This window comes from Schistocerca serialis, chromosome 5 (genome assembly GCF_023864345.2).
Source record: "Schistocerca serialis cubense isolate TAMUIC-IGC-003099 chromosome 5, iqSchSeri2.2, whole genome shotgun sequence".
NCBI classification, from domain to species: domain Eukaryota; kingdom Metazoa; phylum Arthropoda; class Insecta; order Orthoptera; family Acrididae; genus Schistocerca; species Schistocerca serialis.
In genome coordinates, this window is record NC_064642.1 from 387,984,516 (window position 1) to 388,561,231 (window position 576,716).

General features: G+C 41.4%; 4 protein-coding genes and 1 pseudogene across 9 annotated transcripts; 3 read left to right on the forward strand and 2 right to left on the reverse strand.

Moving 5' to 3' along the window:
• Positions 1–63,071: 63,071 nt before the first annotated feature.
• Positions 63,072–216,532, reverse strand: LOC126480816 (neuroparsin-A). 4 transcript variants are annotated; one of them, XM_050104146.1, is made up of 5 exons: positions 216,408–216,532; positions 199,049–199,271; positions 98,916–98,988; positions 95,501–95,615; positions 63,072–63,403 (listed from the first exon to the last, which is right to left on the reverse strand). In XM_050104146.1, the coding sequence occupies exons 3-5, from the start codon at positions 98,975–98,977 to the stop codon at positions 63,257–63,259; spliced, it is 324 nt and encodes a 107-aa protein (XP_049960103.1). In that variant the 5' UTR covers positions 98,978–98,988; positions 199,049–199,271; positions 216,408–216,532; the 3' UTR covers positions 63,072–63,256. The 4 variants fall into 4 exon arrangements, with proteins under 4 accessions (XP_049960103.1, XP_049960106.1, XP_049960104.1 ...); XM_050104149.1 differs by lacking the exon at positions 63,072–63,403 and adding an exon at positions 69,306–69,769; XM_050104147.1 differs by lacking the exon at positions 63,072–63,403 and adding an exon at positions 90,232–90,618 and having other exon boundaries at positions 216,408–216,525.
• On the forward strand, positions 142,035–364,238 carry LOC126480813 (uncharacterized). 2 transcript variants are annotated; one of them, XM_050104141.1, is made up of 7 exons: positions 142,035–142,140; positions 145,492–145,588; positions 174,008–174,172; positions 321,325–321,461; positions 330,466–330,813; positions 351,951–352,119; positions 360,744–364,238. In XM_050104141.1, exons 2-7 carry the CDS (start codon positions 145,492–145,494, stop codon positions 361,040–361,042), a joined length of 1,215 nt encoding a protein of 404 aa, XP_049960098.1. In that variant the 5' UTR covers positions 142,035–142,140; the 3' UTR covers positions 361,043–364,238. The 2 variants fall into 2 exon arrangements, with proteins under 2 accessions (XP_049960098.1, XP_049960097.1); XM_050104140.1 differs by lacking the exon at positions 142,035–142,140 and adding an exon at positions 143,454–143,744.
• On the forward strand, positions 333,620–333,737 carry LOC126482597 (5S ribosomal RNA; annotated as a pseudogene).
• A 73-nt stretch (positions 364,239–364,311) lies between the features above and the next one.
• Positions 364,312–410,456, reverse strand: LOC126480815 (prefoldin subunit 3-like). Of its 2 annotated transcripts, XM_050104144.1 has the most exons (5): positions 410,299–410,456; positions 410,071–410,166; positions 379,760–379,930; positions 379,269–379,467; positions 364,312–364,812 (listed from the first exon to the last, which is right to left on the reverse strand). In XM_050104144.1, the coding sequence occupies exons 1-5, from the start codon at positions 410,331–410,333 to the stop codon at positions 364,693–364,695; spliced, it is 621 nt and encodes a 206-aa protein (XP_049960101.1). In that variant the 5' UTR covers positions 410,334–410,456; the 3' UTR covers positions 364,312–364,692. The 2 variants fall into 2 exon arrangements, with proteins under 2 accessions (XP_049960101.1, XP_049960102.1); XM_050104145.1 differs by lacking the exons at positions 364,312–364,812; positions 379,269–379,467; positions 379,760–379,930 and adding an exon at positions 408,154–409,967 and having other exon boundaries at positions 410,299–410,343.
• Positions 410,457–410,570: 114 nt separating this feature from the next.
• LOC126480814 (syntaxin-17) lies at positions 410,571–449,166 on the forward strand. Its single transcript, XM_050104143.1, has 5 exons — positions 410,571–410,904; positions 415,567–415,762; positions 415,850–416,082; positions 430,179–430,395; positions 445,920–449,166. The coding sequence occupies exons 1-5, from the start codon at positions 410,773–410,775 to the stop codon at positions 446,069–446,071; spliced, it is 930 nt and encodes a 309-aa protein (XP_049960100.1). The 5' UTR covers positions 410,571–410,772; the 3' UTR covers positions 446,072–449,166.
• Positions 449,167–576,716: the final 127,550 nt, after the last annotated feature.

A 576,716-nucleotide genomic window follows, 5' to 3' on the forward strand; every position in this document is an offset into this window, starting at 1 on the left:
TTAACGGATTCCTTTTAGCACTCGTATGGATGACCTCACACTTCTCGTTATTTAGGGTCAATTGCCGTTTTCGCTTCATACAGATATCTTCTCTAAATCGTTTTGAAATTTGTTTTGATATTCTGATGACTTTATTAGCCGATAAACAACAGCGTCATCTGCAAACAACCTAAGACGACTGTTCAGATTGTCTCCCAAATCATTTATATTGATAAGGAACAGCAATGGGCCCATAACACTACCATGGGGAACGCCAGGAATCACTTCTGTTTTACTCGATGACTTTCCGTAATTACTGCGAGCTGTCACCTATCTGAGAGGAAATCACATAACTTAGACGATATTCCATAAGCACGCAATTTCACTACAAGCCGCTTGTGTGGTACAGTGTCAAAAGCCTTCTGGAAATCCAGAAACCAGTCTGAAACCCCTTGTCAATAGCATTCAACACTTCATATGAGTAAAGAGCTAGTTGTGTTTCACAAGAACGATGTTTTCTAAATCCATGTTGACTGTGTATCAATAGACCGTTTTCTTCGAGGTAAATCGTAATGTTCGAACACAATATACGTTCCAAAATCCTGATGCATATCGACGGTAATGGTATGGGCCTGTAATTTAGTGGATTACTCCTACTACCTTTCTTGAATATTGGTGTGACTTGTGCAACTTTCCAGTCTTTGGGTACGGATCTTTCGTCGAGCGAACGGTTGTATATGGTTGTTAAGTATGGAGCTATTGCATCAACATACTCTGAAAGGGATCTAGCTTGTATACAGTCTGGAACAGAAGACTTGTTTTTATTAAGTGATTTAAGTTGCTTCACTACTCCGAGGATATTTACTTCTACGTTACTCATCTTGGCAGCTGTTCTTGATTCGAATTTTGGAATATTTACTTCGTCTTTTTTGTGAAGGCATTTTGGAAGGCTGTGTTTAAAAACTCTGCTTTGAGAGCACTGTCTTCGATAGTTTCTCCATTGTTATTGCTCAGAGAAGGAATTGATTGTGTCTTTCCGCTAACATACTTCTCGTACGACCAGGATCTCTTTGGATTTTCTGCCATTTTTTGACACAAAGTGTCGTTGTGGAAACTATTATAAGCATCTCGCATTGAAGTTCAAGCTAAATTTCGAGCTTCCGCAAAAGATCGCCAATCTTGGGGATCTTGCGACTGCTTAAATTTGGTGTGTTTGTTTCGTTGTTCCTGCAACAGTGTTCTGTCCCGTTTTGTGTGCCAAGATGCGTCAGCTCCGTCATTTGTTAATTTATTTGGTATAAATCTCTCAATTGCTGCCGATACTATTTCTTTGCATTCAAGCCACATCTGATCTACACTTATATTTTTAATTTGGAAGGAGTGGAGATTGTCTCTCAGGAAGGTGTCAGGAAGGCGTCAAGCGAATTTTTATCTGCTTTTTTGAATAGATATATTTTTCATTTATTTTTGGAGGAATCGGGGATTACAATATTCAATCTCGCTACGACAACCCTGTGTTCACCAAGCCCAGTATCCGTTTTGATGCTCGTTATTAACTCAGGCAATTTGCGGGAAGATTGAACTTCTGTCACGTTGAACGATTCTCTTCAGTCGTCGTAGGCTCCGTTCTTGCAGCGATGTCGGAGATTTGTTGTTTTACCTGTTTTCTGATATTCACGGTACACTTGTGAAATGGTCGTACGGGAAAATCCCTACTTCATCGCTACCTCGGAGATGCTGTATCCCATCGCACTTGTGCCGGCAATAATACCACGTCCAAACTCACTTAAATCTTGATAACCTGTCATTGTAGCAGCAGCAACTCATGTAACAACTGAAAGGTCTTTGTTGGATTCCTTTCATGTTAATTTCTTAAATCTGTTGTCATTTATGGCATAAATTCCTCTTCTAAATTTACTGTGGTGTTTCTGACTATCTGGGAGGAGACTGAGCTGTGAAACGTGTTACTTTTACACATAAACAAGAACGATCTGTCACACTACTACACTTTAAAACACAGTTTATATGTAATTTATGTCACACAGTCACATACGGAACCGACATCCGCTTTCTTTTATATACTGTATATGATAAGATACTGTCATCCCCCTTCTCTTCTATGTGAGAGAATGAATGAGCAAATGTATTTCTAGTTGCATGCTTAACGGTAGCAGACAAGCCTGTCTGCTAGAGAACAGTAGGACCAACGTTGGAACAGGAAGCTACGCTTTCTAGAAGCAAAGAGGTTTCTATTCTTAGTATGGTCCTGTCCGTCCCTTGTCATGTTGGTATAGGAAGCTGCTTCTCTGGTCACTTCCGTTTGTATTTGGGAAACACGCTCCGTAGGAGCCCAGGGCAGTCTGTCCGCGGCGAGCGTCTGAAGTGGTAAGATCTCCGGCTAAGCGCGTGTCTGCTAAGTCCGTAGGACAATGGATTTCTTAAGTTCAGCCTAACTGAAAATTTAATCACCTTTATTTCAGGTTTAGGTCTAAAATATCTAATGTTATCTTAAATTGCAATGCAGTGTATTTCGAGTGTGAAGTTCAGGATATCTTCCAGTAGTTGCTTTGTCACTACTTTGTGAGTAAAGTGAAACCACGTGTTGATCAGTAACTCTAAGATCATCAATCTTAAATGCGAATGTGCGTGAGATTATAACGTCTCGTCTTGACAATATTTTTCAATATAGCAACTTTTCTTTGTTCAACCCACGTGGGGTGTACTTTGTGAGACCAGTACCACGTGCTTATACAATTGTTTGACCCATCAGGTTAATAGTAAGACGATAGTAACCAGTTCGAGGTTTTTCTTTTGTAAAGTGTTTTTCGATCTGATTTATTTCAATTATCAAAATTATTGTGGAGTTACACTCTTTGTGTAAACCAAGTTGACCACGTGAAGCATGTGGTGTAATCATCAAAGTAGCCCTCAGCTATTCTTTTCGGGAAGATTTCACAGAGAGTTAGTATGAATTTAGTATACCAGTGAGTGGTAATTACATGACGGACAGGATTGCGCTACGAACGTAACTTCTTTGGGTGAGAATTGAATCGGTTGGTTGTGGTTAATTTCCTCTTGCATATGTTTCAACGTTCTTCGTGTGTTATTTTATGAATGCAGTGTTGTATGCAGTCTACCAATCTTGGCTCCATATTTGATGTGTCCTGTAAGATTACAAATTCACATTTTCACAATCCTAAATAAAGCACCAGTTCAGTTATCAATTAAGTTTAATATGCTGAAATTTCAATGATCAATGTTAAAATAAATTTCCAAATATAAACTGATTTATTTATTTTTATTTAAATTCTCTTTATATATATATATCTCCGGTTGTCGTATGACGATTAAAAGATTATAATTAATGTTAGTCTGGTTGGGAATTTGGTAAGCTAGACTGGATACCTGGTGAAACCGTTGCGCAGTAATGCAATGTTAACTTCCCCACATAGCTCACAGCTTTTAACCCGCTTTTATTGTCTATCAACACCGCTTTCAGAGCAAATTAATGCAACATTACACAACTGCGCCAGACACTTGTCTTATAGAGGCGTTGCCGACTGCAGCGCCGTATTCTACCTGTTTACGTATGTATGTACACTCCTGGAAATGGAAAAAAGAACACATTGACACCGGTGTGTCAGACCCACCATACTTGCTCCGGACACTGCGAGAGGGCTGTACAAGCAATGATCACACGCACGGCACAGCGGACACACCAGGAACCGCGGTGTTGGCCGTCGAATGGCGCTAGCTGCGCAGCGTTTGTGCACCGCCGCCGTCAGTGTCAGCCAGTTTGCCGTGGCATACGGAGCTCCATCGCAGTCTTTAATACTGGTAGCATGCCGCGACAGCGTGGACGTGAACCGTATGTGCAGTTGACGGACTTTGAGCGAGGGCGTATAGTGGGCATGCGGGAGACCGGGTGCACGTACCGCCGAATTGCTCAACACGTGGGGCGTGAGGTCTCCACAGTACATCGATGTTGTCGCCAGTGGTCGGCGGAAGGTGCACGTGCCCGTCGACCTGGGACCGGACCGCAGCGACGCACGGATGCACGCCAAGACCGTAGGATCCTACGCAGTGCCGTAGGGGACCGCACCGCCACTTCCCAGCAAATTAGGGACACTGTTGCTCCTGGGGTATCGGCGAGGACCATTCGCAATCGTCTCCATGAAGCTGGGCTACGGTCCCGCACACCGTTAGGCCGTCTTCCGCTCACGCCCCAACATCGTGCAGCCCGCCTCCAGTGGTGTCGCGACAGGCGTGAGTGGAGGGACGAATGGAGACGTGTCGTCTTCAGCGATGAGAGTCGCTTCTGCCTTGGTGCCAATGATGGTCGTATGCGTGTTTGGCGCCGTGCAGGTGAGCGCCACAATCAGGACTGCATACGACCGAGGCACACAGGGCCAACACCCGGCATCATGGTGTGGGGAGCGATCTCCTACACTGGCCGTACACCACTGGTGATCGTCGAGGGGACACTGAATAGTGCACGGTACATCCAAACCGTCATCGAACCCATCGTTCTACCATTCCTAGACCGGCAAGGGAACTTGCTGTTCCAACAGGAAAATGCACGTCCGCATGTATCCCGTGCCACCCAACGTGCTCTAGAAGGTGTAAGTCAACTACCCTGGCCAGCAAGATCTCCGGATCTGTCCCCCATTGAGCATGTTTGGGACTGGATGAAGCGTCGTCTCACACGGTCTGCACGTCCAGCACGAACGCTGGTCCAACTGAGGCGCCAGGTGGAAATGGCATGGCAAGCCGTTCCACAGGACTACATCCAGCATCTCTACGATCGTCTCCATGGGAGAATAGCAGCCTGCATTGCTGCGAAAGGTGGATATACACTGTACTAGTGCCGACATTGTGCATGCTCTGTTGCCTGTGTCTATGTGCCTGTGGTTCTGTCAGTGTGATCATGTGATGTATCTGATCCCAGGAATGTGTCAATAAAGTTTCTTCTTCCTGGGACAATGAATTCACGGTGTTCTTATTTCAATTTCCAGGAGCCGTTCCACAGGACTACATCCAGCATCTCTACGATCGTCTCCATGGGAGAATAGCAGCCTGCATTGCTGCGAAAGGTGGATATACACTGTATTAGTGCCGACATTGTGCATGCTCTGTTGCCTGTGTCTATGTGCCTGTGGTTCTGTCAGTGTGATCATGTGATGTATCTGATCCCAGGAATGTGTCAATAAAGTTTCTTCTTCCTGGGACAATGAATTCACGGTGTTCTTATTTCAATTTCCAGGAGCCGTTCCACAGGACTACATCCAGCATCTCTACGATCGTCTCCATGGGAGAATAGCAGCCTGCATTGCTGCGAAAGGTGGATATACACTGTACTAGTGCCGACATTGTGCATGCTCTGTTGCCTGTGTCTATGTGCCTGTGGTTCTGTCAGTGTGATCATGTGATGTATCTGATCCCAGGAATGTGTCAATAAAGTTTCCCCTTCCTGGGACAATGAATTCACGGTGTTCTTATTTCAATTTCCAGGAGTGTATTTCAATACGCCTGTTTCCTTGGTACTTCAGTGTATAAGCTGTAATAGGCAGAAGCCGGTCCTTTTCTCCTGATAGTCTGCATTTGATTTTTGGCCTACTGCACCTGCTTCTTTCAAAACGAAAATGGATTTGCAGCTGGCATGTTAGCTCTCAAATGGTTCAATTGCTCTGAGCACTATGGGACTTAACTGCTGAGGTCATCAGTCCCCTAGAACTCAGAACTACTTAAGCCTGACTAACCCAAGGACATCACACACATCCATGCAGGATTCGAACCTGCGACCGTAGCGGTCGCGCGGTTCCAGACTGTAGCGCCTAGAACCGCTCGTCCACTCCGGCCGGCGGTTAGATCTCACCTGCTATTCTTCTGCCTTATATGCCTTTTTCCCCTCTCCGGATTCATTTCCGGTCTCGGTCGTGTACAGCTAGTCGTCGTCAGAGTCCGTGCTTAAATTTACTGTCCTCTCGTACCGAACGCAACGCTAGCCCTGTTTTTGTGCACAGATGTTGTCTGCGCTTCTTGGTTGGGGGCACTCACGAGAGTACCGCGAAGGACTGATGGTGATGAAATTCGCCTTTGGCAACGCACTGTCCTTTTACAACTTGTGTACGAGATACTACCGCCATCTACATGTGTGCATATATGTATCCCTAGACTTTTGTGACCTCAGTGTATACCATAAACGTGTGGGCGGTATTGTTCACGACCATCTAATCGGGCAGATGGCATTAATATAAACAGACGTCATTTTCAGCTCAATTCTTAAACAATATTAATCACATGGGAGTTTGTGCCTCTGAGCGTCATTAGCATGAAAACTTTCAAAGACCCATAGCGGGGAAACGGTACAGCCGAGATATTTTTGTCACATAATAAAGTTTGTTTATGTCCAGTAAACCTGCATATTTAGTTTTTTTACTCTCTGTACACTAATCTTCCCCGTAACAACAAAATTGTTATATATATTGACCGTTTTAAAAATATACTACTGAATTATCTCTTGAAATGCAGGTAGGTAACGATTTGCGTCTTTCTGAGTGTTCTCCACAATAACATGCAGTCCTAGTTGAGTTGCTTAAAGTGTTAACATGTTTTAAGCCCTTGGTTTGTTTTTCTCATTTTGAATTTCCATTGCATTCTAGTCACCAGAATCTCAGTAAGATAGATACTATATATACCATAAGTACGACAGCTAAAACATCATCAGCTACTTAAATAATCTCATTTAATGTCTTATTTGCCACATAAAAATGTGTAAACATTCACTGCGAAATGCATGTCTGATGAAAGAGAAGATATGAAGTCTCCAAGTTGGTGGCTTAAAGAAGTGAATAAGCGTAATGAATGAAAACGCTTCAGAACTTCATCTGTTACTCTACGCATAGTCCCACAGTGAGTTGAACAGCATGGCCAACACCACTTTATACAAGCTGGCGTGCAGCTTGACAGTTCGAAATTCAGACCGCATATTTCAGTCCCACACTTACCACTTGACCATACAAACTTTTTGAGAAGACTTTTAAGTTTTCTAAAATCTGGGGTCATTATACCATTTCTTGCTTCTGTATAGTTTATGTAGGTCAACCTGTTGTTAAATTTACCATCTTTTTTGAACAAATAAGTCTGTCAAATTAAAAAGTAAACTGTGTCCGTGTAACTCGTTTTTCTCATTCATAATGTTTTTGGACATTTTTCTTTTAGGTGTTCAAAAAGATTTAATTTCGTCCCTGTAGTTTCTGCGTAAAGAACAGTTACATTCCTCCTTGATGTTGTTTACTGTGTGTTCTAGTACATGTAGAAGCTTTGCACTGTAATAGGTGTACTCCGCCATGATCGTTTGGCTTGAGGCGGAGGTGGATGGTGGAGCAGGTGAGGAAGGCAAGGAGGGGAGCTTCTTGGCTTCTTGCATTTATTGTGTGAAACAACTGAAGACCAAGATTTTTGACTGTAACGAATATTTTTACATAAATACCCTTCAAAAAATTGGCAGTTTCTGAAAGAGGTACCTAGGTTAGACTTGTTCTGTATTTGATCTCTGTCCTGTAGAAACTGTTAGAAATATTGGTTTCATTATGTCGTAGTGCCTGTAAATTGCTTTTGTTGAGTACTTAGTGCTAATTAAAGTAGTTTTTACATGGTTACGTCTAGTGTGCTTGCCATCTGTTTTAATGGTAGTGAGTGCGCCCTGTGTATCATGAACCTGAATGCGTCATATTGTTTTTTGTTTAATTGGTGGGATCAGTTGTGCTTTCTTGTATCAACAACAGTTTCCTGTAGATATTATAGCTATGTTCTTTGATTGGTCATAAACTTGGAAAGCCTAGCAGGTCTGGGATAACATCAAACTGTATTTTTGAAACGGAAGCTGTGAGAAATACTGGGAGTAAACGAGACGAAATGATATGTCCTACGACTTAAATCAGAGGATTCAGGGATCGATATGTACCGGACAGAAAATTAGTTACTCCCCAGAGACACCACAATAATACCGTGTAACATCGCCTCTATCCTTTATATTATTTCACTTCGTCGAACACGAGATGAGTCTCTTCAGGTATGTCATATACAACTGCAAAAATAACTGAAACGGTAGTTTGGAAAAGGGAACGAATCCAAAGCCTCCTTTAGGGGGGAAATACAAGCAACTTTCTCCTGTTGTTATTTTTAATTTTGTCTTAATCAAATAGTCATATGAGATTCTTTACATTAACCTCCTGTCACAGTTTCATGGAAAGATGAATTGGGTTGTCCTGAGGGAGGCATCGCGATATTAAAAACTGAAGATTTGTTCCCTTCTTCAAACTGATTGTGAATTAGGCATTACAACTTCTTGTTACGTCAGAAATGGTTATATTTCACAAAACATTCTTAATACGACGTATGCAGGACGCTGTACTTCTCACATATTTTGAAAGCAGTTTCCATGAAATTTACTCTCAATATCATCACTGTTCTCCACTTCCTGTGTCCTCTGTGGTAGTTGTTGTTGGTCACATCAACACCTCTTCATTAAAGTGATCCGTTCTCATATGGAATGTATGCAACTATCTTGCGTACAACCTAGATCGTCTTGTCTTTTATGGAATTTTTCCATTGTACGCCATTACTGTTGGATGTGGGGCATTTTTACGTTATTCTACAGAAAGAATGTATTTTTCACCCCAAAATCAGTGAAGTCAGATACGGTTAAGTAATCTTTAGGCAAGAAGTATTTCAACTGTCTGTACCTGGTTACAGAAAATCAGGTCTATTCCAGAGCTTAGGAGACCACTCTTTGAAATCTAGATCTGAGTAACATTGAATCTTATCTTCCCTGTGAATCAATCAGTTCAGTGAAGAGTTGTGTTGTTTAAATGCTGTCTAATCCGTCGCAGTCCCAAAATTGCGATCACGTTGAAGACAGGGCATTCCATGCAGTGAAGACTATTAATATAGAGTTGTAAATCGCCCAGTACCAACTATAGGAAGGAGAAAGCGCACTAAAGTATTGTTCCGGTTTCCGGGCGGGAAGGAGCGCCAGTCCCCGGCACGAACCCGCCCGGCGTATTTGTGTCGAGATCCGGTGAGCCGGCCAGTCTGTGGATGGTTTTTAGGTGGTTTTCCACCTGCCTCGGCTGGTTCCCCTTATTCCGCCTCAGCTACACTATGTCGGCGATTGCTGCGCAAACAAGTTTTCCACGTACGCGTACACCACCATTACTCTACCACGGAAACAGGGGTTACACTCGTCTGGTGTGAGACGTTCCCTGGGAGGGTCCACCGGGGGCCGAACCGCACAATAACCCTGGGTTCGCTGTGGGGCGGCGGAGGGGTGAAGTGGACTGCGGCAGTCGTCGTGGGGTTGCGGACCACTGCGGCTGCGGCGGGGACGGAGCCTCTCCGTCGTTTCTAGGTCCCTGGTTAACATAACATAACATTGTTCCGGTTTTGACCTCTGAAGGCTTCACTGAAAAGGTAAAGTTCTTTAATATTAGGGTCCATATTGTATATTTTCAACACCAGCATTCGACATACGTCGTCAAGGAACATAGGCCTACAACAAAGAAGATGACATCACATTAGAAAGGGCAAGCTAACATACTTTTAAAACATCTAGAACAACTATTATTCGTTTACCTTCAATGAAGACTATCTAAATCCAGACGACCGACATTAAACACACAACAGGACTCTGATGCATTGCAAAAGTGAGACTTTAAACAACTGGTCAGCAAATACGACCACCATCATTGAGGGTGAACGATCTCGAAACTGGGATATGTTCCCTTCTTCAAACTAACAAATATTTCTATTTCCGATTTAGCCCTCATATGAGTGTTTTTGTTCCCTTTTTATAGCTCGCAATGTGTATCTGTACGCTAACACACATTTGATGAAAAAAATTTGTGCTACTTCCTTATAGATTCTATTGGTGACTAGATTCCGTAGGGCCGCGAAATTGCGGAGATGTTAGTAGGATTGCAGTAGCGACTTGGACAAGATATGATATCAGGTCTTTGGGTTTCGTCACATAAAGGGGCGGAGCTGTGGTTAGTAGAACATCCGTGATTGTAAATGATGTCCAAGGAACGGCGGGTACATAAAACTAACTTTCATCACCTGACTTTTATAGAAGTTTTTCAGAAATGCATCACCTCATCAAGCACCATTTGTGGTCGGGGTGAAGATAACACTTCATGTACCAGACTAGATAATAAAAATGATGTCGTAGACTGATTAATACAGCTATACAGCTACAGATTTTCGTTATTTTCGATTTTTTGCCTAGTTACGGTTCGATCAAAGAACTTCCATCATCCTACTTTCTTAGAAGCTTATCATAACGCTTCGCGTCACTAACTCATTGCTCAACATTCGCAGAAACCACACAACTTCGTTAGCACACACACATACACACACACACACACACACACACACACACACACACACACACACACACACACACACACAAACGAACGAACAAGTACTTTGCTCTCCCAAACATAGTCCAGTACTTTATTGCCACGAAAAATGAAACAACCAGTCAGTATGTCAGAATGTACCCCAGACCCGCCATCTTAGTTCTCATAGTTCGATTTCTAACACCCCACGCCACGTTTTTGTTCTTGTAGTTCGTTGTACATACTCAACGAATGTAGACTGTATGAATTTGTGAACGGCTATCGTCTGGTATTCGAGGCTCAACAGCGGGACGTTAAACCTAATCTTCCTTCGTTCCTTCCTTCGAGGCTCAGACTGCCTGCCCTTCTCACGCAACGGTGCTTTCTTTATCGTCAAGCATTAAGCATTTTTGTTCTTTTGTCGATAACACCTATTTACATTGCTTTGCAGCGCAAACTGTTTGTAGTCTGAATCGAATTCTACACCTACATCTACATCCATACTCCGCAAGCCACCTGACGGTGTGTGGCGGAGGATACCTTGAGTACCTCTATCGGTTCTCCCTTCTATTCCAGTCTCGTATTATTCGTGGAAAGAAGGATTGTCGGTATGCCTCTGTGTGGGCTCTAATCTCTCTGATTTTATCCTCATGGTCTCTTCGCGAGATATACGTAGGAGGGAGCAATATACTGCTTGACTCTTCGGTGAAGGTATGTTCTCGAAACTTTGACAAAAGCCCGTACCGAGCTACTGAGCGTCTCTCCTGCAGAGTCTTCCATTGGAGTTTATCTATCATCTCCGTAACGCTTTCGCGATTACTAAATGATCCTGTAACGAAGCGCGCTGCTCTCCGTTGGATCTTCTCTATCTCTTCTATCAACCCTATCTGGTACGGATCCCACACTGCTGAGCAATATTCAAGCAGTGGGCGAACAAGCGTACTGTAACCTACTTCCTTTGTTTTCGGATTGCATTTCCTTAGGATTCTTCAAATGAATCTCGGTCTGGCATCTGCTTTACCGACGATCAACATTATATGATCATTCCATTTTAAATCACTCCTAATGCGTACTCCCAGATAATTTATGGTATTAACTGCTTCCAGTTGCTGACCTGCTATTTTGTAGCTAAATGATAAAGGATCTATCTTTCTGTGTATTCGCAGCACATTACACTTGTCTACATTGAGATTCAATTGCCATTCCCTGCACCATGCGTCAATTCGCTGCAGATCCTCCTGCATTTCAGTACAATTTTCCATTGTTACAACCTCTCGATACACCACAGCATCATCCGCAAAAAGCCTCAGTGAACTTCCGATGTCATCCACAAGGTCATTTATGTATATTGTGAATAGCAACGGTCCTATGACACTCCCCTGCGGCACACCTGAAATCACTCTTACTTCGGAAGACTTCTCCCCATTGAGAATGACATGCTGCGTCCTGTTATCTAGGAACTCCTCAATCCAATCACACAATTGGTCTGATAGTCCATATGCTCTTACTTTGTTCATTAAACGACTGTGGGGAACTGTATCGAACGCCTTGCGGAAGTCAAGAAACACGGCATCTACCTGTGAACCCGTGCCTATGGCCCTCTGAGTCTCGTGGACGAATAGCGCGAGCTGGGTTTCACACAATCATCTTTTTCGAAACCCATGCTGATTCCTACAGAGTAGATTTCTTGTCTCCAGAAAAGTCATTATACTCGAACACAATACGTGTTCCAAAATTCTACAACTGATCGACGTTAGAGATGTAGGTCTATAGTTCTGCACATCTGCTCGACGTCCCTTCTTGAAAACGGGGATGACTTGTGCCCTTTTCCAATCCTTTGGAACGCTACGCTCTTCTAGAGACCTACGGTACACCGCTGCAAGAAGGGGGGCAAGTTCCTTCGCGTACTCTGTGTAAAATTGAACTGGTATCCCATCAGGTCCAGAGGCCTTTCCTCTTTTGAGCGATTTTAATTGTTTCTCTATCCCTCTGTCGTCTATTTCGATATCTACCATTTTGTCATCTGTGCGACAATCTAGAGAAGGAACTACAGTGCAATCTTCCTCTGTGAAACAACTTTGGAAAAAGACATTTAGTATTTCGGCCTTTAGTCTGTCATCCTCTGTTTCAGTAGCATTTTGGTCACAGAGTGTCTGGACATTTTGTTTTGACCCACCTACCGCTTTGACATAAGACCAAAATTTCTTAGGATTTTCTGCCAAGTCGGTACATAGAACTTTACTTTCGAATTCATTGAACGCCTCTCACATAGCCCTCCTCACACAACATTTCGCTTCGCGTAATTTTTGTTTGTCTGCAAGGCTTTGGCTATGTTTATGTTTGCTGTGAAGTTCCCTTTGCTTCCGCAGCAGTTTTCTAACTCGGTTGTTGTACCACGGTGGCTCTTTTCCATCTCTTACGATCTTGCTTGGCACATACTCATCTAACGCATTATGTACGACGGTTTTGAACTTTGTCCACTGATCCTCAACACTATCTGTACTTGAGACAAAACTTTTGTGTTGAGCCAACAGGTACTCTGAAATCTGCTTTTTGTCACTTTTTCTAAACAGAAAAATCTTCCTACCCTTTTTAATATTCCTATTTACGGCTGAAATCATCGATGCCGTAACCGCTTTATGATCACTGATTCCCTGTTCTGCGTTAACTTTTTCAAATAGTTCGGGTCTGTTTGTCACCAGAAGGTCTAATATGTTATCGCCACGAGTCGGTTCCCTGTTTAACTGCTCAAGGTAGTTTTCAGATAAAGCACTTAAAAAAATTTCACTGGATTCTTTGTCCCTGCCACCCGTTATGAACGTCTGAGTCTCCCAGTCTATATCCGGCAAATTAAAATCTCCACCCAGAACTATAACATGGTGGGGAAATCTACTCGAAATATTTTCCAAATTATCCTTCAGGTGCTCAGCCACAACAGCTGCTGAGCCAGGGGGCCTATAGAGACATCCAATTACCATGTCTGAGCCTGCTTTAACCGTAACCTTCACCCAAATCATTTCACATTTCGGATCTCCGTCAATTTCCTTCGATACTATTGCATTTCTTATCGCTATAAACACGCCTCCCCCTTCACTGTCCAGCCTGTCTCTGCGGTATACATTCCAACCTGAGTTTAGGATTTCATTACTGTTTACATCTGGTTTCAGCCAACTTTCTGTCCCTAGTACTATATGGGCGTTGTGACCGTTTATTAATGAGAGCAGTTCTGGGACCTTTCTGTAGACGCTCCTGCAGTTTACTATTAGCACATTAATATTGTTATTCCCTGTTGCATTTTGCCTACTCTTACCTTGCCGCGTCTCAGGAGGCGTCTTGTCGGGCCTAGGGAGGGAAGTACCTAACCTAAAAAAACCCCATGTGCATTCCACACGTACTCCGCTACCCTTGTAGCCGCTTCCGGTGTGTAGTGCACGCCTGACCTATTCAGGGGGACCCTACATTTCTCCACCCGATAGCGGAGGTCGAGAAATTTGCACCCCAGATCTCCGCAGAATCGTCTGAGCCTCAGGTTTAAGCCTTCCACTCGGCTCCAAACCAGAGGACCGCGATCGGTTCTGGGAACGATACTACAAATAGTTAGCTCTGATTTCACCCCGCGAGCGAGGCTTTCATGTCCACTCACAGGCAGAGCGGGCGATGCCACACGGCCAGCCTCCACATTGACCCTCCGCCTCGTGCGCCGCGAACGCCGCTGAACCCGCGGTGGCCCAACCGCGCCCAGTACACGCGAAGATGTCTCGACAGCAGGGTCAGTGGGTGAAGCATGTACCTTGCGACGCACCAGACTCCCCACTGCCGCTACACTCCGAGGCAGCAGCCTGAAGACGGCTGACCGCGGCCATCAACACGCTCAGCTGTTCGCGAACAGTGGCCAGCTCCTCCTGCGTCCGTACACAGCAGTCACACATCCTGTCCATCCTAAGGAATCAATTTACTGAAGAGAGTTAATCAACCTTTAACTAGACTGCTAATTCACTAAAGGCGGCTGTTTATTCACTAAACTGTGGTTGCTAGGCACTTCTTGTAGAAAACAATGAAAATAGCACTACCTGTCTCTGGACTGTATTGAAAACAAACACTAGCACTACTGGCACTATGGTTTACTAAAGGGACTCTCTGACTGTGTTCAAAACAAACACGAAATCTATGGAACTATTAATAGCACTCGACAATTAAAGCTTCCTAAAAGCAAATACACACGGAAGAAGAAGTGACAAGTAAGAAAAATACAGTTAATACTTAAATTAAGGTAGCTCGCTGCACAGCAGACGTGAGGCAGACGGCAGTTACGACGACACTGACTCTACTGGCACTATGGCTGACTAAAGGGACTCTCTCTGACTGTATTCAAAACAAACACGAAATCTATGGAACACTATTAATAGCACCCGACAATTAAAGCTTCCTAAAAGCAAATACACACGGAAGAAGAAGTGACAAGTAAGAAAAATACAGTTAATACTTAAATTAAGGTAGCTCGCTGCACAGCAGACGTGAGGCAGACGGCAGTTACGACGACACTGACTCTACTGGCACTATGGCTGACTAAAGGGACTCTCTCTGACTGTATTCAAAACAAACACGAAATCTATGGAACACTATTAATAGCACCCGACAATTAAAGCTTCCTAAAAGCAAATACACACGGAAGAAGAAGTGACAAGTAAGAAAAATACAGTTAATACTTAAATTAAGGTAGCTCGCTGCACAGCAGACGTGACGCAGACGGCAGTTACGACGACACTGACTCTACTGGCACTATGGCTGACTAAAGGGACTCTCTCTGACTGTATTCAAAACAAACACGAAATCTATGGAACACTATTAATAGCACCCGACAATTAAAGCTTCCTAAAAGCAAATACACACGGAAGAAGAAGTGACAAGTAAGAAAAATACAGTTAATACTTAAATTAAGGTAGCTCGCTGCACAGCAGACGTGAACAACCGATTTATTGACATCATTTAACATCTAGTCAGAAAGGTGTTTGTATTTTCTCGGGCTTCTTTTCTAGATCGCTCCTAACTCATCATAGTGCAGCTAAAGACCTGTCAATGATCAGAACCGAGCATATGCAGTGATCGGAGACTGCCTCCCTGGTACTGGAACGGACACAACGCAAGACACTGTGTTTCTGTCGCACCTGAAACTCTGTACGATATTCACGTCAAGAGTCTGATGGTCAGGGTACAATTTATGTGACTGGAGCCTACTTCACTGCTAAATTTGCTCAGTTTTGCGAGAAAAAGATTTGATGTTACAGCCATTTCCATAGCTAAACCAGTAATCTATTTTTGTTTTAACCTATTTGGAAGTATTTATGAGTAAAATGTGAATTTCTTCTTTCACTTACTACAGTTTAACGCTGTTAAGTCATAATATTCCAAATAAACGTGCAAATTTTGATGACAGTGTTGTATGTGAGGTTAGGACAGCATTTGTTACTGCAAATAATGTTCAACGAACAGTGGATATATAGAACAAGCTATCATCATCTACAATTTTTAGAAGTTTTTCAGCAATGCTTCACCGCACCAAACACCATATTAGTGAGGGGGGGGGGGGGAGAGGGTGAAGATAATGCGTCATGGTCTACCCTAGAAAGATGTAATGGACGTTCTTGACTGGCTAATTTAGCTCCTTATTGTTTTCGATTTTAGGCCTCCTTGAGGTTGTTTTCCACTGATGGTTCGATAACGGAATTTTCAACATCTGACATTTTTAGAAGTTTTTGAGTAATGCAACGCCCCACCAAGCACTAGTTTAGGAGAAAGAAGAGTACGCATTACATTCTATAGCGCAGAAAGATAATCGATGCTTGTGACTGGTTTCATATTTGCTGTAGCTCGTCAAAGTTCTGGGATAGCTTTATGTTCGAACAGACATGGTTCATAGTTACCGTACTGAGGAAGGCTGCAACATTTAACAATCGAAATTATGATACCAGTGTTCTCTAAAAAGTGTACCGGTTTTGTCTCCTTTCCTTTTAAACAGATACTCCATAATATCAATAACTAACTACGAGATAAGATCTATGAAATGTGTAGTTCCAACGTCACGTTTCCCAACTCTTTAGCAGAACAAACGCTACGACTTTAATGTGGTGTATCATTTAAAGTGCATATTTTTGTAATACACAAATGTAACTATGAAAAGCGTCAAACGTTTGTTAGTGTTGTAAACGTTTAGAGCAAAGAGGCAGCTGCTCAGTTAGCTGCTGTCAACCAGCCACAGAACAGGACCTGCTGTTTCGTCATGTAAACTCATAAATGCCACAGACTTTTCCCTATATTACTCTGGAATTTGTGTATAGTATACGCAGTTAAATTTACCACTTTAGCTAGCGAACGGCCGTTAAGTGTAATTATTCTACTAGTTTAAACTTTGCAAACGACTTTCCTGTTCCTAGATACAAAATGTCGAAACCACCACATTTAGATGCACACCCAAACACTTTTGGGTGGGATAATGATGTTCAGTTGACATGATTGCCATTACACTAAAGTCATATTGACTGCCGTTATCCGAATATATACATTTGTTTAACAACTAAAATATATTATGTGCTGACAGTCAGTGCTACTTGAAATGAAATGGTGTCCCAAGCATCAAACAGAACTGTAACACATTGCCCCATACATAATTATTTTTACACAAAATTGTAACATATTGCGCCATACATCCCTGAATAAACAAGCTGGGACTTGTTCTGACAAACTGTGAGCTGTTCCAATAAGCAAAACACTCAGGCTGAGACTGACGACCAAGCATACAATTACATTTCGGCATAGCTTCCCTTACATAGCAAGGAAGGAGAGGCCTCATGAGTCAGAGAGGCTGTGCTGTGATGTGTATAATTATATTCTCAGCTAGAAGTCTCAGCTTCTTGACTAAGCTTTTTGCTTTTCGGAACAAGTCTTGTGTTTCTGATATAGACAAGTCTGAACTAGCTGAGTAATTGTTTTCGCCCCTTCGAACAGATACAGCTTGTCTGAACAAGTCTCATCTTGTTTTGACAGAGAATTATCAGGGATTTTGTTAGAATTATGTGTTACAATGGCGATGTATTTGGTATGTTTTACAGTTCTGCATGACAGTGGTGATATATGAGAGAATTTGTTACAGCTTAGTTTGATCCTTGGAATACTACTTGAGATCCAATACCTGACGCCTACTGTCGCTTATTGCCCCGACTAATGGTATCTTCGCTAATGGCAGTCACCCAGTAAGTTGAACGTCAGTGCCCCACTTACTGGAATGTAGAGTAATGACAGCCAGCCTGTTAACTGACCGCCGCGCAGAGTGGCCACGCGGTTAGAGGCGCCATGTCACTAATCGTGAGGCCCCTCCCGCCGGTGGTTCGAGTCCTCCCTCGGGCATGGGTGTGGGTGTTGTCCTTAGCGTTAAGTTAGTTTAGGTAGCATGTAAGTCTAGGGACCGATGACCTCAGCAGTTCGGTCTCTTACAAATTCTCATACATTTGTTAACTGATCGCCATCGCCACCAAATAGTGCTGGGTCACTCTATAAACTGGCCATAATTGCCACCACGGTCGTATCTGGTGTAATTGTAGTCACCATATATCAAGTGACCATCATTGCCCCACAACAGTATCTGGGGCAACGGTAGTTACCATTAGTCAACTGAACATCAGTGCCCACTATGGCATCCGCAATATTAGTAACTTTTGGAGAATAAAGTAGCACGAAAAGTAGGAGTCACAGAAATGGCCAGTAATTTTGGAAATTACAAGTTATGTTTAACACTGACAGAACTTATAATACGAAAAAAATTAACAAATAGTAAATACTGTTTGTTGATATAGACGGAAACGACCGAAAGTATCAGCATTCCTACTATTTACGCACCCCTAATAGCCATAGACTGTAGACCTATGTTCACAATCGCAATTCTCAGTGAAACACCAATAATGATGAGTATACGCTTGGAACTTACGTTGTGGAAATTTAACCATTGCCAAAGGTCTGAGGCTTTGTTGTCATTGTAGTCCTTAAATCAGTTGTTCGATACATGTGCTTTTCAACTTTCTGGATGAATGCTTTTCAAATGCTGTATTAATCGGAATTGCAAATTCTTGATAGTTATGACAAAGTAAGTCGTTATGAATTAATGTAAACAAATTGTTTCATATTGTAACATTCTATATGTTTTATTGCAATGAAAAAGTTACTAATATTTATATTTAAACATTTCATTTATTTTATTCTTATTATTATTTAATCCTAGGCATCTCTAGTATGCTAAGATTGGGAATGGTGGCATGTTATAATGGAGGAGGGACCAGTACCAAACTGTGACTGCCTTCAGAACCATAGGTGATGAAAGAGAGAAGTTGTTGATGTACAGCAAGCTTCTAGGTCTTGTAGAGTGGACTTAGTTTTCGTAAGGAACTCATGTACAGATAAGTGTCATTTGGGTATAAAATAAGTTTAAATGTCGGGTCACTTTCAAATCTGCTGCTTCATTGTACGCACATAAACGGAGAAGACAGCAGGGTCATCAGTCTCTGCTGTAGTTGTCACATTAATTAACAGTTTCTTCTAACTACAACAATGCATTTGAGGTACTGGTATGTTCAATACTACAGAAAATAGGAAAGTGTTCCGTTCTTCAAACTTATTTTACATCCAAACGGTACATTTCTAGACATGGGTTCCTTATCAAAACTTTGTCTACTAATTTCCTTGTACAACCCCTAGAAACCTGTAAAGAAACACCCAGAATAAGGACCACATTTATGTTTAGTACAAAGTCATCAAAAAGCGTTAAAAATAAACAATTTTCAACCTATTAACAGAATCTTCCGTCGGTTCTTGGTGGAACAACATTATAATAATAAATGAAAAGCACCAGTTTACTTTTGATCAACAATATTATTTTTATTGCTAACCGGTTTTCGGCTTACAAGGCCATCTTCAGGCATTTACTGAGTATTATCACCAAAGAAGTTAAATGTTAGCAGACCACATTGGAAGAGAAGTACCACATCTAGAGTGAAGTAGAAAGATACAGTGAGTAACACCTTTGTAATGTACTGTTCAGTTTTTACTATTTCATTACAAAGATGTTACTCACTGTATGTTTCTACTTCGCTCTAGATGTGTTACTTCTCTTCCAATGTGGTCTGCTAACATTTAACTTCTTTGGTGATAATACTCGGTAAATGCCTGAAGATGGCCTTGTAAGCCGAAATCCGGTTAGCAATAAAAATAATATTGTAGAACAAAAGTAAACTGCTGATTTTCATTTATTATTATAATTTTCAACCTATGTGTTTCTTTTAATTATCATGTAATGCAATTTTTTGTGTATTTTAAAACTTCCTCGAAATACAGTGTGTGAAAAAAACAATGCAGCAGCCAAAAGACATTATTGGAAGTCAATGTAACTTCGTATATCAGCAGGTATGCAAATAATTAAAGTTGCAGTTCTCTGTGACAGGTAGAATGGCTAGCAAAATGCATTAGTGTTGTCTGCATTTAGTGTTATTACCAGATTTGGTAGGGTTTTACAATGGACATGAACAGCATGAGATGTTGAGTGATCACTGAGGACGGAACAGAGATGATACGTACACCTGACAAAGTTTTATGTGGGCCTCACAGCGGGTCTCCATTTGGCCAGTTGGTCGAATAGTGCTCTATCCAGATTTGTGGGCATTCAGATGTAACAGTGGCCCGATGTTGGACGGCGTGGGATGTGAGGACAGGCGTTCTTGTCTCTAAGTCCTCCCTATTGTACTCCAAGCACATTAGAATCCCTTCACATCCGGACCTGCTATCCGAGAACAAATAATGGAGTCCGTGTGTCATATTGTGCCATCCCTGACCACTGGTTGATGATTATCAGTAGCTAGACTAGAGAACTACCGTCACACACGTAGGCAGCCATTAGCACCACAGCACAAATAACGGGAACTGCAGTGGTGCCATGAGTGAAAAGAATCGATTGCTGATGACTGGCGTCGCATGTACTCAGTGATGAACCACAGTTCTGCACTACCCCAGATAACCATCGATGGCGAATATAGTGGTGACGTGGGAGAGGTTCCTTTCTTGCAACGCTTTGGAGAGGGACAATGGTGTTACTCTTATCATCATGGTGTGGGAAGCCATTGGGTGTGACCCAAGGTCATAGCTGGTGGTAACAGAGGAAACTCTGATGGAAGAACAGTACATCACCGACACGCTGCATCATGTGCTAGCTCTTATGCGATAGTATTGTGCTCCATTTTTCAACAGCAAAATGTTTGTTCACACATGGGACATGTCTCAGTATGAGTGCTGTTGAGGTTCTCCCTTGACCAGCAAGATCCCCAGATCTCTCCCTGATAGAACATTTGTGAGATACATCTGAACGTCAATACCATCCCAGTGCTAGTATGCGAGATATCAAGGACAATTTAAAACAGTTGTGGGTTAGCTTGCCTCGGAAGCGGTGAAGCTGTGGAACCCGCTGCCTCGTATTGTGTACCTGACATGGGGAAGTCGTCGTAATTGATTTTTCACCGACGCACTCAGAGATTTTAAAATTTATTATTATGGTGAGACTTTCATAGTGACGATGTGGAAGAGTTCAGTTGGCCTAGTTAAATGATGGCAGTTATTTGAAAATTTTCTGTTTTACGAGTGCTTTGTGTCTCTTGCAATAAAATGATTTTATGTTGCCGTTTTTAAAGCCTGCACTCTATTAATGCAGTTGTCCATGTGTGAGTCAAAGGTTCTGCCGAGTGTTTCTGTGATTCGGGCAGAAACTTTTGATTGTGCCAGCGTCCTAGCGGGGAGTGAAATGTCATCCGAGGTCTAGGCCTGGCAGTGTTTAAGAACCTGACCACTACCGGAGTTTTTCACATATCGCCTTCCAAAGTTTAGTATTTATCTTCCTTTCCGTAAAGGCGGGTTAAGCTGGTAGTATATATTTTGTATGTAACCTGTTTGTATATGAACTTGTTTTCTTAAATATTAGGGACTGGCAACTGTCTAGACCTTAAACTGCATAGCAGCTGCTGAGGTCCTTGCGCAGATTTTTCTAGGAATTTTTTTATTAACACGTCTGAGCATGTGAACATTTATTTTTTAAAGATCAGTGTTTCTGTTGTAGTTTTTATTTAAGTGGTTCTATCATGTTATGTAATGGCATCTTAACTTGTCACTAGTGTTCAAGTGTTATTAAGTCACCCTTTGCCTGTAATTGTTTTCATTATATCTATTTTGAGGAAGACCTATAAGGGAGTTTGGAGTTATCAAGTTTGTTAGTAACCCTGTTTTCGTAATTTGGAATTGTTTGTTAGAGTACTGAATACGTTGGGTTTCTAACTGTATTTGCAAAGCTTTATCTAGTGGCTCGTCCACAATTTGTGTCAATTTTTTTTTAACGGGTAATGTCAATAAACTGTCTTAATTATAAATTGTGACTACCAACCATGATTCCATGCCACTTCCTCTTTTATGGTGTTTAAGATATGGTGTGTAAGTGTGGTACGTTTAAGGAATCACGTTTCACTCACACTGGCAAATTCTTAGTAAATTTCACGAGATTTTTTAATCACTGAAGTTGTATCACATATCCTCTCAATCCGCGAAGTGTCGCTTCGTTTCCCTCTCGCCTTTCGGCTGCTTCACTGTTTTTGCCAGGCTGTGTATATGTAACCTTTGGCAGAAGAGCGTTTTATCCACTGCCAGCGCGCCATTTCGTGGGGAATAGAAATAACAATAAAAGAAAGCCAGCAGGCAACAGGCAGACGTGTGTCTGGGCTGATCCCTGTGAAAGCCGTAGTGTCGATATTTTCGTAGCCTGCGATCTGATTTGAGGAGACGCCGTCGGCACTTTTGTAGTAGACGAGCACTCCAGCCGCCCGTGAGCACCGGCACAGCGAAATGGCTTTCCTGAGAGAGGCGACGTAGCGACGGCTGGGTAAATATTGCCAGAGAGTAACGCAAGGGAAATACATTCCGTGATGTGTTTCAGGGAGCGCGAAAGCGTGAGAGAATGACGCGCTTTTCGTTACTTTCGCAGTATGGCTTAACGCCACGTGCTTACAGTGTCACTACTCTGTAGTTCAGCAGACGAAGTACAAGCGTACGGAGTGGCGGCGGACATGTGACTGGATGCAAGACTTCCTGGCAAATAGAACTCGGTGCTTCTTAACTCGGTGAAATCGTCAAGTGTAAAAGTGACTTCAGGAGTTCCCCATAGGCGTGGTACTGTTTGGTATGCACTGGTGAGCCAAAATATTATCTGCTATTCTCCATGGCATCGATTCGAGGATAGCTTCGTAGGTTTTCGGAGATGTGTGGCACCATATTTCTACGCACAGATTTCTGTGACAAAATCAGTATAAATTAAGTCCGCAGCTCATGGTCGTGCGGTAGCATTCTCGCTTCCCACGCCCGGGTTCCCGGGTTCGATTCCCGGCGGGGTTAGGGATTTTCTCTGGCTCGTGATGTCTGGGTGTTGTGTGATGTCCTTAGGTTAGTTAGGTTTAAGTAGTTCTAAGTTCTAGGGGACTGATGACCATAGATGTTAAGTCCCATAGTGCTCAGAGCCATTTTTTTTAGTGTAAATTACGAGCAGTGGTTTGTAGATGCGGTGCTGGAGCCCGATAGCTTCCCACATGTGTTCCGTCGGTTTCAGATCACACTTCTCGAATTCTGCGGACAAGCAATCAATGTGAGTTCACGGCCATGCTCCTCAAACCACTCCAGTCTTGTGATGCGGACAGTTATCCCGCTAGAAGATTCCATGCCTGTCAGGGAAGACATCAAGCATGAAAGGATGCAGCTTGTCTGCGGTAAAGTTTAGGTACTCCACAGCGGTCATAGTGCCTCCAAATAGCACCACAGAGGCTACGGTTGTCCTGTTGAACGTCATCGCACATCATGGTAACCCCTCCGACCTGCGTCTGTGGTGCGGGGTATGTTACGAGCAGCCATTCGTCTCGATGACACGAGCATTGACCTGGTGTAAGAAGATCTGTGATTCATCCGATCAGGCGATACGTTGTTCGAAGTTCCCGTGCCCATTTGCAGCCGTAGTTGTCGATGTCATTTGGTCAATTTGGGAACAGAGAGCGATCGTCTGCTGTGAAGGCTCGTGTTCGTAAACGTGCGCTGAATGGTGTGCACCGAAACACTTGAGCCTGAACCAGCATTGTTCTCTGTCGTCCATCCGCCAGAGATGGCTGCCTACCCTACTTTACAGAGAGGACAAGCCACCGACTTCCCCGTTCTGTGATGAGGCGTGGACATCCAACACCTTGTCACCTACTTGTAGTTCCATCGTCCTTCAACAGCCTGCCATAGATTCTTAGAACAGTAATAGGCGAATAGCCGACCAGCTTCGCCATTTCCGAGACATTCGTTCTCAGTTTCGAGGTCATAATAAGCTGCTCTGTGTCAAAGTGGTTAATGTCAGTAAATTTCTCCAATTGTGGTCTTTATCGTCACTTCAGTGATTCCCCACTCGTCTTTACTTTACGGGTGAAGAAAAAATGCCGCCCTTGGCGATCAGCATGCGATTCCTCAGCAGCCGGTACATACACGTAAGAGAAATGTTCACTTTAGAGGAGATATTCAAAGCGACCGCCTTGCATTTGTAAACATTTGACCATTCGCTGACTCGATATTCACTGCACTCCACGCAACACGCCTGCATCCACCATTGTCGAAGAGGCATTCACGCGTCCTATTAAGTTGTATACTTCCATGAGTGGAATGCTTGTTCCTTAAAGTGTTCCTACAAATAAAAGTTTTGTGGATTAAATTCCGGGAATGTGGAGGTCAGAAAATGGGATCACCACGACCAATTCATTTCCTTGGAAATGCCTCATTTAAATAATTACGCAAATTCAGTTCAAAGCGTGGCGGTGCACCATCATGATATGAATTGGAAATGAGCGTTTGGTGTCATTGGCCGGGAGGCCCCTTGCGGGGCAGGTACGGCCGCTGTGGTGCAGGTCTTATTACATTCGACGCCACGCTGGGCGACCTGCGCGCCGGATGGGGATGAAATAATGACAGCACAACACCCAGTCCCTGAGCGAATAAAATCTCCGACGCCGCCGGGATTCGAACCAGGGCCCGTAGGACGGCAATCTGTCATGCTGACCACGCAGCTACCAGTTTCACCATGATGGCGAAACTGTAGATATCGCCGAAGACCACGTAAAGGTAAAATGCGACAGGTAAAATATTGCTACCAAACGTACGATATAGTGTCGCATTCAACTTTTTCAGCAATAGGTAAGGGTCCAAAAGCACTCATCTCACGATTCGAGCCCACAGGTTTATGCCAAAGTGTGCCTTAAAGCGACGTTTATGGGTGACATGTGGGTTGTTTTCTGACCAATAGTGGCTGTTTTAGAGGCTGAAGATACCTTCACGACTGAAGCTATATTCGTCAGTCCATATTACGTTATTTATAAAATGTTCCTTATCTTCCACTTGGTGCGAAAGCCATTCAGAAAACTGTACTCGTCGAATGCGACGTTCTGATCGCTGGTGTTGTGTTAACGTGTAATAATAATAATACGGATGGAGTTTCTCATCGTGCAACACTTCAACAACCAGTCTTTGAGATATCTGGAATGTTTTGCAGTGTCACGGGTATTTGCAGAGGTGTGTGGGGAATGGTTTCAAAAATTGCGTCCTCTGTTTGTGGAGAACAGCTAGTCCTTGGACGACCTCTATCTATTACTTCTGGACGAAGATTATCGGTTTCCCGAAGGCCTTGCACCAGGTGACAAAAAACATTATCAGCAACGCGGCTTTGAGGGTACCGTGCAGCATACACTACGAACAGCAGCAGCAGCTTGGTTACCGGATGCACCCAGCACCAAAAGCATATCGACGTATTCATCGTATGTGTACTCCATCAGGAAGCGTCTCTACATGAATTTGACACGACCAGTTATGGTTGTTGAAAGGTGGCTACACTGAGTCACAGCGCCAGAGATTGCGCCAAAGATTATTATTCCACTGCTGCAGTAGTAGTTCAGAGGTTGTCGTGAGCAGTACTTGTTGAGAGGATGTCGAGAGCAGTACTGGTTCAGAGGATGTCGTGTGCAGTTGTTGTTCCGTTGGGCGAGAGAGTAGATGCTGTTCGGTTGGTGTAATGTATAGATGGAAGATGTTGCAATCATCACAGTGTATTTTTCGTCAATACATATGGAGGTAACAAAAAAAAATTATTTCACATTTCCTTAAGACAATGCCTCTTTGTTACAGGTTCAGTCAACAAAGCATCTGGCTCGTGTTCATGTATTAGACTTGTAATTCTGGTTTCTATGTGCAATTATAGTATTTCTGATTTTTCAATTAGTTCATTGTAAATGGTGTTTAAAAGATCTTGTCGTATTGAGGAAGAACCGTGCCAGATACATGTACGTTGAATCACACTACCACACACAGAAGAGTTACACTTGTGCTTTGTTGTTTCGTAGCTTTTATAGTTGCAGGGGAGTTAATCAATTGTGTTAACGAAAATTTCCTTCCATTCTTTATTGTTATTTTATGCAGTCAGATTGCGTACTACTACTACTGAGGGCCAACCGGTTACGAGACATAGCTACTAAAATTATTGCATTTTAATTAACCCCCATGCAAGTGGCGACCGTAGTATTGTTGTAGTAATTTGTAGCTTAGTAATTATAGACTATATTACATGTGTAGATTTGGTAGTTGAACATTTGTAGTTGTCATGTCATTCTTCTAATGGTATTTTTGCAGAATTTAATTTTTGATATCTCGTATACGGGTTTGACAATTTTGTGCAATTATGAAGATTTTAATTGTTCGTTAATCGTGTGAATGGTATTGTTGGTGATAGTGTTATATTGTGTGTAATTTTGGTATAGTAACGAGTTTTGTATGTTTTGTAAATGATTACGCGATCGATGAAAAAGGCAAATATGATGGATAGTCAGAATAACGAAATTGTTAATATGGCGAATTCGCCAACACAGGAGAACAGTATGATGAATTATGAAGTAGAAAACAATTTAATAAACCGGGAAAATAGTCCGGAACCAGTTCAAAATTTTTCACAATCAAAAAATTCACAGAATACGAGATTAACGACAAAAGATTCTGGAATAGTATCGAACACAGATAGCTTTACAGCTACGACGAAGGAAGTTAGTTTTACGGGAAATGTTAGGGGCGAAAATAATTTCGAACCAGTTAATATGGAGCAACTGATGTGAGCAATATTAAATTTGTGATCACAGTTAGGATCTCAATTAAAAACAGATTGGAACAATGGAAACACGGTTAGACTCACGAATAGGGACATGTTTTAAAAACATGAAAGATGAATTAAAGAAAGAAATTAGAGGAGTACAACCGATTTTGAATGCTCACAGTAATAGATTAATTTCAATAGAAATTAGACAAAAGGAACAGGATAGGGAACAGGAAGAAAGAGTTCGCGTGATAGTACAAAAATTTTCAGAGTTAAATCTTTAACGTGCACACGATAAGGAAGAAATATTTGAAAGAATCGAGGAATCCGTACCAAATGACAGAATAAATAACCTAACACAACAATATGAACAGTTAACTACTAAATGTGTCAATACTGAAATCCGAGTCGCGACACTTACGGAAGACGTAAGTAAACAGAAAGAACAAATAGGTGACTTATCGGAAAGAGTTGAGGAGATTTCAGATAAATTGACAAATCTTAGTTTAAATGGGGACAGAGATTCAGATGATACAGCTCCATTGCCATTTGCAGAAACAGAAGAGTACCAGAATATAAATAAACATGTTGAAAATCAGGGAAAATTTAATGAACGCGTTAAAAGGGAATTTGAGGCGTTACGAAAGCAAGTTAAACAAATTGAAAGCGAAATAGTAGGAAAAGACAGTAGAAGAAATTTGGAATCACCGATAGCAGCGGGTTTTGAAGAAAATAATTTCATTTACGAGATGCAACAAGAGAGCGCCAGGCGCGCGAACTTGACAATAATCGACATTCGGACTGGGATAGTCGCGGTAGGTCTTTGTCGCCACGAGGCGAAAACTTTGACTATAAACACTTTTTAACTGTGCGGAAATTTAAGATCTTTCGTAATTCTAATAATGACATATATCCATGTTCATGGTTAGATCAATTTATGTACGCGTTTCCACCAAATTGGCCACTATGTCACAAACTGGAATTTATGTGTGGATATTTAGAAAACGAACTGGCGACGCGCATGCGCGCACTTATTAGAGATTGTAATAATTTAAATGATTTTTATCATGCATTTCTATAGGCATATTGGTCCGAAAACACGCAAGACAGTCAAACCTAGTCTTATTATGCAGCGTAATTTTAAACAGTCTGAGTTCCGCACGCCGGCAGAATACTTTGAAGACATGATTCGAAAGAATCAATTCCTTTCCAAACCTTATAGCCCGACTGAATTAATTCGCATTTGTTTAACTAAGCGTCCGCAGCTCGTGGTCGTGCGGTAGCGTTCTCGCTTCCCGCGCCCGGGTTCCCGGGTTCGATTCCCGGCGGGGTCAGGGATTTTCTCTGCCTCGTGATGACTGGGTGTTGTGTGATGTCCTTAGGTTAGTTAGGTTTAAGTAGTTCTAAGTTCTAGGGGACTGATGACCATAGACGTTAAGTCCCATAGTGCTCAGAGCCATTTGAACCATGTTTTTTAACTAAGCTGTCACAATCGATAAGACATATTGCTTTAGCCGGAAGATGTAAAGACGACATTGAAACTTTTAAGACTTTGCTACAAGAACTTGAGTATGACAACGACGACGGAACTTCTTGTAATTTTTTTTCAGTAACACTAATCACAATAGATTTTCAGAGAAAAGGGATAATGATCGGAACGGACGTTATAGCGGTAATTAAGAAAATGACAGACGAAACAGACAGGACAATAGATACCAGCCTTAGGACAATAACAGACGTTCTAACAGAAATTACACAGACAGTTATAATAACGGAAATTCCTACCGGAATGATCAGTCATACGGATACAGTAATCGGTTATCATCAAGACAGAAATTATTCATACAATAATAGAAATTATTACTACAGAAATAACCAGGGTAGTAGATCTAACAATAATTTCAGAAGTGACAGTCAAAATTACACAAGAAGTAGTCATGCAGACAGCCAGAAATATAGAAATTTTAATAACAGACACAACTAACAAAAAAATGGCTCTGAGCACTTTGGGACTTAACATCTATGGTCATCAGTCCCCTAGAGCTTAGAACTACTTAAACCTAACTAACCTAAGGACATCACACAACACCCAGCCATCACGAAGCAGGGAAAATCCCTGACCCCGCCAGGAATCGAACCCGGGAACCCGGGCGTGGGAAGCGAGAACGCTACCGACACAACCGACAATTTACATGTAACAGACAGGAGGGATCTAATGGGCATCCTCCACGTGACAGAAATTCAGAGAGACAAGTGCAAATCGTAGAAATTGATCCGCGAAATGACGCGAGTAATCAAAGACGTGACGCAAACAATCGACAATGACTTGTAGCTTCGGCTTCTGGCAGCAATATAGACGGTTCAGAAAGTAATGACGCTACCACTTTACACTACGTACGCATGGAAGCCATGAGACATTTTACTAGACGAAAAGGAAAATAATGTAGACGCATTTTTACATTCAAGTATGTGTGAGTAAGAATAAGTTCACTGCGGTTTTAGATTCTGGGAGCCCATTGAATGTTATTAGTGAATCAGTTTTTCGTATATGGGTTTAGAACTATTGCTTGTCCTGTGATACCTGTTTCTAAAACTACAATTCTAGGAACTATTTCTGGAAAAAGTGTGGAAGTCAAACAACAGACCACCTTAAATTTCACTTGTCAAGGATATGAATTTTCTGCTAATTTTATTATTGTTCCATTACTCAGTACACAAATTATATTAGCTATGGGGTTTCTTAACACATATAAGGCAATTTTAAACTTTAAGGAAAGAAGTGTGAACTTTACTGTTACCGGAATGCCGAGATGTTTGAAATTTTTCGTGTGTAACGAAATCTGAATCTGACACAAATTGTTTAAGGTTTCTTACTTCTGATGTTTTCGCTGAGTATTATGACGACAATGTGTTCATTCATGACAACGACAATAGATACAGAGACGGAATGGATGATATAATTAATTGTGAAGAATTAATTAATGAAAAGGCTAACAAAGCTGAAGTGACAGATGACGTTGCAAAAGAATTGCACCAAATTTTGACTTCACATGCTACAGTATTTAGTCATCACACAGGAACTATACAAGGCTTACAATATTTATTTAAAGTAAAAGAACACACACCATTTCGAGGAAAAACGTACGCTATTCCTTTGGCTTATAGAGACAAGGTTAAGAGTGAACTTCAATGCATGTTAGATCAAGGCATTATTGAGCCAGCAGTCAGTCCTTATACCAGCCCATTACATGTCGTTCTTAAAAAGGATGGGTCAATTCGTTTGGTTCTGGGTTTCAGACAGATAAATAATATCATCATTCCTGAAACTGACCGTCCACAAAATTTAGATGAACTCCTTCAACATTTCCATGGAATTAAAGTTTTATCCACAATTGAAATGCGCGCAAGTTTTTGGCAAATAGAACTCCACCCTGATTGTAGAAAATACACTGCCTTTTTAGCCTTTGGTAACTGTTATCAATTTCGAAAATTACCGTTTGGACTTACTGTATCTTCAGCAGAATTCATTCGTAGTTTAAACGAAATTTTACCTGTTTACCTTCGTAACAATATTACTTCATATGTTGACGATATTCTTATTGCTAAACGTTCTTGGTGTGAGCATAAAAAAAATTGGGATTCATTACTACGTATTTTTGCAAGAGTTGGCATTACAGTGAACTTGGAAAAATCTGAATTTGGTCGTTCTGAGGTGAAATATCTTGGTCATATTATTTCTACAGAAGTTATTCTTGCTGATCCAGAGAAACTAGACGCTATTCGTATTTATGCTGTTCCTACCACAAAACGTGATGTTCGTAGTTTCCTTGGTGTTTGTAACTTTCTTAGACGCTTTGTTAGATTGGACAATTTGGCCACACCTCGTTTATGTGAACTATTTGGAAAGAATTCTAATTGGTGTTGGGATGAGAAAGCTCAATCAGAATTTGAACAACTTCGTGATTCTTTAGTTGCTGCTCCACGCTCCACTTCTTTCACATCCGGATTTATCTAAAGATTTTTGTTTGGCGACGGACTCATCATACAAAGGCCTAGGTGCACACTTATTTCAAGAGATAGAAGAAAACGGCGTTGTAGTACAGAAAACTATTGCATTTGGAAGTCGTGTTCTCTCTAAATCAGAAAAGAATTATTCGATTACGGAACTTGAAGCCATGGCTGTTGTTTGGGCTTTCACAAAATTTCGCATCTTTTTGTATGGCAAACATACCACGGTTTACTCCGATCATCGAGCTCTGGAATTTCTTATGTCAACAAAATTAACACATGGGAGATTGTCACGATGGGCGCTGTATCTACAGGAATTTGATTTTAGTATTGTTTACATACAGGGTTCTTCAAATACTATTGCTGATGCTTTATCACATGTTCCTATGGGTTTGAAACAAAGTGCTGAGGAGGACTGCAAAGAAAACAATTATTGTTTGATGTATATTCAAGGTGTTCCGCTTGAAAATTTTATTTCGTCTTCGCTCCAGGACATCGCTAAGGAGCAAAACAAGGATCCAATCTGGAAGGACATTAAGGAGAAGTGGAGGAGAAAGGAAAGCGTAGCGATTAGACAGTATTATTTAGTTCGCAATGATATTCTTTTTAATCGAAAATCGGTTGACAACTCTGTTTGGTTAGTTTGCATTCCTGATGGGTGCGTTAATAAATTGATTTGGTATACACATTTCAGTTATGCACACTTTGGGGTCCCATGAAATGCTTTCATAAATTACGAGAAAATTGCTACTTCAGTAATATGGAAAAACGTATTCGATTTGTTCTTGCCAAATGCAAATTATGTCAAAAGGCTAAGCCGCCAACTATTTCTCACAGAGCACTGTTGTTTCCTATCATTCCAGCGAAATTAAAGGAGATGGCTGCAGTCGATTTGTTCGGTCCAGTGGTTCGTTCTACTTATGGTTTTGCGTACATTTTGGTAGCAGTGGAATTGACATCAAAATATGTGTGTTTTACACTTTTACGCAAAGCAACAGCTCGTTCAGTATCTAATGCTTTCATCAAACATTTTATTAAAGAAGTGGGTCATGTTGCTAAAGTTATTTCAGATAATGGATCACAGTTTCGCCCTAAAATTTGGCTTCGTACTCTACGGCGTCGTAAGATTAAACCAATTTTCATTTCACTTTTTCACCCTCAATCTAATGCTTCAGAAAAATGGATGAAGGAAATCAATAAATTGTGTAGTCTTTATTGTCATCAGAATCACAGAACGTGGGATCAGTATCTTCACATTTTTCAAAACATTCTGAATGAACTCCCTAATGATTCAACTTCTTTACCGCCTATATTGATATTAAAAAATAAAGCACGGACAAATCGCATTTCTGAAATCGTTCCTTCTCCGCCTACACGGAAACTGCGGCATTCTGAAGTTGTCAACCTGGCTCTACAAAATATTGCATCTGCGGCTGCTAGAAGAGAGAAATCAGCTAAACGTCCGGGTCGTTTAGAAACGTTGTCAGTTGGTCAAAGGGTGTTAATTCTCATCGTTTGTCTCACAAAGGAAAAGGCTTGTGTCGCAAATTTTTTCTGCTTTATAACGGTCCATATAGAGTTCGCAAAATTATTCGTGATAACACTGTCGAAGTAGAAACTCTTAAATCTCGGCGCTCTAAGGGAATACATCATATATCGAACGTCAAAATTTTTGTGGAATGACGTACTTTTGAGAAACTAACAGTTACATGTAAACACGCAGAGAATTCAAGGATACCGCTCCGTGTTCTGGCGGTGGCACATACTCAAAGCGACAGTCAAGTCTGCCCGCCGCACAAGGCAGTCGTTGACCGCAAACAATTACTTCCTACGTCACGCGTACCTACAGCTGATCGAGCACTCAGTGTGAATGCACTGACAGCCGTAAACAAATACACAGTCTACTTTCTCCGATTAAATTCAGTATAAAGCTATAGTGATTTGATAAATTATGTTATTAACGTTCAGTTTTTTCAGGATACAGTTGTATAAAATAATTAAGAACTTCAGGTAAATTCTGTGTGTATCTGACGTTAAGAGAACTTGCTATCGAGAAAATTTCAGGAAGAATGTAATTTCGAAGAAGAAAGTAATAAACTAAAAAGGTGACTATTAATTGAGTTTATTTTTCAGGTAACATATTTCTACTTAGGTATGTACTTTATACGTAATTTGCTGCTTGCGATTACGTGATTTATACTTTGTGTTAATTGATTTTGACAATGATTGATTAATGAACAGGGTTGTTACTTACGTATATTATGCATCGCTTGGCTGCTCTGCTTTTTCACTGATGTCATATTTTTTTATTATGTGCCTGCTGTGCTTATTTATTTAAATTATAATTGTCACCTGATTAGTTGTGCTGATATGGTTATGTATGTAAGTCATACTTTGTGATTTATCTGCTTGCGCCTTCATGTTTACTTATTACGATTGCATATGAAGATTTATTTGCTTATGCTGATATGATGCTAATGACCTGTTTATTATGTAAGATACATACTTGCTGCTTTGCGTATGGATTGCATATTTACACATTTCTGTTTTGTTGTCATAACTACTCTTTAATTTGGTGTATAGAAATGTTGATATACTGTGTACGAACATGGAGTTTAAGTCACACTATGGCATTAATTATAGATTGTTCGCTTGGTAGAGCCTCGTTGTAGGGATTGTGCTACATACACTTGTTGACATTCTGTTCTCTACTGGTATTTTACTCACTATTGCATGTTTTGCTTACGCTCAGTGCTTTCTATTTCAAGATAAGAAATCAACTGCTATAATTCTACGAACGACATTGGTACAAGAAACTTCATTGAAGTCACATGAGCTGGAGGTTTTATGGAAGCTGTATAAATTTATGCTAATAGAAAGGAAGCTAACGACATGAAATATCAACACTAGGTTTAGACCATTGAAAGTTATTACACTGCATTCTTCGTGAGCAATTGAAATAGCAAGTGACACTTGACACAAAAAACAAATACTCCACATGTTTGCTTCTGTTTTGCCATGATTCTTGAAGTGGTGTACACACTGTGAAATATTACGATTTATTCGTCCAAAGCCTTATGTATTCATTCATACTCCCTATTCGTACTTACTTACTGAAAGTTATTCAAACTAAAGGCTGTTAGAGGTCATGTGTGCATTTCTTTTATTTAATGATGAAATTTGCACTAGGATTTTATCTGTACTTGTTCGAGGAGACTGACTAGAGGAAAGAGTTGTTATGGAAGTGAAATGATATTGGTGACAAAGTTTATATGTATCGACGTATTGAAGAGGTATTATTGAGGTACTGAGATTGTGTGAAGTTGATGATTATTGGAGTTTTGGTGGACAAGAGGTAAGGTAAATGATATTGATGATAAGGTTTATGTGTATCGAAGTAAGAGGTATTATTGAAGTATTAAGATTATGTGATGCTGATGATTATTGGAGTTTTGGTGGATAAGGGGTAAAGTAAGTGAGGAGCATTTTTTTTTTTTGTTGGTTTATATGGAACAAGGAGGATGAAGATGGCAGACTAGAACACTCAAGTGGAAGGAAGATTGTCTACACACACACTTTGTTAAATCAGTAAGCAGTATATACTCTTTTTTGGAGAGAGGAAGTATTTGCATATCTTGGCACACTAACAGTTGTTCAGCAACTGTACATTTTGATTTGACTTGGCAAACATTGGTTTTGACATGATGACTATGTCGTTGACTAACTATTATTGTCTGTTATACATAGTTGCCACTACTACTTGATACACATGTTGACCATCAAATTTTGACAGAATTGCATTTACACAGTTAACACTATTCAATTACAAAGATGAGTGAGTGTGTTTTGTGTGTTTTCCTTTCCTAATCGCAAATAATTGGTACCGACCCACCTCGTAAAAATTATTTTACTTGTTTGTTGTGGCTTGCACTGACACCCATAAATATTATAGGTTTACTGATATTTGTGTATTTTTAATAGTTAATACGACAATTATCTGGTATCAATTAGTGTTTATTATAATTTGTATGTTTAGTGTAAGAGCATTGATAATAATTTTGTAAAAGCAATTGTGTGTGCATTCAAACTGTTGTTCGTGCCTGCACCTATTATCATTGATGGGTGTCTCTTGGAAATGTTTAATTTCTGCTGATGAACTCTGATGAACTGTTTAATTATTGACAGTGAATATTATGGACTGTTACCTGCATTTGTTCAACACTGATGGGTGCCACTTGGAAATGTTTAATTTCTGCTGATGAACTCTGATGAACTGTTTAATTATTGATAGTGAATATTATGGACTGTTAACTGCGCTTGTTCAACATTGATGGGTGCCACTTGGAAATGTTTAATTTCTGCTGATGAGCTCTGATGATCTGTTTAATTATTGATAGTGAATATTATGGACTATTACCTGCACTTGTTCAACATTGCTGGGTGCCACTGATGGAACTGCTTCTACTGAGATAATGCCACTTGTTGCTGTTTGCACCTGTTCAACATTACTGGGTGCTACTGCTGGAACTTCTTCTACTGAAATGATGTCACTTGCTGCTGTCTGCACCTATTCAACATTGCAGGGTGCCACTGATGGAACTGCTTCTACTGAAATGATGTCACTTGTTGCTGTCTGCAACTGCTCAACATTACTGGGTGCCACTGATGGAACTGCTTCTACTGAGATGATGTCACTTGTTGCTGTCTGCGCCTGCTCGCCATTGCTGGGTGCCACTCTTGGAGCTGTTTAAATACTGCTGATGAAATGTTATGGGACTGCTATTTGCACCTGTTGTCCATTGCTGGGTACTACTGTTGGAACTGTCAACTACTCTGAGGAGTGCTACTTGTTTATTGAACTATTGATAAGATTTTATGTGAATATTTGTATAAACTGATTTTTTGTGTATTTACTGTTTATGAAATGTTATGAGACTCTTACCTGCAGCTATTCGTCATTGCTGGTGCCATTGATTAAATTGTTAAACCACTCTGACAAATGATATTTGTGTAAACTATTACGTAAAATCACATGTACGCAAGCATTTGTATTCCTTACTGTATTTTAAATATTAGGTTATTGAAGGGTCAGTGCAAAGCCAAAATTTATTTCGTTATGTGATATTAACTTATCAGTATCATTTTTATTTTTGTCTGTATTTTTTTGGACGAATTTGGTGGTATTTTCACCACCAATGCCGGCAAAAATACCATCAAATTCTAGCCCGTGGAGGAGGGGCATATGAAAGGTGGCTATACTGAGTCACAGCGCCAGAGATTGCGCCAAAGATTATTATTCCGCCGCCTCCACTGGTGCAGTAGTAGTTCAGAGGTTGCCGTGGGCAGTAGTAGTTCAGAGGTTGCCGTGGGCAGTAGTAGTTCAGAGGTTGCCGTGGGCAGTAGTAGTTCAGAGGTTGCCGTGGGCAGTAGTAGTTCAGAGGTTGTCGTGAGCAGTACTTGTTGAGTGGATGTCGAGAGCAGTACTGGTTCAGAGGATGTCGTGTGCAGTTGTTGTTCTGATGGGCGAAAGAGTAGATGCTGTTCGGTTGGTGTATTGTATAGATGGAAGATGTTGCAATCATCACAGTGTATATTCGTCAATATACACTCCTGGAAATGGAAAAAAGAACACATTGACACCGGTGTGTCAGACCCACCATACTTGCTCCGGACACTGCGAGAGGGCTGTACAAGCAATGATCACACGCACGGCACAGCGGACACACCAGGAACCGCGGTGTTGGCCGTCGAATGGCGCTAGCTGCGCAGCATTTGTGCACCGCCGCCGTCAGTGTCAGCCAGTTTGCCATGGCATACGGAGCTCCATCGCAGTCTTTAACACTGGTAGCATGCCGCGACAGCGTGGACGTGAACCGTATGTGCAGTTGACGGACTTTGAGCGAGGGCGTATAGTGGGCATGCGGGAGGCCGGGTGGACGTACCGCAGAATTGCTCAACACGTGGGGCGTGAGGTCTCCACAGTACATAGATGTTGTCGCCAGTGGTCGGCGGAAGGTGCACGTGCCCGTCGACCTGGGACCGGACCGCAGCGACGCACGGATGCACGCCAAGACCGTAGGATCCTACGCAGTGCCGTAGGGGACCGCACCGCCACTTCCCAGCAAATTAGGGACACTGTTGCTCCTGGGGTATCGGCGAGGACCATTCGCAACCGTCTCCATGAAGCTGGGCTACGGTCCCGCACACCGTTAGGCCGTCTTCCGCTCACGCCCCAACATCGTGCAGCCCGCCTCCAGTGGTGTCGCGACAGGCGTGAATGGAGGGACGAATGGAGACGTGTCGTCTTCAGCGATGAGAGTCGCTTCTGCCTTGGTGCCAATGATGGTCGTATGCGTGTTTGGCGCCGTGCAGGTGAGCGCCACAATCAGGACTGCATACGACCGAGGCACACAGGGCCAACACCCGGCATCATGGTTTGGGGAGCGATCTCCTACACTGGCCGTACACTACTGGTGATCGTCGAGGGGACTCTGAATAGTGCACGGTACATCCAAACCGTCATCAAACCCATCGTTCTACCATTCCTAGACCGGCAAGGGAACTTGCTGTTCCAACAGGACAATGCACGTCCGCATGTATCCCGTGCCACCCAACGTGCTCTAGAAGGTGTAAGTCAACTACCCTGGCCAGCAAGATATCCGGATCTGTCCCCCATTGAGCATGTTTGGGACTGGATGAAGCGTCGTCTCACGCGGTCTGCACGTCCAGCACGAACGCTGGTCCAACTGAGGCGCCAGGTGGAAATGGCATGGCAAGCCGTTCCACAGGACTACATCCAGCATCTCTACGATCGTCTCCATGGGAGAATAGCAGCCTGCATTGCTGCGAAAGGTGGATATACACTGTACTAGTGCCGACATTGTGCATGCTCTGTTGCCTGTGTCTATGTGCCTGTGGTTCTGTCAGTGTGATCATGTGATGTATCTGACCCCAGGAATGTGTCAATAAAGTTTCCCCTTCCTGGGACAATGAATTCACGGTGTTCTTATTTCAATTTCCAGGAGTGTATGTGGAGGTAACAAAAAAAAAATTATTTCACATTTCCTTAAGACAATGCCTCTTTGTCACAGGTTCAGTCAACAAAGCATCTGGCTCGTGTTCATGTATTAGACTTGTAATTCTGGTTTCTATGTGCAATTATAGTATTTCTGGTTTTTCAATTAGTTCATTGTAAATGGTGTTTAAAAGATCTTGTCGTATTGAGGAAGAACCGTGCCAGATACATGTACGTTGAATCACACTACCACACGCAGAAGAGTTACACTTGTGCTTTGTTGTTTCGTAGCTTTTATAGTTGCAGGGGAGTTAATCAATCAATTGATTTAACGGAAATTTCCTTCCATTCTTTATTGTTATTTTATGCAGTCAGATTGCATACTAATACTACTCAGGGCCAACCGGTTACGAGACTTCGTAACCGGATACATAACTACTAAAATTATTGCATTTTAATTAAGCCCCCATGCATTGTGCTGTGCGCAGTTAATAGACACGTGCATACAGCTTAAGTAATCCCATTGTCATATGATAGGCTGTTTCCATTTGACAAAATGGTGAGGTTATAAACGACGAGAACTAGGGAACGACGTCAAAAAAAATAAAAAGGAAACCCCATGACGATTCGAACCAAAGCTCCATTGTGGATGTGGGTTTGACATCCCACCAATCTACTCGGTGAGTTACGAGTGCTGGCACGGTTGTGCCGATGCACTGCACGATATGGCAGTATCGCCAACTCCTCGTTTTCATAGATGTGTTTTTAAAATGCATCCTATCTGATTTTGCTAGATAAACCTCTATCTTCATTCCGCATGAGAATTCTCATGCCGATTTCCAAGTGCAGCGTTTTTTCTTCACCCCATATATTTAACTCGTATACTAATATTTGTGTAAAGTATAATGCATCACAGCTTGTGTATCCTCTAACTGCCAGATACTGAATGTGTTACATTTTGTTTTACTTACTGTTTCTCTAATATTTATATTTAACCTTAAAATCATTTGTATACGTTCAAGTTGAAATCGTTTAATAAGATTTAATTGTAGTACTATTCTGCGAGAGTGAGAGTTTCGATATGTACTGACAGTAGCATGTTTTGGTATAACAATGGGAGGAAAGCAGGGTCATGTGAAGATAGCACCCAACTTTCGAGGAATATACATTTTTAGAGTTCTTGATAAATATGTTGTAGTTCTAGAGTTCTCTGAACAAAACTTGAATAGTTCTGCAGATTTTCGCGAAGGAAATAGCAGTACTCGGGAAAATTTTAAGCTTGTGATACACATTATCTGTCAGTTTACGAAAAGAATTATTATGATAATTATAAATAGCTGCCCAGGAGTAGTACAGAAAAACCCTAATGAAATTTTTTGTGCAGAAAATACACTGACCTAAAAAAATCGAAACATCAAGGAGTTGCAAGACAAACTTAAGTTTTTAGGTGTACTTCTACCTCTGAAAGATGATGTCTACTACAATTACGCATCAGTCGTATACGAGTGGCCCTAGCAGAGCCAGTATACGGATGCAAATCAAGTTTACTTTAAATACACATTGTAACGGTCGTGAGCATCAGTTACCCTTGAAATTGTACCTTGTGAGTTGATGTTAGTCAAGAAAACCTTTAGAGCGACAAAGACGTCATTATGAACACCACACTGAGTTTCAACGAGATCGTGTAATAGGACTATGAGAAGCTGAATGTTCCTTCTGCTATATTGCAGAAAGATTTGGCAGGAATGTATCCACTATACATGACTGCTGGCAGCGGTGGTCCAGAGAATGTACGGTCGCAAGCAGGTCGGGCTCCTGACGACCACGTGGCTCAAATTGTTCAAATGGGTCTAAGCTACTATGGGACTTAACATCTGAGGTCATCAGTCTCCTAGACTTAGAACTACTTAAAACGAACTAACCTAAGAACATCAAACACATCCATGCCCGAGGCAGGATTCGAACCTGCAACCGTAGCAGCAGCGCGGTTCTTCCGGACTGAAGCGCCTAGAACCGCTCGGCCACAGCGGCCGGCTCGACCACGTGGTATTACGGAGAGGGAAGACCATCGTGTTCGGCGTATGGTTCCGGCGCATGGTACTGCAACCGCAGCAGCAGTCTGAGCAGCGCTTCTCACCACAGTGACACAACAAACAGTTACAAATCGGTTACTTCAAGGACAACTCCGAGTCAGGCACCCTGGAGCATGCATTCAATTGACCACAAACTGCCGCCACTTGCGACTTCAGTGTTGTCAAGCGAGAGCTCACTGGAGGGCAGGGTGGAGGTGTGTTGTGCTTTCTGACGAAAGCTGGTCCTGCCTCTGTGCCTGTGCTGGCTGTGTTGGCTAGGGGGAGGTCAGTTGAGAACAACCAACCTGGCTGCGTGCTAGACACACTGGACGTACAGCTGGACGTTGGTCTAAGGTGCGACTTCCCAGGACAGTAGGAGCACTCTCGCAGCCATCCCGCGCACCCTGATTGCAAATTCGTACCTCAATCTGGTGATTCATTTATTTGCGCTGCCATTCATGAACAGCATTTCAGGGGGGGGGGGGTTTCCAACAGGATAACGCGCACCCACATACCGCTGTTGTAACCTAAAGTGCTTTGCAGAGTGTCGACATGTTGCCTTCGTCTCCTCTATCACCAAATATGTCTCCAATCGAGCACATATGGAACATCATCTTACGACAGCTCCAAGCGTCATCCGCAACCAGCATTAACCGTCCCTCTACTGACTGACCGATTAAACAGGTATGGAACTCCATCGCACAAACTGACATCTGATACCTGTACAACACAATGCATGCACGCTTCCGTGCTTGCATTCATCATTCTGGCGGCTACACCGGTTATTGATGTCCCAGAATATCACATTTATATTCGCTTATCTCGCTCTTGCATTAACCTGTGATCTTGATACGTTAGTCACTTAAATATGTTACCTAGACAAATACATTCCGAAAGTTCAGTATTCTACATTAATTATTTTTATGGTGTTGCAATTTTTTCCCCTCAGTGTCATTTCGGAGATAATCTCAATAGTGTGGGACCCATTTTCACTACTGGTAAAGTTGGCACCCGAATTTCGAATAATACACATTTCTTTCAGTGTTCTTCATAGATTTGCTGTAGTAATAGTGTTCTCTGTACAAAATATAGATAGTACAGCAGAATTTCGCAAAAAGTAAACGAGCTTGAGTAGTATTGTTGCTTATACTCCTTACATCCTTCTTACTTAACTAAAAACACGTTCTGTGATCGATACCTACTTCTTTACGAATAAGCTTTGAAAATATGTCATCTGCACCTTCGCCTTTTGTTTTAACAGAATTCCATGATATTCTTCTTTTAATAAATATTCTGGAGGTGGTGTGTGATCATGATCATCTTCCGAAAGTGAAAATAAGTTTTCGCTGCCTCCAATAAATAAATTCAACGAACACCGTGAATTCTTACCGTACCATCTCCACAGTACTTCAGTTTTCACAACGCTTCGCGTTGCAAATTAAATTTCCGTTACCATTATCATTAAAAACGCTGCAAAATCTACTCCTACCACACTTTTACTCTAAGTGGCTTACTTAAATTAAACAAGGAAATATTATGCAATCTTGTGGAGATGGCTAACCAGTTGGTGGTCGGACCGCCCTGCAATGTAAAGGCAAAGCTCTACGAGTCTGAGTAAGGGTTTAACTGACACGTTTCGATAGAGGTCTTGGGGTGCTATCCACAACTTCGATCAGAACTGTTGTACGAATTAATTTTTTTATGTAGTAAAAGCGTGTCCCTCATTCTTGCAATTTTCTCATAAAATATTATCTGCGAAACAATTTCATTAAAGTTTTCTGCCAAACTCTCGGGGAGCTATTCAGAATTGTGATCACAACTTTTTTCGCAAATTGGGAAATAATTATTTTACAGGGTTAAAATTTTACCTAGTAGTGCTGTTTTCTTCGCGAAATTCTGATGAAGTATTCAGATTTTTTTACAGAGAGCTCTAGATCTATAGCATGTCTCTCAAGAACTCCGAAAAAAATATACATTTCTCGAACGTCTGGTGCCAAATACACCACAATGAATGGCAGCTCTGCAAAAATTGTTGTTGGCCGGTGCGCGGACATGGATCACGACTTATAATCGTTTCCAAATAAACAGTAAAATTTTTAATGTAAACTGTAAAAATAACGGATAAAGTGTATTGACATATTATGCGTTGTTGATCAGTCTTCCATGAAACGATATAAAACGTGCAACAGGGGTATTGAGACGAGACACATCTATTAATGGGACTGTTTACGGAGCACAACAGTGACTGCCAGGCTAATATTCTAAGGTGTCGAGGTGCCTCTTATCGCAAATTTGTGTTCCATGGAGTGATAGGAAAGAAGTGACTGTACACAGACAGGTTTAGCGAAGGAACTGTGTTCCAGTGACAATGTGCCTCATATCAATAACTAATGTATCGTGCAGAAATACGAGAGCAGTGACTGTGAAAGGACAAGTTTAACGAGTCAACTGCTTTCAACATTGAGCACATAATCCGAACTGTGTACCATGTACAAAAACTGCAAAGTCCAGACAGGGGTTCCAAGTGGTCATTACACACAGTCGCCTTAGTAAACACCACGGCGTTCCGTACGGATAACTTTTGTTCTCCGTCGTCGACCACTAATGCTTTAACAAACAAGGATCATTACCGTACCTTCTTACTTTCAAGAGGAAACCTACAATGGCATTATTTAACAAGAATTATAATTACTATGATAGGTTTCTGTGCCGCCATTGTTGGACTACGACCTGCGCTGTTTCTCACAGATAAGGTTCTTTCGTTGAAACTATCAGACGGAATCGTTTAGATATAAGGGGCGTCAAATGAAAACGAGTCAGATGGAAAAAAAGTAAGAAAACCGTTTAAAGTTTCAGTAATGATTTCTGTGGTGTCACCGCCAGACACCACACTTGCTAGGTGGTAGCTTAAATCGGCTGCGGTCCATTTAGTACATGTCGGACCCGCGTGTCGCCACTGTGTGATCGCAGACCTAGCGCCACCACAAGGCAGGTCTCGAGAGACGATATAGCACTCGCCCCAGTTGTACGAGGAGATTGCTAGCGACCATACGGACGAAGCCTTCCTCTCATTTGCCGAGAGCCAGTTAGAATAGCCTTCTGCTAAGTCCATGGCTACGACCTAGCAAGGCGCCATTAGCCTTACCTACTTTGAGAGTTATAGTATAAATGTCTCAAGAAGAATGCTGTAGTCATCAAATAATAAAGTTAAGTATAAAGCAGCTACGTACTTTTCTTGCTACCATTCAATAGTTATCCTGTTCCAGAATTGACGCCCGTCGGCGTGAGTGTGTACGCGTGCCTTTCTATCGGCTACCCGTCACTGTGGACTGGCTGCCTTGTCAGTCCACTTCATTGGCGACGAGTCTACAAAGGATCTTGTGTTTTGCTTTGCCCTAATTTATTTGTGTCATGGCTTCGCCAGATGTACTGTCCGAATTTTATCGCTTGCAGAATCAGCAGACGCAGGCGTTATTGGATGCCCTTGGACAGCTCGTCCAGGGTCAACGTGCGCTGCACACCGATGCGGCCGCCGCCGCTTCACCGGTACCGCAGCCACAACCTGCCGTTGCACCGCCTTTTAGGCACTACGACCCGAACCAAGAGACCTGGCAAGAGTGGTCCCGCCAGTTTGCCTTCCACCTCGCCGCCTACAGAATTCAAGGTAATGAGCGGCAGCCGTTTTTGCTTTCTTGTGTCGGTGTGTCCACATACCGTGTGATAGTGAAATTGTTTCCCCGACGCGACGTAGCAACTCTGTCCTAAGAGGAAATTTTGTCTGCTTTAGATGCCTATTTCAAAGAAACAGTTAATGTGGTTGCCAAACGGTATACGTTTTTTCGTACAAAATGTACGACCGGTCAAACTAATAGGGAGTGGGTAGCAACATTGCAAGGACTTACTAGGGACTGTGCCTTTGAATGTGACTGTGGTCTTTCTTATTCAGATACAATGGTGCGTGATGCAATTGCACAGAACGTTTCTGATGTTCGCATACGGGAGCAAATTTTGAAACTAGTTAATCCCTCCCTTCAACAAGTGATAGACATATTGGATAGACAAGACACACTTGACTGTGCTCGGGAATCTTTTGAAACTTCGCCAGCTGTGTGTAACATTAACCGGCCCGCCGGGTGCTCTCGAGCTGCGCGGCCCGGTCAACTGCCCTCGCATACGTCCGCACAGCTGCCGCCGCGCGCTAAGCCAGGTGTGCCGCGCCAGCACACAAATGCAGTGAAATCATGCCCGCTGTGTGCTACTAGACATTCGCGTGAACATTGCCCGTCACGCCAAGCTATTTGCTTTTTCTGCAATAACAAAGGACATGTTCAAAGTGTTTGCCAGAAAAAGCTCCGTTCAGACAATCACAACCATTCCAGGCCCTTTGCTTCGCGCCAGAATCGAACCAAGGACACTCAGGCTCGTGGACCTTCGCCCATGGACATTCATGTCGTTAATTCCACTTCGTCCAGTGACACTTTCTCTAACAGTGCCTGTGTTCGTCCCACAACAACTGTGCGTCGACGTCGCCGGAAATCACTTCAGTTAGCAAGTGATTCTGTACCAGTGTCTGTTCAAATTGCACAAAACAGTCGCTCTTGTCGTCAGCGGAACAATAAACTTTTTGTGGACTTAGACTTTGAAGGCAAAGTGATACCATTCCAGCTCGATACCGGAGCTGCAGTGTCATTGCTCAATCACGACACGTACAAACAACTGGGCAAACCTCCGTTGCGTTCCGCAAATGTTAAGCTAACCACATATTCAGGACAGACAATACCTGTGTTAGGACAGTGCCGCCTTCTTGCCACATACAAGGGACAAACAAAACTGGTGTCATTTTACGTTCTTCGTTCTTCTATGGCAGTGAACTTGTTTGGCTTAGATTTATTTCAGTTGTTTAACATGTCTATTGTAAATCAGGTCCTCTCAGTGAATCAGACTGTACCTTCAGACAGTGTTTCTCGCTTATGTGACGAATTTGCAGACATTTTTGCACCGGGCTTAGGTTGCGCTAAAAACTATGCAGCACACTTGGAACTGAAAGTAAACGCGCAACCGAAATTTTTCAGAGCGCGCAATGTTCCCCACGCCTTGCGTGATGAGGTCGCAAGAACATTAAACGATCTTGAATCACAGGGTGTAATTGAACATGTGCAAGCTTCTCTCTGGGCCTCACCCTTAGTAATTTTGCCAAAACCTTCCGGCACATTGAGACTTTGCGTGGACTTCAAGGCCACAGTCAATCCACAACTAGTGACTGCTACTTTTCCTTTGCCCCGCCCGGAAGATCTTTTTGCTAAACTGTGCCCGGGAAAATATTTTTCAAAGTTGGACCTAGCCGATGCGTACTTGCAAATACCGGTGGACGACGAATCCCAGCGCGTATTGGTGGTTAACACGCATCTTGGATTGTACAGGTTCAAAAGACTGCCGTTCGGGTGTGCATCAGCCCCTGCCTTGTTTCAGCAATATTTACAAACTATTTGTGCGTCGGTCCCTACTGCCGCAAACTATCTGGACGATATAGTGATCTCTGGACAGACAGAAGAAGATCATCTTGCGAACCTCCGAACGTTATTTCAGGTCTTGCGACAAAATGGTCTTCGCTTGAGGAAGGACAAATGTGTGTTTTTTGCTCGTGACTTACCATACCTGGGCCATGTCATCAATGCCCAAGGCATACATCCGAGTCCAGAGCACCTCCGTGCCATACAAGATTTACCTTCCCCTTGCAATGTGAAACAGCTACAGAGTGTGTTGGGTAAAATTAACTATTACAATAAATAGGTGCGCAATGCCTCTTCCATTTCAGCTCCGCTTCATCGCTTACGCCGTAAAGGTGTTCCGTTCGCCTGGACGACAGAATGCGAACGCGCCTTTCGCCAGTTGAAATCGGCGTTGCTTTCTAATACGTGCCTTACGCCATTCGATCCCCAGAAACCCCTTTTGTTGATGGTAGATGCATCGGATTTCGGGATCGGTGCTGTGCTTGCGCACAAAGTTGGCTCCCATGATCGCCCTATTGCCTTTGCGTCCAAATTGCTCTCGTCTGCGCAAAGAAATTATTCACAGATAGAGAAAGAAGCTTTGGCTCTCGTGTTTGGTGATACTAAGTTCCATGATTTCTTGTATGGTCGTCACTTCACCATCATCACAGACCACAAACCTTTGACATCGCTTTTTCATCCGACCAAGCCTGTACCTCCACGTACAGCGCAGAAATTCATTCGCTGGTCTATTTTCCTCTCGCAGTACCGCTACGATATCTTGTATCGGTCCACTGCTAAGCACGGAAACGCCGATGCGTTGTCCCGTTTGCCTGTTGCTGAGGATAAAGCATTCGATTCTTCCGAACTTGCTTGCATGTTCATTGATTCGGAAACCGATGAAGTGGTCGAATCGTTTCCGATTGATTTTCGTCGTGTAGCTACAGCCACAGCTGCTGACCCTGTCCTTGCTACTGTTTTGCGTTTTGTTGCTACGCAATGGCCGTTGTCAAAGTCTCGGATCGAGGATCCGTTGGTTCGCCGATTTTTTGCTCACAAGGAGACTTTTTGTTCGACGTGGTGTTTTGTTGTTGCGTTCTGATAATGATCAGTCCAGGGTCGTGGTCCCAGGTTCGTTACAGTCCTCTGTTTTACGGCTTCTTCACCACGGACATTGGGGTATAGTGCGAACGAAACAACTTGCTCGTCAGCACTGTACTTGGTTCGGAATCGATGCTGCGATTACGAATATGTGTTCTTCTTGCATGGCGTGTGCCGAACAACAATCCGCACCGCCGCGGAAAGTCTTTGCATGGCCAAAAGCCACTTCCCCTTGGCAACGCTTGCACATTGATTTTGCTGGTCCATTCTGGAATGCTCGATGGTTGGTTCTGGTCGATGCCTTCAGTAATTTTCCTTTTGTTGTCCGGATGTCTTCCACGACGTCCTCCGCCACCATCCAAGCGTTGTCTGCTATCTTTTGCATAGAAGGTCTTCCGCAGACTATTGTTTCCGACAATGGCCCACAATTCATGTCCGCAGAATTTCAGTCATTCTGCCAGGCCAATGGTATTCAACATCTGACATCCGCGCCGTTTTCGCCTCAGTCGAACGGTGCCGCTGAACGATTGGTCCGGACTTTCAAGTCACAGATGTTGAAATTGAAAGAGTCGCATTCTCGGGAGGACGCATTGTTGCTCTTTTTGTCTTCGTATCGCTCTCAGCCCCGAGATGGTCGCTCGCCGGCTGAGTTGCTCCACGGTCGTCCTCATCGCACCTTGATGTCTTTGCTGCATCCGCCGCATCAGGTTCCTGTGCAGCGGCAGACTCCTGCTTTTGCTCCAGGCGACGTTGTATTTTATCGCAACTATCGCGGTTCACGGCGTTGGCTCGCAGGGCGCATTCTTCGCTGCCTCGGCCGCGCGATGTATTTGGTTTTGGGGGCCTCTGGTGAGGTGGGTCGGCATCTCAATCAGCTGCGCCTCTGTCGCCGCACGGGTTCTGCCGCTCCCCGTCTGCTTTCAGCGACGGTGCCGTCCGGTCAGCGCCCTGGGGACCCATCTACTGGCTCGCCTCATCCCCAGGTGTTACCGACGATGCCTTCCATTTTGCCCCATGGCGACGCGCCGCCGCAGCCGCCGCCGCCGCCTGTTCTTCCGCCGGCGCCGCCCGCATTCGACGCTTCGCTGCAGCCGCCAAGCGCCTCCCAGGGTCACGCGCCGCCGATCGCTTCCCGTGACCAGCTGTCCTCCGCCATGGAACTCCCGACCGCTCCGGACCACGTGACGTCATCGCGCGTCGGCTACCCCGACGCAATGGAGGTCGACACTTCGGCCCCTTATGTTTCTTTACGGGCGCATACACCGCATGTTGACGTGCACCCTGGACTAGCTTTTCAGGCGTTTCCTAGCTCCCCTCGGACCGAATGGCCGGGTGCGGGTGGCACAGCCTCGCCTGTTGTTAGGCTCCCCACCTCGTCGCATACGTCAACATGGGGTCCTCCCCACGGCGGGCGGAAGCCTTATCTCACGACCGTTCGCCGATTTGCGGGGGAGGAATGTGGTGTCACCGCCAGACACCACACTTGCTAGGTGGTAGCTTAAATCGGCCGCGGTCCATTTAGTACATGTCGGACCCGCGTGTCGCCACTGTGTGATCGCAGACCTAGCGCCACCACAAGGCAGGTCTCGAGAGACGATATAGCACTCGCCCCAGTTGTACGAGGAGATTGCTAGCGACCATACGGACGAAGCCTTCCTCTCATTTGCCGAGAGCCAGTTAGAATAGCCTTCTGCTAAGTCCATGGCTACGACCTAGCAAGGCGCCATTAGCCTTACCTACTTTGAGAGTTATAGTATAAATGTCTCAAGAAGAATGCTGTAGTCATCAAATAATAAAGTTAAGTATAAAGCAGCTACGTACTTTTCTTGCTACCATTCAATAGTTATCCTGTTCCAGAATTGACGCCCGTCGGCGTGAGTGTGTACGCGTGCCTTTCTATCGGCTACCCGTCACTGTGGACTGGCTGCCTTGTCAGTCCACTTCAATTTCCATAACTATTAACACATTCATCCCACTGTGAAACAAGATGGTCAGTGCCTTCATCGGAAAACTTTTGCGACTGCTTGCAGTACTATGATTGTACCCAGGCGTCCACTTCTTCGTATGAAGCAAATCGGCAGTCGCGATTGTCTTTCTTCAGGGCACCAAAAATATGGATATCGTATGGGGAGGTATGGAGAATGTGTAAGGACCAACCAACGAAACTTCTGCAGCGCAGTCGAAACAACCTTGGCAACATGTGGGCAGGCACGTTCGTCGACTGTTATAACTGAAGCCTTGTTTCTGGACAAGTTGTAGATATTCATTCACTCGCTGCATTTTTTCCTTGTTCTCATCATAATTTCAGAGAATACATTCAAGTCTATGCTGTAAAGAGTTTTCTCCATATAAACCCTTCAAATACCCCACACAAGATTTTCATATCTCTCGCTCGTTACCTGCGATCATTAGCCCCACAGAAAAAGGAACATGACCTTTCTCTAGGAAATTTAATGTAGTTAAATTTTGTACTGGGATACGTTTCGCTAGAGGCCATAGTTTTCGAATTATTCAAGAGCAGCTGGCAAAAGTGATCTCGAAATGCATTTTTCTTGAATAAAGCTAAAACCGTGGCTTTCAGCGAAAACATACGAGGGTCATTCCAAAAGAAATGCACACTATTTTTGTAAAAATAGAGTTTTCATTCTGCATGTGTGATAGTCTTACAGTGAGTAGATACATCCTTCCCGCTTGTTTTCAAACTTAGTTTAACCTGTACCCGTGAGTGGCGCCGTCACAGCATGTCTGCAAGGTGGCCGCTACACTTGACGTTCGTCAGAAGCAACGTGCTGTCGTAGAATTATTGTGCTGTGAAAACGAGAAACATCCACAAGAGGTTGAAGAAGGTGTATGGAGATGCTGCTGTCGATCGCAGTACAGTTAGACGGTGGGCAGGCAGGTTACGTGATGAAAGCGGGCACAGCAATATTGAGGATTTTCCTCGCAGCGGCAGGCCTTGTACTGCACACAATGTGCAGAGAGTTAACGAATTGTTGACTGCTGATAGACGCATCACAGTGAACGAATTGTCACTCTATGTTGGGATAGGGGAAGGAAGTGTTTCCAGAATACTGAAAGTGTTGGCGTTAAAAAAGGTTTGTGCCAGTTGGGTTCCCAGGATGTTGACAGTGACTCACAAAGAAAAAAGAAAAACGGTATGCAGCGAACATTTGGACCAGTACGAGAATGGTGGAGATGAATTTCTTGGAGGAATTGTGACATCTTCTGCTGGAAGAGTTATGGCTACGGTGAAGGACTCTTGCTTGTGGCCATCATGTCAAGTGGAGCCACCATAAATTCTTATGCTCGACTGAGTCGTGTTCGACCACATCGGCAAAAGCAGGATGTTTTGCTGTTGCACGACAAGGCATGGCCACATGTCAGTCAAAAAACCATGGAAGCGATCACAAAACTCGGGTGGACAACACTGAAACACCCGCCTTACAGTCCTGACCTGGCTCCATGTGACTATCATCTCTTTGGGAAACTGAAAGACTCTCTTTGTGGAACAAGATTTGAAGATGATGACTCCCTTGTGCACGCTGCCAAACAGTGGCTCCAACAGGTTGGTCCAGAATTTTACTGTGCGGGTGTACAGGCTGTGGGGTGGCGGGTGGAATAATTGTTAATGTTCCTATTATTTATTTAATGCTGTTGTTCGCCGTTCTCAACACTGGCTCTCTAACTACAATATTGGCAACCAGAAAGTGATTAGCAAAACGTGAAGCCTGTAATTAGAATTCCTAGCGCCCACTTCATCTGAGAAATACATTTATAGCTACAGCTTATAGCTCTGAGGAATTAGGAGATTGTCTGGGATTCATAATCAAAAACCATTCTCTCTAAAATGTTCACTATATTCTGAAAGTCACAGACCAAAAAGAATCCACACAATCAAACTACCAGAGCAGTTCAGAGTCTAATGCGCTGATGCAACTATAACTGTTCAAATTAAATGTTTAAGTGAATGCTCGCCATAATTTGATGATAATGTTCATCAAACGCCACGCTAAATAATGGTAGAATGTCTGTCCTGCGGCGGCACGTGAAAATACGGCATACACAAACTGAAGATAGATCATTAAAGTCATCCCAAAATTTTCACTCGAAAACGATTTCATGGTTACACGTATCCCGAGTAACTTATTACTGCATCCGAGGCTGTTTATATCAACGATACCGTCGCGACACGACTCCCGGCACAGGTGGTGCGCTAATCAGCGTCTGGAGAGAACTGGGGCCTTCCTTTTCTTGCGCAGCGTTGTTAAATATAAAGCCGCGGTGCGGACGGCTAAGGGAACGCCTGATCACATCTGCTCTCCCGACTAGCCGCTGGGCTAGTTATGCACCAATTTAAATTGTCGAATAAATCATTGCTTCTTTTGCTGATGACCGATGAAGCTTTCAGTTTAACTGTGCAATCAGCACACAAGTAAGTAATCATAATAAAAGTCTGACGTGGCTAAGTCAAATATTTTGGGCGAGAGAATTAATTTAATTACACTACATGCAGTAGACGAGCTCTGAACTTGCCCTTTGGAGATACGCTGTCACTATAGTTTTATTGTTATTCAGTTGAAACTTCTCACATTTTTATGATTATAGCGGATCTCCCTTCTACTTAAATTTAAACATCCTAGCTTTATTTATTCGCCTACTTAATCTATCTTGTTTCCTTAATTTTTAAGATAAAACCAGAAAATCGTGAATATCAACTAAAATTTTAATTTGTGAGGTCCAGAATACTGTTTCTACTAAATTATTATGCAAAAGGAATCTAAATATAAATTTTTAAGTTTCTAGCTCTTTTCTGTTGCGCCAATGATTTTTACAGAAAAACGTCCAAATTTCGAAAATAGTTAAAGTTATTGAATTGATATCCAACACATACTGATTTTGTATTACTCCTGACATGCTAGAAACGTTTCAGGTTATTTACTTCATTTTAAACTATTGCGCAATATTTATGACGTCAGAGGTAGTTACAGCGGACTAGGCTGGCACAGAATGGAAAGACTGATGTGAATTTTATAAGGCGTGAGCAAGCTGCTTCCCTACAAGGCGCTGGTTCCAAGATGGCGTAAGGCAGTTGAGAGGGATGGAAATTATGCAGAGAAATGAAAATATTGTTTCTAAAGGATGTATCTAGACACTGTAAAACTTTCAAACATGTAGTTCAAACATGTAGAATAAAAGATGGATTTTTTAAAAAAAATGTGTATTTCTTTTGGACTGACCCTCGTACCTCGGTAAAAACTTGAGTACATGAAGTTTTCTACAGAAAGGTACTCTTCATTTCATCTGTAGGACTAATACTTAGACTGTAATCCGAACTGTGTACCATGTACAAAAACTGCAAGACCAGATAAGTCGTAGCTTCTGCAAGATCAGATAAGTCGTAGCTTCAGTATTAATTCAAGTGTCTATGTTTCTTCTGTTCCTACAGTTCTCTGAGGCCCTGACTGATCTTCCGTGAAGTCAGCTTCTACTAGTTTTTTCCATTCTTCTGCGAGTAATTCCTGTCAGTGTCTTGAAACCATGATGTGTTAAATTGAGGGTTCTGTAATATTCCTACCTGTCAGTAACTACTTTCTCTAGACTTGGAGTGATTACATTCTTCTTGATGTGTAAGAGTATCTTACATGTCTCAGAGATATTGTATATCAAATGGAACAGTTCTGCCATGCCTGGCTGTTCCAAGGATTTCAATTTATCGAATTAGGTCTTTATTCGAATTAGGTCTTTTATGTGCTCTGTCACATTCGTCTCGCAGTATCACGCCTCCCCTCTCATCTCTAGCTACCTCATCTTTCCTTTCTAGAATATTGTCTTCTAGTCCTTTTCCTTTGTATAGCCCTTCTGTACATATCTTCTACCTTTTTGTATTTCCTTTTTCGTTTAGTAATGGCTTGCAATTTGATCTCTTAGTTTTCGTACAAGTACTTCTCTTTTCGTTAAAAGTCTCTTTACTTTTCGTGTAGGTAGTAATTGTCTTTCAGACAAGAACGCTTCTACAGTTCTTCATTTCCCCTCTAGACATTCCTTCTTTGCCATTTTGCGCATACTGTCTGTTTCATTATCTGAACGTCTATATTCTTTTTGCCTGCTGGATTTGCTGCAGTTTTGTATTTCTCTTTTCCTCAGTTAAATTCAGTACCTTGTGTTTCACCAAGGATTTGTACTGGGCTGACTCTTTTCACCTGTTTGCTCCTCTGTCTTCCTTATTTCATATGAAAAGCCGCACATTCGTCTTCTGTTGTATGCCTTTAACCCATTGCAGTCAATCGTTGCGCAATAATGCCTTTGAAAATGACAACAACATAAGAGTTGTTTGAATGATCCAAGATCCTTCTCATTAATTTTCTACTTTACTGTAATTTCTTGTTTTAATCTTTAGTTAATAACCAATGGTCAGGGTTCTCGTCTGACCTTGTAAATATATTTTAGTTCAAAATCTGGCGTCGAAATTAAGCAGCCCTCTTTTCCTTTCTCGCAGTCCATCTTCAGCTACTATTTTTCTTTCTTTCCTTTTCGGGCAGTCGAATATTAGCACACCATCACAATTAAATTTTCGTCTTGCTTAAATATCTAAATAATTTACTTATCTCGTGATAGCAATGTTTGTCGGAGGTTCGAGTCCTCCCTCGGACATGGGTGTGTGTGTGTGTTGATTAAGTAATAGTATGGAAGCCTATGGAGCGATGACCTCAGCGGTTTAGTCCCATAGGATCTTACCACAAATTCCAAAAAAATTCATCAAATACACAAAAGCAGATAAACCCTATGTCATTTTCGGCCAGGCGACGCCTTCTGGGATTGTTCGATCGCCACATCGGCGATTTGCGCGTCGATGATGAAATGATAATAAGCCAACACAATACCCAGTCCGCGAGCCGATAAAATCTTCGAACCGACTGGAAGTCGAACCTGGATCCCCAGAATTGCAGTCAGACGTGTTGCCCACTTTTCTTTTTTTCTCCTAAACTGACCACAAACTTTTTGCTACATTGTTTCACGTACATTACATACACAATATGCAACACTCAGCAATTATTACAGTACTGGTAAACGTTCCGTTCATCGCATGCCAAACGATGGAGGAAAATATTGATCACATTTTGAACACCCTAATATAAATTCAAAATGTCTGTCCAATGATTTCTACTCCGGTGGAGGATGTCAAAATCAAAACTGCACAATGGACAGCTATCCACTCAATCAAATTCCAGGATTCAAGTTTTGGGCTGGCAATAGTACTTAATGCATTGGTCAACTATCTTTTAATGAATGTCCAAAACCAAAATCCTGTCGTTAGAGGGAAAAACACACATACAAACGCACACACACAAATTTTATCCATTTCCACTTTTTCAGTTACAATCGTCGGCATGTTTGCGAAACTATTTCTGAGGTTTGGATATCACTTCATTCGGCAATAGGCTTCAACCATGTAAACTTGAAGTGTGATTCTGTTGTCTTGACTGTATCTGTTTATAATAGGTAGTTTATGTAGCTTACAATTATCAATATCACAGTATCAGCTACGATTACATGTTAGCAGGGTGGATGGTGCAATCGGTTAGAACACTCGAGATGGAGGGTTCGCTTGTGGGGGGTCAGCACATTTGTTTTCTTTGGCCAAAGATAGTCCGTATGATGTGGTATACGGCATCTTAAATGTTGTATAGTAATTTTAGCAGATTTTGTAGACAACACGTGCAATTTTTCAACGCTGAGAAAGAGACGAGAGTATAGTTGTTTCTGTGATATCACGTGTTGCTACCCCATGGGCGTCGCGCAGTTGGAAACAGAATTGCAAGTTTAGTCAGACACCAATAGCAGCCGCGTAGCATCTGACAGACTCAGTGGTGTTCACCCACAGGGCCACGCCTCCAGCAGTTCCATACCAGGAGCGGCCTCTTGCAGTAAAGGAAGATAGGCGTCAGCCAAGCAGCCCACTTACACTTGGAGCATCTTCGCTACGGGATACTATACAGACGCCGCCTAGTCGCACCTCTGACTCCACCATTCATGTTTTAACACAGTGATCCTCTTCCTTGTTGACATTGTGATAGCTGGACTCTGTTTCTTGCTGCGTTATTAGTTCAAAAATGGTTCAAATGGCTCTGAGCACTATGGGACTCAACTCTTGAGGTCATTAGTCCCCTAGAACTTAGAACTAATTAAACCTAACTAACCTAAGGACATCACAAACATCCATGCCAGAGGCAGGATTCGAACCTGCGACCGTAGCGGTCTTGCGGTTCCAGACTGCAGCGCCTTTAACCGCACGGACACTTCGGACGGCTGCGTTATTAGTAGTGGGTCTTCGTACGCTTGAAGAAATACAAGTTATGTAAATCTTCCGTTTGTTGTGCTATCTTGTTCGCTATCATTTCTGCTCCTGTCCAGTTTTCGTATGACGACAGTTGCCGCAGCACTCTGAAGCCCATCTCTCTTTACCGCTGTGAACGAAGTCGTACACGACAGTTTCTAATACTGCATTTTAAAGAGGTATTTTCCCATTCACTCTTGTTTTATGACACAAACTACACTCCTCCATGCATTTCGGTCATTTGTCAACATTGCTTCCCTATTTTTGAGTTACTCCTTCTCTCAAACTGAATACATCAACTCCACCCATGCTCATTTTGATGTACTTTTGCTTAGCTTATTCTCTGCTGTTAAATTCATACTTCTGGTAGGTAAGTTGCCTTAAACGATAAGCATCATACAGACACAATCATTCAGGTGCATTGTTTCACACCACTTAATCTATTGTTTTGGAACCCAGATTCTGATAATACTTGAATGAAGACGCTTGTCGTAGTTGTGGTTACAGCATTGCCAAATTGACTTTTTATACTGAAAATACGCACCGATCGAAATATCGTGACACAATTGTTTATATTACTGCTATGCAGGCAATCACGCAGTGAAGTCAGAAAGTGAGGAATTTTTGTTTTCACCCTCTACATGAGTGTATTTTGTTGACTACGTTTCTCTGGTGAATCATGACTTCGATTTTCCTCTTATTTAAGTGACTATCTATTCTTACACGGCTTTCCGGGCTGGAAGGAGCGCCGGTCCCCGGCACGAATCCGCTCGGCGGATTTCTGTCGAGATCCGGTGAGCCGGCCAGTCTGTGGATGGTTTTTAGGCGGTTTTCCATCTGCCTCGGCGAATGCGGGCTGGTTCCCCTTATTCCGCCTCAGCTACACTGTCGGCAATTGCTGCGCAAACAAGTTCTCCAGGTACGTGTAAACCACCATTACTCTACCACGGGGTTACACTCGTCTGGTGTGAGACGTTCCCAGGGGGGTCCACGAGGGGCCTAATCGCACAATAACCCGTGGTTCGGTGTGTGGTGGCGGAGGGGTGAAGTGGACTGCGGTAGTCGTCGTGGGGTGGCGGACCACTGCGGCTGCAGCGGGGACGGAGCCTCTCCGTCGTTTCTAGGTCCCCGGTTAACGTAACATAACATAACATAACATGACATCTATTCTTTAGTACGTATGACTGCTCCTCCACATGGCTGTCTGTGAAAAAGCTAGGATTTTCCTGCTACTACTGTCGTCATTGGGCCTCTCCACCTTGAGTCTCCTGACCCACCTTGTGTAAAATTTATAGCTATCATTTTCTTTCTCTAAAAACATCGTGTCGATGACATTTCCAATGTTTCTACATCTACATCTACATATATACTCCGCTATCCACTAAGCGGTCTGTGGCGGAGGGCACAATTCGCGCCTTAGTCATATTCCCCCCCTCTGTTCCATTGGCGGATCGCACGAGGGAAAAACGACTGTCGGAACGCCTCAGTACGAGCTCTTTTTCCCTTATCTTTGAATGATGATTATTACGCGATTTGAAAGTTGGTGGCAATAATATATGATCTACATCCTCGACGAAGATTGGATTTCTGAATTTAGTGAGCAGCTCCTTCTGTTTAGCGCGTCGTCTATCTGCAAGTGTGTCCCACTTCATACTTTCTATGAGATTTGTAACGCTCTCGCGATGGCTAAAAGTACCAGTCACGAATCTTGCCGCTCTTCCTTGGACCTTCTCAATCTCTTGAATCAGACCCACTCTAAGATTGGACGAACTAACGTATTGTAAGCTATTTCCTTTGTTGAAGGACTGTATCTCTTCAGGATTCTACCAATAAACCGCAATCTAGAGTTCGCCTTACTCGTTATTTGTGTAATCTGATCATTCCATTTGAGATCATTTCGAATAGTCACACCCAGCTATTTGACTGATGTTGCCGCTTTCAAAGACTGATCATTTATTTTGTACTCATACATTAATGGGAATTTTCGCCTTGTTATACGCAGTAGGTTACACTTACTAATATTGAGGGATAATTGCCAGTCATTACACCACACATTTATTTTCTGCAAATCCTCATTGATTTGTACACAACTTTCGCGTGATACTACATTCCTGTAGACTACAGCATCATCGGCAAACAGTCTAACGCCGCTGTCAATACCATCAACCAGATCGTTTATGTAAATCGTAAAAAGCAGAGGACCTATTAGGCTGCCCTGGGGCACACCTGCAGTTACTCTTGTTTCTGTTTTGTGGTGATAATGAAACTCCTCTTCGTTGATACACGTTACTTCTTACATTGCATAGCTATTGACACAATATGCACTTGCTCCTTTGGCATCACTTCGCTCTTAGGATTCCGTGCCTCAGTCGGTGGAAACGGGTCCCCGTTGTTCTTCTGTCTGTCACCCTGTCTGTCTGTCCATCATTTAAGACCCCTTTTTGTCAGAAATGGGTGGAAGTATCGGGTTGAAATTTGTGTCAAATACTAAGGTGTATGATCCCTTCGCAGAGTAAAAAGTTTATGCTTCAAAGTCCATGAAATCAAAAGACACGGCCATTTACGTTACACACTCTTGGAAACTCACTCATCAGTATCTACGGGGTGAATCAACTGCTTCACCAGTCAGCATTTATAATACGTTATTCGTCACGCTCCCTCCGACCACTGCACAATAATTTTCGTCTACAGGAACTATTCCCGATATTCGACCTTTCAGGGAATCTATTGCCAGGGCTATTACGCCACCAGCATAGTCTCCTATTTTGTTAAAGTGTTAATCTAGAAGTGCCCATGAGGGTAACGAAAGAAAATGACTTTTCTAAAGATTTTCCTAAAACTAATTAGGCTGATAGTTCGATCCAAACTTAAACCCTTACAAGCGTAGTAGTTTCGTAGTCACAAGACCTGATGAATACAACTATGTAATTGTTTATTTATACAACGATGTACCAGTTTATTTCATGCTGTTAAAATTTTTGATTGTTAGTTAAAATTTACACAGATGTGAATTTTTAATTTTTAAGTGCTCGACTAAGCCGCTGCCGCAATAAGGCCAGTCAGTGAAGAAAACAAAAGGTCGAATGTGGGGGAATAATTCGTGCAGTCACGAATTTTTGTATAGTGGTAGGAAGGTATGCCATAAACAATATAGTAGAATTTTATAATTTTTAAGTGTTCGACTAAGCCGCTGACGCAATAAGGCCAGTCAGTGAACACAACAAAAGGTCAAATGTGGGGGAATGATTCGTGGAGTCACGAATTTTTGTACAGTGGTAGAAAGGTAAGCCATAAACAACATACTAGAAATGCTGAGAGTTGGGGGCTGGTTATGGGAGTGAGGGGTGCGTTTGAAGGTCACTTTTGTACGTTTTTCTTGAATAACTCGAGAACTACGGAATCTAGAGAAACGTAACCCAGTACAAAATTTACCTACATTAAATTTCCCAAGAAAAGGTCTTGCTCATTTTTTTCTGTAGGAATAATAGTTTGCCGTAGCGAGCGAGAGAATATGAAAATCGCGTGCGTAGTTTTTGAAGGCCAGATATAACATTCTAGGCTGCATAATACGACATCGCTAGACGCAGCTGATTCATCCTGTACATATATAACTAATTTATTGCCCGTAACTTCGATCTCGTAGACTGCATTGTTTACACAGATTTCTTTTTGTCTTTCTTTAATCGATTTTTTATGTTAGTCACAAATTGCAACATAAACTTTTCATGCTAATTAAGGTCACAGAAGCACGGTCTTTCCCGAATGTATTTGTGAGTAAAAAGCGATTTTGATTGTGTAAGTAGGCTGTTTAGGTTTTTATGTAGGTAACGCCACGTAGCGCTCTTTATGAAAATCACTGACTGCTGTGTGCAGACTGTGGCTGGCTGGCATTGTTGTAATATTCGCTACTGTAGTGCTGGGCAGTTGGATGTAAACAGCGCGTAGCGTTGCGCGGTTGGAGGTGAGCCGCCAGCGGTGGTGGATGTGGGGAGCGAGATGGCAAAGTTTTGAGAGCGGATGATCTGGACGTGTGTCCGTCAGAGACTAAATTTGTAAGACTGAATGTCATGAACTGATACATATATATATATATATAAACAAAGATGATGTGACTTACCAAAAGAAAGCGCTGGCACTTCGATAGACACACAAACATACACACAAAATTCAAGCTTTCGCAACAAACTGTTGCCTCATCAGGAAAGAGGGAAGGAGAGGGAAGGACGAAAGGATGTGGGTTTTAAGGGAGAGGGTAAGGAGTCATTCCAATCCCGGGAGCGGAAAGACTTTGTCCTTCTTTCCCCCTAAGGTAAGTCTTTCCGCTCCCGGGATTGGAATGACTCCTTACCCTCTCCCTTAAAACCCACATCCTTTCGTCCTTCCCTCTCCTTCCCTCTTTCCTGATGAGGCAACAGTTTGTTGCGAAAGCTTGAATTTTGTGTGTATGTTTGTGTTTGTTTTTGTGTCTATCGAAGTGCCAGCGCTTTCGTTTGGTAAGTCACATCATCTTTGTTTTTAGATATATTTTTCCCATGTGGAATGTTTCCCTCTATTAATTTATATATATATATATATATATATATATATATATATATATATATATATATATATATAATGACTTTTGAACACTATTAAGGTAAATACATTGTCTAACTTTGCCTATTAGCAGTGGTTAGTGCCTTCAGTAGTTAGAATCTTTTATTTAGCTGGCAGTATTGGCGCTCGCTGTATTGCAGTAGTTCGAGTAACGAAGATTTTGTTAGGTAAGTGATTCATGAAAGGTATAGGTTATTGTTAGTCAGGGCCATTCTTTTGTAGGGATTATTGAAAGTCAGATTGCGTTGCGCTAAAAATATTGTGTGTCAGTTTAGTGATGATCGGAATAAGTAAGGAGAGAAATGTCTGAGTACGTTCAGTTTTGCTCAGCTGTTTGAAAATCAAATAATGTAAGGGGTTTATCAGCACAATCATTCAAAAATTTTTCTAAGGGGAGGTTTCAATTGTTGGAGTCCAAGGCTTATGTTAAGCATGCAGCTTTCGTTCTTGTGGTGATATTTCCAAAGAAACTTTCATCCCCTAACACATATTTGTTTATATTTAACCTAGGACTGAAACACCAATTCTCGTAGAGTTAGCTTTAATTTTTTTTAATATAACGAGATATTTCTTTAAAAATCTTCATCCTCTACTTCACATCTTAGGGGTTGAAATTCCCGGAAGAGTGAAACAAGTATTTCTAACAGAGAAACAGAATACAAATTTTCATAGATTTATCTTAGAAAATGACTTCATAATGAAATAATTTCTTAAAACATTTCATCCCCTGTTTCATTCCTTTTGGGGTTGAAGTGCCAAAAACGCTGAAATACATATTTTTTATTTATAATCGAGAAGACAAATACCAATTTTCATATATGTAATTTAGAAATGCTTCAGTAGTTCTTTGATAATAGTTTATTTTTTAAAAATTTCAGCCACCATTTTATCCCCTTAGTGGTTGAATTTCCAAAAATGCTTTAACAAGTATTTTTATTATTTCCAACTGAGCAACCAAACGCCGGTTTCCGTAGTTCTAGCTTCAAAATTCCCGTAGTAGCGATATGTTTCCAGATATGTTTCATCTCTTGTTTCACCATCTTTTGAATTAAATTTCGAGCAATTCACCCCCCCCCCCCCCCTGTAAACGAAGCCTACACTATAAACTGCCCACCCTTTCGAAATTTCAAGTTTCTATCCTTAGCGGTTTAGACTGGGCGATGATACACCCTCGCCCTATTTCACCCACTTAAGGGTTAAATTTCGAAAAACAGGGAACCATGAAGGTTTTTCGTTTGTGACTGAGAAGCTAAATACCAGTTTTCATAGTTTAACTTTAAAATTTTTTTCGTAATTAAATATTTTCATGAAGACTTTCATTCCCTATTTCACGCCCATAAGAGTTGAATTTCTAAAAACAATGAAACAGCATTTTCTAAAGTTCTAATCGAGAAACCAAATTCGCATTTTCATAGATTTACCCTTAAAATAATTTCTTAATGAAAGATTTTCATAAAACTTGTCATCATCTATTGAACTTCCTTAGTGGCCGAATTTCCAAAAATGCTGAAGTACGTAGACTTTTTTATTTCTGACCGAAAAGCCAAATACCAATTTTCGTAGTTCTGGATTCAAAACTGCCTTAGTGGCAACATACCTTCAGAAAGCCTTTCATCCCCTGTTCACTCCCTTAGGGATTGAATCAAAAAATCTCTACTTAAAGACGCCCACAGTATGAAATGAACACCTTCCGCAAGTTTCAAGTTTCTATCCTTAGTGGTTTGGGATGTGCCATGATGAGTCAGTGAGGGAGTCGCTCAGTCGGGACATTACCTTCTATATACACTACTGGCCATTAAAATTGCTACGCCACGAAGATGACGTACAACAGACGCGAAATTTAACCGACAAGAAGAAGATGCTGTGATATGCAAATGATTAGCTTTTCAGAGCATTCACACAAGGTTGGCGCCGGTGGCGACACCTACAACGTGCTGACATGAGGAAAGTTTCCTACCGATTTCTCATACACAAACAGCAGTTGACCGGCATTGCCTGGTGAAACGTTGTTGTGATGCCTCGTGTAACGAGGAGAAATGCGTATCATCACGTTTCCAACTTTGATAAAGGTCGGATTGTAGCCTATCGCGATTACGGTTTATCGCATCGCGACATTTCTGCTCCCGTTGGTCGAGATCCCATGACTGTTAGCAGAATATGGAATCGGTGGGTTCAGCAGGGTAATACGGAACGCCGTGCTGGATCCCAACAGCCTCGTATCACTAGCAGTCGAGTTGACAGCCATCTTATCCGCATGGCTGTACCGGATCGTGCAGCCACGTCTCGATCCCTGAGTCAACAGAGGGGGACGTTTGCAAGACAACAACCATCTGCACGAACAGTTCGACGACGTTTGCAGCAGCATGGAGTGTCAGGTCAGAGACCATGGCTGCGGTTACCCTTGACGTTGCACCACAGACAGGAGCGCTTGCGATGGTGTACTCAACGACGAACCTGGATGCACGAATGGCAAAACGTCATTTTTTCGGATTAATCCAGGTTCTCTTTACAGCATCATGATCGTCGCATCCGTATTTCGCGACATCGCGGTGAGCGCACATTGGAAGCGTGTATTCGTCATCGCCATACAGGCGTATCACCCAGCATGATGGTATGGGGTGCCACTGGTTACACGTTTCGGTCACCTCTTGTTCGCATTGACGGCACTTTGATCAGTGCACGTTACATTTCAGATGTGTTACGACCCGTGTGTCTACCCTTCATTCGATCCCTGCGAAACCTTACATTTCAGCAGGATAACGCACGACCGCATGTTGCAGGTCCTGTACGGGCCTTTCTGGACACAGAAAATGTTCGACTGCTGCCCTGTCCAGCACATTCTCCAGATCTCTCACCAACTGAAAACGCCTGGTCAATGGTGGCCGAGCAACTGTCTCGTAACAATACGCCAGTCACTACTCTTGATGAACTGTAGTATCGTGTTGAATGTGCATGGGCTGCTGTACCTGTACACGCCATCCAAGCTCTGTTTGACTCAATGCCCAGGAGTATCAAGGCCGTTATTTCGGCCAGAGGTGGTTGTTCTGGGTACTGATTTCTCAAGATCTATGCACCCAAATTGCGTGAAAATGTGCCGGCCGCGGTGGTCTAGTGGTTCTAGGCGCACAGTCCGGAACCGCGGGACTGCTACGGTCGCAGGTTCGAATCCTGCCTCGGGCATGGATGTGTGTGATGTCTTTAGGTTAGTTAGGTTTAAGTAGTTCTAAGTTCTAGGGGACTGATGACCACAGAAGTTAAGTCCCATAGTGCTCAGAACCATTTGAACCATTTGTTTGCGTGAAAATGTAATCACATGTCGTTTTTAGTATAATATTGTCCAATGAATACCCGTTTATCATCTGCATTTCTTCTTGGTGTAGTGTATAAAGATTAAAGAATAAGTTTGTGCAGAAACCTCAGAGCGCGCGAGTCGTACACGTACTTGCCCGACTTTTTGTATATAATTAGACTGTCCTTAATTTAAGTGCTATTTTCGCTCTTAATTGATCAAAGTTACCAGGTCATGGCTCTATCGTGCATCATACACACCAGGGCATTGTAACAACACTGGCTGTTTCGTAGTCAGATTACAGCAGATTTGTGTGCCTTGTCTCATCAATGTGTATTATGTTCATCAGGAAGTGTTTCCTCCGGTGATTAAGGGAAATAGGTAGACAGAAAGAGATGTATTAATCTAAACGAAAAAGACTTATTAGTGAACGTGTAGCAAATAATTTTTATTGTGCAAATATATCACAGAAGAGACCGAAAGTATCAATGTGATACACAAGTCTTTTTAACAAAATATAAACAAGACGGAATGAATGTAAAATAAGATTGCATTGCCAGGAAAGCAAAGAAAAATTAAATATTTTTCTTACGGAGGTAGTCAAATAATACGACACAAACATATTTGCTCAGTACAGGTACAATCAGTGACACGTAGGCGAAACGAATAAATAGAGGCGTGCAGCGTGGTGACGTGTCCGTGTGAGGTCCGACGCGTAATACTGGGAGCGGTGTCCGGGACGGCGGCCGACTAGCAGGAGTTGGGCGCTGCGCCCTCGAAGAAGAAGCACTCGAGGCTCTGCATGGAGCAGCCGCTGCACACGCCGCACCGGCAGTCCATGCCGTCGCCGCACTTGCCGTGCAGCTCGTAGGGCCCGCCGCACTTGTCTCCAGGACCCTGCGCACCACACAAACAGGCGCCCGTCAGGCCTCAAACCTGTGCACTTGGAAAATACAAGGGCTGAGCATTCTGTGGTACCGCAGAATCCTTCAGGAGCACATATTTCACTTCTACGCGGTCCCAAAATCTCAGAGAGGTAGCTGAACAGAGCTGGAGAAGAAGGCAGCTTCATGCTCCGTCTCCGAGTTCTCATCCCAACATGTATTTTTGGAACATACAAAACAGATTACTGTTTTACTACCATACAATCATCCAAAGTGCCTAATTCTCCTCTGGCTCATGAGTTCAAAGTCCCAAAATCTAGGAGAGACAGTTGGAGGAGGCTTAAGTGTTGCCAAAGTCAGAAGTTGGCTGTGTAATGCTGCTTCAAGTTCTCAACATCCTATCATCAACCTGTACACTAGAAGAGTAGAAGACTGAGCATACTGTGCTACCGTACAGCGCTTCAGGAGCCTCTAAGTCTCTTCGAACCAGATTGTATGAGATGCAAACATCTCGAGGAGGTAACTGGACATTAGAAGGCGGCTGCGCGGCTCATCCTGAAGTTCTCATTAGCCTGTTGTCATTCTGTACACTCGGAAGACACAAGAACTGATCCTGGGTCCGGCCATCCTGATATAGGTTTTCCGTGATTTCCCTAAATCGCTCCAGGCAAATGGTGGGATAGTTCCTTTGAAAGGGCTCGGCCGACTTCCTTCCTCGTCCTCTAATCTGATGAGACCGATGACCTCGTGTCTGGTCTCCTCCTCCAAAAACAACCCAACCCACAAGAACTGATAAATCCGTACTACTATAAAATCTTCCAGCAGTACCTATTTGTTCTCTGACCAATGTGACTGCGATCTCACAATGCAGGAGAGGCACCTGGATTGTGCTAGAGTGTTTAAAAGAAGGTGGCTGAATGATGCGTCCTCAAATTCTCGTTAGCCACTCATACTATCTACTAGCAAGACTAGATTGAGCATACTGTACTATTGTCTCGAACAGACAGTTCGACTGGACAAGAATATTGTGAAAGACGGCGGTTGCATGATGTGTCCTCATGTTCTCAAAATGGTTCAAATGGCTCTGAGCACTATGGGACTTAATATCTCAGGTCATCAGTCCCCTAGAACTTAGAACTACTTAAAACTAACCTAAGGACATCACACACATCCATGCCCGAGGCAGGATTCGAACCTGCGATCGTAGCGGTCGCGCGGTTCCAGACTGAAGCGCCTAGAACCGCTCGGCCACCATCGGCCGGCCTCATGTTCTCATCACTCCGCCATCAATCTGTATGAGGCCTGAGCAAACTACTCCTCCAGAAGGACCTACTGATCCTCTGATTCACGAACCTAAATTCCAAAAGTCTCGGAGACAAATTTGGATGGAGAGAGAGATAGAAAGCAGCTACGTGTTGCGTTCTATAGAGTGGCAAAGAGAATACTTCATGGCTCCACCAGTCTCCTCGGTGTTTCGCACCGAACTCTCCAACAAGTTCTCTCCCTTGGACATTCCTCCTTAGCTGAGTGGTCAGCGCATCTGACTGTCATGCAGTGGGCCCGGGTTCGATTCCCGGCCGTACTGCGGTTTTTCTCCATTCGGGGACTGTTGTGCTGTCCTTATCATCATTTCATAATTACCGACCGGCACGTGACCTAATGTGGCGTCGTCTGAAGACTTGCAACTCGGCAGCCGAACATGGTGGGAACTCCCGGCCATTAGTGCCATACGATCATTACATTACTGATAGAGTGCAAGCTCGATTTGAGCAAGAACGAGGCAGAAAACCAACCGTAGCAATTTTTAAGGAATCATCCCAGCGTTCGCTTTAAGTGATTCATTAGGCATAACTAAAAACATTAATCTAGATGACTGAACGGAGATTCCAATCTTACCCCTACAGAATAAGAGTTGTAAGTCTTTAGCGTAACACAATCTTGCTTCATAAACTCAGACGGTGGTGGCAAGGCGATTAAAATTTTGTTCTTATGTTGTTCCTAGACTACGGCAATATTTTTTTCCGTAAGAAGCTCGTTCTAGAAAGACCAGTGTCTGTTATGCACTCAGACTACCGACATTTGCTGTTATGCAATCAAAGAATGAGAACATCAACACAGTCTATCTGCATTCAGAAGAAATGTAACCGCGTGCTCTGAAAGTATCACGCAGGTGGTATGTAATTGATCAGCTACGTACGTAACGCTCAGTTTCTGCAGTCTCCTAGTCTACATTGTCGGGTAGACTTGTCAATACTGTGGTGTTGGCTGCTACTGAAGACATTGCCGTGACTGTATGAGTCTGTATATTAGAGATCCTATGGTTAAACAACACTCCACAACAAGTTTTATAATAGTTTCACGTGACTACAATGTTGGCGGATGAAAATGTTTCTTTTCCTAGAAAAAATTTGAAGTTCCTGTATTATTTATGTGTACTATAGTTAATACACGATTAATATGGGCATGATCATTCGAGCGACACACATCGTTAGTCATTTCATGAGCACATAATTACAAAAATGGCGGAATCTTCAGTCGGCATCCAGAGGTCACTGCTCAGCTGCTGATTTATCTAGAAGGACAACGACTAAATTAGTCAACAGCACTGCACCTTCTTAGCTGGCGTGCTGATCTCTTGCATAAGTACACCCTGCAGTCGGATGCCAGTACGTAGAAGCCAGTCTCTGTAACATTGCGAAAGTTAATGGAAGCTGGCTGTAAAGTCTCTTGGTTCCATCAGTGATCTGTTAACCTAGATGACAAATTATCTGTGTTGAGTCATCCTTCTGAGAGTTCCTGAGATGATCTGATGGTAACACATCTCTCCTCCAGCATCTTTCGCGCCCCTCGAGTATCTCCTGTAAAGTATGGCAATTAAAAAAAAAATATAACAGCGTTCTCAGCTGATGGTGCACATACAGCAGGAAACTTCGAAAAATTTCTCTTCCGTTATCGTCTGGATCTGCCTGCACTTAGGTGGCAGCTTCTGGCTGAAGAAAGTCAGCTGGATTAGAAATGTTTCTGAATCTATTAGTGACCGTGGCAGATGACGAAGAATCATCAAGGCAGAGGAGTAGGAGGATTAGGATTTAACGTCGCATCGAAGAGGAGTTTATTAGGTATGAAGGACAGGTTTTGAATGGACAAGGAATGGGGGAGGCAACCGACTGTGTCATATGCAAAGAAACCATCTTGACATTCACCTTAACTGATTCAGGAAAATCATGGAAAAACTAAATCTATATTGGAACCCTCTACCTGTGTCTTAATCACTATGCCACCTTGCTCGATTCGAGACAGAAAAGATTGCGAGCAAGTGGCCTCAGCTGATTGTTCGTCAAAAGGTAATGGAGAAGGCAGTCTATATAATGTGGAAGGGAGAAACTGTTGATCAGGTAGGATCATATTCCTTCTGCCATTGTTCTTGTTGGTTAATTGTTGTACTGGGGGGAGCTGTTTAACTCACTTCCTACAGTACTGATGGAGATATTAGATTTCTAAGTGGTGCGTTTAAAAAAACTGTGACCAGGTCAGGCAAGTATCAGTGTTGGAGTCTGATGCATTGTCGGGAAAATGGGTAGTGTGTACCACAAAATTATGATGTAAGGATATCGGGCGATGTGGAAGTAGAAGTTTATGCGTTGAACTTGTACACTTTGCTGCTTGATTGTCTTCATCCGAGAAGATTATCGTGTAAAAGCAAAGTGGCAAACGCAGTCTAGTTCTACTGCCAAAACCTCATGTTTTATTTTAAATATAATTGTGAGTGTGCGAAGAAATCCTTTAGGAACTATCAAGTACAGTGTTTTAATATTCTTTCTTTACTGCGGGTGTTGACACAGCCCTCGGCAAGAGCTAAGGAAAAACGAATAGTATAAGTTTTTATGTCTACGGATATGAGTTACTTAGAACTTACCAGGGCTAATCATAAGCTTTTATTTATCGTCTAGAAATTTGTAGTTATTCAGTTATTTGTGTGGTTGTTTGCAGGTGCATGTCTGCAGTTCTGGAGCGCACTGAAATCCCCCCCCCCCCCCCTATAGTACCATAGCATGCCGCTTCAGGAGCCAAAACGAAGTGTGCAGCTCATTGATAAACTAGAGTATCCTGCCATAATTCGTTTTCGGCAGCAATGGACTCTTTCATCTTTGTCGGCCAATTAAAAAGACTTCTGAATCGTCTAGCCTGGCCTGACATAGCTGCAACATTTCCGCTGTTGCGGAAAACGAATTATGACACGATACTCTACTCTGACTCTACTATTACTTTGCTATGGCTTCTCTAGTGGCACACCACGGTACTGTACCGGGGGAAATTCAAAATATGGACGTATACCTACGGAAAACAAAAAAATTGATCATGTAACTTTATTTTTCGAGGTATAATTTAAATTTTATGACTGCCTCTCGTGTGTATTACGGTGGTATAATCTGGCGTATTAACCATGGGCGTGTGCTATTCCCAGGCGTTTGCTCAGAAGAAATTTGTTTTAGATTGTGATAATAATCTGTAGGCTGTAAAATGTAAATTTTCTCTGCAGGAAATGTCACAATTAATTTAATGTTCCGGGCTATAATGGCGTGGCCGAATGGATTTCACATTTAAACCCATGGTTTCGTCCCGATCTGTGGACATTTTCAAGGGGGATCGTAGCTTCTTTGAGTGTTCGACTCACAGTCTAGCTCGCTACTGACTGCAGTAAAATTCCGTTTATGCGTGTTTCCGCGCAGTGGCATGACGTCACTTGTTGTGAGTACCCCAGCGTAATTGGACGTTGTCGATTGCCGTCATTCGCTGTTGCTATGGTAGCTGAGTCTTACCGACACGGTAGCTCAGCGTGTTCAGTCAGAGGGCTGCTAACCCTCTGTAATAAAAAAAAACTGAGTAAAGTGATCAACGATCAACTTGAACGGTTGTCTTGTGACGTCCGCCCACACCAAACGCAACGAACAATACCGAACAAAATGGAAAATAAAAGTGGTCAGCGCGACGGAATGTCATACCTAGCGGCCCGGGCTCGATTCCCGGCTGGGTCGGAGATTTTTTCCGCTCAGGGACTGGGTGTTGTGTTGTCCTTGTCATCATCACTTCATCCCCATCGACACGCCAGTCGCCGAAGTGGCGTCAACTCGAACGACTTGCACCAGGCGACTGGCCTACCCGACGGGAGGCCCTAGCCACACGGCATTTCCATTTTTGCTGTTGCTATCAGCCGGCCGGGGTAGCCGAGCGGTTCTAGGCGCTACAGTCTGGAACCGCGAGACCGCTACGGTCGCAGGTTCGAATCCTGCCTCGGGCATGGATGTGTGTGATGTCCTTAGGTTACTTAGGTTTAAGTAGTTCTAAGTTCTAGGGGACTGATGACCTCAGAAGTTAAGTTCCATAGTGTTCAGAGCCATTTGAACCATTTTTTGTTGCTATCATCTGTGGTGGAAGGCTGGTACACGTCTTCTTCTTCTTCTTCTTCTTCTTCTTCTACATCTACCATGGGGTGATAGCAACAGCAAACGACGGCAATCGGCAGTGGCCAATTGTGCTCGGATATTCAAAACCTGTGACGCCATGTCACAGTGTGGAAGCACGTGTAAACGGAATATTGTTGCAGTCAGTAGTGAGCCAGGGTGTGTATCGGGCACTCAAAGAAGCTACGAGCCCCCTTGAAAATGTCCTCCACAGATGAGGACGAAACATTGGGTTTAAATGTGAAATCCATTCGGTCATGGTATAATAGACTGGAAAATTTTACGAATTGTGAATCTGTAGGCTGTCGTACTTGACTTTTGGGTGAAAGCGTACCCACATGGGGAGAATAAGATACAGTATGATAGAAGTGGGAAACATCTATAGAGGAAACTGGATGTGGGGAATTTTAAGACAAGAAACAGAAGGCCAGAAGCAAAGAAAAAGGCAGGAGATTTCGTTGCTTCAAAATATAATTTTTTATTCAGTCAGTGATTCAGAGGCAGTCGGGTATCAATGTGATACACACAGCAGGACAGTTACATGACGCAACCAAATAAACAGCACTTTTACTGGAACTTAAACAAATGGGAAAGACAAAACGCAAGTCTACTTCGTAGAACACAAACGGCACTGTACAAAATAAATAGACTAGATTGAGATCGCGTGACAAAACAGGAACGAAGCAGGGGCGTCGGCGAGGGGTGGGCTGTGTCACCGCCGGCGCCCCCTGTAATACTGATGCCAGCCGGAGAAGACGCCGCGCCGCGCCACGCCGCGCCGCCTATGGACAGGTGGTCGGGGTGCTGAAGTCGGAGTAGCACTGGAGCGTGTGCATCGAGCAGCCGGTGCAGCGGCCGCAGTTGCACCGCAGGCCGTCCCCGCACTTGACGAAGTCGTTGCAATGCTCGCTAGGACCCTGAAACCCAACGCCGTCGGTCACGTGAGGTGTAGGCTGGTGACGTATGCACCTGCTCAGTGGAACACACTCGCCTGGTTACCAGCACCTTGCGAACACGCTACCCCACCTGCAAATTAGCTAAGGCCAGCGTGAGGAGTTTAAGCATACAAGAAGCTTGGTGTTAACACAGAATACAAGTTCTCAGACCTAAATAACATAAATAACTGTTGCAACACGTGAGGCAATACTGACTTTACGACTTATCTTAGAAGAAAGATTAAGGAAAGGCAAACCTACATTTCTAGCATTTGTAGACTTAGAGAAAGCTTTTGATAATGTTGACTGGAATACTCTCTTTCAAATTCTAAAGGTGGCAGGGGTAAAATACAGGGAGAGAAAGGCTATTTACAATTTGTACAGAAACCAAATGGCAATTATAAGAGTCGAAGGACATGAAAGGGAAGCAGTGGTTGGGAAGGGAGTGAGACAGGCCTCTCCCCGATGTCAATCAATCTGTATATTGAGCAAGCAGTAAAGGAAACAAAAGAAAAATTCGGAGTAGGTATTAAAATCCATGGATAAGAAATAAAAACTTTAAGGTTCGCCGATGACATTGTAATTCTGTCAGAGACAGCAAAGAACTTGGAAGAGCAGTTGAACGGAATGGACAGTGTCTTGAAAGGAGGATATAAGATGAACACCAACAAAAGCAAAACGAGGATAATGGACTGTAGTCGAATTAACTCAGGTGATGCTGAGGGAATTAGATTAGGAAATGAGACACTTAAAGTAGTAAAGGAGTTTTGCTATTTGGGGAGCAAAATAACTGATGATGGTCGAAGTAGAGAGGATATAAAATGCAGACTGGCAATGGCAAGGAAAGCGTTTCTGAAGAAGGGAAATTTGTTAACATCGAGTTTAGATTTAAATGTCAGGAACTCGTTTCCGAAAGTATTTGTATGGAGTGTTGCCATGTATGGAAGTGAAGTGCGGGCGATAAATAGTTTAGACAAGAAGAGAATAGAAGCTTTCGAAATGTGGTGCTACAGAAGAATGCTGAAGGTTAGATGGGTGGATCACATAACTAATGAGGAGTTATTGAATAGAATTGGGGAGAAGAGAAGTTTGTGGCATAACTTGACAAGAAGAAGGGACCGCTTAGTAGGACATGTTCTGAGGCATCAATGGATCACATATTTAGCATTGGAGGGCAGCGTGGAGGGAAAAATCGTAGAGGGAGACCAAGAGATGAGTACACTAAGCAGATTCAGTAGGATGTAGGTTGCAATAAGTACTGGGAGATGAAGAAGCTTGCACAGGATAGAGTAGCATGGAGAGCTGCATTAAACCAGTTTCAGGACTGAAGACCACAACAACAAATAACATTATTGGGTGATTAAGCCGCATTGTACACCGAGTAATGGGATAGCGATATGCACTTATACAGATGATGGCACCGTCATGTACACAAGGTATAAAAGGATAATGCATTGTGGAGCTGTCATTTGTACTCAGGTGATTCATGTGAAAACGTTTCTGACGGCGTTACATCCGCACTTCGGGAATTAACAGACTCTGAACACACAACGGTAGTTGGCGGTAGATGCATGGGGCATTTCATTTCTGAAATTGTTAGGAAAGTCAATATTCCGAGATCAAGAGCGTGCCGAGAATACCAAATTTGAAGTATTACCTCTCATCATGGGCAGCACAGCGATTTTTTTTGGCTTACTTAACGACCGAGAGTTGTCAGTGCCAACAGACAAGCAACACTGCACGAAATAACTGCAGAATCAATGTAGGACGTACGAAGAACGTATCCGTTAGGATAGTGGGGCGAAATATGTCAACAACTGTCTATGGCAGCAGTCGATCGACGCGCCTCTCTTGGGCTCGTGACCATACCGCCTGGATCCTGGACGACTGGAAAACCGTGACCTGGTCAGATGAGCACCGATTTCAGTTGGTGAGAACTGATAGTGCGGATCGTGAGTGGCGCATACCCCACAAAGCCGTGGACCCAAGTTGCCAACAAGGCACTGTTCAAGCCAGTGGTGGCTCCATAATAATTTGGGCTGTGTTTACATGGAATGAACTCGGTCCTTTGGTCCAAGTGAACCGATCATTACTGTAAATCATTATGTTCGGCTAGATGATGGGATTTCTATGGATGGTAGTGCGCCATGTCACCGGGCTACAATTCTTTGGTTTGAAGAACATTCTGAACAGTTTGACCGAATGATTTGCCCACCTAGATCGCCCGACGTGAGACAGAGAAGTCAGTTGTTCACAAATTCATGTACTGCAACACTTTCGCAATTATGGACGTATATACAGACAGAGGCAGCATGGCTCAATATTTCTGCAGTGGACTTCCAACTTAATGAGTCCATGCCACGTCGAGTTGCTGCACTTTGCGGGGCAAAAGGAGGTCCAACACGCTATTAGGGGGTATCCATGACATTTGTCACCTCAGTAATATTTATAGGCACTTCTAGTGCAACTTAAAATCATGCAGAAGAACGACAGGTGGTCACGAACGTGTCCCATCTGCAGCCTGCTGATTCGGTCTTCTTCGCACTCGGACAACGTTTTATACTCCACTGGACAAATCAGCCCTTTGTTGTAGCTTCTTTCTAAAGAGAACCTTGCTCCTTGAGTCTCTCAGACTCGTGGGCAGCTCAGTAATACGCATTCCCACTTCGCATTGTCTTGTAGGCTCAGCCATTGAATGCATAGAAGCACAATTCCCTGTTCGATTTAAGGATACCAGGACCAGTCTACCAAGGCGATTGATTGAGGCTTCTTTTGGACATAAATTCTAAGCTCTTGTAGCCCATTGGTAGTTTTAAGTTGATACAGATAGCCGATAAAAGCAATCTGAGGGCAACGTTTGCAGGTCCCTTGAATATTCCACGTTCAGTGGGGAAGTGCCTCCACACTTCTCCCTCCATCCTCACCCTGATTCCGTTCCATTGCATGTCACTCTGTATCAGTACCCTACACGAATGGTCATGCAGAATGCCTGGGAATCTGCATGGAGAGCAAGTTTCTCCCTCAGACTTCTGCACCATTTGCGTAACAACGAAGGTGCTTGGGATAGGAGTGTCTTCCAAGCAAACGGGCAATGTATGTAATTCAAGCAAATGTGGCAGAACTAATGAAGATATTACCCGAGGAGAAATACCGGTTAAGCAAATTGCTGTACCGTTACCGACATGTGTTTTCACCACATCTGGATGAAATAAGACAATTTTATTTTGAATTTAAAGTGAAACTTAACTTGACTTTCTCCATTAAACGATACCCAATCCCACCAGAAAAGAGGGAGGCGGTGGCTAAGGAAGTCCAATGCATGCTGTATGGATACGTCACAGAGCCAACAATAAGCCGCTACAGTAACCTCATGGTGACTACTTTCAAGAACGATGAAACAATGCGGTTAGCTCTCGAATTTCGGAAGCTGAATCAAATCGTGGGGGAGGACAGAAACCGGCCAGAATTAATAGATGAAGTCTTAAGAGATTTCACAGGGGACAAATGCTAATTAGTCTCGATATTACATCTGGGTATTGGAAGAATAAGTTAACATAGGCTTTCTGACAACGCACAGCTTTTCTGGAGGAGAAAGGTCTTACCAGTTTACGAGGTTACCACTTGCGCCACTTGTAAGAGTTATGGAAGATGTGTTGGGTCTCAGCCTAGAAAGTAAGGTCATCACCTGAATATAGGACATAACTAACTCCACACAAAATGTGTGGTAAACAAAACGTATCGAGCCTCATTGTGTAACTTCACTGTATGGAACACTACTAGGACAGGTATCACAAGAAATGGAAGATAGAGCAGTGATTGTGGACTAACAACAGTTTGTATCTGGGCGAAGGCGTACGAAAGTTTTCGGTGACATAATCTGTTGAGAGGGAATAATGTCCGATCCCAACAAATTCAGTGCAGTATGCTACATTTAAGTAACCTTCACTGTACTTCAGGTATGTTATTTTACGGGAATAGTGGGATCCTACAGGCAGATTATCAGCCCTCGCGCCAGCCGGGGTGGCCGAGCGGTTCTAGGCGCTACAGTCTGGAACCGCGCGACCGCTGCGGTCGCAGGTTCGAATCCTGCCTCGCGCATGGACGTGTGTGATGTACTTAGGTTAGTTAGGTTTAAGTAGTTCTAAGTTCTAGGGGACTGATGACCTCAGAAGTTAAGTCCCATAGTGCTAAGAGCCATTTGAGCCATCAGCCCTCTCCAGGAAGAACGTTTCTTGTAAGTGGATAGAGCTATTGAACAGGAGTTTCGTAGGATCAAGGAGGACTTAGGCAATGCATGAGTTTTAGCTCATCGTGATCTTGCGCAGCCGTTTAATCTTACGACGGACAGTTTCTGTTGCGGACTCAGTGAAATGCTCTGGAAGATGAAATGGGACAGTGCTATGGAAGATGAAATGGGCAGGAACACAAGTCTATAGCGTTTGCGAGATGGATGCTGTATAAGAGCAAGAGGGATTATTCCTAAATCAAGCTCAAAGCATTACCCATCATATAGATAAGCACCGTGTTGACGTTTATTAGCAATTGAGTTACTTATAGGAAGTATTTGCCACTACAGATGTTTAGATATAGGAGTAGCATGTGAGTAACTATGAATGTATTAGGATAATCGCAGGAGAAAACTTTATTTGGTATTCTGTGATCTCAAAGTAATAAAAATATATTTTGTTGTTCAGTGGTAAACAAAACGTATCGAGCCTCATTGTGTAACTTCACTGGATGGACTTCGATATGAAGATCAGCTGAATTTTCTTTCATTCTTTTCTTAGTATTTCACAACTACAAATTGATTTGGCACATGGCCTCGCACTCTTGGCAACCTGTGGGGCAGTGTGCGAGGCAAATGAAGGTGCTCACCCAAACAGGTGCTGGTACTAAGAAGAAAGAACTTATTTCCTCCTCTCGACCATCCAACACACACACACACACACACACACACACACACACACACGCACACGCACACGCACACACACACACACACAAGAATGACAACAGTTACCTCACAAACAATAGCTCAGCTGGAACAGGATGGTCGGAAACAGTGTGAGAACGTTGTAAGGGTGTTTCTCGGTAGGTTGTGCTAAGAAATAATTACTGGGGATAAAATTCGAAACACTGCCCCGTTTCCGAGTTAATTAGCCTTGAGGTTTGCCAACCAGACCGCCTCGCGCGCAAATTCAAGCTGCTCCCTGGAGACGGTGTCGCCAAACATGCTTATCGTTTGGTTTCCTAAAGCTGAACAAGAGAGCGAGACAAAAACTGGACCTGGGACAGTAATAAGGATCGAACCCGAGCCAAAGACGGAGTGGTCTCGTGCTCTGTCATCTACGCTATGAGAACAACTGACTGTATCTGGTGGGCTGCTTGAATGTGCTCGCGCCACGGCCTGATTGGCTACCTTCAATGCTAATTAGCTCGGAAGCGGTGCAACGTATCAAATTTTTCCTTAACATTTATTCCTCAACACAATACACTGCAACACCCTTAAAAGCTTTTCAGACTGTTTTGACCACCCTGTACATTCGAAAAAATCAGAATAACCATTCCGAATTCGCCTTAAGTGACATACAGCAACTATGCAAAACTTAAATTTTTATTGAGACTTCCTAATATCGAATCCTTTGGAAGTAAGTTTTGTCAGAAAGAATATGTCCTTAATAGTAGGTCTAATGTAAGAGTGATATTTTTATGTGCTTCTGCGAGATATCAAATAATTTTATTCCTCAGACGTACACAATTGTTCTGCCAATGACAGACATGTCTCTAAACTGTCGGAAGTATCATCAAAAGCGTCTCGCCGTTAGTGTGTTAAAAAAAGTGGTTCAAATGGCTCTGAGCACTATGGGACTTAACATCTATGGTCATCAGTCACCTAGAACGTAGAACTACTTAAACCTTACTAACCTAAGGACATCACACAACACCCAGTTATCACGTGGCAGAGAAAATCCCTGACCCCGGTTAGTGTGTTAGTTCCTGAAGAGTTTCAGAAATTTCATTTTATCAGTGCACTCTGATAAGTGCATACGAAATTGAACGGTTGTTCGCAGAAAGATTATTTTTGATTTATCACTGAGAGTTTGTGATTCCGTGCTACCTATGATGGCGACTAACTGTTAACTAAAGCACACAGGAAAATGACCACTGTGTTTTCCTTTGTGTCCAGTGACATACATAAATATCTGTAAATACTGAAACTTCGTCCCTACATGAACTTTTGTCTTGGTATGCCCTCGTTAGTTTCTAATGGATCCCTGTTAATAGAAAACTGTTTGTAATCTGCTAGTTCTTAAACAGATACATAAAGTTGTAGAGTAGCCTATTTGTGTGAAGAGTTACAGATTTTGCTTTGGTTGTATCCTGAATTTAATTTAGACACGAAAGAATCTTTTGAAATAAACGGAGAAAAATATTGAGAGTACATGCATATCCAGACAACTACAATGGAAACTCGCTATACCTCTTCTAGGAACACACGGGCCTCCGGAAAGGGCTTTTGTATAAAGTCACGCCTGTATCATAGAATAACAGAGGGCTATCAAAATCCATGGACAAGGTGCCTATTCTTTTTAATTCAGGTTCCACGTGATGCTTAACAGACAGGACAAAGTAATGGAGCTACAGCTGAATCAAGCCGAAGTATTGACTTTAGTGATCTATTTACTTTCTCAGATCTGTCGCGATTCTTTCATTTCCAATACCAATTAGAGGCACAATTTTGATACTTCTGTTACTTCATGACACATTATAATGAGCGTCAGAAAAACATCATATCTCAAGTAACGACGACATATATCGAGGAGTAAGAAAGACCCAAATATAAACACACTATTTGTAAATTTTAGTCACATTATTGTGTTCGAATCAAGTTGTAAATTAAGCTCAGATTTTCTGATAGCTTCCATGATAATGATTCATAACTGAATCTCCTCAGTTTACTGTCTTTTGCAAAGTGTTCTAGAATATGAGACAAGAGAGAAGTTTACTAAGAAAGTTGATGAGTGAAATCATCACATCACTGATGACAGTGATGAAGCAGATGTACCTAACAAATTTTCTCCTCCTCTACCACTTAGCCCTCACTTTCGCTGGCAAACGAAACAGGGATATTATCTACTCTAATACCCCTGAAACATCTCACTCGTCAGTTCCGCGAAGTAGGGGACAATGTTACGTTAGAGAGTATTAAACAGTTAAATGAATAGATGTGAGACCGCATAAATGTATTGAGTATGGGAAGTAAGAGACGGTAATACCGTTGTAGTTCCTAAACAGAACAGTGTAAATTTTTCGTCACAGACGTCGTCAATGATCGTTTGTCACGATCACCCAACACAACCCTTCATCCGCATGATGTTTTTCCGCTTTACCTGTATGCGGCATAAATCTCCGATAGGGTGCCTGTTGAAACAGGGAACACTTCGGCTACCTTGATTGCCGAAGCACCTACTATACAGGCACAATCTGCATACATTCGAATTCGCTTAACTCCGACATAATGCACTCACAACTACACAGAATACAATTCTGGCCCCGGCTGACACTTGCAACATTTTGAGGGCACTGCACGGGCGTCGTTCGCGGTCAAAAACAACAACGCAAGCTGCAGGCGTGCATGTAAGTTCAAGCATGTATGTATCGCCGTGTGCTCAAATTTTTATCCAGCCCCTGCGCACTAGTGACTCGTGGAGGCTGTGGACTACACTTAAAACAGCTGAGTTGCTCCGGAAGTACAGTGGGTATCGTATAAACTGTTGCGTGTATCGTGTGTTCTAGGTCAGTTCTGTAAGATCAAACTTAACATGTTCTTATTCGTTTTAATTGATTTCAAGATGGTCAATATTTGAATGAAACGGTAATCTTTACAATGCAAATGTGACAGAAGACTTCAGTAAAAAATATCAGAACAGAAAAGAAACAGTCTCGATCTAGTGAACACCACAACTGCAGAAGTTAATTGTCTCTGTGTTTAGATAAAGCACCCTTGAGTATTACATTACAATCTAGCACTGAAAAGTACGAAAACACGGGTGAAAGTAGAAAACAGAGTAGCTACGACTTCGGAATCCATGTTGCAAAGCTCCAAAGGCCATCGTTGGGAAAATAGGACACATCTGTCGTAAGATAACAAGTTCAAATTTCGTATTAGGTGCATTTGTTCTCGATTCAAGTTGAGGGGTCTCGTCATCGCTACAGGGGACTGCTAACATTCTGTCAGCTTTCGAGAACCTCTCAACACATTCGTCTTAGGAGCAACGACAGAGTGATAATCACTACAAAACATTTAAACGTCAAACTGTAAACGTTTACCGTATTCGGACTTTAACAGTTACTTGAACGGTGTTGTTACTAAAGCTCCGTTGCCAACAAGAGTAAATAGGTTTCGATAAAATAGTAATATATGCGAACTACACTGTGCTGTGGTTTCCACTTATTTGGCATTCTGCTATTGTCATTGTATTATTGCTTTTTTCTTCGACTGTAAATGGTTGTGTACAAATACTAAATCATCATCGTATTCTGCTAAGTAATTGTAGTGATGGCGACACTGCAATTATGAATTCGCTTTAGAAACACGTCAGCAACTACACTGAGGTGATACAGTCATGGTATAGCGATATGCACATATACAGATGGCGGTGGTGTTGCGTACACAAGGTATAAAAGTGCTTTGGAAGAGTTGTCATTCGTACCCAGGTGATTCATGTGAAAAGGTGTCCGACTTGGTTACGGCCGCACGACGGGAATTAATAGACTTTGAACGCGGGTTGGTGGTTTGAACTAGGCGCATGGGACATTCCATCTGCATTGTCAAGAGTGTACCGAAAACACCAAATTTCAGGCATTACCTCTCACCACGGACAACACAGTGGCCGACGTCCTTCACTTAACGACCAATGGCAGCGGCGTTTCCGTAGAGTTGTGAGTGCTAACAGACAATAACTACTGTGTGAAATAACCACAGAAATCAATGTGGGACGTATCCGTTAGGACAGTGTGGCGAAATCTGGCTTTTCAAAGTCAGACGACCGACATGAGTGTCTTTACCAACAGCACGACATCCCCTGCAGTGCCTCTCGTTGGTCTGGTCGGATGACCCCAGATTCCAATTGGTAAGAGATGGTGGTAGGGTTCGAATGTGGCGCAGGCCCCCCGAAGCCGTGGACCCAAGTTGTCAACAAGGCACTCTGTCTCCATAATGGTGTGGGCTGCGTTTACATGGAATGGAACGGATCCTCTGGCCACACTGCATAAATCATCAATTAGAAATGGTTACGTTTGGCTACTTGGAGACCATTTCCAGCCATGCATGCACTTCATGTTTCCAAACAACAGTTCAATTCTTTTTTAACAATGTGCCATGTCACCGGCTCACAATTATTCGCTACTGGTTTGAAGAACATTCTGGACAGTTCGAGCGAATAATTTGGCGACCCATACCTCCCGATATAAATCCCATCGAACATTTATGGGACATAATCGATAGGTCAGTTCGTGTACAAAATTGTGCGCTGGCAACACTTTCGCAATTGTGAACGGCTATAAAGGTAGGATGGCTCAATATTTCTGCAGGGGAGTTCCAATGACCTGTTGAGTCCATGCAACGTCGATTTGCTGCAGTAAGCCGGGCAAAAGGAGATCCGACACGATATTAAGAGGTATCCCGTGGCTTCTGTCACCTCAGTACACCTCACTGTGAGCATAATGTCCATAGCCTATCACAATATTTTTTCCCCACAAAGGAAATGATTCGTGCCATTTCTGTACAACCTGTTTTTCTGTTACAGATTATATCATTTTAACTTGTACCTCCCCAAATATCAACATCAGACTAACACGAAGGAATATATAAATTTATGAGTCCAGTAGCTATCCGACTCTGTGACTGAGCTCCATCTGTCGCGGTGAAGCAGCTTCCGGTTCGAATCCTATGAATGAAAAATTTCGCTTAGGGAACTCTAGTGCGAAGAAAGGAAAGCCATCATGCAGTTTATATATACCCTTCGAAAGAACAGTAAAAACTCATGAGAATTTGATCAAATAGAATCAACGACGAGCTTATTTATTGAAATCGAGGAAAACAGTCTATGTGCCCGCATGGAATTTCAACCAACCTCCTCGCCTCATCGAATACAATAACGTAGCATTGTACATGGGCTCATCAAAATCGCCTGGTTTTCATCGCTCTTGATACATAGTGTCCTATAGGAATGGGCAGGATAAGTATCAAACATGAGCGAAAGCGTAATTGTCTCATACCAAAGACTAAAAAATTATTCAGTCTACGAGCATTAACAATACGGTAATTATGGATTTTTTATGGCAGACTGAAACATTATGTCTGTGTCAACAAGATATTTCTACGACTCGGATGCCAGTGAGAGGACTAAAATAATCGTCTTTTCTTTCCATTCAACAAGATTTTGTAAAGCCATGGAAAGTGTAAAATTTTCACAACTGGACAGCGCGTCCCTACAAAGCTCAGTGTTTCTTTTTTATCTTTTTTTACTACTCTTATGTAATTTCTCTAGTGCATTCTCATGGTAGTTAACTGAGTCAACATTTTTATTGGTGTTTGTTTACACTGTAGAAAAGTTTACGGTATTCAGCTCTCAAATATGTAAAAGAAGAAGAGGTTACCAAAGCCCTACAAATATCGCATACAACCAAGAAAAGAAGAGTTATGAGTGCATGCGAGCAAATGGAAATTTAACGCATGCTAAAAGAGAGCAGAGTAGTTACACACACACACACACACAAAAAAAAAAAAATGAAATAGTTCATGTGTCCAGAGTATCTCGATTTCTGCCCTTTATCGATATCAATACGGGCAAGATGTACATCTACCCATTCCTGAGACAATGGGGTCTTAGCAGGCAGTCGAATAACAAATGACAAAAAATCTCATTTCCGTGCGATATAATTACAAATTAACAATTTTCGGATTTTTCCTTTATTTGTACTGCGAAACCTCACTTCTTGCCAAATTTTATGATCCTACGTCAACGGAAAGTTCCCTATAGGTTCAAACGGCTCTGAGCACTATGGGACTTAACTGCTAAGGTCATCAGTCCCCTAGAACTTAGAACTACTTAAACCTGACTAACCTAAGGACATCACACACATCCATGCCCGAGGCAGGATTCGAACCCGCGACCGTAGCGGTCGCGCGGTTCCAGACTGTAGCGCCTAGAACGGCTCAGCTACTCCGGCCGGCGTCCCTATAGTTTTTGAGGGTTAAATTGTTTGAACCGCCAAGGGTCCGTAGAACTTAGTACGTGATATATATTTAAACTTGATTCACTTACCCGTTCCTGAGGAAAACGGGTTTTAACAGACGGACAGAGTCAGACAACAAAATACAAAACAAATTTTTTTTTGTGTTATATAATTAAAATTTGAAATTTACGTGTTATTTCCTTTACTTTCACTGCGCTTGTTGCCAAATTTCATTATTATAGGTGAACGACTCCCCTGCAATTTTTGATGAGTGAGTCTCCGAGTATCAAAATACGTGACAGAAATGAAAGTATCTTTTGTTTACATTCACGTAGAAGCTTATATTTGTTACATCGTCAGGGGAATATAGACCTTAATATGTGACCTGAATTTCTATGTGATACCTCAACCCGTTCATGAAAAAATAGGGTCTTAACAGATAAACGGACGGACAGACAGATAACAACAATTTTTGTATTACAATAAAAATTTACAATTTTTGGATTCCAGGTCAACCGAAAGTACCCTATAGGTTTTGATGAGTTTCCGAGTCTCAATAAATGGCCGTATCTTTTTATAGCTTTGACTTAGAAGCTTCCGTTCCTTACATCATCAAAGGACTGTAGACTTTATTGTGTGACGTTAACTTGGACTTGATACGACTGCTTGTTCCTGAGGAAAAGGGTTATTAACAGTCGGACGGACAGACAGACGAAAGGAGAAAAAAAGTGATCCTGTAAGGGATCTGCTAGTATCGATTGAGGTACAGAACCCTAAAAACGGTATTAAGTAACATGAAATTTTTACGGAAATTTGGCCGAGTATTCGATGAAATAAAGTGGTTTATAGGGTGCAAATAAGCTCCCAGACAGTCTTAAATTACATGTGTTTTATCACATGACAGTTACAACCGCGTCAAGTTTGTAGAAATTTTACATCTCATTAAGTGAAAATTTTTATTTTTTAGTTTTGACTTGACGTAAGCATGACCGTTTTAGAGAGTACGAGGTGGAATACATGTACGATGATAATTTTAATATCGACAAAAGACACAGTAAAGCACCGTGATTCCAGCACATACCGATAGTTGCGAGCAGCTGAACACTGGAGACAGTTTGTCAGTATATCTCTGAACAGCTTACTGTAAACTGGACGGTGTCAAATGAACCCGGTTAGAACAATGTTCTGTTCAATGTATTACGTGTTTTAAGTTTGTGTACGTCTGCCACTGCAACAGAAATGTTACTTTGAAGCTTTGACAAGTATGGCACGTTGTTCTCGCTCGTGTTTACTACGACAGTTACGTATTAAAAAGACAGACGAAGATATGTATACATCAGTAAAGGGTGACGGTACGAACTGACGAATATAGGAGTATGTACGGGAAATGTTCACCTGGTTACATAACAGTGATTTTATAACATCCAGGATGGAAAGTAGAATTCTCTTTCGTTGCTTTCAAGCAGGGTGTTCTAATAGTGTAGTCTCCGTTGACAAACCTCACAAGCACGACTCGTTTTCTCCAAGCAATGTCCCGATATTCAGGCATAGAGCTTCCATATAGCTGGTATCAAAGGAGGATCTATATCATAGACCTCTTGAAACCTCTGCTACACTGTTACCTCTCCTGTTATTCGGTACACTCCGAACTACGGTGTTCAGATTCTTCAATATCCTGGAAAGCCTCTTCTACCAGATGCTTCATTGCAGACATAAATGGACAATTGATAATTAAGTATGAAGTAACGTTAACATTCATTACTATTCATTCCTTACAGCTCGCATTTATATGTATTCCTGTAACTAAATTCACTTGTTCAAATAAGAGCTGTTTCACATGTTTCTAAAATCAAGACCTGAGAAGTGGCTTACGAGTAGACGTGTAAGAATAGGAAAGTAAATACCAACCCTTTAAAAAGTGTATAATATGCTCAAAATATTTTTCGCATCACTTATCACTTATTTCACATGCGGAAATGTTTTATTAATGTTGAAAATGTTACGTTGTGCCCTGTTTCGGAGACGACGTGAAGCAGTACGTCTCTCTATAACTCGCTGAGTAAGTCAATACAAATTCCAGAAGACTGAAAGGACCTATCATCTCCAATTCACCTGACCTTAGTGAAGCACTACGGTGTTAAAACCAACCTTCAGATTGAGGGTATCCTTAATTTTCTTCAGAAACTGAAAATAATAAAATCAGATACGAAATCTGTATGCCACGAAGAAAAAACTGATGCTGATAATGCCAAACAACTTCATACTGGTAGTTTAGTGTTGTAGGAACACTAGTGTTGTAGGAGCACTAATTGAAAAACGTACTGCACTGTTATGTAATATGCGAGTCACTTATTAATTACCTAAGAGAGACTCATCAACAAAGAGCATCTAAGTTTCTACATAGAGAAAGAACAGTGATCAATAATTTTGCTCACAAACATTCCACGCAAGGGTGACTAAGTCTTTTATTGTGACAGTGAGTTTCGCTGCTGTGCTATATTCCCAATTTTTTCCTGTTGCTTGTTCTATTCCACCCCAGCACGCTACCCCTCATTGTGCAAATGCTGCAGGCTTAATTAGTCTCAAGACAGACGGGACAAATTCCTAGCGACTTTGTCGAGAGATGTACACTTCTTGTGCTATCGAAAGAGTGAAGTAGGATTTCGCGCTAAGAGCTACAGACACGAAGTTTGTGCCACTAATTTTCCGTGAATTAACAGCAGCTTCGTAGGTAGTCATGAACCTACTGCGTTATCACAAAATAAACTCTGATAATTATACGGCAGACACAGAGGCGAAACACGACGCATACATACAACATGATCATATAAGTTTCTCCGAGGAATTTATAGCATTGTAGTTAAACAAAAATTTTACAAAATTGGACAAATTTCAGGATCTGTTTCCTTAGACGAAAATAAAGGAACAAATGTCGGGAAACGTTTCATCTGGAGTTGTTACTGATACAATACTGTAAGGTTGCATATTTTCTGTTTGCAGTCGTCACCTAATGGGACTCTTCCACAAGTCGTGAACCCAAACTCAAATGACCAAGTTAGCCTCTTGCCTCTGCACAGAGTCACACATTAACTCATGAGGACATAAATTGCGTTACGCTTTTAAATATCTCCAAACTGCCCACAAGTTACAGGTAACGTTGGAAATATCTCCGTGTCATTTTCACAGACTAATTCTTTTAATTGACTCTACTGATAAAAATCAAAAGGATTTCTCTAGAGCGATAGAGCGAACATATAGGCCAACTGCTCATCTCTTCGTGGAGTGATCATTTCTGGTAATTTGAGGCCTGGCATACATTTAGTTTTCGTGTTCACTTGCTTGCCTTCACCCTATAAATTTTGATCCTACATACTTACTTGGTAGTAAGTGTTATGGTATCGCCTTCGCTATGAAGTGGTAGTGGTACCTCTAACGATATTTTTGCCACGTATTTCAATATCTGATAAGCCATGGATCAAAGTCTCTGTACAAGGGTAAAATTGTGGAAGTCAAATATTAATAATAGTATTTTGAAGAGCAGAAATGGTTAACCAGCTGTCCAAAGTGCATTTGATCTACTTTAGAAGCTTTAGAATGTACTGTTTATACTTTGAACAGTATGTAATCCACACCATATTTAGCGGCAGACAAATAGGGATGTTACAACTTGCAGAGATCAACATATCTGAATTAATAGATCCACTCATTATGTTAAAAAAAGGGGAAAAAGTGTTGACATGAAAGAAAAATACGGTAGGTTACGGTTTAAGTTACCTTCCATGGCATTCTGATCGGAGAAGAAGCTATTGCTCAGTTGCACGTGGATGGGGAAAATCGACTCATCAATCGAACTACCATGGGATTTATCTGAATTTGTTTACAGTTACCACAGGAAACTTAACTCTTGATGGACGTATGGAAATTTACTTTCGCGACTCCCGAATACGACTATAATGTGGCAATGAGTTGGGCATTTCGGTCGGCGAAACGAAACAATGAACTGTATCTTAAAGAAACGAACTTCTTCATACAAGTATGCTTTCGATTTTCTACTTCATGCAATCGCTGATTGGTTCCTTGTATTCCTTAATAATGGGTCATGCCTCCTACGGTGAACACGGATACTCTCATCAAGAGTGTAGCGAGGTAAGACTTCTATACACTGTGTGCTTTGTATAAAATCCTAAACTAATATGACAACACACCATTCATCATCGTCATCATCATCTTGCACGGCTCCCTTCACTAGCAGGGTCTGCTTTGAAGAGAAATCTCTCCATTTCCTCCGGTATTCACAGCATCTCTCAGTTGCTACTCTGGTTAAATCTTCTCCTTTTTCCAGTTGTTTTCTTCAACTCCTTCCAGCCACTTGTCCTTGCCACCCATCTTCACTGAGTTAATCTGCAAATGCTGATATCATTTTACCTTTAACCTTCAATCTTCTCTTGTAGAGAATACTCAAATGTTATCACTCCAACCCTTCCAATTTCTCATTTTTTTTTCAGTTTTGTTATGTCCATCTGACTCCTCAAAATCTGCTTTTCATTCTTTATCTTTTGTCCTGTCATTCATAACCCATGTTTCTGCAGCGTACAAAAGAACTCGTATATAATATGTTCGGTGTATCACCTTCTTTCTCTGAAGGATTTCTTTGTTCCGTATCATTTTCTCCCAGTTCCCTCAAAGCAGTCGCCTTGCCTTGTCCATTTACTTATCTCATGGTGATTGCTGCCGTTTTCCTGTATCCCAGGCACTTGAAACTTTCTACAGTTTTCAGATTCTCCTCACCCACTGTCATTCTTGCTATAGGTCTATATCTTTCCTACTTCTTCATCTACATACATACTCCTGAAACGACCGAACGGTGCGTAGTGGAGGTTGCGCTAGTCACTTCCTTTCCTGTTCCACTCAAAAATACAGCGACTGCCTACATACCTCCATATGACCTTTAATTTCTCGTATATTATCATCGTGGCCCTTAAGCTAAATATATGTTGACAGCAGTAAAATCGTTCTGCATCAGCTTCAGATTCCTTGGGGCCATTAGCACGCACTTCTTCGTAAAACGTTTTAGCCGCACTATTGCAAACGTTATATCTAAACATCTACAGCTGTTGGGCAAAAATATGGAAACACTTTGAGAAATACATGCTCGAACATGAGTGCAGATGCTAACAAAGCCAACAGGATTCGCTGTTGCATTTGACCGCGAATGGCAGCTGTGCAATGTTCAATATGTTGCAAGTGTCAATTGTGGTCACTGGACCCGAGCGTGCTAGCTGTGTGTTTCGGTTTGAAGAATGGTTTGAAGAACACACATAACTGTAGGATTTGGAGTAGTGAAAATCCACATCAAACATTGCAAAATGTTCATGGTAGCCTAAACTGAACGTTTTTTGCCCATTGAGCAAGTACAAAGTGTACGGCCCCTTTTTCCGTGATAGAACCATAAATGAGGATGACCAGGAACGAAATGTTTACTTCATGCAAGATGATGCACCACCCCACTACCAGGATTTTCTCAGTGACTGCTTTCCAGGCCAATGGAATGCCCGTGATACGCCAAGTGCATGCCCCCACATTCCGCAGATCTGGCACCACTCGATTTTTTTTTATGTGGATTCATAAAGGATATCGTGTTTGTACCTCTTGTGCCGGCTTCCCTGTCTGAACTTAGAGCAAGAATTTATGCCGCCACTGAGCAAGCTACACCTGCAGTGCTGTAGCGAGTTTGGGAAGAAATTGACTTCCGATGAGATGTGTGCAGGATAACGAATGGAAGCCAGATACAACATTTAGTTTAAAGTAACAAGAAACTTGATGTTTCCAGAATGAGATTTTCACGCTGCAGCGGAGTGTGTGCTGATATGAAACTTCCTGGCAGATTAAAACTGTGTGCCGGACCGAGACTCGACCTCGCGACCTTTGCCTTTCGCGGGCAAGTGCTCTACCAACTTTTTTTAAAATTCTTTGTTGATCTCATTTTGTTCGTTGTATATGCTCGGGGCGGACGTCTCATGACACCAGTTCAGGTTGTTCGTTGATCCGTTCACTCAGTTTTTTTATTACAGAGGGTAGCTAACCCTCTGACCGAACACGCTGAGCTACCGTGGCGGCGTCCAACTGAGCTCACGCCCTGAGCTCACGCCCTGAGCTCACGCCCCGTCTTTACAGCTTTACTTCTGCCAGTGGGTCGTGCTTGGGTAGCTCAGTTAGAGAGCACTTGCCCGCGAAAGGCAAAGGTCCCGAGTTCGAGTCTCGGTCCGGCACGCAGTTTTAATCTGCCACGAAGGTTCATATCAGCGCACACTCCGCTGCTGAGTGAAAATCTCATTCTGGAAACATCCCATATGCTGCGTCTAAGCCATGTCTCCGCAATATCCTCTCTTTCAGGAGTGCTAGTTCTGCAAGGTTCGCAGGAGAGCTTCTGTAAAGTTTGGAAGGTAGGAGACGAGGTACTGGCAGAAGTAAAGCTGTGAAGACGGGGCGTGAGTCGTGCTTGGGTAACTCAGGGGGTGCCGGCATGGTAGCTCAGCGTGCTCGGTCAGAGAGCTGGTTGGACACTGTGATAAAAAACTGAGTGGAAGGATCAACAAACGAACTTCAACGGATGTCACGTGACGTCCGCGATGACCAAACACAACAAACAAAACTGAAGAAAAAAAAAAGTTGGTAGAGCACTTGCCCGCGAAAGGCAAAGGTCCCGAGTTCGAGTCTCGGTCCGGCACACAGTTTTAATCTGCCAGGTAGTTTCAAAACTTGATGTGTTTTCCTACAAAATAACAGTAAGCCCAGCTCAGCGCCTTCTTTCAATAAATTTATATGAATTTTTAAAGTTGTGAAGTCCCTTTTGAAACACTCTGAATTGTTGAACGTATGGCGGGTGCTTCCGTAACCAAGAGAGCAGAAGTGTCTGGCATTGCAAGTGGTATCATATGCAAGACTTGTACTGCATACAGGAAAAGCGAAGAAACATCGTCCGGTAAGTCACAACGCCGACGGAAGTATGTGTTGACCGATCGTGACCAAAAGCGAGGAGAGGACAGCTGTAAAGGTCACTGCCGAACTAAATACCGAGCGAGGTAGCGCAGTGATCAGCACACTGGACTCGCTTTCGGGAGAACGACGGTTGAAACCCGCGTCCAGCCATCCTGATTTAGGTTTCCCACGATTTCCCTAAATCGCTTCAGGCAAATGCCAAGATGGTTCCTTTGAAAGGTCACGGCCGATTTCCTTCCCCATAGTTTCCCAAGTCAATGGGACCAATGATCTCGCTGTTTCATTCCCTCCCCCCAACCAACCAACCGAACTAAATGCCGCACTCTAGAACACTGACAGCACCGAGACAACGCGAAGCAGGAAATTGCTAGGCGAGTTGGAATACCAAAACCACGCAGCAGTGACGTAACAGGAAAACGTTGTGCCGAAACCTCGACTAAGGAGCAGTGGGAGAATGTCATTTAGTCCGGTGGGTCTTGTTGCACACAATTTCTAACTTCTGGACGGGTTTACGTCCCAAGAGTGAAACGTGTCTGGGATTCGGTGATGATTTGGCCGATAATATGGTGATTTTCCATTGGTCACATGACTACCCTGAAAGCTCGCATTACTGCCAAGAATTATGTATCAATTTGGACGATCAGGTCCAGCCCACGGTACAATGTTTGTTATCCAATGGTGACGCTGTGTTGCAAGCGAACACGGCATCAGACCACACAGCTCGCATCCTCCATGAGTTCTGTGAGTACGAGGATGAATCGTCGCTTCCACCCCGTCCACCCACGGAATGTTTCCCGTTTTAATTTTAGCGCACTGTATATTCTCCTGACATCCGGAGTGGAAACTGAACCTCTTTTCGCAAAGTGTGAGTCCTATATCTGTTCTTTTCTTCGAAATGCATCGATATCTATCATGAGTCTGGCGTCTGTACTTACCACTGGTCGAGACGATTACGACACATGTCTCAAATTCAAAAGGAGCGAGAATCCAACTCTCCAGCTTTCCCAAAAGAACACCAGCCAAATATCGCGGTGTTCGTTTGAGCAAGAGCACCGCTGATTGTTTGCCCATCGTCGTCAGCCATTTTACCGAATACAGTGACCAGCTGTGAGCAGCATGTTCTTCAACGGTAATTTTCTCTGTGTTACCAGTGAAAAACCATTACAGAATTCACTGAGACCTTCGTTGTTTTTTCAATCTCCCGAGTGAGTCTACGTGTTTACAGAAGTTACAGATTTATTTTGTTCCGTTTATAGTCAAAATTTATTCTTGTGTTTCGTAACGCCTTTGGCCCTATGTTATCTGTAAGCAAATATAAAGACATGGCTGCACGTTCATAGACCGTGAATAGTTAAAATTGAAAGAAAATAGCACTCGGTCACTATTTCTAATGAATTATTCGGGTTTCAACACTGCTAGGAGTGTCTTCCTCGGAATTTAAATCAAAGGTCGCAAACGGACTGCAACCGCGTAAGTAACGAGCAGCCCTTAGTGGCTCGCCATCACAATTTTTTATCTTATATATCTTTGTGACTAATGCCCTTTTAGCATATTTATTGTTTTATACATGACATATAAGTACTGTCAGTCTTTCACGACGATTCTGTACTTACACTCTGTATCATACGTTTTTAGTCATAATTCTGTGGCCATGTTATAGACCATGCTTTGATATAAATTCTGAGGAAGACACTCCTAGCAGTGTTGAAACCCGGTTAATTCGTTAAAAATAATGACCGAGGGCTGTTTTCTTTCAATTGTACATTATTTAGATCCAGAGTTAACTCTTTAAGAAACCTTGTCCAAATGTTAGCAACAGGAACTCACTGCCTGCTGTTCAGTGCTCTATTGCAAAACCGGTTTGATTACTTCGCTTATTTTTTTTTCAGTAAGGAGGCAACTGAATTGGCGGAAAGTTTAGTTCACAGAAAGTTCCATTACAGATCTGTAAGTCTCTATCATCAGTCTGCTTCTCCTGGAAAGAGGCAGATGTGCTATAAAAGCCGTTTATTAGTATTAATTCATGAAAGAGAAGTGACAAGAAATTCTTGAGAGTGTTTCCGCAGCCTTGTAAAGAGCAGAGAGCGAATTAGTTCAGTAACGTAAAGGAAAAGCTTGCAGCAAAATGTAGAATGCTGTTAACTGAAAGACAGTGTAACAAGAATAAGGTAAAAGGAATAGGAGAAAAAAATAAAAACAATAGAAAATAACAGGAATACTGATAATGTATTTATTGTGAAAGAAAAGAACAAAGAGACAGAATAAGAAGAGAGAAATTTACTCACTTGTGTCTATATCAATACATGTAAGTATTGTGATGACAACATAAAAGTGAGTCGTGTTTCTTCAACAAACTGGTCGAGTTCAGAGCCGTATGTCGAGTGTGGAAGCTGTCTCACTTAAATGGAGATATATCTTAGATAAATATGTATTCGTCTCGTTACTAAGTGACACATTCATTCCTCTTCTGACAGGGGAAGACTAACGATACTGAAGCACTGGAGAGTCGCCAGGGAGCAGCCGACGCATAACTTTTGTGCACAACTCAAACCGTCCCCGCAGCTCTCATAATCGCTGCATCTCTCTCCTGGTCCCTGAAACACCAGTAGAATATTTAACCTCTGTTCTTCAAGGTGGCGCCATTTTCTCAGGTTCGCAGGTTTCCTGGTCGTTCCTAAGTAAATACAAAAATATTTAGATGTTACTTCAGCTACACAGCTCACTTCCTGTATGAGGGAAAAGGGACCAAGTAGTGTTGCCTGATATACCTATACTTCAGTGGTGTTTGTTTATATTCTTCTTGTACTACAGCCTCTCTTGTTCTGATTCATCAGCATGTCTAATATCATCTCGGTCTCAACAATGAAGGCATATTGTCAGTACCTGTATAGTTGTGGTACACACAATAAAGATCACAAACCTGTTAGGGATACCGTATTCCATCCCAGAGCAGTAGGCAGATGTTTTTACATCACACAGTGATTTGGATTCCCCGCCAGGCTGCAGTCTGAGATACTGCGGCTGACAAGTAGACACAATTGGTGCACATTGTTGTCTGATGCATTCCTCTCACACAGAAGGGTATATTTTTGCTGTTGGTCCTTGATGTACTACTATCTTCAACAACTTTGGAGATGCCATATTGACTTGCGTGTCATAGCAGTGTGCTGCTTCAAAGGATCCAGCGTCTGGTGTTATGCACTCTGAAGGCAACGGCACGTTGAAGATTTATCACAAAAATTAAATGTCAGTTAATGACGCATCAACGGTATAAGCACTCAAGAGCTACTGTGATAGCCAATACAAAAAACGAAAATCACAAGTCTTCGCTGTAGCGTAGTGGATGCAGACGTGGATTATATACTCAAAGAAACTAGCTTCACGTCGAGCTAAATGCTATTTCTTTCGTCTTAGCCTTTTCAACACATTCTTGGTCTTTCTTACGAATACAAGTATGACCTATTCTTAAATATTAGATGTTATTTATATTTCCGTTTGATTAGAGAAAGAAAGACGAAATAAATATTTGGCTCTTTGCTTCCAAATATGTGGCGCTTTCCATGTGTATGCTCCTGCAGGAACATAAAAGGACAGTTTAAATTGCTGCAAGTGAAAGGAGCAGAAATAAAATTCATGGCGTCTCCAAAGTTGTCGAAGGTACGAGTACAGCAAAGATGGTCTTTCTTTCTTTCACTGGTGCCATGTCCCGCACTGACGCAGGGTCGGCATTGTTAGGAACGGAATTGGCAAGGTTAGTATGAAGGGGTGGCCAGATACCCTTCCTGCCGCCACCCCGTCCCCCCCGGGACGGAATTAGTATACCCCAGCTGTCTGCACCTAATGTAATTCGTGGAATAGTGCGAACGTGTTCAGATATCGGCGAGTCGTGTAACTGAGGCGGAAGGTGGGGACCAGCCCGGTATTCACCTAGCAGGATGTGGAAAACCGCCTAAAATCCACATCCAGGCTGGCTGGCACACCGGCCCCCGTCATTAATCCGCCGGGCGGATCGATCCGGGGCCGGCGCGCCTACCCAAGTCCAGGAAGCAGCGCGTTAGCGCTCTCGGCTATCCTGGCGGGTTTAGTACAGCAAAGACGATCAACAGGAATATATTCCTTTTTGCGAGCTGAATGCATCGGGCCACAAACAGAGGGTACAATGGGCGCCCTCTGAAGGAGTTCTGCGCGTAAATAGCGCTCTCAGTCACGCACTGCCATTTGGAGATGGGACCATCACCTGAAATAGCAGGCAATACCTTCGGGTGAAATACTGCACCCTAAGGCCATATAGGTTGAACCTATTCAGAAGACGTAATAAAATGGAACACCTACAGGCGTCCTTACGATATTATTTATTATATGGCTGCCAGTTTCGGTGCTTCAGTATACCATCTTCAGGCCTTAATTGACGCTGAGGGGGCTAACTCCAATCGTATACACAATTCCATCTGTGGCCAACATCTACGAACTGGCTTTCGCACACTACCTGTAGGAACGATGTTGTGTCACCAACCATCAGCTACGAAGTTGGAGTTGGTGGGTGATGGTCGGAGACACAACATCGTTGTTACAGGTAGTCAGCGAAAACCAGTTCATACATGTTGGCCACAGATGGAGTCGTGTATACGATTGGAGATAACCCTCTCAGTGTCAGTTAAGGCCTGAAGATGGTATACTGAAGCACCGAAACTGACATCCATATAATAAATAACTTCGTATGGACAGCTGTAGGTGTTCCATTTTACTACATAAGTGAGCAGGCGAAGAGCCTCAAATCTCCAGTCAGAAGGATGGACACACAAAAACTATTCAGAAGAAGCCAACGCGGACAGCCACTTGGCTCTCATCGCTTGAAGCCTTCAGACCGAGTCATTAAACACAATGTTTGACTGTTGCTTGTCTTACAGTTTTCTCTCTTTTGGTATTTCTGTAATTAGAATCCTGTTTTTAACCAGCTGTTCACGACTGTAATAGAGCAACTACCGACGCCTCGGAACTTTTATTTGCTCCAACGTTCATCGCGTCACTGTCTGCCGAGTGATAATCGAATTTTTGTTGCGCTACTTGCGGCGACAAGGATAGTTGAGAATTCACGCAGTACCTAAGCACAAAATGTAAGAAAAACTAAACTTACTAGGAGAGACGTGAGACCATTAAAATATATTTGCTCGAAAATTCAAGACACCAGAAGGAGGTGCACCGTCATGGAAGCCGCATAGAGTGAGTTAGTTCAGTAAACAACAGTACAAGAGGAGACAGCTGCTACAAGATGTAGACTGCTGGCAGTCGAAAGGAAGTGTCGAAAGAAGACGGAAAAAGGAATAGGAGAAAAATAAAACAATAGAAAATAACAAGATTGCTGCCATTAAGTTTATTGTGAAAGAAACTAAAAATAGAGAGACAGAACAAGAAGAGAGAAAATTATTCATTTGTGTCTATATTAACGCACGTAAGGCCCTACATAGTATTATGATAACAATATAAAGACGATGCAAGTTTCTTCAAAAGAACTAGACGAGTATGTGTCAGTTGAAAGTAGGGACGTCTGAGCAAATATTCAGACGTCCCCTTATTATGCCAGCATCATTCCTCTTCTGGCAAGGGAACACTCTCGAAATAGCATTCTAGAGTCTTCAAAGAGCAACCGGAACATTTTCCGCCCCGGCAGTCCATGCCGATTCCGCACGATACAAAATCATTGCAGTAGTCTCCGGGCCCCTGCAACACCATTAGAACATTTATCCGCTGCTGTGCAATGTAACTGCCATCCGCTCAGGCTCAATGGTTCACTGGTCATCCGCAACTAAAAATGAAATACGTAATTCAAACTTCAGTTGAACATAACACAGTTTTCATAATGCAAAAGGAACAAAGTAATGTTTTCTGACTGTTCTGCACCGCAGTTACTTCCTCATGCACTTAATTCTTCTACTACAGCCCCTTCGCTAGCATTCTAACCTACCAATATGACTGCAAATTACTATCATGTAGGGGTTACTTGAATCACAACGAAGGAAAATTGTCACCTACTGCATAGTTGGCGTACCCCTGACAAATGTTACAAACCTGTTACGAATATCTAAAGTTCATATACCCTCCCGGAGCGCTACCGATTTCATGTAAAAATTAGTGTGATAATGTAAGTAAAAGTAAAGTTACTGCTGAATTCCGTTTTTGTCTAGAGCGCATAGTTTCAACGAATAAAGTGTGACGGTAGCTGCAAGCATGAATTACTCGTAGCAGAGCTGTTACTGTAAAACCTCTAGTAACCCATGTCAATATAACAAGAGGAATAATTTTAGAGAGATAGCATCCGTATAACTTCAGAGACTGTTGATCAGACACCAAGCTCGGCATCGTCTGGTTTGAAGACAGTATAGGCGAAGGCGGTAACAGGGAAAGCTACTTGGACTGCGTCAAGATTATGGTAAAGAAAAGTCCGGAGCTTCACTAAGTCTAAAATATGGGATGCTGTTTAATGATTCAGGCTGACATACTGTAGTCTACAGGGGGTTCTACGGTCATTCTCAAGTCATAGTGTGGTGCAAAGAATCATTTTAGACTATTATGTCTATCTATAACATAGGTATCGTACCCTGTATCTTCCACGACGAAAATTTGCCCATATGAACGACTGACAAACGTTACTTTGGTGAGAACAGAAGTGAAATAAATTGTCTTTCGAGCCCTCCTAAATTTCAAGCTTTGGATACTGTCGAGACACAGTAGTCACCGGCGTGGTAAAATAAAATTAAGGATACAATGATGTCCTCCCACACCACCCCCTACCACACCGCCACCCCCACCCGCCCCACCGGAATCTCTTAATGAACTGTGACTATTTTTCTGCAAGGAATGGCAAGATTTTGGAATCTATCATTTAGGCTGTTGCTGAATTAAATCATGCCCAATAAAAAATAATAAATTTTTATTAGTGAACTTATGCTAGCTGATGTGTACCTTCCTTCTTGTTCAGAAGTTCATCTTAAACTGCATGCAAGTCGCCTGCGGAAACACAAAGAGAGAGCGAAAGTGACATACAGTGTTATTTACGAAAATTTTTTCCAAGGACCTAATAGCACGTACGCCTTACTAACTGCAAAGGAAAAGAAAATAAATGATACTGCTTAGTCTTCGCACACCTAGTAGCACCAGCTCTGAAAAATAAGTAGAAAGGCAGATGATTAATGTGACAATAATTAAAATTATAGTTATGGAATCCGCGTAACCTCAGCTGACCCTGAAATAAAAAAAAACATCTGAAATATATGTCTAATGACTACTGTGACGATATCTTGAAAGCAAAAAGAGGCATTTTAAGCACTGCCATGGTGAACAATTTTGTAGATGTAAATAAAAAATGTGCCAGCCATGTAGGGCTATTTCCATTACCTGCATGAACCACGATCTACATGAAAACTCAGCACAGTGAATTTGACTCTTGAAATAACAACTAGACTATCAAGCCATACATACCTTGGCGCAGACTTTGCGTCCGAAGAAGTCCGTCACTTCACCGTATTCGCAACGTGTCAGATCGACGACACAGTTAGCCCCTTCGCAAGACCGGGATATTGGGTTGGCTTCCGCTCTGACAGAAAGAAAAATTTGTGAAACATCCGCGTTATAACATGAATACCGACAAAACAAGAGTAATGGAATGTAGTCGACTTAAATCAGGTGATACTGAGCGAATTAGATTTTTAAAAAAATGGAACATTAAAAGTAGTCGATCAGTTCTGCATTTTGTGCAGAAAATAACGTTGATGGCCAAAATACAGAGGATATAAAATGCAGACTAGCAATAGCATGTTAGGAAATCTTTTATGAAGGTAGCCTAGTACGGGAGTGAAAAGTGGACAATAATCAATTTACAAAAGCGGGCCGGCCGAAGTGGCCGCGCGGTTCTGGCGCTGCAGTCTGGAACCGCGAGACCGCTACGGTCGCAGGTTCGAATCCTGCCTCGGGCATGGATGTTTGTGATGTCCTTAGGTTAGTTAGGTTTAAGTAGTTCTAAGTTCTAGGGGACTAATGACCTCAGCAGTTGTGTCCCATAGTGCTCAGAGCCATTTGAACCATTTTGAACAAAAGCGGATCATGGACGCTTTCAAAATGCAGCGCTACAGAAGAAAGTTGAATGTTAGGTAGCTAGATCGAATAACTAATGAGTGAGGTACTGAATCGAATTGGAGAAAAAATAAAGTTGTCGCACATCTTGACTCGAGCTAAGAGATCGGTTGACAGGACACATTGTCAGACAGCAAGGAATCGTCACTTTGGAAATGAAAGGAAGCGTGTGTGGGGGGTGGCAGTGTTGGCTTCGCAAGGAAATTATTGCACTGCTAGCGGACTTTATGAAAGCCACAAAGGAAGAAGGTACAATTTATGTAGATTAAGGGACACGCTAATGTTAAATATAATGACACAATCGATCAGTCGATGACTTAGTGAAGAATACTGCTGAAAACGACGCATTTAAAAATATCTTATTATCACCATCGGCACAGTAAAGAGTAATGTTATGTGCAAATATTGCCACACATGCCCTCGAAGTTCTCGTTCCACATAATTAAGGTAAATAAAAAGTTTGTAACTTCCATAATTAGTATGTGATTTAATCATAATTCATTCTCAAGCCACCTTCAACGAAAATTCCTAACAATAAGTGATATCAGTCATATATTATTTAAACTGCGTGCAAACCAGCAAATTGATTTCATACGACAGTCAATCAGATCTCATCAAGTATTACTAAAATAGCAGTTCTTCTTAATACATTAATTTTAAAAGTAATTATGAAACTATTAAGTAAATGCAACCATACGCTGTAAAATCCTAAAAAATTCCTAAAACGCTGAGAGGTGGCTGTATCGCCTTCTACGACAAATTGACGAATGATATGAATGAATCTTGTCGCACGCGATCCGACCCCACCTGCTTCAATTCACTTTACGAACAATTCCTTCTTGAGGTCTTTGGCCGGCCCTCGGTGACTCATATGAAACAATTATTCTTCCTTTCAACTAGTATGACGCCTACTGGAAAACGCTGCCCTGTACTTAAATCAGGCTTCTGGGAATCAAATACAGCGTCATCAAATACGTCTCTAACTTCTTGTAACGAGTAAGCCGTGTCTAAAAAATGCAGTCATCAACTGTAAATACCGGTAGTGGTCACATCGTAGACCATTGTCTATTACTTTTCAAAGTATTGCCACCAATATCGATGCGGCAAGAATTTCTTTTTTAATGAAACGTAAGGAGTTTGCAGAAGGGTGTCTCATGCACATTTCTCATTTGATACCTCATACCGCTGAAGTATTTGCTTCCAGTCACTTTTTCCTGATCTCAAAGTACCCAAGAGTCTATAATTTTCCACTCTAAAGACATGAGTAGTATAAGACTGTTCCTGGAAATCTCCTGATGGTAGCATATTATTGTAAAACTCCTTTATAACGACTAACGGCTATTTCTCGAGATTATCTTACTTTTCTGTGATCTCTAGCGGAACCATAACGCCATGATAAGCGCCTGATCTTTGTAGAAAACTGATCCCTGAAAGCTCACATGATCCATATGTATCGAGCTTTCATTTACAAGAATTTGTCATACGGATAGTATTCGTAGGTAGCAGAAACTGAATACCTTATTTCTGAAGTTTTAGCCGCAAATTTACGAAGCTCTTGAAATGATCGCTCGTTGCAAGATACTGCAGTCTGGAATTCGTCTTTGGATATTTGCTACGGCTATAAGTCAGCATGGAAGAATGAGTACTTCCGTCAATGTATTTACGCAACACTGAATTCTGAGTTCCTGTATCCTCATACAAGAGTGACACCAAAACATAATGAAGTGTTAGTACTTCAAGTTTGCCTGAGGAGTGTAGTGACCAACTTAGTGGGAATACCCGTCCTCTCAAAGAGGAATAAAGTTTCCCAGGAACTAAAGACTCAAAAAATGTGAGTGCATCTGAATTTCGAGACGCGTTGCGAGCGCCTATATGCTTTACTTGCATGCATCATTCTCGTTGGCAAGTATGCGGTCCTATTTCTCGTGTCACACACTAGAGATATTACGCTATTAGCAACACACGCTGTCCGCAGAGCCCCTTGCAGGAGTATTCGTCGTGTTTATCAACTGTTTCCAAGATCAGAGTCGTATAATCAGAAACTAGCTTTTCGCAAATCGTGTCTTTTATTCTTGCCACCGAGTAGCATATCATAGACTGATGCCGAGTTCCGAACACAGCGTGGTAATCAAAAACTACTCCAAAGGCTTACGCTGACTTCTCACGCCGCTGTATTCTGTTAGAATGAAACACGTCTTAAAGACTTAAAACTTCGATATACCTTATCACGTTCTCTCGCATGTAAACAATAGAAGAAAAATCTTTCGAAAACTATTCAGGAGAAATTTTCGACAGGAGGAATATGTCACCTCAAGCTGCGACAGACAGAAACGGTACTGGACACCCCCAGCTTACACGGTTACGGAGTATTTTACTTTTAGTTTGTAAAACATGATAGCAGTTCATACCAGACTGGATACGCCATAAAAGAGACTACAACGTTTTTCTTTCTTTCACTCTTAAACAAGCAGTGGGAGAAGCCGAGGTATGTCAGTTGTCTCCCAGTAAAACCTGACAGAACCAACTGGTCAAATAAAGGAGAAATTCGCGATTACTTCTACGTGTGACTTGCAAAACAGATCGAATATCATGTGTCTAGCACTTCTGGAAGGCCTCGAGATTATAGTTTATTTATGCCCTTACCAATTCTAAATGTAATAATCTCGGGAATCGCCCACGATAGAGAACGATGAAGCAAAATATTCGGAAGAGAGATACTATAACAACCCGTAAGGCATATTCTACGCAGAAGTGAAGTCCTTACCTGTGGAACAGGATGACGGCGATGAGAAGGGTGGCGGCGACAAGTGCTGCTGCGGGCTTCATGGCGGCGGCGTCTGAAAACACAATACGGACGTCTTGTTAAGTTCGGCTCTGTATTTCGATTTCTTTGTGCTTCCAGTAGATAAAGATGTCATTACCAAATACTTGTGAGCCAAAGTCAAGGACGAAAGTAACTTCCGCATGATGTGTCACTGTCAAGTATCATTGCTCGATGAAACTCGCACCATACTTAGAAAGAACTGCTACAGTGCAGTACATATGCCAACTGCCGGCTGGGGTGGCCGAGCGGTTCTAGGCGCTTCAGTCTGGAACAGCGCCACTGCTACGGTCGCAGGTTCGAATCCTGCCTCGGGCATGGATGTGTGTGATGTCCTTAGGTTAGTTAGGTTTAAGTAGTTCTAAGTTCTAGGGGACTGATGACCTCAGATGTTAAGTCCCATAGTGCTCAGAGCCATTTGAACGATTTTGAACATACGCTAACTAAAAGAAAAACGCAATAAGACGAACTGAAATGACACTTCTACTCAAAGATAACTACTGTACTGAAGGCACCGCGATTTATGATGGTGCCCTGGACATTACAAAAGACGGGAGGCAGTTCTTAATGGGGTGTTTTATCATCACAGACGGCAGTGTATGTTCTGCAACGTGCTGCCATGCTGGCCGTAAGGTTGCTAAAGAGTTATTGTGGTAGGGCAGGGCGCCCCATTCCTCCACCAGCATGACTGACAACTTTCGATGATTGTTGGTGCACTTGGACGTTCTGTAATACAGTTCCCCAAAGCATCCCAAATGTGCTCCATGGGATTTAAGTCGGGGGACGAGCAGGCCAGTCCATTCACTGAGTATCCTCTCGTTTAAGTATATAAGCGTAACGCTGCAAAGCGATATGAAATGGAACGAGCCTGTAAGGATTGTAGAAGGGTAGGCGAAAGGTCGGCTTCGCTTTATTGGGAGAGTTTTAGGAAAGTATGGCTCATCTGCAAAGTAGGCCGCATATTGGACATTAGTGCGAACTATTCTTGAGTGCTCCTTTTGTTTTGGAATCCAACCAGGTCCTATTAAAGGGAGACATAGGAGCTATTCAGGGTCGGGCTGCTAGATCTATTACCAGTAGGTTCGCACAACACGCAAGAGCTAAGAAGACGCTTTGGGAACTCAAAGGGGAATCACTGGAGTGAAGACGACTTTCTTTTCAAAGAGCACTACTGAGAAAAATTGAAAAGACCGACATTCAAGTCTGACTTCGGAACGATTCTACTACCGCCAACGTACATTTAGCGTAAGAACCAAGAAGATAAGGTTAGAGAAATTAGAGCTCATACCCAGGCATACAGACAGTTGTTTTTCACTCACTCTATTTGCGAGTGGAACAGGAAAGGAAATGACTAGTAGTGGTGCAAGGTACTCTCCGCCGCGCACCGTATGGTGGCTTCCGGAGAATGTATCTGTATGTAGATGTACCAAGAGCACCTCCACCTACTCCACACGATGCGGTCGCATCCATATAAATGAAATCACGGCAGAATGCAGCTCTGAAAAGACTCACATGGGGAAGGAGAACAGCGTCACAGTAACGTTGTTTGGCGACTGCACCGTGTTCAAAGATTTGGATGTCAGTACGCCCATGCAACATTATGCCTCCCCACATTATAACACCAAGTCCACTAAAAGTATCATATCGAACAATGATGGACGGACCCACATGTGGTGAGAGATGGGGACACGTAATCCACCCAGGAACATAGTCAAACATGATCGTTTTGGTGAGCCAAGAGCTATAGTGTGGGGAGGCGAAAGTTAATTTCGTCCTTAATTTTTACATACCAATGTATATTAATTACACACCAGTGTATATTAGGTTCATTAAAATGCTAACAAAATGTATGCGTTTTTTTCACTTGTAATTTGTAAAAAAACGATTCATTTAATTAATTAAGTGATGAATATTAATAAAGACAAATAAATGTAAAAAAATTCTTTTTACATATTACAGCTATTCGACACAAGACAATCATATTACAAGAACAATTATGACTAATGCCCTAGAGAGAGAAAGATACTGTCTAAAAGTGAGTGATTTAGAAAGCAACGCTCGTGCTCTCCGTAACTCGCCCCTTTGACGTACAATGTCCTGTGGACCATGGATGCATGTTAAGAAGCAGAACGGCTCTCAAATAAGCGACTGGCTCGAATTCTTTTTGACTAATAGGAACCCAGTACGTTGTCCTGGATGGCGAGCGCGCATCAGAGAGAAAGGTAACTTTAGGAATGCTCTAGGAAAGAGTGACGATATTCCTGCTCTCCATGTCAGAGTGGTTATAATTAAAGTGCAGTTACTCGAGGAGATCCAGTGTGGGCCGTAATTATTGTATGACAGCGGAACTTGGTAGATATACTAATGCTAACGCGGAACCGATTTATGCTGGAAATAGATGAGTTCCAAATTTGGCCGCCAGGTGGCAATCTGACGCTTTACGCCGTTTGCATGATGGTGTAACATCCTCACTGCCATCTGACGAGCCTTAATGTGAGTGGACAGTATTGCTGTCGAGAAGAGAGACCGTGCACTGTCTGTGAAACTGTTTCATATGAGCCGAAACAATTACAGTGCTGCATTGAGAGCGTATCGTCGCCTGAAGGGTATGAGGAGACGACCGATGTCATTAAATGGTTTAAAGATTTGAATACACGGGCGAGCTTGTGTGGCACCTGGAAGAGGAAAGCGTATTATTCCAGTGGAAGTTATTGATGAGGTTACTGTTGCTGTAATTGACAGTGAAGCACGGGTAGTGTTAGTGTTCGTGCAGTGACACGAGAACTGTCCGTCCCATGGTAAACGGTGCTGAACATTTTGCTATCTATTTTGGACTGGTACCAGTACAAGATACAAACGGTGCAGCAACCGAACCTCATCATCCAAAGCAACGTTCTGAATTTGCCTCGCACGGATCGAAGTTAATGACATGTGGCTGGGCGATATTCTATTGAGTGACGAGGTACATTTTGTACTTCAGGTTGCAGTGAATATACAGAAATGTAGAATTAGGGGTACTGTTAAACCGTATGCTGTACACGAAGATCCACTGTACTCGCCGTATGTGACTGTGTGGTGTGGATTCACAAGCACCTTTACTCTCGCCCCGTTCTTCTTTGGAGAGAATACACCTAGAGGGCCTGTCACGTGAACCGTGGTGCCTGATCTTTATCGATTCCTCCTTTTCCAGCATGTGATTCCTGCTTTATAGGAGCGCAACTATGTGGAAACCATGGTTTTAATCCAAGATGGGGCAACACCTGATGATGCCCGCCCATTGAAAGATCTGCTTAATGCAACATTCCACGAACGTGTTATCTCCAGAGGTTTTCCAGACGCATGGCCTACAAGATACCCTGATATGAATCCATGTGACATTTTGCCCTGGGAATATCTAAAAGAACTCGTTTACCAAGGACACGTTCGATCTCTACCTGATCTGAAGGCCAATATACAGGAACACATTGTTCAGAATGCGCCGGAACTGCTGCGAGCAATTGTTGATCACGTATTTTACGGATGCAGCATCTCATCGACGTTTCTGAACGAATTGTGAAAACGCCAGTTAATAACAAAATCGTCATTATCTCTTTCTCACTTGTTTGATCTTTCCGACCACGTCCCGTTCCTAAACATTACATATGGAAACGTTTCTATACGTCTTTCTTTCATTCACAGAGCCAGATTTGCAATTGGTGGCCAAAATTGGAACTATTTTTTTATCGTAAATTGATACAATATTAACACATTAGCGTATCTGCCAAGTTTCGCTGCCATACGATAATTACAACCCACAATAGACTTCTGTAAGTAGTTGCACTTTAATTATAATCACCCGGTAGGCAGCAATCTGTCGACGGCAATCTGAGGTTGTTTGCTGGCAACGTTACCGTGTACAGGAAAGTGTCTTGGTTAAGTGACTATGGGGGAGGGGGAGGGGGGCGGGAGACCAGGATGACGTGCACGCATATGGTGCAATGAATGGCAGCTTATTTTAAACGTGGATAGCTGTAAGTGAATGCGGATGGGAAAGAGGAATATGCCTGTAATGTGCGAATATATATTATTTTATGCTATGCAGATTGATTCAGAAACAAGAATTTAGTCTACTACACTCCTGGAAATTGAAATAAGAACACCGTGAATTCATTGTCCCAGGAAGGGGAAACTTTATTGACACATTCCTGGGGTCAGATACATCACATGATCACACTGACAGAACCACAGGCACATAGACACAGGCAACAGAGCATGCACAATGTCGGCACTAGTACAGTGTATATCCACCTTTCGCAGCAATGCAGGCTGCTATTCTCCCATGGAGGCGATCGTAGAGATGCTGGATGTAGTCCTGTGGAACGGCTTGCCATACCATTTCCACCTGGCGCCTCAGTTGGACCAGTGTTCGTGCTGGACGTGCAGACCGCGTGAGACGACGCTTCATCCAGTCCCAAACATGCTCAATGGGGGACAGATCCGGAGATCTTACTGGCCAGGGTAGTTGACTTACACCTTCTAGAGCACGTTGGGTGGCACGGGATACATGCGGACGTGCATTGTCCTGTTGGAACAGCAAGTTCCCTTGCCGGTCTAGGAATGTTAGAACGATGGGTTCGATGACGGTTTGGATGTACCGTGCACTATTCAGTGTCCCCTCGACGATCACCAGTGGTGTACGGCCAGTGTAGGAGATCGCTCCCCACACTATGATGCCGGGTGTTGGCCCTGTGTGCCTCAGTCGTATGCAGTCCTGATTGTGGCGCTCACCTGCACGGCGCCAAACACGCATACGACCATCATTGGCACCAAGGCAGAAGCGACTCTCATCGCTGAAGACGAGACGTCTCCATTCGTCCCTCCATTCACGCCTGTCGCTACACCACTGGAGGCGGGCTGCACGATGTTGGGGCGTGAGCGGAAGACGGCCTAACGGTGTGCGGGACCGTAGCCCAGCTTCATGGAGACGGTTGCGAATGGTCCTCGCCGATACCCCAGGAGCAACAGTGTCCCTAATTTGCTGGGAAGTGGCGGTGCAGTCCCCTACGGCACTGCGTAGGATCCTACGGTCTTGGCGTGCATCCGTGCGTCGCTGCGGTCCGGTCCCAGGTCGACGGGCACGTGCACCTTCCGCCGACCACTGGCGACAACATCGATGTACTGTGGAGACCTCACGCCCCACGTGTTGAGCAATTCGGCGGTACGTCCACCCGGCCTCCCGCATGCCCACTATACGCCCTCGCTCAAAGTCCGTCAACTGCACATACGGTTCACGTCCACGCTGTCGCGGCATGCTACCAGTGTTAAAGACTGCGATGGAGCGCCGTATGCCACGGCAAACTGGCTGACACTGACGGCGGCGGTGCACAAATGCTGCGCAGCTAGCGCCATTCGACGGCCAACACCGCGATTCCTGGTGTGTCCGCTGTGCCGTGCGTGTGATCATTGCTTGTACAGCCCTCTCGCAGTGTCCGGAGCAAGTATGGTGGGTCTGACACACCGGTGTCAATGTGTTCTTTTTTCCATTTCCAGGAGTGTATTCTCATTGTGGGGGTGCTACAACTGTAGCATCTCTGTCGGCGTACGTCACGATCTCGTCATTCTTCCTCATCCTCTTCCATTCCTCTACTCTCCATCGCTTCTTGGATATCACTTGGCCACACTTTTCGTCGTCTTCCTCTTCTCCTTCCAGTTGGTTGCCATGAAGGTACTTTCTTGGGTCATCTGACTTCATCCATTCATTTGACATGCTCAAACCATTATAGCTGTCTTTCTTATATTTTATCAGTAATACTATAATGAGTCTTTGTCCTTTCTCTTATTTCCTCATTTCTTACTTGGTGAAGTCGGGAAATTCTACAGGCCCTTTTCAAGTGATACATTTCTAAAACTCTAAGTCTCTTTTTATTTCCTTCTGTGAGATAAAGGCACTGCCATAGCTTGTTACTGGTTCAACGATTAATTTGTATAAATGAATTTTAACCTTTAAACTAATTTTTGTGAACTAAAGAACAGCGTTTAATTTTTGGACAGCCGTCCTTCCCTGCCTGATCCCTTGCTGTATATCTGTGTCGCATCTTTCATCACGTGATAGGATAATCTGTCTAGACATAACATTGCGCAGCTGCGTGCAGCGGAACGAACACACAAGTTCTGTTGCAAGGAAGCTGAATGGCTTACTGCGTTTTACTAGGCGAGTCAAGGGAAAGACTGTCGCATCTGCAGCGCCTGATAAAAAGTATTCGGACACCCCTTAGCGGATATTAGCGTGAAGCGGTCCACCCTTCGTCATTGTGATGGCTTGAACTTTGTTCGGGACGCTTTCAATGAGGTGTCTGTTAATCTGTAGACTAATAGCGGTGTATTCTTTTTCCTCAAGAGCTGAAACCAGAGAAGATAGTGATGTTGGTTGCTGGGGTCTGGAGCAAAATCGTGAACTGACCCATTCCCAAGGTGTTCCGTTGTTTTCAGGTCGGGAATGTTACTGTCCACGAACCATTGCCTCTCAGGTGCTATTTTATGGCAGTCTGTATCGTCTTGCTCAGTCAGCCGTCGTCTCCGGACGAATCCTCTACCGATGCTGTAGATAGTACACAAGCCTGTAAAACGTGTTGATCTCCTTCGGCATTTAGCTTTTTCTGAGACGTAATAATGGAGCAAATTCCTCATCGCTAAAAACACACCCATGCCATAACACCCCCACTCCCTCTGCACTTCACTATCACTATCATACATGATGGCAGATAATGTTCTCCAGGAATTCACCAAATCTAAATCCTTCCAACGGATTGGTACAGGGTGTAGAGTAATTTATCACTCCAAATCAGTCATTTACAGGAATCCACTGGCCACAGTAGCATCGCTATTTGCACTGCCTCAAGCGTCACTTAGCTCACATAACTGTGTGACTTGACCGTCGTAGCCAAGTCTTTTAAATTCCCTACTCACGGTCATTGTGCTGGCTGGACTGCTGGTCGCACTTCGGAACTCACGAGCGATTCTTTCCGCCTTTGTGAGATTTTTTACAATCACTCAGAAATGTTCGACTGTGACCTGGCTGATCTTAGTTTAGATATGATTGCCCCTTCGCGTTTCTGCTTCACATTCACATCGCCAACATCCGAATTAGGCAGCTTTAGAAGGACTGAAATTTCGCTGGTGGATTTATTACAAAAGTGACATCCAGTGACTATTCCACGTTCGAAGTCACAGTACTCTGCTGATCGACCCATTCTACTCTTACTGCTTCTCTACTGACAACACGATACTCTCCACCTGCTTTTGTACTTGCGAGTCCACCTCTCGTGACATCCAGTAGTCGACTCCGCATTACATACGAGTGTCCGGACAATTTTTATCAGGTAGTGTGTAAAGGAGACCATGTACAGAACGCCTGTGAAATCCGTTCCTAAGAATTTTAGTGAGTTCAGAATCATCGTCAGGTAGGATTCTAGGAGAATAGCGGTTCTAGGCGCTATAGTCTGGAACCAAGCGACCGCTACGACGCAGGTTCGAATCCTGCCTCGGGCATGGATGTGTGTGATGTCCTTAGGTTAGTTAGGTTTACGTAGTTCTAAGTTCTAGGGGACTGATGAGCTCAGATGTTAAGTCCCATAGTGCTCAGAGCCATTTAAAGAAGAATATCGACGGAATTCAGAAGCGTGAGTTTATCACTAGTCGATATGATCAGTAGAAGAGCAATACAGAAATGCTCGGGGAGCTTAGACAGGAGGTCTTAGAAGAAGGAAGGCAATCTTTTCGCAAAATACTATTTAGGAAGTTTAGAACTCCAGCGACAGCCTGGAGAAAGGTTCTAACGATTCCAAAGTATATTTCGTAGAAGAAGTCTGAGGGCAAGTAACGAAGACTAGTGGTCGCACATAAACGTATTGGACATCTTTTTCCCATGCTACCTTCTCAAGCGGCCCCAGGAAGCACATGACTGACAATGCAACAGTCATATATATATATATATATATATATATATATATATATATATATATATATATATATATATAGGACATTCTTCCTCAAGTTTATTTGAAACTCTACATAAGTTAGGAATGAGAGCAACAGTGACAGCACTAATATTTTTTTACATTTTATAAGTGGGGATTACTTAAAAATTGAGCCGGAAAAACAATCGCGCGCAAATTTACGACGTAATTACGAATGACTGTATCTGGACTACGACACCTAGGTATTTTAGCAAAAAGAAAGGATGAGTATTAAAGCTGGCATCACTCTGAAATTTGTGGTTGTCGGATGTCGTGAATTCAATATTTTTAACTTTACGGCTTCCACACGTTTCCTATATGGGATCACTTCCCGGAGACTAATTACTTTATGGGAATGATCCAAGCGTGGCCTTCAAGAGGGTGCTCGTTCAATTGAATCTGGGATCCAGTTGTGTATCTTAAAAGTCACGAAGATGCGAGGCTATCAATTAGAAAGAAGAAAGAAGAGAGAAATATAATGTTATTTCTATCAAAATTACGAATTCCGAATTTAGACATACGTTGTAAATAGTAGTATGTTGCTACATCCCTACCTTTCAGGAACTCTGGAGCTTGCCATGGTAGGATTGTGTGTTTCACTCAACGACACAGTTAGCCGCACCTTATTCACTGAGGTGACAAAAGTCACGGGATACCGATGTGCACATATATGGTATGACGTACACAACGTATAAAAGGGCAGCGTATTGCCGGAGCTGTCATTATTACTCAGATGAAAAAAAAAAAGGTTCAAATGGCTCTACGGTCGCAGGTTCGAATCCTGCCTCGGGCATGGATGTGTGAGATGTTCTTAGGTTAGTTAGGTGTAAGTAATTCAAAGTCTAGGGGACTGATGACCTCAGATGTTAAGTCCCATAGTGCTTGGAGCCATTTGAACCATTTTTGAACTACCCCCGGAAAAAAGGAAGTCTGACCGATATTAAGAGGTATCCCGTGTCTTTTGTCGCCTAAATGTAAATAGTACTTTTTGATACTTCATTCCCTCGTTATTCCACCCGGTCCCCTCATGAGCTGTGGACCTTGTCATGGTAGGGTAGAGTGCGTGACTCAGCAATATACGCAACCGTGCCGCATGTAGCTGGCTCTCAGAGGTAGGATTATGTGAGGTTCTACAGACAAATACTGAAGTTTGAATACTGACTCGGATGAAGATACATTGAGTCGAAACACAGAGAAAAGAAAGACACAACATGACTAAAAGACGGGATCGTCTGATAGGGTACATCCTAAGGCTTTAAGGAATAAATCTGATGATGAGGGAGAAAACTATAAAGGGAGACCAGTGGTTGACTATAGTAATCAGATTGTAACTGATTGAAGTTGCTATAGTTTGGCGGAGATGAAGTCAATTGCACAGGACAGACTAGAGTGAATAACTGCATCAAACCAGTCTTCTGGATCATGACTACAGCAATATGAAGCTTTCAAGGTACCCGGCTGCATTATAATTGTTCTGAGATTTTTTGTTCTGACCCATCACATCTTGTCTCAAATCAAATGTCTGAAAGATGCTTACGGTGTGAACATTATGAACAATACGCTCTTTAAAGATCTGATGAAGCTTTCGACAACTGAAATTTAAAAGTGGAATATCTAATTTTGAGTTTATTTCTTAATCGATTGTCCAATCACTTAGACGTTGTGATTATCCTGGAATCTCATCACGACGATCACAACGTTGTCGTTCCTGCCTCGTCCAGTTTAATAAATTGACTTTGATCAGAGATGCTCCCAATTACTTAGTTGGTTTCTGAGGGTCGATACGCTACATAATCAAGGTAAATAAAGTTTTAAATCTGTGTTACAAGATTTTTGTAGTTCAGACTGATACTGCCATGTAAGTTGATTCATAATACTTTCGTGAAAACTCGAAGTTTCAGTTGGAAGGATAATGGATAGGGGCTGTAACGCGCCATCAGAGCCACTTCTCAGGGAACCACGTCTACCTGCATCTACATCATTACGCCGCAATTCACACTTAGTCATTTGGCAGACAGATCATACAACCACTTTCAGACTATTTATCGGCGGTTCCGGTAATATGGGGTAAGTGAGAAAAATGAAAACCTAAATATTTCCGTGCGATTTACGCTGTTTTTTTTTATTAAGATGGTCATTTCTCCCTACGTAGATAGGAGTCAACAAAATTTGTTCGCATTATGATGAGAAACTTAGTGATTGAAATTTCCTGAAAAGATCTCGTCGCAACGAAACAAACGCCATTGTTTTAATGACTACCACCCCAACTCTCTTATCATTTCCGCGATACTCTTTTCGCTATTTTGCGATAATGAAAGACGAGCTGCCCTTTTCGGAACCTTTCTGATGTCCACTGTTAGACATATCTGGTAAGGATCGCAGAAGAGGACGAGCAACCATAATGTAGGCAGTCTCTTTAATAGATCAACAGGTTACATATATACACTCCTGGAAATGGAAAAAAGAACACATTGACACCGGTGTGTCAGATCCACCATACTTGCTCCGGACACTGCGAGAGGGCTGTACAAGCAATGATCACACGCACGGCACAGCGGACACACCAGGAACCGCGGTGTTGGCCGTCGAATGGCGCTAGCTGCGCAGCATTTGTGCATCGCCGCCGTCAGTGTCAGCCAGTTTGCCGTGGCATACGGAGCTCCATCGCAGTCTTTAACACTGGTAGCATGCCGCAACAGCGTGGACGTGAACCGTATGTGCAGTTGACGGACTTTGAGCGAGGGCGTATAGTGGGCATGCGGGAGGCCGGGTGGACGTACCGCCGAATTGCTCAACACGTGGGGCGTGAGGTCTCCACAGTACATCGATGTTGTCGCCAATGGTCGGCGGAAGGTGCACGTGCCCGTCGACCTGGGACCGGACCGCAGCGACGCACGGATGCACGCCAAGACCGTAGGATCCTACGCAGTGCCGTAGGGGACCGCACCGCCACTTCCCAGCAAATTAGGGACACTATTGCTCCTGGGGTATCGGCGAGGACCATTCGCAACCGTCTCCATGAAGCTGGGCTACGGTCCCGCACACCGTTAGGCCGTCTTCCGCTCACGCCCAAACATCGTGCAGCCCGCCTCCAGTGGTGTCGCGACAGGCGTGAATGGAGGGACGAATGGAGACGTGTCGTCTTCAGCGATGAGAGTCGCTTCTGCCTTGGTGCCAATGATGGTCGTATGCGTGTTTAGCGCCGTGCAGGTGAGCGCCACAATCAGGACTGCATACGACCGAGGCACACAGGGCCAACACCCGGCATCATGGTGTGGGGAGCGATCTCCTACACTGGCCGTACACCACTGGTGATCGTCGAGGGGCACTGAATAGTGCACGGTACATCCAAACCGTCATCGAACCCAACGTTCTACCATTCCTAGACCGGCAAGGGAACTTGCTGTTCCAACAGGACAATGCACGTCTGCATGTATCCCGTGCCACCCAACGTGCTCTAGAAGGTGTAAGTCAACTACCCTGGCCAGCAAGATATCCGGATCTGTCCCCCATTGAGCATGTTTGGGACTGGATGAAGCGTCGTCTCACGCGGTCTGCACGTCCAGCACGAACGCTGGTCCAACTGAGGCGCCAGGTGGAAATGGCATGGCAAGCCGTTCCACAGGACTACATCCAGCATCTCTACGATCGTCTCCATGGGAGAATAGCAGCCTGCATTGCTGCGAAAGGTGGATATACACTGTACTAGTGCCGACATTGTGCATGCTCTGTTGCCTGTGTCTATGTGCCTGTGGTTCTGTCAGTGTGATCATGTGATGTATCTGACCCCAGGAATGTGTCAATAAAGTTTCCCCTTCCTGGGACAATGAATTCACGGTGTTCTTATTTCAATTTCCAGGAGTGTAACTGCCTCACCGGTCTAGAAATAATACGAACATTGCTACTCACTTCTCGAATCTCGCTTTTTGTGATGTAATAATGCTGTCCTTGTAAGGCCAGCAGTCATTTACTTTCACCTTCCAGCGACGGAGAATAGTTTGATGCGAATATAATAGTAACTTTCGTGTGACTGATGAATTTGCATGCAGTGTTGTATTGTGCTCATTTTGTTAAGGGGAACTTAATAGTGAGGGACAGAATGAAAGTCGATTCCGGTACATAATCTACTCCTCTCTAATTCGGCCTTTTTTAGGACCGAGATTAAAATCGCAGAGCGACAGTCTTGATTTAGAGTTGCCACGAGTTCTATACAACACTTGAGTTGGATTCGACATCTTCCTCTCGTATAATGACGCAAAATTCTTTCGTCCATCCTTGTGTAATTCGATCTCGCTCTTCGACTGTAATTATCCCGAAGTCGATGGGTCATCCATCAACCTACCTTACTTCTTAGTTCCTTTTCTAATATCGTCAGCACAAATACGTCCACCCACGATAGCTGAGTGGTTAGCGTGGCAGAATGTCAATCCTACGGGCCCGGGTCGGAGATTTTCTCCGCTCAGGGGCTGGGTGATGTGTTGTCCTCATTATCATCATTTCATCCCCCATCGACTCGCAAGTCGCCAAAGTGGCGTCAAATTGAAAGACTTGCACACGGCGAACGGTCTACCCGACGGGAGGCGCTAGTCACACATTTTTATTTAGTACAAATATAACTACTCCAGTTTGAGAAGACCAAATGTGCCACCGACGTTAAAATGCTCCTACGCGATGCACAAACCTGTAACAACAGTAACTTACATCTGTTTTCCGTCATGTACATTGTGGTTAATTTCGAAATTAAACTCGGTACAATGGCGTTCAAGCTGGAAACAATAGATTCAGAACGTTTATGTTCTCCTTGACTGTGGTTTCCAGATAGAATTTTTGTTCCACGTGAACTGAGAGGTGGTATTTTCTTTGCGTCTCGAGCAGAGGACGAAGCTCGCTAGATTTGTACTGTAAATATTACTTGTGGCCTGTAAGGACTGGAAGGAAGGATGATTAACGTTTAACGTTCCCTCGACGACGATGTCACTGGGTCTGCTGGTAGAGACCGCGTCCTTTTCAAAGGAACCGTCGCATAATTTACGTTAATCGACTTAGAGGAGACTAAATCTCTATGGCTGGACAGAGATATAAATCCGGCCCCTACATTATGATATTGCTAATGCATTAATAAACGGCACCTTGCCCAGTTAGCATGGAACTGAGAGAAACAATGACTTGAAACTGACGTTAGGGTAGAACTTTGAAAAAACCTGCGTAGAAATATGATTCCTGATATTATGTCTTTTAATTTGGTGTCCAGTGCATTGTTCTGAATTTGCCATTAAAGTGTGAAGTGCTTGCACTTTGGGCCTTGTGTTTTGTTTTGTTGTTCTTATTGTGCTAATAAGTAATATACATAATTTTCATTGTGATACAGAATGGTGCTCCATTTCAGACCCTTAAAACTAGAGAATTAACTGCATCTAAGAGACGCTAGTACTGTTCAGTACTGCATGTACCACTGAATACTCAGTGAATTTAAACTCTCACACGAAAATGAGTCAAATAGTATGATACACCCCTGTTACTTTGAGATACGAACATTTTTGGTTAGGCTTTACCGTGACTGTTATTGGTATCGAATGAAACTACAAGTTTTACTGTTACCAGTCACTGCATATTTATTTCCACACTGCGTTTAGAAAGTTTAAACTTCAGGTGGAATTATGTTTGCGGATTAACACTGTATATATCCGTTATATTATGACATTAGAGTAACTAGACAGTGCCACTCCACCCAATGTTGAAACACGTCGTGCAATAAAATAAACAATGATTGGTTACAGTAAACCTGTTGTTTCATTTGATACCCGTATAATGTTTGCATTGGTCAATTTTTTAAACACAGAAATTCAGTTTCTTTCTTACTCATTTACTTAAATGGATGCAGCAATGAGAAATTTTTATTTGCTTGCATGTGCGTGTTTTTTGCGGTATTGTGCGTTTTAGTGGGTAGTTACATATACAAAAATGAGAGACTATGCATCTCACATAAAGTCTATGCATCTCACATAAAGTCGTTTGAAAGCTTCACTACACTGAAAACAAAATTTTGAAGGGTGTGTTTCTGGATGGAGAGCAGTTTTAACAACATTTATATTTCAATGGAGAAGTGAGTGAAAGGTAATGCAGTTGTTGGAGAATATGCGTAGCATCTAGATTTTAACGTACCTCTGACTTTACACATTCAAAAACATTCCAAGCTGTTCCTTATTCTTTTCCATAGAACAATGCAGTTAAGTTCCTCAACATAAGGGTGAGAAGTTACATAAATTCGATAAAATTATGTAATGCTACCCACTGAAGTGGTGCAGTGGATACGACTTTGGAAAGGAGTAGAATTCCATCCAATTGTATATTTTTCATACTTCTCCTAATTCGTTTAAGAGGAATAGCGATAGATTTATTTTTAAAACGACACCCTCATTTTCCTTGCCCATACTACTTCAATTCTAGCTTGTTCCCCATATCAAATAACCTTCTTAGTGTAAGCGTTGGTTCTTGCAAATGGTGTTGCTTTCATGGAATGCAGGTACAAGTAATTCAATAGAAATAATGTGTGCTAAACTCGGAAACAAATAATTCCTTCTATTGAAGTTGGAGGTGACGAAGACAGTGTTTTTATATTAAAGCTTATTTACACCTTATTCTTTCAAATGGCTCTGAGCACTATGGGACTCAACTGCTGTGGTTATCAGTCCCCTAGAACTTAGAACTACTTAAACCTAACTAACCTAAGGACATCACACACATCCATGCCCGAGGCAGGATTCGAACCTGCAACCGTAGCAGTCGCACGGTTCCGGACTGCGCGCCTAGAACCGCGAGACCACCGCGGCCGGCCCTTATTCCTTATACGACATAATGAATACACTAACTTCACAGCAAAAAGTGAATTAGACCTATCGTGTCGTTCCTTAGCAGTTGACAGAAATGGTACACCTAAAGAGTAAGGGTGGTAGTAGTGTTTCAACATGGGAGACAAATGGCAGAAAGCAAGAGTAGAGTCAAACACCCCATCGATGACGAGATTAATAGAGACAGTACACAAGCCCCGCAAGGGTAATGATGAGGAAGGAAATCAGCTGCTCCCTTTCAAAAGAGATATCCTGGGAGTTGGCTTAAGAATTTTAAGAAAAGCACGGAAAATCTAAATCTGAAATGGTCGAAATGGAGTCTGAACCGCCTTTCTCCAGAATGCGAGCCCAGTGTGTTATCACTGTGCCGCCTCGATCGCAGTTGTTGCCTTTTCATGCTGTTTCCATTCCCTGACAGAGCACATGTGCTGTAATTTATTGATTACATCAAGCATGCAGCAAACGGAGATAGTGAAGACTGACGCTAATCGAAATCATAGCTTTCAAAATGATACATTCTTATCAGACGAGAGGTCACCAAATCAGCGGCCATCACATTCTCGGTGCCTTACGACGTGTAAACGTAGAAGACTAACAGACCGAGTGTTTGTCTAGGATGTCGTCGGCACGAGGTTGTTTGTCCCTCTGTTCTGTAAATAAGCAGCCGGCGATAACCGGTCTCACAACCTGAAATCGACGGCAAAGACACAGAACAAAAAGCTCATTTCACATATACAACTAAAGATCCTACCCTGCAGTCTCTTGTTTTGCGGTAGACCGCTTCCACAGGCTTGCACATGTACCACCAGGCTATCTACATCTCAGGGGCAAGGTTTGCCGACAGCGTTTGGCACGGTTCCCACTACCAGTATTGTGGGAAATCAAGTATGTAGCTCCAGTGAACTACCCTCAAGCTACATCATACTTGGAAAAGAGGTACACCGATAACATCTACACATTATCCTCCCACGAACACCAGCGGCTGTATTTCTTCTTGCATTTTTACAAAGAAACATAGGATTCTGTTTCTAACAAAGATGTTCCCAACGTCTTAACCATGTGCGTGTCCTCGTGTAAAAAAACTATACTGACAGAGGAAATGTTATGAATCCCTAAGGTCTTTGAACTCTCTCTCCCCCAGACACGCGTGTAGCGGAGGAGACCGTAAATATCTTGTTTACAGGTACACCGTGCGGCTAGCAAACATCTTATTACGGAGCTGATGCAATCTATTGGTTCAGTGAAGACGTGGTTTGGGACTTTACAAATACTAGGCGAAGCAAAACATGACCCCAGGAAAACAAGAGAATCTAGGCTACTCTAATACTGATTTTTGTTTTTAGACCACTACAGATATTGATATCGCTGAAAACCGAAAAAGACGTAGTTAAAGCAGCAGTCAACGACATACCGAATTCATATATCTAGTGAGAAAGCAATAAATCTAAAATTGTTCTCTGCAGCACGTTGTGGTATTCACAAAAATTTAGAAACAGATATGAGGAATTTACATAGCCCCGAAAATAGCTAATTTTTCACTGTCAATTGGTGTTTCAGTTAACTTATAACTTTATCTTAAGCATGTGCATTTACACTTTCAAGTTCGAATCCTGCCTCGGGCATGGATGTGTGTGATGTCCTTAGGCTAGTTAGGTTTAAGTAGTTCTAAGTTCTAGGGGACCGATGAGCTCAGAAGTTAAGTCCCATAGTGCTCAGAGCCATTTGCACTTTCATTAGTAAAACGTTCACCCTAGCAGGTCACAGGCGGCTTAACACGCATTCTGCATTATTTTACGTTTACATCAACCAGAAAGTTTGTTTACTGACGATGGACAGCTGTTTTGGGATCAGTACGCAACCCTCGCCATAAAAATGTATTTTCACATAACTTCTTCTCTTACTATATATAAATCTCGTGTCGTATCGTTCGTATCTGCTTGTTGCGTATAATTTTTCCTTTTTTGTGCATTTTTGATCTCGCATTGCATTGGAGACAATCTGCAGTTCATTTCGAATATCATCCATGAAATATATACTGATTTCTAAACTAAGGTGAGTGGCTAATAGCCGATTTTTTCTTAGTGTTTCAACACTTTTTGTGCTGTCATGCGTTTTTTTCTTTTTTTTCTGTACTCTGTGATTATTTCTATGTCCTTGCTACATCAAAAACCCTCAATACTCTGTTTTGTGCATTCCAGTCCTCGTCAGTTCCTGCAGTTTTTGCTGTCCACTGACTCATTCATTTCACATTAAGTAAACTGACACTAAAGCCTAGCAACCTACTCTCACTTCTGCTATATCTTGCCTGTCCCTTTGTGTTCAACGTTTCTCCACAACGACATGTTGCCAAAGCCGTTAGTTTATTATTGTCCTAATTTTCTGCTCTCTAATTTTCATTTCTGTTCAGAAATGACATATATCATTAACTACAGGAAAAAAATGTGATTTAATATCAGGCTATTTCGTTGTTGACCTGTACTTAACGAAAAATGAAAGACATATCTTGTGATGTCATTTCATGACACTAAATTCCTTGAGTGTTGCGGAGTAAGGTGTTTCAGAAACCTGACAAAGTGCCTGCGTAACTCATTATCAGTAAACGAAATCCCTAATTCTTAGTGAATTAATTGGGTAAGTCAAACTTTCTCGAAAATCAGATTGGTATTGAGTTCGTTTTGGTTCCAGGATCAGAAAGTTATACCTCAATGATTACGTGGAAATAAATTAGAAATATTAGGCATTATTCCGTAAGCAGACTGTGTGCCGTTTAAAGAGGGTACCTAAATAGTTTCACGAAATTGGAACTATTTGCGGTAGCAACTGACATCTAACAATAAAACTGTATGCTTTTCAGCTCCATGTTTGCACACTGGACGTGGAAAATCAAATGCAGTTGGAAAGACCTTACATTTCTGGCGAAAAAGCGTTTTTGTTACAAATGATAGAAGACTAACTAAAATATTTTTTTAATCTCTGTTTTCATTGGAAGTTAATATAAGCTTCTTGCAGGAAAGTTATTCACGACTACATAAAGAACTTGCATGAGAGATATTTCTGGTAAGATATTTGACTTCGAGATAAAAAAATTTCAGTGAATCACTTAGGGATCTTGAAGTAGATAAATGGTTCAAATGGCTCTGAGCACTATGGGACTTAACTGCTGTGGTCATCAGTCCCCTAGAACTTAGAACTACTTAAACCTAACCAACCTAAGAACATCACACACATCCATGCCCGAGGCAGGATTCGAACCTGCGACCGTAGCGAGTAGAGTAATACGTAGTGCTAAATACTCCCCATACTTTGATGAAACTAGAAGTGATGGAAGTGAGCATAGCATCTTACGGCGCTCTACGGTTTGCATAATGTGAACTAGAGTTGGACGAAAATTTGTGGAATGTAATTAAGAGAGTTCTTCATTGTGCATGTTTTCTTGGGCATACTGTCCGTTCTGTCTCTTCGTGTACATCGCAATTTAAGTTATTACTTGTACAGTACTACCAAAGTAGAGAGGACTTGTGTGGATCCCAATACCGGTCTCAATTTGCAGAACTAGTTCTGCAGAGAACAGATATATGTGCACGGTAGCACTAGGTACCGACATCATTTCAGGTATGTTGATAAATTAGAAGTAACGTAATGATGGTTTGTGAATGAATATTAGGTAAAGCTTTTCTAGCACAATCATATTTTACTGCCTTCAACGGAAAGATTGCAAAACTATGTTTCGAACGCTGTGTGGTATCGTTCATAAAGGCTTAGAAGCTAATCGCGGAAGTAATACCGAAATGATTGTACTGCCATTGCTTCAAGCAATACCTCCTTAGCCACATTACTGCGTTTCCAGGTGCTGACTCTGATAGGCTGTAGGACTCAACCACTCTATACATGTTTTATCCGATGGTCTTACTTGAAACAGGACGGTGAAGAAAATGCTAAGTAAACAAATATTCTCTAATACTAATCATAGGCCTCCCTATTCACGAGATCTCCTCAACATTTTTTTCAGTATTCGTACCTAGTTTACATTCCCACAGACACTGATGTGGCCTACGTCCAATCCAAATGTAGACGAACACCTTGTTAGGTATTCTCTGCTGCCTCTCTTTAAGATTAGAAAACTACACAAACGTTATCATTCCTATTCCTGAAGCACCTAATCTTGTCTGACATATGCAATTATTTTACTACCGATTTCCGCTGTAGATTTTCCTCGTTTACTAATAATGTTTTCTTACTTCTTCACGTTTGTTTACACTATTTCCTTTAAAAGGAGCTTAATCTAGTCTGACGTCTGCAATTATTTTGTTGCCGATTTATGCTATAGTTTTTCCTGGTTTACTAATGATATCTTCTTACTTCTATATGTTTTTTACATGATTTCCGATAAAAGGCAAAGGTAGCAAACTACTAACGCAAATTATTTATAGAAGAATGAAAAATCTTCTAGCAGCCAATATCAGGGAATATCAGTTCGGATTCCGGAGAAATGTAGGTACACGTAAGGCAATACTGACCCAACGTTTTATCTTAGAAAATGGGTTGAAGAAAGGCAAACTATATTAATAACAACTGTACGTTTGAAGAAAGCGTTTTTCACTGTCAACTGGGCTATACTCTGCGAAATTATGAAGGCATTATGAATAAAATACAAGGAACGATGGGTTTTCCACAATTTGTGCTGAAACCATACTGCAGCTACAACAGTCGAATGACATAGAAACAGTATTTGCGAAGGGAACAAGGCTTGGCTGTTGCCTAACCACGATGTTATTCAACCTGCACATTGGGCACGCTGTGATGAAAACCAAGGAGACATTTTGAAAGGGAATTATTGCTCAGGTGGAGACATAAAAACTTTGAAGGTTCCTGATGACATTGTAGCTCTGTCAGGGGCGGTAAAAGACTTGGAAAATAAATTGAACAAAGGTTTAAAGATGAATATCAACAAGAAAGATACTAGGATAATGGAAAGTAGGCGAATTAAATCAGTCGATGCTAAGGGCTACGAAATTAAACACTAATAGTTGCACATGAGTTTAGTTATTTAGGCAGCGGAATAACTGACGATCGTTGAGACAGAGAGAACATAGAATACAGAATGGCAATCGCAATAAAGCGTCTCTGAAAGAGAACTACACTACTGGACATTAAAATTGCTACACGACGGAGATGAGATGCTACAGACGCGAAATTTAATCGACAGGAAGAAGATGCGACACCTACAACGTGCTGACATGAGGAACGTTTTCAACCGATTTCTCATACACAAACAGCAGTTGACGGGCGTTGCCTGGTGAAACGTTGTTGTGTGCCTCGTGTAAGGAGGAGAAATGCGTAAAATCACATTTCCAACTTTTATAATGGTCGGATTATAGCCTATGGCGATTGCGGTTTATCGTATCGCGACATTGCTGCTCGCGTTGGTCGAGATCCAATGACTGTTAGCAGAATATGGAATCGATGCGTTCAGGAACGCCGTGCTGGATCCCGACGGCCTCGTATCACTAGCAGTCGAGGTGACAGGCATCTTATCCGCATGGCTGTAACGGATCGTGCAGCCACGCCTCGATCCCTGAGTCGACAGATGAGGACGTTTGCAAGACAACAACCATCTGCACAAACAGTTCGACGACGTTTTCAGCAGCATGGACTATCAGCTCGGAGACCGTGGCTGCGGTTACCCTTGACGCTGCGCCACAGACAGGAGCGCCTGCGATGGTGTACTCAACGACGAACCTGGATGCACGAATGGCAAAACGTCATTTTTTTTTCGTATTAATCCAGGTTCTGTTTACAGCATCATGATGGTCGCATCCGTGTTTGGCGACATCGCGGTGAACGCACATTGGAAGCGTGTATTCGTCATCGCCATACAGGCGGATCACCCGGCGTGATGGTATGGGGTGCCATTGGTTACACGTCTCGGTCACCTCTTGTTCTCATTGACGGCACTTTGAACAGTGGACGTTACATTTCAGATGTGCTACTACTCGTGGCTCTATCCTTCATTCGATCCCTGCGAAACCCTACAATTCAGCAGGATACTGCACGACTGCATATTGCAGGTCCTGTACGGGCCTTTCTGGATACAGAAAATGTTTGACTGCTGCCCTAGCCAGCACATTCTCCAGATCTCTCACCAATTGGAAACGTCTGGTCAATGGTGGCCGAGCAACTGGCTCGTCACAATACGCCAGTCACTACCCTTGATAAACTGTGGTATCGTGTTGAAGCTGCATGGGCAGCTGTACCTGTACACGCCATCCAAGCTTTGTTTGACTCAATGCCCAGGCGTATCAAGGCCGTTATTACGGCCAGAGGTGGTTATTCGGGGTACTGATTTCTCAAGATCTATGCACCCAAATTGCGTGAAAATTTAATCAAATGTCAGTTGTGGTATAATATATTTGTCCAATGGATACCCGTTTATCATCTGCATTTCTTCTTGGTGTAGCAATTTTAATGGCCAGTAGTGTATTAGTCCTACCCTTTTTTTTTCGATGTGTATGAGCTGGAGGTAAGGGCTTGGAGATATTCAAGAAAAACGCATTTGAAAGTCACTTTTGTAAATTTATCTTAAATAATTCGAAAACTACGGCCTCTAGCGAAAACGCATCCCAGTACAAAATTTAATTATACTAAATATCCTACAAAAAGGTCCTGTACATTTTTTCTGTAGGAATAAAACTTTTCGCGTAGCGAGCGGGAGAATATAAAAAATTTTCACGTGGTATTTGAAGGGAAGTTGCGTAAAACCTAGAGCTAGGGGCAGCTGAATCCCCATATATAGCTACACAGAGATGTATAAAACGGTGTGGTATCCTCTCCAACTAATTTCTCGTTTCAAATATAGCAGTTTTGAAGAGCTGTAACCACATGCGTAGAAGATTGTATATTTTGGCACACGTTGACAACGTACCGGAAGGACCTTCCCCTGAGCAGTGGGGAGGAGGAGAGGGCGAACCACACCTCCCGGCGTGGCGGCGTGACGTCACGAGGTGCGTAGAGTCAGGTGCCTATTTGTGGTCCAGAAGTGCGCCGCGGTGGCGCTCGAGAGTAAAACGGGACGAAGAGTCGCGTGATGCGCGCGCCCACAGCCGTGCGGAGGCGGATAGCGCCGCGTCCCAGGGGCTTAGCACCACATCCTACTCACATCATGTGTGTAGCTCGGTACCAGCAACGAGGAGACCCGAGGCGTACTTCTGAGCCAGTAACACTTACAGAACGGGACAGTGGCATTTCTTTCTACCAGGCGTGTTTTTTAAGTAAGTACGATTTTGAAATTAAAAAAAGACGTACTAAGATATCTCAATAATTTTATTTTTACATGAAGCCTGTACCTTAATCTACTTTTCTACATAATTTCCGTTAATATTGAGGCACCTGTCATAACGTTGTACCAATTTTTAAATACCCTCCTCATAGAAGTCTGCCGCCTGACTTGTTAAACACTGCATCGCCACTGTTTTGACTTCGTCATCGTCTTGAAGACGCTGACCGCCCAGGTGTTTCTTCAAGTGCAGGAACAGACGGTAGTCACTGGGAGCAAGATGGGGGCTGTACGGAGGATGATCTAAAGTTTCCCATCGAAAAGATGTGATGGGATCTTTGGTCTAATTCGCCACATGCGGACGGGCATTATCTTGGAGCAAAACGATGCCGTTGCTCAACTTCCATGGACTGTTGCTTTGATTCTGGTGTGACGTAGACCACCCACGTTTCATCGCCCGTAACAATTTGGCTTAAGAAATCATCACCGTCGTTGTGGTACCGCTCAAGGAAAGTCAATGCACTGTCTAAACGTTTGGTTTTGTGCACATCCGTCAACATTTTCGGTACCCATCGTGCGCACAATTTTCGGTAATTCAAGTTCTCGGTCACAATGCCGCACAAAACACTACGAGAAACTTTAGGAAAGTCATCCCGCAAGGAGGAAGCCGTAAAGCGTCTGTTTTCTCGCACCTTATTGTCAACTTCCTGCACCAAACTTTCATTAACGACCGAAGGACGCCCACTCCGTTGTTCATCGTGCACATTTGTCCGGCCATCTTTAAATGATCTCACCCCCTTTCTTACCATTCCATCACTCAATGTTTTCTCCGTAAACTGCACAGATCTCAGGATGAATAACGATCGCTTTTAGGCCTTTAGCACTAAGAAATCTTATAACAGCCCGTACTTCACAGTCGGCGGCTCTCGATTATCGGAGGCATCTTAAACATTCAGTACACAACGTAAACAAGGAATAATCAGACTGTAATGGTGTCAGTGCGTAGATTAAGGTTACAGGGCTTCATGTAAAAATAAAATTATTGAGATATCTTAGCACGTCTTTTTTTAATTTCAAAACGATACTTAGTTAAAAAACACGCCTCGTACACAGAATTCCTCTTATTCTTTGTTTTCGCTCCGCGCACTACTTGTGCTCTTCAGTCCAAAGACAGGTTTGAAGCACATCCCAACTCTAGTCTATCCTGGGGAAGCCTCTTCATCTCTGCATAGCCATTGCAAGACACATTCCTCTAGGTGCTACAGTCTGGAGCCGCGCGACCGCTACGGTCGCAGGTTCGAATCCTGCCTCGGGCATGGATGTGTGTGATGTCCTTAGATTAGTTAGGTTTAAGTAGTTCTAAGTTCTAGGGGACTAATGACCTCAGAAGTTAAGTCCCATAGTGCTCAGAGCCATTTGAACCACATTCCTCTGAACCTGTTTACTTGATTCAAGCTGTGATCTCTCTCTAGAACTTTAAGGCCTACACTTCCCTCCATTATGAAAGTCACTAGTCTTGGTGCCTCAGGATATATCCTAGCAACTGATTCCTTTTTTATCGAGTTTAGTCATAAACTTACGCTGCCTGACAGGAAAAGTGAAAAACCCGGAAGTCATGGTCGGAAGGCAGTGTAACTTCGCACTCACCATCGGCGGGTATGTAAATGAATCGAGTTGCAGCTCCCTGCGACCAACAGAACGAGCATCAGATACATTAGCTTTGTTTGTGTTTAATGTTATTCCACGTGTGGTAGGGTATTTAAGGGGTGTGAGAATTGTCAGATGTTGAGTGGTCTGTGTGACGTACATGGAGATGCCATGTATCCGTGCGAGACAGTGTTATCAGCATCAGACAGATCTGGAGAGGCACTTCATTGTGGGTCTCCATTTGACCAGGTGGTCGAATCGCGCAATATCGAGGTTTGTGAAGCTTTTGGAAGTGACTATGGCCCAATTTTGGACTGTAGAGAAGTGCAGGCACACTCGTCATCAAGGTTCTGGTCGACCATGTCGGACCACCACAGGAGAGGATCTCCATATTATGCCAGAAGTACATTGTAATTCCTTCACAGCTATGCCTGCCATCCGAGAACAAGCCGTTGACTTCATGCAACAGTGTGTTATTCCGCAACATAGATCCAAGACCAGCAGCAGCCAGACAAGGGAATTACTGTCCCATGCATTGTCTCCCATTAACATCACAACACAGTCGGCTGTGATTGCAGCGCTACCATGACCAGGGGGCACGGATTGCTGTTGAAAAGCATTGCGATGTGTTCAGCGATGGAGACCATTGCCAATGGGTATGGATACAGCTTGGGGAGAGGTCCCAGTTTTCCAATTTTTTGATACGAACAGCGCTGTTATTCCTGGCGTCATGGGGTGGGGAGCCATCGTGTATGACTTGAAGTAATACGGCCCAAGTGTACATCACATTGTGTGTTACCTCTCATGCAATAGTACCGTGGTACCATTTTCCAACAGGATAACGCTTTTCCACTCGTGTCGCATGTCCGTATAAACTACGTTCGCGACATTGATGTACACAAGTGGCTAGCAGGTTCCCCAGATCTGACCCCAACAGAACACCTAGGGGCAGCTAGGACATGGGCTCCATCCCAGCGGTAGTACTCAGAATATCAAGAACCAGTTACAACAGTAGTGCGCCAGCTCGCGTCAGGAGAAGATGTAACGGCTTTATGGCACCCTTTATAAGCGAATCAGTGCGTGCATCCAGGCCAGAGGAGGTGCAACAACATTCTTATAAGTTCAAGCTGTAAACCCTACCAACAGAGCGAAGAATGCAGTTTTAATTGAGACAACTCCAGTGTTCCATCCTACCGCAGGAAGGAAGCGTACTGATGTCTGTTCGTGCATGGCTTCCACATCGTCTGCCAGATACTTTCTTTTGGTCATCCTGTCGTTGTTGACGGTTTTGACGGTTTTTTGGGTACTGGATTCTACTTTGTAATCGCTGAAATAACATCACATACCCTCTCAACCCATGAAGTTTTATTTCGCTTCCTCTTTTTTTTCTGGAGGAGGAGGAGGAGGAGAAGTAAGAGAAGATTATTGTTTAGGGTTCCGTCGACAACGAGGTCAGCCGGCCGCTGTGACCGAGCGGTTCTAGGCGCTTCAGTCCAGAACCGCGCTGCAGCTACGGTCGCAGCTTCGAATCCTGCCTCGGACATGGATGTGTGTGATATCCTAGGGTTAGTTAGCTTAAAGTAGTTCTAAGTCTTGGGGACTGATGACCTCAGATGTTTAAGTCCCATAGTGCTTGGAGCCATTTGAACCAACGAGACAGAGCACAAGCTCGGATTACGGAAGGATGGAGAAGGAAAGTGGCCGTGCCATTTCGAAGGAACTATCCAGGCATTTTGCTTAAGCGATTTAGGGAAACGACGGAAAATCTAAATCAGGATGGCCGGACGCTGGTTTCAGCCGTCGTCCTCCAGAATGGGAGTCCACTGTGCTAACCACTGCGATACTTCACTCTGTCTTTCCTGCTAGGTCCTTCTCGTTTTCGTCAGGCAATATATTTTTTTCTCCGATTCGATTCAGTACCTCATCATGAGATATTCGATCTACTAGTTCTTCTGTTGCACCAAATTTCAAAAACTTATATATTCCATTCTGTGTGAACTGGCTCTCCAAAGGATTTCAAAAATCAGAGGCAATGTCGTCTACTTCAAGGAACATGTTTAGTCCAAGATCTTTCAGTGTTTCTTTTCGCAGTATTATTTCTCCCATCTCATCTTCATTTACTTTCTCTTCCGTTTCCATAACTGGCTACTAAACTCATTTCCTCTTGTGTAGCCCTACTATATACGAGTATTCCTTCCACCTTTCAGCTTCCCTTCGTTGCTTAGTACTCGCTTGCCATCTGAGCTCTTGATATGCACGGAACCGCTTCTCTCTTCCCCAAAAACCTCTTTAATTTTCTTATACGCAGTATCTATCTTTCCCTTTCTCGTACATGTTTCTATAGCTGTTCGTGCATAGCTTCCACATCGTCTGCCAGATACTTGCTTTTGGTCATCCTGTCGCTGTTGACGGTTTTCAAATCATGGACGTTTCATACGGCGTTGAGAAAGGTGACTTGCCCAGTGTTATTGACCACTGTTATGTCAGGTCGATTACAACGGATTGTTTTATCGGATATTATGCTGCAGTCACAGTAAATTTGGGAAATTTTAATTTTCTGCAATAGAGAGGGGATCGTAGTATCTGTAGTATGGAGAAAAGTCTTTCACTAACTGATAGTGCTGGCCCATCTTCTCGTGGATTATTTTGGCTTGGCCTGTTCAAATTCGTTGACGCCAAGGTCTTACATCCATATCTGGTGTGTGATATACTCTCCTTCTGATACCTACACTTCATATATGCATCATCTATTCCTTACTCTTTCAGGATACACTTCCGTCAGTTACTAGTCGATATAACCTGATTTTGTACCGCTGTCATTGATTTCTTAGTTTATACAATCACACTTGCGTACGTGAATCAGTGGTTCAATATTTGAAAATCGACATTGCCGTGATTGGTGTCGTTCATGTGTTTCTTAGTGTAGTTCTTTTGTAAGCATCTTGGTATCATTTATTTCAGTCTTAGATTTTGGGGCAGTCTCAGAATTTTCTGTTAGGTGGAGTCCCACACCGTTGGGTGGCTTGCGGAGTATAAATGTAGATGTAGATGTAGATGAACGTCTGCGGATGCTATGCTTCTTGGATTGAAGACCTGCTGCTCTAAAAACACGTTTCAGGTCCCAAAGTTGCTTTTCGTGCAGCTGCACAAATATCTGTTAGACGCCTAACTACTTTCTGACGTGGTATAGTGAGCTTTTCAATAGCTGATTCAGGATGATGGATGCCATTTCTCATGATAATTTCCCGTGTTTTCCTTCTTATATCTTCCAGGTCGCTTTTGTCCATTATTACTGTTATCTCTCTTTCTTACAACAGAAATGACATTGTTGGACTCAAGTATACTCCAGATCACTTGCAAATTCCTCACTAGTAGGCCTGGCGCCTTTAGCAATTTTACAACACTTAACACAAAATACGGTATGTTTGAAAAATTACTATATCGCTTATTTCACTGTTATTACTATATCCTGAGATTCTAAACAGAATGATCTTCAGGTTACGAGGCACTTCCCCAGGGCAAACATTCCTGGTAGAAGTGAGGGCGAATCGTCAGTCGTGCCTGGATAGTTCACTGCCCGCGAAAGCCACAGGTTCCTGCTTCGCGTCACCGTCCGGCACGCTGGTTTAATCTCCTAGAACGTTTCAAATCAACGCACAGTTTGCTGCAGACTGAAAATTGATTACATACATTAACTCATCGTAGATGCACTAACCTATACATCTTTCACTGAGACAGTATTGCCGTCGCAACTAAAAAAACCTCATTCTGGGGTTTTTTACCGGGTTTATTTGGGATATCTGTCTTGGTTAAGACGAACTAGGTACTTGGAACTCACTTTCTTCACATTCTCATTTGAGACTCACTTAACCCAGAAGCAGTTTGCTGGCTTATGACAGAAAAGAACGTAGTTTTTAAAGACTGCTAAGTCGGTATGCTAGATCAGAACTCGATTACAAAAAAAAGCAGACTTCTTTTGATTTAACGAGGAACAAGTAGTGCAGGTAAACTTATGGATAAATCATATATAAGAAGCGCAGATTCTTTTTGTCTACGATTAATGCCTTTGTTTGTCATGATAAAAATTACTCTTCTCGCATACCTCTTGTGGGCATAGTGACTATTTACGTCTCTTGTTGTCGGCTTAGTGTTCGGGAGACCTTCGTGTTGGCGTTTGCAGAAACAGTCACTGATTTATACAAAAGTGTGTATATGTTCCTGAATTTCTGCGGTGAACTGGGTAAAGCTCATTGTTTTATTAGGCTTTGCTATGATATTCATTCAGTTTTACAATCTGTTGCCTCTTGTTAGTTCTGCGAAAACTATTTCTTACAGTGTGCGAGGAAACTGATTAGTAATGAACCCAAGTTCGGTAGAAGGCATTACCCAAGGCATGGTTATCATTGCCAGGCACGGCACCCACAACTCCCAGAAAGACTAACGGAACGTGAAATCTTATGAACTGAATTCCAAGTAACGTATAATACGACTACATTTTCACAGGCCAAGAAAAGTCAAACAAAGCTAAAACACTAACTATATCTTCTATAAAAATAAAAACAATTAAGCCTGGCCTCTCATTTACGTCATTTGTGGAAGAAGAGAACACTTATACTGTGACTGTAGTAGAAAAGAATTGTGACGATTTATAAATTCATAACAACATGAATTCATGCCACACTCGGAACAGCAACATATTTAGCTTGTTAATGAGGTCAGCTACAGTTAACTACTATTTTCTCAAATAACAGCTGCTTCGGTATTATCCTCCACTTCTCAGGCATGATTCTTGACACACATCCGCGGAAGTTGCACAATTCGTGTTAAATGCACCACGAAAGTTGCATAATTCCCATTTAAACTACAGTGCATGTCTCTGACGGTTTTGAGCAAGTAATGAATGCTGTGAGCACAATAAAGAAAAGCAGTCTAAAAGCCCTTACTTCGCAGTAGCTACGTCCCCATTCTCAAATATTAGTGAAAATTGTAAAACCATTGAAACATGTAGCAAATAACAGCACTGACAAAAAAATGCGACTGATCTGTAGATAGCCGCGTAGTTTATGGATACATGCGCAATCGTTGAGGATACGTCATCTTCATCTGACTGTGAGCAGTTTCTTTGGCACTGTGTGCGCACTCAATGGCGACCGGGCAACAAAGCCATCTCTCTTTCCGTGACTCGCCTGGCGGTGCTTTGGCAGCATCTCAAAAACACATCGTCACACATGCGCCGCCAGAGACGCCAATGTCTCAGAAATATCTAGTTCTATGTTATAATTTTTTCTGCACATACCTGGGGGCTTCAACCTAACACACAGGACATTTTCAGTACAGTGTATGTAAAAGGTACTCAGGTCAAAGTATATATATATATATATATATATATATATATATATATATATATACAGTGTATGTAAAAGGTACTCAGGTCAAAGTATATATATATATATATACTTTGACCTGAGTATATATATATATATATATATATATATATATATATATATATATATATATATATATACAAAGTGACATATTTATGTTGTTACCTTACTAGTTCGGTAACCTACATGTTATACAGCAACCGAGTCTCCCCATCTTTAACCTAGTTTCTGTTGAACCATGTCCGAAATGTAACGTGGATTACCCCCCGGGAACCCGTCAGTGTACAGAAATGACAAGTCGTAAATCAGAGTCTTCGCCGAACTCAAGGTTATTCAGTTACTGGCAGAGGAGGTTGAGTCACGACTTGCAGAAAGGGAAGAACATACTGTACCACTAAGGCAATGCCTACAAGAACAATGTGGTTTTAAAACAATGTTTGTAATTGCTGAGTGCTTTATTTGTGGTGTTTACGGACTGCGAATAACAACACAAACAAATGATTATATACTAGAATGTGTCTGCAGTGCAACCTTCAATGGAAGTGAAACGTGAACGATAAACAGTTCATACAGGAAGAGAATCAAAAATTTTGCAATGTGGAGCTGCAGAAGAAGATGCAGATTACATCGAACCACTAATGCAGAGGTACTGAATCGAACTGGTAAATGTGGTATCGTCCAAAGATCACGGCGCCACACCAAAGTCGGCAACACACGTTGATACCACAGATACTAGCAATGTCTCGCTGCAATCAGTAACGACGAATGGGAGAGACCGAAGAAGACACGCCCTCTCTCTCAAACAGCAGTGCCCTCACATGGAGGTCAATATAAAGCCGAGGTTGAAAGCATTTCTTGACATCAGCTGGAGCAGTCAACATCATGGAGTAGGACTAAAGAATTATTCAAGTCTCAGACGGATATACACTATGGTAAATGTTGAACATTCTACTTTAGAGGAAGAGTTTGTGATTGTATGCATCAAGGGAAGCTTTAATAGTCAATGATAGTTGTATGTTATTAAGCATTACTAAGGCAAAGGACTGTATCGAATTAAGTAATTCCTGTTATCATTCATGTAACAAAGTTAACGAATATTTCATCTGTTGTAGTTCCAATGAGCCATCTCTTAGAGTGATCAAAGAACACACAGTTAATGCGTACAATTGTACACTGATAAGCCAAAACATTATGACCACTGCCCCACCTCGACGTTGGATATCAGCTGCTGGCGCTAAGGGCACGCGACGCACGTATACAAATCAACGGCACGTCATTTACGCCAATTACATGACCTGTGCGTATACATCTAATGCCACATATCTCGACAAGCCTACCAACAAACTTGTGGATCTCTGATACGCAGAATCAGTAATGACAATCAAGCTATTAAGCAGGTGTTCATAATGTCTCGGCTCACCAGCGTAGTTTCGTCTGGTCATAACAAAAAGAAAAGATATGCGTGGCACGATTTACCTAAAAGAAGGAATCAATTGATGGGACACCTCCTGAGCCATTAAGGAATCGTCAGTTCGGTAGCGAGGGTAAAAATAGCATAGAGAGACCGAGGCTTCATCACAGTAGCGAAATTCAGATGGATGTAGGTTACAGTAGTTGTGCAAGGTACAAAGGCCTTAGAAGATAGACTAACATAGAGAGCTGGATCAAACTAAAGCTCGGACTGGACCATAACAACAACACATATATTACAACAATGGAATATAAACGTGTTACATTTATGTTGCAAAAGTTTACACACTTTCTTTGTTGAGACAAAACGAGAAGGGCGAATTCACAGATCATATTCACTGTAAGAGAATGCACTGCTACAAAATCTTAATTGGTGTCTCAGTCAACACGTACCATAGGCTGCATGTCTGAGCAAAATGGTACCTTTTTATCCACTGTCCGTTCCATTCACGAATCGTGCACGAGAAGACTCACAATCAGTACGTCTCCTTATTAGATTTAATCTAACTTTACGGCCATTGCTTTTTCATAACATCTGTCTATAGGCTGGAGTGCTTGAACCCTATTAGAATTTGCGCTCGTGGTTTCAAACTTCTGTGATCTGCAACGCATTTCTCCTAGACTCCCACTGACAGTGAATGCCGGGATGGTTCCTTTGAAAGGGCCCGGTCGAGTTCCTTCCCCGTCCTTCCCTAATTTCATGAGACCGATGACCTAGCTGTCTGGTCTCCTCCCCCAAACAATCCAATCCAATTCACTGACAGTGAAACTATCGTGCTGACTAAGTAAATCCACAACGAAATGCAAAATTCTTCTTTGCCTGTTCTCTCTTCATTTACTCACACTTTTTAATTATCACTGTCTGATCAACAATGTTCAGGAAATAGTCGGACCATGATTTTGTAAGTTGCAATCTTTGTTTATGTATTACGCATTAACAGCGAATTCACTCCAGAATTTGCCTCCTGCAACAAGATTTATATGATTTTTCCACATTAAGGTACTCTGGTTGATTACTACTGGATAATAATTGACGGTCGTTGGTATAGTCAAACAATTTTGCTCTTTTCCGCCTACTCATGAACGTTTCTTAAACCTATAATTATTCACCTACAGAATGGAGATGTTAATTATTTATTTCTACTGAGTAAGGGCGAAAAGGTGTTAGTTAGTTACTTGTTTTACGGATCAAATTCAACATAAACGTAATGATGTGAGACGTGTCAACAGGCCAAACGTAGAAAGCTTATGGCTGGATGCTGGCCATTTACATGTAATTTTTAGTGATTAATTATCTCCACACAAGAATTATTCATTCTTCTACAAGGAATTGTTACGTAGAAAGCTCTTTAATCAGTTTTTGAAAACATTTCTGCTGTTTGTCAGACATTTTATATGTATAGGTAGCTTGTCATAGAGTTTTATGGCCACATATTTCACCCCTTCATCTGGCAAAGTTATAGGGTAATGCAAATCATTTTTCCTTTTAGTGATGTACTTGTGAATATCATTCTCACTCTCAAACTTAGATGGATTACTGATAACAAATTTCATAACTGAATAAATGTATGTTGAAGTTGTTAATAAAATTCCCAGCTGCTTAAAGAGGCATCTGTAAGATGTGTGTGTGTGTGAATAACATACGTAATTCTAATTACTTTCTTTTGTACTATGAGTACTTTTCACCTAAACGAGGAGTTACCACAGATATTATCACACAAGACACAAATGAATGAAAATATGCAGAATGTGTTTAGATGAGATTAGATTAGATTTACTTTCATTCCAATTGATCCGTAGTGAGGAGGTCCTCCAGGATGTGGAACATGTCAGAAAAACAACAATACATGACAAATATTTGCAACTAAAACAAGTAAGCTAATGTACCATTCCACAGGTCCCAAGTGGAATGATCATCATTTTTTAATGAACACTAAGAGTCATTTTACAAATACTAATGCACTGAATTTAAAATAAAAAAGTTTTTTATTTATTTATAAGGTAATAAACATATAATACAACTACTGTAATACTTATTTACAATGAACACATTACTGCACTGAAATGGTGCAGAAGTTAGATTATACTTACACACACACACACACACACACACACACACACACACACATACAAATTTTCTATGAACACATTACTGCACTGAAATTGTGCAGAAGTTATGTTGTACTTATATACAAATCAGTTGGTTTTACTAAGAAATTCATCAATGGAGTAGAAGGAGTTGGCCACCAAGAAATCCTTTAGGCTTCTCTTAAACTGAATTTCATTGGTTGTTAAGCTTTTTATGGCTGCTGGCAAGTTATTGAAAATGTGTGTACCTGAAAAATGCACACCTTTTTGAACAAGACTAAGTGACTTTAAATCCTTGTGAAGATTATTCTTATTTCTAGTATTGATTCCATGACTTGAGCTGTTGGTTTGAAAAAGTGATATATTTTTAATGACAAATTTCATTAAGGAATAAATATATTGGGAAGCAGTAGTTAGTATCCCTAGTTCCCTAAACAGGCTTCTGCAGGATGTTCTTGAGTTCACACCACATATAACTCTTACTGCACGTTTTTGTGCCCAGAAAACTTTAGCTTGGCTTGATGAATTACCCCAAAAAATAATCCCATATGACATTATGGAATGAAAGTAAGCATAGTATGTCAGCTTTTTCATTTTTACATCCCCTATGTCTGACAAAGTTTGCATTGCAAACAGAGATCTGTTAAGACGCTTCAGCAGTTCTGTGGTGTGCTCCTCCCAGTTGAATTTATTATCAAGCTGTAATCCCAAGAATTTAACACTGTCCACTTCTTCTATCTTCTTGCCATCATATGTTAGACATATACTCTTGGGACACCCCTTGCAAGTTCTGAACTGCATGTAGTGTGTTTTTTCAAAGTTTAGTGACAAAGAATTGGCTAGGAACCAGTGATTAATGTTCACAAATATTTTATTGGCTGATCTTTCGAAGACTACACTTGATTTGCTATTTATTGCAATGTTTGTATCATCGGCAAACAAAACAAATTTGGCATCTGGTAATGTTACTGATGAAAGGTCATTGATATACACAAGAAAAAGTAAGGACCCCAAAATGGAACCTTGTGGGACCCCACATGTAGTTAGTTCCCAGTTGGATGATGCCTTATAGCTTGATACAGGTCTCTTTCCTAATAACACCCTTTGTTTCCTGCCAGAGATATAAGATTTGAACCATTTTGCAGCATTTCCCGTTACACTATAATATTCTAGTTTACTTAAAAGGATATTGTGATTTACACAGTCAAATGCCTTTGACAGATGACAAAATATACCAGTTGCCTGCAATTTTTTGTCTAATGGATTAAGCACATTTTTACTGTAAGTGTAGATAGCCTTCTCAATATCAGAACCTTTTAGAAATCCAAACTGTGACTTTGACAGTGTGTTATTTGAGATAAGATGGTTATAAAGACGACTGTACATTACTTTTTCGAAAATTTTTGAGAATGCTGGCAACAGTGAAATTGGACGGAAATTTGATGCTATTTCTTTATCTCCCTTCTTAAACAGTGGCTTAACTTCAGCATATTTCAGCCACTCAGGAAATATTCCACTGATAAACGACTGGTTACACGGATAGCCTAATATGTTACTTAGCTCATAATCACATTCTTTAATTAACTTTGTTGATATTTCATCATACCCACTTGATGTTTTTGATTTTAAAGGTTTTATGATGGACATTATTTCTGTTGGGGTAGTGAGGGTCAAATTCATATTATGGAAGTTACTTGAAATGTCTGGTCTAAGGTAATCCACAGCAGCATCTACCGAACCTGACAACTCCATCTTTTCAGTAACAGTTATAAAATGTTTGTTAAAAAGTTCTGCAACACTATACACATCTGTCACCAATGTATCATTTACTCTTAATGCTATTTGTTCCTCTTCATGTCTGGTTCTACCAGTCTCCTCCTTCACTATATCCCATATTGTCTTTATTTTGTTATCTGATATGACTATCTTTTCCTTGTAATATATTTGCTTTGACATCTGTATTACAGTCTTCAATATTTTGCAGTATTTCTTAGAATGTGCTATAGCATCAACATTGGAAATGTTTCGGATTGACAGATACAGTTTTCTTTTTGTTTTACAAGATACCCCTATTCATCGAGTAATCCATGGCTTCTTTGTAGACTTTGCTCTAACCTTGGTACGTTTTGGGGGAAAGCAGTGTTCGAATAAGGTAAGCACTTTATTAGCAAAAATGTTATATTTTTCATTCATGCCATGAGTACTGTAAACATCAGTCCAGTGAATGTCTCTGAGGAGTGTCCTAAAACAATCAATTTTTGGCTTACCGATTACCCTCTTGAGCTCAGGTTTAACAGATTTTATATCCTGTTCAGTATTAACATTTTACAGAAGGAACTGCATGTCATGGTCTGAGAGGCCATTGACTATTGGTTTTGCAATATAATTTTGTTCATTGGACTTTTCTATAAAGATATTATCAATGGCTGTTTGTGAGCAAGTGGCTATCCTAGTGGGGAACTTTACAGTGGGAATTAAGTTGAATGATAGTGTTACTAACTCAAATAAGTTCTTATTGGGAGAGTCTTTAAGGAAATCTACATTGAAATCACCAGCAACCACTATTTCTTTGTTTTTGGTTGTTAAATGGGCCAGTACAGCTTCAAGGTGGTTTACAAACAGATTAATGTTACCTGTAGGTGCTCGATATACACTTAATATTATGAAGGATTTTTTGTGAAATTCTAATTCTGTTGCACATGCTTCCATATGCTGTTCTAGGCAAAATTTATGAATGCCTATGTTCTTAAATTTATGACAGTTCCTGATGAATGTGGCAACTCCTCCTTTCTCCATTTCTGACCTACAAAAGTGTGACGCTAACCTAAACCCTGTAACACTTAAAAGTTCTATACCAGTGGTCACATGATGTTCAGAGAGGCAGATTATGTCAGCTGGGTTTGAAGACTCTAATTCATCTATGCAGATAGTTAATTCATTAATTTTATTTCTCAGTCCTCGAATATTTTGATGCAATAAAGATAGCTGACATTTCACATTGACTGAGTTAAAATTGGGTGGAGTTAAAATATCTGCTGCCAGTTGAAAATTCTTAACCAATGGCTGTTTATGCTGATGTAATAAGCTGGAATTATGTTTTTTGATTTCTTTCTCAAACTGAAGGTTTGTTTCAGTTCTAACCTCTCTTAAAATTTGCTTTCTTTCTGTCCTGCCTACCCTAAAAAATGGTCTTTTCTGAACCCTATAACCACTGGTATTTTACCACTCATGACAGTGCTCCCCCCTTTAACTCTCCTGCTATTTCCCCAGCCAATTTACCCTTCCCCTTCCTGTTGAGGTGAAGGCCATGCCTAGTATAATCCCACCTACTGAGAGAATCAACATGAACCACACCAATGTGTGACCCCGCACCCGACATGAGCAGCCGTTCCAGCTCCAAATTAACTCTCTTGAGAGAAGAGTTCAAATGAGGTCGGTCATAGCGCCCAAGAACAGATACAAACTCAACACTAGTATGCTTCGATGCTGATGCAATCTTCGCCAGGTCACACTCTATACTGTACCCAGGATCTCTGTCAATACTGTTACCTGCCCCACCCACTATAACCACGGTGTCTTCCTTAGTGAAATCTTTGCAAAGTGATCCTAAATCCTCTGTCACCTGCTCCAGAACAGCACTAGGTTTAAAAAAATTGGTGACCTGGTATTCTGATTCTAGTTCATCCTGTAAAAGTTGGCCAACACCTCTTCCATGGGAACTACCTAACAACAACACTTTCTTTCTCTTTACTGATTTCCCTACATTCTTACTTTTCAATTTGCTGCTGAAAGTTTGTTGTGCCCTGTCTACACCTGCAACTGCTTGAGGCTCACCAGCTTCTAACTGAAGTAACAGGTCAAATCTGTTTTCCACATTCACCATAAAGCTGTCAGACAAAGTTCTAGGCCTGTTCCTCCTGTTGCCTGTTGCCACTTCCTACCTCTCTTTACCCTTCTCCCTCCTTAACCTGTCAAGATCTCCCCTGGCCTTGTCTAACTCAGCCTGAAGGGCGGCAATTTTCCCCTCCTGTTCTAGTATCTTCCTATCTCTACTACAAATCCTACAAAACCACTGATGAGTCTCATTTCCTTCCCCTATTCCCACGTCACTACAGTCACCCACATGGAAAAAACTACAGCACCCATCACGCCAAAGCCCCGACCTAACAATTCTACGGCAAGTCAAGCACTTTTCACTCATGATAAACGTAATAGTTTATTAAGAATAAGTCAGTTAAATTACAGATAAACACGAAAATATGGTTACACAAATTTGGCCTATACGCAACTGTGTGTAAACAATAACAAAAGTGCAAAGTTTCTGAAACAACAACTTAAACTTTACGTTACTTTCCGGAAATGCTAGTTAAATAATGAAGAGGTACGCTAAGTTAAATTGCTGGAGAGAGCAAGGAACAACTAAACGAAATTCTATAGATTTGCTGCAGCAGAACGTAAACAGAAAATACGACTGTACCGTCTTTTCGCGTTTTCTGCTATATTACGTAAAGAAAAATGAAACCTTTAATGGTACACTTAAACGGCACACTAATACACCTATTTACCACGTAATCAGTACTAATCTATATGTTTTATAATCTAAAATGACTTCAAAACTCGCGCTAGTCGCCTGGCTGCAGGGCTGCCAACCTTACTTACTGACTACTGTATCCCTATAGCTGCCCGTTATTCTTATGGCAAAAGTAGCCGAACCTAATACTTTTAGCATGTCTCCTACATGGTTTTTCCAGTTGAAGTTTTCAAGAACATGCACACCTAAGAACTTACAATTTTCTACCCTGTTTATTATGTCTTGTTGGGAGAATAGATTAAAAATCTAGGTGAACTTTTTTAAAAAAGTTTAAAGCTAGCTCATTTGTCATAAGTGGAAGCTCCAGATGGGAAAGAGTTTTAAAAAAGGCATCCAGTAACTTTCACTAAAATATCATTTACTATTTCCCCTGTCGATGCTTCTTTGCTCGGCTTCGCAACACTGTTAGTATCACGTAAAACATGACTAATTCTGCCCCTTGATTCAGATAAAATGGCAGTTCATTAACATAAAGCAAGAACCGATCCCGGTGAGTTGACCATTGTAATTTAGCTCCATTCAGATAATATGACGTCCTTCTTTATATTAATCTAGCAGCCTAAGGCAACTTTCTGCATTATGTTGCTTAAAGAACCAAATAAGAACTGAACTGCGTATGCGATAAAACCTTAACTTCTCTTAAAGAAAATTGCAATTGACACAATTAAACGCCTTCGATAAGTCTGAGAAGATCCCAATTGGTGATGTTTTATCATTCGAAGACTTTGCTACGTGTTCAGTAAATGTGTAAATAGCTGACGCAGCAGTTTGGTACTTTTGAAATCCAGAATATGAATGGCTAAGTATCCCCTTACTACACAAGGATGTGACAACCGTGGAGTGCATTAGCTTCACAATAATTTTAGAAAATGAAATAAGGAGTGAAACTGGGTAGTGGTTATTGACATCTGTGGAGTCACTCTTTTTATAGAGGGGGATAACAATGGCATATTTTGAGGGAAAACGCACTGAGTTAATGATACATTAGAAAAGTGACTAACAAGCGGATCGCAAATGCTCGTCCTCGACGATCTCGTCCAACTTTATGATATATTCAGGGCTTTGCCAGAAACGAGTGTCATAAGTGGAAGCTCCAGATGGGAAAGAGTTTTCAAAAAATAGCTTGTTTTGCGCGGGTCGGAGGACTCACGATACATTTATGTCAAAGTAGTTCCCAGGAGGCGGTTTGCGCAGAGGAAAGAGTTCAGTCGATGTCTATGCGGAAACTTTTTATTTTTCATTTTCAATTTTTAAGTTACTGCAAATAAATGAAAATAATGCTCAGTTCATTGGTTTTATTAATATATTCATAAAAGGCATGAAAAGTAAGGCAAAGGAAATTTTGAGATTGCAAATAAATTTCCAAAACTGGATTGTCTTCATGGCCTCAACGAGGAAGAGATTTAATTAATACGCATAAGAATTTGTTTCATTTTAACCTGCAATCAGTCATCAGCACTCGAACAATAGGTTCCCTGAACAGGTAACATCGGCCGTTGGGGACACCGATAATTCCAACCATGCTTGCTAGCTCTCGATCGAGTAACTCGAATTATTCTAAATTATTGTGAGAATACCGTGAGAATGTTGTTTTTCTGTACAAACTTTAAAATAAGGATGTAAATTGCAGTGTTTATAAAATGTGCAAGTTACCGAGAAAATTACTACTTCTCGTGTTTTTAGGAAGAATATCACTCCAGAAGGTGTGACTCATCAACTGCAAAATAATAATGGTATCTAATTTTATACAGAAATTCTCGCGCAAGTCTTACCATCCCCTCCTGGAAATTTATTTGCAATTGCGAATTTTCCTTTGCCTTTCCTTCTCATTTCTTTTATGAGAATATTTATAAATACAATATACTGGGCATTATTTCGGTTTATTTGCAGTGAAAGTAACGTAGAAAATGAAAATAAAAGAAGTTGCCACTTTTAGGAACTCGACCCTGCTATCCTCGGATTGCCGTTGTGCACTACTTCCACTGCGCCAACCGCTGCCTGGCATGTAGACTGACATAAAAGGCTCATGCCTTGCCCGGCCCAAGGCAAGAAACGCTATTTTTTTTCTCTAAACGCTTGGGCATCTGGAGCTCCCGCTTCTGTGTTTCATTTCGGCCAAGAACTGCATAAACCATACCTGTAAATTTGGACGAAAACCGGCGAGTAGGCACAGCCGCTCTGTAAGAACATCAAATATTACAGGGCAACTTTTTAGTATTTTATTGGAGATAGCGTCCACACCTATGTAGACGTGTTTGTGGTCCGTCTAGTTGTGATTTTGCCTCTTATCGAATGAAATGAGGCATCGAGAGCACAGACGGCTCAGTGAATCGTTTAATCCAGATCCTGTGAAGGCTGTAATTCAGGGCAGAGTTGGTTCTACTATTTTCTTTTCTTTTTTCAATGTAACTTGGGAATGCTCATTAAGATTACTGTGAACACGAATCAGGATGTTTATTTCAACTTTGTTGGAGACCACGAGTTGCCATTTCCTCTACACCTTGACGGTGAGTATGGTGCACACACACCCGTCTATGGTGGCGTTTTCTTATTATTATTTTGTTTTGAAATTTTTATTTATTTTTTAAATATTGAAATTTTGGAATTTAATTACCATCATATTTTTTAGCTAGGCTTCTCTACCGGGACTGTCTGTTGGCGAGCAAAATTTTGGGACGTGATTTACACCTGAAAGCTATCGGACTTCGTTTTGCAAAAGGTGAAACTTTAGATGCAGGTTCTGTTTTGAAAGCAAACCAGACGTGTTACACTGATTGGTGCCGTTAATACGCGATCATTCGCCAACAGACACTCCCACACAAAGTAAGCCACATTTACTTTTCAAATTCATGAAAAAAAGCTGAGGAAAGTAAGGTATGGTTATTCTTAATTACAAACACAATTAAATTAAATAATAATAATTACTATTACGCAAAATGAGTACAAATAACGGAATCTCTACTTAACTGCGACCGTACCGGGCAATGGCTGATCAAGAAGAGAGAACAAAAAGGTTTCCGGTCCGGTTCATTTCAAATTGCACAGATCATCTTGTTATAGAGATGTTTTATTGTAATCGCAGTGTCTATCAAGCAGCGATAAAATCGTCCCAGCGCTACTGCGCGAAAACACCCATTCACGAAATCCGCTAACACTTGGAGAACATTACACGCCCTCGATTATGACAACAGTCTTGTTCACAGGATCCAGGCGTGTAGTTTTGGTTTGACGAACACTCTGTCAACAGGCCCGCTAAATCGCTATATCTGCATCCCACGGCAAATGTCTGGGACTAAACTGTCTGATGAAAAGAGTGCAGTGCCCAGAATGCACAGTAGAATGTCACTGTAACTTCGTACACGTACAGGCCATCGGCGGTTATGTAAATACTTTGTAACTGATAGAAGGGCCACCAGAGTGCACTGTTCGTGTTAAGTGCTACTATACTTGGTAGGATGTACAAGGAGCCTCAACAGCGTCAGATGTTATCACTCTGAAGGACACGGAGATGCCGTGTGCTCGTGTGAGAGGGGATCGTCAACACCTGACAGGGTTTGAAAGGTGTCTCCTTGAGGGTCTCCATTTGATCCGATGGGCGTATCGGGCAATATCCAAATTTGCGGGGCATTCAAACGTGCCAGTGGTCCGATGTTGGGCTGCACGCTATTCGTCAAGATTCCAGTACACTGTGTCTGACCACCATAAGGGAGGATCGCCATACCGTGAACAAAGCACATCGTCTCACGATCACATCTGCGTCTGCCGTCTGAGACCAACAAATGGACTCCTAATTTCTCTGCGATCCCCCAGCATTAATCGGAGACTAGCAGCAGCCAAACTAGGGAATTACTGTCGTATGCGTATGGGGCATGCTCCAACGGTAGCGGCGCCGTACCGAAGTTGGCAACACACATCGATTCCAGAGACATTAGCGTGTTCTCGCTGCAATCTGCAGTGGCGAGAAGGAGAGGCCGAAGAAGACACTTCCTCTTTCAGCACAGCAGCGCCCTCGTACCGAGGTCAACATAGAGCCGAGCACAGAAGAGTTCTACTCAGCTTGTGACCTCAGATGAAGCAGTCAACATCATCGAGTTGGGCAAAAGAATTATTCAAGTAACAGGTGGAAATGTACTTGTGTAAATGATGCACAGTGTACTTCAAGAGAATTGTTTGTGATTCTTTGCATCAAGGGATGCTTTAATAGTCAATGCCAGTTGTAAATATTCGCGCACTCCTGTGGCAAAGGATTCTATCAAGTTAATTAAATCAAGTTAATTAAACCTTTTTATTCATTCATGTCATAAATTGAACTAATATTTTATATATTGTAGATCCAGTGAGCTGTTTCCCACAGCAGTAAAAACACCCACAGTAATTGCCAGACGATTGTAATTTCGTCTGGTCATAACAGAGTGGTGATGAATGGCGTCGAATTGTGTTCAGTGATAACTCGTAGTTCTGTAATATCTTGGATGACCGTCTTCGGCGAGTCTGGCGGTGAAGTGCGCAGAGGTTCCATTCTTCCAATAGTTCGGAGAGACGCAGTGGTGTTACTCCTTATGTCGTCATGTGGGGAATAACCGGGTATGACTTTCGGTCCCAGGTGGTATTTATTGTAGGGACTCTGACGGCACAATGGTATACATCCATATGTGTTACCTTCAATCCAATAGAATCGTGCTGCCAGTTTTCTACAAGACAATGTTCGTCCGCACGCAGCACGTGTCTGCATGATGTTGAGTTACACCTATGGCCAGTAAGATACCCAGAGCTTGGATGTCAACTCGGTTCCAAACCCAGTATCCAGGATATCAAAAATCAGTTCAAAATGTTCAAATGTGTGTGAAATCTTATGGGACTTAACTGCTGAGGTCATCAGTCCCTAAGCTTACACACTACTTAACCTAAATTACCCTAAGGACAAACACACACACCCATGCCCGAGGAAGGACTCGAACCTCCGCCGGGACCAGCCGCACGGTCCGTGACTGCAGCGCCCGCGACCGCTCGGCTAATCCCGTGCGGCAAAAATCAGTTACAACAGCAGTGGTCAGCTAGCCTTAGGAGAGGAAACGACGACTTTATAACACCTTTCCCAGCCGAATCAGTGCCTGCATCCAGGCCAGATGGAGTGCAACATCATTCTGGCAAGTGAACTCATGCTGCCAAGTTATTTGTAAAAGTGACTCGACTTTCGTCATAGCTGAACACTACACACCCTCACAAACGGAAGTTTCGTTTCTTTTCCTCCTCCCTCTTCGGGGTGTTTCACTTTCTTTGTCGGGCAATGTATTTGGACACCGGATGGAACCTAGCAATCCACATACCCGAACTTTTGAAGCTCTACAGGATCTAATAATAACCACTGCGTAGCTTAATCTTGTGGACTGTCTTCTACGTCGAATTGAGGCCGTTTTCAGGGCAAGAGGCATTGTTAGACGGTAAGAGCGCGATGTCTCGTGCGGGTGACTCTCTTTTCGTCCCGTGTGCTTATGTGGCTCGTGCACTCAAAGAGGCCGGATAAGGCTTAGCACGGTGGACACGCCCCCCGCCGGCCTCCCCCGCTGGCCAGGTGTGCGCGGTATTCAGGTCTGGGGACGACGCAACATCGCCGACCACGCGTGCTGCTGCGTCCACGCCGGAAGCTGAGTTGGCAGCTGGGAGGGGAATGGACGCAGAGGCCCGCGCGGCGTCGCGGCGCCCGAGTCCTTCCCGACTCCTCTTCCCCCGTCGGGCGCCGCTGTCGACGTGGCACATCCGACGCCAACTCCGCGCGCCGCCAGTCTCTGAATGACCGTCGTTGCCTACGCTAGCAAAAACTGCTCGCATTCTTACTGCTGGAATTAATAGATCGAGTCTTTCACAGATTACAGGTGAGTACTAACTGTGGTGTTGTGTCCGGCATAATGAACGTTAGTGTCGCCATTCCATAGCGATTTCGGGATCAATCATGGCACACTTTGCGGAATTGCATACTTAACGTTGTGTACCGGCTAGGTCGATAACCACTTGTTAAATGAAAAAGATCACGCTCTTCTCCCTATTCTATGCTCTAGATTATTTTCCGTGACAGATATAGAAATATAACGACTGGATCTCTCGCTCTTACCATATAGGAAAGGTGATGTGTTATTTTAAATTTTAAAATTCAGTCGTATCTTGTTTACTATAGCGGAGGACTCAAACTGAAGGGTCGACATCTGTTTGAAATTAGAATTTTCTTTTCTTCAGTGAAATAAATTTTGATGATGACAAAGGGCAAGAATTCTACGAAACGTTTTGTTTTCCTTTCTTTCATCAGACGAAATGCTGTGTATAGTTAATGTAATTACTGGCATACTTTACTCACGAACGTTAAAGGGTCAGAAATATTTTTTATCACGTTACATAATATTTTTCTTCAGTAACTTATTTACCTGAAAATTTTCTGGCTGGTACCATTAGTATCACTTTGTACTATACATGCATCAGGATACCTTAAAATTTTCGTTTTGGTACTCATTACTGCACTGTGCACGTTGGTAAGCCGTCTGTGACTTCTTGTCCAGAAGTAGAACTTGCATGTAAAAAGACCGCAGCAAAGAGGTTTATAAAAAGTGAGTGGGATATCAACGACGATAAGTGGGCGCTAAAAACAAAGTGAGCTGTGAAATGTGTTTTGTTACAGCAGTGTGAAAGTAGATACTTCTTATAACACAGAAAGTTCTATATCCTATGTTTATGTTTAACAACTCGAATGTAGAATATTACGTAATAGTTCGCTGTTCAATAGTTCTCTTAACCACGTTCTAATTTATTGCCGACCTTCTCATCTCCACTGCGTCATGAAGTTGCACAGCCCTTTGTTATGCGCATTTTTACTACTGTTGGCGTTCGCTTATGTGAACTAAAATGAACTTTACATCGATTCGACAAATCAATTTACAGTTATTGAACGGTGAAAGATATTTCTGTGTTTGAGGAATTATGTAATTATTATATTGCTGCACTACGCTAAATGAAATTCCTAATGTTTTAGTGATTTCAGAACAGCGGAATGTCGAAGTAGCAAAGCAGTCACAATCACAAGTACTTGTGCAGCTCTTGGCGAAGTGCGCACGTCTGCGGGTTGCGACAATGTCTTCCCCGAGTGCGCCGTGAGTTGCCCAATGTGGAGTGGCGGCACTACTTGTTGAAGGCTCCCATGGTGCAATTCTCGGCAATGACTGGGTTGTTTACAACACGGGCCGAACCTGCCAGTGTTTGCTCCGATGTGGGGGCCGTCGCTGTAGCAATACGAGCAAACACATCTATTGCGCGTGAACGGTCGTCGCGCGATCTGCTTTATTTTCAGCAAAGAACTGAGAGACAGCATTTCGTTAAACGCGTCTGGATATTGTCCACTCTTTCTGACCGCCTTCAGCCTATTGCTCGACACGTAAAGTCGACTACGCTCGGAAATGTCACTCTTAATGTGAATGGAGTCAATGGATTTCAGGTAAGGAATCCTCTTGTTGCACGCCTTTGCATGCCAGTGAAAGAAGGAAATACTCCACATAACCCGCTCCTTAATATTTCAAATCTGAATATTTTAGCGATACAACTGTTTGTACGGAGGACTAATAAAAGTTGTGGTGATTTAGAAGCCGTAGAGTGTCGTAATATACAGTCCATCATCGCCAGGATAAATAAGATTTGCACCTCCAGGTGACAGCGTGTTTCAATTTTTCAGCAACATATAAATGTATTCTAGATTTTTCAGAAATATATAACATATGTCATTAAATAACCACAATGGTAGTCGTGAGATGCTTATGGGTAGATGATCTAATTTAAACACATTGTAACGAAATGCTGCAGTGTGAACGATTTTTGATCCTACTGGCATCACGGACTTTCGTTCTTGAAAATTAATTTTTAGAGCTTTTCATGCTAAATTGTTCGTCTGCGAGCACTCCAGTGTTACTACGTTGTTTGAAAGGATACGGAGATACAAGTAAATGCAAAACAACAGTCGCTTACTCTTGATACGCCACGGACTTCATGATACAGTTTCTAGGCAACTCTTTTTTGTGGACTGGTTATTTAGCTCACCCGTCTCAAAAGCAGTTTGATGTTCTCACTCTGACCGAATTACACGTGTTTCACATTTCTGACAGAGCGTAAGATTGCAGCTCTTTTCCCCCAGCAATTAGCAGCAGACTCACAAAGACATGCTTCGTGTTGGCCGCCACAGCCAATCAAGAGCCGGCCGTGAGGTGTCGGGAGTCCCACGTCATCCATTCAGTCATAGTGACCGGGAACTTACTACAATGGGACGTTCTCCCTTTCAGTAACATGTAGCTCCACAACGTACCTTGTAGTACTGAGCCGCGTCTAGGGGAATGTGTCCTTCTAATCCTTGTGTCACCAATTTTTGTTTCAATTGTGATACGAAATTGAAGTAACGTTCTTAAAGACTATAAAATAATTTTAGCACAGCTAATACAAATTTACAAATTTAGGTTGTCTTTGAAAATCTTTAAATATTAATGAAGGCAGTAACATGCTGTTACTTTCAGCAACTATGTTACAGTATCCTTTAGAAAATTGCACTGAGATAGCAGGACTTGTGAAAGACTTTGGACAGCTTCAGAACATAGTGGCGTGACAAACCCGCTGGAGTTGTGACAGACTGTCACAGTGCGAAGACAGCTGGGAACGGTAAGACATTTTCACACTATGATGCAACGAGCGGAAGCGGATTTTCTTTCTTACTAAGAACGTAAAATCGTGATGATTGTGTCAGTCACGTCGAAAAATATCGCCAATGAAACAAATGAGTTAAAAGAGCTTTGCGGATCCGAATTTTATATTGAAATTCACGATAAATCGCAAAAATTGCCGGTGACCTCTCGACATGGAGTTGTGCTCTATCCGAATTCCCCCCTACGGCCACAAAGCGGTGGTAACAGCACATAGCCACCTAATGTGCGGTCAGCTGTTTGTAGATGGTCTATTGTGAATCGCATCAAGGTTATGTGATTTCAGCGCTCGCTCACTGCCGCAGAACGGCCAGTCGACCATTTCGCTTTCCGTAGGTTTTTTTTCTTGTATGTTTAAACAAATTCTCTTACAAATACTTCGTATGGGTCTCTGTTTTATAATGCGTAAGCAACTATGACTAAGGTGCTGCATTAGCTATTGAATGAATACTGCCTCAGATTCTGTGCCATTTTCTGTGAACTAGGACACTTATGTTCCAGATGGGCATGATAACTCGCGTCAGAAAGCGTCTGCAGACGCTGCACTTGTTGGCCAAGATGGATTCGCGTCTACAGGAAGAGAAAACTGCACAGTCAGGTGAGTACCACTCTCATAATGGCTGTAATACAGCTAGTTTAGGCATTAGCGTCCCGTCAATGGCAGGGCCGTTAGAGACGGAAGTGACGGTAATTGATCCAAAACACAGCAAGGAGTAATGCTGCCTACAACATGAATGTTAACTTTTCTCCAGTATATAGCTCGGACGAGTGATAAACTTTTAACGTGCAACTGGTTGGCTGTAAGATTCCCGCTGTATCGAGTTGCATCTCATTGTATCTCATTTACATGGTATCTCATTTACCTTGACCACCTTAAAAGAACTTTTACTCCAGAAGGAATACAAAAAAAATATATCAACCAAATGTTGCTTACCAACCATGATTGCCGTTTTGTAATTTCGTTCGTTAAGAAAATATGAACAGCAGGTCTTTTTAAATAGTACCTTTATTTTTTTCTCCACAAGGCCTATTCAAAAATGTATGGCAGTGTATGAAAATGACGTTCTTAAAACCTTAAGGCGCACATGACTTTGACTGTCCTGTACAGTGTCCGCTTCCTAAAGCTGACACTAAACAAATTGAAATAGGAGGAAAGTGGACACCGGTCATTCAATCAACAGTCTTCAGCTGAAGGCTTGTATGAGTACAATCTACAGCAACGAAGAGAAATGTTACTCAGCTATGGGGAATGTCGGTTGACTGAATAACTGCGCTGAGAGATCAAGTAGTGAAGGTAGCAGAGGAGAAAAAAGACAGTGCCCTGCAAAATCGTTGGATATCTTCCCTTTAGACATTTGCTATTGGTTACTTTCTTTATTGACTTCTCAGTTGACTTGCAACTAAACTTTCTTTACATCCCAAATTCTTCTCCCTAGTTATAGATTAAGATTATGATATGTTTAAGAAACGTACACTCTGTCATGGGAGTCATAGCCATTAACAGACCAGAAAGTCCCATTATGTGGAACTCACAAATTAGTGTCCATATCTACGAGCCTTACCAAACTTGCACGACAAAAATATATTTACAGTTTACAGTGAGAATATTTACTGAAACAGAACTCTCGTTTCCAAAACGAGGCATTGTGCTATTCATATCGTTCAATACCTCATACAAAAGTCATGGCAAAACATTATGTTCAGTAGAATGTACAACGTAGATCTCCCACCACGTATCTGGGTAGGGAATGACTGTCGCGCAAGAGAATCGAGTTACAGTCTCCGCCTTGCACTTGACAGTACTCGAAATGACTGCACTAAGCTTCATGAAGACAATAAATTAAGGAGTTACTTGAAGATAAAATAACTGCTTTGATTTGAGGAAGATAAAATTAACCGACATCAAATTGCTGTGTCATCTACATCCGTTTCTTTACTTAAGTCTAATGACGCCTTTGGTAGAGGAGAGCATAAAGATCTGCCAACAGAGTGCAGTCCACCTCTTGCCATCGCAGAGTTACGAGTTACTTTGAACAGACCATCAAGTGAGCTGTTCCTTTTTTTCTCGTAATAGATATATTCATAGTAATCTCTTATCACTCCATAGCTTCATACGAATGATATTACAGCCTTCCGCTATTGGAATGTAGCGATATGACGAGAAGCCTAAACCGAGCTGAAAACCACCGAAATTAAGGCTGTAGATTCGTCAAAGCAAAAATCACCATTCTACTTTCTGTGGATAGGAGATTAAATCGAAAATAAACGGAAGAGATAGGCAGGCGAAGAAATAAGATTCTGAGTTTTAGTCTTTCCAACATTTACAAAAAAAATTTTAATTTAGACATGAGTTGGCATCGGAGTGCGGTATCGAAATTTCCCTTCGCAGGAATCAGCTTATTTAATTATTCTAGATAGTCAATAAAACACGGCCAACATGATATATTATGAAATATATTTTAAAAGGCTTAAAAACTAACGCAAGGAGCCAAATTTCTGTTTGACAGAAAGACACATAAAAGCAATACGGAGAAAAGAAGATTAATTACGTGCGTATAATTATCTGTGCTGCTGTTTATGCTTTTAAAATATAAATTTTAAATAGTTCAGATTGTACGCTGTATCTGCTCCATTTCGCCTGTTTTCCCTTCCATATTTTACGTCTTCCCTATACAGTGTATATAATGCAAAGGGCGATATTTTAATTTCAGTATCTTTTACCAAATGGCGTTGCGCTGTACATTCATTGAAATATTTTAGTTTATTTCATGATGTTCCACGTACCTAACTATTCTTGTTATACACGGCTTTATAGTGGATGTTATCACGTCTCATAGCGGCAGCTATTTGCTGAAACTTGTAATGTGAATATTTTGTATATATTTAAGTGACCATGAAGTAATAAATTATAATACAAATATTTACAGAGATCACATACTTCCAATTGATAATATGGAAATTTTTAAAAAAGGAATAATTATGCAGCTAATAATTGCAGAAGTAGCCATTACAGATAATATGAGGAGCGTTAAATAAGTAATGCAACAACTTTTTTCTGAAAGCAGGTTGGTTGTATTCAGGATTCCAAGGAATGATGTTATTCCCCACTCTTTTGGCTAAAAAAGCCTATTTTTCTAATCTCCATTGAAAGCGATAGCATTACCTTATTAGGAGGACCTTTGTGCCAGCATGGTACGACTCTAATGGTCGACGTCGGAGGCAACGTCTTGCAGCATCAGCAGTCTTACTATCATCCACGTGGTGCTTCCCGTGGAGTGCGTTCCGCACAGATGGTCATTCGTTGCTTTTTATGGGATTCTGTTTGACGCCGAGAAACTCAGCGGGCATACAGCTTTGAGAACCAACTGATAGACGTCAGATCTACCAACATAGACGTCCAGATGAGAGCATAGTATTTGATTGTAATCCATAGATTACCTCGAATGATATTGTCCGCACGTCCCAACATTGCAGGAATCACCGCTGTATACGACCGAATGGAATGCGAGAGATAGGATAGGTCTGCACGACCTTGTTGCGATGATGACAGACGCCTCGCCCCAAAACTCAATGTGCTTTTGTTCACTGCCAGCTCTTTATAGACATTCCTGTGAATATCTACGATACTCTGGTTTTGTGACCAAACAAATTTAGTGATAACTTGGAGCGGCCTCCGTTACAGACGCCAGTTTACAGGCTATGCATAGCGCCGGTACTTATCGGACCCTCATGAATATATAGAGGCTGAAGCGGGATTATTACACATTGCCCTATAACAAACTCCGTATTTTTTTCAAGCGAAACTGGCCGAGAAAAAATGTGTTGCGTAATTTATTGAACACTAGGTGAAATTCGAATCGAAGAATGAGTGGTGGGAAGAGAGAATTTTGAATTATCTTTACTATGGCCTTTCTTAGAAAGTAGAGCACTCACTTTTTGGCACACTTAGCACGGGCGAATCCTGCGATAAATCGTGCGAAATTAGGTCGAGTGGAGAAGACAGCTGGCCGTAATCCCGCCACAATCCAGACCCGAGAGAAAAAAGAAAAAAGAGAAAGAAGGTCGTAACAGAACGCTGTCCACCCGACAAGAAGACGGAACACATGGTTACAAATAGAGAGTGAAGCAGCCAGAAGAACTCGCTCGGTGGCGCAACGAGCACCTCCGCGCGAAATCCGGGTCGTGGGCCTAGATCGCCACAGTTCCAATATTATCCCGTCGCCTGCACATCGAAAATATTTACTGCGCCATCCGGCGACGCCGCAGCACGCGACGGAGAGGGACGAAGGATGATAAATAAACCGAAGCTTGGCCCAGGTCGAAAAAGTGTGATATACGCACAGACGGGTGGCCGATGATTTGCAGATAGCGCGAAACCGCCCTTACGGACGAGTTGCGTGAGTTGGTAGTAGCATCTCTCGTATAGTTTAGCCCGCTTGTTTACTGCGAGGATGGCTACCCGAGCTAGCCGCGGCGTGGCGTGCGTCACGGGAAGCGATGCCGCGCCGCAGCTGGCCGGCGGCCAGGAGGCGCTCAGAAATACCGGTGCTGCCCACCCCGTCCTTGCACGGCGCCTTCAGACGGCCGACGAGTGCCAGCCGCCGTCTCCTTGACATCACCTGATCACTGAGGCTGCCCCTCAGTCGCGGTGCTATACCAGAAAGTCGCGTAGAAGACAGGTGGCGCCAGCAGCAACGGCCTCGAGGGTTGGGGTGGGTTGGGTTGTTTGGGGGAAGAGACCAAACTGCGAGGTCATCGGTCTCATTGGATTAGGGAAGGATGGGCAAGGAAGTCGGCCGTGCCATGTCAAAGGAACCATCCTGGCATTTGCCTGAAGCGATTTAGGGGAATCACGGAAAACCTAAATCAGGATGGCCGGACGCCGGATTGAACCGTCGCCCTCCCGAATGCGAGGCCAGTGTGCTAACCACTGCGCAATGGCCTCGAGTCGAGGAGAGTAAAAATGTCCAACTTCAGGCCAGCAGAAAGTTATTCATTCTTTTCGCACTCCTCATGTACACTGACCAGCCAAAGCACTATGACCACTGCCCACCGCGACGTTGGATGCTGCCTGGTGGCGTGACGCGGTAGGTAACGGATGTAAGCGGAGCAGACACAGGCAGTGCAACACACTAGCGAAGATACGGACTGCAGATGGGGAAATTCATTGAGATAACCCATATGGACAAAGGCAGGTTATTACACTACTGGCCATTAAAATTGCTACACCATGAAGATGACGTGCTACAAACGCCAAATTGAACCGACAGGAAGAAGATACTGTGATATGCAAATGATTAGCTTTCCAGAGCATTCAAACAAGGTTGGCGCCGGTGGCGACACCTACAACGTGCTGACATGAGGAAAGTTTCCAAACGATTTCTCATACACAAACAGCAATTGCCTGGAGAAACGTTGTTGTGATGCCTCGTGTAAGGAGGAGAAATGCGTACCATCACGTTTCCGTCTTTGATAAATTTCGGATTGTAGCCTATCGCGATTGCGGTTTATCGTATCGTGACATTGCTGCTCGCGTTGGTCGAGATCCAATGACTGTTAACAGAATATGGAATCGATGCGTTCAGGAACGCCGTGCTGGATCCCGACGGCCTCGTATCACTAGCAGTCGAGATGACAGGCATCTTATCCGCATGGCTGTAACGGATCGTGCAGCCACGTCTCGATCCCTGAGTCAACAGATGGGGACGTTTGCAAGACAAGAACCATCTGCACGAACAGCTCGACGACGTTTGCAGCAGCATGGAGTATCAGGTCGGAGACCATGGCTGCAGTTACCCTTGACGCTGCATCACAGACAGGAGCGCCTGCGATGGTGTACTCAACGAACAACCTGGGTGCACAAAGGGCAAAACGCCATCTTTTCGGATGAATCCAGGTTCTGTTTATAGCATCATAATGGTCGCATCCGTGTTTGGCGACATCACTGTGAACGCATATTGGAAACGTGTATTCGTCATCGCTATACTGGCGTATCACCCGGCATGTTGGTATGGGGTGCCATTGATTACACACTTCTGTCACATCTTGTTCGCATTGACGGCACTTTGAACAGTGGAAGTTACATTTCAGATGTGTTACGACCCGTGGCTCTACCCTTCATTCGATCCCTGCGAAACCCTACATTTCAGCAGGATAATGCACGACCGCATGTTGCAGGTCCTGTACGGGCCTTTCTGGATACAGAAAATGTTCGACTGCTGCCCTGTCCAGCACATTCTCCAGATCTCTCACCAACTGAAAACGTCTGGTCAATGGTGACGGAGCAACTGGCTCGTCACAATACGCCAGTCACTACTCTTGATGAACTGTGGTATCGTGTTGAATGTGCATGGGCAGCTGTACCTGTACACGCCATCCAAGCTATGTTTGACTCAATGCCCAGGCGTATCAAAGCCGCTATTACGGGCAGAGGTGGTTGTTATGGGTTCTGATTTCTCAGAACCTATGCACCCAAATTGTGTGAAAATGTAATCAACTGTCAGTTCCAATGTAATATATTTATCCAATGAATACCCGTTTATCATCTACATTTATTCTTGGTGTAGCAATTTTAATGACCAGTAGTGTATTACGTACAGCCTGTGAACGAGTATCCCGAGAAACTGGTCGAATGTTCACATGCTACTGTCGTGAGCATTTACGAAAAGACGTAGAAGGACAGTGAAACTACCACCAGGCGTTAAATGATTGGACGTTAAATACCCTTCACAGAACGTAGAGCTTGGAGGCTTGCCCGATTTGTAAAGTAGGATAGATCTGTGGCATCTCTGCTGAAAGAGCACAATGATGTTGCCCGCACAAGTGTTTCGGGCCACGCCGTTCATCGTACACTGTTGAACATGGAGATCTGCAGCAGACCATACCTTCGTGTACACGTGTTGATCCAACGACATCGTCAGTTACGATTGCAGTGGGCACGGAACTATTGGGATTCGATAGTCGATCTATGGAGATGTGTCGGCTGTTCGGGTGAGACATTTTTGCCACACTGGGTTGATGGTCGACTCCACAAACACCATGATCGAGGTGAAAAGCGGTTCTAAACGTGCAGCGCACCAGGACGCAAGCTGTTGGGAGCAGTGTTATGCTATGGGAAACATTCTCCTACGTTTGTGGTAGTAATGGAAGACACGTTGACAGCTCGAACCACCTGCATCCATTCATGCGTGATGTCTTTCCCGATAGCGATGTCATCTTTCAGCAGTACAATTGTCCGTGTCTCGGGGCTAGAAACATGCTACAGTGGTTTGAGGAGCATTATAGCTACCCCACCTTGGTCAGTGGGCGACCAAATTCACTTGATGTAAATCCTATGGAACTCATCTGCGTCGCAATCGGATGCCATCACCGCCTACGCAAATCAGCGGCCTATTATTTACGCGAATTACATCACCTGTGCGTAGACATCTAATGCCACATACCTCCACAAACCTACCAACAAACTGTAGATCTCCGATACCAAGAATCAGTGATATACTTCGTTCCAAAGACAGGCAAGGAAGCTATTAAGCAGATGATCAAAATGTTTTCGCTCATCAGTGTACATTGAACTTTTCCGTGTACAGGGAGTTTCAGACAATAAGTTTTCCTCTCTTACTTAGACTAGCTGATCAAAAGTATCGGTTGGTTTGTGATGATGGTTGGTTCTTGGGGCGCTCAACTGCGCGGTCGTCAGCGCCTGTTCAAAGTCCTAATCTTCACACAGTCCAATTTTAGCCACTTTGACAAATTATGATGATAGTGAAATGATGAAGACAACACAAACACCCAGTCCCTGGGCAGAGAAAATCCCCAACCCGGCCGAGAATCGAACCCGGGACCCCGTGATCCAGAGGCAGCGACGCTAGCCACTAGACCACGAGCTGCGGACCAAAAGTATAGGGACACCCCTATCCGTTGCGGAATTGAAGACTAGCAATAATGGCAGAGTGGGTCGGTCAGGATAGCCAGTGGCTTCGAACGTGGACTATTCACTGGATGTCACCAGAGTAACATACCCACAAGGGATATTTCAACCCTTCTAAAGCTGCCCCAGTCGTCTCTTGGACATATGATTGTAAAGTGGAAGCAAGGAAGAACAACCACAGTCAAACTAAGACCAGACCATCGAGGTTTGCTGAAGGTGGCTGTAAAAAGTCGCATGAAATCGGCGGAAGGACTCACTCACCAGTTCCAAAGTTGTACCAGCAGTCCAGCTTGCACAATGAGTTTGTGTAAGCAGTCAAAACGAATGGGAACAATGGTCGAACAGTTCCTTATAAGCGACTCATTTCTGTAGCCAGTGCTAAGTGACAGTTGAGGTGGTGCATAGAGCGATACAACTGGACAGAAGATAACTGGAAACAAGTGATTTGGAGTAATGAATCACGCTGTACGCTGTGGCAGTCCGATGAAATGATATGGGTTTGACGAATGTCTGGAGAGCGTTAGCTGCCATCATGTGTAGTATCAACAGTGAAGTACTGAGTAAGTGGTGTTTCATTATGGAAGTGTTTCTCATGGTAAGGCTGCGGTCACCTCAAAGCGCTTAAGAAAACCCTAAATGCGGAGGCTATGGACACATTTTACATGATTCTAAACTGTACGCGGTAGAACAATATTTCGGATACAATAATGATTTGTAGTAGCACAACGCACCCTGTGATAAAGCAGCGTCTGTGTGGCAATGCTTTGTGGACAATTACATTTCTGAAATGGATAGGCTTGCCCAGAGTCCCGACCTGAATCCAGTGGAACGGCACTGGGATGCGTCATAATGTCGGCTTCGCTCCAGACACCAGCGTACAAGTCTTCTTGCGTCGCCTCTTGAGGACTAATGAACAGCCATTCCTCGACAGACATTCGTACAGCTCACTACGAGTGTCCCGAGCAGAGTTCAACCCATATTAATGTCCACTAAAATAGGTGTCCAGATAGTTTTGATCATATAGTACTCAAAATAATAAGTGAAAGGAATACTTGTTTAGATCGCTAAACGTAAGAAATGGTACTCTCTCTGCGTGATTACGAACAGAATTATATAGTTATTGTCCAGACATTTACAACAACGAATTACATATTTTTTAAATAAAATTTTAAATTTTTCTATCAAGTAGCTGATGTTGTTAAGCCATCTGGGTGTAAACCTATTTTGTTTAAAATTCAACAAATTTTAGTTAGGGAGCTAGAAACGTTCGAAGCTTTAGGGAGAGATACTAAATGCTCTACATAACTAGTTGTCTTCGGCTGAGTGTTCTGGTAACGGAACGTTCATTTAAGTGAGGTGTTCAGACGAGTGTCCATTTTCCTGGATGCTCAACCCGATGCCCCTTCTAGGCGACCTGCAGACGAGATATAAAGTTTGTTGTTGTCACGGAGAGACAAGCTTCCTCGATGTGATGTTTGAAGTCACGGGGTATGTGGATTCGGTGACATAAACACCAACCTCATTTGTTTGTGTACTCCGAGTTGCCTCGTATTGGTAGAACAGAATGTTGTTGTACCTACGTATGAGGGCGATTCTGTCGACTCATGATGACTCAAAGCGTAATCAGGGATGATAGTACATGCCTAACTGCCCCGAGGGCGTTGACAGTGCGATGATTATTACTTAACAATCGCTAGACTTGTTTATCGTTACGTCACAACGTGTTTCCGGGAACAACCAAGAGCAAAATATCGTGGTTGGGTAGTGTATGTCATTCTAAGGATATATCCCACCATCTAACCAAGCATGCCTCCAAATACCACATCAAGGAAGGTTGTCGATTCGTGGCACTCGAAGGAAAAGCGCGGACGGCGTTCATCCATACTCTTGAAGACAACTGTGGGCCTTTTTGAAGGAAACTAATTGCACTAGTTACGTAATAAATCGTTAACGGCCAGAAGTTAGGTGTCTCCAAGTACTTTCCATTGCAGTACTGCCTTACGAGGGGCAAAGAGAACTGAGCGGTCGCCTGATCAAGATTCGACACAAGCTGTAGAAACATAGAGTTAAATCAGTAAACTACTCCAATTTATGCAAGTGTTTCAAATTTAAGAGTTTGCTCTCCGTGTGCTCAAACACGTTAGTGACTAAGTATGAAGCTATGGTAGTAGTCTCCAGATACGTCTAGTTAAGCTATAAAATTCAGTTAGGTTAAGCCAACTAAAAGGCAAAACTCATACCAAGAATAAGATTGGTTGAGCAGCATTCGGAAAATTTCAGTTCATCCTGACCGACAGCGATGTTCCAATGGACCTAAAAACAAGTCTGCGAGACCTGTATGCTCCCAGAATTAAAACACGGTCTGGAAATATTGGCTCTGACAAGGACAAGTGCCCACAGATTATAGTGAGCAGAAAAAGTATTGGAGAGGCTGATGGTGGGAAAGATCTGTAACGAAATCATCAGAAGCGGAACGTCGGTAACAAATGCTCTAGAGATAGCTTTCTCGCTGTTAGTATCGCCGTATGCGAGTACAGACCGTTCAGTTTTATAAGTCTGTCTTTTCGTTGAAGGTATCAGTTCTCGTTTTCCACATATTAATGAGTGATTTCAAACGCAAATTTGCCTGATACCACTTCCAAGAGTACAGTGGCCAAGATGTCTCTGACTCCTAGATTAACAAACAAGTTTCTAAACAAGCAAAGCACAATATACACCCACACCCACACGCGCACTCATGCACGCACACTCCGGCTACAATGTAAATCCAACTTTTAACAGAAATTCCAAGAGCAATTTATACATGTGTTTCACTGTTTCCAAGACTATCGACACAATGGAGGGAATCTCTTGTTTCATTTTAACCATCGCTGTAAGCACTCAGTTGAATAAATTTCTGTGTGTATGGTAGGCAGAGTATACGAGTATATGGTTGATGTCCTGGATTTCACCTGTCGTAATGTGCTATTCGTACGACGTGAACTAGGTATATGGAGACAGTGTCGGTAGCAGCTATAGCTGAAATTCATTCTGATAATGGTAACTAAATAACACTCTTTGGCTCCTTTTCCAGTGAATCTACATTTTATATCACATATTTCAGCGTAGCATTGTGTCTTCCATATACACAGGTGTATTTGTCTGTACTGTGTTCTCTTGTGCAGATCTTCGGTCTCCCACACAATGGTCCGTTCGTTCTGACCATGAATCAGACTACAGCAATTAGATCGCCTGACGGAGTGCTTTGCTGCGGTTTTTGCCAGTTGTTTGACCTTCTCGTTTGCTATATTCCGGCATGCTTATTGGAAATAATATTTCTGTACCGCTTCTTCGTGCTTCTTGTATAGTAGCCGTTGTTTGGTGTGGCAAATAACAACTCTCTCTGTTTGAAATGGCAATGTGCTGACAATGTGGCGAGTCAAAGCTCCCAGAGATGAAACAATAAAATAATTCGTTCGTTGGAGATCTTGGAGACTCAAAAGAGGCAATGCAATGTCCGAGTAGGGAAGGCTGGATGAGGACTACTAGAAGCCCGTGCTGCTTGCTGCCACTGCCTCGAGTGAAGTCGAAGAATATGCAAGAGGCTTTAAATCATCAGTGGACAGATAATGGCGGAAGAAGAAGAAGAGGAAGAAGAAGGAGAAAACAAATAAGTTGCCAGGTTAGAACGGAATCCCAGTTTAGTTTTACAAAGAGTGTTGCACGGCACTGGCCCCTTATCGTGAATAATGAGCCCGCAAAATTACAGACCAATATCTCTAACATCCTTTTTCTACAGAATCCTTGAACATATTCTCAGTTCAAATACAGCAAATTTTCTTGAGACCGAGAAGCTTACGTCCACAAATCAACACGGTTTTAGAAAGCATCGCTTGTACGAAACTCAACTAGCTCTTTTGTCACGTAATATACTGTGAAGTATGTATGAAGGGAAACAGGCAGACTTCATAATTCTGGAGTACTGGAAAGCATTAGACGCGGTTCCTCCAGAGCAGACCGTTAACGAACGTACGAGCGTAGGGAATAGTTTCCCAGATATGTGAGTGACTCGAACACTTCTTAAGTAATAGATCCCACTACGCTGTCCTCGACGGCGAATGTTCATCAGAGACAAGGGTATCGTCAGGTGTGCCCCAGGGAAGTGTGGTAGGACCATTATTATTTTTTATATACATCTGGCGGAGAGGGTAGGCAGCAATCTGCGGTTGTTTGCTGATGATGCTGCGGCGTACGGAAAAATGTCGACGTTGAGTGACTGAAGGACGATATGACAAGATGACTTAGACAAAATCTCTAGTTTCTGGCAAACCGCCCCAGTCTGTGTCGCCTGGCCACCAAGAGCTGTTGCATAGCGATTTGATTCACGGATCCAGTTACATAGCTCCTTCCGTGTATATCGGCTTTACGACTATGACGTGTGGGGCCTGAAGGTGGCATCAATGTAATGCCGAAACTGTTAGCACATAAGAAGTTCATAAAATAAATTTCTACAGTACATACGGCTGTTGGTAAATTATTGCATCAAGAAATACATGCCAGCCGTTGTTCCACAGTCCATAATGGATCAACAAAGATTAAATCTCTAGTTGGTGTGATAAATGGCGGCTAGCTCTAAATGTAGAAAAATGTAAGGTAATGAGGCTGAATAGGAAAAACAAACCCGTAATGTTCGGATAGAGCAGTAGTAGTGTCCTGCTTGACACAGTCACGTCGTTTAAATATCCGGGCGTAACGTTGCAGAGTGATAGGAAATGGGACGAGGATGTGAGGATTGTGGAACGGAAGGCGAATGGCCGACTTCGGTTTATTGAGAGAATATTGGTAAAGCGTGGTTCTTCTGCAAGGGAGACCACACATAGGACGCAAGTGCACCCTATTCTCGAGTACTGCTCGAGTGTTTGGGATCCTTACCAGGCCGGATTGAAGGAAGACAACGAAGCAGTTCAGAGGCGCGTGGCTAGATTTGTTTAGATGCTTCGGGAACTCAAATGCGAGTTAAAGCGACGTCCTTTCCGAGAAACGTTATTGAGAAATTTAGAGAACCAGCATTTGAAGCTGACTGCAGAACGATTCTATTGCCGTCAACATACATTTCGAGTAAGGACCATAAAGATAAGATACGGAGACAGCCGCTTCTCGTCGCTCTGTTTGTGAATGGAATATGAGAGGAAATGACAAGTAGTGATACAGGTTACCCTCCGCCATGCATTGTACAGCGGCTTGCGGAGTATGTATGTGAATGTAGATTTAGAAGAAGAACATTAAATGTGCTGGGAAATTTCGATGAAGAGTACGCAAGTTGGAGAATGTATTTGGATGAGGGCATTTCTGCGCGAATCTCACGGCTCCTGCAGAAAGAATTCGTTCAGGCTGGTTCCAGTAACTGCAGACATTGCAGAGCCGACTTCTCATTGGTAAGACGATGTACTCGCACTCGGACGGATGGCTGTTCAGATCTTCGTCCTGCCATCTTCATTTAGGTTTTCCCTGATTTTCCTTAATGATTTGAGGCGAACGCCGGGGCTGTTGCTTTGGGAAGAACATGGCTGATTTCCTCCCTAGCCGCGCGGAGTGGCCGCTCGGTTAGGCCGGTATTACACTATCAAATTTCTTTGTCAAAGATTTTATCAAAGATGTGATCAAATATTCCGTCAAATATATTTGACAAAGATCTTTGACGTACGCTAGAAGGGGTATTACACTGTCATCATATTTTTCGTCAAAGTTCAAGATGGCTGACAACAACAACTTATTATTATCTGCAGCAGTTGCATGTACCACAATTGCACTGTGTGCACATGCGGAAGAGAAGCAGGGGAAAAAAAGGAGACATACCTGGGCGAAGCCGTGGGTTTTACAACGACGCGATAAAAGCATTCAACAAAACTTGCTACGTGAGCTTATAGTGGAGGACGTCAAGTCGTACATCAATTATTTAAGAATGGATGAGCATACATTTCTGTATGTGTTAAATAAAGTGTATCCTTGTATAACAAAGCACAATATTCACTGAAGAACTGTTACATCTGCCGAAGACAGGCTCACTGTAACACAACGATTCCTTGCTACAGGAGAGGGTTGGGTTAGGTTAGGTCAGGTCAGGTCTCCAATCTTCGTAATCTATTTTTGTAATCAGCGTGCCTCACGTTGTAAAGCGCCTCATCAGCTTCATACATCTCTATTAATTTTGTAGTTGTCAGCACATACTAATTGTATTTACCGGCAGTGCTTATAAAAACTCTACAGATGACAGAACGCAGCGATGCTAGCGCTCCATGTGGTAACATGTCACATTGCAGTGAACAGAAGACAAGCAACTTCTTTGATCAAATTTACAGCGAGGCCCTAGATTTGATCAAATATTGGACCACATTTGACAAAGTTCCATATTGCACCATCAAATATCTTTGACAAAGATGTTGGGCAAAGATATTTGACAAAGAAATTTGATAGTGTAATACCGGCCTTAGAGGCACAATGACACGGATTGGGCGGCCACTCCCGCCGGAGGTTCGAGTCCTCCTTCGGGTATGGGTGTGTGTGTTGTTCTTAAGTAGTGTGTAAGTCTGGGGACCTTTGACCTCAGCAGTTTGGTGCCTTATGAATTCACACACACACACACACACACACACACACACACACACACACACACACATTTCCTCCCTATCCTTCCCCAAGCCGAGCTTGTACTCTCTAATACGTCATAGTTGACAGTAAGCTGAGCCCTAGTCTTCTCTGCTACGCACATTGCAGCAGTATGGAGGTCCGAGAGTCCGGTCCCAAGATGCCAGTAGGGAAGCACCCTTGCACTCCAGCACGGTTCACCTGGCTGATAGCAACAAGAGCCGTGTGTGCGCCACTGGCGCTGCCCCATATCCGCTGCACAGTGTCAACACTGCACCTGCGTCAACCGATTAAAAATAGGTCCGCCGGCGTCGGCGCCTGCACCGACTGACCCGACAACCTCTGTGGCTCCCACGTATCGCTACCTGCAGTATCGTGACGTGTACACTGTGCATATTGCGTACCTTCTGAAGAAAGGGAACGTTTAAATGCCGTTTCTACACGCTAACTAGCAGACGTGGCGCAGAGCGTGCCGCGAGCACTAGATTAACTGCCAGTTTTCTGTTATGTTCTTCAGTCTGAAGACTTTTTATGCAGCTCTCCACACTAAACTACTCCCCTCCATAACTGCATAACCACTGCCACCCATAAACATTTGAACCTGTTTGCTGTAGTCAAGCCTTGGTCTCCCTCTACAATTGTTATCATCCCACACATGCCTCCATTGCTTAACTGACAATTTCTCGGTAGCTCAGAATGTGTCCTATCAACCAATCCCTTCTTTCAGCCAAGATCGGAATCCGTACATTTTCACTAGTTACGCAACACACCCATCTCTTCTTCAGCGTTCAACTCAAACACAAGATCTCAAAAGCGCTTTTCATCCTTGTCTTTACGCATTATCATCCATAAATCACTTTCATATAAGGATAAATCAGACAAAGACTTTCAAAGAATAATTTCTAACAATTAAATTTACCAACGATAATAATGTCGGCCTAAGAAATTAATTAAAATTGATACCAATGCTGGGATTCAAATCACGCTGTGCTGCTTACTAGGCAGATGCGCTAGCAGTTACGCCACACTGATACCACGCTTATAGTTAGAGTGTCAGTGTGGTGTAATGGCCAGCGCATCTGCCTAGTAAGTAGGACACCTGGGTTTGAATCCCGGCATTGGTACTAATTTTAATTCATTGCTTCAGCCTACATGATTATCGTCGGTAAATACGAAACTCAATGTCTTAGGAGCCATATGTAATTAAATGAGCGTTTGGTGTTTACGTATTTTTCTTCTTCAGAATCGCTTTTCATCATATTCCCAATCTTTGTGTTACAACGGGTGTTTCAAAATGAATACAAGGGTTTTAAACCTTTGTACCATTTATTAAATTCGACTTACAAATATAAATTGATTTATATTATTTATTAACATTGCAGACTGACCCATCGCCTTGGTAACTATGGTGGATCATTTGCTACTACAAAGTAGTAGAAAGCTGCAGAGACAGTTTCTTCGTCGTTTTCTACAGCTTCTCTGAGTACTGTTATTTTGTCTTTTGCAGAATTACATTGTTAATTTTAAAAAGTACATGTGATACAGAAAGTACATTTAGGAAAAGGCAAACAAATTTTGCTATATTATTAAGAAGAAATTAACCCACTAAAGGGAAGATTTATATGATAAAAGAGGCCGGCTGATGTGGCCGAGCGGTTCTAGGCGCCTCAGGCTGGAACCGCGCGACGGCTACGGTCGCAGATTCGAATCCTGCCTCGGTCATAGATGTGTGTGATATCCTTAGGTTAGTTAGGTTTAAGTAGTTCTAAGTCTAGGGGACTGATGACCTAAGCTGTTAAGTCCCATAGTGGTCAGAGCCATTTGATTTGATAAAAGAGGTCCATTACCTTGGCTATTCCAATTAAGAGAAATTTTGTAAACATTTCGAGATTGTGTGACCTATTACACTATGGTTACCGTTATTATAAATAACACGTCAAATGAAAGACCAGTTCAAACAGTTTTTCTTACAAGTGTTCAGGGTGAGTACTATTCGTCAAACGGCACACATCGAACCGATAGGGGAGTTGGCGATTCGTTTCCAAACCTTGATCAGTGTGTCTGGTGTAATTGTTGAAACAACAGCTTCAGTCCTGTTTTTTAAATCGGGTAGATCAGCTGGTAGCGGAGACACATACACATGATCCTGTAGCCAATGGTAAAAATCACATGGTGCCAGCTCGGCTGAACGTGGGGGCCCACCGAGACAAGCTCTGTCGTCCGAACCCTCGTAGACAATACAACGGTGGATTACAACGTCGTTTAACCAATCGCATATTGAGTTATGCCACTGAGGTGATGCACCATCTTACTGCCAAATAAAGTACTCTGATCCAGTTTCTTCCAACAGAGGAAAGAGCCATAGTTCTAGCGCATCAAGACAAGAAACATCAGTTACAGTTCCTCGACCTAAAAGGAAAGGCCCATAAACTTTCCATCGGGATGTGGTACAAAAAACATTCAGTTTAGAGGAGAGTCGTTGCAGCTGCATCATTCAATGAGAATATGCCGGCCGCCACATGCGCACATTGTTTGTGTTCACAATTACTCTTGGGTGGAATGTCCATTCATAACTGAGGATGACACGACCCAGAAAATCTTTTTATTAAAATTGAAACTCCTCCAGCTGTACTTAAGATTTTATATTCATTTGGTCAAATAAATATAAAATCTTAAGTACAGCTGGAGGAGTTTCATTTTTAATAAAAATTATACCAGCTGTGTCCCACCATAATCCAATTTAAATATGGATGTACGAAGACAGAAAGTCTTTGTTATGGAGTAACATTTCGTTCGCAGAGTTGACACGCAAACCGTAGCCTGTAGACTTTAGAGTCTGTAACAACTGCGCACAGGTATACAAATATAACTGTTCGATTGTTCTTTCATTTGATTAATTATTTATAATTATAAGTTGAATGTAATATTTGCTGCAAAGCCTTAAAAACCCGATGTTTTATTTGAAAATCAGCTCGCATCTTCTTTATTTCTGTCATCTCCAGATATGTTGCTGCCTATATAGCGACACTAGTCCATTACCTTTATCATCTTACTTCCTAAACTAATTCTCTCAGCATTGCCTGCTTTAATTCGAATTCACTTCATGACCCTTGTTTAACTTTTGTTGGTGTTCACCTTATTTCCTCTTTTTTTAAGACGCTATCAATTCCATTCAACTGATCTCATTAGACCTTTGCGGTCTCTTGCACAATTACAATATCATCAGAAATTTAAGCTTTTACTTATTCTTTCTGAATTTCAACTCATTCACCAGATTTTCCCTTGAGTTCCTCCACTGCTTGATGTACTTATTGAATAACATAGGGGATAAGCTACAACTCCATCTCACTCCCTTCTTCACTATTGCCTCTCTTTTATGACATTCGCCTCTTACAGCTGTAGTTTTTGTACAAGTTGTAGATAACCTTTCACTCCCTGCGTTTTATCTGTGATACCTGCAGAATTGAACAGGTGTATTCCACTCTATTTTATTAGAAGCTTTTTCTTATTATACACGTATATCAATCTATTTGTTTGCTACTCCTCGTAAAAAAGAAATCAGCTGATAAATACTAAGTTAAGATTAAAAAGGAAGCCTCTCAATCCCACTTTTAATGTATGGTACAGTATGGAAGACAACTGATGATAAACGCTTGGGGAAATTTGAACCACTTCACATGTGACACTAAGGAAGGATGATACGTCAAGTAATTAAACCACGAGGTGTGTCAGAAAAGTAATGAGACTGACAACACTGAGCAAACTGGCAACGCTGTGTAGTTGTACCGGTGTAGACCGGTGTATTCATCCCTGACAGATGTTCAGTCCGAGTTTCAGCTCAGTGCAGCTACCAGGTGATCTTTAAGAAGGTTATCAGTGAAGTTGTGTTTTTGTTGTGTGTTACGAAAATGGAACAGCGGAATTTAGAGCAACATTATGCAATCAAGTTTTGTGTTAAGCTTGGGGAATCCGGGAGTGTAACCTTTGAAAAGTTGAAACACACTTATCGGGAACGTTCCCTATTGAGAGCACAAGTTATTCGCTGACACAAATCATTTACCCAAAAGGAGGTACAGGATCTTCGTCAGGTCATATTTGTTTGGCTGGCGAAATGTGGAACTGAAATGTTTAAAATCTTTACTCACTGACACTTGAAGAAAGCCGATTTGCATAAAAGGCTACGTACGTATCCGTAGAAATGGTTCAGATAAAATTTAACGACTCGCACGGAAGCATAGAATCAGTCAATCTGCCCACACTCCTTCCGCTAACGTGGAACGTGAATAAACTTTAACATATACCCCGATCCACACACTTCACATTTATCCGTACAGAATATCGAGGAAGAGGACGTAAATGTTATGTAAATTGAGTTAATTTACGCACTATTAGCCCATTTTTGTTTTAATGCATTTAAAAATGGCATGTACGAGGCAACGGCTTATGTCAACAGTAATGTATATTTTATGGGCGACATCGTCGCCATAAACCCAATAGTTTTTGCAGCGTCTGCAGATGATATTTCCAATTCTCGAATAAGCCGTCTGAAATAAATTGACTGAAATAGAGATTTTGTATGAAGGAAAACTTTATTTACTTTTTTACAGGTATTTGTTGTAAAACCATCAGCCTCAAAATCTGTGGTGACTGGTCGAGTCTGATGTGTATTCATAGAGACCATTGTAGCTCTGGTCCCATTGCAGTTCTTTCCCGAGTGTTACTTGACTTAGTCTTACAGTGTCCAGAAATCTAGTACGTTAAATTTCATTTATCATTAAAAACGTCAACATGCGGAAATGAGAGATTGTAGGGACATTTGTTTTTGTGAAAATTAATGGAAGCCTTCGCATCGTAGAGAACTTACTTTCTCCGGTCATGAAGATGCACTTGGAGTTATGAATCAACTGGAGCGTTTTCTCCGCGGGGTACATCTGTGAAATTGCCTGTAGGGCACTGTGGGAATCGGATAAAATGAGGAAATTCTTCACGCCTCAGTAACTCCAGTGCCTAAAGGCTCGTATACAGCTCTGCACTGCAGACCGTCAAATTCGGTTGATAGGCGAATTCTGGAACACAGTCAGGGAAAACAACTGATGATTCAGGGTTCTCATCACTTTCGACCAATGCTAGAATGGCTCCTCAAATAGCCTTTGGTCACTCCGTTCCTTAATCCTTCTCCGTCTTACCCAGTGTCCCTTCTCTAATGAATCTGAGCCACTGATCTCCTTGCATAGCAGTTTCCCGTCACCGTAGCCGAAGTCGCTACCGCACGATGGTGTGGTGGCGCTCGATTCTTAGGCTGAAACGGTTCGAATCTTGGCCTATATTTGGCCGGCCAGAGGAGGAGAGTTGATCACGTAAAGTTCCTGGTCACCAGTCTTTACCCCAATGTACTGGATTAAACTCCAGACCCGTGCACACTCATGAAATGAGGTCATGTGAAACCACTGATGGCGATCCGTCTGTCGGATAGGGATCTTCAGCTAGGCGGCCCATTCAGTGCTGTTCGAGAGGAATGGACTACATACCGGCTTAGGGTTTCAACCTCTACCTTCTCTTCATTCACAACAACACTGACCAACGCTACGCTGCGGAAGCACTCGTCACAGTCATTCAGACGACACAGGTACACACGTAAGAGATCGGAAGTAGGCAACGGCAAGCCGCCTCCACTATGATCTTGCGTGGAACAGCGATGCATGAATCCTGCATCTACTCTGCTGCGCTTATTCCCTGGGTATGGAACTACTTTGATTTTGTGTGGCACTAATCACAAATATGCAGACGACTTGCAACGGATGTGCCCTGCGCCACGTGACGTCACTTGGCGTTAGCGGCGACCGTGACGTAGGGCGGTAAACAAAAGAAGCGAGACCGAAATAAGGCGGGGCGGCCGACGACCTGCTTACCGAAATAGCCGCGACACAGAATATGCCCGCTGCCCACCCGGATATATGTTGCGTCGCCACGCGTCGCGCAGACGGCCAACGGTCTTCCCGGTAGACGCGCGTGGCAAAACAAGCAGTGCGTCACCGATAACCAGAAACAGCTAAAATAACTTATTATTTGTACGGTGGAGATTGTTCGCTACGAAATCAGCGTCGCTGTCGTATTATCCTAAGACATAGTTCGGAAAGGTACTTATAAAGCACCTGTACCAAAGTCTTCGTATATTTCTAAAAAAATCCAAACGCAAATTGACACAAAACTGTTACGAATAACGGGACGCCGTCCACAGGTCCTGGCGGGATCACCGGGACCGACCGACCGCCGTGTCGTCCTTTGCCGAAGGTGTCATTGGATGCGGTATGGAGGTGTGTAGGTTCGGCACACCGCTCTCCAGGCCGTCGTCAATTTTTGATACCTGGAACCGCTACTGCTCGGCGAAGTAGCTCCTCAATTTGCAGTCCAAATGTCTATAGTAGTGTTCTCCGGCGGTGGAGCAAGCTCAGAACCGGGGGAAAATAGTTCAATCACAATGTAAACGTAATCCAAAATGTATCGAACTCTGCTATACACATAAGCCTTCATAGCGAAATATGATGTGTAGCTTTACATGCTGACACACACACACACACACACACACACACACACACACACACACACACACACACACACACACAAATACGTACACGCACACAGGGTACGTGTTTTAAGCATTAAAGATTGGTGTCGTAAGTTCCGATGTGAATGCTTCTATTAATAGTCACAACCTCTCACCTATGTAAGTTAGATTCACTGGTGTTTTAGAAATAATCAAATTTAACGTGCGAGACTTCTGCACAATGCAAGACTAACTAGGAAACATCACCAGCTTGACCTCGTATTTTAAGAAGAAAAAAGTACACTTGCAAGATTTTACTCCCAGAAATCGATCGCATCCGAAAATTTGAATAATAATTCTGATAGTATGGACTGATGAGCTTCGGGAAGGAGAGTTTTTTAAACTTTCGTGCGGAAAGGTAGTTTGACACTCGCTCCGTACCACTGCACTCGCATAATCCCCGAACGCAAAGTACTGTACAGTGGAGTAAGAGATTTGTGAATTACTATCTCGCATTGGTAACATGCTTTATTGATTGTATCAAAGTGAGCTCTCGGTAGACGGTGCCAGATACCTGTTTGCTTTGAACATTTTTATGTTCTGATCCACAACTGCAGTGAAAAATAATGATACGAATTAGCGTGTGATTAAAGAACTAGCATGGCGCTATTTAATTATTAAAATTGCTGTTACGTTTTATTTTCTTTGATTTTGAAACTGTTAATGAGAAGCATTTTTGCAGGTCCTTCACCGCGAATGTCACGATTAAATTGAAAAACGGAAGTCATTTTGCTTCGCTTCATAACAGCTCTTCAGTTACATAGGTTTAATCACTTGCAATTTGAGGCGTATATATAACTACAGAATAGTAATACTAGAATACTGTTATAATAGTATTGAATGTGTGAGTGCTTGAGGCTGTCATATTATGTATTGTGTTTTTCGCGTAGAATAACGTGTCTTCGAGCATGTTTTCTAAACGCATTTGGCAGTTGTCTCCACCACTCATCTTCTTTTCCCTCACTTTCAACATACCGCAAGCAGGAGGGCTCTGGTTGCCAATCCACTGTGTAGTACTTCCAGCTCGGGAATTAAGCGGCTGCAATGAGGCGGAGCGAGTAACAAACAACTGGTGTGCGAGGAAGTTTAAAATGCTCTATTTCAGGAGTTCATAACTGCGTACTATCAGAATTATGGCCCAAATTTTCGCGCGGGAACGACTGTGCTTTTTTTCTTTCTTTTTTAAAAAAGGATATGAGTTGAAACTGGTGAGGTTTCCTTGTAAGTGAAATAACACTCTGGAAAGAAAAGCAAAATATATACGCTACATGGGACCATAGCTACAATGGTTTCTATGAACAGACTCCAATGATTCGTTGAATGACCACAGTCTTTCCGGCTGGTGGTCTTCAAAACGATAATTATAAAGAAGTAAATAAATGTCTTCCTTCGTAAAAATCACTGCTTTAGCTAACTTATTTAACAGTCGTCTTATTCGAGAGTTGGAAATATCGGCTGCAGAAACCGACATTATTTGGTGACTGGCTGTCTCAAATAGTGTATTACATTCACTCTAACTTCACAAATGAGAATTCCACTGGTCTAGGCATTGCCACACGAACGGGCTGCACTCAGCCTCGTGATGCCAGCGGAAAGCTACTTGACTGATTGTGGGAAGCAGATGCTTCAAGACCTGGGAAACTAAAAACGGCAGGTAGAGGGGTGTGCTCACACCTTGCCCTCCATACCGTATCCAAATGGCGCCATTGTCAGAGGATGACAATCGGTCAGGGTTGGAACGAGGATGTGCCATTAAATAAGTAACTCCCGTGTCCTCACCATGGCCTGTACCACTCAACAAAAATCCCCATGGCCTAATGGAGTAATTATACAGGGTGATTCAAAAAGAATACCACAACTTTAAAAATGTTTATTTAATGAAAGAAACATAATATAACCTTCTGTTATACATCATCACAAAGAGTATTTAAAAAGGTTTTTTTTTTCACTCAAAAACAAGTTCAGAGATGTTCAATATGGCCCCCTCCAGACACACGAGCAATATCAACCCGATACTCCAACTCGTTCCACACTCTCTGTAGCATATCAGGCGTAACAGTTTGGATAGCTGCTGTTATTTCTCGTTTCAAATCATCAATGGTGGCTGGGAGAGGTGGCCGAAACACCATATCCTTAACATACCCCCATAAGAAAAAATCGCAGGGGGTAAGATTAGGGCTTCTTGGAGGCCAGTGATGAAGTGCTCTGTCACGGGTTGCCTGGCGGCCGATCCATCGCCTCGGGTAGTTGACGTTCAGGTTTCATAACTAACCTTTTTCGTAGGACTCTCCATACAGTTGATTGTGGAATTTGCAGCTCTCTGCTAGCTCTGCGAGTCGATTTTCCTGGGCTGCGAACAAATGCTTGCTGGATGCGTGCTACATTTTCATCACTCGTTCTCGGCCGTCCAGAACTTTTCCCTTTGCACAAACACCCATTCTCTGTAAACTGTTTATACCAACGTTTAATACACCACCTATCAGGAGGTTTAACACCATAATTCGTTCGAAATGCACGCTGAACAACTGTCGTCGATTCACTTCTGCTGTACTCAATAACACAAAAAGCTTTCTGTTGAGCGGTCGCCATCTTAGCATCAACTGACGCTGACGCCTAGTCAACAGCGCCTCAAGCGAACAAATGTACAACTAAATGAAACTTTATAGCTCCCTTAATTCGCCGACAGATAGTGCTTAGCTCTGCCTTTTGTCGTTGCAGAGTTTTAAATTCCTAAAGTTGTGGTATTCTTTTTGAATCACCCTGTACTTCACCTGGCGGTTGTAACGCAAGCGGATACATAGTTGGCTGCACTACAGCGCTATACTGCTTGCAAGACCAGACAAGACATCAAGCTGCATGTTAGTGCGTTAGAGAATCTTATCCGAAATTGTTCAGGTTCATCATATATCATGAACAGTTACCACTGGGTGTAGTAGCTGGTGTTTTCATTGCGATATCGAAGCAAAATCTTCAGATACTAGAACGACGTGGAAGATCGTTTATTTGCCTAGTTTCCAATAGGATGAATCAATAAGATGACGCTTTTTTGCGCTGCTGCTGAAACTACAAACCGCGAATTTGTTCTTAAAGTCACCATATGCTATTGTTTTCTTAGCATGGCACCGTCGACTGTGCTGACAGCCCTGTTTCTAGGAAGGAGCTCTTTAAAATCAAAGCCCATTTACGTAACTGATTTTTCATATAATTAACTAGTTTGGCTCTGCCTAATCCCATGAACTGCAGCAGAGATGGTGTTCACGGATGAAAGTGAAGAAAGACTGAAACGCATTTCAGAAATCTTAGCAGTTACTTTCGGAGACAGCTATATTAAATTAAATGATATACAAATCAAGTTTCGGATCTGAAGCAAATAAAATATCAGGTGTGACATGTTGTTGAATGAACATACCAGGTGAGAAGGGATATTGCATGTAGTGGGCAAAATGGGACGTATAATATACGACAGATATATCAGTCACAATCAGCAATTTACAAAAGACGAGGTTGACACTGATAAAGCAGGAAGCGAGTGCTTCTGCATGTAAACTTGAGATTGATTGAAGAAAAATTAGTGTAGCGTCTCGATATGTGGTGCTACATCAAATCATCATGAATCGTATCGACACAAAAATCCATTAATAATACAAAAATCAAGAGAACACAAGAATTGTGAAATGTCGTTAGAGAAAGAAGAGTTCTTTTGAGAGATGTTTTTGTAACGCACACATACAGAACAAGCAGTTGATGAAAACGTAAGATGAAAAAGGACAACAATCTAATATAACAGCTAGGTATCCTGAGCTGCAACGTGCTAACGTAATCCAGAAGCTGTCTGAAAAATCACTTTCATGGAAACATTGCAGCGAATTCCGGGAGTACCTGTAAAGGCTCGACGCTTACTGTAGGGATAGTCAGTTGATCCTCAACACAAACAAGTGAAACGCATTGCGTATAAATAGATTATTGTATGATCGCGTGATTGTAGGACAAACACTGGAAGCAGTCACGTCTGTTAAATATCTGCGATATTTAAAGTAGAACTACCAAATAAAACTAACCATCGATAAGGCAGATTCACTCGAAAGATCCTCAGAAAGTGTTGTACACCCAAGGAGGTTACACAAATACCTGAATGTTGCTCGTCAGCCGGTAATCCCTGTCGTATAGGAAACACAGTAGATGCGAAGAAGAGCAGCGTATTTCGTTACAGGGTCATTTAGTAAGCGGGAAAATTCTTTTCTGTAAAAGTTTGTTTTTCAGCATGTGAATTTGTATGACTTTTCTGTAGTGTAGTAACGACTGGAGCTTGATAAAACCACAGCATTGGAGAAACAAATTTGGTGGTTCCGTGGTCCCAGTGCATGATATGCTACTGCCATTTTAACCGTCTTTCCCAGGAGACAATTGCTCCTGTGCTTCTTAAGCCGTGTGTTAATGCGTCTATTCGTAGTTCCAATGTACACTTTACCGCGCTGCGTGTGATGTAGGACCTTTGTGGTGTACAAGTATTGACGCACATTCCTTGTTGTTCGAAACGCAGTGTCAATGGTGTGTGTTCTTAGCACTATGCTGTTGCAACGTATGACTGTTTTTACGAATGGGAGCAAATTTTTCCCTTTACTCGGTTCTTTTTCAGTGGACGCTGCTGACCTTTTACATCTACCTCCATTTACACTCCACAAGCCATCTTACGGTGTGTGGCTGAGGACACCTTTGGCATCAGTATCGTATTCCTCATTCTGTGTTCCATTCACGAATGGTGCGTTGGAAGAATGACTTCCGTATAAACTCTAGCGTCTCTGATTTTTTCGTCGTGGTCATTTTGCGAAACGTACGCAGGAGGAAGTAATATGTTGCTCGACTCTTCTTCGAATGTACACTCTCAGAATTCCGACATTAAACTTCTTCGAGATACTCAACGCAACTCTTGTAGCACCGACCACGGCGTCTGTTCAGTATCGTTGTAACGTTCTGTCGCCTACTAAACGATACCGTGACAAAAAGTGCCGCTCTTTGGTGTATCTTCTCTCTCTCTTCAGTTAAACATAAAAGATAAGGTTCCTACACTGATCAACAATACTGAAGAAACGGTCGAATAAGTGCCTTGTAAGCCACTTCATGCTTCGAATGAATCTCTGCCTGACATCTGCTAAGCCTGTAATTTGTTTCATTATGGTCATTCAACTGCCGGTCGCTCCGCGTATTTACGGTTTTTACTGTTTCCACAGATTTTTCAACTTAGCGTAACCGAACAGTCCTATTTATGAGCAATATGTGCCATTTATTTAGGTTCACGGTCAACTGCCAGTGCTTGTACCAATTATACATCCTCTTCAGGTGTTTCTTCATTTCTTTACTGTCTCCTGGCTTTGGAAATTTCCTTCAGACAACAGTGTCGTCTGCTAAAAGCCTCAAAGAACTTCCTACATTAAACTTCCTAGCAGATTAAAACTGTGTGCCGGACCGAGACTCGAACTCGGGTCCTTTGCCATTCGCGGGCAAGTTCTCTACCAATTGAGCTACCCAAGCACGACTCACGACCCGTCCTCACAGATTTAATTTCGCCAGTACCTCGTTTCCTACCTTCCAAACTTCGCAGAAGCTCTCTTGCAAACAGTTCTCATCTGTCTCCGCTGAAGAGTGAAAATTTCATTCTGGAAACATCCTCCAGGCTGTGGCTAAGCCATGTCTCGCATTATCCTTTCTTCCAGGAGTGCTAGTTCTGCAAGGTATGCAGGAGAGCTTCTGCGGAATTTGGAAGGTAGGAGACGAGGTACTGGCGGTATTAAAGCTGTGAGGACTGGGAATGAGTCGTGCTTGGGTAGCTCAGTCGGTAGAGCACTTGCCCGCGAAAGGCAAAGGTTCCGATTTCTCGTCTCGGTCCGGCACGCAGTTTTAATCTGCCAGGAAGTTTCATATCAGCGCAGACTCCGCTGTAGAGTGAAAATTTCATTCTGGAAATTTCCTACATTACCCGTTAGATCATATGTACGGGCTGACCCTCCCACATTTACAATTGTGTTTGAGCAGATATTTGCAAATTAGTTTTGTAGATAGAATCAGCCCAAACAAATAGTGTTCATCATGTCTTTCATGCGACGCTTATTGTCGACTGAAAGCATCAGTTTGTTTCCCGTTATAAACAAAATTATTTTGAAACAGGACGGTCGCAGGTTCGAATCCTGCCTCGGGCATGTATGTGTGTGATGTCCTTAGATTAGTTCGGTTTAAGTAGTTCTACGTTCTAGGGGACTGATGACCTCAGAAGTTAAGTCCCATAGTGCTCAGAGCCATTTGAAGCATTTTTTTGAAACAGGAATTTTACGTCCTGTGCGACAAAGTAGTCAGAAATTAGTCTAATGTGATATTTGTTTCATTGATAAGTATTAACAGACACAATGAAACACACGAAGACTAACCAGTACTGCAGGAGTACTAGCCTGCGATGACCGCTACCGCCTTGCAGCAGCCCTGTTCAGTCGCTCCTGGAGTTCTGGTATCGATAAAAAGAATATCGCACTAATTTCGGGCCACTCTACTAAAAGGGCATGTAAAATTCCGGTTTAAAAATGATTTTATTCGTTAATGGAAACAAACCGATGCTTTCCGTCGACAATGGCCATGGCATGAAAGACCTGATGAGCAGTATTTGTTTAGATAGACTCAACCTACACACTGAAAAGTGGAAATTACTATTATCTGTTGAAACAGCAGAGAAAATGCGCCTGACGCATCACATATACAGGGTATAACGGGTATAATGGCAGATATTTCTATTGCTGAATGAGTACAGTGTACTGACATCAGTACATCAGTATTTACGTCATTTGGGTACTATTTATTATAACTATTACAAGTCATATGTGTAGTGTTGGCAGAAGAGCCAACACCGTGTTACTAGTGGAGGCCGAAATGCACGCGTTTTAGCTCACGCAGGCTGGCGTGAGGAGGGAAGGACTCTACTGACGTGAGGTCTGGAACATGACAAGGAATTAGAATTCAGAAAACGCACGTAATTAGTTTGATACTGAACTTCAATCCATTAATGATAAACGTCGCTCTTGACGGTACACGATTCACAATATTATCTGTTCAGAAGACATAGTAACTGAGGCGCCTTGCTAGGTCGTAGCAAATGACGTAGCTGAAGGCTATGCCAAACTGTCGTCTCTGCAAATGAGAGCGTATGTAGTCAGTGAACCATCGCTAGCAAAGTCGGCTGTACAACTGGGGCGAGTGCTAGGGAGTCTCTCTAGACCTGCGGCGCTCGGTCTGCAATCACTGATAGTGGCGACACGCGGGTTCGACGTATACTAACGGACCGCGGCCGATTTAAAGGCTACCACCTAGCAAGTGTGGTGTCTGGCGGTGACACCACAATATGTTTTTGGTCTGTGTAGTACCTCCAAGTAAATGTGGCAAGAGGAACCCATTAATGCTTATTTTTCCCCTGGATAGCAGGTGAGGTGTTGAAATGTGGGCGCATGGACGCAAAATAGCCGGTCTATACTGACAGGGGTAGTTCACTTATTGATGCTGCCACGACTGCACAGAAAACATCAGGCGGTAAATTACGTGACTTGTTTGCAGGAAAACTGTTCGGTACAGTGAAAAAAAAACTTATGTTTGTACATATTAAGGTATGTAAAAATATCTGCGCTTATACCTGTTACACTCTGTATTGTAAACGGTAATGAGCCTATAAGACACTCTTGGGGTACTCTAGAACTTCCCGTTACATCTGTAAATTTCGCCCCATTAAGAGTAATGTACTGAGCTCTATGTGTTAGACAGTATTGAACCCCGTCACAGATCTGGTCCGACTCTCTGGTACACAGGAGAGATGTGGTGGTGTGTTCCAGTGTGGTTGCTGTCGGCGGTGCTGCTGCTGCCGTACCTGGCCCGCGCCAGCCACGCGTCGCTGCTGTTCGGCGGCGTGGGGTTGGCCTACTCGTGCCTGGTGCTGCCCATGGTCATCTCGGCCAGCTACAAGTACCCCGTCAGGCCGCTGCTCTCCGCGCTCTATGGTGAGTACTGACCAATCACTACGCATGCGCAGACGTTCCCCACAACTAACGACGTGTGCGAGAACACCTACGGTGCTCCCTAGGTAGTCAATAATACACTGATGTGACAAAAGTCGTGGGATACCTCCTAATATCGTGTTGGACCTCTTTTTGCCAGTTGTAGTGCAGCAACGCGACGTGTCATGGACTCAACAAGTCGTTGGAAGTCCCCTACAGAAATATTGAGCCACGCTGTCTCTATCAAATGACTAAATGACTCCGCCTTCAGGCCACAAGTGGCCCATCGGCACCATCCGACCGCCGTGTCATCCTCAGCTGTGGATGCGGATAGGAGGAGCGTGTGATCAGCACACCGCTCTCCCGCTTGTTATGATGGTTTTCTGTGACCGGAGCCGCTACTCTTCGGTCGAGTAGCTCTTCACTTGGCATCACAAGGCTTAGTGCACCCCGAAAAATGGCAACAGCGCATTGCGGCCCGGATGGTCACCCATCCAATTGCGGGCCCTATCCGACAGCGCTTAAATTCGGTTATCTGACGAGAACCAGTGTATCCACTGCGGCAAGGCCGTTGCACGCTGTCTCTATAACGGTCCGTAATTGCAAGAGTGTTAACAGTGCAGCATTTTGTGCATGAATTGACCTCTTATTTATGTCCCATACACATTCGATATGATTTATGTAGAGTGATCTGGGTGGCCAAATCATTCGCTCGTCCAAAATGTTTTTCAAACCAATTACGAATAATTGAGGTCCAGTAACATGGCGCATTGTCCTCCACAAAAATTCCACCCTTGTTTGAGAACATGAGGTCGATGAACGGCTGCAAATGGTCTCCAAGTAGCCGAACATAGTCATTTCCAGTCAATAAACGGTTCCTTTTGACCAGAGCAGCCAGTCCATTCCATGTAAACGCAACCCACACCATTATGGAGTCCCCACTAGCTTGCATATTGCCTTGTTGACGATTCGGTCCCATGGCTTCGTGGGGTCTCTGCCACACTCTAACCCTACCATCAGCTTTTACCAACAGAAATTGGGACTCATCTGACCGGACCACGGTTTTCCAGTCGTCTGCTGTCCAACCAACATGGCCACGAGCCCTGGAGAGGCGCTGTAAATGATGTCGCCCTACGCTAGGAAAGACCACTTGTGTCGGTCATCGGCTGCCATAGCCCGTTAACGCCAATTTTCGCTGCACTGTCCTAACAGACACGTTCGTCCTACGTCCCATACTGATTTCTGCATTTATTTCACGTATTGTTGCTTCTCTTTTAACAGTGACACCTCTTCGAAGACGCTGCTGCTCTCGGTCGTTAAGTGATGGTCGCCGGCCTCTGTGTTGTCCGTGGTGCGAGGCAATGCCTGAAATTTGGTCTTCTAGGCACTCTCTTGGCACTGTGGATCTCTGAATACTGAATTCTCTAACGATTTCTGGAATGCAGTGTCCCATACGTCTAGCTGCAACTACCATTTCACGTTCAATATCTGATAATTCCCTTTGTGCAGCCATAATCATTCCGGAAATCTTTTCACATGAATCATCCGAGTACAAATGACAGCTTTGCCAATGCACTCCCCTTTTCTACCTCAAGTACGCGGTACTACCGCAATCGGTATATGTGCAGATTGCTATCCCATGGCTTTTATCACCTCACTGTAATGCATAATAATATTGTGGTTGGGAATTATGGCGATAAAGATGCTGCTGTTGTAATAATTGCTCTACTTTGTTGCAAATAGAAAGAAAGGTGGATAAAAAACTGGTCAAGGAACGTAAAAGGAGCAGTCACGAAAACGTGTTGAGAGAAGTGAGCTTGACCGAAAAAAAGAAGATTATCCTAACTCTCTGTATGTTAATGGTCCAACGTTTGATTATCCGCATGACCAGCAAGCAGATAAACCACAGGAATGACATCGTCGATATTTTTGGCACAGTTCTAAGACAATTGCTTTATTACTCCGCGTAGCCACTGTAACCGAGTAAGGTACTGCAGCACTGGATACGAATACACCGATGTTACTCACCATACAGTACGTTCTCAGTGCATCCACAGTCAAGACAAAACAGTGCAGTTAGTTCTGCAGCGTTAACAGACATCCAATACGGTAAGTTACGTATACGCAGTTGACTTGTAAACTGAAAATTCTAAATCAAAAGGGGTGTTGTGGCACCACTTTGTTCTGTCAGTGTGTAATAGCCCTACGATTTTAAACGCGATTGCATTAGTGTCATCGCAGTTGTCGTGTGATGCAGAACCTATCTGCAACATGTTTCTGAATTTTATTTATTTATTTATTTATTTCTATCATTTTACTGGTTGCATTTCCTGCCCAACTGGACAGGATGGGTGTCTTGGATCTCGGCCCACTGTTTACCTCAGATAATTTCAGCCGGATCTCAGCGAGCTCGGTAAATATCCCAATTGGAAATTCGTGACAAAATACTGGCAACTACTTATTTTACTTTACAAACAAGAGAACAGTCACCAAAACTTTCGTGTGAACTGAAAAATTGGAACTAGTTTAACCTGTTAGTGAAATAAAAATGTACCAGTCAAAAACATCAGAACGTAGGGTTTTGTGCATGTAATTGTTCGTATGAATCAAATAATAAGGTCGATGGGGATGAGCATTGGCTTTGACCCGTGACGTAATGATGCTGTGGCGTGTCGTGCCATTCATTTGCCAACAGACGTAGAACAAAGCACTGACAATATTAATTTTTTTTTTTACTGCAAGTTGTGGCGATAGAATGATCTGTGGCGTACGATGAGGTCTGAGTGTGTTTGAAGGATGACAGGTTGTGAGTTGTCGAAGCTAATGTCATGCGAATGACTTTAATTCTTGTTATGGCGTATATTTTACGCACACTGGGTTTTCATGAATGGCTTATGTACGTCACACTGATGACGTCAAGGATAAATTTAGACGCATGTTGTTGGCTGGTTTACTATTTCATGCCAACGAAACACTCGGTATGTATTCAGTGTATATGGTTGCCAGTTAGTCCGTCTGATAGGTTTCTTTTTTTCCATTCCCTGGCTGAATAGCTAAGATATACTGTGTATCTGACAGTCGGCCGATTAAAGCCCTTACAAATTTTCCATCAAATCCCATAGAATAGACCTGCCTGTGTTCCCCACTGGAAATATTTGGGACAGGATTTCTATCTCCAGCATTTGTATCCCGAACATAGCGTCCTACACAGTGATATAACGTGTCTTTCAATTCGTGTTTATCCGTTAGTGCATGTGAGAGACTGTAGTCGACTACGTGATCGAGACGCGTAGCACGTCTGTGAACGAGCATTATGACACTTTACAGCTCCCACATTCATAATTCATCTATGAGACTAGTTATAATATCGTATTTTCACGACGAAAAGAAAATGCTATTTTACTCTTCTCTTTTACATATCCAAACAGATGTGTTTATTGCTTTCCACTTTAATTTTTATTGATCGCGAGACTACGTATTTTTAGTTTTGCAGGTAAAGTTGAGTGCAAAAAATATCGCTGTTCAGATACAGAAATAAAACGGAAGTAAATAGTATTAATATTTCACCACGAAAATTTTAGCAGTTGACATCTCCACGTCTTCCACTACTGTGGAAACTGCAAGAAAATTACAGTCTAATCTCGGAACAGAATTTAATTCTATTACTTTCTATTTGGGTTCATTCTTGTCAACTAACAACGCCAATGTGTAATCTGGATAACTGCTTGCACCAACCGCAATAAAATATTTTCGGATATTTCTCCCAAAAATCATCGTCAGAAGCTTCTTTCAAACATTATTATTCCATTATGTCTGAGTTCTACGTTAAATGAAGATGTTAAATAGAACGTAGTGAACATACGTACAATGCAGTAAATATGAAATAAAAATATGAAGGAAGAATTCGGTAAAACATCATCATAATCTAAAAATGGGATGGATTCGAATGGCAAGTGCAAAAACCTACCGTAAATTAACTTCACACCAAAGGTACTAATAGAAGAGAAAAAGTGATTAAAACTGTGAACTAACAAAAGAGGATTTCATAAAATGCTAAACAAAGTTATGCCCTCCATAAACTATTCCTAACCGATGCTCGACTGAAAAACGAAAAAGAACTCATTTTAAGTTTTTCAAAATTACAACAAAGAAAGAAAGAAAAATTAGGCAATTGATGAGCTTAAGTAAGATTAGGTGTTAACGTCTCTTTCCAACGTCTCCATTGGACTCTGAGCACACTATTAGAGAAGTATTGGAGAGATGGTAGTCTTTTATCTGTTGAAGATAACTTTGCAGCATTCGCGTATAGCTGTATAGCAAAAGCACAGGAAACGTAAACAGTGACGAGCTTGGATTATCTTATTGATCCCCTGATCGCTAAAGCGGGTCACTTCCTCACAACTATGAGAAAGCGTACCTCACAATCCTTTATAAGAGACCAACACGCAAATCACGCTCGGATTGACGTAAGGAAGGCAACGGCCTGCAATCCTACTATGCCAGAGACCAAAGGGTTGTGTCACCATTCTGACATCATCGAAGTATATGGCTGTAATGTATCGGAGGAACTGCCCAAAATGCCGTCCAGACTCTTGTCTTGCACTTGCAGAGGAGTCGAGCACCACTTGGTACTGCTTCTAAGTGAAGAATTAGAGATCGAAACTAAGTCTCTTCGATAACTCCTAAAGTCTGTTGTGATTCGGAATTTAGGACAACAAGAGTCGGAGTAGATCCGCCACGGAGAAGTGGTTCTCAAGAATGTAGCTGCCCAAGGCGGCACAGCAATCAGCTAACGAGCTAACATGCCTCTGTTGTCTTATCTGTTCTGATGCAGCAGCAGCAACGTACAAACAGCAGTCAGTGACGCCGAGAAGTCTAACATGACGACGCATCTGTCAACCGGGGTCAACATTGCTGCATACAAAGTTGTCAACTGTGTTCTGCAAACTGGCAGTTATTGCAGTACCATCCAAGTAAGAGTTTTCGAGGTCTATTCATGGATATATCTTGGGAAGGAGGACTGCATGCAAAAGGTACGTTTTATTTCGCTATATAGTTCGACATATTGTTCGTTTTCAAAACAATTTCTATTACTTCCAGTGCAGCTCCTCATCTTTCGAAACCACCAATAGCATTCTTACAACTGGCGTCCAGAGACTGTACGAAATTATTAAATTACTTTATTGATTTAGCTCGGTCAGCTGATTTCAACCTCTTATCAACTTATTTTTTAGGTCTCTAATTTAGCTTCCGTCGTTTTCACCGAGTGAGCACACTGGACTCGCATTCGGAAGGACGACGGTTCAGACTCGCGTCGGCCATTCTGGTTTACGTATTCCGTAATTTCCCTAAATCGCTTCAAGCAAGTGCCGAGATGGTTCCTTTCGAAGGGCACTGCCGATTTTCTCCCCCATCCTTCTATAACCAGATGGGACCGATTACGTCGCTGTTTGGTCCCCTCCTCCAAATCAACCAACCATCGTTTTGCAATAGATGGCCGCCCGGCGTGGACGAGCGGTTCTAGGCGCTTAGTCTGGAACCACGCAACTGATACAGTTGCAGGTTCGAATCCTGCCTCGGGCATGGATGTGTGTGATGTCCTTAGGTTAGTTAGGTTTAAGTAGTTCTAAGTTCTAGGGGACTGATGACCTCAGATGTTAAGTTCCATAGTGCTCAGAGCCATTTGAACCATTTTTGCAATAGATGGCAGTTGCGGCAAATGGCGGGGAAGGTGGTAAATCGTGTCATACAGTAAGCTTAGGTACTTATAAACATAACAACATAAAAATATTAGTCGATTTGTGATTGCCTCATAAAGTTATTCTCGATTAAATATGCCAGTTCTCCCTTCTGGCATCTGAACATTTTCGTTGTCCTAGGCCTACAGGACGCCTTTGCCCATAGAAATTAGCCTATTTCACTTGTAGATGCAATACCAAGTCACACGTTGCAAGATGACTCGTTTTACTCACTTCTCTGGGATGAGACAGGCCATTTCCTTGTCACTTCTCAGTAACAGGGAGTAAAAACAGTGTACTCTGAATAGTTCATCCATTCTATTGGCTGTTGAGGTCCGTGGCTGTGGATTATTTTAAGAAATACAGCAACCAGCCCCCCCTTTTTCATATATTGTTGTTTCTGCCAATACGCATATGCCAACTGAAGACGGATGAATGCCCGAAAACGTATTGAAATCAATGAAAATACATAAATCAGTAGCTGGCTGTTGTATTTCTTAAAATAATGCATATCAGTTACCACCGTACAATGAAAAACAAAAAGCGGCCAACCATTCTCTACTTGAAAGAACGATTTTCTTGCAATGAGTTAATGTACCTTCATGTCCAAACGTCTACATCTGGTTTCATGGTGTGTTTTAAACATGATAAACATAAAGTGAGGCCAATAACAGTGTTACTGCAAAATCCTTCATTTCAGCATTTTTAAGCACTTTCACAGCTGCATCCACACTTCACAAACGAGTGTGAACTCCATGGCACAACTAGGGCTTCTCACTCCGTCCGTGTATGGAGACCAGGGACGAAGACAGTTTAAATGCATGAACGGTGTAATTGGTTTAATCTTGACTTCGGGATTCGTACGCGACTGATATAGTATCATCCTGGACGTAACTTAATAATGGTTCTCGAAAGTTTATGTGCAGGAATTGGCAAGATAATTGGCATCTGTTTTCTGTCAGTTCCGACCTATAAGCATTTCCGTGATGCTCTCCACTGAGTCAAATAAACCTCTGATCATTCGTGCTGCCCATTTTTTACGTGCGTTCAATATCCGCTGTTAGTCTTATTTGGTATGGGTCTAACAGACTAGAGCAATATTGTACGATGGGTCGCATGTGTTTTTGAAACAATTTCCCTTGTAGACTTTCTGCATATGTCTAGCATCATACCAATAAACTGCCAACTGCCTTACTTACGGCTGAGTAAATGCAATCATTCCATTCTGATCCCTACTATTTGTTACTCTTTGCTCACACCAGAGCATGCAAGTCTGAAAAATTTGCATTACGAAAATTACTTTGCCTATCCTTGGTTATTTCTGGCAAACTACAAGTGAGACGTACAATGTTTCTATATCATTTTACTACGAAAGGAGATGAACTATACGTCTGAGAATTAACACACCAACATTTGGTTATTCCACACTGACACGCCAAAACAAATGAAGGCGCTAACGTGTAGGTTAGACATAAGTATTTTATAATTTCAAAGTAGACGATGTAACGAGCTGTGTTACGTACATTTCGTTATTTCATAATTTGAAAGTATACAGTTTTATCAATATTTGTTACATAATGTGAAGAATACTAAGGATATCAAATGCTATTCACCCTAATCACAATTACACTTAGTAAGATTGTTTTGCCATCTACTGAATAGTAGAAAGCTTATCGTGAAAGAATGCAAAACATTAAGTTTGTTCCGCTAACTTGGAACGAAGCTAAAACGATTTCAAAGGAAATGGCATAGACAAATTAAACACGCACACTTTTGAACGAAGGTGAGAATACGCCAATAAACATTGACTGGGACTGCATGTTTAACAACCGTGTATAAACAATGCTCGGGGGAACTTGTCTCGATCTTATACTAACTAGTTACATCATCATATCAACTTTTAGACGTATGTCATATTTTTCGTGTCACCGTCCTGTATTAGTGATACAAAACCGTAAATTAGTCAAAATTATCTTTAATTTTTTTAATTTACACTATGTAATTAATTGGTATAATATTTTAATAAAAACAGTATATTGTAAAATTTTTGTCGTTTCTTTCATCCCAGATGGACGTTGACACACCCGTAAATGGCCGCGGTTGGTCAGACGACACAGTACCAGATATTTTTCTTCGTATTGTTCCCGTAACCAATATGGTGACCTCAAACATCAGATTTGCTCACATGAAAAAGGTCAGTCAGAAAGTCGTGACTTCTGGTGTCAACGGTCCAAATAACTTCTTGCTGCTAGCAAGTAGCGCTCATGCGTGACGGAGTTTCTTTCAGGCGAATGACCGTAATCTGTCCAGAAAGCCCTACGGGAAACACGGCTACCGCAGGGTCACCAGTATCCCAGCATGGTCGCAGCATAACCGCGAGATGAACTAAAATTAACAGTTCCGTGAATCGTGCAGCGCGCCACAATGGATCTGTCACGGGAAAATTGTTGCCTTCCTCGTTGCGTCTTATTAGCAGTAATCGCAGTGTTCTAGACCGTAAAACGTCGGAATGTTGGATCTCTGTAAGTACGATTACCTGGCTTCCGAATAGGTATTGCGCCCTTTAAGATACAATCCCAAAAGAAAGAAAGAAACAACTTTCAAATGAATTCACTTTTTCCCAGCATAATTGCAACCAACCCTCCCTCCAATTGCAACCAACCCTTCCAGTATTCAACTTCTGGATCCAAATCCTTTATCTAGGAAATATTACTAGGAGCCTACAAACGCCTTACAGTAGCAAGACCACACGTATCACCATGTCATTACTCTTAACCGTTTTCATTCTTCCTCAAAGTATTTTTAATTATTTTAATGAACAGATGTAGGGCAGTGTATTAAGGGAAATGTAAATGACAGATATATGGTAAAAAGGATTAAACTGTGTTCATAATCTTGGTTTTCTCGTAGAGCATGCTATGTCCTGTATTAAGACAATAATCTGCTACAGCAGATTTTACCACTTGGCCCAGGCGTGTTTATCAATGGTGTTTACCGCAACAGAATTGCACCGTGGCAAGTTTCTGGCCGTTATATGATATTCCACACAGATACGGAAACTCATATAAGCCTTGTTTCCTAAATAATTTATTAGTCATAACGACCTGAGGTGGGGGAAGCGGGAGGGAGATTTGTTGGAGTGTACATTGTGCTGAAATTACATCTGAATGTGAGAGTATATGACATCGATACAATTAGTGCATTCGGCTACAATATGCTCGAAAATAGCTAGTGAGTGACATATCTATTTCAATAATATGAGCACGATACGAGAGATAGAATGTTATTGTTCGAGATCCGGCACGTTATAGTGTCTCGGCTCGTTACTGCCAAATACCAGACCAGCTAGTAATGCGACAGAGGAGTTCCCAATTGGCAATGGATCGGAGCCGGCTATTGCCAATGCCTTACAACCAAGGAAAGCGTCCCGAAAAACTTGTCCCGAAATGGGTTATTGTAACTGTTTTTAATTTGATGGTAAAATCTTCTGAATCGTTACCGTGCGTCATATCTCTCCTTAAACGTCTTCAATGATCGACGTTGCGATCCATCCACTGAACGATCGAAACTGTGTGATCAGCTACTCCTGGCGCGATGCTGAGCTCCTGCCGTGCCATCCTCTGCCAGTGGTGACACTGAATGTGTGATGAAGGGGCAAGTGGTCGACACTTGGCTCTCTCAAAATATGATAGTTACTTAGTCAGTTAGATGATGATGATGATGTTGGGGTTGTGGGGCGCTCAACGGCGTGGTTATCAGCGCCCGTACAATTATCCAATCTTTGCTCAGTCCAATTTCGCCACTTTCCTGGATGATGATGAAATGATGAGGACAACACAAACACCCAGTCATCTCGAGGCATAGTCAGTTAGAGGTTTCATAGATAATTTGAACGATATTTTATCGAAACGATGTGGAACGAGTCATTTTACAGGATATATATACATGATTAGTTTAGGGCCATCTAAAAGTTTCTAAATGGCACAGTGACCTAAATTTAACATTATTGAACATATTATTTTTCAGTTCCAAGCATGCAACTACTAGTTTTGTACAGGTTACCACTTTTTAAATAAAAATTCGATTGTGGACTAGAAGTAGTTAATCAGGCGAAATGATTTTAGGTTAGCCGGCCGGTGTGGCCGTGCGGTTGAAGGCGCTTCAGTCTGGAGCCGCGTGACCGCTACGGACGCAGGTTCGAATCCTGCCTCAGGCATGGATGTGTGTGATGTCCTTGGGTTAGTTAGGTTTAAGTAGTTCTAAGTTCTAGGGGACTGATGACAACAGATGTTAAGTCCCATAGTGCTCAGAGCCATTTGAATCATTTTTTTTATTTTAGGTTAGATTTAAAACTTGCTTTACTATCTGTGAGACTTTCACGTTATTGCGGAAATGACAAAAAAACTCTGTTGAATTGCTTTCTGAACCACTGACATTATTGAATGTAAAAATGCAAAATACGTTAGGCGATTGATTCGCTTGTTTCCTAAACCAGCTTTTATACGAAGACTAAAAATAGCTGAACTAAATTGTTTGAGCAGTTCACGCCACGCCAGGTCAAGTTTCCGCATGTACACCCGCAAATTTGGAACTTTCACCGTTTTTTACAGACTCTGGAAACGTTATGTCTCGTTCAAGTAGCTCTTTAAACGGCCCTACATGTCTTAGTGCTCTGTGTACCGGTCTCCCATAACAAAATACCCTCTGACAGCACCGAGAATCGAACCCGCAGCCTCCACATGACAGAAATGCTGACTGCTTAACTACAGAGCTGGACTTATACCACTGTTATTAGGCGTATATAGATGTAGTTTCGCTTAAGAAGTGAGCGGCAGGTACCTAGGGGAGTTACTTGAGGCGTGGACTGATGACCAAAGGTCAACAGCACACCACGATCTGCTGGAATGCAGCAGCGACATGTCTCTTTGACAGCGCGGGGGGGGGGGGGGGGGGGGGGAGGGGGGGCGTGGCCATGAACCAGCAGCGCCGCGGCAGACATCTGCTTCAGATTCTTCCGCTGTGCCTCCCCAGTAGCATATCCTGACTTCTGTCCACCACCTCTCGATGCAACAGCTCACTTCGTGTAACTTCGTACTAACGGTAAGTAGCGGTTGAAAGAAACAGATCGCAAACGTCACGCAGTTAGCTTGGACCTCGGTCAACATAACCTCATTCAGACACTAGTCTATTTGTGTCTGCATCAGTTGTTATTGATTGAAAATGTCAGTTTACGAGCCTAATTCCCGTGATTTCCGAGAGGTGTTACTGTTTTGTTTCAATATGAAGAAAGCAGCGGCTGAGTGTCATCGAATGCTCTCAAGTACGAATGGTAAGGATGCTGTTAGTGAAAGAACGTGTCGTGAGTGGTTTCAACGCTGATTTTAACGTCGTAGACCTGCATAGTGGTGCATCTTTTCGAAGATGCGGAATTGGAGACATTGCTGAGTGAAGACGTGTAACTCACGAAAAATTGGCACGATTAGTGTGAGTGACACAGAAAGCCATTTCAAAAGGTCTCAAGGCTGTGGGCATGATTCAGAAAGGAGGAACTTGGGTCTCGTGTGAGCAGAAACCATGAGACGCTGAACGGCGTTTGTGTGTTTGTGAACAGTTGCTTCAGAGACAAAAATGGCATGGATTTGTGCATCGCATGGTGACCGGGGACGAAAAATGGGTTCATTACGATAACCCTAAACGCAAAAAATCATGGGGATATCCTGGCCATGATTCCATGTCGACGACTAAACGGAATATTCACGGTTCCAAGATCATGCTCTGCATTTGGTGGGACCAGCTCGGCGTCGTGTACTATGACGTGTTAAAACCAAGTGAAACAATTAATATGTTTGAGCAGAGCATTTAAAGACAAACGGCAGCATTACAGCGAGAGGCACGATAAAGTGTTTTTGCAGCACGACACCTCTCGACCCCACGTTGCAAAAGAGGTTGAAACGTACTTAGAAACGTTAAAATGGGAAGTCCTATATTCTCCAGACATTGCTCCCTCTGACTATCAGCCTGCCGGGGTGGCCGAGCGGTTCTAGGCGCTACAGTTTGGAACCGCGTGACCGCTACGGTCGCAGGTTCGAATCCTGCCTCGGGCATGGATGTGTGTGATGTCCTTAAGTTAGTTAGGTTTAAGTAGTTCTAAGTTCTAGGGGACTGATGACCTCAGAAGTTAAGTCCCATAGTGCTCAGAGCCATTTTTTTTTTTTTTTTTACTATCACCTGCTTAGATCAATGGCACATGGCCTGGCTGACCAACACTTCCGATCTCCTTAAGAAGTCACAAATTAGATCGATTCCTGGGTCGCTTCAAAAGATGAACAACTTTTTCGACGCGGGATTCGTACACTGCCCGAAAGATGGGAGAAAGTAGTGGCCAGGGATGGAAAATACTTTGAATGATACATGTGTAACTAATTTGTTTCATTAAAGCCTCAAAAGTTGGGAAGAAAACCTGTTACGTAGTGTTTGTAATGTTGCAAAGACAATTGTTTATAATGTTTTTAGTGTGACTGAAAAAACAATTATTATAAAAATATAGATCTTGACTGAAATTTTATTTTAATATTTGTGATTCAATTACTTATGTTTTTGAAATACGTGGTCTATATTGTGAAAAACGCTGACGTGATACAATAAAATGAAAGAACTTTTCAGAATCAGCATTACAAATTGGTTTTAGGAGACCTATAATTGAAATAATGTGAGAAAAATTTTAAGAGTTGTGTAAGTGTTGAGGAAAAGCTGTAAACTGAGTTGTATTTATTTTGCCGTCGGGTCTGGTGGTCTAGTGGTAGCCGGCACTGTAGCTCAGCGTGTTCGGTCAGAGGAATAGGGGCCCTCTGAATTAAAAAAAAAAAACTGAGTTAATGGATCAACGATTAACTTGAACAAGCGTCATGGCACATCCGCCACGAACAAATACAACGACCAATAACGAACAAAATGAGATTGAAAAAGTGGTAATGTACGTGCCCGGAGACCGTAAGATCGCAGTATCGAATCCCAATAAGCGTCTAAAGGTTCATGATCGGGAATTAGAAAGAAAAATATTAATGCCCCGATGATGATTTCATTAGATACAGAGCAAGGGTTCGGAAAGCTCAAGGATATAGAGGGAAGTCGGCCTTATTCTTTTCAAAGCCGAAATTCCGGTGCAGTCGAATCTCGTTTATCCGGCCTTATCCAGGTCGGGTTTTCTTTCTCCCTTTTAGTACAGTTAGTGCAGTATTTTGTACTCTGCACGTAATAGCTGCAACAGTCTACGGCGAGAATCATTAAATTTAAATTCGATCAACCGCTCTACACAGATCTTCGCCAGATGTCAGTGACCAAACTGACACTGAGGTGCACTGTACTGTACTGCTCCGTTTGTTAAGAGTGTAGACTGACATCACGGAGAAAGAAGCTTTTAATGGCCTTCGTCAAAAGGTTAAATGCGGTGTACAGAATTGATAAAAATAATTTTTTTGGCTAAAATTGCTGTTGAATCCGGTGTTGGCACTCCAGCAGTGTCAGGCTGGAACAACAACATGCCAGGACGCTCAGACATTGTGTTAATGGCGTAAATGACTGACTGCGAAAAGACAGTGACGCTGGTAGTAGTATTTCCGATGATGAAATTAACGCTGTTTGTTCGTCTACAGACAGTGGCGGTAGTGATGATGGATTGATTATCTGACGAAATTGGTGGTCAATCCAACGACGTTATGATACTCACAGGGGCAACAAAGTGGATTTATTTGGAACGTCAGGAGGGAACTGCTTCAGCCGAATTATGGCTGGTGAAAAACCCAGGTGTTCATGCTGTACATAAACTATCTACGAATCTGTCTCAAGGGAAACCTACTGAGTATTTCAATGTATACAAATAACTTTTTTCTCTATATCTGATTTACATTTGTGTGAAAATAATGTAAATTTTTATCTTTATGTGAAGAAATATGTGTGTTTATAGCACTGGATCCATGTCAACCAATTTTCTTTAAAGTTCCAGATTTTCCGGATTTCCAGTTATGCGAGTAACCAACAGTCCCACCTAGTCCGGATAGAAAGAGCTCCACTGCGCTTGCCTTAAAGTGGTTAGCAGACTGACAGGAAATCTGAATTGTGGCGCTAGAGCGGAGATTTTAACTTCTTTCCGCCAGAAAATGAGTAATTTGCCTCAATCGCCGGGCGATCTCGGATTGGACTTTAATTGTTAAACTTTGAAAAACACTATTTTTCCTTAATGTTAACATCATTAAATACGAAGAATGTTGTTGTTGTTGTTGTGGTCTTCAATCTAGAGACTGGTTTGCTGAAGCTCTCCATACTACTCTATCCTGTACAAGCTTCTTCATCTCCCAGTACCTACTGCAACCTACATCCTTCTGAATCTGCTTAGAATTTCGACACGTATGTCGTTTCGCTGAATCAGTCAACTCAGCAACAGTTGCATATCTGGAAATGAAATAGAGCTAGCTGAGGGAATGCAGTAGTGACACATATCATGTGAATGCAAGCATATTATATGTATGCTGTTGTAGCATCAAGAGAAGGTAAAACAAAATCTCCATTTCGTACCCTGTGAACAACTGGATGGTAAGGGGTGTAAATACTTTTTTCGTTAGTTTCCAGACATTTTTGATGCTTTCTATGTTTTACTAATCTCTTCATCTAAAGGTGGAAATTACACAGAATTTCTTCCTTTATTTGTTAGGTATATTCCATTATTTGTCTTCTCCTACAGTTTTTGCCGTCTACGACTCCGTCTAGCATTATGTAAGTTATTTCCTGGTGTCTAAACACATTTCCTATCATCCTTTGCCTTCTGCTAAATAGTGTTTTCACATATTCCTTTCCTCGCCGACTTCGCAGAGAACTTTCTCATATTTTATTTTATCAGTTCACTTAATCTTCCTCTTTTATCACAATTCAACCACTTCTCTTTTTCTGCTATTTCCCACATCCCATTGTCCACTTACACGCAATGTTACACTCTAGACGCAAATTCTCAGAAATTTGTTCCTCAAATCGAGGTCTACGTTTGATACTGGTTGACTTCTTTTAGCGAGGAATGCTTAATGCTTCCTATATCCTCCTTGCTTCGTTCGGCATGCATTACTTTCATTACAGCGTAGCAGAACCGCTACACTTCGTCTGTTACGGTGTCCCCAATTTTGATTTCAAGTTTATTGTTCATTTCATTTCTGCTTCTCCTGATTACTTCCATCTTTCTTTCATTTATTCTCACAAGGGGAAGGCTTCATACCGGGACAACCCATTCGCGTCATATTTGGCAGGTCGCTTACGAACACTCTGAAATGAAAAGCTGAGGTATTGTGGGTCAACGCCCTTCTGTTTTGAATAAACCACATCTAAATTTCATGACGGGTAGTAGACTCAAAATTGATAGGATTGATAGATAACTGATAGTTGAGCAGTTTTCATTATCATATGTAAGGAACGCAAACGGGTATTTTCCTAGAAACCGAGGAAAGAACTGTTACGACTGATACCTGCGTCGCCATAAGGTGAACGCTATTTAAGAAAAGCACCACTAGTATAGTGACAAAGGTATCTGGCTTGGGAGCAAAGGAACTGTGTTTGCTTCTCAGATGCGTTTTGCAGTTTTTTCACTATCGGAGTTGGTAGGAATAAGAGGTTTAATAACGTAATAAATAAGAAATAGTAACATGGTAGGTAAATAAATTTCTCAATCGATTTCGATTAGTAAAGAGTTAAAATTTTAAGCCTCTTTGTATGAAAACAATTCTGAGCGACTACAGACAGCGAGGCGCGGTACACAGCCTTATTGAGAGGTTTCAAAACTGCATGTGCTTTTGGAAACCCAGCGGGAATTGCACAACGGCATCGATGCAACAAATTTTCATAGCACAATTCGTGATCAGCTTTCAGCGCCGATTTTTCAGGTGGTGTTATCATACGCATGGAAAGCATCAAAATTAATTCCAGAAGAGAAATATTTTTAAACATAAATCAAGTCTATTTTCCGCCAAATCTTCGGAAGAAACGGTGTATTTGCGCGCGAAGATTGCATTTATTAGATGTTTTTGGTGCCGCGAGTATATTTACCTCGAATGTTCATATGACAAGTAACGTCCAGGTTGATTTTCGAAAGAAAGTGAGGGCATACAACAGAGTTAATAAAAGAGCAATCGTAAAGCAACCAGGATCAAAATTTTAATTCTGTCCTAATCCTCGTCGTTTGAAAAATTTATTTGCATACCTTGTTATTATTAAACTTCCTATTCCTACCAATTCAGAATACAAATAAAGAATCTTCAGAATGCATCTCGGAATCGAACATAGGTCCTCTACTCCACAGCCAGTTGCCTTGGTCGCTACACCAGCGGTACTTCCCTTGAACAACGTTTACCTTATGGGTACATAAGCAGCAGTTGTATCAGTTTCTTTCTTTAATTTCTACGAAAATACGCGTTTGTGGGCCTCACATACAACGACGAAAAATGCGCAGTTTTCGGTTATGTATCGATCGTGTCAATTTTTAATCTAATGTGCGTCATGAACTTTAGGGGTGGTTTTCTCAAGATCGGGGGAGGGGGAAGGTGTTGACCCAAAATATTTTCGTCATTCATTTTAGATTTTACAGAAGCTGCTTACCAAATATTAGCCAAATCAGATGGCTGGAACTGCGGCCTTCTCCTTGTCAGTACAGATTCTCCGCTCCATAGACCATTCATCCTTCTCAACAGGTTCAGTAAATATTCCTCACTTTCATAGACGATAGCAATATCAGGGAATCTTATCACTGACATCCTCTCAAACTGAATTTTAATCCTACTTCTCAACATTCCTTTCCATTCTGTCAGGGAAAAAAATAGTTGAGGAGAAGGACTGCATCCTGGCCTTATACCCTTTTTATTACAAACACATCTCTCTTGTTCTGCAAGATAACAGTAACATCGTTTCCAGTGGGCTACTGAACCCTAGAAAAAGAGACCATGGCCATCTCTTGCTTGTAGAGGGTATCCATATCTTGAGTCAGTAGCTGTATCTTCAGTAAAGAAGACAGAGTGGATAACTTACTGACTTTATGGAAACAAGCAAGTACTAACTCGATATAGGCGTCATACTGTTGGTATCAGAGATTGTCTTGTGAAAAAATACAAATTTGCTTACAAGGAGTGGAACTGTGCCTCTCACAAACGTTCGTTTAGTTGCTCTAGCTTCCTCTGGATAAGAACCTACACTTAAATACATTTAGGAGCAACGCAATAAGAATCACATGTGCTGCAGCTTGTAGAAGCCCTTTGGCCATGATAACAGCAGTGATGCGGTAAGGTCTGTACAAGCCACCGAAACCGTTTGGATGGCAGCCTGGTTAATGGTAGCTCAGCCTCTGCCCAGAATTCACAGGGATCGCTTGGAGCTGGTTCTAAAGTGTGAATTACTGTCCCACAAGGTTTCAATAGATCAGAAGTCGGAAGATTTGGCTGACCTCAAACACTCTCTCGTCTGTGGCGTCTTCCTCAAAACATTTTACACAATTTGAGAACAACAGGGCCTCTCTGATCAACAAGCCAAAGGGTCGTACAGTGTCTTCACGCACCCACTGCCAGTGAGAGACGTATCAAAGGGATTATTTAATCCCACGGAAACAATACCTACATTTGCCTGAACGGCGACGTGTTGGCAAGTGGATACAGCCCCTCATGTCGTTTTGACGTAATAGTTGTCTGCCATCGGCGTGAACCGCATTTTTCGTGACTCATCAGTTAAGGACGCGTTATTACATTACGGAATCGTTCAGTAGCAGTGTTTTTGATCACGAACTATGAGTCCTGTGATATGAGCTTTGAGCTGGGGGACCACATGTGATGAGGTGGGACTGGTATCCAACATCAGTTAGATGATTATTGACGATATGGTTGTTCAATGGTCGTTCTTGTTTAGGATTGAATTAGCAAGTGATTTTCTGCACTGTGACACGCCTATCCGTTGCTACAATGCTCAATGGTTAACGGAGACGCTTATCATTAACGCTTTGTTGCCCTCAGCACTTCGCTTGACAGCGGCGATATTAACCGATTCGAGGTATTCAGCTCCATCGCTTGAGGGGCAGTACGTAGAAAGCACAGTATATACTTGATCATATAACTACAATGTCCTATGCATTAGGTACCCAGGACATAACCCGAAGAAAATACACTATCTGACCAAAAGTTTCCGAACATCAATTAGTGGACATTAATGCAGAGTGTGTCCACCCTTTGTCTCCATGGCGGCTTGAACTCTACTGAGAACCGCTTTCAGTGAGGTTTCTGAATGTCTGCGGAGGAATGGCAGCCCATTCTTCTTAAAGAGCCGGAACCAAAGAAGGTAATGATGATGGAAGCTGTTGTCTGGAACGAAGTTCTAACTGATCCCAATGATGTACCACTGGGCTGAAGTCTGTACTTTGGGCAGACGATTCCTTTACGGGTGCGCTGCTGCTACGGTCGCAGGTTCGAATCCTGCCTCGGGCATGGATGTGTTGATGTCCTTAGGTTACTTAGATTTAAGTAGTTCTAATTTCTAGGGGAGTGATGACCTCAGATGTTAAGTCCCATAGAGCTTAGAGCCATTTTCCTTTACGGGAATGTTACTGTCCACAAATCATTGCCTCACAGATGCTTCAAAACCGGCTCTGAGCACTATGGGACTTAACATCTGTGGTCATCAGTCCCCTAGAACTTAGAACCATTTAAACCTAACTAACCTAAGGACATCACACACATCCATGCCCGGGGCAGGATTCGAACCTGCGACCGTAGCGGTCACGCGGTTCCAGACTGAAGCGCCTAGAACCGCACGGCCACACCGCCCGGCCTCACAGATGCTGCTTTATGACAGGGTGGATTATCGTGCTGATACAATCAACGTCTCCGAGTTCGTACCCTTCTACATTTAGCGTTTCCGTAAGGATGATTAAGGGAACCACAGCCTAACCACGAAAAACACGCACTTCTCGTAGCACCACCTCCTCAGTACTCCATTGTTGGCACTATACATGAGGTGTACCGTTCTACAGGCATTCGCCAAACCCAAACCCTTCCATAGGATTACCATACGATACAATGTGATTCACTCATCTACATCTACATTTACGTCTACGTAGATACTCCGCAAGCCACGGTATGGTGCGTGGTGGAGGGTACACTGTACCATTACTTGTCATTTTCCCTCCTGTTCCACTCGCAAATAGAGCGAGGAAAAAATGACTGTCTGTACGCCTCCGCATGAGCCCTAATTTCTTGTATCTTATCTACTTGGTACTTACGCGGGATGTATGTTGGCGGGAACAGAATCACTTGGCAGTCAGCTTCAAATGCCGGTTGACTAAATTTTCTCAATAATGTGCCGCGAAAAGAACGCCGCCTTCCCTTCAGGGATGTCCATTTGGGTTCCCGAAGCATCTCCGTAACACATAAGTTTTGATCGAACCTACCGGTAACAAATCTAGCAGCTCTCCTCTAACTTTCTTCAATGTATTCTTTCAATCCGACCTCGTACGGATTTCGAACACTCGAGCAGTGCTCAAGAATAGGTCGCACCAGCGTCCTAAATGCAGTCCCCTTTACACTCTATCCCAAAATTCTCCCAGTAACCCGAAGTCGACCAGTCGCCTTCCCGGCCACAGTTGTTACATGCTCGTTCCACCTCATATTGCTTTCCAACGTTACGCCCAGATATTTAAACGACTTGACTGTGTCAAGATGGATACTAGTAACACAGTACCCGAACATGATAGCTGCCAATCATCACATCAACTGGAGATCTTGTCTAAGTCGTCTTGTATCTTCCTACAGTCACTCAACTTCGACATCTTACCGGACTCCACGGCGTCATCAGCAAGCAACCGCAGGCTGCTCCCCACCCTGTCCTCCAAATCATTTATGCACATAGAGATTACTCTAAATCATTTTCCAGTGTTCCACTGTCCAGTGACGTTTCTCCTTACTCCTCAAGCATCGCTTGGCAATGAATACATGAATGTATAGCTTATGTGAAGATGATCGACCAATGTATTACATTCCTTTTAGCTCCCTATGCACAGTCATTGTGTTAACAAGACTGCTGGTGGATATTTGAAACTCACGAGTGATTACTTCCACTGATTACATGCGGCTTTTTACAGCCACCCTCCTCAATGCTAGACGGTTCCTTTCCGTGAATACATGAGGTCTGCATGGTCTTGGTTTAGCTATGGTTGTTCCTTCGCGTTTCCATTTCACAGACAGGTCACCAACAAACGTCTTGGGCAGGTTAAGAAGAGCTGAAATGGATTTGTTACTCAGGTGACATCCAAAGACCACACTCGAAGTCACTGAGTCTACCTGACCGACCCATTCTGCTGCTTCTGTGGCCGAGCGGTTCTAGGCGCTACAGTCTGGAACCGACGAATCCCGCCTCGGGCATGGATGTGTGTGATGTCCTTAGGTTAGTTGGGTTTAAGTAGTTCTAAGTTCTAGGGGACTGATGACCACAGAAGTTAAGTTCCATAGTGTTCAGAGCCAGAGCTTGCTGCTTCTACTCCTCTACTGACAACGCAATACTCCCCGCTTGCTATTATACTGGCCTCTCGTCACATCGGGTGGTTAATTCCGCATTACAGCGGGCCGTCAGTATATCTTTCATCAGACAGCGTATCCGCTATCGTGCGTCTGTTAACTGCTGTCAGCCAGTACCAGTTCTGACGACATTCCAATCGCCTGACGTGTTATCAGTAGAAGAGATGAAGGGCACTGACTAAATTGTTGCGCTGATTACTGTCGTGCTTGGAGAGGCAAAGTGCATGGCCGGAAATAGAAAGGTCGTTGGATCGAGTCCCACTCGTAACTCAATGTGTTCGTCTGCCTTTACCCTAGCCTACAGGTATGTCAGGAAAGACACGTGGTTCAGATTCTATGTTAAACGATACATCCTCTTTCCCCGGTTGGGTAACTGAAATAGGTTAGGGGCACAAAAGTCGCCGAAGTAGAGTCCAGTTGAAAGACTTGCACCAACCGGCCAAAAATCACTCTTGATGGACTCCAGCCAATCATTCCACACGATTTTTTTTTTTTGTGTTGATTACTGAGAATGAATGCAGCGTGGAACATTCCTCATTGTTTTCTTGAGAGTGTATTAATAGATTAGTTTTGCCATTTCCATCATCCAGCCTACTTTGAAGAGTCGTGTGTGTAACTGTATGTTTTGGATGACATTGATGAGTGCTTGCACAGTCTTGGATAATATTCTGTTGATACTGAATGTTAAACGAAGAAAGAGTAAGCATATATATACAAGCAAATAGATCAATAAAATTCTTGTCAGATCGAAACTGCTGGTCTCAGCGAGACTCGAAGTCGAGATCTTTGTCTTTCGCGGGAAAGTGCTCTTCTGGTGGAGGTAAAACTGCGAGGTCGGCTCATGAGTCGTGCTTGGGTATCTTAGTTGGCAGAGCACTTGCCCACGAAAGGCGAATGTCCCGAGTTCGAGTCTCGATCCGGCACACAGTTGTAATCTGCCAGGATGTTACGTAGCAGTGCACACTACGCTGCAGAGTGAATAATTCATTCTGGAAATATCTCTCAGACTGTGGCTAAGTGATGTCTCCGCGATATGCTTTCTTCCAGGAGTGCTAGTCTGGTAAGTTTAGCAGAAGAGCTTTTGCGACGTTTGGAAGGTAGGAGAAGTACTGAAGGAAGTAAAGCCGTGAGGACGGGTCCTGAGTCGTGTTTGGGTAGCTCAGACAGTAGAGCACTTGCCCGCGAAAGGCAAAGTTCCGTCTTCGAGTATCATTCCGGCACACAGTTTTGATCTGCCAGGAAGTTTCATATCAGCGCACAGTGCATTGAAGAGTGAATAATTCATTCTGGAAACAGATTTTTTTCTCTTGAACAGCATCTTAGGTGTTAGCCAATTTTAATGCCTCTATTCGACGGATTGATGATCATCAGTAGTCCTCATGCACTCACTCCACGAGACATTGCGATATGACCGGAGATCGAATCCAGGACTTTAGTGTGCTGTCTACTTCCAGGAATAGCCCTGTCCTTCCATTACTATCCAAATACTGGTGTTGACCTTTACTTGCACTATCCGGATTCCAACCGGCAGCCTTAAGCCTTGGAGCTACTCTTTTATTGTGCATGATAATCCTTAATTAGGGACAGACTACGTTACTATATACAAATAATTTTTATTATGGAAAACAGTGTCTGTAGAAACTGATGATTTAAAGATGCGAATGTCATGTGAATAGTAATTATTGCATCGTGTGGAAATTAAACAGCTGACACTGATTTAAGAAATTATATGAACGAATCATCATCATCATCATCATCATTTAAGACTGATTATGCCTTTCAGCGTTCAGTCTGGAGCATAGCCCCCTTATAAAATTCCTCCATGATCCCCTATTCAGTGCTAACATTGGTGCCTCTTCTGATGTTATACCTATTACTTCAAAATCATTCTTAACCGAATCCAGGTACCTTCTCCTTGGTCTACCCCGACTCCTCCTACCCTCTAATGCTGAACCCATGAGTCTCTTGGGTAACCTTGCTTCTCCCATGCGTGTAACATGACCCCACCATCTAAGCCTGTTCGCCCTGACTGCTACATCTGAATGAATGAAAGACAGAAAACCAGAGATTTGGCGTATGTGTACCGCACCGTTTGTCAATCCCGTACTCTAGACATTCTCCAGATTTTTCTTCAGATCGCCAAAAATCATGTAGCTATATGAACTTATACTGCAATCCTGTTGTGACATGCAGTTGACGTGAAAATTACATCGTAAGAGCAGTGCTCGCCCCATTACTGTGTCCCACATTGCTGTTCTTGTAATTTTATTGAGATTAGCGGGACGGGCATCAAGGTCGTGAATATTATGTAAACAAGATTTACTTATCGCTATTTGTTTGTTAAATGTAGCAGACGGACATAGCCAGACGATCTCACAAAAAGAACGCGAGCAGCTGGTTATCTCCCTGGGTGTGTTTAGTCAGCCGGGTGACGGAGCAAAGTCGGGCTCCAGTTAGCAAACCGCGATAGTAGCGTGCGAGTCCGAGCTGTGGTAGTTTTTTATAGATAGAAGTTCGTGCGGGGTTAGGTGCTCCGAACCATTACTATCGTATTTTTCGACGTAGTGAAGTTAACTTTCCTACTTGATGCTGCCAAAATCTTTCCGCACGGCTGGCCAATGAAAAGTACCAAGCTATACGGTAAACAACGACGAAAGCTTTGTGTGTGTGTGTGTGTGTGTGTGTGTGTGTGTGTGTGTGTGTGTGTGTGTGTCGTACGTTACCTTTAGAGTTCATAATTTTCCTTGTAAGTAGGCTGTTTAGGTTTTTATGTTGGTAACGCCACGTAGCGCTCTGTATGAAAATCACTGACTGTGCTGTGCGCAGTCTGTGGCTGGTTGGCATTGTTGGAATATTCGCTAGTGTAGTGTTGGACAGTTGGATGTGAACAGCGCGTAGCGTTGAGCAGTTGGATCTGAGCCGCCAACAGTGGTGGATGTGGGGAGAGAGATGGCACAGTTTTGAGAGCGGACGATCTGGATGTGTGTGCGTCAGAAAAAGGAAATTTGTGAGACTGGATGTCATGAACTGATATATACTCGTATATTATGACTTTTGAACGCTATTGAGGTAAATACATTGTTTTTTCTGCATCAAACTCTTTCATTTGCTAACTATGCCTATCAGTAGTTAGTGCCTTCAGTAGTTCGAATCTTTCATTTAGCTGGCAGTATTGGCGCTCGCTGAATTGCAGTAGTTCGAGTAACAAAGATTTTTGTGAGGTAAGTGATTCATGAAAGGTATAGGTTATTGTTAGTCAGGGCCATTATTTTGTAGGGATTATTGAAAGTCACATTTCGTTGCGCTATACATATATATATATATATATATATATATATATATATATATATATATATATATAGTGTCAGTTTAGTGTTGATCAGAATAAGCAAAGAGAACAATGTCTGAGTACCATCAGTTTTGCTCAGCTGTTTGAAAATCAAATTACGTAGAGGTTTTCCAGCACTGTCATTAATAAATTTTTCTAAGGGAATGTTTCATCCTGTACTTTCACTAAATTACATATTTTGCAATCAAGGTTCTCGGATACAACTAACTGAGAAGTAAGCACTTTGAGCTCATTATTGGACTGGATGAAGGTTGTAATTCTGAACAAGTGATCTTTGCTATCGTGTTTTTCAACGTAGTAACTTTCCTGCTTGATCCTGATAAAATCTGTCAGTACAGCTGTCCAAAGCAGAATCAGTAGGCTATACGGTATAGGCGTAAGACACGGGTTCGATTCTTGGCACTGCCAAGGGTTTTTCCTTAGTGGGAGGATTGGTAGGGGGTGCACTCAGCCTCGTGATGCCAATTGAAGAGCTGTTTGACTGAATAGTCGGCAAGACTCAGCGGCGCTAGGAGCACCTCTGAAGCTGGCCAGCACAGCTCTGGATGAAACGTCAGGAACCAAAAATTTTCTTCGGAAATGGCCATGCAGGCGGGAAGACTCATTAGCAACTACGTGAAAGCCTTCATTGCATAATAAAGGGACTAGTGGTTAAGGTCGGAAATTCCACGAGGATTTTCTTATCTTTACTCATTTTATGCACTTTTCGTAATAGTGAACCAGCTTCTTCAACTCTTCTGCGTGTAAGTGCTCCGCTTGGGGACTGAACCAGCTGACAACGACAGCCTTGGGTACCACGTCATATTCAAATCGTTAACCTCAGAGCTTTCGTTTCATGTCCAATAAGAAGACTGGAGGAGTCATGTGCACCTGACGTAGGCTAGCCATGTCGCTGTGGAGAGTTTTTAAGTCCGTCCCAGTACAATAACAACTTTGTGTGGCAATCTGTGGTGCCGAAGAATGAGCAGCAATGTCTAGAATGTAAGCAGCAGTGCATAGGCTACGCCAACTGTGTGGGCCTTCCGAAAGCCGTCCAGTGGCTAGCTACGGGCCTTGTCTTAGCAAGTACGCCAATATGTGAAGCTTTCGGTTGGACGCGTTACGCGTTCCGTGGGGAGTACTGTGACTTTATTGTGCGAGCTCGATGCCGGAGGGCGGCAGGACGCTAGTGACGGCGCCGCGCTCAGGCTACTGGAGGCCAGCCACTCACCTGTTGGTGGCCGATGTGGTGGTAACGGCTGGCGGCGGAGGTCTGCGGCGGCGGTGTCGCGTCCCGGCGCCAATATATACGCGGCCGGCGGCGGCGTTGCGTCACGGCCGGCTGCTGTCAACCCCCGAGCGGTGCCCGTCAGGCGCTGAGCCCGTGCGCGCCCATGACGGAGCCGCGGTAAACAACGCTCCTCGTAATTACTGGCGGACGCTCATCACGCGACCTGATGCAAAAAAATTATCCATCAACACGTCGCTTCAGCTTCCGCGACCAGCGTCTGGAAGAGACGCTGTCGTGTGGGCGGCTGGGTCGGAAGGGTGCTGCCGACCTTCGAGGAATTCTGGTGAGGTGAAGGGATGAACATCATCTGCTCATGTGCTACAACTTTTCACAAACAACAATACAATAACTTAAGCCAAACCGAAATTTTCCATTTTCACACTGGAGCGAGCGATCTATTTTGACATAATAATACATTTCGTGGGACATCCACAACTGTTGATAAACATATCCATGATTAATAAATTCCCTCCAGTTGTACTCGACAGATGTTTTATTTGCGTAAAATCTAACAAAATACTCGGCTTTCAGGATGTAAATCCCCCCTTCAGTCGCTATGAAAATCAAAGAAAAACAAGAGGGATCCTTCGTAACATTAATTAACGTTAAAAGGGCCCATACGAATGTGAACATCAAGTTATCCTTGGGTGCGTACGAGAAACTCGTACCAATCATGTAAAAGATCCAGAAAAGTGTCAAATAGCATGCGAGATCCCCTGCTGGTATGGCACCAAAGTACCACACTTGGTAAACGGTGCATATCCGAAAAAAACTATGAATGTAACAGCAAATAAACACTCGTTGCCAGCCTAATGTAACCTACGAACCAACTGTGAAAGACTAGACATGTGGCATGGGCTTAAGAATGTGAAATCAAGGCATAAATGCAGTAAAATGCCAATTTATGGACCTCAAAAGCTTAGCATTTAAGTGCCCAGCCGTTCTACGGCTTTTATGTCTTCATTTGTATTTCTTAAGCCCATGCCACATATATAGTCGTTCGCAGTTGGTCCAGCACATTAGGCTGGCAATGTGTGTTTATTTGCTGTTGCATTCATGATTTTTTTTCGGTTAGGCCCCGTTTACGAGATGCAGTAATTGTTGCCGAGAATACCTTTTCATGCCACACCCGCACGAGATCCCACATGCTACGTGATAAATTTGCTGGATCTTTTACATGACTTGTTCGACTTCCTAGTACGCAATCAAGATCTAACCTGAAGTTCACATTCCTATGGGTCCTTTTAACGTTAATTATTTTTATGAACAATGCCTCTTAGTTTTCCTTGTTTCTTGTAGCACCTGAAGGTAGAATTTACATCCTGAAACCGAGATCGAGTGTACGATTTTCTTCAAATAAAGGATTTGTCAAGACTAACTGGAGCGGATTTATTCATTATGAAACATCTATTTAGGGAAATATTTTTTTATTCACAATTTATGTGATCGTATTTGGTGAAATTTTGACAGTTTCAAATCTCATGAGTCATCATCAGAACCAGTATCTTGTTACGAAAGTCAGACATTAAGTGGTCATCTAGCGCTCATCATGGTCACTGTAAACTGACTGCCTTACCACTATTAAATAACTAGTGCTGTAAATGAAAAGCACAAAATTGCGGATATTCTACAGCATTAATTCAATTCGTCAATCCGATTTTGGCTTACAACGCCATCGTCAAATTTAACTGATTGTCGTCGACAGAGAGGATACCATACTTATGAACAATATTACAAAGGATATTATACATGGAGAGATGCAAACACAAAGCAAATGTCATCTTTGACAGCGTAATGGTATCGCAATTCATAATGTTAAACAGTAAATAAATAAAATACGATCAAACCAGAAAAAACTAACACTAAACATCGAAAAAACAGTGAACTCGCAAAAACAACCTAACTAATATAACCACTTGAATTAAAGTAATAATCACAATAAAATAAAATTTTATGTTTGTGATTTGACAATTTAAAATCTTATAAGTCATCATCAGACCCAGTATCTTATTTTATTCTGATCGTTAACTGAATTTAAAAACAAAAAACTTTTTCAATTACGTTACCATTATACTGTCAAAGATGTATTTCACTCTGTGTCTGTCAAAGATAACAATTACTCTGTATTTGCACCACAGACATACATTATTAGATCGGCAATAACGTATACAGTATCACTGGTGTCAGTCGCAATATGGCGGCTTGCGAAAGGACATGTTAACAGCTGTTTATTTTCTGATAAAACAGTTGTAAAAAATGGCGATAAACTAATATAACTACGTTACCTTTAGAGTTTTGACATAATGGTCAATACAAGCGACGTTTTTGATTGCAATTTTTCGTACAGCATACAGAAAATACAAGGAAAGGAACATGTCTCAATGCAAACGTAAGAAATATATCACGTATTTTTGCTTTTGTACTATACGTAAGCCTAAATAATTACATTACAGTTTGTCTTACCTGAAATACAGGCAGAATTTAAATAGTATATGTTTATTTTAAGGGTTGCAATAACTCTGGTATTAACAGATGTAGCTTACTTTTGTGTTTTTGACTACTTTTAATCAACTTCGGGTAGTATGATCGTGGTGAAAGTGCTCTTATAAGTAGAACGTGCTATTTGTCGTTGACAACAAGAGTCTTTATTCATTTTAGTATTATTCCGATAACTGAAGTATGCTTTAATCGTGTGTAAATGTTACTTGGTGTTCTTCTCACAACACCATTCTACAATGTACGTCTTAAAATCAACTAGTGCGTAAATAAGTGCTCAACTGCAGAATTTTTTTAGACCATCTCGTAAAGCTTACAACATCATTTCGTTTCAAAAAATGGTAGTAGCATACACGAACTTCATGATGCCGCCATCGTACCTCACCAAACGTCAGGCGTTAGTAACAGATCCGCCTTTGCCAGTCTAGGAACGTATGTCAGTGATTTGCACTCCATGTGTAATATCTTTCGCAACGTTGTTCAGCACTATTTTATCCTGTTTGACGACGATAGTTAAACTCTGCTGATAACCCTGTAAGCCGATAACCAGTTATAGAAGTGAATTAATACTGCAAAACATCCTATTTTCGAGCTTTTCATTGATAGTTATGAAGTTATTCCACCAAGAGGCGACAGGATTAGTTAACGTGACCAGTACTGATTACACCCAAACCTCCAGATGTCAGACACTCAGATCGGTACCAAACGTTGTAAGTAGGCAGAGTATCAACCAAAACTTCGTACTATATGCTGTCGTCAAGCAGAACGGGTGTAAAAGTTAATTAAAATAAACACCACATCAACGGATCACAGGAAAATCATAAGTATGAGTAAATAAGATATACAGGGTGTTACAAAAAGGTACTGCCAAACTTTCAGGAAACATTCCTCACACACAAAGAAAGAAAATATGTTATGTGGACATGTGTCCAGAAACGCTTACTTTCCATGTTAGAGCTCATTTTATTACTTCTCTTCAAACCACATTCATCATGGAATGGAAACACACAGCAACAGAACGTACCAGCGTGACTTCAATCACTTTGTTACAGGAAATGTTCAAAATGTCCCCCGTTAGCGAGGATACATGCATCCACCCTCCGTCGCATGGAATCCCTGATGCGCTGATGCAGCCCTGGAGAATGGCGTATTGTATCACAGCCGTCCACAATACGAGCACGAAGAGTCTGTACATTTGGTACCGTGGTTGCGTAGACAAGAGCTTTCAAATGCCCCCATAAATGAAAGTCAAGAGGGTTGAGGTCAGGAGAGCGTGGAGGCCATGGAATTGGTCCACCTCTACCAATCCATCGGTCACCGAATCTGTTGTTGAGAATCGTACGAACACTTCGACTGAAATGTGTAGGAGCTCCATCGTGCATGAACCACATCTTGTGTCGTACTTGTAAAGGCGCATGTTCTAGCAGCACAGATAGAGTATCCCGTATGAAATCATGATAATGTGCTCCATTGAGCGTAGGTGGAAGAACATGGCGCTCAGTCAAGACATCACCAACAATCCCTGTCCAAACGTTCACAGAAAATCTGTGTTGATGACGTGATTACACAATTGCGTGCGGATTCTCGTCAGCCCACACATGTTGATTGTGAAAATTTACAATTTGATCACGTTGGAATGAAGCCTCATCCGTAAAGAGAACATTTGCACTGAAATTAGGACTGATACATTGTTGGATGAACCATTCGCAGAAGTGTACCCGTGGACGCCAATCAGCTGCTGATAGTGCCTGCACACGCTGTACATGGTACGGAAACAACTGGTTCTCCCGTAGCACTCTCCATACAGTGACGAGGTCAACGTTACCTTGTACAGCAGCAACTTCTCTGACGCTGACATTAGGGTTATCGTCAACCGCACGAAGAATTGTCTCGTCCATTGCAGGTGTCCTCGTCGTTCTAGGTCTTCCCCAGTCGCGAGTCATAGGCTGGAATGTTCCGTGCTCCCTAAGACGCCGATCGATTGCTTCGAACGTCTTCCTGTCGGGACACATTCGTTCTGGAAATCTGTCTCGATACAAACATACCGCACCACGGCTATTGCCCCGTGCTAATCCATACATCAAATGGGCATCTGCCAACTCCGCATTTGTAAACATTGCACTGACTGCAAAACCACGTTCGTGATGAATACTAACCTGTTGATGCTACGTACTGATGTGCTTGATGCTGGTACTGTAGAGCAATGAGTCGCATGTCAACGCAAGCACCGAAGTCAACATTACCTTCCTTCAATTGGGCCAACTGGCGGTGAATCGAGGAAGTACAGTACATACTGACGAAACTAAAATGAGCTCTAACGTGTAAATTAAGCGTTTCCGGACACATGTCCGCGTAACATCTTTTCTTTATTTGTGCGTGAAGAATGTTTCCTGAAAGTTTGGCCGTACCTTTTTGTAACACCCTGTATAACTTCCGTTTGAAAGTTGGTAGAGCGTTAGAGCGTCGTACCAGGTTCCTGGATTCATATCCCAAAGATGACAATTTTTTTCACTATGTTATGAGTGAAAGTGTTATATAGGACTATTAAAACTTCCGCACGTGTGATGCAATTGTTTCTTCATTCTCCTGTTCCGATTGTTTATGTTTATTCGGTGACACTACAAATCCGTTAGCTGCTTCATAAAAGTGGTGTCCTGTTGCACATGTCCGACAGAACACCACACATGTCTATACACATGTGCTCTATAGGTTTGCTACTAACGAATTGAAAGCAGACTGCCAAAATAACCCTGCTACAATCACCAAAACATCCTTCTAAATCTCTGGAAAATATTCTCCTGTATAACAGTTTCACGCGTAAACAGTTAGAACAAATTGTCATCAGTAGGGTTTGAAAGCGGAACCTTTGGCACGACGACTCGCTTTACCAACTCACCCACGCGAGATCTACTAAACTATCACTCACAGATACGCCTTTCCTGTGATCCGTAGTTCTGGTGTCACTTTTAATTACCGTTTACGCATGTTCTACTGGATGACAGCACACAGCACGAACTAAACCGGTGTCTCGTTTGATACTCTACTTACATACATCGTTTGACACCGATCTGAGAGACTGACATCTGGAGGTTCGGGTGTTAGGGATAGGAATTAAGAATGGCCGGGAGTGTTCTGAGTTGTTTGCCACACAAAGTTCAGTCCGCGAAGACCCCCATCAAGTGAAATCAAGTAAAAAATATGACACGTCGACGTAAGAGCACGCAATGTCAGCGGATGAGAAAGTTCGACCGAAGAGTAATGATCAGTTCTGGAGAAATGAGAACGAGTACATCATATCGTGACATTTCGGTTGGTACATCTTGTGGTATGGATGAGACAACGAGAAGTATGGGTATTAGTGGATAGAAGAGGCTTTCACACCACTAGACCATGCATCGACGTACACTTCTGGTCATTAAAATTGCTACACCAAGAAGAAATGCAGATGATAAACGGGTACTCATTGGACAAATATATTATACTAGAACTGACATGTGGTTACATTTTCACGCAATTTGGGCGCATAAATACTGAGAAATCAGTACCCAGAACAACCATATCTGGCCGTAATAACGGCCTTGATACGCCTGGGCATTGAGTCAAACAGAGCTTGGATGGCGTGTACAGGTACAGCTGCCCATGCAGCTTCAACACGCGACCACCAGTGACTGGCGTATTGTGACGAGCCAGTTGCTCGGCCACTATGGACCGGACGTTCTCAATTGGTGAGAGATCTGCAGAATGTGCTGGCCAGGGCAGCAGTCGAACATTTTCTGTATCCAGAAAGGCCCGTACAGGACCTGCAACATGCGGTCGTGCGTTATCCTGCTGAAATGTAAGGTCTCGCAGAGATCGAATGAAGGGTAGACACACGGGTCGTAACACATCTGAAATGTAACGTGCACTGATCAAAGTGCCGTCAATGCGAACAACAGGTGACCGAGACGTGTAACCAATGGCACCCCATACCATCACGCCGGGTGATACGCCAGTATGGCGATGACGAATACACGCTTCCAATTTGCGTTCACCGAGATGTCGCCAAACACGGATGCGACCATCATGATGCTGTAAACAGAACCTGGATTCATCCGAAAAAATGACGTTTTGCCATTCGTGCACCCAGGTTCGTCGTTGAGTACACCATCGCAGGCGCTCCTGTCTGTGATGCAGCGTCAAGGGTAACCGCAGCCATGGCCCCCGAGCTGATAGTCCATGCTGCTGCAAACGTCGTCGAACTGTTCGTGCAGATGGTTGTTGTCTTGAAAAGGTCCCCATCTGTTGACTCAGGGATCGAGACGTGGCTGCACGATCCGTTACAGCCTTGCGGATAAGATGCCCGTCATCTCGACTGCTAGTGATACGAGGCCGTTGGGATCCAGCACGGTGTTCCGTATTACCCTCCTGAACCCACCGATTCCATATTCTGCTAACAGTCATTGGATCTCGACCAATGCGAGCAGCAATGTCGCGATACGATAAACCGCAAACGCGATAGGCTACAATCCGACCTTTATCAAAGTCGGAAACGTGATGGTACGCATTTCTCCTCCTTACACCAGGCATCACAACTACGTTTCACCAGGCAACGCCGATCAACTGCTGTTTGTGTGTGGGAATGCGGTTGGAAACTTTCCTCACGTCAGCACGTTGTTGGTGTCGCCACCGGCGCCAGCCTTGTGTGAATGCTCTGAAAAGCTAATCATTTGCGTATCACAGCATCTTCTTCCTGTCGGTTAAATTTCGCGTCTGTGGCACGTCATCTTCGTGGCTCGGCTCTGAGCACTATGGCACTTAACATCTGTGGTCATCAGTCCCCTAGAACTTAGAACTACTTCAACCTAATTAACCTAAGTTGGTTGGTTGGTTTTGGGGAAGGAGACCAAACAGCGAGGTCATAGGTCTCATCGGATTTGGGAAGGACGGGGAAGGAAGTCGGCCGTGCCCTTTGAAAGGAATCATCCCGGCATTTGCCTAGAGCGATTTAGGGAAATCACGGAAAACCTAAATCAGGATGGCCGGACGCGGGATTGAACCGTCGACCTCCCGAATGCGAGTCCAGTGTCAATTAACCTAAGGACATCACACACATCCATGCCCGAGACAGGATTCGAACCTGCGACCGTAGCAGTCGCGCGGTTCCGGACTGCGCGCCTAGAACCGCTAGACCACCGCGGCCGGCCATCTTCGTGGTGTAGCAATTTTAATGGCCAGTAGTGTAATTCCGATCTCGTCTACTTTATGTTAACTTCCGTACAAATCGTCTAGAATGTTGGATCAGCGGTGAAATATTGCACTGAATGTGATCTTTCCTGCGCGAAGGGTTCGACACAGTTCTTTGCTGCATGGCCTGGGGGCACACAAGCCACTGCGTCGTCTCACATTGTTTTAAACCTAAAACCCACACTCAGCAGTGAGCAAACGCACTTCGTTTCTGGCGTTTCTGTGCTCGGAATAATTCCGCTTAAATGTGTCTTATAGTGTTGGCTACATACACTACCCAACCAAAAGAATCCGGGAACCACTCTATAATTCATAATTGACCGCTAGATGTCAGGAGAGACGGACCCGCCAGTATAAAAGGAGGCGTGGAGGATTATGTTGTCAGTAGATGATGATGATGATGTTTAGTTTGTGGGGCGCTCAAACTGCGCGGTCATCAGCGCTCGTACAAAGTCCCAATTTTTTCACAGTCCAATTTTTTGCACAGTCCTATCTATCCACTGTCATGAATAATGATGATGATGATGAAATGATGAGGACAACACAAACACCGAGACCCCGGGCAGAGAAAATCCCCAACCCGGCCGGGAATCGAACCTGGGACCCCGTGATCCAGACGCAGCAGTTGTCAGTAGAGTAACGGTAACATCCGAATGGGTCGGTCGGAAACGCTCAGTGTCTTCGAATGTGGACTAGCCATTGCATGTCATGGGAGTAACAAACTCATCAAGGACATTTCAACCTTTCTAAAGCCGTTCAAGTCGACTATAGGGTATGGAAATGTGAAGTGGAAAAGTGAAGAAACAATAACAGCCAAACCAAGACCAGGCAGTCCCCATGTGCTGAGGGTCACCTACAGTCGAGCATTTCTGGGTGGTTGTAAGAAATGGTATGAAACCAGTGTATGGAATTACTCGACAATTCCAAAGCCCAGCTAGCAGAACGACTGCGCGTAGCGAGTTAAGAAGCTTGGGTATAACGATCGAACAGCTCCTTAAAAGCCACACATTTCTGTAGTCATTGCTAAGCAACCCATGGGGTGGCCAGAAGAGCAACGCCACCAGAATGTGAATGACTGGGAAGTAGTGATTTGCAACGACGAATCACGCTGTACTCTGCGGTAATCTGACAGAGTTTGGGGTTTGGCGAATGCCTAGGGAATGTTACCTGCCATCATGTATAGCGCCAATAGTTAGTACAGAGGAGATGATGTTAAGGTAAGGGGGGGTTTTTCGGTGCTATGGTGCGGTCCCCTTATTGCACTTAAGAAAACGCTGAATGCCGAAAGATATGAACACAGTTCACTGCGTTTTGTACAGCACCCCATCATAAAGCACGATCTGTTTGACAGTGGTTTTTGAACAACAACAATTCTGAAACGCGCTGGCCTGCCCAGAGTCCAGATCTGAACCCATTGGAACAGCTTTGTGATGAGTTGGAAATTCTATTTAGCATCAGACCCCAGCGTCCAGCGTCACTTCCTTCTCTGGTTTCGGCTCTTGAGGAAGAACTGCCTGCCATTCCTCCACAGAGGTCCAAACCTCAACCCCAGCAGATCTCAAACCGTCATCTTGACATCCCTTATTAATGTTCGGATACTTTTGATCGTACAGTGTACGTATTAGACGCTACTGCAGTGATCGCAGCACGGCACCCTGAATTAGGGAGCGGTGAAGGAGAGAAAAACGAGGTGTGATAATTTGGGGTGTTAATAGGTACAACAAGCCATGTGTGCTCCAACGCAATGGAGGCCATCTGAACAGCAGCTGCTACAACATTGTAGAATTTTTCGGATGCGAGGCAACAACTCCACTTGCCATATTTCAGTAGGACACTGCGCGGCCACAGGTGGTGATTTATGTGTATTCCTTCTTCGGAGAACGACGGGTAGGCTACCGCTGCTTTCGTGTCCTACGCTTTCGGCTGACAATAGTTCATCGAACTTATCTAACAGGGACGAGCCAGACCCTGGGGCTCATTAACTTCGGTAAGCTTCGCCATACAGGTCATGCCCACAAGACCCCTTTCGAACTAGATGTTTTCTCTAGAACACCTGAAAATAAGGAAATGTAATTGATCGGTATCATGTACCAAGTCTAACGCTTTTTGAGAAGCTGAAGTATTAGATTTTTGAGACAGTTCATCGTCGCCTAAGTCTACTAAAACAATTTATTAATAAAATGCGCTACAACGGTTTTTGTCGTTTAGCCATGTGCTGCAATCTGAAATGGCTATGCGATCGAAACTGCTACAGTGGATTAAGCGAACAAATAGCTTTACAGTCATAGGCGACAATGATGTCCTTTAAAATTTTTTATAAATTTGTTGATTTTAATGCATTGTAGACATGTTAAAGAAGGAAAAGCGGTGAAAAATGAGGCCATGACCAAATTTATAATTTTACTATCGAGAATAAAGATATTTTCAAAGTATTTCTTCTCCTCTCATCTGCATTATTTGTTTTTCATAATTTTTTAAGACAAACAAGGTTTCATGTTCAGTCAACAGAGCTCTATGACCGAAATGATATACCAGCTCAGGTACATTTGAATAATGTACGCCAGCATCTTCTGATGTGGTAACGATAAGACTGAGTTACAGTCTACACGAAAAGTTGATTGAGTATATTCTCCCGACATTCTTGTGGTGGTGTATTATATTGATCACAGAGCATTAGTGCCTGAATATGAATCCGAAGTCACTTGGAAATTGATAGCAGTTAAACAAATAGCCGATAACATACCACGAAAAGGAGACAAAATAGTATGAGAATAGCCAATATTTTTCGTAATAAAATATTTAATAGGTGACATGTCCATGTTGAAGCAATAATGCCATAAAGTTTGTCTTCATATCAGCCAACTTTCACGCTCATGGGTTTGGATCTTACTTCTTTAACCGATTTTTTCACCCTTCGGCAAGAGAAAGAAAGCTGTCGCTCACGTTTCGTATAGTTCTAAATTTTTTTGTGAATAACGAGAAAAGTGATCAGCCTACGAACTTTACGACATGTGTTTGATCACCTGTTCTTCTTCTTATAAAGTGTGTAACTGTAAACCATGTTGACTTTGCACCACATATTGTTAATGAAGTATGTGTGTGAAACAATGCTCATTCACGGGAGCTGACTGAACTGAACGCAGGCCTGTACTATTCGATAGCGCACCAGTCACAAAGAGCTTTACTCCTCAAGAGAGTAACGGTTCGAAATCACTAATTCTTCGATTTGCCGGAAACTATTAAGCTGCAGACATGAGACGTACAAATGAATTTTCCCTATTTTCGGGAGTTTTAAAGGTTACATGCCGTCCGAAACGGATCCTTTGTCATCACTTTTGGGCTAGATTTTTTTTCTCTGTCGCACACGGCTTCCATCCCTTAGGGAAATGACGACTGCAACGACAGGAAGGCATCCGGCCGAAAAGTTGTATGAAATAAATTTTCCAATCCCTGAGTACAACCGAACTAGACAGGATTAACGGTAAGTAAAAGGAGAAAAAGGGCAGAAGAGAAACGGGAATGTATGCATATGTGAATCTGCTGCCAACAGAAAATGACACATTCAGATTATCTTTCCTGATTGTAGAAGGAGTTGCTGATGTGCGACACATCTAGTGCCCGACGGAGGAAAGGACACCGAAAAACAGGCAATTATTTTTTTCTGAAATATGTTGCTTATGGCGTGGAGAATAGCGAGTGAGGCAGGTCGTAGAGGTAGGAGCACTGTTTTAGTTACCATTTGGACTTAAATGACATGCTTGACATTCTTAATTTGTTGTTAACAAGCAATAACATCATATGAGGAATGCACAAAACTACTATACGATGATAATAACAAATGTTACGCCATTCACTGGCTCATGCAAATAAATGTGACTGTAAATTTCATTCAGTGTCTGGAAATGAAACAGTCATTCACTGGATTTTGTTCCTCTTTAGGTTTCCGTTTCTCCTAATCAAAGTATGTGTTATAACTGCTGAATTACTCATGTAGTGTAGTAATTTGTTTTTGTCCCCAATTGCCTCAACAGCAACAGTGCCGCCTCATACGGGGTGAGCCCCAGCTCCACCCACAAAATTTCTGAGATTCGTCAGGAATATTTGCTGAGTTATTTTGGTATCCGTCGTTTCCGGTAGATTGTTGTGGAGTAATAATGTAAACACAATTTACTTAGTCACACCAACTAATTTCGTTTCTATAAAAATATCTTCACAACAGTCAAAAACTTATCGTAAAAAACACGGAATAATGAAACAGCTATCAGGCAGATGACCAAGTTCTGTGATGTGATTGTCGCCGCTACGAGAATAGCCCAGTGTAATGTCCCTGTGTCACTCTTCCAATGCATTTAGCCAACCCACACGCGAGGTGCATATCGACCAAAACTTCATCGGCAAACCTATCACACTGCTGTGCATCACTGTGAACGTAGAACAACACCGCTGGAAGAACAAACTCGAGACAGAAACGAGCAGCATTGAATACACACTTGAGAGCGAAGAGTAAACAGGTCTTCACTGCTGTCAAGAGCAAGTGCACACAGCACGTATTGTCTACATTTGTACCGTTGTGCAGGTATTTTCAGTGCAGGACCGATGCGAAGGCAAACTGGTAAGAATAAAAACGGATGTAATTATTCTGTAACAAGGCACCGGAGATGACGGGCATTTTATAGCGAAAATTCTAAGAAATATCCCTGAAGAATCAAAAATTTTTTGGTGGAGTTCGTGGTCGCTCTGTATACAATTTGCAATAATACAGGGTGTTTCAGAAGTGATGGTCAATATTCAGGGATGTGACAGGAATGACCATTCGAAACAAAAAAGTCAAGTAAACATGGGGTTTAAAACGCATATCTTAAGAGCTATGATCAATTCTCGATCTTCGACAGTGTGAAACAAATCTCTTCTACTGCAAGCCCTTTGCTTTCCATGTTTTGGAAAGTGGTAGTATGGACCAAAAAGGGAAAAAAAATCCAGTAAACATGGTTCTCTAAAATGCATACCTTAAGAACTATGAGCACTTGTTCATCTTCGCTACTTTGAAACATTTTCGCTACATTGTAACACAACTCCTCTAATGAATAAGTGCTCATAAAGTTTAAGGTATGCATTTTAGAGCACATGTTTACTGGACATTTTTTTCTTGTTTTAGTCTATACTACCGCTTTCCAAAATAAGGAAAGCAAAGAGCTTGCAATAGAAGAGATTTGTTTCGCAGTATCGAAGATCAAGAATTAGTCGTAGCTCTTAAGGCATGTGTTCTAAACCCCATGTTTACTTGACTTTTTTATTTTGAATGATCATACCTGTCACCTCCCTGAATATTGACCATCACTTATGAAACACCCTATATTATGCTCACAGTGTCACAGAGTATACGGGGAGAGTCGCTCAACACCACTTTTGTTTCGTGAATGGTCCCGTCGTCGTACCAAGCTTAATGATTGTTTGCTTATTTTTACGAAAGATGTTCACTTACACGTATGTACACACATTTGAAATATTTTTCATGAGAGCCTTCTGATAGGCTAGAAGTTCTCATATTCTTCCATTTCTGAAAATCATAGCTGACTCTTACTACAGGGTGCTTCAAAGTCTTTGCATCAGACGTCTAGGTGTGACAAATCAACCCATGGCGAACAGCTTCTGTTAGAGATGGAGTATTCGCTGACACCCCCCGGCGATAATATATAATATATAATAATATATAATATGTAATTGGTTATGTCCAGGAGAGGCAGCAGGCCGTAGGCAGCCTGCTGCATTTGTATGCAATGTGTGTTGCCTATAATGCAGTCATCTGCTCCCTTTGAAATTAGATAGGCCCAACTTCTAAACTATCTTTCTCCATTAAGATTTTCTTCTTGAAACCTATTATTTCACTGGGCTGGTTAGTACGCAGATGAAACACATCTGGTTAGTATGCTCTGCTAGTTCAATGAAATGTCGTCGTCCCAGGGTCGGAAAGTTCAATAAAAGGACGCCTAGGATCGCCTGCAAGTGCCAGCTTACATTTTGTTTCTAACAAAAGTTGTTCTTCTTGACGTGATCTATCACCTCTAGACGTTTGATGCAAAGACTTTGAAACTTATTATATACTGTATGCCATATAAAGTAGAGCCAAGAGAAAACTAGTTTTATCTTTGCAGCGCAAGCCCATCTTCTTGCTGCATATAACCACGAATCATGGCATGATATTCCATTTAGCGGAGTTTACACTGCAATAACCGATTCCAGCCATCTCGCCGTTCAGTTTGTGCACATTTCAACACTAGCATTAACAAGCGTTATGTCTCTATAGTCGGATTTTTTAGAGATTTTGAATGGTGTTAAAGAGTATAGCGTTCCATCAAAAAAAAAGGCATATCTACACTAATATCTCGGTTGATACAAAAATTAAGAGATTTAACATATACAACAAAAGTATCTGTCCCTCTGGCTACCCATAATTCGCCGAAAACCTCATTTCGATATCATGAACCGTTCCACGAACTAAAAGATATGTCACTTCTGACTTAATGCTTTACGGTTCGTCATGAATTTCCAGCGTCTCCTCCTGTTTTCTCATAACACTCGCGCATTACATAACTGGTTAAACGGACAGTGGTTAACTGTGGGCATTGCAGAACACGGAAGCTATTTTTGTGTAAGGCAATATAACCAGTAAGGTACAAGAGGTACAAGACAAGGTCCTGAAAGATGTACGCATGAAATAAAAGTAAATAATTATGAAGAGCTCAAGGAATTTGTTTATGTCGGAGGATTAGATTCGACAGGAACGTGCGTAGAGCCTTTTCGTATGCTCGTTGTTGGAGACATGTGGAAAGGGAAAGTGCAAAACTGGTTGAGGGGGTGCGGCTGATAGACCAAGTGGGTGGTTGAAGCTTTTATTTTCTTTTTCATTTTTATTTTCATTCTCTTCTAAACGGGACAAGATGTGCTGTTAGAGAACTGCAGTTCTTTGTATCCAGATCATAGCTCTTTTGGCTCGAAAGAAGGCCGTTGAAACAAAACAAAAAAATTCGTGTTAGGGGATTTTCTGTTGGGTAATGTACCACCCAATTCAGGAAAAACTCGCACAAACTTTTGTCCCTAGGAGGTGGGAGGAGGGGCGCGGGTTGTTGTAAGTGGACGGCACAGGTTTTTGCTGTTTTTATTTTCATATCTTGGTCAAAACAGTGAGACTAAATAATTAAGCAGAAATAAAGATTACAGGTGTAATCTAGTGCATATGTGTATATGTGTATATGTGAGATGTAAATTGTCGGTTGATGACTTGGTCATGTAATAAAGTGTACTCAGTTATATGTAGATTTAAAATTAATTTAATATACATTGAAAATTATCTAAGAGAACCATCTAATACAATGGGAGGTAGCCGCCCGAGAAGGGTATGAGTATACTGCTTATTTCCAAAATATTCATTCATAGTAGCTCGAAATCATTATACCACAGAAAACACTTCATTATCACGTGCAAGTCATGGTCTGTTATTGATCTACAGCGTGTAGAATCCGTAATACTGCTCTGAATGCGACGAGAAACTCTGATATTGTTTTACATTGTGTATTGTTATAAGCACATATACAAAAATGCACATTTTTGCCTGTATAAGACTTCACCATGTTATAATTTATCTAAGTGTGCTACTGTCAATATAGACATCAATTGAAAGTACTCTAATCAGCCTTGACGACCATACATACTCATACAAACATCATTGCAATAAAGGTACCTCTCTTCAGTGAGTAATGGGGACTAGAACAGTGTTTGGTTGAAAATGATCGCTTGATGATCAGGAAAATGAAACAGTATAACAGCTGCGAATTGCCATCCATATTAATTCCAGATCGCTTTATCTTTCTGACCAAGCTAAGAGCAGGTAGCTTGATTATGAAATCTTGGTCTTTTCGCTAAGTCGTAGTATGAGAAACTCGCCAGTCATTTGCTTACGTTATGCCGAATTTTTCTACGAGACAAATTTTGAAATCACTATGAATGCTTGTGAGGCAGTTACCAAGGTATAGTAAAAAATCTGTACTATTGCTGATTATAACGGGATCACAAGCCTTAGTCTGTGTGTAGCCTTTATGTTGTAGGTTAAGAAAAAAAAAGTTATCAGCGATTTACTGAAAATTTATTGACTATAATGAAACCAAGTTTGGCCCAGAGATTAAAGACTACACACCTGCAGAAAAAAAACCGTCTTTTCTAATGCAACTCTTTAAATTTTTTTTCTACTTTATTTATCAACCGCATTGTTACGCAAATCTTTAGTAATAAATTTTGTTGATACATGATAAAATTTATTTAGAAAATGCTGTGCACGAACGGTTAAAAATACACCAAAAAACCGAAAAACGACACAAATTACGAACTTTAGTTGTATGTCAACACAAATCTGTAATAGAATCCAAATGATAGTCATGATTTAACAAGAATGTAATTTCTAACGTAAAGAATACCTAGCTAAAAAAATTGCAGCATTATGAACTTATTTTACGTTTTTCACACTTCTGCTTAGTTCACTGGTGGCTTATCTTAATTTATTCTGATTTATTTTGTCAGTCAAGGTCACTTAAGCCCGCCTAAACGCAATGTAAACATATATTCTATTCTTTATTTTTAACACGATGACAAGATAACGCTACTTAAACTACAGCCTTCCTTGCACACGTGAATCTATGAATGTAAACACCGAATATTAACTTCATTTCTGCAGCACATTTATGAGAGTGTGGTAACTCGTATTCAAACGATTGTAAATCCGTGGCACAAATATCGGCAGTGTAATAAGAAGTAAAATGCATAACTGGTGCACCTCGTGAAAATTCGTTAAATATCGGAGTACTACAACAACACTCGAGTCTCACCAAAACGGGACCGCCCTTGAAATCTTTCACATGTGACAACTGTAATGCACTGTTCTAATCAATTGTCTCTGTGAATGTGTCTAGCTCTATTATATCTGTGATGCTGATGAGTAGTGATATTAGGTCGTTAGGCCATTCAATGAAGGAATAAATAAATAATAAACACATAGGCGTAAGGTGATGACTTTGGAAATACAGTTTCGTTTAAGGACCGACCTCTATGAGAAATAATGGCAAACAGTAAGTAAATAAATATTCATGATAGTAATATGCTGAGTTATTAATGCATCGAAGTGGAAACAAATGAGATTCCTGAATAGTATGTAAATGTTAGGACTCATCACCTGTTTTTGTCTGAAACACAAGTCTGCCTTTTAATTTAAACTTCTCAGTGTCACGGGCAGTCCACAGAATGGCACTCAACGGTGGCTGGCAAACCTGGTGCGGCCGTACAAAGAACGTAGCTGTAATCCCTTCATCGAAGCACCGGACATGAGCTGCATACAGAGATGTGACGAGTTTCGTGTAATGTCAAACAGACTTCCGGTTTTACAATACGGACGATCACATTCGATGTACTATCCGCAGCTTCGGAAACGAGACAAATCCTCTAGTTGCTACCTCGATTCGCTAATCTACGCGTTTGGTAACACAGATGAGCTGCTTTGCGAGTGGGTGAGGTGGAAGTGTCACAGAAGACTTACAGAGATTGGTGGCACGAAGTCGCTTATGGCCTGTCCTGCTGACAACTGGAAGCTAGGTCGCCCTGCGTTTCACTATTTATAATAGCGGGTCAGGGTCCGTAGTTCAGCTGGGCGCACGGCCCAACGCCATCTGCCGGTCCTGTTGCTACGTGGTCTCCCTTAAATGGGCATTTCCAAGGACAGCAGGTGGGGACACCGATTCAGTCGCCAGAGCGTTCATTTACAGAAGCAAATGATGGGTGATGCCATCCATGTGTTTGAGGAAGTCTCACCCTACATATTTTATAAACGTCTAGTGCTTCATTGTTGTTGAATCCACAGGGTTCAGTATTCGATCCAAGAATATTCCTTATATATGTGAATGGCCTTCGACTTAACATTTATCAGGCAGATCTGGTACTTTTTGCAGGCGACTCTAGCGTTACAACACATCATCCCATTTGTGACAAAGCAACAGACTAATTCGTCATACATGTTTTCAAATATTAAGTGGTTCTCCGAAAATTGGCTCTCCCCTAATTTTGAACAAACACGCTGTATTTGGTTTTGTGCAACAAGTAGAGTAATACCAATAATAGATGTAACACGTTCAGCTACTATATCTCTTTGTATAATTGCTAGTCTTGTAAACTGATGAATAAACCTCCTAACATATTTAGTGCATTTCCACCACTAATGTCGTGGCCGAGCGGTTGTAGGCGCTACAGTCTGGAACCGCGCGACCGTTACGGTCCCAGGTTCGAATCCCGCCTCGGGCATGGATGTGTGTGATGTACTTAGGTTAGTTAGGTTTAAGTAGTTCTAAGTTCTAGGGGACTGATGACCTCAGATGTTAAATCCCATAGTGCTCAGAGCCATTTGAACGATGCATTTTAACAGTACTTCATATATTCGGTAATGAAACACGCCGTTAACAATCCATAATAACTTCAGAAGAATAGCGATATCGGTGCCTGCAACACTAGGAGAAACATTGACATTTATTGTCATTATTAAAGCTGTGAGTGGGTCGGCAAAGAATTCAGTAATCATCAAAAAATATGTTTTCATCATTTGCTCAGTAACATAAAATTTCCGGCAGGTAACAAACCAAATTTTAAGTGCAACCTAATATTACTTCTTCTAGATAACTCCTTCCATACCACAGACGAATTTTAATTTAAACTGGTAGCCTGATAAGAAAACCCTAGTTTAATTGTTTTTGCAAAAGTAGGACTGAAAAATAATGTTTTCGTAAATGTTTAAACTAATTATATATACATATCCTGTAAACTGATTCGTGCCACATCGTTTCGATGAAAAAATCGTTCAAATGTTCTTCGGAACGTGTGTCTAAGTAATTATAGTGATACTTAATCACCTGGGATCAGTCTCAACATCAGGCTGCAACAGAGAGGTAATCTAAAATGATTTCACGTGGCAGTAATAAAGAAGATGATACATTTATTCGCACTGGGAAGTAGCAGTCACAAAATCATTAGAATGCTACAGGCTTCATCATCCAGTTTATTCTACATCTGCATCTATACTCAACAAGCTACTGCACGGGAAATGGTAGTGTACCTTGTGCGTATATCATAGATTTACTGCAGTCAGAGTAACTTTTTACCAGTCAGGTTATCTTTATCATTTGCTACTTTTCTCTCAAATGGATGCTGCTCCACATGTTATCATTATTTTGAATTAAAAGTAAGGTTTCTAGTTAGTATTTCAGCCGTGTTTCCACCTTCTTACGAGCTCTCACGCTTGTGATTATATGCATTAATTAGCTGCGAAGAGTGCTTCTGGATACGATTATTTAAATTTAACAAGGTCAGGTTTATACAAATACCATGATATTTCGAAGTAAACCTGCAATACTGAATTAACACTGTTTATTTTTACTTCTTGTTAATAGCTGATTTCCTCATGGCATGATTTATATTTACACAAAGCATTAGATATAGCAAAAAATACTACGTTTTTAATACTTTTTATGTCAGAAAATTTCGTGAGAAATATATACATTATGAAACTGTTGTTAAAATATATCTAACTTGTTACATGCTCGTTCTTTTTTAAATCATCTAGTTTTGAATATTACCGAGCAATAAGTTTGAGTGTAAATAAGATAGATAACACACATAGGTATAACCAAACTAAAATTTATCTGTATCATATACTACTGACGTTAATGACGATTTCCATAGCTCTTCCGATCTTTCTTTAGTTTTCTTATGCTATCCTGTCTCCAAAAATGATCAATTATCTAAATTCCCCTCACCAGCTCCGATGCCACGTCTAGGTCGTTCACGGCTTTCCCCTCTTATACCCTTCCTGTCACAATGATCCTGATCAGTACTTAACCTACTTCATCGTAAACGGATGTCAAATATGAAACCTGCATATTCAGTGCAGTCTCGAGTCCCTTTATTCTTTCATGCATGTGACCAACAAGAAGATGACTTTACGGAAGAAAAGTGAAGGCCTATCTCGACTGACTGGATGCAGCACTAACGCATCATCTCTCCCTTCACAACGATCACCACTGGAAGTAGTTTGGCATTTCACACTTACAAGCAGTATATGATGTTTTAGATAAACAACTGCATGGTTAGAACCATGTGACGAGATGTATGTCACATTAAATCTTTGCCAGTTCTTTCATGGGTAAAAAGAGAAATGAAATAGGAATGAGGGTGCTGGTAATTTGTCTAACCTTCTTCGAAAGGGCTATGGGGCCTAATGATTGCAACACACTCATAAGACGCACCGTTCACTGTGTTCCATGTCCTAAATCTATGGAACATCGTCTAAAGTTTAAAGCAATCTCTGTGCTTTCTTCTCAGGCGAAATGTTCTTCTGCCCCCAGTGTACCAACCACCTACTAGCAAGCCGGAAGACACAGCTACTTTGCAGCTTAGTAACTTTGATGGCTGGCAGATACAAGTCATACACTATGCGATCAAAAGTAACCAGACACCTGGCTGAAAATGACTTACAAGTTCGTGGTGCGCTCCATCGGTAATGTTGGAATTCAATATGGTGTTGGCCCACCCTTAGCCTTGATGACAACTTCCACCCTCGCAGGAATACGTTCAATCAGGCGCTGGAAGGTTTCTTGGGGAACGGCAGCTCATTACTCAAGGAGTGCTACACTTAGGAGACATCGATGTCGGTCGGTGAGGCCTATTACGAAGTCGGCGTTTCAAAACATCCCGAAGGTATTCTATAGGATTCAGGTCAGGACTCTGCGCAGGCCAGTCCGCTGCAGGGATTTTACTGTCGCATAACCACTCCGCCACAGGCCGTGCATTATGAACAGGTGCTTGATCGTGTTGAAAGATGCAATCGCCACCCCCAAATTGCTCTTCAACAGTAGGAAGCAAGAATGAGCTTAAAACATCAATGTAGGCGTGTGCTGTGAACACATGAAAAACACGACCACACCATAACACCACCGCCTCCGAATTTTACCGTTGGCACTACACACGCTGGCAGATGACTTTCACACGGCATTTGCCAAACCCAAACCCTGTCATCGGATCGCCACATTTTGTACCGTGATTTGTCACTCCACACAACGTTTTTCCACTGTTCAATCGTCCAATGTCCACGCTCCTTACACCAAGCGTTTGGCATTTACCGGCGTGATGTGTGGTTTATGAGCAGCTGCTCGACCATGAAATCCAAGTTTTCTCACCTCCCACCTAACTGTTATAGCACTTGCAGTTTTAGGAAGCCATTGAGAAACACAAAATCGTCCTGGAATTCATTAGTTACCCCAAGCGCGAAATCTATACTGAATAGTGAATGCCTTTTGGCACAGAACATCATTCATTAGCTACTCAGTTATTTTTACATTCCATGGATCATGTTCTCGATATCAGTTCGTTTATAAACTTAAATATATCATTGAGTATGCGATTACATACTGACAACTTTAATGACTTTTCTTTATATTTAAATTGCATGCGAGTTAATTCACCTTAACTAATAAAACATGAACATATTACCCGTTTAAAAATTTCTGCAGAGTTGATGACTTTGTCAGGGAAAATTATTTTAGTTTAATAATAATTTTAATAGTCTCTCAGCAACCATAGTCAATAGGGGAAATAGCCAGCTGTTTTTATGGTAACATAATGTTCTCTTTTCTGTACAGGAGAAAAGCCACCTCGTACGTAATGTAGGCTCATTTTGAATCCTAGTGCTGTATTTATGACATCTATTGTTGTTTCCAGTTGTGGCATTGTGAATAGCGTATTACAAGATGAGATAAACGTACTTTGGGGTTTTTAATGCTATGAAATGTCAAATAAAAAATTTCTACGACTGTCTAAGAAAAAGGACACGTTTATTCACTATCAATATACATATCAAAATACAGCTTCATTGTCAGAGATTCTGCTTACTGTTGAAATCTAAGAAACTGACACTCACATCTGCGCGAGGAGTTTCTACTCGCCAAAGGGAAGGCGTTACGTTATGTCATTAACTGTAATCAAACAGAGGTTCGTTTTTCATAGTGAAATTGAGAATGTTGTTGAAAAAATATTTCACGTTGAAATTTCTCTTTACAGTCCATATTTTTTCTAGGCGTTAAATACAGTAAAACTGAAATAAGTGTTAAAATTTGGAATATTATGAATCCTATTAAAGGCCGATAGTTGGATAAGCTATTGATATAAGCTCCTTGAAATATAACAACAGGAGCAAAACATGGCGTATTTATCCACAGTAGCATTTACTGTTGCCAGAATTGTAACGCCTTCATACACTACTCCAGATAAGATGCACCAGGTAGTCACATATCTCGTATTACTGTTCACTCTTCCCAGAATTATGAAAAGATTCCGTGAGTATGGATCACGTTTTCCGGGAACGTTATGAGTTTATCAGCGGGTCATAGTCGGCTAAAGAGCTTATTACTGCATTCTTCATAAACGCGCGTCAAAACCAAAGTGCATCACTGATTTAAAAGTCGCGAAAATACATCCAGCGCAGCAGACACTGCACCTAGAACGAGAAAATAAATTCCAACAGTTGTTGACTTCCTCAAATTGCGCTGGACGTTTGTATATTTATTCAAAACAAGACGACGGATAATTTGAGATGGAGTACTAAACAAAACAAGCGATAAACGCCACGGCCAGGCTGCAAGAACGCGCGGCGGAGAGGATGCGAGTCGACACGTTATCGCACTTCCTGGAGATGTTGCTTGTGCCGAAGGTGGTCGCTGCTGTGTGTGGCAACGGGCTTCAATGAGTGGTCTCTCCAGATGATAGCATAACGATACCTTGCCGTAATCAGCCGTAACGACGCCACCGACCATTCCCCTCTGCCGTTTCCTGTCACGACTGTTATTCTATAACTACACTCGAACTCTACAAGCTATCATGCGGTGAGAGGCGAAGGGTACTTCCGATTACAGTACCTTTCTGCCATTCGGTAATATGGATGTTTCGATACAAATGGGGGAGAGGCGGGAAAAGTGGCCGGGCTAACGTATTCATATTTTCTAAGCTGAGTAGCAATAGACGGAAGTGCATAGAAGCGGGAAATTATAATTTACAACTATTGCAGTATAATATGAAATAGTTTAACTACCTCAGGATCAAATTAAGTACTTTAAACAATTCAATCTTCACAAAGAGGAAAAATGAGCACTGTGCCCGACATGACCAACTTATCTTTAAACACAAAAATAAGGACCAAAAAAACTGATTCAACAAAGAACTAAATATATTTTATTATGTAACGTTATTCGATCTATATTTTTCTCAAATACACGTCAAACTGTGTTCGTTAACTTCTGCACAAAGTTCGTGGTGCCAGAGGGAGTACAACGGCACTAAATCCACTGCTCTACTGCCCTTGATTTGGAAATTTTTTCCCCAGTACATGCACAATATGTCTTCACCGTTGTCGTTGAAAAGAGGTCTTCTACGATTGGGATTGCTGCTCTTCACACTCTTTTTTTACTACCTTTCTTCTCTTTGGGAAAAAACATCTTTGTGCCAATAGCTGTTCCATTTCATATGTGTGATAAGAATGTATAAAACTGTACAGCTGTTGGCACAAAAAGTGTTTTTTTTTTTCAAATATTTATCGGCTATAGATAACCACTTGAAATAAGCTTTATTTCTTCTATTTGGCTGCTTCACGTTTTTCCCCCTTATCTTCTTCTTCTTCTCTTTCTGTACTTGCCGCTTCTAGGTCAGTGTTATCAGGATTTGCTTGAAAGTATTTCCACGGAGCCCTGCCGTTACGTTTTCCCCTACACAAAGAGGCCAGAATCCACCGCCAAGATAGTCACTTTTGCACGCAGTGACGCCTTTACACAAAAGCTGCATACCTTTTAATAGCACGACCGAACTTCCTGTAAATAAAGTAGGTTTATGGAGTCTAGATGGATCACTTTCAACAAAATTTCATTAAAAAGACGCAATTCACATTCCCTCTCCGCAATAAATATACAAACTGACCGCTTACCTTACATCAGGATAGCTAAAATCCATAACAATTATTATTATTACTCTGAGGATCAGCACAACAAATAGGTTAGACTTCGTCGGATGACTGGGCCCTCCAGGAAGATTAAGTTAAAGCAGTCTTCGCGCCATACCAGAACCTCATAGCACCCAGGACCCCAATGGTCATTTTGCTCGCCGTGGCCACTTTGCCCGGTTCTCCGCTAAATAAATAAGTATTCGATACTTTTGTTTCGATCCCGAGTACTTTTAGAAACCATCCATTCTATCACTACTTACTCGGTATCGGAGAAAAAGCTGGTATCCGAGTGGTGAGTGAGTGGCTGTCTGCTTGTGTCTATACGCGGGCCGTTGTGGACGAGCGGTTCTAGGCACTTCAGTCCGGAACCGCACTGCTGCTACAGTCGCAGGCTCGAATACTGCCTCGGGCATGGATGTGTGATGTCCTTAGGTTAGTTAGGTTTAAGTAGTTCTAAGTCTAGGGGACTGATGACCTCAGATGTTAAGTCCCATAGTGTTTAGAGCCATTTGAACCATTTTGTGTCTGTGGTACTGCCTTCGCCGCCCCCCCCCCCCCCCCCCCCACACACACACACAGTTCCGCCCCCGCACTGGCCGTCGTCTGCTGTTCCCGTTCATTCGTTAGTCGGCCATATTGTTTGTTGTGGTTTGTAACTGTGCAGTGCATGCTTTTTGTCAAAGGTTTTTTAGCTTTTATTGTGTCGAAGCGCCGCTAAATTCTAAAGTATGGACATATTTTACTAAAATACATGACACCACGGCAAAGTGCAACGACATTTTATTGACAGAACTAAGAATGGGTTTGGATTAATTGGATTAAATGACCATGGCCATGAAGCCATTGCTACTCTGCTGGATCCAAGGTTCAAAAACCTGCGTTTTCTGGATCCAGCCGCATGCGGGAGAGCCACACAAAATCTAATAATTTGGTTTATGAGCAACAAAGCAGCCCTAGTGAATCCGAGGCAGGTGCTATTTCGTGTATTGTAACATACTAAAATGATGTTTGGAAACGTCATAAAAACTTATCGCACGGTTGCAAATAGAAAAAGGAAACAAAATATCATCTCTATATGTGAAACCCTGTAATATCTTTAAAAAGCAACCCATTTACAGAATGAGAGGACGCGAAAGTCATTTTTACGTGTCTGTTCAAATATGCTCGCCAATAATTATTTATTTATTTGTTTATGTAACCTGATCTGCTTAGGGCCATCAGACCATCTCTTACATTGGACCAGGCTTTCACACATGCAGTATTTTTTTTAACAGTAGTTACCTAAAAAAAGATTTCAGTGTCTATAGTGACAGTGTAAGTAATACTATGAACTAATAAAGTTAATATTGGCAGTACTTTTATCACTGCAGCTGCTACTAATAGTGATAATAATAAAAATAATAATAATGACAATAAAAACAATAATGATAGTGGCAGATATAAAAAGAATTATAGATGTACAAAATAGATGTTTTCTTATATAGCGAGTTCTGGGGAAAGGAAATTTAAGAAGACTACACCAGGTAAAAATACTGGAAAATGAGTAATATCGGTTGGAAAGAAGGATGAACAAGGGTAACAGGTGTGTATAGGGCCCATGATTGTTGCTTTAATAGATAAGTCACTGTCTTCTGAAGCTGGAGATGTTATTCAGTTTTCTGATATAATGCAGGAGGTTATTCTAAAGTCGAGTTCCTGCTACCTAAAAATACTTCAAGAAAGCGGTTGAACGATGGAGTAGGACAGAAAGAATTTTGCTCCCATGGGAACAAGTGTTTCTGCCATGTTGTTCAGACAAGAGATTTAACTTCGAGGAGAGATATGGGGGACGTTATAAGTCGATAAGACAGCAGAGAAGACAGAGACTATGGAAATCTCTGCGCTTGTCTGGACGCAGCAAGTATAGCTGTGCATATGATTGTGAAATACTATCAAAGAGTCGAACATGACAGTTATAACGAACACAGACATTCATATCCAGTTCCAGGCTCCGTGAGCTGTCCTGAGAAACGCCTTGGAGGGTAACATCGCTGAAGTCAATAATTAGAAGTATAAGTATTTGTATAAGTTTATTTTTCAGGTCAGGAGGGAAGAGCTTTTTATATTTTTTAGGACATGGAGAGCTACTGATTCCCTCTTACCGCCGTTGCAACATCTAGTGTGTGTTTATTTGCGAAATAAGTTGTCTTTTAAATACTCGCAGCAATTGCTCTTTTTGTGAAACATGTCGAAAGACGCATTTTTGATTAAGTATATTCGTTAATAAATATGAGTTTTTAATAATAATAATAATATAATAAATATGAGGTTTTAATGCCTTTTATTGCACTACATAAAATATATAAGTAAAATATTACATATTCTAAGCATTATTTCATTTGCATAAAAGATTTAAAAGCGTGTAGATATGAGTAGGTATAGATATTTTGGAGTGCTAATATAAGAGTTTCGCAGGAACACATATGGGACGGTAATGCTTGCTACTTTGATGGTATCCGAACATCCCTGTTCGGGTGTGGTGTGTGGCAAGAATGTTTGTCCTTAAACGTCCGTATGAGCTCTCATTTCTTTGATATTCTCGTCGCGGTCATTGCGCGATACGTATGTGGGAGGCAGTAATTGATGTCCGACTGTTCTAGGAACGGGTGCACTCGGATATTCAACTGTAAACGTCTCCCTGTTGCACTAAGCCTCTCTTGTAGTGTCTGCCATTGGAATTTGTTGAGTTTCTTCGTAAACCTCTTGTGCCAATTAAATGAATCAGTGACGAAACGTGCCGATCTTCTTTGGATATCCTCTAACTCTTCTATTAAGGGTCTATTCCCCTCAACCGGCCTATAAAATAAGCGATTTCTGGTGTTTTTAACCTTAGAGAACAATTAATGGAAACCTTTTGTATATTATTTGTTTATTCGTGGACAACATTTTCTGAGTTTTTAAAAGAGATTTAGTCATTATTACGCTCCCCATCCGAGGAGATAAAGTTGCTCTATCCAGAATGACGGAAGTCCTACAATATGCAAAACTCATTTGAAATCAAAACATAAAACAATTTTTTAATCTACGGGATATTGTGCACGGAGTGAACCAGAGGCTTATTTTAAATTTGAAAAAATAATAAACTGAAGGACGTTTGAAACAATGATGTATAGTAATTTTGTCTTGTGTTTCTGATCACATTAACTGCAGTAACTAATGACTAAATTAAAATAAGGAAACTTGCGCATAAACTCCTTGTGGACGTGACCGAGGAGTAACTCAGCCAAATTTCAGAAAGATATCTTTATTAGCGTGCCCGCAATCTACTCCGACAGCTTGAAATAGAAAATTAATTTTTAATTTCGACGTAAAAATTTTATCCTGGTGAAGCCATGAATTTTGACTTTTAACAAATTCTTAGGAGCTGTAGAAAACAATTTAAGGAAATTATATCTCAAAGAGGAAGTTACAGACATAGCAGTGTGCGTACATAAAAACAGAACAACAAATGGACATTCATGAAACATATCAGACACAAATGTAAATAGTCAATCCATACTCTGCAACAAATTAATTAAAGAATCACTTTTTCGAAACCCTGTAGTTCCCATCCATTGCAACGCCTAAGTTTGAAATTTGCGTCAATGGTACGTACAACGTTCCTCCCTAATGGTGCAAAAAAGTGGCTTGCTGTGACGTCACCTTCTGGCTCAATGGCACTTCAAACAACAAGATGTCGACACATGCAAAAAACAGGTCACTTGTGAGTTACTGGTGTCACATTGGAACCGGCGTCACCGTAGACCTGTCACCCTATGGGAAGGTTGCCACGCCCCTACCCCCCCCCCCCCCCCCACACACACACACACACCCCCACCCACATTTCAAATGGCTCTGAGCACTGTGGGACAATATCTGAGGTCATCAGTCCCCTAGAACTTAGAATACTTAAACCTAACTAACCTAAGGACATCACACATATCCATGCCCGAGGCAGGATTCGAACCTGCGTTCGTAGCGGTCGCGCGGTTCCAGACTGAAGCGCCTAGAACCGCTCGGCCACCAGCGGCCGGCCCACCTAAATTTCATGGCCTCTTTTGACGCGGCTGTGATAAAGTTCAGAACCACAAAGCTCAAAGTTCAAATGACATGGTTTTCTAATGGGTGGCCGAAGAAAACATTCCAGACACACCGCCGCTCAGAACAGACACGAAGAGGTTTCAGAGGTTGTCATAAAGGCCGTCAATGAAAACTCCACTTTCCGTGGGGCACTGATTACAACACATTTCACTGTCAAAAACAACAGTTCACAGTGCAATGAGCACTTTTGACAAAGTTTGACTCTGCTACCGTTCTCCAAGGATATTGTGGGGCTGGATTTCCATTAAACATTTAAACATGACCTGACACCCTTCGGAGGTCAGCGCGACCACAGTTTTTGCTCTTGTGTACAGGTTGCAACGCCTAATGATGGTTTAAAACCATTCGACGATATCTGAATGTAATCCGTGGCAGGAAAGGATACATATGCATTTTCATCTCTCCTTTTTCGCGCCCTCCAATTTTGTGGCCAGTTCAAAACAAAATATTGGTAATGAAGGAAACAATTATTTGTTTTATTTCCTTTATGTATCACTGAATATTCCTAACACAAGTAGGAGAAAATAGTAAAACCAAGGAGAAATTTGGAAAAAGAATTAGTGCCTAGTGAGAAACAAAAATTTTAAGTTTTGATGATGACATTGTAATTCTGTCAGAGACTTCGAAGATCGACTGAACAGAAAAACAGTCTCTTAAAAAGAGATTACAATGAACCTACGGTAACAAGAGTTATGGAGTGTAGTCGAATTTAGTTGGGCTACACTGAGGGAATTACATTAGGAAATGAAACACTAAAAGCAGGAGACAAGTTTTGCTGTTTGGGTAGCAAAGGACTGACAATGTTCTTTTTGATGGCCTTATGCTGTATCTGCACATGTTTGGGATGTTAATCTGGATTTTGTTGTATTAGTGGTAGACGGCCGATGGATGCCCTTCTTGTCAACACTCCATCTCACCCCTCTCCTGACTTTGTATACCCCACCTATTTGCAACCATTGTTATCCTATATGACAGTGTGTGAAAGTTGGCGAATCGTGTAAATGAGGTGGCACTGGGTACCAGCACGGTATTCACCTAGTCGGGTGTGGGAAACCGCCTAAAACCCATATCCTGGCTGGTAGGCGCACTGACCCTCATCGTTTGTTTATCCACAGGGAAGACTCGATCCGGGGCCGGCACAACTCCCAGAATTCCAGGAGTTAATGCATGCTGTTAACAGCGCGGGTTTGGAAAAAACTGATTATTCCGCCTCGCTAGCTGCGGGGCAACCGCAGCAGACAGCTACCAGAAAGGGCCCGGGTTCGATTCTCGCCTAGATAGGATATTTTCTCCGCTCGGAGATTGGGTGTTGTGTTGTCTTTGCGTTCGCATAGTCATAACTATCATGAAAGTCGCCTCAGACACACTGTCGTATCGTCTTTCCACTACTGAGATTGCTGCATGGGCACGAAACGAAAGGCAAAAAAAAAAAAAAAAAAAAAAATCTGATGACAGGAGCAAAGATGGCACAAAATGCAGATCTGTATTTTTATCTCGTAAGTTGTGCAATGTCCAAACTAAATTCCTTGTACAGATTTTTTTTGTTAAGGCGTTTTTTCCTGAATTTACAAAGTAATAAGTAAAAGGAATACTTACTTTGACAGGTAAATGTAAGAAACGTCACTATTTCTGTGGAGTTATAAGCATATTTAATTCAGTTATTTTCCAGATAATTGCAGCAGCGTATTATAGTTTTTATCTACAGTATTATTTTTCCATCATCTACCTGATGCATTTACACCAGCTGTGTACAAATCAAATTATTTCAAATTTCTATCAATTTTGGTTACTGAATCAGAAACGTTCAGGGTTCTAAGGCTGGATGCAACATGCTTTACGTAATCGGCTTTTTTTTTTTCAGATGGATATTCTCGAGTCGGGACGTTCTTCTGAGTGAGTGCCCATTTTTCCGAATGCACAACTTAATACTGCTGAATTATCTCCGGACGATATATAAAGTTGCCAGCGCTACGAGGCTACAAACTACTTTGATGTGCGATTTGAAGTCATGGTCTGTTAGATCGTACAATGCATCTGCTAATATTCTACAAAAGACTAAGATCAGCGATACTGGCATACAGTTGTGTGTATCTGTTCGACAACCCATCCTGAAAACGAGACTGGTGTGCGCAACGACTGAGAGGGGAAATCATAGTAAGGCCTTTAACAGTGATACAATTCTGTAAGACAAAATTAAGGTTTCCGTCGTATATGTGTCCTCCGTTTTGCTGCCAGTACAGTCACGTTCTCACTGTAGAGGCTGTTTCACGAGGAACGGTAAATATTTTAGGAGTTGTTAGAACAGTCGGGATTCGAAGAAAACACTGCGTACAACATGTGTCCAATTTAGTCCTCAAGAGGTATTTAAATTTATGGACTCTCCTAATTTTTCAATAAGCTGTGTTTATGAAATTTAGAGGATATTTTATACTTGTCATACGTTCTGTAGTTGTGTAAGATATGTGAATAACTGTTTCTGCCGCAATTCTTCTCATATTGTTGATTTCCTTGTTGCCACTTCTGTGTCTTCGGGCAGTGCTGTAAGAACGTGGCCAATTCTTCACACTGAATTCTAAGATTCTTGTTTTCACATCCCAATTTCATCTGGTCATACCTCTACTTTTCCAACGGCCTTGCCGCAGTGGTAACACCGGTTCCCGTCAGATCAGCGAAGTTAAGCGCTGTCGTGCTGGGCTAGCACTTGGATGGGTGACCATCCGGTCTGTCGAGCGCTGTTGGCAAGAGTGGTGCACTCAGCCCTTGTGAGGCAAACTGAGAGCTACTTGATTGAGAAGTGGCGTCTCCGGTCTCGTAAACTGACATACGGCCGGAAGAGCGGTGTGCAGACCACGTGCCCCTCCATATCCGATTCCAGTGACGCCTGTGGGCTGTGGATGACACGGCGGCCGGTCGGTAACGTTGGGCTTTCCAAGGCCTGTTCGGACGGAGTTTAGTTCGTTTAGGTATTTCTCTACTTGTTCTGAGTTCTTTCCATTCTCGGATAACTTCTTCAAGAACAAAATCTAACAAAAAAAAAGGAAATTCATCATTTCCTTGTCTAACATCTGTTCGCACTTCGAAACCTTCAGAAATCTCCTCTAAAAAATTAGCTGTAGACACACTGCCGGAAAAAAATAGTACACCCTTTTAGAGATTTCCATTTCACTCAAGATTTATTGTTGCAACAGTGCATATGGAGTACATGAAATTATTATATTTACAGATCAATGGCACAACCGGTTCTGAGATATCAGGTATCGCCCCATGCTGAAACACCCATATTAGTACATGGTGTAGTCCCCACAGGCGGCAGAGCAGACGCTAACTCTGGCATTCAGTCGATTGTACAGATGACGCACACTCTCCTGAGATATATTAGGCGACTCCTGCCCGGTCTGTTCACGTAGTTCTGTAAGAGTTGTTGGCTGACGAGAAGCACGATTCACTTCTCGTCCCATCATATTCCATACGTGCTCGACTGGAGACAAGTCCGGATATCTCGCTGCCAGGAAAGTTGCTGCACGTCTAGCAGAGCACGTTGAGTTTCACGGGCAGTGCGTGGACGTTCATTATCCTGTTGGAAGAACACAACACCTTCCTGTTGCAAGAAAGGCACAAGAAAGCGTCTAACAACATTTTGCACGTACCGAGTGCTGGTTAGTGTCCCCTCCAGAATCACCAGAAGTAAACGAGAGTTGTAGCTTACCGCACCTCAGATCGTAAGGACTAGGATGGGGACAGTGTGTCTTGGACGAATACACTGTACAAGACAGTGCTCACCGGGTCTAAGCTGTACGAGCAACCGACCATCACTTGCGTGCAGGCAGAATCTGTTTTCATCGTGAAGACCACGGCGTACCATTCCAAGTGATCCTCTGAAGACACTAGTCAAGCTGTGCACGTCGATGCTATGGCGTGAGTGGAAAACGGGCTGGAGGTATGCGTGCCCTTAGTCTCACTGATAATAACCAGTTCGCAACAGTCGGTGTTGACACGTCTGAGTTCAGAAGCGGTATTACCTGTGCTGTGGTAACTGTACGATGTACCACTGCAGGGCATACAGTTTGACGACCCTGGCGATCGCCTGTGCTGAGTGGACGTCCAGAACCTCGTCTACAAGTGTGAAACGGTCACGTGACCACTGATACCAGAATCGTTGCGCAACTGACGCACCACGTCCAACTTGTGTGGCAATTCTACGAAAGAATGATCTTTCCACTCGGAAGGCCACGCTTTTGACCCCTTCCAAAGTCGCTCAGTTGGCTGTAGGAAGCACGACTGCGTCTCCTCGGCGTGGTTGCCTGCTCGCATCACACTTTTGCACCAGGCTGAGCCTTCTGGTTGTGAGCATTCCCTATTAAAGGGTAGACACAGATGGCGCTCTGGTAGGTATGGCACTACACTATCTGCTGGCGGACGACATTGAAACTGTTATCAGGGCATTTGCTATCCCCCATGTGGCACATGCCATCATCGGATCAAAATCGACGTCGTCTTTCCAAGTGTACTAATTCTTTACAGGCGGGTATTTGTTTTTATTAGTGTTTGCCGAGTTATGTTTCTTGTTTCATCGTGTACACCAAAGTCTCCCAGTATACGAAACAGTGATGTTCTGCCAACAGACTCGTTCGAAATCCACGAACACAGATACCTATAGCATACACTCTACTTTCTGTCCTGGATTTTGAACGTAAGACTCAGGAACTGCTTGATGCATGACTTCTCTTCAGAAATCCACCACGACATTCTACGATTTTGTCATGTACCTGCTTCGCACGCCTATTATGTGGCGTTTTCAAATGATCTTGTATGTAATTGGTGACAGTGTTATTCCTCTGTAGTTATGGCATCGATTGTATCTCCGTACTCGTGTTAAGAAATAATTAATGCTCAATTCCAGTCAACCACATACAGGTAAACTCCTTCCGTCCCCCCCCCCCCCCCACTTTCACCTAAGCCCACAGATTCTTTAAGGAATCAAATGGTTCAAATGGCTCTGAGCACTATGGGACTCAACTGCTGAGGTCATTAGTCCACTAGAACTTAGAACTAGTTAAACCGAACTAACCTAAGGACATCACAAACATCCATGCCCGAGGCAGGATTCGAACCTGCGACCGTAGCGGTCTTGCGGTTCCAGACTGCAGCGCCTTTAACCGCACGGCCACTTCGGCCGGCTTTAAGGAATCGAACTCCCATGTATAAAACGCCATATCTCCCCCGAACTATGTGTCGTACAACGATATGATTTTGCAGGTACATTCTGTGGTACATTTGGATGTTGTCCGCAGAATATATTGGGAATAGAGGTGGTAGTAGTAGGGAGCATTAAACTAAGATCTCACGCCTGATGGTGAAGTTTTATAGCATGAACAGCGAAAATATGAAAATATAGTGAGCTTTTCTTATTTTGTAGGGGCGTCGGTAAGCAAACGTGTAAAGTTTGTGGGAAGTCACTAAGTGCCCCCCCATACTGGATAATGTAGCCTAGGTATTTGCACATAGTAAGTTACTTGCCTCAGGATATATGTACACATTGTCTAACTTTATTTCGCTTGTTGTGTGTATTATGACAGAATTTCAAATTTTTAAATTCCATCAATAATTACATGAAATATTTGAAACCAAAATTGTTGTTGCCTCTGTAAGTCATTTGATAGGCAACCTGCAACTAGAATTTGCACCATGAATCATGAACCATGAACCAGGTTATCAGTCTAGAAATGTAGATTCAGTAATATTGGTTTAAATGTTTTAATGAACTGTCATTTTCATTTTTATTTTCTGTCAGCACTAGTACATATTCATAGTAATAAATTCAACAATAGTCCTGTTGGATACCGCACTGTCGTCATTGTAAGAAGCGAATGCGACCAACATATGTGAGCTCTGCTAGCAGTGAAACATTCCGTTTGCCGTAAATAAATTAAACTTGTAGAGAGTTTGTACGGTACTGCCACGGTCGCCACGTGTGAGCTGTGTACAGGTGTAGATGTCGACGGCGCTGGGATGCCACGGTGCTGGTGTAGCCCCTGAGCGGCGGCTAGACAGCTGCTGACCGTGCCTGGGTTGGGAACTGGCTCACCATCGCGCCCGCATCGCTTGCCATGCCGCCCCCAAATCACGGCCACGCGCCATGCAGGCGCATTTAGACCGGCCGTGCCAGCGACCTGGACACGTGCGGCGCCCGTCTCACGTCCGCCTCGGCCCGCGAGCTCACGCGACAAGTCAGCTGCCTGCTTCCGCTTACCAACCCCGTTTACACGGGCCGAAGCTACGACACCAGGAAAACCTGTGCCAATCAACAATGTAGTCCGCGCTCGACTGCCTGTAATAGCTGAAGCACTCCTGCATAAACAGCGCTTTTCAAGTACAGTAGTACATATTTTAGGAGGTGGTAGTCGAGACTAATGCGAATAAAACCTTCCATAAAACATGCGTCCAATTTCTGTTGCTAACAGTGATATAGCTTTCTGAGCTGGTTTGGTTAGAAGATGAGTCAATCACTTATGGTTGGATTTCAAGACAAATAGGACAAATGGGGGGGGGGGGGGGGATAGAGGAGGGAGGCGTGCTAAGGTGGTCCGTGCAGTTGTGCATAGACACGGTGTCAGGATGGTGTAGTGGTTAGTACATCTGTCTAGTGAATAGGAGACCCTGTTTCTAATCCTGGTCTTTGTACAAATTTTCATTCTTCGATTCAGTCTGCATATATACATAATAGATGTTTAAGACTTGAAAAGGTCTCTGGAATCATAGTTTCAATTGATGAAAAGCTTCCTGGACTGGTTTTCAGACAGGTTCTCATGCTTTATTCGATGCTGAGGTACTATTCCAATACAGCTGGAGAACCTCGGCAATACTGTTTGAGTTTAGGGGAATACGTTGTGAGTTGAAATGTGAATGGGAATTTGGATTTAGGAGGGAGGCGTGCTAGAATAGTCGGCGCAATTGTGAAAAGCCACTGTGATAGGGTGGTGTAGTGATTTAAGACATCTGCTCAGTGAGCAGGGGACCCGATGTCGAATCCCAGCCTTGGTACAAATTTTCATTTGTCACTTCAGTTTGTATATCTGCATCATACAGGTTGTTTCAAAAATTACCGGTATATTTGAAACGGCAATAAAAACTAAACGAGCAGCGATAGAAATACACCGTTTGTTGCAATATGCTTGGGACAACAGTACATTTTCAGGCGGACAAACTTTCTAAATTACAGTAGTTACAATTTTCAACAACAGATGGCGCTGCAAGTGATGTGAAAGATATAGAAGACAACGCAGTCTGTGGGTGCGCCATTCTGTACGTCGTCTTTCTGCTGTAAGCGTGTGCTGTTCACAACGTGCAAGTGTGCTGTAGACAACATGGTTTATTCCTTAGAACAGAGGATTTTTCTGGTGTTGGAATTCCACCGCCTAGAACACAGTGTTGTTGCAACAAGACGACGTTTTCAACGGAGGTTTAATGTAACCAAAGGACCGAAAAGCGATACAATAAAGGATCTGTTTGAAAAATTTCAACGGACTGGGAACGTGACGGATGAACGTGCTGGAAAGGTAGGGCGACCGCGTACGGCAACCACAGAGGGCAACGCGCAGCTAGTGCAGCTGGTGGTCCAACAGCGGCCTCGGGTTTCCGTTCGCCGTGTTGCAGCTGCAGTCCAAATGACGCCAACATCCACGTATCGTCTCATGCGTCAGAGTTTACACCTCTATCCATGCAAAATTCAAACGCGGCAACCCCTCAGCGCCGCTACCATTGCTGCACGAGAGACATTCGCTAACGATATAGTGCACAGGATTGATGACGGCGATATGCATGTGGGCAGCATTTGGTTTACTGACGAAGCTTATTTTTACCTGGACGGCTTCGTCAATAAACAGAACTGGCGCATATGGGGAACCGAAAAGCCCCATGTTGCAGTCCCATCGTCCCTGCATCCTCAAAAAGTACTGGTCTGGGCCGGCATTTCTTCCAAAGGAATCATTGGCCCATTTTTCAGATCCGAAACGATTACTGCATCACGCTATCTGGACATTCTTCGTGAATTTGTGGCGGTGCAAACTGCCTTAGACGACACTGCGAACACCTTGTGGTTTATGCAAGATGGTGCCCGGCCACATCGCACGGCCGACGTCTTTAATTTCCTGAATGAATATTTCGATGATCGTGTGATTGCTTTGGGCTATCCGAAACATACAGGAGGTGGCGTGGATTGGCCTCCCTATTCGCCAGACATGAACCCCTGTGACTTCTTTCTGTGGGGACACTTGAAACACCAGGTGTACCGCCAGAATACAGAAACAATTGAACAGCTGAAGCAGTACATCTCATCTGCATGTGAAGCCATTCCGCCAGACACGTTGTCAAAGGTTCCGGGTAATTTCATTCAGAGACTACGCCATATTATTGCTACGCATGGTGGATATGTGGGAAATGTCGTACTATAGAGTTTCCCAGACCGCAGCGCCATCTTTTGTTGAAAATTGTAACTACTGTAATTTCGAAAGTTTGTCTGCCTGAAAATGTACTGTTGTCCCAAGCATATTGCAACAAACGGTGTATTTCTATCGCTGCTCGTTTAGTTTTTATTGCCGTTTCAAATATACCGGTCATTTTTGAAACACCCTGTAGATGTTTCATATTACATAGTTTCAACTGATAAATGGTTACTCCAGAAGATGGATCGACCACCCAGTACAAAAAAGGAGGACACCAACTGGGAAAGTTCTGCTACCGTTTATTAACAGAATTACGGATCAAATAGCGAAAGAGTTGGCTAAGCATAGGATTAAAACGATTTTTAGACCCAGCAAGAAGATGAAATAATGTTTAAGAACTTCAAAACATGTACAGCACCCATTAGTGACACTTGGGGCGTGTAAAATTCCGTGTAGTTGTCGACAAGTGTACATTCGAATCACAAAAAGCTATGTTAACATTTGCTTAGCCAAACATCAGAGGAACTGCCATCCGTGTGCCGGCCGTAGCTGAACACAGTTTGCAAGACGGAAGCCACGAAATAAAATTCAGTGAGAGGAGTGTTTTACCAAAAGTATTATCATTTACGCACGTATGGAGAGGCCATAGAAATTCACAACTGTCATAATAATTTTCCAAGAAAAGAAAAAATGTTAAGTTGAATAACATCAGGATGTCGACTTAGTACAGAATGACAGTCGATTGATTTTAATCGAGAACAGTGGCTTCAGCCAGAGAGAATCACACAGTCGGGAAGAGGTGACAAATAATGGTCCCCTCTATACAGCTCTATAAATTTGTGGCTCCTCGAGCCCTTGATGCAACTGTAGTTTTATTCTGACCGTACCACCCGCTATGGCATACGAAACGTCAGGGAATAGGTTTATTCGGGATGGTCAGAAACAGTCTGTAAAGCTTGTTAGGATGTTTCAGGGTACGCTGTGCTGAGAAATAATTGTTAAGAAAAAAAATTCGATAGGTTGCGCCGCTTCCGACTCAATTGGAATTGAAGTTAACCAATTGGGCCATTGCACGTGAAAATTCGAGCGCCCCGCCAGAGAGGGTGTAGTCAGTAGTGTTCTGCGTTTGATTTTCTAAAACCGAACAAGAGGGCGATACAAACACCGGACATGGAACATGGGACGGCGCTAAGAATCTAACAAGGGCGGAAGGCTGAGGAATCTCGTGCGGTATCATCTACTCTATGAAACAACTGACACTAATTGTGCCTTGCGGTCTCCCAGAATTTGCTCGTGCAGCGGCCTGACTGGCTAACTTCAGTGTTAAATAACTCGGAAACGGCGAAATGTATCGAATTTTTTTTCTTAACAGTTATTTATCAGCACAACCCGTCCTGCAATGCCCTTACAAGCTTCTGAGACTGTTTCTGACCACCATGTATATCGGCCACGGCCCCTGAGCACCCGACGTTGTAACTGAAATTTAACTGAAGAGATATACCTGTCAGAACGTAATCCAAATAAATACTCACAGAAGGTTTTAAGCAACGGTTGATTTTCATAAATTCCTCCTCCGACTTCAAATGGTTCAAATGGCTCTGAGCACTATGGGACTTAACATCTGAGGTCATCAGTCCCCTAGAACTTAGACATACTTAAACCTAACCAACCTAAGGACATCACAGACATCCATGCCCGAGGCAGGATTCGAACCTGCGACCGTAGCGGTCGCACGGTTCCAGACTGCAGCGCCTAGAACCGCTCAGCCACCCGGCCGGCCCTCCGACTTCAATGCACTTTTCGAGTTCTCTTCAAAACAGCACGTAGCTCTTCTGAAGTCTTCTGGTTTTTTGTTACTTTTTAGTTTTATTTTTTTGATCAGAGCAGCACTGTTTATAATACGAACAATTCGTCTTTTGTGTTTACATTCTTATAGTAGACTTCGCCTTTCAACCACCCCGACCATTTCTGCCGATCCATCTTCTGGGGCACGCTATATTTATGTTACGTTGTCACCTGACGACTAGAATGTGCACGAATCCCGTCATGGTGGAAAAACACAGCCGTCCTTGCAGTCAAAGGAACGTCTACCAATAATGCCGGAACCTCGTTTTCAAGAAAGTCTACATAACGGTGCCCTGTAAGACGAGTCAACAACACAAAGGTCAAGGCAGCACACTTACAGAGAAGCGTTCTCAAAAATGTGTGTCCAAAAACCCATTTCGGTTTTTGTCTCACCACTGATGTAACGAAAATGGAAATTTGTGATAAGATCTTATGGGACCAAACTGCTGAGGGCATCGATCCCTAAGCTTACACACTACTTAATCTAACATCAACTGACTTACGCTGAAGACAACACACACACCCATGCCCGAGGGAAGTCTCGAAACTCCGAAAGGGGGAGCCGCGCGAACCGTGACAATATGCCTAAGGCCGCACGGCTAATTCGCGCGGCTTGGCGTAACGACTGTTATTGAAACCGTCATTGCTGAAAGTGACTTCATCAGTAAACAATATTAACGGGAATACTCGCCGGTTGTCGATTAACCAATGACAGTAGTCCAAGCGTCTACCTTCACCTTCTTCACCAAAATGTAGAATCCGTTGTAAATGATAAGGATAGAGTCTGTGTATACGTGGTGCACGCCATGTTTTGTGTGTGTGTGTTATTGATAGGTATAGAAAATACGTGTAGAAAAGTGTGTGTGATTGTTGAAGGGCTCCTTTTCACCAGCTGAATACTGTGATCCATACAAAGTACTTTGTTTATTTGAGTTTTCGGGTGAGATAACGCCTGGGCCCCGCAGCAATCTCACACAGTTTTGTGCAAATATTTTTTTTTCAATTTAATGGCTTTGAGGACACGCCAATTCGTCCATCTAAAACGTACTATCAGTTATTACGATACGAATATAAGTAAAGCGCAACACACACTCTCCGAGCGGAAAAAAAATCTCCTAGCCGGCCGGGAATCGAACCCGCGCACCCTTCGTTTAGCAATCCGCCGGGCTAACCGCTCAGCTACCGAGGCGGACTACGAATAAACTTGAATCTCATAGTCTAAAATCGTTAGCAACTTATCCGCTACAAAACTCGTGCTCTGATACCATATCGGTATTCTCAGCATTTGTAAATACGTGTGGCATGCTTAAACAATACAACAGAAGTGATCAGCACGTCACGATTACAATTATAGTGGAAAATTTGAATTACCTGAACTTAAGCGCACCCTCTTAAGTTCAACTTAAAAACAAAAATTATAGCCTATAAATAAAACCATAAAAAGCAGTGTACTAACACGTCAAATGAAAACTTATCTCCTTAACCATCTGTATTTCTGCAACCAACAAGTATAAAATCTTCTCTAAATTTCATAAACACAGCTTTCAGAAAAATTAAGAGAGCCAGTAAATTTTAATACCTCTGTCAGGTAATACAGAAGAACATCGTGACAGGGAGGTTAACTAACGGCAAGGGAGATGGAAATGGCCTTTCACTTGAATAAAAATGTGAACAAAAAGAGATCTATCTCCTCTCAAGCAAAGTCACAACACATACATAATAAAAGCAGAATTTTTATACTCAGCCGAATGCGTGGATTTAACTAAGCTAGGAGAGATAGAAATCATAGAAAACAAAGAGAGGAAAATCCCAAGAGGTACATGGGGACCAATAAAACACAATGGTGAATACAGGAATAGGAAATGGAGATCCGTACAAGGAAATTGGACAACTAAATCTAATGATGAGAAAACGTAATAGAATGATGTTTCACCGTCATGTGGTTCAGATGAGTGAAAACAGGATATGCAAGAGAATTATTGAATATGTCAACTGCAAAAAGTCTTCCTGATGCAGGTACAGATGCACCTACAGATTTAGAAGAAGTGTAATCCAAATAGACGACAAGGGACTGACTGGTTTGTAGCTCTTGGGATGCCTATGACCTTTGTTTGATTTGGATATACGTTGTTAGCACTTTGATATGCTTTCACCGACTAGAGGAAGAACTCACCCATTCGGTCTCCCAGCCAGATATGTCATAAGCCTTAGGACTATTTGCGTCAGGCGAATTAATTATTTAAACCTGAAGACGGGCTGAAGGAGGAAGGCAAACAATAACGTGCCGTCGACATCGACGTCATTAGAGACAGAGCGGTGGCTCAGACTGCAAAAGGGATGGCTAAGGAAATTAGCAGTCTTTTTTTTAAGACAACATCCCGGCAATCACCTGAAGCGGTTTACGGAAAACAAGGAAAACGTAGATCAGGAAATGTAAACGGGATTCGAAACCCAGTCCTCGCGAATGTGAGTCCATTTCACTGCTCACCACACCATCGCGTGCAGTAGACTGTCATTGAAAGTATTGGAACATTCACTGCACGGCGTCCGTGGCATTTCCGACAAACACAGGACAGAATTCAGGTTAAAACCCTGTTATCTGTGTCCTCAGAATGGAGTAAATATTGCTGTGGTTTGGACTCGTAAACAAGGTGATACGCTCTGAATGTAATGCTCTTGGCATTGTTAATTGGGTGCTTTCACCCGATGTTTGAGGTCGTCCCTTAGCTGCCTCGTTCTAGAAGCGGTGATACGGATCGTAAACTGCGAGTTAGTACCAATGCGACTATGCGAAATGGTGAAATTGCTGAGAAATTTGAGATTCAAGTCTCTATTTGACTATCTGGAATTGGATACCTCGTGGTTATCCGTTCTTTCTAGATTCTGTGATTTTTCGAGCCAAACATTTTATCTCCCAAAATCAGTTGTGAAATCGTAAAAATCTGGATCTCCAATGCCCCATGAGAATGCTGATGTGATTCCTTCAAATAAATCAGTGCTAATTTTTGCCAATTTCTTTGTCCGTTAAATGTATGATTGGATGAATCCATATTTGAATTTATGTGGACATGAACACTTAACAGCTTTGCATTTAGCGTTCTTGAATAAAATAATGAGCGATAAGAGCTGTTCACACGGCCTAAAGTAGATGTTAAGGATACTACTAGGGCAACAGATTTTTTTCTAAAAGCAGGTCAGTTTTATTCAGGATTCCAGTACACCACATTATTCTCCACTCTTTTGGCTACAAAATTCTATTTTCAACATAATCTCCGTTCAATGCGGTGGCCGTACGTCATTTTACTGGGCGGGGTTGTATCTCCACATGTTGCCACTCTAATGGTCGAAGTCGGAACCAACGTCTTGCTGAATAAATAACCTTCCCATCATCCCGCGGAGTGCGTCCTATACTGGGTACAACAGATGGAAGTCACAAGGTACGAGATCCAGGATTTAGGGCGCATGAGGAACAGTTCATTGATGTTTTGTGAGTTCCTCTCAGGTTCATAGACTCGCGTTGTCATGGAGAAGGAGAACTTCGTTTGCATTTTTGTGGCCACGAACACGCTGAAGTAGTTTCTTCAGTTTCGTGAGGGAAGCACAATACACTTCACAGCTGATCGTTGCACCTTGAGGGAGGATAACAAAAATGGTTCAAATGGCTCTAAGCACTATGGGACGAGGTCATCATTCCCCTAGACTTAGAACTACCTAAACCCAACTTAACCTAAGGACATCACACACATCCATGCTCGAGGCAGGATTCGAACCTGCGACCGTAGCAGCAGCGCGGTTCCGGACTGAAGCGCCTAGAACCGCTCAGCCACATCGGCCGGTGAGAATATCAAACAGCAGAGTCCCAGAAGACCGTCACCATGGCTACCGTGTGACGGTGTGGCTTTGAACATTTTCTTCGGAGGAGAGTTAGTGTAGCGCTACTCCAGGAATTACCATTTTGCTTCCGGTTCGGAGTGATGAACGCATGTTTCATCGCCTGTGACAATATTAGATAAAAAATTCTCACTATCAGCCTCGTAATGCGCAAGCAATTCCGCATAGATGGTCTTCCATTGTCCTTTATGGTCTGCTGTTAGACGGCGAGGAACTCAGCGGGTACCCACCTTTGAATACCCCAACTAGTGGACGTATGTGTCAGAACGGAGACGTCCAGTTGTGCAGCGAAGTGTTGACTGCGATCCATCTATCACACGAAAGAGAGCGTCCTCATATTCCAACATTGCAGCAGTCATAGCTGCGTGCGGCCGGCCGGAACGCTGGAGATCGGACAGGTTTGTTGCGATGATAGCAAACGCCTCGCCCAACGGCTCGCCGTGCTTTTGTTCACTGCCGGCTCTCTGTACACATTCTAAAAGTGCTTGCAAGTATCTACAATGCTCTCGTTTTGTGCTAAAAGAAACTCAGTGACAGCTTTCCGCTTGGAACGTACCTCCGTTGAAAAAGCTATTGTGAAGTCTACGTAGCCGGCCGCTGTGGCCGAGCGGTTCTAGGCACTTCAGTCCAGAACCGCGCTGCTGCTACGCTCGCAGGTTCGAATTCTGCCACGGGCATGGGTGTGTGTGATAGGTGTGGTGTCACCGCCAGACACCACACTTGCTAGGTGGTAGCCTTTAAATCGGCCGCGGTCCGTTAGTATACGTCGGACCCGCGTGTCGCCACTATCAGTGATTGCAGACCGAGCGCCGCCACACGGCAGGTCTAGAGAGACTTCCTAGCACTCGCCCAGTTGTACAACCGACTTTGCTAGCGATGGTGCACTGACAAAATACGCTCTCATTTGCCGAGACGATAGTTAGCATAGCCTTCAGCTACGTCATTTGCTACGACCTAGCAAGGCGCCATTACCAGTTACTGTTGAGATTATGAATAATGTACAGTCAAGAGCGATGTTCACCAATTATGGATTAAAGTTAAGTATTCCACCAGCTACGTCCGTTTTTCTAAATTCTAATTTCCTTGTCCTGTTCCAGACCTCACGCCAGCCTGCGTAAACTAAAACACGTGCCTTTCGGCTTCCTCTAATAACACGGGGTTGGCTCTCCCGCCAACCCACAACAATGGGTTTAAGTAGTTCTAAGTCTATGGGACTGATGACCTCAGATGTTACGTCCCATAGTGCTTCGAGCCATTTGAAGGCTATGTATGGCGCGGCCACCTATCGAATCTTCATGTAGGGGCTGAAGCGGGAGTATTACACGACGCCCCACGCCAAATACTGCATTTTTACAATTGAAATTGACCGACAAAAAAGTGGTGTATTATTTGTCGAACGGCCTCGTATCTCCTAAAATCTTTTGTTTTCGAATTATTAATGAAATATGACGTTCAACGGGTATCCAGGTACAACCCTCAATTATCTATCCACCCCGTTTGATTTATTGTATACTGGATGGTCTTGGATTGCCAGGGAGGCTTGTTTATGTTCCTCATTCGTTTATCTTCAACCTACCCATTGTGCATTTCTACTGCTGGTAGTGCCTTAACTGGAAGTGCTTCGTTCAAACGAGCAAGATATTCATTTCGTGAGCAGGCAGACAGAATTTTTATGTACGGCCGCGCAAATGGTAATGGTCACGAGGCTGCACTGCTTTCATGGCCCGTTTCCAGACCAAAGGCAGCTGAGTCATCGAATGTTTTGTGCTGTGTATCGTCACATTGCTGGGGTAGGATCCGGTGCATCCCAGACTATTGAGCGAGGAAGGCCACGTGCTGGTCGTACATCTGACCAGGAAGAGCATGTTCCAAGAGCTGTCAAAGAAGAGCTAGATATCAGCGCAGGAGATATGGTCCCGGCGTGTGGTACATCGCCAAGTTCAGCTCGGGGGATACTTCAGGAGCAACTCAAGTATTGCAGGGTCTTACACCCGCCGATCACCCACAACGGGAGAACTTTCACTGATAGTTAGTTGCACAAACTGCCAATCCGTTGTTTGTCTCATCAGCTTCGTTTACAGATGATGCAACATTTGGAAGAGATGTCATAATAAATTTCCACAACCAACACATGATGGCCGATCGTAAAATTCAGGTGCTGCAGTACAGGCTAAACATCATCATCAATTAAAATTAATGGGTGGGCTGGAATTGTAGATGACTGTCTGGTAGGGCCATAGGTTCTCCCAACACTTCTTGCAGGTTTTGTCTACAGGAACATTATTCAGAACACCTTCCAAGATCTATTAGAAGATGTACCCGTGCAAGTAACAAGAAACATGTGGTTTATGGATGATGGAACTCCAGAATATTTCAGTCTCAGTGTTTGAGCTGCACTGTCTAGTATCTACCACGAGGGATTGATTGACAGAGGAAGATCAGTTCCATGGCCTTTATTTTCCCCCGACCTGAATTGTTTCGATCACTATCTCTGGGGACATCTTAAGCAACTGATCAATGCAGTAGACCGCCCGGATGCAGAAACCCTTCATCGACGTGTCATGGTAGCCACCAAAACCATTCTAAAGCGTTAGGGAATGTTTGAAAGGGTGCAAGAGTTCGTGATTCGACGAGTACTTGCGTGTTTAGAACCATGAGGAGTACATTTATTAGAAGTTTATGTCCTGATGAGCTCTAATAACATAACTTGTAAGCCTTCGTTAATAAACATCCGAAAATGAAGGGCCGGCCGAAGTGGCCGTGCGGTTAAAGGCGCTGCAATCTGGAACCGCAAGACCGCTACGGTCGCAGGTTCGAATCCTGCCTTGGGCATGGATGTTTGTGATGTCCTTAGGTTAGTTAGGTTTAACTAGTTCTAAGTTCTAGGGGACTAATGACCTCAGCAGTTGAGTCCCATAGTGCTCAGAGCCATTTGAACCATTTTGAAAATGAAGGATTTCCGCACAAATGTTTGTATGTACTATTTTACTTCATTTGGTGTAACAAAGCTGTTCCCAAAGTTTGTAAAAGTATTTTGAAACACCCTGCAGAACTCTGTTATTTTCCGATAAATTCAAGCTGGTTACTGAGTGAGGAAGAGGGACGGAGTAGGGAGGCGGGTGTTCTCGAGCTGTAAATATTTGGGAGGAGAGTAAAATGATGATGATTATTGGTTTGTGGGGCCCTCAACAGCGTGGTTATCAGTACCCGTACGAATTCCCAATCTTTTCGCTTTCCAATGCTGCAGTTTTCCCGAATGATGATGAAATGTTGAGGACGACACAAACACCCAGCCCCCGAGCGGAGAAAATCCCCGACCCGGCCGGGAATCGAACCAGAGACCCATTGATCCACAGGTAGTAACGCTACCCACTAGCCCACGAGCTGCAAGTGAAGAATAACAGCCGAGGCATTTTCTGTACAACCAAGAGTAGCCTCGGCAGGGGCCTTGGCCGAATCGTGTGATTTGAGATATTTTAACTAGTTTCTGGAACGATTTCTGTACGTTTATCGTGTTTGTCTGTTACTGTGTGCTACAGAGTGAAGTCTACTACCTATTCGGCATACACAAATGAGTCAAATATTATAACCACCGCGAGACTGGTAACGTTGCGGGTTTGAAGCGCGATAAGGGAAGTATATAAGCGGAAGAGAGACGAATGGGGAATCTTATGGGCCGCAAAGGGGGAAATCCAGTGACATAAACTTGACAAAAGGCAGATTGGTGTGGCCAGACACTGGGGAAAGAGCATCTTGTAAATAGAGAAGCTGGTCGTCTATCGATTGCTACTGTCGTGAGCATTTATGGAAAGTAGTTGAAGAGCGGTGAAGACATGAGTAAGCAACAAAATTTTGGTCACCCACACCTCATCAGAGAACGTAGAGGTCGAAGGAATGCAATCTCTGTAAAACAGGATCGCCATCTCCGTAAAACCGGATAGGCGGCGATCTGTGGTAGATTTGATGACGGAGTCGAATGATGGTGTAGGCACAGCTGTTTCTAAGCATACATCCAGCGCTCGTTACTGAAAATGGTGCTCCACAGTAATGACCCACACATGTTCCCCTGTTGACCCAACAACATTTTCAGTTACGACTTCAGTGGGCCCTGGATCACAGAAATTGGACCATAGGTTGATATGTTGGCTGTCCGAATTAATTACATTTCTTGTTACACCAGGGAGATGGTCGACTCCGAGTACGCCGCCATCCAGCCAGTCGAAATGCACTGCGCCACAGAGACAGTATTATGCTATGGAGGACATTCAACTGGGCTTCCGTGGGACCTGCGGTAGTAATCGATGGCATCAAGGCAACTGGGGACAACGTGAACATTATTACAGGCCATCTGCATCCCTTCATCCTTGATGGCATCCCTGACGGCAATAGCATCTTCCACGGGGATAACAAAATGGCTCTGAGCACTACGGGACTTAACATCTGAGGTGATCAGTCCCCTAGAACTTAGAACTACTTAAACCTAACTAACCTAAGGACATCACACACACCCATGCCCGAGGCAGGATTCTAACCTGCGACCGTAGGAGTCGCGCGGTTCCGGACTGAAGCGCCTAGAACCGCTCGGCCACCATGGCCGATACGGGGATAACAGTCCGTGTCAGAATGCCAGAATCGTGCTACAGTGGTTTGGAGCGTATGATAGTGAACTCGCATTCATTTCCAGACCACCAGATTCGCCTGATCTGACACCAAAGAAATACAAATGGGACGCAGTCGGGCGCCAGCTCCGCACTGGTGTTCTTTGAACCTGTCTATTTTCTCTGACTCAGACATGTAAAGGATTCCAGACTGAGGAGTAGTACTCAATTACAGATCGGACGAAGGTTTTGTAACCTAACCTCCTTCGTGAGTCGACTTCAGGATCTGAGGTTCTTCCAATAAATCTCAGTCTGGCGTATACCTTTCCTGCGTTTAATTTTATGCGGGCGTTCTACATTACATCGCCCCGTACTTATATCCCCAGCTATTTAATGGATGCCACTGTTTCTAATGATTGTTCAGAAATCGTGGCTCAATCAATTACGAGTCTTTCGGTCTATTTATATCGCCGAAGGGAGCCTCCCAAAAGCCTTGGCCAGTACCGAGGATTAGCAATAATCTTAAGTTACTCGTAGGACAAGATATCCTAGACTAAAGGATGAGGACTTCGTGCGTGCTTGAGTATCTCTTGACAGGCGCAGTGTGTGTGCACAAATCTTTGAAAGGAATGAATTTATGCGAATGTTGCTCGACGGAGAGATGGAGAATTTATAGTCGTCAACAGGAAAGTGGCACTCGCCCGACGGGACTGAGCGTGTGATAAGCGACCTGCTTAGAAGGTGGCCGCCCTGGGGTCAGGCAAACAACTGTCCGGGCAGCGGTTGCCGGGCGCGAGGTCCGAGCCTATTGCGACATGCCGGCGGCACTGACCTGCTGGAATGCTGGAACGGCGCTCTGCCTGCTGAACAAAAGGCCTTACTCTCTGCTCACAGTACCTGAAACCGCTGAGGGCTTCCCTGTCACATTCATGCTGTCATAAACAGGTAAATTCAGCGTACCAGAGCATCCAGGAACTGACAAGTGGCGGCGGTGAAGGGGGGTGGGGTGGGGGTGGGGGGTTCAAAATGGTTCAAATGGCTCTGAGCACTTTGAGACTTAACATCTATGGTCATCAGTCCCCTAGAACTTAGAACCACTTAAACCTAACTAACCTAAGGACATCACACAACACCCAGTCATCACGAGGCAGAGAAAATCCCTGACCCCGCCGAGGGGGGGGGGGGGGGGGGGGGGGGAGGTGAGGTATAATGCAACTGCAAATCATGATACACTGTACACTGCCTGACAAATTCGAGACACATTTATAAAGAACTTGACGGTATGAGCCCAGTTAAAAGTACAATGTTGAGCCCACTCTTCCCTGGATGCATGCTCTGGTTCAGTTGAGGAGGGCACACAAGGCCACTGTATCGTCTCCTTTGGCAAGACGGCCCATGCTGTTGTAACTGATCCTTGATAACCTCGATAATGGCACTGAGAAGGGCTTGACAGTCGAGCTAGTTCCAGACGTGTCCTATCGGGGCAAATCTGGGGAACATCGCGCAGGCATAGAGACATGTGCCAATTGAGGACGAACACGAAAATTGACACTGCGATACTGCCGTGTCAAAAGTGGTTATGACAACGAAGGGTGTCCGTGACGTACTGTTTCGCTGTCAGAGGTTCCTCAGTCACCACCAGGCGTGACGTGAAGTCATACCCGATGGCCCCTTGGAGCATGACGTCAAGAGTAACACCGCTGTGCCTCTCCAAAACATTGGAAGAACTGGACCTCTCCCCACGTCTCCACTATACTCGCCGACAATGGTCATCCGCAGTAGCGCATCACCGCGATTCATCGCTGAACACAATGCTTCACCATTCGTCAGCCGTAGCCGTAGCCGTTTGTATTGTGGTGTTAATAGCAGCTTACGCATAGGACGCTAATTCCCAGTCCAGCTCTTGGTAGTCGCCCACCAATGGTGCCGTATGACACAGGATTTGGCAGGGGGTCCATTTAGATGGCAGCTGCAGCTAAGGCGTTACGATGTGTCTGGTGAACAATACGGTGATTCTCCATTGTTGAGGTCAGACGTTGTCGACAGAACATGAGTGTTCCTGCTTTCACGTTTTCATCAAGTCTAGCATTTGACCACTGTCAGATCCGAATGCCCCACAAGTCTGGATATTGGACGATTCGAAGAACGGGCCAAATGGAGACCCACAGTGAGGCACCTTTAAATCTCTATCAGATACTGATAACGCTTTCTCACGCGAGCACGCGGCATCTCCGTATCCTTCACAGCGACCACTGTGTAAATAACGTGCTGGTTCCCTAGTCCCGTCTCAGTTACAAGCTAGGCAAACATTTAGAAAAGTTTCCTCACACTTGCGTGTGGCTACATCGATTCCGTCCTGCGGAGTAAATAGGAAACGACCTTAGGTGTTTGGTCTCTTCAGGCCCTTAATGAGCAGCAGTAACTAATTCACATACCTGACTCACTCAGGTACGTTATTACACACCAACCGCTCTAGTTAATACATATTCACCCCCTTGCCAAACTCGCGCACACACACACACACACACACACACACACACACACACACACACACACACAGAGAGAGAGAGAGAGAGAGAGAGAGAGAGAGAGAGAGAGAAATAAGTAGGAGGGCCAGCAGTAATCGTGGTGACACCGCCACCAAGCAAAACACAAGATCGAAACAAACAATTATATACATAATGTGTGTGTGTGTGTGTGTGTGTGTGTGTGTATGTGTGTGCATATACTTAGTTTACTTATATTATTTTATGCTCCTGTCATGTAATACTTTTAACAAGTTTTTTGTAAAGGAAGAAATTTTATAGATGCTACATGTATCTCTGATCCACAATGTAAACTAGCTATGAATGATCTCTGAGGCAAAGTACCGTATCTTCACATCGCTACAATCGTTGGTGTGTTTATATTACTGTTTCGTGTTTCTGTGTAAAAAAGCAGGGTTCTGTACTTTGGAATAGATTGTTAATAACTCCATTACCATTTCAAATGTGTAATCTTAGTGTCATATGACGATACTAATTGCCTGTTACGCGTTTTGTAGCAAAATGAAACCAAAACAAACAACTAGCTGCCTCCAACTGATACACGTGTAACAAGATATTGCTGTTTTCCACCTGAAGATAAGAGTATAAACTCTCCAAACGCGTCATGGGAGAAAATAAAAAGTGACTGACACAGATACATTGTTTTATTTGAACTTTTATTGGTAGGGCTCCCGTTGCTGTACAAGAATACTGTCGGCACTTTCCGACGCGTCGAATTCCTGATTGTAGAATGTTAACATAGTTTTAAGCACTTTGCATGAAACAGGTATTCTTCCAAGTTCCCATTTTTCTTCTGAATGTGTAGTTCAACAAACTGTCCAGTTAAAATGGTGCGGTCTAGTCCTACTACCAGCATACAGCTGTCATTTTGCAACTGGTACTTTGTAAAATGCATGTTGTAACGTTTACTAACTGATGTACGTTTGTAAATCTACATGTGTAAGCATGAAATTGAATGAGTGATACGGAAAATAAATAACAATCTAAATTAAATGCATTCTGTATAGGAAATCATTCGGAAGAGGCCATTTCTCCATATGAACTTTTTTCTTTTAAATGATCATTGTGTCATATCCCTAAATATTGCCCGTTATTCCTGGACCTTACCCGCACAGTATATTTATATAAATGAATCAAATAATGAGTGATGTACGAAGTGTGGATATAAAATAACGAGAGTATTGCTGTAAAATATTTTACTTCAAAAATATACATATTCAGTTATTGTCAACCTCAGTATACTCCCCTCCTCTATCCCTACAACGCTTAATGCTAATTTTTATTGGAAACAATGCTGGAAGTCTTCCTCTGCGAGCTCCTTGATAACGCGTGCCAATTTTTCTGCTTCAGCGAAATGAAGTCTTGTTCCTTTTAATGCAGATTTGACATTGGGCAACAGGTAAATGTCACATGGTGCTAGGCCAGGCGAAGAAGTCTGCTCCTCTAATACTGGGACGCTGTACTTTGTTAGAAAGCTCTTGAGACAGTAATGTATGAGCCGGTGCTTTGTCTTGTTGCAGAACCCAGGACTTGTTCTCCTACAATTCGGATCGGCTTTCTTTTATTTTCTCATGGAGTCGAACAAGAACTTCAAGGTAGTAATGTTGATTAATAGTTTGACCCGCAGGAACCCAGTGAAGATATGCAGTTCCATGAATATGGAAAAACAATCATCATCGCTTTGGATCTTGATTTGCTAATTCGAGCTTTTTTCGCTCTCTTTTTGTGCCCTTCCAGCACATGGTTGGCGCTTGGTTTCTGGACCATAAATGAAAAAATAAGATTCGTCACATGCTATCACCATTTCCAAGATATTATGGTCATTTTCAATGGTATTCAAAGTATCAAACATTTTCACGAGATACTTTTCGTTCGATCGTGAGAAATTTCGGCACCAGATTCAGACACACTTTTGAATTTGAAATTGGTTGTTTTAAATTTTCCCTTTGCATTCTTAGTCAATTCCCACAGTTTCAGCAATCGATCGAATACTCAACCGACGGTCAAATTGAATCAGATTAACTACTTTTTCGATATTTTCATCCTTTGTTGATGTTGAAGGACGTCCCGGGTGTGAGTCATCTTCAATGTCTTCTCGGCCATCTTGAAAACACTTGAATCACTCAGAAACTAGCGTATGTGATAAATAGACTTCACCATACACTTTTTTTAGTAATATATAGGTCTCAGTAGCAGTTTTTCCAAGTTTTATGTAAAACTTCACAATAATTCGTTACTCTAGTATTACACTTTTCATTTTTCGGCAAAAAAAAAAAAATTACAGATCTCATACAAACGAAGGCTACGAGCACACTGAGTGTTCAGACACCAGAGATGCCACATTCGACCGAAAAGGATTCACAGCTATTGGTCGTTCATCATGCGTACTTGCTCTGTGGCATCAGTCCCGTTACTTTACTTTATAGCCACATCCCGTATGTACAAAATTTGTTTGAAATTACTCTAGACGTACCTAAGTTCTTTGTCACCCGCTTTCCATCTACGCCCACCCATAAGGGAGGTATGTGGTTCTTATCCCCTTAGTACTTCTTTCCACATAGTGAGTGACGTGTGTACCAAATTTGTCTGAAATCGATCTAGTGATTTAGGAGAGATGTGAAATTATATATAAGTTTATTGATTTTTTGATATTGGGTGTACATATAGATAGCAATCTAGTTGTCATTCACAAAGAGTATTGTTTCGTGTTCAGATAGTAGTCGTTGAACGTCTTGCATAAGACTGCGTGAGGGAGGGAAGGTTCAACGGCAGAGCGGGAAACCGAACCCCAGGCCAGTTACTTTCCCGTAAGAGTCCACGTATTGCCTACCGGCACGATACAGCCCGTGCTTGGCAAGGGACCTCGCGCTAGCTTCTGAGTCACACGCCTCCGGTCAGACGCTGCGTCGTCAGCTTCAAGACGCTACTGTGTCCACTCGGCAACTCGCCAGATGCATTCCCCTCACACCACGACACCTGGGGGTTCGGAGAATGCGGTGTCTTACCCACTGTGAGCGTGACTAAGGGAGTGGGGCAGTGGTACCGTTTACGTGGGAGTCGCAGATTTCCCTGTGCAATACTTGTCACCAATATTTAGAATATGTGCAGTTAGCACACATCATTAGCCAGATAACCGCCACTAGAAAATAAAACGCTCTTCACAGCCCGAATTCGCATCCTACTGATATATACCTATAGTTTGCTAGAAATAGCATTTAAACGAGACCGCTCTAATACCGTAAAACCTCAGTTCCACAATTCCTGTACTTTCTTTTTACCTTGTAGTCGTTGCTTGTGCAGGATTACAGGTCCACGGTACTACCATCTTTTGAAGTGATCTTAACATTATAAGTAACAAAAGCAAAAACTTTCAGTAATGTATGCTTAGTGTTGTCAAGTGCAGAAACAAAAACAGAATTGCACTGCACTGGAAAATGTCACTGCAACGGAGATGCCACGTTCACGCTAGGCAAAGCAATACAGTGCAATCTTTAAAAGTACGCACATCTATAGCTGTCAAAGCGCCTGTTTGCTACACCCCGGCCGGCAGGAGTGACCGAGCGGTTCTAGGCGCTACAGTCTGGAACCGCGCGACCGCTGCGGTCGCAGGTTCGAATCCTGCCTCGGGCATGGATGTGTGTGGTGTCCTTAGGTTAGTTAGGTTTAAGTAGTTCTAAGTTCTATGGGACTGATGACCTCAGAAGTTAGTCCCATAGTGCGGCAAGCAGTACGTCAGAATTGAAACTCAAATTTATTGCAATTTCAAGCTATGCTCATGGCCAGTTATACAGATAATTCAGTCCATCCAAATGACATTGGGAGTCTCTCAAAAATTTCCGCTTATGTTTGGTCATCAGTCCCATAGAACTTAGAACTACTTAAACCTAACTAACCTAAGGACACCACACACATCCATGCCCGAGGCAGGATTCGAACCTGCGACCGAGCAGTCGCGCGGTTCCGGACTGAAGCGCCCAGAACCGTTCGGCCACCGCGGCCGGCTCCTTAGCCTTGATGACAGCTTCCACTCTCTGAGACATACGTTCAATTAGGTGCTGGGGAATGACAGATCATTCTTCGCGGAGTGTTGCACTAAGGAGAGGTGCCGATGTCGGTCGGTGAGGCCTGGCATGAAGTCGGCATTCCAAAACATCCCAAATGTCTTCTATAGGATTCAGGTCGGGACTTTTTGCAGGCCAGTTCATTACAGGGATGTTATTGTCGTGAAACCACTCCGGCACAGGCCGTGCTTTATGAACAGGTGCTCGATCGTGTTGAAAGATGCAATCGCCATCCCCAAATTGCGCTTGAACAGTGGGAAGCAAGAAGGTGCTTAAAACATCAATGTAGGCTTCTCCTGTGATAGTGCCCCCACTATGAAATACACAACCACACCATAACATCACCGCCTCCGAATTTTACTGTTGGCACTACACACGCTGACAGATGACGTTCAAAGGGCATTCGCCATACCCACACCCTGCCATCGGATCGCCACATTGTGTACCATGATTCGTCACTCCACACAACGTTTTTCCGCTGTTCAATCATCCAATGTTTACACTCCTTACACCAAGGGACGCATCGTTTGGCATTTACCGGCGTGATGTATGGCTTATGAGCAACCGCTCCACCATGAAATCCAAGTTTTCTCACCTCCCGCGTAACTGTCATAGTACTGGCAGTGGATCCTGATGCAGTTTGGAATTCCTGTGCGATGGTCTGTATACATGTCTGCCTATTACACATAACGACCCTCTTCAACTGTGGGCAATCTGTGGCAGTCAGCAGACGAGGTCAGTCTGTACGCTTTTGTGCTGCGCATGTCCCTTCACGTTTCCACTTCACTATCACATTGGAAACAGTGGACCCAATGATGTTTAGAAGTGTGGAAATCTCGCGTACAGACGTATGACACAAGTGACACCCAGTCACTTGACCACGCTCGAAGTCCGTGAGTTCCGCGGAGCGCCCCATTCTTCTCTCTCACGATGTCCACTGACTTCTGAGGTCGGTGATATGGGGTACCTGGCAGTAGGTGGCAACACAATGCACCTAATATGAAAAACATATGTCTTTGGGGTGTCCGGATACATTTCATCACATAGTGTACGTGCTAATTTCATTCTCCTCCCGCTCTCTATCCACCTCCTCCTCCCCCTCTCTCTGTCCATTTCCTCCTCCCTCTCCCTGCTCTCTGTTCATCTCCCGCCGTCTCTCTGACCTTTAACCTTGTTTATTGTTGTTGCCAACGATACCTTGATTGAGAACTGAAGTCCCTTATAACGAGTGGATAAATCGATTGAGATCACTGGTATGTAGTGTGAGAAGAGACCCGTCCTGCTGCTGGATCTATGAGGATCAGTAGCTTCAATGACAATATTTCGCCTAGGTTTAATCTGCGAACGGCACAGCATTTGTGTCGTACACCTATTCTGACAACTGCTGTGTATGGAGATATCCTGCAACAGTAAATGTATCTCCTTCACGGTGCATATAAACAGCGTTCCATCGGTTACATAACAATGTCCGACCACAGAGGATTAGCCTGATGGAGCAGAACAAGCAACAAACATGAGTTGACATAGCCACCTCGCTCACTAGACTCAGATTTGATTGAACACACAAGAGATTGCTGAAGTACTGCAGCCCTTACGCAATTACCCACGGCTTTCGCAGTGAAAGGGGGCGCGGAGGGGGGCAGGGAGCTGAAGCAGGCTGTAGCGAATGGGAGGAGTCGTGCTCGTTCTTTAAGCGCGTACTTTATCCGACGTCATCATGTTGTTTCTTGAATAAAGGCGGTATTTGGAAACTCCGCAAAACACGATTGCTCTTTCATGTTCTTTCGATTCCCGACAAAATCACAATTCTTGTCACGTACACAGTTCACTACATTTAGCAATTCCACATCCAAAGCTAGCTGAAAATGTTTCTTGTATTTCGCAAATAACAAATCTATGTTCCTTGTTCTATCTTTCTTCTGTTGAGGGCAATTCGGAAAGTAAGTTCCGGTCGGTCGCGAAAATGAAAACACTGTGAAAATCAAAAATGTTTATTTGCGACAGTTAGCTGCATCCTCCATCCATTTCTCTACAAAGTGTCTGCTCCGAATTAGACATTTGTCGTAGCGTCTTACCGACTTCCCAATGCCCTCGTCATAGAATGCAGCTGCCTGTGCTTTCTGCCAATTCTCTACGCTGATATACAGCTCGTTGTCTGTGCCAAAACGTTGTCTTCATACCCAGCAGTTTATGTGAGCAGAGATGGAACTCAGTGGGAGCCGGTTACAGGCTGTATTGTGGGTAATCAAACACTTCGCATCGAAACCGCTGAAATAGCATCTTCATTGCCCCTGCAGAGTGTGGCCGAGAAGAATCCCGAAGAGGAAACCGTATGACAGTTATATTATGTGGACTGCATGGCATCAGGCGAAATCTCTCACCAGGCGGGAGACAGTATTTTCGATGCATCATTGCGTGCTCACCATACGCCCAGAACCGGAAAGAGCGACATGACGTGATCGACGGGCGTACTACAGACACTGCCCAACACCTAATGTGCAAAGCTTCATTTTCGCAGTGGTTTCCAGTTCGTGACCCATCGGAACTTACTTTCCGAATCACCCTCAACAGAAGAAAGATAGAACAAGGAACATAGATTTGTTATTTGTGAAATACTCACAAGAAACGACATTTTCAGCAAGTTTTGTGTGGTGTCACCGCCAGACACCAAACTTGCTAGGTGGTAGCCTTTAAATCGGCCGCGGTCCGTTAGTATACGTTGGACCCGCGTGTCGCCACTATCAGTGATTGCAGACCGAGCGCCGCCACACGGCAGGTCTAGAGAGTCTTCCTAGCACTCGCCCCAGTTGTACAACCGACTTTGCTAGCGATGGTTCACTGACAAAATACGCTCTCATTTGCCGAGACGATAGTCAGCATAGCCTTCAGCTACGTCATTTGCTACGACCTAGCAAGGCGCCATTACTAGTTACTGTTGAGATTATGAATAATGTACAGTCAAGAGCGATGTTCACCAATTATGGATTAAAGTTAAGTATTCCAGCAGCTACGTACGTTTTTTGCTAGTCTCATTTCCTTAACCTGTTCCAGACCTCACGCCAGCCTGCGTAAACTAAAACGCGTGCCTTTCGGCTTCCTCTCATAGTGGGTTGGCGCTCTTGCCAATCCACAACATTTTGGATGTGGAATTTCTAAATGTAGTGAACTGTGTACGTGACAAGAATTGCGATTTTGTCGCGAATCGAAAGAACATGAAAGAGCAATCGTGTTTTGCGGAGTTTCCAAATACCAATTTGTGGCACAACTTAACTAGAAGAAGGGATCGGTTGGTAGAACACGTTCTGAGGCATCAAGGGATCACCAATTTAGTATTGGAGGGAAGCGTGGAGTGTAAAACTCGTAGAGGGAGACCAAGGGATGAGTACACTAAGCAGATTCAAAAGGATCTATGTTGAAGTAGTTACTCAGAGATGAGGAACCTTGCACAGGATAGGGTAGCATGGAGAACTACATCAAACCAGTCTCTGGACTGAAGACCATAACAAAAACATATATATAGTTTGCGGATTTATCGCTATCTGTCATCAATGGACTGTGCACAACATAATTTCTTCTCCAAGGAAAAAGTGCAAAGCCGTGCCCTCAGCCAATAAGGCCATGGCGTCAGTCTTCTGGGACCCTGGTTCAAATGGCTCTGAGCATTATGCGACTTAACTTCTGAGGTCATCAGTCGCCTAGAACATAGAACTAATTATACCTAACTAACCTAAGGACATCACACGCATCCATGCCCGAGGCAGGATTCGAACTTGCGACGGTAGCGGTCGCTCGGCTCCAGACTGTAGTGCCTAGAACCGCACGACCACTCCGGCCGGCTCTGGGACCCTGAAGGGGTCATTCTGTTTGATGTCCGCCCTGATGGTGCAACGTTCAACTTTGAAGTGTATTGTTCTAGCCTCAGGAAACGACTTCAGCGTGATCGTCACCACAAAATGCAAACGAACTTCTTCACCATGACAACGCAAGGGCACACACAACTCTACCCACCCGAGGGGAGGTCACGAAACTTCATTGGACTGCTCTTCGTCATCGACCCTTCAGCCCGAATCTCGCACCTTCAAACGTCCATTGGGTGCACTGCCTGGGGAAGCAGTAGGTGGATGTCGGAGAGGTTACTGATGCAGCTACACGTTGGCTCCGACGTCAACCAGTAGAGTGGTACCATGTGGGCACTCAGGCCGTCCCAGTAGGGTGGCGTAAGGCCGTCGCATTGAACGGAGATACAAGGGCAGTTCAATAAGTAATGCAACACATTTTTTTTCTCGGCCAATTTTGGTTAAAAAAACCGGAAATTTCTTGTGGAATATTTTCAAACATTCCCGCTTCGTCCCGTATAGTTTCATTGACTTCCGACAGGTGGCAGCGCTGTACGGAGCTGTTAAAATGGCGTCTGTAATGGATGTGCGTTGCAAACAACGGGCAGTGATCGAGTTTCTTTTGGCGGAAAACCAGGGCATCTCAGATATTCATAGGCGCTTGCAGAATGTCTACGGTGATCTGGCAGTGGACAAAAGCACGGTGAGTCGTTGGGCAAAGCGTGTGTCATCATCGCCGCAAGGTCAAGCAAGACTGTCTGATATCCCGCGTGCGGGCCGGCCGTGCACAGCTGTGACTCCTGCAATGGCGGAGCGTGCGAACACACTCGTTCGAGATGATCGACGGATCACCATCAAACAACTCAGTGCTCAACTTGACATCTCTGTTGGTAGTGCTTTCACAATTGTTCACCAGTTGGGTTATTCAAAGGTTTGTTCCCGCTGGGTCCCTCGTTGTCTAACCGAACACCATAAAGAGCAAAGGAGAACCATCTGTGCGGAATTGCTTGCTCGTCATGTGGCTGAGGGTGACAATTTCTTGTCAAAGATTGTTACAGGCGATGAAACACGGGTTCATCACTTCGAACCTGAAACAAAACGGCAATCAATGGAGTGGCGCCACACCCACTCCCCTACCAAGAAAAAGTTTAAAGCCATACCCTCAGCCAGTAAAGTCATGGTTACAGTCTTCTGGGACGCTGAAGGGGTTATTCTGTTCGATGTCCTTCCCCATGGTCAAACGATCAACTCTGAAGTGTATTGAGCTACTCTTCAGAAATTGAAGAAACGACTTCAGCGTGTTCGTAGGCACAAAAATCTGAACGAATTTCTCCTTCTTCACGACAACGCAAGACCTCACACAAGTCTTCGCACCCGAGAGGAGCTCACAAAACTTCAGTGGACTGTTCTTCCTCATGCACCCTACAGCCCCGATCTCGCACCGTCGGATTTCCATATGTTTGGCACAATGAAGGACGCAATCCGTGGGAGGCACTACGCGGATGATGAAGAAGTTATTGATGCAGTACGACGTTGGCTCCGACATCGACCAGTGGAATGGTACCGTGCAGGCATACATGCCCTCATTTCAAGGTGGCGTAAGGCCGTAGCATTGAATGGAGATTACGTTGAAAAATAGTGTTGTGTAGCTAAAAGATTGGGGAATAACCTGGTGTATTTCAATGCTGAATAAAACAACCACTGTTTCAGAAAAAAAATGTGTTGCATTACTTATTGAACTGCCCTCGTACTTTGAGAAAAGGGGACGCGCAGCATCAGCCGAGCGGACTGAGGCGCTGCAGTCGTGGCCTGTGCGGCTGGTCACGGCGGAGGTTCGATTTCTCCCTCGGGCATGGGTGTGTGTGTTTGTCCTTAGGATAATTTCGGTTAAGTAGCGTGTAAGCTTAGGGACTGATGACCGTAGCAGTTAAGTCCCATAAGATTTCACACATTTTTTGAAAAATAGGGTTTTGTAGCAAAAATAGTGGGGAATAATATTGTGTATTGAAATCCTGAATAAAAACCAACGTGCTTTCAGAAAAAAGTGTTGCTTTACTTATTGAAAGAACGTCGTAATTGATCAATAGGGCGCTGTTTCATTTCTCGGGTTTCACAGACGAAGCTCAGTTAATTCCAGCTTGCCTGTTTTGCTCGCACGGCCGCAGAGACTCATAAGGTAGTTTGAATACATCGTTATTTATTGATAGTACTAGTAAAAATATATTCGAAACAGACGACAGGATGAATCACAATGGGGTCTGTGTACACTGAAAACAATAATAAATTTACTCTAAACTGAATTTTGTAGGTACCTCGAAGCATAACATGACATGTTTAGACAGGCGTTAATCGCGTGTGTCTCGTCTGTCTAAATATAGCGTAACGAGCCGATGATGTCCGCTCGTGGTCGTGCGGTAGCGTTCTCGCTTCCCACGCCCGGGTTCCCGGGTTTGATTCCCGGCGGGGTAAGGGATTTTCTCTGCCTCGTGATGACTGGGTGTTGTGTGATGTCCTTAGGTTAGTTAGGTTTAAATAGTTCTAAGTTATAGGGGACTGATGACCATAGATGTTAAGTCCCATAGTGCTCAGAGCCATTTCAAACGATCCGATGTTTACTGTTGTATGAGCTGGCCAAGCGCGAAGACAATGGACGACTTTAAATAGCTACAAATCAGACTAATCGGCTCATTCTGATGCACTTTTTCAAATATTTTTGATCAGATTCACTTCGATAGCGTGTAAGAGCAAACTTCTCGTCAATATCGAGGCCCATAGCGTAGGAACACTTACTAGCTCAGTTAAGCGGAGAAGGGGCAAAATATGGTCAGTAGCGTTGTTGAAGAACTGTTCCAGACTTCCCCTGAAGTCATTTGGCGTAAACAGTAAAAACCTAAACGGGAATGCCCGGACTGGGATCTCAAGTACTGGATACTTTTCCTAGTAGATTTTCAAATTTTTCTTTTTTTGCCAAAAAGCTTTCATTCAACTTTTCTTTTTTTTTTGCCAAAAAGCTTTCATTCCAACACTCAATAAGCGTTAAGACCTAGTTCCTTGTTTTCAAGAGCTATCGAATACTGTTGAAATACATATCGGCATACTGAAAAGAAAGACGTATCAATGTCACGATACATAACAGAGTTACAGATTGACCTTGTAGTAAAGTAAACGTCCGTTTCCTCATTATCACTTGTCGAAAACCTTGTTTCGGTGTCCTGAATCGTTCATAAATTTGAGTGGTTTCCACGCTTCCAGGACTCCCTCCAACACTAATCTAGTGCCTTAAACACTGAGTTAGTTTGTAACCAATATAGACGTACCACTAAAGAAAAGTGAGCTAAAACTTATGCTACCTCATTAACATTTGTAATACTTTTAGGTAGAGAATCAAAATATTTGAAACTGTAATTAGAAGTAGGCTTAGTATAAGTTTAACGTACAACGAGATGGAAAAATTATATGCAGTACAAAAAGAGAGTTTATCAGAACTCCACGCATCCTATATACTCCATCTTATCCACCCCTTATCGCCGGCCGATGTGGCCGAGCGGTTCTAGGCGCTTCAGTCTGGAACCGAGCGACCGCTACGGTCGCAGGTTCGAATCCTTCCTCGGCCATGGATGTGTGTGATGTGCTTAGGTTAGTTAGGTTTAAGTAGTTCTGAGTTCTAGGGGACTGATGACCTCAGATGTTAAGTCCCATAGTGCTCAGAATCATTTGAACCATTTGAACCATTTGAACCACCCCTTATCTTAAATGCTGTATGTGAAAATTTCTTCTTCGATAAATTTATAGAACCTCCGTCTTTAGTGTCCATTGGAATATTTCATAATTTTGAAGCGTTAATAACAAATGAACAACAAAATTAACTGTAAAACGGTTGTATCGACAAATTCCGAAAGTCAATAACTTTTTCAAATCACTTCATCAGATACATCTAGCAAACGCAATGAAAGTAGGTTCCTTGTACTCAATGAAATTTGTCTGCAACTAATTTAAGGGTTTAAGCGTTAGGACGACTTCGCTGAAGGCATTTGTCTAGAGTCAAGGGCGCCTACACTAGGTGGCAAGAGGCGGCCGCGTCCTTCTCCCCTGCTATTGTTCAGGGAAAGGAAAAAATATAGTGAAGTTAGAATTTTTCTTTCAAGATTATGATTTAAACGTCGGTATTATGTAGGTTTTTGACAGGATCGGAATTGGAACTTTTCATATGGCTGCTTACAAGCCGTCACTCGTCTTTCAAGATATTAAAAATACTCCATACCCCCAGGTCTACCCCCCTCCCCCCACCTATAAATTATCGTAAGCGCGTCCTTGTCTGGAGTATATCCTTACACAAAAGTGAAACGTGAACGATAAGCAGTTCAGACAAGAAGTGAAATGAAGCTTTTGAAACGTTGTGCTACAGAAGAGTGCTGAAGATTAGATTGGTAGATAGGACTGGGAAGGAAGGAACTTAACGACATTAGTACACTAAAACAAGGGATCGGTTCACAGGACGTACACGAAGGCATTAAAGAATAGTCAGTTTGGCAGCTGACGGAGGTCTGTGGGGTAAATCTGTAGAGCAAGATCAAGGTTTGAAGTGCTATAAGCAGTTTCAGGTGCACGTAGGTTGCAATAATCAAGCACAGGCGAAGAGGTTTGTACGGGATATATTTGCGTGAGAGCTGCATTAAACCAATCTTCGGATTAATGATTACAGTAACAACTCCTGAAGATGGCCAGAAGCCTCTGCTCCAAAATATCGTGATGGCAACACACCGAAACCCGGGGAATACCTCAGACATTTCATGGAACAAATTTTTAATTATCACAACGTTTAAAATATATGTCCTTCGTTTATCTACGTTTACTGCGAGCCCTTCACCAGATATCTGATGAGTGGAAAAAACATGAAAAATGAATGGCTTTCATAGTGACTTGTACGCATGCAGAAGCTGTGCTTACGTCAAAGCTACAATACAACATAAAAATTGCGAAATGACAGCAACGGCACTGAGAAACCAAATTTAATATTACTCGCTAGAATATTACTCGCTAGAATATGAAGTTTGGCATGTAACCTCTTCGTGATACTTTTTGAGTTACGCGAAAACCGTTCAAACTCTTTCAGTAACCGACTAAGATTGCAGACATCTTTGCCGGATATCACATTCTAACACGCCCTGGCAACTGAACCCGTCGTACCACAGGACGGGGTCAAGACACTGGTCCTTGGGTTTTCCTCGTAATCACGGACTTCAAGAAAAGATGTGCCACTTACTACTTGTTGATTTGGCCTAACGCGACCTCGGGCCTGTTATTGCTAATATGAAACACTATTTGTGGTTCGAAAATATTCGAACACAAATAAACGTTGCAATGATTCAGAGAAAACTCCACGGGCGTAGTAATAATGGATTACACCAATAACTTTGGACCATAGTCTGAGATGTCAATTTCGACGTCTAGAAGTCAGTAACAGCGCTGAACTGGCCGATAACGTTGAAAATATAAGAAAAAAATACGCGTCATATTCCAAATGACACTTTTTCATGTTTGGCGAAATCATGGTGAAGTGTTTGGCAGTGGGTAATTCTTACTGAACCGTATATCAAGGCTTATCTCCAGTTCCATTCATGGATGAAGTGTGCGAGGAGCGTCTGCTTCATGCTGCCATGCTATTATCTTGATATTTTTATCCGTACCATCTCTAAGGGATATTCGTACTTTCCCCTATGAAAAATAGTTATTGTAGTGTTCTGTGTTCATTTTCAGGGGATGTGTGTCTTCCTTAGAATGGCTACCAAAGGTTTTTCAACATTTTCGCCGCTCATTATTTTGGCTTAAAATATTTGGTAATGGCCCCTAGTCTCTCGTATTCCGTTCCAGTGGGCTTCTTAATTAGTAAAAAGAAGAAAATAAAGTGAAGAATAGAATAGAGCAATTTCCTTTTCATATTTTTGATCATTTTACGTGAAAATAGTGTCGTCAGATAAAGGTGATCCGCAACTGCAAATATTATTACACGATACGCACACGCTGCATTAACTGTATTAACGTCCGTGGTTTTTGTTGTAGTCAATAGGTATTATACATTGCGTAACTAGATCACGCATCAGCAACTTATTCTCAATTACAAACAAGATGTATTATTGGCTCGAAATCTCATTTTTATAGCCTGTTTACATAGAAGAGTGACTTATTCTAAGTTGCGCTAGTCTATCTTACAAAACTCGCCATTCCTTTACTCTATTATCCCCTCCACCTTTCTTTGCTTCCTTCTTCCATCGCCATGTCTCGCTCCAGTCCTCAGTAGACAGATCGCCGTCCCATACGACAGTTCGTAAGGGAGGAGTGGGGGGGGGGGGGGGGGGAGAGCTATGCCTGAGGGTGTGGTGCACAGGGTGTCCCAAAAAGAATGACCCGATTTTAACTTTTAATAATATTGAGACAAATGTCACTAGGTAACTGAAACAGCTCTAGATGTAATCGGCATGGTCTAGAGTTTCAGAAAAAAAAAATGCGCTAGATGCCGCTACGAGCGCTGACTCGGAGCGTGCAGCCAGTCTCGCACAACAGAAGGCGTATTGTGTTATTGAATTTAGTCGTACTCAATCAGTGATCGCAGTTCAGTGGGCGTTTCATATTCGATTTCGTGCTAAACCACCATCACCATAGAACATTCAACGGTGATATAAACAGTTTGAAGAAACAGGGGGCCTCAGTAAAGGCAAGAATCCTGGCCGGTCACGCGTTCCTGAACAAACAGTGGAACAATTCCGACAAGCATTTGAGCGGGACACCCTCAAATCTACGCGTCGTGCTAGCCGAGAACTTGTGTTACCGCGCATGACAGTGTGGCGTATGTTACGGCGTCATTTAGCCCTCACACCATACCGATTACAAATGGTACAAGCTCTGAGAGATACTGACAAAGTGAAGCGAGTGGACTTTAACAATGCTATTCTAGAGGACATGGAAGATGACACTTTTATGTCACAGTTGATATTTATCGATGAAGCAACTATCCATATTAGCAGTTGTGGTGTCACCGCCAGACACCACACTTGCTAGGTGGTAGCTTTAAATCGGCCGCGGTCCATTAGTACATGTCGGACCCGCGTGTCGCCACTGTTAGTGATCGCAGACCGAGCGCTACCACACGGCAGGTCTCGAGAGACGGACTAGCACTCGCCCCAGTTGTACGGACGACGTAGCTAGCGATGCACACTGACGAAGCCTCGCTCATTTGCAGAGCAGATAGAATAGCCTTCAGCTAAGTCAATGGCTACGACCTAGCAAGGCGCCATTAGTAGTTTATTCCCTGAATCTACAGAGTCTCACTTGTATCGTCAATAGCGATGTACAACAATGATGGATTAAAGTTAAGTATTCCAGCAGCTACGTACTTTTCTTTATAGCATTCATTACGTATCCTGTTTCAGACCTCACGCCATCCTTCGTGAGCTTATAGCGTGCATTGCGGTCCCCTCAAATCACACTGTGTCGGCACTTCTGTCGACACATCAGCAGTAACGTTCACCGTCATAATGTACGTATATGGGGGCTCGAAAATCCTCATGAAACAATTGAACGCGAACGTGGTTCACCAGAAGTGAATGTTTTTTGTGCTGTTGCGCAAAGCATCTGTTTTGAGGAAGAAACCGTAACAGGACAATCATATCTTGCAATGCTAACTGGTTATTCTCACAACTTGACTCTGAAAATTTCATCTATCAGCAAGATGGAGCACCACCACACTGGCACAACAACGTGCACAGTTTCCTCAATGCCAACGTTCCTCAACGTTGGATAGAGCGTACATGACCGCGAGACCAGGCTTTACACTCTTCGCCTCCTATCTCCCCTGACTTAACACTATGTGATTTCTTCATGTGGGGATATGTTTAACAATGTGTTTACATTCCTCCCTTACCTTGTGACATTGATGAACTAAAAACCAGAATATCAGCTGCTGTAGCTTCGGTGGCAGAAGACACCTTACGCTCAGTTTGGAATGAATTCGGGTTGGCTGGGTTGTTTGGAGGAAGAGACCAAACAGCAAGGTCATCGGTCTCATCGGATTAGGGAAGGACGGGGAAGGAAATCGGACGTGATCTTTCAAAGGAACCATACCGGCATTTCCCTGGAGCGATTTAGGGAAATCACGGAAAACCTAAATCAGGATGGCCAGACGCGGGATTGAACCGTCGTCCTCCCGAATGAATTCGGCTATCGGCTAGATGTCGTCCGTGCAGCCAATGGAGGGTATATTGAACATTGATGATGGATTTTTATAAACTTATATCTTTTTTGAGTAATTTAGTATGCAATTTATTGGTGTTAAGCCCATCTTCCTAATAAATATTCTATTTAAAATTGGGTCATTATTTTTGGAACACCCTGTCTTATTAATATTTTCGAAAACTAATGGCGACTTGTAAGGAGCGATGAAAATTTTTCAGATAAGACCTGTGTAACACTGACTTTTAAATCGTATTCTTGAAAGAAATGTGTGTGAAATCTTATGGGACTTAACTGCTAAGGTCATCAGTCCCTAAGCTTACACACTACTTAACCTAAATTATCCTAAGGACAAACACACACACCCATGCCCGAGGGAGGAATCGAACCTCCGCCGGGACGAGCCGCACAGTCCATGACTACAGCGCCTTAGACCGCTCGGCTAATCCCTCGCGGTGATTCTTGAAAAAAAAACATGTGAATTCGCACATTTTTTCCCTTTCCAGAGAGCTAAGGGGGTGGGGGATGGGGGGGAGTGGAACCCTCTCCTTACCCATAGGTATGGGTGCCCTTAGGCAATAACGGCAAAAACTGGAAGCCTATGGACAAATAGCATATTTGCTTCAGCACCCTATTGCTTATCTTTGGGGTCACATAATACTTTAGTGAAAAAGCAGCAAGAATTCCACTGTTGAATATGAGCGGGCTGATTAGGCAGCAGCTGTGTGAACCAAGCGCGCTATTACCACACAAACCATGTTAGCGACAGGCGTCTGTTCGATAGTGGCCGTTTCTGTAAGATGCTACATAAACTAAATGGTACTGCAGAAGCGGCTCTGTGGCAACAACGTGCTTACGCAGATGTGGGTTTCTGCTCGTAGGCAGCAGACAGGAATGATACGTGTAGGAGAACTAACGTACTTCTCCCCTTTAATTCTTAAAAGTCTTTCTCTCTTGCATTTTTTCGGTCAGTTTTTGTGCCACATCTGTGTCTGTGCCCTTGGTGGGGACCTGTATCACCATCCCTTCGTGAATTGCGAGTCGTTGGGCACTTGTAGCCGGAATTGTGTAACAGTCTATGCAGAGCCACCGTCTGGGGGGGCTGACACCACATACATGTGAAATTAAAATTGTCGTTGTTTTAATACCGTGGTGCAGGTCACCTTATAACTATAAAACGCGTGGTCTTGATTATTCTGAATGAAATAATACACTCTAAGAGAAAAAATAACTCACCACGAAGGAATAATCCGAATAGGCCGGCCGGGGTGGCCGACGGGTCTAGGCGCTACAGTCTGGAACCTCGCGACCGATACGGTTGCATGTTCGACTCCTGCCTGGGGAATGGATGTGTGTGATGTCCTTAGGTTAGTTAGGTTTAAGTAGTTCTAAGTTCTTGGGATACTGATGACCTCAGATGTTGTCCCATAGTGCTCAGAGCCATTTGAACCATTTGAAAATCGGATGATTTAATCAAGAGAAGGAGCTTCACAAACTGAGCAAGTCAATAACATGCTGGTCCCTTATGTGCAAGCAGTCAGGAGGATTTGCATTGATTGATAGAATCGTTCGATGTTCCCCTGAAGGATATCGTGCTAAATTCTGTCCATTTGGCACGTTAGCTAGTCAAGATCCAGAGCTAGTTTGTGGGTCCTAACCGTAATGCTCTAAAAAGTTCTCAACTGGAGACTCTCACTAAATAAAGTAAAACTGCCTCCAGTGCTGAGGCCCGCTTCGAACTTAGCCCCGATGACCTGTGAAGACATGTATCGAGACGCCCCGAACAAGAGTGGGATTCCAACTCGACTGTCGCCTGCTAGACGGCCCGACAACCAGCACTGATGGTCTGAGGTACCATTTCTTTTCATCGGACGACTTCTTTGGTCGTCATCCGCGTCAACCTTGTAGATTAGCGGTACGTCGACGATATTTTACGCTCCGTTTTATTGCCCTCCACGGTAAGCCACCTTCGGCTTATATTTCAACAAGATATTCCCCACCCGTGCCCGACGAGAATTTCTACTGCTTGTCTTTGTTCTTGCCAAACCCAGCCTTGGCCAGCAAGATCGCCGGATCTCTCTCCAATCGAGAACATCAGCGGCGTTGTGGACAGCGCCCTCCAGCCAGCTCGAGATTTTGACAATCTAACGCGCCAATCGGATAGAATTTGGCACGACATCTCTCAGGAGGGCTCGACCAACTCTATCAATCAATGCCGATCCGAATAACTGCTTGCAAGTGGCCAGAGACGGACCAATGCGTTATTGACTTGCCCAACTCGTGAAGTTTTTTCTCTTGAATGAACCACCCAATTTTTCTGACTGTAATATTTTATTTGTCTGTACACGTACATCACATTTATCGATTTGCGGCCCATTCGGATAATTCTTCCGTGGTGTGTCAAGTTTGTTTTTGTCTTAGAGTCTATATTCGGCTGAATTTATTAGTGGACAGCTGACATGAATTTCACCTCTCAAACCTCATGTCAAATTCCAAGTGCCACCCGGTCAATCACATGGCGCTTTAGTTGGCAAAACCGCCAAGACATTTAAAAGAATGTTTACCGGAATGTCGGCAGTCTGAAATGAGTCCAGTTCTGTGGAATGCCAATTTCTTCCACAGCTCATTTCATCCAAACCAGGACCCATGAAAATGTCAGAGATTTATTTCGTAATACCGACGTCACTCTAAGAATATAGTTGTCACTAGTGATCACAACAAGTTATGAAAAAAGCCCATTTTCAAAACGTAAGTTGATAAGAAAACAAGCTTCTAAGCTCCACTTTAGACAGCAGTCCCAACGTTTTGGCTTCGCTCAGTATTGAAGTCGTTATTCTGAAAAAAAAACTAAGTTATGACGATATTGAAAAATAGCTTTTTGAGTATGAAGTATAGCTGCAAATCGATTAGCCAAAAAGATTATTTACAGTTTTTATTTTGAAACTGGTTATTTGGGAAAGTATTGTATTAGGGACAGTCAAATGAAAATGAGACATATGAAAAAAAGTAAATAAACTTTTTATTATTTCAAAAGTAAGCCTAGAGGACTGATGACCTCATATATTAAGTGCCATAGTGCTCAGAGCCATTTGAACCATCCATAAACATGGAAAACGTACGGGGAGAGATCGGGGCTGTGTGAAGGACGTGTAAAGGGCTTCCCAGCGAAACTGTAGCAGCGTAGACGAAACAACAGGCACGCCAGCTCCGCGAAAGTCATGATGACGTTTTTCCTTGACTACAAGGGTCCGCTGCTCATTGATTTTCTGGAATATGGCGCCACAATTAACGCACAGCGGTACATGGACACTTTGCAAAAATTGAAGCCCACTATCAAATCCAAACGCTCAGAAATACTGACGGGTGATTCAGTTCTGTTCAGGATAATGCCCACCCACATCTTGCCAAGGTTATTTAGACCACGATGCAGAAATTTCGGTGCGAAGCACTTACACATGCTCCATACAGTCTCGATCTGTTTCCATGCAATTTCAGTATTTTTGGAGCACTGAAGAAATTCGTGGCCACCGCTTTGCTTCGGACGAGGAGGTGCACGCCTAGCCACAGTCATGATTTCGTATACAACAGTAAACATTTTTTCATGAAGGCACTGACTGTCTTGGCTTACATTACGTTAAATGTATTAACAGTTATGACGGTTACTTTTAAAGTAATAAACTGTTTACTTACTTTTTCCTATATCTCTTTTCATTTGACTGCTCCTTGCGTCTGAATTCGGTACTGATAATGCCGCGCGGGATTAGCCGAGCGGTCTGGGGCACTGCAGTCATGGACTGTGCGACTGGTCCCGGTGGAGGTTCGAGTCCTCCCTCGGGCATGGGTATGTATGTTTGTCCATAGGATAAGTAGTGTGTAAGCTTAAGGACTGATGACCTTAGCAGCTAAGTCCCATAAGATTTCACACACATTTGATTTTTGAAGTACAGATAATATTTGCTTATTTGACACATTCCTTTCGTTGTGTTGTATTTACCTAACAAACACATTTTTTTATACTTACAACGTCATTTTTAAAATTAAAATACTGGATTTTACAGGAATATGAATCTCTATTTTTAGGTTTTTCTTACAAACTTAGTCGTTCATAGCGATCGGTATCGACTACGTTATCGAATTCAGTTATTTAAATTATTAAAGCTCATCAATTCATTAAGTCGTTGATTGAATAGCAAAATTTTATTGAATTAAATGATCAAATCAGAAATTCGCCGTTATAGACTTCAATTAGAAAATTTAGTTACCAGAAAACTTCTCTAATGGGGCTTTGCACTACAGGTTCTCCTTTGTCTCTATCGATCCTAAATACAACACTGGTAGCCACGATAGCCGCGGTAGATACAAATGTTTGATAGTAGTCGTTTCTTTATGAATCCACTTGCACGAAATGCTACTTTGACAACAGCACACGTTTACAACACCGAGCGAGGGAAAGGGTGCATTTAGTAGGCAGATAACAAAAACAGGAGAGGTAGGAGAACTCCCAAACTTTTTTTTTTCATCCTGTTGGAATACAACAGTGTCAGAAACGTCTTCTTGCTCAATCTGTGATTCCAGGGGTCGCTCTAGCATATGGAGGTAAATATTTCCTGTAAATGTCTCTTCAGCAGAAATGAAGGATCCACAAACGATAATCGTTGTGAAACCAAGCCACATACTCATTTCATTTCTGGTATGTCTCTTTGCCATTCAGTGATAGCGTAAGGTGCCATATAGTGTTAGCCTGAGATAGTTCGTCACCCCATACACGGCAAAGATGTTCGTTAATTTTTTTCGGAGATGTGGAATGTGGCCTCAACAGGAAAAGAAAAAAAATGTTAAACTTCCTGGCAAATTAAAACAGTGTGCCGGACCGAGACTCGAACTCGGGACCTTTGTCTTTCGCGGGCAAGTGCTCTACCATCTGAGCTACCCAAGCACGACTCACGCCCCCTCCTCACAGCTTGACTTCCGCCAGTACCTCGTCTCCTACCTTCCAAACTTTACAGAAGCTCTCCTGCGAAACTTGCAGGACTAGCACTCCTGAAAGAAAGGATATTGCGGAGACATGGCTTAGCCACAGCCTGCGGATCTTTCCAGAATGACAAATCTCATTCTGAAAAAAAAAAAAGTGATCCGTGATGTGTTTGTTGTGTGCCATCAAATCGTAGCACGCAGCTTGACGAGAAACATAATTTTTGTTGTGTAATTTCTGAAGCACCTGAATGTGGTACGCTTTTTTCTTTAGTATAATCTGCAAATATTTCAAAATAATTGATTTTGGCGCATCCTACTTATTATAACAGAAACAGATTACAGTTTGTATTATTTCTTAGAACTGTATCAAGACTTAACGAACACCCTGTATTGCACACAAAATACTTCACTTTCTTTGTATTGCTGTATACAAAGATTCGTGCACATGATCAGTTAATTGTTAGAAATAACCCACCTACTACCCATCACAGCCCAACGAATACATGGAATGTCCAGTTGATTTCACCTGCGACTTTACTTCTAAATAAGTAATTTTGTTTCTGCTACGTAAGATAACGAGGTCTTTAAACTGTATGTTGGTTCTTGCTATGTACAAGTGATTTCTGCAGTCAGTGTTTTTCGAAGACTAAAGATATATGCAAAGAAGTCTCTCCTACCTCGTGGCGTATGAGGCCGCCTTGTGATCCTTCAATCCCTGCTAATTTTACTAAGAAGGCGTGGCACCTTTCTTGAGTGTAGCGAACATACACTAAAATGATTGTTGGCGCTCTTGAACGACAAATTGGCCTCAATCAAACGGCAGTTCTGAAAAACACAAATAAACCCTAGCAGCACGTGGAGGAACGTCCAGGTGGGACAAATATTTTCATTTTACTCACAGTCGCTAATTTTCCGTCATATTTGATCGCAGGGGCACTTCCCTTTAGTAAACAGAAAATACACATAAAGCAATTACATGTGCAGCGCCTTCACAAAGACGTTATTAAATGTAGCGAACATGCACTAAAATGATTGTTGGCGCTCTTGAACGACAAATTGGCCTCAATCAAACGGCAGTTCTGAAAAACACAAATAAACCCTAGCAGCACGTGGAGGAACGTCCAGGTGGGACAAATATTTTCATTTTACTCACAGTCGCTAATTTTCCGTCATATTTGATCGCAGGGGCACTTCCCTTTAGTAAACAGAAAATACACATAAAGCAATTACATGTGCAGCGCCTTCACAAATACGTTATTAAATAATCACTCTTCCCTCAACGTAATTCAGCAGAAGATCAAATTATAACTCATACATCAGCTTGTCTACGCTCATATGGGGAGTCGAGCAAAATATGGAAACACCACAGACACAACAAATTACTATGCATAATACAGTGCAGGAAAACCGTTGATGTTCAAAACCGCAACAAACGCCTCTTAATGGGTAGATACAGGTCCTGTAAGGTTTTTAAGAGAATCTTTTACCATTCTTCCCGCAAAAGAGTGGCTGATTCAGGTAACGATGAGAGAGGGTGGTAACCGTCACACAACCTTCTCTCCTAAGTAGGTCACAACCCTCAATAATGTTGAGGTCTGATGACTATGGTGGCCAGAGGGGACTCGACAATTCATCCTCGTACTCACGAAACCAGCCTTGGCGATGCAAGCGATGTAGCAAGACGCCCTATCGTTTTGGAACACCGAATCATCATTGGGGAACAAAACTTGTATCACGGGATGACTCTAAAGGTCACATATTCCTCAGCAGCAATGCGAACTTGAAGAGTAACCGTAGACCCCATGGAATAAAACGATATGGCTGCCCAGAAGCCATCGCCTCACCCCGCCATGTTTCACTCTTCGGACATAAAATCAGCCGGAAGCTGGAAACTATGTAACAAGACTCAAATAACTCTTTTCCGTTGCCCCCCATAGTTCATGTCTTATGACTTCACCGCATTTTCCATTTACGAGCAATTGCATCACTGATGAGCGGTTTCGGAATTCCAACTCGCTTCGCGAGTCCAACATTCAGTTCGGTGATGACTTTTGCAGCCGACGTCCGCTCATTTTTCGTCACAATACTCTTCAACGAACGTCTGTCACGATCGCTCAGCACACACTTCGTCCTCGTTGTGGCTTAGCGGATATTTTTTTCCGTTTTCCCTGTGTGCGGTATAAATATTCCATACGATGTCGCTTGAAACACCAAATACTTTCGCTACTTTTGTTACGGAAGCACCCACCATACGAGCACCAATAATTTTCCCATGTTCGAATTCACTTAGCTCCGACACAACGCACTCACAACTACACAGAACACTGTTATGACGACGACTGACACTTGTTACATATTGTGGACATCGCACAGGAATTGTTCGTCATCATACACAACAACGTAACTTGCAGGCTTGGTTAGCATCTGCATCTTTGGCCAGGTATACATGTCTCGCGCTGTTTCCATATTTTTCTCCAACCCCTGTTCATTGACTGCAGAATCTCAATAGCTTTAATATCTTGGAGCCACACATTCTGCACTACACCGTGATAAACATTTTTGACTAACTGTTAGTCCCTGAGTCGTTGAAATCCTCATTTTTTACACATTCAGCACCCGGAAAACCTCAGGGCCTCTTCTCACTGTCCAACTGTCCGTTCCTCTTATTTTATACAGCTGTAAAATAGCAAAATGGCCGACTACAAGCCAGAGGCCAATTCAGGCGCCTCCCGCGGACAGAAAAATAGGACCCATGCCTGCCAGACCGTTAAGTATCTGCCAGAACATAGGACCCAAGATTTCCGCGTTCAGGGAAGGAACCAAGTATTCCCGTTCAAAGCAGGTGAAACCACACACTACTAGTCGAAGCTGCAAAACATTTTTCTGTCGTAAGAAATAAGGAAGAACGACTCTCATTATCCTGCTTGTCGGGATAAAAGGAAAATGAGCTTCTTATGCTTAAATATACACACATCAAAACAAAAAATTGCATCTCCCCAGTTTCCAGAACTCCAGAAGATAGACGTTGACTGTGGATATTGTGTCACAGACACAGTTCCTTTGATTGTTCAGAGATGTCACTAAATCCGCCCATAGATGTAAACGACCATGCATGAACAACGCCCCTTAGACGGGGGGGGGGGGGGGGGGGGGGTCCGACAGCCGATCAGTTCGTCATTCCACCGGGAAGGAGGTACACGGCTCGTGTTGTCTGTAGTTCAACCATGCCTAGACGGTCAATACCGCGGTTCGATCGGGTCCGCTTTGTTACTTTGTGCCAGGAAGGTCTCTCAATAAGGGAAGCGTCCAGGCGTCTCGGAGTGAACCAAAGCGATGTTGTTTGGACATTGAGGAGATACAGAGCGACAGGAACTGTCGATGACATGCCTCGCTGAGGTCGCCCAAGGGCTACTACTGCAATGGATGACCGCTACCTACGGATTATGGCCCGGAGGAACCCTTACAGCAACGCCACCATATTGAATAATGCTTTTCGTGCAGCCACAGGACGTCTTGTTACGACTCAAACTGTGCGCAGTAGGCTGCATGATGCACAACTTCACTCCCGACGTCCATGGCGAGGTCCATCTTTGCAACCACGATACCATACAGCGCTATACAGATGGGCCTAGCAACATGCCGAATGGACCGCTCAGGATTGGCATCACCTTCTCTTGATCGATGAGTGTCGCATATGCCTTCAACCAGACAATCGTCGGAGACGTGTTTGGAGGCAAACCGGTCAGACTGAACACCTTAGCCACACTGTCCAACGAGTGCACCAAGGTAGAGGTTCCCTGCTGTTTTGGGGTGGCATTATGTGGGGGCCGACGTACGCTGCTGGTGGTCACGGAAGGCGCCGTAACGGCTGTACGATACGTGAATGCCATCCTACAACCGATAGAGCAACCATATCTGCAGCATATGGGCGAGGCATTCGTCTTCATGGACGACAATTCGCGCCCCGTCATGAGCATATTGTGAATGGCTTCCTTCGGGATAACGACGTCGCTCGATTATAGTGGTCAGCATGTTCTCCAGACATGAACCCTATCGAAAATGCCTGTTTATGGACAGGGCTGTTTATGGACGACGTGACCCACCTACCACTCTAAGGGATCTACGCCGAATCGTCGTTGAGGAGTGGGACAATCTGGACCAACAGTGCGTTGATGAATTTGTGGATAGTATGCCACGACGAATACAGGGATGCATCAATGCAAGATGACTTGATACTGGGTATTAGAGTTACCGGTGTGTACAGCAATCTGGACCACCACCTCTGAAGGTCTCGCTGTATTATGGTACAACATGCAATGAGTGGTTTTCATGAGCAATAAAAAGGGCGGAAATGATGTTTATGTTGATCTCTATACCAATTTTCTGTACAGCTTCCGGAACTCTCGGAACCTAGGAGACGCAATACTTTTTTTTATGTGTGTAAATTAGTTGTTTTGTTACAATGGTGCACCACGATGAGGCACATTGTCTCTCACTCGAAACGTATTTACAAATTAAATTCTTTTGTTTTTTATTTACATGTTCACTTGCGTGGTAGCCTCCAATGTATGCCCACCATTACGATCGGCAATATTTTTCATTTTAGTTTATGCTTTTACATTTTGCTTTATAGAAAAATAATTTCAAAAATTTCTTTCTTGTAATTACCAGCTGTTGCTTCATGAATTTTAAATCGGAACAAGACCTTTCCTTTTCTTCGAGGAACTGACTGCAATACCGACGTCGAGTTGCATTTGCTTCTGTATCTCAAGTACAGTATATGGGGTGCAAAAGTAGAACTATTGTACTGCTTGTGGAAACTGTCGCAAGCGTTGGTATTTCGCTATCTATTGCAATTTAGTTCTTCTCACATGGATGGAGGAAAGAGTGCGTCTGTATAAATATCCCATAAGTAGTCGTAGAACGTTTGTAGTTTTTCACACAGAGGTATTGCTGCTATTATATCCTCAACAAAAGTCACCAACCATACCAGGATTGAGCATTGTCAAACTAAATCTATGAGAGAAACCTCGTGACTTCACATTTGGAACAGTGGCCATGTGCAAGTCGCAACGTTTGTATCTTTCACCACCTGCTCTGTGTAAGATGAAATTTACAACCTTGGATTCTTTCATCACTTTACACATCGCTTCCAGCTTTCATAATGCTTCTTCCAAGTCTGAAAACATTGTTGACGGAGATAAGATCATCACATTTATCAACGACTGTTTAAAAGACATACTGATAAGAAGTAACCAGTATCCATTAACAAGCCCATTTATTGCAAATGGCTTACAAAAAAAGTTTATGCAATACTTAAAAGTTCCATAAACAAATATTGCTTCACAGTAAGTATTTTGAAGTTTCCACTTACACCGAATATTATAACATCCTGTCAGCATCGTTATCTGACAACAAATCCGTCACCTGTAGTTTTCGCACTTAATGTGGTCAGATCAACAGGAATCTACTAAATACTTGCAGGTAACTTCGGTAGGACTTTCCGCCTAGCTTTTTGAATAGATTTACGAAAGCTGTCGACATCTTTAAGGGTTATGTCTTCCGTGTCCTCCTTTCTGTTGATTGTATATAACTTTTGACGGTGTCTCATCTTCCGTATCCTTCCTCTTCAGATCATAAACTATTTTCTGCCTCTATCTATTTCTGCGTGTTTGTGGTCGTCTTAATTCTCGAGCACATCGCTCTCTTCAATGGAGACAGTTTTAGTAAAAATTTTGCAGTTCTTAATGTTGCACGTCCACCGTGCTACACCTCGTTCTAACAGTTTTTGGAATCCGAAAGCATAATCTTTATAAAGTAGCATTTGTCTTTCCCGTTCTATTCACAGAAACTACAACATCGTCGGAGGACGTGCTCACCATGAAGCCTTAAGACTTATTCGGGAGGCATGGGTCCCGCTACAATCTACATGCTAATCCTGCCTGCTTACGTGAGGCTTGAGTTCTGCTCCAAATAGACGGATTGTGTGTCCCTAATCTGCCCCAGTTATCCAAACTGGAAAAGGGGACCTGCAGTTTAACGTGGAATCCGAACCACGTGTCGTTCTTGGCGACTCTGCGCATGGTTGAGAAGTGACGGCTAGATTAGATCCACACCGAAAATTTCACTAGTCCAACCGGGATTCGACTACAGATGTACACATTACGCTTTTAATCTGCCCATGCTTGCCTGTTAACCCGGCAAGTAAGCTTCCGCACATTATCAGCAGAATGAACAGGTTGTTTTACTGCCATCCAAACCAAGGTACACCCAACCTAGGCAGGCTAAGGAGTCTTGCTTGCCTGTCCGTCTTCCCGCGATGCTGCGCTGCGTAGCAATTTATTCTGTACACGTTCATTGCAGTCTTATGAGTACGTTCGGAAGTTGATGAAAAATATTTTTTTACTTGAGTATCACAAGACGAATCGCAATGAAATACTGAGTATTGTTCATCTATTTGGGATCCCTATCAGGTAGTACTGATAGAGGAGATAGACAAGATCCAACAAAGAGCGGTGCGTTTCGCCACGGGATCGTTTAGTTGGCGAGAGAGCGTTACGGAGATGCTAAAAAACTCCACTGGCAGACGTTACAGGAGAGGCGTTTTGCATCGTGGAGAGATTTACTATTGAAGTGTCGGGACGGCACTTTTCAGGAAGAGTCGGTCAACATACTACTTCCCCCCACGTACATCTCGCGTATTGACCACGAGGAGAAGATTCGAGAAATTAAACCCAATACAGAGGCTTACCGACAATCATTCTTCCCACGCAATATTCGCGAGTGGAACAGGGTTGGAGAGATCAGATTGTGGTATCGAAAGTACGTTCCGCAACACATCATTAGGTGGCTTGCGGAGTATGATGTAGATGTAGATGAAATATATATTCTTTTTGGGTCATTGTAGACCAGAAAATGATGGATCTTATATTCCCTTCCTTGCCTTTTCGGCGTATTTCGGTCTTATTTATGTATTAAGATATGAACGGCCTTCTCTGCAACTTCACCTTCTTTCGACAAGTAATGGCAATTCTCGATTTGGACCATCATCAGGTCACCTCTAATACTTGTCTTCTGTAGCAAGCGGAACCATCTCTGAAAGTCGAGATCGTCTGCACCTGAGAACCTGCAGCGGCAACTAAAGTAAGGTTCTGTTAGTCTAGTGTGTTCCAGCCAAATATAACACCAGTTCTGCCAATTTTAATTATTTTTTCCAGGATGTGTATCTCGGATTCGCTGAATTCATTCTAAGTGGTCAAAATAGTTTGTTATAAATTCCCCAAATGCATTTTAGCAGAGACGAAGTTCGTTATCCATATTATGTTAATCTAAAAAGTACATATGGGAAAGAAGTAGTTTTTTTTTCATACAAACTTTTCTTCGCAATACCTTGGATACTAACAGAATGTGGTTTTTAATATCCCCTGAGACATGTCTTTCTTCATGTCTCAGTCAATGATTGCCCTAACTTTACAGAGCCTATATACTGTTAATAGGCGTCAAGTACTTGTCAGCCTTTAAGTCTTTGCCTTCTTTCAAAATATTTATGGAGTGACTAAACTCCTCGTCAAATTTGCAAACATTTTTAACACGCTTGGGGTTCCAGAATGAGTGTGCAGTAACGTTTCATAAAAATTCCATACATTTATTTGAAGCTGCCTCATAAACACACGAAAACTTTTTCCCTGCTGGAACTGCGCTCCGTTTCATGACTCGTGTATATTCCCCTATTTTTAATTTCTCCTCCGTCTTCTTTCAGTTTGATTTGTTCATCTTGCTGCTGCCATCGTTGTGATAAATGAGCTGCAGTGAAACTACATACGCAGACCTATACCTGGATAGTCTCACTGGATTGGTAGCACAACTATTTGCCAGACGATACGGTCGCAGATTCGAATCCTGCCTCGGGCATGGATGTGTGTGATGTCCTTAGGTTAGTTAGGTTTAAGTAGTTCTAAGTCTAGGGGACTGATGACCTCAGATTTTAAGTCCCTTAGTGCCTTGGGCCATTTGAACCATTTTGACAACTGAAGAGAATCGTTCAACGTGATAGAAGTGCAACCCTTTCGCAGATTGCTGTAGATTTCAATGCTTGGTTATCGACAAGTGTCAGCGTGCGAATCATTCAACGAATCATCATCGACATGGGCTTTCGGAGCCGAAGACCCTCCCGTGTACACTTGATGACTGTACGACACAAAGCTTTACGTCTCGCCTGGGCCCGTCAACACCGACAGTGAACTGTTGATAACTGGAAACCTGTTCCCTGGTCGGACGAGTCTCGTTTCAAATAATATCGAGCGGATGGACGTATATGGAGACAACCTCATGAACCCATGGACCCTGTATGTCAGCAGGGGACTGTTCAAGCTGTTGGACGTTCTGTAATGGTGTGGGGCGTGTGCAGTTGGAGTGATATAGGACCCCTGATACGCCTAGATACGATTCTGACAGGTGACACGTACGTAAGCATCCTGTCTGATTACCTGCATCCATTCATGTCCATTGTGCACTCCGACGGACATGGGCAGCTCCAGCAGGACAATGCTACAGAGTGGCTCCAGGAACACTGTTCTGAGTGTAAACACTTCTGCTGACCACCAAACCCCTCCAAACATGAACATTATTGAGCATATCTGTGATGCCTTGCAACGTGCTGTTCAGAGGAGATCTCCAACCGCTCATGGTCTTACGATTTATGGGCAGCCCTGCAGAATTCATGGTGTCAATTCCCTCCAGCACAATTTCAGACATTAGTCGAGTCTATGACACATCGTGTTGCGGCCCTTCTGAGTGCTCGCGGGGGCCCTACACGATATTAGGCAGGTGTACCAGTTTCTTTGGCTCTTCAGTGTACTTTTACGTGTATTAAGTAAAACAGATAAAATTAAAAGAAAAGAAAGATAACTATGTATAAATAAACACGCAAGAAAATTCTGTCACTGTGCAACTGGCTGTGTATGCGCTTATCGTTTAAAGAGCTACGGTGCACGTTTCGCGTCAGCCGCCCGCCTCAAGAACACTCCCGTTGAGCCTCGCCAGCAGCACGGCCCTGCTCTGTGGCAAATGCGTTCCTAGTATGGAAGTAAGAAGCAGGGAGCCTGTTTGGCTGCCGGAGCATTGTCGCACGTGCGGCCCGCTACGTGCCGCTGGGCAGCACCTCGCGTGCCGGCAGATAGGGCGGGACCTTGGCTGCTGTTTACAGGCCACGCTAGCGGCCGTGCCGTTGATCCGCGCCGTTATATTTGGAGCCTGGCGCCGTATTAATAGCCCCGGAAGCCAGATAAAGGCACTGTTGTTGCACCCGAGTGCAGGCGACCGGTCGCTGGACTCGGGAGCAACGCGCACCTCGCCCCGCCCTGCTAACTGCTCGTCTCTTTTTTACCCGACTTCTGGAAGCTTCCCTCTGCCACTCCTCGCCTCATCTGGGCTGAGTAACTATGCAGTGTGAGTGGGCGCTGATAACGGAATACCAGGGGAAACTTTCGACGTATAGAGGACTGCCCTGTAAGCCCACGGTGAGAAAGAGGAACGGAGTTTCAATCCAGTAGTGACTTACGCGCAAAATGCCGTGGCCGCTAGATGCGCATTCAGCTGGGGAAGCGTGGGGAGAGCGGCAGTGGCGGTGGTGGTGGTGGGGGGTGGGGGGGGAGGCGCTGGTGGGGGGGGGGCGCTCAGAGCGCTGTAGGGGAAATGCTTACCCCTGCAGGGGAAGTGCCGTACTAAACTGAAACCTACGCTCACATTTATTGTAAATATTAAGTGGGTTCCTCCACGCCCACACTTGCATGGTGACCATTCAGAAAGATCTGCTGCCATCTCTGCCTTCGTTAGTATCTAAAAAGAATTCCGCCGAAAATGTAGCGATTTATTTTCGCCTGGCTTGTTAACCATTTGTAACTTTCAGAGAAGCGTCCTGAGTGGCGAATTTTGAGTAAGACTTACACATTTCTCTGATTTCCAAGGAAAGATTTGCTTCTTTTGCCAAAACACTGCGGAGTTTACACTGCCTCACCTCGCTAACATGTCATGCAGACACAACTGCTAGAGAATTCTGAAACACTTATTAAGTGAGGAACTGAGGAAAAGTAAATTCAGCAGCTTATGGAAAAACACATCCTTAGTACAAAATATATCTCTGACGTCTTCACTTATGTTGTTCCAAAACCCATAGCATTTCTCGTCTCACCAGCTATCTATGGCCCGTAAAAATTACATTCTTTCACAGAAAAAGTCTGTAGTAATTGGAAAAACACGGCAGATAATGAGCAACTAAAGGCATGTGTTCCTAGGTACGCGGAACCAGTTCATGCTGCGCCAGAATACCCGTACACAGGTTTGTTCAAATCTTTGAAGTCAAAACTACAGATGGGAAAGTATCCAACTGATTACTTTGAAATATTAAACCAGTTATGGGAAATGAGTATCTGAACCATTGCAATGTCTTCAATGCGAAACGCAAAAACCAATTTCAGTAGTACTCCAATGAAACGCGACAGGGCCGTTACTGCTTACAATATATATACATGAACAAGTGGATAAAGTCAGACGCTCCATAAGACTGATCGCAGCCTGCTTTAAATTTGTTTCTTGAGGTCCTGTATGAGGAATCTTGTTTATGAGAGGGATACCTGGTTTCATGTGTTACGGTTGCAACAAAAATGATTCACCAAGGCAGCTTTGGCCGTTGCGCACAACTAATTCCAAGAAACAAGCTATTCGTCATAATTATCTCCGTAAAAAATATTTATCTTCGTGTGTAAGTTAAAATTTGAGGCTTGGGTTGGGTTGTTTGGGGGAGGAGATCAGACAGCGAGGTCATCGGTCTCACCGGATTAGGGAAGGACAGGGAAGGAAGTCGGTAGTGTCCTTTCAAAGGGGCCATCCCTGCATTGTCCTGGAGCGATTTAGGGAAATCACGGAAAACTTAAATCAGGATGGCCGGATGCGGGATTGAACCGTCCTCTTCCCAAATGCGAGTCCAGTGTGCTAAACACTGCGCTACCTCGCTCGGTTTAAAATTTGATTTAACTGTTTTATTTACATATTCATAACTGACATATTCATAACTGACTGGTACTGAATACGGCAGAACCTTGTATGTCAAACAGCATACTAAGGCATCTTATGTATTGAAACATTATGCGCCGTACCATTTGTCATTTTTAAACTTCTCAAGATGCATAGAGTTAGGAAAGCCGAACAGTTACGAATACAAGAAAGTGATCGCTGCTGCTACCGAAATTTCTAGGACATTATGTCACTCATAACCTTCTTTTTTTGACAGTACGTTGATTTTTCCAAAAAATAGTTAAAGATGCGACTCTATTTCGTCTTCACTGTTACGTGACAACCAACCATTACAGGAAAAATTTTACTATGTAAAATATAACCTACCAAGACCACTTAATAACCTGAAAAAGTGTATAAGACTAATTGTAAGATGCCCTGAATAAATCAGCTTACCTTGTGCCTGAATTATGCGTTCTAGAATAGGACAGTTAATGGGACAACAGAGTGAAATGAACAAGTGACGTCGTGTCCCGTGAGAGATGTATAAATGAGAGACGTATAAATAGGCATTGTTAACAATTCATTCACCTAGACACTTGAGTGCGTAGCGGATATTTTCCAAACGCAAAATTTTAGTTTTCTGGGTCCATATATTAACGGCGGTCCAGAAGGTGCCTATTTAAAGGCTGTGCCGCGTATCATGAATCGTATAGTGACTGACCGCAACTGCGTTCTCACGATCGTCATTTATTAGTGATCAGCTGCGTCCATTGTAAGTAACCGATATTTCCAGAATACACGTTTCAGTAAGAAGCCTGCGACTACGAGCAGAGATGACAGCGTGTTGTCCTGTGAGTCGATCTGTAACAACACTTAAATGGAAATGCTCCATCGTCGTCCGGCCATACCATTTGTGGGTAGCAGCCTGCAACTTTTGAAGATCCTATAGGCGACTTCCTACATAGCTTATTCGACTAGCGGTCCCAGGAAAAATGTGTACTCCAGATATTGATTTCGCCACACCCAAGGAAAGATTTTCAAAATTACTCGTTTCTCTACTGTAGAAATGGACACAGCCACGGACTTCGTGGCGCATTACAGCCGTGTGCTGGGCGCAAAGCGAACTATAAATTTGTGAACTGCATAAATCGCCCTATTGTCTCGACCACTCAAGACTGCTGACAACTGAAGCTTTGAATCCCGACTTGAGGCTGTCCAGAGGGCTCATCTGGTGGTCATTAGGTTCTCCCTGAGTAATGCGATGCGGTGACGTTGATTGTGGTGGCAATTATTCCGGATCTGGACCAACAAGTGCTGTCCTGTTTCGTTACCACTGCTGTCAGATAGCATCCCTATAAACTGTTCATCAATGGTCCACTCACTTGATGGCGTAGGAGGTGGAGAATTTCATGGGAAGATGGCCGCATGGCAGAGGGCAGTTTGGATAGTGAAAAGAATGTTTTGCAGTCATTTAAGCAAGTTACTTGCGCATGTGCCACAACAAAAATGAGGAGCAAAAGGCTTAGCTTGATCCCCAACTCTGCAACCAAAATAAAACTGGTATGCCTCCTTAGCTACAGGACTAAGATTATGTCTCTGACTTTTCACTGTATATTCTTCACATACGTAACGAAGCGTATTGGGGTTATTTGCACATTGTCTAGCCATTTCATACAGAAGTTTCTGACAGAATATATTCGTATACCACAAACTTCAGATAAGCACGACACACAATACACTATTATCTACCACTACAGTATAACACCGATGTCCTCCTTCGAAATAGCGTGAAAACTCGCCGTGCAGAATTATGACTTCCGTTTATAATAGCTAACACTAGATTGACAAACACAGAGATCAAATTAAACAAAGAGAAGAAAATTTCCCTGTTGCATGTGAACTAAACATACATCAATTAAATTAAAGGGCTTTTCCCTACCTGAGATAAATTTGATATCCAGAAGAAACTGTACGTGATGGAGAAAAACTAAAACCAGATCTGAATTCAGCATACAAAAATTAATCATGATGACCTATTTTCATGCACAGAGCAAAATGTGTGTTGTACACTGTAATTGCTTATTGATCTAGTAAATTCATAAACTAATGCTGAACTACTTATTCACACCTGACCACTACATATACTACAAACACATTCGTACGCCTAATATCAGGACTATGAAGACGTCCCTACTTCTCGATTACATTCTTTGTGCTTTCCTTTTTGCCTGTCTGAGAAACTGCGTCAGCTTCCCTTCATAATCAAGTTAGAAGTTAAGCTCAGGAAGATGTAAGGCAGTTAACAAAATTCTTTTAGTCTGTTCTCTCAACTGCTACTCACAAACATGGCATCATTAACGGTCTGATTTCTTATAAAGTCATTATCAGATGAACCGTTTGAAATAAAAACAAGAAAGGAGAACAGTAAAATACTAAAACTAAATTACACACTCAAACCAATTTCTAAACTGTACCTGTACTTTAATACGTTACATAGTAACTCGCCGCAAGATTGCGAAACCAATAAAACTTGCAAATCTTCAGATATGAGATTAAATTCGCAATATTATATTCAGTGTAAGATATGCTCCAAAAAAGTAAAAGCTAGTACAAGACTACGTGACTACTAGTAGAGGTAAACTAGACACGTTAGAGGTTCAACAAAAGGGGAGGGGGAGGGGGGGGGGGGAGAGTAGGATAAGAGCAGTTGACTTCAGAACATGTAAGCAAGAGAGAAAAAAATCGTAAGTAGATTTCACGTCAAATTTATAAAGAAAGACTTTTTAATTTATGAATAACAAAATGTAGAAAGGAAGATGCTTTTCAAACAAACGCGAATCGCGTCTGCTAAAGAGACTATTAAATTTAAGTATACTTAAGATGAAGAAAAAAGATAAATAACAGCTGCTGCGAAAGATAGCCATGCAGACAAATATATCTCTGTAATGTAAGCATGCTAGTACACTCTACTATATATTCTCCAAGGAAGGATTCATTCGCGGCTTTATTTCGGATTGTTGCAGTTTGTACAAACGTAATGTGGTAATTAAATTCTTTTGCTTTAAGATGAGCCTATTTTTTCATACGTAAGTTACAGTAATAAAGTTTTTTCTGTACAAATCCACTTTAGATAGAAGGAGTTTCCTTAACCATGTGTCACTATTTACCACCTTAGCAGTTACAGTGCGCTGGTTGCTTGAATAAGCGAAGTTGAGGAAAACTGAGCACATTTTTGATATACCTTTATTCGCCAGCCTATTTGCACGGGAGTATCGGCAAACTTTATCCATGATAATGGAGGGAATGTTGGGGAACCTTTGGAGTACCCGTTGCAAAAGAAAGAGGTCATTAAGTACTGTGTTATTTCTTCGCTAATGGAAAACTCGTACTTCCAATAGAGTGTTGTTCTCCTTTTCTTCTGTCTTCCTAATTTGTTACTTTCTCTCTCTCTCTCTCTCTCTCTCTCTCTCTCTCTCTCTCTCTCTCTGTGTGTGTGTGTGTGTGTGTGTGTGTGTGTGTGTGTGTGTGTGTGTCTGTGTGTGTGTGTTTTTGTGGGTGTGTGGGTGTTTTTGTGTGTGTGTGGTTCACTTAATTCTGTTATTTTTCCCCACGACAAAGCAACTGCTTAACATACAGCGACAGAACTAAAGTGCAAATTCTTGTATCTGTTTTCATCAATAGAAGAAAAAGCATTTCGGCCACATGGAAAACGCTGTGCTGCATCAGTGTACCACCTGAATACGAAAATGTGTGAGCTCTGAATACAAATGTGAAACAACGATTTACAAGACACACAATACTCTTAAAAGACTGCTGCCGTTTTAAAAATGCGATAGATATGAACTAAATAATGATGAACATGCTATAGCAATAAATACCGATCACTAAATCTCGACTTCAGCCTTAATGATAAAATACAATTCCGCCATTCACCCTTGCTGAAGCAGCAGCAGCCAGTTAATATTTTTTCCTTCATCGTCAGATAATATGCTTGTTGTAAATAGTATATTCCTCACAAAGCATTGACCTTCCTTCCTTCTGCCCCTCTCCCTTTTGCCCATGCATCAATTTTTCAATGTAATTTGTTCACATAACGCAGTAGTGTATACCAGTATTCACTTGATGTATTGTTTTACCCTCATATTCTTATGCTTTAGGTCTCTGAAAGTAATGTAAGGGTTACTTGTAAATACCTTCTCTGCGTCTATTTCAATATGCTTAATAACAGTTTATCATTTTGTTTATAGTTGAGAGAACTTAACCAACAACTGTGTAACTTGTTTATTACAACATATTTAAGTTAGTCACCCAATGGGTTCCGGGATTTATACTCATACGTTTACACTCTAAAACATTCAGTACATCATTACAGACTATTTCTTGTTTTGTGCCATGTAAAACTTAGCATTACATTTTGTCTTTTTCGTATAGATATATAGTCATAAAATGTTCACATACCTTTAGAAACAATAATCTTTGTACATACAGAAACTTTAATTATTTGTGTTTTCCCGTTACCTTATTTATTTTGTCCTTAATTTAACACATTGAAACGCTTTCCAACCACGTTTTCCTCACCATCAGCTGTTGATGCATACAAATGTTATTTCAAGCTAAAAATTAACCCAGAACTGTCTTGATCACTTGTTCTGCTACTGGAGTGACTGCTGGGGTATTTGGAGTGAGGGGGGTAGGCAGTAAGTGGCCAAAAATCGATGTCCGTTGATGTCTTCTGCTGGTGTTGAGCTTCGCCTCGTTGTGTTACGGATATCAGAGCGATTTTGAAGTCCCAGACAGAATCTGTCTCTGATGTTGTATGGAATGTCTGTTTAGCCTGATGGCCTAGCAAGCCGGTTCACAATGTAATATTAAATAAATATTGTGGAACATTAATGCTGTGTATTTCAGCTTTTAATAGCAATAATAGTAATTTGTTTATATTAGTATTTAGCACATGACTTTAGTATAACGTCCAAGAAAGTGGATACAGAGAAATAAAGCTTTTGGAAAGCTTTCTTCCCAAAAATTTGAGAAGTACTTGTCTAGTGCAGTTGATTTAAGAACTAAAATAGCAAAACAACTTCTCGCAACTTTCATAATTTTATAATTTACAAAATAACAACTCGAGGTGTGGTCTCACCATGATCATTATTTTATCAGGCATTATTATTGTTAACGCACGTCTGCAGATTATGACTCTGAAAGCACGTATATCAGGCGCATGCTGTTCTTCGAGTCGTTTCTGCCTATGTTCGGTTATTGTGTTTTTGTCTAATTGGAGGGTCTTTCCCTTTTACCTTCCTTCACTCAGCTTCCTAAGCGTTCCAAATTCTACCAGTGAACTCACGAGTAGTGTGTAACTCGTTTCATATAATACTTACGTATTCTCTTTATTTTTCTGTTAATTCCAAATAGCTGTGTTTGATTCTGTTCATTTATTACAGTCGATTTCAAAGCTCTGATGGCTTCATCGTAAGGCACATTCGTGATTTGTGATTTGTTGTTGGCAGCAGGCCAGCTGAAATGATACCGGTCAGCCTGTAAGCCTGTCCAAAAGGGCAGGCCGTCATGCAAGCAACTGGAAAGAATCTCGTGTCAAAGGCAGCTCTGATTTCCAAAATTCCTTGTTGCTTTCGAGACTTTCATGCTATTTTATTCTCCTAAAGTTAGTTGTGAAATTTGAAAAGTGATATGTAAAAATAAAAACGCTTCTATTAAAATGTTTTCTGCATGGGTTGGAGGAGGGTCATGGTAGTCATGCCCCCCCTCCCCCAACTCCCTCTTAGGTATGGACTTAATCCAGACATTATTGGTAATGTAGAATACTCAGTGAGGTACGAAACGAGACCCAACAAACGAGCAGTTATGCAAGAGGAGATCTTACGCTATATAATTCGTACATGATTAGCCGTTCGTGTATATCATTATAGATAGCTTGCATGTATCTGGTTTAGCCCGGTTTTTCAACGCTCTTGGCGATAACTAATTCGGACGATTGTTTTTTTTTTTTTTTTACCACTAGCCAGAGGCTAGAGGAACTGATGCACACCGACAGCACGTTAAACATTGCATTGTCTTGCGTAAAATTTTTTGTTGCATGATACTTGTTGTTCACCTACGAGGTGAACATATATATGCTATTTGAAATATTTTTGTTAATGCAGGCAACTGATTCCTTCGATTATTAATAGATGGCGCGACTTGTTTGGTGTCCACGTTGTGGCAACCTCGGTCTGTGGGTCGTTTAGTCTGATGCCGCCTGCAGTGCCCCTTTTCTCGTACAGCCCTTAGCGGCGTACAGTGTGCTACACTACCATTGTTATGTCAGTCCCCAATATCTGTAATCTTTATATGGTTTTAGATATGTTTTTAAGAAATTATTGTATATGGCGAGAGAATTTTGCTCGTAACTGTTTTCATCTGTCACTACGTTTTAATATACAGGGTGAAAAGTATTTAAACCGAAAAACTCTGGGAGGTTGTAGGGGACATCAAAACAAATATTTTTCCCTAATATCATTTTTTCCTATGAGGAATATTTAAACCGGTAGAGGAAAATTTCTCTGGTGGCAAATTAACTAAACCAACAAACACTTTTCCATTTTTTTATGACCAAGAGGCAACACATTAACACAACCCAATTTCAATTACAGTAGATTTTCAAAAATGCCTCCACTGGCACGTAATCAAAGGTTAAACAGTCGGATCACGTTCTGTCTGACACGGGCAAAAACCCCAGGAGTATCCTGAATTGTTCCTGCTGCTGCTACAATCCGGGCAACCAGATCCTCTTCTGATGCAACAGGAGTTGCATAAACAAGGTTGTGCATCTCTCCCCACACAAAAAAGTCCAGAGGGGAAATATCTGGTGATCGAGCAGGCCATGGTACAGGACCACCTCTGCCAATCCACTTTTCTGGGAACCGTCGGTCCAGGAATCGACGCACACGACGACTGAAATGTGCCGGCGCCCCGTCATGTTGGAACCACATGCGTTGTCTTGTAGAGAGCGGGACGTCTTCCAGCAATTCTGGCAATGCTCTGGCGAGAAAATTGTAATAGTGCCTGCCATTTAATGGCCTAGGTATCAGATACGGCCCAATTAAACAGTCCTCAACCACACCGACCCGCACATTAACGAAGAACCGCACTTGATGAGCGCTAGTAACTGTGGCATGTGGGTTATCCTCACTCAAAACACCCGAATTGTGCATGTTGAAGACTCCATCACGCCCGAACGTTCCTTCATCGGTAAATAAGACAGAGGGTGGAAATATAGAATACATTTCACACTGTTCCAGGTACCACCGCGAAAACTGTGCTGTGGATGGATAATGAACTGGTTCTAGGTTGTGGACACGCTGTAAGTGAAAAGTACGTAACAATTGCTCTCGAAGAACTGTTGTTACATTCGTCTGATTCGTCCCCATGTTACGTGCAAATGCACGAATGCTGATTGAAGGATCCCGCTCCACATGCTGCAAGATATCTTCTTCAAATTGCAGCGTTCTTTTCGTGTGACGGCGTCTCTGCCCAGGTAATCTGCTATGACCCGGTCTCACGCAGATGTTGGTACACAGCAGCAAAGGTCGTATGATGCGGGATACGGCGATTAGGATATTGTTGTTGATAAACCCGCTGTGCAGCTCGTCTGTTGTGGTGCGCTACGTAGTATGCACCAACCATGTCAGTGTACTCACTCCACGTGTATAGCTCCATTAGTAAACACAGACAATGCACTACTACACTGGTGGACGGCAGTTGCCTACAACTGAAGAGTGTAATACGGCCTCTAAAAACTGAAGAGCGTAATATGGCCTCCACCGGCTGAAATAATCCTCATAGGAAAAAATGACATTAGAGAAAAATATTTGTTTTGATGTCACCTACAACCTCCCAGAGTTTGTCGGTTTAAATACTTTTCACCCTGTAGTCACCTCATAGATTTACTCAGCATAATAACCACTTATTCTCTGTTTTTCCTCTACATTAATGGTTTTGTAATCTTTTATAAGTAATTGTTCTTGATTTTTTCTTTGAAGACGCCTACAGTCTGTTTTGAAACCGGATCAGATTAAATCTTGTTGCAACCGGTTGGCTGTATTATACAAATGACATTAGGAAGAAATGGGATTCGAATAGAATTAGCTCGCCGTCAGAAGAGAACCTAGTGGAAGCTGCAGCAGCCTTGGCAGCACTTCGACGCGACTGACAGCACCCCCCCCCCCCCTCCCACTTCCTCGCCACTCCGACCGCCCGCTCCATTTCCCCTCGCCCGTCTCGCCCTGACGCGGCCACTGTTTACTCGCTAGATCGGGAGCTTGCTCTATACGAGGTGCATTCAAGTTCTAAGGCCTCCGATTTTTTTCTCCGGACTGGAAAGAGATAGAAACATGCGCATCGTTTTAAACTGAGGCCGCGTTCATTGTCAATACGTCCCACAGATGGCAGCACCATATGGCAGATGGAATTTTATCGTCAGCGGCGAGAATGAGAACTGTTTTAAATACTTAAAATGGCGACGTTTACCTTACTTGAACAGCGTGCAATCATTCGTTTTCTGAATTTACGTGGTGTGAAACCAATTGAAATTCATCGACAGTTGAAGGAGACATGTGGTGATGGAGTTATGGATGCGTCGAAAGTGTGTTCGTGGGTGTGACAGTTTAATGAAGGCAGAACATCGTGTGACAACAAACCAAAACAACCTCGGGCTCGCACAAGCCGGTCTGACAACATGATTGAGAAAGTGGAGAGAATTGTTTTGGGGGATTGCCGAATGACTGTTGAACAGATCGCCTCCAGAGTTGGCATTTCTGTGGGTTCTGTACACACAATCCTGCATGACGACCTGAAAATGCGAAAAGTGTCATCCAGGTGGGTGCCACGAATGCTGACGGACGACCACATGGCTGCCCGTGTGGCATGTTGCCAAGCAATGTTGATGTGCAACGACAGAATGAATGGCACTTTCTTTTCGTCGGTTGTGACAATGGATGAGACGTGGATGCTATTTTTCAATCCAGAAACAAAGCGCCAGTCAGCTCAATGGAAGCACACAGATTCACCACCACCAAAAAATTTCGGGTAACCGCCAGTGCTGAAAAAATGATGGTGTCCATGTTCTGGGACAACGAGGGCGTAATCCTTACCCATTGCGTTCCAAAGGGCACTACGGTAACAGGTGCATCCTATGAAAATGTTTTGAAGAACAGATTCCTTCCTGTACTGCAACAAAAAAGTCCGGGAAGGGCTGCACGTGTGCTGTTTCACCAAGACAATGCACCCACACATCGAGCTAACATTACGCAACAGTCTCTTCGTGATAACAACTTTGAAGTGATTCCTCACGCTCCCCACTCACCTGACTTGGCTCCTAGTGACTTTTGGCTTTTTCCAACAATGAAAGACACTCTCTGTGGCAGCACATTCACCAGCCGTGCTGCTATTGCCTCAGCGATTTTCCAGTGGTCAAAACAGACTCCTAAAGAAGCCTTCGCCGCTGCCATGGAATCATGGCGTCAGCGTTGTGAAAAATGTGTATGTCTGCAGGGCAATTACGTCGAGAAGTAACGCCAGTTTCATCGATTTCGGGTGAGTAGTTAATTAGAAAAAAAATCGGAGGTCTTAGATTTGAATGCACCTCGTTTATGCCTCGCCACTGACAGAGAGCCCACACACGTCTGCGATCTGCAGCTGAGGTGCTATCCTTTCCCACCTTATGCTTGCATTCTGTAATACGGTTGGCACTGTAAACACCTGGTACCACTACCTAGCCCAATCTTTCCGGCATTTTTACCTCGAGCTTCAACTTTTCTGGCACTGAGGTGGAATTATACCTCAATTTATCTATACATGTATGTATCTTTCTTCCATATCTTCCTGATTATAATTCTTTTTCCTGTGAAAAAGCTTCATCAGTTTTACTTTGCTCAAGAAATATGGTGATATCGTCAACCGAATGCTAGAGTGTCATCTGCAATTCTTTTCTACAACAATAACATACACTCTAAGAAAAAAACGACACAACATGAAGGAATTATCCGAACAGGGTGGAAATAGGTGTATCTGATGTACATGTACAGGCAAACAAATGATTACAATTTCAGAAAGATTGGGTGATTTATTCATGAGAATGAGCTTCACGAACTGAGCAAGTCGATAACGTGTTGGTCCACTCTGGTTGCCACGTAAGCAGTTATTTGGCTTAGCATCGATTGATAGAGTTATTGGGGATATCACGCCATCTTCTGTCCAGTTGGCGTCGTCAAAATCCAGAGCTAGTGGAGGATCTTACCGATAATGCTCCAAACTTTCTCGATTGTGGAGAGATCTGGCTATCTTGTTAGCCAAGGCATAGTTTGGCAAGCCTGAAGACAAGCAATAGAAGCACTTACCGTGTGCCGGCGGTCATTATCTTGCTGAAATGTAAGACCAGGATGGCTTGCCATGAAAAGCAACAAAACGGGGCGTAAAATATCGTCGACCTTGCCTTGTGTTGTAAAAATGCCGCGTATGGCAACCAAAGGCGGCTCCCCAGACCATCATTCCTGGCATCATATGGTAGGCGACAGTCAGGTTGGAACCCCATTGCCTTTCGGGACTTCTCCAGACACGTCTTCGACCTGGAATCTCATTGACTGGAGTAGGACTGTCTCCAGTGATGAGTCCCGCTTCGAACTGAGCGCCGAGGACCCGTGAAGACGTATATGGAGACGCCGCGGACAGTAGTGGGACTGCAACGTGACTGTCTCCCCCCATACTGCCCGACAACCAGGTGTGATGTGTTGTGGTGCCACTTCTTTTCATAGCAGGAACCCTTTGGTGATCATCCGCAGCATTCTTACAGAACAGCAGTATGTCGACGGTATTCTACGTCCCGTCTCTTGCCGTTCATGGCATCCCCTCACATGGCGGGACTTTCTACTGCTTTTCTTCGTGCTTTCCATACCCTACCTTGAACAGCAAGGTTGCCAGATCTGTCCCCACTTGAGAACATTTAGACCATTATGGGCAGGACCCTCCAAACAGCTCGGGATTTTGATGGTCTAACGCGACAGTTGGAGAGAAGTGGGCACGTCATCCCTCAGAAGGACATGACACAACTGCAGCAATAACTGCTTGCATAAGGTCCAGAAGTGGACTAATGCGTTACTGACTTGCTCAATTTGTGCAGATCCTTCTCTTGAGTTCAGTTTTTCTGAAACTGTAATCATTTATTTGTCTCTACATGTACATCACATAAACCAATTCCCACCCCATTCGGATAATTCCTTTGTGTTGCGTCGAGAATGTGCTGAGAAATAATTGCTAAGAAAAAATTTGATTCGTTCCGTCGTTTGCGAGTTATTTAGCGTTGAAGTTAGCCAATAAGGTCGTTGCGCGCGCAAATTCAAGCAGGCTGCCAGAGAGAGACAGTGGCCAAACGCGGTCTTCGTTTGGTGTCCTCAGTCCGAACAGACGTAGCTTTTGCTCACCTAGTATACCTTTATCACTTCCAAAAAAGGCATATTTCCCTGGTAATGAGCGTTTAAACAAGTTGTAACTGACAGACCCACAAATGTCTCGTGCATTACCGTATTTTAGTGCATGCAAATGCTTGAATCTGCTCGCACGGTGACCTAATTGATTAATGTCAATCTAAATAACTCGGAAACGACGAAACGTATCGACTTTTTCCTTAACGGTTATCTCTCAGCACAACCTTCCTGCAAGCTCTTAAGATTGTTTCTAACAACCATGTGTACATAGGCATCCTTTTTGTACGGCGTCCAGAAAATGAAAGACAACTATCTCATCTCCATCACACACACACACACACAAAGGCAACAGCATCCTGCCCGAAAAGTATCATCTTGAATTAATTAATCTCCCACAAACCTAAATGGAATGCTACTGTCACTCATAGGGAAATGTTTATATCGCACAAGTAGACTGTTCGAGTCGCTCAAATGATTTTCGATAGGCAACAGTATAACAGGGTCACGAAGTATATAGGTACATTTTAAAAGAGTTTATATCACCTTTTGGAGCTAGTCCATAACGTAATATAGGCGGTGGTTCATCCTTTGTAGCGATATTTCAAATCTAGAAGGCCAGTTTGTACTTTCTGAGATGAGTTAATTATGATCTGAAACTGAGTTCACCTCGTTTTTTAAGTCCTGGAACAACACAGCCAGCACTTCACCACCATTGAGAAACAGGCATTTTCATAATACAGTGCACCAGTGCACACACACATGGCTAAAGGGGAAAAAAGGAAACAGTTACTTCCACCATGGTCTTGTCATGGGTGTATTACCATTGACCAAACATTACAGGAAAACATATGGAAAACGCATTAAAGTTCAGCGCGAAGACACAAAAACTCCGAGGTTTGCTAATAATATTTTAATTCTGCCAGAGATGGGTAAAGACTTGGACGAGCATTTAAACAGAAGGAATAGTGTCTTGAAGGGATATGGGATGAGTATCATCAAAAGTAAATGGAATATAGTCGAATTAAATCAAGTGATGCTGAAGGCATTAAATTAGGGAATGATCACTAAAAGCAATAGTTAAGATTAGCTATTCAGGCAGCAAAGGAAATGATGACAGCTGAATTAGAAAGGATGTAAAATGCAGATGGGTAAGAGCAAAAACAGTACTTCTAAAAGAGATAAATTTGTCGACAACTAACACAATTTTCTGAATGTGTAGTCTTTTACAGAAGTAAAACGTGAACGATAAATAGGTCAGACAAGAATAAAATCGAAGTTTTTGAAATGTGGTGTTACAGGAGAATGCTGAAGATTAGACGGCTAGATCAAATAACTAAGGAGGAGGTACGGAATAAAATAGGGAAAAATGCAATCTATGCCACAACATGACAGAAAGAATGGATCAGTTGGCAGGACACATTCTGAGGCATCAAAAAATAACCAGCTTAGCAACTGGGGAAGCGGTGGGGGGGAGGGGAGGGGAATTATAGGGGGAGACATAGGCATGGGCCAACAGCCTTGTCGTAATGGTAACACCAGTTCCCATCAGATCACCAAAGTTAAGCACAGTCAGGCTTGGCTAACACTTGGATGGGTGGGTGACCGTCTTGGCCTGCTGAGCTCTGTTGGTATGTGGGGTGCACTCAGCCCTATTGAGCCCAATTGATGAGCTACTTGTTAAGGAGTAGTGGCTGCGGTCTCGTAAACTGAAAACAGCCGGGAAAGCGGTGTGCTGACCACGTGTCCCTCCATATCTGCATCCAGTGACGCCTGTCGGTTGAAGATAACACAGCGGTCGGCCGGTACTGTTCGGCCTTCCGAGACCTGTTAGGACGGATTTCGAGATTGTTTTGAGACCTAGGCATGAGTACAGCAAGCTGGTTCAAATGGATGAAAGCAGCAGTGGTTACTCGGGGCTTACTAGATTTGTAGTGTTTTTCTTTTTCTTCATAATGATTTGTCGTAATTGGTAATTGACTTGTACCGTAATTGGAGCGCCTGATATAGCATTCCCACGATTAAACAGCACAAGATTTTAATTTTACTTCCATCACTAACTCTTCTTCTTACGTCCCCTATAGTAGATACTGCTACTAGTACGTAGCCGTTTAATCTTGAAGTGGCATCAGGCGATCTCGTGGTATTGCCCTTAAATATTTAAGCAGTGTCACACACTCCAGATGTCCGCCTCCGCAGGTGAGTAGTCAGTGGGGCTGTATACCTTGCGGAGGAACTGGGTTCTATTCCCAGTACCGCCAGGAATTTTTCTTGGTGGGAGGTCTGGTAAGGGGTGCATTCAGCTACGTGAGACCAACTGAGGAGCTACTTGACCGATTAGGAGCGTCTGCGACGTCAACAAACCCTACAACGACCGGGAGAGCAGTATGCTGACCGCGTACCCCTCAATGCCGCATCCAATAACGTCACTGACACAGGATGACACGGCGGTCAGTAGGCCCCGATTGACCCTTTTAGGATCGAAGGTGGAACTTTTTCTTTACTCATTCCAGGATTTTACCATTAATCTTGTAATCGGATATTATCGAATTCTCTCTCTTTCATAGGTGTAGCACCTTATATTTATCGACATTTAAAGACAGCTTCACCCCATTACACTAAGTGGAAGTTTTATTCAAGTCTCCCGTATTTTCTTACTATCTTTCAACGACAACACTTTCGCGTGGACGACATCTTCGTCAGTGAACAACCTCATACTGCTGCTGATCCTACATGATAAATCGTTTATGTACCTTCAGAGAATTAGTGGTCCTGGTACCTTTTCTCGGGCATACACGATGTTACTGTCACTTCTGTTTAAAATCGCCATCCACTGCAACAAATTAGGCTCTACTTCTCTAGATTTATTCGAGCCAGTCACATTTCTGCGAACGTAATTCATATAATAGTACCTGTGTTTTTAGGCTACAATGAGTACTTTCCTGAACACCTTTCGGAAATTGGTGAGGCAGAATCTATTTGCAACAAACAGTGTGTGGATAAAGCAAGCTGCGTTTCACATAATATCCCGTCTCAGTGCTGATACAGACACCCACGCATGCCCTCTCTCTCTCTCTCTCTCTCTCTCTCTCTCTCTCTCTCTCTCTCTCCCTCCTCCCTCTCTCTCTCTCTCTCTATCTCTCTCTCTCTCTTTCAGTTTTGTGTTAGGCTGCTCATGTCTTCCCATCTGTCTGTCTGAAAAGCTGCAGTAGTATTCCTCCACACTTGAACTTCATATTGACCGCATAAATATTAATGGACATAAGATGATAGAGAAAGTTTCGCTATATTCTGACTGTATATTGTAAAGTGATAGTTGCGATCCGTACTACTAATTTATGTTAATTTTTTACAAGTCCCTATTCTGAGTTCTATAAATAATCTCTGGCTCTGTATTGCGTGCTATTTAATAAGTTTCAATGAACTTCCCTTAAACGTCTTAGGCGAATGCCGGAGGACCACGGTACACTACGTTTCGACAGAAGTTAAACCTTAACTTATTTACTTGCTCCCTGCTCCCTCCCTCCCGTCCGAATACAGAGTGGGAGGCAACAGCCCAAGAGAGAGTCTGCCTACTCTATGCAGAAACCTCGGAGACAAGTTCGGGACGCCGTGTAAAAAGTAAAGGTGGCAGAATTGAATGTGGGTTTACTTAAAAGGGAGATGTTAGAAAATTGATAATACTAGGAGTTCCTTCAGCTGCCAACATGGTGTATGAAAACATTATACGATGGCTTCCGAAAAAAAAAAGAACCTCCGTTTTCATGTCTCATGGATAAGAGTGGAGGGGACGAGAAGCTGGGGATTGGGGAGGGCAACCAGTCGCTCAAATGTCTCACGAAGTAAAGTGTGCTCAGCGCTGCGATAGCGATAGCGACAAAGCCGCATTACTTCTCGTTCACCTACAATAGCCGTTCAGAAAGATCGTTGGTAATCTAGCCAACAATAAGTAAAATCCGTTCTGCAATATGGTTTTTAGCGGTAAAATATATCAAAGTCGTTTACATTCATAACGAAATTTGTGCTGTATAAGGATCGAATGTGATGACTAAGCGTGTTGTGCGTCTACAACGTCGTTTGTTGAAGAATGGAAGGACGAATTCTCATGATAATGATAGAAGTGGCCATTAGATTGCAGCCAACATAGAATTAGTACAGAAAATTGAGGAAACGATTCGTGTAAAACCGGAATTTAACAATATCTTTAATGCGTGCGACATCTCCCCCAGATTTCTCGGAAAGTTTTACACGAGATCGTGAAGATTAGGGTACCCCATGTTCTGTGTTTGTTGGGCTCCAAAACTCTCACTCAGAAAAAAATCGTGCAGAGGCAATTCGTCAACTTGTTAAGAGATCTTCTAAATACCTAAATCTGATTGGTGATTGTGTAGAGACGTAATAAAAAGCAATAGTTTTAAATTTTTTCAACTAAGTTTGTTTCAGTTATTCAAGTGTTTTATTTACATCTGAACGGAGGGCACTTTCTGGCTAGCCTTCGTATTTTGCCACTGTGCATCCTATTTTGTAAAACATGCAAGGTGTTATGCTACCGACGTTCAAATATACGAAGGGATTCCATACATGGAAAGAAAATTTATGCGGTATTCCCTAAAATGTACTAGAGAGAGCAGCCAGGCATTCGTATCTAAGTGTGGACTTATTTAGTAGCATGAAAGATGAAAGTGGAGTTAGTGATCATGATACAAACCGTGATTGATGCAGGGACTGCCGGTTGAACCCGAACGTGAATAAATGTAAGCTGTAGGGCGTAAATAGGCAAGAAGAATCTTAAAGAAAAAAAAATTCATCCACAAAACACCTATTAGAACAATTCTTGACTATTGGTCATCAGCCTGGAAACCTAATCAGGTTGGATTAACGGGCAAGAAAGAGAAGATTCAATGAAGAGTAGCGCGTTTCGTCACGGAATCGTTTAATGGTCGAGAGAGCGTTACGGAGATCCTTAATAAATTTCCGTGGCAGATGATAAAGCGAGGTTTACTGGTTAAAATTCCGAGGACGTACGTTCAAGAAAGAGTCATGATACATAACATACCAGTTTGGAAGGATTATTGTACAGTCCAGTCCCACTGTTCTCAGTTAATTAATGGTAAGTGATCGCCCAAATTAAAAAAAATTAAAAAGAAAATGGTACAAATGGCTCTAAGCCCTATGGGACTTAAAATCTGAGGTCATCAGTCCCCTAGACTTACAACTACTTAAACCTAACTAAAGTAAGGACATCACACACATCCATGCCCGAGACAGGATTCGAATCTGCGACCGTAGCGGTCGCGCGGTTCCAGACTGTAACGCCTAGAACCGCTCGGCCACAGCAGCCAGCCCCAAATTTCAATTAACAAGATAATTATTACGTCAGAACCAGTAACCTCAACATGTGATTAACATAAGACGTAAATAATTATGAAATAGTAACATATTAAACCTACAGGATTCAGTCAGTTGGTAGGAACGTATGAAATTATTACTCTCTGTTCTAATTAGCACATAATAAAATCATGTTACACCATGTTACTCATTTTCGTTTGTAAGCCAAAAATAGAAAAAACAAAGTTTGGGTTAACATATGTACTGCTGTTATTCTTCTGTCTAACTTAAGTATTTAACTAAAATCACTAATTTTCGAAATAATTGTGAGACGTTGCGAAATAATGAAACAATATATGTAAACGAATTATCAAAAGACGTTTTTCGTGTAAAAGATAAAACGAATATTAATACCAATAAAAAGTTAGAATCATATGTATATCGAAAACGAGGTAGTAATACTGTACTTAATTTCGTCATAAAGTAATTAATGAAGTTATTAAATTGGTGTGCATTCTGCTTATTTAATGTGGATCTATGTGGTAACATTGTTTCCTGGCCAGATTGTATGCATGAAACAGATAACAGAAATTGTAACATTCCTGTGTGATAATTTTTAGCTGTAATCTCTTAAAATTGTAACACTAACAGTCATGTAATTTGATGGAATTACATTTTCCCGGAGACATATTAAGTCTGAAATTTATCTTCGGTGGACAGAAGCTGAAGTTATGGTCCATCAGATCGAAAGATCACCTATACCTGAGGAACAGGCTGGACTTCCTCATTACATACACGAAAATCTAATCCCATCAGATAAACAGGTCAGCTGTGCCCGAAGTACAGGCAGTGTTACCCCCATTATGTACAAAGCTGGGGTGCTGCTTCAGTACCATAAAGTGTCAGCAATACTGATGATTTAAGAAGGGAAGTCAAGTTGGGCTGAGGTGTTAATTAAAGTTTGTGTTGGGGAGAGCATTGGATAGGGTAATCTCTGCAGCTGCGTTACTCACAATGTAGTGGCTAGCACATGTGCCTAGTAAGCAGAAGACCCGTGTTCAATTCCCACTCTAAGCACACATTTTAATTCATTACTTCAGCTTCTGTCCTAATCAAAAATCATGTAATTGTTTGAAAACGTATACAAGTGCGTCACTTGCGGGGCTTGTTGATCTGATGTTTGCGATGGACCATCAGTGTCGCTTTGAGTAAAACAGTGTTACGAAAAGTATAAAGGCTTACCTGTTACTCAACTCACTTAGCACGCTGAACAGATTATACATGAAAATCTAGTTCATGTGAAGAATTCCAGGCCACTGAGGAAAAAAAAGTTAAGTAGCATACCTGAGTTACACCACTCATCTAAACTGTTTATATTTCGTCGAGTTTTAACTAAAAACTTCAGCAAACTTACATAAATCATTTTACATTTCTCAAGAAGACCTTACGCATCAGTCGGGCAACATGCCACTTCCTGGCAGCTTAAAACAGTGTGCCTGACCAGGACTCGAACTCGGGACCTTTGCGTTTCATAGGTAAGTGCTCTATCGACTGAGCTACACAAGCACGACTCACGACCGCTCCTCACAGCTCTAATTCCGTCAATACCTCGTCCCCTACCTCACAAGTTTCACAGAAGCTCTCCTGCGAAACTTGCACAACTAGCACCTGCCCGCGAAATGCAAAGGTCCCGAGTTCGAGTCTCGGTCCGGCACACAGTTTTAATCTGCCAGTAAGTTTCATGTCAGCGCACACTCCGCTGCAGAGTCAAAATTTCATTCTTCAACATATTACTTTCCCTCAAAAACGTCTCGCGAAACAAGTACGACGAGAAAATCAGAGAAAAGAGAGACCTTACGGAAGTTCATCGGCAATAACACTTCGCACAAAGCGTACGGGAATGGAACAAGGAAAGGGGAGGGGATAAGAAAGTGGTACCAGATATATCCTCCGCCACCTTAAGGTGGCTTGCGGAGTAGTATAGGAGAAGACCTCCAGTTGGACCATATCGAGGTGGATGAAAGCAGACCTCCATCTCTGAATCCTTGGTTGGAAACGACGATCATCGCAATGACATCGACTGTGGAATATATCAAGTGTCTTCTATTTGTCTCAGTTATATTTATTACTTTGACACGTTTGAGTCACTCGGGCACGAGATAAGGGCGTGTCAAAGCACCAAATAAATAGATGCTAATTGACTCCGCGGGTCAGCAGTTAAGGCGGCGGGTTCGGCGCCGCAGAAGATGTAAACATAGAGAAGATGCCGCCGGCGCGGCGGGGCGGCCACGCGCGATCCAAGTCCGGCGCGTTACCGAGACCCCGTGACCAGGCCCTCAAAAAGCAGCAGTAAACAGAAATTTGGCAAACAATCGCGCCAGCCGGCTGAGGACATTTGGCGCAAATACAAGCCGTATTAACCCTCTAAAAACCGCGCAGCAGCAGAGAGTGCCGCAACCCCAGTGTTCGCGAAAGTACGTGTTAGTCCTCTCACTTAACCTCTAGGCAGCGAGTGAACGAGATAAGTTGAGTGCTTCTTGTAGACCTTCTGCAGAATGGTCACGGTTCAGCTGCGAGTTGAAGTCAGTTGCCGAGCAGACATCTCATGATTACGCCTCGGTAGGCGATAACTTTCCTGCAGCCGGGTTATAGGCCTCGACTCACCAGTCTGGGTCAATGCCGGTTTAATCTGAAATCTGTAGCTCGACCAGGAGTGATATTTCGCAGCACATGCAGCGCCTGCGTGCCCACTCTCTGCTTTTTGGCATCTTTCCTGGTCCGATTACCCTACCCTTCAATACACAAGCTTTACTCAACAATTCCTGGAATTTGAATATAGTGTCCAAACAATCAGCAGCACAAACTTCCGTCGCTAGACGCCTCTAGTTGTGTCCTTCAGCCTGTCACGTGACGTCATTATGAGTGTATCCGAGGCCCACGAGAAGGAAAGGCCGGGGCGTGTACGTCATAGCACGTGACACTGCAGGTCTTATGTGCGCCAGAACCGTTTCCGGCACGGGACGAGTAGCTATTTCAGACGAATTCAATAATTCTTGACTGGGGTTTAAACGCATGCAAGCTCTCGATAGCACATGACAAAGTTAAGGCCTTAAACGGATACCTTTCAATTACATATTGATTTCCCGTGGACCCTTCGTGAAACCAAGCGTTCGCGAAGTGCGTCAGACAAGCCGACTAGTTCGTTGCAGGGCCTGTATTTCTCGTGAGCCCCGGAGTGCATCGGTGTACACGTTGTCCTGATTTCATTACAACGTGTTCTACTGTATCTGATAATTTGTAAATAACTGACTTGAAGGAACAAAGGATCTGTGTTAAGAATTGTATTAAGTATTTATATTTGATAACGAATTACCGTTTATATCTGTATGGTGCGAAAAGTGGCAATTGACCCCAATTAATGAAAAGTTTAAAGTCATCCACAAGAGTACTAAAAGGAATCCACTAAATTTCGGTTACATGATAAATGACACAAGTCTAACGGTTGTAAATTCAACTAAATTCTTAGAGATTACAGTTAGAATAACTTTAATTGGAACCATCACATAGATGTTGTGGGGGGAAAGCAAACCAAAGACTACTAAAGAGACTGCTTACACCACATTCGGCCGCCCTCTTCTGGAGTACGGTTGTACTGTGTGGGATCCGCATCAGATAGGATTGTTCAAAGAAGGGCAGCTGGTGGTGTACTATCGCGAAATAGGGAAGACAGTGGCACGGATACGATACGCGAATTTCGGTGGCAGTCATTTAAACAAGGGACTTTTTCGTTCTGACAGGGTCTTCTCTTGAAATGTCCGCCTACTTAGCTGAGTGAACTGCCACCAGTTGAAGGTGACAGTGAAGATGTTAAATGTGTGCTACTGCTAAAGACTGAATATCATTCCTCGTTCTATGAATGCTGTAATTTATGACTGCAATTATCCGTCACCTTATTTATGTCATTTCATTGTAAGCTAGCCATTTTTGTTGCTGTTTTGTGGAATAATAATAGTAACAAAGATGTGATTAAAAAAAGTGGTAACGTGCTTACGTACCATGCAGCGGAACAGGATTCTATTCCAGGCCGGGATGGAGATTTTCTTCGCTCGTGGACTGGGTGTTGTGTTGTCCCCATCATCATTTCTTCCTCATCACCGGCACGCAAGCCGTCCATTGCGGCGTCGATTGAAATAAGACTTGCACTCGGCCGCCGAACTTCCCCGGATGGGGCCTCCCAGCCAACAATGCCACACAATCGAAAAATGGCTCTGAGCACTATGGGACTTAACATCTGAGGTCATCAGTCCTCTAGAACTTAGAACTACTCAAACCTAACTAACTAACCTAAGGTCATCACACACATCCATGCCCGAGGCAGGATTCGAACCTGCGACCGTAGCAGTCGCGCGGTTCGGGACTGAGCGCCTAGAACCGCACGGCCACCGCGGCCGGCCGCCACACAGTCATTTCATTTTTTTTCTCATGAAATTTCAACCAGCAATTTTCTCCTTACAGTTTTAAAATATTTTGTTTGCCTCCACCTACATAGAGAGAAATAACAAAACAAGAGAAATCAGGGCTCGTGCAGAAGGATTTAGGTGTTTGCTTTCCTCGCGCGCTTGAGGGTAGTTCGATGGACCTTCTGCCAGGCACTTAATTGCGAATTACAGTGTAGCCATGTGGATGTACATATAGATGTACAGTTTCACGTATTGAAATCTATTTCTGAAGTTCAACTTACCTGTAATAGGTATCGATGTACTACCTAAACTTAAAACTTTGTGTGCTGCCTTACGGCAGGTCCTGTCACGGGGGAAGCCTCGTCAAGGTCCACCGCATGAGCGTTTAGGGAAGTGATTCCGGTAGTGGTTTCCCATTGCCTTCCACTAGTGATGATGAAATGATAATGAGGACAACACAACACACAGTCCCTGAGGGGAGAAAATCTCCGACCCAGCCGGGAATCGAACACGGGCCCCTTGGAGTAACAGACCGCCGCGCTGACCACTCAGCTATTGGGGCGGATGTACTACCTAAAGCGACATAAAATTTGTGCCAGAGCGTGAGTGCGAATGTGGGTAAATGAATTAATGATCTATAAGACAGAGTGGGTAGGTGTGTGATATATGGAAGTTTGGGTCGGTCCGGTGAGCGTGCTCGGATAGCATAAGTAGTAAGGCGACCACTCGCGATAAGCTGGGAAACCGAGTTCGAGTCCCAGGCCGGCACAAATTTTCATATGTTGCTTTAGGTAGTACATAAAGTTAAGTTGCATTTCAGGAATAAATTTCAGTGAAATATTAAGCTCTTCAGAACTGCAGCTGAAACCCACCACATGCTTTTGGTGAGCGAACGTTGCGCCAAGCAAGAATGTTTGTGTGGTTTAAGCCGTTCAAAGATAGAGGTTTTTTTTTGGGGGATGACAGACACTCGGAGCCGCAGTCATCGTGCATAACTCGAAGAAAGATTGTGTGAAGTGATATACAAGAGCAGAAGGCAGAAATTTTTGTGAAACCGTTGGAATTTCATACGGGAATGTCAACGCATTCTGGCTGATGAACTGAACTTTAGATGAACTGCAGCGAAATTCGTTCCTCATTTTTCAACGCCGATCAACGAGTGCAGCAGGTTCAGGTATGCACTGAACAGTAAGCAGCAGTTTGAGATGATCCCAGTTTGCTCTTCAAGTTCGTAACTGCCGATGTATCGAAACTGTACTGTTTTGGCCATGAAACAAACAGCATTCTTCGCAGTGGAAGACACCATCCTCTCCACGTCCCGTAAAAGCGCACCAAGTTCGCAGCGACGTCAGGTCAATGCAAATGATTTTCTTTTTTTGAATTAATGGAACTGGGTATAAGGAATTTCTTCCATGTCGTTAGACGGTCATAAGGAAGGTCTGCTGTGATGTTTGGAAGAGATTGAGGGAAGTTGGTAGACATAAACGGCCTAAGAGAAGATAGAATAGAGAGTGGGTGCTGCATCATGAGAATGCAACTCAACACATTCCACTCACTGTGAGGGATTTCCTGACAAAAAAAAGAAACAACAACAATATGACAGCTGTTTCCCACACACCCTACTACCATGATCTGCCCTTGCGATTTCTTCCTCTTCCAGGAAGTGAAACTGAGGTCGAAAGGACGAATTTTTACTTCAAAGGAGAGATTGAAGCGGAATCTCAACTAATTTTGAACACGATTCAGCTATCAGACTTCCAGAACTCCTTCAACAATGGAAAAATGGGAAAATCGTTGGAAGCGTTGCACAGAGGCATAGAGGACTACTTTGAAGATGACGGTGGAAATTAAGGCGGAAGGTAAAAGTTCTGATTTTATAGGGATATTCTTGAAAATTTTGGGTAGCACGTCGTAATGTCTATACTGCACTCTCATGGTGCGTTCCAGTCAATAAGACTAGTGGGCTTTGTGGCGGACTACAAGTACTCGTATTTGAGAGGACTAGAAATCAAATCCTGTGTCAGCCATCTAACTTAAGTTTCGATAATTTGTCCAAATCACTTAAGGGTCCTTCTTTCAGCATCACATGGTTCATTTCCTTCCCCATCTTACCTCAGTTGAAGCTTCTGTCTCTGTTGACGTCGACGAAGACGGGACGTTAACTTTTGTAAACAGGCTGTTTAGGTTTTTATATTGGTAACGCCACGTAGCGCTCTGTATGAAAATCACTGGCTGTGCTGTGTGCAGTCTGTGGCTAGTTTGCATTATTGTCTGCCATTGTAGTGTTGGGCAGCTGGATGTGAACAGCGCGTAGCGTTGCGCAGTTGGAGGTGAGCCGCCAGCAGTGGTGGATGTGGGGAGAGAAATGGCAGAGTTTTGAAATTTATAAGACTGGATGTCATGAACTGCTATATATATTATGACTTTTCAACACTAGTAAGGTAAATACATTGTTTGTTCTCTATCAAAATCTTTCATTTGCTAACTATGTCTATCAGTAGTTAGTGACTTCAGTGGTTTGAATCTTTTATTTAGCAGGCAGTAGTGGCGCTCGCTGTATTGCAGTAGTTTGAGTAACGAAGATTTTTGTGAAGTAAGTGATTTGTGAAAGGTATAAGTTAATGTTAGTCGGGGCCATTCTTTTGTAGGGATTTTTGAAAGTGAGATTGCGTTGCGCTAAAAAATATTGTGTGTCACTTCAGTGAATGTTTGAGTACGTTCAGTTTTGCTCAGCTGTTTGAAAAGCAAATAATGTAAGAGGTTTATCAGCACAGTAATTCATAAATTTTTCTAAGAGGACGTTTCATATGTCGACCCTTAGCCGAGGATACCTCACTGGAATCTTCTGATTTTTTCTTGTAGTTTGTGCAATTAGTGCAGCCTTTGTTCATTGATAGCGCGTAATTGTAGAGAGAATTTTCTTTGTAGTTGTAGTTTTTCATTCTTGTACAGTAAAACAGTTGTGGCATGCATGTAGATTTGCACCAAGTATTTCGCAGCTGCGCTTGCAATTAACGAGATATTATTTTCAGTGTTATGTTGATGTGTTTTCTTATTTTGCTCTTCAAATTGTGCTTTTCTGTGTTATCGTGTGAAATATTGTGTCAATAATGGCGTGTGAAAAACGTAACACTAGGCTCCAAAGTAAACTGAGAAATAATAGTGACAACGAGCGTAGCTTATCAGCACCACTGTGTAATGAATTAACAGGCATTCAAAGTAATAATTTGGTAATTGTGCATAGGGAAATGGAGCGGGCGGCAAACAATGGCGTAGACAGTGAAACAATTAGAAAACAGGGAAGCATTATTGATCGATCAGTCGGCAATAGCTCGCCTTAGGAATCCGAAATGACAGGACACAATCTCGCAAATACTGTAGATTCAGGTTTTGGGTCCTCACCGTTTTCTCAAATAAGTCAAGACACATTTTCTGCTTGTCAAAATGTGAATTTTGCCGGTGCAAATTCACTGCCGAAAAGCACTGAGGAACATGTTTCAGACACCAGTGCATTGTTATTACAATTAATACAACAAATAGGACAAACACAGCAAAAGCTTCAAAAGTTAGGCACAATGGAACAAAATCTTCGAAAGTTAGACACAATGGAACAAAATTTTCAAAAGTTAGACACAATGGAACAAAATTAGAGACAAACACAGTAAAAGTTTCAAAAGTTAGACACAATGGAACAAAATCTTCAAAAGTTAGACACCACACTTGAACAAACACGTGAAGATTTAACTACTGAGTTACATAACATTGAATCGAAATGTCAAAAAGTCTGTAATGACGTAAAAACATAAATTTGTGAGCATTTTCAATCTATTTTTTCGCGGCGTGAAAATGCATTACAGAATCACGAAGCAGCCATAAAGGAACTGCAAACTATTGTTCATGAAAATCACGACACCTTGCAAGCTAAAATTGACTCAGTTGCATCTACCAATTCGGTTACGCAACTTGCAAAAACTCAGGAAAACTTAAAGGACATAGTAGATTCGATTTCAACACAAATGGACACTCTGAAACTTGGTTCAGAAAAACACACTGAGGAAATGTGTTCACTATCGGAGAAAGTAGCAGAACTTTTGGATCAGTTCACTAACTTATCTACAAAAGTAGATGATGATCTGAATGACACAAGACCCGTAGCCTTCACTGACACAGAAGAGTATGAACAAATTAGAAAATTCAAACAAAATCAAATCAATACACAGTACAAAAGAGAAATCCGGGAAGTACAAGATCAGTTGATGCAGGTAATACAAGAATTACATATTTCAGACGACACTCGCGCTCCAATACGGGAAGAGGGACATAGAAATACGGAACAGCCACAAAATAATAACTCGAGGCACTTCGGAAATTAAGAAAGAAATTGGCAAGGTACACCGAATTTTGAGATGGAACCGCCGAAACGAAGTAACAATGACCGATTTGCGACTTGCCGACATGATGATTTTGACTATAAGCTGTTCATTACTACACGTAAATTCAAAACATTTAAGAATTCCGGCAACGACATTCATCCACAAGCGTGGCTTCATCAATTCTCTCATTGTTTTCCTCCCAACTGGTCATTAGAGCACAGATTAGAATTTATGTGTGGCTATTTAGAGAATGAACCAGCTGTAAGAATGCGATTGGTCATTCACGATTGTCACAGTGAAGGAGAATTTTATCATGCCTTCCTCTCAGCATATTGGTCTCAAGCTACACAAGACCGAGTAAAACATAGCATCATAATGATGAAACATTTCGAACAATCTGAAATATTTTGAAGACATGTTGCACAAGAATCAGTACCTGTCAAACCCATACAGCCCCTCAGAACTCATCCGCATTTGCTTAATCAAATTACCTGAACATTTACGACACATTATTTTGGCAGTACGTTGCAAAGACGATATTGAAGCTTTTCAGGGACTGTTACAAGAATTGGAAATTGACACTGACAATCGCGGAACGCGAAAACAGGAACACAACAATTAACGGTCACATCCGTCACAATTCCGCGATGAAAGAAATAACAACTGGACATGACAAGGCTATTCTTACAATGTAAATCGTGACCAAAATAGACACCACCCGTATGACACAGTAGTAAGAGTTACAGAGAAAGATCGCATTTCCGTAGTAATGAATATAACAGAGACAATCATAGAAACAGACAATATGTGAACTAAAACAATTATTATCAAGGCAGACAGAATAACTTCAGGCGCAACAGTTCAGGGCGCAGTTACGATTCAGGGAGAAATTCTCCACTATGTGACCGACAAGAAAGAAACTATGGAATCTACCGACATGACGACAGACGATATGATCGTAACGACAGACCTGAATTTCATCAGAACTGGCGGGATTCAAACAGGGCAGGCCCTCTCGACAAGGTGAATTTGTAGAAGTTAGGTCTCCAAATCCTCTTAACGACACGCGCCAACAAGAGACAGACAATGACTCGCACCGCAGGCAGCCGCGTGCGCCGGATGTGCTTGAGAAAAATAACATAGACGCTAACCGTGAGAGCAATTTTAGCATTCCTTACTGACGTATACCGCATGATAATTGCGTTCAAGTTGAACCTCTAGGAAGAGTAAAGCATTGCACCACATTTCACATGTATAACCGTTTATTGAAAGATAATCTGCTTTTTAACTTTGTCTTTGCCATATAACTTTTCACTTTACATTACTAGTATGCTTTTTCAGACTTAGAATCTGTTAACATGCAACAATGTTTGAAGTTAAATATCCAGTCAAGAACCAAGAGAACTTATTTAAACAGAAATTACGAATGCATTGTTATTGTGAACAGACGACACAGTGTTATTGTGTGTGTACATTCTTGCTTGTTAGTTGCACGATTACGTAACGACTATAAGGCTCACATTCTTAGAACATTTACCAGTACTGCTAATGAGATTTTAATGCAACATTTTGGTTTACTTGAAAATACATTCTGGATTTAAAGTACTTTCTGTGAGATACTAGATGACACAGTGGTTAGTTTATGTGACAGCTACACGATTTTATCACGACACTACTAATGAGTGACAATTTACAATGATGCTTTTGCGGTGTTTCTGTTTTATATCTGCACAGTTTTTCTGTATTATTCTGGAAAGTAAAACATGTTTTAGTAGTAACTTTTGTGGTATAGCTACAATGAGACAGCCTTTTTCGTAGCACAACAATACGTCACATTACAGTACTTTCTTGATCACGGTAAGGTACATAATAACTACGATATCTATACGCAAAGCATTTCACTTTAGTTTATGATGAGGTAAGTACATTGACTTCAGCAGAACTTTGCTTACAGGGGACAATAACTACGACACTTCCACAGAATTATCTTACAGCAAGACGCACATTTAGCGCTACAGGACACACATTTGAGTGATTAATTTTGTACTTGAACCATTTATTTTTCAAGATTTTTGAATTACAAAGAAAGTTTTCCGTGATACATTTCATTCCATTGCTGTAATCTGTAACACCTGAGGGTGTAATTACATTAATCCTCAGGGGGGTACACGCCTACTTTGTGTATCATGTGTTTGGCAAGCACAAGGAGCCCTAGCTAATAAGGTATTTGCTTACACAACTTTACACATTGGTACCATATTCTCTAACACATAAATTACACAGCTATCTGATCATTTAACTGAGAGAGACAAAAATTTTTTTTTACTACATCATTGACAGATGTTTACGCAATCACACAGTTGGATTACTTTACACTTACAAAATTGTATTTTGTCTGTACTTTGTGAACTGTTCATATTTTTTCAGAACCATTGTGATACTTTGAGAGCTTTGAATGATGTATTTGGTATGAGATCATGATTTTTAAAGTACGTTTGAGGTAGATGACACTATTGAAATGAGCAGAGAATTTTCTTTAGGTTTTGAAATTACTGCAGAAAGCTATGACGTTTTTGAGATTAGACTGAGATGTTACGATCTTATTATTACGACGACGATGTGTGTTATGCTTTTGAGGTATGTTCATGATCAATGTGATGATGCCGTATGAGGAATCTGATTATGCTATGTATTTATTATGATGAAATATTGAAGAAGGGTTGACGAATATGTATATGTGTAATAAGGTAAGGAGTAATGAGTAGTGGTTAGGGGCTCTGATTTGTGAAAAAGGATGTTCGAAACCAAGAATCGTACTTTAAGAGTTATGAAATGTGTGTAAATGTGTGAATGTATCACAATGCCGGCGAAAATTTTTTGGACACTTTTATATATGAGATTTTGTTTCTACACACTTCTAATGTAAATTTCTAACCTTTGATTTTTTTATTTTATATGAGACTGTCACTGTAGTGGAAACTGCTGCCGTAAATATTTCAGTAAAGAAGGTAAATGACCTTCACGTAATGTGCCGTTGAGGCCCATCTGAGCGACAGTCACCTGGAAAAAAGTCAGTAGTGTGTACTTTTCAGAGGCACAGGTGGAGAAAAAAGAAGGCCATTATCCTCGCTATTGATATTTCTTTGTAGAAAGCATCGCAAATACGACATGCTCAAACTTGAAAACGTATGATTACACTGTGGAGCTCTTAATTTATGATATTTACTAAAATGCCTAATGAAATGATGAGAAACATTTTACATCCACTGTCTTTCTAGTTGAGAGTTTCCTCACTTTGTTTAATATCTAGTTTCTAGCTGCACTGCAGCTTTGGTTAAAATAAAATTTTATAGATGTACTAATATAAATATTTTATGCCTACAGATCCAGTAAATAATAACTTTATAATCTACTTAAAAAAAACGAGGGAGCACAAAAAGACATTTCCCTTCACAGGAATTGTATACACAATTTTTGTCAATGACTGGATAACTTATTTAGTAGTGTAAGTTAAGGTGATGCATCACCCTAGTGTTAAGATGTGACATAGGTATTAAACATGGCCATTTTTACTGTAATATTTTTTCTGCTTGAGCTTTGTCATGTTTAGATATAAGTTATTGCATTTGCTGCTGCTGTTTGCCAGGCATAATGTTACTGAATTTGACATTGTATTACTCTGTTAAGCCAGTTTTACTACAGATTTATTTTTCTTTTTTGTTGCGCATTGCCTTATATTAGTTGTAATATTGCATTTGCTTTGCTAATTTATGCTGCTTGCTTTGCCAATTTGCATTTTTTATCATTGCTGTTTGTGTTAATTGTTTTGCACTGCTGCATTGCCTCATCCCTTAGTTTAGCATCTGAGCTCAGTAGATTTAAGTTAGCTTAAGATGGGGCAGGCCATATAAGAGAACAAGTTGTGATGAATTGGAAGAAATGCATTGAGAAGCTATAAGAAAATGGTTTGGCAAAAAAAGTATTTTGAAAGAGGATATGAACAAAAAAAGTAGGGTTTAGGGACAACAGGTTTAGGTAGGATTTTCTTGGAAATAAATGATGAGGTAAAATAATGGAAAATAAATAATGAGGCAAGAAATGTGTGAGCATATAAATACAGAAAGCATGCTTGGATAGAATTTTTTTGTGGAAACAAATGTTGAAATAAGAGGAAAGATATATGGAATGAAGTTTTGGGGTGGACTGCAGTACCAAATGTCACACTGAAAATAAACCCTGTCCTGTATTTTTGTGTTATTACACTATGTGAATTTGTGTTTTTCCTGTCTTAATGTGTTTACCTAATAAGAGTTATGTTGTAGATTTTTTCTGATAATATGTTATTTACTTTGTAAAGACATTATTTATTCTGTTTTGTTTTAATGCTCATGTGTGAAGTTGATGTTTCAAAAGTTATTCTGATCTTTTATGTATTTACTTATGTCATAATTCCTGTAACACTGATGTATATGTTAGTTCGATTCTTTTGTAAAGCCCGTATTACTACAAATGTTATCTGTATTGTTATGTTCTTTAATGATGTATTTTGTACCTTTGTTATTGTATTCTTATGTTATAAAATAGTAATTGACCCCAGTTCATCATATTAAGTAACTTGTAAGTTACATTTCACTGCACACGTTTCTGTTGGTCATAGTATATGGACAATATGTGAGAAGTAGGGACTGCTAGTGTTTGCACGTGTGTTAATAATTCAGCAAGGGACTGGATAACAGCATTGCTGGTTCTAAGGACATTTCAAACAAATTTTTTGTGAGTTGGCAAGTGGTGGTTTATGGACTTGCTACATTCTCCGCAAGACTCTTCGATGGTGACTGTGCACCTGCACAGTCGCAACAGTTGGCTGCTGGCCATCTCTACAAGGACTACAGTGGGTCTACACCTTTGATGACTCACCAGTACCATTATTTCTACAAGGACTGCAGTGGGTCTGCAGCTCTGGTGGCCCACCAATACCATAATCTCTACCAGGACTACAGTGGGTCTGTTCTGTGATGACCTACCAACCAGTATTCTTCAAAACTTCGACTGACTCTGCTGTGGGTTTGCTCTGTTGTGGCCCATTACCTGTCTGCATGTCAAGAGTCAGCACTGCCTTTCTGTTGGAAGGACAACACTACTTCTTCAAGACTGCATGGAAATCCACTACTTCCGTGTGCATTTTCTTTTACTGGTCAGACTTTGAGAAAAACACTGCAATTTTACTGTGAAGAATGATCAGGATTGTCTTTATGGACTGTGAGAAAATTTTAGCTTTTGACCAACATTGTGTCAGTAAGTGTGTGCATTTGATTTCTTTGTTATTGTAATTATGAAAATTTTTTTCAAATCTGTATTGGCCACTGCCCAAAACAATTTGTAAAATTTTTTGTGGGGAGCATGGGGGCTATGTAAGTAGGCTGTTTAGGTTTTTATATTGATAATGCCACATAGCGCTCTGTATGAAAATCACTGACTGTGCTGTGTGCAGTCTGTGGCTAGTTTGCATTATTGTCTGCCATTGTAGTGTTGGGCAGCTGGATGTGAACAGCGCATAGCGTTGCGCAGTTGGAGGTGAGCTGCCAGCAGTGGTGGATGTGGGGAGATAAATGGCAGAGTTTTGAAATTTGTAAGACTGGATGTCATGAACTGCTATATATATTATGACTTTTGAACACTAGTAAGGTAAATACATTGTTTGTTCTCTATCAAAATCTTTCATTTGCTAACTATGCCTATCAGTAGTTAGTGACTTCAGTGGTTTGAATCTTTTATTTAGCAGGCAGTAGTGGCGCTCGCTGTATTGCAGTAGTTTGAGTAACGAAGATTTTTGTAAGGTAAGTGACTTGTGAAAGGTATAAGTTAATGTTAGTCAGGACCATTCCTTTGTAGAGATTTTTGAAAGTCAGATTGCGTTGCGCTAAAAATATTGTGTGTCAGTTCAAGCACAGTCATGTATAATTTTTCTAAGCGGACGTTTCATTTTATTATTGCTTTCCTCCATTCAGTAGAACTAACTCAACATCAGGTCTTCGCTCTTCATTTAATGGGAGAAAAACCTTGAAAGTATTCAGTTATCGTGTGTACCTTGCCCGAATACATTTACAACCGCTCATTCGACGAAAGTCAGTACTTAAAGACTGGAATTTACCTATATCATACCAGTATACAAGAAAGAAAATAGAAATAATCCGTTGAATCATAGACCAATATCACTGCCATCGACCTGCAGCGTGGTTGTAGAACATGTACTGTGTCCGAACATTATGAGATAAAATGCGAGTAGTCCACAAACGAGACTACCTACAAAATATTTGTGTGACCTATCTGAGAATACTACTCAAGTGTGTGACCCATACTATATAAGACCAACAGTCGTTACTGGACGTCTGAAGAGAAGGGCAGCACGAATGGTCACCGGTTGGTTTGATTTACGAAAGAGCGTCACAGAAATGTTGAACAACCTGAGTTGGCAGACGCCGGAAGATAGTCACCAATTATACCTCGAAAACCTTGTTACAAAGTTTGGAAAACCATTATCAAGTGAAGAACCTAGAAACATTCTTCAGCTCCCTGCGTATTGTTCCTGTGAGGACCGTGAAGACAAGATTACACCAGCTACATCGCGCATAGAGGTCTTTATGCAGTGCACTGCATACGCAATGGAACAGGAAGAAACACTAAGATGTGATATAATGCTAAGCGCCCTCTTCCATCCGTTTACAGTGGTTTGCAGAGTATGTATGTGGATGCACACACTGCACTGATGTACCACTCACGTAGAACGTTTGGGAAGGAACAGATGGCGTACCTCTTTAGTTATGCATGTGGCGTTAACTGTCGCGAAAATGAGTCACAACATTCGGATTGAAACTAGTGAGTAACCGCAAATGATCCAAAAATGGTGGCTGCTACATTTTATTCATTGAGTTATTGATGCAGCAAACACCGTTGGATCATTTTCACTGACTTGTCTGCGCGTTCGTGTTTAAATATTGTCATTATTAAACGAGAAATCATACCTTTATCTATGTAACCATTTCTGCATACTGTCAAATTAGTGAAAGGAAAGTGTAGCTGAGTCTCTACACTTTGTATTCATTGAGTTATTAATACCAATTACAGACTATATAGGATGCTTTTGGAGGATTAGTAAATATTTTAGGAGGTGGCAGTAAAGACTAATTCTAATAAAACATTCCATATAGCATGTGGCCAGTTGGTTGCAGAGATACAGCTGGTTACAGAGATAATTTTTCGTTTTGCGTGTTGGTATCCCACTTGATATGGTTTTGTTTATCGAGTGTCATTTTCAAGTTGTGAAGTTGTGTATGAGTTTACTAACTGAATTTTTCAACTCTGAGTCTGATTGTGATTTGTTGGCCAATTTCCCAGCATCGTTTAAGCATACGGCAAGTATTTACAAACGCTGAGTATGCCAATGTTGAGTACAGTATACTCTAGGAAGGGGGAGAAGGGGGGGGGGAGCTGGACTCACCACGAACGAGCTATGCAAATTGGTCACAAAAATATATAAATATATTAATACAGGTATCGTTGGAAAAACAAAATTGTAGTATTGGCGGCCGATAGAAGAATGTATGATGCTCCAGCACAATGTCACCTCGCAGCTGCCAAGGATAGTAAACAAAGGACATCTTGATTCCAGGGCATAAAGTCATTCCGTGTACTCATCGTAAACAATACACGCAGATGTCAGCATTTGAGAGAGGACGTGTAGTTGGGCGAAGGAAGCTGGGTGGGGTAATCGGTGAATCGTTCGACATTTGAATAGAAGATACGCCACTATTCAGTGATGGTGGCAGGAAAGGGTGACCCGCGGTTGAGCATAGTGTCAAGAAGGAAATGGTCGACTTAGAGAGACGACAGAACGTGAGGATAGGACAGTCGTCAGAGAGGCACTTACAGTCCCGGATTCATCATCATCGTCGATCGGACGTGCAACTGATATTGCAGTGAGTACAAGGACCTAACAGACGGGTCACGGAAAAGGGGCTAGCTCATGGCGCCCCTTGCGCCGACTATCCTTGACCTTTGTACACCAACAATCCCGTTTGCAAGGGCGTCGACCATATTCGGCCTGGAATCTTTTTGAGTGGAGTGGAGCTGTCTTCAGTGGTTGACCCTTGATGACCAGTGAAGATGCATTGAGCCACGAAGACCGGCGAAGATGTGTCTGGAGACGCTCCGGACAGCGGTGGGATACCAATCTCACCGTCACCCACCATATGGCCCGACAACCAGGAATGATGGTCTGGGGTTCCTCTTCATTTCACAGCAGGAATCCTTCTGTTGTCATCCGCGGTATCCTTACAGCACAGCAGTACGTCGACTACATTGTACGCCTTGTTTTTTGCCCTTCTTGGCGAGCCATCCCGGGCTTACATTTCAGCACACAGTGAGAATTTCCTCTGTTCATCTTCGCGCTTGCCAAATCCTTCCTTGGCCAGCGAGATCGCCGGATCTCTCCTCGACTGAGAACGCTTGGAGCATTATGGGCAGATCCCTCCAACCAGCTCGGGGGTTTCATGACCTAGTGCGTCAGTTGGACTGAATTTGGCACGATATCCCTCACTTTAGCGACTCTATCCGTCAGTTCCAAGTTAATCAGCTGCTTGCATAAGGGCCAGAGGTGGTCCAACGTGTTATTGGCTTGCTCAATTTGTGAAGCTCTTTCTCTTGAATAAATCATTCAATTTTTCTGAAGTTGTAATCACTTGTTTGTCTGTACATGAACATCACATCTACTGATTTATGTCCCATCTGGATAATTCCTTCGTGGTGCGTCTTTCTTTTTGTCTTAGAGTGTATGTCCTTGTTTTTTTCTGTTCGTTCCTCGATGTTGTAAGCGCCGTAAATGTAGAATAGTTGTAGTACCATAACATGTATATCCTTCTTTATGCATCTGTACTTCAATCGGTAGAAATGGAATTCTTATAGGATCACTTTTTTGTCCGTCTGTGTCTGCAGCTCTCCGTCTACTGGTTAGCGTTACTGCCTCTAGATCAAGGGGTACCGGGTTCGATTCCCGACCGGGTCGGGGGTTTTCTCCGCCCAGGGACTACGTGTTTGTGTTGTCCTCATCATTTCGTGATCATATGGGAAAATAGGGAGACTTGACAGTGATAGGAATTTGTAGGGGAGCTGATAATTGCGTCGCTGAGCGCCTCACAAACCAAACATCATCATTATATGTCTGTCTGTCTGACTGTTAAGACCTTTTTTCTTCAGGAGCCGGTAGACGCATCAAATTAAAGTTTTTATCATATACTAAGGTTTATGGTCCCTTGGCGTCATAAATTATTTAACCTTCTACGGCAATCAATCAAAAGATACGGCGATTTATGTAATTTCCGCTGACCTAGAATCATGAAATTTTGGCAAGAAGCAAGGTTTCACAGTGTAAGTAAAAATAAAAAAAAAATCCGAAAATTGTTCAACTGTAATTGTACCACATAAAAATATCTTTTGCCATTAGCACTTACACTGAGTTCATCATCCGTCAAAAGCATAATAGAAGAATGTTACTGCATACAAACATAAAATGTAAGTTGTAGTCATGCTTTAGTAGGTAAATGAAAGCTATGTTATTAATTTTTCTCTCTCTAGGTATGTATACTGAAGGCTCCTGCTCACGTCTTTTTGTATGTCCGGGCTAGTCCCTGGGACTGCAGTAGAGATTTCGATACTGCTTTTCTTAACAGCAGACTGATTTACGAGGAAACTTTGCGTGTATTATTTAAAATACTTCGTGGAAAATTGGCTGAACTATGAAGAATTAGTCAATTAGTTCGCTGAAAACGACGCCACTGCCATCTACCAGTGAATGGTAGCCTTAAAACACAAAATTCAAACATTCTCTAAAGTCTTGGAATTCTTGAGAGCAATATTTTACCAGCATCGATATCAATAACAGTCAAACACCATCGAGATCTTTTTTTTTTAATTTGTAATCTGATTCTTCTCCGATCGACAAAAAAGACTGACATGCTGCTAGATGAGAGAACTATCGCTTCATAGATCACCACTTATGTAGGCAAATCGCTGCAATCGGTGGCTCATCGTTCGTCGCATTGAAGTCCCAGGGAATCCGGTGGATCGCACGTGATTCTTGCTTGCAGCATTACTGCCTTTCTGATTATCAATCCGGTTGCTATTCGTATCTCTAGTTATTAGGCGTGTTCGTGCAGTTTTGTTTCGTTTCACTTTGCCCATGGTGAGTAAGAACTTAATCCATTACAATTTGTAGTTATTCAGGGACCACTAACTACTCTGAGAAGTGAAGTGGAGGCCATAGTTGCCACTTATATTAAGAACTAATACAAAATACACTATCCTATTTTGCAGTGATTAGCATTTTTTATGTTTGTGCTTTAGAAATGATGGAAAGTTCATAGCACTAGTAACGGTACACCCGGCTCCATCCGATGATTTTTGAGTTATTTAAGAAATAACCACAGGCATCATTCAACCTCTAAACGGAATGACGTACCGAAATATTAAGTGAAAATTTTAATTGAAATGTTCAGGGCAAATCTGTTATACAGCTATACTCAAGTAGCTTGTCATTTAATATGATCCGACTCTCCTTCACAAAATTTACAACAAGAGTTAAGATAATCAGCAGAGCTGCTATAGACACAAAAAGACTGCAAAACAAATTGTGTGAATACTTGAAGCTAAACTACGAAACTAATGAAAAGGAAGTCGAGGACTAATAAACGAAGAACAAACTGTATTAGTACACTAAAAAGATTCACACAGCCCACTTGGCGTCTGTGAAAAATGTAATGTATTCTGTAAAGCAACCTACAGTTCCCAAGAAAAGCGTTATTTTCTGCAGTTATTCGTGGGGATACGGAGATCAACTCCAAATGCTGCTACTAACCATAGCAGTCTATTTTCCATAGCAGAACTTTTAGACACAGTGGCGGTCGTAATACTGGCTGAAATTGCTCGGCAGATCGCTCATGTGTGGCAGGATCAAGGCGAGCAACCGAGCAAGCGACATCGTGTACAGCGGATCTATTCGATCCGCCCTTTATACCAGAATGCAGTAATAACTCTTCTGGGACAGTATAACACTAGATACGGGCTTTGAAATCCGAAACCTGGGTCGTATCAAATAAAATTCTGTCAAATAAAGACAAAAGCACTATTTAAATATTTTTTTCTCTCTTCCGCAATCGCGGTTTTACAAGTAATATTGAAGTTATTCTATTTCTACAACTGTATAAGGTCTTATTTAGAGCAGACACATTTCGCTTTATTTGAAGTATCTCCAGTGATCACTATAAAAGTATTGTGGTTTTGTTTACATATCGAATTAACAAGATGATAAACAGTTCTAGTGTTTCATATTACTTTTGTTACTCACTTTTTTTTTTCTTTTTGCCTCCTACGTTATTTCAGTTCGATCTTCTATACATATACGTTCGATTCTTTGCACTCCGTAATTCACTGATACACAGTACTTTTTTTTTCATTTATATGTTTTTATACTTCCACATCCACCTCGTGTAATTTGAGCACAGTACATTATTTTGATCGAGTGGAGTACGATTGTCTTTTGTTTTTGTGGCTTTGACGTTCTGCTTTTCCGCTACATAGAAATATGCAGAGGAATAACACTTAAGCCCTCTAGAACCGGATGGTGTTGATAGCAGACACTCCCACAGCCACAAAACAATACAAAAGACGATCGCATTGCGCGTGATCGAAATAAACTACTCGAGCTGAATGTAAATACATACAAAAATGTAAATAAAGAAAAATTTTTGTCAGTGCAGTGTAGTGTGATAAGAAAGAACGCCTCTGTACAGAAGAACTCCTGGAAATGTTATAGGAGTGAAAAAACATGAGTACTGAAAGTTATTTTAAAAATGATAATTGTTTATGATCTCGTTAAACCGGTTTGTATACAAAACTACAATAGTTATTGCGGACAATGAATATGCTTTGAATGTATCAAAACGCGTCTAGTTCGAGTAAGGTTTTATACAGACGCAAAAGCGGGAATAAGTCCCAAATTATTTGCAAAGGCAAAAGTGCTCTAAATACCGTTGGTACAGATGCTCATGTTTTCGGTGCTGTAGGTGTCGTAAATAACGGCGTGTTGACCCACAGTTGCACTGATTCCATTTTCCTATAAACTCGCTCTCCTTATCAGACATCCTACCCACCGTGAAGATCAATGCTAGGTCCGAACATTGCTATCCAGATATAACGTTTCGTCGCCGACGAAAATATTTCTGAATCCGCTTTGCGCCTCTGGAGAGAGGTGCCTGCGGATTGAAGAAGACGTTTATAAAGCGTATTTTAATTGTGCGATGAAAGCGGCCTTTGATGTCACTCCAACCGCGTGTGGCAGTGATGCGGGTAAGATTAAAGAGCTGCGATTGGCGCCACAGGCAGCTGACAGCCAGTGTCAACAAGCGGGGGCATTTCTTTTGCTCGCCAGAGGAATCAGTCGGACCATGCATTGTGTAGGAACCTGTAGCTCCACAGTCGCTTTGGACTGATATTTATCTATACATGCGCCATATAATATTTATTTTCTTATAACCGCTATAGTTATGTACAATGTCCGATGGTTGAATATTCAATAACAGCAGGTCTTAATATCGTGCCACCTAAAATTATTGTTTACTCCCTCTACAGAACTAGGGAGGTCCATCTTCCACTGAACACTGAAACTACGTCTAAAAAAAAAAAAAAAAAAAAAAAAAAAAAAGACTTAATTATGAAAACGAAAGTTGCCACTCGCCATATAGCGGAGAAGCTGAGCCGCAAATTGGCACAACAAAAAGACTGTCACACATAAAGCTTGCGGCCCATAAGGTCTTCGTCAAAAATAGACACACACATGACTACAGTCATGTGTGTGTGTGTGTGTGTGTGTGTGTGTGTGTGTGTGTGTGTGCGCGCTTCACACGTTCCGCGTCATAACATTTATCGCGAATATGGTCTACGGAACAAGTAATAAATGAACTAACTGAAATCATATGGACGTGTATTTTATGTATGTAGAGGCAGGGCTACTAGGTCTGTTTGACTACATACTGGTTATTTAGACAGTACTAAATAGAGTCTTGTTACACTGTTGCCTGGGAGACCCCTTCGGGCGAGGGTGATACCTTTTCTTCGCGAAAGCCGTGCGGTTAAAAGGCGCTGCAGTCTGGAACCGCAAGACCGCTACGGTCGCAGGTTCGAATCCTGCCTCGGGCATGGATGTTTGTGATGTCCTTAGGTTAGTTAGGTTTAATTAGTTCTAAGTTCTAGGGGACTTATGACCACAGCAGTTGAGTCCCATAGTGCTCAGAGCCATTTTTTTGATACGTCCTATCAACTGACCCTTTCTTTTGGTCAAGCTGTGTCCTAAATTTTCCCCCCTATTTTGATTCAGTACCTCCTTATTAGTTATTCGAACAACCCCCACTATTTTCAACATTCTTCTCTAGTGTACCATTTCAGAAACCTCAATTCTCTTCTTGTCTGAACTGATAAACGTCTATGTTTCACTTCCGTCAACGTTACAGTCCTCATACTTTAAGAAAAGTCTTCCTAAAACTAATTACATTCGATGGTAACAAATTTTTCTTTTCCAGAATCTCTTCTCTTGCTATTGCCAGTCTGAATTTTATATTCTGTCATCTTCGATCAATGTCACTTAGTTTGATGCCCAGATAGCGAAACTCATCCACTACTTTTGCGTCTCATTTTTTAATGTAATTTCCTCAGTATCACCTGATTGAATTCGCCTCTGTTCCCTTACCCTTGTTTTACTTTGTTCGTCTTGTTAATGTTCATGTTATTATCTGTTTTCAAGACACTACCCATTTCCTTAAAATTACCTTTCTAAGCCCTATGCCTCTAATAGAATTACAATGTCATCGGCAAACCTCATAGTTTTCGTTTCTTCTCCCTGAATTTTAATTTCTCCTTGGTTTCCTTTATTGTTTGCTCAATGTAAAGGTTACAATCCAATCTCACTCTCTTCTCAACTACCCTTCATGTCCTTCGACTTTATAACACCAGCCTTGCTTCCCTGAAGTCGTAGCAAACCTTATTCTCCCTGTATGGCCGGCCGGAGTGGCCGTGCGGTTCTAGGCGCTACAGTCTGGTGCCGAGCGACCGCTACGGTCGCAGGTTCGCATCCTGCCTCGGGCATGGATATGTGTGATGACCTTAGTTAGGTTTAATTAGTTCTATGCGACTGATGACCTCAGAAGTTAAGTCGCATAGTGCTCAGAGCCATTTGAACCATCTCCCTGTATTTTAACCTTGCTACTTTCAGAATATCAAAGAGTACATTGATGTCAACATTGTCAGAAGCGTTCTCTAAATTCCAAGTTAAGTATTAGGGTTCTACATCTCTCCGGAAACCAAACTGAGCTTCCCTGATATTGGCCTCTACCAGTTTCTCTTTCTTCTGCAAAATACGAGGGGACTTCGGGAAGTAAGTTACACATTATTATAGCTGCCCAAGTAACTTTTATTGAATGCTACACTACTCTTCAAAGTGAAACAGATACATAATACTATTTTTAAACATAGTCACCAAGTCTCTGCAATGAACCGACGGAACTTTCTATAAATCGTTCAGTTCCTCGACGATAGACGATGATCACCGAACCATTCGAGAAACGCTTGTGTGAACGTCCTCATTCCCAGAAAATCTGCGATTGCTGCAAAATTAGTTCCCCGATTGCCTGCACATTGGCGTTTGTGAACGATATTGAAGGCCTTGCCTTATGATCGTTAACACCTACGTATGTGCGGCATTGGTCAGGTTATAGGCACCATTTCACTACCGCTACGCGCGACATTGCACACTGTTCACATACCACCAGAATTTTACGGTGAAATCTGCGTGCAATTTAGACGTTTTGCCTGCCAGAATCGTACTGTCCCGCTTACTTCAGCTTTGGAGTCCGTTTCCAGTTGCCCCGCCGTTTTATCCCATACTGTTAGACACCTGTTAACCGCACGGCGGCAGAACTGTGTATGCAGGAAACCCGGAAGATGTACTCTCTTCTGACGCTGTGCCACTCTCGTGTAACTTAATTTTTGAAGTCCCCTCGTAATTAGTGTCAGTATTTTGCAACTGAAACTTATTAAATTATTATTATTATTCGGTAAAATTTATACCTATGCCTTAAATTTTCCTTTACAAGCTACTACTGAAATCACGAATGGCGTTCATTTTGTCTGCAGCGTTATCGGGCCTTGCTGGATGGTGGGCAGTGGCAGTGGAACCTGTCACCAACTTCCTGTGGAAGGTGTACGCCCCACTTGAACGCGTGGAGCGATGCATCATGAAAATGGCCAACATCCTCTCCATGATCAACCAGGTGAGTACTGGTGGCGGCACATCTCACATGTCTCCTCCCCCCCTCGCCCGCCCCCCTCCCACACGCACACACACACTTCCTCTAACGGGTGGAACCCAGAGAAGGTGATACTGTGGCCTGTGGCCATGCAAACATCTTATTCGATCCTACTTACAGCCGTGAATCAAACAGTTTGATCATCAATTAATCAGAGTAGGTGAACGAGAAGGCAGTATCATAGACATAACAAAGCGGGTAGCGCCAATTTCACTCTTCTTTTTCTTGTGCCTTTGTCCCACATCTGGGCAGTGTCGGCATGGTTATTAACGGACATGGCATATGGTTAGTTTAATGGGTGGCCGCATGCGCTTTCTGTAGCCACCCCTTTACTACCGGGGAAGGAATAGGTGTACTCTGTCTGCACGTAATGTTATACATGTGAAAGTGAGCGAAATTTTTCTAAATGCTCGCGAATCGTGTAACTGTGGCGCGACTTGGGTACCGCCCGGTACTCAGCTCGTTGGATGAGGGGAACCGCCTAAAAACCACAACCAAGCTGGTCGGCAGACCGACCCTCATCGGTAACCCGCCGGGCGAATTCGATCCGGTGTCGGCGCACCTCCCCGTCCCGGAAGCGGCACTTTAACGCTCACGGCTATCTGGGCGGTTCGAGCGCCAATTTCTTCATTATATGAGATGTACAATTTATTTAAGATTTACATACAAACAAGAAGATGAATACTGAATACTGAAATTGGGAGGGAAGAGCGCAATTATATTGGATATCAGGTCTCACATGTGATCGAGCATCAGTTAAAAATAGAAGTTAGAAAGTGATGCCAAGGAAGGGGAGAGGGAGATGGAGAAGGAGAGGGAGAGGGAGAGGGAGAGGGAGAGGGAGAGGGAGAGGGAGTAGGAGTAGGAGAGGGAGAGGGAGAGGGGGAGGGAGGGGGAAGGGGGAGGGAGGGTAAATACTAGCAACGAAGAGCAACAGCGGAGCACGATAGCACGTTACCTAGCCTGTAGGCCGTAGCATCTCGCCGTGTTATGCAGACGGCAGTTGTCTTCCGATCGCGACAATCATGTAGCTCACTTACGTCTCATGAATACTACATATCATATTCGAATTTCAAGGGCTTTCGCTACTGCTATAAATTCATGAAGCCATAAATGCATGAAGCCAACATGGCGCCTACCAGGAAGTCCTCTGTGATGGATTTTGACCACGCAGGCGCTACGTGTTTACTGCAAAAGTGTGGCGCAGCTGGGCCGTTTTTAAAACCTTGGTAGCAGCGAGGAAATAGCATACTGTCAGGTTAGGGATAATTTCGTTTTGTCACTCTAAACAGCGGTTACTAGGAAATGCTATATCTTTCTTACAAGCGAGTTCTGAGGGAACTCTCCGGATGTGGCAGGTTTCCATTACCTGGCTGGTCCTAAACACCAGTTACCTCTCAGAAAGGTATCTCTGCGCTACTGACGTTTTTCTTCAATTGAAGGAACTTCTCTAACCTTCATCACCATTTTGGAGACAATGATAACAGAGAAAGGGCTTTGCACTAAAATTAACATGGTCCAAAATTACTTTTGTACAAAGGGAAGGATAATAGATAATTCCTGTCTTGCTATCGTTTCTGGGAAACACAGAATCGAAAAGCAGGGTTTTTGCTTAATCTCTGACATTATAAACCTAGCATTACATACTGACAGTAAGAGGAATTTCTGGCGTCTATCACTAAGAAGGTTAGAGAAGCTCCTTCGTTTGAAGAAGAACGTCAGTAGCGCAGAAATACCTTCCTGAGAGGTAACTGGCGTTTAGGACCAGCCAGGTAATGAAAACACCACATCCGGAAAGATCCCTCAGAACTCGCTTGTAAGAATGATATAGCATTTCCTAGGAACCGCTGTTTAGAGTGACGAAACAAAAGTAATGTCCAACAAAAGGGTCCCAGCTGGAGATGTGAAATTCAAGGACAGTCTACTAGAAGAGGTCAGTGAATATGTCTACCTTGGCCAGATTATAAATATGAAGGGAGACGTAAGGCCAGAAATTTATCGACGCATCAAGCTTGGCTGGTAAGCATTTGGGAAGAATTCAACAGTATTCAGATCAAAAATGCCAGTAAATCTGAAGAAAGCTGTATTTGATCAATGCATTCTTCCTGTGATGACGAATGGCTGCGAGACATGGACACTGAACTCATTTACAAAAGGGGAACTTAGGACAGCACAGAGAGCCATGGAGAGATCAATGCTGGACTATACAAGAAAGGATAGGAAAAGGGCAAATGACATCCGGTCTGTGACGAAAGTTAACGACATCTTAGAGACAGTAGGTTCCTTGAAATGGCAGTGGGCTGGCCACGTCGCAAGAAGAAAAGACATCAGATGGACGAAGCTAGTACCGGAGTGGAGTCCGAGAGATCACCGGAGGCCTAGGGAGGCCTAGAAGAAGACCACCAGACAGATGGGACAAAGACATCAAGAAGATCGCTGGTAACACCTGGCAGAGAACTGCCCAAGACCGTCCCACTTGGAGAAGACTGGTGAAAGCCTACCTGAATCCAAGACTCGAAGAGGCCACATCATTTAATGATTGAATTGGCTGATGATGATGATGATGATGATCACTAAGAAGACGCTACATCCTTATCCCCCTTTCTTTCTCTCACCCCCTACAAGCTACACTATTTACTACACGGAGTTGGCACTATTCATTGCATGTTGAAAACAATTTTGACTTATGTATTTATCCGGCGGGTTAAGACCACAGCTGCCGAAGGATAGGCAGACAGAGAATCAAAATATGTTCCCTTACCGATGACGCCCGTTTTTTGTTATACGAGGTCCATGATAGTAATCAGACACGCCGTCTGCCAGGTAGGCGAAAGGCTGCTCGTCAAAGACAGCGCGGCATGGACGCAAGCGAGTAGGGGCATTATTATACAATGGAGGATATTCACCTGGGCCTCCACGGGTCCTGGGTAGTAATCGAAGACACTATGACAGCTTGGGCTACGTGATCATTATTATGGACCACCTGCATCCTTAATACATGTAGTCTTCCCTGACTAGGATCGCATCTTCCGGAAGGATAAGGCTAGAATCGTGGAGCATGATAGTGACTCACATTGACATATCGGGCACAAAAGTTGCCTGATCTGAATGCATCTGAGGCGCTATCGGGCGCCAGATCCGTGCCTACAAAACATCGGCCGTAATTTACAGGCATTGCATGACCCGTGCATAGACATCTGGTAACACGTACCTCTGGAAACCTACCGAGGACTAATCGAAACCACGCCACGCAGGCTTGCAGCAGTAATGTAGAACACCGTGTTAAGCAGGTGATCTTGATGTTTTAGGCCATCGGTGTTTACACTCTCATTTCTGTCACTTTTAAACATGCGTAAATACACATACAGATATACAGAAACGGCACATTCAAATCACAGACACATGCCCAAGGTATGATTCCAGCCCACGATTTTTCCTTTTCCAGGCAATTCTGTTAAGCCCCGGTTACGAACGCCGGCCCAATGCTTTATAAATGCAGTGGCCATTCCTTTTGGGACGATATTAATTCCTTCTGGCATATCATTTGGCACTGATTTCACTACACGATAACTAATAAACTAGAAAAACATACGTACTAATACCCCCACTATAAATCGTAGCTGGAAATACATGCAGTCAACTTGTGGGTCCAAGAAATTAAGAACAAGCCTCTTTCGAATAGAGCATTTTTCCTACATAAACCAATAATTAATCGATAAAGACGACTATTTGTTCCTCAGATTTACTCAAAACAATGAGATTTTGACTCGATTTCTGCGAGATGTGTGACGGTTTTGATGTTCACAAAGTGAATGTAATTAAATATTTATGATTGAAATTGAGCTTACAGTTAACTGTATTAGAGATATCTCCTGAGCTGGAGAGTGTGCACTCCTCTGGCCACGACATGGAGAACAGTTACTGTTTGACGCGTTCGTGACTAATACGGCTTCCGTCCTTGCACCAGCCGCTGACTTGATAATCGAGCGCGTGATAAGTCACACACGTGAAATCATCGCGTTTGATAGCGGCCTTTGAGAAAGAACGTGTATTTCGGCTCAAAGGCACCGATTGGAGTAATCAGCGAATAGGTCGATATTTGAATAGAGTCGATATCACCATTCAACGATGTTGCCAGGAGTGCGGGAACCATGGCCGAACAGTCCTCCCAAGTACTTAAGTGTGAATTACAAAAGCAGTCATGCAGATGAGCATGTAACTTTGGTACACGTCGATCGCAGGGTACGGTTACGTCGAAAATCCCAGAAGACAAACGCCTAAGTAGCAGAGATCGCTAACGCATGCATGTCACGTGGTTCTCGACTGGAGAAATGTCGATTCGAATCCTGCAGTGCTAGTATTTGGCCGACAAGTGGAGGAGAGGTGATGACGTAAGGTTCCTGATCGCCAGTCTTTGCGCCAGTGTCCTGGATTAAATTCCAAACCTCTCATGAAGTGAGGGCACCTGAGACTACTGACGGTGATCCGTCTGTTGATTCTACATCTACATCTACAAACATACTCCGCAATGCAACATACGGTGCGTGGCGGAGGGTACCTCGTACCACAATTAGCATCTTCTCTCTCTGTTCCACTCACAAACAGAATGAGGGAAAAATGACTGCCTATATGCCTCTGTACGAGCCCTAATCTCTCTTATCTTATCTTTGTGAGCGTTCCGCGAAATATAAGTTGGCGGCAGTATAATTGTACTGCAGTCAGCCTCAAATGCTGGTTCTCTAAATTTCTTCAGTAGTGATTCACGAAAAGAACGCCTCCTTTCCTCCAGAGACTCCCACCCGAGTTCCTGAAGCATTTCCGTAACACTCGCGTGATGATCAATCCTACCAGTAACAAATCTAGCAGCCCGCCTCTGAATTACTTCTATGTCCTCCCGCAATCCGACCTGATAGGCATCCCAAACGCTCGAGCAGTACACAAGAATAGGTCATATTAGTGTTTTATGAGCGGTCTCCTTTACAGATGAACCAGATCTTCCCAAAATTCTACCAATGAACCGAAGACGACTATCCGCCTTCCCCACAACTGCCATTACATGCTTGTCGCACTTCATATCGCTCTGCAATGTTACGCCCAAATATTTAATCGACGTGACTGTGTCAAGCGCTACACTACTAATGGAGTATTCAAACATTACGGGATTCTTTTTCCTATTCATCTGCATTAATTTACATTTATCTATATTTAGAGTTAGCTGCCATTCTTTACACCAATCACAAATCCTGTCCAAGTCATCTTGTATCCTCCTATACTCACTCAACGACGGCACCTTTCCGTACACCACAGCATCATCAGCAAACAGCCGCACATTGCTATCCACCCTGTCCAAAAGATCATTTATGTAGATAGAAAACAACAGCGGACCTACCACACTTCCCTGGGGCACTCCAGATGATACCCTCACCTCCGATGAACACTCACCATCGAGGACAACGTACTGGGTTCTATTACTTAAGAAGTCTTCGAGCCACTCACATATTTGCGAACTAATCCCATATGCTCGTACCTGCAGTGGGGCACCGAGTCAAACACTTTCCGGAAGTCAAGGAATATGGCATCCGTCTGATATCCTTCATCCATGGTTCGCAGGATATCATGTGAAAAAAGGGCGAGTTGCGTTTTGCAGGAGCGATGCTTTCTAAAACCGTGCTGATGCATGGACAGTAACTTCTCTGTCTCAAGGAAATTCATTATATTCGAACTGAGAATATGTTCGAGAATCCTGCAACAAACCTATGTTAATGATATTGGTCTGTAATTTTGAGGATCCGTCCTTCTACGCTTCTTATATACAGGCGTCACCTGCGCTTTTTCCAGTCGCTCGGGACTGTACGTTGGGCAAGAGATTCGCGATAAATGCAAGCTAAGTAACGAGCCAATACAGTATAGTACTCTCTGTAAAACCGAATTGGAATCCCATCAGGATCCGGCGATTTATTTATTTTCAACCCATTCAGCTGCTTCACAACCCCATGGATGTCTATCACTATGTCCTCCATACGGGAATCTGTACGAGACTCAAAAGGCGGTCTGTTTGTACGATCCTCCTGCGTGAAAGATTTCTCAAATGCTAAATTTAAAATTTCAGCTTTCCTTTTGCTGTCTTCAATTGCCAAGCCAGACTGATCAGTGAGTGACTGGATGGAAGCCTTCGACCCGCTTACCGATTTTACGTAAGACCAGAATTTCCTTGGTTTTCAGCAAGATCTTTTGCTAAGGTATGACGGTGGTAGTGGTTGTATGCTTCGCGCATCGCTCTTTTTACAGCAGCACGAATCTCTACCAACTTTTGCCTGTCCTCATTCTCCCGATCTTTCTTGTACCGGTTGGGGACGTTAAGCTCGGCGTCTGTTTTGGTGTTATTCCAGAGGCGTAGGCTATGTACAGGCACCAGATCTCACCCTCTCCCTTCTCTCATCATCATCGTACAACACAAACACAACAATACACTATGCACACATCCATTCCGTTCACCTACACTCTACAATACATATGCGACGCGACTCACACATATCCGCAAGGAAAAAGGCCAGTGTGCGTGGAACAAGAACACCATTTCTGATAGAAAGCTGAAACCACACACCGGGATATCCCAGCTAACAATGCCACACTACATTTACATTTTTTACTCCACGAAGCGACGCATCCCTGTCATCGAACAGTGCGCTGTAGAAGCAGATGCTGAATGGCGGAGGTGTTCTCCTGGAGTGTGGTTACATGGGATAATCTGGAGTTCCTGATACATCTACCTGCATCTCTTAGTGACGAATAAAATAATAATCTAGGGAACGACTATGGCCATCCTGTTCACGTGAAGAACGCTGTAAAATTAAACACTGTAAGAAGTTCGTCATGGTGTACAGAGAAAAACAAAGCTGGAAGCTGGAACATCACGGTAGCCATCTACAGGGTATTGACAGATCACAAAAGAGAAAAGTATCGAGACTAAAAGTAGCATGACAGCGTTCGGAAGAACATCCAACATCCCATACATGTTTCTTTTCCTTCGCTTCTTATTTCCGAAGTATCCACAGTGGCGATTTTCTTTGCTATCTTAGTATCACACAGGTATCACTTCGATGTCATGCGTGCATGAGGATACCTTATTTTCTGCGTTTTGGAGCAAATTTCACCTAAACACTTCATTCTCACTGCGAAAATAAAAACAAAAATGGTTCAAATTGCTCTGAGCACTATGAGACTTAACTTCTGAGGTCATCAGTCCCCTAGAACTTAGAACTACGTCGGCCGCGGTGGCCGTGCGGTTCTAGGCGCTGCAGTCCGGAACCGCGGGACTGCTACGGTCGCAGGTTCGAATCCTCTCTCGGACATGGATGTGTGTGATGTCCTTAGGCTAGTTAGGTTTAAGTAGTTCTAAGTTCTAGGGGACTGATGACCTAAGATGTTAAGTCCCATAGTGCTCAGAGCCAACTTAGAACTATTTAAACCTAACCAACCTAAGGACATCACACACATCCATGCCCGAGGCAGGACTCGAGCCTGCGACCGTAGCGGTCACGCGGTTCCAGACTTGTTCACTAGAAGAGATGTGTTTCGCAGTGTCGAAAATGAACGAGTGCTCATTGCGAATAAGGTACGCATTTTATAGCTCAAGTTTGCTCCACATTTTTCTCCACCTCTGAAACCCGCCTACCCCAGAATCTCAGCAATAGCACTACCGGTACATGTACTCCACTGTCAGAAGTATTAGAACGATTTTCGCTTATAACTTTCGAATTGGTCGTTTCTGGACCAGCACCTCTTACTTCAATTTGATACATTTACCCTTCTCTATTATCTATTCTATTCTGTATAATCCCGAGCAAATAATGAAAATCATGACGGAGACACAAGGTCGTTGTAGTGAGACTTAGCACCGAAACATTTAAATCCACCAAATATCAACGCATAACATACCTTTAAATTTTTTTTTTAAAGCATTATAATTCGCCTGACGTCTTCCTAACACACAGTTTCCACTTCGTCCAAACTGACTCTTTAAGTGTAGATCATATTGGTTTAAATTTAAAGAAATAGTGTCGGCGGAATATCATTATGGAGTTGTCCTGTACTTTCCTTGTCGTATCCGTGCCAGCAACACTGCAAGTGCCATTCAATCTTGCCGTAGGTAGTAGTCACAATGGTTTTGCTTATCAGTGGATGTGCGAACAATGTACCAATCTCTAAAAATCCTGGCCATTCAGACTAATGTACTGATAAAAAAGTTGAGCCGAAATCCATTTTTTAAATTGTTATATTAACTGATATAATTCATCGGTTTCAGTTCAATCGTCTATCTCTGTTCGCCTAGTGTTGGAGTTCTACAGATTAGTACGCCTACGCTACATCTACGCGAGAAACAGACCAACATCCAAGTGGTCGTGAGTTTCTCCCGGCGTATTTGATAATCAAAATATCCACTGTACTGCCGGTCTACAGTGTCCAACGGGCACAATATTTCGGCTATCATACATGTCGCCATCATCAGGTGAACTGACGGACTGAGCTCCTGTGAATGTGCCGGTACGGAGATCCGTACACTATGGCTGCTCAGGAGGAACTGGGTTCGGTCGCGGCGGCGGCCGATTTAAATACCCTCCGCCCGCGGCGCACTCCCTCCGCTGTCGGCGGAGCAGCCATAGCATACGGATCTCCGTACCGGCACGTTCACAGGAGCTAAGTCCGTCAGTCCACCTGATGATGGCGATATGTATGATCGCCGATATATTGTGCCCGTTGGACACTGTAGACCGGCAGTACACCCGTGGATATTTTGATTATCCTAAGTGGTCATTTCCAACTACAGATCTATCAGACGTGCCAGCAGAGTAGAGTGTACAAGATGATATAATACTTAATATGTCTTGCATAGCTGATATGAGGAAGTAACGGCTGTTGGTTAGTAGCAGGTCCTGGGATCGCTCTTGAGCCTACGTCTGTGTTGCAGCTGACGTTCTTCACGCTGTGCGACCGTCTGCTGATGCCGGGCCAGCGGCTGACGTGCCTGTACTCGCTCATGTTCTACAACGTGGTGGCGTACTGCGCCTCCTACATCAAGGAGCTCATCGAGAAGGAGGACTGGTCGCCGTACGTGACGATGGCCGAGCACTCCAACATCAAGCACCTGGCCATGTCCGCCACCAAGATCGTGCTCGAGTGGACCAAGGCGGTCACGTTCGTCATCACGGTGGTCTTCATGCTGCTCGTGTTCGGACTGGAGCAGGGCCTGCAGCACTACCAGCCCACGGTCCTCTACACCGTCGTCACCTGGATCTACTACATGGCCACCGAGAAGGTAACACCACACTGTCTGCCTTAAACTAATGGCTAATGACGTTATCGTTCGTCTGCCCAGAGGCTACTAGGAAATACACCGCCTAGCAATACTAGGGTTGTTCGGTAATTCTGGTGAATTTCTATGAAGGAATGGAACATTTTCGTTGCACCTTCATCGTTGGTAAGCTTGATTACTCCAAGGATCATATAAATGTTTTCAACATTGTTCAATGCACAGTTAATCGTTGACAGCAGTCTCAAATAGTCAGTGTGTCGACTGCGATTGAAAATGGAGAACACCGAGTTTCGTACAGTTGTTAAACATTTTCATTTGAAGGATTGAAGTGCTGCACAAATCAAAACATAATTGGATGTAATACACACCGACTCTGCGCTATCTGCGAATATCATTCACTTTTGTATTAATGAACCCGTTGCCAAAACCTGTGGTATGGCAATGAAAGACGTCGAATAAAAATTCGTTTGACTACTGAGGCTGTAGGCATCTCAAATGAGCGGGTGCATAATATGCTGCACGGAGAATTGGCTATGAAAAATCAATGTGACAGATGGATAAGGCGATTTCTCACAGTCGACCAAAAGCGTATCCGGCACAATATTTGAGCACAATGACTGGTTGTTTAATTGCAGTCCGCAAGATGTTTTTCATCGACTTGTGACTGTCGATGAAATCTGGATCCATTATTACACATCAAAGTCCAAACAACAAGTGAAACCACAGCGTACTACATATTATTAACCAGTCATCCTGCCCACCTCCAATTCCTTAAAGAACTGAACTCACACATATAAAACAGGTTCAGACGTCTGATTACTTTACAAATGAGTTAATGTGTCGTATATTTGCCTTTAAGCAATGGACAAACGCTAGTGAAATTGAGATTACTAAATAATGGTATGTAAGCAGTCCCGCTTTGACCAATGACGTCAGAAGTTATCACAGATGATGTATTGAACAGATTTAACAGCGTAGACCAATGTTTAGAAACAAAGGAGTGCGGGACAGAGAAAACATATCACGTACATTCATATTTCGAACATAATATTAAGTATATTGCTTCTTTGAATCCTAGTTTCCTATTCTTCACTAGACCTACATGGGTCTCTGACACATTCCGTTTATAGAAAACCAACACACAGTTATTTGTATCTTCAGGCTGACAGCTGTCACCATCCGGCTCAGCACGAAAGTGTACTTCGTACCTTGGTTAGTATGCCCCACGTTATCTTCGACCCTGAATGTTTATAACTAAGTTAGCTCACCTCCAAGTCACCTTTCGTCAGAATAGTTATTACATGAGGTGCATTCAAGTTCTAAGGCCTCCGATTTTTTTTCTCCGGACTGGAAAGAGATAGAAACATGCGCATTGTTTTAAAATGAGGCCACGTTCATTGTCAATACGTCCCAGAGATGGCAGCACCGTACGGCAGATGGAATTTTACCGTCAGCGGCGAGAATGAGAACTGTTTTAAATACTTAAAATGGCGACGTTTACCTTACTTGAACAGCGTGCAATCATTCGTTTTCTGAATTTGCGTGGTGTGAAACCAATTGAAATTCATCGACAGTTGAAGGAGACATGTGGTGATGGAGTTATGGATGTGTCGAAAGTGCATTCGTGGGTGCGACAGTTTAATGAAGGCAGAACATCGTGTGACAACAAACCGAAACAACCTCGGGCTCGCACAAGCTGGTCTGACAACATGATCGAGAAAGTGGAGAGAATTGTTTTGGGGGATCGCCGAATGACTGTTGAACAGATCGCCTCCAGAGTTGGCATTTCTGTGAGTTCTGTGCACACAATCCTGCATGACGACCTGAAAATGCGAAAAGTGTCATCCAGGTGGGTGCCACGAATGCTGACGGACGACCACATGGCTGCCCGTGTGGCATGTTGCCAAGCAACGTTGACGCGCAACGACAGCATGAATGGGACTTTCTTTTCGTCGGTTGTGACAATGGATGAGATGTGGATGCCATTTTTCAATCCAGAAACAAAGCGCCAGTCAGCTCAATGGAAGAACACAGATTCACCGCCACCAAAAAAATTTCGGGTAACCACCAGTGCTGAAAAAATGATGGTGTCCATGTTCTGGGACAGCGAGGGCATAATCCTTACCCACTGCGTTCCAAAGGGCACTACGGTAACAGGTGCATCCTACGAAAATGTTTTGAAGAACAAATTCCTTCCTGCACTGCAACAAAAAAGGTCCAGGAAGGGCTGCGCGTGTGCTGTTTCACCAAGACAACGCACCCGCACATCGAGCTAACGTTACGCAACAGTTTCTTCGTGATAACAACTTTGAAGTGATTCCTCATGCTCCCTACTCACCTGACCTGGCTCCTAGTGACTTTTGGCTTTTTCCAACAATGAAAGACACTCTCCGTGGCCGCACATTCACCAGCCGTGCTGCTATTGCCTCAGCGATTTTCCAGTGGTCAAAATAGACTCCTAAAGAAGCCTTCGCCGCTACCATGGAATCATGGCGTCAGCGTTGTGAAAAATGTGTACGTCTGCAGGGCGATTACGTCGAGAAGTAACGCCAGTTTCATCGATTTCGGGTGAGTAGTTAATTAGAAAAAAAATCGGAGGCCTTAAAACTTAAATGCAACTAGTGGTGAAAGACATATCAAACGTGTGATGTGCTAACAACCAACTTTCAATCGGTGAGTGTCGAAACGATGTGGCACCAAAGTGCACGGCATACTGGCCTTACGCAGGTAGCATTTCCAACAAGAATGGCCATATGCTGTGGAAACATGAAGTGAAATGTGGTTTTAGACAGCATCTAAGATCACGGTAGGCAACGGCCTTGCCGCAGTGGATACACTGGTTCCCGTCAGATCACCGAAGCTAAGCGCTGTCGGGCGTGGCCAGCACTTGGATGGGTGACCATCCAGGCCGCCATGCGCTGTTGCCATTTTTCCGGGTGCACTCAGCCTCGAGATGCCAACTGAGGAGCTACTCGATCGAATAGTAGCGGCTCCGGTCAAAGAAAACCATCATAATGACCGGGAGAGCGTTGTGCTAACCACACGCCTCTCCTATCCTCAGCCAAGGATGACACCGCGGTCGGATGGTCCCGATGGGCCACTTGTGGCCTGAAGCCGGAGCGCATTAAGATCACGGCCCTTAAAGTGTCTGTTAAGGATAATCTTGGTTTACGTAAGGCGCCTGTCTATCGTATCCCTTGCAGCTGTGGCGTGTCTTACGTTGATCAGACCTTCAGGACCATAGAAGACTGGTCTATTGAACACAAGCGTCACACACGCTTACAACAGCCGAGCAAATCTGTTATTGCACGTCCTATGGAATATAGCAACTCGGATATTATGGTTTATTGCGATAGTGTTATTGACGAAACAGTTGAGATTAAATCGGCAAGTGACATCATAAACAAAGGTGGAGACTTTTCCTTAAATTCTGCGCGGAATCCTGATCTCTCCGTGGTAAAATAATAGAGCGACAGTGTCAATCCTACTTCACCCATTGGTAATTAGTATTCACTGTCGGTAACTTCTGACATTGGTCATCCTTGGTTTTGTGGTGGCGCTAGTGTTTACGTTTCCTCCGTGTTATCTTTCGGTACATGCTCTGTACACGGTTTTAAACGTCCTTCCACAGCCATCTTTCGCTGTTTTTGTGCCTTGAAAATGGCAGGATGTGCACCTGTCGACGTATCGGCGATTGTCAAAGACATCACCCATCTGTATTCCTGTAAGTTGTTTAAACATTTTATACGACTGGAGAAACTTTAGTTTCTTGTTTTAGAGCAAATTCCAAGAAGAGTAGCTGTGGCGCTCAGGTTGATGCCGTGTTCTTTGACTTCAGAAAAGTTTTCCATACAGTTCCTCACTGACGTCTAGTGGACAAAATACGAGCTTATGGAGTATCGAATCAGATTTATGACTGGACTGAGGACTTCTTTGCAGCCAGAACACAACACGTCGTTCTTAACGGAACAAAATCCACATACGTGAAGGCAATTTCAGATGCACCTCAAGGCAGTGTGATAGGGCCGTTAATTTTACATTTGATATTAATGAGCTAGTGGTTAACGTTGGTAGCTCCGAGAGGCTATCCAGGAACGATGATGTAATCCATAGGAAGGCAGCGACGTCAGAAGACTGGCGAAATGCAGCAGACCTGCAGAGCAGCAATCGGTGTTGTAGTTCTAAATTGTCGTAGCTGTGTTAGAAAAAAACCAGAGCTTCAAGCGCTAATAGAAAGCAATGAAGCTCAAATCCTTAAAGGTACCGAAAGCTGGCTAAAGCCGGACTTATAAACCGAAATTTTTACAGAGCACCTAACGGTGTTAAGAAATAATAGATTAAATATATCTGTTACTATAGGTTATCTGTCCTGAGCTGACTGCAAACTACTTAAATTCTTTTTAATTAGACTGCAGTCAACTCAAGACGGATAACGCGTAGTAACAGATGTTAACAGCTGCTGCGGAAGACGGCCACGCAAACAAACGTTTTAGATTATATATAGTTGATGGTGGCTTGTTTGTTGCTGTTAGAAACATTTTATTTCGTAGTGAAATTGAAATAAATAGTTCGTGTGAGCTAGTATGAGTAGAGGCTATATTTGACAATCGGAATAAATTAATAATTGGCTCATCTTACCTGCCCCTCCCCCCTCCCCTCAGATGATGTAGTTGCTGAATAGCTCAAAGAAAACTTGGGTCCCATTTCAAATAGTTACCCCACTCACACAGTTATACCTGGTGGTGACTTCAATCTGCGCTCGATATATTGGCGAAAAGACATGTTCAAAGTTTTGGTAGACATAAAACATCGTCCTAAATCAATCTAAATGTTTTCTCCAGAAATTATTTTGAACAGTTAGTTCAGGAGCCCGCTCGAAGTGTGAATGGTTGCGAAAACATGCAGTACTTGATCTCTTAGCGATAAATGATCCCGAGCAAATAAAGAACACCACGACGCAGACACAAGGTCGTTGTAGTGAGACTGAGCACCGAAACATCTAAATCCACCAAACATAAACACATAACATACCTTTAAAATTTTTTTTAAAAACATGGTAATTCGCCTGACGTGTTCCTAACACACAGTTTCCACTCCGTCCAAACTGACTCTTTAAATGTAGGTCAGATTGGCTTAAATTTAAAGAAATGGTGTCGGCGGCGATTGAGAGAGTTACAACAAATAAATTAATAAAAGATGCTACTGATCCCCCCATGATACACAAAACGGTCAGGACACTGTTGCACAAGCTACTTAAAAAGGCATGCCAAATTCAAAAGAACACAATCTCCAAGATAGGCGAAATTTTACGGAAGCTCTAAATTTAGCGCGGACTTCAATGTGAGATGCTTTTAATAGTTCTCACAACGAAACTCTGTCTTCGAAAATCCAGAGAGATTCTTGTATGTAAGGTACCACAGCGGTAAGACAAATTACTATCTTCACTGCTCGATACCGATGGTAATATAACCGATCACAGTTACAGACCACAGTTTTCCGACTTTCCTTCACCAAAGAAGGCGAAATAAGTATTCTTGAACTCGAGTCAAGAACAGCTGCCAACATGAACTACTTAGAAGTAGATACAATCGACATGACATTCCTTCACCAAAGAAGGCGAAATAAGTACCGGTATTCTTGAACTCGAATCAAGAACAGCTGCCAACATGAATTACTTAGAAGTAGATACAATCTACACAGCGAAACAACTTATGTCACTTAATAAAGGCAAGTCTTTCGGTACCGATTGCATACCAATTTGGTTCCACTTAGAATATGTAGATGTAAAAGCCCCATAAAACCGCTCACTCGACAGTAAAACTGTACCTAAGGGCTGAAAAGCTGCACAGAACAAAACAGTACTCAAATGGTTCAAATGGCTCTGAGCACTATGGGACTCAACTGCTGAGGTCATTAGTCCCCTAGAACTTAGAACTAGTTAAACCTAACTAACCTAAGGACATCACAAACATCCATGCCCGAGGCAGGATTCGAACCTGCGACCGTAGCGGCCTTGCGGTTCCAGATTGCAGCGCCTTTTACCGCACGGCCACTTCGGCCGGCACAGTACTCAAGAAACGTACCAGTAGCAATCCACTGAATTACAGATCCAACGCCGTCGTCGGTTCGCAGGAACGTATACCATGCTCGAGATCATTAATTACCTTGAGGAAGACGATCTATTTATTTATAGCGCGGACTCAGGAGATCTCGTTCTTGTGAGACACAACTGGCTCTTCATTCGCACGGTGTAATGAGTGTTATCGACAGGTGATCTCAAATTTACTCAATTATTCTAGATTTCCACAATGCTTTTGACACTGATTTTCACATGTAGCATCTAATCAAATGCGCGCTCAAGAATTATCGTCTCATTTGTGCGACTGGAGTCTTAATTTACTGTCAGAGAGACCACAGTTCGTAGTAATTGATAGGAAGTCATCGAGTAAAAAATGGTTCAAATGGCTCTGAGCACTATGGGACTCAACTGCTGAGGTCATTAGTCCCCTAGAACTTAGAACTAGTGAAACCTAACTAACCTAAGGACATCACACACATCCATGCCCGAGGCAGGATTCGAACCTGCGACCGTAGCGGTCTCGCGGTTCCAGACTGCAGCGCCAGAACCGCGCGGCCACTTCGGCCGGCAGTCATCGAGTAAAATAGAAATGATATCTGGAAGGAAGGAAGAAAGAAAGAAAGAAAGAAAGAAAGATTAGTGTTTAACGTCCCATCGACATCAATGCCACTAGAGATGGAGCACAAGGATGGGGAAGGAAATCAGCTGCGTCCTCTCAAGAGAACCATCCCAGCATTTCCGTGGAGCCTTTTAGGGGAATCGCGGGAAATCTAAAACACCATGGTCGCACGCGGACTTGAACGGCTGTACTCCCGAATGTACGTCTAGTGTGCTAACCACCACACTCGATGTGGTATTTGGCGTTCCCCAAAGACTGTTGTAGGCCATCTGCTGTTCCAAATCTATGTAAATGATTTGGAAAACAATCAGAGCAGCCATCTTCAGTTTGCTGCTGATCATGCTGTCGTGTACCGTCTAGTGAAACCATTACAAAATCAGGACAAAATGCAAAATTATTAAGTATCTATATAGTGTGAGGAAAAATTGACAATTGACTCTAAGCAATAAAGCGTGTGAGGTCATGCACGCGAGTACTAAAAGGAATCCGTACAGTTTCGGTTAAGCGTTAAATCTCAGCAATTTAAAAGGTTATCAATACAACTAATTAACTACGGATTACAATTATTAACAACCTAAATTGAGATGGTCATGCCGGTCGGAATGGCCGTGCGGTTCTAGGCGCTACAGTCTGGAGCCGAGCGACCGCTACGGTCGCAGGTTCGAATCCTGCCTCGGTCATGGATGTGTGTGATGTCCTTAGGTTAGTTGGGTTTAACTAGTTCTAAGTTCTAGGCGACTGATGACCTCAGAAGTTAAGTCGCATAGTGCTCAGAGCCATTTGAACCATTTGAGATGGTCATACCGATAAAGGTGTGCGGAAGGCGAAGAAAGGACTGCGTTTTATGGGCAGAACACTTAGAAGATGCAAGAGATCTACTAAAGAGACTGCCTTAACTACACTTGTCCGTCCTTTTCCGGAGTTGCTGTGCGGTATAGAAACCATACCAAATAAGGTTGACATAGCACATAGAAAAAGTTCAAAGAAGGGCAACTTATTTATTATTATCGGAAAATAAGAGAGAGATGTCACGGACATTATATACGAGTTGCGAAGGCGTTATTCGTTGCGGCGAGATCTTTTCAGAAACTTCTATCATCCACTTTGACCTCCAACTGCGAATATACAGGTTGTAACGATTATAAGTGCAGATATTTTTATTGGTGACTGATGACAGTGTACTAGACAACATTGCATCAGTATTTGCTTCATTTGCTGACTAATAATGATAGCTCTTAAAAGTATTATATTTTTAGGTTGCTTAGCGCCTCTAAATACATGTGACAAGAACAAGTCATTAACGCTTATCTTTCGCTGGGCGGCACGTCAGGTGTTGAAATGTGAGCACGTGTACGCAAAACGGTTAGTCTATACTGCAGGTGTAGTCCACTCAGGCTGCGGTCACAGTGGCTCCGATATCGGTGGATTCCGCCGACGACCGACATCGGCCGGAGATGGCCGATCTTTTCAAATCCGTACATCACTACGTGCGCGGTCACACTATAGCCGATCTTATCTCCGAACGTGCAGACTTCGGACGACAGTAGGTGAAATTCAGATCAGTTTGCTTTCTTCGGTCAAATTAACCGACATTCTCATAAACGTAAGAAACTGATAACTTAAGTCCAAGAAAGAGTGAGTTTGTGGCATCCTGAGGATGAAAATATCACAATCGGGATATAGTTCGGAATATATGGGTTGAAATCGCAGGTTTATTCGAAACTTCAAACAGGCAAAATCTTTACTGGCAATTTTGAGCGTGGATTATAACTTCGAAAAATAATTTGTTTAAATAAAAAGGGTGGCGTTTCTTATATGCTTATAGCTACTGTACTGATTTTTTTTTCTTTGTGGTAAGCTTTCATTAGTTTCTACAAACTATTGTTACTGATTACTGGCGTCTTATGCCAGTAGGGTAGTGATTCTGTTAATATGAAGTGATTTGTAAATGTGGTGTGCGGTATGTACAGGATGTACATAAAGTCAGGGAACATTTTAAATTATTTATTGCACGAGAACTAAACATTGTACACATCTCATACATATTGCACTTTGAAAAGAAACTCTGTTTTTTTTTTTCAAACATTCGATATGTGAACCATGAGTGACCCGGCAAACGTCAATACGGTAATCGAATTCTTGCAATAACCATCGCAGCAAGGCAACGTCACCTGTGGCCCTAGAACTTAGAACGACTTAAACCTAACTAACCTAAGGACATCACACACATCCATGCCCGAGGCAGGATTCCAGACTCTAACGCCTAGAACCGCTCGGCCACTCCGGCCGGCGTCTGTTACAGTCGCTTCCCTTATTCTCTCTCGGAGCTCTGCTACATCATGTGGTAGAGACGGTACATATACCAGGTCTTTAATGTGTCCCCACAGAAAAATGTCAGATGGAAGTGAGATCTGGTGATTGGGGGGCCATTTCATGAAACAGCTGCCCCCTTCTGTAGCACGACCGATCCATCGATGCGGCAGCTCCGTGTTCAGGTACCCACGAACTTCACGGCGAAAATGGAGTGGAGCCCCATCCTGCTGAAAAATGAACGGAGAGTCCGATTGCATTTAAGGCATCAGCCACTGCTGCAAGTAGGAATATCCAGTGACAGTGCTCTCGGCGAAGAAGAATGGGCAGTACAGTTTTCGACGTGACAAGGCACAAAAACATTTACCTTTGGGGAATCACGCTCAAATTCAGTGTATTCGTGTGGATGCTTTATACCCCAGATTCGACAATTATGCACGTTCACTTTCCCATTAGTGTGAAAAGTGGCTTCGTCGCTAAAAACTAAGTGGTCAACAATGCCATCCCCATCCTCATTCAGTTGTTGCAACGGTCAACAAAACTCGAAACGCCTGTCTTTTTTGTCGTCATTGGGCTTCTGCACTAGCTCCAATTTGAATGGTTTCATAGACATCTTCTGTCGCAGGGCTTTCCAGACTCTCATTGGAGCCATTCCGAGTTCGCGGGATGCACAACGCATCGATTTCTTTGGACTCTTGATGACTGTCTCTCGTACGCGCTCCACATTCACTTCACTCACACTGGGACGCCGGGCACAAGCAACCCGTCATAACGAATTTGTTGTGCCACTGGTAAATGACCTTCTGTGTTGGTGGCTTCTTACCGTACTTGGCTCTAAACATCCGTTGAACGGCCGCAGCACACTTGTTTTTGTCGAAATCCAACACACAGAAAGCTCGCTCTGCACCCGAACTCGCCACGTTTGCGGCTACATCTACATCTACATACATACTCCGCAATCCACCATACGGTGCGTGGCGGAGGGTACCTCGTACCACAACTAGCATCTTCTCTCTGTTCCACTCTGTAAGAACCCTAACCAAAAAAAAAAAAAAAAAAAAAAAGTTCAAATGGCTCTGAGCACTATGGAACTTAACATCTATGGTCATCAGTCCCACTTTTTTTTCATTTTGTTCGTTATTGATCGTTGTGTTCGGTCGTTGCGGACGTCGCAAGACATCCTGTTCAAGTTCGGTGGTTGATCCTTCCACTCAGTTTTTTATTATAGAGGCCAACCGGCTCTCTGACCGAACACGTTGAGCTACCGTCCCGGCTTTCCCCTAGAACTTAGAACTACTTAAACCTAACCAACCTAAGGACATCACACAACACCGAGTCATCACGAGGCAGAGAAAATCCCTGACCCCGCCGGGAATCGAACCCGGGAACCCGGGCGCGGGAAGCGAGAACGCTACCGCACGACCACGAGCTGCGAACGAGCCCTTATCTCTCTTATCTTATCTTTGTGGTTTTTCCGCGAAATATAAGTTGGCGGCAGTAAAATTGTACTGCAGTCAGCCTCAAATGCTGGTTCTCTAAATTTCCTCAGTAGCGATTCACGAAAAGAACGCCTCCTTTCCTCCAGAGACTCCCCCCATAGTTCCTGAAGCATTTCCGTAACACTCGCGTGATGATCATACCTACCAGTAATAAATCTAGCAGCCCGCCTCTGAATTGCTTCTATGTCCTCCCTCAATCCGACCTGAGAGGGATCCCAACGCTCGAGCAGTACTCAAGAATAGGTCATATTAGTGTTTTATAAGCGGTCTCCCATACAGATGAACCACATCTTCCCAAAATTCTACCAATGAACCGAAGACGACTATCCGCCTTCCCCACAACTGCCATTACATGCTTGTCCCACTTTATATCGCTCTACAATGTTACGCCCAAATATTTAATCGACGTGACTGTGTCAAGCGCCGCACTACTAATGGAGTATTCAAACATTACGGGATTCTTTTTCCTATTCATCTGCATTAATTTACATTTATCTATATTTAGAGTTAGCTGCCATTCTTTACACCAATCACAAATCCTGTCCAAGTCATCTTGTATCCTCCTACAGTCACTCAACGACGACACCTTTCCGTACACCACAGCATCATCAGCAAACAGCCGCACATTGCTATCCACCCTATCCAAATGATCATTTATGAAGACAGAAAACAACAGCGGACCTACCACACTTCCCTGGGGCACTCCAGATGATACCCTCACCTCCGATGAACACTCACCATCGAGGACAACGTACTGGGTTCTATTACTTAAGAAGTCTTTGAGCCACTCACATATTTGGGAACCAATCCCATATGCTGGTACCTTAGTTAGGAGTCTGCAGTGGGGCACCGAGTCAAACGCTTTCCGGAAGTCAAGGAATATGGCATCTGTCTGATACCCTTCATCCATGGTTCGCAAGATATCATGTGAAGCTGACTATCGGCACTAACCCCACCCCCCAGAATACAACTTGCCACCATCCCTATTTTTACCTTCACTATTAGATCAATTGGTAACAACACGAACAAAATATGTAAAATGTTAAAATGTCAGGTGCGTAACTAACCTAGGACAGCTGAAACAACGCCCTGCCACCCCGTCCCTCCCTCCCCCTCCCCCTCTCCACCCCGCGAACAAGGGGCCTTCTGGCGCCCGTACGAAAGAGGAAAAAACAAAAGAATAAGCATTAAATAAAATGAAGAGTTGGAAATATTATAGTCCGATTAAAATTACTAGGTGTCACACAAACACGGCAGATCTTTTCACAAATGCTGTTAATGTAATAAGCGGAGCAATGTTGGAAGCGGCCGCCGCAGGGTGTGATGGAAATACAATATGCTCTGCCCTTTCAAAGTATCGCAATGAACTGTGGCAGACGACGCGTTTTGTAGCTGCCCTGCTCGAGATGCTGGAGTTGGCTGACATGTGCGAATGACGTGTGCTTGCTTGTGTGTGTGAATGGTGTGTGTTTCTCTTTTGCTGATGAAGGCTGTGGTCGATAGCCTTATGTAAGTGTGTTTTAATGGTGCCTGTCTGCAACTTAACGCGTCTCCTTTATAGCAAGTAGCAGTCTATCTTTTCCTACATTGTTGATGCACTGATATTAATTTAGTGTTATTTCTTCTGATGTTTATCGCTCCGCTGCTTTGTGGAATTCTGAAATATTTGCAACCACCAAGTAAATACTACAGTTCTAACATTAAACTGCTGTAGCTCGTTAGTTAGAATAGTAGAAATGCCTACATACTTTTAACTACCGTAATGCTGGTGGAAGACTCAAAATCGGTATTCTTCTTCTTTCTTGTTACAGACTTATCGATGGTTAGAAACTATCACAACAGTTCGTATACAATAAACGCAGCACATCTTCATTTGAATTCGACTGCAAGTAAGAACTGAACTGATCGACGACCTTGTTGACTATCGATAGTGCGTATCCCGTTTCCGTCGAATGATCGAAAATCAAAATATCTTCCAGTTTCACTACAAGGCAACTAGCTCGTGCGTAATTTCATTTGAGTGATAGAAGGGTCCAGACCTCCTCCCGCCCCCATCGCCACTATGGCCACGTTCTTGCTATTACCGATTCTGTACTAGAAAGACGAGAAGCCTACGAAATGTGAGCGCACTGGACTGGGATTGAGGATGCGAACTGCGATGACACAGAGAAGAAAGGTTTAATTACTTGTCAGCAGAAGCAAGAATTTGAAATCACATTTCACTCCATTAATACCCAAAATTTTCAATACGTTTATGATTTCAAAGGTTAATTAGTTTTCAGAGAAAAATACATCTTGATGCATGAAATCCATCTATACTTCGTTATAAGTTCTCACAAAACTGAATTATTTCTTATACGAGTATGTGCATGGAAAACGAGGGTTTGAAGATATCAAAGTGAGACACTCACTGGTCGAACATTATCTCTACAAGCATATACGTATGTGCGCTTGGTACGGAAACATCGTAGGTAAGTGGATAATTGTAGTAGTCTGATTTTCCTGTAGTTAAAAGATTTATAAAATTGAGGCTTCGCCAAGACAAACTGCTTCAGACAAGCCGTAATAAACACTTTAAATGACTGGTTTGCAAAATCATATTACCGTGAATGTCTTGTCGAAAACAGGCATACTGATTACACATATACGCCTGTGATAATTTGTGTTGAGCTTTCGCAGAAAGGTGCAGTCGATTTTACGCATGTCTTTTGAGAGCCACGGAATGACAGAGCCCAGCTGTCAGTTGTTGACTTTAACTTCAGATTACTATCTTGTCCTGTACACTCACTGCATTTCACGGTTTTCTTGAGATTTTGTTGACTAGGGACGGACACATTCGGGCTGTTCGCTAATCGTCTCGTCTCCAACTGCTAAGCAACGGCGTGGGTCGCAGCAGAGACGACTGTGTTGTTTAGAGCTGCGGAAACTACCGCCTAATCAAGGAAACCGTCCAGCACTAACAAGAGTTAACAAAGCTGATATTGACCTACCGTGATGCATGCACAACCGTTTAACAGAACCTGCAGCTGTCCCAAAGTCTGAACGTTCTCTTTCCAAGCTAAGATTAAAAAAGAAAAAAAATACTTACAGGCCCACAGCCAAAATGTATTTCTTGAAGAGCATCGTCTTTCCGCTGTCGTCTGTAATAATTTAACTTCGAATTCAATCAACGCCGAAAATATGATATCCTTCAAAAATGTGAAAAATACTATCGGTCTAAACAGTGTAACAGTTTCCTGAATAGGAAAATGGAAGGTCGTATAGTCACAAGACTGTTCGCACGGAGAACGAACGTAACAGAAATGTTCAAAAATCTTAAAAGGCAGAACTCGAAGCAAGGAACATCTGACAAGACTTGCAGTGAAATACGATGTGTGGGCGAAGTTTCGTTGACTTGAGAATGAGGTGGGGCAGAGCGGAGAGGGGATGGGCATTTTGAGAACTTGGTCCCACGGCCCCCATAACTGTATTTACACCACTGTAAACTGTCCCAATAGAACAATAATAATTTGTTTACATCAGTGCTTAGAAGTGGTACGTAAAGCACTCAACCACACCTTACAGGAAATTGCAGTTCAGAGAAATACCGAGCGCCATTTCAAAAGGTTTTGTCCGAAAATTTTAGGAGTATATCTGTCACTCAATACATTTAAGAGCTGCAACAGCAACAAACTTGAAAAATTTCGACAACGTCGTAATTTCCACGGTCTGGGCACTCATTATTTTACTTAGACCTACAGTCTTTAACGCAAGCTATGGCTAAGCGAATGTGTATGTGGTCGAAGAGAGGGGTTAGGAATTATGTTTCTTTCAGTAGTTTCCGCCTACGTTCGCCTTTTTCCCCTCTTAGTGTGGAGAAACCATTGTTTGAACGAGCACCTTCATCAGGCTGGAATTTTCTCTGCAGCCGATCAGGCCACAATCTCAGCCACATGGGCTGCCCCTCCGACAAACAAGTGAAAAGTATTCTGCTTTAAACTCATCCAGCCGCGGTCCTGGGTTTTGGTTCTGTGGGTTTACAGTTTCTTACTGTTTCTCTTCCCCCCCCCCCCCCCCCCCCCCTGCCCCTCCCGCCTCCAACCACACGAACACCCAGTATAACTTACTTGCCGTCATCCCCAGTTCTTAACGTGCCACGATTGTCTGTGAATTTAATAATAATAACAGCAATAAAATATATAAATTTTGTCAATATACAATAATAATAATTTGTACGACAATAATGAAACATGTAACATATTGTAATGATTTGTTTATGTCATTCAACAGTACACTGATTAAGCATAATGTCTAAGAAACTGCAATTCAGAAAAATATAGCCACTGTAAAGGATAGTCCGAAAATTTGGGTAGTACATAAATCACACAATTACAATGGGCGTTCGGTAAATAATGCAGCACATTTTTGTTTCCCGAAAGCAGGTTGGTTCTATTCAGGATTCCAATACAGCATATTACCAAGGGCGTACCCATGATCTGAACTGGGGGAGGGGGGGGGGGGGGGGGGGGGGGGCAGGCCATACTAGTCTCAGGAAACAAGGACTCGAGACGAGACAACATACAGCACTTCTTATTAAATAAAACAGTAAACCAATGAAAAACTGCTTTTAATAAACATTTTAAATACAAGAATTCACTTGTACAGTCCGAGAAAACATGCAGCATTTCTTATTAAATAAAACAGTAAACTAGTAAAAAACTCCGAATATGTACTGGGGGCAGCTGCCCCCTCCCCCTCTGCCCCTCGCTGGGTACGCCCATGCATATTACTGTCACACTTTTGGTTACATAACCCTGTCTTTCAGCATAATCTGCGGTCGGCGGCGGCGGCCTGTGTGCACGCCACCCAAGGTACGTTAGCGGCGCGTAGCCTGGGGGCGTGTCTTGGTCTTCTCTTGTTCTCTTGTCATAGGTGAGCTTAGTTCGGCACCTGCTATACAATGTTTCCTATTGCCGATCGGTGTGCTGGCGAAGGTGTACGCCATGGGATTGGGCTATGTCAGAAATCGATCTCAATGTCTCCAGCAAAGATGGCGAAGGTGAAGTAGACGGCGAGAGCGAAATGTTACATGGCGATGACTTACCTGCATCGTCACTTTTGGATGGCATCAGTTTTTCGCCCTGAAGCAATCAGAAAATTAAGGGTTCAGTTATTATTCCAAGTTTATTTTATTTCAATACAACTATACTTATGTCGATCAAATCTACCTTCTCTTCCAAGAAACACTGAGCATGTTTTCACCTTGTGTGACGTTGCTAGTTTTTTGTGTCTCCACCTGTTTTTAACCCTTTAAAGCAAATGGAGTATTCTAAATCATTGCTACCGCACTTCGTAAAATACTTCCAACCTAGAGATGGTGCCTTTCTACAATATAACTGATGTCTCAGGACGACAACGAAAAGCTGCAGTATAGGCCAGCAGCTGTGAGCAAGTGTTGCAGCCTACACGTACTCGTGTACTGTGTAACAGGCCAAGCCACACGACAATACATACATCATCTCAGCAGTGCCATGTCATTGTTGCTTGTTTCTCACTGTCAGAGTTTTGAAAAAGGCAATAATCGCTTTTCCCATTAATGGCAATTTTAGAAATAAACCTTACTCGCTTTTTTAGAAAGTTTTATTTAAAAACCAAAAATTTTAGCACTGCTGCTATGACAAATTGATTTGTGTGTGTGTGTGTGTGTGTGTGTGTGTGTTTTTATATCTTGGTATTAATATGAAATGAAAGAAAGCTGTTATAACCGAGACAATAAAAATACCAAAAAATGCAGGTTATTCAAAATTAAAATAATGGTATCGGTTTTAACCGCCTGGTTTTTCTCGTCCCTATCAAGTGGGCACACACTGTAGAGTACTTCAACTGGTGGAGGATTGTGTCAACACAACCAACAGAGACATCCAGTTTTGCAGTGAGGTGTTTCATTGTGATCCGTCGATCACTTTGAATGGGTGTGTCCCCACGTTCCAAAATTGCATGAGCCGCAGCTGTTTGTGGCCGGCCGGTATGTGGGAGATCGGACAGGTTTGCGCGACCTTGTTGCGATGAGGACAGATACCTCGCCTAAAGACTCACTGACAGGTCTCCCAGGACATTCTACAAGCGCTTATGAGTATGTATGATGGTCTCGTTTTGCGCCAATTGAAATTCAATGACAGCTCTCTGCTTAGAACGTACCTCCATTACAAACGCCATTTTGAAGGGTACGTTTAGTGCCGCCACCTATGGGAACGTCATGATACTACAGTGGCTGAAGCCTGAATATTCCGGGGTATTGTACAACAAATTTCGTATTTTTTCAACCGAAATTGTCTGAGAAAAAAAATGTTGCATTACTAATTGAACACCCCTCGTAATTTACATTCTGTAATAGCAGCAAACTCTCGCAACTTTGGTTAAGTCATAATTTGCACAATTTAAAATTGAAGAGTGCACTCCTAGCTATCAGTAGTTCACTAAGTACTAACTCTAAACACTGATCTGCAAACTGTAGCTACACAAGCATGCAAATAAAGTGACTGCTGTTTCTTTCAGTCATTCTGACAATGTTTAGGAAGTACATTATTTTTTATTGATGAGTCCCTATCTTCTCTGCCTTCCTTATTGAACTTAATAATAATAATAATAATAATAATAATAATAATAATGTCTATTCAACATCGAATAATCAAATACAATCCCTAGAAATAATACAGTTTCAGGACATCATACAGATTATTCTTCTGAATACGTCAGTTTATAAATTACAAACTAAAGATTTGTTTGTATTAATAAATTTTACATTTTGATGCATTTTACATTTGATAGTATACAATCACAATATTACAAATATTGTTTTTATCAACATTATATTAGTTGTAGTTTACTTAAAACTATGAGCTTGACATACTTATGAAGCACTTTTCATACAGATATAATACTCATCTAGGGAATATAAAGGGTTTTCAATTAGAATTCTTTTTAGCTGATCTTTTAATTTGTTAGTAGGAAGGGTTGTGAGACTCTTTGGTAGGGCATTGGCTAGCTTCAGCCCAGCATGAAGTGCATTTTTTTAATATAAAGCTGTTCTGTGGCTATTTACATAGTATCTGAACTTTTGCGTTGTATCGTACTGGTGCAGGTCACAGTTGAAATTTGGATTTATTGTTTTCACAAGCAATATAACTTTGAATACCGGTATGTATACATCTATCATGGTAAGCACACCTAATTTTGGGAACAGATTTTGACATTATTCTTGAGGTTTGGCACCACAAATAATTCTGATAACTTTTTTCCTGTAGTATTAATAATGTGCTTAGATTGGCTTGAGTTGTTGCACCCCGTATTCCTACAGCATAGTTTAAATTTGATAAGAATAGAGCATAATAAGCAGTTTTTAGTATACACATGTCCTTACAATATTTGCTAATCATATTTACAGCAAACACATTCTTCAACAGCTTATACGCTAAGGAATCGATATGCATGTCCAATTTGAGGCAGTCCTGGATTGTAATTCCCAAGAACTTGTCCATTTTTCCTTTTTTAAAATGTCATTTCCTATGGATAATTCCATGTCAATTTCCTTGTGTTAAATTACATCATTGCAGTCTTTGAAATGCATTTAGATGGTTTTCATTAAAATACTTGACTATTTCATTAGTTACACTGTTGCACAGCACCTCCAGACTCTCATAGTCATTGTGCTTACATACTATTGATGTGTCATCTGCATACAATATTTTTGTACAGTTAGGAGAACAATACTGTATATCATTAATATAAACCAAGAAAAGAACGGGTTCCAAGACAGAACCTTGAGGCACTCCATATTTGATATCAGTAATTTTAGATTTGTAAGACCCACTGTTTGTTTTAAGCAAGATAAATTGTTTTCTATTGCTCATATACGATTTTATTAGCTCAGAGCCAGTTCCTCTGATACTTCCCGTGGTTAACTGAATCTTCCGTCAGTTCTTGGTACAACAACATTATAATAAATGAAAAGCACTAGTTTGTTTTTGTTCTACAGTATTATTAACTGGTTTTCAGCTTACAAGGCCATCTCCAGACATTTGCTGACTATTGTCACCAAAGAAGTTCTTTGGTGACAATAGCCAGTAAATATCTGAAGATGGTATTGTAAGCCAAAAACCAGTTAGTAACAATGTAGAACAAAAGCAAACTTTATTTATTCCTGTGGTTTGCTGGTTCTACCTGTGGATTCACAAACCATCTCAGATTTGAAACTTACTGACAGATTAAAACTGTACACTAGACTAGGACCTGAACCTGAAGCCCTCACCATTTGCGGGAACATGCTCTGCCATCTGAGCTACCTATGCATAACTATGGATTTTGAATTGTACAATCAAAACATTTGGAAGAATTTTCTGATGCTGTTTTTGTGGAGTTTTCAGGACATCATCAACATGCAGGGCTTCCCCACTTTGAGTAGTATTTGTAAGTGTGTGGTGATGTTTAGCCCGGCCCTTGTCGTTTATCAATGAAACACATAGCACAAGTCCCTGGGAACACTGCAAAAGTCAGGATGATGCAAGACCCGGGCATACTCACTAACATGCACCTGTGCACTTCTTATTCTTCATCATTTCTATAAAGTACAAGCAGTAGGCCTTCTGACAACTATGTACTTGTTCAACAAGGACTGTCCTCTGAATCTCAAATTCTTCGGTGATTTCTTTCAGCAGATTAATTATTAGCTGTTCTCCCAGTGCAGTGTCTCCCCTGAAAAGAATAACAATGTTATAAGAACTCGACAAATTCAAAACTGGGATCTTGCCTTTCATGAGGAATGTTCTTACTGATTGTGGTATCTAGGCATGTGTCATGACCAACCCTCGCAGCTATACTTCCACCAGCACTTAACTTCATACACTTCCTCACTTCATTCAAGTTCTGTTAGGAGTGGTAAATAAGTCAATGCTCCACAAAATCCTTCCTCCCAGGAGTACTAGATCTTCCAGGTATGCCGGAGAACCTCTATGAAGCTGGGAATGTGGGAGATGGAGTAGAAATAAAGCAGTGAGGGTGGGGGGAGGGGGGGGGGAGGAGGTTGTAACCCATGCCTGGTTCCAGATGTGAGTCCCGTTCTAGCACACAGTCCTAAACTGGCAGGACGTCTCAAAAACAATGTGCACTCCATTGCAGAGTGAAAGATTCATTTAGGAAGATTGTTTCTTACGAATATCATTTCACTAACTTCATTTGTGATAACACCTAAGCTTCAATGTCACTCTGATGTTGTCAGCACAAGTTAACATTCTTCATTATAGAAGTTTAGATGCAAATATTATACATCACAATTCAGCTCTCACGTTCAACACTATGTTGGTACTATATGACTGCTTCTTGCAGTTACCTTGGGTTTCAGTATGGTAGGTGGCAGATCAATCTTTATTTCATCCTCATTTGACTGCTGCGCTACAGATCAGACTATCACCACAATTTAGATTGTGGAGCAATAAGGGTGGGAGGGGGAGGGGAAAAGGGAGGACAGAGTGGGGCCTCTCTCAAACCAGTGATGTTAAAGGAAGCCTCTGTGAGTTTTTATGGTTTTAATTTGATTAGCACAAGGGTGGATGGAAGTTTCATTGAGAAGTAAGTCATGTATCAAATGAAAAATTGTTTATTTATTTGAAATTTCTCTGAATAAATGTCTTTATGGGAGACTATTACCATATATAAACATGTCTCCTATTACTTCAACCTCAATAACATGCATTTCTTGCTAGAATCATGGAACACATTTTTTTGTATAGGAAATAGGCATAATGAGAAACACTAGTGTTTTTTCTTTGAGTTGGTTTTGTGAATATATCAGCAATGCTTACAAATAATACAACATTTTAATGCTTTATTCAACATTTATATGAACACAATGCCAGTCTGGAAAACATATTATTTGATTAGTTGATTTACATAAATGATAGGCTTTGAAAATCCACATCTGTATATGCGATGACAAAAAGGAGAAAATTTTCAAGTTCATGCAATACTAACTGCATAATCATTAGCTTTCTATTATACCAGCACACAGTGACATGATCAGGTGGTATTGCTCTAACTCATTTTCCTCTTCAGTTGCACAATGTATGGGCAATTCTTGAGTCACACTCATTTTTCTCATGTTCTCTGGTGTATATTATAATTCATTGGTTTGCAGCTGTAAATCACTTAATTTCATAAAATGTGATATAAATCATTGCCTAGAAGTCCTGAAGTACAATATATAATTGTACATTTATTGCAGAACAGCCTTCTAGATATTACACTCTCTACTATGATATATCAAAATAATATGATAATCAAAAATCTAAGAAGGAGGGGACATAAACATACATTTGCAGAGGTATACTGGACCACTTATTGACATAGTTAAATATCAGGAATTGTCCCTCAAACGTTTGCTATTCTCCTTCTGTGGAAGATATTCCCATGGACTGCCAAATTATTCATGAATAGAATTATGTACAAAAATTACTTTTTTATGTGTAATGATGCCACTCTAATGACTGACAAATAAAATTTTGTGGGGATAATGAAACTGGACAGATTTCTTTGTAACTGCAGGGCAAATGTGGAGATACAGAATAATAAAGCTTATTTGTGGGTATGTTTTTCCCAACAGGTGTTTGTAGACATGTTCCCAACATTGCTGTCATTCCTGCGGCTGGATGTCCTGGAGTCTCTGGAAGCCCTGTGGGCACCAGTGCTACTGCGTGCGGGCACTGCAGGAATTTCACTGCTGGCAGCACTCGCAGTTGCCATGCTGCAATATGCACGTAATGGAAGCCATGGTTTGTAATATTTTGGATCTTTTTCTCTATTTGACTTTCGTTTATGTCATGACTTGCCATATTTCTCTTGGGAAATTGCCTCTCTCACCATAATTCATCCTTATATTTATGTTGTGTCACATTTGCAAAATATACACATTTGTGGTGTCCTAAAACTCAGTCTCAAAAGGTAAAACAGTGTTTCCCATCAGGGTGTTTACAAATTAAAGCAGATAACTCAACTAATGTGCAAATTTATTCACTTATCAATTCAAGACTGTATAAGAGACCTGATTGGTAAATACTTCAATAAGTCTGGATGTGGCTTCAGTTGCCTGATACAGCAGTCATGTGTGTGAGTTGCATTTGTGTGTGTGTGTTCTATTTTTGACGAAGGCCTTATTTGTGAGAGTCTTGTGAGTCTGCAACTCAGTGCCTCCGCTATATGGTGAGTGTCAACTTTCCTTTCCATAATTTTGTTACATTCCATCCTGGATTTTCCATTGTTTCAATGGAAGTTTCATCTTGCACAAATGATGTGCAAAATTTGCATAATAAAACAGCATCTCAAGAGTTCAAAAATTTTGCCTTACATTTGACTTGCCAGTTGTATAGATGAATATGTAAAGGGTTACACCACACGAAGCAACATACTGCACATGAATTTCCTTCATTATAATTACCACCATGTCACTTCATTCAGTTAGAAATAAGGAGGAAGTTATTATTTATTTGATCCATGTGATCTGATACTATGCAGTGTGTTACAGATTGACTAAGATAGCTTCACTGAATAGTTCATGTTTTTCACGTACAGGTAAAGTTAAACTTCTGTAGAGGCCTACAGACATTTGCCTCATGGAAACCATACCTGCTCAATAGTGGAATAACAAATGATGACAGCAAAATGATGTACAGACCAGATTGAGATACACTGAATGAAGGAAATAATATTGTTTTCTGTCAACAGCTAGACATAACTACAGAATAACCAAATACGGACATAGCTTGCCTAGAGCAGATTTTAGTTCTGGGACTAATTTTTACACATCAAAAAGTTTAAATAAGTGAGTAGAGGTGATGGGCTTTCTGCATATTTTTCAACTGCAGCTAAGGAAAAATAATCCAAGAGTGGCAAAAACTAAAATTCAAGCTTAAAATTGGTGAACAAATAAAGTTAGGAAGAACTAATATTAGGATAGACTGCTTAGCTTTTGTGGATAAATTTTCAGTTCTCTGTGACATCTAAACAGCACAAAAACAAATATAAATTGTTGAAGAAACAGCAGAAAGATTCATTCTCCAAATCTCATTTCAAGAAGACAAAGTACGTACATGTCTAGCTAGAATTTGGGACCCAAAATTCTAGAAAATAAATATGGAAAAATCTAGAGATTTATGATGAATTGTAATGGTCTTGATTGCAATGTGATGTAACAACTAGACAATAAACAGTTTCGGCTGAATAGCTATGCTTGCATTATAGTATCTAATTACAGCACTAACCACAACAATATTGTTACTACGTGTGACTTGTTAGTATTAAAAGGGGGTCAAAGCATGCCTCTTAGCATATAAACCCAGTATGTTTTGTAGACTAACAGTCTATGCCAAGTTATGCTTAATACAGATTTTGTCATGGTTGACACTGTGCTTGGTTACTAATATAGTATATAAAGTAGTGGCAGCAGGAGAACACACACCTAAAAGATACTACAGTTTGCAAGCTTTTGGAGCCAGTGGCTCCTTCTTTTGGCAGTAGGACTGGAGGGGAAGGAAGAGGGGTGAAGGAAAATGGCTGGTGAGGTTTAGGAAAAGGGGTAGAGCTTGGAAAAATCACCCACAACCCCAGGTCAGGGAAGACCTGTCAGACAGTTTTGAAAATCTGAGAGCTTAAAGGTGGAAGGTGGGGTAATATGCAAAACATTGTACATGAGTTAATAAGACTAAACCTCACTGATCCTTTCCGTTCACTGCTATTCCTTCCCCTTCAACTTTTCTGCTAAAAGAAGGAGCCACTGGCTCTGAAAGCTTGGAAATTGTAATACCTTTTATACACGTGTTCTCCTGCCACCACTTGGTGAATAGATTTTTTATCTATCTAACTACATTATAGTTTCAAAAATTAATTATTTTCATTGATAATTACAGTGTATGCTTGATATGAAAATGGTAGCTAGTCAGCAGAAACTGGTTACATCTAGCTGTTATTACTTTGTTTTGTGATCAAGATGATTATAATTTATAATAAATAATACATATCACTATGTCTCCGTTGCCTGAATCTGCCAGGTCATACAAAATTCAGTGTTTCTCATCAGTTCGAGTATTCGGGTGCAACAATTTAAGAGACTGGTATAGGAAAGACTGGTTACAAAATATGTTGCCACAAACCAGAAACAGATCCCATACTTGCAAGAGATATTTAGAACACAAAATACATCTAAAAATAGACAAAACTGAGACACTAAAGCATGGTCATAAAACCACAGTATATTTATGTGGCTGACACATTCATTTTAAAGAGAAAGACAAGCACTGAAGAAATCCAAAAGACAGAAGAAAAATGTACCAGGAAACTTTTAGGCCAAAATACGCTGAAGGAGGAATGTATAGATTAGAGCATACAAGGAAATTCAGAAGTATACTTCTTAAGTATTAGGTTATGAAAAAAAAAAGTATTTTTGTTATTGGTTTGTTCCTTAAAACAGAAGCATTTTAAAAGAATAGAGCCAACAAAACTATCTAAATAAGTTGCGGTACTCAAAAAAAATTTCACTAAAGCTCAAATTGAGACCATAAAATGAAATGCAAAGGTAAAAGGTGACCTGAAAGAAGCAATGACTATACAACAGGAAATACAACATAAAAAAGATTAAGATGGGTATAATAAATGTATGCATAAAGTTTTCTGAATCACTAATACAAATTCTCAAACACAGGTGCAGTGCGATGCCCAATTGGAACAATATTGAATGAATAGAAGAACAGAAAAAGAAACATAGTGTACATTGGAAGAGATACAATAAAAAATAAGTTCAAATGAATAAAAAACTAGAAATATGTATTAAAATTAAAGATCTGAAAATAGCCATGTTCCTACTTACTTCATTTAACTATGTGCTGCATATTATCTGTCGATTGAATAACAAGATGAATTACTAAAATGGAAAGAGAAAATTTCTAATAGTTCACAGCTATTCTGAGATCTTTCTCACAACATCGTGCAACTATTTTGACATCAGACTAGTGAATGACACATGAGCACATTGATAATATAAGTGAAGAAAGCTCCTCATTTGTCTTCATGAGAATGCATGAATCCTATTACAGGGCATTGCTCTGTTTATAAATGAAGTAGGAATTTCCATACTAGCTGATTTCCGACACAGGCAGGCAGATAAATATTAGCTCTCTTTTAACATTTAGAATTCACTAACATAATATAGTGATTTATTATGGAAAATCAGTTTGAAAGTCTCTCTGGTAAGCATGTGATGATAAACCGTTCAGTATTGATGATATTTCTTCATTCCTAAATAAAAGCATTTTCTATATCAAATGAATTAAACTCACTAAATTTAAATGAATGACTCAATGCGTATGAAATGAATAAAGGTAAAACGACATGAAATTGTATCATTGAAAACAAGACAGAAATGTTGAAGCTGGAATTTAATGAATAAATTGTGAGAAACAAAAATTTGTGGGAGACTAGGACTCAAACTCAGGTTTCCTAACTTTTCACAAGCAGTAATCTTAACCATTATCCATTCTGAGCATGCTCACAGACCGGACGTTAACTGTCTTTATCACTGATGTTTCCACCAATGATTTCCGAACACTGTAACTAGATGTTCTCCTACCAGGTGTGTGGGAGTAGCATCTCTGGGGAATCGATTATGTGGAGGGCTGGTGTATATATATCATTTGACTTAAATTCACTGCAATTAACCAAACAGAATCAAAGTAACTCATTTTTATAAACTACTTCCAACAATATCTGTGTTTGAATCCCAGTCCAGCACAAAGTTTCATTAGTCATGAGATGTTCATTGAATTGCAGTTGCAGCATTTCTGACCAGCTTTCACTGACAGCATTTCATATTGTTGCATCATCATTGATTTCCAGAAACTGTCACTGATTTTTCCACATAAGCAGTGACAGTGGATGTTAGAGACTGGCCTGGAGGTATGCTCAAACAGCCTTATGGCTAAGATGATTGGTCATGAAAAGCATAAATCCATGCTATAGATCCCAGTTCATTTCTGTTACGGTCAGTAGAAACCAAAATAGCAATAGACTATACTTTCTTTTATGTGCTTGAAAATAGAGGGTGTCCAACGAAGTGCTTCCTGATGTTAAAAGTAAGAAAGACTGAAAGAAAAATGCAAACTGTATGTTTATTGCAAAAGTTGAAAGAATCTTACACAGTAGTTTCTACTAACAGATGGCACTGTAATTTCAATACATTGTGCCTAAAAATAGTACTCTGAAGCTCAAAGTGATCAGTTCACCTTTTAAAATGTCAAAGAAGGTTAGTATACTGAACAAAGAGGTTGAAATCATGAATTCCATTGAACAAGATGTGTTTCTGGCACTGGAGTATCACAGGTTAGAAAACAGTATTATGAAAACAAGGTGCAGTTTTCAAACATGACTTAAATGTTCCAAAAACATCTGATGTGAAAACCATTCAGAAATGTGTGGCATAACAATGCGGATTCTTCCCACATATTTTGTTTTTCTAATCCAAAAAATAACCAAATTTTTCACAAACTTTTATCCTAATTTCAGTATTTTTCCTAGTAATATGCAGCACTCGCTTAAAAATCTTAAGTTCTCAATTAGACTAGATTTCACTGCAATTCATTATTCAGATTATTGTTATACATGTTCTGGTACCATTTGTGTAATTAGTTTTCATTACAACACTTTCAATTCAAAGTTACAGTTAATTGTAGTTAGCATAACAGTTCATTACATGCACAAAAAAACCTATGAGCTGATACTTAGATTTGAGGAAAGTAACAAACGCCATTTGAACCTTAATCATTCCCGCTTTCCTGTAAAGTACTTTAAATTACCTAAAACTAATTATCTTCTACAGTAATTAAACTTGAAGTTCTGAACTAGTACCACTTTTCTTCACAGATTTCATCAAAATCACTGTCAGATTCTGGACTTCGACTGCTTACTTTTGTTACCTTAATTTTTCTGCACAGTTTGACATCCAACATTAATTAAGTCACTAATTAATATTTCCATGTACACTGAGATGACAAAAGCCATGTGATAGCTCCTAATGTCATGATGGACCTCCTTTTGCTTGGTTTAGTGCAGCAGCTCGATGTTGCATGGATTCAACAAGTTGTTGGAGGTCCCCTGCAGAAATATTGAACCACAGCTGTCTGCACTTGCGAAAGTGTTGCTGGTGCAGGATTTTGTGCCTGAATTGACCTCCTCATTATGTCCCATAAATGTTCTGTGGGATTCATGTTGGGTGATCTGTAGGACCAAATCATTAACTCTAACTGTCCAAAATGTTCTTCAAAGCTATTATGAATAATTGGGAGTACTACATCATTGTTCGGGAATGTGAAGGCCCCATGAATGGCTGCAGATTGTTTCCATGTAGCCAAACATTACCATTTTGAGTCAAGGACTGGTTCTGATGGACCAGGGGATCCAGTCCATTCAATGTAAACACAGCCCACATCATCATGGAGCCGCCACCAGCTTGCACACTGCCTTGTTGACAACTTTGGCCCACAGCTTTGTGGGGTCTGCGTCACACTCAAACCCTACTGTCAGTTCTTACCAACAGAAATTGGGAGACATCCAACCATGCTATGGGTTTCCAGTATTTAGGGCCCAACTGATGTGGTCATGAGCCCAGAAGAGGTGCTGCAAGCAATGTCATGCTGTTAGAAAAGGCACTCATGTTGGTTGTCTGCTGCCACACTCCATTACTGCCAAATTTCACTGCTCTATCATAATGGATACATTTGTCATAAGTCCCACATTGATTTGAGCTGTTATTTAATGTAGTGTTGCTTGTCTGTTAGCTCTAACAACTCTATGCAAATGCCACTGCTCTCAGTCATTGAGTGAGGGCCGTCGAATACTGCATTGTCGATGGTGAGAGGCAATGCCTGAAATTTGATATTCCTAGCATACTCTTGATGCTGTGGATCTCAGAATATTGACTTCCCTAATGATTTCAGAAACAGAATGTCCCATGCATGTAGCTCCAACTCCCATTCCACTTTTAAGTCCATTAATTCCCGTCATGAGGACATAATCTGTTGGAAACCTGTTCACAGAAATTGCCTGAGTACAAATGACACCTCTGCCAATGCGCTACCTTTTTATGCCTTGTGTGTATGATACTAGTACTGTCTGTGTATGTGCATATCGCTATCCCATCACTTTTGCACATCAGTGTAATTTACAATGACTGGCAATATGGCACTAATACATCTACATTAGGGGGATTCACATTGCAGAAGAACAGTAGTACCCATGCACTTTTCTAAATTAGTAACCAGCAACATTTTTTTAAAATTCAAAATTCTGTTAGTTCTTATAGCTCATCAAAAACAGCAAATTTCAATGTAGCAAAATTTTAAAGCATTATGTAATTTTCAAAATAACAATCTTTATAAGACCATCCAGTCATGAAACAATCAATCTGTAGTTTGACATCTAATGAGTAATATCTATGTTGAATGTGTCCTCACTGCTTGATTCACACCACAATTACCTGTATCTTGTACACGAGAATATGCATACTTGAAACCACAAAACTAAAGAACTTTAATATTTAATTACTCAAGAGAGATTTTTGTAACCTAAATTAATGAACATTTGAAATGAACTGTGTTATAATTACCAAAAGTGTGAATTGTAATTGTCAGTGAAGTGAACTATTGTGAGATTCAGTAATTTGTGTGATTGATTCACTTAAATGAATCACCGAAGTATAACTGTCTTTAACAAATTGCTAAAGAACTGTGGTAGTTTAGAACTGTGTTGTTTTTAGATAACTGTGAACTGTTCATTTTGTGCCACAATTTAAAAACTTCAGCAACATGATCATGCATGCTGGCTGAAGACTTTGTTACTTACTGTTCGTAGTGTAAAAACTGGTTACCATTATTAATAACTCATCTCTGAAGTGAATAAAATGTGTGCGTAAATGACATCCAAAATATGGTGCCACATACATCAATGAACAAACGCCATTCCACAATGAAGTAGATTTTTAACTTTGTGATGATCAAGATTTGTGCTAGTGAGAATAAGACTACAAAATCCAGGTAAGTTCCGTCACAAGCTCTTCCCCAAATTGAACAGACAGGCAGCATGGCTGATGATCTAATTGGGAATAAGCCCCAGGACAATTGTAATTACTTCTGAAAATGTTGCCCTAGTTCCTAGGCTTGTTCAGCAACAGCAAAGGAAATCCATCTGAAGAGTTGCAGCAGAAACTGGTCAGAAAGTTCTAGCATGCATGCAATACTGAGAAACAATCTACATGTTTCCATCCAAAATCCAAAGTTGCTAGATCATAGCCACACCTGCCGTGTAATAGATACGACTTTGTGAACCATATTCTGGCAATGATCAGTTTGATCTGGTTCACAGATGATGCACACTTTCACCAGAATGCATTCATCAATAATCAAAACTAGTGATTGTAGGGTTCTGAAAATCCTCATTTGTGTGAAGTGAAACCACTTCATTCTCCCAAAGTTACTGTTTGGGCTGCAATTTGCAGCAGACACGTTGTTGGTCTTTTTCATGCAAGAATCAATAAACTTCTGTATAAAACTCTTACAGTGTTCTCAATAAATATACCATTTGTTGCATTCTTTTTAACTGTATTTCTGTGATGTGGCTTCTTCACTGGAATACTATTAAGAACGGAGAAAAGAAATCAAAAAACTTTTTAATGAACTGTCTTTTTAATGAAATTTTTGCTGCAACATGTTGTACCTAAAAATCAAGTCTGTGATCATTCAGGCAATAACATTTTGGTTTCTTAGCAGACCTTGAACTAAGTAAAAATTAAGTATTTTATGTTTGTGACTATGGTGACTAAGGATGTAAGCTGGAAAGGATCACCTTACAGATGAGTTGAGATGACTATTATCATGTACTAAGACTGAAAAATGAAATAACATCTTAAGCACATGTGAAACTGTGGACATTTGATTGTACTTTAACATAAGTTATATTTTTGTGGACATGAAAAGTAAAGTACCTTTTCCAAGACACTGCTACTGTAGGTGCATATTATAATGTGTGTATTTTGGGTCATTTGTATGAAATTCATTTTTTTCCCTTGAGTATTTCAGCATATTATTCCCCTATTCTTTAGAATAACAATCTTTCTAGCATTCTGTGTACTTTGATGTAAGTGGAATGTGCCAGTTGTGACCTGATAAATTCTTTTGGCAAACTGACATTTTGCAATTGTTTTCCTTGTGTGCGTGTGTGTGTGTGTGTGTGTGTGTGGGTGTGTGAGAGAGAGAGAGAGAGAGAGAGAGAGAGAGAGAGAGAGAGAGAGTGCTTTATGGGAGTTATGATGTAGATTATCATATAATACGCAGTTATCTAAACATCCCATCTTTTACAGGCTGGGTACGGTTGGTCGTATTTGCATTGTACTTCAACGTGCACCTGCGACTTCGGGAGCTCTGGCTGGGTCCACTGCGGCAGCTGCGTGCTGAGCAGGCAGTTCTGATGCGTTTCAGGCCTGCTTTACCAGAAGAGCTGGCTGCACATGATGATGTGTGTGCTGTCTGCCTCAGTCCTATGCCACGCAGAGCACGTGTTACACCCTGCCAGCACATGTTCCACGCAGAGTGCTTACGACTGTGCCTCAAGACCTCTGATAATTGTCCTATCTGCAAACGAGAGTACACATTCTGCTGATACTGACACTGCTGTTGCAATGAGTGGAATTTGAAACCAGTTGCAAGTGTGATCTGTGAATTAGATTGGTCTGGATGTTATAAAGTATTCAGTGACACAACTTCAGAGCAGAAGTAGTTAGTGGTAATAAAACCAATTATTTATATTCATATATATTTCTTGAGAGGAGATATCATTTGATACATGAATGCTACAAGTGCTGAAATTCCTAGTAAGGGCAGATGGGAGAATTGAGGTAATTGTTTTTATGTTTTTCTGTATTCAGTTATATTAATCTTTATAGGTGGGTTCAAGTAAATTATCAGCTGATGTGTCAATGATTACATTTTGCACTGAATAAGCAGGTGTCCTGAGTAAGTGGGTCACTGGCCTAAAGTGTACAATGAACAAATGTACAAAATATGTTGTGCAGTATTGCACATACTGCACAAAAAGTATTAATCAATAGAGGAGCACATTTTAATATGTAAATTTCAGAAAATTTCTAATATGTACCTAAGTTTGTATATTAAATATCATTATTAATATGGAATTTGTTGTGATACTGTTATTTCTAGTCACAGAGCATTGACACAGAAGAGGTATTCTGCAGAATTAAAACTGTGTAGCCTATATACTCATTTAGTATAGCTATTACTGGTCACTGCAGGGTAGTTTAACACACAAGCAATTTCTGTTTAATGTATTGAGGATGTAGTATTGTAATGGATATAGATGCTGAATCTAAATTAGAAACAGTCATTGGGTTAAGACTTTTCATGTCCATCATTAATGCAAATATCTTTTATGATTGCAGTCATAATTCTACACAAGTACAAAAACTTGGTATCAATATCTTTTTGTGGGACCAGATACTCCTAACATTAATTCAAAAGAAATTCAAAGACATTTTCATCAAATTTTGGAAAAAGTTCCCTTAATTAATGTAAGTAGTGAGTAATTTTAAAGAATAGCCGCTTCCAACTGAAGTGTTTTTTCCCACACAGGAAATGCATCTCATGAAGAGCTCTGGGTGTGCAATAAACTAATTTTAGAATTTTTGACGTAATAATGATGAAAGAACTACCAGTCTGAATGCTGTAATAGTATCTTAAGATGACATGTTGGCCCGTGGGTCTCAAATTGTTTGTGGCAATAATCAAAATCATTCATATGTTAAAGAAATATTAGATTGTAACATGCAGGATATAGATGATAATTGTTTCGAACACACCACAGTGGTGTAGGTGAAGTGGAGACGAACAAAATTATATAGCACATTTGTGGTCTATCAATCGGAGAAACAACCTTAAATTAACCTGCAAAACCCACCTCTGCTAGCCAGCCGGAGTGGCCGAGCGGTTCTAGGCGCTACAGTCTGGAACCGCGCGACCCCTACGATTGCAGGTTTGAATCCTGCCTCGAGCATGGATGTGTGTGATGTCCTTAGGTTAGTTAGGTTTAAGAAGTTCTAAGTTCTAGAGGACTAATGACCTCAGATGTTAAGTCCCATAGTGCTCAGAGCCATTTGAACCACTTTTGGACCACCTCTGCTCAAACATGTGTGCACGTCATGATCTTTTGGCTCACATGATCTTCTGCCTAATTGTCCTAGAATATGTTATACCCCTTGTCCATGTGCTTACAAAATATATGATTGACTTTCCCATGGGTTTAATGAAAGAAATAAAGCTAATTACATTTACAATTCAATCAAAATGTAACTATTACTAGCACAGTGGTTTCATAGCAAGAAGGCTGAACAATCAAAATAATTTAATTGTTAATTATATGCTGTTAAAATTCACAATGTTATGGGGTAAAATTTACCCCTATGTCAACCTTACTTTGTGTAAGTGCAAGAACATGGAGTTTTTAGTATTAAAGAATGACTTTTGCCAAAATTTCAAGCAATGCGCATGCCCTGTAGCTTAGGTGGCTACTGCGGACCAATTTGAGGCTGTTTCCTGGCTTGATGGATCAAAAATGTCCTATATCAATTTGCTCATTTCAACTCCACCTACACCACTGTGGAGCATTGTAAACAATTATCGTTTACCTATATCCTGTATAAAGCCAAGCACAGGCACGAATGCCTTCTTGAAATCTGCTTTAACAACTGGGAAGGGAAATATGAAGGGACATTTTACTGTTACATTTATCAATCTGAAAATTGCCACTAAAAGTTTTCATGCAAGTACATTTACTTCATTAGCAATACAATCAGTACAATACAACAAGGAGGAACAGAAATCTAAACTGCATTAGCAAAAGCAAATTTGAAATGTGTAATTCTCAGTGTGTTTGTAGAGAGAGCTTTGGAACACTGAAGGGTGATACACATGAGAAGTATGAGTTGTCATTTAGCTTCAAGTTTAAATTTGCCTGCCACCTTTAAACAGTGTGATAACCATTTTGTGTGCATATTTGCCATATATAAACTACACTGTTTTTATATTCTGCTAATGCTGTCCCTATTTTGTAAAATGTTAGCTACTAATGCAATGTTCAAATTTCCACATGTACTAATCTGACAGCTACTGTGCCAGTGCATTTTACCTACAAAATATTTTCATTGTTTTCAGAGAGTGCATAATATGTTATAAGATGTACCAGATTAGTTTAAGGGTTACCAGTAATGGACTAAGTAGATTATAAGATTTTACAATAAAATAAATAGTAATATATTAACAGATAGACTGTAGAAAATCATACTGAATTATCTCATTTTCACATGCAGATTTCTATAAAGGATAAGCTAGTCTCAGTGGTATGTAGATCATATTGCCTTGAGCAGCATACCAAAATGAGCTTCATGTCCACTCAATTTATGGTGCTTCCACATATAAGCCTATTACATGGCATTCTATTTTCAAATTTCATTAAGTAAGTTTGAAGGAGCTTGTTATACAACATTAGGAATTAAAATGAATCCTGTGTGTCTGTATATGCACTTGCATAGATAGCTTAAAGACTGTGATAGAGTGAACTTTGTACTTACTAGCACTACAAACAATAGCTATACTCAGTAGAAAATGTAGTAACAAAAACTGAAATACTCAACTTAGCACAAAACACATTATTGCAAACTTTATTTTGTTTAAATGATAAGCAAACCTGAGATGGCAGATCATTCATTTACTTTGTGTAACAAAACTTGTATTATTTTTTATATGCATTATTTTATAACTAATGTTTAATAAATACATTATTTTTATTTTCTTTGTTCCATTATATTGACTACTCTATATCACACCTTAATGCAGCTAAAACACAAATTCAATTTCATGTTATTATGCAAATGGGAATGACAAAATTCATAACTACATTTTCTGCTTATGACAGACTATGCATCTTCCATAATATGGTAAGTGCCTCTCTGTTCCAAACAAAATTGAGTCTTAACATTTAGTAAAGTTATAAATGAGATTGGTAGTTTTAAAATGTTTCATAAAATTATAAATTTCAGTTTCATCAAGATATTTTGCAACATTAAATAACATGAACTTAACAAAACCTTAAAAATCCCCATGGAAAATACACTGCAGGTCCAAATTCTTCAGAAAATAAGAACATGCTGCCCAACAGAGTTACAATAACAGATTCTATTGACCATGACAGTCATTTGCACCACACTAAATGTCCATCAGTCAAGTAATCCATGACACTGTTTATGTTTTCCCCCATTTCTTTGACGTATCAATATACTCTCCATCAGGACTTTCATAATCTTTAATTGGCGGAGTAAGCACTGGGCCTTTCTTAGTGAAAGGAAGCAATGCTGGGTCAATCTGCAACAAAAATATAATTAAAATGTGTGGCTGGAGGCATGAATAGCAACAAATGTTCATATTTCACACCAAATTTGAAAAACAGTGCATAAAACTCATAGTTTTTAGTTTCCTTTCTATACAATTGAATAACAACATAAAGTACATTAAAAAAGAACAATGAAAAGAAATTTTCACCAATTTTGCTGAACTGGAGAGTTTCATGGAGGAAACTGGGTAGTGAAATAGAGAAATGCTAAGCCACGGGATGGTAGCAGTAAGTTATGAGAATAAATACCTTTTCGTTTCTCAGTAAAAAAAAAAAGAAGGAGAGAGAGAGAGAGAGAGATAGACAAGGAGGAAAGGGAGCATCTACCTGCAGCAAATTGGTGGGAGATGCCAATATTTTCAGCTCTGTGAAGCACTTATACGTAGCAACCTGCTTTATTTGTTGCATATATTCTCTGTTTTTCTCTACATTTTTAGCCTCTCATCCTGTGGCACCATGGAATTTCTTAACCCAAATTCTATTGTTCTGTCCCTTCTATTAAAATAATGGAAAATCCAGTGTGGAATAATGACAATGTTATGAAAAAGATAGATTGCTTCTCACCATATAGAAGAGATGCTGAGTTGCAGATAAGCACAATGAAAAGTTGAGTTTTTAGCCAAAAGGCCTTTTCCTAAAGTACAAAGCACAGACACGTTCACGCAAGAACAACCCACACCCGCATGATCACTGTCTCTGGCCACTGAGGTGGACTGCAAGCAACTGCATCTGATGGCGGAAGCGATCTGTGGGTGCTGGGGGGAAGGAGGAGACTGTGGTGGGGAGGGGGAGGGACAGCAGGGTAGGGGTGGGGAAGAGTTTAGTGCTGCTTTTGTGAGCTTGCAGGGAAATAGAGGGAACAAGGTAGGGCTGCTATTTGTAGTTGAAAGGTATGGGGGAGGCAGGGTGAGGGGGAGGGAGGGTAGGTGGAGTGAAAAATGAGAGAAGTGAAAGAGGGGGAAAGGACTAGTTGGTGTGCAGGTGGAATAAAAGGCTGTGTAGTGCTGGAGTGGGAGCAGGGAAGGGGGTAGAGAATACAGATTAGTGAATGCTGAGGCCGAAGGGGTTACAGGAATGTGGTATATGATACACCGCAGAGAAAATTCCCAACTGGGCAATTCATAAAAACTGGTGTTGGTAGGAAGGATCCAGATGGTGCATGCTTTGAAGCAGTCATTGAAGTGAAACATGTTGTGTCTGCAACCGTATGGTTCAGCTTTCTTGTTGCCACAGTTTGTCAATGGTCATTCATGCTGAAAGACAGTTTGTTGGTTATTATGCTCATGGGAAAGCAGCACAGTGGTTACAGCTTAGTTTGTAGATCACTTGATGTCTTTCACAGGTGGCCCAGCCTTTGAATGGATAAGTGATGCCTGTGACCAGATTGGTGGAAGAATGTATGAGATCTGTCATACATTTAGGTCTATTGCAGGGATATATGCCACAAGGCAATGCATTGGGAACAGGAATGAACAAGGGGCAGACAATGATATTCCATAGGTTTGGTTGACAGTGGAATGCCACTGTGGGAGGGTTGGGAAGAAGGATGTGTATGATATTCCTCATTTCTGGACATGACAACAGGTGGTCAAAACGCTGGTAGAGAATGTGATTGAGTTGTTCCAGTCTTGGGTGGCACTGACTAATGAGAGGAATGCTCCTTCTTTTTGGCTGAACAGTGGGAATGTGAGAGGTTGTAGATGACCAGCGAGACTAGGCAACGAGGCATGCAAGATCTGTTTCTGTAAAAGGTACAACCCCCCCCCCCCTCTGACTTAAACCTCCTGACTGCACCTAGCAGCCCTACTCTGTTCTTCCCACAAGCAGCAATACACCCTCCTTCATCCCAACCCTACAAGCCCTCCCCCTAGTTACCCCAGCCTCCTCCTTAGTCGTCATGCCCCCCCCCCCTCCCCCTCACCCATGAATTGCTTCCCCCAGCAGGGACAGTCACTCACAGTCTGGCCTCAGAGGCTAGACACAGTGGTCATGTGTGTGTGAGTTGTGCTTGCAAGAATGTGTGTGTGCTTTCTACTTTTTTGGCCTTTTGACTGAAAGCTCAAATGTATAGCTGCTTTTTTGTTGTGCCTGTCTGCAACTGAACATCTCATCTATTTGGTGGTCTTCCTTTTCATAGTATTATCCTTCTTCTACTCTGTATTTGCCATTCTACAGACGCCTTCCTGATTTCTCATTTCACCATCTACATTATTTTCAGCATTTTCTGTAACACCACAATGCAAACCTTTTGACTCTCTTATTTTTCAGTTTTCCCATAGTCCATGATTCACTTCTGTACAATGCTGTGCTTCAGGCATACATTCTCAGAAATTACTTTCTTAAATTAAGGTCTATGTTCATACTAGTAAACTTCTTATGGAGATACATGTTCTTTTTGATGTGCTGCTCTGATTCTTACATCTCTCCTGCTCATCCATCATTATTACTTTAGTTTTAAAGTGCCACTTCCTCTATCATACAGTCCCCAATTTCAATAGCAAATTTGTCACTAATCTCATTTTGGTTACTCCTAAATATTTTCATTTTTCTTTGATTTAGTCAGATCATCCAATACTCCATTAGAGGTAACTGGTTGCCTTTCTTCATCTTTGCTGTTTCTTTCTTAGAATTTTCATTATCAGAAGAATAATTCATATAAAATGAACTAACAGAAAACAATTTTCCTCTAGGCTTGATGTTTACAGACATCAATTTACAGCTCATCACAAATTAGCCAATGAATGTAAAGTGCAGCATATTAAAATACGCTGCCTCTGTAAACACTATCATAAATAGTTGGGACATCCAGATTGAAATTTTGAGTATATTTCATTGTGTAGCAATAATTACTATGTTGTTGTGATGTTACCACAACAACTGCAAATTGTGAGTAATATTCAGGCTCAAACATAGGGAATTTGAAAATATAAGGTTCCGATATTTACAATGACATTTTGTGTGTATTTTTTTCTGTTATGTTTCAGGAATAATGTAGTGATTTTTAATTACACTATGTCCACTTTCTCTTTGTACAGCTTCAAGGAAAATAATTTTAGTGTAGCAACTGGCCTTAATTTGAAGATTTCCCCTGTCATATCTCGTAAATTTTTTATTTCTGATAGTTGGTCACATAATACTTTATTTGCTACCACATCATTTTTCATGTAACAAAGACAGTGAACAAATGAGCACTTTCTGGTAACAACACACAGATGACTGCAGAGGTATTTTTGGAAATTTAGGCCATAACTTAATAAAATTGTGAAGTATTGCAGTTACTGAAGAACTTATATCTGATTCTCTCAGGTTGTGGATGACAACAGCATTCTCTTACTCTCCATAAATGCAAACCTGAATAAGAAATTTTCTGAAAGAGCCAGAACACAGAAAAAAATTTGAGCAATGAGGGCCAGCATGAAAAGATCAATTCTCTGTGCTTCAAAAAATCATTATGCTGATGGAGACGCTATTACAAACGCAAGAGTTCCAGACAGTTGTACTACAGATTTATTACATAAAAAATGCAGTCCTACGAACTGAGAGGACTAAAAAAGACACACTTGTCTATATTTTAATACAAGGAATTGCAATAGTAATGAATGTTCAATGTTGTCTTGTCCTAGCTGAGGTAACATAATGCTAGAAAATCTTAATGCAGGAGATTTTCAACTATCTCTATATTCATGTAGACCCAATAAACTGAAGGGAGGAACTTTCATATTTATATATAAAAAAAATGTTCCAACTGTCAAACAAAAAAGGAGTCTTCCTGGTTTAGCATCACTTTAAAACATGTTATGTAAAGAAGTGACTAACGATGTGCCAACTGCTACACAAATTTTCGCACTTGACTAGCTCAAGATGATACTACCACAACATATCACAGCTCTTACATGAATTAAATGCAACAAAATAGTTTGACAGTGATGAAATTAATGATGGAATGATATCATTGACAAAATACAGAAATGATCAACCTACAGTGTAATGAATATGTCACTACCACTTAAAATTTGTGCCAGACTGATACTCAGACCATGATTTCCTGCTGTTTACAAAGAGGCCCCTTACCTATTACTTTATCTGAGCCTAACTCAAACTCTCATTGATTCAGACATTTCCACCAATGATTTCTGTACATTACTACTAGAGTTTCTCCCATGGGATACTAGAGAAAAACATCTCTTGGAGAACAGAGCCAGTAGAGTAACATGGCTCACCCTGCCCCTTGGGGAATTTATGAATTGAATTAAGTGAAAAAAGTATGTCAATAGTGATGAAATACATGAAGATGTAATTACTTGAAGTGAAACCAGGGAGAGCTGGTCATCCACAAATTCTTTTCCTCTAGTGCTCCTAGGTATTTCCACATACAATGCGGGAGAACCTGTTGGTCGTAATGTTTAGCAATCAGGTGGAAGCATCAGTAACAAAGAAATTTTGAATCAGGCATGGAGGTGCAGATATTCTAATGGGTACGGCAACTGCTCGCAAAAAGCACGAAAGCCTGGCTCAAGTCCCAGTCTGGCACAAATTCCCACTTGTCATGACTTATTCATTACAGTGTGATCTTTTCTTACATGCTAAATTCATCACATTTATCAATTAATTTGTAATTGTTTCTGAAAACTTTTTATCAAAAAGATAATAATTTATGATACCATGAAACATCATGGAAACATTGGAGCGCAGCATGTATCAAAGTGATTCAAACACAAAGGGGATCTAATAAATGACAACACTTTGGTCAACAGCTCAGTCTTGTGCCTGTATGTAACTCAACATATCATATTTAAGGTGAATAGCAACCTACCATTTTCATAGGTTTAAAATAAATGCTATACAAGAAATATGAGCAGTGTGCATATATGAAACTGGCAGGTCATAGAATAAATTAAAAGAAATATGGGATGTTGTTAAAAGAATAGCACAGAAAGAAAGTACAGATGATGACACTAGAAACAGAGAAGAAGAGAATGTAAGTACTGTAAGAATGCATTGAAAGTGTGGCAAATGTTTCTAATTGCTATTGTTTTAATCAGAATAGATGATTAAATTGGTGTAAATAGTTCAGAAGGGACAAGGAAGTATAATATCAAAAGCAATATCTCTGAAAACGAAAATTATGAAATATGCCAAAACTGAAAATACTTATGAAGCAGGTTGCCGGTGAGTTAGAACAACTGATTCTGTCAGTTACTGAATCAAGCTTAGGTTTGATTTCTGCTGCTCCTATCAGCAGGCGAGGATTTACTAGGCATTTCCAGTAGATCACTGGAAAAGGGAAGTGTTTGATGGCAACACCTGTTTTAGGGTGAACTCTGAGTTAAGACTAAAATATAAAGGGCAATTTGTGTCATTCAAAATTTAGGTCCAGAACTAATCAAAATAATAGAGGATTAAAGTAATTTTGTTACTTTGACTTATTAAAGAATTAAAATGAATTTAAGATTTGCTTAGAAGAACTACTGCCAATGAATCGTGTAGATATAGTATGTATTTCTGAAAATTATTAAATAGTTAAATGAGAAATGCTGGATATGATTGCATTTAGTTCACTATCCAGTTATTGCAGATTAAAAGCAGAGAAACAAGACATTGACACTTACTTGACAAAGTAGTACAAATGAAAAAAACATTGATGATGAACAAAAATGAGGAAGAGAACTAGTCTCCTATTGTTGATTATTTTGTAGCTTATAGGCACATGTAACAGCTGAAAACATTCCAGGAACTTCTGAACTACCACAATTTTTCAGTGAAGTACACAATCTCTTGCATTACACACTTGCACAGAGATGTCCAAAAACATACACCTTCAGCTGCAGCAAAACCAAGGAAAAAGGTGATAGCTCACAAGCTAGTAGTGCATGAATGAAGAAACAAGACATTGACACTTACTTGACAAAGTAGTACAAATGAAAAAAACATTGATGATGAACAAAAATGAGGAAGAGAACTAGTCTCCTATTGTTGATTATTTTGTAGCTTATAGGCACATGTAACAGCTGAAAACATTCCAGGAACTTCTGAACTACCACTGTTTTTTCAGTGAAGTACACAATCTCTTGCATTACACACTTGCACAGAGATGTCCAAAAACATACACCTTCAGCTGCAGCAAAACCAAGGAAAAAGGTGATAGCTCACAAGCTAGTAGTGCATGAATGAAGAAACAAGACATTGACACTTACTTGACAAAGTAGTACAAATGAAAAAAACATTGATGATGAACAAAAATGAGGAAGAGAACTAGTCTCCTATTGTTGATTATTTTGTAGCTTATAGGCACATGTAACAGCTGAAAACATTCCAGGAACTTCTGAACTACCACTGTTTTTTCAGTGAAGTATACAATCTCTTGCATTACACACTTGCACAGAGATGTCCAAAAACATACACCTTCAGCTGCAGCAAAACCAAGGAAAAAGGTGATAGCTCACAAGCTAGTAGTGCATGAATGAATAAATTAATGAACATTCTTTGAGCTAAATAAAGTCCTCTCTTAGTTTCCTTGATAAACTGATGCCACTTGAAGCCCAAGGTTTAAGAACATTTAGCCTACTGACATGAGTTAACATTCTTATGACACTGCTATGGCTTTTGCACCAGAATATTAAACACTATTTTGAATCCTAGGCAGGGGCACAAAACCTAAATGGAAATTATTTTTACTTTTAGGATTGTAATTGTGAATTGCACACTTCAGGCTAAATTCACTCATTTATTGACCTTTAATACCATTAGGGAGTAAATGTCGTGGCATCTTGGTGCAAGAATCCAAAGATCCCTTACAAAGCTTCTTTTTGCTATGATATTTTTCAATAAATGCTTCAGTGTCGGTATCAATGTTCAGTTATAGACATAGACATAATCCCTGGCAGTGTAAGAAGTTCTATAGTTCTGTAACTTCATGACATCTCTATGACATAATTTGTCAAACTAAATAAAGTATCTATATAATAGAGGGAAACATTCCACGCGGGAAAAATATATTTAAAAACAAAGATGATGTGACTTACCATACGAAAGCACTGGCAGGTCGATAGAAACACAAACAGACACATACATACACACAAAATTCAAGCTTTCGCAACAAACTGTTGCCTCATCAGGAAAGAGGGAAGGAGCGGGAAAGACAAAAGGAAGTGGGTTTTAAGGGAGAGGGTAAGGAGTCATTCCAATCCCTGGAGCCGAAAGACTTACCTTAGGGGGAAAAAAGGACGAGTATACACTCGTACACACACACATATCCATCCACACATATACAGACACAAGCAGACATATTTAAAGACAAAGAGTTTGGGCAGAGATGTCAGTCGAGGCGGAAGTGCAGAGGCAAAGATGATGTTGAATGACAGGTGCGGTATGAGTGGCAGCAACTTGAAATTAGCGGAGATTGAGGCCTGGTGGGTAACGGGACGAGAGGATATATTGAAGAGCAAGTTCCCATCTCCGGAGTTCGGATAGGTTGGTGTTGGTGGGAAGTATCCAGATAACCCGGACGGTGTAACACTGTGCCAAGATGTGCTGGCCGTGCACCAAGGCATGTTTAGCCACAGGGTGATCCTCATTACCAACAAACACTGTCTGCCTGTGTCCATTCATGCGAATGGACAGTTTGTTGCTGGTCATTCCCACATAGAAAGCTTCACAGTGTAGGCAGGTCAGTTGGTAAATCACGTGGGTGCTTTCACATGTGGCTCTGCCTTTGATCGTGTACACCTTCCGGGTTACAGGACTGGAGAAGATGGTGGTGGGAGGGTGCATGGGACAGGTTTTACACCAGGGGCGGTTACAAGGATAGGAGCCAGAGGGTAGGGAAGGTGGTTTGGGGATTTCATAGGGATGAACTAACAGGTTACGAAGGTTAGGTGGACGGCGGAAAGACACTCTTGGTGGAGTGGGGAGGATTTCATGAAGGATGGATCTCATTTGAGGGCAGGATTTGAGGAAGTCGTATCCCTGCTGGAGAGCCACATTCAGAGTCTGGTCCAGTCCTGGAAAGTATCCTGTCACAAGTGGGGCACTTTTGTGGTTCTTCTGTGGGGGATTCTGGGTTTGAAGGGAAGTGGCTCTGGTTATTTGCTTCTGTACCAGGTCGGGAGGGTAGTTGCGGGATGCGAAAGCTGTTGTCAGGTTGTTGGTGTAATGGTTCAGGGATTCCGGACTGGAGCAGATTCGTTTGCCACGAAGACCTAGGCTGTAGGGAAGGGACCGTTTGATGTGGAATGGGTGGCAGCTGTCATAATGGAGGTACTGTTGCTTGTTGGTGGGTTTGATGTGGACGGACGTGTGAAGCTGTCCATTGGACAGGTGGAGGTCAACGTCAAGGAAAGTGGCATGGGATTTGGAGTAGGACCAGGTGAATCTGATGGAACCAAAGGAGTTGAGGTTGGAGAGGAAATTCTGGAGTTCTTCTTCACTGTGAGTCCAGATCATGAAGATGTCATCAATAAATCTGTACCAAACTTTGGGTTGGCAGGCCTGGGTAACCAAGAAGGCTTCCTCTAAGCGACCCATGAATAGGTTGGCGTACGAGTGGGCCATTCTGGTACCCATGGCTGTTCCCTTTAATTGTTGGTATGTCTGGCCTTCAAAAGTGAAGAAGTTGTGGGTCAGGATGAAGCTGGCTAAAGGTAATGAGGAAAGAGGTTTTAGGTAGGGTGGCAGGTGATCGGCGTGAAACAAAGTGCTCCATCGCAGTGATGCCTTGGACGTGTGGAATATTTGTGTATAAGGAAGTGGCATCAATGGTTACAAGGATGGTTTCCAGGGGTAACACATTGGGTAAGGATTCCAGGCGTTCGAGAAAGTGGTTGGTGTCTTTGATGAAGGATGGGAGACTGCATGTAATGGGTTGAAGGTGTTGATCTACGTAGGCAGAGATACGTTCTGTGGGGGCTTGGTAACCAGCTACAATGGGGCGGCTGGGATGATTGGGTTTGTGGATTTTAGGAAGAAGGTAGAAGGTAGGGATGCGGGGTGTCGGTGGCGTCAGGAGGTTGATGGAGTCAGGTGAAAGGTTTTGCAGGGGGCCTAAGGTTCTGAGGATTCCTTGAAGATCCGCCTGGATATCGGGAATGGGGTTACCTTGGCAAACTTTGTATGTGGTGTTGTCTGAAAGCTGACGCAGTCCCTCAGCCACATACTCCCGACAATCAAGTACCACGGTCGTGGAACCCTTGTCCGCCGGAAGAATGACGATGGATCGGTCAGCCCTCAGATCACGGATAGCCTGGGCTTCAGCAGTGGTGATGTTGGGAGTAGGATTAAGGTTTTTTAAGAAGGACTGAGATGCAAGGCTGGAAGTCAGAAATTCCTGGAAGGTTTGGAGAGGGTGATTTTGAGGAAGAGGAGGTGGGTCCCGCTGCGACGGAGGATACTTCCCATCAACACCAACCTATCCGAACTCTGGTGATGGGAACTTGCTCTTCAATATATCCTCTCTTCCCGTTACCCACCAGGCCTCAATCTCCACTAATTTCAAGTTGCCGCCACTCATACCTCACCTGTCATTCAACATCATCTTTGCCTCTGCACTTCCGCCTCGACTGACATCTCTGCCCAAACTCTTTGTCTTTAAATATGTCTGCTTGTGTCTGTATATGTGTGGATGGATATGTGTGTGTGTGCGAGTGTATACCCGTCCTATTTTCCCCCTGAGGTAAGTCTTTCTGCTCCCGGGATTGGAATGACTCCTTACCCTCTCCCTTAAAACCCACTTCCTTTCGTCTTTCCCGCTCCTTCCCTCTTTCCTGATGAGGCAACAGTTTGTTGCGAAAGCTTGAATTTTGTGTGTGTGTATGTGTCTGTTTGTGTTTCTATCGACCTGCTAGCACTTTCGTATGGTAAGTCACATCATCTTTGTTTTTAAATATATTTTTCCCGTGTGGAATGTTTCCCTCTATTATATTGATATCATTAATTTGAACCCAACAATTACGTTTGTTATTGTCACTGTTGCATTTCGAAATCTTTTCTGTCGTCTTATTTTCTCTTTCTGTATTTGCCAGTAGTTTCACTTTGTATTCACCTCCTCCTTTTTACCGTAATCTGCTATACAATTTTATCCCGCCTATATATACTCAATAATATGTAACCCACTTCCAAACCATAACCAAAAAAATTTTTTTGCCGCTTTCAACACTACCGCCGCTATAAAATCCACCATTTCTAGTTCACAAACAGTTCCTTTCACCTCTTAAACAACCATTTCGGCTAGTTCTAATAACTTTCGCTTCATTTCCATTTCCGTTTTTCCCACATCACTGATAATTTTTAGCCGCTTCCCACAGGTTTTAACGTCATTATTTCTTCGTCAGACAATTGTTAGCCTCATTTTCATAATCTGCCACCACAAAACCACTCCTTTTAATATATTACACGCAGTTTTTTTGGAATTTTCCCGAATTTCTCCGTCCTCTAACGTGTTTTGACCGCAACACAACCACCTAACCTTTGTGCACATCGTTGTCTACCAACCCGAGTCCAACATAGCCCAGCTGTAACCAACACCGTTTCGCCTTTTTTCACACCAGATCTCCAGTTACTTTCCAGTCCACCTTTATCCCTCCCCATATATTTTTATTTTCATTTTCATTTCCTCATGTTACACTTTCCACCTTCTAATACCATGTCACCCTCACAACACCCCCACAACGACCCCATTAAGTTTTATTTACATTCCCTCCGCAAACATGCCTTCGCCCTAGCCAGATTACGCTCCCATATTCTATTTTCTCAGGCATGTCTGACATTTGGCATTACCCCCCAAAGGCCTCACACTTGAAGTTCCCATCTCTGGCTGCAACCCTTCTTTCCATCAGTCCCTATACCAGTTCCAAACTGAACAATCCATTGCCCTCACCCACCTAATCCTTCACCTACACATCAACTCAGCCAATGAACACACCCGTCAACTCCTATCCTTAATAAAAGTCCTTAATCTTTCCTCTCCCACATCCACACCGGCTGTTCAGAGCATCCTCCTACAGGTCAACTGTAAATTAGAACAGCATGCCACCCTCCACCTCAAAAAACTATCCAATCTCCTGGTTTCCCACCTCCGGAAAGGCAACTCACTCACCCTTCACAACCTTTCCAGCAAACCTCAACCTCCTCTCATTGCACACAAACCCAGTCTCTCCCATCTACTCAATCTCCCACTTCCAGCTCCACTCCCTCCAAAACCTCAAAATTCCAATCAACACAATCTGGAACCACAACACCCTAATTCAGTAGTTAACCTTTCCTCCAAACCTCTCTCCCAATTCGAAACCTCTGTCCTATCCAAAGGCCTCACCTTCAGCCCCACTCCCAGATTCAACCAAACAGCCCTCGTCAAAGATTTACTGTCCTACACTCGTACTCTCTGCTGGAAATATCACTTTGCCTTGAAGAAAATTGATCCTAATCCTACTCCTAATGATCCAACTCCCCAAGACACCATCCAAATTGAACCCTGCCTGGAACAGTTCTGTCCTCCGTCGCAGCGGGACCCACCTCCTCTTCCTCAAAATCACCCTCTCCAAACCTTCCAGGAATTTCTGACTTCCAGCCATGCATCTCAATCATTCTTAAAAAAACCTTAATCCTACTCCCAACATCACCACTGCTGAAGCCCAGGCTATCCGTGATCTGAGGGCTGACCGATCCATCGTCATTCTTCCGGCGGACAAGGGTTCCACGACCGTGGTACTTGATTGTCGGGAGTATGTGGCTGAGGGACTGCGTCAGCTTTCAGACAACACCACATACAAAGTTTGCCAAGGTAACCCCATTCCCAATGTCCAGGCGGATCTTCAAGGAATCCTCAGAACCTTAGGCCCCCTGCAAAACCTTTCACCTGACTCCATCAACCTCCTGACGCCACCGACACCCCGCATCCCTACCTTCTACCTTCTTCCTAAAATCCACAAACCCAATCATCCCAGCCGCCCCATTGTAGCTGGTTACCAAGCCCCCACAGAACGTATCTCTGCCTACGTAGATCAACACCTTCAACCCATTACATGCAGTCTCCCATCCTTCATCAAAGACACCAACCACTCTCTCGAACGCCTGGAATCCTTACCCAATGTGTTAACCCTGGAAACCATCCTTGTAACCATCGATGCCATTTCCTTATACACAAATATTCCGCACGTCCAGGGCCTCGCTGCGATGGAGCACTTTGTTTCACGCCGATCACCTGCCACCCTACCTAAAACCTCTTTCCTCATCACCTTAGCCAGCTTCATCCTGACCCACAACTTCTTCCCTTTTGAAGGCCAGACATACCAACAATTAAAGGGAACAGCCATGGGTACCAGGATGGCCCCCTCGTACGCCAACCTATACATGGGTCGCGTAGAGGAAACCTTCTTGGTTACCCAGGCCTGCCAACCCAAAGTTTGGTACAGATTTATTGATGACATCTTCATGATCTGGACTCACAGTGAAGAAGAACTCCAGAATTTCCTCTCCAACCTCAACTCCTTTGGTTCCATCAGATTCACCTGGTCCTACTCCAAATCCCATGCCACTTTCCTTGACGTTGACCTCCACCTGTCCAATGGACAGCTTCACACGTCCGTCCACATCAAACCCACCAACCAGCAACAGTACCTCCATTATAACAGCTGCCACCCATTCTACATCAAACGGTCCCTTCCCTACAGCCTAGGTCTTCGTGGCAAACGAATCTGCTCCAGTCCGGAATCCCTGAACCATTACACCAACAACCTGACAACAGCTTTCGCATCCCGCAACTACCCTCCCGACCTGGTACAGAAGCAAATAACCAGAGCCACTTCCTCATCCCTTCAAACCCAGAATCCCCCACAGAAGAACCACAAAAGTGCCCCACTTGTGACAGGATACTTTCCGGGACTGGACCAGACTCTGAATGTGGCTCTCCAGCAGGGATACAACTTCCTCAAATCCTGCCCTGAAATGAGATCCATCCTTCATGAAATCCTCCCCACTCCACCAAGAGTGTCTTTCCATCGTCCACCTAACCTTCATAACCTGTTAGTTCATCCCTATGAAATCCCCAAACCACCTTCCCTACCCTCTCGCTCCTATCCTTGTAACCGCCCCCGGTGTAAAACCTGTCCCATGCACCCTCCCACCACCACCTACTCCAGTCCTGCAACCCGGAAGGTGTACACGATCAAAGGCAGAGCCACATGTGAAAGCACCCACGTGATTTACCAACTAACCTGCCTACGCTGTGATGCATTCTATGTGGGAATGACCAGCAACAAACTGTCCATTCGCATGAATGTGACCAGCAACAAACTGTCCATTCGCATGAATGGACACAGGCAGACAGTGTTTGTTGGTAATGAGGATCACCCTGTGGCTAAACATGCCTTGGTCCACGGCCAGCACATCTTTGCACAGTGTTACACCGTCCGGGTTATCTGGATACTTCCCACCAACACCAACCTGTCCGAACTCCGGAGATGGGAACTTGCTCTTCAATATATCCTCTCTTCCCGTTACCCACCAGGCCTCAATCTCTGCTAATTTCAAGTTGCCGCCACTCATACCTCACCTGTCATTCAACATCATCTTTGCCTCTGCACTTCCGCCTCGACTGACATCTCTGCCCAAACTCTTTGTCTTTAAATATGTCTGCTTGTGTCTGTATATGTGTGGATGGATATGTGTGTGTGTGCGAGTGTATACCCGTCCTTTTTTCCCCCTAAGGTAAGTCTTTACACTCCCGGGATTGGAATGACTCCTTACCCTCTCCCTTAAAACCCACTTCCTATCGTCTTTCCCGCTCCTTCCCTCTTTCCTGATGAGGCAACAGTTTGTTGCGAAAGCTTGAATTTTGTGTGTATGTATGTGTCTGTTTGTGTTTCTATCGACCTGCCAGCACTTTCGTATGGTAAGTCACATCATCTTTGTTTTTAAATATAAATAAAGTATCTAATAGCCAACTACAATCTCCTAGGAATGATGACAGAAGAAGTCTTCAAAAGCCTGAGACTGAATACAAATCTGACATGGAAAGAAGTCTGTGAAGCATCATCAACTTTAGATAATATTCTTGCTGCATACATCTCTAGCGTAAGATTGATACAAGAATGAATGGTTTTGAATGGCCTAGTAATCAAATCATATTCAGGTCATTACAAACATGTTACAATGAGTAACTTGTCCGAAACAGTATAAGTAAACATGTAGTATAAGTAAAAATGGTTTTATGCTACTTTTGAGAAGTAACTCACGGTAATGAGGCTTTAATAATCTGAAAATAATTGTCTGATCAATCATATACAGTCATTATCATATAAAGTTGTGATTAAGATGAATAAATGTTATAATGAAAATTAAAACAGTGTGTGCCAAAACTTGACCATAGTACTCCCATAAAATAAATAGTTTTTTAAACTTAACTACATTGGCTCAAAATAATATGCTTCAATCTAACCTGAATGGCTTCTTGATACAGTTCCTCTGATTCCTTACGCAGCTCATCCAAGGCCTGTTGTTGTGAAAATAACTGCCGATCAATCTGTTGTAAATCATACAATGATTGCTTGTATTTGTATCGAGCCCAATCTTTCACTAGTAAAGATCTCCGGTCAATTTCCTCTATAGTCAATTCAGGAGGTGGGCGAGCATACAACCTGTGACAAATGAATATACATGTTTGTAGTATCACAGAAGCTATATTTACTGAATTCATAATCTTACTAGTTATTTTTCATACAAAAATAAGTCAAATAATCTGGCATATGACTATGTGCATATGTCATTTATTTCATAATATTTGTAAGTACAACATGAATTTTATAAATGTAAATTCTAAGCATCCTGTGACTGAACAGCATATTTTACAACAGTACATAATAATGGAGTTGAAAGCGACATGAATACAAAGAATGTGCATGTCAAAGGCATCTGTCTGCTAATACTTACTCTTTCTGATCAACCAATTTCAGTGGAACCTCAACTTCATCAATTGGTTTAAGTTGTCGAGCATGTTTTTCCAACCTTCTGATTTGTTTCTCTAATTTCTTCTTTCGGCGTTCTTCTCGGTGCTTTATTATAGCAGGATCTAATCGTTTCTTCTTTTTCAGCGGTTCACCACTGGAAAAAAGTTATAGTATCTTGGTAATTATATTAACTAAATTTTTAATGTGATTTCAAAGTAAAACAAGTGATGTGCATTAAACAAAAACTGTAAGTGGCACAGTTAACAAAAGTAATTGTTGTTGTTGTTGTTGTTGTGGTGGTCTTCAGTCCAGAGACTGGTTTGATGGGGCTCTCTATGCTACTCTAACCTGTTCATGCTTCTTCACCTTTGAGTAACAACTGCAACCTACATCCTTCTGAATCTGTTTAGTGTATTCATGCCTTGGTGTCCTTCTATGATTTTTACCCTCTGCACTTCCGTCCAATACTAAATTGATGATCCCTTGGTGCCTCAGAACATGTCCTATCAACCAATTCCTTCTTCTAATCAAGTTGTGCCACAAATTCCTCTTCTCCCCAATTCTATTCAGTACCTCCTTAGTTATGTGATCTACCCATTTAATCTTCACCATTCTTCTGTAAAACCACATTTGAAAATCTTTTATTCTCTTCTTGTCCAAACTATTTATCGTCCATGTTTCACTTCCATACATGGCCACACTCAATACAAATACTTTCAAAGAAGACTTCCTGACACTTAAATCTATACTTGGTGTTAACAAATTTCCCTCCTTCAGAAACACTTTCCTTGCCATTGCCAGTCTACATTTTATATCCTCTCTGCTTTGACCATCATCAGTTATTTTGCTTCCCAAACAGAAAAACTCATCAACTACTTTGTCTTATTTCCTAATCCAATTCCCTCAGCATCACCTGATTTAGTTTGATTACATTCCATTATCCTTGTTTTGCTTTTGCTGATGTTCACCTTATATCCTCCTTTCAAAACTCTGTCCATTTCTTTCAACTGCTCTTCCAGGTCCTTCGCTGTCTCTGACAGAAATGCAATGTTGTCAGCAAACCTCAGTTCTCCACAACTGCTTCCCTTTCATGCCCCTCAGCTCTTATAACTGCCATCTGGTTTCTGTACAAATTGTAAATAGCCTTTTGCTCCATGTATTTGATCCCTGCCACTTTCAGAATTTGAAAGAGGGTATTCCAGTCAACACTGTCAAAAGCTTTCTCTAAGTCTACAATGCTACAAATGTAGGTTTGTCTTTTCTTAATCTATCTTCTTAGATAAGTCGCAGGGTCAGTATTGCCTGACGTGTTCCAACATTTCTGTGGAATCCAAACGGATCTTCCTCGAGGTTGGTTTCTACCAGTTTCTCCATTCGTCTGTATAGAATTCTTTTTAGTATTTTGCAGCTGTGCCTTATTAAACTGATAGTTTAGTAATTTTCACACCTGTCAACACTTGCTTCCTTTGGGATTGGAATTATTATATTCTTCTTGATGTCTGAGGGTATTTCGCCTGTCTCATACATCTTGCTTGCCAGATAGCAGAGTTTTGTTATCAGTAGTTATAATGGAATGTTGTCTACTCCCGGGGCCTTGTTTTGACTTAGGTCTTTCAGTGCTCTGTCAAACACTTCACACAGTATCATATCACCCATTTCATCTTCAGTTATGTCGTCTTCCATTTCCATAATATTGCTCTCAGCTACATCGTCCTTGTATAGACCCTCTATGCACCCCTTCCACCTTTCTGTTTTCCCTTCTCCTCTCAGAACTGGTTTTTCATCTGAGCTCTCGATATTCATACACGTGGTTCTCTTTTCTCCAAAGGTCTCTTTAATTTTCCTGTAGGCAGTATCTATCTTACCCCTAGTGATATATGCCTCTACACCCTTACATTTGTCCTCTAGCCATCCCTACTTAGGCATTTTCCACTTCCTGTTGATCTCATTTTTGAGACGTTTGTATTCCTTTTTGCCTGCTTCATTTACTGTATTTTTATATTTTCTCTTTTCATCAATTAAATTCAATATCTCTTCAGTTACTCAAGGATTTCTACTAGCCCTCATCTTTTTACCTACATGAACCTCTGTTGCATTTAATATTTCATCTCTTGAAGCTACCCATTCTTCTTCTACTGTATTTCTTTCCCCCGTTCTTGTCAATCGTTCCCTAATGCTCTCTCTGAAATTCTCTCTGGTTCTTTCAGTTTATCCAGGTCCCATCTCCTTAAATTCCCTGCTTTTTGCAGTTTCTTCAGTTTTAGTCTACATTTCATATCCAATAGATTGTGGTCAGAGTTCATATCTGCCCCTGGAAATGTCTTACAATCTAAAACCTGGTTCCTAAATCTCTGTCTTACCATTATATAATCTATCTGAAACCTTCGACACAGAAACGCAATCCAGAGCGAGTACCAGACTGACTGGACTAGGGCAGAGCAGGTCCGTATATACGAAACCGGAGGGAGCGGCTATTGGCCGCTGTCTGCACGTGGCGTAGCGGTGGCGCCCTCACTGCGCGGAATAGCCGCCGCGGAGGCGGAGCCCTCTATGGGCTGACCACGTCCATTTGTTCTGGCGTGTGTTCGACTTCCGCGGTGGAAGGTACTAGAGATTTTGTGTTCATAGCTCATAGCTCTGTATTTACCTGACCAGAAGTCTTGTTCCTCCTGCCGCCAAACTTCACTAATTCCCACTATATCTAGCTTTAACCTATATATTTCCCTTTTTAAATTTTCTAACCTATCTGCCCGATTAAGGGACCTGGAATTCTACGCTCCGACCTGTAGAGCACAAGTTTTCTTTCTCCTGATAACGATGCCTGTAGAGCACAAGTTTTCTTTCTCCTGATAACGATGACATGCTGAGTAGTCCCCACCCAGAGATCTGAATGGGGGACTCTTTTACCTCTAGAATATTTTACCCAAGAGGATGCCATCATTATTTAACCATACAGTAAAGCTGCATGGCCTCAGAAAAAATTATGGCTGTAGTTTCCTCTTACTTTCAGCCGTTCACAGTACCAGCACAGCAAGGCTGTTTTGGTTAATGTTACAAGGCCAGATCAGTCAACCATCCAGATTGCTGCCCCTGCAACAGTCCATGGTTCATGGGAGGGTGATTGTTATGCATCTGAAACACATTTATAACTGATAAGAGAGAAACTGACAAAAGAATTTACATAAAAAATTATGAGGATAGAAAGCACTGTTCATTATTTATAGAAATAGACAATGTAGCTGACTGTTATAAAAATTCTTCTTTAGAGCTTTGGCTCAAATAATGTAGTTTGTATGGTAAGTAAAATTATCAAAAACTTTCAAATCCAGTTAAAATTTCAGTAATGATGCTGCCATATTTTCTCCACCAAATACTAGTTTAATTGTCTCACTGAATGTAACATTACCTATTAGTTGATAATAATACAGAAAAAATCTGATCAGTTCCAATAATCCTTGGAAGACAGGATATTGGTTCAACACGTATTAGTTTTTCTTGAAGAATGCATTTCTCAATCATATAGAGTCTATTACACTTTATCAGGACAGTGGGAATAGACTTCATAAGGATAGCGTAAAGTTCAGAACTGAAAGAGGATTATGGCAAGGAGATTACATAGCTACAGAAGTATTCTCAGCAGCCCTAGAGGAAGTATTCAGATCCTTAAACTAGGAAAAGAAAGAAGGAATGCAAGTTAACAGATTATTAACACATACAGTATGAAAGTAGATCTGAAATTCAATTTCAATAAGATTAAATAATATACAATCAACACACTGGAATTATAACAGTGCAAATTGACAAATAAATCTTAAAACTGGTCAATGCATTGTTATACAGAGTAGTTGAAGGCAGTGACTGGATGGAGAGAAAAAGAATCAAAAATAAAGTTGACCTGGAGTGATTTTTGTAAAGTAAATAGTTTCCAAGACATTCAAATATCTCTAAAGCAGCAAGTCAACTATAAATGTGTTTTACAAGTTTTAACTTAACTCCAGTGATAGATGAACTTTTAAAGTGAAAAGCACTGAAAAACTAAGAGTTACCGAGTGAGCAACAGGGTACATATCTAGTTGAAATGGAACAGCCTACAGAGGAGGACATAATAATGACAATAACGAAAATTAAATTGATGGCAGATGGACCAAAGAATCTTTTTGCTGGCTCCTAGGAAATAAGAAGGGGCTATGCGGATGGACTAATTGGAAGTAATTAGGTGACACAGAAAATATAAAGAAGCGACATCGACGTGAATCTTCGGAGATCATAGTGTATGTAAAACTCTGGGAGAAGTCGTTTTTCAGCCGTCGATGACAATAACTGATAATCTCGATGATGATACTGTTTATATTGTACATACTAAACATCTTTTGTAGCTGAATTTCAACCAATCATCTTCCTTGGTTTTCATCTTTTCCTTGTTTTATGTTTGCCCTTCATGACTTGAAGCAGCGCAACTGCATTTTACTTTTGTTTACATTTCATTGGACTGCAAGTGCAGTCTGTCCTATACAAGGCACGGCCGGCTGGGGTGGCCGAGCGGTTCTAGGCGCTACAGTCTGGAATCGCGCGACCGCTACGGTCGCAGGTTCGAATCCTGCCTCGGGCATGGGTGTGTGTGATGTCCTTAGGTTATGTTAGGTTTAAGTAGTTCTAAGTTCTAGAGGACTGATGACCTCAGAAGTTAAGTCCCATAGTGCTCAGACCCATTATACAAGGCACACTGTGTTCTTTTTTCATCAGTTTATTGGCACTTTTTTTCTAAGCATAGCTAACACTATCAATATTCACACAAAAATTCCTTCTGTTGCCATGACTACAAAAAGATGTTGGAGTGTAATGTCCACAGATGTGGGTGTTTAAGAGCATAGCATTTTATCTTGGTCTCCAATGATACCTATCCAAAGCTCAAAACTTTCTTCCACTGCAGTTTTTATCTTGTAAACCTAAAGGACCACACATAACAGTAAAGGAGAATCTTACTTATGCTCTGCATAGCATGAATATTCTCAATATGTGATACACAGACTGTGCTATGACTATCTCAGTCACTTACATGAAATGTTGCTTCACTGTCAACACCAAAGTGGAAACCAACTATCTTTTTCTATAAAATTTTAGAATTGTCATTCAATTGTAAATGTGTTGCTTCATCACTTGTACCTGCTGTAATGTGCCTAAAATCGTGGCCTATTTTTACTTAAGCATCCTTAAAATGAATGCCAACAAAATTATGAATTCTTGGGGTTCACTTAAGTGAATTTGCTTCATGTTCACAAAAATTCTCATACAATTATAGAACAATTTGTTTGTATGTATAATGACAATGCTTCTTTCTCATTATGCACAACAACAATTTTGATAACAGCCTGAAGTGATTTTGCTAATGTCAGAAAAGTACCAAAGTGCACATTTCAAATGGCAGAAGAAATAGTTACAGTTGAATACACTGTAATGAATATGCAATTTGCAAGTCCTAAAATTATTTGAAAATGACCTCATCAACCAGCCAGTTAAGTCAATGAATATTTAAAGGATAATCAAATGAACAGAGAGAAAATGGAGTACATACTAATGTAAATATATTTATTTATTTACATATTTTACACCCAAATTTGAGCACTTTGTTCAATCCATATACATTTAAGTCTTAATGCTAGTTGTAGATTTGGCTTTCCTCTTCTGCTCCCAAAACTTCTTCATCCTTTCCATCCTGGCTGCCCTTTCTAAATCAGTTATGGTGCATTTTTTGCGTGTAAATGTCTTTAGGTTAAATCTCGTGTCGCTGTGTTTCAGGATCTTCTTCTCTTCCCTGCCTTCAATTTGTTGCATTGTTAAGACTAACTCACCTAAATCATCTTGAACATCTTTGAACCAGTTGTTCTTGGTCTTACTTTTCCAAAAGTAAGTGAACAGTTGTTTCAGTAGCCTGGTTTTGGTAGTTTGGAAATGTGGCAGAAAAAAGCAACTCTCCTTTTCCGTATTGTGTCAATTATTGACTCAGTTTCTTGGTATACAACTTCAATAGGTAATAGTCACCACTGTCCCTCTACTTGGTATTTTTTGTTTATAACTGTTCTAAGGATTCTTCTATCTGCCTTCTGTATTTTGTCTGTGGTTGATTTGGTGTTCATCCTGAACAGTGTTTCACTAGCAGGAGTGGTAGTGTCTTTTGCATTTATTGAGAGACATCTTCTTGTATGTTGACCAGGTGATGCATTGCACTTGTTTTAGCTTAGTTGTTCAGCTTTCTACTGACATTTTCTCATTTGAATTCCAACTTATAACCTCCCCAAGATATTTGAATTTATTTACAATTTTAATCTGTTTGTTATCATTCAGTGTAATGGTTGGTGTTTCAACCTTGAAGGATGGCATCATTTCTGTCTTTTCAAATGAGATTTGTAGTCAGACCTTTGCTGCTATTTTTTCAAGTTCTTCAATTTGGTGTTTAGCCTCTTCCACACTATTTGCGAGCAGTGCTAGATCATCAGAAAAGGCCAGGCAATTGAATTTGATATTTCTGCCAATCTTTATGTTTGGTTGGCATTTCTTATTCCGCTCTCACATGACTTTCTCCAGTGCGCAGTTAAATAGTAGTGGTGAGAGACCAACCCCCTATCGAAGTCCCGTCCGGATTTCAAATGATTCAGATAGTTTCCCTCTGAATTTAACTTTTGATTTAGTATTCTTAAGGATGAGTCCAATAAGATTAACGAGTTTCAGGTGCAATCCAAATTCTGCAAGGATTTTAAGTAATGACTCATGACGGATACTGTCATATGTTTTCTTGAAGTCAACAAAAGTGGTGACCAACCTCTTGTTTCTCACTCTTTGATGTTTCATGATCCACTTAAGGCTAATAATTTGATCTGGACAGCTTATTCCAGGATCAAATCCTCTTTGATATTCTCCAAGTTCTTGGTAGAGTTGTTCCTGCATTCTTGTAAAGATAATTCTAGACAAGTTCTTATATGTGACATCAAGCAGTGAAATCCCCCAACATTTGTTTGGATCCGATCTATCACCATTTTTGAGTATTGGATGAATTATAGCTGTATTCCAATCTTTTGGCATTTTTTTTCAGAATTCCAAATGTCTACTATGTGCTTATGGAGGTTCTGAAGTGTTTGTTTATTTGTGTTCTTCCACAGCTCTGTAACCATTTGATTCTTCCCTGCTGCTTTGTAGTTCTTGAGCCATGTAGTTGCTTCAATCACTTCAATGAGATCTGGTGGTGTAATCTTCTCTGGATGTGTTTTGATTTTTGGATTTGGTTCGAAATCTAGATATTCTTTTGGTTCCTCGACATTCAGTAATTCTTTGAAGTGATCAGCTAGAATGTTCGCATTGTCTTGATTATTATGCGCTAGTTTCCCATTTTTATTTCTATCATTAGTGGTGGTGGAGTATACGTTGATTGATATTTTCTGAATGTCCTATAACACTCCCTTGTTTTTTGTTGTTTGAATTATTCCTCTACGAAGTTTAGTATTTCTTTTCGATGGTCTCTTTTGATTCTTCTGACTTCCTTGGCCATTTGTCTTCTGGCAACAGTTAGCTCTTCTCGAGATTTTTGTTTTCTTTTGCTGCTCATTCAGCGATGCTTTGTGCCTTTTCTGTATTGCTTTACCACATTCTTCATTCCATCAAGCATGTTTCTCTTTTCTTCTGACAGGGGCAATCTCTTTGGCAATGTTTTTCAGTTTATCAGTAATCGTTCCCAGTTCATTGCTTGGAAATGTTTTGGATCTCTCTGAATACAACTCATTATTTATTAAATAGCTGGGGTCATACTTTCTCCTCCTAGTGGGTTTTGATGGTTTGTTTTTCTTTCTTGGGGTTAACTTAATTTTTGTCTTTGAAATGTAATGATTTGAATTGATGTTCACCCCATGAAGGACTTGGACGTTACAGATATCCTTGTGGTACTTTTTATCCATTGCAAAATGGTCTACTTGACACTCCCCATTTTAACATTAACTTGTGTAGTCTCCTCTTAAATCTTGTAGTTTCGAGAATAAGTCCATAATCTATGCAAAGTTCAATTGGTCTTTGTAAATTTATTAATAGAAAATGCAGTGTGACACTTAGGTTCAAAGAGAGACTTACTCTGGGGTATTGTTCATTTACAAATATAGTCACTTATCACTTGTAAAACTCTCATGCAGTATATACTGTAGTAATCAGAATCTTCAGTCTCTCTGCAATAAATTAATAGAACTGGAAATAATGCTTTCAAATGAATTAAATGGTGTTTCTGTGCTATGTCTTAATGAGCACTGGTTAAGAGAGAATATATTGCACACAGTGAACATAACAAACTATGAACTGGCAGCCTATACTTGTGTTTGAAAGCAACTTCAATGTGGTTGAAATTGCATCTTTGTCAAAAAAGGAATAGCTTACAAAAATACAGAACAACTAAAGACACTAAATAGTGAAAGAGATTTTGAAATATCATCCACAGAATTACCATCACATAAAATAACTGTAGTATGCCTTTACAGATCTCCTGATCGAGACTCAAAAACCGTCTCTAATGACCTCGTTGTCGACGGGACGTTAAACACTAACCACCACCACCAGACTCAAAAAACTTTGTTCAGCACATTAATTCTAACTGTAAAAAAATAAACAAACACTCCTCACACTCAGGGATTTCGACACAGACTTTAGCAAACCCCAAAAAATAAGAACTATTGAATCTCTTAGTATTTTATAACTTGAAAATCACAATACATTCCTCAGCATGAGAAACTTGCTCTACAAAATCCACAATAGACCAAATAATAATTACCTCTAATCAATAATATTACAAAGCAGAGATAATAAAGACTGCACTTGGAGACCACTATGGACAAACCAATACTGAATGTGAGAAGGCCACCAAACTGACAAGTACATATGAGAGCAGATCTTACAATGATCAGAATATTGAAATCTTTAGAAATCATTTAAAGAAAGAATCATGGGAACAAATTTATCGTGCTGGAAATATATCTGACAAATTTAGTATCTTTATGGATACAATTAAATATAATTTTGAGCAATGGCCTTGCCACAGTGGATACACCAGTTCCCGTGAGATCACCAAAGTTAAGCGCTGTCGGGTGTGGCCGGCACTTGGATGGGTGACCATCCAGCTGCCATGTGCTGTTGCCATTTTTCGAGGTGCACTCAGCCTCATGATGCAATTGAGGAGCTACTCAACCGAATAGTATCGGCTCCAGTCAAAGAAAACCATCATAACGACCGGGAGAGCGGTGTGGTGACCACACACCCCTCCTATCCGCATCCTCAACTGAGGATGACATGGCGGTCAGATGGTCCCGATGATGTGGCCTCTAGACAGAGTGCTTCAATATCACTTTGATGTAGCATTTCCACTTAAAATTAGGAGGCCAAAACTCACTCACACAAACAAATGGATCGCTACAGGTATCAGAAAATCACGTGCAGAGAAATGATTCCTTTACGGAGTTACAAAAACATGTCACACAAGACCAGAATTTGATAGGTATTTTACAAAGTATACAACAGTTCTGAGGAAAATAATAAAAAGTGCCAAAAGGATGGAAAATGACAGATATATAAGAAATGCATCCAATAAAATGAAGGCTGTTTGGAATATTGTAAAGAAAGAAACATGAAGTAACAAAACAAAAACTAATAATATACAGTTGAATGAAAATTTGCACGCTATCTGCAAACCAAAGGAAGTAGCTAAAACATTTAACAGTTATTTTGTAAATGTAACAGAAAAACTTATTGAGCAAAAGGTCACCCATAAACATCCCTCACAAATAACGTCAAAAATTGAACAGGCAGAAAAAAAACAATATTTCTCATAACAACTAATACACAAGAAGTACAGCAAGACATAAAGCTTCTAAAATCAAAAAATTCATGAGGAATAGACAACATACCAGATTTTGTTGTAAAAAAATTTGTTGACTTAATTTCTGAACCACTGATGTATCCCGTAAACCTGTCCTCCTCAACTGGCAGCTTTCCAACATGTTTAAAAATTGCTGAAGTTAAACAACTACACAAAAAAGGAAGCCAGGAAGAGGTGTCAAACTATACACCAGTTTCTTTATTGTGTGTTTCCTAAAATTCTAGGGAAACTCTTTTATAAAAGACTGTCAGATTTCATAAATAAATATAATATACTAACAGCAACTCAACATGGTTTTAGGAGAAATCACTCTACTGAAAAAAGCAATCTTTTCTTTTCTGTATGAAACTCTACTGGCTCTAGATATGCAGGAACATACCTCAAGTACATTCCTAGAGTTGTCAAAAGCATTTGATACCATCAATCGTGATAAATTACTAGGTAAGATTCAGAACTGGGGAGCAGCGCATAACTGGATTAAATCATACCTCCATGAAAGAAAACAGCTCATAGAGATAACACATGAAGTACATGGGACAGTCAAAACTCATCAGAGTTATTAGTGGTCAAACATGGAGTTCCACAAGGTTCCCTATTGGGTCAAATTCTGTTCTTGCTATATGTTAACGATTTACATAGAAGTAAAAACAGTAAGATATATCAATTTGCAGATGACACCAGCATCTTAATAACAGAAAGTAGAAAAGAAAACTTTGAAAATGACATTAAGGCCATCACAGAGAAGCTAGTACAGTACTTTGATGCAAACAGTTTGATTATAAATCTGGAAAAAACTGTTGCAATGGATATTTTCACCACCCAGAAAAGGACACCAGCTAATCCTCCTCTATAAATAAGTGAACAAAAAATTGAAAAAACAGGGAGTACAAAATTTCTCGATATATGGATTCAACAAAATATGAAATGGGATACACACTTGGACTATGTGAACAAAAAACTGAGCAAAACATGTTTTGTAATCAGAATAATAAGAAACTGTTTATCACATGATAATCTCAGGACCATATATTTTGCTTTGCTTATGCTCATTCAATATTGAAATATGGTGTAGTGTTTTGGGGAAATTGTGGAGCTAGTCAGAAATCATTTAGATTGCAGAAAAATATCATTAGATTAATGGAATGGTTAGATCAAACATCATCATGCAAGTCACTATTTAGGAAAAATAAAATACTACCACTTCCACATATTCATATACTTGAAAATGTAAATATTATAAAAGAAAAACTAAACAGCGGCAGTCTGAGCATCACCGACGACTGTTTTTATAAAATGTTTACAGTAAGAAAATATTGTATGATTTCATCTTTTGTTAAAATTATGTCTGGAAAAAAAGAAAAAATCAAGGAATGTGTATTGTAATTAATGAATGGTCCAATATCTTTCGTACACTGTACAGTCCTAGATTCACAAGATAAATAAATAAATAACTTATCAGTGGGTTGCATCATACAAAGAAGTGCAAATGGCTAAGAAGACTGAAAGAGATATTGTGTGATTTATGTGGATTTTGTTAAGATTTTTCCATCCCTTTATAACAGAACAACCATTGCATTTGGTTACCTGCTGATGGACGAACAAGCCAAAAACAAGTCTCTAGTATACACAGTCTAGTCACATTGATGGGACCACTGCCTATGTTCGATGTCAACTTGCAATCAATCACCACTCACAAACAGCAGGTAGCAGCCCTAGCAGTGTGGAAACAGTAATTTATCTGACATACAAAAGTGCTTGGTCATTGGCTTTTGGGGGAAGGGTGGATGCATTTCTGAAACAGCTAAGTTTATAAACTGTTTGTGTGCTGTCATGGTTAGAGTATACCATATATGGAAAAATGGTGCTATCCAACTGGCACCAAGGCAACTGTGATGGATCATGGGCCATTAATGATGGCATACATGTCAGCTGTGGAGATGTGTATGGGGAACCAGATATGCAAATGACCACCCAGATAAACCACGGGGCTACCAACAGCGTATGCTCAATGAACATTCAGCAAACATTGTTGTGTATGATCCTCCATTGCAGGTGCCTGGTTAAAGCACCAATGCCGACTCCTTTTCATCAGCAATGCAGACTTGAATTTGTATGCCAATGCCATAACTGGACATCCACCAAGAGGTGACAGGTGGCCTTTTTCGATGAATCACATTTTGTGTTCCATCACTGTGAAACACCCGAAAGCAAACAACCTGCAACAGTCATCAGAAGGGTTCAAGGCCAGAGGAGGGAGCATCTTGGTCTGAGGAATGTTTTCATGGTATTGTTTGGGTGACCATGTCATTCTGGAAGGCACAATAGATCAACTGTCAGCACAACGGCATCTAACAGCAGGACATTGCAACATGTCACACAGCTCACATTGTATGTGAATGTTTAGATGAGCTCCAGGATGAGTTTACTCAACTCCCCTGGCCACCAACCTCTATAGATTTAAACCCAATCAAACATCTATGGGAACATCTCATTCAGGCTGCCATGGCACTGGAGTTGGCATAGCTCCACATCCATGTCAGTACCTCCCAGAAGCTCATTAACTCTCTTCCTGCATGTCTGGCAGTGGTCCAAGCTGCAAAAGGTGGTTAATTCAGGCTTCTGACAGGTGACTGGACAGCGTTAATGTGACTGGACAGCATATAAATAATACTGGATTAAAGTACAAAATGTGCTCTTCACCTTTCATAAAGGATCAAATTCATGATGTTGTACTTAGCCAATATGAGACAATCGAGACATTTGACAATTCCTGCAGGAAACACCGTGCACCAAGGGAGTCATTCTTAATGTTGCAACAATGTTTTCATAGAGGAATAAAAGAAAGTATCATTTCATCACACACTCACATCATGTATTGATCATAAGAACTCTGAGACCTATGGGATTATATACATCTACATCTACATGATTACTCTGCAATTCACATTTAAGTGCTTGGCAGAGGGTTCATCGAACCACAATCATACTATCTCTCTACCATTCCACTTCCAAACAGCGTGCGGGAAAAACGAACACCTAAATCTTTTTGTTCGATCTCTGATTTCTCTTATTTTATTTTGATGATCATTCCTACCTATGTAGGTTGGGCTCAAAAAATATTTTCGCATTCGGAAGAGAAAGTTGGTGACTGAAATTTCGTAAATAGATCTCGCCGTGACGAAAAACATCTTTGCTTTAATGACTTCCATCCCAACTCGCGTATCATATCTGCCACACTCTCTCCCCTATTACGTGATAATACAAAACAAGCTGCCCTTTTTTGCACCCTTTCGACGTCCTCCGTCAATCCCACCTGGTAAGGACCCCACACTGTGCAGCAATATTCTAACAGAGGACAAACGAGTGTAGTGTAAGCTGTCTCTTTAGTGGACTTGTTGCATCTTCTAAGTGTCCTGCCAATGAGACACCCAGGTACTTAGTTGAATTGACAGCCTTGAGAATTGTACTATTTATCGAGTAATCGAATTCCAACGGATTTCTTTTGGAACTATGTGGATCACCTCACACTTTTCATTATTTAACGTCAACTGCCACCTACCACACCATACAGCAATCTTTTCTAAATCGCTTTTCAACTGATACTGGTCTTCGGATGACCTTACTAGACAGTAAATTACAGCATTATCTGCAAACAACCTAAGAGAACTGCTCAGATTGTCACCCAGGTCATTTATACAGATCAGGAACAGCAGAGGTCCCAGGATGCTTCCCTGGGAAACACCTGATATCACTTCAATTTTACTCGATGATTTGCCGTCTATTACTATGAACTGCGACCTTCCTGACAGGAAATCACGAATCCAATCACACTTCTGAGACAATACCCCATAGGCCTGCAGCTTGATTAGAAGTTGCTTGTGAGGAACGGTGTCAAAAGCTTTCCGGAAATCTAGAAATACGGAATCAACTTGAGATCCCCTGTCAATAGTGGCCATTACTTCGAGCGAATAAAGAGGCAGCTGCGTAGCACAAGAATGATGTTTTCTGAAACCATGCTGATTACGTATCAATAGATCGTTCCCTTCGAGGTGATTCATAATGTTTGAATACAATATATGCTCCAAAACCCTACTGCAAACTGACGTCAATGATATAGGTCTGTAGTTCGATGGATTACTCCTACTACCGTTCTTAAAACACTGGTGCGACCTGCACAATTTTCCAATCTGTAGGTACAGACCTATCGGTGAGTGAGCAGTTGTATATGATTGCTAAGTAGGGAGCTATTGTATCCGTGTAATCTGAAAAGAACCTAATCGGTATACTATCTGGACCAGAAGACTTGCCCGTATCAAGCGATTTGAGTTGCTTCACAACCCCTAAGGTATCTACTTCTAAGAAACTCATGCTAGCAGCTGTTCGTGTTTCAAATTCTGGAATATTCCATTCATCTTCCCTGGTGAAGGAACTTCAGAAAACTGCTTTCAGTAACTCCGCTTTAGCGGCACAGTCGTCGGTAACAGTACTGTCGGCACTGTGCAGCGAAGGTATTGGCTGCGTCTTGCCGCTTGTGGACTTTACAAACAATCAGAATTTCTTTGGATTTTGTACCAAATTTCGAGAAAAAGAAGAAGAAGGTGTACTTTTTTACCACATGCCATTCTTTACAGAAACAGGCAGGGAGTGAATAACATGGTATACTCGAACAGTCCACAGGTATACTGCCAGTTCAGTGTCCACTGGCAGTATACCCGTGGACTGTTCGAGCAACAAATACGCCAGGAGAAACTGAAGAATCACAACATGGTGTAATTTAATGTACAACATGATGCGGTTTGTAGAGTGTAAAATGGTGAAAATGTATGCATAATAATTGGCTATATATGAAAAGAAAGCTTGTACATCTATATCTATACACCATAAGCCACTTCATGGTGTGTAGTTGAGGGTATTTCTGGTCCTACTATCATTTCCCTCTTTTCTTCTTTTTTTGTTCCATTTGCAAATGATCCATGAGAAAAATGATTGATTGTAAACCTCCATGTGAGTGCTAATATCTCTAATGTCATTTCACAAGATGTCTGTGGGAGGATGTAACATTGGAATTTCAACAGTTAACCTCTCTGCAATGCACAACACATCTCTTTTAACATTTGCTGCTGGAGTTTATACAACATCACCATAATGCTCTCGCTGTTTGTAAATGATCCTGTGGCATAACACCCTGCTCTTCATTCAGTCTTTCTTCTCTCTTTAAGTAATCCAACCTGGTAAGAATCCCAGAGGGATGAGCAACAATCAAATCAGTTGAACAAGTGTTTTATATGATACTAGATTTTGTAGATAAATTACAATTCCTTAAGATTCTTCCAATAAATCTCAGCCTGTCACCCGCTTTTCCTACAGTTATATTTATGTGGTCATTCCACTTTAGTTCACTCCAGATGGTTATTCTTAGGCATTGATTTATTGCTTCTAGTGTAATAAAATGTAAATGAGCCTTCCCATTTATTTGTGCACAATACATTACATTTAAGCACAATGAGAGTCAAATGCCATTTCCTGCACCAAATGGAAGCACTCTGCAGGTTTTCAAGCATTCTTGTTCAGTCTTCTGGTGTATCAACCTTCCTATAGACAATGATAGTGTCTGTAAACAATCTTACAAAGCTTGCAACCTTATCCACCAGATCATTTTCATAAACTGTAAACAGTAACAGTCATACAACACTCCTTTTGGGGTACTCCCAAAATTACCTTTACACTTGTTGATTTTGACATGTTAAGAACATGTTAAGTTCAATCCGCTAAGAACTCTGAATCCAGTAAACCATCTGGTCCGATATTCGGTAAGGTCATATTTTGTACAGTGAATAACTACATGGAAATTATTAAATGTATTCTGGAGTTCAAGGAATATGGCACACAGGTTGACACAATTCAACCTGGATGCTGTTGTATAAAGCACTCTGAATCTCATGGACGAACAGAGCACGGTCAGTTTCACAAGATCTCTGTTTACAACATCCATATTGATTTTTATAGAGGAGATTTTAATTCACTAAAAGCATCATAATGCTTAACCATAAAACACGCTCTGTAACTCTGCAATGGATTGAAATCATTCCATGTGGGAAAAATATATCTAAAAACAAAGATGATGTAACTTACCAAACGAAAGCGTTGGCATGTTGATAGACAAACAAACACACTCACAAAATTCAAGCTTTTGCAACCCACGGTTGCTTCACCAGGAAAGAGGGAAGGAGAGGGAAAGATGAAAGGATTTGGGTTTTAAGGGAGAGGGTAAGGAGTCATTCCAATCCCGGGAGCAGAAAGACTTACCTTGGGGGGAAAAAGGGACAGGCAAAGACCCGTGCACACACACACACATCCATCCGCACACAACAGGACAACAGACACAAGCAGACACATGTAAAGGCAAACTCTTTGTCGCCACACACGTCCGCCTACGTCTGCTACTCTGCCATGGGTGGGGATGGACACACGCGTGCAAGTGCACACCCCCCCACCCCGCCCCCCAATGCAAGCCCCCCACCCCTGGGACTGCAACGACTCCCCACCCCCTCCCCCAAGGCCCCCCCCTCAACGAAGAAACCGTGGGTCACGAAAGCCCGAAACCTGTGTGTGTGCTTGTGCTTGTTACTGCCTCCACCAAAAAAGATGTTATGTGGACATGCGTCCGGAAACGCCCAATCTCCATGTTATATCTAGCAGCACAGGTAGAGTATCCCATATGAAATCATCATAACTGGCGGTGAATCGAGGAAGTACAGTACATACTGACGAAACTAAAATGAGCTCTAACATGGAGATTGGGCAGCGCGCGCGCCTGTCCCTTTTTCCCCCAAGGTAAGTCTTTCCGCTCCCAGTATTGGAATGACTCCTTACCCTCTCCCTTAAAACCCACATCCTTTCGTCTTTCCCTCTCCTTCCCTCTTTCCTGGCGAAGTAACCGTGGGTTGCGAAAGCTTGAATTTTGTGTGTTTGTTTGTTTGTCTATCAACATACCAACGCTTTCGTTTGTTAAGTTACATCATCTTTGTTTCTAGATATATTTTTCCCACGTGGAATGTTTCCATCTATTTTTTTATATATATATTGCATTTTTCCAATGAATGGGAATTGCCTGTACTCTTTCTAAAATGCTTGGTACAATTTCTCTCGCCGATGACTAGCAATAAACTGCTGCTAGAAGGAGAGCAAGGTCATTCACATAATCTCTACAAAGGCATCCCATCCACTCTTCAGTGATTTCAGTGAATTTTCTATTCCATAATCATTCATCTCAATATCTTACATTCTGACATTCATGTGAAGACTGAAAGGAGGAACCATATTACAGTCTGTCACAATGAAACAATATCAGAAGACCAAATTCAGTATTTCGGCTTTTCTCTCTGTCATCTATAATTTAACTGTGAGTATGGCTACTGAGTGTCTCAATACCATAGCTGTTCCGCGAAAAAATGTTGAAAGCGCTACTGTATCAGACTGTATAAGTACTGTGCCTATATGACTTACTCTTGATAAGTAGCTATGCAGTCAGTAAAAACAGACAGTGATAGAGGTGACTACTGTCCTCACAATCCAACGGGTCAACCAAAATCCCAACTATCTTAAATAGAGAATGTACCACTGTAACAGCTAATGGTAGATCCTGCAGTACATACAGAGCTTACAGTCATTATTTATCTGATCAACCAATCAAATCTTCAGCATTCTTCTGTAATATCACACATCCAATACTTCTACTATACTCTCGTCGGAACAGTTCATTGTCTACATTTCACATCCGTAAAAAGCTATGCTTCAAATACTTTCAGAAGAGACTTCGTAACAAATTTATGTTTCCAAACTTCTCTTTTTCAGAAGAGATTTCCTTCATATTTGCAGTCAGCATTTTATTTCCTCTCTACCTTGGCCATTATCAGTTACTTTGCTGCCCAAATGGAAAAGCTTGTCTACTACAATTTCATTGTTTCCTAATCTAACTTTTTCGGTATCACCTGATTTAATTCGACTACATTCCATTACCCTTGTTTTATTTTTGTCGATGTTAATCTCTTTTTAAGATGCTATCCATTCTGTTCAGCTGCTCTTCTAAGTTCTTTGCTGTCTGTGACAGAATTAAAATCTCATTGGCAACCCACAAAGTTTTCTTCTTCTTCTTCTTTTTTTTTTTTTTTTTCTCCTGAACTTCAGTTTCCTTTGCAAGTTTCTCCTTGAGTTCCTTTACTGCTGTTTGCTCAGTAAGCAGATTGAATAACTTTGAGAGAGGTTACAACCCTGTCCCACAACCTACTCAACTACTGCTTACCTTTCATGTCTTTCTGCTCTTACAACTGCAGTCTGGATTCTGTATTAGTTGTAGATATGCTTTCACTCCCTATATTCCTAACACTTAAATTTACTATATTTTTCTTTTTCAGAAAAATTTCTTGTTAAATCAAGTATACATGTTATAAGCTTTACATTTCTGCCCTATCAGTGATTTTACAGCCCAAATAACTATCTACTGCTTTGAGTATCTCATTTCGTAATCTAATTCCCTCAACATCACCTGATTTAATTCGACTGAATTCCATTACACTTGATTTACTTTTGTTGAGGTTCATCTTATAACCTATTTTCAAGATAATATCCATCCTGTTCAACAGGTCTTCAAAGTACTTTCCACCTCTGGCAGGATTACAATGTCACTGGCAAACCTCATTCCTCTGTGATTTTCTTTACTGCTTGCTCAGTGGACAGACTGAATAACAAGGAGGAGGGGGGGGGGGGGGGGTGTATAAACTACAACGATATCCCACTCTCATCTCAGTTACTGCCTCCCTTGGATTTCCTTCTACTCTTATTATTGCAGCATGGTTTTGTACAACTTGTAGATAACTTTTCATATCTAGTATTCTATCCCTACCACCTTCAGAATTTTGAAGAATGTATTATCATCAACACTGTGAAAAGTTCTCTCTATAAAGATAGGTTTGCCTTTTTCCCAGTCCATTTTTTGAGAAGTTGTGGGGGTCAGCATAGCCTCAAGTGCACTAACATTTCTACAGAAACCATATTGATCTGCCCCAACGTCAGGTTCGACCAGTCTTTCCATTTTTCTGTTAATATTTTATTTTAGTGTTTTGCAACCATGACTTATTAAACTGATAGTTCAGTAATATTTCCACCAGTCAACACCTGTGTTCTTTGGAAATAGAATTCTTGCATTATTATTGAAATCTGAAGGCATTTCAGCTGTCCTACATACTTATCTTGCATACCAGGTCAAATAGTTTTATCATGACTGGATTTCACAATGATCTCAATAATTGTTAGTGCATGTCATCTACTCTAGATGCCATGATTCAGCAAACATCTTTCACTGTTTTATCGAACTTTTCTAGTATTATCAAGCCACCTACCTTAGTTCCCCTTCCATAATATTGTCTTCAAGTTCCTTTCCTAGGTATACGCCTTCGATATATTCCTCCTCCCTTTCAGCCTTCCCTTCTTTTGTTAATATTGGGTTGGATTCGAGCTCTTGTTATTCATACAGCTGCCTCTCTTTAGCCCAACAGTTTCTTTAACTGTCACAGTCACGAATGCCTCTACGGCTTTATATTTCTTCTGAACCATTCCTGCTTCCACATTTTGCTCTTTCTGCCAGTGTCAATTTTTTGGGCACCTGTTTTCCATTTTGACTGTTTTATTTTTGTATTATCTCCTTTTAATAATTAAATTCAATATACAGTGCATTACATAAGGATATCTACAGTGTCTTGTATTTTTGTCTAGTAGTCGTTCTGCTGCCTTCACTATTTTGTCTTTCTAGGCCAACCTTTTGTTTTCTATTTTATTCCTTTCCACTGCTACAGGCAATGGTTGCATAATGCTCCCTTTTAAATACTCAATAACCTCTGGTTCTTTCAACTTATCCATGTCCTTTCTTTGTAATTTCCTGTCTTTCTACAATTTCTTCACTTTTAATCTGTGGTTAATAACAAATAAATTACAGAGCCTACTTCTGCCCCAGGAAATTTTTTGCAGTTTAAAATACTTCTTAGAATTATATGAAATTATGAGACAGAACTGACACAATATAATATAAATCTATTTGAAGCCTTCTACTGTCTGCAGATCTCTTCCAGTATAATGTTGAACAAGATATTGTTCATGATTTCCTGTACACCAGCATAAACTCAATCAAGAAGTGCAAATTAACAAATTAATGTTCAGTACTACATTGCATATAGTGCTAAATGTAGAGTAGAATGTGTCAGCCAGCATCACGTATGAACCTTAAAACCTCTGCTGTGTTTGGCAGCGGCCTCATGACAGTCAAGATGCTAAACCAAAAATTTGCAATGATTAAACTAAAGCGGTAGGCAGAAGAATATGCTAATCCACAAGAGCCTATTCATCACAAACACTATTTTTTTTTTGTCTCCCTTGATGTTCTGAATAATTTCTTTTATTCTTAATGCATTTTTTTTTCAGTCTCATCATCTTTGGAGGAAATCTACATGGGTGGATCTTGGCTTAGTCCCTGTGTTAGCTATGATAATGTGTTCACTATGTTGTATGAAGTAATTCAAACACATTCATTTTTTCTTATTTGATCCACTCAAGCATAACCCCTATTAGATATTTTGTTGACATCCATGTACTCACCTGACGAAATCTTGTTCCTCTTGCCACCACACTTCACTAACTTCCACTATACCTAACTTCCAACCCATCTATTTCACTTTTCGAATTATCTTAACAACCTTAAATGACTAAGGGCTCCACCTCCCCACACAAGTTTTTTTTTATGACACCATCCTCCTGAATAGTCCCCATCCCTCCAGAATATTTTACTGAAGACTATGGCATAATCATAAAAACCATACAGTACAGCTGCATAACCTCAGGAAATATAATGGCTATAGTTTCCCCTTGCTTTCAGTCAAGTTTGTGTGGTAATAATATGTTCAAAGGAAATATGGATTATTGAGGTGTTGGTGGTGACTGCAAAAGTTCAGTTCACTAATGATTAAATTGTAAAACGTCAAAAGACACATACATAAAAGAGTGATGACATAATTCTAGCTTCCAGAACTATTTGTTCCTGCCTTGTGAAGGAGAGAAGGATAGAAAGGGGAAAGGATAAAGAGGAAAGGTCAGCCACTTAAGAGCCCAGGACGACAGGACGTGCGCGCTTGTGTGTGTGTGTGTGTGTGTGTGTGTGTGTGTGTGTGTGTGTGTGTGTGTGTGTGTGTGTGTGTGTGTGTGTGTGTGTGTGTGTGTGTGTTTTTTTCTCTCTTCTTCACAAATAAACTACAGTGCTTTAAGTTTAATAAATATGCTCTATCATAGTTACATAATGCAGGCTTCTAAACTCAGAATTTGCATCCTTCACAATACTTGTTAAATGGGCATTAGGCTATGGTCTAAGGTGTGTTCATGTCTGTAACATTTCATCTTGTGATGTTGGAGATATCATCAGAGGCTAAAAAGGCTCAGATGATGTCTCCACAATTAGGAAACTAAACGTTAGACACACATTTAAAATTTCAGAGGCTGCCCTTTCGTATCATGCCCTGCAAGCATCATATATAAGTTCTTCAAAGAAGAGGGGCCAAAAAGGTAACAGTCCACGAAATTTCACTAGAATCGTAATTGATTTAGTAAATGGAGCATAATTTAAACATAGTCCTGTATGAAGCAATCAAGTGAAGAAGAGAGTGATAAGAACTTCATATCATATATCTCGTTATATGTTTAATGACAATATGAAAAGTGCAATGAGTGACAAACAGGCACATTGGAAAAACAGAACTGCTAAATATTATTTATCTATTGGACTAAGTCTGCCAGTTTTTCATATGCTGCTTCATTACAGTTGTCTTTCTAGAATAAGGCTATTTAGAAATTCCATAGGACTACTTAATCACAAAGCAGCCGTCACTCGAAAATGTCCAATAAGCACTGTATGTGCCTTTCCTTAAGCCTCACGTAACGAACTGTTTAAGTAAGCAGGTATTCTAACAAATACTTCACAATATGTCAATTTCCCCATTACCCTTGTCATAAAGAAACTATCAGAATTTTTTAAAAAAATATAGTGGGATTTATTAATACAGCAATGGCAATAAAAAAAGTATCTGCTATTCAGATACGTCTATAACTGCACAGAAAATGCAATTGAAAATAATTCTCTATGCCGAACACCACCATCCACAGATAATGGGTAATAAGTACATAAATTATTGTATTTATTCAGTAAAAGTGACTAGTAACAATATTGTGCAAACTAGATACCAGCAAATCTTACATTTTGACATTATTTCAAGCTGTTCACAAAAGAGTAGGGTGGGGGATGAGGTAGGGTTCTTTATTCTTATGCGGGGTAGGGTTCTTTATTCTTATGCTAAAATCCTGAAGCAGCTTCCATGAGAGATAAAGAAAGATATGAGGAATCACTAAAAATTGAAAACAAATTTGAAACATACTTCATTAGTGACTCCTACAAATGATTGTTTACACTTAGTAACTGAAAATACTGTTAGCTGAATGGCAAGAAAAATTTTTCACTGCAAACAAATCTCTATTCTTTCAAAACATTGATGACTCTTGCTCTATTACACATATTAGTGCAATCATGTAGAGCTTTAGTTGTCAGCAGGAGATAAACACCATATATTGAATGTAACTGAGGAAGCATCAGCTTTTTCTCGAAGTAGCAGCATTCCCAGTAACTTGTACATGTTAAATTTAGCCTCAGAAAACAAAAGTTGTTTATAGCAGTTTAACAATAGTTAATTATTATAGCCTCTCTCCTTCTTTAATACATATCCTGATTTATTTCAGATTACACACACTTCAAAATGTGATCTAATCAATGTGCTGAATGAATGAATGAAAAATAAAAGTACGACTATTTAAAGGCTGAAGCATTTTCTCATGATAGCAGTTCAAACCACCTGTGGCACCTCTTAAATGGTATGGCAATATCGGAGTTACTACTGAGACAACTGGATGCACAACATATGAAGCAAAAAAAGAATGTAGAAATTAATTTTAGTAAGTATGAATGAAATGGTTGGAGCAAAATAATGAAAACAGAAAGATGAGAATCTACAAAATGAATGAAAGACAAGAGAAAGAAGTATAAAATAAAGAAAAATATTTTTAAAATTCTAAGCAGCTCACACCAAATCAAATGGACATCAGTGCTGATCACATCACCAATTACCCTTCTAAGAACAAAAAGTGTAATCTGATTCCGGAATATGATGGTTAATAAGGTGACAGCTCATGCTTTGGTTTCATTGGTCATTCGAAATTTTTGGCTCCCTTTCCATATTTAAATGTAACACAATGAATGCCCAATATTCTTGGGAGAATAAAACAACAACCACCATCAAAAAAGATAACAACGATGTCAAGCTGTCAATGGACATAGAAGAATCAATGAATCAGATTCACTTAAAGTATCCAGAGAAGTTTTTGGAAGAGAGACCAGGATCTAATATGATGGCTACAATAGATTCGACCACATCGCTGAAGACAATAGGTGGAACAACGAGTCTTGCCACCAACTACTTTTACTCTGGTGTTACAGCCCAGCAGTGATTTCAGGACAATTTGGGAAAGCTCAAGTGCTGGGGCAAATTTCAGGCTGAAATTAAGAAACCATTTGGCAAACACCAGCAGCAGGCCTACATAGCAGAAGAATAGAGGTTAACACCAGGGAGACCATACAGTGGTATATACAGCGCTCTGATGCTATATCGCACAGCGAGATCAAATATGACAAAAGCTATCAAAGTATCATACCTTATGAATAGCATGAGCGAGAGGAATGCTCCTTTTGGAGAATGTCACACAGCAGATTACATAATCAAGAAGTGCCAGCACCTCAACATCATGCACCAGAAACCAATATGCCGAGAGACATTCAACAGACTTCCAAATGTGGTACCAATGGCAATCGAGGAAGACCATCATGATATGGCAAATGGTGGCAGAAGAGAGATGAGGCTTTATGACATCTGTTCATCACAAAAACAGAAAAGAAATAGCAGCACTGGATGTAGAACTCCATCACAGAGAGGTTCATCCATCATTGGCACCAGTCTCTATACGGCAAACCAACAATGATGCAGCTGGAAACCACAGACGTATGTCACAATCATGAGACAATATCAAAGATTCTTGCAGACACAAAAAGCTCCATCGACAATTAGAATGCTGTTCCAGAAGAATTATATACAGCATATTGAATAGTACATGCCAGTAATGTCCATTGTCGATGCCTTGAGCATGTAATACATTACTGTAATGAAAGAAGTGTGTTCCATAGCTGTTATGCCCAAAGACAACACAGAAAATGGCAGTCCTAAGCACACTACAAAACTGCAGAACAGCCAGCCATGGGATGGGGGCCATCACTGTACTCTGATTGAGGTTGCTCTCCTAAGTGCCACAGTTGTTCTCCACTGCCATTAAGAAGTTCCAGCTACAGATATCAGGAAAATTAAAGAAGTCAAAAATCCACAGAGGTGAGACCATTGCAGATGAAAATCCTCCTTGGATGACAGTTGCCAAGATGTCACGAAATCTGATCTGCAATTATCATGTTCTCCACGTACTTACAGATTCTGGACCACCTTTTTTTCATGAAACTGGATGATCATTATTACCAGCTGAAGATTATGTTCCAAGTTTCCAAAGACATTAAGCTGAATGTTACAAATGGAAAAGTCATTTGCCTGACAAGAACCTGGGTAATGAGCATAAACAGTAATGACAGGGCACAGCCCTTCAAATTTTTCAATTGTCAGACTGCAGACGTAAGGTTATCTTTAGAGAATTATAGTTAATACACTACTGGCAAGCAATAGCTCAATGATCTTCCTACCATCACTGAAGATCAATTATACATCGGCTTGTAGCCTCATTTATTTGCTGGAACAAAAATATTTGAGGGGTACTGGAGAAGATAAATGTGCCAGCAGAGATTTTTGTGCTCCTCCAACTTATAACAGGAGCAGAAATAATGTAATTGATATGAGTACTAAATAACCTCAGCTACACGTAAAACCGTATTTTATAATGAGCAGTTACAGATGCCATATGTCACGTGTTACAGTTGCTCAACACTAAGTTTATTAAATATCTGGCAGAAGAAGAATAATTGACATTATTCTTGACACCAGCTGGAAGCACGTAATCTCTTTCACCCTATGGGCACACGCGCGAAGACCTCCACAGGCTGAGCTCGTTTCCATACAATTCTTCCGAAGGTTTGACTATATCGTATTAGTAAATGTAACAGCTGCCCCTAAATGAACTGGTCATCTATTGATTTCATAAAAACCTACCAAATTTGTAAAAATAAGAATGTAGCAGTCATTAACATCAAGACTGATTTTAGCAATACAGTACATTTTAGAAGATGTGGTATGAAATCACTTTTCTCCAACTTGAGAATCAGCCTATATGATCACGACAACCTGTGGTTTAAAATGGAAACAAAGTACCTGCGGGTTGACTTTTTCATACTTAAAAGAAAAGGGGGGGGTCACTGGTGAGCGTGAAGGCAAGTACTGCGCCATTTTCTACACCAAAGCAGGGATGGAATTCCAACACTTTTGGACAAGAGGGAGAGGGGGGAGGGGGAGAGAGAGTGGATATGGCACAATTTTGTCCAAATCGGAGCATTTCTGGCATGATTTCTGTTCCTTTGGAGCAGATAGTTCTTCCTCTTCCACCATTTGTGTCAGCTATTTTGTGTTTTAATTCCATTTGAGCTTCTTGTAGTTTTCTTCTACCATAGCTGGGCCTGTCTCTTTTCCCAACATTGCGTGTCTTCATGGGAGACAAACCAGAGCAGTCACTGAAGTATTTAAGTGTTCATCCGCTGTGGTTGTAGGTGGCTGATACTCTTCGTCACTGTCATGTAAATATCAGAATATTCTTCATTTTTTAGCAGTGTAACACACCTGGAACATAACTTTCGTCCTCGTTTCATGTTAAGTCCCATGCACTGATTCTCTTTCAATACTGATTTTATATCAATTTCTCTGAGGCTATACTTCACCGTCTTCTTATAAATCCGAAATGGATCAAAGCAACTTCTTTGTAGGAAAGAATACTTATCCAGAAACACTTTCATATGATGATAACAAACACAAAAGTTTCCTGGAACTGTACTTATTGTGCCCACAGGGTGTATCCCGGATCTCCGTAGCAACAAATCTTGGTCAGATTCATCCAGATCATACAGTACAAAGCGAATGTCACATTTTGTTCCATATGTTGTTTTATGACATTCAGATGCTTGTGCTCTACCAATACTGCAACTTGTTTGAAAAAAAAAAGCACCACTAGTACACTTCTGCCTCCATACTGACTTTCCACAACAGTACTGACCAGTCTGAACTAGAATCTTAAAAACAAGAGTAACTTGTAATTGTTGCTTCTTTCCTTTCTTGTTCCTGCCTAACAATGACTCATTCTGTCCCTGAAAACTACCATTGTTTAACTTTCTGTTGCCTAATGGTTCCCAACAATTGCTGCAGCTTTATCTGAAAGAAGCTGTCTGCATCATCACTATTACTTGCTAAATCGTGTTAAAAGAAACGTAACCAAATACATCTCTGTCAACTTTTATTGTACAGAGATGCCTTGCAATAACAAGTTGAAATTTTGCCACATATTATATTATGGCCTACTTATGCAGTGTTTGAAATTTGGTTTGGACATCACTTGTCCCTTTTGTGCTACCACACTTAGAAAATCCATGTTTTTCAAATTTTTGTGTGCATGTAACTCTGTGTGACTGATATGGGCAAGGTGAGTTCTGTGTGTGTCTAGGCCACATTAAGCTTGCCACAAAAAAATTTATACTCTTTTTGAGTGAATTATATTTGGCATAGAGGGCACCTACAATATGTACCTTTTAACATATTACATTCTTTTTAATCACATCTTGGAATTTTTTATTTTCCCTCAGAAATATCTTGTTGGTGTTTTGATTCATGGAGTGTGTTCTCTAAATGGATGTTACTGGGTTGTAAAAATTTCATTGGACTGTGCAGAATAGTTCCAAAGTTATTAAGACCTGAAGTTGGGTCTTAAGATAGACTGCCAGATGCGGGTTGCAATTTACCGGGTCACACCACTTTCTTTCACAAGACATAATTCTGGAACTAATTGGCAGGGGAAACTAATACTTTGTACACGAGTGTTCCACACATGGTAGAATTAGTGTACTGAATTTCAGTCAAATCTGAGACTATGAGCTGGAGCCCCCGGATGAACTGACATGGAATGACCCTAAGCAATTCTTTTATCTTACTAGTTTTTTACTTCCTATGTTTGTAGAAATGCTTCAAGATGTTTCCAGATTTCTCAGTCACGTAGAAAAAATATGTATGAGATATTTGAAGAGACAGTCCTCCAACTACTAATATATGTCTGAGGTAAATTAGCTATACCACAAAAAATCTGAACCTGGATGATTGTTCTAATTCTTTGGAGGAGAGAAACAAGAAAGATTAACATCTCATTGATGACAAGATCATTGCAGATGGAGCATGAGCTCAGATAGGGCAAGGGTGAAGGAAATCGCTGATGTCCTTTGCAAATGAACCATCCCAGTATTTGTCTTAAGTGATTTAAGGACACCACAGGGTAATTAAACCAGGGAGGCTGGACAGGGATTTCAAGCACAAGTCCAGTGTGGTAACCACTGCATAACCTTGCTGGGTATAATAGTTTTGGTGCAAGCATGCAAATTAATATTATTTCTATTTAACTTATTATTTATTGCTCCACTTCAGCAACACATTTTTAATTAGATTGTATGTTTTGGTCACTCAATCATCTTCAGATGTAAATAAATGTAAAACTAAATATGTACCAACAAATATTTTACAATAAGTAGAAAAAAGAGAAATTTTACAGTATTTATGTAAGTAGTCGCATCAGCAACCTATCTTGTCTACTCCAAACAATGTACACTCTCTCTTTTTTTTATCCTACTGCTTGTAAAATATTTGACAGTACATATTTAGTTTTACTTCATTTTATACATATAAAGATGTCCCTGTGTGATACAGACTTCCACAACACAAATATGTAGACTACTGTGTGATTATTATTTCTGTCAGTTACCTCTCTTTGTAGTCATGTTTTTAAGCAGACACCTGGAGAGCACAGCATGAACAAAAATTTAAGTTACTTTCAAATAAATACTATTAGTGCAAAAGTGATTAACAGCAGATTTAGAAGCATTCTGGATCTTTACCTAACCTCGTCCTTTGCAAAGCACCATATTGTGCATAACACACTTAATGTTTTTCAGACAAAATTACACTACAGTAACAAAACACTACAAATCATTTAATCTCTATAATGGAGCTGGCAACACTATTTCACACAAAGAGTTTTCATTATTAAATATGTAGTCACTGAAAAACAAACATTTCCAGAAAACAAAAACTGTAGGGTACATTCTGTAAATTCCGATTTTATTTATATCAATTTATCTTTAGGCTGGCAGCTTTCAAAATTCACTAATATGAAAAATACAGGAAACATTTAATTAACACGCACATGCCACATGTTAGGAGGTCAAGTGCCAGACAATACGTACAGCAAAATACAACAGTTTCACTGCAGTGTGAGAATCTAAATTACTGAAATGTGAACGGGAGTGTGGCAACAGAAAGGGACTAGAAAAGATATGTGAGCAGAAGAGCTGGGATATGCTTCTCTAATTAGTACACCACATATAGGAACATGTGAAAATATCTAAATCTGCTCTCAATATTGCATGGGGGAGGGGGGGGGGGGGTGGTTGTGGAATGAGATGAAAACTTTAAACAAAACTGAAGACAAAATTTCAAACACAGTACGACACATAGTAAAATTCATTTGGTGGTTTTTCTCTATGCAGTTAAAAATTTTAGCCATCTTTTAAAACAGCCAAGCAGTTTAGGCTGAAACCAAATATGCACTGGCACTGACAAAAGCATATAATGGAAAGAATACTAAAACATTCCAGTCATTAATAAATTATGTTCTATTAAAAGAAATATTGTAAAAAATAACAGAATAAAAGACATCACAGTAAAGTACCTATGAATATATTTTTATTATGGTTACCAATAAATGAAATAATTTAGTGGAGAGAAGAAATTCACAACATATTTTCTACGCAAAATATCACAAGAAAGATGCACGCAATGGTTTCAATATCAAAAACAAGAAACTAAGTCTATCAGACTATTTAACAAAATTAAATGGCAAAACATTAACTTTCAAAGGTACACATTACAGACTTCTCATACTATCTGTAGCAGATGACAAGAATAAGCAGCAGTTTTATATTTTAAAACATTTTTATAATACTGAGGAAATTCTCACACGTCACTTAAAGACTTTATTTGAGGGTCAAATGTCTGGGGTGAACAGTGTAACACTGATTTCAATAACGTGGACAGCTTGATAATGAAACATTGACTATTTTGAAATGCAAATTTGGGCAGATAACTCTAAAATAAGACAAAACACAACTGTAATCAACTTTAAGAATCTGTACAGTATTAGAATTTTTTTAATATATGTTACAAGCGGAGAGCTGTTACCAATATGCAAAAAGTAAATGCTTCAATCTCTATTCATTAAAATTATGCACTGACTCCTTTAGCTGCCTGCCGTCGCTTCACATCCCAATTATAAACACGGGCCATGTTGACTTCTGTTGTGGTAAACTGGTCACGCAAGAAGTCTAGATCATGATTAACACAATTTAGGTTTGAGCGTGCTGCCTCGAGATTCTTGCTCAATAACTGGCGTGCCTCTTCCAGGGGATACTCTAACATCACATTAGCTCCCAACCACAATGATACTTGCTTTGTGGGTGGAACTCTTGCTTTGACATAAACTTGTTCTCCCAAAAGGAACTGTGTTATAGTTTCTGAATCTGCTTCCTGTTGGCGTTCCAATAACTTTATCATCTGGAGGGAATTCTCCAGATCTGGAATTTGTGCCTTGAGGCGACGCTTCTTTGTTAAAAGATTGCATTCCATCAGCTTGTATTTGCTGTGTTGTTCTTCCAGTTTATGTAGAACTTTATCTACATTACCACTGTTTTCTTCCAGAGCCATATAGGCACTAACATCATCAACGAAAGATGCTTCAGGTATGCCTGCATAAGATTTTGGTTTTTCATCGTCGGCTTTTGTCTCCATTGCTGTTATCTGACTGTAGTACTTTACAGTAAAAAGCTCTGACACTTGAGTAGACTTAGAACACCCCTCTGAAAATACGTGAACGTCGAAATAATAGATTAGGTACCTGGAATTTCTGAAACTTAAATGAGGATGCATATGTATTTTAAAATGATGAAATACCATACTTACAACAAACAAGGCGTAGCTTTGATGAACAGCGGGTTTGCTAGCGTAGTTATATTTCTTGATAAATGGGTCCTCGCTGCGACGCTAGACACGGACAACCTGTAAGAAAATATATAATTCATCAGCGAACAGTAAAAGAAAATAAATATGTATAATTCGGATACATCTTTTAGAGCCATGCGCTGTACTACATGTTTCTGGAAACTGTTATAGTAAATAGCTGATTGTAACCTTAAAAATGCACTGATAAGACCACCTCCTAACATGACGTTAAGCACTTCGACAAGACATTCAAATGGTTGTACTAATTTCACTTTAATTACTGATTATTAGTGTCGGTTTCCTCAAACAGCTTAGCTGCAGCACAACCGTATATGGTACAGAAACCTGATGATCTCTGATACCAAAGATGAAACACTCAGCTGTACAGTTTCGACGCTCATTGGCTTTTGCATAACGACTGCGACGAAATACGGAATCGTTCATTTGTTACCAGGTATAAAACAAAAATTTGTTTGAACAACAAAAGCCCAGTAGTCATTGTTTTCTGCGCATTTTAGTGTTGTGTTTACGTGTACGTGTTTGCTTAAAGCTTGTAATTGATCAATCTGTTCGACATTAATTATGTTTTCTTGAGCGTGCATCTATAGAAAAACAAAATATTGCATTGCAACTAAGTGAAGCAATTAAAATAACATTTTTGTGATGGGTGACACTTCGCCTGTCACTTCGAAACAGACATTTAAACGAGTGGAAATACATTTAAACAGATTCAACGAAGTCGCAATACCTCATCATGTTGATCTACTCAAAAAACATAAGTTGAATATTCAGAAGGTGAGACTTAAATAAGTTTATGGATCATTCCACTGTCACTCTCATTACAGGCTGGTAGTTTTCTTAAATGTAAATGAACTTAAAGTAAATGTCAGGTGACATTTATTATTACTTATAAAATTTACGTAGGTTTGGTATTTTGTCTAATTTGCATGAACGTCATTGTGAAAGATATTAAAAATTGAATTGTCGCTCACTTTACAGCAAAAAATCTTTCTTGAACCTAATCAGATATTTCCCACCATGAATAACTTTAGATATATAGTTATTTTTTCTTCCACAATCACCATGAAACACAGATGAATTAAATGAAGGTTTATTCAGCTCATGTGAAATGTGCAGAATTGTTTAATATGTGTCACTCAAATCACATAATCAAGAGAACTAAGGGCAATGCAGGCATTATATGCTATTACGAGCAATATAATAAAAATAACCAAGAGAAGAAACATTAATACTTAATATTTCGACCTATAAACATATCAGATCCTGCAGCAACCAAATTAAATGGCAACTTCGACATCAAGCCTATTATAAATTCTATTGGCCCAGCATTCCCGTTCAGGATCTCTAAAGACGCACACAAATGTGCTCATTGTGTACAAATGATGTATCTCCATCATTGACAGTGACGTGTGATCTACCCTTTTCTACCCTTTATAGAAACTTTATAGAAATGTGGTCTTAGAGTATCAACTGAAGACTGACAGATTCCAGCATAACAGTAGATACTATTCTTTTCTCGTAGCTCCAGAACGATAAATTTTACACTAATAATTATTTTTTGGAAATCCTTGCCTTTTCTGACTGGTAAATATTTTTCCATATCACTATGCTTTGACAAGGTATAAGTGTATTTTTTAGAACAAGGACATTTTTTTTTTTAATTCCTTTGATTATTGGTGCTTTTTTAAAAACAGATTCTAAATTCACAATTTTGTTTTTTTTTTCTACATCATTTTAAGACATTTCAGTCACTTTTCTAAATGACATTTAGTTGGCTGTTTCTGCAAATTGTCTTGCATTAAAAGCTTGACATTTTCTTGCCAAAATTTGAGCTCTAACTTGCGTCTTCACTGCACTGCCAGTGCCATCTACAGGACCTTTCCCTTGTGAAGTGGCAAAATAATTCCACATTATTTCCTTCAAATTATATTTATTTTGAGGTGCTTTGCGACTAGCTGCCATGTATCTATTCGTGAACTGTGATCCGGGCCCCTCTGATCAAGTACTGATTTTACTGGCCTCAAATGGATCTCTCCAAGCAGCCTTTCTTGTAAGCAATCAAAGTCTTCTTTGTGTGGCTAAAGTTATCAGACAGTATCACTATGGAAAGGCGTTTAACAGACTTGTGACTGACTTGTGGTTGGGTTGCGCTCAATGAGAATTCTGTATTTTGTTCTGTACAGAGAAAGTAAAATTTTCAGAAAAATCCACATGCAAAAGTGTCAGATTTAGCAGTGGAAGATAAAACCATTGCTTTCTTTGGCATACAGTTTTGTTTGCTCTTTTTTCACAAAACAATGCTCCAGAAAAATGGAAACAAAGAAATTGCAGACACATCAAAAAAAGTTCTGCATCACCTCGGTTCCGAGAATTCCAGAACCTGTACAGAAAATTAGAATAGAGATCAACATAAACATAATTTCTCCCCTTTTTATTGCTCATAAGAACCACACGTTGCATGTTGTACCACCATACAGTGAGACCTTCAGAGGTGGTGGTCCAGATTGCTGTACACACTGATACCTTCTAATACCCAGTAGCATATCCTGTTGCATTGATGCATGCCTGTATTTGTCGTGGTATACTATCCACAAGTTCATCAAGGCACTGTTGGTCCAGATTGTCCAAAACCTTAACAGCATTTCGGTGTAGATCCCTCAGAGTGGATGGTGGGTCACGTCATCCATAAACAGCCCTTTTCAATCTATCCCAAGCATGTTCGATAGGGTTCATGTCTGGAGAACATGCTGGCCACTCTAGTCGAGTAATGTTATTATCCTGAAGGAAGTCATTCAAAGATGTGCACGATGAGGGTGCGAATTGTCGTCCGTGAAGACGAATGCCTCACCAATATGCTGCTGATAAAGTTGCACTATCAGTCGGAGCATGGCATTCACGTATTGTACAGCTGCTACGGTGTCTTTCATGACCACCAGCGGCGTATGTTGGCCACACATAAAGCCACCCCAAAACAGCAGGGAACCTCCATCTTGCTGCACTTGCTGGACAGGTGTCGAAGGCATTCACCGTGACCGGGTTGTCTCCAAACACGTCTCCGATGATTGTTTTGTTGAAGGCATATGCGACACACATCGGTGAAGAGAATGTGATGCCAATCGTGAGCGGTCCATTCGGCATGTTGTTGGGCCCATCTGTACCGCGCTGCATGGTGCTGTGGTTGCAAAGATGGACCTCACCATGGCTGTCAGGAGTGAAGTTGCGCATCATGTAGCCTATTGCGCACAGTTTGAGTCGTAATGCGACCTCCTGTGGCTGCATGAAATGCGTTATTCAACATGGTGGCATTGCTGTCAGGGTTCCTCCGAGCCATAATCTGTAGGTAGCAGTCATCCACTGCAGTAATAGCCTTTGGGTGATGTGAGCGAGGCATTTTATCGACAGTTCCTGCCTCCCTGTATCTCCTCCAGGTCCGAACAACATCACTTTGGTTCACTCTGAGATGCCTAGACACTTCCCGTGGACGCGATCGAACCCGTGGTACTGACTGTCTAGGCATGGTTGAACTACAGATAACACGAGCCGTGTACCTCCTTCCTGGTGGAATGACTGGAACTGATCGGCTGTTGGATCCCATCTGTCTAATTCGCACTGCTCGTGCATAGTTGTTTGCATATTTGGGTTGGTTAAGTGACATCTCTCAACTGTTAAATGGACTGTGTCTATGATACAATATCCACAGTCAATGTCAGTCTTCAGGAGTTCTGGGGACCGGGCTGATGCAAAACTTTTTTTGATGTTTGTATATTGTGCCACTCTGATAAGACGCCTTCGTCTTTCCCTATCTGCCAGGAACAGTTGATGTTACATCCCTCAGCATTTATAACATATTTCTCCATCAAATTGTGCTGACAATCATTACAGCCATTGCATTTCATAGTCGAACAGTCTGCTTTAGGTGACTCACATAAAAATGCGTTTAAATAAGAGTTTGAGTATGTAGGAAACGCCGGAACAATTTTGCTTAAAATGTCAAATAAAATTTTCGTGGTGTTTACATCAACATATGTTATGTGGTACTTGAGAACCCAGAAGCACATGTTTAGGCCTAAGTTCAGCAAATCTGCTCTTCACAACAATTCTGCCATATTCAGAAACAAAAACAGTACATGTTTCACTCAGAGAAGAATATAAATATGTTTGACTTGAAGTTTCTTTTTTGAACCATCTGGAGTATGAATAGATTTTACAGCCTTCATTCCTGGTCCTTGGTGATTTATATCATCTCTTGGATAAAACTTTTGTACAGTCTGGAGTATGAATAGATTTTACAGCCTTCATTCCTGGTCCTTGGTGATTTATATCATCTCTTGGATAAAACTTTTGTACAGTTGAGACAGTAGTGCCATCAAATTGGTTGGAAGTAGTGATTAATTCTTTTCGTTTACTACCAGTGAGTGGAGCATCTCCAACATACCTCCAAACAGTTTCTTAACAACATCGACCTGCTTTCTTGGTGAATATGGTAGAGCTTTTTGTGCATGGGCTGTGGCTTTCTCAACAGGATTTGCATTTTTGTAAGAATATTATTGTTGTTGTTTTATTATTATTATCGTTGTTGTTTTATTATTATTATTATTGTTTTTCATTTCTTCATCTTTAAGTTGCTGCCTCATTTTTCTCATTCTTGCAGTGGAAGCAGAAGTTGATGACATCTTGCTAGCTGAGGAGAGAAAATAGTTGTTTAATTTTCTTTTCTTATCAAATTTTGCTATAGAACTCCAACAAAAACATAACTAATAATGTTTGTTTCCCTATTGTTAATATAGTGTCACACATATTACATAATTGCAATTTGCTGTATATCATTCAATAACTATTTTAGAAGGCTAAAACTCTATGTAAGTAATGTGTATCATAAGTTCTAAGAACTGCTAGATATTTTTTGAAGAATCCAATTTAAAAAAAAAAAAAATCTCACTCACATTGCAAGTAAATATCCTCTTTATAAAGTTTGTGTAGTTTGACACCATTAGAACCATAATACATACTTCTTATTTTATTTCGTAGTTCAAATTATATGCAAAATAATTTGTACACAGTTTATTTAATATACTACTATTTATAGTGTTAAATACCTACCTTGAAAACACCATTAGAAGTACCATAGCCTTCTTTGAGCCAAAACCTTATACAGAATCATTTCCCACAAAAAAATTTCATTGTTAACAAGGAGTTTGTAATGTAGACAACAGTGTAAAAATAAATTAACAATAAATTTACCAGTTTAAAACTTTCAGCAAAATGTCCCCCTGACCATCATCAAACCCATATACATTTGATAACGAAATGGAAATCATTCTGCATTAATTCTGTTCAAGACAATCTTTTATAGAGTATGTATTTGCACTAAGAGAATGTAACTTGATTCTTTTTTTAATATTTTGTACTTTCAGCTAATTCTAGTTTTTTATTCAGTTCCATCAGGCTGGTGACTGGGATAGAGTGAATCAAGAACAGATTAATGCTACAAGGCTGGTAAAGCAACTGAAAGCTCTACTGTCTGAAATAGATGCTTTGCGTTTACAAGTACGAGATGAAGATATTCAGAAGTTTGATCGTTCCGTAGCTGTTGCGCGGCAAAATGCTTTGAGTGCTATAGAAGACTATACAGGTATGCTTGGGTGAAAGTTGTCTGTTCTTTATGTACTGTTACATATGATTCAAGCACTAATATAATGTTCTTTTTGCATATTTGTAGACAAAAAACTTTCGCCTATTGCGTGTTCACCAAGGAGATTTTCTAGTCTCGATAGTTCACCAGAGGAGGAGACCAATGTTCAGGATGTGTTCAGTGGTACTGCGGAATTTGAAGTCAGTATTGCAGAAGAAGAATTAGAGAAGAAAAGAGAATGCCTTGCATCATATGATGCTCTTCAATCAGAAGTGAAGAATATTCATGAGTTGTTTCAAGACTTTTCAGAACTAGTTAAGGTAGGAATTTTAAAAATAATCTGTAAACCTTGTGCAGGATTTTCATTTTTTTTGTTGACTGAAAAGCTTGCATTATTCAACATCATCTGTTATATTTGACGACAGTTAGTGTGTTCATAGTCATTAAGACAGTAGATCATATGATTGTGTATCATACTAAACAAAACCAATATGTAATGCATTTCTTTTACATGTCTTAAGAAAAAGAGGGTAAATATTGTAAAGGATGTTAGTGGCACCAAAGTTAGCATCCAGTCCTTCATGACTGAGACAGAAAGTCAGACTGAGGATAAGAAAACAAAAGCAGAAATGCTTACCTCCATTTTTTGATATTTCAAGACAATCTTTTACAGAGTATGTATTTGCACTAAGAGAATGTAACTTGATTCTTTTTTTAATATTTTGTACTTTCAGCTAATTCTAGTTTTTTATTCAGTTCCGTCAGGCTGGTGACTGGGATAGAGTGAATCAAGAGAGTTGTCACAATTGCATCCTTGTACCACTAAAAATTGAATGAAGTATATATTAATGTCAGTGGTCTTGAGAACCAGCTCAAATCATTACAATTGAACAAAGCTGCAGAGGCCAGTGGAATCCATAACAGATTCTTTAATGACATTGCATCTAAGTTTGACTCTATTTTTAACTATGCTATAATCCATCATAGATCCCACAGACAAGAAGCCATGCCAGCAGTTGGTAGAAAGTACATGCTACATTTGTCTACAAGAAAGGTAGCAGAAGGGATTCACAAAACTACCAACCAATATCCCTGACATCAGTTTTTTGTAGAATCTTAGAAGATATTCTTAGCTCAAACAGAATGAGGTACCTTGAACGGAATGACCTCCTTCATACCAACCAAGCGTTCTGAAAACATTGATCATGTGAAACCTGACTTGTATGACTTAGCCTAGACTCAAGGCAGTCAGGTACATGCAGTATTACTCAATTTCCAAAAAGCATTTGACTCAGTACTGCATCTATGCTTACTATCAAAACTACAATAATATACGGCATCAAGCGAAATTTGTGACAGGCCTGAAAATTTTTTGGTAAGGAGGAAACAGCAGATTAATTTTCTTCAATGGAGAGTCATGGAGAGATATGGAAGTAGCTTTGGGTGTGCCCCAGGGAAGTGTGTTGGGACTTTTACTGTTAATGTTGTATAGTAATGGCCTTGTGGACTTATCACAGATATAATGAACTACTGGCTGAAAGTAGCTGTACAAATATTCAGTCAAATCTTGATAATATATTTAAAACTGATGCAAAGATTGGCAACTTGCCTTAAATGTTCAAAATATAAAATTGTGCTCTTCGCAAAACATAAAAACATGTATCTTATGACTGTAATATCAGTGAGTCACAGCTGTAAATCAGTCAACTCATACAAATATCTGGGTGTAACACTTTGTCAGGATATGAAATGAAATGATAACACTGGCTTAGTTGCATGTAACACAGGTGGCAGACTTCGGTTTATTAGTAGAATACTAGGGAAATGCAACAGTCTACAAAGGAGATAGCTCACAAATCACTCGTGCAACCTGTTCTTGAATTTTGCTCCAGTGTGTGGAACCCATGCCAGATAGGATTAACAGGGGATGTTAAATGTATACAGAGAAAGGCAGCACAAATTGTTTGACACGTGGGAGGGTGTCACAGAGATGTAGTAGAAACTGAATTGCCAGACAGTTGAAGATATATGTAAACTATCCTACGAAAGTCGACTAGGAATATACCATATCCTCTGTGTATCACTCCCACAGGGATCATGAGGATGAGATTAGATTAATTACAGCACACACAGAAGCATAGTGACAGTCATTCCTCGCGTGCTTCAGGAAATAGAAAAAGCCCTGATAACTAGTATATTGGGACATACCTTCCGTCATGCATTTTACAGTCAATTGAGTGGTTTGCAGAGTATTGATGTGTATGTAGAAATGAATGTTAATAATGTTTACACAGGATAAGAAATGTGCAAGGTTCTGAAGTGGCTTACACATTAAAATCTCTTAAGTGCAAATGTTGCACATATCTAATGACAGATGGGGGAATGGTGGGCTATGAGGATGAAAATATTTTGTTGATAAAATGTCAGTAAAGGTGCTTTACAGTGAGCTTCCTCCAGTTTGTATGATAAAGCAAGTTGGCACAATTGGTTAGATGGTTAAGACACTGAACTCATGTCCAGGTGCAGCTGCATTTAAATCCTTGTCCAGCCACTTACATTTGGATTTCACTGAATTGATTACAATGAATACCATTAGAATTCCTTTCAGAAGTATGCAACTAAATTCCTTCCCCATCATTGGACAATCTGAACTAGTACCCCATTTTGAGTTACCAGTACCCTGCCCAGGCGTCACGTAATTAGCACTACGTATCTATGGCCAAGCGACTTGTTTATAATGGTATACATGAACTTTCCTTGTAAATCAGTTCTGTGTTAGTGGAAAACGTATCAAAATCCCTACAGTAGTTAATGAAAATAGCCTTCGCATACAGATGGAAAACTCAGAGGGACACTTTACTTTATAATATGTATATAGAGAAAAGGTGTGCATAGGTGTATAGACACTGGTAATAATAATTTTGTGTGGCTCAGATACCTGTAGAAGTCTCCAGTTGGACACCACTTCAGTGACTTGTGTGTTCCTAACCTACACAGTTATCCAACAGGGGCAAGGGGACCTACAGTGTAACGTTGAATTCAAACCATTTGTTGCTTCTGGTGCATGTCCAAATCACTTAGAGGTGAATGCTAGGTTAAAAGGCATACTAAAAAAATCTGCCATCTCTCTGAGATTTGATCCTAAAACCTATCAGTTTCCATCATGTACACACTTGACAACTAGACCACCATGCCCAATGCAGATTCAGGTCAAGCTCTGCTGTTCTCTAGAGTTGTGAAGGCTGTTTCTTCACAGAAGATAATGTCTCCTCTGCATCTGAGCAGATCATAGCTCCCATCATTGCCACAAGGTGTCTCTCCAAATGCCAGTTATATATGGAACAGATAACAATACATATATTACACTTATAATTACTTAGCATAATAAATAATGTATACAAACCTTCCTCGAACCATTCTATGTATCATTGAAAACTGCATCAAAATCATAATGGTAGGTCTTAAAATTAGCCTGAACGTACAGACAGAAACTGTGGTGGAGGACTTTTATTTTTTATTAAAAAGAAACAAAGTGATGTAAGGAAAAAGAACATAAAATCAAACAGAATGGCAACAAAACAAGATATGCTGTGAATGTCTGTTTAAGGGACCAGCAAAAGTCTGCCCTTTTTTTCCCTAGAAGACATTCAGAAAAGTAATTAATGTTGAGAATCTGATAGTGCAGATTTAAGTTCACAGCATACCACTTTAAATAAAAACCAGGAAAAAACCCTGCCAAATTATTGGGGCTCAAGTGCGAAAACAGTAAAATGGTGTGATTATTCTTGATGCATCCAAGAGAACAGGAAAAATGTTTTTAAATAAATTGATTGTAGTTAAAATTAGAGCCCAAGGTTAAGTAGTTCTTGCTATCCCCTCTTCAGGATTTGCAGCTGTGTTAATGGAAGGAGGAGGCTGGCCCCTTCTGCACTTAAGTTACCACTTGACATTACTGGACAGAAAATCCCGCATGCAACATAAGCAAGGCAAGTGGACAGGAAGAGATGCTCAAGACATGCAAATTAACCACATGGAATAACTGTGCCATAATTCATGAGAAAGCTCTTGGGGGTCCTTGACATCACACTGAGAGTACTGAGAGGAAGTAACAGTCACATGAGAGGAGGTCTGGTGCTTCTCTGTGGAGGCCTTTGTCAGACTGCCCATCATGTCGAAGTCAACACCAGCCAGTGGAGTCTATACATTGAAGCATACATTTTTGAGAAAACGTGTGTGAAAACTTAGTTTGAACGAGCAGATAAGAGCACATTTGAGACATGAGAGTGCTCAAGAAAAGATTTGCAAGTACATATCATGAGATAAGATTTTGTCCAATTATTGTAACCTGGAGATGTTCATTGTGAAGTTAATAGATGCAATCTATCTTGCTGGTTTACAACACTATTGCAATTTGAACTGATTGCAAAGGGGGACCTAATTGAAACACAGACTCACATATTTGCCGTATTCCAAGGTGTAGTCATTGCATATAAGTCCATCAGTTTTCCACTAGAGTTCCTAAACTTGCTTGACCCATTTAAGTTGCCACTAAAACATATTTCACTTCAAACTGAATCTTTAATTATTTTACCATGCAGTATATATATGTCAGAATGTTGCAGTGGCACAATATTGCATCTAAAGATGATGATTAAAGCAAAGCAGTGTCAGCTGTTCTTGCCTTATGATGTAACACGGACTATTGCTCTGCAACAGCAGACACAACATTGTCAGCACATCTCTCATGTAGATGATGGACTGAAATCAGTGCCTAAACTGTTACTCTTCTCTTAAATTTAAATATATAATATGATGGACTGAAGGCAAATGAACCAGATTGTTGTCTGAAGCAGCAAAGGTCCAAGCAGTCCTCTAATATTTTCCGCTGTGGAGCTTTGTCACTGTTCTGGTGTTGGTTTCATTCTCTGGTAGTATGTTCCATTAAGCCTGTGTGTGTGTGTGTGTGTGTGTGTGTGTGTGTGTGTGTTAGTGGTTGCAGGGGAGCATGTGCACATTTGGTCTTTTTCTTTGGCTTTCCTGAAGTCAAAATGACATATTAAATTTGCTTTAATGTTTCCAATAGCTGCAAAAAAAGACAGTTAATAACTCACAATCACCAAACTCTTAAAGATCAGTTGACTAATCTTAACAAAGAAATATTTCAGTACAGTTGAATTCACTGAAGCAAAACACCTGGAGTGAACGGCGTTGAAATCATTTCAGGTGTAATAACATGACATGACGTCAGTAAAGACATGACAAACGAAAATTTATGCCAAATTGGGACATGAATCCATACTCCCAGTTTATTGGGAACAGTAATAGTTGTTGTTTCCCTAAATTACTTCCAAACTCTACAAGGGGGAAAGACTGGTTTTTAAAGTCCCACTGATGATGAGGTCAGCAGAGAAGAAGCACAAGGTCAGACTGCGGAAGGACAGAGGAAATTGACAGGGTCCTGACCCACCCTAGCATCTGGTGTGATTCAGAGAAATCTGCTGAATTGTAGAATCTGAGGTTCCTTCACCTGGGAAAAGAAATTTAAAAAAACTTGGGATTACAAAAATATTTAGGACTTCAGTAAAAAATGTACTTATGGTAATGAGGCAATGGTGACACAGTAGAAATTTATGTATAGGAAAAGAAGAAGATTCAACATATACTGGAAAATCTATGACAACATATTGCCACAATGATTGTGTCCTCATTGTCCAAACAGACTTGCTAAAGCTTCTATAAACTAGTGCTCACACTGCCCTGCCTCAGCTGATCACATGGCATTTCTGGCTGACACCATTAAACAACTGAGCATATCAGCATCAAACTGACTCTCCAGTATTGTATGTCGAGCACCATTTAGTATCTTGGAACCGACCCACCTATGTCTCACGGTCTTGTTTTAAATTTGCTCTTTGGATATTTTTTCTTTGTCTGATGATGACTTGTGTGTCACCAATTAATATATCACTGCCTTTGCGTGGCTCTGCATTTTCCTGTACATGGTTCCACAGCAACATCCAGTGGTCCGTCTGCTTGTAGCCAAGCAGCTTTCATTTGCAACCACTTCTGTATGAGACTATCTTGTCAGGTAGTATAAGCTGAACTGCCTTACCACACTTTCTAACTTCTCTGAAAGACACACAACACCATTCTTTCTAATCACTGTAAGGTTGCTGGCTTTAAGGCTCCCACTAAATATGTTTCTGCAACCTAGTGCTCAAAAACATCAATTATGTCGAAGAAAATTAACAATTTTGTGTTATTTGAAATAAAAACTTACTGCTCTGCAGGTGCCTCTAACCCCCCCCCCCCCCCCCCCCCCCTGTACCTTATTCAGTGTCATACCCTCAAATAATTGTTAAGTCACTCAGGGACAGACAAACAGAAAGATCATAAGATAGTGCCACAGGAAGCAAAAAGCTCCTTCTCATGCTAGCCTGTTTCTTAATGTCAGACAGTATCACATCTCATGTGCTTTCAGTATATTGAAGACATTTCCTAGGACACCTGAATTTATTTTCACTTCACAAATTCACCTGGTCTTTCACAAAATCTTTAATGCTGACTCCCACTCACTAAAGACAACAGCACACTTGAGTACTTACTACGTTCAACGACAATAAACAGTTGTTGCACCTCAACCATTGCCATTCTTCCTAAATAAAACATTTCCCTCCTCAGAATGTTCACTTACAAGATAAATGTATGCATTTTGATAAGGACTTGGAACACTTTACACAGTCAGCATCACCACAGCCTTAACAATATTTCTAGTGTCACTACAGACAGCTACGAAACTACAAACTCAGTTAAGGCACAACAAATGTTCATGCTTTTTATGATACAATATTATCTCGGCCGCAAACACACTATCTCCTCTGCTGTGGTTATGAGTTTCACAAGTTACACTTGAAAATTAGACCAAACTTTTGCTTTTTTCTCCATAAATCCTTCAGAATATGAGTTCATCACCTTAACTGAACAACATCCAGGCATAGGCCTATATCAATCTTTATGCCATTCCTCTAACGTGAGATCCATATTGTCACAGCCAGTGTCACAGGAAAAATTGTTCTCCCCTTAACATTGCCTAGTCCTGCACGTGTACAGCTATTTGACGGACTAACTTTGCAGCTTGTTAACGAGTTATACCAGCTAAATCATCCATATATTTGCAACATATCTGAAAGGCAAATGACAATAAAAATCTTTGAATAAGCAATGTGAATGGACCGAATTCAGATTTATTACAGTACTGGTAGGTTATCTTGCATTGTGCAGTTACTTATTAACCCCAATTTTAATTGGATAGGAAAAACCCTGTGAAAACAAACTAAATTTATTTAACAATGACGCAAATTGCTGGATGGAGCAGCACATAAGGGAAAGGCAGCCACCAGTGTTGCCACAATTTTCCCAAAGTGAAATTCCCAGATAATTTTGTGATCTTAAGGGTAAGTGAAGACATAAGTTGACAAAAATTTATGGACTTCTGTATTTCTCCCCTGTGTAAGTAAATATATTAAGTACTAACATCAAAATCTTTTGTAAAGAACTGTTTTTAGATGGAGAAGCAAGCCAAATGGTACATGTGTTTCATTAAAACCAGTGTTGTTATTTTATTTCAGTAAAATGAAACACATCTGGTGACAAAAATACACATTTCCTTGGTCACAAGACAGATTTAAAATACCTTAACTGATTTCAGAAATAGCCTCCGAAAAAAGTAGGCCTCTTGAAAGAAGGGTATACTGCAGGAAAGAATAGTGTAAACCAACACTATTAAGTGACTGCCAAACAAATGTTGGTTCAACTATGTTTGTTATTGTTGGTTCTTACTGACTGTGTTATGTCTATTATTTTACGGGTATTGTGTGATTTTTCTTTTGAGAGATATGAGTACATAGTGTTCAAACTGTTGATGTGTGTGACTTGCTCAAAAATGAAATCACTGTGCTGCCTCATCCTCTATACTCTACAGACCTGTCCCCTGTGGGCTTTTTTCTACCTCCAAATTCAGAAACCCCATTGAAAGGACAAAGATTTGCAACAATAACTGAGATAAAAGAAAATTTGCAGAAGGCGTTTCATGCAATCCAGCAAGAGGTGTACCATGACTGCTTCCGAAAGTACAAAAGGTGTTGGGAGTAGTGTATCAATTTTTTGGAGAAGAGTATTTCAAAGGAGACCATGCACAATAGCTAAAAGGTAAGCGTAGAAAAATTTTGTGGCCAAAGTTCTGGAATTTTTTGAGTAGACCTCGTATATACATTGGGTAGGTGGGGATCATGTGTCACCCATTTTACATATATCATTGCTGTTTGGACAAATTAATCAATGAAAATAATTACATGGCTGCTTAAATGTGTGTGTATCTCTCTCTCTCTCTCTCTCTCTCTCTCTCTCTCTCTCTGTGTGTGTGTGTGTGTGTGTGTGTGTGTGTCTCTCTCTCTCTCTCTCTCTCTCTCTCTCTCTCTGTGTGTGTGTGTGTGTGTGTGTGTGTGTGTGTGTGTGTGTGTGTGTTTTACAAACAAAATTACGGTGTTGTACTGGCATTTTGTTTCAATTGTGTCATAGTTAATGTGCGGCCGTACATTGCACATTTCACCTGGTGATTTAAAGTAAGTGTTATGGATTATGCAACGTCTTGTAAACTGTGAGTGCCTTTTTAATACTATTTACAATCTGAAAAAGGTAGTTAAGCTACCAAAACTGATCATCCCTTTGTGAATAATTTTCTAATGTTAAATGTGATTGAGACAATATATTGAAAAAACTGAAAGTGTCAAAAAGTTTTATGTAAAGTTTTTAAAATTTTTATAGCTGTTCAATCGATTATCTGCTTATGATCACTTTCTCCTATTCTGACAATGACAGATGTATTCGGTATTTTGTTGCTTGTTCAATATTGGTTCACCCAAGAATTTATTCACGCTTGCGTCTAGAAGGGAAACAACACATGTTATTTATGATGTTGTAGCGAATTTGTAAAAGATTTTACTTTACATACTACATTTATTCCTTTAAAAAAGTCTTGCTGCGCCCACAGGACTGTACATTTGGATACCTGTGTCAGCGTTTATGTATGTAAATGTCCGTACTTAAGCTAGAGAAGAACTAGTGCTCAAAAGCTAGTGTTAATGTTTTCTGTTACATGATTCTGTGCTCTATGCATCAGTCTGCTGTAGGTGTGTGGTCAGGGTTACCACTAGTTCTGGAAATCAGGGAATTTCAAACGTGTTGGGGAAATATCAGGGAAATTAAAAAAAAACTCTGGAAAAATCTCATTTTTGTCTCAGTAGATGAAGTGGTTTGTTTAGTAAGATGTCATGCATTGTCGCTGGCTGTGCCAACTGGGAACGTTCACCACTTCCCTACTCCCTCAATTTTTACTGCTTCTTCTCTTTCTACCACTCCCCTCAGTTTGCAATCAGTGTTGCCACCACATCTTGCTGCTGACCTAATAACTGTGGAAGAGAGGCAGGAAGGCATGAGGAGTGATTTGTTTGGGTATGATTTTCTGAGACTGTTGACACAGCAGCCACTGACGACAGTCGTGTGCATGGGTTGCATCTGAGAGATTGTGATTAGAAAGAATGGTGTTATGTGCCTTTCAGAGAAGCTAGAAAGTGTGGTAATGCAGTTCAGGTTATACTATGTTGCAAGATAGTGTCATACGGAAATGGTTGCAAATGGAAGCTGCTTGGCTGCAAGCAGACAGACCACTGGATATTGCTGTGGAACCATGTACAGGAGGATGCAGAGTCATGTAAAGGCAGTGGTATGCTAATTGGTATGACACACAAGTCATCATCAGTCAAAGAACAAATTTAAAACATGACCGTGAGACATAGGTGGGTCGGTTCCAAGACACTCTGATCACTATATGGTTGCTGGCTTTAAGGCTCCCAATGAATATGTTTCTGCAACCTAGTGCTCAAAAACATCAATTATATCAAAGAAAATTAACAGTACTGGAGAGTCACTTTCAAGCTTTTATGCTCAGTTGTTTAATAGTGTCAGCCAGAAACACCATGTGACCAGCTAAGGCAGGGCAGTGTGAGTGCTGTGTACAGGGAGGATCATATGTTGGTAACTCAGAAATTTTAGGATTTCTGATTTATCATCCAAGTTGACATCTCTATTATCTGACACCAAATGGGTGCAATGAGAAGCTCCATATATTTCAAACATAAGATCTTGAGAGGGTCATAAGGCTAATACAAGCTCTAACAAGTCTCTTTGGACAATGAGGACACAATCATTGTGGCAATATGTTGTATTATATTTTTCAGTATATGTTGTATCTTCTTCTTTTCCTATGCATAAATTTCTATTGTGTCACCATTGTCTCATTACCATAAGTACATTTTTTACTGAAGTCCTAAATATTTTTATATTCCCAAGTTTTTTTAAATTTCTTTTCCCAGGTGAAGGAACCTCAGATTCTATAGTTCAGCAGATTTCTCTGAATCACACCAGATGCTAGGGTGGCTCAGGACCCTGTCAGTTTCCTCTGTCCTTCCGCAGTCTGACCTTGTGCTTCTTCTCTACTGACCTCATCATCAGTGGGACTTTAAAGACCAGTCTTTCCCTCTTGTAGAGTTTGGAAATAATTTAGGGAAACAACAACTATTACTGTTCCCAATAAACTGGGAGTATGGATTCGCGTCCCAATTTGGCATAAATTTTCGTTTGTCATGTTTTCACTGATGTCATGTCATTTTCAACGCCATTGACTCCAGGTGTTTTGTGTCAGTGAATTCAACTGTATTGAAATATTTCTTTGTTAAGATTAATGAACTGACCTTTAAGAGTTCGGTAATTGTGAGTTATTAAGTGTCATTTTGACTTCAGGAAAGCCAAAGAAAAAGACCCAACATGCACATGCTCCCCTGCACCCCCCCCCCCCCCCCCCCCCCCACAACCACAGGCTTAATGGAACATACTACCAGAGAATGAAACCAGCACCAGAACAGTGACAAAGTTCCACGGTGGAAAATAATAGTGAGCTGTTTGGAAGCTCTGAAGACTGAAACGTAATAGCTTTGCATGCTCTAGTAGGGTCCAATTGTTCGTATAGTACACATCATGTAGAGAGGCATTTCTGTGCAGAGACAGAGCATGGAGAGAATGAAGTTTGTGGAAGTATGGTGGTAGATAATGGTCAAACAAAGTTACATTGAGAAACTGTGTTGCTTCAGATGACAGTCTGCTTCATTTGCCTTCAGTACATCAGATTATATATATTCAACTCTAAGAGGAGAATAACAGTTTTTAACAGTGATTTCAGTCCATCATCTACATGAGAGATGTACTGACAATGTTGCGTCTGCTGTCCCAGAGCAATAGTCCATGTTACATTATAAGACAAGAACAGATGACATTGATTGGTGAAGACGTGAAGTATAATTTTTCATAAAAGACAATTGTCTAATGACAAGGTTATTGATACTGGTTAAAATATTTGTCATTTTAGTGCAATTTGGATTGTATTGTAAGAAAAATGTAATGCACAATGCAATTAACTAAATTTAAATCGTTACATTTGCTGGACAACTCCTTATATTCCAAAATACATTTTCTTTAAATGTATAATTCTTTAATGAGTTTTTTGTGGTTGTGTTAAGCTGTGCATAAAAAAGAATTACTGGTAACATGGACTGTTGCAAAAGACTATGGTGTAAATTAACCATCTTCACCTCCCTATCAGAGTGTTCTTCTCTCTTTTAATCTCCCGGGCACTTTGCCTTTGGTTTTAAGCGACAATGCCTCCGTGGCTGAAGACGTTTTAAATTTTATCCGTGGTAGTCCTTTTTATTGTTCCATTTAGGGAGGTCCTGCTCCTTTCCCTTTGTGTGTCTTTTGTCCTCGAGTGTCTCATATTTGGTTGCAGATTTTAGTGTGTGGTCGGTTGGTTGACTCTTTCCCTTTTTTGTTGCCGTGGTCAGTCAACCAGTCTCCGGTCATCTTCTTTTATTCTTTTTCCTTTTGTCTGGTGTCTTCATGTCTGTAGTGTTCGTTACCGCGTTTGTGTTCTTTTAGGGCCTGGGGGGGAGTCTCCTTCCCCTTGGGGTTTTACCTGTTTCGTGCATTTCTGTCTCGCCCTTTTTTTTTTGAATGGGGGACTGATGACCTTAGCCGTTTAGTCCCCCTTAAATACCCCAACAACCACCACCACCACCTGAAGGTTTTCAGTGTGCCACGCACAGTCTGCCCTTGTTGAAGGGTCTATTACTTCATGCATAAGTGCTTCAGTATCTGCTATCTTGAATGTTTTATTCTTTCCTGCCATGTAGCTTATAATCTGTGCCCAAAAGATTATATTGACAGTGGTGTGGGGCTAAATGTAAAACTTTGTGTCCGCATTCACATAAGTCAGGTTTCCACGTTTTGTGACATGACTTCTACAAATTAATGAGCTGCAGGAGATTAGCATGCATTTGGTTTATACTGTGCATAATATTTTTATTTTTGAGGCTTCCCTGGTGTTTATATTTGGTGTTTTCTCTTTAGCAAGTGAATAATGACACTCATTGTCCATTACAATGATTTTGGAGCAAGGTACAGCAAGAACTGTTCAGTGAAGCACTTCCTGAAATTGACACCATTCATTTCCAAATGTTAATCACTGCTGTTCTTTGTACACCTAAATAAGACCTTGCTCCCAGGAATAAACCCAGAAGAGGAGCCAACGTGCAGAATCTACCATTGCTTGTTTTCAGCAGGTTTTCTTGGAATGAATCTGATTCACCCATGTTCAATTACAGTAATGTACTGTTGAACTACCTTCTTCTCATGTTTTGTCCATGTTTCTCAGGAATGTGGCTCGTGCTGCAGCTGTGTCACTTCTTTCCATTAAAAACTTTCTTCCATCATTACTTTTAACATATTTAAACTAATGTCTTATAAAAGCCTTTGCATTTACAAAGTGGTACCTTTGATGACACTTTCCTGTAGCATAATTGTAACAAGTTTTTTTTTTACATCAGATAGTCACTCTTTATATACATTGCAAACACGAAGTACCTTAAAACATCCTTGTCAATACCATCCATGTGCGTTACAGATTTGTTGCAATTTGGATGTTTTCCATGTGACACAAAATAAGTTTGTCCTGACCTTTATACAGCTGTGACCCTTTCGTTTATAGTGCACTGTACAGTTCTCTTACCAACACCACGCTCCTGCAGCCCATACTTGTGTCTTCAGATTGTTAACGATAGAGTCCAATTCTCGGATTCATGTTTGAAAATATTATAAACCTAGTAAATAATCTCGAGCTTGCATGTGAAGCACATCACATTATACCTGTCACGTGACATATTTATTTGGATATCACATTAACGCATATATAGATACAAATTCACAGCAATACTGCTACAAGAAAATAAGACTGACAGTTAATGAATAATTCAGTTGCTCTATGAATGAAACCGCATTGTTGCGAGGTACACCAACTGCACAGCTTGGCCATGTGGGTTAGCCGTGTGGTCTGAAGCGTCTTGTCACGGTTCGCACTGCTCCTCTGTTCGGAGGTTCGAGTCCTCCCTCGGGCATGGGCGTGTGTGTTGTCCTTAGGATAAGTGAGATTAAGTAGTGTGTAAGCTTAGGGACTGATGACCTTAGCAGTTTGGTCCCATAGGCTCTTACCACAAATTGCACAGCTTATGGAAGAGGGAGTCTTGCCATGTAGCAGTAACTCATGGCTAGCTGCTCAGAAAGAGAATGAATCTTATTGACTACCAGCAGTTAACAGAGGGGTTGTGCAAATGGCTGAAAATACGGCCACAGCTCTGAAAACTGCTCTAATAACTGTGAGATATTATGTTAAGAATGATCAAGATTCCTGATCTGTGGTTGCCTGTCTCAGTAATCTTTAAAAGGACAAATAAATTTTTTGAAATATTTGTCTGCTAAACTGAGGAGGATATTTATTTAACAAACCAGTCTTCAGAAACTTTGTTCAGTCTTGTTGTGAATGCACTATATATGGATCAGTTGATCTTAAAATGTTGTTACTGGCAGCTTTTCTGTATCACAGGTGGATTTAAATAAGCTTGAGTTTTGTGAAAACTGAAAGGAAAAGTACATGGTGAAGTCTGTGTAAGTATTTCAGATAATCGTGTTCATTTAGTGGTACTGGTGTTCCCAGCAGGGGGCAGCATTGTCAGGTCTCTCTGCAGTCTTTTTTCATTGCAGCCTTGTGTATACCTTTTGAATGAAAATTATGCTTAGCTGACTGCATTTTCTTACCCAGTAATTCCTAATCACTTTTTTGGAGACTGAAAGCAACTGTAAGGAGGATGCTTTCAGATGCTGAAATTTGCTGCTGTCTTGATTTTGTAATTACTTAAAACACTTTTTTGTGATAAGCTGAGCCATAATATAGTAAATCATAATTGTTTTTCTTTAGGAACAGGGAGAAGATGTGGAAGAAGTTGAGAAGAATGTTGAAACTACAGACAAAAATGTTAAAGAAGGAACAAAGTTCTTGGCAAGAGCAGCTCGCTATAAAGCAGCTATGTATCCAGTTGCAGGAGCATTGATTGGGACTTGTTTAGGTGGACCAGTGGGTCTTATTGCTGGGCTCAAATTTGGAGGATTAGCTGCTATTGGTTGTGGTGCAATTGGTAAGATTGTATTTAATTTTTTGTTTGAAAATTTATATATGTTACATGCCTGAAAGCTAGAGCAATAAATATAATAAAGAGCAGTTCAAAATAGATATAGCGATTATAAACGGCTATAACTATTTAAGTTATAGTGATACATCAATTAGAATTATAGAGAATATTTAAAAAGTTCGGTTTTCTTAAACCTACCTAATAGATATCTTCTGGTAAACCTTGCGGGATGTAAGGTCGTGGTCCACGAAACTCTTCAGCTCCTAACGTTTCGTCCAGTGCTTCGCTGGACATCTTCAGAGGGGTGTTTCTCCACCGGTGAGTCTTGCCGACTGACGGGTCGGACGTCTGAGAGCGACTTATGTATCGTAGAAAGTGGGCGTGACCAGAGTTACACGTGATATGCAGAGATAACCTTTGTCAGAGATAAAACTTAACTATCGATCGTAATCTTGTCACGGATAAAACTGTCTAGCAATTCTGTAATGCTACTGTCCAAATATCACTAAGTTTCATGGTCTCTTCTTTCCAATTAAAATTATCCCTATGTTTGTATATTTCAATTGCTTCTCTGCAAAGCCGTGGGTAATAGTTCGTCGTCGTAGATAAAATTTTTGTTTCTGAAAACTTCACTTGATGATTTCCTGGCTGAAAAGCGTGTTCTGCTACAGCCGATTTATCTGTTTTTCCTAATCGGCAAAGACTTCTGTGTTCTTTTAACCGTGTATTTACGCTTCTTTTTGTTGTTCCAACATAAACTTTACCACATGTACACGGAATTTTATATACGCCACTGGCTGATAGAGGAGCGCGTTTATCTTTTACAGACCGAAGAACATGACAAATTTTCTTCGTTGGTCTAAAAACAGGTCTAATATCATGTTTACTTAAAATCTTTCCAATCTGATCCGTTACTTTCTTTATAAAAGGGAGAGAGACTGTATTCTTCCATCGTTTTTCGGACTTGTCCTTAACCTTTTTGTTGTTTGGGTGCAGAATTCTGCTTACTTCTTTCTTTCTTTCTTTCCTTCATACTACCTAATAGATGTTCTATATGAGCCCCCTTGGCCACATACACAACATTTAAGCAGTAACTTGTTTCCCACTGTATGTTCTGTAGAACTTGTGGAATCAGCAACACAAGCATGTTAGAAGTGCGCATTTTGAGTTCTGGAATTGTTTTTGGCATTGAAGGCACATATACTAGGTCTTTCACATAGCCCCATAAAAAGAAATCTGTGGGTGTCAGATCTGCACACCTGGACGGCCAAGAGGGAAACCCAGGATCATCATGTCCAGTACAACTGATCCAGTGATTTGGAAAATATTGATTTAAACAATGTGCAGACCTCTGTACCCCATTATGGAGGTTCTCTGTCTTTCCTTGGAACCTGTATCAAGCTGTGGTATCAGTCATTGCTCAAGCATGCCAGGTAAATATTTGCTGAAACACTTAGCACAACGAACAAAAATGGACTGTGCAATTTTTATGTTGGCATCTATGAAACGTATGAACTAATAGTGTGTCATGCTGATGTTCAGTTATACACAAAGACTTTTCTATATCTAGTATTCAAATGTTGTCCCAGTTAACCTTCTCACTTATGTGGAAGGTTACTACATAACAAGAATTTCTTCCTCATAGGCTTCCAGCATTGCTATCGTACAATTTGTACAGTTGACATAATCTTCCTGTTTCAGTTTCTGTAAAATGTGAAATACATATGGTTTCATTTTCAGCCTCGTTTTGAGAATATAGCAAACTATTGTTTGTAGCATTTGTAGTTCCCTATTTGCTTTGTGTGTCAGTTTCCTTGAACTGCATTCAAACTAAAGATGAATTTTGTAACATTTTGCTCTGATAAATGTGATCAACCAGTGCATTTTGCTTTGTACAAACACCCTGTTTTTTGAAACTGGAGATGCCATCTGTGTGTATCATTAGCTTTTGGATGTACTTGATCAAGTTTCTGACAAAATCTTCTCTTCACTGGTATGACAGAACAACAGTTGTTTAATTCTACGATGCAGAATGCCTTCAGTATGCGATTCACCAGTTCCACTTAAGTCACAGAACTTTTTATTCATGCGTCACCATGCATGCACCAGGTCCCAGTTCACTGCACTTACATAGTGATTGAAATTTTGAACTTTGTTTTACATTCTCTGTAATTCTTATGATTGTATCACTGCACACTAACTACTTAAAGCCATTTGTGATTGCTGTATTCATTTTCAAGTGCCCTGTACATACACTGAATATTATGTTGAGATAAAGTTTCATTTCTTTTTTTTCAATTGGTGTTTGCTGTATTTACCATGCATCCAGTACCTTGCTACTCTGATGATTAACACATGTTTGTGAAAGGACATACAAAGCACATAGTAGCTCGCAAAAGATGTGACAACAAATATTATTCTTTTGGAGTGTTGAGGTAAAAAAGTGGGTAAAGATTAACACAAATACACTAATGTGTTATGAAGTGAAATTGCAACATAAAATTCTGGCTGTGCAACAGATTCCATAACATGAAGATAAGCAGTAGATACATATATCTGTATAATCTGACAGTTTATGGGATGTATTGATTTTTCCATAGGAATACACTAAAATATGTATTCAGATTACAAACTCATAAGGACCCTATGATGATTCTGTAAGCTCTTGTATTTTTAGAAGCAAGGATCATAGTAATCATATTTTGAAATTTCTGTTTCAACTTGCTTATTCCATTTGTACAAACTGACTTAGTTATCACATAATTGTTCACAAGAGAAAAATAGTTGATTGAAATTACCTTCTGATATTGAATTGCACAGACAATTTGAGTAATGTCTGTTGCCTGTCCTATGGAATTGACTGGAGAAGTTTGTGTGATTGAAGGGAAATCTTTGTTTAACGTATTTGATATCGTACCTCCTGCCCAGCCTGTAAACAAAAATCTTGTATGTTTTTATGGAAAGTGTGTGTATGTGGGGGGAGGGGGGGGGGGGGCAGATAGTAGTTTATAGTTCTGGTACCCTTGTCTCATCTTTTTTCTTTCCACTCTACTTTCCACATGTTATATGCCCTCACTTTTAGTACTTCAGGGACTTGGCCGGATGTACTGGAATGGGGGATAAGCAGTTGTCCATTGTGTGTTGCATCCTTTTTCCATGAGATCCACATTCTCTCTCTCTCTCTCTCTCTCTCTTTCTCTTTCTCTCTGTTTTTTTTTTTTTTTTTTTTTTTTTTTTTTCCCCCGAATGTCCGTCATTGTTCTGCAGCCGGAGCATATACACCCTAGTTCAGCATGTGTGTAGCATCACTCTGAATCCAACTTGTCTCCTACTTGTGTCTTGCGAGTATCCTTTGACGCCTATATGTGAAGCATCAGACACTGACGAGACATTATTAACAGAAAAAAGTCATACTATGTCACAGTAATGGCCAGATGTGATAATTGTCACGATCTAAGGAAGGGTGTTATCACATCTGGCCATTACTGTGACATAGTATGATTTTTTTGTTAATATGTTGTCAGTGTTTGATGCTTCACATATAGGGTCAAAGGATATCGCAAGACACAAGTAGAAGACAAAGTTGGATTCCAGAGTGATGGCTCACATGCTGAACTAGGGTGTATATGCTCCGGGAGAACTGAGGAATTCGGGGGAAAAAAAAAAAAAAAAAAAAAAAAAAAAAAAAAAAAAAAAAAAAACGGGAATTTTTTCATCCAGGAAATACCTGGGAATTTTTTAGGATTCTGGGAATTTTTCATTATTTTAATTTTCAGCTAAATTTCTGTAAGTTTGACTGATAAGAACTGATGCTCTAAGAATATCACTTTAGCCCACTACTGCAGAATAATACTGCAGCAATACAATATAAATGAGATAAAAACACCAAAATAAAGCTTAAGTTGCAAAGAAAATGTGCTATTTATAACAACAAAATACAGTGCAAAGGCTTTAGGACGAAGACTATGCAGTAATTTGTAACAACAAACTGGTTTCAATGAGCGTGAAGTCACAACTGTTTACATTTGTAACAGGCTGTGGGAAAATATTTGCAAATGATAGTTTGAAAAGCATTACTTTCAAAATAAATTTTCTTTTACACAAGATGAATCATGTTACGTGTGAGAATGAGCGATGAAGTTCTTAAATCATGGAGCATTTGACTCTTTGAAACCCTAATGCTTTGAGGACCAGCCATTTAGAAATATTTCAATCCCAGAAGACCAGCCATTTATGGCATCATTTAAAATTTTACTGGTAAAAAATATAAAGGGTAACACAGACTAAAAAAGACCAGGATTCAATGTTAGTTTTTCATATTTATTTTATTTCTTTCATTCATTCCAAAGTATGCAATATTGATGGCAAAAAGTGATTATCCTTCAAAGAAAATGCAAGGTAAAGTTCTTGAGCAATGTCATACGTAATCGGATTTTCGGTGGAAAAGTCGAAGTGCTCGACAGAACATGTATTCAACCAGGTAATGCACAAAATTTTCGGTTCCCATCAGTGAAATCTACAATTGTGCTTTTAGAAATATTCAGCTGCTGCAATTTCAGCTATGCTCTTAGGATCCTGTGTAGCCACACACTCGAAGGAAAAAAGCAAAAAACTTTCTACGACCAATGAAAGCTTAACCTTTCTTGGTGAAAAATATCATCTTGTAGTCATATTTCACTGCCAGGCCACTCGGAGCACTACTACAGTCACTGTTCCTGTATCGGTTACATGGACATCGCACTTCTTATATTATGGTGTTGTGTGTGTGGAAACTACCCTGCTATATTTGGTGAATTTGTATTTATACTTTTGTAATACCAAAATATGTAGGGTTCATGTTGCTGCACATTAATCTTTCCACTATGTGGCGATTTCCCTCATTGTGCTCTGCTCTTTGCCATCGTAGCCAGTGGTCTTGTCCCCTTATCTGCTCCTCTACTTTTCTTCTTCCCCACAAGTTAAGTAGTTTAATTGCAGCCACAAAAGATGGTTAGATGTTAGCCATATACCTCCAGGAACCTCCAAGTCCTTGTGGGATGTATATCACAAAGAATCACTGCAATATTGTGTTCTGAAAGTGGAATAAAACCCTGGTTAGCAGGTGATCATAACATTTTGCCTCATCAGTAATTTATGTTTCTACTTGTGTTTTTTCATGGTATCTTACATGAACTACATCAACTGTCCTCTTCTTGGACAATTGAATGTTAAGAGGTTTTATGAATCTACTTGTATGTTGTTGTGTAATTGTATAACCGCAGTGAGGATATACTGTTTTGTATTCTTTTCTTTTTTTCGTCTGCAGTGATATTGGTAGCTAATTTTCTCCTGGAAATATAAGCTTTTTTTAAAAAATACAAACCACCTAAGAGGAAAAGTATTTCTGTGCATTCTCTCTCTCTCCCAGGAATGTTGATTGCACCTACACCATGTTTAACAAGCCAAAAAAACTCTGTAAAGAATGGCTAAATATGATTGGAGTAATGGCTGTAACAGAATTACTATCAAACAGAGGAAAGTTCAGGTTGGAATATCAACAATATAATGAAAGCATAGGTTGCTGTTCACTGTAAAGATGACACAACAAGTTGCAGACGGGCACAACAAAAATACTATTACACATTGAGCCTTTTTCAGAAAGGAAAATATACACACACATTCACACAAGCAAGCACACCTCAGGCACACGTAACTGCTGCCTTTGGTCACTCTGGTCAGAATGCATTGGTGTCACATCATACGGAAGCAGCAGTATGGAGTGGGTGGGTAACGAGGGGAAGGGATAGCAGGGTACAGGTGGGGAGGGGGAAAGGACCTATCACTGCCTGATGGAGCATGCAGGACTAGATACTAGCTGTCAGTTTTGGGGATAATCAGTGATCTTGATTGAGCTGTGTAACTCAGCTTCATTGCATTTTCTCCATCTGAAATGATGTTCCGGTCAACTTAAAGTTTGTCACACTGTCTTTGTGGAGTTAATCTAATAGATAACCTAACTGAAACAGTCAAAATACAAGCTTGTTTATTGCATTGCAAACTGACAGAGACTGGTATGAGTTTAGCACCTGAAACATGACATAGGACTGATGGTACCAAGGCGGTTGCCATTGCTCCTTATGTAGCTTCCACCAATAGCAAAATGATATTGTACATTGTTTCAATCACACTTGCTGGAGTTTAGAATTAAGATTTCGGTGCTTTTACAAAACTGATTATGGAATGTGATTTTACAGATCATTGCAAAGTTTTTGAGTCAGTTACTGTGTTAAATATTACAATGTTATGACCAAAGTCCCCCTCCCCCCTCCCTCCCCCATGAACCATGGACCTTGCCGCTGGTGGGGAGGCTTCCGTGCCTCAGCGATACAGATGGCCGTACCGTAGGTGCAACCACAACGGAGGGGTATCTGTTGAGAGGCCAGACAAACGTGTGGTTCCTGGAGAGGGGCAGCAGCCTTTTCAGTAGTTGCAGGGGCAGCAATCTGGATGATTGACTGATCTGGCCTTGTAACAATAACCAAAACGACCTTGCTGTGCTGGTACTGCGAACAGCTGAAAGCAAGGGGAACCTACAGCCGTAATTTTTCCCGAGGGCATGCAGCTTTACTGTATGGTTAAATGATGATGGCGTCCTCTTGGGTAAAATATTCTGGAGGTAAAATAGTCCAACATTCGGATCTCCGGGCGGGGACTACTCAAGAGGACGTTGTTATCGTGAGAAAGAAAACTGGCATTCTACGGATCGGAGCGTGGAATGTCGGATCCCTTAATCGAACAGGTAGGTTAGAAAATTTAAAAAGGGAAATGGATAGGTTAAAGTTAGATATAGTGGGAATTAGTGAAGTTCGGTGGCAGGGGGAACAAGACTTTTGGTCAGGTGAATACAGGGTTATTAATACAAAATCAAACAGGGGTAATGCAGGAGTAGGTTTAATAATGAATAAAAAAAATAGGAGTGCAGGTAAGCCACTACAAACAGCATAGTGAACACATTATTGTGGCCAAAATAGACATGAAGCCCACGCCTACTACAGTAGTACAGGTTTATATGCCAACTAGTTCTGCAGATGACGAAGTAATTGATGAAATGTATGATGAGATGAAAGAAATTATTCAGATAGTGAAGGGAGACAAAAATTTAATAGTCATGGGTGACTGGAATTCGAGTGTAGGAAAAGGGAGAGAAGGAAACATAGTAGGTGAATATGGATTGGGGGTAAGAAATGAAAGAGGAAGCCGTCTGTTAGAATTTTGCACAGAGCATACATGGAAGAATCCCGGAGATACTAAAAGGTATCAGATAGATTATATAATGGTAAGACAGAGATTTAGGAACCAGGTTTTAAATTGTAAGACATTTCCATGGGCAGATGTGGACTCTGACCACAATCTGTTGGTTATGAACTGCAGATTAAAATTGAAAAAACTGCAAAAAGGTGGGAATTTAAGGAGATGGGACCTGGATAAACTGACTAAACCAGAGGTTGTGCAGAGTTTCAGGGAGAGCATAAGGGAACAATTGACAGCAGTGGGGGAAAGAAGTACAGTAGAAGAAGAATGGGCAGCTCTGAGGGATGAAGTAGTGAAGGCAGCAGAGGAACAAGTAGGTAAAAAGACAAGGGCTAGTAGAAATCCTTGGGTAACAGAAGAAATATTGAATTTAATTGATGAAAGGAGGAAACATAAAAACGCAGTAAATGAAGCAGGCAAAAAGGAATACAAACGTTTGAAAAATGAGATCGACAGGAAGTGCAAAATGGCTAAGCAGGGATTGTTAGAGGACAAATGTAAGGATGTAGAGGCTTATCTCACTAGGGGTAAGATATATACTGCCTACAGGAAAACTAGAGAGACCTTTGGAGAAAAGAGAACCACTTGTATGAATATCAGGAGCTCAGATGGAAACCCAGTCCTAACCAAAGAAGGGAAAGCAGAAAGGCGGAAGGAGTATATAGAGGGTCTATACAAGGGCGATGTACTTGAGGACAATAGTATAGAAATGGAAGAGAATGTAGATGAAGATGAAATGGGAGATACGATACTGCGTGAAGAGTTTGACAGAGCACTGAAAGACCTGAGCCGAAAGAAGGCCCCAGGAGTAGACAACATTCCATTAGAACTACTGACGGCCTTGGGAGAGCCAGTCCTGACAAAACTGTACCATCTGGTGAGCAAGATGTATGAGAACAGGCGAAGTACCCTCAGACTTCAAGAAGAATATAATAATTCCAATCCCAAAGAAAGCAGGTGTTGACAAATGTGAAAACTATCAGTTTAATAAGTTACAGCTGCAAAATACTAACGCGAATTCTTTACAGACGAATGGAAAAACTGGTAGAAGCTGACCTCGGGGAAGATCAGTTTGGATTCCGTAGAAATATTGGAACACGTGAGGCAATACTGACCTTACGACTTATCTGAGAAGAAAGATTAAGGAAAGGCAAACCTACGTTTCTAGCATTTGTAGACTTAGAGGCAGCTTTTGACAATGTTGACTGGAATACTCTCTTTCAAATTATAAATGTGGCAGGGGTAAAATACAGGGAGCAATAGGCTATTTACAATTTGTACAGTAACCAGATGGCAGTTATAAGAGTCGAGGGGCATGAAAGGGAAGCAGCGGTTGGGAAGGGAGTGAGGCAGGGTTGTAACCTCTCCCCAATGTTATTCAATCTGTATATTGAGCAAGCAGTAAAGGAAACAAACGAAAAATTCGGAGTAGGTATTAAAATCCATGGAGAAGAAACAAAAACTTTGAGGTTCGCCGATGACATTGTAATTCTGTCAGAGACAGCAAAGGACTTGGAAGAGCAGTTGAACAGAATGGACAGTGTCTTGAAAGGAGGATATAAGATGAACATCAACAAAAGCAAAATGAGGATAATGGAATGTAGTCGAATTAAGTCGGGTGATGCTGAGGGAATTAGATTAGGAAATGAGACACTTAAAGTAGTAAAGGAGTTTTGCTATTTGGGGAGCAAAATAACTGATGATGGTCGAAGTAGAGAAGATATAAAATATAGACTGGCAATGGCAAGGAAAGCGTTTCTGAAGAAGAGAAATTTGTTAACATCGAGTATAGATTTAAGTGTCAGGAAGTCGTTTCTGAAAGTATTTGTGTGGAGTGTAGCCATCTATGGAAGTGAAACATGGACAATAAATAGTTTGGACAGGCAGAGAATAGAAGCTTTCGAAATGTGGTGCTACAGAAGAATGCTGAAGATTAGATGGGTAGATCACATAACTAATGAGGAAGTATTGAATAGAATTGGGGATAAGAGGAGTTTGTGGCACAACTTGAAGAGAAGAAGGGACCGGTTGGTAGGACATGTTCTGAGGCACCAAGGGATCACAAATTTAGCATTGGAGTGCAGCATGGAGGGTAAAAATCGTAGGGGGAGACCAAGAGATGAAGACACTAAGCAGATTCAAAAGGATGTAGGTTGCCGTAGGTACTGGGAGATGAAGGAACTTGCACAGGTTAGGGTAGCATTGAGAGCTGCATCAAACCAGTCTCAGGACTGAAGACCACAACAACAACAACAACAACATGATCAAATTATGTGTAATATGTATTCGTAACTAGGTTTAATTATTTTCATTTGTAGTTTTATAAATACAGATTGGTTTTTGTTCCTGTGACTTTACAATTGGCTGCACTATAATTACTGCCATGAATTTTTGAGTGGTAAATTGGACTTTTGTTGACATTGACTTTGACATATTTTTAGTTTGTTGTTTGATATCTTTATAAATTAATTATATTTCATCTTAATTGATCTTGATACATCTCAGGTTGACTTATTTTCAATCCAATAATGTTAGAATACAAGCTCTTTCATTTACGTAACTTCATGACCTAGTATAAAATACTTACTTATTGTCATAACCCCCCTCCCTTTCCAAAGTATCACACAACATAAGAATTATTGGTGAGACTTTGACTCAGTATGCATACCTTAGAATAGGAGTTGCGTTATACAAAATGATCGAAGTGCCTGTAATACAAGATATCTTGTATAAAGAAGAGTTTTAACATATATACATATCATGACATAGATTATTCATGATTATTTATTTTTCACAAATGCTGAAGCATGTCCTTTCTCCAATCCATCAATTCACAGGCTGAATCAAACTCACATATATGAAGTGTCATCATAAGGTATCTCACTTCTCCTCAGTTCCATTCATATCCTTTGCCTTGCTCTTGAATGACACGCTCCATTACTAAGAGTTCAGTCGTAACACAACTACAGAAAATGTATAAATTTTCCGATGATTGGTGCATGATTTAGGCTTACAGTTATGAATACCATACAATTAAATTTGAAATGTTTTAGGTGATTATATTATTATCTAGCACAGATAAATGGCAAAACACTATCATATATGTGTTTTGTTCTAGTATTGGGGATTTATGTTGAGTATGTGGAGGCAAAGTTTATTAGATAAAGTGCTAACCAAATGTTTTACTAATTTAAATCAGTTCTGATATTTTGCTAATTCATCTAATAGCATTCATGTGTAATAGCATAGGTAAATCACTTCAAAATGTATGAAGTATTCGTTTATTATATAAATGTCATGTACATGACCTAGCAACGCCTTCCACACACAACACATTTCCAGGAAAATCATGTTTTTAAAATTACAATAGCTATTTTTTCAACTAGGAAATATTTGAGTTGTAGTTACTCTTCATGGAATGTGAGTAGTTTTATTATTATAAAATAATCTTCAGAACGGTCATTCATTCAAATAAATGTCATAAGTATCAAGGTGTATTTTCAGTAACTGCAAACACCTCAGATTATTCAAGAATGGTTTTATAGTATAATGTTCCTTTGATGGCATTTTTGTTGTATAATGTTCCTTTGATGGCATTACATTAGATTCATCAGTATCAGTTAGCACAGGTTCTGTCTCTCTTTGACAACAGGTTCCTCTTATCACTTTTTGGTGTGGTTAGACACTTACAATACAAATAGTTTCAGGTAAGGTAATCAAATAGACATCTTATTTTGTCGAAAATTGATGGTTTTCCGTGTTATATAAGTAGTTTCAGGTGTATCATTAGCTGTATGCGCATATAAATTAAATCATAAATCAGTCCTACTGCACTTAGTGTAGACTTACATTACTATTGCTTCCACAATAGTACTGATCAATAATAATATCTCTTTTTGCTTTGTATAACTTTGTAAGTGTAGTAAGACTGTTTTATACAAGTTGATTTTGCGTTTTGTTTCTTTCATCTGTTCACATTGGAACCAGCAAGGGTTGGTGTGATACAAAAAGAGGAAAACTTCCACAGAGACTCTTCGTTACATGTTGATGCGTTAATTATTCATTTCGAGATTGACATAATTTATTTCAAGATGGACATTTTTTCATTTCATTTAATAAATTTCACAATAAGTGGTAATATGAGTATTGATGTAGCATTATAATCATATAGTGAATGTCTTTTGTAGGATAAATGTATCATTATTTACATTAATATAATAGAAGGAAACATTCCACATGGGAAAAATTATATATAAAAACAAAGATGAGGTGACTTACCGAACGAAAGCGCTGGCAGGTCGATAGACACACAAACAAACACAAACATACACACAAAATTCAAGCTTTCGCAACAAACTGTTGCCTCATCAGGAAAGAGGGAAGGAGAGGGGAAGACGAAAGGAAGTGGGTTTTAAGGGAGAGGGTAAGGAGTCATTCCAATCCCGGGAGCGGAAAGACTTACCTTAGGGGGAAAAAAGGACAGGTATACACTCGCACACGCACATATCCATCCACACATACAGACACAAGCAGACAGAAATTCCCACAGAGATTTAGGGACCAGGTTTTAAATTTTAAGACATTTCCAGGGGCAGATGTGGACTCTGACCACAATCTATTGGTTATGAACTGTAGATTAAAACTGAAGAAACTGCAAAAAGGTGGGAATTTAAGGAGATGGGACCTGGATAAACTGACTAAACCAGAGGTTGTACAGAGTTTCAGGCAGAGCATAAGGGAACAATTGACAGGAATGGGGGAAAGAAATACAGTAGAAGAAGAATGGTTAGCTTTGAGGGATGAAGTAGTGGAGGCAGCAGAGGATCAAGTAGGTAAAAAGACGAGGGCTAGTAGAAATCCTTGGGTAACAGAAGAAATATTGAATTTAATTGATGCAAGGAGAAATATAAAAATGCAGTAAATGAAGCAGGCAAAAAGGAATACAAACGTCTCAAAATTGAGATCGACAGGAAATGCAAAATGGCTGAGCAGGGATGGCTAGAGGACAAATGTAAGGATGTGGAGGCTTATCTCACTAGGGGTAATATAGATACTGCCTACAGGAAACTTAAAGAGACCTTTGGAGAAAAGAGAACCACTTGTATGAATATCAAGAGCTCAGATGGAAACCCAGTTTAGAACTGGGGAAAACAGACAGGTGGAAGGAGTATATAGAGGGTCTATGCAAGGGCGATGTACTTGAGGACAATGTTATGGAAATGGAAGAGGATGTAGATGAATATGAAATGGGAGATACGATACTGCGTGAAGAGTTTGACAGAGCAGTGAAGGACCTAAGTCGAAACAAGTCCCCGGGAGTAGACAACATTCCATTGGAACTACTGACGGCCAGTCCTGACATAACCCTACCATCCGGTGAGCAAGATGTACGAGACAGGCAAAATACCCTCAGACTTCAAGACTTTAATAATTCCAGTCCCAAAGAAAGCAGGTGTTGACAGATGTGAAAATTACATAACTATTAGTTTAATAAGTCACGGCTGCAAAATACTAAACGCGAATTATTTACAGACAAATGGAAAAACTGATAGAAGCTGACGTCGGGGAAGATCAGTTTGGATTCCGTAGAAATATTGGAACACATGAGGCAGTACTGACCCTACAACTCATCTTAGTAAATAGATTAAGGAAAAGCAAACCTATGTTTCTAGCATTTGTAGACTTTGAGAAAGATTTTGACAATGTTGACTGGAATACTCTCTTTCAAATGCCAAAGGTGGCAGGGGTAAAATACAGGGAGCGAAAGGCTATTTACAATTTGTACAGAAACCAGATGGCAGTTATGAGTCGAGACACATGAAAGGGAAGCAGTGGTTGGGATGGGTGTGAGACAGGGTTGTAACCTCTCCCTGATGTTATTCAATCTGTATATTGAGCAAGCAGTAAAGGAAACAAAAGAAAAATTCGGAGTAGGTATTAAAATCCATGGAGAAGAAATAAAAATTTTGAGGTTCGCCTATGACATTGTAATTCTGTCAGAGACAGCAAAGGACTTGGAAGAGCAGTTGAATGGAATGGACAGTGTCTTGAAAGGAGGATATAAGATGAACATCAACAAAAGCAAAACGAGGATAATGGAATGTACTTGATTTAAGTCGGGTGATGGTGAGGGAATTGGATTAGGAAATGAGACACTTAAATTGGTAAAGGAGTTATGCTATTTGGGGAGCAAAATAACTGATGGTGGTCGAAGTAGAGAGGCTATAAAAGGTAGACTGGCAATGGCAAGGAAAGCGTTTCTGAAGAAGAGAAATTTGTTAACATCGAGTATAGATATAAGTGTCAGGAAGTCGTTTCTGAAAGTATTTGTGTGGAGTGTAGCCATCTATGGAAGTGAAACATGGACAATAAATAGTTTGGACAGGCAGAGAATAGAAGCTTTCGAAATGTGATGCTACAGAAGAATGCTGAAGATTAGATGGGTAGATCACATAACTAATGAGGAGGTATTGAATAGAATTGGGGAGAAGAGGAGTTTGTGGCACAACTTGACGAGAAGAAGGGACTGGTTGGTAGGACATGTTCTGAGGCATCAAGGGATCACCAATTTAGTATCGGAGGGCAGCATGGATGGGAAAAATCGTAGAGGGAGACCAAGAGATGAATACAGTAAGCAGATTCAGAAGGATGTAGATTGCAGTAGCTACTGGGAGATGAAGAAGCTTGCACAGGATATAGTAGCAAGGAGGGCTGCATCAAACCAGTCTCAGGACTGAAGACCACAACAACATCAACAACAGTGAACTGCAAATCACATTTTAATTTTTTACAAATACAGGAGGAGGATTAGGAAAATATAACTTATATATATAGTTTTCAAATAATTTCATCCTGGTAATGCAATGAACCTTCAGATGATACAAAGCAATCTCTAAATTCATTTTTGATTCCCTGCACTTCATTTAGAGACTCCTTGGTACGCTTTGTAGCCATAGAAGTTTTGATTTTTTTTAGTTCTAATCTCCACGTACATGTATAAAGTTGCCATCAGAATCTTCCTTGTCAAAAATGCCATGTGGAGTGCAAGTTATTTTTGAATGACATCAGAGGGAAAAAAAAAAAAACAAAAAAAAAAAAAAAAAAAAAAAAAAAAATAGGCACTTGCAATAATCACATTTTCCACTTTACTGGGATGTAGTGCAATAGGTTTCAGTAGCATCCAAAATTTTGTGAGCCATGTTCCAAAAATATTTTCAATAATGCGGCATGCACGACTTAGGTGATAATTGAATATTCTGTCAGTGTGTAACAGGTGGAATGCATCATCTGCTACAAATTTGAATGGCACGGAGTTTTCTCTCCCTGGCAATGGGGTGGGCTGAGGCAAACTCAGTGTTCCATTATTTATTTTTCATGTAACACTGTATATTTAAATACTATGTCATTGAAATTCTTCCTTAACACCCCACATCCAAACATATGAAATTGTAGTTGGCATCAGCTACAGCAATCAGAAAATGCTGAAGAATTTCTTGTAATTAGAAAATATACTTCCGCTGTGTGCTGAAACCAAAATCTATAGTTTTTCTGTAAGTAAAAGCGAAACAGACAGATGTGTGTAGGCTAGTTCCCAAGTGATTTTGAGCAAAGCTGCCCTATGTAATGTCGACAAGACTCTTTGCTGTGGCCTTGTCCCTGAACAGATATGAGGCATTGAATCAGGGCAGCCCCACAACAAAGATCTTCAACATTGTTGTGGTGTGATCTCGGCTTTACAAAAATACACGATTTCAACCATTTAATGATTCAATGAAGTCAGTTGCTGCTGGAAAATGCCCAAGTCTTGCAAGTAGTGACCAGAATTCATTTTCCGTGCTCACACAAGAAGAAAGAGAGATTTACAGTAATTCACCTTGGCATAACTCTTCTTTCCCTCCACACCTTTTATGAAACATGAGGTATGTGTATGTGTCAGTAATTTTTTTCCCCCCTTGTGTTGAATATTTACATACATTACCAACTTCCCTCAGCTTCTTTAGTCAACAGCTCTCAGAAGTCTTGGTTGTACCTGATAATGTTTTAAACTGTGGGCTTGTTCCATAGTATGATATATATGTAATTGTATTGACAGATTATTGTGATGGGTGACATCGAGAAAGTGTTGAACATTAGAAAAAGAATGCAAGTCTGACAGAAATTTGTTGAATTTAGCGTCAATATTGTAGTAGTGTGTAGCTATACAAAACAGTATAATACAAACTTTTTTCCTTCTTCTTCAGGTTACACTGGTGGGCGATTTTTGAAAAAGAAGGAAGAAGCCCTTGCAAAGTCTGATATTGAACTACCTACAGTGCGGTCTCCACCACCGACCATGAAAACCTCTGTTTCATTGCCACTTATTACTAATCGTCCTGGTGACCTGTCATCCTGATGTTGTCTGCTGTAGCACTTCTTCAGTGCTACTTAAATATTTTCCCAGCCTCTCTGAGAGACATTTTTGAAAGTGACAACTTATTTTGATGCAAGAGATTGCTACTTTTCTCTGTGCTTAATGGTTCTGCTGCACAAATGTTATAGGGCCAAGATGTGATTTTTGAAATTTGTAAAGAGAGTGTGCACATGTGATGGAGTTCTGTTACTTGTACCTGGTAATGAAACTAGTCTCAAGAATTGTTGTGCTACAATTTATGTAAATACTTATATGATACTAAGGTTGCATTCATCATCGATGAATAAGTATCATGATGTGAGATTAAAAAAAAAAAAACCTGTTCTTCATATCTTGAAATGATTGAGTGAGGACTCGCTGCAGTGGAAACGGTACAGTTAACTATGCTGAAATCTCTCTCTCTCTCTCTCTCTCTCTCTCTCTCTCTCTCTCTCTCTCTCTCTCTCTGATCTGTTCTTTTTTCTTTCTCATTGAAACATAATGTAAATGAACCAAGTGTATCCTAAAAAACATTGCAGTTTTAGAAAGTGAAAGATTTACTCCAATTCATTACCAGCTTCTGTGCACAAGAACCGTTTGAGACAAAACAGTATTTCCTATTCTCCAATCTGCAACAGTTTGCAAGAAATCCTATCTCTTAAGTCAGAGGAACTCTGTGAAAGGGAAGACACTAAAAAAAGATCTTTCACATAATCCAGCTAAAAGAAATCACATGGGGTAACATCTATTCATCTCATAAGCCTAGGGAGTGTAGTGACACAATCCCAAAAATACTCAAACATGTAATAAAGTGGTGTATGTCATTATTCCCAATAGGTGGAGGCAGGCGAGAGAATTGTCTCTGTTGTTCATGCCGTGTCCTGTATCTAGACAGTAATCAGCAAAAGTAAAAGTAAATTTTTTGTCCGATCTAGTCTGGTGTGACATCTATGTTTGTTGCATCTGTCATGTGGTTTGATGCCTGTTGGTCAAAATACGTGAAAAATCTACTTTTTTAAAACATGTTTGATTCTTGCTTGTGACACACATGGTTGTGTTATGCTTTTATCTTTGTACGTGAGTGACAAAGACAGCTCTAAATGCTGAAATATTTTGAAAAATATGCATTTTGTAAAAATGTTGTCCACAAATACAGTTGTTTGTATCAAATTGGGTCATAGGATGACAGTATCTGTTTCCTCGTATGTGATGCTGGCATTGGTGAGAAACAGGCATTCACTGTATTTATTCCTTTCTTTTCAGGCAAATTTAAAATTAAAATCATGCTTTCTACGTATATAGGGTTCATTTAATTTCTTTTCTTTGATACTTGATAATTGGTTTTGGATCCAGCAAAAACTAAATTTATGTAGATTTATTGAATTGTATACTGCTGTGTTCATTCTGGAATAAGATCAGTGACAAATAAAACACAAATTGTTGTCTTAAATATTTTCTCAGCTGTTCAATATGCAGATACCATGGGCTGAATGTCCTAAGATCTCACATCGTGGGGAAGTTGCTGATGAAGACTATGTTGTGTGACAGCAGATGATGGTTTTTACGTAGACATGGGCTTTTCCAACTTGCGATTTGAAATGTGATGACAGCTACAAGCTATAATTTTTTCAAACCGCTAGAAAGAGAACTTGGGCTTAACGGTACATCTTAATTCAAGGATACAGCTTGACAAAGAGGGTTTCCATGAAACACTGTGCAGTAGTGAACTCTCATCTCAGAACCTATACATTAAGTGCTCCATGGAAGAAAATAATCTAAAAGTAAGCACTCTATGAGACCAGAATGATATGGATCCTGCATCCAAGCATGGAGATCAGAAGATATTTGTGTTCTCTGACACCAGTATTTATACACATTAGTTACACTCTATCTGTGCTTCAAATACTAGTAAATTCGAACCTTTTCTCTATCTCACATGTGGAAAGATGAAGATATCCCAGAAAATCAGTACTTATCCCAGTAGTCACATAAACACTGGTGGTGTAGCAAGCCTCATCCTAAACACTGTGTTGCCTGAAAAGAGGTGCAGTCATTCATTTCTTAATAACACACCAATCTACCAACCTGCTTCACCATCAAGGACAGATTTTTAACCTAACCCAGATACAAATACTAAATGGTGCAGTTTTCTATTTCCATTAGAGTTCTTATCCTACGGCATGTCTATGTCTCTCACTTTTGAGGTGCTTATTTCCTGTCACTCCTCTTACTTCTCACCATTCAGTCAAATGCTCAGAATTTTGACCACCAGCTTAGAAACATTTCATTATTGTTCATTTAAATGATGCTACACAGTGCACAAATGTGCTTGCATTAATCTCCATGTAAGCTTTTAAAATTTCAGTGTTTTTAAATGTGTTCTGAATGAAAAGGTATTTGTTTTACTCTGTAGAATCTAAATTTGTGATAAGAAATGTGTGTTATAATTTTAAAAAATAAGTCAGTTTTGCCTCAAAGTTGCCTGTAATTTGTTTTCAACTGGATGATCACTTAATTCTTGTAAATGTAAATGGTTGCTAGACCGTAACCACTAAATGTGATTTCGCAAACTGAAGCAGGTGAAAAGGTGTCTGTGCACACATCACCAACTTATCAAGTTGTGCTGCTACACAGTGGAGTGGTATAACAGCCACGTCAGTCTAATCAGTCATAATTTCCACAACTGCTCTAGCATAATTTCTTGTTTGCAGAGACATTCAATTGCATTCTTAGCCATGAAAAATACTTGTAATTCTAATATTCTTTTGTGTACACCTGGTAAAGCTGTATGACTGTTTCCTCTTTTTCCTTTGGAATAGCAAAAGCACTGATTACATTTAGTTTTATTAGCTTGGACCAGTAACTTGTTTTAGTTTAATTTGAAGGTCAGAATAAGGAGCTATCTTCAACAGAAGCACATCTTTTTATGTACTCAAGGCTGTGATGGTTTGTGCTTGTAAATAGTTTTTAAACCCATGACCATGTTGAGTTAGAGCTTTGGTTTGTGTTTGTAATTTCATAGTTGGTCTAAAATATCCCCATTTTTAAAAACAGCAAGAACAAAAAGCCAATAAAAATGGACTATGGTATTAAAGTTATTTATGTTGCTTCATTTATCTCCCTACACTCTGCTCTTTAATGTGGATGTAATGTATTTTAAAATTTTGACTTTGATGTATAACGTTCACAAACTAGTACACCCTTTAATATTTTTTGGACATCCATAGTGCATAGGGTATGTGGGAGTAAAAGCATGGTTGGTTTTACTAAATATTTAAGAGAAACATGCAACAATATTATATTAATTACACCTGCAACATCTAGTTTGACATCTTGGAAATATTGCATAAAAGTTTCAGTGCCATCCAACAATTATTAGAGGAGTAATAAAAGTTTTCAAAAACAGAAAAAAACTATGCCTACTCGGTTACTCCATGCGGTGGGGTAAAGGTACGTAAGCCTGTGGTAAGGGTGTGCAATGTGACTTCTACACCCAAATACAAAAGATAAAAAGTGTTGCAAATAAATACATAGAGAAACAAATTAGGAACTCTTTATTTTCTTTAAAAAAAATCACATGAACATTATTATAATTAAGAACAGCATGTTATGCATTGCAATTTCAAAATTCAAACTACTTGACTAGCGAGAGCTACTGCACCTAACTTTGAATACTGACATTACGAAAATAGGCAGTGAAACAAAATACATACTGCTCTTGTAGAACAGTGGAAAGTAACAGAAAAGAGCCATTTAACAATTAAGATACTTTTAACATGATGATGTAGAAATGGGGGAACTGGAAAGATTTGAGGTTGCCTATCCAAACTTGCATTTGAACAACAATTTCAGTAAATTTGTAAGCCGGGCAGATTGTATGTAAAGCTAATTGTATTTGCAAATCTCCCAGAGCATTTGCAAATTGACAGTGGTAATTTTTTTTACAAATGTCTTTATTTTTTACAAAACTTTCATGATCTGTTTCCTGAAATCTTGATGTTTGTGGGAGACACTTGTAAAAAGCTTCATCATAACTGTGACTGAAGTACTTTCATCGGATAAAGGCGGAATGAAGTTTTTGTTTGTCCTTGGACTTTTACAGCTGTGAATTCTTTTGTCCTTATAACAGAATTTTCTTCTACATCAGCTTCGTTTTTGAAAAATCCATGTCCAAGCCAGAATATTGTTATGCAGACACATCTTTGTCTCTGATTCTGACTAAAATGAGAGAAAACTTTGCTTCTCTGAAGGATTTTTACAGTAGAAAATGTTTTCTTTCCACTACGTCTAGTAATGACTTTCTTTTTCTTCTCGTCATCTAACATCATCTTTTCAGCAGATTCCACCTCCCAGATTGCTTTATGAGGGCTCAAAGTGAACCACTCTGATGAACACCTATGTTTCTGTTTCATTTGAACTTTTGGAAGTGGAATTTTATTTCCTCTGGTGATACCAAGTGTACAGTGGATGTAGGATTGGCGGAAAAGGGGGGTGTGCTGTGAGAGAAGCTAGTACGGCAATTATAATGTAGAGAGTTTGATGAAGAAAGTTGAATAGGTGACTGACATGTGATGGGTGTAACCGTTGAAAGTCCTGTTTCAGAAGTAGTAGACTGTGGAACTTGCTCCTCATGAATCCTGCCAATATTCTCCTTGTCTTCTACAATGATTTCCTTGGTCCTTGGTGATTCAACCTCTTTATTTCCACCAATGACTGTGAAGTGTCGAGCAGCGAACTCATAAGAGCCATTGTCAAAATGTTGATCAGTCACTTGTTGTGGTGCAAAATCGACATCTGAAAATTTGTTTTGATTGAGAGGAAAAATCCTTTGCCTCTTAAACCTGCAGCAGCAATTTCAACAGCAGCTGCCTTTTCAAATGCCACTTTCACCAGTTCAGCTATGTTACACAAGCTCAAGACCTGCCCAGGATGACACACATCCCATGAATGTACTGCCATGTCATAAAATGCCTTGAAAGGCATGAAAAAGCTGTGATCAGATGGCCATGTCTTATGGCTGCTATGAGGTGGCAAACTTAGTATGTGTATGTGGCTATCTTTGGCAAACAAAATAGCCTCTAGGCTTGTGTGGGAGACATGGTTATCCAGAATTAATGAAATTGGTAGGTTGACTGTAGGATTTGTAGACTTTTTGCAATAATTAAGCCATGTAATAAATTTTATTGCCTCATCTATCCTTTATCAGATATAGCCACATCACATCCTGCTGGACTTTCATTTATCACGAAGGGATTGTGTCACTTCTGTGCAAAAATGAAGAATGGTGGGACATGATGTCACACGACATGGAACAGACAGCAGTGACTGTCGCTGCCATGCACCCTCTGATTTCACCACTTCACTCTTCCCTATTGGAACAACATGTTTAGGAAGCTTGTTAGGGACAGTTTGAATGCGTGTCTTGTCCATGTTGTAAATATGATTGGGAAGAACCCCATATTTTTTGAAGGCTGCTTCCAGATTGTCAAAATGTTTGTTTGATTAAGTCGTGTGAAACCCCTTAATTTATGCCCTGCTGGTTTTGAGGGCCATTCTGAGGGGGAATTTATTTCTTTTCATGAACTCAGGGGTGAAGTCTCTATCAGTAAGTTGTTTTTCAACAAGGACTCTATGACTGATAGGTCTTTTTCTTTTTTTTTCTCAGCAAAAAAGTAAACATGAACAAAATATGCTTGAATAAGCTAGAATGGGCTATACTAGTCAAAGTACAGAGTACCAGGGTTCACAAATAGTTTCTTGATGGGATAAAACTACACAAATAGTTTACTGATGGGGTAAAAGTGCACACTGTGAACTTCTACCCTATTACAGCTGCGTACTTTTACCCCTTTCTGCTGTTTTGTTTTTAGGAAAACTACAAATAACACACACAACTAAAATCATGGAGGTCAAGTTGGATGCTGGAAACTGATAGCTGCCAATTCTGCTACTGAATTTATCTACTTTTTAAGTAGATTCAGATTCATTTAATACTCAATGAAAGCTATAAAAATCTTAACATCAGAAACGTACAAAAGTACTTACCTCATTTTCTCCAGCTGTGTCTGACTGTCACAAGGTTCCAGAATATAAATTATGAAAGGATGATGTGTGTCCTGCCTGGTATTTGAATGGTGGATTTGTGCTTTAGGGGTCTGAAGGCTTGATGCATACTCTTGCACCACACATACTTTTATACACACAGCTACCCTGTATTGTCACACCTTGCAATATTTGTGTATAGTGGTCTCCATACAAATGGTAAATGGTGTATTTTATTATTTGGTAACAGTCATGCACTATGTGACAATAGAAAACGAAATACTAAAGTAATACAACTTCAACAAACAAATACTAGTATTCTCATTAATGAGAATGGCTGTCATTAATCAGGAAACGTGAGTTTTTGTTTTGGTTTTCAAATGTATCATTCTTGTGTTAGAGAGGAGAGAGTAGCTGATCAATGCATTATACTCTTCAATCTCCAGGAAAGGATTAATGCCCTGACTGAACACAGAGTGATGACCATGTATCCAACTTATGTATCAACTTTGTGGCTATGTGGTGCTAGACAATTTCATACAGCTTTATGTAGTATAAAGTGGTTTAATCAAGTAGCATCTTAAGTATGTTGTGCATGAAGAAGATGGAAAAGAGTTTACTGTTTGCCAAAGATAGTTTACTGTGTGGTTCCAAAAGGTGGGAGTCTCTTGTAAGTAGCTGACGGTATGGTGGTTTTGCGAGCTATCAGAGCTGAAGTTGACATGGAGAAACTATAAATTTCCAGTACTTCTGTCTCGAGGGTACTGAAGGATTGATCCAGACTTCCATTTTTCATGACTACCAAAAGATATTGCATCACGTATCAGCAACGCTCAGCCCTACAACTTATCTCGATGTGACCACGTACCACATGCTTACACGTGAATTATTTCATCAGTTCTGCTGTAAATGGCTATAGCTTAGCATAATCTGTCTAAAACAGATTTGGAGAAAAGCTATATTGCACTTTGAGAAACACTGCAGATAAAGGCGGGAGCTTATGTGACCCTTCAGATCACCTTTCCACCTTCTAATTATCACATCCCAATGCAGTCAAGCAAGATGAGTTTGATTAGACCTATGCCTACTTCGGTGGCCTTGGAATCACATGGAACCCCTGATGTCGCTGCGTCTTCCGGCAGTGAGCATCTTACCGGTCAGCCATCACTCCAGGGTGAATGGCGGACAGTGGTGGGCTCGCGCGTGCCTGGCCGAAAGGCGAAGGTGGGATCTGGCCGCGTGGCAGCTGCCTTACCCCTTTCCAACAGGTACGGGGTGCTTCCTAGTGGTGATGACATCGTTTCCGAGCCACCACAGGATGCCTCGCCTGTTGGGCCAGTGACCGATTCTCCGGCAAGGTCCCGACAGTCACAGAGGGCGGGCCTATTAGTTATAGGGAGCTCCAACGTTAGGCGGGTTATGGAGCCCCTCAGGAAAATAGCTGGTAGGTCGGGGAAGAATGCCAGTGTGCACTCGGTGTGCCTGCCGGGGGGTCTCGTCCGTAATGTGGAGGAGGCCCTTCCGGCAGCTGTTGAACGCACTGGGTGTGACCGGCTGCAGATAGTAGCACATGTCGGAACGAATGACGCCTGCCGCTTGGGTTCTGAGGCCATCCTTGGTTCCTTCCGGCGGCTGGCTGATTTGGTGAAGACAACCAGCATCGCACGCGGAGTGCAAGCTGAGCTTAATATCTGCAGCATAGTGCCCAGAGTCGATCGCGGTCCTCTGGTTTGGAGCCGTGTGGAGGGTCTAAACCAGAGGCTCAGACGACTCTGCGACTATAATGGTTGCAAATTCATCGACCTCCGTTATTTGGTGGAGAACTGTAGGGCACCCCTAGACAGGTCAGGCGTGCACTACACACCGGAAGCAGCTACTAGGGTAGCAGAGTACGTGTGGCGTGCACACGGGGGTCTTTTTGGGTTAGAGGGACCCCCCCTTGGGCGAAACGATAAAATACCTGACGGCTTACCAGAGAGGACATTATCATCGTTGATAAAGAACGTCCGTCCTCAGAGACCAAAAACAGGAAAAGTCAACGTAATATTGGTAAACTGCAGGAGTATCCAGGGCAAGGTTCCTGAATTAGTATCTCTTATTGAAGGAAATAGTGCGCATATAGTATTAGGAACGGAAAGTTGGTTAAAACCGGAAGTGAACAGTAACGAAATCCTAGACACAGAATGGAATATATACCGCAAGGATAGGATAAACGCCAATGGTGGAGGAGTATTTATAGCAGTAAAGAATTCAATAATATCCAGTGAAGTTATTAGCGAATGCGAATGTGAAATAATCTGGGTTAAGTTAAGTATCAAAGGTGGGTCAGATATGATAGTCGGATGCTTCTATAGACCACCTGCATCAGCAACCGTAGTAGTTGAGCGCCTCAGAGAGAACCTGCAGAACGTCGTGAAGAAGTTTCGTGATCATACTATTGTAATAGGGGGAGACTTCAATCTACCAGGTATAGAATGGGATAGTCACACAATCAGAACTGGAGCCAGGGACAGAGACTCTTGTGACATTATCCTGACTGCCTTGTCCGAGAATTACTTCGAGCAGATAGTTAGAGAACCAACTCGTGAAGCTAACGTTTTAGACCTCATAGCAACAAATAGACCGGAACTTTTCGACTCCGTGAATGTAGAAGAGGGTATCAGTGATCATAAGTCAGTGGTTGCATCAATGACTACAAGTGTAATAAGAAATGCCAAGAAAGGAAGGAAAATATATTTGCTTAACAAGAGTGATAGGGCACAAATCGCAGAATATCTGAGTGACCACCATCAAACGTTCATTTCTGAGGAAGAGGATGTGGAACAAAAATGGAAAAAATTCAGAAACATCGTCCAGTACGCCTTAGATAAGTTCATACCGACTAAGGTCCAAAGCGAGGGGAAAGATCCACCGTGGTATAACAATCATGTACGAAAGGTACTACGGAAACAAAGAAAGCTTCATCATAGGTTTAAGAGTAGTCGAATCATAGCTGATAAGGAAAAGCTGAACGAAGCGAAAAAGAGCGTAAAGAGAGCAATGAGAGAAGCATTCAACGAATTCGAACATAAAACATTGGCAAACAATCTAAACAAGAACCCTAAAAAGTTTTGGTCATATGTAAAATCGGTAAGCGGATCTAAATCCCCTATTCAGTCACTCGTTGACCACGATGGCACCGAAACAGAGGACGACCGAAGAAAGGCAGAAATACTGAATTCAGTGTTCCGAAACTGTTTCACTGCGGAAAATCGTAACACGGTCCCTGACTTCAGCCGTCGCACGGACGCCAAAATGGAAAATATTGAAATAAACGATATCGGAATTGAAAAACAACTGCTATCACTTAGTAGCGGAAAAGCATCCGGACCAGACGAGATACCCTTAAGATTCTACAGTGATTATGCTAAAGAACTTGCCCCCTTTCTATCAGCAATTTATCGTAGATCGCTGGAAGAACGTAAAGTATCTAGCGACTGGAAGAAAGCGCAGGTCGTTCCCATTTTCAAGAAGGGTCATAAATCAGATGCGAATAGTTATAGGCCAATTTCGCTTACGTCAATCTGTTGTAGAATAATGGAACATGTTTTGTGTTCTCGTATTATGACGTTCTTAGATAATACAAATCTCCTTCATCATAACCAACATGGATTCCGCAAACAGAGATCATGTGAAACTCAGCTCGCCCTATTTGCCCAAGAAATTCACAGTGCCGTAGACACTGGCGAGCAGATTGATGCCGTATTCCTGGACTTCAGGAAGGCATTTGATACGGTTCCGCACTTACGTTTAGTGAAAAAAATACGAGCTTACGGAATATCGGACCAGGTTTGTGATTGGATTCAGGATTTCCTAGAAGAAAGAACACAACATGTCATTCTTAACGGTTCAAAATCTGCAGATGTAGAGGTAATTTCGGGAGTACCGCAGGGAAGCGTGATAGGACCTTTATTGTTTACAATATACATAAATGACTTAGTTGACAACATCGGTAGCTCCGTGAGGCTATTTGCAGATGACACGGTTGTCTACAAGAAAGTAGCAACATCAGAAGACTCGTACGTACTCCAGGAGGACCTGCAGAGGATTAATGCATGGTGCGACAGCTGGCAGCTTTCCCTAAACGTAGATAAATGTAATATAATGCGCATACATAGGGGCAGAAATCCATTCCAGTACGATTATGCCATAGGTGGTAAATCATTGGAAGCGGTAACGACCGTAAAATACTTAGGAGTTACTATCCGGAGCGATCTGAAGTGGAATGATCACATAAAACAAATAGTGGGAAAAGCAGGCGCCAGGTTGAGATTCATAGGAAGAATTCTAAGAAAATGTGACTCATCGACGAAAGAAGTAGCTTACAAAACGCTTGTTCGTCCGATTCTTGAGTATTGCTCATCAGTATGGGACCCTTACCAGGTTGGATTAATAGAAGAGATAGACATGATCCAGCGAAAAGCAGCGCGATTCGTCATGGGGACATTTAGTCAGCGCGAGAGCGTTACGGAGATGCTGAACAAGCTCCAGTGGCGGACACTTCAAGAAAGGCGTTACGCAATACGGAGAAGTTTATTATCGAAATTACGAGAGAGCACATTCCGGGAAGAGATGGGCAACATATTACTACCGCCCACATATATCTCGCGTAATGATCACAACGAAAAGATCCGAGAAATTAGAGCAAATACGGAGACTTACAAGCGGTCGTTCTTCCCACGCACAATTCGTGAATGGAACAGGGAAGGGGGGATCAGATAGTGGTACAATAAGTACCCTCCGCCACACACCGTAAGGTGGCTCGCGGAGTATAGATGTAGATGTAGATGTAGAACTGCAACTAATGCCCACGAGTTGTGCTGGGGGCAGTGGTTGAGTAGTTGTGGTTCAGAACAGCTCTCCAAAAACAGGAATTTCCTTAGATTTTGCAGTGTATCTTTCTCTAAAGATGTAAAGATGTGTAATAGTGAAATCCATTTAATAATTACCTTTAAAATCAGAAATAATGCACCAAAATTATGTGCCATTTGCTTGCAGATAACCTGATAATGGCAGTTCAGCTGAAATAGGCCTATTGTAAAATAAAAGAAATCAAACTTAGCACTGTACTTGGAATTGTAAATTATAATTATACTGTCTCCTTAAAAGACATCAAGGCTGAGAAGAATATAAATTGCTCTAAAGAAGTAGGAATTCATGTAATCACGCCCTAATATACAAAGCTTTGTGTGGTGAATTAGAACTGTTCACAAATCCACTTAATACTTCATGAAGTTTATTAACTCCAAAAGAGACTGAAGTAATATTAAGATATTAAATTATTGTATTGTTTCATAACTAACATTACTTCTTTTGTACAATTTGTAAACAAAATTACAAGAGCAAAGAGCACTACTACTTATAACACAACCATGTTTCAAAACCATATTGCAAATCCTTTAGTTAGTGGTCTTGCAGATCATTATAAGCATGTTCTGTATCATTGTGCTTGACCTAGTTAAAATGATAATACATGGACAATATCAAAGACTATAAATTTTAAAAAAATGAGTATCTTAAGAATTAGTTGTGAAATACAGACTAGAAAGATATACATAACATATATCAAGTAAATGAAGATTGGTGTGATATCATTAAGAAGACAGGACTGTATAGATTCAAGAAATCTATCACCAGTAATTTGCGTATTATTACCTGAGGTTTTGACATAGTTAAGGAGAAAACAGGCATTATAAGATTTTTAATTTTTCCTTCACATCAATATAAATACAAAATATGCCTTTCTTGATCTGTAGCATTCGTTTCCAGATGTTTTACTAGACAAGTAGCCAATTGTGATACACCTAGATCCCCTCCAGTTTTACTCAAATAAACATGTTACCATTCTTTGCTCTGAATGACTACAAAAATTTTATAGGTACATGTGATGGCATTGTGGTGGTACTTATTTTTTATTTAATTTTATCAATGTACCATTCAACATACAGATTGTATGTAATATTTCCCATCAGGGCACCTAGAGTAGCACCTCCCATAATGTGGAAATGTTGTAATGTGTCAAATTACTTCAGACACATCAGTTTTGTTTCTGAGCACCCTGTGTGCTGTGGTATCTCACAAAGAAAACATTTTACCTTTGACACTCATTTTCACCATTAAATGAAATGTTTCTGAAAAGTATTCATTACATAACCTCATTGTTTGACTTTGAACTTTAGAAAGTTATTTAAATAAGTCCTCTCATGTACAAATGCTGCAGAATCACTGAAAGCTCTGAAAGTTCATTGTCTATTGTGTCAACTAACTTCAGACCAACACTGAATTCTATCCCTGACAGTAAAAAGTTGTGAATGTTTTAGCTGGCAGTTCCTTTATTTTTTGATTATGCAGTACTGCCTGAAATTGTGAGTTGCCTTCATATTTCTCCACTGCACAAAGAATTTCTGCTTATTTTACACCTCTCCCCACCCCCCACGAAGTATGGACCTTGCCATTGGTGGGGAGCCTTCCATGCCTCAGCGATACAAATAGCCGTACCGTAGGTGCAACCACAACTGAGAGATATCTGTTGAGAGGGCAGACAAACATGTGGTTCCTGAAGAGGGGCAGCAGCCTTTTCAGTAGTTTCAGGGGCAACAGTGTGGATTGTTGATCTAACTGGCCTTTTAACATTAATCAAAACAGCATCACTTTGCTGGTACAGTGAATGTCTGAAAGCAAGTGGAAACTACAGCCATAATTTTTCCCAAGGGTATGCAGCTTTACTGTATGGTTAAATGATGATGACGTCCTCTTGGATAAAATTATCAGAGGTAAAATAGTCCCCCATTCAGAAATCTGGGTGGGGACTACTCAGGCGGACGTCGTTATCAAGAGAAACAAAACAGGCATTCTACAGATTGGAGCATGGAATGTCAGATCCCTTAATCGGGCAGGTAGATTAGAAAATCTAAAAAGGGAAAGATACTGGGAGACCTTTGGAGGCAGAGAGAACCACCTGTATGAATATCAATAGCTCAGATGGAAAATCAGTCCTAAGCAAGGAAGGTAAAGCAGAAAGGTGGAAGGAGTGTATAGAAGGTCTAGACAAGGGCGATGTGCTTGATGGCAATATTATGGAACTGGAAGAAGACATAGATGAAGATGAGATGGGAGATATGATAGTGTGTGAAGAATTTGACAGAGCACTGAAAGACCTCAGTCGAAACAATACCCCAGGATTAGGCAACATTCCGTTAAAACTACTGATAGCCTTGGGAGAGCCATTCATGACAAAACTCCTCCATCTGGTGAGCAAGATGTATGAGGCAGGCAAAATACCCTCAAACTTCAAAAGGAATGTAATAATTCCAATTCCAGAGAAAGCGGGTCCTGGCAGGTGTGAAAATTACCGAACTATTAGTTTAATGACTCAAGGTTGCAAAATACTAGCAAGAATTCTTTACAGATGAATGGAAAAACTACTGGAAGCTGATCTCAGGAAAGATCAGTTTGGATTCCGTAGAAATGTAGGAACACGCGAGACAATAATGACTGTATGACTTACCTTAGAAGATATGTTAAGGAAAGGCAAACCTACGTTTATAGCGTTTGTAGACATAGAGGAAGCTTTTGACAATGTTAACTGGAATACTCTTTCAACTTCTGAAGTTGACAGCGGTAAAATACAGGGAGCGAAAGGCTATTTACAATTTGCATAGAAACCAGATGGCAGTTATAAGAGTTGAGTGGGCACAAACGGGAAGCAGTGGTTGAGAAGGGAACGAGACAGGGTTGTAGGCTACTCCTGATGTTATTCAATCTGTATATTGAGCAAGCAGTAAAGGAAAGAAAAGAAAAATTTAGAGTAGGAATTAAAATCCAGAAAGAAGAAGAAAAAAAAAAACCTTGAAATTTTCTGATGATATTGTAATTCTATCAGACAGCAAAGAGCTTGGAAGAACAGTTGAAAGGAATCGACAGTGTCTTGAAAGGAGGATATAAGATGAACATCAACAAAAGCAAAACAAAGATAATGGAATGCAGTTGAATTTAATCGCATGATGCTGAGGGAATTAGATTAGGAAATGTGAAACTTACAGTAGTAGATGAGTTTTGCTATTTGGGCAACAAAATAACTGATGATGGTCGAAGTAGAGAGGATATAAAATTTAGACTGGTGATGGCAAGGAATGCATTTCTGAATAAGAGAAATTTGTTTACGTCGAGTGTAGATGTAAGCGTCCGGAAGTCTTTTCTGAAAGTATTTGTGTGGAGTGTAGCCACATGTGGTAGTCATACAGGGACAATAAACAGAGTAGGCAAGAATAGTATAGAAGCTTTTGAAATGTGATGCTACAGAAGGATGCTGAAGATTAGGTGGGTAGATCATGTAACTAATGAGGAGGTACTGAATAGTATTGGGAAGAAGAGGATATTGCGGCACAACTTCTAGAAGAGGGGCTTAGTTGGTAGGACACCGTTCTGAGGCATCTCCAATTTAGTATTGGAGGGAATTTGGGCGGGGGGGGGGGGGGTAAAATCATAGAGGGAGACAAAGAGATGAATACACTAAGCAGAATTATGTATGTTGCAGTAGTTACTCTGAGTTGTAGAGGCTTGCACAGGATAGAGTAACACGGAGAGCTGCATCAAACCAGTCTTTCGACTGAATACCACAAGAGCAACATTTTACACCTCTTTGGTGTAATGTTAGAACATTCATCTGAAAAGTGAATAAAATCAAACTGTTCTATGTGCACTTCTCCTGGTTTCACAGAAAAAATAATACCTCACAGATGTGTGAAATATACTGAGGTTTCAAAAGTTGTGGGGTGGTACTATGCATATATACAGATGGTGGAGCTGTCATTTATACTGAGGTGTTTCATGTGAAAAGGTTTCCAATGTGATTGTGACTACACAGTGGGAATTAACAGACTTTGAACAAAGAATGGTAGTTGGAGCTAGATGCATGGGACATTTAGTTTCAGGAATAGTTATGGAATTCAATATTCCAAGATCCACAGTGTCAAGAGTGTGCCGAGTACAGCAAATTTCAGGCACTACCTCTCACCATGGACAATGCAGTGTCCAACTGCCATCACTCAATGACAGAGAGCAGTAGTGTTTGTGTAGAATTGTCAGTGCTAACAGACATGTAACACTGCACGAAATAACCACAAAAATCAATGTGGGATGTACAACAAACTTATCTGTTATGACAGTGCAGTGAAATTTGTCATTAATGGGGTATGACATTAGATGACTGATGCAAATGCCATTGCTAACAGCATGACATTGCCTGCAGTGCCTCTCCTGGGCTCATGACCATATTGGTTGGATCCTAGATGATAGTAAAACTGTGAAATGGTCAGATGAGTTCTAATTTGAGCTTGTAAGAGCTGACAACAGAGTTGTCAACAGGGCACTGTCAAGCTGATGGTGGCTTCATAATGGTGTGAACTGTCTTTGCATGGAATGGACTGGGTCCTCTGGTCGAACTGAATTGATCATTGACTGGAAATAGTTATGTTTGGCTACTTGGAGACTATTTGCAGCCATTCATGGACTTCATGTTCCCAAACGATGATCGAATTTTTATGGATGGCACTGTGCCACATCATCAGGCCACAATTGTTCATAATTACTTTGAAGAATATTCTGGAAAATTCGAGTGAATGATTTGTCTATCCAGATCGTCCGAAATCAGTCCCATTAAACACTGATGGACACAGTCGAGAGTCAGTTCATGCACAAATTCCTGCAATGGTAACGCTTTCACAATAATGGATGGCTATAGAGGCAGTATGGCTCAATATTTCTGCAGGGGACTTCCAGCGATTTGTTGAGTCCATGCCATGTTGCTGCACTACACTGGGCAAAGGGAGGTTCAAGACAATATTGAGAACTATCCCATGACTTTTGTCTCATCAGTGCGTAATAGCGATAACTTTAGTTGTGTTACTGAATCTAAATTTTACAATGTATTTAAAATTAACAAATTTAGTTGCATATTGCAAATACATTTTTCTTTTACCTTCATTCTGTTCAATTTTAAATGATAGAAGCTAACTTCGTGGTTCATGTTTCACATCAGTATCTTCAGTGCTTAAGAAAGTGCAGTTACTTCATTACTGATTGGAAAAATGAAGGAATGTGTAACAAATGCAGGGAAGTGCTGCAACACATTAGGAAATGAAAATAAGTAGTAATGTGTACAAACAACACCACTTCAAAATGCCTCAGTTGTAGACTTAACAATACATTTGCACTGTTAAAAACGTCGCTTCAGTAGTACCATGAGCTTCTGATAAATAAACATTTATTACCTACCTGTTTCGGTCATCAGATCATAGTCATTGATCATAAAATTATGACAACATTGTTACTGTGGTGTCAAATAATATAAAAAGTATGCTACACCACATTGTCAATAGTGAAATGCATTGATTTAGTTTAGTAATCTTTTTACTACTTGCATATTTACATTATGCACTCCAGTGTATGAAGCTTAATAGCCCTGTGAACCATGAACCTTGTTGAGGTGGGATGACTTGGATACCTCAGTGACTCAGATGGCCATGTTGTAGGTGCAACCAATCAAGGGGGTATCTTTGGAGAGGTCAGACTAATGTGGTTTCTGAAGAGTGGCAGCAGCCCTTTTGGTAGTTGTAGGGGCAATAGTGTCTTTGTGTGACTGATCTGGCCTTGTACCATCATCCATTATGGTCGTACTATGTTAGTACTGCAAACTACTTAAAGCTAGGGGAAACTACAGCCATTAACTTTTTCCTGAAGGGCTGCAGTTATACTGTGTAGTTTAATGATGATGACATCCTCTTGGATGAACTATTCTTGTGGATTTCCAAGTGGGTAATGCCAAGGAAGATGTTACCATTAAGAAAAACAAAAATAGTGCCCTACAAGTTGGAATGTGGAATATTAGATTCCTTAACTGGGATCATAGGTCAGAGAATTTAAAAAAGGAAAATTATTGAATTATAATCATTAAATCAGAAAATATAAAATATTGGCAAATGAAACAGAAAAAGAGAACATAGATGTCTAAAAATTGAGCCCCCCCCCCCCTCATGAACAATGGACCTTATCAAGGCAAGGCCTGTCAGAAATCTTCATGAGATACTGAATTTAATTGACAAAAAAAGAAAATATAAACATGTAGAAAATGGAGCAGGCAAAGGAAATACTCCAAAATGATACTAGAGGAAAGAGCAAAATGGCTATAAAATAGAAGGCTGTAGAAGTATGTATTACTAGAGGAAAGGTAGGTACTGCCTATAAGAAAATCAGAGAGGCCTTTCAAGAAAAGAGAATGAGATGTATGAAAATCAAGATTTCGGAAAAAAACCAGTACTATTATCCCATTTCATAATGATTGACCTCTGACTTTGAGCTCATATTCTGGTCACATTGCACGATGAACCATGCAGGAATTGTTGAAATGTCTACTTTTATTTTGTGTATGAATATTGCGGATTGCTGTAATTCGCCTAATGCTGATTAATATTAACAAGATGAAAAGTGTGAATGCAAGCTGTGTTGTTGCCTAATACTGCTGTTATGTTTTTATGCACATTAATCTACATAAAGTGCTAATATCACACCTTTATTTGCTTTTACATTTTTACGCACCACGTGCTCATATGCAATATGTTGCCAGATCTCTGAACAGTTTTTCCACTTTATTGTTCATTGCTGCAGTGCTTACATCACGGCATCTCGTCAGATGGGAAACACCCAGACTCTCATTTATTGTTGTGTATTCGTGTAAGACATTGTTTGTAAAATAATTAGCTGTCTTGTGCTTGTGTGAAACCATGCTTCATTTATAGAGTTGTGAAAAGTCTATGGTGATCAGTTCATGTGCTGACTTTGAGGCCGATAAAGAACAGGGTGCGAGCAGTTCCATATCACAATCATTAAAGAGGGCTTACGAGTGTCTTGATATTAATGAAATTTCAGTGAAGTGAATTTCAAGAGAAACTTCATGTCTTGTATCACCAAAAAAGAGTTCTATATTGGACAAGTTTACATAGGGAGTCATAAGAAGAAAAATCCACGACTACTATGTGGAAAAGCAGTGTTGGAAAAGTTGAAGATTGAAGTGGAAGGTTTTCCTGTATGAGTGAAACAACCCTGTGGCATTCCCTGTATTCAAAAACTGGGTTTCAGATACAAAAAGGTCAACAAAAAACCTGTGGTGATGGAAAATAACCAAGTAGCAGGGAAAAAAAGAGAGAAATTCCTGCAGGAAATAAGACATATACACAAAACTGGATGGACTATTCATTACACTGATGAGAGTTGGTGTAATACAAGTCATTCCAGAAGGTGTGGATGGCAGAAACAAAAAATGCCTTAAGCATCAGAAAATGTATACAATTATCACAGAGGAAGAGTTCAGAAGTGGAACAGATGGAAAGAAGGAACTCAAACACCATCTGGTCCTGGAATAAAGGATTATAATGTGCCACATTGGGAACAAAGATGGTTTCATGCAACTGCTGGCTTATGTTTAAGGAGGTGCAGATTATCATTCTGAAATGAATGCCAGACACTACAAAGAGTGGTATAGGACGATTCTCAAAAAATAACCTAACAGATCAGTGATTATTTTAGATCAGGCTCCATATCACATGATGATACATCCAGTGTCACTAAATCCATCTACAAAATAGAGAAAAGACTTTATTATTGAATGGATGGACAGCAGTAATGTAGAGCTTCCATCTAATGCCACATCATATGAGGAATTTACTAAACCCGGCCTACTAAAATACATGTGACCACACTTCAGGAAGCAGGAATAACTTTTGGAAAGTATATTACAATCAGTGGACAAGGAAATTAAATTTCTGTAGTTGGCTGTAGCACACTGAAAATTGAACACCATTGGGCTTATTTGGGCGTTTGTCGAGAACCATGTAGCAAAGGAGAACAATTTTAAAATGGTACTTTACAGTTGTGTTGTTCTGCTCTGGAAATTGTTTCCCAAAGGGTCTGGAGGTATTCATTGAGTCATGGAAATGAGAGTTTGGGGTCATTGGCCAGGAGGCTCCTTACGGGGCAGGTCCGGCCACCTTGGTGCAGGTCTTATTACATTTGATGCCACATTGGATGACTGCACGCTGGATGGAGATGAAATGATGATGAAGACAACACAGCACCCAGTCCCTGAGCGGAGAAAATCCCCGACCCAGCTGGAAATCAAACCTGGGCCTGTAGGACGGCAATCTGTCACACTGACCACTCAACAATGACTTCATTGTGTCATGTAAACAAACCTGAAAAAGGTTATGCACAAAGAGCCCATTGTCCTGACATAGCAATAGAACCATTGCTGCTCCAAGTAGACAACTACAGCCAGCAGCAAAAGCGATTAAGGTTGGTTTTATTTCTTTCATCATTCTTACTACAAAATTTATTCGAGCTGATCAACTTTTCCATTTACTATTGAAATTTGCTATACAAATGCTCATGCAGGATGAGGTGGTACAGTGGTTAGCACACTGGGCTCGCGTTTGGGAGGACAATGGTTTAAATCCCCACCTGGCCATCCTCATTTAAATTTTCCGCGATTTCCTTAAATCACTTTAGGTAAATGTTGGGATGGTTCCTGTGAGAGGGCACAGCTGACTTCCTTCCCTATCCATTCCTAATCTGACCAGACCAATGACCTCACTGTTTGATCCACTCCCCTGAAACAACCAACCAACAAATGTTCATTTATTGTGAGCCCCTTGCATATCAAGCATTTATTTGCAATTTTCCACATTATTTCCCTCTACGTGCAACAAGAACTGAATGCAGCAATGCTGTACTGGAATGTGACTATGCAGTTGCCTTTCTTTGCTGATGAAAATGTGCTTACGGCTCAGTAGAACAGTGCTGGCACGCTGGTGTGACAACTTCACTCCACCACAGTGTCACATGTAATGCAGCTACTAACAGAATTGCTTTTACAAATGCTTAAGTAACAAGCGTGAGGAATATTCATTAGTAAAGACATAGAGTATGTTATCAAAAGTATTTGGACACCTGGCTGAAAATGACTTACAAGTTCGTGGTGCCCTCCATCAGTAATGCTGGAATTCAGTATGGTGTTGGCCCATCCTTAGCCTTGATGACGGCTTCCACTCTTGCAGGCATACATTCAATTAGATGCTGGAAGGTTTTTTGGAGAATGGCAGCCCATTCTTCATGGAGTACTGTACTGAGGAGAGGTATCAATGTTGGTTGGTGAGGCCTGACACAAAGTCGGCATTCCAAAACATCCCAAAGGTGTTCTGTAGGATTCAGATCAGGACTCTGTGCAGGATGCTCCATTGCAGGGATGTTACTGTCGTGTAACCACCCCGCCACAGGCCATGCATTATGAACAGGTGCTCAATCGTGTTGAAAGATGCAATCGCCATCCCCGAATTGCTCTTCAACAGTGGGAAGCAAGAAGGTGCTTAAAACATCAATGTAGGCCTGTGCTGTGATAGTGCCATGCAGAACAAGAAGGGGTGCAAGCCCTCTCCATGAGAAAGATGACCATACCATAACACCATCGCCTCCAAACTTTACTGTTGGCACTACACATGCTGGCAGATGATGATCTCCGGGCATTCGCCATATCCACACCCTGCCATTGGATCACCACATTGCGTACCGTGATTTGTCACTCCACATAACTTTTTTCCACTATTCAATACTCCAATGTTTACGCTCCTTATACCAAGCAAGACGTCGTTTGGCAATTACCAGCATGATGTATGGCTTATGAACAGCCGCTCGACCACGAAATCCAAGTCTTCTCACCTCCTGCCTAACTGTTATAGTACTTGCCGTGGATCCTGGTGCAGTTTGGAATTCCTGTGTGATGGTCTGGACAGATGTCTGCCCATTACACATTACGACCCTCTTCAACTGTCGGCAGTCTCTGTCAGTCAACAGAAAAGGTTAGCTTGTATGCTTTTGTGCTGTGCGTGTCTCTTCACGTTTCCACTTCACCTAGGGATGTTTAGGAGTGTGGAAATCTCATGTAGAGATGTATGACAAAAATGACACCTAATTACCTGATGATGTTTGAAGTCTGTGAGTTTCACGGATGCCCCATTCTCCTACCTTCAGATGTCTAATGGTTACTGAGGTCGCTGATATGGAGTACCTGGCAGTAGGTGGCAGCCTAATGCACCTAGTATGAAAAATGTATGTTTTTGGGGGTGTCTGGATACTTTTGATCACATAGCATATGACGTAACGTTCAGAAGTTCAAGTTTAACACCAGTGTCTTCTCTGTTGCAATAGCTACAACAGTAAGCTCAATCTCATCTTCTTGCATTTGACATTATAGTGATGAAATGAGTAATTAGAAAATAATGAAAATTCACCTGTAAATAGGACAATGTTGTACATTTAAACTGTGAAAAGGAATTTAGTCTCCTAGTTATGACCTAATTTTTATGCATCCTTATGCTAAAAAAAGCTAGAAGTAATGTGGTTTCTCTTAAATATTACCATGTATATTCCCGTGTATATTAGATGGGATATGGGCACCAGAGATGCAATAGGGCTCCTATGAATCTTGGGATAAAGGTTTACTGAAAAAGAAAGAGACCTCTATTTGTGCTTCATTGATCTAGAAAAGGCATTTGACACTGCGGCTTGGTACAAGGTGGCGACTATAATGAGGGAAAAGAGAGTGGACTGGAAAACCAGAAGACCTGTAAACTCATTATATCTGAATCAAAAATCCTCATTTAAAGTGAGAGGTGAAAGTAAAAACTGGATTGGACTAGGAAAAGGAGTAAGACAAGGATGCTGTCTATCACCTACCCTTTTCAATCTCTACTTGGAAAATATGATTGACCAATGCCCATTAGTTGACAAAGGAGTAGAAATTGGAGGAAGAAGTGTAGGGTGTTTGAGGTTTGCTGATGATATGGTCCTTCTAGCCACAGGGAAAAAGAATTACAGGATTTAGTGGACACCATTGAAGCTAACAGAAAAAAAAACAAGTACGGAATGAAAATTAAAACAAAGAAAACAAAAGTATTGCCACTAGGAGGAAATAAAGACACAAAAATTAAGCTGACTGGAGAAATATTAGAACAGGCACAAAATTTTAAGTATCTCAGAAGCAGGATAGACACCAACTGGAAGTGCAGCACAGAAATTAAAAAAAAGGATAGCAATGGCAAAAGGGGCATTTTATAAGATAAAGAGAATTTTCTGCAGCAGTTGACAGAGAACTGAGGAAAAGACTCATAAAATGTTTTGTATGGAGTATACTTCTGTATGGCACTGAAACATGTAGTGTGGAAGAAAGACAGAGAAAGGCTGGAAGCTTTTGAGATGTGGACATGGTGGAGGATGGAAAAAATAAGTTGGATGGACAAAGTAAAAAATGAAGAGATACTCAGAAGAGTGGGAGATAAAAGACAGTTACTAGATGTAATAAAAAGAAGAAAACAAAATTGGATGGGCATATATTAAGAAAGAATGACGAACTGATAAAAATAGTTTTAGAAGGTTATGTAGAAGAGAAAAGGAATTGAGGCAGGAAGAGATTTCAGATACTGGGTCATGTGATGGATGATACAACATACTGCAGCCTTAAGAAGGAAGCAATGGATCGCAGAAAATGGAGAGGCAAAGGATGTGCTAATATAGCAGAAAACTGATGATGATGATCTCGCCCCCATTTCAACTAAGATATAATATTCATACACTACATTAAAGTAGACATTTCCATTATTCCAGCAAGGTATAACATATTGATGTTTGTAATGCAATCTGACAAAATATGAGCTCAAAGTAAGAAGTCAATCATTATGAAATGGATAACAAGCAAAGATGGAAAAGCTGAAAGGTGGGAGGAGTATTTAGAGGAGTTATACAGAGGGAATGAAGGCAATATTGTTTTTCAAAGTGAAGAGGAAGTAGATGAAGATGAATTGGGAGATACGATATTACAAGAAGAATTTAGCAGAGCACTGAAAGACCCAAGTCAAGGCATGGCTCACAGAGCAGAAGAGATCCCCTCAAATTTACTGAGATCCCTTGGAGAACCAGCCATGACAAAAGTATGCCATCTGCTGTGCAAGGCATATTAGACAGGTGGAATGCCCTCAGATTTAAAAAAGAAAGTTATAATCCCAATTCCAAAGTTGTCAGGTACTGACAGGTGTGAATGTTACCAAACTATAATTTTAATAAGCCCTGCTTGTGAGATACTGACATGAGTTACTTACAGAAGATTGGAAAAATTCATAGAAGCCAACCTTTTTGAAACTCAGTTTCAGTTCTGGAGAAATATAGGAACATATTGGACAATACTGACCCTATGACTTATCTTCAAAGATAGGTAAAAGAAAGGTAAACCTTTGTTTATAGCATTTATAGACTTAGAAAAAGCTTTTGACCTGGAACACACTCTTTGGAACTCTGAAGACAGCACGGATAAAATACAGTGAACAGATGATTATTTTCCACTTGTTCAGAAACTGAATTGCATTTATAAGATTCGAAGGACAAGGAAAGGAAGTGGTAGTGGTAGTTGAGAAGGGAGTCTAGACAGGGTTGTTGGCTGTTCCCAATGTTATTCAGTCTGCACATTGAGCAGGCTGTAAAAGGAAACTAAACAGAAATTTGGAAAGGAACTTAAATTTCAGTGAGAACAGAAAAAAAAGAATTTTGAAGTTTTCCAGTGACACTGTAATTCTGTCAGACAGCAAATTGCTTGAAAGGACAGTTGAATGGGACGAATATCATCTTGAAAAGAGGTTATGAGATGAATATGGACAAAAATAAAACAAGGCTAATGAAACATAATTGACTTAAATCAGGCAATGCCAAGGGAATTTAATTAGCTAGTGAGATACTAAAAGAAGTAGATGGGTTTGTTATTTGGACAGCAAAATAACTAATGATGGCAAAAGTAGAGAGGATGTAAGATGGAGACTGGCCAGAGTAAGAAAAGAATTTCCGGGGAAAAAAAATATTGTTGAAATCTAATATAAAATTAAGTGTTACTAAGTCTTTTGTGGAGCTGTTTGTCTGGGGTGCAGTTTCGGCAAGAAGAGAATAGAATCAGGCTCTTGGAATGGGCCACAGAAGACTGCTGAATATTAGATGGGTAATTTGTGTCACAGTTATGGAGATTCTAAACTGAACTGGTGCAAAAAGAAGTGTATTGCACATCAGTGGTACACAAAACATGTCAAAACAATGTTTCAGAAACTGAGCTCAGTGCAATTCCGTGTGCATCGGTCAGTGCCAACGTAGTTGCCACTGCCAGCTGACCATGTGGTGAAGAGATGCCGGGGCTGGACTTCAGCTAAGTAGTTTTAATTTGACATGGTACCACAGTACTATAGGTTTAAATTTTAATGTTGACTGTCCCTTACTCTGGCATATTATAGTAATTTTATGCTTCTGAAGAAGGCTAGATTAATTTAGCCAAAACCTGGTAAAGACCAGAAAATTTGTGCAACTGAGACTGATTCTTCAAAATATTTTCCACAGTGATTTTTTATCCCACAATCAGGCCCTGAAGACCATGCAATAGTTGACTAACTGCTGTGTCATCCTCAGTCATTCTTTATCGGATGTGGTATGGAGGGGCGTGGGGTCAGCACACTGCACTCCTGGCGGCTGATAATGTTTCAATCTTTAAGCTGCAACTTCTCAATCTCAGTTGGCACCATGGAGATGAATGCTCCCTGCTTTACCAGACTGGTAGTGTCTCTATATGTGTCTTCCTTTTTCTCTCAGGTATAAGTCATCCTTTTCCTCTAGACCCACCTATCCTTTCCAACAAACCATAGATAGACACATACTGATTAGGGTACAATATTCTATTAACAACTTGTACAACTCCACCTTCTCCTTCTATACATACATACTGAGGTAACCTATTTGTACCATAGCCTGTATTCATACCTGGTTTTTAATCTGACTTGTATACTGTATTTATTTTACTCCCCTGTACACAATCACTCATTACTGAATCTCTGAATGCCCTCCTATTTATTATATGTTTCAACAAATGCCTTGCTATTAATATTTCAACAAATGCCCTCCTATTATATGGCTCAACAACCTGGATGTTAGCTCAAAATGGTTACGCTTCATAGCTAACGGTATATCCTCTTGATTCTCCCTTCCAAAAGTGATGGTACTAACATTCAGCTCCACTTAGAATAACAAAAAAACTCAGCTATGTTCTGCAGCCTAATTTCGGGCTAAAGTTTGTTAATTTCTATTGGTTGACACATAGTAATGGAACACTATGTCAGTCATGAAGTATGGTATGGTTAAGCATGATTAAAAGTTCTAAATAACATAGGGAAAGAATTAAGATACAGCTCTATGGAAATCTAAATCTGAAGAAATGTAGCGGACAACACAGAACTGTAAAATTTCCTTCTGTGTGACTTTCATTTACTGATGGAGATAGAAACATTTTTGATTGCTTAATGAGAGAATAATAATTTCATAATTTTGAAAATCAGTTACTCCTGCACCATGCTGACTTTAGATACTTTTACTGTCCACTGTTGCAAGTCAGGGACAACTTTTCCTCCACAATGTGAACAAAACTTCCTTAAACCACTCTTTTTGCTTCAGTATATTTGCACTACTCAAATGCAGTTGCTCAGTTTAAAGTCATTTTTTTAATTTAACTCCATAATAATCTTCCTTCATACTTCCCTCGCTCATGAACACAATCCTTACTTGTGTGAAAACATCACCAGCCACATACACATTTATTCAGTTTATTTTTTACAATACAATTATTTGAAGTACTGCTCCCTCTCGCTATTATTCAGGGCATAAGCAAAAACAGATTACATGAGGCTGCCTTATGCTTCTAGCATACTGGAATACGAATCATGTGTATATATGGGTCATCAGAAAAGCATGCCTTACAGTACTCATTTTCTCATTCTAAATGTGCCTTCTTAATTGTTTGGTTACTTTTGCATCAAAATTTTGGAGCACCATCAAGTGCTCAGAACCATCTCAAATTTGAGATGTGAACTGCTGTTTTGACCGCAAAATTGCTATGGAGAGGGGAAGGGGAGGGGGTTTCATTTCTTAAGACCCAGAACACAACTTTGCTGTAATTAACAATTGATAGTTCCAAATCTTAATACAAACACTAATAAAGTACAAATATGTACAATAGACAAATCTAGAATAGAGAAGTTTATTTAACTTTTCTTTCCTTTTTCCTTCTCAATTAGTGACATCTTCACATATATAGCTTTTGATCTAAGTGTGTATTATTTGTTATTCTCCTACTAGGTTCACCATATCCATTGATCTTATTGTGTCAGTCATGTTCATGGTTCATGTTCATTTCATTGTGTCTTTTACGTACCTTTATGATAACTTGTCTTCTGCTGCTTGCTGTGTAGATCATATCTATTAAATAAAAATAGTGTCTCCTAAAGCTGAGCTCTTGTCATGCTGCTACATATATTTATGTCTCTTCATGCATTCCTAAGCATCTGTCAAAGCACCAGTGTATGCTAAAAATGTATAAACATTTGGGTCCTGACTCTCACTACAAAACAAAGTTCCTTGCTGGTTCTTCTCAAGTGGTTTGTACTTCTACTCTTATGTAGGTTAGAAGTGATTTTTCCTTCCAGTTCCAAAATTTAGATCTGGGCATTCATCTATTTCCCTTAAAAATAAATGTAAAATTAAACTGCTTTGCTGAATAGTATTCATACTTTTCTATATGTTCTAAGAGTTAGCCCTTACTGGTGTCAAGAGTAATAATAGCATTGAAAGTTGCATGGGTTATTTACATTTCTGCAAAGACAAAGAAAAATCTGCTTGTGTCCATTCCTCTATTCCATTCCCTTAAGGATGTCAGTTTTTTGTCTCATTCTTTTTCCACTCATTTTGATCAATCTGTAGTAAAATACTTTGCAAGGTCCATGCCCATAGACTCCGGATTCCACTATTACTTAACTTAATCTACAATGGCCAATCACTGTCTTGCCTGACAATTACAAATCCTCAAATTTTTTTCTTTTAGTTAAGTACTGTGTAAAAGATAGAATAGCACCATTATGTTTGTGTTGTTGTGGATTTGTTCTTTGATCTTGCACTCCAGTCTATAGCTTTACTTCCTTCTTACTATTTTTTTATTTAAGTATTTATCGTCACAAGCACTGTCTCTGCTGTTAGTTTCCTTTATGTTTCCCTAATGAAAGTACTTCTTCAGGTTGCGATGTGTGTAGAAACCTTTTTTATCTTTTAGCTCTGTGGGTTTGTGAAGAAATAGCTTCTATTGTATGGTAGTCACACAATGTGAAAAGGACCAGTATACATCAGTTGTCATTTCTTATTTATCTTTTGTAACAATGATGGCCTACAGTGGGTCTTGAGCAGTACACTTTCCCCAATAGTGAATTGATTAACTCTAGGCAGCTGCTTGTCATAATGAATCTTTCATGCCATGGCACTTTCTATTAGATATTAATACTTATCTTACCTTTTCTTCAATGGATACTTCCTCCCTAGGCATGCATGGAATCAGTATAACTCACTTGTTCTTTTCCTTGTTTTTGTGTATTAGATCTGAAGTTGTATATGGCATATTATGTAACAGAATGTTGTTAACGATTTGCTCTAACACACCTAGTTTGATGTATTCATAGCCACTGAATGTGCTTTATTGGTGACCTTGATCATATTCACCACTGGATTTGGATTTCACCATTGTGGCTCCCCATGCAGTTTTGAGGCCAGATTTGATTGCTGGTAAGTGTTTCTCCCCTGATTAAATTGTGGCTGATTTCCCTGGTGGTATTGCCACTGTGGATTCTGAAAATTTCTATTCATACTGTAATGGTCCTCCCTAACTTCTATTATTCTGGTCATTTGAGTTGCCATTACCATGGTTTGAATAGTAAGGGTGATACCTGTCATTATTCCTATGTCTCCTTTTACAATTCAGAAAACTGCCATAGGCCAGGCTAAGCACTGACATCGACACAGCCTGCTATGTGTCAACAAACACGGGATACGCATCAGTTGCTCGTTCGTGATTGTTGCCATTATGCTGTTGTCAGGTGGGCATAGCCTGTCCTCTGCCCCCACCATTATGACACCTATTCTAGTTACTACTGTAATTATGAGCCTTCATATCATTGTTTATTAGTTCAATAGAATTGAGGACCTACAAAAAGTATTCTAGATTAGTTCCTGAGACCTGTAACAGTTTTCTCTAATTTGAAATGGAAGTTTTCCTTAAAAAATGTGTATAACATCACTAAGAGCCATGGGTTCATATCATCAATGAGTCTTATTTGTGTACTTCTTGAAATATTTTCTTAACAACCCCTGCCTGATGTTGTATGGCTCTGAACTAAATACTTGTTTTCTCAACCTTTACAGCACACAACATGATCAATACTTCACAAGAAATGTATTTTCAAAAATTGTGCTGATGTGTGACAGCTCTCTGCTGTCTCAGATGCTCAGAATGTGGCCTCACCTTATATACAACCTAATACATACTGCACCTTTTGTTGTTCACATCAAGTTGCAGGCAATATGCTTCTAAAAGCTTTTATGAAAATAATTGGATGAAAGGATTCCTTTTCTGGGATGAGAAACTGGAATTGTCAAATTTTTAGAAGACTTTCTTGTAGTATATCTGATGAAAGTGTGATGTCTGCTGCCACATTTCATGTAACAGCATTTTGTGGTACTATGATTCTGCTAGCTACTGTTCCTTGCGCACAAACAGTTGCATGAGAAAGTGGACTATGACATTCTTTATTACTCTTGTCTGTATAACTATTATCATTCCTTACTTGCATCTTAATGTTATTCCATACTACTTCTAATTTCTTCAGTTGTGTTCCTATTTGTGTTTGCACATGATCCTTCCACTTTGTAGACACAGTGTGAGTGTTCTTTGTATCTGACATAACTCAGTTATGTTTAATACTGATGTAATCTGTTCTGTGTTTACTTTGGTAATCATTTGCTCAACAGCCTTCTGTAACTCTGTCTCTAGCTGTTACCAATTAAAGTCTCCTTCTTTCATAAAGAAATCATTAACTTACTTTCATGTGGTGTTGCTGTGTCATTTAGTTGTGTGATTTCCTGTAGAACTGTGAACTGTAGTGTTGTTTGTTCTAATCATGTTGTATCAAAATCATTTGTCACTATTTTAATCTGTCCTGGCATGTCTGTTACTGTGGTTTTCAGTGTTGAAATGTCATTAGCTATTCCTTCTAAGTCACCGTGTATCACTTCAGTGACAGGGTTCTCAACATCAGTTTTCAAAGTGTTCAGCATCTGAGTAAGATTACTAACATCATTACTCAAAGTATCTAATTTTGCTGAAGTATTGTCAAGTCTGATTATTTTCATCAAATCTTTTACCAAGTTTTTGATTTTTTCATCAAAACTTTTTCAAGTTTTTGTTTGAGTAAAGCTTCTATCCTTTGTTATAGTTGTACAAAAGGGTCAGATGTAGGTTTGCTACTTCGGAACTAGTATTGCTCACCCGCTGTGGTGTTGCATTGCTTGGTGCCATGACACCATCAGTACCTTTACCCTGAACATTTTCAACATTTGTCTTGGGTACAGTATCTAAAGTGTTCTTCTCCTCTGAACTTTCCATGGTTGTTGTCTCAAACTTAATTTTAACCACAACAATATGTATGAATTTCTGAAATTAAGTAACCAGAATTTCTTATTATTCATCTACATAAACAGTTCACAGATGACTCTTAGCTGTAACTTACCTCTGATATTGAAAGATATTTCTTTGCAAAACAGTTGCATCTCCTAAGCATGTTTGCATGCTGCTGCAAGATTGTTTCTGCCATCTTGTGAAACATTTAAGTAATGAAAAATTATACTAAAATAACAAATTTTGGAACTACTAGTAAAGAATGGAGTGTAGCCATGTATGGAAGTGAAACATGGACGATAAATAGTTTGGACAAGAAGAGAATAGAAGCTTTCGAAATGTGGTGCTACAGAAGAATGCTGAAGATTAGATGGGTAGATCACATAACTAATGAGGAAGTATTGAATAGGATTGGGGAGAAGAGAAGTTTGTGGCACAACTTGACCAGAAGAAGGGATCGGTTGGTAGGACATGTTCTGAGGCATCAAGGGATCACCAATTTAGTATTGGAGGGCAGCGTGGAGGGTAAAAATCGTAGGGGGAGATCAAGAGATGAATACACTAAGCAGATTCAGAAGGATGTAGGTTGCAGTAGGTATTGGGAGATGAAAAAGCTTGCACAGGATAGAGTAGCATGGAGAGCTGCATCAAACCAGTCTCAGGACTGAAGACCACAACAACAACAACATAGTAAAGAAACTAAATTCTTTGCATAGCACACAGTGGATATTGTAAAAAGTCAATTCTGGTCCAACATTTAACTTCAACAAGCACTGCAAATTAGTGCTGGTTAGCTGCCATTGCGAAAATATTTCAGAATCAGCTTTTTTCCAAATTTCTTTGTTCTAGATTTACTGTCTCAGAATTTTGGAAACTATATTCTTATTACTGTAGTTTTCTTTTCATCATGCACTCGGTTGCATATAGCATGAAACAAACAAACATTTATGTAACAATAGTATTGTTGTTTTGTATTTATGTATACAAAAATATGTATATATTTACATCGTGTAAATGGTTGCTAGTGCAAAATCTCCTTCTGTGTGACTTGTTGAGTGCTTACTGAGAGAAAAATAATTTAATAACTTTGGAAATCAGATACGCCCACAATTTGAGGATAATTCTTGATGGAATCATTAGCTGCAGTACAAAAAAAGGATTTACATTAGTGAGAGAGGCACAAATGGATTATTTCCTAGCGCAATCTAGAAAAAAATACCTGTCTCACTTTATATTGGTATGCAGGAGGCAGCGGGCTTCTATGATGAGCAGACCTGAAGAAAACTATTATTCATTTTATGTTTTGACCACGAAATTGGAAAGTTGAAGACTGCAAGCTCTTGAAAACAGTGAGAATTACTCTCTTAATTTTTACATGCCACTCAAGCAGCCATTTTGACACAGTCGAAGCCAGGTAAGATTTAATCAATTTTCACTTACCTCCTTTTACAGCCTCAAACAACCGCTAAAATCCTTCACTTTCTGTGCTGTAAAAGGTGCCACTTGACTATAATAATAATTATGTACAGCGATCTCTTCACTTGAATGGTTATTATTAAATAATGAATGGACAGACTCCCCTCTGCCCAAACTCTATTCAACGCTAAATAGTAATGATATCATAATGTGACAAAATGAGATCAACATTAACATATCTATCATTTTCCTACAGGGGTCATAATATTCTGTATGGCACCAAAATTATTTATTGTAAAGTTTCAGAACCTAATGAGTGCCAATCCACTAAATTCACACAGAATGTGAATTTATCTGAGGCATATTTCTTAGGAAATATATCTTTTGAGCATGACTATATTGCATTCCTGTCCCCAGCTACAGAACATTTATGGTTTACTCTGTCAGAAATGTTATTCAAATTTTTCTGAACACCATTCCTCACATAAAATAAAATGAAATAAATAACATGGCTATATTGCCTCTCTATATTTATTTTATTTATTTATTTATTTATTTAACCTGATCAGATTAGGGCCATCAGGCCCTCTCTTACATCGGACCAGTGTTCCACACATGCAGCATTTCACACATCAGAGTTACATCATGAACATAGTTTAAATGAGAAAATTAGCTTACTCTAGTGACAATATGAATAAAGACTAGTGACTAAGACCTAATAAAGTAAATGCAGAAGTATTTTTACAACAGGTGCTATACATACAGATTATGATAAAAGCAATAATAATAACAGTAAAACAAAAAATCAAATAATAATGATAAACATGACTAAGACCTAATAAAGTAAATGCTGGCAGTATTTTTACATCAGGTGCTATACATACAGATTATGGTGAAAGCAATAATAATAACAGTAAAAAAAAAATCAAATAATAATGACAAACATGAGAAAGATTGGCAATAGTAATGAAGGTTTGTGCAGATGTACATTAATATCTTGGTGTGTAAAGTAGATGTTTACTAGTATAGCGAGTTTTGGGTAAGGGAGATTTAAGGAGGGGGAAAGAGGGAAGTAATGATGTGAAGTGCACTCATGTACAGAGGAAGGCATTACTGTTGCTTAAGTAGATACGTCATTAACTGTTTTTTGAAGCTGGTCATGTTTTTAAGTTCTCTAACATAACGAGGGAGGTTATTCCAGAGTCTGGTTCCCGCTACTGTAAAGGACTTGGAGAAGGTGACTGAGCGATGCAGTGGAACGGAGAGGATTTTATTATAATGGGAACGTGTGTTTCTGTCATGTTGTTCCGACATGAGCGTTAGGGACGAGGAGAGATATGAGGGACAGTATACATTTATAAGGCAGTAGATGGGACAGAGTGTATGGAAATCTCTGCGTTTGTCTGTACGCAGCCAGGACAATTTTGCACATGCTGGTGAAATGTGATCAAAAAGTTGAACATCACAGATATATCGGACACAGGCATTCATGACCAGTTCTAGATGTCGGGAATTTTCCTGAGAGAGGCCTTGTAGGATAATATCGCTGTAATCAATGATTGGGAGTATAAGCGTTTGTACTAATTTATTTTTCAGATCGAAAGGGAAGAGTTTTTTATATTTTTGTAGGACATGAAGAGATGCTGATGTTTTTTTGCACACTGCAGTTACATGCTTTGTCCAATTTAGATTTTCATCTATTATTACTCCCAAACTCTTTGCTGAGGGAGAGAAGTTAATATTTGTTCCATTTAGGATAAGAGGTGGTACGGATTCCCGATGTTTTGGGCTAATGAGCTTAGAGTGACCAACAAGTACCGCTTGGGTTGTAGATGGGTTTAGTTTTAGACCTATGTCCTGTGCCCATTTTGACAGTGCCTCGAGGTCAGTATTGAAATTTTCAATAGCTTTCTTGAGATTGCTTGGTTTCGCACTTAGATACAACTGAAGGTCATCAGCATACATATGGTATTTGCAATAGGTCAGGACCGATGACACATCATTGACATAAAGAGAGAAGAGTATAGGACCTAATACTGAGCCTTGGGGAACGCCTGACACTACCTGCCGCCATTGTGATTTTATATTCCCAGACAGGACGCGTTGCTGACGAGACGTCATGTATGAGCGAAACCATTGCACTGCGCTTGGTGAGAAATTTAGACCACTAAGTTTGGCTAGTAAGATGTCGAAGTCGACAGTATCAAATGCTTTGCTGAAATCTAAGAAGCAAATAATAGTCGCTTCTTGTCTGTCCATGGCAAGTTTCAGGTCATTGGTCACCTTTATCAGAGCGGATGTTGTGCTTCGATGTTTACGGAAACCTGATTGGTATTCGTCTAGTAGGTTGTTAGTAGTTAGGTAGTTGGTGAGCTGGTCATGAACTATATATTCTAAGGCCTTTGATAATGCAGGAAGAAGGCAGAGGGGGCGGTAGTCAGAGGGTGCTGTGGCGATGTCCTTTTTAGGCAGTGGCTTAATCTGTCCCAGTTTCCAGGCCTCAGGGAAAACACTTGTGATTAATGAATCGTTGAAAATGTCTGTTATAGAGGGCAGTAGTTGGTCAATAATAAGTTTTACCATCTGGATAGTGATACCATCATGTCCAGTAGATGCTGATCTAATCCCCATTATGGCTTTCTTGACAGTACTGCAAGTGACGTGCTGTAGATAGAATTTTTCTTCGCTACAGTCGTTCATCCCATGAAATAATCAATGATTCTCTGTTTTTTTTGCGGATCAATTTTGGTTGTAGGTAATGTGAAGAATCGGTTTAGTTCTTCAGCTGGGACCATGTGATTTTCTGCAACTTTTATTTTGCCTAAACCGAGACTACGGAGATTTTTCCACAGGATAGCTGGTCTACATCTATTGTCAGCTAATGTACGGGCATGTCTGAGCTTAGCGTTTCTCACCGCTTGACTGACTTTGTTTCGTTTCTGCTTGTATACAGCATGATTTTCAGGTGTAGGGTGTATCTTGTATGCTCGATGTGCAGCATCTCTTGAGATTCATGAGCTGTTTTAGTTCATCAGTCAGCCAAGGTGCAGGTTGCCTTTTTACTTTTCTGGTCTTTATTGGAGCATATTTGTCATATAGTTGAGTAATTTTGTTAGTGAAATGCTGGAGTTTGTCGTTTATGTCCATGAGGGGAGTAGAGGTCATTCCCCAAACTATTTCTTGTGCCTCAGTTTCAAGTTCAGGCAAGTTTATGCATTTGAGGTCTCGGTATGTAGACAGTTTTTGTTTCTTTCTAGGGCATTCTAGTGAATACGTCATGGAAATGATGTCATGGGCAGACATGCCAGGCGCAGATATTTAAGAGGTGCGGATTATTCTGTTCGGAGATTTCGTTGCGAATATATCTATGAAAGTGTGACTGGTAGTCATGTGATGAGTAGGTGCCAGCTGAAGTAGCGTCATATTTGAGGAAGAAAGCATCCTCTTAAATTTCCCAGTGGAAGGACTTTTGCACAGAAAATTAATGTTAGTGTCACCTGCTATAATTACATGTTCATATGACGATTCGAGACTAGAGAGGGCAGTTTCGAAGCAGGCGAACCCACCTACTTTAGGAGGTTTGTAAAGGACACATATTAAGCACTTTCTGTTAAGTGATTTGATCTCTATGAACATATATTCCACTTGTTTATCTACATTGTTGTTGGATGTGTGTACTACTGTAGGTGACAAATCAGAGCGTATGTACGCCCCTACTCCGCCCCCTCGTCTGTTGCATCTGTCGTGCCTGAGAAAGATATAGCCATCTAGGTTTACGGAAGTTGTAGGAATACTCGGTTTGAGCCAAGTCTCTGACAAAAGTATTACGTGTATATTAGCAGTTTGAAATATATATTTGAACTCGTCGAAGTGAGCTGGCAGAGACTGGACATTTGCATGTGCAATATGCAGTTTGGTGCGTTCGGGTGTTGATTGCCCGAGGAGGCTGCCGACCGATGTTTGCGGGTCGTGGTTGGCGGTGACAAGAGGGTCTGGCATGAGGAATGCGGAAGGTGTGTGAAGGAGAGGGGGGTGAGGGAGTGTCCTCACAGTTCTGTGCAGTGAAAGCGGCCGGGAGGGGGAGGGGGTAGGTCCCCGGGGAGACAACGGGATCTGCGGCCAAGGTCAGCGAGGTCTGCAACGGTTCTGGAAGTAGCCGTGGGCTGGCAGGGGAAGGAATTTCGCTAAACACAGCGGGAGTAATCTGCACGTTACGTCAGAGTGTGATATTAATTGCACTTATGAGGATAACAACTAAAGTATAATGGTGGGCTGCTAATTAAGGATGGAAGTGAGACTACCTAATGTAATAATTAACAAAATTACATGAGAAAAACAATTAAAAATGAAAATAGTTATGTGGAGAAATGAAAAGTTGATAATACAAATAATAACAAATATTACACGAGAAAAAATAATTAGAGATAAAAAAAATAGTTATGTAGAGAAACGAACAATTTGATAATACATTAGTTACGATATGGTTGACAGTGTAAACAATATGAACATACAGGTTGGTGGCAGCAAGATTAGACATGATTTAGTTTCTAAAGCACAGGCTTTCGAGTTCATTAAAGCATACAGTAAGGTAATAAAGTCACATACACTAATAAGTACAATTGTAAAATCTTGTTAGCTGAATGTGAGTTTCCAGTCTTGCACCAGGTCATGCAAGGGAGACACGGCATCAGTATTGCTCCAGGGTGCCTCTAAACCAGGTACTATACCATATTTTGGGTTAGGAATGTAAATTACTCTTAAATCTACTCCCTGTCTATTATTACAATACTGTGGGCCAAGGAACACAAGCGACAATTTTTCTTGAATGTAAGAGTTCTTTTTAAATTCTTCTTGAAAAGCGCTCCAGGACATAAGTTCTTTGGCATGAGCAGTTCCTCACTCTGCCACATCATATTCTAAATAACTTACAATGTGAAATTAATCCTCTTTGAATCATCCCATCACTTAGATATAGATTTAGCAAATTCCTTAAAAATACATGGTGTGAACCTCTCCATATAACTTAAATTTAAGAAATTGTTTGAAAGACTGGTTACATTTTCTAGCTGCATCTCCTCTATCAACTCAGCCGATAGTCCATTATTTCTACTAATTTTCTTTTATTTAATTCCTCCATAGTCTTTGTTAAGTCATCCCTAATTTTCTGTAATTTACTCTCCAGTCTATCTGTTTTCGTATTAGAATGATGTTTATTTACAGATGGTTCACTCTTTTCCTGTATTTTGTCATCGATTAAATCAACAACATGCTCAACTTACTGTGGGAAATGTTGTCTGAAATTACAATACTAATCTATTTGTTGTTTTTATTTCATTCTTTAGTTCTGATTTAATCTCCTCTATATTAGCAGTTAACTTCTTTATGTCATCACTCAATTGCACATTAAGTGTTCTGAACCACACCGGTATATCTATATCCATTCTTCTCATCACCACAGGCATACAATGTCTACAATAATGTGTTTAGTTAAATTCAGCTTAATATTGTAGCAATGCTTTCTTCACCACTGAACACACTCACAAACTGTGATTGTAAAACCACTTGCAGTTTACCCCATAACACAAACACCACCACAAAAAATTAAAAAAAAACTTTTGGGAGCTAATCAACTCAGATTGTTTATAGCTCTCCAGAATTTCACCATGTCTAGATGCTGATGGGAAGCTGGCTTGGTGTGTAGGTCTTGCTGCTCTGCTGAAAGTCAGTGTGCCATAAAAACTGCTGCCACTGCAGGTTGATAAACTGCAGTTGCAATCTTAGATGGCTGTTGTAGACTCATCATGGAATTAACACAATTGATATCCTCTGTAGTCACAGTTGCTGATCTTCCAACTCCCAGACTAGTTAGTTTCTTCCCCATCATAATTTTATTCGAAGGATTTAATAATTGTTCATTGACTACTCAAACCTCTTCAAAATTCTTAATTCACAGTGCTATCAGTTGATTTTGCATTGCAGAATAATTTGGCTGTTGGCCTTCATTGTGACAGACAACAGATCTACAACTACATCTACATCTATATTCCACAAACTACTGTGAGGTGCATGGCAGAGGACACGTCCCACTGTACCAGTTATTATGGTTTTTTCCTGTTCCATTCACGTATGGAGCACAGGAAGAACGACTGTATGAATGCCTCTGTGACTACAGTAATTATTCTGATCTTATCTTCACCGTGCCTATGTGAGCATTATTTAGGGGGTTATAGTATATTCTTAATCGTTTACAGCCAGTTCTTGAACCTTTGTTGACAGACTTTCTTGGGTTGGTAGTAGTAGTAGTAGTAGTAGTAGTAGTAGTAGTAGTAGTAGTAGGGGGAGTAGTAGTAGTAGTAGTAGTAGTAGTAGTAGTAGTACTAGTTTATTCATCCAGCGACAATGTACATTGTATGGATTTCGTCAAAGAACATAGTATAACAAAAATAAGATAAGGGTGTACAGTTTCTTACATAATACAACAGTTCATTGTACCCATCACAATATTTTTGGGCAATACAACTTTGATTACTGTAATAATATAAAAGGATGAGAAGGATCTTTTAACATGAAATACATTATAAGTAAATAATTGGTGTAACACTTTTGTTCGGGTCCTTTTACATGAAATACATTACAAGTAAATAATTGATTTAACACTTTTGTTTGGAAAAATTAACATTGAGGATGTGGCAAGTATTTGATTTATAGTACTATTAACATATAGTAAATGAATGTAGTTACTTGCTACAAGGTTACTGCACATATTCTTTTACACTATGTCATTAAGAACTTAAATATTGCTTCCTTGAATATAGATAATGTTTTTATTTCTTTTAGCTGAGTTGGAAGTTTGTTATACAAAATAGTACCCTGAATGTTGTTTTTTTGTGTTAAAGCCCTGTTTATTCTTTTTATGTGGATGTTATTGCACATTCTTGTATTGTACGAGTGAAGTTCTGAGTTGGTTTTGTAATTATCAATGTGCATTTTTATATTAATAACACTTTTTTTTATATAGGGGCATGGTAAGGGTAGAATATTTAGGTGTTGAAATAACAGTTTGTAAGGTGTTACCCTTTTACTGTTTGAAATTATTCTAACAGCTCATTTTTATAAAGTGAAGATGGTTTTCATGTTTGCCTTATTATGACCCCAGAGGGTTAGGCCATAGGTGAAAGCAGAATGGATGTAAGCAAAGTAGACAGTTATGCTACTTTCTCTACTACTCACAGTAATAATTATGTGTGAAGCAAAACAAGCAGAGCTTAACTTGTTAGTGAGGTAGAGAATGTGGGCTTTCCGGTCAAAATTTTCATCCATTTGCACACCTAAGAATTTTGTGGCAGCTACCATTTCAATTTGTTTATTTTGAATTTTGGGGTTCACATCATGATGAGACTTTGTTTTCCTGTAATGTATATAATTAGTTTTTGAAATATTTAAGGTTTGCCTGTTCTGTTCAAACCAGTTTTGTATGTATTCCAAAACCCTGGTTGCAGATGTTGGCAATTCCCTATTTATGTCTGTTACAACAATATTTGTGTCATCAGCAAACAAACCTATGTGCGTACCGCTGATTGGGATCTTGATATCATTAATATACAAAAGAAATAAGAGAGGTCCTAGAATGCTGCCCTGAGGTACTCCAATTGGTACAGTCTGCATGTCCGATCTGTAACCAGTGCTTTGGTTTTTATTGTTTTCTGAGATAATTTCTACTACCTATTGTGGAGATATGACTGAAACCATTTTAATGCGACTCGTCTTATACTTATAGCTTCTAGTTTGTCTAGCAAGATATGATGATCAACAGTATCAAATGCCTTCGATAAATCCATCTGTCCTCAAGAGCCTTCCAGTTCAGTTCTTTCAGTATCTCTGTGACACTCTCCCATGGATTAAACCAAAATCTGTGACCATTCGTACTACCCTTCTCTGTATACATTCAGTATCCCCCCTGGGTACAGGTCCCACACACTGGAGCAATATTCTAGAACCAGTTGCACGAGTGATTTGTAAGCACTCTTCTTTGTAGATTGATTGTACTTCCCCAGTATTCTACCAATGAACAAAAGTGTACCACTTACTTTACTCACGACTGAACCTATGTGATCATTCCATTTCATATCCCCACAAAGTGTTACACCCGGTATTTATATGAATTGGCCAATTCCAACTGTGACTCATTGGTATTATAGTCATAGGTTACTACGTTTTTTTCATTTTGTGAAGTGCAGAATTTTACATTTCTAAACTTTTAAAGCATGTTGCCAATCTCCGTGCCGCTTTTAAATCTTTTCAAGATGTGACTTAATATTTATGCAGCTCCTACAGGTAGTACTTCATTATAGATAACTGCATCATTTGCAAAAAGCCTGATTTTACTATTAATATTGTCTGTGAGGTTAATAATATACAACATGAACAGCAATGGTTCTAACACACTTCCCTGGGGCACATCCAAAGTTGCTTCTACATCTGACAATGACTCTCCATCCATGATAACATGTTGCTCCCTCCACACCAAAAAATCCTCAATCCTGCAACAAATTTCACTTTATACCCCATAATATCATACTTCTGACAATAAGCGAAGGTGTGGCAATGAGTCAAATGCTTTTTGGAAATTAAGACATACAGCATCTACCTGATTGCCTCGATCCAAAGCTTTCAGTAAGTCATGTGAGAAAAGTGCAAGTTGGGTTTCACATAATTGATGATTTTGAAGTCCATGTTGGTTGGAAGTGAGATACCTCATTATGTTTGAGCTCAGCATATGTTCTAAGATTGTACAACAAATCCATGTCAAGGATACTGGACAGTAGTTTTGGGGATCACTTCTACTACGCTACTTGTAGACAGGTGTGACGTGCCTTTTTCCAAGAGCTGGGCACAATTTTTTGTTTAAGTGATCTACAGTAGATTGTTGTTAGAAGAAGGACTAAATCAGCAGCAAGTTCAGTGTAGAATCTGAGGGGATTCCGTCAGGGTCATGAGCTTTGTTCCATAAGGGCTGCCATTATTCGCTGTATGATTGAACTGTGGATGATTAATAGACCCCTACCCTTTTCATCCCTTTCAATTCCAGCAAATCTTTGTACCCAAAAACCACTGATCTTCTTCAAAATTTCAGATTTCTGGTTACTATTCTTGTTCTTCATCAGTTTTATTTACTCTCAGCCATATTTGTTCTGATTTAATTGCCACATGTGGTGTGTGAATTTCAAGAGCCCAGATGATGAGCCAGTGCTAATCAAAGAAGAGTAGGATGAAAAGGGTAAGGAATAGATAGAAAGCCTCTGCAGAGTTTTGTAGTCCTAAATTTAGATCACAAATTTCATTTATTAACTCTTTTGACTTCACTTAAAGAGAAAAATAAATGATGCTTATCCTGGTAGTATTGGCAGTAGTACAAATTGAATTACAGTAGAGGAAACCACTTGCAGGCAAGGCAGAAATTAATTACTTAACTCGATAATACCACTCTCCACTGAAGTAGAAGTTAATAGTGGCAGACAGATGTCACTATACTTAGATCTCAAGTTGGCCTAGTTGTAATACGGTAAGTCCCAAAGAATAACTGGTGTCATACAGAGTTCTCATAACTACTTCAAATGACCAGAGAGAGGACCACATTCATTACTGAACAGAAGTGATGCTTGGCATGTGACCACTTCACTTAAAATTGGCCAGATGACAGGCCCACATGAGCTGCCGACCAGAGATGTTGTTGTTCACCGCCCACAGCAACCGGAAATACGTGTAATGAGGTGTATTGATAACAATGAATCATCCACCAATACATCTGGTAGAATTACAAGACAAATGAAGTGAACTTGAAGTCAGTATTATAGAAAGGGAAGAGGATATAAATAAGATGTGATGGGAGATAAACTGCAAGTAGAATATGAATATGAAAAAGTACCAAAAGGTGTAAGTTGAAACAAGGGCCTTGGAGCAGATGTAATTCCTCCGGAATTGTTGAGCTCCTTGGGAGAGCTAGCCATGACAAAACTATTCTGCCTGGTGTACTAGGTCTCATGAGACAGGCAAAATACCCTCAGGTCTTATTAAGAATATAATAATTGCAATTCCAAAGAAGGCAGGTGCTGACAGGTCTGAATATTATTGAACTAGCACTTTAATAAATAATTATTGCAGTATACTGATACAAATTATGTATGTCAGAATAGAAAAACTGGTGAAGCCAAACACTATGGAGTTCTGGAGGAAAATAGGAACACACAAACCAATAATGCCCTTACAAATTATCTCAGAAGATAGGTTGAAGAAAGTCAGATCTACGTTTATAACATTTGAATATCTAGAGAAAGCTTTTGATATTGTTGACTAGAATACACTCTTTCAAATTTTGAAGACAAAAAGAGCAGAAGGTTATTCACCACTTATGCAGAAACCATACTCTTGTTTATGAGTAGAAGGAGACTGAACGGAAGCAGTAGTTGAGAAGGGAGTGAGACAGGGTTGTAGCAGCCTCCTCCCTTGGTACTTAATTGTATTGAAAAAGGAAAAAAAAAGAAATTTATAGTATAATTTGACTAGCAGTAGGGATCAGATGATAGGAAACATTGTGAGGCATCATGGAATTGTCAGTTTGGTAATGGAAGGAAGTATTGGGGGATGGGGGGAAGGAGTAAAGTTGTGAAGTTATATCCAGGGTTTGGTTCAATAAATGGGTACAAAGGGATATAGAATGTGGTTGTCAGGCAGAGGTGAAGAAACTTGTATGAATGAATTTTACTATTTACTGTATAATACATTTTTAATATTGACAGTAGTGACTCAGGATAGTTTCTGTTTTATTTAATGGTGCAGTAAGACTGTCGCTGTGCATGTTGTTATAAATAATTTTATGATGCTTGAAAATTATCAGATGACTGAAATTGGTAGTACATAAACATCTGTTTCTCTGCAGTATGAATTTTTCAAATATCTGAAGCTAAAATCCTAATGAAAGGAGCAGATTGGCCATATAAAGCAGGCTTTCACAGATGGTGTTTACATATTTGGTGACACTGCTTTTCTTGGAATTTTGAGTTGTGGACTAAGGCACATTTTTGCATCTGACATTTTATGTCCTACTGTGGGACACAACCTCAATGGGAATAGAGTTGTAGATTCTTGATGTTCCCTCATAAAATTGCTTTTTAAAATGTTGCACCATGAACTATCTTTTCTGTAATATGCTTCCAGACTCATGAAATCTCACTATTACTGAGTATTTACTCTGTGTGATGATACTTTTAAATATTTTTCATACCCCTTCCTCCATAGTGACACTGAAAACCACACTGCATTAAGCTATATCGACCATACCTTGAGAAAATCCCCACACATTGCATTGAAGCAAAGCCACTTCAAATGTATATAAGGCATAGATATTAAGCAGGTAGTCGTAACTTAGTAATCACATAAGGCTCACATATACTGTAGGCTCTCACAGCCAATGTTTATATACTTGATGACATTTGACTGGACCCATGTTGTGGCCCTAGGGATCATTTTCTGCTTATCATTTTGTTTTCCACTTTTGGAGTCATTACTAGAGGTCATGGAGATAATTGTTTAAAATGTCTTATGTTTCATGTTTTGTTAAGTAAATACTTCAAACACTTTACTGAAAGAAACAGCAAGACTACTCGAATAGCTGACACAGTATCCTGTACACAAATTGGTACATTTATGAAAGCATTCCTTTTTTGAAACTAAGCTTGCACTTTTCTCACATGATACCCTTTGAATCATGGATGAAGGACAATGGACAGATTCCATTTTTCTACACTGAGGTGACAAAACTCATGGCATAGTGATATGCATGTATCCATATGGTGGTAGTATTACACACGCAAGGTATAAAAGAGTAGTGCAAGGCAGAGCTGTCATTTGTGATTCATGTAGAAGGTTTCTGACATGATTATGGACGCACAATGTGACTTAACAGAGTGAACAAGGAATGATAGCTAGACACGTGGGACAGTATATTTTGGAAATAATTAGGGCATTTAATATCTCGAGAACCATCATGTCAAGAGTGTGCTGAGAATATCAGATTTTAGGGATTATCAGTCAACACGAACAACACACTTGACAATTGAGAGTAGCGGAGTTGTCAGTGCTGACAGACAAGCAACACTACATGATATAACTGAAGACATCAAAGTGGGCTGTATGACAAACATATTTGTCAGGACAGTGCAGCAAAATCTGGTGTTAATGGTCTATGGCTGCAGACAACCAATGCGAGTGCCTTTGCTAAAAGCACATCACCTGCAGTTCCTCTCCTGGGTTTGTGACCGTATTGGTTGGTCCCTAAGTATCTAGAAAACTGTCACCTGGCCAGATGAGTAACAATTTCATTTGGTAAGAGCTGATAGTAGGGTTCAACTGTGGTTCAGACCCCACAAAGTCATGGACCTATATTGTCAACAAGGCACTGTGCAAGCTGGTGGTGGCTCCGTAATGGTGTGGGCTTTGTTTACATGGAATGGACTCGGGCCTCTGATCCACCAGAAATGATTATTGACTGTAAATGGTTATGTTCAGCTACCTGGAGATCAGCTGCAGTTACGGACTTCATGTTTCCAAACAATAATGTCATGTCACTGGGCCACAATTGGTCTGAAGAAGATTCTGGACAATCTGAGTGAAGATTTAACCACCCAGACTACCAGACGTGTATCCCACCGAAAATAAATGTGACATAATTGAGAGTGAAGTTTTGCACAACTTCCTGCATGCAACCCATTTGCAATTTTGGACTGCAATAGAGGCAGCATGGCTCAATATTTCTGCAGTGGACTTCCAATGAGTTGTTGAGACCATGCCATACTGAGTTACTGCACTATAACAGGTAAAAGTAGGTTTGACATGATATTAGGGGTATCTCATGATTTTTGTCACCTCTGTGTAGATTTCCATAAGATGTTCAACATGGTGCCAACTGCAGACTGAAAGAAGGTTTGAGCACACAGTATAGATTCGCAGGTGTGTGAGTGGCTCAAAAACTTCTTAAGTAATAGAACCCAGTCCACTGTCCTCAACAGTGAGTGTTTATCAAAGACAAGGGTATTGTCAGGAGTGTGCCATGGAAGTGCGACAGGACTGCTTTTTTATTCTGTATTTAGATAAATAATGTGATGGACAGGGTGAGCAGCAATTTGCAGCTACCTGCTGATGATTCTATGATGTCTGGGAAGGCTGTAGGAGGATATAAGACTTAGACAGAATTTCTAGTTGTTTTGATGAATGACAGCTTGCTCTAAATTTAGAAAAATGTGAGTTAATGCAGATCAGTACGAAAAAAATCTCATTGTATTCGAATACAGCATTAGCAGTGTGTGGCTTGACACAGTCACATCAATTTAATATCTATAAAATAGAGGGCCTCCCCCCCATGAACTATGGACCTTGCCGTTGGTGGGGAGGCTTGCGTGCCTCAGCGATACAGATAGCCGTACCGTAGGTGCAACCACAACGGAGGGGTATCTGTTGAGAGGCCAGACAAACGTGTGGTTCCTGAAGAGGGGCAGCAGCCTTTTCAGTAGTTGCAAGGGCAACAGTCTGGATGATTGACTGATCTGGCCTTGTAACAATAACCAAAACGGCCTTGCTGTGCTGGTACTGCGAACGGCTGAAAGCAAGGGGAAACTACAGCCGTAATTTTTCCCGAGGGCATGCAGCTTTACTGTATGATTACATGATGATGGCGTCCTCTTGGGTAAAATATTCCGGAGGTAAAATAGTCCCCCATTCGGATCTCCGGGCGGGGACTACTCAAGAGGATGTCGTTATCAGGAGAAAGAAAACTGGCGTTCTACGGATCGGAGCGTGGAATGTCAGATCCCTTAATCGGGCAGGTAGGTTAGAAAGTTTAAAAAGGGAAATGGATAGGTTAAAGTTAGATATAGTGGGAATTAGTGAAGTTCGGTGGCAGGAGGAACAAGACTTCTGGTCAGGTGACTACAGGGTTATAAACACAAAATCAAATAGGGGTAATGCAGGAGTAGGTTTAATAATGAATAGGAAAATAGGAATGCGGGTAAGCTACTACAAACTGCATAGTGAACGCATTATTGTGGCCAAGATAGATACGAAGCCCACGCCTACTACAGTAGTACAAGTTTATATGCCAACTAGCTCTGCAGATGACGAAGAAATTGAAGAAATGTATGATGAAATAAAAGAAATTATTCAGATTGTGAAGGGAGACGAAAATTTAATAGTCATGGGTGACTGGAATTCGAGTGTAGGAAAAGGGAGAGAAGGAAACATAGTAGGTGAATATGGATTGGGCTAAGAAATGAAAGAGGAAGCCGCCTGGTCGAATTTTGCACAGAGCACAACATAATCATAACTAACACTTGGTTTAAGAATCATGAAAGAAGGTTGTATACATGGAAGAACCCTGGAGATACTAAAAGGTATCAGATAGATTATATAATGGTAAGACAGAGATTTAGGAACCAGGTTTTAAATTGTAAGACATTTCCAGGGGCAGATGTGGACTCTGACCACAATCTATTGGTTATGACCTGTAGATTAAAACTGAAGAAACTGCAAAAAGGTGGGAATTTAAGGAGATGGGACCTGGATAAACTAAAAGAACCAGAGGTTGTACAGAGATTCAGGGAGAGCATAAGGGAGCAATTGACAGGAATGGGGGAAATAAGTACAGTAGAAGAAGAATGGGTAGCTTTGAGGGATGAAGTAGTGAAGGCAGCAGAGGATCAAGTAGGTAAAAAGACAAGGGCTAGTAGAAATCCTTGGGTAACAGAAGAAATATTGAATTTAATTGATGAAAGGAGAAAATATAAAAATGCAGTAAGTGAAACAGGCAAAAAGGAATACAAACGTCTCAAAAATGTGATCGACAGGAAGTGCAAAATGGCTAAGCAGGGATGGCTAGAGGACAAATGTAAGGATGTAGAGGCCTATCTCACTAGGGGTAAGATAGATACCGCCTACAGGAAAATTAAAGAGACCTTTGGAGATAAGAGAACGACTTGTATGAATATCAAGAGCTCAGATGGAAACCCAGTTCTAAGCAAAGAAGGGAAAGCAGAAAGGTGGAAGGAGTATATAGAGGGTCTATACAAGGGCGATGTACTTGAGGACAATATTATGGAAATGGAAGAGGATGTAGATGAAGATGAAATGGGAGATATGATACTGCGTGAAGAGTTTGACAGAGCACTGAAAGACCTGAGTCGAAACAAGGCCCCCGGAGTAGACAATATTCCATTGGAACTACTGACGGCCGTGGGAGAGCCAGTCCTGACAAAACTCTACCATCTGGTGAGCAAGATGTATGAAACAGCCGAAATACCCTCAGACTTCAAGCAGAATATAATAATTCCAATCCCAAAGAAAGCAGGTGTTGACAGATGTGAAAATTACCGAACTATCAGCTTAATAAGTCACAGCTGCAAAATACTAACATGAATTCTTTACAGACGAATGGAAAAACTAGTAGAAGCCAACCTCGGGGAAGATCAGTTTGGATTCCGTAGAAACACTGGAACACGTGAGGCAATACTGACCTTACGACTTATCTTAGAAGAAAGATTAAGGAAAGGCAAACCTACGTTTCTAGCATTTGTAGACTTAGAGAAAGCTTTTGACTATGTTGACTGGAATACTCTCTTTTAAATTCTAAAGGTGGCAGGGGTAAAATACAGGGAGCGGAAGGCTATTTACAATTTGTACAGAAACCAGATGGCAGTTATAAGAGTCGAGGGACATGAAAGGGAAGCAGTGGTTGGGAAGGGAGTAAGACAGGGTTGTAGCCTCTCCCCGATGTTGTTCAATCTGTATATTGAGCAAGCAGTAAAGGAAACAAAAGAAAAATTAGGAGTAGGTATTAAAATTCATGGAGAAGAAATAAAAACTTTGAGGTTCGCCGATGACATTGTAATTCTGTCAGAGACAGCAAAGGACTTGGAAGAGCAGTTGAATGGAATGGACAGTGTCTTGAAAGGAGGATATAAGATGAACATCAACAAAAGCAAAACAAGGATAATGGAATGTAGTCTAATTAAGTCGGGTGATGCTGAGGGAATTAGATTAGGAAATGAGGCATTTAAAGTAGTAAAGGAGTTTTGCTATTTGGGGAGCAAAATAACTGATGATGGTCGAAGTAGAGAGGATATAAAATGTAGGCTGGCAATGGCAAGGAAAGCGTTTCTGAAGAAGAGAAATTTGTTAACATCCAGTATAGATTTAAGTGTCAGGAAGTCATTTCTGAAAGTATTCGTATGGAGTGTAGCCATGTATGGAAGTGAAACATGGACGATAAATAGTTTGGACAAGAAGAGAATAGAAGCTTTCGAAATGTGGTGCTACAGAAGAATGCTGAAGATTAGATGGGTAGATCACATAACTAATGAGGAAGTATTGAATAGGATTGGGGAGAAGAGAAGTTTGTGGCACAACTTGACCAGAAGAAGGGATCGGTTGGTAGGACATGTTCTGAGGCATCAAGGGATCACCAATTTAGTATTGGAGGGCAGCGTGGAGGGTAAAAATCGTAGAGGGAGACCAAGAGATGAATACACTAAGCAGATTCAGAAGGATGTAGGTTGCAGTAGGTACTGGGAGATGAAAAAGCTTGCACAGGATAGAGTAGCATGGAGAGCTGCATCAAACCAGTCTCAGGACTGAAGACCACAACAACAACAACAAAATAGAGGGAAACATTCCACATGGGAAAAATATATCTAAAAACATAGATGATGTGACTTACCAAACGAAAACGCTGGCAGGTCGATAGACACACAAACAAACACAAACATACACACAAAATTCAAACTTTCGCAACCAACGGTTGCTTCATCAGGAAAGAGGGAAGGAGAGGGAAAGACGAAAGGATGTGGGTTTTAAGGGAGAGGGTAAGGAGTTATTCCAATCCCGGGAGCAGAATGACTTACCTTAGGGGGAAAAAATGACAGTTATACACTCGCACATACACCCATATCCAACCGCACATACACAGACACAAGCAGACATTTGTAAAGGCAAAGAGTTTCGGCAGAGATGTCAGTCGAGGCAGAAGTACAGGGGCAAAGATGTTGTTGAAAGACAGGTGAGGTATGAGCAGCGGCAACTTGAAATTAGCGGAGGTTGAGGCCTGGCGGATAACGAGAAGAGAGGATATACTGAAGGGCAAGTTCCCATCTCCGGAGTTCTGACAGGCTGGTGTTAGTGGGAAGTATCCAGATAACCCAGACAGTGTAACACTGTGCCAGGATGTGCTGGCCGTGCACCAAGGCATGTTTAGCCACAGGGTGATCCTCATTACCAACAAACACTGTCTGCCTGTGTCCATTCATGCGAATGGACAGTTTGTTGCTGGCCATTCCCACATAGAAAGCTTCACAGTGTAGGCAGGTCAGTTGGTAAATCACGTGGGTGCTTTCACACGTGGCTCTGCCTTTGATTGTGTACACCTTCCGGGTTACAGGACTGGAGTATGTTGTGGTGGGAGGGTGCATGGGACAGGTTTTACACCGGGGGCGGTTACAAGGGTAGGAGCCAGAGGGTAGGGAAGGTGGTTTGGGGATTTCATAGGGATGAACCAAGAGGTTACAAAGGTTAGGTGGACGGCAGAAAGACACTCTTGGTGGAGTGGGGAGGATTTCATGAAGGATGGATCTCATTTCAGGGCAGGATTTGAGGAAGTCGTATCCCTGCTGGAGAGCCACATTCGGAGTCTGATCCAGTCCCGGAAAGTATCCTGTCACAAGTGGGGCACTTTTGTGGTTCTTCTGTGGGAGGTTCTGGGCTTGAGTGGATGAGGAAGTGGCTCTGGTTATTTGCTTCTGTACCAGGTCGGGAGGGTAGTTGCGGGATGCGAAAGCTGTTTTCAGATTGTTGATGGTTCAATGATTCCGGACTGGAGCAGATTCGTTTGCCACGAAGACCTAGGCTGTAGGGAATGGACCGTTTGATGTGGAATGGGTGGCAGCTGTCATAATGGAGGTACTGTTGCTTGTTGGTGGGTTTGATGTGGATGGACGTGTGAAGCTGGCCATTGGACAGATGGAGGTCAATGTCAAGGAAAGTGGCATGGGATTTGGAGTAGGACCAGGTGAATCTGATGGAACCAAAGGACTTGAGGTTGGAGAGGAAATTCTGGAGTTCTTCTTCACTGTGAGTCCAGATCATGAAGATGTCATCAATAAATCTGTACCAAACTTTGGATTGGCAGGCCTGGGTAACCAAGAAGGCTTCCTCTAAGCGACCCATGAATAGGTTGGCGTACGAGGGAGCCATCCTGGTACCCATGGCTGTTCCCTTTAATTGTTGGTATGTCTGGCCTTCAAAAGTGAAGGAGTTGTGGGTCAGGATAAAGCTGGCTAAGGTAATGAGGAAAGAGGTTTTAGGTAGGGTGGCAGGTGATCGGCGTGAAAGGAAGTGCCCCATCGCAGCAAGGCCCTGGACGTGTGGAATATTTGTGTATAAGGAAGTGGCATCAATGGTTACAAGGATGGTTTCCGGGGGTAACAGATTGGGTAAGGATTCCAGGAGTTCGAGAAAGTGGTTGGTGTCTTTGATGAAGGATGGGAGACTGCATGTAATGGGTTGAAGGTGTTGATCTACGTAGGCAGAGATACGTTCTGTGGGGGCTTGGTAACCAGCTACAATGGGGCAGCCGGGATGATTGGGTTTGTGAATTTTAGGAAGAAGGTAGAAGGTAGGGGTGCGGGGTGTCGGTGGGGTCAGAAGGTTGATGGAGTCAGGTGAAAGGTTTTGTAGGGGGCCTAAGGTTCTGAGGATTCCTTGAAGCTCCACCTGGACATCAGGAATGGGATTACCTTGGCAAACTTTGTATGTGGTGTTGTCTGAAAGCTGACGCAGTCCCTCAGGCACATACTCCCGACGATCAAGTACCACGGTCGTGGAACCCTTGTCCGCCGGAAGAATGACGATGGATCGGTCAGCCTTCAGATCACGGATAGCCTGGGCTTCAGCAGTGGTGATGTTGGGAGTAAGATTAAGGTTTTTTAAGAAGGATTGAGAGGCAAGGCTGGAAGTCAGAAATTCCTGGAAGGTTTGGAGAAGGTGATTTTGAGGAAGAGGAGGTGGGTCCCGCTGTGACGGAGGACAGAACTGTTCCAGGCAGGGTTCAATTTGGGTAGTGTGTTGGGGATTTGGATAATTAGGAGTAGGATTAGGATCAATTTTCTTCGTGGCAAAGTGATATTTCCAGCAGAGAGTACGAGTGTAGGACAGTAAATGTTTGACAAGCACTGTGAGCTGAAGGTGAGGCCTTTGGATAGGACAGAGGTTTCGGTTTGGAAGAGAGGTTTGGAGGAAAGGTTAACTACTGAATTAGGGTGTTGTGGTTCCAGATTGTGTTGATTGGAATTTTGAGGTTTTGGAGGGAGTGGAGCTGGAAGTGGGAGATTGAGTAGATGGGAGAGACTGGGTTTGTGTGCAATGAGAGGAGGTTGAGGTTTGTTGGAAAGGTTGTGAAGGGTGAGTGAGTTGCCTTTCCGGAGGTGGGAAACCAGGAGATTGGATAGTTTTTTGAGATGGAGGGTGGCATGCTGTTCTAATTTGCGGTTGGCCTGTAGGAGGATGCTCTGAACAGCCGGTGTGGATGTGGGCGAGGAAAGACTGAGGACTTTTATGAAGGACAGGAGTTGACGTGTGTGTTCATTGGCTGAGTTGATGTGTAGGTGAAGGATTAGGTGGGTGAGGGCAATGGATTGTTCAGTTTGGAATTGGTATAGGGACTGATGGAAAGAAGGGTTGCAGCCAGAGATGGGAACTTTAAGTGTGAGGCCTTTGGGGGTAATGCCAAATGTCAGACAAGCCTGAGGAAATAAAATATGGGAGCGTAACCCGGCTAGGGCGAAGGCATGTTTGCGGAGGGAATGTAAATAAAACTTAATGGGGTCGTTGTGGGGGGTGTTGTGAGGGTGACATGGTATTAGAAGGTGGAAAGTGTAACATGAGGCTGAAATGAAAATGAAAATAAAAATATATGGGGAGAGATAAAGGTGAACTAGAAAGCAACTGGAGATCTGGTGGGAAAAAAGGCGAAAAGTGTTGGTTAAAGCTGGGCTATGTTGATCCTGTGGTGAACTTGGGTTGGTAGACAACGATGTGCACAAAGGTTAGGTGGTTGTGTTGCCGCCAGAACACGTTAAAGGGTGGAGAAATTCCGGAAAATTTCGAAAAAAACTGCGTGTAAATATATTAAAAGGAGTGGTTTTGTGGTGGCAGATTATGAAAATAAGGCTAACAATTATCTGACGAAGAAATAATGACGTTAAAACCTGTGGGAAGCGGCTAAAAATGATCAGTGATGTGGGAAAAACGGAAATGGAAATAAAGCGAAAGTTATTAGAACCAGCCGAAATGGTTGTTTAATAGATGAAAGGAACTGTTTGTGAACTAGAAACGGTGGATTTTATAGCAGCGGTACTGTTGAAAGCGGGAAAAAAATAATTTTTTTTTTTGGTTATGGTTTGGAAGTGGGTTACGTATTGTTCAGTCTATATAGGCGGGATAAAATTGTATAGTAGATTACGGTAAAAAGGAGAAGGTGAATACAAAGTGAAACTAGTGGCAAAAACAGAGAGAGAAAATAAGACGACAGAAAAGATTTCGAAATGCAACAGTGACAATAACAAACGTAATTGTTGGGTTCAAATTAATGATATGGATATAATAGAGGGAAACAGTCCACATGGGAAAAATATATCTAAAAACAAAGATGATGTGACTTACCAAACGAAAGTGCTGGCAGGTCGATAAACACACAAACAAACACGAACATACACCTGGAATCCTTACCCAATCTGTTACCCCCGGAAACCATCCTTGTAACCATTGATGCCACTTCCTTATACACAAATATTCCACACGTCCAGGGCCTTGCTGCGATGGGGCACTTCCTTTCACGCCGATCACCTGCCACCCTACCTAAAACCTCTTTCCTCATTACCTTAGCCAGCTTCATCCTGACCCACAACTCCTTCACTTTTGAAGGCCAGACATACCAACAATTAAAGGGAACAGCCATGGGTACCAGGATGGCTCCCTCGTACGCCAACCTATTCATGGGTCACTTAGAGGAAGCCTTCTTGGTTACCCAGGCCTGCCAACCCAAAGTTTGGTACAGATTTATTGATGACATCTTCATGATCTGGACTCACAGTGAAGAAGAACTCCAGAATTTCCTCTCCAACCTCAAGTCCTTTGGTTCCATCAGATTCACCTGGTCCTACTCCAAATCCCATGTCACTTTCCTTGACATTGACCTCCATCTGTCCAATGGCCAGCTTCACACGTCCATCCACATCAAACCCACAAACAAGCAACAGTACCTCCATTATGACAGCTGCCACCCATTCCACATCAAACGGTCCATTCCCTACAGCCTAGGTCTTTGTGGCGAACGAATCTGCTCCAGTCCGGAATCCCTGAACCATCAACAATCTGAAAAAAGCTTTCGCATCCCGCAACTACCCTCCCGACCTGGTACAGAAGCAAATAACCAGAGCCACTTCCTCATCCCCTCAAGCCCAGAACCTCCCACAGAAGAACCAAAAAAGTGCCCCACTTGTGACAGGATACTTTCCGGGACTGGATCAGACTCCGAATGTGGCTCTCCAGCAGGGATACGACTTCCTCAAATCCTGCCCTGAAATGAGATCCATCCTTCATGAAATCCTCCCCACTCCACCAAGTGTCTTTCTGCCGTCCACCTAACCTTCGTAACCTCTTAGTTCATCCCTATGAAATCCCCAAACCACCTTCCCTACCCTCTGGCTCCTACCCTTGTAACCGCCCCCAGTGTAAAACCTGTCCCATGCACCCTCGCACCACCACATCCTCCAGTCCTGTAACCCGGAAGGTGTACACAATCAAAGGCAGAGCCACGTGTGAAAGCACCCACGTGATTTACCAACTGACCTGCCTACACTGTGAAGCTTTCTATGTAGTGTTACACCGTCCAGGCTATCTGGATACTTCCCACTAACACCAGCCTGTCAGAACTCCGGAGATGGGAACTTGCCCTTCAGTATATCCTCTCTTCTCGTTATCCGCCAGTCCTCAACCTCCGCTAATTTCAAGTTGCCGCTGCTCATAACTCACCTGTCTTTCAACAACATCTTTGCCTCTGTACTTCTGCCTCGACTGACATCTCTGCTGAAACTCTTTGCCTTTACAAATGTCTGCTTGTGTCTGTGTCTGTGTATGTGTGGTTGGATATGGGTGTGTGTGCGAGTGTATACCTGTCCTTTTTTCCCCCTAAGGTAAGTCTTTCCGCTCCCGGGATTGGAATGACTCCTTACCCTCTCCCTTAAAACCCACATCCTTTCGTCTTTCCCTCTCCTTCCCTCTTTCCTGATGAAGCAACCGTTGGTTGCAAAAGCTTGAATTTTTTGTGTATGTTTGTGTTTGTTTGTGTGTCTATCGACCTGCCAGCGTTTTCGTTTGGTAAGTCACATCTTCTTTGTTTTGACATATACAATTAAATATCTAGGTATACTGTTTCAAAGCAGTGTAAAATGAAAAGAACGTAGGAGGTAATTGGTCAACTTTTGTTTATTGAGAGAATTTTCGGAAAGTGAGTTCATCTGTAAAGGAGACCACATATGAGACACTAGCGTGACCCATTCTTGAGTGCTGCTTGATTGTATGGGGTCCCTACATGATCTGAGTAATGGTAAACACTGAAGCAATTCAGAGGTGGGCTGCTAGGTTTGTTCCTGATTGGTCTGATCAACACGTATTACAGAGATGCTTTGTGAACTCAAAAGGGAATCCCTGGAGGGAAGAAGATGTTATTTTCTTATAATACTATTGAGAAAATTTAGAGAACTGGCATTTGAAGCTGTTTGCTGAATGATTCTACGGCTGCCAATTTACTTTTTGAGTGAAGACCATGAAGATAAGATAAGGGAAACTAGGGCTTGTGCAAGGCATGTAGACAGTCGTTTTTTCCTTTCTCTGTCTAAAAATGTAACAGGAGAGGAAATAACTAATAGTGGTGCAAGGTACCCTTTGCCACGCACATTGCAGTGGCTTGTGGAGTATGTACATAGATGTAGATGTAGAATAATGAAATAACTTGAACCAACCTGGCTAAGAGCAGCACTGAACAACGTTTTGCATCACACAGCTATGATCCATAATGGAATGGGTAGAGAAGACTTGTGAATTATTTTCCAGCATATCAGTTTCTGACTAATTATGAACAGAACACATCCTGATGAGCCAAATAAAATACAAGGAAATGGCTATGGGCATAAAATGGCTCTCAGTCAGCCTCAGCAAACTAAGAGAAGCTGATAAACTGGTTATTGTGTTCAATCCATACTCAAGTGATAATCTGTCCCAAAAGGAAACAAAAGAATGCTGCTAGAGCCAGAAGTAAAAACCACTAGAGGAAATAAAGAGGTATACAGATAGAAAGTGAGGTCTGTAGTGACAGAAAGAGTAATGAATGCAATGTATGAGACTGGTTTCAGAATAATAACAAATTGGAAAAGAGGAAGCAAGGAGTATTAACTACAGCAAATGTAAAGGCACACAAAGAACGTAATAATCTAGAAACAAAACCAAAAAAGTAGGGGGATATTATTGACTGTGCGCCAGCCAGGAAGGAAGCCAGTGTACGATTAAATTTCATTAATAATACTCTGACGCAATTCACTTTTACCTACCCAATGAGTCTTATAGAAAAGACACATATTACAAATAAGAAGAGACTAATGCTAATTTACATGTTTTTTGAATCCCCGGTTCCAAGCTAGTACTCAATCTCATATTTAAATATCTTGTAAAACAACAATACGAAAAGCGTAGATGACCAATCACCACATACAGGAGGCACTGACCTGCAGACAGTGACAGTGAAAATGACCGCTAAAAATTTAAGCTTTTGACCAAAAAGTCCTCCTTCCAAAGTAGAAAACACACACACACACACACACACACACACACACACACACACACACACACACACACACACACACATACATATTCACACAATCGCAACTCACAAACACACATGGCCTCTGTCTCTTGTAGCTGGGGCTGGACTGTGACTGTACCATTTTATTTATTTATTTTATCTCTTTTTCAGTACATATATCATTCATAGGATATTTGACAGAAAACCTTTTTAGCTACTTGTTTTACAAGCATCAAACATACATCATTTAAATTTTTACAACAAATTGTAACCATATAGTTAATAATTACAAATTTGTATACTTACACCTTATTTCTACAAGTAATGGTAAGATTTACATATTTTTTTGCATAAGATACTGTGAAATTGAATAGTAGCAGTTTTGCAGTAGTATTCTAAGTTTCGTGGTTCAGGAAGAGATTTTACATGTCTTGGTAATCTGTTGTATAGTTTTGTTCCTGCATGATGTACACCTTTTTATGGTGTTACAATGACTAATGTGTATGTTACTGTCTGACCTTGGACTGTAACCATAGACACTGTTGCCTTACGGAAATAGGTTTTCTTTTCTCAGTATACTTTTTTTGACATGCATGACTACTTCCAGTATATAAATGCAAGGAAGGGAAGGACTTTTGATCATTAAAGAAAGGTTTGCATGGTTTTCTGCTGATAACTTGTTTCATTATTCTTATTATTTCCTTTTGTTTCCTGAAAACTGTTTCACCCTATTGTATGTTTCCCCAGAAAATGATGCCATCTCATTTTTACTAGTTTTGAATGTAGGAATGTGATATGAGAGCTCCATTTAAGGTCATCTCAAAACCATCTTCACTCTACAAAAACGAGCTGTTAGAATAATTACCAACAGTTCAAGGCTAACTCCTTCAAAGCAATTATTTAAACAGCTGAATATTCTACCCCTACCGTGCCTCTATATACAAAAAAGCGTAATTAATGTAAAACGAAATATTAACAATTTCCAATCCAACTCGGATCTACATACTTACAACACAAGAAAGTGCAATGACATTCATATAAAAAGAGTTAACAAGGCTTTGGCGCAGAAACAAACAAACATACAAGGAAGCAGATTGTATAACAAACTACCGGTAAAGATAAAAGAAATAAAAAAATTGTCTTCATTTAAAGAAGCAGTATTCATATTTTTAATGACCAACTGCTATTATAGTGTAAAAGAATACCTGGAATAGCTTCATACTAAACAATTATATTGATGTACTCTGTGCCAATAGTAATTTTTATCTGACTGTTGCTATGATCTAAATAAATAATATGTACAAAAGTGCTAGAATTGTATGTGTTATATCTAAATGTCAACTGTGTATTCCATGTAAAAAGTCGTTTCTCATACATCAATGTAAATAATCAAAGTTGTACATGCTATTTCAATGTGGTCTGATTTTATGTAGTCCACTATGCACATCTGTATTTTGTATAGTATTGTTCACCCTATATGTGTGTATATATATACTATGTATTTTTTGACGAAATCCGTGCAATGTAAATTGTCTCTGGATGAATAAACTACTACTACTACTACTACTACTATGAATCCCAAGGGATTTAGTTTCAGTGACAGCAACATTTTTTGTTTGTCTATACATGTTACTGGTTGTGCTGCATTTTTATTTTGATCTGCATGGAAATTCATGAGTACTGTGTTGTGGGGTTAGCTATTAGTCTGTTTCTGGTAAACTATTCAGAAACTTCATTCATAATACCTTTTGCAGATGTTGTAAGATTTTCTTCTTCATTTCCCTCAATCAAAAGACTGCTTTCAGCTGCAAGCAGTAGTGGTTCTGGATCCCTAAAGTGTGATGGGAACTCGTTAATTACGATTTAGTCCACATGGTTCTGGAAGATGTACCTGGAGTTCATTTCTTTCCATGTACTTAAGTTTAGTTACCTAAGAGCAATATTAAAAATATCATTTAATCCACTGATTTGGCTCACCTCTTACGCCATACTGTTCAAGCTTTCTCAGGAGCACAGAATCATCAATCACATCAAAAGCTTTTGTTAGGTCCAAGAATAACCTGAGATTTTTCTGTGGTTGTCCACTGCATTTAAGATGTGGTTTATCAGATTCAAAGTGGCTGTTTCAGTTGACTGCTGTGGTCTGAATCCATGTTGATATCCAGAAATAAATTATTTTTGTTTAAGAATGTAGTTAGTTGTGAAAGGAACACAGTTTCAATAATATTCAAAAATCCTGACCTTAGGACAAAGGCCTATAGTTACCCATACATTGCTGATCACCTTTTTCATATACAACTATTACTTTTGCCATTTTCAGTTGCTTTGAGAAGACACCACTTGATAAGGGTGAATTGCATATGTCCAGTATAGAAGAGAGTATGCGTCTTGCTGTTATTTTTATAATATAATCTGGAATATCATCAATAACAGCTGGATAATTGCTCTTCAATGAATTAATGGTATTTAGGAGTTCAGTTGGGTCTATTGGACTGAGGAACATGGGTTTGTTATTTATTACAGTAGATGAAAGTTCTTTCATTATTGTCTTAGGAGAATTACCACATTTTTCCTTCACTAATTTTCCAGCAACAGTTCCACAATAATAACTGAAGTTGTTTGCAACTGCCCTAGGATCAGTGTGATACCATTTTATAATGTATTTGTCATTTTCCTTAATATTTGGCTCTTTTATGACATGGGAAAACTAACTTGTATTTTTTGAAATAACTAAGAAATTCTGGACTTCTATCAGTTTTTGAGAGCAGAAAAAGTTCCCACTTCCTTTTACAAGATACTCTAATGCCTGATGTAATCTGTCTGTGCTTCTGGAAGTCACTTTCCTTTGTGGAAAAGTTACACCAAAGTTATGCTTGAAAATCTTCAAAAAATGTTCAATCTTTTCATTGGTAATAGAGGTATCATGAACTTCTCTCCAGGACTGTGCTCCTTTTATGGAGCTATAGTCAGAAAATGTGAAATGTGATTTACGGGTATGGTTAGTAATTACAAAAGATGATCACTGTAGCCAGTTTCCTGATGTACATTTGTCCACACTAACACATACCAGATCAAGGAGAGTGACACTAGATTTTGTTACATGTGTTGGAGAGCTAACAGTCGGAAATGTTCCATGTTTTGTTTGCTATACAGTTTGTGAAATAAGTTCTTGCTTGCCATTGGTAGTTTACTCTGTATCTTCAGACTCTGTCTCTGCTGCAATTTCTCCTCTGCTAGCTGAAATGTCATTTGAGAAACCACGCTCTACCAAATGGTATAAGTGTGTGTATATTATGGTTTCCAATACAACGTGGCAATACTCCATATATTAAACATGTATAGAACTTTCTGTGACAATGTTTCTCTACACAAATCATCTGTCTCATTTCATAGCTGTCATGCTAAATATAAAGGATCATTTATTTTGATGAGTAAGAATCACAGTCTTCTCTCCCATGGCTTGAAGCACACGTCCTAGATGGGATGGTGGTGGCACAGAATAAACTGCCTAATCAGAAAGTGCTGCAAGTTGTGGAAAGACTACCGTCATTGCCCATCTTGTGTATATGCTGTGTCCATCCCAACTTGTGCATATACACATAAGAAACACAAAATTCCTCCCGCAGTATACTAGTTGAAACAGGCTACTTATCTAACATGAAAATTATTTCCAAAAGCCACAATTGACATTTGTTGATCAGATGGTCAAGGGAAAAACATTGCTTACTGCAAAATGATATGTTAGATCACACATCCTTCCTGGATTTTACATGCCAGATATGGTGTACGTAGTCCATAGTCAGTAAATTGCTTAAATTTTAACCTCCTTTTAAAAGTGAGCATTGGGAGACCATATATATGCTAAACTGAAAATGATTTTCACATAATAACTCTACTCCTCTGTAATGATGAGCAGCTATAAAAATGTAGTTTATCAGTTCTCTTTTTAAGAGGACAAAGAACATGAATTCAGTAAGTTTTCAAAATTTTGAATACCAGGTCACATTTTAATGTTTGCTTTTCTCTGAAAGTGGTTTTTAAGTTTTTTGATAGTAGTTGAGTTTTTTAATAATCCAAACAGGATTTTAGTGTCAAGATTTATGAAACTCAAGTGTGTTTTGGGATTTCAGTTTATGACAATTCTAGCCTATCACAACCTATCAACAATATTTCAAGTACTTTGCAAGTACCCCATCTTCTAAGCTTTCTAATAAGTTATAAATGCTCAAAAGGTAATTACTTTTAATAAATTTACAGATTTTGATGCCAAATGTCATGTTAGATTATGTATAATTTTGTATGATGACAGCGGAAGTTGTGTGGTCATTGTCAAAGTAGAATTAAGTAATATTTGTATTCAAATTGCCTCTCAGTCTATTAGATTTAGAAATTTGCTGGTTGGTAGTCATACCAATACAAAAAGCTGTCTTTTTATATTGGTAAGACTATTAACCAGTTGTCCACCAAGACAAATAGCCACAACCAAACTGTGCCGAAGAGTGAAGTCGACCACCTTGTGGCATGACATGCAGCTGAATATAACAGCCTTGATTTAAGAGGATGCTTCACAACCCAGGCCATCTGGGTCCTCCCATCCACCATCAGCTTTTCTGAACTGCACAGATGGGAGTTATCTCTACATCACATTCTCCACTCCAAAAATTATCCCGGCCTCGACCTACAGTAACCCCCTTCACCTAATGGTTTCCACCCCCTCTGTCCTACCACTTCCTCCCTTTTCCCAGTTCATGACCCATCACCCTGATAGTGCACTGTTTTCTGCCAACACATCCACTGGTCTTTTCCCCTTCTCTGCTCCTTTCCTTCTCTGCTCCTCTCCTTCTCCATTCCCCAATCACCCCCCCCCCCCCCCCCCCACTTTCTCTTTCCTTCTCCACAGCCTACTGATGCTGCATCTGGCAGCCTTATCCTCCTGCCATCTAGTCCCTGTATATCCCTACAGACAGCACTCTTCTCTCTCTCTCTCTCTCTCTCTCTCTCTCTCTCTCTCTCTCTCTCTCTCTCTCTCCCTCCCTCCCTCCCTCTCTCCCTCCCTCCCTCCCTCCCTCCCTCCTCACCTCCCCACTCATACCGTGCTATCCCTCCCCCTTCTCCACCCCACTTCGACTTGCTGCTTTCAGACTGAGATTCAGATTCTTTATTTGCTGCTGGTCACCTGAATTAGAATAAACATTTTGGATTGATAGCATATTGTAGTTTCCTTCTAAAGTACCTTAAAACTAAATGACCATTACATGTTCCAAACAGAACTTAGAAATGATAGGATAAACAATAAAGTAATGAATAAATACAGTCAGTGACATCACATAATGAAAGCCTTAAAAATTATGCCAGTTGATTTTATATTCATAATTCAGTTATATCATAAAAAGGATTAATAAGTAATTAACAGCTTGCTTCTGCTGCTGCTCTATGTGAGCTGACTGAGCAGAAAATGGAAGTTTCTGAAGCTGTTGATTAGATTGGAATTCTCTGTTCTTGCCAGCTGTTCCTTGATATACATAATTTTATTTAGCATCCATTGTTATGGTGGTGTATGTTTCCCTCATTTCAAATCTGCTGCATTGTTTTTCACATACAGTGCTGAGACCTATATATATATTGATTAATGGCTGTTAATATTTTGAACTGTATGAATAGTGTCCTGCAGTGGTCTAATCTACCAGCGTTGCTGATTGCCCTTACCACCTTCTTTTGTCTTTTCTTCTCATCCCGTCTGGTAAGTCTCCCCTGACCTGCAGTTCTGGGTGACTTTTCTGAAATCTACCCCTTTTCCTAGACCTCTCCAGTCCTTTTCCTTCACTCCTCCTCCTTCCCTTTCAACTGTTCTGACTGAAGAAGGAGGCATTGGCTCCAAAAGCTTGCCTGATTGTAACCTACTTTTATTAGTGTGTTCTGCTGATGCATGGTGAGTGGATTTTTTTTATCTATCCAATCATATTATTATGTCAAAAATTTATTGATTTCAAATGTTATAGTGTAAGGTGTTTATAAATAACTAAGATATGTTAGTAAAGATGTTATTGTTATAATGTTATAGCGTAATTAAGCATGAAATTGTTGTGTTTTATGCAATTGCAGGCTCTCTCAGGAAACTGCATAGATGGATTTTTCTTGGGAAATCAGCTGACTAGTATGTTCATTCTGGAACTCATTTGATAAGTTTCTTACTTATCACCTTCTGTCTTGATGGCAAGTAAGAAACTTTTCAAAATGTCACTGTGGAGCAAACATATTACTTAGCTGGTTTTGTGAGAAGAAAATTAGTTATTACATTTTGTTACATTACAAGATTTTGCTGTGGTACTCATTTTCCCTTTATTCTTTTCTTCTCCAATCATTCAAAAGGGATATTTCTTTAGATCCTCCACATTTCCTGGGCTGTGTGTGTGTGTGTGTGTGTGTGTGTGTGTGTGTGTGTGTGTGTGTTTTTGTGTGTTTACAAAAGTAGACATTATGAAACAAATATCTATTCATATCAGATTTTTAGAATGAGTCATTTGCAGCAGATAAGCACTGGAAGAATTGATGCTGTGTGTTCAAATGGTGAGTCAGGCCTTAATAGTTCAGAAGTCAAGAGTACTGCTTGTGAAAGGCAAGCTTTAAGCTTCCGGTCCAGGTCTGGAGCACAACAATTAAAAAAGACATTAAATTTTTTATTTATGTTTGGTTAAAATTGTATTCTGTCTCTTCTGCACACACCACTGTACCTTCTCAAATTGTTTGATATTGATCAAGTAAAACACATTTATACTTCACTAACAAAATGTTTTAGTTTAAATGTAAATCACAGTAAGCTTTAGCACAATGTGTTTAACAAGTCACTTACATCTCTGTCACATCTCTTCAAGGACACCTTTTGTTGCTGTGTCATTAATAGCATCATGTTTATTAGTTATTCAGGAGGAATTCTTCTGCTCTTTTGAGGATTATACACTACATTACCAGTGTGTATCATGGTTATGAAGTCTCTGGTGATGGAGTCCTGTGTCAGCTTCTGATAAAATCCCAAACTTTCAATGGCTGCTTCCATCATTGTAATCAGAGGCTGTGTCTGACTCTTGTAAAACTTGCAAAGCTCATCAGTTTTATAAAAGTCAGACATAGCCCCTGATTACAATGATAGAGGTAGTCATCGAACATTTAGGCATTTCAGTTATTATTTATGTCTTCAGACTCTGCAGAGATTCTTCAGCAATGCCTAGTGAATAGTTGTTTAAATTTATTGCTGCCTCTCAGATCCCTTAATTCTACGTTTGCCGGCTGGTGTGGCCGTGCGGTTCTGGGCACTTCAGTCTGGAACCGCGTGACCGCTACGGTCGCAGGTTCGAATCCTGCCTCGGGCATGGATGTGTGTGATGTCCTTAGGTTAGTTAGGCTTAAGTAGTTCTAAGTTCTAGGGGACTGATGATCACAGATCTTTGTGGTACACCAAAGTACATTTCAGACTTTCAAGGCACCTTTACATTGACTTTTTTCCTAGATGTGAAAAAGCCAACACATTAAGTACATACAATACTTTTTTATTATGGACTGACAATGAGGTATAAATTTTACAAATTTAATGTGTAAGAATCTTGAATATGAACGTTTGAAAATAAACATACGGCAAACAGTGAAAGAAAGTTATTACTTTTAAACAGGAACATAAAAAACAGCAAACACATATACTACATAGAATACTTATAGTAATTACATAAAACTCTTGAAAAAATGTGTGAACATAGAAGAAACATATCACTCTTTTACAGGAACATACAAATTAAATGTAAATATCAGAAATATAAAAATGAGATACTTACCCCTACTTTTTGCAAAGGAGATCTATGCATGGACAAACTCTTGACACACACCACACGCACACACACACACACACACACACAGATATATATATATATATATATATATATATATATATATATATATATATATATATATATATATATATATATATATATATATATATATAATAGAGGGAAACATTCCACATGGGAAAAAAATATGTAAAAACAAAGATGATGTGACTTACCAAATGAAAGCGCTGGCAGGTCGATAGACACGCAAACAAACACAAACATACACACAAAATTCTAGCTTTTGCAACCAACAATTGCCTCGTCAGGAAAGAGGGAAGGAGAGGGAAAGACGAAAGGATGTGGGTATTAAGGGAGAGGGTAAGGAGTCATTCCAATCTCGGGAGCGGAAAGACTTACCTTAGGGGGAAAAAAGGGCGGGTATACATTTGCGCGGGTATACATGGTAAGTCACATCATCTTTGTTTTTATATATATAAATAATAAACAAAGATGATGTGACTTACCGAACGAAAGCGCTGGCAGGTCGATAGACACACAAACAAACACAAACATACACACAAAATTCTAGCTTTCGCAACAAACGGTTGCTTCGTCAGGAAAGAGGGAAGGAGAGGGAAAGACGAAAGGAAGTGGGTTTTAAAGGAAAGGGTAAGGAGTCATTCCAATCCTGGGAGTGGAAAGACTTACCTTAGGCGGAAAAAAGGACGGGTATACACTCGCACACACACACATATCCATCCACACATATACAGACACAAGCAGACATATTTAAAGACAAAGAGTTTGGGCAGAGATGTCAGTCGAGGTGGAAGTGCAGAGGCAAAGATGATGTTGAATTACAGGTGAGGTATGAGTGGCGGCAACTTGAAATTAGCGGAGATTGAGGCCTGGTGGGTAACAGGAAGAGAGGATATATTGAAGAGCAAGTTCCCATCTCCGGAGTTCGGATAGCCACAGGGTGATCCTCATTACCAACAAACACTGTCTACCTGTGTCCATTCATGTGAATGGACAGTTTCTTGCTGGTCATTCCCACATAGAATGCATCACAGTGTAGGCAGGTCAGTTGGTAAATCACGTGGGTGCTTTCACATGTGGCTCTGCCTTTGATCGTGTACACCTTCCGGGTTACAGGACTGGAGTAGGTGGTGGTGGGAGGGTGCATGGGACAGGTTTTACACCGGGGGTGGTTACAAGGATAGGAGCCAGAGGGTAGGGAAGGTGGTTTGGGGATTTCATAGGGATGAACTAGCAGGTTACGAAGGTTAGGTGGACGGCGGAATATATCTGTATATTTAGTTTTGATTTAGACAAAAAAACCATTGGGTGCATTTTCTTTAACTTTTGATCTCAGGACTGTATTCAAGGATATTTCAATAAGTTGCTCTTGTTTAGAACTGTTTAATTCTGCTTTTGATACATTTTTCTCATCATGTGAAATCAACCACTCCCAATAAAAAGTCAAGATCAAGGGATAGTATTTGGATATCTCTTCTTCCAAATCAGATAGGTGCCCTTTCACATGTTCCTCTATCTGATTTTTTTCTTTTGTATTCAACTCAGTTCATGTGATAACAATAGTAGTGGCAGTGGTGGTGTTAGTAGCAGTAGTAGTTATAGTAGTAGTAGAAAAAGTAATTTTATTCATCTGTAGATCTCTTTTACAGGGGTACTGTACATGTCTTGGCGTTGCCATGTAAGAACAACAAAAATAAAGTAATTCACACATGCAGACATTTACAGACTTACAGGTGTTGAATGACACAGATGAAACAGGTAGTCAGCTGTGGCCTTGTAATGGGGACCATCCCTGCACTTGCCTGAAGTAATTTAGGGAAACTACAGAAAACCTAAATCAGTATGGCTGATTGAAGATTGGAGCCTACACCATCCTGAAAAGAAGGCCATTCTGTTTAAAACATTTTTACATAGTTTGAAAAGCAGTAAGATTGTTCCCTCTGATCTGGGTCAACTGAAAAATGGTATACAATTCACCGGCTTTCACCAATCACGTCATATTTAAGCCATAGATGGTTCTGTTTATTTGTGAGCAGTAGATGATAAATTAACTGTCTTATGAAATGAATCATCAAACTGTAAATTGAAATTTAAAAAAAATGTAGCATTAAAAGAAAGAAATTTTGTACACATATCCTTGTAGGTCATCATTAAGGAATTTGTGTACATGTTTTAATTTATTGGTTGTCATTTTATCTGACAATGAGAGTTTTGTAGTCTGTTTGGTAATCCTTTATAAATTTTAAATTTCATTCTAAGCTATTTTTAAATATTTTGGTAAAGTTATTTTTCATTCTGCAAAATTTTGAGAGTTTTGTTGTTCATTTGTGGGTATGATTTTATCCATGCGAAATGAATAAGGATTACCTGACTGATGTTATGTGTGTAGATATGTTATCTACAATCTGTTTCTTACAAATATCAGGATTAGTTGCAGAACTTGTTCAGTGTCATGAGTGTGGCCAAAATATGCAATTGACAAGTGTGTCACCATGGTGCATTAAAGATGTATAGGTTTGGAGATGTAGCAAGGGCAGATTGTAGCACTCCAATAGAAGACGAATGTTGTTTGAAAAACGTAAGCTGGCTTTGAGAGACATTATGAAGATTACTTGTTGTTGGTGTATGATGTATCCTATGTGGTTGTATGCGCATGAATGTCAAGTGAATGAGCATACCATAATCAATTGGTACTCAGTTTGTGGGGAGTATTTAAAGTATACATTGTCTTTGAGAGTGTGGGAATGTCACTGTACAAAATGTGTCTTTGGGAGTGTGGGAGTGTCACTGTACAAAACTGATGAGTCTACTTTTGGGAAAACCAAGTATCGAAAGGGCAAGCTTGCTGTGGGATTATGTGTTTGGGGTCTGTTATTTCAGGGACAGAAAGTTCTGAAGTTGTATTCAAGTTGGTTCAAAGTCTAACAAAGAAACTGTTGGTCAAATTAATTGAGGGGCATGTTGCCAAGGGGTCTGCCATTACGTCTGATATGTTTTCATCATACAGGGATGTGGGAAAGAGAGGGTTTCTTCTTTAGGTTGTTAAACACATTGTCAAATTTAGAAATTATCATGCTGGGGCATATAGCAATACTATAGAGGGGTATCGAGGGGCCTTGAAGTCTATTTGTTGGAAATGGCACATTTTCACATTACAGGAGCATTTGAACGAATATTCAGGGAGGCACAGTGTACCTCCTACTAACATACTGACCATTTAAGTCTTTCCATAAGCGTGTTGCAAAGACATATATAGAAAAGTTATTAGCTTGATGTTGGGGAGGGGGCTGGGAGTTTAATATTAACTATGGAAAAGGAAGTGGGGTTCTTGGGGATGGACAGGATATTGATTAGAAATTTTTTTGATATCTGGTCTCGTTTTATTTTTTTGTAATGGGTAATGATTGATGTGTGTGTTTATTACTTTATTTCTGTTGTTTTCTTGTGAGTCCATATGGGTGGGAAGGGAGCAGTCAGCATTGGGTGTTTGTGAATATTATGGTATGGTATGCTAGTTACATTTTTTAAATTTTTTATTTCATTTCTATATGATTCTGGGTGTATATGTTTCTATGTATGTATTTATTTTTGTGTGTTAGAACATTTGTGTAGTTGTTTTTGTGTATCTGAATGTGAAGTTCGCTGATGTTTCTCAAGTCCAGTTTAGGTGTTTTCTGGAGGAGTCAGTGTATCATGAGTTTATTTTCTCTTTCTGTAATATTAATTTTGTATTTTTTATTTTTTTTCATTTTGATTTTATATCGTTGTTATTGGGTTTGTTGATTTTTAATGTTCAGGGCAATAGTGGTATTTTCTTATTTAGTTGATGTACGTAAAGTCTGGGAACATTTTATTTATTGCACAAGAACCAAACATTGTACAGATGTCATACATATGTCAATTTGAGGCAGTGTAGTTTGGTAATTTGCCGGTAGTCAGTGCTAGTTGTCAACATGGCGAGTTCAGGTGTGGAGCAAGCTTTCTGTGTGTTAGAGCTTGACAAAAACAAGTGTGCTACAGCTTTTAACGGATGTTTAGAACCAACTACAGTAAGAAGCCACCAACATGGAAGGCCATTTACCACTGTCATAACAAATTCAATATGACAGGGTGCTTGTGCCTGGCAAAGAGTAGCGGACATCCCAGTGTGAGTGAAGTGAATGTGGAGTGCATACGAGACATGCTGGAACAGGTACGGCAAGAATTTGATTACTGTATTGATGTCTGCCGGATCACTCATGGTTTGCATATCAAATGTTTGTAAAAAAAAAAATCTTTCAGAGTTTCTTTTCAAAATGCAATATGTGTGACATCTGTACAAAGTTTAGTTCTTGTGCAATGAATAATTGAAAGTGTTCCTGGACTTTATGTACACCCTGTGTATAGGTCATTTGAAGAACAGGATATCAATGGTTAGTTTGTTGGTGGTTCCACCATTAGTAAAGATCAGGATACCAATATCAGGATTGCAGTTCTTTTTGTCTTGGGTAATACTTCTATTTTTCAGTTGATCTGTATAGGTCAACTGAAGTACAGGGTACCAATGTTGGGTACATTGTTCTTTTCACTGTCAGGAATACTAGTATCCTGTTCTTCGGATAACCTGTACCGGTATAGGTGAGCTGGAGAACGAGATACCAATGTTAGGTGTGTTGGTCTTTTTGCCATTAGTAATACCACTGTTTGGTTGGTAGCTTTTTCCTTCATGGATAACGTTGGCATCTTCTTCCTCATTTCAAGAACGGGATAGGGTTACCAGTGTTCGGTTTGTCGTATTTTCGTCTTGCGTGATAAGTTTTCCTGATTTTTTGTTAGTATTTTCTTTTGTGGTAACGATTGTAGTTCTGTTTTTATGTCATACCTGCCCGAAACCCCAGTTCCATCAGTTTCACTTATTTTATGGACTTTGATACATCACATTTTCTTATTTTCTTTTTTAGTTGTATCAGTTCAGTTGATGTACATGTACCACATCTATTCTCAGTGCTACATTTATTTGTTTCATTTTCTCATTACATTGTAAGAGAGTGTACGTTATCTATGTCTATGATCCCTATGCTACATTTCTTGGTTTCTGAACATTAATTTAGGGCTTCATATGTTTGTCATGTAAAACTTGTGGCATACTCATAACATCATTGGTCAAAGTCGTAAAGTGTATGGTCAAAGCCAACGAATTATATCAGCACCCATTGTGTACCATTCTTCAGTATTCTCCGAGATCCAAACGACTAGTTCTTTCGAAAGTGCACTGAGTTTATCACTTGATATGATTATTTCATGCTATGTCTGAACTCAAAGCATGAAGTTTGTTGAAAAATCAGAAAGGCACACCAGCTCAGCACACCAAACGGTGTTTCTAAGACGTTCACAGTAATCAAACTCATTATTATCATTAGTTTCCAAAATTTCAAATAGTTCATCTTTAAGTTCCAGAACTTTGTACGTATTTTTCCTTTGGAAAGCCAACGGATTTTGCTGTGGAATAACAACACTTTGTGATCTACACCCATATTTTTTACAGGGTTTCTCAAACACTCACAATTTTACAAGACAAATTTTTACATAGTTTATTCTTGAAACAACCGTTTTAATGATTTACACAAACGATTTCCGTCCCTAGTCCTCACCATGCTTCTCTGTGTAAAAAGCAATGAGTTTTTATTCGTCACAGGAGTCAGAAACTCCTACATATTTCCTGCCATCACGGCAGCTCCATGAGTAGTATACATACAGCAATGCAAACCGTCTACGTGAGTACATTGGCTTGAATGAAACTCAACAGCACGAAATGTATCACCTCTAGTGCTTGTTGTTTCCAGTTCTCGATAAAACAAGTGTTGCTCAATAATTTCTGAACCACAATTAAATTTCACTAATGATAATAATTGAGTTTTTCCGGAAATCTCTCATCAACTCAAATTATCGTGTTTGCTAAGTTTTCTATAAAATTACTTAGAATATCAGCTGATGTGTGCGTAATGCACCGATGAATTGCATTATTTGACAGATGTAAGTCTATTTTTGGAAATCTGTTCAACTGCTTCCATTCCCATCGTAGTAGCAACAATTTCTTTACATAGCGATAAAATAAGCTCTTTGTCGATGTAATGGGGTTTCTATTTCTTGGCAATATTTTTTTATTTTAATGATGCCAAAAAGGCTTTATTTGTTTTCCCATCATGAAGGAGGTGCTTGAATGGAAGTACCGTATACAGACGTTGAGAATATCCTCGCGGTTTTTGAGATACGCTGTGGTGGTTTCGTTCCAAACTCCTTTTCAGCTTGTTAGATACCATGGACTGATTTGACAACACTGCCGCACATCACATATTTCGGCATAGGCTTGCCCTTCTCGTCTGCCAACGTGATCCCGAAATTTATACATACTTCTTTATAGTAGCATTTATATGGAGCCTTGCTGGATCCCGGTTTTATGTTTTTCTGGTTAGTAGATATTGAAGACGGCTCAGGTTTTGTTCTCTTTCGAATATTAGTATGTTCATCTTCACTCTCTTCAGCTGCAGAAGTCCTGTCGACATCTAAGGCTGCTTCTTCTTTATTACAAATCCGTTCGTGAGAAAAAACAGCGCACTAACACCTAGCAAATGTATGAAACTACTGAAGTTAGTATAAAATTAGAACGAACTGCAGGACAAAAGACACACGACGACAGATTATCAAAAAAGAAAATGACTGAGAACTTTACGTCGGTCCACTTATACATATAGCGAACTGAAAGAGAGATAATGCAGACTTCCCAGCAATCCAGTTTGAGTATCCATAACATTTTTCACTGACACAGCCGACAAAGAGTCGGAGTTAATGGCAGCTGTAGCCACAATGGATCAAAGGAATGTTGTTGGAATGAGGGATGATTCGTTTTAAAGCTGAATGCATAAAGTATATAATTATTATGATACAGCACATGTTTAACCCTAGATTATTAAACTCTCGTAAAATTTACGATTGCAGTAGGGTATCAAACAGGACAGTTTGTACTTATTTTGGTACGTAACTTACCATTGGAGATCTAATAATTGTAATTAAGTAATGAATAACCTATACATTGTGACCCAGTAAGCTGACAGTGTCAGTTTATCATATATCTTGTTTGTTGTTATCTGTTGTTATAATACGAGTTCTGATACTGAAATTGGAATCTCCTCCGATCTTTTAGCACAGGAACATGGTGAATAAATGCAATGTGTCCTGCATGCTAGCACATACTCAACAACTGTTAATCGCAGGTCGTAGTCAGTTAGCACTTATTTTCATTCCACACAAAAATACAAACAAACTTGTTCAGCATTGAATTAGTGTCTGACTGGGCTTAACCACAAATCAATGATTGATTAATAATAAAGATTATTTGGTCTCTGTCCAAGAATGTGTTTGAATGTCCAGAGATGGAATCACGATTACAGGAGTCACTGAATCAGTTTACAACAGGAATAAATAGGCTTACGTTCAATTAGTATTGACCCCTGCTCAGGAACTGCTACAAAATCAAAGTCTGTTCAGTAGTATAGTGACAGCAACAACTGAGCATAGCTCGGCTTCATACAGTAATACTAGTCTTGGAGTACCGAAGCCAAATGAGGCCAAGTCGAAAGAGGCGAAATTCCCCAGCCAACGGACGTCTGCTCTTGGTGGCTGCACAGTGGCACCCTCAGGTTTTTAAAAAATGTTTTGCAAAGTACCATAGTGCTCAGAGCCATTTGAACCATTTTTTTTAGATTTAATGGGAAGGGACTGGCAGAGTAAGCCTCGAGAAACTATAAAAATAACTGAACTGTGGAATAAAAAGAAAACAATACCCAAATAAAGACAGTCTGATTGAAAGTCCAAGTCTGTGAAATTAAAAACGCCTGCTGGTTAACTTTTAATATTATGCAACTTTGGCTGTGCAGGAAACATTATGTAACTTCGGCTGTGCAGTGTGACACAACCGGATTCTCCTTTACTTACTATCCAAAAGGTGTACAAGATATTGCTGTCAAAGCACATTCACTATTTGATAGTGTGTGTGTGTGTGTGTGTGTGTGTGTGTGTGTGTGTGAATCTCTAAGGGACCAAACTGCGGAGGTCATCGGTCCCTAGACTTACACACTATTTAAACTAACTTATACTAAGAACAACACGCACACCCACGCTCGAGGGAGGACTCGAACCTCCGGCGGGAGAGGCCGTGCAGTCAGTGACATGGCGCCTCTAACTACGCGGCCACTACGCGCGGACACTATTTGATAGCGACCGCTCCTCAGGTCACACAGTATATACAAAATGTTCCTGTGACAAAACACTGTAAGCTACTACTGACCCTAAGCACACTCAATCAGTTTCACTCCAGCAAATACTGCTGGCCAATCCTTAGTTTGATTCCTGCCTTCTGGATGAAGGTGTTTGTGGGCTGAATATAGAATGCGGTTCTAGGCGCTACAGTCTGGAACCGCGCGACCGCTACGGTCGCAGGTTCGAATCCTGCCTCGGGCATGGATGTGTGTGATGTCCTTAGGTTAGTTAGGTTCAAGTAGTTCTAAGTCCTAGGGGACTGATGACCTCAGAAGTTAAGTCCCATAGTTCTCAGAGCCAGAAGCGGGAGCTTTAGATGGCCAAGCGTTCAGAAAAAAATAGCATTTTTGGCGTACTTCTTCAGGCTTTCCCGGAGATATGCTGGCGTGTTGAATAATCGAGTTTTCTGCCAGTTGTTCGCGTCGTCGTCGCATGACATTTTGACGACGTGACTCGCTGTGCTCTTGGCGTGAGACTGAAGAAGACAGCGCGTCACGACGTCGAAATATCATGAGAGAACGACTCCAACAACCGACAGAAATTACAGATCAATATCCTTAACATCGGTTTGCTGCAGAATTCTGGAGCATATTCTGAGTATTATTAAGTGGTAGAACACGGTTTGTTGTACTCGTCGGCGAGTGTTCATCGGAGACAGGGATAACATAAGGAGTTGATACGACCGTTGCTACTTTCTATATAAACGATCTGATAGACGGGGTGGGCAGTAATCTGCTGTTGTTCGCTGATGAAGCTATGGCGTACAGGGAGGTGTCGAAGATAAGTGACTGTAGGTTGTTACTAGATGACGTAGACAAAAATTGTATTTGCTGGGATGAACGGCAGCTGGCTATTAATGTACAAAAATGTGAGCTAATGCGGCTGAGTAGGAAAAACAAACCCGTAATGTTCGGATACAGCATTAGTAATGTCCTGTGTGGCACAGTCATGGGAGAATTTTAGGAAAATGTAGTTCATCTGTAAAGGAGACCGCGTATAGGACACTACTGCGACCTGTTCTTGAGTACTGCTCAGGTGTTTCGGATCCGCAGCAGGTCAAATTGAAAGAACACATCAAAGCAATTCAGAGGCGAGCTGCTAGATTTGTTACCGGTAGGTTCAATCAGCATCCAAGAGTTACGGATATGTTTCGGGAACTCAAATGAGAATCCCTGGACGGAATAAGCTACTCATTTCGGAGAACACTACTGAGAAAGTTTTTTTTTTTGGTCATCAGTCTACTGACTGGTTTGATGCGGCCCGCCACGAATTCCTTTCCTGTGCTAACCTCTTCATCTCAGAGTAGCACTTGCAACATACGTCCTCAATTATTTGCTTGACGTATTCCAATCTCTGTCTTCCTCTACATTTTTTGTCCTCTACAGCTCCCTCTAGTACCATGGAAGTCATTCCCTCATGTCTTAGCAGATGTCTTATCATCCTGTCCCTTCTCCTTATCAGTGTTTTCCACATATTCCTTTCCTCTCCGATTCTGCGTAGAACCTCCTCATTCCTTACCTTATCAGTCCACCTAATTTTCAACATTCGTCTATAGCACCACATCTCAAATACTTCGATTCTCCTCTGTTCTGGTTTTCCCACAGTCCATGTTTCACTACCATACAGTGCTGTACTCTTCCTCAAATTAAGGCCGGAATTTGATATTAGTAGACTTCTCTTGGCCAGAAATGCCTTTTTTGCCATAGCGAGTCTGCTTTTGATGTCCTCCTTGCTCCGTCCGTCATTGGTTATTTTACTGCCTAGGTAGCAGAATTCCTTAACTTCATTGACTTCGTGACCATCAATCCTGATGTTAAGTTTCTCGCTGTTCTCATTTCTGCTACTTCTCATTACCTTCGTCTTTCTCCGATTTACTCTCAAACCATACTGTGTACTCATTAGACTGTTCATTCCGTTCCGCAGATCATTTAATTCTTCTTCACTTTCACTCAGGATAGCAATGTCATCAGCGAATCGTATCACTGATATCCTTTCACCTTGTATTTTAATTCCACTCCTGAACCTTTCTTTTATTTCCATCATTGCTTCCTCGATGTACAGATTGAAGAGTAAGGGCGAAAGGCTACAACCTTGTCTTACACCCTTCTTGATACGAGCACTTCGTACTTGATCGTCCACTCTTATTATTCCCTCTTGGTTGTTGTACATATTGTGTATGACCCGTCTCTCCCTATAGCTTACCCCTACTTTTTTCAGAATCTCGAACAGCTTGCACCATTTTATATTGTCGAACGCTTTTTCCAGGTCGACAAATCCTATGAAAGTGTCTTGATTTTTCTTTAGCCTTGCTTCCATTATTAGCCGTAACGTCAGAATTGCCTCTCTCGTCCCTTTCTTTTCCTAAAGCCAAACTGATCGTCACCTAGCGCATTCTCAATTTTCTTTTCCATTCTTCTGTATATTATTCTTGTAAGCAGCTTCGATGCATGAGCTGTTAAGCTGATTGTGCGATAATTCTCGCACTTGTCAGCTCTTGCCGTCTTCGGAATTGTGTGGCTGATGCTTTTCCGAAATTCATATGGTATATCACCAGACTCATATATTCTACACACCAACGTGAATAGTCGTTTTGTTACCACTTCCCCCAATGATTTTAGAAATTCTGATGGAATGTTATCTATCCCTTCTGCCTTATTTGACCGTAAGTCCTCCAAAGCTCTTTTAAATTCCGATTCTAATACTGGATCCCCTATTTCTTCTAAATCGACTCCTGTTTCTTCTTCTATCACATCAGACAAATCTTCACCCTCATAGAGGCTTTCAATGTATTCTTTCCACCTATCTGCTCTCTCCTCTGCATTTAACAGTGGAATTCCCGCTGCACTCTTAATGTTACCACCGTTGCTTTTAATGTCACCAAAGGTTGTTTTGACTTTCCTGTATGCTGAGTCTGTCCTTCCGACAATCATATCTTTTTCGATGTCTTCACATTTTTCCTGCAGCCATTTCGTCTTAGCTTCCCTGCACTTCCTATTTATTTCATTCCTCAGCGACTTGTATTTCTGTATTCCTGATTTTCCCGGAACATGTTTGTACTTCCTCCTTTCATCAATCAGCTGAAGTATTTCTTCTGTTACCCATGGTTTCTTCGCAGCTACCTTCTTTGTACCTATGTTTTCCTTCCCAACGTCTGTGATGGCCCTTTTTAGAGATGTCCATTCCTCTTCAACTGTATTGCCTACTGCGCTATTCCTTATTGCTGTATCTATAGCGTTAGAGAACTTCAAACGTATCTCGCCATTCCTTAGTACTTCCGTATCCCACTTCTTTGCGTATTGATTCTTCCTGACAAATGTCTTGAACTTCAGCCTACTCTTCATCACTACTATATTGTGATCTGAGTCTATATCTGCTCCTGGGTACGCCTTACAATCCAGTATCTGATTTCGGAATCTCTGTCTGACCGTGATGTAATCTAATTGAAATCTTCCCGTATCTCCCGGCCTTTTCCAAGTATACCTCCTCCTCTTGTGATTCTTGAACAGGGTGTTAGCTATTACTAGCTGAAACTTGTTACAGAACTCAATTAGTCTTTCTCCTCTTTCATTCCTTGTCCCAAGCCCATATTCTCCTGTAACCTTTTCTTCTACTCCTTCCCCTACAACTGCATTCCAGTCGCCCATGACTATTAGATTTTCGTCCCTCTTTACATACTGCATTTCCCTTTCAATATCCCCATACACTTCCTCTATCTGTTCATCTTCAGCTTGCGACGTCGGCATGTATACCTGAACTATCGTTGTCGGTGTTGGTCTGCTGTCGATTCTGATTAGAACAACCCGGTCATTGAACTGTTCACAGTAACACACCCTCTGCCCTACCTTCCTATTCATAACGAATCCTACACCTGTTATACCATTTTCTGCTGCTGTTGATATTACCCGATACTCATCTGACCAGAAATCCTTGTCTTCCTTCCACTTCACTTCACTGACCCCTACTATATCTAGATTGAGCCTTTGCATTTCCCTTTTCAGATTTTTCTAGTTTCCCTACCACGTTCAAGCCTCTGACTTTCCACGCCCTGACTCGTAGAACGTTATCCTTTCGTTGATTATTCAATCTTTTTCTCATGGTAACCTCCCCCCTTGGCAGTTCCCTCCCGGAGATCCGAATGGGGGACTATTCCGGAATCTTTTGCCAATGGAGAGATCATCATGACAGTTCTTCAAATACAGGCCACATGTCCTGTGGATACACGTTACGTGTCTTTAATGCAGTGGTTTCCATTGCCTTCTGCATCCTCATGTCGTTGATCATTGCTGATTCTTCCGCCTTTAGGGGCAATTTCCCACCCCTAGGACAAGAGAGCGCCCTGAACCTCTATCCGCTCCTCCGCCCTCTTTGACAAGGCCGTTGGCAGAATGAGGCTGACTTCTTATGCCGGAAGTCTTCGGCCGCCAATGCTGATTATTTATCAAAATTTAGGCAGTGGCGGGGATCGAACCCGAGACCGAAGACGTTTTGATTATGAATTAAAGACGCTACCCCTAGACCACGGGTATTCGAAGCGGACTACAGAACGATCCTACTGCTGCCAACATACATTTCGCGTAGGGACCACGAACATAACATCGAGAAATTAGAGCTCATACGGAGGCATACGGATAGCCGTTTTTCCCTTGCTCTATCTGCGAGTGGAACAGAAAAGGAAACGACTAGTTGTGGTACAAGGTACCCTCCGCCACGCACCGTACGGTGACTTGGCGGGCATGTATGCAGATGTAGATGAAGAAACCCGATTATTCAATTTCACCATTTCTGGCATTGGTCGGGCGAGACGTGAGGTAGTTTCCAGGCAGCGATTGGTGCAGTGGAGAAAGTAAAGAATGGTAATTCGAGAGTTGTGGAGTCGAGACTCCATGCGCAAACACTTTTTTCTTTGCAACTTTTGCGCTACTTACACTGCACATAAACCGAAATAATGCTCAATATATTGTATTTATTAATATTTTCACAAAAGGCATGAAAAGGAATAGCAAAGGAAAATTTGGGACTGCATGTAAATTTCCAGGTAGGGATTATAACCACGTATAGTAGGACTTCGAATGTAATATTAGTTAGTTTTATTATTTTACAGCTGATTATTTACACGAGTTGGGGTGATATTCATCGTCAAAACAGGGAAAGCAATAATTTTCTCATCATATTGCATACGTTGAAATGTCACACTTTTGCAGTTACATGGTTCTTTTAAAGTTCTATGGAAACACAAGCTTGGTTCACATTCATAAAAGGTTCCCTTCCATTGCACAGTATGGTAGCAAACCACGATTAAGGCATCATTTCGCCAAATATTGCTGAGGATAGCGGGTGATTTATTTATCTCTTTTGATGAGATAAGAGCAGTTTTGTAAATTTTCGATAAAAATTCCTTACCTGACGATAAAAATAGACACGGCATGGTCGCGCTAGCGGAGTGCATTTGGGGTGAGTCACTTTAATACTGCACGATGGCAATTCATCTTGAAAAATCTCACCGTATAATTGTGGATCTGTCTTTCCCATGAGTCAGTTAACAGAAGAAGTTTGTTAATCTGCACATAGGGCTTCATCACGTCAGTCAAAAGTGCTATGTGCTGAGCATGATTTTGATTTATTTGCAGTGTAAGTAACGCAACAATCGTTATATTCTTTTTCTCTTCGCTACGCCAACCGTTCCATTCTTACTGTGCCGACATAAGTAGCTCATGCCTCGCTCGATTCATGTCAAAAATGCTATTTTTTTCTAAATATTTGACTATCTGGAGCTCCCACTTCTATTACTTTCGTTTCAGGCAGTAAATTTAGACGAAATCGGTGATAAAGAATAGGCGCGATCGCTTTGTAAGTATGAAAGTCATGAGAACTGTGCAATATTTCTCTGAGCAATTCATATACGGGTTGTTTCACAATTCCTGTTGCAGGCTTCTAAGGGTTGTTGTTGAGGGTACTTTAGTAGACAAAGGTCTGATAAGGAATCCATATCCGAAAATGTACCGTTTGGATGTAAAATATGTTTCAAGATCTGAACAGTTTCAACCTCCCGCTCCACGATATGGACGAAGCGAAGACAACGATCTCTGATCTGTGTGGCCTACAGGAGCCATGGCATGTGCAGTGTTATGAGTACTCGTCATCGGGTTCTCTTATACGTGCCGAGAGTCGAGAGAGCAGTACGGCCGTAGAACTCGGCAGCCAACCTTCCTAGTTGCGAACGTACCAGTTTCCTGCAGCCCTTGTTGCAGTTGCACGAAAACGGTACGTGACGTCATAATTACGACAGGTACTGATGACAGTGCTCTCTTCTCAGTTTGTACGTAGAACTTGAAGTGTAAGATTTGAGAGTGTTCCAGTCTTCAAACTTATTGTATATGCAAATAGTACACTTCTGGACATGTGTCCCTAATCAGTACTTCATCCTTAAAAAAACTTTATCCTTAAAAAAAAAAAGCCTCCATCCCAACAGACGTTAAAGGCCCAATGTTACCGACCGACCGTCGTTTCATACTCAGATCACAGGCGTCACTGGATGCGGATGTGGAGGGGCATATGATAGCACACCGCTCTCCGGGCCGTTGTCAGTTTTCGTGACCGGAGCCGCTACTTCCCAATCAAGCAGCCGCTCAATTGGCCTCACAGGGGCTGAGAGCTCCCTACTTGCCAACAGCGCTAGGCAGCGCTGTCGGGCTTGGCTAGCACAAATCCAAGTAATTTCGATGATATGACGGGAACTGACCACTGTGACAAGGACGTTGGCAACCCCCCCCCCCCCCCCCCCCCCCTCCTAGAAGCGTGATAGGAATTGTGAAACACCCTCTATATATGTTTTGCACATCTTTAATGACTTTTGTATTACTGGTACGCTGATGAAATACTGTTTCCTTTATATATATATATATATATATATATATATATATATTAAACCAATGCTCATTCTACTAGATATTCGTCTTTGCTGTAGCATGTTTCATCTAGGAGGTAGCCATTACTGTTGTTAAGTAATGATTTAGATTAGTATATATATATTTTTTTTTTTAGCGATATTTCTGATGGCTCATTGTTAAGATTCAATTTTTGTTTTTGAGTATTACATTAGCACAGAAGCGGGTTGGTGCATCTGATACTGTTTACAGTTTCTGCACTTTACGTGTGTTATTAGCTCTAGAATTTACACTGAAGCGCCAAAGAAACACCGAGCGAGGTGGCGCAGTGGTTAGCACACTGGACTCGCATTAGGGAGGACGACGGTTCATACCCGCGTCCGGCCATCCTGATTTAGATTTTCCGTGATTTCCCTAAATCACTCCAGGCAAATACCGGGATGGTTCCTTTGAAAGGGCACGGCCGATTTCTTTCCCTAATCCGATGGAACCGATAACCTCGCTGTTTGGTCCCCTCCCACAAAACAACCAACCAACAACGACTCTCGCAAGAGGTCGGTCCTATGGAGCTGGTGCCAAAGAAACTGGTATAGGCATGCATATTCAAATACAGAGAAATGTAAACATTCAGAATACGGCGCTGCGGTCGGCTACACCTATATAACACAAGTGTCTGGCACAGTCGTTAAATCGGTTACTTCTGCTACGGTGGTAGTTTATCAAGATTTAAGTGAGTTTGAACGTCGTGTTATAGTTGGCGAACGAGCGGTGGGACACAGCATCTCCGAGGTAGCGATGAAGTGGGGATTTTTCCCATACAACCATTTCACGAGTGTACCATGAATATCGAGAATCTGGTAAAACATCAAATCTCCGACATCGCTGTGACCGGAAAAATATCCTGCAAGAACGGGACCAACGACGACTGAAGAGAATCGTTAAATGTGACAAAAGTGCAATCCTTCAGCAAATTGCTGCAGATTACAATGATGGGCCATCAACAAGTGTCAGCCTGCGAACCATTCAACGAAACATCATCGATATGGGTTTTCGGAACCGAAGGCCCACTCGTGTGCCCTTGATGACTGTACGACACAAATCTTTACGCCTCGCCTGGGCCCGTCAACACTGTCATTGGACTGTTGATGACTGGAAACATGTTGTCTGGTCGGACGAGTCTCGTTTAAAATTGTATTGAATGGATGGACGTGTAAAGGGTATAGAGACAGTCTCTTGAATTCATGGATCTTGCATGTCAGCAGGAGACTGTTCAAGCTGGTGGAGGCTCTGTACTGGTGTGAGGCGTGTGCTGTTGGAGTGATATGGGACCCATATGTCTAGATACGATTCTGACAGGTGACACGTACGTAACGATCCTGTCTGTTCACCTGCATCTGTTCATGTCCATTGTGCATTCCGACGGACTTGAGCAATGACAATCTGACACTCCACACGTCCAGCATTGCTAAAGAGAGGCTCCAGAAACACTCTTCTGAGTTTAAACACTTCCGCTGGCCACCAAACTCCCCAACATGAATGTTACTGAGCATATTTGGGATGCCTTGCAACATGCTGTTCAGTAGGATCTCCACCCCGACGTGCTCTTACAGGTTTATGGATAGTCCTGCAGGATTCATGGTGTCAGTTCCGTCCAGCACTACTTCAGACATTATTCGAGTCCATGCCACGTCGTGTTGCGGCACTTCTGCGTGCTCGCGGGGGCCCTATTCGATATTAGCCACATGTACCAGTTACTTTGGTTCTTCAGTGTACGATCATAGCAGTGACAGTGTTGTTCTAAAGGAGTATGACGTATAAGAATAAAGATTTTGTCTGCTTGTAATCTAAACTTTAAAATATTTATCTTGTTGTGCATCTGACAAAAATTTTGATATATTACCATACCGATATTTTTTACATGTTGTGACCCCTCCTCAAATTATCGGTCGAAATTCGTACTTGCTGTCATGCCTGATGTGAGTTCAGCGCGACAGCGGAAGTGTTTAAACTCAGAAGAGTGTCTTTGTAGCAATTCTGGAAGAGATAGGAAGGAAATAATGACTTGCAGACGCACAGGGCACCGCAGCAATGCAGCAGCGAGAGTTGAAAATTTATTCTGGACCAGGACTCGATCTAGGATGCTCTGCTTCTCTAGAACGGTTGTCTAAGCCACCTCGGCCAGAGTCAGACTCAAATTCCCAACTTCCTGTTCGCCGCACCATAAAGTCCTCTGCCCATTAACCCCTGCTCGCAGATTTCTGATTCTAGGCAGGAGTTCGGAAGTTAGTTGTGCATCCACACCGAAACTTTTTCATCAAACAGGTACGAGTGATATCTTTTTCTCTGTCATCCATTCACACAACGCTGGCACCACTCGCGATAAAGCAGCTGGGACATATACAAGTTTCTTGTATATCCCAGATAGATTAACATTACTCAAGAATCAGTTGAACAAACACCTTGTAGGTCATTTCCTTCGTGGATGAGTTATATTTCCTTAAGATTCTTGCTACGAATCTCTGTCTGACATATGATTTTCCTGCTCTTCGCTTTAGGTGTTCATTCCACTTAAGGTCACTGTAGACAGTTACACTTTTTTTTTTTTTTTTTTTTTTTTTTACGCAATATACTGCTTCCAGCAATTTGTCATCTATAATGTGGTTGTGCAGTAGTGGATTTATTTTCCTGTGTATGCTCAATACGTTACAATTATTTATGCTTGGGGTAAACTGTCAGAGCCTGCACCGTTTATGAATCCTCTGCAGGTCATTTTCCAAATCGATGCTGACTTCTGTCGTTGCTAATTTCCTATAGGAAGCTGTTGTTGGAGAGAAGGTTGTTGGCCTTGGTGACGTAGATGGCCATGGACACATCTGGCAGGAATGCTTGTGGGAAGCTGCAGCTTCTGACTTCTGTGTAACTGGAGAAGCCCGACAGAAGCACTGTACCATCAGTGAGTGATGATCATAGTAGCTCCTCGTAACTTGGCTGCTCCATGAATGAAGTGACAGCATACCGGAAATGATCGAAGATGATGGAAGGCACACACCCTGGTCAATATTCAGCAACAATGTAGGCCCACACAAGCCAGGTGCCTGAACAGTGTAGCTGGGCAGCAACCCAGGCCTGTGCTAAACTCACGACCCACGAAAGAGATGGCTGGCACCAGCAGGAATTCGCCCGGCAGGTGATCCAGTGGAGCAGTGGCGCCAAGTTGACTGCATGCAGACCTCAGCTCAGATGGGAGCCAGCAGCTCCTGGAGGCAAAGTCCGTAGATGTGGTCTGTAGATTGCAAGTGGCCCCTGTGTCATAGTAATCATCTGCCATAGGCTGTGTTGCACAGCAAACCATATGCATCTGGCTACTGATGGTCATTACGAACTTCTGAGAGTGAGAGTCTGATCTGGGGTGTACATATGTCAGCTGGCTGGTTAACATTTCTCAAATGGTAACACTCCCGCCCCAGAACTCATAGCGGAATATGCCCTCAGTTCTTCTGAGGCATCATCTTCCATCTTAACTCTGAACACGGAGGTGTCTCATAGTATCAAAAATGGTTCAAATGGCTCTGAGCACAATGGGACTTATCAGCTGTGGTCATCAGTCCCCTAGAACTTAGAACTACTTAAACCTAACTAACCTAAGGACATCACGCACATCCATGCCTGAGGCAGGATTCGAACCTGCGACCGTAGCAATGGCACGGTTCCGGACTGCGCGCCTAGAACCGCGAGACCACTGTGGCCGGACCTCATAGTATCAGCACATATTGCATGTCAGAGATACTGAGTACAAGGCAACTCATGTCCTGACAAATTACACTGCTTGCATCTCACTGACCATAATTAGTCTTCTCTTGAGTTACACTTGACCAAGACAAGTCCATAGATCCTTCCGCTTTCACAAACTGTGCCTGCTGCTTCCTATGGCAATCAGTTCTCCCTACCATGTTTGTGCCCAGGAACAAGTTTAAACACTACCCTTGTACTGTCAAAGCTGCAAACAAGAGTTGGTGATGATTCGCAACTGGAGCATCTTATCAATAAATGCCAGCCACTGATGTTGGAAAACTCCTTGCCCCAAAACGTACGGGTGTCAGAGCCCAACTCTTCACCACAGATGGTGGTTATCGACGCTTCAGTGACAACTTTCGCCTAGCCCATCAAGTGCTGACACAAGGGAACCAGGGGTAACCCCGGCCCTTCTGTGAGACTCAGCCACCCTTGGCGATGGTCAGCAGCAGCGTAAGCCCACACAGACCAGACACCAGTGACATTGTAGCTGGACAGCAAGCTGGCCCGGCCTCAAGCTCAGCCCACCAAGGAGGTGGCTGGCGACCGATAATCACTGAGCGGGTGACCCATTGGAGCAGGGCACCAAGGTGACCACACACAGACCTCAGTTCGGGTGAAAACCTGCAACTACTGGTCACAAAGTATGTGGATGGCAGATGGCTGTGTCATTGTGTGCTATATCGTAGTCATCAGCTGTCATAGACTGTGTTGCGTGGCAATCTGTATGCACCTGGATACTGATGGACACAAGAAACTTCACAGAATAAAGGTCTGATTTAGGGGATGCTTATTTTAGCTGCTTGCTTAATATTCGTCTAGCAGCAGCAATACCACACCAGTGTGGCACGGTATCGCCACTGTGTATCAGTGATTACATTTGCCCCAGTTTCCTTCTTTAGTCGGCACTCAAACATAATAACAGGAAATGCTTTCAATTCTTTGACACATCATCTGCCATCTTGACACTGAACACTGGTGTCAAAGTGTCAGTACATACTGCTTGTCACTGATACTGAGTACAAGGCAACTCGCATCCTGACAAATTACACTGCTTGCATCTCATTGACTATAAATAGTCTTTTCTCATGTTACACTTTGATCCAAAACAAATCCACATATCATTCTGCTTTCACAAACTGCACCTGTAGATTCCAATGATAATCAGTTCTTCCTACCACGTTTGTACACAGGAATAGACGAGGCCAGGAAAATAATGAGTTCACCCACCATATTAGCACCATCAAAGCTGCAGTCCAGGGCTGTAGATGTCGCAGCTGGAGGTTCCTGTCCTGGCACCAAAATGTAGGGGTGTCAGACAACAATTTTTCTCCACAGATGGTTTTCAACGACTACTTCTGACGCCAAAATGTAGGTGTCAGCACTAGCCCATCAAAATCTGACACAAGGGTTGTGCCAAATGGTGAGCAGCAGAAGGCAGCCACTCTCGTGGGCAGGGTTAAACCACAGGCACTGGCATGGACGACGATGATTGTGTGCACCCACCACGTGTGTGAGACACCACAGCTGTCAGTGTCCATGCAGTTGGAGAAGCTTGACGCAAACACCGTACTCGTGGCAAGAGATGACCCTGGCACCTCTTGCTTTGTGGGCAGAGTTACAACACACCGGATGGGTAGTGTTCATACCATAGTATCAAATATACACTGATGAGCCAAAACATTCTCACCACTGCCATCACGAGTCTGAATGCTTTGTGGGCACCTGACGTGGTGAAGAAAGTGCAGGGTGCGGCGCTTAAATCCGGACAAATTTCACTTTGAATTTCCTGCCATATTGTAGTTCCTCACGAGGTCGGGATTGGCGTTCTTGATAGCCACAGGCATCTGGTAAACAGACAGAACTTCAGAATGGCCGAGATGTTACAAACAAGTGCGGAGTACAACCGAAGATTCGCGATTATCGGAAGTCAGCGCGCTGGGCGTTCACCCACTGAAGTAGTTCCGTTCTTCGGGTACCTAATATCAGCTGTTTACGATATTATGGCCAAGTATAATGCTTCAGATAAGTTTGGGGAAGGTTCCGCTAACCCGGCAAGGAAATCTCATCCGAGGAAACACGTGTCACGAACTGTGGCATTCATCGAAAAGGCTCAGGCGATGATTTCAGAGGACCGGTGCAGTCAGTGAGGAAATCAGAGTCAGTATTGAATGTTAATGAGCAGACAACGCATTGGGTGGCAGAGAAGGACCTAATACGAGCCATTTTGTCCAAAAGTGGCTCTCAGATAACATTGACATGTGGACTAAAGAGTTCTGGGCCCCAAATAGCCCGAATTTGAGCCCCCTCGACTACCATGTTTGGAGCGTAGTCGAAAGAGTTACCAATAAGACAAGGCACACTAATGTCTCATCTCTACGCACCGCTATCGAAGCAGCATTCGCAAATATGTTAAGCGCTGTTTTAAAGAGTGCCTGCGATCACTTTAGGACAAGAATGGAGGCGGCCATTGCGGCTGAACAGGGCTACATTAATGTTACTCTTGAAAGATACCACTACTTATATGTAACAGGATTTTCATTTTTTTTATTTTTTTGTATCAATAAATTTGCTTTTAAAAACGTTTCATTTGTCTGGATTTAAGATCCGCGCCTTGTACATAATCGTAGCAGAGACGAATGGAGATTCATTCTAGCGACAAAACCCTCTGCAAAGGGGGAAATCTACCGACATAAGCGACTTTGACAAAGGGGATATTCTTACGGCCCAGCATCTGGGGACGTGCAGCATTGAAATGGTGAAAGTGGTAGGCTATTCACGTGCTACTGTCCCGAGCATCTAAGGAAATTGGTTGAAGGATGGTGAAACCACGAATAGGCGACAAGATGATCGACGTCCATACCGCATCACAGAACGTGGAGGTTGGAGGCTTGCCCACCAGAAAAAGTAGGATAGACAGCGATGTATGGCAGGTCTGACACAGAGTTAAATGAGTTAAATGCTAGTGTAGGAGCAATTGTCTTGGCCAACACCATTTAACACATAGTGTTTAATCAGCGGCTCCACAGTAGATGATCTCCACGCGGATTCCTTTTGATGTCTCTCCATTTGCCGCTACCTAAGTACGTCTTCGAGTTATTGCCTGCACGATGTGGGGAAATACACTGGTTGACAAAAACGTGAAGTGCTGTCTTTGAACACGACTCAAACCGAACAGTTTACTTTGCAGTCGCCTACGGTGGACTGGAGGCTGAGCAGTGACCTCTCCAGTTGTCAGGATGCTAGGAAATGACTGTGGACGCGTCAGAAACACCAAAGAAACATTATTAATTCATGACACCTTTATTCCTGCCGAGTACAATGTGGTCCGCATAAGACAGGCTGAATGAGCTTGGTGATATCAACGACCTTCCCCGAGTCCTCGCTGATTCGAAGTGATGACACCAGCTCCGGGCCGCACCAGTCTTGCTCGCGCAACGCCGCCTGCTGTGACGTAGTGGCGGAATGCCCTTACTTCAGCTGCGCGTGGCTGGCGGCGCCGGGCTGGCTGGCCGGCTAGGTGGCGGACAGCACGCTGCTGCGCGTAGGAGGCTCCGGGTTGGAGTCCTGGCTCTGTCGGCATGAGAGGCGTTCTCGTAGTGCAGAGTGTACTCTATCCCACCCTGTCTTCTTCCCTGCTCCTCCTGGTGGCTCGTCCGTGGTGGACGGGCGGAACGGTCTGCAGTCCCCCAGCATCGTCGGCTCACCTGGTTGTGACAGCGGATGCACAGGGCCTAGGCCTCGCACGATCTCAACGACGGCTCACTGATGTGGTCAGCATTGCCAGCGAGCGAGTCTGTCGAGATGTCTGCTAATCCTCGGTTGATGTTTGACAGCGGCAGCAGAGAGGACCAGAGCTGGTACTGTCCCCTCATGTCTGCTGCTGGATTGGCCGCCCTTACTGCAACATCTCCTTAATAAAGATTAAGACGTCGATCGAGCTGAGCGCTACGCAGTGACCCAGTACACATCTAACTGCAAGTCTGACTACGAGTGCCTTGTTGCTATCAAAACTGGCGTATTTAAAGGAAGCACGAGCGACGTCCTGACGTCATGCTCATTTGTAATGAACGCATTCGTTCCACTTATACTGCTGATTGATCTGTCGTACTCGCCCCTTAGATGTTCTTGTGACAGAGTTACGTGTTGTTATGGCAGACTTATGCGAAGTTGTGAAATACAGTACAGCTGACGCTATACCTCTGTCTTACACTCTACGAAAGTCTCCGTCTAACACAAACCTGTGTGCTAAGCAATTCTCTCTCGCCTGTTGTGTGTAACCATGCCACTGCCCCTGCGTGACGACACATTCTGATACATGTGCAATCCTCTTACCTCTTGGCTAACCTACTGCCTCTGGCTCTTGGCATAGGCAACGAAACAACGACAATATTCCACGTTTCCAACTCCTTACTATTCCGCGACACTACACAGTTCGGGAAATCTCGGACTCTGTTCGATCTGTGCGTCAGCTTGCAGTCCATCGACTTTTTTTAATACTATCACAACGACTTGAAAGTGTTTTTAATGCACTATGGCTTTCAGTAATAAAATAACTGTGAAACACGGACTGAAATATCTTCTAGGGTGCAGATCAAACGTAACAAAGACAACTAATAAATAAATAACGGATTGCAATCATGATTGTGTCCAGTTCTCCACCTTTCGCTCGTCCTGCCATGTATTGTATTTGACATCTGATGGGACTATCTTCAAGAAGATCCTTGCCGCTAAAATTCATTCTCGCGATAAAAATTACAGTCACTACATTATGACTTATTTCGTTTGTTCAGAATTTAATTCTTGATTAATCATCTTGATTGCATCATCTGAATGTTGCTGTCTTGTTTTCAAACTGATTAATGCGTGGTAACATTTTTATCCGTTATTCTAACATCTGAACAGGGATTCAACAGCTCATTTGCAGCCTGCTCGGTAAATTATTACCGCTTGTCATAAACAAATAAAATATAATACTGGGTTCAATCACGTAATATTTCTTAAGGACAACATTTTGGTCATTTTCTGTTACCTTTACTTAAATGTCAGCATAAATGTATGTATTATATCCATATATACCGGTACTGTATGAGAACAGGTATTGTAAGTCTGTTGCAACACAGTAGGAGTTTGTGTAGTGATAGGATTTAATGGTATTTACTCCAATACTTGACGAAATTGTGAAATTTCAAGCAGAGATATAGCTTATTGTTGTGGCTAGTTTGTAATTCCTTTGCCGGCCGCGGTGGCCGAGCGGTTCTAGGCGCTTCAGTCCGGAACCGTGCGACTGCTACGGTCGCAGGTTCGAATCCTGACCCGGGCATGGATGTGTGTGATGTCCTTAGGTTAGATAGATTTAAGTAGTTCTCAGTTCTAAGGGACTGATAACCTAAGCTGTTAAGTCCCATAGTGCTCAGAGCCATTTGAACCATTTTGTAATTTCTTGTGCGTTCCTTGGACTCGCGTCGCACCAGTCAAATGTCACGTGATTCTTCAAACAATCTCGATAATGTATCGAACGCTGCAGCGTATCGCGAAATGTAGAACCCGTTCGAACGCGAGTGTCGTTTGCTCGGTCCTACCCAGGAGGAGAGAAGGAAACAATGAAACCTCACGAGTTGGAGGGTATATGATGTTATTTAAGTGGTTTCAAAATCGAGTCACATTTACAAAGAACATGGCAATAGGAGCAAACTTATCAGTATGACGCTGCACTCCCGTTGCCCTGAATAGGTTGGGATGTGTGTCATAAAGCTGTAGTATCCACTCTTGTGGTAATTTGACCCACAATTGTTGTAACTAGTCATTGATATCCTGGATGCTGACACTGGTAAGAAGGTAATGTCCGAACTGGTCCCATAGGTGTTCTATCAGTGACAGATATGGAGATCTTGCTGACCATGAACCATGTTTGGATGACCATTGTCCTGTTTAAAAAGGGCAACGCTATACCGTCACATGGGAGGCAGCACGTGAAGACGCAGGATATCCGTGTCGTACCGTTGTGCCAACAGGTTTCTTTCAGTCACTACCTACTGCGACCTGAAGACATACCCGATGGCTCCCCAGACCAGAAAATAACGAAAAAAAAGAAAAATATGAAATTATCATATGGTATAATTGTTCGGGATACCTTGCGTGGGGTAGTTCCACCACGTAGCACAAATCTTCCTATTTGAAGCCACTTCTGCGACTGTAGGGCGATGATTATGACAATATAATACCCAATTCCTGAGTGCAGAAAATCTCCACCTGGCTGGGAAACAAACTTAGGAACCCATGGTCATAGTCGTTCAGTGTAGAGCAAAATCGCTATTTATCACTGAACACAAGTGACACCATTCATCAGCAGTCCAAACTTCCCAGTCACCATATCACTCCAAACACAGCACTTTGTGTTGTGATATCAACGGTAGCCTACTTATGGGATGGCAATTACCTAGCCCGGCTGCTAATAATCACTGTCCAATGGTGGGGAACGACACAGAATTTTGCAAGAATTACTTGTTCTTGGATGGCAGGGGCAAAAGTGAATGGGTTACGACGTGCTTAGTGCACTAAAGGGCAATCCTACCTTGTGGCAGCCAAATGTGGTGGACTGGAACCATGCAGGCCAGTTCATTGAAGAATGTTATTGCCCACGTACCATTGTCTCATAACTGCTGCTTTATGACGGGGTCCATTCTCATACTGATTCAAACAATTATCGTCTCAGATCTATTCCTCAACAGTAAGCAGCACACAATACTGAAAAATGTGTTCATACTCTTCCGCATTCAGCGTATGCTTAAGTGCAGTAAGGGAACCACATCGTAACAACGAAAAACATCTACATAGCTTAACAATCCCCCCTCCCCCCCCCCCCCCCCCCCACTTCAGGAACCACGGAACTTGTCGGGGTGGGATGGCTTGTGTGCCTTAACGATACAGATAGCTGTACGTAGACGCAATCACAACGATGGATCATCTGTGAAGAGACCAGACAAACAGTCTGTACGACTGACTGATCTGGTCTTGCAACCTCAGCGCACATGGCTTGCTGTGTCGGTACTGCAAGCGGCTGAAGGGAAAGGAAAACAACAGCTTTTGTTTTTTGCCATGGCATGCAGCTCTACTGTAAGGTTAGATGGTGATGGCGTCCTCTTGGGTAATATAGTACGCAGGTAAAATAGTTTCACATTCAGATGCCTGGGCGGGGCTACACAGGAGGATGTCATCATTAGAGAAAACAAAACAGACGTAGGATCCCTTAATCGGTCGGGTAAGTCAGAAAATTTAAAAAAGAGAATGGATAATTTGAAGCCAGATACAATGGTAATTAGTGAAGTTCAATGGCAGGAGGAACAGGACTTCTGATCAGGTGAGTACAGGGCTATAAACGCAATATCAGATAGGGACAACGGCAGAGCAAGTATAATAATGAATAATAAAATAGTAATGCGAGTAAATTGCTGTGCACAGCATAGTGAATGAATTATTGTAGCCAAGACAGACATGAAGTCAACACCCACCACAATAGTACAAATTTATTTGCCAACTAGCACCGTAGATGTTTAAGAGGTTGAAAGAATACCTGTATCTTCTTGTTCTTGTTCTACTTCTTCTTCTTTAGTCTATCTTTATCTTATGACAGGTTTAAACTGGAGGCTCTCCATTGTGTCCCGCGCTGGGCATCTTCCTTCGTCTGTCTGTATGTTTGTTCTCTTGCAATATCATCCATCATTCCAATTCTCTTCCTACCTCTTCCTCTCATTTCTTCCACTTTTCCCTCTATAATTCTTCAATGCCGACAATTCCTACGCAATATATGTCCCAGCCAAGATTTTATCATGTTTCTAATCACTTCCACCAATCACCTTTTTTCCCCTATTTTCTCCATTACTTTTTCACTCATAAGTCTGTCAGTCCACTTAATCTTAAGCATTCTTTTCCACAGCCACATTCCAAAACTTTCTAAACATCTTTCTTCTTTTTTAACTGTGCATGACCCACTGCCGTATAACACTATACTCCAGAGGTAACATTTAGCAAATCTTTTCCTCAGTTCCATTAGGATTCTTCTAGAGGTTAATAACTACTTCATCTTTTCAAATACTCTCTTTAGCAGAGATATCCTCCTCATTATTTCTTCTGTACTGCTTCCACTTTTTGTCATTAAACTTCCTTGGCACAGAAAGGATTTTGCTTGTTTTATTTTTCCTGCGTCTAGGAATATATACATACTGGAGCTTTCTTCTTGTCAATTTTGGTCTTTCCTATATTTATATTCATTACATACTACTTACACCTCCCTGAAATATTCCTCATTATGTTCTGTAGCTCCTATTCTGATTCCGCCAGCACTGCTTGATCGTTCGCATATTTTATAGTCTCTACCCTGTCTCTTCAAATTACAGTGCCTCTTGCATCCTTATGACTTTGCCTATCTGTTCTTCTCTGCATACTCTGAACAGCTTCGGTGACAGTGAGCATCCTTGCCCTACGCTCCTTACAATGTTTATCCCTTCGATTTCCTCGATCCCTACTCTTATTGTCACTTTTTCGTTTTGTATACGTCCAGTAATTAACCTTTTATCTATACCCCTTACTTTTAAAACCCTCAGCAGTATATTCAAGTTGACTCTATCGAAAGCCCTCTGCCAATCGATAAAACAAATATGCACCACCTCGTTCATTTCTGTCATTCTTTCTCCAATCATCCTGAGACAAACTACAGCGACTCTTGTTTCTTCATTGTTTCTTAACCCGAACTGGTCTTCCCCAATATCTTTATCAGTTTTCTTTTGAATTCTTCTTTGTACAACTCTCGTTATGGCCTCTGTACCATGACTGATAAAACTAACTGTTCTATAGTCTTTGCATTCTTTTGCATTGCTCTTTTTATGTAACGGTTTTAGAGTGGTATTAACCACACCTTGAGACCAAATTCCTATGGCATAAATTCTGTTTAGTACCTCAGTCAATCTGGTTATTGAATTTGGACCCAAGACTTTAATTGCCTCAGATTGTATTCTGTCGCAGCCCAGCGCTTTCTGTTCCTGCAGATCCTTAATTACTTTCTCCAGTTTCCGTTTCAGTAACTTACGACCTCGGTCTTCTTCATCTTCCAAAATGAGTCAGGTGTTATCAGCCTGTGCACCATACAACTCTTTCACATAACCCATCCAAACAACCTTCTCCTCCCCTATACATACCGTATTCTTTCTACGCTTATTTAACAGTCTTTGGTTGCTTGTTTTCCATATTTCTATTTTTGTTTAGAATTTTACTGTTTTGGTGATCTCTTCTAATTTTCCTTTCTTTTCCAATTTTTCTATTTCTTTAGAGTGTTTCCTTATCCATTTCTCTCTAGCCTATTCAGTGAGCTTTCTTAGTTTATTGTTCAGTTTTCTGGATTGTCTTCTGCCTTCTTCTGAATTGTCATTTTTTCATTTCTTGCGCTCATCCATTTTATCCAACAGAATTCCTGTTATTCATTCTTTCTTAAGTCATGTTCTTTTCAGTTCTCCAATTTCTATCCCTAATCCTTCCAATATCGTACCAATATTTGCAATGGTATTTCACTCTACACTGACTTCTGCACTTCTTACGTGTTCCAATTTGTTTTCAACATTGTGCCCATACTCTTTCTTAAAGTTCTCATTCTTTAATTTCTCAGCAACTTATTTCTTTCTCTGTTATCTTTTCTTAATATGTTTTCGTCTTGTCCTAATATCTGCTATGACTGAATTGTTCCGTTTCGTTTGCATTTGATGGCATGTAAACTTGATAATCAATGTATCCACAGGATTATTGTTTAATTTCAATGATTACACTCTGTCACTAACTAGAATAACCCTCACAATGTTTTTTGTCTAGATATTACTCGTGTATAATTCCAACTTCATTTTCCTTCCTTATCGATCCTTTATAAATGACCTTGTAGTCTTTAGATTCAAATTCTCTTTTTTCTTCCCATCGAACCTCAGCCGTAAAAAAGGTATATCATGTCTCTCCATTTCTTTCCTCAAGTTTTATAATTTTCCTTTCTTATTCGTCATCTTCACATTCCATGCGGCAGTCCTCCAGAAAGACGTTTCCCTTTTTTCACTCTTATATTGATTTAATACAGTGCATAGTTCTCCTAGTAGGAGTGGTTTTCCATTCCAGAGGCAAAAGAGTGCTCTGTCTTCTATTCGCTCATCCACTCTCAAAAGGATGACCAGACGATTACAAATATTTTCAAAAACCACGAAGTAAAAATTGGATTTTCTACATCTAATACACTACAGCAAAAATTAATACATAAATAAAGTGTAATAATGACCCACACTCAGACTCTCGAATATACAAAGTAACATGTCAGAAATGCTTCATGTTCTACCTAGGACAAACAGGTCGAAATTTCAGCACATCTACATCTACGTCTACATGGATACTCTGCAAATAAAATTTAAGTGCCTGGGAGAGGGTTCATCGAACCATCTTCACAATAATTCTCTACTATTCCAATCTTGTACAGCGCACGAAAAAGCGAACATCAGTATCTTTCGGTCGAGCAACACCAGGTACACATATCACATTAAAGCCTACATCCACACACACAGGCAAAAAGCGTCAGCAATAGCACATATATAACACGGGACACCCATTTAGAAAAGTAGAGCAAAATGACCGACTAAATAAAGGACAAAAATGGATTCGTTAGAAAAACTGGAGATGTAATTCACGTTTCAGAAAATATGAAGATAAAGTCTTAAACGAAAAACTTGAAAGTGAACCATCTACAGATGCTTCGACAGAACACTTTAATAAAAATACTAACATATGGAAATAAGCACCATCGTAAAACTGATACAATGAAATTATGATCCATATTGTTAAGATAAATACCCTCTGTACAAAAGCATATCGTACTATGTGGAAAACCTGTAACATAATCTCTGTCGACTACATTTAAAATATCCTTGTAACTTTTTGTTTATGTAAGTTATTCTAGATGTATACTGTGCACAGAAAATTGTATGTGATATTTAACATGTGAGAGACTGTGCACAAATGGACTATAAGAAAACCCATAAGTACAAGTTCTTTCAAATTTCACCACAAACTACACACAAAGGTAGATAATCAATTAAAAATTGTTGTTTTTTATTTATTGGTTATGAACCGTAGATTAAAACTGAAGAATTTGCAAAAAGGTAGGAAATTAACGAAATTGAGCCTGGATATGTTGAAAGAATCAGAGACTGTTGAGAGTTTCAGAGGAAGCATTAGGCAACGATTGACTGGAACGGGGGAAAGGAATACTGCAGAAGACGAATGGGTAGCTTCTAGAGATGAAATAACGAAGGCAGCAGAGGATTAAATAAGTAAAAAACATGGTCTGTTAGAAATCCTTAGGTATCAGAGGAGATATTGAATTTTATTTCTGAAAGTAGGAAATATTAAAATACAGCAAATGAAGCCAGCAAATGGGAATACAGTAGTCTAAAAACGAGATTGACAAAAAGTGCAATACCGCTAAACAGGAATGGCTAGAGAACAAATCCAAGGAAAAAGAAGCATGTCTAATTAGACAGATAGATAGCGTCTATAGCAAAAGTAGAGAGAGAAAAGTAGCTCAAAGAATGTCAAGAACTCATATGGAAAATTAGTACTAAGCAAAGATGGGAAAAGCGAAAGGTGGAAGGAATTTATAGAGGATCTGCACAAGGGAAATTAATTTGAAGGCAATATTATAGAAAAGAAAGAGGAAGCAGATAGAAATCAGACGGGAGATATGATACTGCCAGGAGATTTTGATAGAGCGCTGAAAGACCTAAGTCGAAACAAGGCCCATGGAATAGACGACATTCCCTCAGAACTACTCATGTCCTTGGGAGAGCCAGCCATAAGAAAACTATTCCACCTGGTGCAAAAGATTTCTGAGACAAGCGAAATTAAAAATTACATTAAAAATAATGTACGAATATTACCGAACTATCAGGTTAATAAGTCATGGCTGCAAAATACTAATTACGAATTATTTGGAGAAGAATGGTAGAACTGACAAGCCAAGTTCGGGGAAGATCAGTTTTACGGAGATGCAGAAGTACGTGATGCAACACTGACTTCATGACACGTCTTAGAAGATACGTCAAGGAAAGGCAAAGCTATGTTAATAGCATTTGTAGACTTAGCTAAAGCTGTAGGTAGGAGGGATATGATACAGGGAGCGAAAAGTTATTTGCCACTTGTAAAAAAAAAGTAGACGGCATTTACAAGAATCGAAGGACATGAAAAGAAGGCAGTAGTTGAGAAGGGAGTGAGACAACGCTGTAGCCTCTCCCCGATGTTATTCAATCTGTACACTGAGCAAGCAGTAAAGGAAATCAAAGAAAAATCTAGAGTAGAAATTAAAATTCAGGAAGAACACATAAAGACTTTTAGCTTTGCCAATGACACTGTAGTTCTGTCAGAGACAGCAGAGCAGTTGAATGGAATGGACAGCATCTTGAAAGGAGGATATAAGATGAACGTCGACAAAAGCAAAACAAGAGTAATGGTTCAAATGGCTCTAAGCACTATGAGACCTAACATCTGAGGTCATAAGTACCTTAGACGTAGAACTACTTAAACCTAACTAACCTAAGGACATCACACACATCCGTGCCCGAGGCAGGATTCGAACCTGCGACGGTAGCAGCAGCGCGGTTCCGGACTGAAGCGCGTAGAACCGCTCGGCCACACTGGCCGGCCCAGAGAGATCAAGAGATGAACAGAGTGAGCAGGTCCAAGGAGAGGTGGGGTTCAGTAGTTATTTGGAGGCGAAGAGTCTTGTACAGACTAGACTAGCATGGAGAACCGTATAGAACCAATCTTTGGACTGGAGGGAAGAACTCCATAACACCACCTCCTCCATATTTCACTGCTGGCAGTAGGCATATTGGTAGGCAGCATTCTGCAGGCATTCACCAAACCTAAACCATTACATCTGACTACCACAGGGTATAGCGTGACTTGTCACTCCAAAGTACTCGTTTCTAGTCGGTCTCTGTCCAATGACGTCGCTCTTTACATCACCCCAAGTGTAGCTTAACATTAAGTACAGAAATTTGTGGCATATGAGGAGAAGCTCGATCACTGTACTCCATTCTTTCCAAATCTCTACGCACAATAACTGTGTTAGTTGAACTACTAGTGGCACTTTGGATATCACAAGTGATTCATTCCTCTGACTGCATGCGATTTTTTACAACTACCTTCCGCAATGTCCGATATCTATGTCTGTCAGAACATAAACTTTACCTGATCTTGGTTTACCTGTGGGTTTCTTTCGCATATCCACTTAGCAGTCACGTCATCAACAGTCAACTTGGTCAGTGGGAGAGGGCTTGAAATGTTCCCGATGGATTTGTTACTCAGGTGACATCCAACAACTAGTTCACGTTCATAGTTACTGAGCTCTCCTGACTGATCCATTCTGCTGTTGCTGCTTCTCTGCTGACAGCACAACACTCCTCGACTTCTTTTACAATGGCCTCATGACATATAGTGGTTAATTAGTCAGCAGGTCGTAGTCTTGTGGAAAGCATTGCTGACGGTCGATCACGGAGCCCTGGGTTCGATTCCTGAGCGGGTCGAGAATCTTCTCCGCTCTGGTCTGGGTGTGTGTGTGTGTTGTTATCGTCATCATTTCAACATCATCGACGCACAAGTTGCGGAAATGATGTCAAATGCACTCGCACAACTGCTGTGATTCCCGCACAGGGAAAGAATTATGATTACACATGAAACGTATTCAGAATTGCGAGTGTGGACTAACCGGGACTCGAACACAGATTTCCAGCTTATCGCGAGCGATCGCCTTACCGTTTTGCTCTATGCATGCACGACTCACGGCCAGACCCATACTTCTATATGCCGTCAATCATGTATCAACAACCTGTACTCGTACATCCATTATGCATATTCCCGTACAAGAGACACATTTTACTTGAAAGTCGCTTGTCGGGTGTCGGCGGAGAAATACGATATTTCAGTGCTTGTGTGCCAAAAATGCCATACGCACATTTCATTTTTCGTGGTCAAATTCAAATTGGGTGCCTATAGGCTTTTGATCGCAGGATATGTATTCGCAATTGCGAATGTTATCACACTCCAGCTACATAATGTATTGGTGGCAATGAAAATTTGTGCCAAACCGGGGCTCGAACCTGGATTTCCCGATTTATGCAAGCGGTCACCTTTAGTGCCTCGCCATCTGAGCACGCCTCCAAGACCGACCGAAGCTTCCTGCACTCGCACAACTGCTGTGATTCCCGCACAGGGAAAGAATTATGATTACACATGAAACGCATTCAGAATTGCGAGTGTGGACTAACCGGGACTCGAACACAAATTTCCAGTTTATCGCGAGCGATCGCCTTACCGTTTTGCTCTATGCATGCACGACTCACGGCCAGACCCATACTTCTATATGCCGTCAATCATGTATCAACAACCTGTACTCGTACATCCATTATGCATATTCCCGTACAAGAGACACATTTTACTTGAAAGTCGCTTGCCGGGTGTCGGCGGAGAAATACGATATTTCAGTGCTTGTGTTATTCCGAATTACGATGCACATTCTCTTCGGACGTGCATGTTTTTACGATGTACTCTGCAATGTCCTTGAGACATCCATGCATGTCTGAAGGAAATGTGTGTTCGAGTTCGCTTGAGCACTAATTTTATTGTCGCCAGTGCATTGTGAACTGGAGTCTGATCATATTCGCAATTGCAAATACGAGGGCTGGAACTTAAATAGTGGCAACACTGCTGTGAAGACACTATGCAATGGAATCTACTATTGTCGCTGATAGCACACGTTGTTGACATACCTACCTTATCTCCGAGCAAATGGACTCGCCCGTCCCACGTCACTGGCGTGAACACAATCGAGGGAAAAACCGTCACCTGTGAGCGAGCGCTCTAACGTAACGGTGTCACTACGTTTTCGAAACAGAAACAACGGGGCTGGATCAAGATTGAATGTGCCAGAGGTCGTACAGAACGACAGTGTCATCAAGGTCTTCAAGAGGCGTGCGGGGAATTGTCATTGCCGTACAGAACAGTGGCACGTTGGGTAGAAGCCTTCAACGACGGTCGGCAAACTGTGGCAGACATGCCTCGGACAGGTCGTCCTACCGTCTCTGAAGAAGAAGTGCATGCTGTTGCCACGTTGGTGGACAGTGATCGACGCCATACGATTCGTGAGCTCGCCTACGAAACCGGATTAGCGCATATGACTGCATCGCATACTGAAGGAACGCCTGGTCATGCGAAAAATTGCATCACGATGGGTTCCGCATGACTTGAGGGAAATGCAGAAATGGATGCGTTACGACGCTGCTCAGACGCACTTGGAGCGCTATGAGTGCGAAGGAGAGGCTTTCTTACGCCATATCGTAACACTGGATGAGACATGGACCACAGCACAAGAGCCAAAACTGAAACGCCAATTCAACGAATGGCGTCGTTATGGGTCGCCGCGAAAGTCGAAAGTGCGTCAGAGCCCCAGTATGGTGAAAGTTATGGTGATTCTCGTGTACGACTGTGATGGTGTTATCCTAACGCATTACGTTCCTCCACGGTAGACTGTCAATGCACAATGTTACTGTTCGTTTTTGAAGCATCACCTGACACCAGCTTTGCGAAAGAAGCGGCGACACTTTCTGCGCATCCCACTCATCATTTTGCACGACAATGCACGGGCACATACAGCGCAAGCTGTGGCTGCTTTGTTCGGTCGATGGGACTGGGAAGTACTGTATCATCCACCATACTCCCCGAACCTACGTTCTTGTGACTTTGATTTGATTCCGAAGATGAAGGAACTACTTCGTGACATTCGCTTCAGAATTGTTCCAGAGATTCGACAGGCAGTAGACAGCTACATTCGCACCTTCAACAGAACAGGCTCTACTAACGGTATACTACACCTTCCACATCGCTGGCAACGGATTCTATACAACGCTGGTGACTACTTTGAAGGACAGTAACAGGAAAAAACATTTAACTTTTTTGTATCGGCTGTGAATAAATAGTTGCCACTATTTAAATTACAACCCTCGTACATTTCTTGTATTTCATACAGCTGTCGATAGCAGCAGTGCATGCATGTATGTCTGAAGGACATTTTAGAGGTACATCATAAAACACAGACACTGCATTATAGTACTTTTGAGGAAATTGGATAACTGTCTTTTTTTTATTTCGTTCATCTCAGTTGCATCGATATACAATTTTTGTTGCAGTGGTTACCGGTTTCGGACTGACAAGCCATTCTCAAGCCATATACCTAACATTACAAAGTACATGTTGTACAATAACGTTTACATACAGTATGCATGTCCGTATTACAGGTACTTATATGCTTATAGGCGTACTTTGTTATTAACCGCAAGTAGTCATACAATATGGTGCCTAAAGGCTTGAGTAGCTTCTGCACAGAAAGTTAAACTGCTGGCAACAATTACTGTCTACTGTTGCATCCGATTTCTAAAACCAAAATGACAAATGTTACTCTCAGTAGTCAACAGGATACCTTGGTAAGTGTTGTCCTCAGGCATACACGCATGTGCATATCGCTGCCTATTAGTTTCCTATGGTGCTGCATCACAGATTGTTATTTATGGGTAACATTTTACTAAGGTAGAAAAATATCAATTTTACTCTACAGGAAATGTTGACAGTTTTGCTTTACAAAATAACATAGCGTCCAAATGAAATGTACAAAGCCTGAAGATGACGACATAGAGCCCCCTCCCTCATATAACCCTTTATTGTTATTTGAGAATGAGGGTGTCAGCCCTAAATCGGTAACTACTGCAGCAAAAACTGTATATCAGTGCCACAGAGATGGACGAAAAAAAAAATCATTCAGTTTCCTCAGTGGTGAACAGTTTCAGACTTACCATCCCGTGACATCATGCTTCGAATCGGCAAATATAGTACTTGCGATTAGATAGTGTATTGGTACTGTTGTGCGACATTGGTGGTTGCTATTGTTGTAGTATTCAGTCTGAACACTGGGCTCATGCCACTCTCTACGTTAGTCAGTCCTGTGCAAGCCTCTTCGTCTTGGCATAACTATCTCAAGCTACATCCATCTGAACCTGCTTGCTGTTCTCATGCCTTGGGCTCACTCCACAATTTTTACCCTCCGTACTTCCTTCCATTACCAATTTGGCGATTTATTGGCGCAGTTTCTTTGTTCTTCAGTTCGATTCAGCACCTCTTCATTAGCTGCCCGATCTACCCGTCTGATCGTGAGCTTCTTGTGTGCCACCATATGTCAAAAGCATTAGTCTCTTCTTGCCTTTCAAATATGTTCAGAAAAGCCTTTCTAAAACTTAAATTTATATTCGATGTTAACAAATTTCTCTTTTTGAGAATTTTTTTTTTGTTTTTGCACTATTACCAGACAAACAATATACGAGGGCTGTCCAGAAAGTAAGTTACGATTGATCGCGAAATGAAAATCACAGTGAAAATCAGAAATGTTTCATTTGTAACAGTTAGCTACACCTTTCAGCTACTTCTCTATGTAGTCGCCGTTCTGACTCAGACATTCGTCGTAGCGTTGTACCAACTTTCCAATACCCTCATCATAGAAGGCAGCCGCCAGTGCTTTCCGCCAATTCTCTACGCTGGCCTAAAGCTCGTTATCTGTGCCAAAATGTTGTCTTCATAGCCAGCGGTTCGTTTGAGCAGAGATGAAACTCAGTGGGAGACAATTACGGGCTGTATTGTGGGTAACCAAACATTTCCAATTGAAACGATGCAGGAACATCTTCATTGCTCCTGCAGAATGAGGCTGAGAATTGTCTTGAAGAAGAAACCGCACGACAGTTATGTAATGTTGGTTGCATAGCTTCAGGGGAAAATTTCTCACCAGGCCCTCGTACTTGGTGGGAGAAACTATTTTCTATAACATCTTTCTGCGCTCACTAACAGCTCAGGAATGAAAAGAGCGACATAATTCTACCTAGAGTCATACTAGAGACACTGCCCAACACATCTTTGCAAAGCTTTATGGAATTTTTATAGTCGTTTCCATTTCGCGACCGATCGTAACTTACTTTCTGGACAGCCCTCGTATTTCACGATTCGTGTAATCCGTTTCAAAATCACCGATGCTACATCGACGCAAGAATGATTTGCCAGAATAATACAATCGTAAATTACCGTCTACGCAAGGCCATTGCCTGTTGACTGACTGTTCAGATAGTAGCAGATAATAGGGACACACTGCCCCACTGTTGCGTCTATTGATCAAAGGTTAGCGACGGAGTACATGATGCAGCTGCTATGGAACGCCTTGGCAACTGTGCGACTCTCCGGGAAAGTGTCTCATTAGTTACAGTTGTGATCACTGCACTGCTCACAGTCGCTGGATGAATTCTGAAAGCCTAATGACCTCAGCAGTTGAGTCCCATAGTGCTCAGAGCCATTTTTTGAATTCTGAAAGCCTCTCCAAGGATCTTTTTCCCCAGGATTAGTTTATGTTGCAGAAAAACTGCGAAGTTGCTAGGTTCATTTAACAATGATGACTTACATGTAGACCTCTGACTTCCGTAACCAATGAATTTCGAGAATAGCTCCACTTCCGCCTCGAGTTTTTCGTTATACCTGATTCCTAGTGATGTTGGTTCTTTAGGAGTTCGTAAAACGAACTTGGCAAATGAACGCAGTGATAAACATACACGTCATATTTACTTTCATGTAACCAAAAAATGAAGGGGTCGGAGGAGGAAAGTGGTAACCCACGAGAACATAGTTTTGAGCTATTGCATGTTTCATATTTCGTTAAATCTGTACATCTTAAATCACAATGGACCTATTTGTAACTTTTTCTACAAATTGTTACACTATTTGTTTAGCTGTGTAATCTGTTAAATGGATCAAAAAGTCTTAGATAATTGTCTACTAATAACATTGCACCTGCTATTGTGGGTTAGCACCGTCTTCATCAAAAAGTATTTAGAACAATTTTGGGAACAAATATGTGGCTAGCCGGCCGCTGTGGCCGAGTGGTTCTAGGCGCTTCAGTCCGGAGCCGCGCTGCTGCTACGGTCGCAGGTTCGAATCCTGCCTCGGGCATGGATGTGTGTAATGTCCTTAGGTTAGTTAGGTTTAATTGGTTCTAAGTCTAGGGGATTGATGACCTCAGATGTTAAGTCCCATAGTGCTTGGAGCCATTTGAACCTTTTTTTTTTGTGGCTTTTACTTTCTTACACAAGAGAGTAGTATAACAGTCGCTAAACCCAAGAGAGACAAAAGCCTGTTACATAATAGCCTTAAAATAGTCGCAAATTAACGATGTCAGTTTTCCTGTAGTAACTAAAACACATATAGCGTTTGTGAACCTTCGTATTCATTTTCTTTTTCATCAGATGCTGTCAGTCATTAACACCTATTTCAGAGCGTCCTGTGTCCACAGACACCAGCATCTTCTTTCTCTTTGACGTGATTTTACACACACAGTAAACGGTGCAATGCATATAGTACATTCCAGCATCAATTTGCAAACTGACGCCTTGGCAAATGGTCAGCGTGAATCGAGGATCCAGATTAATGAGGACCGGATGATAGAAATTCTGCTGTAGCGACGTCGAGCAATATTATCTGAATTGGTCAGTCGATGCTCTAGTGTTAATTTGTAAGATTTCGGTATGAGTTTGTGTAAGCTGATGCTGCTTACACTCCAGTCTGAATGGCGCTGTTTGAGTGGTGCAGTGACTTTCTCGGACTTCCCTCCAATGCCATTCGTAACTCGTCCGTCTGGCTTCAGCAGATACACCACTTTCCTGAGTGCCCGGAACGGGCTTAGGTGTCACCGGCTATCAGAGCCGGCCTCCCCTGTTTAACTGCCGTGACCATTGTGTTAACAGGTACCATTTCTTTTGTAGCTGTAACAGAACAATTGAGGTAATCGTGTAATCGGACTTCGTCTGTGAAGTGAAAACAGTACTGCTTACAGCGTAGTAGCTGGAAAATTCGGTCCACGGGTACTAGGCTAACAGACTCGTATCCGAAAAGAAGGCGAATTTGTTATTAAAAATCAATGATTAGCCAAGTTACACTCATTTTTTCACAAGAAATACCCTTTTGTCTTTTAATATTGCTGTGCCAGCTTTAGAGAGTAACAAGTTGCACTCCACAGATTGTAAAAAATGTGATGTATCCAAGTTTTTAAAAAACTGTTATTGCATTTCCCTTGTTCAATGTCACAAACTGGGAGGCATTCATTACCAAATATCAGTATGCAGGGTATAGCGAGTATAAGGGCAGACACTTTTATACGTCGTTCCTTAATATGTACACACATAAGTGTGATTGTTGTTTTTTTATCGCTGTTGGACAGTCTGCCCACAAGCACGTCACAATCTTTACAACCTGATGTTTTCTGCATGCTCGTAACGGCACCACGAAGCGGACTACCCCTGTCAGCATAGGCTAACCATTTTGCATCCACGTGTCCGCTCTTCAGCAAGTGACCTACTGCCTAGGGAAATATAAGCATTAAAGGGGTTTTCTGTTCTAAACAGCCGGTTTTTATCTCATTTCAACATTTTTTTTGATGGGAAAACAGAATACAAGTAAAAAATTCTCATATTCTTTTATTCAGTCTATCTTTTAGCTGCATTAAAAAAATTATGTGCAAAAGTATTAAGGTGTTATTAAACAAAATGGCGCCGTAGATAGTAATGCACGCCTTGCGCCGGTAGGCTTGTGGACCTGGTTCAGGTAACTGGGGGGGTCTGAAACATGATTAAAATATGTGAGTGTAGCTACGGAAAGACCCTCTGAAAAGTCAAAACACGTAATTTTCTCAAAAAATGGCAGCTATGTGAAAAAGTACAAGAAAAATCGACTGTGTTTGGGCATTCAAACGTACATAAAAATATCGATATTTGGAAAATTGTTTAACTTTTAGAGGTTCCGACCATAGCCAGTTCAATTCTCTGCAAAAATAGCTAAGCGGCATCAAAATCGGCTAGTAGCTTTTCGGCAATCCAAACATCCAGCAAAAAAATGTGACTTATAGGAATCGCGTTTAAAGTTTTGGAAAGAGTTTTCGTCAGTTTTTTGGGACTTAACATGTCTGTGATGCCCGGAGCATTCTTCGATCTCGTAATGTCTTTCACGTGCACCACTTCCTCCTGGGCCGCAGATCTGGTTTCTTTACTTGCCATAGACGCGCTGTGTTCTGAGCGTACAAGACGGTCCGCGTTGCGCCTTCTGAATAACTCCAACGCCGTGTTGCCAAATTGGATGCCCATGACATTCATTGTCTGTGTGAGTCCCATGAAGGCCTCGTTGAAGTTAACTGTAGCCAAATTGTTTGCAATTTCGACCACTTCTTTGCCGGAATATATGCATTTTGGGGATAGCGTCCAAAACAGCAAATTTATCGAATCTAGAGTTTTGAGTGTTAGCGCCTACAGATCTTTCCAGTGAATTGTCATTCGATAGATTATCTTATGCAGGTCTGATTCCCTACGAGCACCGCCCGTAGGCGCTCGGCGACGCGGGACTGCCGGTCCGATGATCGTGTATTTCGATTGTATGCAATAGTTTACGGACAAAAAGGTTTCGCCCATATGTTCTCCATAGTATGAGGTATCGAAATATGCAATTTAAAAAAGTGGATATTTTGAAACTTCTAGACCAGGGAACGCCTTTAACGGCTTGCTCTTGCCACATATACTTGGAGGTACTACGCAACCCAAAAAACAAACGTCTTGTGATAGCTATAATTATTAGTCTGAAAATGTCGTAATTACTGATGTAATGTTGTTTAGTACACCGCCATCAGTCACCAACAGAAATATCTGCCCTTACAGCCATTACATCCTACATATTACTGATGAAAAAAATTGCAACACTAAAAAATAATTAATACAGAGTAATTAAATTTCGAGAAGACATTTGTCTGGGTAACACGTTGAAGTGATTAACATTGCAAGGTCACAGGTGAATGTAAGATAAGCCAATGCAAATGTTAAATGCTGGTACATTAATAAGCAATGTAATCACCAGAATGTTGAATGCAAGTACGCAAACGTGAATGCATTGTGCTGAATGTCAGTTTAGTGGGTTGAAGTTCCATGCCTGTTGCACTCGGTCGGTCAACACAAGGGCTGTTAATGCTATTTCTGCAGGACAGTGGAGCTGTCGTCTGATGTGTCCCGCATGTGCTAGACTGGAGACAAATCTGGTGATCGAGCAGCATGTCAGCACTCTCTTGAGCACGTTGGGTTACAACAGAGGTACGTGGGCGATGTTAGCCGGCTGGAAAACACCTCTTGGAATGCTGTTCATGAATGGCAGCACAACAGTTCGAGCCACCAGACTGACGTACAAATTTGCAGTCAGGATTCGTGGGATAACCACGAGAATGCTCCTGGTGTCATACGAAACGACCAGGTGTAGGTCCAGTGGTGTCTATCACTCAGAGAGATTGGTTGTACGCCCTCAACTGGCCTCCTAACCAACACACGGCCATTGCTGGCACCGAGGCAGGACCAGTTTCCATCAGAAAACACTGCAGCTCTCCACCCTGCCCTGCAGCGAGCTCTCGTTTGACACCACTGAAGTTTTCAAACAGCAGTGGTATGGTCAGGGTCTCAGCGCCGGTCCGCGCCCCCCCCCCCCCCCGCCCCCCCTTCCACGGCACCGCAGTCGCGTTGCGCCCTTCCGGGTGGCGAGGGGGGGGGGGGGGGGGGGGCGTTGATTGGCCGAACTGCAGTGGCGGACGACGGCCTGGCGGCTGTACGGATGTGCAGATCGCGGCGTCCCTGCAAGACCAGCTACACCACATTATTTTATTTGCATTTATTGTAGGTGGTCTTGGTCCCTGCGCTTCGCCGGAGGGTGGTGGGTGCGAGGCTCGTTGGGGCGTTGCGACAGGACGACGCCGCCGCTCGGCTGATGAAACGAGAAGAATTCATCAGTGGAATACGCCGAGAAATCGCAGGAACTCGTTAAACTTCGGTTACACGATAAATCAGTCTAATCTAAAAGCTGTAAATTCAACAAAATACCTAGGTATTACAATTACGAGCAACCTAAATTGGAAGGAACACATAGAAAATGCTGTGGGGAATGCTAACCAAAGACTGCGTTTTATTGGCAGGACACTTAGAAAATGAAACAGACCTACTAAGGAGACTGCCTACACTACGCTTGTCCGCCCTCATTTAGAATACTGCTGTGTCTTCTGGGATCCTAACCGGACAGGACTGACGGAGTACATCGAAAAAGTTCAAAGAAGGTCAGCACGTTTTGTATTATCGCGAAATATGGGAGAGGGTGACACAGAAATGATACAGGATTTGGGCTGGACATCATTAAAAGAAAGGCGTTTTTCGTTGAAACGGAATCTTCTCACGAGATTCCAATCACCAACTTTCCCCTCCGAATCCGAAAATATTTTGTTGACACCGACCTACATAGGGAGGAACGATCACCACGATAAAATACGGGCCGAGCCGTTCTAGGCGCTATAGTCTGGAACCGCGTGACCGCTACGGTCGCAGGTTCAAATCCTACCTCGGGCATGGATGTGTGTGATGTCCTTAGGTTAGTTAGGTTTAAGTAGTTCTAAGTTCTAGGGGACTGATGGCCTAAGAAGTTAAGTCCCATAGTGCTCATAGCTATTTTTGATAAAATAAGGGAAATCAGAGCTCGTACGGAAAGATGTAGGTATTCATTCTTTTCGCGCGCTATACGAGATTGGAGTAGTAGAGAATTGAGAAGGTAGTTGATGATCCCTCTGCCAGGCACTTAAATGTGATTTGCATAGTATCCATGCACATGTAGATCTAGATGTAGATGAATGCACACTACAGGGTGTCTTGCTCGGAGCTGTCCTTGAAGTTCATTGCGTCACTGTGGTGGCAGGTGCTGCTCAGATTGCTGCTGCAGATGCAGTACGATTCGCCAGAGCCATACGCCGAACACGATGGTCTTCCCTCTCGTTAGTGCAAAGTGGCCGTCCGGAGCCCGGCCTTCTTGTGAGCGTACATTCTCGTGTCTACCACTGCCAGCAGTCATGTACACAGGTCACATTCCTCCAAGTCTTTCTGCAGTATCGCAGAAGGAACATCTACCTTCTCGTAGCCCTATTACACGAGTTCGTTCAAACTCAGTGAGGTGCTGACAATGGCGGGTTTGCTTCCTCAAAGGCATTCTTGACTAACACCAACTCACCACGTCCAGTCTCAAAGGCAATTAACGCTCATGACCGTTACAGCGTATGTTTAAAGCAAACCTCGTTTGCATCCTCGGCCGCGCTCGTAGCACCATTCTGATGCGATTGGCGCGAAATTTGAATAAACATAATCTTTCAGATGTAGAAACGCGCCTACCAACTTTCGTTAATCTCGCACAGCTCTTTGATGTTGCGATTTTGTTCCGGTCAGTCGCTAAGTGCTGTAAATTTCAAATACTTGATGAGTATGGTCAGAGTAGTTTAAGCGCCGCGACTTTCACTGCCTCAGGACATAAATAGTTTCTATCAGTAATACTCGTCGTTCGGGAACATCCAGTTCGAAAAGTCTGAAATTTTTGCACAGCGTTAGTGCTGAAAACGAGAAAGGTAAGATACGGGTTATAAGAGACAAAAACTATTTTTTTCTGAGCTACATGGAACAGAGAAAAGTCAAAGACATATGTGACATCTAGAAGCCAAGGCGTCCAAGTGTAAAAAACATTATTTCCAGATAATTGAAGTTAAAGTTCAAAAAAATTCAAGTAGGTCATATTTGGATTTAGGTAGTTTTGTTTACATTACCATGTATCTCAAGGATATAGTTCATCAAAAAAGCATATTAAAACATTATTTTAGTTATATATAAACAAATTTTTATATGTTGTGTGGTATTCAGTCCTGAGAGTGGTTTGATGCAGCTCTCCATGCTACTCTATCCTGTGCAAGCTTCTTCATCTCCCAGTACCTACTGATGCCTATATCCTTCTGAATCTGCTTAGTGTATTCATCTCTTGGTCTCCCTCTACGATTTTTACCCTCCACGCTGCCTTCCAATACTAAATTGGTGATCCCTTGATGTCTCAGAACATGTCCTACCAACCGATCCCTTCTTCTAGTCAAGTTGTGCCACAAACTCCTCTTATCCCCAATTCTATTCAATACTTCCTCATTAGTTATGTGATCTACCCATCTAATCTTCAGCATTCTTCTGTAGCACCACATTTCGAAAGCTTCTATTCTCTGCCTGTCCAAACTATTTATTGTCCATGTTTCACTTCCATAGATGGCTACACTCCACACAAATACTTTCAGAAACGACTTCCTGACACTTAAATCTATACTCGATGTTAACAAATTTCTCTTCTTCAGAAACGCTTTCCTTGCCATTGCCAGTCTACTTTTTGTATCCTCTCTACTTCGACCATCATCATTTATTTTGCTCCCCAAATAGCAAAACTCCTTTACTACTTTAAGTGTCTCATTTCCTAATCTAATTCCCTCAGCATCACCCGACTTAATTCGACTACATTCCATTATCCTCGTTTTGCTTTTGTTAATGTTCATCTTATACCCTCCTTAACGTACTGAAAGTTCACCATGTTTTGCACACTGCACTTGGATGTTTTGTACACCTGCACTTGGACCGCTTGCCTTCTGAATGTAGGTCAATAATGGAATTATTTTGAAAATAGAAAAGCACTTACATTAACTTTTAAGACCTAAAAATTGGTATTACAAAAAAATTAAGATTAATCGAAAAACATACAATCTAAAAGGTGGAACAAAATGCAAATTTTCATTTTCATTCATCCTTATAAGTTCCATAAACATTGTGCATAGCTTCATCTGTTTCATCTCCGTCACTTAGTTCTGCCTCTTCATCACGCCGACTTGCTGCTTGGACCATCAGTAATACTTGTCACTCGGAAACATCCAGTTCAAAACATCTGCAATTTTTGCCCAAAGCAAGTGCTCAAAGCGAGAAAGATCAGATACAAGGAATAAGAAACAAAAAATATTTTTTTTCTCAGCTAACTCCAAATAAAAGGGATGATGGATGGGTGGTACAAACTGGAGCAGCTCAATCAAGGCCGCACGGGGTACCCGTGTGGTTTGAGGCTCCTTGTCACGGTTCGCGCGGCTTCCCCCGTCGGAGGTTCGAGTCCTTCCTCGGGCATGGGTGTGTGTATTGCCCTTAGCCTAAGTTAGTTTAAGTTAGATTAAGCAGTGTGTAGGCCTAGGGATCGATGACCTCAGCAGTTGGGTCCCACAAGAACTTACTACAAATTTCCAAAATAAGCTCAATCAGTTTTTTTTACTTTTTGTGGCTTTAGCTTAGGCTTTGCTGTTGTTGGTTGTAGAGTTGGGAGCTTTGCAGGTAGTTTTCCAGTGGCGTTTCAGGCTAAGTTGACTGTATGGCTCTAGGTATCATGCCGAATACTTGTAGTGTAGGATGCCTGGAGAACTCTTCTTAAATTTAAGAATTTGCGTTTTTTCTGATGCCTTTTACCTTTTTGGGGAAAACATTGTACAGGGCATCAATATCAACAAAGTCTACATCTCTCGTTTTAGTTGCAATAAACTTCCAATTTGATGATGCTACTAGGTTCACCCAGTCGTCCGGAACGTACATGTCTCTGATTTTTTTTTTTTTTTCTTTTTGATGTACTTATGTGCCCATAGTCTCGGTCACATTCATTGCCGCGCGGGGTAGCCGTGCGGTCTGAGGCGTCTTATCACAGTTCGTGCGGCTCCCCCCGTCGGTGGTTCGAGTCCTCCCTCGGGCATGGGTGTATGTGTTGTCCTTAGCGTAAGTTAGTTTAAGTTAGATTAAATCGTGCGTAAGCCTAGAGACCGATGACATCAGCAGTTCGGTCTTATAGCCCTTACCACAAGTTTCCAAATTTATCACATTCATTGTACGAGTGGCCAGTACAAACTAATGCTGGGTGACTGTCTCAAGCCTGCGTTTCTTACTACGTACAACGAATTTGGCTCTTGTTCTGACCTCCACAATTGTCAGCAAATACCTCAACGTGTTTGATGTAGCTATGGAGGGTCTAAATGTATTTTAGAAGGCACCTCATTATTTCCTGACAGCCCCTGTTGGCTTGCCTCTCATACCACATGTACATGTTTCCGGTACCGTCTTTGAGATTATGGACATTTAAGTTATATGTCCACAGTCGTCGCATATAATATGCTTTGGAGTTTTTAACTGCAGGCATTGGCATCATGCTTTGAAGGTCAAAACAGTTTGATTTTGTTTTTGGTGCTTTTTTTTTCTTTTAATTCTTTTATAACTTCAGCCTTTATCAAGTGTAATTCTTTTTGTTTCATCACCATCTTTTTTCCTTCTTCTGTGCCAAGTAAATTTTTTATTTGGAACTTGTCGCAAGTGACACAGGTATCTGTCTGAGCCCTATGAAAACCCAAATTAAATTTGGTGTTGAAAATTTTTCGATAGAAGCTTTCTTTTTCAGGCACGATTTATCTTTTCTCACATGACTCTTTGTGTAGCTTGTACATAATATTTAGGTTTAAGTCTGGATTCAGGACCTTTTTGTTGACAGCTTTTGAACTGCTGTAGTGACTTGAGTACTTAGGGAAGCTTCTAATGTGTTCTTCAATAACTGCCACTCTTTCTACTGTAATTTTGTTTGTAGGTTCCGTTCTACCTCTTTTGTCTCGCAGAGCCACACCTGGTGGGTCTTCTTTCGTTATTAGAATAATATTTCTTACTCTTTTGTTTGATACATCAAGGGTTCTCAAAAAAGAGTCTCTGCATACTCTGTAGCCATTAAGGTTGTACGTAAGTGACATGTCTTTTTTACTTAAAGCTAATTCTTTTCGCCTTTTGATAGGATACAGTTCTACAGCACTGTGTATGTAGGCCGTTTGCAGTTCCCAATCAGCAGATTTCCAATATGCCTCAGTTATGACTTGCCTTTGCTCTTGTGGAATATTTTCATTGCTCTAAAACGACAGTTGCGGTTGTCGTCGCGGACCCCCTTAAATGCATGATATTTCTATTCGCTGTCACGATAAGCCTTGCCGGAGTTTCGTAACTTCTTGATTTGTTCTCGCTTCCAGAGTCCCGCTCTCCGAACTCGTTGTGTCGGTGGCGGTATTGCATTGTCAGGTCAGTCCTCGATAATTCCCCCAGCCACTTCAGCTTCTGGTATTCCAAGTAAAAAGGAAAACAGAAGGATAGAAAAGTGAGTTACGTTTAGAGTAAGAAGTCTGAGTTAAGTTTAGCAAGGAGTTACGTTAGGGCTATGAATAAACCAAAATATGCTGGTAAAATAAAATATGTTTTCGTTATGAACTTTTCATATCAAAGGTCTATAAAACAAAATTAACCTCTCAATATCGGTGCACCACATTCCTTGCTTTCACTTGTATTTTCATCATCACTTCTGGGAACAAAATTCGGATCTGCATCACTGTCATGTCCATCTCCAAATACAGCAGCATCTAAGAAATTCATACTAGATTAGCCGAAGAGTTTTTAAAATATTTTTTAGTCAGCTAATAAATGAATATCTAGAAATGTTACTAACCTGACTCAGATGAATCTTTACGTTGGTCACTCATATTGCAGAGAACTTTTAACTATTGATGTTTTAAACAATTCTCTATCAGTTTAAAAATCAATGAACTGGTTCAAAACAATGAGAAACCATAGTTTTAATGTAAACACCAAATGCACTTTAAAAACCAACTGTTGGGTTTCAACAACACGCATCAATTTGACTATAAACATGTGACACTAATGCTCGTTACCTAACAACAGCAAAACAATTTTCTCCTTTATTTTGCTTGTGCAGGGATCCAAGTGACAACTTGGACCCCTAGCGCTCCAAACAAGTTGGTTTAGGGGCACCACACTAGATAGCAGCACCTGTCAAAATATGAGCTTGGATCTCTTTTCAAGTCAACAGATATGCTTTTTTTACTATCCATTTCTACACTTAACTCCATTCTGACAAAAATGTCACTTGGGCCCCTTGGCCTCTAGGCACCGTATATGGTGTTATCACGTTCTCTAATGTGACAGCCACACTTCTCCCATGGTGCACAACACGGTATGCGAGTTTCCATCTGGCACTACATTACATATGCAGTCAAAGTTCATAAAATTGATTTTTTTTTAATTTTTACTTTCTTGAAGACAGGACGGGAAGCTATGTTGCCCTCTGTGTAGAAAGTCGTAATCGGCCGCACGTAATTGCTTCATGATGGTCCGATTTATAATTAACGCTTCGTCTATCACAGCAGACTCCAGAAAAAATTTCTCCTTAAGAATTGTAAAAAAGGCCTTTAAAAAACAGCAGGCTGCAATATGGATAAAGAAAGTTAAATTTGGTTCTTTTAAATTACGTACAAGGTATTACTTTCTCCATCAAATCATAGTGCACATTTACACACATATCGAATAATTGTGTCTTAATCGTATCTCCTTTTATAGTCTTCCAAAAATCTTTTTCAATATCCATCCGCAAAATCCCTCTCTCATTATACAAAAATGCTTTCTTACGTTTTTCACTCACTCACAGATGTCACTTGCGTTGTCAGTCACTGGTTTCCTTGATAGTTCTCATCTTTCGCCGCAGCACGACAGTAGCATCTTCTGTTGCTGTGCATCCCTTTCTCGATTGTTGTTGTTGTTGTTGTTGTTGTTGCTGTTGTATCTTTAGGGCGCTCAACATCGCAGTCATCAGCGTCAACCCTTTTTCAAGTGCATACATAAAACAGTTGTGTCATACACAAAAAACAATAATTAATTTCTACTCGCTCCTTTTCTATATACACTCCTGGAAATTGAAATAAGAACACCGTGAATTCATTGTCCCAGGAAGGGGAAACTTTATTGACACATTCCTGGGGTCAGATACATCACATGATCACACTGACAGAACCACAGGCACATAGACACAGGCAACAGAGCATGCACAATGTCGGCACTAGTACAGTGTATATCCACCTTTCGCAGCAATGCAGGCTGCTATTCTCCCATGGAGACGATCGTAGAGATGCTGGATGTAGTCCTGTGGAACGGCTTGCCATGCCATTTCCACCTGGCGCCTCAGTTGGACCAGCGTTCGTGCTGGACGTGCAGACCGCGTGAGACGACGCTTCATCCAGTCCCAAACATGCTCAATGGGGGACAGATCCGGAGATCTTGCTGGCCAGGGTAGTTGACTTACACCTTCTAGAGCACGTTGGGTGGCACGGGATACATGCGGACGTGCATTGTCCTGTTGGAACAGCAAGTTCCCTTGCCGGTCTAGGAATGGTAGAACGATGGGTTCGATGACGGTTTGGATGTACCGTGCACTATTCAGTGTCCCCTCGACGATCACCAGTGGTGTACGGCCAGTGTAGGAGATCGCTCCCCACACCATGATGCCGGGTGTTGGCCCTGTGTGCCTCGGTCGTATGCAGTCCTGATTGTGGCGCTCACCTGCACGGCGCCAAACACGCATACGACCATCATTGGCACCAAGGCAGAAGCGACTCTCATCGCTGAAGACGACACGTCTCCATTCGTCCCTCCATTCACGCCTGTCGCGACACCACTGGAGGCGGGCTGCACGATGTTGGGGCGTGAGCGGAAGACGGCCTAACTGTGTGCGGGACCGTAGCCCAGCTTCATGGAGACGGTTGCGAATGGTCCTCGCCGATACCCCAGGAGCAACAGTGTCCCTAATTTGCTGGGAAGTGGCGGTGCGGTCCCCTACGGCACTGCGTAGGATCCTACGGTCTTGGCGTGCATCCGTGCGTCGCTGCGGTCCGGTCCCAGGTCGACGGGCACGTGCACCTTCCGCCGACCACTGGCGACAACATCGATGTACTGTGGAGACCTCACGCCCCATGTGTTGAGCAATTCGGCGGTACGTCCACCCGGCCTCCCGCATGCCCACTATACGCCCTCGCTCGAAGTCCGTCAACTGCACATACGGTTCACGTCCACGCTGTCGCGGCATGCTACCAGTGTTAAAGACTGCGATGGAGCTCCGTATGCCACGGCAAACTGGCTGACACTGACGGCGGCGGTGCACAAATGCTGCGCAGCTAGCGCCATTCGACGGCCAACACCGCGGTTCCTGGTGTGTCCGCTGTGCCGTGCGTGTGATCATTGCTTGTACAGCCCTCTCGCAGTGTCCGGAGCAAGTATGGTGGGTCTGACACACCGGTGTCAATGTGTTCTTTTTTCCATATCCAGGAGTGTAGCTTAAAACAACATCCTACTTCAATTATTTTCTTGTTTGCGTGCTGAGAAAACTATCTGTCTTTTTTGTTGAACAAATACATGCAGCATGCCAACGAAAGTCGCAAATCCTAACAGTGTAAATCTTACATAAAAGTGTTACCATTCGACTGGACACAGCGCTTGCATCGTATGTAGAAGATGTCCTTCTTTTAGTCTGCCACGTAGGCTTGTAAGACTATCTGATAGTCGCAATGTGTGAATATTCATCCCAACTGTTCTCTATATCACAGCCTTATTGATTAATTTCATTGTTGCTGTATTATAAACATGTAACATTAACGGTCTAATGCTAGTGGCTTATGCAGCACAAAACAAGGAGTTTTCAGAATTTATGTGGTGGAAATTATATACACACATCAAAAAAAGTTTTGCATCACCCCAGTTCCCAGAACTCCTGAAGATAGACGTTGACTGTGAGTGTCCGCATTGTTACTTTGTGCCAGGAAGGGCTCTCAACAAGGGAAATGTCCAGGCGTCTCGGAGTGAACCAAAGTGAGGTTATTCGGACATGGAGGAGATACAGAGAGACAGGAGCTGTCGATGACATGCCTCGCTCAGGCCGCCCAAGGCTACTACTGCAGTGGCTGACGGCTACCTACAGATTATGGCTCGGAGGAACGCTGACAGCGACGCCACCAAGTTGAATATTCCTTTTCGTGCAGCCACAGGTCGTCGTGTTACGATTCAAACTGTGCGCAATAGGCTGCATAAAGCGCAACTTCACTCCCGACGTCCATGGTGAGGTCCATCTTTGCAATCGCGACACCTGTACAGATGGGTCCAACAACATGCCGAATGGACCGCTCAGGATTGGCTTCACGTTCTCTTCACCGATGAGTGTTGCATATGTGTTTGGAGGCAACCCGGTCAGGCAGAACGCCTTAGACACAATGTCCAGCGAGTGCAGCAAGGTGGAGATTCCCTGCTGTTTTGGGGTGGCGTTATGTAGGGCCGACGTACACCGTTGGTGGTCATGGAAGGCTCCGTAACGGCTGTACGATACGTGAATGCCATCCTCCGACCGATAGTGCAACCATATCGGCAGCATATTGACGAGGCATTCATCTTCATGGACGACAATTCGCGCCCCCACCGTGCGTATTTTGTCAATGACTTCCTTGAGGATAAACGACATCGCTCGACTAGAGTGGCCAGCATGTTCTCCAGAAAAGAACTCTATCGAACATGCCTGGGACAGATTGAAAAGGGCTGTTTATGGACGACGTGACCCACCAACCACTCTGAGGGATCTACGCTGGATCACCATTGAGGACTGGGACAATTTGGACCAACAGTGCCTTTTGAACTTGTGGATAGTATGTCATGGCGAATACAGGCAAGCATCAATGCAAGAGGACATGCTACTGGGTATTAGAGATACTGGTGTGTACAGCAATCTGGATCACCGACTGTGAAGATCTCGCTGCATGGTACTACAACATGCAATTTGAAGTTTTCATGAGCAATAGAAAGGAATGAAATGATGTTTACGTTGATCTCTGTTCCAATTTTCTGTACAGGTTCCGGAACTCTCAGAACTGAGGTGATGCAAAACTTTTTTTGATGTTTGTTTTTCCTGTATTGGGTAGGAGTAACCGGCCATGTAGCTAATTTTACGCAAAGTTCGATTTCTTTAAAATGCTACGCAATCAATAGACCTAACTGTTGTAGTGAAATGCCAGTAAACTTCCCACCTGAACAATCGAACTCTCATATGTAAAACAACTTCAAACGTCTGATTACCTTACAAATGAGATAACTCGTTAATTATTTGGCGTTAAGCATGCAGCTCCATCAACTTCATGTATACAGATATGTATCAGAGCATGGACCAGTTAATTTGTGTGAGTGATTTTAATAATAATCCAAGTGCAATAAACCCGTGTTTAGAACAATAACTTTTATTCTGATCATGAACCTATGCAGGATTCCCTCCTAAGTGCTTATAAAACCGAGTATCTGTTTCAAATGGACTAGTGATTTATTCATGTTTGTCAAATGTGCAAGGATTAGCAAAGGTTGAAGTTAGTTAGAATGTTGCTAAAGTGATCTCATTTTACTGCAAAGTATCGTTTGGCAAATATTCAGTGCAATACTGTGTAAATGTTACTGTCTAAAATACCTGCTTCATAGGTGATGAAATTAGCAAGCAAGTTAAAATTATTTGAAACATAATTAATGCTTGATTACTATAATGAACGAATTTTTAAGTTAATTGAGCATCAGTTTTGAATAATTTTCCTTGGAAAGAGTAATACCATAAACTATTCCAAGTGAAGCTAAGAGTTAAACTTAGATGAATTGAATTCTGCTACTGAAATAATCATAGAGTTTGACTAGTGATACAATATCAGTTTATGGGTCCCCACCATATTCTTCTTGTATTAGAAAGATAATTGGAATATTATTGCTACTAAGTAATTCTGACACATTTCTGTAAATGGGAGTATAAACAGTGTAATTGTGGTATTATTTATTTTTATTTGTGGTATTTCTATGTCAGTTAAGTCAGAACCCCCTCCTGGCCAATTTTAGTTTTGCATCTCTTGCAGGAACATTTAAGTACTAAGTAACAATACTGAGTGTAGCTTTTATTAGTGTGAGTTTGGTACGATTCTGCTTTCTATGATTACTAGTATGTGTATAGCTGGTAACTACTGCTGCACACACCTCATAGTGCCCTGTATCCGTTTGTGTCCCGTGTACTGTTCAAAGGGAAATATTACTGAAGTAACTTCAGTAATTAATATTTAATTTTCCTAAACATATTTCCAAATTCTTGTGCCTAATTAGGCTGGCGACCGTTCATTTTTTCATTCGTATACAAAATTTACTACTTTCATTAAACCCCAAAGTTTAAAGACTCTTTAGTTTTTCTATTAATTGCACTATATTTAAAATTACTGTCCGATACCTCTATCCGTTAGACTTACACGCACGGTCGAGATTACAAATCCTCTCAGAGGGTAACATCAGCTTGTGTCACAGCAGGTTGGTGTTATACGTGGCTTTTACCGTGACAGGACATAATTATCGGTATTTAGAGAAGAGTTGCTTATAACGAGGCTAGCGTTATAAACTGTGGTGATATTCCATAGGCACGCCGTTTGGTTAGAAGACACTTGTGGGGAACGGTGTCGAAAGCCTTCTGGGAATTCTAAAAATATGGAACCAATTTGACATCCCATGTCGATAGTACTCATTACTTCACGAGTATAAAGAGCTTGTTGTGTTTAGCAAGTACGATATTTCCTGAATCCGTGCCGAGTATGTGTCAATAAATCGTTTTCTTCGAGGTACTTCAAGATGTTGGAATACAGTACATGTTCCAAAACCCTACTGCAAATCGAACGTCAGTGATATGGGCCTGTAATTCAGTGGATTACTCCTACTTCCCTTTTTGGGTATTGGTGTGACTTGAGAAATTTTCCAGTCTTTAGGTACGGATCTTTCCGTGAGCGAGTGGTTGTTTATAATTGCTAAAAAAGAAGCTATTGTATCAGCATACCCTGAGAGTAACCTGACTGGTATACAATCTGGACCGGAGGCCCTGCCTTTTTAAGAGATTTAAGCTGCTTTGCTACACCGAGGATATCTACTTCTATGTTTCTCATCTTCGCAGTTGTTCTTGATTGGAATTCAGGAATATTTACTTCGTCTTCTTTGGTGAAGGAGTTTCGGAAATGCGTGTTTAGGGGCACTGTCATTAGTGACTTTACCGTTGTTATAGCGCAGTGAAGATGTTGATTGCGTCTTGCCACTGGTATGCTTTATGTATGACCAGAATCTCTTTGGATTTTCTGCCAGATTTCGAGACAAAATTTCGTTGTGGAAATTATTAAAAGCATCTCGCATTGAAGCACGCGCTATATTTCGAACTTCTGCAAAAATTTACCAATCTTTGCTTTCAACGATCAATAGATTCTTCTAAGTATTTCATAGCCTACATTATGAGTAATAAGACTACTACCCAATTTTATTCCAATACTTATATCATCTTCAAAAAGGACAATACTTTAGTTTTCTAACAATGAAAGTGGAGATTCATCTAATCATATTACAAACGACAAAGATTGAAGTAAAACTCCATAGTAAACCATGCCTCGTTTTTTTTAAAACTTGGTATGTCTAGTAATGTGTGATGAACATGCAACTTTTACTATTGCTCTGGTCAGGTGTATTGGCGGGTGGTTGTTAGTGCACTGTTGCAGACCGTCAGTCACAAGCACTTCATAGTACATGCACCTCTCCTACTCGATATAATAGTTTCTCCTTTGGCCAATATCATATAATTACGTTTTTGCGGCGAAACATTGATTTAGGCTATATCGGTCATATCGTTATTGAAGCAATGATACATAAATTATCAGAATTTAAAAACATTTTAAAAGCTTTGCCATTCAGTTCATTATTTGCAGTTTACAGTGCGTAAAGTTATTGTAGACAACATTAGGTACTATACGTTTGTATGAAGTGTAAATATGCGTAAATCCCCGACAAAAACACATATCAGTGTTAAAAATACTACAACTTCTGGAATTTCAAGACAATCAGCACCCTAACGAAATTAGGTTGTGTTTATTTCCGAATGGTAGTATTCTGACTTGTTTGTTTTGCAACATCTGTGAACTAATTTGCTTTCTTTAAGAAAACCAGTCTTCGCTGAACCCACATACGCAAAAGTCAGACTGACCTCTTTCCCAACAGGTACCGAGAGGTCGCCACTTTCGCTCGAATTCTGACGTATATGTGAATGGTTTTGAGTAATCTAGGTTTCATCCCAATAGAATATAGGTCGGATGTCACATGAAGTATGCAGAAAACCCATCGTCCGCAAAAATTTAATTCTGGAGACCACTATATCGCTGCGTTAAAGTAAATATTCTCTACCGTCTTCTGACGCTTGTATTAAGATCCTATATCACTTGTGTCTCACAGATACAACAGAGCCAATAAAATTTATTTTTCAATTAACTTTTTTGTCAAATTTTCTGGTGTCAGGTATTCCTCATCGTCATAAATTCGTATACTGTTCACATGACATCGTCTTTAGCAAAGTATTGTAGTTTGGTTAAGAGCTGTGTTGTTTAATATTTTTCGTTGAAGAATTAAACTTTGGGGATTTTCTCTCATGACACACGCGCTAGGTAGTTCTTAAACCAACGCCACAAGCTGCCGCACAAATAGCCTGTACGGTAGCAAGGACTTGTTTTTACAATGATTGTTTTTTCGGTAACATACCACTGTATTTCTTGATATCATTGCTGTTGATTGTGTCTACCTTTCGTAAATCTTTCATAGATGTTAACACTTCACTACCATTATCTTCAAGATATTTTAAACATTTATAGATACTGTGGATTATGGATTTGGTTCGCCGCTGAAACTCAGTTGCCCCTTTCTCTCGCATTCTTCTTTGATCTCAAAATGCGTCTTATTGGAGTTGTTTAGAAACCTTACCGACATGGCACAGAGGAAATCTCTCTTTCTCCCTGTTTTTTCGCTTTCGAGTTACACAAGCACTTCCAATCGGTAAATAAATTGCACGATGGCAGACGATACACTTTTTTAGTTCGAGTCAAACTGCCGAAATTGACATCTCAGTAAGTAATGAGAAACAAGAACTGCCCGAAATCTACACGCTCCCTATTGACGCTCTACTGGCGCTCGAACTAGGCAAATGTGGACGGTCAGCGTCAGCATTCTCGATTGTTAGAGAGAGAGCGCTACGCCAGGCTAGGCGCAAGTGCCACACCAGCGCGCTTGCAGCCACCCACCAGCATGCCTGGCCAAAGCTGTGACTCCTTCCCATTACGCAGATTGCATAGGTAAAAACCATCAACATATTTTGTATGTTATTCAGTAATATTTTTACTGTTTAATCTGAATATCGCACTTTATACGGTGTACAGCTGTAACCAAATCCCAATAGTATAGTTTATGGACTTCTTAAATCTGTATATCATGTGTTCTGTTGATAGCTTTTTATTAAATCCAAACTGTTTGTTACTGAACAAGTTTTCAGTTAGATGTTTTAAACGATAATGCATTTAAGTTTAAGTTTTAAAAATTCTAACGAGTTCGGCCGCTAAGTATTTGCTATTGTTTCGTCCCATTTGTTATGACGTGTCTTTGGAACGACATATTTAATACGACTGGCAAACTACTGCTACCACGAGACTCATTGCATAAATAACTTAGGATATTATTTTATTCTCTTACAAAGATTCTGGAGGAACTATTATGGAATGGCCACAACTTCCGTTCAGAGAGACAGCCTTGTTAGTGAGAAAAGCCATTCACAACGTATACAGAAGAAATCCATATTTGGTGAACTACGACTGTAATGAAATAGTGGCAGAGGTAATGTGGATTTATTTACTCGTCTCTAGATTTTCTCATGCATTATCTACAGTCCGTTGTTATCCTAACTTATTTATTTCACAACCAAATCACAGGAAAACATTGGTTTTCAAATTTATTTTCATAAATTTTCTATAAACAAAATGATAAATACATGTCAACATTCATGTAAATTATATCTCTGGAGTGAGTACGTAAGTTATAAATTCCATTTTTTGGATCCGCGAAAGTAACAGCAGCGCAGAGTATAGGTAGATACTACAAAGGGTGAGTCACTAGCTGTTGCCACCTAGAATAACTCCGAAAGTATGATAGGAGCTGATAAGTTTGTGGGACAAAAGTTGCATGGGACAACGGGGGCCATAATATGACGTTGGTTTTTTGTTGCTGGGTGGGGTCGCTTCAGAGATATGAAGGTCAACATCGTTTTTTTAAATAGGGTGCTATAGTTTCTGATAGGAGTTATCGAGACGAATCCAGTGATGTGCAACAGTAAGGTCTTTGAAGGTCAACGAAAGTCATAAACATGGTATGAACATTCATTTACAGAAGGTATTCCATGTGATAACTATTGCATCAATGCACTGCTGCAATCTTCTTATCATGGACTGAGTGGTTTTCCTTATCACATCGGCACTTATTGAAGAACATGCTCTGACAATTCTCTCTCGTATATCTTCGGGTGTAGTTGGAACGTCTTTATAAACAATGTCTTTTACGAATCCCCACAAGAAAAAATCGAGAGGCGTCAAGTCTGACGAACCAGCCATCCGTGACACATCTCCTTCACGTCCAATTCAAAGATTTGGGAATTGTCTCTGCAACCCATTTCTAGCCATCAGTGAAAAATGTGCCGGACAACAATCGTGTATAAACCACATTCTTCCTAAAGATATTTCTTCCAATAACAGACCTAATGTTTCTTGCAGGTCTGTGATATACTTCCTACCATTAATATTTCCTTCGATGAAATAGGGGACAATAATTCTGTCCTCCAGAATTCCACTCCATACATTCACCGACCACGGATTTTGGTGTGCAACTTGCCGCAGTCAACATGGATTTTCAGTTGCCCAACAGTGCAAGTTACGCAAATTAAAATTTCCTTCGTTCGTGAATGTAACCTCGTCAGTAAATAAAATCAAATTAATAAATGTGTTTTACTTCTGAATCTGAAGTTGAACCCATCGGCAGAATTCAGTGCGACGCATAAAATCCGTACAATTTAATTCTTGACGGAGACGGATCTGGTAAGGATGATATTTATGGCGATGCAGAATACGAACAACAGTACTCTGGCCCATGCCAGATTCCCCTGCGATTTGACCTGAACTAACACAAGATCTGAAGCCACAGTCGCAAGAGTACCAATTTCCGTTTCCTCGTTAGTAACTTTCCTTTTCCGGATATGTTTCCGATGCGTTAAACATCCAGTTGTTCTCAGTTTATCATACACATATTTAAATGTACGACATGTAGGGTGAGTACGTCGAGGATATCTTTCAGCGTATAAGCTGTCACAGAATTTCGTTGGCATTCTCCGTAAATGAGAAGCATATCGACTTGTTCTTCGCAGGAACACATCATTCACATTCGCTTGATTCGACGGTACTAGTTTTACCGATCCTATTAGTGTTGTATTGCGAAACCGTCGAATTGTGTTTTCATCTCAATGGCACGTTAGATGGATACGCCGTATTCGGCTAATATTTACTATTTGCACGATATACGAGAGAGAATTGTCAGAGCATGTGCTTCGATAAGCGCCGAAGTGTTACGGAATACACTCAACCCATGACAAGAAAATTGTAGCACTGCATTGATACCAATGGTCATCACTTCGAACACTTTCTGTATATGGACGCTATGCCACCTTTTTGAACTTCGTTGACCTTCAAAGACTTTACTGTTACACATTAGTGGATTCGTCTCGATAGCCGCTATCAGAAATTAAGTAACAAACTATAACATCCGATTAAAAAAAAAACAAACAAAGTTGACCTACAGATCTCTGACGTGACTCCAGCTGGCAACAAAAAACCAACGTCATATGGTCACATGCAACATTTCTCCCACAAACTTTTCAGCTCCTGTCATACTTTCGGAGTTATTCTAGGTGGCAATAGTTAGTGACTCACCCTGTATAGCAGAACAGTTATGACAAATTTTCCTGGGCCGATTATATTGTTGTGAGTGCGCTGTATGTTCGTTGGTCTGTTAATGATGTTCAAGCAAGTACAGATGAATGCCTACGCAGTAAGTAAGCGTCTTACATTATTTTTTCTGATACTAGATACGCCCGCTGCAGCTTCACTACAACATTGCCGTGTATCACCACCACAACATTAGTAAGTACTCGGAGATAGGACCTAGTCAGTTCATTCCCACAGAACAAATTTAAGTTTGAGAGTATATGAAACTATGTTTTTAAAGTGTACTAGTATATGGAACTTACATTGTTCCAAGCAAAATATGTTCAATTCAAACAATGAAAACTAAAATATTCTGAATCATTTAATAGCTGCATTACAAGTATGCTGCGTGATTTTATTTTTTTGTGCCCATTAATGTTGCCTTATCTTCCGATCAGTTCGTACATATTATCGTAAACTCCATTGAATTTTTATTACATGCTATTTGTTGTAAGTGTATGAAGTTGAATGTGTGTGTTTGCTGCGAAAGCGTGGTTGAATGTATAATTTTTGATTATTATTCAAAATTTTGGTGGCTTTCTAGGAGACGTCAGAGCTACGTTGTGGAGCCTACATTATGATTGTTACAACTTGTTTCTCAATACTAATATTACTACGTGTGCACATGTAGGTCGAGGTAGATTTGATATGTTATTTATTTTGGGGGTGGGAGAGAAGGAAGAGTCTTTGCATGGCCTTAAGTCGTGTTATTGATTCTCCATTTGCAATCTTGGCCAAGGGAAGACATAAGCAGTCAGTTTCAGTTAATAATCCTAACCAACCGCAAGTCCGACAGATATATGTGTGTGCCTGTTTTGCAGTTATTTTCATAGGACAGACACGCGTAAAGGTAAAAGTTCGCATTAAGCCAAATTTTACGTGAGGTGCATGTTGACTACTAACGAACAACACTACTCAGTTAATCATAGAAGGACCTTATCTTAACAAGTGAATGAGGAAAAAATGATAGATGCACTGTGTTTTTCCGCTTTACAGAATGATTCTCCTCCAAAGGGATGCGACACAGTTTCGGATCAGACAGATATAGGAATATTGTTATGTTCCATATCAGTCCTCATACAGATGACGAATAAGTCTTCGAAAACTGTCATTCATTCATTCATTCACACATCATGTTCTCTTCATCCCGTCATGAACCAGAGCTTTCAGGGATGTCGAAGGAGTAAAGTTGTACATTAAGAAACAGATACAAGCAGCTATTACAGACTACCTCCTTAAAGTATAGTAACAAAAAATTATGACTGGTTGTAACCTAATACTAACAGCAAACCAAGACTAGTGCAAATCTACTTACACTAATAATTATGGGACTCACTTCTCGATTGCTTTATATTTTAATACGTATAGTGCGAGAAAAGCAACTTCCGGTACTTTGGAAAAAAAACTACATTATTGGTCTGCTGTTGTTTATATCTAATGCTTCAAACAAATAGTTTATATACCTTAATGCAGAACGCTATTAACTGACTATACAGGGTGGTCCATTGATCGTGACCGGGCCAAATATCTCACGAAATAAGCGTCAAACGAAAAAACTACAAAGAACGAAACTTGTCTAGCTTGAAGGGGGAAACCAGATGGCGCTATGGTTGGCCCGCTAGATGGCGCTGCCTTAGCTCAAACGGATATCAACTGCGTTTTTTTTAAATAGGAACCCCAATTTTTTATTACATATTCGTGTAGTACGTAAAGAAATACGAATGTTTTAGTTGGACCACTTTTTTAGCTTTCTGATAGATGGCGCTGTAATGGTTACAAACATGTGGCTCACAATTTTAGACGAACAGTTTGTTCAAAAATAGCTCTGAGCGCTATCGGACTTAACATCTATGGTCATCAGTCCCCTAGAACTTAGAACTACTTAAACCTAACTAACATAAGGACATCACACAACACCCAGTCATCACGAGGCAGAGAAAATTCCTGATCCCGCCGGGAATCGAACCCGGGAACTAGGGCGCGGGAAGAGGGAACGCTACCGCACGACCACGAGCTGCGGACGAACAGTTTGTAACAGGTAGGTTTTTCAAATTAAAATACAGAACGTAGCTACGTTTGAACATTCTATGTCGGTTGTTCCAATGTGATACATTTACCTTTGTGAACTTATCATTTCGGAGAACGCATGCTGTTACAGAGTGATTTCCTGTAAATACCACATTAATGCAATAAATGCTCAAAATGACGTCCATCAACCTCAATGCATTTGGCAATACGTGTATCGACATTCCTCTAACAGCGAGTAGTTCGCCTTCCGTAATGTTCGCACATGCATTGACAATGCGCTGACGCATGTTGTCAGGCGTTGTCGGTGGATCACGATAGCAAATATCCTTCAACTTTCCCCACAGAAAGAAATCCTGGGACGTCAGATCCGGTGAACGTGCGGGCCATGGTATGGTGCTTCGACGACCCATCCACCTGTTATGAAATATACTATTCAATACCTCTTCAATCGCACGCGAGTTATGTGCCGGACATCCATCATGTTGGAAGTACATCACCATTCTGTCATGCAGTGAAACATCTTGTAGTAACATCGGTAGAACATTACGTAGGAAATCAGCATACATTGCACCATTTAGATTTCCATCGATAAAATGGGGGCCAATTATCCTTCCTCCCATAATGCCGCACCATACATTAACCCGCCAAGGTCGCTAATGTTCCACTTGTCGCAGCCATCGTGGATTTTCCGTTGCCCAATAGTGCATATTATGCCGGTGTCGTCGCCATGCAACACCTGGTGCATACAAATATGGTACTGGTGCAATCGATGTTGATGTAGCATTCTCAACACCGACGTTTTTGAGATTCCCGATTCTCGCGCAATTTGTCTGCTACTGACGTTCGGATTAACCGCGATAGCAGCTAAAACACCTACTTGGGCATCATCATTTGTTGCATATCGTGGTTGACGTTTCACGTGTGGCTGAACACTTCCTGTTTCCTTAAATAACGTAACTATCCGGCGATCGGTCCGGACACTTGTTTGATGTCGTCCAGGATACCGAGCAGCATACATAGCACACGCCCGTTGGGCATTTTTATCACAATAGGCATATATCATCACGATAGCGAGCTTTTCCGCAATTGATAAACGGTCCATTTTAACACGGGTAATGTATCACGAAGCAAATACCGTCCGCACTGGCGGAATGTTACTTGATACCACGTACTTATACGTTTCTGACTATTACAGAGCCATCTATCACAAAGCGAAAAAAGTGGTCCAACTAAAACATTCATATTTCTTTACGTACTACACGAATATGTAATAAAAAATGTGGGTTCCTATTTAAAAGAAACTCAGTTGATATCCGTTTGAGCTATGGCAGCGCCATCTAGCGGGACAACCATAGCGCCATCTGGTTTCCCTCTTCAAGCTAGACGAGTTTCGTTCTTTGTAGTTTTTTCGTTTGATGCTTATTTTGTGAGGTATTTGGCCCGGTCACTGTCAATCGACCATCCAGTATACTGGAAAAGACAAGACTACTTATTACAAACATTAACCCAGAGTAAAATGCTACCGCGCTGCCATGAAGTATATCAAGGTGATGTGTACGCTGTAATAGAAACGTCGCTTTTGTGAACAACAGGATGACGCGTTCACTAACCGGAAAATATTTTGTTGAAGATGACAACAGCTGCGAACGCCGACACTCACAAGAACAATAGAGTTCCTGTGTCTAAATATTTTGATAAATTATGGAAGAATTACGCCCAGCTATTAGATATCTTTTTACTTTGTTTTTGAATGACTGTGGGGAGGGTTAGTTTCCTACCGGATGATTACAGCAGCCCGTTATAGAATTTGCATTGGAATGTGTAACTTCATTTCTAACATATCTAATTAGTTTTATTTTTTAGTTTTTTGCGAAGTTTTTGGGCCATGTATGATTTTGCAAAAACTCACACCCATATATACAGGGTGAGTCATAAATGAGGAAAAATATGTCGAGGACCGCATGGTACTACGTGTAACACGCGACGCACCGTTGTTAATTTCGTTCTCCTCGGTGTACTGTGTACGTAAAACAAAATACCTGTTAACCGTTGAACGAGATACCGGCGAGCCTGACGATCACGATATGTCATTCACCCATAGATACAACACATGACACACCAATGAGCTGATGTGTATTTGCCAGCGTTTGAAAGATACGAGAAAGAACATACCCCATCGTAATGTATGTGAAATTGTATTAGAACTTGTGAATCACACGCTGCTGGCGGTAACGGAGTGTACAGTCCCATGTTAGGGAATGTGTGTCCTGTAAGCGGAAAGAGTGGTCAACGGTGGAAGTAAAATCGCGGCGTGCATGACGTGTTTACAACACCTCTGCGCTGCTCACTCTGCCCGATAATCACTTTGTCGACAGCTACTAACGGGCGCGTTGCAGTGTTACTACAGTACCATGGCAAGTTTCACAAACGCGGAATACGCCGACATCCACCCCACCTACGGGCTTGCTGGTGGAAGAGCTGACGTTGCATGGCAACTGTACCACGAGAGGTTTCCTTGCAGGCTCCTTCCACCCGCAAAAACGTTTTACTCTGTGGACAGGTGCTTGGGGGAGTATGGTGCATGTGTAGCACCTCCAGGATTTAGTGGTCGTGGCCGACCGTCGACGTACAGTGCGGATGACGAAGAAAAAGTGTTACAATCTGTTGTGGAGGAAACACCAGGTCTCTCGCCACTACGGTCGGAATGTCACAATCTACTGTTATGCGAGTACTCCATAGAAACCATTACCATTCCTTTCGCATGCAGAAGGTAAAGGCATTATTGCCCGAAGACTGTCAGAGGAGGCTGGACTTTTGTAACTTTATCCTATGGCGTCAGACCCACGACCAGCATTTTTCACGAACAATACTGTTCACCGACGAAGCCTATTTTACGAAGGAGGGTGTAGTGAATTCACATAATTGGCAGCAGTTGGCGGAAGAAAAGCCTCACAGCATAGTGATACGAGGGTACCAACAACGATGCGGTGTCAATATCTGTTGTGGTATTATTGATCAACATCTCATACGGCCACATGTGCTACCACAAAGGCTTATAGGAGAGCGGTATCTGCTTTTCCTGGATGCTACATTACCGGAATTATTGGAAGACTTTAGTTTGGCCTCTCGGATGAACCTGTGGTATATTCATGATGGTGTCCCCGCTCACTTCAGCAGCTCAGTGCGAAGCCACCTGGACAGCGCCTTCCCTTCGAAAGGAGGCCCTGTAGCATGGCCAACAAGATCGCCAGACCTGAATCCACTGGATTTCTTTTTGTAGGGCCATCTGAAATCTGTGATTTATGAAGGAGAGGTTGTTCATGTCATCACCTTTCAATGCAGAATACAACATGCCTGTGATATTACGCAAAGAGATACAGACACGTTGGATCGTGTTCAGCAATCCTTCCTTCGAAGAGTTCAACTTTGCCACACACATCGTGGCCGTCATTTCGAACAGTACTTATAAACCGCCACTGCAGCTGCTGGTCATGTGTTTCTCTGTCAGTTTCGATTTGTACAGCTGTACTGTATTCGTTTGTATTAACTGCCACATACCTGTGTAGTTTTATTTTGTATTCTGCATCTATGTACTCGTTTCTTAAAACTAAGGCTGGGACACAAAAACTAAATTATAAAGCATGCATGTACAGTAGTGCAGCCTCTCCTCACGTTGCTTTCCCCGTGCCAACTAGCTACGATACATAATACAGGCCAGCGTAACCGGTACCAGATAGATGTGGGCGCTGTCATTGCTCGCGGTGTCATGCAGACCGACGCTTCATGCCGCATGCCTCGCCTTCTCGTGAGCGGTTAGACTACCTACAACACTTGCATGTTGTGCCGTGTTGCCCATCTGTCCCCTTGGCCAATGTCGGCGCACATTAACACCTAAAAGTCCACTTGATATTTCCTGATTTTCACCATTAAATTGCATTGTCATTTATTGACATAGGAACATGCGGAAAACGAATTTATGTTTGTAGCTCAGTGTGTGACAGTTTGCACGACTTATTTTTCCTCATTTATGACTCACCCTGTAGATAATAAGTTGCAAATAAAACAATTTCTCTTCATTTCTTGGAGCGGAGAAGTCAGGAGATATATCAGTAATACGGCCGTTCTGATTAGCACGTAAAGTTCAGATGCTTTCTTTGACAGGCACCTAGACGGTCACTAATACTGACAATATTTCCTGGATGCACAATAATACTGATCGCTTAGGTGTGAGAATGAAAGATTGCATAGCAATATTGATCAAACACTTCGCATATGTAATGCGCTGCCTGGACGTATTGTGCCGTCTGTGGGGAATATTGTCAGTATCATCGACAGGTCACTCGCACGCTACACAGACGATGTTGTTATGAGTAAAATGTGTTCAAGACAAGACGAAAGAATATTAATACTAGAGTGCATCGCAATGTATAAAACATTTCCGGCATTGTGGGATATTAGGCTAGATGAATACAAAAGCAGGAGTGTTAAGAATGTTGGGTGAATCGTACGATTGTTTGTTCAGAAAATACAGGGAACAATCACGAAGGAAGATATTTAAAATATTAATTAATGCAAGTATATGTAGCTATTTATCTCTGTGTGTACATTATTACCCAAATTTAATCCTTTATTACACTTATTACTGCATGGCACGTATCCATATCTATCTCTCAAATACTGTAATGTGAAACTGCACTTCTAGATTTCAGGTCATAGAAATGGTTGTCAGTAGGAAGGCTACGTAGCGTAACAGATAGGTGCGACTTGATGGAACTGCATCTCTCTCTGCATTTCTTTTTATGGGGATACGGGCGTTCGCAGAAATTGATCCAGGAGGGTGAGGGATTGGGTGAAGAAAGTGCCTGTGAATGAGGAAAACTATTTCCTGCAATGTATGAAATGTTGGACCATTCACACACAAAGACTTATGATAATTCTTTTTCGTTCAACCTCAGTTGTTTCTAGAATTTTTTTGTGTGGTCGTTGACGCTCCTAGAATCAATACGAGTTTTTCATCCATCTATTTTTCTGCTTTCAACAAAGTAAAGCACCTGTCCAACGTCTTTTACAGTCGAACATTCCGATCACAGTATTCTTGCAACAATATTACTGACAATATGGGTTATTGACAATATTATTGAGCCGCCTAGGGAGAACGTCAGTAGTATTGGACAACATTACTGTGCAATATTATTGACAGTATAGGGACCGCTTAAAATAAAATACTGTCTTGGTGTTGTGTTGCGCCGAAGACTATGGCAGTATGGTATACAAGATGGTTAGTTCATTGTGATTTGTGAGTGCAAGCGATGCAAACCAGATATTTCTTTTTTTTTAAGGTTTAGGATTGCTGACATGGTGCAAAGCCAGCTTAGACGATCTCTTTTATGTTATTAATTGCTGGCCTCTGGCTTAATGCAAAGCTCGAGGAATGATAAAACCAGGTGAAATTAAATTTTAACCTTCTGTCAAAGCCATCCCGACTGAAAAATACTATTTGACCGCGTTACACTATTTTAATCGGGATGGCTTTGACAGAAATAGTTCCGTAATATCGTTAATATATTGCTTTCATCATAATTTAGATTGAAGGCCGTAGTTTTAAGTTGGCTCAACACAACTAACGACTGTCATCAGCAGCTACTCAAAAAAGAAATGGTCTCACTTCTGGTATCGACTTTGACTAAAGGGAAATCAGAGCTCACACAGAAAGATTTAAGTGCTCGTTTCCCCGCCCGCCGTTCGAGAGTGGAACGTCAGAGAAATAGCTTGAAGCTGGTTAGATGAATCCTCTGTCGGGCACTTAATTGTGATTTGCAGAGTAATCATGTAGATGTATGTGTAGATGTAACAGCAGCGAGGAATAATTACGATAAATCAACAGCTTGTGGCGTAAACTCCAGATAACAATGAATACAGCAGAAATAAAATCAAAATGACCTTTTTCAATAATGAATACTTTAACGTCTTGCTTTAGAAGACAGTAAAGATATGTATTTTATTTATGTTAGTCAACGATACACATCGAAATTCCAAACAAAAATACACACACAAAATACAAAAAAAGTTTTGCATCACTTTGATTTCAAGAGCTCCGGAAACTGTACAGAAAATTGGAATAGAGATCAACATAAACATCATGTATCCCCTTTTAATTGCTCATGAAAACCACAAACTGCATGTTGTACCACCGTACAGCGAGACCTTCAGAGGTGGAGGTCCAGATTCCTGTACACACCGATAACTCTAATACCCAGTAGCACGTCCTCTTACATTGGTGCATGCCTGTGTTCGTCATCCACAAGTTCATCAAGGCACTGTTGGTCCAGATTGTCCCACTCCTCAACGGCGATTCGACGTAGATCCCTCCGAGTGGTTGTGGGTCATGTCGTCCAGAAACAGACCTTTTCAATTTATCCCAGGCACGTTCGATAGGGTTCATGTCTGGAGAACATGCTGGCCACTCTAGTCGAGCGATGTCGTTATTCTGAAAGAAGTCATTCACAAGATGTGCGCGATGGGGGCGCGAATTGTCGTCCATGAAGAGGAATGCCTCGCCAATATGCTGCCGATATGGTTGCACTATCGGTCGGAGGATGGCATTCACGTATCGTACAGCCGTTACAGCGCCTTCCATGACCATCAGCAACCTACATCGGCCCCACATAATTCCACCCCAAAACAGCACGGGACCTCCGCGTTGCTGCACTCACTGTATAGCGTGTGTGTCTAAGACGTTCATCCCGAGCGAGTTGCCTCCAAACACGTCTATGACGATTGTCTGGTTGAAGACATATGCGACACTCATGGGTGAAGAGAACATGATGCCAATCCTGAACGGTCCATTCGGCATGTTGTTGGGCCCATCTGAACCGCGCTGCATGGTGT

What these genes read in the sequence shown, in the direction of transcription:
- LOC126480816 (XM_050104146.1), bottom strand. Translation starts at nt 98,977, where the DNA reads ATGAAGCCCGCAGCAGCACTTGTCGCCGCCACCCTTCTCATCGCCGTC. An exon ending in GCCGTCATCCTGTTCCACAG is followed by an intron (nt 95,616 to 98,915) that starts GTAAGGACTTCA and finishes TCTTTCTGTCAG; the next exon opens with AGCGGAAGCCAACCCAATAT. An exon ending in GACGCAAAGTCTGCGCCAAG is followed by an intron (nt 63,404 to 95,500) that starts GTATGTATGGCT and finishes TGTGGTGCGCAG; the next exon opens with GGTCCTGGAGACAAGTGCGG.
- LOC126480813 (XM_050104140.1), top strand. Translation starts at nt 143,469, where the DNA reads ATGACTGGGTTGTTTACAACACGGGCCGAACCTGCCAGTGTTTGCTCC. An exon ending in ATGGAGTCAATGGATTTCAG is followed by an intron (nt 143,745 to 145,491) that starts GTAAGGAATCCT and finishes CTTATGTTCCAG; the next exon opens with ATGGGCATGATAACTCGCGT. An exon ending in ACTACATGGCCACCGAGAAG is followed by an intron (nt 330,814 to 351,950) that starts GTAACACCACAC and finishes TTTTCCCAACAG; the next exon opens with GTGTTTGTAGACATGTTCCC.
- LOC126480815 (XM_050104144.1), bottom strand. Translation starts at nt 410,333, where the DNA reads ATGTTAGGAGGTGGTCTTATCAGTGCATTTTTAAG. An exon ending in CTTATCAGTGCATTTTTAAG is followed by an intron (nt 410,167 to 410,298) that starts GTTACAATCAGC and finishes ATTTTCTTACAG; the next exon opens with GTTGTCCGTGTCTAGCGTCG. An exon ending in TGTATCAAGAAGCCATTCAG is followed by an intron (nt 364,813 to 379,268) that starts GTTAGATTGAAG and finishes TTTTTGTTGCAG; the next exon opens with ATTGACCCAGCATTGCTTCC.
- LOC126480814 (XM_050104143.1), top strand. Translation starts at nt 410,773, where the DNA reads ATGGGTGACACTTCGCCTGTCACTTCGAAACAGACATTTAAACGAGTG. An exon ending in ATAAGTTGAATATTCAGAAG is followed by an intron (nt 410,905 to 415,566) that starts GTGAGACTTAAA and finishes TTTTTTATTCAG; the next exon opens with TTCCATCAGGCTGGTGACTG. An exon ending in ACTTTTCAGAACTAGTTAAG is followed by an intron (nt 416,083 to 430,178) that starts GTAGGAATTTTA and finishes GTTTTTCTTTAG; the next exon opens with GAACAGGGAGAAGATGTGGA.